This window comes from Pelophylax lessonae, assembly GCF_965119305.1.
Source record: "Pelophylax lessonae genome assembly, chromosome: 2".
Classification (NCBI taxonomy): domain Eukaryota; kingdom Metazoa; phylum Chordata; class Amphibia; order Anura; family Ranidae; genus Pelophylax; species Pelophylax lessonae.
Window position 1 is genome coordinate 211,405,115 of NC_138769.1, and position 441,346 is coordinate 211,846,460.

At 44.3% G+C, this 441,346-nt stretch overlaps 1 protein-coding gene across 1 annotated transcript; it reads left to right on the plus strand.

Moving 5' to 3' along the window:
• Positions 1-120,869: 120,869 nt before the first annotated feature.
• Positions 120,870-344,636, plus strand: LOC309547666 (amine oxidase [flavin-containing] A-like). Its single transcript, XM_082247561.1, has 15 exons — positions 120,870-120,918; positions 177,786-177,880; positions 185,876-186,013; positions 209,764-209,868; positions 221,859-221,950; positions 224,614-224,755; positions 245,184-245,333; positions 262,829-262,988; positions 265,854-265,950; positions 267,031-267,084; positions 272,273-272,330; positions 295,725-295,822; positions 297,401-297,512; positions 332,003-332,065; positions 343,544-344,636. The coding sequence occupies exons 1-15, from the start codon at positions 120,873-120,875 to the stop codon at positions 343,694-343,696; spliced, it is 1,563 nt and encodes a 520-aa protein (XP_082103687.1). The 5' UTR covers positions 120,870-120,872; the 3' UTR covers positions 343,697-344,636.
• The last annotated feature ends 96,710 nt before the right edge of the window (positions 344,637-441,346 follow it).

The window sequence follows — 441,346 nt, forward strand, 5'->3', positions numbered from 1 at the left end:
GACCAGTTGGGGGGGGGGGGTGCTGGGCACTCTAACCGTTCAAGGTACCTGGATGATGGAGGAATCCAATCTTTCGATCAATGTTTTTGGAACTGAGGGCAATCAAGTTGGGCCTGCTCCATTGGACAGATGCTCTCCAGGGGTGTCCAGTCTGGGTCCAGTTAGACAATGTCATGGCCGTGGCATATGTCAATCATCAAGGGGGCACCAGGAGTGCCCTGGTGGCTCTGGAGGTTGCCGAAATTCTGCGCCGGGCGGAGTCTTACGTTCCGACCCGGTCTGCCGTGTACATTTCTAGGGTGGACAACTGGCAGGTCGATTACCAAAGTTGTCAGACTCTGGATCAGGGAGAGTGGTCCCTGCATCCGCAAGTGTTTCACCAGTTGTGTCTCCGGTGGGGAACCCCAGATGTGGATTTGTTTGCCTCCAGGCAAAACAGAAAAGTTCCAAAGTTTGTGGCTCGGTCCAGAGATCCTCTGGCCGAGGCCGTGGATGCCCTTGTGGCTCCCTGGAGTCAGTACAGGCTCCTTTATGCATTTCCTCTGCTGAATCTCTTGCCTCCTCTCCTCCGCAGGGTCGAGCTGGAGGGGATTTTGTTGATTTTGGTGGCACCAGATTGGACCCGGAGATCCTGGTATGCCGACGTGATTCGGCTATGGGTGGCAGGTCTGTGAGCACTTCCTCTGCGGGAAGATCTTCTGTCGCTGGGTCCCATCTTCCATCCTGCTTTACGGTCGCTGGCTTTAACGGCTTGGCTGTTGAGAGCAATGTGTTGAAGGATAGGGGTCTGTCCGACTCTGTGATCCCTACCTTACTCAAGGCCAGGAAGTACACCTCAAGGAAGATCTATCACTGTACGTGGAAAGTGTACATTGCCTGGTGTGAGGCGTCCCATCTTCATCCCAGGTCCTTTGCTGTCAGCAGGATCCTGGCTTTTTTGCAGAAAGGGGTTGACCAACGCTTGGCTTTGGGCACTCTTAAGTGTCAGGTCTCTGCCTTGGCTGTGTATTTCCAACGTCCGTTGGCTAATCACTCTTTGATTCGTACTTTTCTTCAGGGGGTTCGGCATTTGGGTCCCCCGACACCCCGAAGGTCCCCGGTGCCTCCTTGGGACCTTAATTTGGTTCTGTTGGTTCTTCAGCATCCTCCTTTTGAGAACATTCGGGGCATTTCATTGCTTGACTTGTCGAAGAAGGTGGCCTTCCTAGTGGCTGTCACCTCTGCTCGTTAGGGTGTCTGAACTGGCGGTGTTGTCTTGCCGTTCCCCGTATCTGGTGATGCATAGGGATAAGGTGGTGGTGCGACCTAATCCGTCGTTCCTGCCTAAGGTTGTTTCTGATTTTCATCTGAATGAAGACATAGTGCTCCTGTCACTCTGTCCGAAACCTTCCCATCCCAAGGAAATTGCTTTGCATTACTTGGATGTGGTTCGGGCGATGCGAGTGTATCTGTAGGTTACTGAGTCCTTTCGTCGGTCGGACTCTCTGTTTGTGAATACGGATGGACCCCGGAAGGGTCAGGCTTCATCTGCAGCGACCATCTCTCGATGGATCAGACAGACGGTGGTGAGGGTGTATTCTCTTAAGGGCAAGGTTCCATCTTTCCCTGTCACTGCTCACTCTACGCAGGCTTTGAGTGCCTCCTGGGCATTCCGCCATCAAGCGTCAGTGCTGCAGGTTTGTAAGGCGGCCATTTGGTCGTCCGTACACACATTCACCAAGTTTTACAGAGTGGATGTGCTGGTGTCTGCAGATGCGTCCTTTGGCGCAATGTGTTGCAGGCTGTCATGTAAGGAGCAATTTATTTTTTGCTCCTCCTGTATGGTTTTGTTACTTTTGAGCCGTAGATGTTACTTGTTGGGCTCCATGTTTTATTGTTGGCTATGTTAGCCGCGGTAATTGCATTCCTTTTGGTTTGTTTTTTCTTTTCCCAGCCCTCAGTGGTTACTGCTTTTGGACGTCCCAACCATCTATGAATAAGCAGCAGCTACATCCGTCGGTGGACGAAAGAGAAAATGGGATTTTTGTAGTCCACCGACGGATTTGGCTCCCAGCCCTCTGTTTTTTATGAGGGTTTTTTGGTTATTCTCCACTGCTTGCAACTAAACTGGAAATGCAGTTGTGAGGCCGAGGGTAATAGCCTGGGGGTACCACCTCCTGGGTGTGTAAAAACATTTTGCTCTGCCTGGTCACTTCTAGTGGGAGGGGCTTATTACCCAACAGTCTATGAATAAGCAGCAGCTACGTCCGTCGGTGGACTCAGAGAAATGGATTTTAAGGTAAGTATAAAAATCCCATTCTATCTATCTATCTATCTATCTATCTATCTATCTATCTATCTATCTATCTATCTATCTATCTATCTATCTATCTATCTATCTATCTATCTATCTATCTATCTATCTATCTATCTATCTATCTATCTATCTATCTATCTATCTATCTATCTATCTATCTATCTATCTATCTATCTATCTATCTATCTATCTATCTATCTATCTATCTATCTATCTATCTATCTATCTATCTATCTATCTATCTATCTATCTATCTATCTATCTATCTATCTATCTATCTATCTATCTATCTATCTATCTATCTATCTATCTATCTATCTATCTATCTATCTATCTATCTATCTATCTATCTATCTATCTATCTATCTATCTATCTATCTATCTATCTATCTATCTATCTATCTATCTATCTATCTATCTATCTATCTATCTATCTATCTATCTATCTATCTATCTATCTATCTATCTATCTATCTATCTATCTATCTATCTTATTTTTTAACATTGTTTACAAAGTGCAACAATGGAGTATGTCAACCATGACAATTACTCCAGCTAGGAGTTATATACACCATTACAACAAGTTAAACTTGGATAGGAACATAAAAAATAAATAAAAAATGTATAAAAAAAGTATAAAAAAATATAATCAAGTTTTCTTTAGTTTCCACAATATAAACATAGGCAGTAGCACAGAATTGGGCCAACAACATAGAACAATCTAGTAAAGAGCACTTTTAACGGTCCAAGATGGCGACCGGAGCGTCTAGGAAGGGAGCTCCGCTGACCTGCCTGTGTTAATCCTGTAGCACTGCTGCCCTGCCGCCCTCTGCCACACCGTAGGGTTCGGGTGACTTACCTGTACTGCTTTGACCAGGGGCAGACCATCCTCGACGCCCCGTTCATCCGCATCGCCCCCGTTGCTCCTGCCGGCACCAAAGCCGGGCCTCGTGCTCCCGCCAATATGGCCACCCAGACGGAGGATGCGGACCCTGCCATCTGGGAGCAGGACAACTTTACCGCTCTCATGCAGGCTATCTCCACCTGTCAGTCCACCCTGACCTCCAAGATAGAGACCGTTCAGTTGGACATTGGGCTGATCCGGCGGGACATGGATAAGTTCCGCACGAGACTCACTGAGGTGGAACGCAGGGTGGGGGATACTCTGGATTTTCGGGCGGAGGACTCTGAAAACCGCAACCGCCGCAATAACTTGAGGATCCTGGGCCTCCCGGAGGGGGCTGAAGACCCTCATCCTGCAGACTTTGCGGAACGCCTTCTCCGTGACCTGCTCCCACAAGCCACTTTCTCCCCGTATTTCGCGGTGGAACGGGCGCACCGCATGCCCGCTCGCAGGGGGCCACCTGGAGCCCCACCGCACACCTTTATCCTCCGTCTGCTAAACTTTCGGGACCGACATACGGTACTGAGGGAGAGTAGGAAACAGGACGCTCTGCGGTTGGAAGGGGCCAGATTGATGATCTTCCCAGATTTTTCGGTGGAGACGCAAAAACTGCGCAAATCCTTTGACCACGTCAAGCTGGCCCTGCGGCAAAGGGGCCTGAAATACAGTATGCTGTTCCCGGCCAGGCTTCGGGTGCAGGATGGCGAATCCCTTCGCTTCTTCACTTCCCCAGAAGAGGCCTCCACCTGGCTGGAATCCTTGCCTCGTGGCTAGATTGTGGAACACCTGTAACGTCTCTTCAGGTACTGGCCTGGTCGGGTCCGGGGTGTTGTCAGCATGATGCTCCTGCCTCACTTCTGTGAGTCCTGAGACCTGCATGGACTTTCTCAGGTGGACTGTTTCTCTTTTTCTTTTTCCCCCCTGTTTTATTCCGATTTCACAGTGACTACACTTCCCCTGGAACTATGTCCCCCCTGTTATCATCTGTGGTCCACCTTTTTTGCTTATCCCACCACTTCTATGGCCATAAACTCACTTGCTCACTTTTCTTATTTTCCCCTGGGCTGAATCGCTGCTGGACACCTTTTTTCTTTTATTTTTCTTTGGTCTTGTGCCCTCTCTGAAGAGGGAGGATATTTTTATTTTTCCTATTTTTCTTCTATAGGCAGTGTGATCGGCGCTCCTGGTATGTTTGGCTGTTCCTGCCATGTGCCCTTTTGGTATAGTGTCCCCCATTTGACACTGGTCATGTTTGGTTTGGGGTCTCAAGCTCACCCACGTTTTTGGGGTGCTGCAGGGTGGGGGGAGGGGGGTTGGGGTGTGTTGGGGAAGTTTCTGTTTGGGGATGTATTTAAATGCCTTCTGCCTTATTTGCCACCAAGGTCTGTCTATGTTTATCTGTGCACTTATATGACTTGCTGTTCTATGTCCCATATGTGTGGGGCTGGGTTTACTCCTCTAGTATGTAGCCTGGGTCTATTGGGGGGATTGTCTCTGCTGGACAGTTTCCCCTTTTTTCTGTTCTCTTCCTGATGCTATGGCCCCCCTAATGTTGGTCACGTGGAATGTGCGGGGCCTGAACTCTAAGTTTAAGCGTTCTCTGGTGTTTTCCTTTTTGCAGAAGCACCGCCCGCACATTTGTATTCTTCAGGAGACCCACCTCACGGGCGCCCGGGTGTTGGCCTTGAAGAGGTCATGGGTGGGGGCGTATTATCACTCTACCTTCTCCTCCTACTCCCGAGGGGTTAGTGTTCTTGTGCACCGGTCCCTCCAATTTGTGCTCCTGGATCTCCACTTGGACCAGGACGGTAGATATGTCATCTTGCATGCCCTGTGTGATCGACTAGAACTGGTAATTGTTGGGCTACATGTGCCTCCGCCTGCTGACCTTAGCCTGCTGCGTAGACTTCAGGGCCTGGTAGCTCAGTACCCTACTCCTAACTTGATTTTTGCTGGTGACTTTAATGTACCGCCTAACCCCTCCCTAGATAAGCTTCGCCCTGACCCGATGACTGACTCTGGCTTAGCCCGCTGGGCGGAGGCGCTTGGTCTGCAGGATGTATGGCGCTGGAAACATCCTTCTCAGCACCAATTTCCATGCCACTCGGCCACCCATGCTACGTTTTCACGTATTGATGTGATTTATGTTAGTTCGTCCTTGCTGCCCAGGGTGTCGGGGACCTCCATCCTCCATCCATTTCCGATCATGCCCCGGTGATGATGGACCTCTCTACGGACTCGACAGTGGGTCAGGGATTGTGGCGACTCTCTCGGTTTTGGGTGACGGATGAGAGGATTGTGCCGATATTGTCCTCTGAACTTAGTGAGTTCTGGCACCATAATGAGGGCACTGCGACCCCGGCTATGGTGTGGGACGCCTTTAAGGCTTATGCTAGGGGTAGATACCAGTACAATATTTCTAAAGTGAGGGGGGAATCTCAAGTGCAGTTGTCTGTGGCCGAAGCCAAGGCTGCGTCTCTGGAGGCGGACTATCTGTCCACACTGGACAGGGGCACGTATTCTGACATGCAGTCCGCATATCGAGAGGTGGCGCTGATTCGTGCAGAGTCGTGTCGCCGCTTTCTACTTTCCCAATCCCAGCTGGTGTTTGAGCAGGGGGAGCGATCTGGTCGGCTGTTGGCCTGGCTGGTGTCAGAGAGATCCGGGGGGCTAGCATAGCCAATATCAGGGCGGAGGACGGGACGTTGCTCTCGGACCCGACGTTGATCTCGCAGAGGTTTGAGGAATATTACTCCTCCCTCTATGCCACTAGAGCGGCCTATCCGCCTGAGGACCTGTCGGCCTATCTAGATGAGATTGACTTTCCCTCCCTCCCCCCTGCTGAGGCTTTGAGGCTTGACGCTCCCATCTCCCTGCGTGAGGTTAAGAAGGCGATCAAATCCCTGCAGGCTGGGAAGACCCCTGGCCCCGATTGCCTCCCCACGGAGTTTTATAAAACTAACTTGGATATCATTGCTTCTTCCTTTCATGGGACGCTCTGCGCGGCCTTAGAGGCGGGCTCCCTGCCGCTTTCTATGTCGGAGGCTGTTGTTGTTGTCCTGCCTAAACCCGGTAAGGATCCTGAATTGTGTTCCTCCTATCGGCCCATCTCACTGCTGAACGTGGATGCTAAACTCTTGACTAAAGTTCTGGCCAATCGCCTTAACTCTGTGATCCTCAGCTTGGTCCACGGAGATCAGACTGGATTTATGTCGGGTAAGGGTACCGACATCAACATTCGTCGCTTACATACCAACGTAGCGTGTGCGGAGTCAAATGACTCGCAGGGTGCAGTGGCATCGCTAGATGCAGAAAAAGCTTTAGACTCCGTGGAATGGGACTATTTGTGGCAGGTATTATCTAGATTTGGCCTCGGGCCCCGGTTTATTACGTGGATGCGCTTATTGTACGCGGCCCCTGTGGCCCGCATCCGTACTAATGGCCTTTTGTCATCCCCGTTTCGGTTGGGAAGGGGCACGCGTCAGGGCTGCCCGTTGTCCCCCGGTCTTTTCGCCCTCGCCATAAAACCCTTAGCTATCAGATTTCGCATGATGGATGATGTGGGAGGCTTGCGGGTGGGACAGGTAGTTGAACGCATTTCATTGTATGCACATGATACACTTCTCTATTTAAACGACACCTCGGACTCTCTTGCCGCGGCCTTATCCATTATTGATAGACATGGGGTGTTCTCGGGGGTTCGGATAAATTGGTCTAAGTCTAGTGTACTGCCCCTCACGGCTGCTACTCCCCCTCCCCCGGCGGATATACCATTGCAGTGGGTTGACCAGTTTAGATACCTTGGGGTAATGGTGCGCACAGATCTATCGCGTTACTTTGTGGACAATTTGGAACCTGTATTCCAACAATTGGTGAACAAATGTCAGGTATGGCGGACGCTACCCTTGACACCGGTTGGCCGCGTGAATTTGATAAAGATGGTTTTTCTCCCTAAGTTCCTCTATATCTTTAGAAACACCCCAATTCCTGTCCCTGCGTCATTTTTTCACCAATTGGATGGTGTCCTCTCCTCCTTTATATGGGCGGGGGCGGTGCCTCGTATAGCCAGGTGGAAACTCCAGCTACCACTTTCCTCGGGGGGTCTGGCGTTGCCCTGCTTTAAGAAATACTATTGGGCGGCAGTTCTGGTTACAGTGAGGTGGTGGTTTGCCCAGCCTCGCTCTAATCCGGCTGTCACCCTCGAGGCTGCCATTTTGGGCTCCTACGCGGCCCTCTCGAACCTGGTTTATAGGGGACGGAGGGCGGCTGCTCAGGCGACGCCATCGATGTGTACGGTGGTACGGTTGTGGGAGCAGATGCTGGTGGCCACGGGGGAGGGGGGAACGGTCTCACCCCATACTCCCTTGTGGGGAAACCCAAACTTGTCTCACCTCAGGTCTATCCCGGATCCCAGTGTCTGGGCAGGACATGGGGTGATAAAACTGCAACATATCATGCCGGCAGGCACCTTGCTATCCTTCCCGGAACTGCGAGAGAAATTTGGCCTTCCGTCCCGCATGTTGTTTCGGTAACTGCAGTTGAGACATGCGGTGCAGGCGCAATTTCCGGTGGCGGTCACTGTTGCCCCGAATCAGGTGGAGAGATTCTTGACCACGCGTAATGCGGACAAGATCTTGTCTTCAATCTATCTTCGCCTTACGTGTGATCAATCAGATGGAGATCCCTCTCTGTTTGAACGCTGGCATCAGGATGTTCCTACACTTATTGAGGAGGACTGAGGAATGGGGATTAGGCAGTACTTGCCCACGATGATCTCGGCTAGGGATAGGTTTATCCAGCTAAAATTTCTGCATAGGGCGTATTACACTCCCCAGCGCCTGGCCAGGATTTACCCTGCTCATTCAGAGTTGTGTTATAAGTGTCAGCAGGCGGTTGGAACTTTCTTTCATGTGGTATGGGACTGTCCCGAGATTCAGGAGTACTAAAGGGGGGTGGTGGCCGAGATGAGTGCGGTGGTGGAGGTCCAGGTCCCCCTTGACCCTAGGATACTTCTTTTGGGGCTGGGTGGTTTGGTGACTCAGGCTAAATATATGAAACTTTTATTGTTTTACTTGTCGTTTTATGCCAGGAAAACCCTACTGCAACATTGGAGGGGATCCGCTCCTCCGACGGTCGCCCATTGGCGGGCGCTGGTGGACTCTGCCCTTCCACTTTATAAACTGACCTACATGGGCCGTCAGTGCCCACAGAAGTTTGGAAAGATCTGGGACAAGTGGCTGGGGGCGCGGTCTATACGCCTTTAGTTCTGTTGGGATAGGGCTTGGTGGCAGGGGTGTTGTTCTGTCCCTTCATGCCCCTGGGTGTTGCTTTGGTTCTATTTCCCCTGGGGGGCTGGGGAGGTGGGGCACGGTGGTGGTGTCCCCTCCCTTGCTTGGTCCCCTGACTCCACGCCTCCTCCTCCCACGGGGCCCCTGACTCTATCTGGATCTGGAACTTGGATAATGTGGTGTCTCCTGTACTGTATAGGTCTATCACTCCAGGCTAGTATCGTGGGTTAACTTTGTTGATTGTATACCTTGCCTGTATTTGTGCACGGATTATTGTTTTATGCTGCTATTATTTCCTTTTTGTTTTGGATAATGTACCTTGTTGGCTACACTACTGTATTGTTGCGCTGATTTTCTAATAAAACTTTTCTGTTAAAATAAAAAAAAAAGAGCACATTTAACAGCTCTAGTAGGCCATACATTTACAAAAAAAAAAAAAAAAAAACAGATTTCTATCAATGTATGGCATGTATAGCACAACACAGCTTAACAGCTATTTTCAGGCGACAAATTTTCACATGGAAAATACATAGCTTGGATTACTAAGCATCAGGAGACATCAATTTGAGATGGTAGTTAAAATCTCAATGTCTTAAAATACAGATTACTTTAAAAAATGTTAGAATAAAAAAAAGTTTTTTGCAAAAGTAAAATAACAAACATGTTAAAATGTAAAATGTTATAAGAAAATGACCCTAAACAACCCTTAGCCACCGACACGTGCGATAAGATTTATAGTATTTGATCACATACCACGACTGAAGAGAGGGGGAAATAGGGAGTTAAAGTTATAACAGAGGGAAGTAAATTGGATTTCACGACTTGATAACGGAAAATTCCTATCAGATACTTACCGTAATTTTCCTTTCCTGATGGTCTCCATGGCTGCCTACGTGTGGGTTAATCCCGCCTCCTCTGCAATGGTATAGGACCCCCCTCTATAAATTTCAGCTAGCAGGTACAGCCAGTGTTCCATATCTTAGCCGAATCCAAGACCAGAGGGTGGGAACTCCGGCTGCCATGGAGACCATCAGGAAAGGAAAATTACGGTAAGTATCTGATAGGAATTTTCAGTTTTCCTGACAGTCTCCATGGCAGTCTACGTGAGGGAAATAACTAGCCCAAGCCACACGGGTAGGAATGTTTCAAATCAAATTTTACTTCAAATTATTAGCAGACAAAACAGTCAAGCCAAAATTAACTGAAGATAAGGAGGCTGGCTCCACACAATAATGTGTCATAAACGTATTTACAGAAGAACAGGAAGCCGCTCTGCAGACTACTTCTGGTGCAACATGACTTGAAGCCGCCCAGGACGTTGAGATGCTTCTTGTTGAGTGGGCTGTCTCCGCCTCCGGAGGAGCCAAACCCTCTACACAGTAAGCTCGTTGAATAGCAGACACAATCCAGGCTGCAATGGACCTTGACGAGGCCCGCTTTCCTCTATTTTTGCCTGAGAAGAGAACAAAGAGGTTATCTGATTGTCTGAAGGAAGATGTTAACTGGAGATATTCCGTTAGAGTCTTCCCTACATCCAAGGGGTGAGGTTCATTATCCTCAGAAGATCGAAAGGTAGGAAGCACAATCTCCTGGTTTTCATGAAAAAACGATGATACCTTCGGATTAGAATTGAGCATCGGAATTAGGACCACTCGATCCGGAAAGAACGTGAGGAAAGGTTCTTTATGACCAAGGGAACTGATCTCAGAGACCCTTTTGGCTGAAGTGATTGCCACTAAAAAGGCTGTCTTAATGGTAAGTTCTCTGATAGAGATGGAGTCCGTCAAACTGGTTCTTGAAAGGACGTTAAAGACAAGAGGAAGGTCCCATTTTGGAAACCTTGGCTTCCTCTGAGGTCTGAGTCTGACCGCACCTTTGAAAAATTGCTGTATGAGTACATGCTTGGCCAAGGGGAACCCTGAGAACACAGATAAGGCTGATATTTGCACCCTGAGAGTCCCAACTGAGAGAGATTTATCCAGTCCTGCTTGAAGGAACTTCAGAACTTCTTGAACTCCAAAATTCGAGGAAGGATTTCCCTCCGGGTACGTGAATTCTAAGAATCTAGACCAGACTCTGCAGTAAACTTTGTTCATGCTAGGTCTTCTGGAGTTCATTAAGGTAGGGATTGCCCCAGGAGGGCATCGAAGTGACTCCAACCTCTCCCTCTCAAGAACCAGACCATTAACCTGAGCAGAGCAGGGCAGGGGTGTAATGTTGTTCCCTGCGAGAGAAGGTCTGGTCTGAGAGGTAGGGGAATCGGGCTCCGATAACTGAGCTGCAGGAGAAGTGGGAACCAGGGCCTGTTTGGCCAATGAGGGACCACCATGATGATCTCCACATCTTCTGCTTAGAGTCTTTGAAGAAATCTGAGGATGATGGGAAACGGGGGGAAAGCATATGCCCTGCTGAATTACCATCTGTCGGTCAGAGCATCTGTCCCGCAGGATTGGTGACACCTGCTGCGTGTGAAGTACCGGTCCAGCTTGTGGTTGCATGGGGATGCAAACAGGTCTACTTCGGGTGAGACCCCTAGTGACAGAATCCACTTGAATGAGTCGGTGTGGAGAGACCACTCGTTGTGATTCAACTGGACTCTGGAAAGGAAATCTGCCTGGACGTTCTGTGGCCCTGGAATGTAGGCCGCCGAGATGTTGGACAAATGGGCTTGGGCCCATGTCATGATTGGGTCTACCTCTTGAAGAAGGGAGAGACTTCTGGTTCCGCCCTGTCTCTTCACATAAGCCACTGCCGTGGTATTGTCCATTAGGAGAAGCACGGACTTGCCCTCTATCTGGTGGTGGAAAGCTTGAAGAGCTAGAAAAGCCGCACGGAGCTCCAGGATGTTGGAGACCAGGGAGTGGGCTTGTGGAGGCCATCTCCCTTGAGCCACCTCATCCCTCCTTCCTGCCTGACATCTCCTCTGAATCTGGAGTTCCCGCAGTCCAGGACATTTTCAACTTTGTCACCAGCAATAACAAACTTCTGCGGGGAAACGTTGACCAAGGCTCAGGCAGCGTCCAAGAAAACCTTTGACAAGAAAAAGAGGGGAGAGTTAATCCTCCAGCCCGGTGATCGGGTTTTGCTGTCCACAGCTAACCTCTGCTTGGCCTGCCCGTCCAAGAAGTTGGCTCCCAAATTTATCGGTCCATTTTCAGTTAAAAGGAGACTCAATGCCGTTGCTTACGAACTATCCTTACCTGATACCCTGCGGATCCATCCTGTATTCCATGTAACCCTCTTAAAGCCCGTGGTTCCTGATGCCTTCCCTGGCAGAAATTCTGGACCTCCCGAACCTGTGATTATTGATGGAGACGTGGAGTATGAAGTGGAGGCCATACTTGACTGTCGGAAGAGAGGTAACCAGCTCCAGTACCTGATCAAGTGGAAAGGCTATGGGCCGGAAGAAAATTCCTGGGAACCGGAGCGGAACATCCATGCTGCAGATTTAATCCAGGCGTTTTTTCTTGCCCATCCTCAGAAAAGCAGTTTGTTGGGCACCCGGAGGTTGCCCTTAAGGGGGGGGCAATGTTAGGAACGCTTCCTGAGCACACTGATGTGTGTCATGATGTGCTGTCTGCAACCTAAAGGTTTAATCCAGAGCAGACTAATTGCAATAATTGGCAAACAGGCTGCCTTATTTAAACAGCTCAACAACACTGCACATTGCTGTGTTGTCTTCAGCTTCCTGTGTTCTGAACCTGCTTCCTGTTGATTTCCTGTCTGATACCTGTTGACCTTTGGCTCGTCCCTGACTTCGCTTGTTTGCTGCCTGTCCTGATCCCGGCTCGTTTTGACTACTCTTCTGGATTCTCCTTGTCGGCTCATCTACCTTCGGACCTTGACCGGTTACCCCCTGGTGGGGCGACCCTGGGGACCGCGACCTGGTATCCACCTGCAGCCAAATCCATCCTCACCTTCAGAGGCCCTGGTGAAGACCGGTGGATGCTTAGACCCCGCACCTCAGGTTAGCCTGTGCTACTCACCTCGGGTTTCCAACCAAGCTCCGCCCACCGGCAACGGTAAGCCTTCTCTGGACGACAGGCTTCCACCTGCCTCATAACACCTGACTTTCCACCCCTCACTTTAGTAATTGCATTATCCAATTTGTTCCCGAATAAAGAAGACCCTTCAAAAGGGATTTTGCACCAAGCCTGCTTGGAGGCTGGGTCTGCCAGCCAGGGACGCAACCACAGGGCCCGTTTGGCTGTGACAGAAGCCAACATGGATCTGGATAAGAGACGCAACACATCAATGGATGCTTAACCAAGAAATACAGAAGCTAACTTCAGTTCCTGAACAGGAGAATTTTCTACTGCATCTTCAGAGACACTCCTTAATTTCAGTTCGACATCAGAAACCCAGGTTTCCATGGCCTTAGACATAGCTGCTAATGCTAGCACAGGTTTACAAGCCGCACCGGCCGTGATATAGATTCTCTTTAAATCTAGATCCATTTTCCTGTCCAGAGGGTCTTTAAAGGAAACCGCATCGTCCAATGGTAGGGTAACATGTTTTGCTAATCTGAAGACTGCGGCATCGACCAGAGGAGCCGATTCCAGATGACTGACCTCTTCTGGTTTAAAGGGATACAACTTAGCCAATTTGGAGGATAAGGAGGTCTTGCTATCCCCTCTACTCCATTGTTCCAGAATGACATCCTTTAATTCCGAAAGGAGCGGAAAGTTTAGCCGCTCTTTCCCCAGGTGTTTGAAAAACCTTCTCTGTTTTGTTTGTGGGGTAATGGGATCTTCCCATTTCAGAGCCTCTTTGACTGCTCTTATGAGAGGTGAAACAAGGGCGAAATCAAAGCCCCCAACTGCACCTTCCTCTTCATCTGAATCACTTTCTGAGGATTTTCCGGAAGTGAAGCTTGGTTGAGAGGGGCCTTGCTCTTCAGGAGCCTCAGCAGGAGAGCTGGGAGTAGCAGGCCCAGGTGTGGGACTAGCACGCCACTCTTTCATGGATTGTTGGACAATCCGTTTCACCAGGGATTCCAATCTCTGATCTTCAGACTCTCTCTCACCAGAAGCACGAGCAAAACAGGGCTCGCAAAGGGACTTGTCCTCCGGGACATGCGCCCCACAACCCCAGCAGGCTCTCTGGGCCGTATGGCTACTGTGGCGGTGTGTGCGGTGTCTGGAGGAGGAATTTGAGCGTCTCCTTTCATGCCTGCTCCCTGATGGAGACTCAGGGCGTCTTGACCTTGAAGAAGATTCTCTTTGTGGCCTGACAGGGTCTCTTTCTTGACCAGACCTGGAGGAGCTGGGAGAAAGAGAAATCCAGGGAGACACAGGATTTAGCCATGAATCATGAGCCAGCATCCCTCCCTTCATATCCCCCTAGAATGTACCAGCACTCACCTGTTGTGAGAGGGCTGGCTACAAGGGGGCGGTGAAGCAGGATCCATGTTTCAGGCAAAACCAAAACTGACAAGGAAATAGAGAGCATACAGTGGATCACTACAAGGTAATAAGGAACACTCAGGTGTCATATTAATATGCATCCAACCGCTCCCCCCCCCTGCACACCGCCAAAAGGTATACAGCATCCGGCCCCACATACCTGGACTTTCATTCTGAGGTAAGCTGACCAATTTTCACAGGAAATAATCCAAATAGGGTCCTTGGAGGAGGACAAAAAAGGAACACTGGCTGTACCTGCAAGCTGAAATTTATAGAGGGGGGTCCTATACCATTGGAGAGGAGGCGGGGTTAACCCACACGTAGGCTGCCATGGAGACTGTCAGGAAACTATTTATCCTAGAGGTTTGAATAAGGATTATAATTTACACCTTTTTTTTTTAAATATTTGCTTAATATGTTGTTACTTTTTTCAGATGTGTATATGGATATCCAGTAACACTGTTTTATTGTATGTCTCCTGAAATATTAGCTGTAATATTAAGCTCTATTTTTCTTTGAGTGAAGACTATCCAGGTGATGCTTATGTAATTAATCTCTGATTTTCATGCTTGCTATTCCTGATGAAGGATCTTAATGGATCCGAAACTTCAACATTTTTTGTTATTTTGATGTCTGCTTTGTGAGTATTTTACTCTCTTAATAAATATATAAGGTGCTACAGATTGTATCCATTTTGTATATATATATATATATATATATATATATATATATATATATATATATATATATATAACATTTTTGTGCTTTGGTGTAGATATACTTTAGGCAGAGAGAGAGAGAGAGTGATTGCAGCTTCTATGCTATACACCCTCTAGTGGCTAATCTACATTTTATATTAAATACAACAATAAACATAAACATAAACATCAAACATAAAGATTTGAAAATTACACAAAGAAAGACTTTAAGGTGATCACTGAAATAATAATTCTACATATATGCTTACTCATAAAAAAAAAAAAAAAACATCCCCTTTAAGGTCTAGAAAAATTACAATTCCAAAGAAAAAAAAAGTTAGATATGTTTGAACTGTTGCAAACTTGAGAAAGTTTAACCACTTCTGGACCAAAAAGTTTTACCCCCTTAATGATCAGGCCATTTTTTGTGATACGGCACTGTGTTACTTTAACTGACCATTGCGCGGTCATGCGGCGCTGTAACCAAATCAAATATGTCCTTTTTTTCCACAAATAGAGCTTTCTTTTGGTGGTATTTTATCACCTCCGCAGTTTTTATTTTTTGCGCTATAAACAAAAAAAGACCGACAATTTAAAAAAAAAAAAACAAAAAAAAACCAATATTTTTTACTTTCTGCTATAAAACATAGGCAATAAAAAAAATTTCAAAAATGACATTTTTCATCTGTTTAATCCAATAGGTATTCTGTCACATATTTTTGGTAAAAAATCCCAGTAAGTGTATATTGATTGGTTTGCACAAAAGGTATAGTGTCAACAAACGGTGCTATATATTTTACGGAATTTTTATTTATTTTTTTTACTAGTAATGACGGCGATAAACGATTTTTAGCGGGACTGCGACATTGGGGTAGACAAATTGGACATCTAACTGACACTTTTGACATTTTTTGGAGATCAGTGACACTAATATAGTGATCAGTGCTAAATAAAATGCACTGTCACTGAACTAATGACACTGACAGGGAAGAGGTTAACATCAGGGGCCATCAAAGGGTTAAGTGTGTCCCTTGGGGGTGCTTATCACCTGTGGGGGGTTACACTGATTGGGGAAAGACAAAGATCTGGGTTCCTGCTTAGCAGGAACACAAGATCTCCATCTTGTCCCCTTGAAGAACGGCGATCTGTCTTGTTTACATAGGCAGATCGTCGTTCTGCTTCTTCTAGGGATGATCGCGGGTGGCTGGCGGACATAGAGTCCGCCTGGCATCGGGTTCGTCTGACCTCCTGATTGATACTCCACTAGCCAATCACAGTGCGATCCCGCTTACGATGGTGCGATGGCACCATCTAGTGGTTATTGAATGAAACGACTTACAGGTATGTCGTTTCGCACAATAGTGCCACTTTGCCACAGTACATACACGGAGGCCGGTTGGCAAGTGGTTAACTCCTGAAGATATTCTTGTATATATACTCTACGTGATTGTTTTAGGTTAGAAGCACACAGTACACCCTCTCTGGCTCGCAGCATGCTCCTCCTGTGACTGCTGTGTCCATCGGGCAACGTGGATCACTGTCACTGGTATTTGGTAACCGGGTATCATGTGATCGGTATGATTGATTATAGCGATTACATGATAAAAATATAAAAAATCTGGCATAAATGGCTTTCCATTCATAAACAGCTTGCTTACTGCTGTGATCTGTGATTGTCCCAAAGCAATCACATGGTAGCTGGCTACCTGTGCCATGTGATTAGCTTAGCCAATTACAGATCAAAAGCAAGCTGTTCATGGGGAACCCCTTCATGACAGCTAATTCTATTGCTTATACCGTGATTATCACTGTATAAGCAATAACAGTGTAAAAAAAAAAAATTCCCGGTCATTCCCCTCTGATGACAGGATGCAAAAAAAAAAAAAAACAATTAAAAAAAAGGGAAAAAAATGTTTAAAACGGTAGAAAAAAATTATTTCCTTTTTTTTTTTTTTTTTTTTTTTTTTTTTTACACACTATCATCAATCAGTATCTCTGATCACCACCACACCACTCATATGATGATGCTGTACTGCACAGAATGTAAGAAAAATTGTAAAAAAAATAATAATTTTATTTTTATTATTTATTACAGGTACTTTTAAAACATCAGTTTACACAGCGATTTACAAGTATATTGTGCATTCACGTCAGTCCTTGCTCCAAGAAGCTTACAATCTAAGGACCCTAACTAGGTTCTTAATTTCCCCAAAAACATGTTGACAAAAAATTACAACTTTAAAAATCTCACTATGCTTCTTACTAAATGCCCTAGAGATTAGGGATGATCGAACGGTTCGGGTTGATCATCGGTTCGACCCGAACATTGGATGTTCGATATTCGGCCGAATACCGAACTTTTTGCGGCAAAAGTTCGGTATTCGGCCACCAGAACCGCCCAAAATGCACTGGGACAGGAACTGGGCTTTAAAAGCCCGTGATTGGCCCAGAAACGTCTGCAAAAGCCAATGAGGGGGCAGGAGTCTCCTAGGAACGTGATTGGAGTGACTACGGGGACCAGAGGCCAATCAGGAGTGAATACGCCCCACACTATATAAGATGGCCCCGCCTAACCCCTAGCACAGTTATCCAGAGCCTGTTGAAGAGAGTTGAAGCAGTTCTGTCTGACTCCTGCTTGCTACACTACATTTCCTATATATCGAGTGGTTCTAAAGCTCCATATAGCAGAATTGTATTTAGCTTACAGCCAGTGTAGTTAGATACAGCGATTGTGCTGGTTCTTAGAGTTACAAAAAAAAAAAAAAAAAAAACTTAAGGGACAGTGTCAGTCTTCTGCTGTATGGAGCTTTCTATTTAGTGGAAAGGGATATCTAGTGTAGTTAGGGAACTTTGTACTACATTAGTTAGATTTGAAAATTTAGTTTCTGTAGGGAAAGTGTGAGGGTTCTGTTTAGTGAGCACGTGGCACAGTGCTGCTCTATCACAGCAGGTGTACGTGCTTGCTAGGCAGCAAAATACAGTGACAACTTAACGCCTGTTGTTGAAAGCGTTAGGTCCACTGTGCAAAAGCCTTTGCAACTGTGCGTGACACATCTGCTGTGCTGTATCCAGCGACAACTGTGGGTCGCATAGCAGTGTGCGTTTTTCACCGCACACAGTTGCCAACGCATCAGTGACAACCTAACGCCTGTTGTTCAAAGCGTTAGGTCCACTGTGCAAAAGCCTTTGCAACTGTGCGTGACACATCTGCTGTGCTGTATCCAGCGACAACTGTGGGTCGCATAGCAGTGTGCGTTTTTCACCGCACACAGTTGCCAACGCATCAGTGACAACCTAACGCCTGTTGTTCAAAGCGTTAGGTCCACTGTGCAAAAGGCTTTGCTACTGTGCGTGACACATCTGCTGTGCTGTATCCAGCGACAACTGTGGGTCGCATAGCAGTGTGCGTTTTTCACCGCACACAGTTGCCAACGCATCAGTGACAACCTAACGCCTGTTGTTCAAAGCGTTAGGTCCACTGTGCAAAAGGCTTTGCTACTGTGCGTGACACATCTGCTGTGCTGTATCCAGCGACAACTGTGGGTCGCATAGCAGTGTGCGTTTTTCACCGCACACAGTTGCCAACGCATCAGTGACAACCTAACGCCTGTTGTTCAAAGCGTTAGGTCCACTGTGCAAAAGGCTTTGCTACTGTGCGTGACACATCTGCTGTGCTGTATCCAGCGACAACTGTGGGTCGCATAGCAGTGTGCGTTTTTCACCGCACACAGTTGCCAACGCATCAGTGACAACCTAACGCCTGTTGTTCAAAGCGTTAGGTCCACTGTGCAAAAGGCTTTGCTACTGTGCGTGACACATCTGCTGTGCTGTATCCAGCGACAACTGTGGGTCGCATAGCAGTGTGCGTTTTTCACCGCACACAGTTGCCAACGCATCAGTGAGAAATATGCCTGGTAGACCAAGAAAAGGCATACGTGGCCCTGCTGCGGAAAGGGGCACAGCTTCTAGGGTGTCTAGAGGCAGGGGTGGACGTGGTGGTCAGTCCTCAGCCAGGCCACCATGTGGATTGTTCTCCGGCAGTGGCCAAGCTATACGTCCACAGTATGTACAGGAGGTGGTGGACTATATGAACAAACCCTCATCATCGGCATCATCTGCAACTACAGTGACCCAGGCAGAGAAAAGTGGTCAGTCTTCTGCAGTTGTCAGAACAAATACAGATGAGTCCATGTCCACCTCATGTCCTCCCTTAGACCCAACTTCAGACATGGCAGAGGAGTCAGCTGAGCTGTTTGACCACAGTGTCGGCCATCTACTCCAGCCTGATGCTCAGTCCTTTATGGAGTCTGATGTTGGGTCTGAGTTTGAGGAGGAGGCAGAGCAAACAAGAGGGGAGAGCAGACGGCCCGCTCCATCTAAGGCCGCACCTGTTGTCTCCCAGGCCAGGCCTGATGCTCAGTCTTTGATAGAATCAGATGTTGGGTCTGAGTTTGAGGAGGAGGCAGAGCAAACAAGAGGGGAGAGCAGACGGCCCGCTCCATCTAAGGCCGCACCTGTTGTCTCCCAGGCCAGGCCTGATGCTCAGTCTTTGATGGAGTCAGATGTTGGGTCTGAGGTTGAGGAGGAGGCAGAGCAAGCAAGAGGGGAGAGCAGACGGCCTACTCCATCTAAGGCCGCACCTGTTGTCTCCCGGGCCACTATACACACCTCATCTTGCTGGGCCTTTTTTGAGACATCCCATGCAGATAAAACAGTTGCGATCTGCAAGATTTGTAAGAAGGGTATAAAACGTGGCAAAAATGTCAACCACCTGGGTACAAGCTGCCTAAACAGGCATTTGACAACCCACCACTCGGCCCGTTGGCAGGAGCATTTAAAGAACCCACAAAAGGGCCAAAGATCGGTCAGTCGGCCTCCTAGTTCTCCTCGCGCTCCTCCTCATGCTCCATCTGCTCCACCTGCTCCACCTGCACATCAGTCTGTTCCTGGCCCTGCTATAGTCACTCGTCACCTGTTGGCAGCCTCCACTGGCAGGGATGATGATATAGCAGGCAGTGTCGCATCTACCTCCAGCACACCACCAGCTGTAACATCTAGACGCCAAATTTCGATTCCACACATGCTGGAACGAAAAAAAATGTATACTCCCCGCCACCCACATGCCCAGCGTCTAAACAGTAGTTTGGCTAAACTACTGGCTCTGCAACTATTACCATTTAACCTGGTAGAGTCTGCTCCCTTCCGTGACTTTGCAAAATGTGCAGTTCCACAGTGGCAGGTGCCAAGTCGGCATTACTTTTCCCGTAAGGCCCTGCCATCCCTATACCAACATGTGGAAGGCAATGTAGTGTCGTCCCTGGCCAAGTCAGTCAGCCGTAAGATACACTTGACGGCTGACACTTGGTCAAGCAAACATGGGCAGGGACGGTACATTTCTGTCACTGCTCACTGGGTGACACTGCTTGCCAGCGGAAGGGATTGTAGCCAGGGCTCGGTGCTGCAGCCAGTGTTGCCCCCACGTCTGCAAACAGCTGGTGGTGTCGCTGATCCGGGTAGATCGATCACTTCTACCCCCTCCTGCTCCTCCTCCTCTACCTCCTCCATGCCCTCCTCTGCAGAATGGTCCTTTGAATATGATGAGGTACCACGTAAACGTTCAAAGGGCTATTCTATGTCTCAGGCCAAAAGGTGTCACGCAGTGCTGCAGCTTGTGTGTCTAGGGGACAGGCAGCACACTGCCCCTCAGATTCTTGGGGCTCTGCAGGCACAGGCCCAGAGGTGGTTGACACCACGCCAGCTGCAGCCAGGGATGGTGGTTACTGATAATGGGTCAAACCTCCTGGCCGCCCTTCGTCAGGGAAAGTTAACCCATGTGCCATGCCTGGCGCATGTCCTGAATCTCGTGGTACAGCGGTTTTTGAACTCGTACCCGGGAATGCAGGATGTGCTAAGGATGGCAAGAAGGGTGTGCAGTCACTTCAGGCGGTCGTACAGTGCCACTGCACGTTTGGCCGAAGTGCAGCGCGAGTTTCACCTGCCGGTACACCGCCTCATCTGTGACATGCCCACCCGCTGGAACTCCACCTTGGCTATGCTGCAGCGCCTGTACACGCAGCAGAGGGCCCTCAATGAATACCTATGCGAGTACGGCACCAGCACTGGCTCTGCGCGCCTGGGCTTCTTTTCCCCACGGCAGTGGCTTTTGATTAAGGATGCATGCGCTGTCCTCTCGCCATTTGAGGAGGCCACAAGGATGGTCAGCCGGGACAGCGCATGCATCAGTGACACCCTACCGGTACTGTTTTTGTTGGAGCACACTCTGCGTGTCATTATGGACAGGGCACTGGAGGCAGAGCAGCAGGAGGAAGAGGAGGACTTCCTTGCCTCTCAAGGCCCCCTTTATCCTGAGAATCCTGACCCCATTATGCCTAGCTCCCAGAGGCCCGAGCAGGATCCAGGGGTGGAAGAGGAGGAGGAGGACGATTCTGCGGGAACTTTTGCAGGGTTTGAGGAGGAGGAGGAGGAAGACATGCGGCAATCTGCAAGGCCTAGTTTGACTCCCTCGGGACACTTTGGAGTAGTACGTGGCTGGGAGGAGGAGGAGCCCATTGAAGATAATGTCGTTATGAGTGACCCCGAGGAGTCAGCTTCTCAGGCCTTCGCTAATTTGCGACGCATGGGAAACATCATGCTCCAGAGCCTGCGAAAGGACCCCAGAATCAAGGCCATTAAAGAGACTAACCACTATTGGTTGGCCACCCTACTTGACCCCCGGTACAAGTGTAAAGTCTCGGAGCTTTTCCCATCCACCCAGAGAGTCCCCAGGATCAAATCCCTTGAGGACAGTCTCAAGAGGAATCTGGTGAACATGTTCCCCGACTCCCGTAGGGTGCAGGGGCGGGGACAACCTACCATGGATTCTACTGGTGGTCACGAGAGGAGCGTTGGAGAAGGCGTGCGGTTGACGGATGCCTTTCGGTCTTTTTTTAGTCCTCACCGCCCAGGCCTCTCAGCTGCCACATCGCATCGACACCGTCTGCATCACATGGTGGACGATTACGTGAGGGCACAAAGTGACACAGAGGGCTTTTCATGTGACGAATCCGATCCACTGGCATACTGGGTCTTAAGATTAGACCACTGGCCAGAACTGGCCCAGTATGCCATGGAGTTGTTGGCCTGCCCTGCTTCCAGTGTCCTATCGGAACGGGCATTCAGCGCAGCAGGAGGATTCGTCACAGACCATCGAACGAGACTCTCCACCGACTCAGTCGACCGTTTGACATTCATTAAGATGAATCAGTCGTGGATATCAAGCTTTGATGCACCTGATGCAGACCTTGTAGACTAGGCTATCGTTGTGATGTGGCAGTTGAGCCTCAGTTTAAGCCTGGACCATGGTGCCACCCTCAAACCCTCCTCTCATTCTCTTTACGTTCACAGAACCTCATTTTGGTTATGACAAAAACGACAATGTTTGCGCACCTGTTCCACAGGTGCACACCTTTACAATTTTCGGGCCTCCTTCAACACCAGCTCTTTGGGGGTTAGGGTGGGGAGGCTATGCTAAAACAAAAACTACAATGTTTGCGCACCTGTTCCACAGGTGCACACCTTTACAATTTTTGGGCCTCCTTCAACGCCAGCTCTTTGGGGTTAAGGTGGGGAGGCTATGCTAAAACAAAAACTACAATGTTTGCGCACCTGTTCCACAGGGGCACACCTTTACAATTTTTGGGCCTCCTTCAACACCAGCTCTTTGGGGTTAAGGTGGGGAGGCTATGCTAAAACAAAAACTACAATGTTTGCGCACCTGTTCCACAGGTGCACACCTTTACAATTTTTGGGCCTCCTTCAACACCAGCTCTTTGGGGGTTAGGGTGGGGAGGCTATGCTAAAACAAAAACTACAATGTTTGCGCACCTGTTCCACAGGTGCACACCTTTACAATTTTTGGGCCTCCTTCAACGCCAGCTCTTTGGGGTTAAGGTGGGGAGGCTATGCTAAAACAAAAACTACAATGTTTGCGCACCTGTTCCACAGGGGCACACCTTTACAATTTTTGGGCCTCCTTCAAGACCAGCTCTTTGGGGTTAAGGTGGGGAGGCTATGCTAAAACAAAAACTACAATGTTTGCGCACCTGTTCCACAGGTGCACACCTTTACAATTTTTGGGCCTCCTTCAACACCAGCTCTTTGGGGTTAAGGTGGGGAGGCTATGCTAAAACAAAAACTACAATGTTTGCGCACCTGTTCCACAGGTGCACACCTTTACAATTTTTGGGCCTCCTTCAACGCCAGCTCTTTGGGGTTAAGGTGGGGAGGCTATGCTAAAACAAAAACTACAATGTTTGCGCACCTGTTCCACAGGTGCACACCTTTACAATTTTTGGGCCTCCTTCAACACCAGCTCTTTGGGGTTAAGGTGGGGAGGCTATGCTAAACAAAAACTACCATGTTTGCGAACCTGTTCCACAGGTGCACACCTTTACAATTTTTGGGCCTCCTTCAAAGCCAGCTCTTTGGGGTTATGGTGGGGAGGCTCCGCCAACACCAAAACTACCATGTTTGCGCACCTGTTCCACATGTGCACACCTTCATAATTTTTACGCCTTCTTCAACACCAGCTCTTTGGGCTTACAGTGGTATGGCTCCGCCAACACCCAAACAACAATTTTTGCGCACCTGTCACACAGATGCATATCATTGTAATTTTTTTCCTTACAAAGGCAATTATTGCTTTCATTACCAGCACTTTCATAGGGATATGGTGTCAAGGCATCGTCCGCACCACCAAATGCCCAATTTTTAAGCATCCTTTACTTCTATTCAAAGTCAAGAGACAACAGTATTCATCCAAAACATCTCTAATCTTGTTCACTCTGCACTACATTGTGGCCCCTACCCCTAACCCTCAATGTATCCGTGCATATATGTCTGTTTCTTGTGAGATTTCAAGTTAAAGTGCACCAAACACCATTTTACATGAAATAAAGTGCAATTACATACATCTTTGGACTTCTTGAAACATTTGGTAATAATAGCCCCATTGTGGAAATACACCCGTTAATTATATGCACATTTAAAGAGACAGCACCTTTTTCCAAAAAAACCTCTAATCTTGTTCCCAGTGCACTGCATTATGTCCCCATCATACACATTGGCTGAGCCGTTGATTAGGAGCAAAAGAAAGGTGCGGTTAAGCAAAAAAGTCATTTTTGAAGGTTTAGTATGCTGTAATTCTGGTTCTGGACATGCTACAGAGCTGAAACTTCACAGGTACACCTTTTAGAACCCCCAGACACTAAATCCAAAGAAATCTCTTTTTTTTTTTTTTTTTTTTTTTTTTAATTTTTTCAATAATTGGCTATCTATCAAAAACGACAATTTTTAAGAACTTTTTTTTGTGTGATTAATAGTCCCTGGGGCATGACCCAGAACCCTAGGCACTTTTTAGGGGCATTTATTGGGTTTTAGGGCTTAAAAATTGTGTTTTTTGATTACAGAAGTTCGGGTCCCATTGATTTCAATGGGGTTCTGAAATCCGAACCGAACTTTCGTGAAGTTCGGGTGTTCTGGTCGAACCGAACTTTTCAAAAGTTCGATCATCCCTACTAGAGATCAGTACATAATGATTGATCAATTTCCAAATATATATACTATACTTTGTAGCTGCTACAACTTTCACTCAAACCAAATAAAATACGCTTATTGGGATTTTTTTTTACCAAAGACATGTAGCAGAATACATTTTTAAATTTATGAAAATGAAAAATTTAAGATAACATTTAAGAAATAGATTTTATTGGCTATGTTTTAGAAAATATTGTTTTGTTTTTTTTGTTTTTTGTTTTTTTAATTTTGGTCTTTTTTCATTTAAATAATAACAAAAAAAAGAACAAAGGGGATCAAATACTAACAAAAGAAAGTTCTATTTGTGTGAAAAATTATATAAATTTCATTTGTGTACAGTTTTGCATGACCGTGTAATTTCCAGTTAAAGTAGCGCAGTGCTGAATAGCAAAAAAATGCCTGGTCATGAAGGGGGTAACACCTTCTGAAACCCAAGTGTATAATTGTCGCAGGTACAGCCATTCTTTTGTCACTAAATATGAAATGATTGTCCATTTGCGATATCCAGAAAAATATAAAGTGTAGTTCACCTTTTGAAAAAAAAAAAAAAAAAACATGTTAATGCATTCCATTTAATGCACTTGCACAAATCAAAAAGGTTATAAGTGGTGGTGCCATGAAGAGTATCTCTCCCAGAAGAAGTTCAATCAGATTAAGTTCCAGCTGTTCACATATTCAGAAGTCTGTCATTTTCACAGTTCATGTGTAAATGCTTTCCCCTGTGCTTTACAGCAACCTTTCAATGAAGCTGGCATAAAACCTCTGCAAAATCAAAGATGTTCACATCTAAATTTCCCTAAGTAGAAAAGATCTGCTTTAATACAAAAAAAAAGATCTATCCAGAAGGAATTTGAAATGTGTTTAATTTAAACCTGCAGTTTTGACAAAAGTAATACAGTAATAATCTAGCCAAAAAATCCTATCAGTGGGAAACAAGGTTGTTTTATGAGCACACAGATATGTTTTGCTTTTTGTACTTTATGGAGAAATATTTTCTGAGCATTACATTTTTTTCAAAAATATGACTTGCAATGTTTAGTTATAATTTAAAAGTAAAATGGATGCGCTGAAATAAACGTGAAGCTGCTACCAAAGATCCAAATACCTGATTTGGAAAATAATAGTGAAATAGTGTTGATCTGGTGCGCTAAACATATATAGTGCTAAATGACATATATGTAATTCCAAAATATTATTATTATTATTATTTCAGGTACTTATATAACGCTGCCAATTTACGCAGCGCTTTTACATTTACATTGCACATTAACATCAGTCCCTGCCCTCAAGGAGCTTACAACCTAAGGTTCCTAACTCACATTCATACATACATATAATGTTAATAGCAATCATGAAATGTATGAAAAATCAAATAAATCAAATACAATAGTGTGTATAAATCCAGCAAAGGAAAATCCACAGTGCAATGTCCGTGCTTTTAAATGCAAATAAAAGTTTGTGTAAAAACTCCGGTATTAACCAAATCCAAAAGTTGAAAATGGAATGAAGTGCACAGTGACACACATAGGGTTCCCACCACCTTCAGGATTAGCCTCTTACCAGTAGATAGGGATACGTTGGCGGAATATACAGGGCAGCCATCAGGGGGGGGGGCAGCCCATACACATGTAAAGGGCCCATGTGTCCTGAGGGCCCGGCTGCCTGGGGCCCAACCAACAAGACCAAGTTGTTTCTTCTGTAGTAACCAACAATTGCTAAAGCAGGGTGGGCACAGAGTGAGCCGATGTAGCTCACTTAGTTCCGGATGCAATGGAAAGGTGGAGTGATATCATTTGCACTCCGCCTCTCCCTGCAGACCGGATGCTGGTTTGGGCACCATGCCAGTCCCAGCGTGTTGCCTGCAGGACTGCTTAGTGCTCACTATGGACTAGTCTGGGGACAATTTGTTAGACATCACAATGGTAAATTGATCGATAATGTTGCTGGATGTGGGCCTGTGCTGTGACTGTCTCTTTTCTGAATATATGGAGGCGACTCTTTCCTGGATTGGATTTATTTTCATATATTAAGTTGCAAGAGTGTTAAAATAAAAGTGGGTACACTGAAGGACTTGGAGGGAGGGCCAGTGGGTGGATTGGATGGGACAGCAAGTGGGTGGGCCCTAGCGAATGTTGGTGTTTAGGCCCGGGGGGGCCCAGGCCTAAAGCTGTGTAAGGGGCCCCAAAATTTATGATGGCTTCCCTGGGAATATATAACACCTTGAAGTGATAGCACCCCGGTACCATGAAGGAAAGGTTACATACCTGTACACCTCTTGCGCTGAAATCAGCCTCTTACCAGATGTGAATATACACTGGCGTGTGTAAACACTTATTCCTGGGTCTTCCCCCCCATGGTTACAAGGGATGCCGCGATCTTATAATCTTTCTCCTCTTCTTACTCTCCCCCGCAGATATACTCATGCGGATATCAAGATGAAAAAAGTAGCCAATAGTGCATTATCCCAATTACTTTATTAGGTAAAAACAGAATTGCACTTACATGTATAAGAAGAAAGACCGGCTTGTATCAATCAAGTGCTTACTGCCGCCTGCAGTGCAGACCGTAGCTAAAGGTTGTGACGGTGCGGCGCCTCCTCTATGGCGCGTTTCCCCCGACAGGGCATCGACCGAGATACGAGCTCCCTGGTCACCTCCTCCCATGCTCGCCTCCAAAATTTTTCCAGAGCTTCTCCCAACCTTTGGAACTCCCTACCCCAATCTGTCCGACTGTCTCCTAATCTATCCATCTTTAGACGATCACTGAAAACCCTGCTCTTTAAAGAAGCCTATCTAACTATTACACTGTTTCACTTATTCCATCATCTCATCCCCCCACAGCTATTACCTTTTGTATCAATTGACCCTCCCTCTTAGATTTTAAGCTCTAACGAGCAGGGCCCTCTGATTCCTTTAGTACCAAGTGTGTTGTAACTGTAATGTCTGCCTTCATTTTGTTAAGCGCTGCGCAAACTGTTGGCGCTAAATAATTCCTCTATAATAATAATAATACTGAGAGCTATGTGAAAAAGTAAATAAACTCTATGCAAATTGTTGACTTTTTCAACATACTTAAACAGGCAAGCAATATATCATTACTCAAACAGTTGCTACAGATAAAGGTGATATGTAAAGATAAAAACAAAACAAGCTGGTATTGTACCCTAATTTACATTGTGTAGGCAATGGCTGCCTGCACTGGGTACCACAATTCTAAGGTTGCCATGGGCTGCCCAGTTATGTAAAATCCTTACACTTGCCAGTCTACATGTCACAGAGGCTGAGCTACAGAATGTTGACATCAGTTTGGTTGAGATGGTGTGCATTAGGTGATTAGGAGTTCGGGCACTAAGAGAGTGGGTGTGTAGAATGTAGTCCCTAAACTAGAAGAGGGGGTGTGTGGAGTGAAAGTCCCAGGATAGGAGAGGAGTTGTGTGGAGTGGAGGTCATGGACTAGGAGAGGGGGTGCCTGGAGGCCCTGTACTAGAAGAGCAGAGCCTGGGCTCTGGAGGGTGAGCCTGAAGCTGGTGAGTTTAGAGCGCACATAGGGACATTTAAAGCGGTAGTATCCCGCTTTTTGACACTTTTACCTACAGGTAAGCCTATAATAAGGCTTGCCTGTAGGTACAAATAATATCTCCTAAACCGGCATGGTTTAGGAGATATTTACAGTGCATGCAGCCGTTCGCGCGAGCGGCGCATGCGCTCTGAAGGTCCGGGGGGACCTTCAATTAGTTTGCCGGAAAATCACAATCATCGCGCCGGAGCCGTCTCTTCCGGCCAATCACCGCGCAGGAGCCGCCGAACCCGGAAGAGACGGCGAGGGATCATGGCAGCGCCCGCAGCGATGTCTGGGGGTCCGTGTCGGGGCTTCGTTTTAAGGTAAGTTACACATAATGGGCTAGTATGCGATGCATACTAGCTCATTATTCCTTTGTCTTGCAGGTTTTTTTTTTTATTTTTTTTAGAGTTTACAACCGCTTTAACAATTGTTGCAGAGCGAAGTATTGCAAAATGGGCAGAGAGATGGGTTGCATGACAGACTTATTGAATACCTGGCATCTCCTCCTATTACCTGCTATATACCCCATGTGGCAACCCACAACTGATTGTAGGGTGGCCCAAACAGGGATGATGGGCAAGCTCCTCTCCCTTGTTACTCAATATGACACACTAAGCAGAAGTCTACAGGGTGGCTCTCAGACAGTGATTAGCAGTAGTTTCTCCAAGAAGTCTAGCTGTATCTTTATTGTAATGCATAATATTTATTATGCATAAAAATGTTATTACACTGATCATTTAACATATAAAATAATGCTTTAGATATACTTTAGTACATTTAATTGAGATTTTTTTTTTTTTTTAACACAATACACCACAACAGCCTATGTTGGCTCTATGTGGCCGACGGCAAAAAAATGAACTTGCTGCTGCTCCATTCATCTCACATTTTAAGGCAGAGCACATGCCAGGTTTTCATGTGACCATGGCATAGAGTAAAAAGTGATTCACACCACTGCAGATGTGCTGCTTGGGCAGCATTGCCCAACACATACGCAACACAAAGACAAGGCAAACAGCATTCATATTATTAGGTATAGTTCACACCAATGGCTGTGTTGGCGTGAATTGCAATAAAATGATATATGAACAAAATTAAATTTTCAAACATAAAATGTAATTTTATGACACATCAAATAAAGATACAAAAAGAACAAAAAAGCTGAAAAGGTGCACTGCTCCACCTCTCCCTGCTTCTACACAGTGCAAACCAGCAGCCACACTGATCCTACACAATGAATCCAGTCTAACAATAGGGTATTTGGAAGTATTATTGGAAAGTGAAATACAACCCATAGATTAGGGACACTGTGTGAGGCATTGGTCAGGGACAATGTGACTGGTGTGGAAGCAATTAGCCTAATAGCAAATAAAGGGTAGTACCTAAACTCCAAGCTTTGTGCTTTTGCTAGTAATAAATTAATCTAAGTGGCTGTCATATTTATTCACTACAGAGTTATGCACTTTACTTTACAGAGATGACTTGACATGGCAGTGAGACTTTTCAAGTATTTGCAAATATACAAGCCCCCTAACTATCCACAAATCAGTGAGACTGTCCCGAGATTTGAGCCAAATCCTGGCATCCTTCGAATTTAGGCTAAATCCAGGAGTCCAGTGCCAAAAAAAGTTCTGGCACTTGGCTCCACTAGCTAACCTAGCAGGGGTGCACTAGCGCATGCACCTATGGCAACTGCTCCACATCTCTTGTCCTAGATGCCATGATCACCTGCTATATGACAACATGCATCTCTCATTCTGTAACAAGCACTGTGGAGCAGATGGAAGCCTCTTCTAGCTCCGACAGAACGAAAAGCCTGGGAAGAGGGATGTCACCCTGGATAAGTCGTGCTGATCTGGGGTCTGTAATTAGTTTAAAACCTGGAGAGAATACAGGTAACAGATGTTGGTAAAATTAATTTGAGGAGAGTGCATTTGTGCTAGAAAGGGAGAAAAGAATGTGTGTTTGGGATGAAAGATTTGTGGTAGAAGTAGGGAGAGGATTTGGGGGAAGGAGGACCTGTGCTGGGGAGGATGGGAAAGAAAGGGAGGATACATGCTGGGGTGGGGGTTTGTGATGGTCGTTCCTGGAGAGGATTGGGGAAGAGGATTTTTTCCAGTATGATGGGCTGTGCTGGGCAGAGGGATTTTGGGGAGGGGATTTGTGTTTGGAGGGAGGATTTTTCCTGGAAGAGGAGATTAGGAGGGAGGGGGATTTGTGCTGTGGGGATTTAAAGGGTGGAAGGGTTTTTACTGGGATGGGGGGGGGTTGTGTTGGGAAGAAGGATTTGGGGGATGGAAGAGGATTTGTGCTAGAGGGAATTGGCAGGGAGGGGATTTTTTCCAGAATGGGGGGTTGTGCTGGAAGGGGAGATTTGGGGCAGACGATTTGTGCTGGCAGGTGGTATTTTGGAGGAGACTTGTGCTGAGAGGGTAGATTGGGGAGAAGAAGGATTATTGCTAGGGACATTTGAAGAAGGTGAGAATAGGTTGTGCTAGGATTGGGGGGGCTGTGGTGCTGAGGATTTGGGTGGAGGATTTGTGCTTGAAGTGGGGAGAAGCTTTGTGCTAGAAGGGGGATTTGGGGGAAGGAAGATTTGCACTCAGTCAAATTTGGAGGAGGGTAATTCTGGGATGGGGAGAGGAGGTTTTGAAGAGGTGGAAAATGATTTTTAATGGGAGGGGGGTTGGTCGGGAAGATTTGTGCAAGAAGTAAGGAGAGAATTTTAGCTGGAAAGGCTGATTTAGGGCCAGTTTGTGCTGGGAAGGGGGATTGGGAAGAAGGAGAATTTGTGTTGGTGGGGATTTAAAGGGGGGAGAAGAATTTGTTCTGTGTCTGTGATGACCCCATCACAGTGTGCTATTTGGCAGCATTTGGGGGGGGGGGGGTTAGAAGAGGATTTGTGCTGGGGGGCCAGATTTAGAGGGAATTTGTGCTAGAGGTGGGGAGATAAGAGAGGATTTGTGCTAGGGAGGGATTTGTTTTGGGGGATATTGGGGGGTATTTGTGCTGGGGATGGGGGTGGTGCTGGGAGAGGGAATTTGGGGGTGGAAGAAAAGCTGGAGTAGAGGATTTTTTGCCAGAAGTGAGGAAAGGATTTATGGTGGGAAGGGGAGGATTTGTGCTAGAGGGTGGATTTGTGTTTGAAGAAGGGGAGATAATTTTGCTTGGAGGGCAGATTTAGAAGCAGCTTTGTGGTGCTGAGAGGGAGGATTGGGGGAAGGAGGATTTGTGTTTCAAGATCTGAAGAGGAAATTTAGGGGGGTTGTGGGGGAGTTGTTATGGAATGGGGGTTGTGCTGGGAGAAAGGATATTTGGAGTGGGAGAGGATTTCTGCTGGGGGGGGGGGACAAGGGGAGGAAGGGGATCCATTCTTGGAGGGGGTATTGGGGGATGGACTATTTGTGACGGGGGATTTGGGGGAGGGTTTGTGCTGGGAGGGAAAGAGGATTTGAGTTGGAATGGGGAAAAGGGAATCAAGGGGGTATGGGATTGTACTGGGATAGGGAAGAAGGGGGATGTGTGTTGGGAGGAGAAATGGGGGGGGGGTGTTAGGGAATTATGCTGGCAAAGTGGAAAGATTTGGTCTGGGAGTGAGAATTTGGAGAGTAAAAGTTCTGGGAGGGGGGAGAGGATATGTGCTGGGGGGCACAAGATTTGTTTTGGAAGGGGTGAGCAAGCAGATTTGTGTTTAATATATGTTTGAAGGGGAGGGAGTGGGGATTTTTACTAAAAGCGTGAGGGAGAGTTTTGCTTGAAGCCCTGACTCCTACACTGTTTTTGTTTTTTTTGTTTTTTTACTTCCTAATTCTGCTGTCCCCCACATTCTTACATAGTTACATATAGTTATATAGTTAGCCAGGTTGAAAAAAGACACTAGTTCATCTAGTTTAACCAATAAATAAAAAAAACACACACAAATAGAAAACCTCCAAATACACAATCCTATACCAACAGCTGATCCAGAGAAGGGAAAAAAAACAAATAAAGCATGAACCAATTCACTCTATTAGGGGAAAAAAAATCCTTACTGATCCCCCATGAGGCAATCTGATATTCACTGGATCAACTTCCCCTGGCATTAATGCCTCTAAATATTACTGTCCAGTTATATTTTGTACATTTAGGAATGCATCCAGCTCTTTTTTAAAAAAAAACAATCTATTGAGCTGGCCAGAACAAGTTCTTGAGGGAGTCTATTCCACGTTTTCACAGATCTTACTGTAGAGAAACCTTTCCATATGTGAAGGTTAAATCTCTTTCCTCCAGATGTAAAGAATGCCTCCTTGTCCACTGTAATGATGTATAGACGCTACATAAAGTTCACTATATGGACCACTTATGTTTTATACATGTTGATCATAGATCCCCACTGTTCTTAAGAGAGAATAAATTCAGTGGAGCTAATCCCTACTTATTGCTGAGCTCCTCCATGCCTTTTATCAGTTTTGGTTGCCCTTCTCTGCAGTTTCACCAGTTTTCAGATATCCTTTTTTGTTTGTAAACTGGAGCCCAAAATTGAATTGTGTATTCCAAAAGAGGTCTTACTAAGCATTTGTACATGGGCAAAATTATGTCTATACCTCTTTTAATACAAAAAAAAATATTTTGTTACCTTTAGAAACTGCAGCTTGGCATTGCATGCTATTATTAGGTCCATGATCTACTAAAACACTCAGATCCTTCTCCACCTTTCACTCCCGTAGTTTTTCTCCTCCTTGTATATATGATATATGCATGTTTTTAGCCTCCAAGTACATAACTTTACATTTATTAGCATTACACCTCATTTACCACATTGTTTCCCAATTAAATAGTGAGCTGAGGTCCCTTTGTAAATTGAAGACACCTTGTAATTCCACTGCATAACCGTGTGTCATCTGCAAAAATTGTATTTTTAACCCCAGACCCTATATCATTTATAAATTATAAAATAAGGGTCTCATCCCTGTCCCTGAACCTTGGGGTACACCACTGATAACCTTGGGCCATCCAGAGTATGAATCATTTATCACTACTCCCCGAATATGGTCTTTTAGCAAGTTTTCTATCCATTTACAAACTGAATTTTCTAAGCCTGTAGACTTTAACTTACAAATTAGTCACGTGTGGAGAACTGTGTCAAACGCTTTGGCAAAATCCAAGTATACTACTGTAGCAATGTCCTCGTAGGGCTTGCTGTGTGATGACTTATTGAGTCTCCTCCGAATACCTGCAGACAGTCACTAAGGGACAGTTCACTCATCTATCCCTACTCCCAGTTGCTCGTTACTCAATAAACACTGTACAGAATTGTACCTACATTTTTTTTTTTTTGAATGATGTAGTGTGAGACATAATGTGAGGGATGGCTGTGAAATGAGGAAGATATCTTTTAGAGTTTTTTTTATTATAGAGGCTAGCCAATTCATTAATAGTTTTCTTTTTTTGTTTTTTAACAATAGAGTCCCCATATATTCAGAATTTTTTTTCTGCTCCAAGTGTCACCAGTAAGCAGTTCCTGGGGGAGTTTCCCTTTGGCAATCATTAGCATAGCTGATTGCTGATACACGGGCTGCCAAGCATATTTAAACAGCGGGACAGGGTGAGGCTTCTCCCCCACTGACGAATTCCATACCCATGACGCAACGCGTATGGAGATTGGAGCCCAACATCTGACGTCATCCCGCAGTAATTCATTTTGAGTATACCCCTAAGGGGAACAGCTTGTTATTACAATTTTTTGTTGATTGGTTATTATTTACAGTAAGAGTTATAACAATACTATGAGATAATATAGCACTTGCACTTTAGGTTTGTTAAGGAGTTGCACTGTTATATGGGTTTATGGCTAACAGTTTGCAGGTTCAGTGATCAAAGCTTTTCTGGCTATACTTCTCCTGTGGGTCACAGGAGTGCCGTTAGTTCTGCACTCCTGTGACCAATTTTAGGTGAAGCCCGCCATCGGCTGACATCACAGAGCCGGTCCATGCTCTGAAAAGGTCCTGACCATTTGGTCACAATCTGTCCAGAGGCCTGGACCGGCAAATGCCTCAACCTCTTAGTGAGCAGCTGGGACACTGAGCCAGCTGCTCCCATCCCCTCTACAGCCCAGCGCTACAGTGAGTACAGGAGGAGAAAAGCAAAGAGCTGGAGACTGACAGGCATCAGCTCTCTGCTGGCTGAGGATCCAGAGCTGAGTGATCACTGGTGTTTAATCGCTCAGTGCTCAAAGAGGCGATGGGGGACATCTGCAGCTGGGATCAGTGCTGCGTCCATCTATGTGAGTATGATTTATTTATTTTATTTTTTTGTGATTCCCAAATTTCTTTTTTAAACCTTTTTGGCACTGTAGCTGAATACTACAGTGTCTATGTATTTGTGTACAATTGTGAATTATTAAAGTGATTGTAAACCCTCACCTTGTAAAACAACCCATTCAATTTAAAATATAAATGAAAGGCAAAACATTTGTGTATAGATATAAAAAACAAATATTATAAATAAATGTTTTCCCTTTTTTTATAAGTGATCACATTCCCTATGTTGTCAGCTGCATGAGAGCTAGGGGGAGGAGAAATAGCAGCACACTGAACTTCCCAGTGAATGGCTGTGGGGGGAGGGGATGTCAGGACAAGTCTGATCCTTGAAGGAGAGCAGGCTGAGTTCCCAGAGGAGCTAGAGAACTGACCACAATGTGCTTAGGGCGGTCCATTTTTAATGAGAAAGCAGAGGGACTGGCAAGAACACCAGGGAATTTTACATAAAGGAAGTAACACAAAGACATTGTACAGCAGGCACATATCAGGAATATGAAACATTGGGTTTACATATTCTTTAAGGAAAAAAAAAAGGCAAATATCTTTGGGTTTTCATTACATACTCCTAATGCTTTTATATGTTTCCATTTATTTATTCTGAACATGTTTATAGATGGCTACAAGGTAAATTAAAAATCACATCAGGATTTCAGTAACTACACAAATGTAATATTCTTTTAAAACTTAAAGGAATAAAGAAAGTAATAGCATTTTCAGCAGTCTAGATCTACCACGCTTCCTTTTAACTTATTATATTTTTCCTAATGTGTTGCCTCTGGCAATCTAATTTGTTTTAACTTTTTATGTTATCTGCATTAGGGAGTGTATCAATTTTTTTTTCTCTTGCATTTATAAACTTATACTTTTCATAACCTGCTTAGGTTTTGTTTCATAGTGTTAAAGGAGATCTAATTCCAATCACTAAACTTTCATACAAGCCTTAGGCCCCTTTCACACTAGCGGACCGTTCAGATCCGCCTGTCTGTTTTTTTGGCGGATCTGAACGGATGCCCCATGCATCTCTATGGGGCATCGGATGTCAGCAGAGACATGTCCGCTTACATACGATCCGTCAAATCTGGACAGATTGAAACCCTATTTTCCATCCGTCCAGCAGATCGGATGGGATCAGATGAGAACGAACAGGCGGTCCGTTCTCATCCGATTCCCCCATAGAAAACAGCGGGGACCTGACAGCTCTGTCTCCGCACACAGCGCGGAGACCGAGCTGCCATCCGCCTGCTCAGCGAATCGATCCCCCGCTGAGAAAAACGGAGTCCGCCGATGGATCCCCAGGCGTTAAAGGGTCCTTAAAGTAATACTAAACCAAAAAATAACAAACATTATACTTACCTGCTCTGTGCTATGGTTTTGCACAGAGCAGCCCCGATCCTCCTCTTCCTGGGTCCCTCTTTGGCTCTACTGGCTCCTCCATCCTGTTGAGTGCCTCCACTGCAAGCAGCTTGCTATGGGGGTACCCAAGCTGAGCTATTCAGACATGGCCCCTGGCCCCACTCTTTTCTCATTGGCTCACTGAATATAATTGACAGCAGCAGGAGCCAATGGAGCTTCGCTGCTGTCTCAGCCAATGAGGAGGGAGAGTCACAGACAGCCGATTTTGTCCTGCAACATCACTGGATTGAGTTGGGCTCAGGTAAGTATTAGGGGGGCTGCTGCACACAGAAGGCTTTTTTTCTTCATGCATAGAATGCATGAAGATAAAAAACCTTTTACCTTTACAAACACTTTAAAGTGTATGCATAGACAATTTTTTTTTTTAATTTTTATTTTGGGTAGGAAGGGGGAAAGGGTAGAATCCCTGATGAGTTTTTATTGCTGTCTATGTCCCACTGGGAAAATGCAACCTCTCTATTTGTCCTGTTGGCTATTGTCACTGAAACAATAAATGTTAAGATGGCCAAAATTTTACAGTTTCGGTAGAATAGGGAATAAATCTTTGATTTGGGGACAACTGCCTAAGAGGGGAATTCCCTGTACAGAAGTGATGCCGGAGCAATTTTAGCAGTGGCCATCAAGTATTGTTCATTCATTCTGAGTTAGGAAAATGGAAGGATTCACGGGTTAATATAAGAGTTAACTTTATCGTAAAGGGATAAAAAATGAGGAAAACAATGGCCTTGGTATGAGCATTCGTTACATGTTTTGAACAATTTGCACAGTCATTTTGTCTTTCCCTCAAGAAAACACTTTAGGCATCATGCAGCTGCAGCCTAATGGGCTGGATGGGGGCGATTACATTTTGTATAGTAAGCAGTTACAGACATTCGTCCATGGGTGCATACTGCACTAAAAGTAAGTATCACTTAACATGGTGTACTGTTAAGCCCCATCCAACCACAGCATTTTTCAGGTTCTCATAGAGTTTGACAGGTCCCCAGCAGCAGCGCTTGGCTGTTGCGCCTGTACCTTCCACCTGCACCTAAACGCCAGCGCCTCATGCACTGGGGCAAAAAAAACATGTACACGAGGCATTAAATAGTCTATTTATAAAGGTTTTCACACAACTTTCTCCATGGATTCTTAAATGTATCCAATTAAAATGAATACATTGATGCATTACAATGGCGGTCCCTGGTCCCTCTGGCATCGGCTCTCCCCAGATGGATTCCACACTCTGCAGGCTCTCCTAAGATTGCCGGATAATACATCTCCCCCAGATTTTTGAATGTAGCTCTCCCAGAACATCTACCACTGACTTCAGTCTGTCACCCCCTCCTCTATGTGAGTGCAATTGTTGTTAATTTATTTCTATTTTAATAAACTTTACTACACCATGCCTGCTTGGCGCCTCTCTGTCCTTCCCCTCTTCTCTTCCAATTAAAATTCAACTATCTTAGGTAAACTATAGGCTCCATTCACACTGGTTGCAACCTGTCAGGCGATAAAATCCCCTGACTAATCGTGCCCTATTCAGTGCAATGGAACTGTTCTAATTGGAGCGACTCAAGTCTACTTGGGGGCAACTTCAGAGCGACTTGCATTAACTTCTGTCAAAGAAGTCATTTGCAAGCCGCGATGTGCGAACCGAGACTTAGTGAAAACCCTTTGTGTAGGAAGGGGCAACAGTGTAAGAATATAATGAACGTTCTGTTCTTTATTTATTACAAGTATTTATTTTGTATAGCACCAACACTTTAGCAGCACTTTACATGTTCTGTACATTCACATAAGTCCCTGCCCTGAAGGAGCTAACAATCTAAGGTCCCTACCCCAAAAGAATATAAAGAAACATGCATATACTAAGGCCAAGTCATAAAAGACCCAACTCTTCTACTAGCATGCCTTTGCGTGTGGGAGAAAACCTACCCAAGCACAGGGAGAACATGCAAACTCCATGCAGGTAGTTTTGTGGTTGAAATTGGAACTGATGATCTTTGTGCTGCAAGGCAGAAGTGTTATATTATTAAATGTGGCATAACATAAGAAATACACATATAACCTGATATTAGATTCCAGCATTATTGGATGCAAAGATTTCAAGGAACTTTGTACAATAGTACACAGTCTACTTTGCAGACAGCCCCCCAGGCATTGGTTTGCGCAGCCTATAGCATTAAGGTGTGCACCCCAAAGCTCAAACACACATGCCTGTATATATATATATATATATATATATATATATATATATATATATATACATACATATATACACATACACACACACCCTTATAAATAAATGTAAGCAAATATTTGAAGAGGTATTAAAACATGGATGGTGCAAGTAGGCCAGTGGACAGTCTCAGTAAGCCAGAGGATTTTGTCATTAGGGCAGAGGACTGTGTCAATAGAGCAGTGAATGGTGTCATGAGAGCAGAGATTGGTGTCAGTAGGGCAGTGGACATTGACAGCAGTTTTTATATTTTTATTAGTGTATTTTTTAAAATTATTTTGTACATTTTTTTTTTTATTATTATTATTTGTGTTTAATTCTTTTTAGGAGCCCTATTGGGGGGACAGAGATTCCCCAGTACCTTTTTCTGCAGCCTCAGCTGCCCTGCACAGTGAATGAATATGAGGTGTTCTGTTCTGAGCGACTTCTTGTTTATTCACATACTGAAGCATAGTAAACACAGTTTGCTATCCTTCATTTATGAATAATTGCAGTGAGGGATCAGTATCGATCAGGATAAATGGCAGTTTTACTCGCTTCTTCCTGAAACTTCCCTACATTAGCCGGTGGGAGAGAAGAGAAGCCGGCAGCGCTTTGAGGTAAGGGAGGGGACATGGTGGGGGTTCAGGCAGCAGGGTGATTGTGCCCGGCATGAGTGCATGGGGTGAGTAGGGCCTGCCTAGGCACACCCTCTGCACACACCTATGACCCCAGAATGTTGCAGGAGTGGATTCTTGTGGGATCTCAGGCTTCCATCATTCATGTGAGATATCTCTGATGCCTCCAGGAAGTGGCCAGAAGTAAGGTTCGAGTAAAGAATTTTATTTGTTTTTTTTTTTTTATTACAAAGCTTTATTTTGGCATCTGTGATTCAGTTTATATAAATATTTGTCCTGCAAAGTAGGATCACTTCAACCAGAAATGCATCTCTATTCCTTATAGTAAATGATGTAAAGGATCAAAGTACACAGTGTTTTCGCACAAAGCATTGAAGATGCAGAAGAGGTGATAGTGCACTGTGTACTCTCTTTACATTATTCATTTTTTGTGCTATAGTCTAATATATTCCTGAATCCCCTGAATTGCTGGGACTTATTTATGACTAGAGGACTGCTGAACTGTAAGTGTGCACCATATGGAATGTTTAACATAGAACATGTTGCAACTACTGCAACTGTTTGTGGCACATGCTGTCTTGCTGTAACTGCTAATGTGGGGCTGTGTTGTTGGACCTAATATTGCAATAAAATACCAGTTTGTTTCACTCTTTGGGTGTTAAAGTATAACCAAAGGCAAAACTTTTTTCAGTTAGTAGACATTGAGTTATACACCTGTAAGGGCTCTTTCACACGGGCGTTCCTTTTTTTTTGCCCGATCAGGTCCTTTTTTTTGTTTTTGTAACGGACACGGATGACACTTGTGTCATCCGATCCGTATGTCCGTTTTTCATCCCATCCGTTTGCGGATGAAAAACTGACATAATGCATGTCTATGTAAATACGGATGTCTGCGGATGACACCACTGACATCCATTTTTGCTTCCGTTCCGTTTTTTGAAAGGAAGAAAAAATAGGGTTCTCCTCCGTTCAAAAAAACTGAACTGAACTGAACTGAACTGAACTGACAAAAAACGGATGTCAGAGGATGATCATCCTCTGACATCCGTATTTACATAGAGATACATTATGTCCGTTTTTCATCCGCAAACGGATGGGATGAAAAACGGACACACGGAACCCCCGTGTGAAAGAGCCCTAAGTTTATATTGCTGTCTGTGTCCCCGTTTGGTAGAATCACCACCTCTATTTGTCCTGTTTACCATTATTATTGATAGTGAAAGTACAAGAAAATCCAAAATGTTGGGTTGTCCCCAAACAGGAATAGACGGAAATATGTCCAAATGGGGACACTAATTCTGGGGACCTAGGGGTCCCCAAGGGATTCTCTTAGTTTGCAGGGATTTCTTCTAACTTCGCATTTTGGCTATGGGACAGGGAGTGAACAGAAATCTCCCCAATGGGACACAGATGGCAAAAAAAAAACTGACAGGGCTCCTTATTCTATCCAGAATGGAAAAAAAAAAAATGGTTTTGCCTATAGTTCTACTTTCAGCTATTTATTACCTGCCACATCCTGCTTATAAGTTTGTATAAGTATGTATAAGTATGTATACCTGATGGACCATTGAGGAAGCTGACAATTACTGTAGTAGTTAGCACTAGCACAATAATAGTTGCAATCTTCTGTGTGCTGTGTGATCAAATTTTTCTCTGTACACTGACCACAGATGGTCACTCACTTAACACTGCCACCATGCATAAAAAAGGCTTGTAATTTTCTTCATTGAATTGAAGGTGTTCTCTGATTGGATGAGTGGAGAACTTGACATCACTGCCTATTTTCTCCACCTTATCCAATCAAAAAATGCCTTGTTTTAATTGAAAAAACTACAAGGTGTCTTATGAGTAAGCAACCCCCTGTGGTCAGTGTGCAGAGTGGAAGCCGCATGCACAAAACTCAAAGATTCATACCCCAAATGTATACAGCCCTGCCTCCTTAGTACCTCGATATTGTAATAAAGTATAAAATAGAAGTGCCCTCTAAATTCAATAAATATAAACAACTCAATTCATGAAGTTGTTTTTATTTCAATCATTTAGATGGTATTTCTATTTTATATTTTATTACAAGATTGAATTACTAGGGAGGCAGCACTGTATACTTTTGGGTTATCATATGCTGATAATGTGAATATCACTTATAGCTGGCAGCCATTTCTCTTTCTTTTTTTTCTTTCTTTTTTGTGTTGCGCAGGTTGTTTTTTTGTTATTAGTACGCAAAGAAGAATGTCAATATCAGAGTATTAGACCCCATTCACACTAATACGACTTGTCAGGCGACCTGGTCAGCCTGACAAGTCGCGGACCGCCGCGGTCCATTGTGTGGTACACGAACGGTTCTAATAGGAGCGACACAAGTCGCTCCGACTTAGAAAAAGGTTCCTGTACTACTTCGGGCGACCTGGAGCGAATTGCATTGACATTCATTTTATGACTTCACAGGTCGCCCCCTAGTCGGATCCGCCATAGTGTGAACCGGCTCTTAGTGTTGACTACCAAATTGATTTTCAGCTTCCCCAATGGCACAGGTATAAGACATGCATATTTACATTGTGCCAACTGGATTAATGTAAGTATACAATAGAGAGCATTCCTGGGGGATTCATGAAATATACAGTCCATGAAGTTGTTTTTACTGCTTTAATTTATATTTAAATTTTATATTTTATTACTTAGATTGTAAGCTCTAACGAGCAGGGCCCTCTGATTCCTACTGTATTAAAGTATATTGTATTTGTACTGTCTACCCTCAAGTTGTAAAGCGCTGCGTAAACTGTCGGTGCTATATACTATATAATAATAATTACAAGATTGAATTATTAAGAAGGCAGCACTGTATACTTTTGGGTTATCATATACTGATACTGAGATACTGATAATCACTTATAGAACTAGCTGGCAGCCATTTCTATTTCTTTTTTTCTTGTGTTGCGCAGGTTTTTTTTTGTTATTAGTACACAAAGAAGAATACCAATATTACAGTGTTTGTGTTGACTACCACATTGATTTTCAGCTTCCCCAATGGCCTAGGTATTAGACATGCGTATTTACATTGCGCCAACGGGACCAATGTAAGTATCCAAAAGAGAGCATTCCTAGAGGATTCATGAAATATACAATCCATGAAGTTATTTTTATTTCATTCATTTAGAGGGTACTTCTATTTTATATTTTATTATAAGTTTGAATTACTAAGGAGGCAGCAATGTATACTTTTGGGTTATCATATGCTGATAATTTGATAATCACTTATAGTACTAGCTTACAGCCATTTCTTTTTCTTTTTTGCTTTCTTTTTTGTGTTGCGCAGGTTGTTTTTTTGTTATTAGTACACAAAGAAGAATGCTAATATATCAGAGTATTAGTGTTGACTACCACATTGATTTTCAGCTTCACTAATGGCCCAGGTATAAGCCATGCTTATTTACATTGTGCCAACTGGACCAATGTAAGTATGCAATAGAGAGCATTCCTGAAGGCCAGCTTTGAAGGGAGGTGTGCGCTTTAACATAAAATAAAAATAAACATTTTCGCTAGTTTCAAAACTGTAGATGGGGTGCTTGGCATTTCATTTTAAAAGAATCAATATATACTGGCATAATAATAGTTTTTAGCTTTATTTCTCAGTACCTATTTTCTAAAACAATTTTCAAGTGGAATTACCAAAAGCTAAACAACTGTTTTGTATGTATCCTTGAATCACACAAAATGATTGCGAGAAAAATGCCCAGCTCTTTTATTGGCATTTAGGATTAAATACAGAATAATGCACAGACAAAAGCAATCTACAATTCTTAAGACCCATCCTGTTCTTACTTTTTTAGTGTATTTAAATCAAAACACATAACATTTCATTGTTCACCAACACAGTAAACATATGTACATTCTGATGAAAAGCAAAACCAAAGTACTACACTTTTGATTGGTTTGCGACTTTTGCATCATCGTTTTACAACTAGAGGCAAGAATTCCTGCATCTAATTCATGCACATACAGTAGATAGTCCTATGTGGCCTGCTCTGAAACACCTTTTATAGTCATTCATTGCTACTCCCGACCACAAGAGGGGGGGAGATTTACCATTGCAAATTCTTATAATTCAAACACGAGTTAAAGTGTATCTAATCCAAAAGCAGAAATGGATGGCTGATTGCAAAAAAGCCAACTTGGTACCAATATTTAAAAAAGGGCAGAGATATATCCTGGTTAACTATAGGCCGGTCAGCCTAACATCAGTAGTCTGCAAGATTTTGGAGGGGATGTTAAGGGACCACATACAAGACTTTAGTAATGAAAACGGTATTATTAGTAGTAATCAGCATGGATTCATTAAAAATCGTTCTTGTCAAACCAATCTATTAACCTTCTATGATGAAGTGAGCTGCCACCTAGATAAAGGAAGGCCTGTAGATGTGGTGTATCTGGACTTTGCAAAGGCCTTTGACACCGTTCCCCACAAACGCTTACTGTTCAAACTAAGGAAGGTAGGTATGTACCATAAGGTGAGTACCTGGATAGAGAACTGGCTCCAGGGGAGAGTGCAAAGGGTGGTGATTAATGGGGAGTACTCGGATTGGGCGGGTGTGGAAAGTTGGGTCCCCCAGGGTTCTGTCCTGGGACCAATCCTGTTTAATTTATTCATAAATTATCTAGAGGAGGGGGTATCTAGTACAATCTCAATATTTGCGGATGATACTAAACTAAGCATGCCAATATATTCTATGCAGAATGTGGAAACCTTACCAGCAGACTTGAACAAAATAATGGGGTGGGCAACTACATGGCAGATGAGGTTTAATGTTGAAAAATGTAAAGTAATGCACTTGGGTGCCAGAAACCAGAAAGCAAGCTACTCACTAGGGGGGGAACCTCTGGGTGAGTCTAGGATGGAAAAGGACCTGGGGGTACTGGTAGACAACAGGCTGGGCAGTGGCATGCAATGCCAAGCCGCTGCAAGCAAAGCCAACAGAATACTGGGATGCATAAAAAAGGGGATTCACTCCAGAAATGAAGAGATTATTCTCCCACTCTACAAGACTCATGTCCGGCCACATCTAGAGTATGCTGTCCAGTTCTGGGCACCGGTCCTCAGGAAGGATGTGCTGGAGCTGGAGAAAGTCCAGAGAAGGGCAACAAAAATAATTAGGGGGATGGAGGACATCAGCTATGAGGAAAGACTACAAGCACTGAACCTATTCTCTCTGGAGAAGAGACATTGAGGGGGGATATGATATCAATGTACAAATACTGTACTGGAGGCCCTAGCATAAGGGACAAACTATTCTGAGAAAGGGAATACAATAAGACACGTGGCCACTCACTAAAACTAGAGGAAAGGCGATTTAACCTTAAAATACGTAGGGGGTTCTTCACTGTAAGAGCAGTAAGGATGTGGAATTCTCTTCCACAAGCAGTCGTCTCAGCAGGGAGCATCGATGGTTTCAAAAAACTATTAGATGGGCATCTTAAAGACCACAACATACAGGGGTATACAATGTACGGTTAACAGCAAACACACACACACACATCATAGGTTGAACTGGATGGAAGGATGTCTTTTTTCAACCTCACTAACTATGTAACTATGTAAATGCTAAATATTGCAATTTACCAGTCCTATGATGTGGTTTCTGATTTATTCTGGGCCTTGAAATTAATTAACACTCAAGCGATAAACGCGGAAAGCATTAACATGCGTTTAGAAGCATTTAGAAGCCTCAAGCATTTTTTCTGCCCAAACTCTGCTGCTCCTGGACGCACTGGCCATATTTTTTTTCCTGCCTCTAAATGCCCCAGCCACAAAAAGCTTCTAAAAGACATAGTGTGCGTGGACACATAGAATAACATGGAGGGGGGCATTTTGAAACAGGAAAAATACATCTGACGTCCCTAAAAAAACATCTCATGCTCCTAAAGTGTATGTAAACCCTAATAATTAGGCCTTATGCACACATTCTGTGTGCATAAGGCCTAATTGTTAGGGTTTACATACACTTTAGACTAGAGCAAAGACAAGTATGATAAAACCTAACTGGTCACTATCAGCAATAGCTTCTCTCCTTTTTTGCCCAAGTTTTGGAAGATAGGTCATGCTATCTTTATTTTCAGTGTATTCTGTATAAGAATATGAAAAAAATATTTCATTTAAATAAAATCCATCAAAGCTGCAGCTGGCTTGGATCTCTATGGCAGTCTGCTAGTGGTGGTTATGAAATGATACAGGTCACTATTTTATGCGAATGGGTACCCTAAAAAGAATGTATTTTCATTGAGCACACATTTTGAGTCCGTGTAACAATACTGAGCACACCTTTTGAGTCATTGTAATAATCCTTATCTTAAATTCATTTTTTTCTTTAAATTTAACTTTAAAATTTTTTCACAGTTCTTCTATATCTGTGTTGTACATACAACATATTGTAATAAAAAATGGTCACTAGAGGGAGCTCTGTATTTAACAGCAATCATTGGTTATTGAAACTCTCTGCTTAAAGTGGTAGTATACTCCGCTTTTTAACTTTTACTTACAGGTAAGCCTATAAAAAGGCTTACCTGTAAGTAAAATTAATATCTCCTAAGCCTGCACGGTTTAGGAGATATTCGTCCTGCATGCAGCCACTAACACCAGCGGCGCATGCGCTCTAAAGGTCCGTGGCTCACTCACACTCACTCACAGTACCTGAGCCGCTGAACGGGGAAAAGACGCCGAGGGAAGATGTCAGCTGCCTTAGCGGTGTCCGGGCGACCGTGTCTGGGCTTCGTTCTAAGGCCTCATGCACACTGGACGTTTTTACAGCTGCTGTTAGCAGCGTCAGACGTTTCTTTTTGCAGCTGCAGAACGCCCATCCATGTTATTCTATGGCCTCATGCACACATAGAGCTTTTAGGAGCTCCAAGTGGCATAGGCGTTTTACAGCTCCAAAAAAAACCCAGGAACTGTGGGTTCAGGAGCTCCAGCGTCAAGCTGCAAAAAACGTCTGACGCTGCTAAAGGCTCCATAAGGCTCCATAACGTGGCTTAACGTGCGTTAAGCCACGTTATACGTTTTTTTTCTTCCATTCAAAATCAATGGCTCCCTATGGGAGCCTTTTGATTTGAATGGAAGTCACACCGCAGGTCGGATCAGGGTGATCCGACTTGCGGTGCGACCTGCACTGTGAGAATCTTGAGGGGGAACTCCACGCCAAAATGGGGAAAAAAACGGCGTGGGGTTCCCCCCCAGGTTCCAAACCAGGCCCTTCGGGTCTGGTATGGTATTTGAGGGTAGCCCCGCGCCGAAAAAACGGCGTGGGGTCCCCCCCCCCAAAATCCATACCAGACCCTTATCCGAGCATGCAGTCCGGCATGCCAGGAAAGGGGAGGGGACGAGCGAGCGGCCCCACCCCCCCTGGATCATACCAGGCCACACGCCCTCAACATGCACCCCGCACCTCAAAGCACCTTGCCCCCATGTTGATGAGGACAAGGGCCTCATCCCCACAACCCTGGCCGGTGGTTGTGGGGGTCTGCGGGCAGGGGGCTCATCGGAATCTGGAAGCCCCCTTTAACAAGGGGGCCCCCCCAGATCCCGGACCCCCTCCCTATGTGAATGGGTATGGGGTACACTGTACCCCTACTCATTCATCCCATAAAATGCAGTGTATGGAAATAACGACAGGAGACGTTTTGGAAAATTTATTAAAAATCTTCATCCGGCTCTTGTCCTCTCCGGGGGTCTTCTGCTGTCTTCTCCTCTTCGAGGGTCTTCTGCTCTTTTGCTGTCCGCCCTTCTTGTCTTCTCCTCTCCGGGAGTCTTCTGCTGTCTTCTCCTCTCCGGGGGTCTTCTGCTCTTTTGCTGTCCGCCCTTCTTGTCTTCTCCTCTCCGGGGGTCTTCTGCTGTCTTCTGCTGTCCGCCCTTCTGCTGTCCAATCTTCTTGTCTTCTCCTCTCCGGTCTTCTGCTCTTTTGCTGTCGGCTGTCGGCTGTCCTTCTTCCTCCGGTCCTCCGACGACGACGTCTCCAGCGATTATGCCGGCCTCTGGTCTCTGCAGCTTATTATATAGCCATTAGGGGCGTGGCCGCCAGATGACATCATCGGGAGACCACGCCCCCTTGTGTCACAGATGACGTCATCGTTTTTTTCGGCGCGGGGCTACCCTCAAATTCCATACCAGACCCGAAGGGCCTAGTTTGGAACCTGGGGGGGAACCCCACGCCGTTTTTTTCCCCATTTTGGCGTTGAGTTCGCCCTCAAGATTCTCACAGTGCAGGTCGCACCGCAAGTCGGATCACCCTGATCCGACCTGCGGTGTGACTTCCATTCAAATCAATAGGCTCCCATAGGGAACCATTGATTTTCAATGGAGGCAGAAAAAACGCTGCTAACAGCTACTGTGGCCAAACGTGCAATAACGCTAGTAGAAAAAGCTACTGAAAGCACGTTTTTACAGCTGCTGTTTCCCGGCGTTATGTAAACAGCTTTGGAGCACGTTTTTATGACGCCCTGTGTGCATGGAGCCTAAGGTAAGTATTTCATAATAGTATGTGATGCATACTAGCTCATTATGCCTTTGTCCTGCAGGGTTTGTTTTTTCTTTTGTTTTTTTTTGTTTTTTTTTTGAGGATACAACCGCATTAAGTGCCAGTTCACATTTGTGCAATGCAGGAACGCTGCGAATATACAGCGTGTTCCCGCATCGCATCCGCACCCCTGGCAGTTCACACTGCCATATGTCAATTAAAAGTTAACGACACCCCCAGATCAGATCCATATCGCAGTGCCATATGAAAGTTTGCACAGAATCGGATCGCACTAGTGTGAACCACCATGCGATCTGATTCTGCTGCGGACCAAAAAAGGGTCCTGTGCGTGTTAGGTGCGATTGCGGTGCGAATTCAGCCATACATACTAAATGCGCTCAGAATTACATGCGATCTCTGTGATCGCAGAAATGTGAACCGCCACTAAAGTGTCATTAAACCCACATCTAAAAAAATCTGTCAGTACAAGCTGTATTATATGCTGTTCATAATATAGGATTTATTTTCTGTATTCTGCTTAGTTGTTCCTGTTGTTCACAATCCCTCCTTCCTTGTCTGTGTCCCCGTTGCAGCTTGAGATTGTGTAGATTCAGTTCCCTTCTAAGCTGCTCATTGCCTCCTTTTTCTTATTTTGGCAGCCCACATGACTAAAGAGTCACACATTTGGGCATATGCACTCTGAATAAATGACAGCCCACTCCCTCCCTTCTCCTTCATGCCCACTAAACAGCTCTACACTATGGGGTTCGGGAAATTACATGATTGATAGAGGCATCACCTCCCTGTAATTCAAAGCACAAACAATAAACCTATGAACTGGATAGGTGTGAAAAAAGATGTGATTGCCAGTACCCCCCCCCCCCCCAAATAGCCCACACCATGTTTTGGCACAAACGTAATATAGGTTTGAGTTCCAAAACATATTTGTATGATGATTTAAAACATTTATTTGATAATAATTATGTATTTTCCTCTGTTTTCCAAAGGTTGTTTTTTTTTTTTTTTTTTTTGTGACAACAGCAGAGGGCTAGAAGCTCCTCCTGCTGATGTTTCCCTGTAGATGGGCAGGGAGAGAGCTAGGTCACGTGACAGTTGTATATGTATGTATGTATGTAATTTAAATAAATACACTACCACCATCTACATACAGAAATAGAAGGGATCCATAGACGGAAGCATTTCTTTAGTCTGTTCTACCCCATTAAAGTGGGGATGTTCCGCTTTATGCCCTTCTCCCCCCACCTCTTCCATCTTTTGAAAAAAAAAAAAAATGCACAGAGCAAGTAAGTATAACATGTTTGGTTTTTTTTTTTTTTTTTTTTTGGTTTTTTTTTTTTAAACAAGATTTTACAATTGCTTTAATGTATTGTCAGGGAAAGTAGGAAAGTACTACTATCTCTGAGAGCTGATAAATGCCTGTAAGTGCTACACTTGCACATTACCTAGATTTTTTTCAGGCTGAGTGCATAAATGACTGTGAAAAAGGCAGTAAAGCACAACCATTGTATAATAGAGCATAGCAGGAACTAAAGCCAACATATATTATGAACAAATATGGCTGCCCCTATTTATATACAGTAATTAAAAATAAGGCATTTTGACTTTCAATCCCAAGAATGCACTGAGGCAGAAGCTTGTACATCCAAAAGACCCAACACCCAAACACAAATGAAGTAACCTGATATGTGCATTGCAGTGAGGATTGCAAAGACCTGTACATTGGGGAGACAAAGCAACCTCTCACTGTTCTTTCAGGGATGCTGAAATGTATATTTTGAGCAGAGAGGACAACTTGTTCCCAAAAGGCGTGAATAAGGCATTCAATATCAAAACTGTAACAACTGTCCTTTAACCACTTGCCGACCACGTCAAAGTTGAATGGCGGCTACAGCGCATCCAGGTAGTTCAGGGACGCCGTCATATGACGACATGCTCCGCTCTGATACCCTCCGCGCCAAAGGGATAATGACTAGGAATTTAACTTTTTACAAAAGTGCAAGCAGGGGGATATCCCAGATGCTTTCAAAGGCAGGCTTCTGGAGAGCCAATGATATAGGCTCTCCAGGTACGATGATGAATCTTCTGCAATGTAGACTTCAAAGCCTTTAACATAGGGGGGGGATCACCAAAGCAGACTACACCCTGTTCTTCAGAAACTGGCTTTCAAGAGCCACCCTATCAGAGCCAGCAACAGTAGGGCAGGATGGAACAACAGCCCCTGGGACAGCAGGTCCTCTAGAAGAGGCATCCACCAGGGGGCATCTGCTCCCAACCACACCACAGTTGGGCGACAAGGCTACTTTAGAGCCACCAGGATGAACGGAATCCTTTTGACCACAATCCTGCACAACAGATGAGGTACTTGGCAAAGGGACGGAAAGGCATAGATGAGATTGAACTGATCCCACGGTGTCACTAGCGCATCTGTTGTGCCTGCCAGAGGATCCAATGATCTCATCATGACTCTGGGAACCTTCTGGTGGAGGCAGGGCGCTATGAGATCTACGTCCACAGTCCCCCAGTGAAGACAGAGCTGATGGAACACCTCTGGGTGTAGGGACCACTCGCCTCCATCCAGTATCTAGACTGAGGTTATTCGTTTACCAGATTTCGACACCTGGAATGTGCATTGCGGACAGAGCCGGAACCGCCCATCGCAGTATGTGAGAAACTTCAAGCACTGCCGCTGTGCTCCTTGTGCCTCCCCGATAATAGACATGCACAATCGCAGTGGCATTGTCCGACTGAATCAAAGTCGGGAGACCCTTTAGATCAGTGGTTCTCAACTCCGGTCCTCAGAACCCACTAACAGGCCAGATTTTAAGTATCACCTTGGGGAGATGCAGACAAGAATACTGCAATCACTGAGCAGCAAAATATATCACCTGTGATGTATTTCAGTTATCTTGCAAACCTCGCCTGTTAGTGGGTCCCGAGGCCTGGAGTTGAGAACCGCTGCTTTAGATGATCTGTTCAATACATCAGCAACAATCCGCTAGCCCGAAGCTCCAGGACACTGATGGGCAGACAGGCCTCCTCCTCTGGAGTCTGGCCACCCTGAGCTGTATTTTTGATCTCAGGACTACTCCCCATCAAAAAATTCCGGTAAACAAACAGGCTATCATCCATAATTGTATATTGAAAATAAAAAAATAATGGGATTGGATTTTAAGGGCCATAGAAGGAGTGCTGACAATCATATGTATAAAAAAGTATAAATTTATTGAATCCACAAAGATAAAATACAAATATCTAAGACAAAACAGTACATAGTGAAACATATATTCCTAGTACAAATTATTAAAAAAAATATATAAGGTCCGAAATATGCTATTGGGGCCTTCAAAGCCAACGTGTTTCGCCACAAGCTTCTTCAAGCTTTATGGACCCTACATTGCGTATCTACAAAGACATACATACATATATATGTCATTCAAAATACATTCCATATATCTATTATGTGTTGCTACAATGAGGGACAGGTGGACAGAGACCTGATCGGCTGTGCAAACAAGGGAAAATTCCTCTCTGGGGCAGGCGCTGAGACCATATGTTGGAGCGATCCTCTACATAGATCTAATAATAATAATAACCATATCAGTGTATATGACAAAAAGGGAGTTGTCAGGGATACCACATGCAGGCATCCAGCAAGCGTGATCAGATCAATTGGCTGCACTAAGGAATCAGGACACAAATGAATAAGATGCAAATACATTTAATAAGCAAGTGACATATTCCAAATAGCAACACCAGTGGACAAAAACAAGTAACCAAAATATAAATGTAACAGCAACCCCAATAGAACCTAACAAACTATATACAAAAGGGATGGAGCAAACAATAGCAGGACAGGACAGGGACAGGAGACAAGCAAAGCAGGGAGCCAGGTACAGGAAGCAGGATGCAGGGAACAGGACTCAGGATCAGAATACAGGTTTCAGGATGCAGGTTACAGGATCAGGCTCAGACAGGGACACGGCTAGCAGAGAAAATACTGAAGCACTGAGCCTCAGTGAAGGGCGGGCTTATATTCCCTCAGCAGTCCTCCTCAGGTGCAGCTTAATTAAAAGAACAGTCCAGCTGCTGGGAGACACCCGCTGGTGGGCCCTGGAACTGCGCCCCTCAGTTCCAGGAACAACAGTGCCACCAGCAGGTGACCCACGTAATGACACTGATCCTGACAGTTCCCCCCCTTTAAGGAGTGGCCTCCAGACGCTCCATTGTGCTTCTACCCCGAAAGTCCAAAAAGGTCTCCCCTCCATGTCTGTGGGTCTTCTAGCACTCTCTAGGCCAAAGTCCTTTAACTTGCCGTAAGGCGTGCCACCAGAGTCCAGCAATTGATCATGCGCCCCACCACCAGGGTCTGGAAGCCGTCTAGGCACCCCACAGGTCAAGTTCCTGAAGAGGCGTAACATTAGGGATACACCTGCCCTCATTGCAACACATGTCCCAACACTGGGACTGAAGGCAAGCTGGACATCAAGCAGGGGAGCGCCAGCGGCATGCAGGATATCCGGCAGTGGCACACCAGGCTGGGCAACAGACAGTGGCACATCAAACAGGGCGGCAGACCGTGGCTCAGCAGGCACTGGATCAGCAAACACTGGGTCAGCAGGCACCGGAACAGCAAGCACTGGGTCAGCGGGCACTGGAACAGCAAGCACTGGGTCAGCAGGCACAGGATCAGCAGGCACGGTAGTGGTCACCGGAACAGTGGGCACGGGATCAGCTGGCACCGGATCAGCGGGCTGAGTAAGAGACACCGGATCAGCAGGCACCGGAACAGCAGGCACTGGGTCAGCGGGCACTGGAACAGCAAGCACTGGGTCAGCAGACTGGGTAGTGGTCACCAGAACAGCGGGCACAGGATCAGCTGGCACTGGATCAGCGGGCTGAGTAGGAGACACTGGATCTGCGGGCACCAGAACAGCGGGCACTGGATAAGCAGGCTCAGTAGGAGGCACTGGATCAGCGGGCACTGGACCAGCAGGCTCAGTAGGAGGCACCAGATCAGCGGGCACTGGAACAGCAGGCATCAGAACAGCAGGCACTGGATCAGCAGGCTCAGTAGGAGGCACCGGATCAGTGGGCACTGGATCAGCAGACACTGGAACAACAGGCATCAGAACAACGGGCACTGGATCAGCAGGCTCAGTAGGAGGCACCGGATCAGTGGGCACTGGATCAGCAGGCATCAGAACAGTGGGCACTGGATCAGCAGGCTCAGTAGGAGGCACCAGATCAGCGGGCACTGGATCAGCAGGCATCAGAACAGCAGGCACTGGATCAGCAGGCTCAGTAGGAGGCACTGGATCAGTGGGCACTGGATCAACAGGCTCAGTAGGAGGCACCAGATCAGCAGGCACTGGATCAGCAGGCTCAGTAGGAGGCACTGGATCAGTGGGCACTGGATCAGCAGGCACTGGAACAACAGGCATCAGAACAGCAGGCACTGGATCAGCAGGCTCAGTAGGAGGCATCGGATCAGTGGGCACTGGATCAACAGGCTCAGTAGGAGGCACCAGATCAGCGGGCACTGGATCAGCAGGCATCAGAACAGCAGGCACAGGATCAGCAGGCTCAGTAGGAGGCACTGGATCAGTGGGCACTGGATCAGCAGGCACTGGAACAACAGGCATCAGAACAACGGGCACTGGATCAGCAGGCTCAGTAGAAGGCACCGGATCAGTGGGCACTGGATCAGCAGGCACTGGAACAACAGGCATCAGAGCAGTGGGCACTGGATCAGCAGGCTCAGTAGGAGGCACCAGATCAGCCGGCACTGGATCAGCAGGCACTGGATCAGCAGGCTCATTAGGAGGCACTGGATCAGTGGGCACTGGATCAGCGGGCATCAGAACAACGGGCACTGGATCAGCAGGCTCAGTAGGAGGCACTGGATCAGTGGGCACTGGATCAGCAGGCTCAGTAGGAGGCACCAGCTCAGGGGGTACTGGATCAGCAGGCTCTGTAGCAGGCACCAGATCAGTGGGCATCAGAACAGCGGGCATCAGAACAGCGGGCACTGGGACAGCAGGCTGAGAAACAGGCACCGGATCAGCAGGCTGGGTATCAGGTATAATTGTATGTGTTGGGAAAAATCTCCTTTTCTTTTTAGGTTTAGATACAGGAATCTTGCTAGTGGTTGCAGGGCTATGAATAGATTGTGAAGTAGATGGAAGCGAAATGGCAGTATTGGGAGATGGTGGAAAATGAGAGACAGTTACAGAGGAGAATTTCTGAGAGGTTGCTAGGGGCAACAGAGTAGTAGAGGAAGTTTTCACAGGGTTAAATGCAGGAAAAGTGCAACTCGTTAAGCCAGGATATGAACAAGCAGTGGAAAGCAAACCATACCTAACTGCAGCTGTGGTTGCTACAGGTAACGGAGAGGAGAAACTTTGAGAAAACTGGTGTCCAGAGGCAGAAGTGGATTTGTGTGAGTTAGCTGATGCTAAATTGGAAAGATCTGACCAGGTTTGCAGTAAGGCCTGAACAAAACTCAATTTACAACACCCTTGTCTGATTAGAGAATATACAGCATTCATGCAATCCAACAGGGCCTCTGGAGAATACACTGAATAATGTTCAATAAAATAGGGTTTATCATCTTCCAAGAGCCACACAAGAGATACCACCTGAGAGACACTAAAAGGAGGAGAATAATCATCACCACCCTTAGGGGTATTAGATAAAGCCAACTCTGCACAGAGCTGAATAAGTGGCTGAATCTCTTTGAACAAAACTCTGCCTTGGTCAACAAACGAGTGGGCCAGACGGATGCATTCCAACAACTGCTTGCTAGTGTAAGTTTTCAAAATTTGGCGACAATATTCCCTGTCTTCTGTTACAAGCAAAGAAAAATAAAAGACCTCCTCTGACTGCATCTTGCAACAACCAGAAAATTCCTAATTCCCAGGTGCAACCGATCTGATCGTTAGTGGCTTCAGTATTCTGTCAGGGATACCACATGCAGGCATCCAGCAAGCGTGATCAGATCAATTGGCTGCACTAAGGAATCAGGACACAAATGAATAAGATGCAAATACATTTAATAAGCAAGTGACATATTCCAAATAGCAACACCAGTGGACAAAAACAAGTAACCAAAATATAAATGTAACAGCAACCCCAATAGAACCTAACAAACTATATACAAAAGGGATGGAGCAAACAATAGCAGGACAGGACAGGGACAGGAGACAAGCAAAGCAGGGAGCCAGGTACAGGAAGCAGGATGCAGGGAACAGGACTCAGGATCAGAATACAGGTTTCAGGATGCAGGTTACAGGATCAGGCTCAGACAGGGACACGGCTAGCAGAGAAAATACTGAAGCACTGAGCCTCAGTGAAGGGCGGGCTTATATTCCCTCAGCAGTCCTCCTCAGGTGCAGCTTAATTAAAAGAACAGTCCAGCTGCTGGGAGACACCCGCTGGTGGGCCCTGGAACTGCGCCCCTCAGTTCCAGGAACAACAGTGCCACCAGCAGGTGACCCACGTAATGACACTGATCCTGACAGGAGTTCTACAGCTCTCAATTGGCATATATCACCCCATGAAATACATATAGATGTTAGGGAGCTATATACAGTATAATACTCACATAGACACAAAACCTTCCTCTTATTGGTCACAGGTTTAACACCGCATGTTAGAGTCAAAGACTCCGTAAAAGTAGAAATCAAATGCTGGTAGTATACACGTCTACCCATCAAATGGTAAGTTCCTACCAATATAAATACATAAATATACTGGTCACCACAGAACTTCCACTATTCATGCTAGTATTGATAAAAATTCTTATCTGGTATACGGCTAGTGTACACAATTAAGTTTGCAGAGCCCAAAGGAAACACAGCCAGGCAAGTCTCTTGTATCTGCCATAATAGGGGATGCCTAGCCAAGGACATCCCAGAAACCACCTCAAGTGGCCTCCTCTTCTAGTGGCAAAAACTAAAAGGTATACACATGTATCAATAGTAATACCCTCAGCGGTATCCCTTCATCGTGTCCTCAGCGTTGTCTACATACCTCCGTTCCTAGGTTAAGTGCATGTGATTGCTTCCCAGATGATCCAGTGATAGATGTATGGAATATATTTTGAATGACATATATATATATATATATATATATATATATATATATATATATATATATATATATGTATATCTTTGTAGATATGCAATTTAGGGTCTATATAGCCCTGAAGAAGCTTCTGGCGAAACGCATTGGCTTTGAAGACCCCAATTGCATATTTCGGACCATATTTTTTTTTTTTTATATTTGTGCTAGGAATATATGTTTCAGTATGTATTGTTTTGTCTTATATATTTGTATTTTACCTTTGTGTATTCAATAAATGTATCCTTTTTATACATATGATTGTTAGCACCCCTCCTTCTATGGCCCTTAAAATCAAATCCCATTATTTTTTTCTTTTCAAAACTACTCCCCAGCATGACCGACTGGCATCTGTCATGACCACAGTCCAGTGAAGGAGAAGGGAGGACTTTCTGTTCCCAAGAGACTGCCACCACCAGAAGAGGAAGGCCCTTGGCGACCGATCCAGGTGATTCTGAAAGGCCAGGGTAGCGAGAGACCATTTCATATTAAAAAGGATTGCCTGCAGTGTTCTCATATGAAACTGTGCATATGGAATCGCCTCCAAGGTAGCCATCATCAGGCCTAAAACCTGCATGCAAAAACGCAGAGAGGGCCACCCGCAAGCCAAGAGCTGCCAGACCACAGACCGGAGCTTCTGGAGTTCGTCTTGTGGAAGGAAGACCTTGGCCCCAGATAATCCAGGCAATTAGATAAGGTCAACACAGACTTCCTGAGGTTCAGGAACCACCCAAAGTCATTGAAGGAATGCATAGAAATTTCATGCTGTCCAACAGGGACACACAAGTCTCTGTTAAATAAAACCAGAGAATTTCAAATCTCAACTAGGGATGAACAAGTGTCTGCCTGCCAAACCGTCCAGGTAACCGATCACAACAATACCCTGTTGTCTCTGCAAGGTCAGGCCTGCAGCCAAGATAATGGTAAACACCTGGGGAGCAGAAGCTAGACCAAAGGGCAGTGCTACAAAATGATAACATGCTTCTCCGAGAACAAAGCAAATAAAATACTGATGTGCAGGTAGGTGTCCCCGACATCCATGGGTGCCAGAAAATCCCCCGGGAGAAGGGAGGCCACTACTGAGCGAGATCCTGGATTGGGCGAACTTCGTCCATCTTGAGCACGACAAACAGATTGGAATAAAATCCCCAGAACCACTGACTCGGACACCAGAACCACCACTCCTTGATGAAACAAATCAGCCAGCAGATGATCCAGCGGGAGTCACAGATTAGAGGGAAATAATCTATCTGGCGGAAAGGAAGGAAATCCTATTTTGTTGCCTGAGAGAATGATCCCACCGGACGGGAATTAGGGAAGTCCACGGACCTGGAAACCAACAAGGGCGACCCCCTGGTAGGGGTGGGAGCAAACCTCCATGCTGAGGAGGAATTATCTGGGGGCCTAAATGGCTTCTGGGCCAGGGATACTTGGCACCACCCACGGGAGTCTCCTGCCTCCTTGTGCAGTTCCTTTCCCTTCCTGGTTTGTGGGAGGAAGGTACTCCCCTGCTACCTGTAAGAGTCTTGAGAAAAAAAAACCCCAGCGTAACCCAAAACATTTTTTTTTTTGTTATTTTGTTTGTGTAAGTCTGGTCCACCAATCAACATTTGAGCCAAAGGACCTGCCTCAGAGTCACCACCAAAACAGAAAGTTTGAAGAGAAGTGGGGCAGCGTCACAAACTTACTTCAGCCCCCCCCCCCAACCAATTGTTTTGTAAGTGTTTCCACAAAAGCGTGAGGCATCTAGCTGATAATCAAGGCTTGCTGCAAGACCTTAGCCCATTCAGTCAGCATCTGAGACACCAGGGCCATGGCCAGAGCACAGATCTAGCGATGGCGAACAGTGACCAGACTAATGTCTCTGCCCTTAAAGGAGGGAAATTTCTTCACCGGGATCACCTTGGCCTTTCTGAGCTGGTAGATAGGTGGATCCACCACCGGCGCATTAATCCACTTCTTCCGAAGGGCATCCTTAAAAGGTTAGTGTACTGTAAAGCGCTTAGGAAACACAAATGGGTGCTTCAAACGACACCAGTCCTTGCAGACAAATTTGTCAAATTTTGCAGGGTAAGGAAAACCTTAGCAACTCGAACTGACTTGTGTGTACCCAAGGGGACAGGCACCACATTCGATGCTCCCACGGAATCCTCATTTTCAGTGTCTCCCAAACAGCATCAATGAGAGCGGCAACTAGAACCTCCTCCTGCGTAGTGCCCCCAAGGCTGAGGACCCATCTTTCCTGTCGGAGGAACCAGAGGATATGCTGTTTTGGGCTGCGGCGAATGCGGAACCAGTGGCGGTGGAGCCCGACTCAAGCTCAGAAGGATCTGAGGAAGAGGGCAATGGCAGGGGGCGTTTCTTGCTCACCTTGAGTCCAAGCACCTCCTCTAAATGAGAGACATCCAACTCCAGGACAGCCGACAGTGCATCACAGAGATTCCCGTCACCTCCAGGACGGGTTGCGGAGGGGACAGGTTCTTCTGAGATTCCATTGGGACTGCACCACTCAAGGGACGCTGCTGCAACCAGGGACCCACAAGGTACTCAGACAGCAGACACAATCCCCAGGCTGCTCAGCCTAAAGAGGGAGAAGAGAGATCCCCCAGTAGGACTCACTACCAGACCATTAGAGACTGCCAGGAGACCCACACATGCCACTGCCACTGTGTCCCACTCAGACCAGGCTCCACAGTGCCAAGGACCGTCAACGCACTCTTAGATCTTTTGCAGAGAAAAACATGGCGGTTGCCATGGGCTATAAAAAAATTACGCCTGCGGTCCTGGAAACATGGCCGCCGGCTGCACAAGCCACATGCTGGCTGCATCAAAGCCCTCCAGGACTTATCAGGAGGCAAATAACCACAAGCAGTACCCCCCCACAGCTAGGGTACCCCGGAGAGGCCTGAGAACCCATGCAGCAGGACAGACCAGGACAGTCTCAGGGGATTTTCAAGTGAGGACTGACCCAGCAACTCCCACGGCAGTGTCAACCTGTGTTACCCCCCCCCCCACCCCCCGGTGTGAACCTGCATCCTTCCCTGTGAGCAGCTAGGCCCTTACAGGTAGTCCCCAGTCAGGAGCAGCCAGAAAAGGAAGGAGAGGGGGGTGGGATGTAGGGGACCCTGAAGGACCGCCACCCCAGAGAGTACCACACCCCAAACCACATCCAGAGATGGAAGGGAAGGGGCATCTACTTTTCAGTCCATCAGGGCATGCAGGTAAGGCTCCCGTGATAAATTCTCCTCTCCACCGACGTAGGGGAATGTCGGCCAGGGGTAGCACTGTGACACAGATTATAGGCGCCCGGTCATCTGTGTCCCTGCGAGATGTTTAACTCGCTGGCCGCCCTGGTCCGTGGGGCATTAGGACGGCCTACCGAGTGTGGAGCCAGCGTCTGCACACGCTCACTGGCAAGGACACAGTGGCCGGCTTGCCGGCCCAATCCTAAACAACCAGTTATTCATTGAAAAAAAAAAAAGGTGGAACCAGCGTTTAAGAGCATTCAGCATTTTTTCTGCTCCCAAAAACACAAAAGGCGTTTTTTTTGCTCTTAGAACCTGAAGCTTGATAAACACGTCTAGCCTTCAATAGTGTGCATGGACACATAGGGTAACACTATCTGTTTCTAGGGGCACTCATAAGTATCTGCTAGGAGCTTTAAAAAATAAGCTAGTGTGCATTGAGCCTTAAAGTAAAACTGTTACAACTTTGGGAAAATGCACCTGAGCATATGCTAAAAAGTGCACAAGGTTCCCTTGAGTGACAGTCATAATAATCAATAGATCTAGGCAACTGAAGTTATATTCAAAGACTGCCTTTTTTGTAACAGCTTTACCTTACCCCCTCCAGCCTTCTATACCTCTCTATTAGTATGGTATACAAGTCCACTTACTGCTACCTGCTCAAATGTTTTTAAATGTATGCTTATTTTTTATTCTCCAGGTTTGAGAGAGGTTTACTTTAAAGTTATATTAATTAAAAGCGTGCTTTGAAAAAAAACAAAAAAAAACAAACATGTCATGCTCACCTGCTCTGTGCAGTAGTTTTGCACAGAGCAGCCCTGATCATCCTCTTCTCTGGTCCCCCGCCAGCCCAGTGCCCCCAGGGCAAGCAGCTTGCAATGGGGTCACCCAAGCAGGCTTGTTCCAGAGCCATGGCTCTGCATGTCCATTCACACACAGAGTCATGGCTCGTCCCCGCCCCTTCTCTCTCATTAGTTCACTGGCTGTGATTGACAGCGGTCTCAGCCAATGAGGAGGGAGAGTTTACAGAAGCTCTCATGCAATTCGTTCGATTGAGATTGGCCACAGGTATATATCAGGTGGGGGGGGGGGGGTGCTGCTGCACAGAGGAGGTTTTTTACCTTTGTGCATAGAATAGGTAAAAAATCTTGATCCCTTAGAACCACTTTAAAGCTGAACTGCCTTACCTTCAGTCTTGCACAGCTGTTCAAGCTCCTCTCTGTACTGAAAATGCTTAGTCTGGTTTTACTGCACAATGTGAACTATTCACAACATGCATTAGAAGTAGGTAGTCAGACAGGGCTCCCTGTTGCTTTGATGCCTGGAGGTCATTTAATCATTTCCTCCCCTTCTTACAGTCCCTGGCCTGCCATCTTCATTAATTTGATTTCAGTTTTTTCAATTATGCAAGCCCAGCATCACATGTGGGCAGTGTTGGGACGAGGCCATCTAGAGCCCAGAACGAACATACCAAGCTGCGCCCCCCCCCCCAAATGTATGAGCATTATGTGTCAATAAACCCCCCCCCCCCCCCCGCAAAAAAAATTGAGTACCAATCTGCATGCTTACCCTCTAAGCATAGATGTCCCCCCTCCCAGCACACATCTTTGACCCCCACCCCCTTCCCAGCTTTAATTCCTACAGCATAACCCCCCACTTCAAATCTCCCCTCCTAGCACACATCCCCTCTACTAGCCCAACCCCCCCAGATTCCCCCCTCCCTCCTAGTACAAATTATCTTTCCCCATCCCCCCCTCCCAACAAAATCCCCACCCTAAGCACCCCCCATCAAATTCACCCTCCTAGTACAATTATTACCCTTTATGCCTCTCAAATTCCCCCTCCCCCCCAAAGTCACATGATACCACAGCGCCCAGGACAGGCAGAGAATCGTCAGGGTACAAGCAGGGGTCAGCAACATTGAATCAGGCAGGTGAACAGACAACAGAGCAAATCCAAAGACAGGCCAAGGTCAGGTTAGCCTGAGCAGTACTGGAGGGACAAATATTACAATGGAACTTCTGTTCCTGGCATAATTTACTGTAAAAGCCCCCTGTAGATTTTTCTTTAATTTCAAAAATCTCTATACATATCATTCTTCATGCTGTTTGCAGCAGGATCACAGCAGGACTATGCTGGATTCGCTGGGTGGATGCGTGATGTACCCGTCTAAGCTGCAAAAAACTGTAGCTAAGCAACTTACAAAATAAAAACGTCATTATGCGACCTAGTTGACATTATACTAAAAAATGTCCCTTAAAATATTCTTCAATTGATAATGTGACTGAATATAATGAATACAAGAGGTGTAGTGCAACAGGAGTTGTTTTTTTTTTTTTGCGTCCGTGCCTCCTCAGACCCCGTTCACACTGGGGCGACCTGTCAGGCGAGCTGGTCGCCTGACAGGTCGCCGTAGGTCGCCTGGCATAGAGAAGCTGTGGACCCGTTCTAATAGGAGCGACACAAGTCGCTACGACTTAAAAAAAGGGTCCGGAGCTTCTTTGGGGCGACCTGGAACGACCTGCATTGACTTCAATGTTATGAAGTCCGTGCCGGCCGTTCTGAGGTCGCGGTGCAAGCTGCGCGCCGCGACCTGTGAGGTCGCCCCGGGAAGTCGGATCGCCCCAGTGTGAACGGGGCCTTACTGTGCTTATGTGTTTTTCATTTGTGAGTCTGTGTGTATAAATATTTTTACATGTTTGTTTAAGTCCCGGTTCACACTGAGGCGAGCTGTGAGGCGACCTGGTCGCCTCACAGGTCGCCGTAGGTCGCCTCCCATAGGGAAGCTGCGGACCCGTTCTAATAGGAGCGACACAAGTCGCTCCGACTTAGATTAGAAAAAGGGTCCGGAGCTTCTTTGAGGCGAACAGGAGGCGACCGCCATAGACTTCAATGTTATGAAGTCCGTGGCGGCCGCTCCGAGGTCGCGGTGCGAAGTAGCATCGCCCCTATGTGAACGGGGCCTTAATGTATTGTTTTCTAATACTATACTTATTTTTGTGCTGTTCTTGATAAGCCTTTGAATGATAGTATACAGAATGGGTGACATGCATCAGTGAATCAGCTGTACCATGGGCTCCAGGCTGTTTTCAGTTAATGGGCCCCTGCTCCACATTATGCTAAAGGTTAACTATACACAGACATTTGTGTTTTGCATCGTACATGGGTTTGTAAAACATTTCTGCAGGGATATGGTGTTGGAATTTTGAAATAAATCATATACAGTGAATTCTTTGTAAAGTTAGCATTAGGGTTGAGCGAACCCGGACTGTATTGTTTGGGATCGTACCGGACTTTTGGGTATTCGGTACCTGGACACGGACCCGAACATTTCACTGTATGTTCGGGTACTGTCCGTTGTTCGGTAATGTTATTTGACGTTTTGGCGCGGTTTTAATGGCCCGGTTTCAACAGGTGCAAGGCAGCCAATCAGCAAGCGTTTAACTAATGTGCCCTTAGAAGCCATCACAGCCATACCTACTAATGGCATGGCTGTGATTAGCCAGTGCAGCATGTGACCCAGAGTCTATATAATCTGGAGTCACATAGCGCTGCGCGTCACTCTGCTCAAACTATACTATGGAGAGGTTCCTGATACTTTTGCTGAGGGAGAGATTACTGGGTCAGGGTCAGGCTGGAGATTGCTTTGAGGGAAAGAATAGGAAGAATCTTCTTTAATCAGACAGCAATCTAAATTGATTGTATTGTGTGGGGGTGCAGTGCACGATCTTTATGCCCTGACCTGAGCCCAGTGAGGAGGAGAAAGGAGAGAAAAAAACTTTTATCAGTCTGTCAGGAGGGCAGTGTGCGGTGCTGCACATTTAATGCAAGCTCAGTGCATTTGTGTCTGCTTAATCTGCATTTAAAAAAGAAAAAAACTTTTTTCCTTCATATTTTACTTTGACATACAGTGTTTGGACAGACACTGCTTTTCTTTTCTTTTTTTTTCAAAATAGTTTTTATTGAAGTTTTGGCAAACAAAAGAAAAGGAACAATGCAATGTGAATTGTGAACAATTGAACAGTGACAGTAAATCATGTCAATACATCATTCGTATACAGGTATGAAAGTAGTGACATAAAAACTTGTGTAGAAACAGTAACATCAACAGCATCAAAGTGAACCTGGCACAATGTGATTGGAATACCGTGCTGACCAGGCTGCCCATTGGGAATCAAAACCAGTCATAGAATCTTTAACCCGTAACGCCAACAGAGGTTCATACTGGTAATTAAGGTTGACTTGGGCTAATACTTCTGTTTGGTTGGGCGCTAGGCTGCTCTTCCAATGTCTGGCTATAATGAGTTTTGCGGCTAGCAAGATATGGCAGGATTGTGTGGTATTCCCTTGGATATTCGTGAATTCCCAGGTGGAGTATGGCCAAGGCTGGTTCTGGGGGCCTGAGGATACCTGTGATAGTGGACATGGTAGTAAAAATTTGCTTCCAGTAGCTAGAGATGCCTACACATGACCAAAATACGTGGTAGATATTGGCGGGTTGGGCACATCCCCTCCAGCATAAGGGAGAGTATGATGTTATAAATTTTGACAGAATAACGGGTTTTGTATCAGCGTGCTACAATTTTTTGGGCAAGGTCCCAGTGGTTTGTGCAGTGAGTTGCAGCAGACACTGCTTGAAAGGATTTGGACCATATCTGGGGTGAGAACTGAGCCTCAAGGTCTTTCTGCCATTTGAGCATAGGGGGGGGGGGGGGGTTTTGGAGAACATCATTTTACCACCAAGGGAGTTGTATAATAGGGAAATGCCTTTCTCCTGTGCCTCCGGGGCCATAAAGAAGATGTGCAGAGGTGCATCTAAGCGAATAACTGGCAGTGGAAATTTTTGGAGAGACCGCTGGATTTTTTAGGTAGGTATATGACAGTGACTTCGGCAACTTGTATTTAACAGAGAGTTCCGCCCATGTCTTAATAGTGCCTGACGAGAGTAACTCGTCCACCCATAGAATGCCAAGATCTCTCCATGAATTAAGCCTTAGGTAAGGTATTAATACTACCATGGTTTGGAGTGGGATACGAATAGGCGTTGACGTGGGTTTTGGACTGGTGGATGCTAACAATTTCATCCAAGCCAGGATGGTGGCTTGTGTCGTGGGGGGAAGTGAGTGAGTATTGAGTTGTCTCCATGAGTCCGCCAGAAGCAGAAGGTGCAGGGATGCAGACCGAGACAGGGAGGTCTCCAGCCCTACCCAGACCGCCTCTGGGGAGTCTAGGAACCATTTTTTAGCCTGTGAGAGAAGCGAAGATACGTAGTAGTCCTCTATGACTGGCCAGCATACTCCTCCCGCTCTCTTGTGCTTCACTAGGTGGGCTTGAGAACATCTTGGTCTCTTTCCCAGCCAGACATATTGTTTTAAAATGGATGTCAGTTCTTTAAAGTATTTATGGTGAATAGGTAGGGAAAGGGTTCTAAACAGGTACAGTATCTTAGGTAGCTCTATCATCTTGAAGGATGCTATTCTTCCCAGCCAGGATTGTTCTATTTTTGCCATACGAGACAAGTTTTGGCGGATCTTGTCCACCAGGGGTTTAAAATTTGCGTCTACAATCTTGGAGGGGTCTGCAACAATTTGGATCCCCAGGTAAGGGATAGACTGATCTGCCCAGGCGTAGGGAAACCGCTGCTGCAAGTGTCGCTTAGTATGTGAGTTGATCTCAAGGTCAAGTATTAGGGATTTGTGGAAATTCACTTTGTAATATGACAGGGAGCTGAAGCGAGTGAGGGTGTCATGGATAGTGGGAAGGGAGATCAGAGGGTTATTTACTATTAAGATGACGTCGTCGGCAAATAAACTTATTACATGTGGAATGCGGTTGACGGTTACTCCAGAGATGAGGGGGTTAGCACGTATAGCCTCTGCGAGGGGTTCCATTATTAAGTTGAAAATGGCCGGGGGCAGGGGGCAGCCCTGCCTCGTGCCGTTCCTAATCGGAAATTCCTTGGAAAGGAAACCAGATGTGAAAACCCTCGCAGAGGGTTTAGAGTATAGGGCCGTGAAATCCAAATTTGTTTAGGGTGGCGTCGGACATGGTGGAGTCGGACATGGTGGAGAATATTTAGGAGGCGCCTGGTGGCGTACGGGGGTTGTCATCCTTTGGTGAACCCAGTTTGATCGGTTTAATGAGGCTAGGGATTACTTCAAACTGTTGTTTAGCTAGGAGCTTGGCGTAAATTTTGATATCAGTATTTAGGAGGGATATAGGACGAAAATTAGGAGGGGAGTCAGGGGGTTTACCCGGTTTCGGAAGAGTGGCAATATGGGCGGTGAGCATTTCCTGAGGGAATGTCCCTGTGGTGGCGGCCGTAGTAAAGAGGGATTTCAAGTGGAGTACGATGGTTGGCAAGAAGGTTTTATAATATTCGTTCGGCAGCCCGTCCGGGCCAGGAGACTTGTCGGACGGGAGAGAGCGAATAACGGATTGAATTTCGGTATCTGTAAATTCTCCATTGAGGAAGGCCAGTTGAGTTTCCGATAGGTGCGGTAGTTTGAGGGAATGTAAGAATTCATTGGTCAGCGGCTCTGGGTGTTGGGGAGTAGAAGGGTCATCTCTAAGATTGTATAAGGAACCATAGTATTCCACAAAGGTGTCTGCTATGACTTGGGGGTGTTCTATCTTAGTTTTGGACGTGTGGTGGAAGAGTTGGGGAATGGTAGATTTGGTCCTCTGGATTTTTAGCCGCCGTGCTAAGAACTTACCGGCTTTATTGTGGTTGGCATAATAGTTTAGACGTAGACGACGCATATAGAAGTCATGTTCCTAGCAAAACGCAGCTCGGAGAGTTGAGACTCCAGCAAGGAGGACGGACTAGATTGGTTGAGACCATCTTTTTCTCTAATTTCAGCGAGGAGAAAGTCTAATTTAGCTGAACGCGCTTTCCTTTTGCGGGCCATAGCTTGCAGCAGCAGTCCCCTCATGAATGCCTTATGAGCGTTCCAATTGACAAACGGGTTTGTGTCGTGCGGATGATTCCGTTCAAAGTACCCCTGAAGTTCTTTTGATAAAAGATCCCTACTGGCTACATCTCGGAGGACAGAGCTGTCACATCTCCATAGGCGCGTTTGGCCCGCAGTAGGGACGATTGTCAAGGATAGAGTAACAGTTGCATGGTCCGACCATAAATGTCGTGGATATCAGTTTTTGTGACTTTCTGGAGAGACAGTCTGTCCACCAAGATATAGTCCAACCTAGAGTAAGAGTTATGTAGACACTGCCTTTCTAACCTGCTCTTTAAAAAGCACCAATGTAAGGGGAAAATTATTATTTTTCAGTATTTAGGGGAAAAAAATATTTTTCAGTTTTTCATTCAAATGTTTTTTTTTTTTATTCAATAGCAGAATAGAACAACAACAGTATCCAACCTGTTAGGCGTGCAGTGTTTAGCGGCCATTTCATGCAAGCTGAGTGCATATGTGTCTGCTTAATCTGCATTTAAAAAAGAAAAAAAACTTTTTTCCATCATATTTCATACTGTGACTTACAGGGTTTAGACACTGCATTTCAAATCTGCTATTCAACAAGCACCAATTAAGGGGACAATTATTTTTCAGATTTTCATTCATACGTTACAGACAGAGGTGCTGGCCTGCCCTGCAGCCAGTGTATTATCTGAACGTGTATTTAGCACGGCTGGGGGCGTTATCACAGACAAGCGCAGCCGCCTGTCCAGAGCCAATGTTGACAAGCTCACGTTCATTAAAATGAACCAGGCATGGATCCCACAGGACTTGTCCGTACCTTGTGCAGAATAGACATGTGTACCGGCATTACCCAGCCATTGTTGGATTTGATCTTTCTTACTCTTTTGGAGTGTACCTGAATTTAAACATTTTTTTTATTAAAAACCAAAACCTGTGTTGGCTACCTCGTCCTCCTCCTCCACTTCCACCTACACCGACATATCCACCATCATATCCACCGCCAACTCAACCTCCTACTCCATATGGGCCTCGTCCTCCTCCTACATCATTCAAGATGATTATTTTTTATTTTTCTGTTTTTTATGTTATTTTAAGTTATTTCCCTATCCACATTTGTTTGCAGAGCACTTGCCATGCTCTTAAGATGATTTTGCTGCCATTTGCAGCCCTCTAGCTCTTTCCATGTTTGTTTTAGAGCCATTTTAGTGTGCAAAAGTTCGGGTCTCCATTGACTTCAATGGGGTACGGGATCGGGGTAAAGTTCGGGTTAAGTCCGGGTCACAAACCCGGACTTTTTTTTCAAGTTCGGCCGGACCCGCTAAACCCGGACATCCAGGTGTTCGCTCAACTCTAGTTAACATATAATAGTAGCAGATGTAAATAATGGCTAATACAAGTTAGTCACATTTAAAGTGTATTTATGTATGTATAGAAAATCATTTATTCACACATTGAGTTCCAATTATCTCTAGCCTACTCTTTTTAATCTTAAAGGGTAACTCCACTTTAGTGGGAAATAAAAAAAAAAAACAGAAAATAAAGAAAAAAACAATATAGCCTATACAATTGTGACACAAATCATATTGTAATTGAAGGTTATTAAAAATTATCTTTCCTTTTTAATCTGCAGCTATTGTAATTTTCTGAAAATGCAATGCAATATGGCTACCTGGAGCTGTTCTGTACACAGAATGTGTACTGACCACACCCCAGAAACATAATTTCCTGCTTGTGTGATTGACTCACCAATTTTCTCAGAAGTCTGCCTAAGATACAAGTCAGATTTCTGGCATCCCCTGCAACAAAAATGTAATTTTTGGTGAGATACTCCCAATAGGAACACATCTAAAGGGATGCAGGCCCAGCGGATTTCCTCATTAGAGCCCTGCAGCTGCCACAGATAAAAGATAATTATGAAACCACTTCCATTAGACCCACTCAGCACAGAGGCACAGAGGAACAAAATGATTTCTTCAGAATAACAAAAAAGGTAAGAATCTACAACCAAGTTTGTTAAAATGCCTGCAATGTACAGAGATCACCCAGAGGGGAATGTTTTTTTCTCAACAAAAGTGGAGTTACGCTTTAACTGATCTTGTAGTTTGTAATTTTGTAGCTGTATCCTGCTGATTACGCCAAGCTGTAGGCGGGGCCTATTCGCCCTGCACGTGGGGATACCTTTCTCATGCAATGCCCGGGACCAGGCTGTGTCTATGTGGGTAATGCAGTTTCCCTACTTAGAGGTTAGCCATATACTGTCCTACTGGAAAAGTGATGCCCCATGACACTATGCACACTTCTTTTCTGTATATTACATGTAGGAGGGACACTGCTGAGCCTGTGCCCTCCTCACCAGTCCAGTGTAACACTCCCAGTGACAGAATGAGGTCCCATCTTGCAATTTTCACTGAACTGCGTGCACTTGTTAACTCCTTCTCATACTATGTGGCTAGGCCATGGGCCTCCATAAGGCAGGTTCAGTCTCAGTTGCCTATGGTAGCCAACCTCCTCCTAGCAGAAGACCTGTCACCTTTGCCACGTACCATGCTTATGACTGGTTGTAATGTATCTAGCACTAGTAACTGGTTACCCTTGGCAACTGCATTCCTCCTCCGACTTGTCCTGGCGAGTTAACCTTGTAGTAGTGGCCTTGCTTAATACCCCATATGTGCCTTATTGGACCTAGTTCTTTCATACACCAGAAACCATCATGAACTCCATAAATTACTTTAAACCAGGCTTAAACCAGGTAACAGGTAACAGCTTTACTATTCAGCAACCCAGTTCAACAGCACAGCACACATGCAACAGAATCCAGCCCTAACAAACTAATGCTGCCCAGGTTCATACCTTCCAGAGAAGTAAAGTCTTTAGAGCAAAAGTCCTGGTTTCAAGGAGATTCCCAGCAGGGTGACTCAGAAGGGGGTGACATGCTCCAGTAGGACTAGATGCTGCAGCAGTTCTTCCTCTGTAAATCCCATGTGGAAGAGAGAGAGAGGCTCTAAGCCTTCCCCTAGTATTTATGTGGCTTGCAGAAGGGGGCAGGATTCAGGAAGCCCAGGAAAGAGTCTAGACACAGTTAACCCCTTACCAGGGTTGCCATCCCGGTTTTGAATCATGTGCCTGGGTTTCAGGCTGCCTAAAACCCAGAGACATTATTCAGAAAGGACTGCACCAGGACCGTAAGCAGGGTCACTGCCAACTCAGGCACCAGTGACACTGGGGATCCACTCAGACATTGCATCTTTGTGGTGGCCAGTATGTCTCTGCTCCCTGCTGGCTGTCTGTCTTACACAGCAGAGCAGACCAAAGCCACCTCCTCCTTGGCTCTGATTTTTACACATACACAGACAGGAGGAGGAGGGGGAAGGATTGTGTTTCTATGGATAAGATGGTTATATTTTATAGCATAGATAAATGTGAATGGTTCAATTTTAGTTACATGTATTGTGTTTGGAGGATACGACTCCCTTGATTGATATGCAAATGAACCCGCTGGACTTGTTTATGAGCTCAGCACAGGAAGTCAGGCTACAGCATATGATGTAGCAGGAAATTGGGGAGTGGAATAGGACTTTAAACAGGCCATGTTCTGATTAGTATACTTATGCCTATCTAGTACATTGTAGATGCTTATTTCTTAAGAAACATAGATAGTTTTTTAGATTGCATGCATATTTTGTTATACTTTGTATGCTATGAATTGTGTATCCTGCAGATGTACAGTATGTACAGTTTTTCTGTTCAGTAAAGCGCATTAATACACTTCTGAATTTGAATTGCTTCTTTGGCTTATACCGCAAAGTAACTTTAAAAGAAGGAAGCAAAACAAGGTGACTCAGCATGTGCCACACTGATCTGGGGTCTGTACTAGCACTTTGGGAGGGGAGAGGACACCTATACTAGAAGTGGGGATTAGATATTAAATCTGAACCCCCACAAGGGCACATGTCCTCTCCTCTCCCAAAGCACTCACACTGGCACATAACGGACCCCCCCCCCCCCACCTCCCTACTAGCACAAGTGCTCTCCCCTCCCAAAGCACCTCCCAGCACATATCTGACCCCCCTCCTCCCTACTAGCACAAGTCCTCTCCCCTCCCAAAGCACATATCTGACCCCACCACCTTACTACTAGCAGAAGTCCTGTCCCCTCCCAAAGTGACCTCCAGCACATAATGGACCCCCCCACCTCCCAACTAGCACAACTCCTTTTCCCTCTTAAAGTGCCCCCCTTCCACATATCTAACCCCCCTCCACCTTTCTACTAGCACAAGTCCTCCTCCCTCCCCCCTGCATTAAGGTGAAAAAACCTTCTGTGCTGCAGCTCCCCCCAGCCCCTCTCTTTTTCTCACCTGAGTCCGATCCAGCGATGTGCACGAGAGCAGCGGCTCCAGCCACTGTCTTTCTCCTAATTGGACTGATTGATCACAGCAGGAGCCAATAGCTCCTACTGCTGTTAATCAAATCCTGTGACACAGGATTGGGGGGCGGAGCCGAGTGTCAATGGATGCAGCAGCAGGACTTGGGAGCGAGCCTGAATGGGTGACCCCAGGGAAAGCGGCATTTGATGTAGAGGAGGGGCCAGAAGAAGAGGATCAGGGCTGCTCTGTGCAAACGATTGCATAGAGCAGGTAAGTATGGGCATATTGGTTATTTTTATTAAAAAAAATAAAAAATTTAAGTTTACAACTACTTAAAGCCGTAAGGTACATCTATTATGACTTTAATTTAGATGAAGCATTTACTCCAGTAATTATTGGAAAAACTTTAGGAGCTACTTTACACTAGCGTTGCTATTTGTGGAGAGCAATTTGCATCTGGATTGCTCTTCAGGGAGCATTTCACAGGCAGTGAGGAAGTGTTGTATCACATCCTCACTGCCTATTTTAACCACTTAAAAAACACACACTAGCAGTTGAATGGGTTGTGTTCAGAGGGCAGCATTGCACACTAAATTAAACAGATTGAAAAATTGTTACTGCACAAAAAGCATTGTGTTCATGGCATATGTCCATGGCATTATGTCCACAGCAAAATTACTAACATGCAAAAATTATTGTGTCCATAGCATAAGAGGAAGTGGTTGGGAGGAGGTAAAAACATGTAGTTGAGCTGCACATTTTTACCACCCCCAAACACAAGTAAAAAGGAGGCCTAAAAATAGTCAGAACAGTAAGACTCACAGTCATGAATGATACAGCCACAGCACCTCTTCTATGTGATCATTATCACAATAATGATGATGATCAGTGATCATCATGTTCATAATAACTGTACTGTCTGTATGTACCTCTTACCAGCCTGTATTTCCTCTGTACACCAGCCGCTGCTTGGATCCCTGTGCCCTCCACTTCGCTGATGGTTGATTCCTCACAGACTGCCGGAGTCACCGCCGCCCGCTGGCTACAGCTTCACCCTTGGCAGTCAAGACTTACAAGTGAGGCAGCAGCAGTTAGCCATATCCCTCCACCAGGGTCAGCAGCCACGACCGAAATTTTAAATTTTGTGATGGCAACTGCAGGTCTGGTTTTTGTTTTATCTGCCTCTGCACAAAAATAACCGCCTCCTGGGCCCTGTGATAAACTGATGGGGCCCAGAAATGTGTCATTTTTTGTACTAGACAACATAGGAGTTTGAGTGACGCATTAAAAGCTGCTTGCACACTCTAATGAAACATAAAGCTGGTAAATTGATGGAGCCCGGGCCCTGTACGGGAGGACCGGTGGTACCCCCTTATCAGCCGCCCTGGTTGTTGGTACTCCCTCCTCTTTCCTGCAGCAGCCGTGTGTACACAGATTATGTTTATACAGGTTTTTATGCATAATAAGTAGGAAGAGGGGAAGCAGCATTTTTAACACCTTTATTCATGAAGGTTAAACAGATCTTAACACAGTTTTACAACTTTGACAGGTGTTAGTAAAACTGTACATATCATCACAACTACTTAGTGTATCCATGTGAATTATATCTTGTTTTTTCAGGACAAACTGAGCTTTTATTTGATGGTAAATGATAATGGATATCTCCTTTTTTTTTATTATTTTCAAAAGAAAAATGTCACAAAATAGTAAAAAAATATATAGTTTCAAAATGTAGCTGTATATTTCTTTCTATTACCATAACCTATTTTATGGTCCAGTTCAGAGAGGGCCCGACTAGGAATGATGCTCTGCTGGACCTGGTAATCTTAAACCATGCAGAGATTTTTACTAATGTTCATAGAAAAGACCATCTGGGTAGCAGTGACCATAACATGATTTCATTTAATGTAAGCTGTAAGAAACAAGCACATATGGGAAATATAAAAACACTTAAAGCGGAGTTCCACCCAAAAGTGGAACTTCCGCTCTTTTGCTCCCCCCCCCCCCTTCCAGTGACACATTTGGCATTTTATAGGGGTGTACCCTTCCCTACTTCCGGGATATGGCACCGCGGCACCGTCCCTCGGAAGTTTGGCCCCCTCCTCCTTCCCCCGCCGCCGAGCCAATGGGAATGCGCAGCGCATTTTGCGCATGCGCAGTAGAGACCCGCCCGTGAAGCTGCAAGACTTCACTGCCGGGTTCCCTTACCGGCAATGGCGGCGGCAGGACCCGACAGCTGATGGAAACATCGGCTGTGGTGCTGATATCGCTGTACTCCAGTGTCCTAATATTAAAAGTCAGCAGCTACAGTATGTGTAGCTGTTGACTTTTAATTTTTGGAGGGGGTGCAGGGGGAGGCGGAACTCCGCTTTAACTTTAAGAGGGCAAATTTCCCAAGGATGAGGGCTGCTCTCTAAGACTTAGACTGGGAGGGCATATTGGCATCAATGAACACAGAACAGTAATGGAAATTCTTCAAAAATTAAAAAACATTTAAAAAATATAAAACGAATGACAGATTGCAAAGGATAGTAGGACAAACGCCCCAAAAGTTCTTCAAATATATTAATAGTAAAAAGGTCAGGTCTGAGCATGTAGATCCTTTAAAAAAGAATCTGGAGTGGCTGACTGGAAACAAAGAGAAGGCAAATTTATTAAATACTTTCTTTAGCTCTGTGTATACAAAGGAGCAGGAGAAGCTCATGTCTATAATGAAGATGGTATTGACACAGACCCAAATGAACCACAATGTCTCAAAATTGATATGGTCCAGAAATATTTAGACAGAATAATGGTAAATAAAGCACCTGGACCAGATAGCATCCACCCACGCATCCTAAAATAATTGAGCGCTGTCGTTTCAAAGTTATTATTTCTAATTTTTAGGGACTCTTTAGTGACTGGGATAATACCAGTGTATTAGTGTAAGGCCAATGTGGTGCCTATATTTAAAAAGGGATCAAAGTCTTTACCAAGTAACTATAGACCTGTTAGTTTAAATTGTATAGTCGTTAAGATGCTGGAGAGCTTTTTTTTTTTTTTTTTTTTATTTCTTCTTCAAAGATTTTATTGAAAGGTTCTATCAATTCAAACAGTGGTCTAGTGGTACCTGTAGAGGAGTCATAAAGTGTAACATTGATACACTTCCAGGTGGTTGCCAATCATGGGAGCAATAAGGTCTCGTCGAAATTAGGTGGGAGATAATGTGTCACACACGGTGCCCAAAGGGCTTAATAATTGGCAACTTTTTCCATAACAGCTGCTAATTTAGCATGTATCATGGCTTGTGTTATAAAAATATACCCCCCTATTGTGAGGAAGAGAAAATATATATTATATAACACATATATTAGAAAAGTTCATAAAGTCTCTTGATCAAGGAATTCCCAAAAAATGAAGATTCTGATGATCGCCAAGCTTCACTAGGTGTAAATTAACCTCCACCAATAGTACAAACTGCTTACCAAAATGCAATTAAATGCAAGCCATACAAGCAAAGGGATTTGACACCCAAGGTCTCCAAAAGGCAACACACTCCAAAGTCAAATGCTCCACTGCACCTCCAAGGCTTGGACCGTGTATTGAGATCATCCAACATCAGACCGCATACATATGAGAAAAGATAAATAGTCCCATAGCGTAAAACTGATAAACAATTTGGGTTAATAGAGGAGAAACACTTACAAACGTAAAGTAAACAAAGTAAACAAACTCATGCCAGTAAAACCACCGTTCAAGAAACTGTTCCCATATACCTTTTTCTGTGGCCACGAGATCTTCCATTTCGTTTATGTTGGCCACTTTCTTTAACCATATGGCCACTGAGGGGGGCTGTGTCTACTTCCAGAATAAAGGGATGCAACTTTTTGACGCTGTAATCAACACAGGCAAAATGGATCTCCTGTAGGATGACCTCGGAAACTGGTGATGGTGTAACAGGAATAGGGCGGGGTCCAGAGTGAGCTTATGATCTGTGAACTTATGGGTGATCTCAAGGACCTCGGACCAATAAGATTGCAAAAGGCGGCAGGACTAGAAGACGTGGAAGAGAGACCCCGACTCCTCTCCGCATCTCCAGCACAGGTCCGAGCAGAGTGGGAACATCTTGAGGAGTGATACCATCTGGTCAAAAATTTGTACCATGATTCCTGATGTTTGGAGCATATGGAGGTCTTGTAAGAAAAGAACATGAGTCTTTCCACCTATAAGTCTGTGAGAGATAAGCCTAAGTCTTGTTCCCATCTCGCAATATAAGGGGGTCTGTATGCTGGCGGAGGGTTTATCAGCAATTGGTAGATCTGCGATACTGCATGGCGCAAAGGAGAGCGCTCCGTACACAAGGTCTCGAAAGTAGTAAGTCATCTCTCAAAGGAGTCCGCAGATGGCAGAGATCCCAGGAAATTTGTTAATTGAATTTTCTGCCAAAAAGATATACTCTCGAAGGCCGGGTCATTTTAAATTTGCTGCCTGGAAAGCCATTGTCTGTTAGCAATAAAGTTCGGTTTTTGGCAAATCTTCTTTGCTTTTAGGTCCTGGGAATGAGGATCTCTCATCCCAGGTGTAAAGTCAGTGTTACCTATCACCGGGGGAAGTGGTGATGGCATCGGGGCAATAGAAAAGTCTTGGCACGCTTTCCTACATATCCTCAACCGTGGGATGCAATAACAATTTTTTGGGCAGATTGGACTGGCACCACAGAAGCGACTCCAATGGGACTCCTGTTAGGGATTGTTCAATCCGTACCCATTGTTTAAGGGAGCTTTGAACACACTGGTCAGGTGGCACGCCACATGGTATACCATAGCTTCCAAAAGGGCCATCCCTCCCTTCAGCTTTGGCATTCTCAAGATTTTCAGTGCTAAGCTGGGGGTGGGGGGCTTTGAGCCCAAGGAACTCCCTAAAGATCCGATTGATCTTTTTCAGATAGTTACTTGGTACATATATAGGGAGGGCTTGGAACATGTAAAGCAGACAAGGCATAATATTCATCTTAATTATGCTACATCGGCCAAACCAGGAGAACAGTCCCCGCTGCCGGTCCTCAAGATCCTTTCTAATCTGGGCTATGAGAGGGGGAAAGTTACATTCAAAGATGTGCTTAATTCTACCCGGAAGGTAAATGCCCAGGTATTTCATATGGGTAGTCGCCCATTTAAAGAGGAAGTCAGCCCAGAGAAGAGCAGTTAAGGAGGCCGACATCGAGATCGTTATTGCTTCCGACTTTTGCTGCTGATTGATCTTATAAGGAGAGATTCTCATATGTCTTAAGTTCTGCCAGTAAGTTAGGCAAAGAGATCAATGGTTTGGTCAAGAAGAACAAAAGATCATCAGCATATGCTGCTATTTTAGGGGAAAGTGACGCGTCGATGTGCAGACCAGTGATGTCAGCATTGGAGCAGACTGTCCTCAGAAAGGGTTCAAGGGTAAGGAGGAAAATCAAGGGAGACAGGGGGCAACCCTGTCAAGTACCATTGGCAATGCCAAAGGGCGTTGAAAGGGAACCATTGACCTAAACGTGAGCGGATGGTCGTGAATAGATGGCTTGGATCCAAGACATCATTCTCTGGCCCAGTCCTATATGTTGCAGGGTTTCGGTTAAGAAAACCTAGTTCACCCGATCAAACGCCTTCTCGACATCGGTCGAGAGAAGCCGCATGGGGATCTCCTGTGACTGGGCCACCTGAATCAGATTGATAGCCTTCATTGTGTTATCTCTCACCTCCCTTGAAGGGACAAAGCCCACCTGGTCTGGGTGGACCAGCCGTGGTAACAGAGCAGCCAAACGCATTGCTAGAATTTTGGTGAATAGCTTTGTTCAGAAGCGAAATTGGCCCGTAGTTCTGACACAACAGCGGGTCCTTCCCCTCCTTTGCAATCACTGTGATATGAGCGCAGAGAGAGTCCTCCGGTAGGTTCACCCCGAATCCGCTTCAATGTATGTGGACAGGAAGTGCGAGGACAGAATGTTTCCAAAAGTTTTGTAGTATAGTAAGGAAAAGCCATCGGGACCCGGTGCTCTGCCCATCTTTGAACTCGCCACCGCCGTCGCCAGCTTAGTAGATGTAAAAATGGGAATATTGCTGCGCTAAAATGTAAAGATAAAAACATACATGAATAAAAAGTCAACAGACCAAATGAAAGCAGCCAGCACCTGATCTAGAATCAGAAATACCAGATCTAAATAGCAATATAGAATGGGATTGGTGCAGCGCTAACACAATTGAATCCACAGTCCATACAAATGTTCAAATGGATCAAATACAAAAGTGCAGTAAACAAAAGTTCATCAGAGAGTGCTCCAATAAAGAAGGGAAACTGTCCACCACTTCAAACTTGGAAAAAGCCCCGAGTGCAGGAACCGCCACCAAGATAATAAATGGCCTCTTACCAAATTGCAATGACCCCCATTACAAGGATCAAAGACAGCCTGTGTGATCAAATCAGTGCCCAGATCGACATGTATCGATTCCCAGTGTTCCCTCAGCAGCTCCGACCAGAACAAGTGAACATAAGGAAAAGAGGGACAACTCCAATAGTGAAGTACGTTCACAGGTTTATTCAGTAAAAGCAGAGTGGCAACTCACGTTTGCATGAAGAAATCACAGCATGTCTCAGAGCTATACTCTCAGAACCTTTGTTTCCAACCAATAAAATGGCCGCCGTGTCTCCTTGCTGGCCTCAGCACGACGAACCGCAGGCTCCTCCTCCGACCGGTTTCATCAACACGTGACTTCGTCAGGGGGTGTGGCCTATGGCAGAACGTCTTTCCTTATATGCTGGGTGAGACAGGGCGGAACTCGCTGTGTCCAATCCGGAGCCAGCAGGAAGTGGTCATCCCAAACCATCAACAGGAAGGAGACCAACGACCCGGAACAGGATGTGTGACCTTTGAATGTCAACATCCGGAGCTAAACCCGGGATTGGAGACCGCAAACAGCGATAAACCGATCAAATATTAACATGATTGCACAAGAGATATATGTGCCTTATATTTCAAAGGACTTCTAGTGCATATTTGATCTTAAGAAAGAAACCTTATTTAAAAGAGCTTCAAAACGGGGGAAACCTATAGGTAACCAGGGGAACAGTGCTCTACTCTAGCCGTGCTAGACTTTGCAGGGAAACACCGCCATCTAGCGGCCAGAAACAAAAATTCCCGAGAGTGCTCCATTACATAACTTACATTGACATGAAGGGAAAATTATAAATGTAACTAAAAATGTGAACTAAATATGATACACAATATGACAGTTTAATAGCATCACAAAAAATATAGAATAAAAACATTTAAAACTATCCCACAAATAAAAAAAAAAAATAAAATTATGATAACCAACAGTGCAGAACATACTGAAAACCCCTTCATCAGGCATTATTGATAAAGGAATTAATATCCCAATCAATATTTAACCCGTGAGGGGCGTAGGTCTTCAACCGATAAATCCAGCTGGTCTCTAGTTGTGAGACACCTCTGGTACGGTTACTACCCCTCCAACTGCCTGAAAATTTATCAATGCCTAAAAAGACAGTGCCTTTGGGGTCATTCCCATGACATTCATCATAGTGTCTAGAGACACTATGTTTTGGGAATGCCTTCAGTATATTCGCCACATGTTCCTGCAACCGCACGTGTAACTTTCGTATCGTCCTACCCACATATTCACGGCCACAAGGGCAACGTAGTAGGTAGACAACGTGCCGTGTGGAACATGTGATGAACGGCTTGATTTTAACATTACGTTGTGTGGCATTGGAAAAGAACGTCTCAACCCTCCTAGACCTACAAGCATTAACCTTGCAGATGGCACAACCTCTACATGGATAAAAACCACCCCTCTCCTGAAAAAAAGAGATGGTCTTAGGTGGATCCACAATGTTGGGGGCCACTTGAAGCCTCAGCGGAGGCACACCCCTAAAAATGACTTTAGGAGCTTCAGGTAGTACAGGGCCCAGGAGGCTGTCGTTCTTTAGGATGTGCCAATGCTTCCTGATCAATTTTTTAACAGAGAAATGCTGAACGGAGTATGATGAAAAAAAGGCAAACTGAAAATCATCATTACTCTCACGTTCTCGTGGTACCAACAGGTCAGCCCTATTACGGGAATCTGCCTGCATAAGGGCTTTTTCAAGATCCTGTTCTTTATACCCCTTCTCCAAAAACTTGGACTTCAAGGAGCTAGCCTCCCGCAGGAAGTCCGCTCTATTGGAACAGTTCCTCTTGAGTCTGAGGAACTGACTGACAGGAACGGATCTAAACCACGACACATGGTGGCAACTAGATGTGTCAATAAATCCGTTCCTGTCAGTCTCCTTGAAGAAAGTAGAGGTTTCAAGGGAACTACCAACCACTTTAATTTTAAGATCTAGAAAATGAATTTCAGATCTACTGCATTCGTGCACCAATCTAATTCCTCTGTCATTGTCATTCAGTGCAGAGATGAATGATTCAAGGGACTCAGAGTCACCATCCCATAGGAGGAGGATGTCATCGATGTACCTCCGCCAGAGAACTATCTCTGGTCTCGGAACGTCACCGATGACATCCTCCTCCCATTTGGCCATGAACAGATTGGCCATACTTGGCGCAAACTTCGCGCCCATGGCCACCCCCTTATTTTGTCTGTAATAAGTGCCATTGAACCAGAAAAAATTATGGGCCATAGCATAATCCAACAGGGATAAGATGAATTGACTCTGAAGACCTAACAAAGTGCTCTGACCCAAGAAATATTCAACAGCCTCCCTTCCATGCTGGTGTGATATAACCGTGTAAAGGGATGAAACATCAGCAGTGGCCAAGATGTAGGTGTGCTTCCACTCTATATCCTTAAGTATATTAATGACTTGAATAGAGTCCCTCAAAAATGAGGGGGTCTTGGTCACAAGGGGCTGGAGAAAGAAGTCTATGTATTTACCCACCCGGGAGGTAACCGAATCAATGACACTAATGATTGGCCTCCCGGGTGGGTTCACCGCATCTTTATGCACCTTGGGTAGATAGTACATTATTGGCACCCTTGGGGCGGATGGTACCAAAAAGGATTTCTCCTTCTTGGTAAGGAGTTTGCGCTGAAAGCCATCCTCCACCAAGTCGACAAGTTCTTTTTTGTATGATGTCGTAGGGTTACCCCTCAGGGGAATATAAGTGTCCCGGTCTGACAATAACCTATTCATTTCCACATTATAGGCCACAGTATCCAGAATGACTATTCCTCCCCCTTTATCTGCTGGCCTCACAATTTTGTCCTTACGCTCCTTTAAGGAGCGAAGTCCCCGTTCAAACATATGTGTTTGATGGACTTTTTTGAGGCTAAGCTTATCCAAGTCCTTGGCAACCAAATCTCGGAACACAGTCAGAGTGGGAGCCAAAGGACCTGGGGGGTTGAATAGTGAGGCATTGGAAAATGAAGTGGACTTGATGCCCATATTATATTCCACTCTAGGGGTGATGGGGTTCCCCATCAGATGCCTTTTAATGCTCATTTTACGCACAAACTTTTGAAGGTCTATGAAAGTGTCGAATTTGTTAAGAGGTCGGGGGGGAGCAAACTTGAGTCCATGATTTAACACATGCTTCTCTTCAACCGAAAGAGAAGCTGAACTCAAATTAAACAAACCCCGATCCCTCAACGCCGACTTCTTTTTGTTGCGGACCCTCCGCCCCCCTCTAGTCCCTCTCTGCCCTCCTTTTGCCTTTTGTTTTTTGGGGTGCCCCCGTGAAAAGGGGTATTAAGCTGGTTCCATGAGCCTTGCCCCCCAGGAGGGTTAGAGTAGGCAGATGGAGGCTGGTGGTATCCCTGTGAAGTCTGTGGCCGTTGGTTCCCTCTATTCTGATAATAGGGTCCCTGTGGCTGAAAAGGAGGTATGTATTCCTCTTGTTGCGGGTGTGTGGTGATATATTGAGCGGCTCCCTGATAATCCTCTCGGAGTGGTAAAAATCTATTTCCAGAGGGTTGTTGGCTATATCCTTGTTGAGGGGCAGCTTTCCCCTTACCTCTAGCCCTTCCCCTACCACCTCCACGGCCTCGTCCCCGTCCTCTGGGCTGAGCCCATGTCTCCGTTGAAATAAGAGGATAATGAGACTGGCCAGAACTCTCACCAACTTCCATTGGGGTACTGGGGGGGGGTACCAGCTGAGAGGGTTGTCCTGTGCCAACATCAGCCGGGTCCCTATTGGCTTGCCATTTAAAGACTAGCTTACTCTGATAATCACCACTATCCCTTAGGAATTTCTTCCTTTTTTTATTTTTCTGTTCTAAGTCCTCCTTTTCCAAATGCTTTTTTAAGAGGTCAGATTTTTGTTTGTAGAGGTCTTTAGATTTAAATTCCTCCAGTTTGCCTTTAATAACATTAATCTCCTCATCCAATTTCTTAAGTTTAAGCCGTTTCTTGGTTACCATATAACGTAGTAATTCAAGCCCTGCCTTGTTGAAGTATTGGTACCACTCATCTAAATCTAAGATGTCACTCTGTGGTGCCACCTCCCACCTCAGGCTTCTAGGTACCATACTTTCAGCAAGATATTTCTCAAAGAAGGCAATATCCCACCCCGTGTGGAGCTCGGTTGTCATGATGTTCTTAAGTCTCAAAAAGAGACCACTCATGTCATCCGCAGGCTCACTAGAGGTCGAGAAAATGCCTTCCAGGTTGATGGAATAGGTCTTCCTGTACTCAAATACATCCATGATAGTACAAGCACAGAAAGGCCAACCAACACTGGTATAATGATGCGAAAAAACCAAATGTGGATATCTCGCTCGACAGATCCTTACTCAGAATTCACAAAGCAGCAGCACATGTACTAATTAGCAAGAATATAAAAATGGGGATATTGCTGCGCTAAAATGTAAAGATAAAAACATACATGAATAAAAAGTCAACAGACCAAATGAAAGCAGCCAGCACCTGATCTAGAATCAGAAATACCAGATCTAAATAGCAATATAGAATGGGATTGGTGCAGCGCTAACACAATTGAATCCACAGTCCATACAAATGTTCAAATGGATCAAATACAAAAGTGCAGTAAACAAAAGTTCATCAGAGAGTGCTCCAATAAAGAAGGGAAACTGTCCACCACTTCAAACTTGGAAAAAGCCCCGAGTGCAGGAACCGCCACCAAGATAATAAATGGCCTCTTACCAAATTGCAATGACCCCCATTACAAGGATCAAAGACAGCCTGTGTGATCAAATCAGTGCCCAGATCGACATGTATCGATTCCCAGTGTTCCCTCAGCAGCTCCGACCGGAACAAGTGAACATAAGGAAAAGAGGGACAACTCCAATAGTGAAGTACGTTCACAGGTTTATTCAGTAAAAGCAGAGTGGCAACTCACGTTTGCATGAAGAAATCACAGCATGTCTCAGAGCTATACTCTCAGAACCTTTGTTTCCAACCAATAAAATGGCCGCCGTGTCTCCTTGCTGGCCTCAGCACGACGAACCGCAGGCTCCTCCTCCGACCGGTTTCATCAACACGTGACTTCGTCAGGGGGTGTGGCCTATGGCAGAACGTCTTTCCTTATATGCTGGGTGAGACAGGGCGGAACTCGCTGTGTCCAATCCGGAGCCAGCAGGAAGTGGTCATCCCAAACCATCAACAGGAAGGAGACCAACGACCCGGAACAGGATGTGTGACCTTTGAATGTCAACATCCGGAGCTAAACCCGGGATTGGAGACCGCAAACAGCGATAAACCGATCAAATATTAACATGATTGCACAAGAGATATATGTGCCTTATATTTCAAAGGACTTCTAGTGCATATTTGATCTTAAGAAAGAAACCTTATTTAAAAGAGCTTCAAAACGGGGGAAACCTATAGGTAACCAGGGGAACAGTGCTCTACTCTAGCCGTGCTAGACTTTGCAGGGAAACACCGCCATCTAGCGGCCAGAAACAAAAATTCCCGAGAGTGCTAGAGTGGAATATAATATGGGCATCAAGTCCACTTCATTTTCCAATGCCTCACTATTCAACCCCCCAGGTCCTTTGGCTCCCACTCTGACTGTGTTCCGAGATTTGGTTGCCAAGGACTTGGATAAGCTTAGCCTCAAAAAAGTCCATCAAACACATATGTTTGAACGGGGACTTCGCTCCTTAAAGGAGCGTAAGGACATAATTGTGAGGCCAGCAGATAAAGGGGGAGGAATAGTCATTCTGGATACTGTGGCCTATAATGTGGAAATGAATAGGTTATTGTCAGACCGGGACACTTATATTCCCCTGAGGGGTAACCCTACGACATCATACAAAAAAGAACTTGTCGACTTGGTGGAGGATGGCTTTCAGCGCAAACTCCTTACCAAGAAGGAGAAATCCTTTTTGGTACCATCCGCCCCAAGGGTGCCAATAATGTACTATCTACCCAAGGTGCATAAAGATGCGGTGAACCCACCCGGGAGGCCAATCATTAGTGGCATTGATTCGGTTACCTCCCGGGTGGGTAAATACATAGACTTCTTTCTCCAGCCCCTTGTGACCAAGACCCCCTCATTTTTGAGGGACTCTATGCAAGTCATTAATATACTTAAGGATATAGAGTGGAAGCACACCTACATCTTGGCCACTGCTGATGTTTCATCCCTTTACACGGTTATATCACACCAGCATGGAAGGGAGGCTGTTGAATATTTCTTGGGTCAGAGCACTTTGTTAGGTCTTCAGAGTCAATTCATCTTATCCCTGTTGGATTATGCTATGGCCCATAATTTCTTCTGGTTCAATGGCACTTATTACAGACAAAATAAGGGGGTGGCCATGGGCGCGAAGTTTGCGCCAAGTATGGCCAATCTGTTCATGGCCAAATGGGAGGAGGATGTCATCGGTGACGTTCCGAGACCAGAGATAGTTCTCTGGCGGAGGTACATCGATGAGTAAGCAAAATCCAAACAGGGTAGACCGCTCCAGGTGAGGCTAGGATCAGGTGCCGGTCGGATCCGCAATCCAGGATAGCTTCAGACAAGAAAGAATGACCGCACTTCTGATGGATTTTCAAGGAAAGGAGTATCTTTATTCCACATCAACCAAATGGCAGGTACAGGTACACACTGTGATTGCAGGACAATTAGGTGGACGCGTTTCACGACTGGATATGTCGCTTATTCATCACCAAATTCATTCTGGATGTGTACCGGCCATATATACCCCCCATACATGCAGCTGGCAACAATTAAATTCATCAAACTAGTTGTTCCTCCCATCGGTCAGCTGTTGGGAATCCATGGCCGGATTACACAGGCAGAATGACCCCAGCAAATACAAACTTGAACACACTTGTGAAAAAAACATTTTACATTTTCATATGTATATAAATAAAATAAGTATTCTAATGATAAAGTGTTGAAGTAAAAAATAATCAAGAATGAAAAGCAATCCAAAATAGACAACATAATCAATATTAGTGATGCATTTTATCATATGTCATATCTGATATGTGTATATCTAGTATAGATAAAAAGAAGAATATGTGTGGAAAGCTTTGTAAAAATGACTTTGAAAATAAAAATAGTGATAATTATCATAAAAAATAAAAAGTAAAAGTGTATATTGATAAAATAATTTAATTTTTTGTTATGTGTAAAGTGTACCATCATCCTTCTACCCTATACAATCCCGATCGACTGAAATGGATAAGTTTCAAAAACTAGTTGAAAAGGACATTTTTAAACTGGCTTCAGATTTACCTACATATGTTAACATCAATGCAGACAATTTGTCCCTGAATGAAAGGAAATCGCTGAAACAGCTACAGGAAGATGATTCCATCATCATCAAAAATGCGGATAAGGGGGGAGCCGTAGTTGTCCTTGATAAAACACAATATAAAACGGAAGCCATGAGACAACTAATGGACACTAACACATACCAACCTTTAAAAAGTGATCCAACCAATAAATTTAAAGATGTCCTAAAACAACTCGTCAAGAAAGGGGCAGCTCTAGGTGCTTTTTCCACCAAGGAATTTGAAAATATGATTCCAGAGTTTCCGATTAACCCAATTTTTCACCATCTGCCAAAGATACATAAAGGGCTGGATCCAGTACATGGACGCCCCATTGTATCAGGCATTGGCTCCCTAAACGAACGACTAGGAGAATGGATGGATGGACAACTCCAACACATAGTACAGGTCCTTCCAAGCTATTTGAAAGACTCAAACCATTTGTTAAAAATTATGGATTCTTTTGAGTGGTCTGGGGAGTACAGCTGGATCACGTGTGATGTGTCCAGTCTGTACTCCTCTATTCCACACACTCTAGCTTTGGAGGCGGTCGGCTATAGTTTAGAAACTTATACAGAGATGTCATCGAATTTACAGGCTTTTTTGATTGAAGTTCTTGACTATTTATTGACACATAATTATTTTGTTTTTGATGGTGTGTTCTACCTCCAAAGATGCGGGGCAGCGATGGGAGCCAAGTTCTCACCTTCCCTAGCCAATCTCTACATGGGTTGGTGGGAGAGGTCCCGCATCTTTGGAGGTAGTAATCCATACAGGGATAATATTCTTCTATACCGTCGCTATATTGACGATTTACTATTTATTTGCCACAGGTCTGTTGATCTTGAATTATTTATATCTTTTTTGAACAGTAATGACCTGAACCTTTCTTTTACGGGTGCCTCCAGTCCTGATAAAATCTCGTTCCTGGACATAACTTTAAGCCATGTAGATGGAAAAGTTGTCTCCTCTCTATATAGAAAGCCTCAGGCGGGCAATAGCCTACTACATGCCAGATCGGGACATCCTCTCCACACAATAAAAGGGATCCCTGTGGGACAGTTTTTGAGGCTTAAAAGGATTTGCAGTGACAGTAACACCTTCATAGAGGAATCATATTCTCTATATCAACGCTTTCTCCAAAGAGGCTATCCTAGGTGGATGCTGGACAGAGCCTATCGAATAGCTCTCGAGAGAAATCGCACCGATCTTTTACAACTTACTGCACCCAAACATACTGCACCCACAAACCAGAATTCTGATTCAAACACTGCACAGGCGAAAAAGAGTCCCCCCAGTAATCAAGATAAAAGAAGAAAAAACAAGAAAGATGATTTCACACCTTCAGTTACATTGGTACTACCATATAGTCTAGAATTTAACAACATAAAATCTATAATTAAAAAACATCTACCTATTTTACATCTAGACCATGCATGCAACCAAATTCTGGGGAAGGGATTCAATATTGTGGCAAAAAGAGCGGCCACTTTGGGAAATGTATTGTCCCCTAGTATGTATCAAAATAATAAAAAAATCCCTCCATCACCAACGTGGTTACACTGCAGAGGAAATTATGGATGTGGAGTACGAGATTGTGTCACCTGTCCCCACATTCTAAAAAGTCCCCATTTTCAATCCACTGTTAGTGGTAGGATTTATAAAATAGACAAGCTCTTTAACTGTAATTCTGAATATATTATATATTTGATCACCTGTAAAAAGTGTTTGACACAATATGTCGGAAGAACAACTAGGAGACTCAAAGATAGGTTTAGAGAACATCTAAGTGACATACGATGTCTTAAATCGACCAATGTCGCCCGACATTTCAATGATTTGCATGGAGGAGATGTTTCACTGGTCATGGTTCAGGTTATTGAAAAAATCCTAAAACCTAAAAGAGGAGGAGATACTTTCCAGATACTTTGCAAACGTGAAGTTTTCTGGATATTTAAACTCCACACAAGATTACCTAAAGGTATGAATTTTGAGTGGGACGTAACACATTTCTATACTTAATATTAATTAGTATTAAATTTTGTTCAGTATTATAATCATCATAACCATAATACAAATAGTAAAAACATAAAAAATAAAAATAAAATATAATTAACACATATTTCCCCATATTTCCCTGTTTTGGTAATACTATACCAGATATTTTTGTGACAATTAATTCTCTATATAAAAAATATCGCAACTTTGTTTCTACTTAGCCAGGATGTGTTTATATACACATAAGAGCTTTAATGACACTTAAAAGTTTTTCTTAGGATCAATGACGGTGAATGTAGTGACCTCGGACCATGTATGTACATAGATCCGTTAGTGATATATTGTCTGGCACATTGAGCTACATGTTCCCAGGTCATCTTTATTGTCACGGATCCTTAATATTAAAATATTAAAATACAGATTAAAACAACATATTGGAGGTTCGTTTCCAAACTTTCCTTCCCCTGCTTATTGGGAATTGTGGGTTATGTCAGCATCGATAGGGAAGATATAATATGTATACAATTTTTGCTTCAGATTGAGTTAGATGAGACTAACTCCCACATTTGCCCATACATTGGCCGATTTTAAAAGATCGGGTTTTTTACAATAATGGTTGATTATTCCAACACTAAATGGAAAACCATATCTAGATAGATTCAGCTAATGGATATATAGTCAACCATACCCATTCTTGTGTTTGTTTTGTATTCCTTTTTTTCTTCCCAAAGAAAAGTTTTTTCTCTTGTTTGAGGGCCTTCTTCGAAGGTCTTCATACAGAGAGAGAATTTGGTTTTTAACACTATATAGGAAATTTCAGTCCATGAGAAAGCAAGTGCATAACAGTGTTTGTATTGTTCTTAATGTAGCAATGTGTCGTCATGATATATTAATGTAACATTTAAATTGATACATATTGCAACTTAAAGGAACACTGGCTTTATCATTATGCACTATGTATCCTTTCCACATATCATATTGGATACCGTGAACTAGGCGTGTTTGTCTACATACCGAGATCATTATTTTTGCTTCCCAAAAATGCATGGACTACATATGCGAGAGAATTTTTTCTCATGTATTTTTACAGATATATTTTTAGTAGTGTTTTTCACCCATATGTGTTTCATGGAAAATGTACTTTTGAGACATACACACGACAATTTATGCAGGAATTAATTTTTCCTCTGTTTTTCATTTTTTACATTATTATATTGTTTCACATATGACTATTGGGCAGAAAATACGGAGGGGAGATGCTTCCACGTGACTCCCTTTCTGATATACACGTTATTATTCTTTCATTCACACATTTTTTTTTAAAAAAAACATCGGCCAAATTGATTTTTCAATACTCAATATTTTTGTGTGACACTTTACACATAACAAAAAATTAAATTATTTTATCAATATACACTTTTACTTTTTATTTTTTATGATAATTATCACTATTTTTATTTTCAAAGTCATTTTTACAAAGCTTTCCACACATATTCTTCTTTTTATCTATACTAGATATACACATATCAGATATGACATATGATAAAATGCATCATTAATATTGATTATGTTGTCTATTTTGGATTGCTTTTCATTCTTGATTATTTTTTACTTCAACACTTTATCATTAGAATACTTATTTTATTTATATACATATGAAAATGTAAAATGTTTTTTTCACAAGTGTGTTCAAGTTTGTATTTGCTGGGGTCATTCTGCCTGTGTAATCCGGCCATGGATTCCCAACAGCTGACCGATGGGAGGAACAACTAGTTTGATGAATTTAATTGTTGCCAGCTGCATGTATGGGGGGTATATATGGCCGGTACACATCCAGAATGAATTTGGTGATGAATAAGCGACATATCCAGTCGTGAAACGCGTCCACCTAATTGTCCTGCAATCACAGTGTGTACCTGTACCTGCCATTTGGTTGATGTGGAATAAAGATACTCCTTTCCTTGAAAATCCATCAGAAGTGCGGTCATTCTTTCTTGTCTGAAGGAGGTACATCGATGACATCCTCCTCCTATGGGATGGTGACTCTGAGTCCCTTGAATCATTCATCTCTGCACTGAATGACAATGACAGAGGAATTAGATTGGTGCACGAATGCAGTAGATCTGAAATTCATTTTCTAGATCTTAAAATTAAAGTGGTTGGTAGTTCCCTTGAAACCTCTACTTTCTTCAAGGAGACTGACAGGAACGGATTTATTGACACATCTAGTTGCCACCATGTGTCGTGGCTTAGATCCGTTCCTGTCAGTCAGTTCCTCAGACTCAAGAGGAACTGTTCCAATAGAGCGGACTTCCTGCGGGAGGCTAGCTCCTTGAAGTCCAAGTTTTTGGAGAAGGGGTATAAAGAACAGGATCTTGAAAAAGCCCTTATGCAGGCAGATTCCCGTAATAGGGCTGACCTGTTGGTACCACGAGAACGTGAGAGTAATGATGATTTTCAGTTTGCCTTTTTTTCATCATACTCCGTTCAGCATTTCTCTGTTAAAAAATTGATCAGGAAGCATTGGCACATCCTAAAGAACGACAGCCTCCTGGGCCCTGTACTACCTGAAGCTCCTAAAGTCATTTTTAGGGGTGTGCCTCCGCTGAGGCTTCAAGTGGCCCCCAACATTGTGGATCCACCTAAGACCATCTCTTTTTTTCAGGAGAGGGGTGGTTTTTATCCATGTAGAGGTTGTGCCATCTGCAAGGTTAATGCTTGTAGGTCTAGGAGGGTTGAGACGTTCTTTTCCAATGCCACACAACGTAATGTTAAAATCAAGACGTTCATCACATGTTCCACACGGCACGTTGTCTACCTACTACGTTGCCCTTGTGGCCGTGAATATGTGGGTAGGACGATACGAAAGTTACACGTGCGGTTGCAGGAACATGTGGCGAATATACTGAAGGCATTCCCAAAACATAGTGTCTCTAGACACTATGATGAATGTCATGGGAATGACCCCAAAGGCACTGTCTTTTTAGGCATTGATAAATTTTCAGGCAGTTGGAGGGGTAGTAACCGTACCAGAGGTGTCTCACAACTAGAGACCAGCTGGATTTATCGGTTGAAGACCTACGCCCCTCACGGGTTAAATATTGATTGGGATATTAATTCCTTTATCAATAATGCCTGATGAAGGGGTTTTCAGTATGTTCTGCACTGTTGGTTATCATAATTTTATTTTTTTTTTTTATTTGTGGGATAGTTTTAAATGTTTTTATTCTATATTTTTTGTGATGCTATTAAACTGTCATATTGTGTATCATATTTAGTTCACATTTTTAGTTACATTTATAATTTTCCCTTCATGTCAATGTAAGTTATGTAATGGAGCACTCTCGGGAATTTTTGTTTCTGGCCGCTAGATGGCGGTGTTTCCCTGCAAAGTCTAGCACGGCTAGAGTAGAGCACTGTTCCCCTGGTTACCTATAGGTTTCCCCCGTTTTGAAGCTCTTTTAAATAAGGTTTCTTTCTTAAGATCAAATATGCACTAGAAGTCCTTTGAAATATAAGGCACATATATCTCTTGTGCAATCATGTTAATATTTGATCGGTTTATCGCTGTTTGCGGTCTCCAATCCCGGGTTTAGCTCCGGATGTTGACATTCAAAGGTCACACATCCTGTTCCGGGTCGTTGGTCTCCTTCCTGTTGATGGTTTGGGATGACCACTTCCTGCTGGCTCCGGATTGGACACAGCGAGTTCCGCCCTGTCTCACCCAGCATATAAGGAAAGACGTTCTGCCATAGGCCACACCCCCTGACGAAGTCACGTGTTGATGAAACCGGTCGGAGGAGGAGCCTGCGGTTCGTCGTGCTGAGGCCAGCAAGGAGACACTGCGGCCATTTTATTGGTTGGAAACAAAGGTTCTGAGAGTATAGCTCTGAGACATGCTGTGATTTCTTCATGCAAACGTGAGTTGCCACTCTGCTTTTACTGAATAAACCTGTGAACGTACTTCACTATTGGAGTTGTCCCTCTTTTCCTTATGTTCACTTGTTCCGGTCGGAGCTGCTGAGGGAACACTGGGAATCGATACATGTCGATCTGGGCACTGATTTGATCACACAGGCTGTCTTTGATCCTTGTAATGGGGGTCATTGCAATTTGGTAAGAGGCCATTTATTATCTTGGTGGCGGTTCCTGCACTCGGGGCTTTTTCCAAGTTTGAAGTGGTGGACAGTTTCCCTTCTTTATTGGAGCACTCTCTGATGAACTTTTGTTTACTGCACTTTTGTATTTGATCCATTTGAACATTTGTATGGACTGTGGATTCAATTGTGTTAGCGCTGCACCAATCCCATTCTAGCTTAGTAGATGTGAGGGGCTCCTCCAGAGCCGCCAACTGCTCCATACAAAGGTGTGGAAGGCCCGATTGTTGTAAGTAGGCCTGGATGGCAGACCGTTTGTCCGGTTGTTCCACTTGTGAGCGCTGTTGCGAGAGATTATAAAGCGATGTATAGTACTTCCGAAAGACCTCTGCTATCTCCTCAGTCGCATGGACCCTATTCTGGTTGGCTGAAAGTATTTTGGGTATGAGCACCTGTGCCTGTTGGTTCCTAAGGGCTCGCACTAGAAGTTTCCAACACTTATCACTATGTTTGCATTGCGTTTGCATTTAGTCAGGGGGCTTTGGCTCTGAACAATGCCAGAGAGCGCAATTGATCTCGGAGGGCAGTAAGCTCTTCCAAGACAGATCTGGCCAGAGATTTCTTATGAGAAGCCTTGAGAATTCTAATTTTATCCAAAAGCTCAGCCACCCATTTTGTTCTCTCCTTTTTTAGGTGGGAACCTAGCTTGATCAGTACACCCCTGATGTAACTCTTATGAGTTTCCCAAACCATCAAAGGTGGACTATCTGGAGTTATGTTGGAGGCAAGAAATTGGCGCAGCTCTTTAGAGATCTCCATCACCACCTTCTGATCCTGGATCAGGAGATCGTTTAACCTCCATCTCCAGTGTTTCAGAATTGGTGGCCACAAATCAAGGTCCATCTGCACCGGGGCATTATCCGAATAAGTGATAGATCCAATGGATGCAGAAAGAGCCCTGGACAGAAGCAACTGCGGAAGCAAAAATAACTTGATTCGAGTATACAAGTCATGAGGGGTGAGTAGAAGGTGTAGTCCCTCTTGGTCGGATGGAGGACCTGCCACATGTCCACCAATTAGAATGCCTGAACATTGTTTTGGAGCCTCTTCAAGGCCACGTAGGAGATATGGGATGCGACCCTTGAAGCATCTAGTGTGGGGTCCATGGTAAAATTCATGTCCCTCCCAAAATCACAGCGCCCTCTGCGAAGTCTCTCAATTTGGTCAGCACTGGTTCTAGGAAGTTTGTAACAAATTAACAAATAGGGCACGTACCTGCCCATCACACCACCAGTCCGAGTACACCCAGGGAGTATATTTGCTAATCAGGATACTTACCCCCCCTAGATATGGAGTCAGAAGTACAGCCATGATAAACCAAGAGCTTAGGGATTCCATCAGTTTGGAAATGTGTCTCCTGCAGGAAGCAGATATGAGCTTTTAGTTGTTTCAGATCGGTCAGCACCGTAGAATGCTTCCCTGGTGTATTCAGGCCTTTCACGTTGATCTACACGAATCAGACAGGGTCAGTGTGTCTTGCAGCCCTTCCTGGAGAGACAAAAAAAAAAAAGGGGGGGGAGGGGGATGGGAGGGTAGAGAAAAAGATAGGTACGGGGAATATCCGAAATTAATAAAGAGTAGTAAAGAGGAAACAAGCGTGAAAGAAAGAAGAAGTGAGGAAACTGAGAGAAGAACGGTTAGAATTCCAATTATGTATATATCCCAACAGACATATCATCACGCTCTTGGCGTAGGTGAGAACTAGTCTCAAAACTCCCAAAGAACCAGTCCGCACCGCCCCACTTTGTAGGGTGGGTCGGAGTGGGCCTGAGGGAGCTGTCCTATATGGGATTGAGGAAGGGCATGGTAAAGATCAAAGGTGTCCAAACCCGGCCACAACCCAATGTAAAAATAAACAGCATGCATAGGCTGCCTACAGCTTAGAGCAGGAGAGGAGAAACATAACATCTCAAACTATGGAGGAATAATTGAGCTCCCCATCGAGAAGAGATAAACAAGCCCCCTTTCTCAATAACGAACATCGGGGAGGTCAAAGCCTATTAAACAACATGATGAGTAGAAAAGTAAAAAAGGCGCTGGTATAGATATATTATTTGCACTGGATTAGGGGTTGGAGCGCTTAGTGCTAGTATGCAAATGAGGCTGTGAATATTCAAATTAAAGTGCTAGCTTTTCTGTGCAAAATTGCTGAGAATGTTACTTATGAAATAGGTACTAATAAAACATATATACTTTTCTCAGTATTACAGCAGTGCAGTCAATAAATAATAATTATTTCAATATAATTGCATAAAGTGCTAGATAGTGCAAAAAAATAATTTATACAGGTATTTTTCAATAGTGCTGTGCTTCTTGGAACTTTAAAAGATTTTAAAACTTTCAATAACTTAAATATAAATACAATGGTCCGTGAATAAATGATAAAACAATACTCCAATGATAAATAAATAAATACATGATAAAATAATGCTTCAATAGTGCTAAAATGGTGAACTGTGCTCCACAAAGTTCATGCAAAAAATGGTGCAGGGGTTAATTTCCTATGGATCAGGTGTTCCAGTGAGAAAAGGTGGAAATCAATGCCTCTTACCAAAAATCACTAGGTCACACAGTCCTCAAACGCCTTTAATCCTATTATATAGGTGGATCAGACCATTAGGACTCCTTCCTTCCTCATTAATTATATGTTTGGTATCAAAGGATAACATAAAGATACATTTCTCCTTCTCCTCACTCCTCCAATTGTTTTTTCATGTAGATGAGTATATAGCCCATATGCAGGGAGACAAATGTAAAGCCAAAAGATAGTTTAATACTGTTTTATTATGAAATAAAATAAATCATAAAAATTGGCTGCTTACATACCGCCTGGCACAGGGCAATGGACATTGGTTGCTACAGGATCTTATTAGCGTTGGGAGCACAGGATCTGCAGCTTCCTGTTGCTTGCTTTAGCTTCCCTTGTAGCGTGGCAGCGGTCTGGCGTGCGTTCCAATGTTAGTGTGGAGGTGACGTCAGTCTTTCTCTGGACTTCCGGGTTTAGCAGGGACCACGATGCATTTCGCTAGTATAGCGTCATCAGGCATCCTGTAAACACATGTTAGTGTAGAGCCCATCCCCCCCCAGTGGGTGGGTGGGGGGAACATTCCTATCACCATACACTAGCTTTAACAACTGACCTTTATAAAATATGTGCACGAAAAGAGTTGTGAGCACAACACCAGTGTCACCATTGCCCAACCACATTTCAGCAAAGGAGTACGGTCCCAGGGGGATTCGGCTCCAGTAGGACCGCAAGGAATCCTATACCTCAAATCCGTGGGAAGGCATGAGACATGGGGTGGGGAGGGGGACAGGGAAGAAGAGGGCAAAGCAAAAAAAAAAAAAGGAAGGGCAGAGAGAGAAGGGGAAGGCAAAGGGAGGCACTGCGACCAAGGAGGTGCAAACAGGATCCCCACGCCCACTGGGACGGAGGAACAGAGCCACTCTAACTGTGCCCTGGTGTCAGGGCCCAGATTCAAACCCAGGTCCTCAGTTGCTTCTGACAGTGCTTCTTCTTGCTGAGCTATCCAGCAGCTGATATCTATGCATTCTAGATCTATGTGGTGACCTAGACCTTGTCCAGTTTCCTGCCTAGTTCCTTGGTCAGCCTCCTGCGAACTCTGAACCTTTGGCCACTCCTTTGTACTTCCTATTTAAGCCTGATCTGGAAACTTCCTGATGCCAGATTATTGTGCTTTTGCCAAGATTTAGCTTTGTGTGCTTCATCCTCCCGAATCTTCTACTTGTGTACCGACCTCCAGCTACGTTCCAGGACTACGCCTCTACCTGCTGCCATTTTGCCCTTCACTGCTTGTGTACCGACCTTCGGCTAAAGACTACGACTACTCTTCTGCTTGCTCTCTCACTCCGGCTGATCTCTTGTGTACCAGACCCTGCTTGTTGACCACGGTTGTGCTGCTGCTTACTGCGACTGGAATCCGAGCCTGACCCAGTAATCGTGACACCTGGAGCAGCAGCCGAAAACTCTAAAAGAAAAAAAAAACCCTGAGCTGTTCCTCCACATTAAGATCAGACAACAAGCATTACTTGATGGCCCTTCACCAAACCACACCCCCCCCCTCCCCAGTAATAGTCAGAGGCCAAGTTCCCAGAAAGGGCCCCTAACATGGGGACACATCGCCTGCAAACCACCATGCTGAGTGAGCACAGTTAGTGATCATTTGGGCAGGTGCCTGGGTCCATAAAGCTGAATGCAGTCAGGAGCCTGCCCTCTGGCTTAATCAATAAAAGTTAAAAGGGGGGGGGGGGTGGCAGTAGTCTACAACCCAGATATGGGCAACAAGGTCCCGATAAGGCCGATCCCCCCCATGTGGCTATCGTGCCGCAGTCTGGTGCAAAGTCAATCCAGCTCGAGCCAACACTGTGCAGTACTCACATAACAGCTGTTAGGATGGTCAGGATTCAGGTGCGATTTCCATCGCCTGGGCCCTGGGCAACCTTCTTCCCCTTGGCAGATGACGCTGCAGGCCCTGCCAGGGACCACGGAATCCTGGCTGGGAGTCACGACTTGGGTGTCTGCCCAACCAGTCCGGCAGTGGGAACGGCTCAATTTCCAGGAAATCGAACAGCTCTAGTAAATCCGTATGGCGCCTCAAGACGAAAGATGAGCCTCCTTTGTGGATGGTCAGCTGCAGGGGGAAACCCCAGCGGTATGTGATCTCTGGTCGCCTCAGCTTCTCCAGAAGGGGCTTTAGCATGGCTCTGCATTGTAAGGTAGCCCGCCTGCATAAGTCCGTGTAGATTGAGATAGGTGCCCCATCAAAGTAAATCGGTCCCTTGGACCAGGCATCCTGGAGAACCCTCTCCTTCTGGGTGTATCGATGCAGGCAGCATATCACATCTCGTGGTGGTCCGGGTCCGTCGGCTTGGGTCCCAGTGCTCTGTGGACCCAGATTCGCCAGGGGATCCATTAACCGATGCAGGATTGCCCGCACCGTCTCCGAAAGGTCCTCTGCCCCTGTCGCCCCTGGGATGCCCCGGAGACGCAAGTTGTTGCGGCTGCTCTGGTTCTCCAAGTCCTCCAGATGGAGCTGTGTCTCTGCCAGCTGGTCTTGATGAGTCCCCTGGTTCTGTTCTAGCTTGGATACCCTGAGTTGCATGGCACTCACCGCTGATTCCCCACTGGACAAGCGCTCGTTCAGGTGTGCAACCTCGGTGCTAATTTGTTGAAAGTCTCGGCGGTGCTGCCCTGCCATCTGGGCCACCATTGCCTCCAGGTTAGCTTTGGTAGGTAGCGCCTTTTGCAGGGTTTTGATGTCTGGATCATCTGCAGTAAGGCGGGTAGAAGAGCCCTGCGAGGTGGGCGTATGTCCTGTCGATGCCATGGAGTACTGTGAGGCCATCCCCTGTGTGGGAGAGTGCAAACTTGTAGACCTCAGGCTTGCCACGTGGACTCAGCAGAGGTGTCCTCGGGGAAGCTCCCCGGGAATCCGAGAAAAAGTTGTTAATAGTTGCCGCAGCAGGCACCTTGGCACCAGAGGCATTAACCTCTGGTCTTCCTTAGGGATGGCCTTGCGGTTCGCCCGGCATTAGGTTCGCGGCCAACTTTGCTCATTCGCAGCCTGCCGATTTTGCGAACACCTGGCGTTGTTCGCGGCGGCCATATTAGTTTACATTGGGGAGAACTTTGACCCATGACACAGCCATCAGGTGGACCGGGACAGCCAATTGAAACATTGCAGCACATGGACATACCCCCTACCCTATAAATAGACCTGAGCTGGCGGCCATTTCACATTCTGCTTTTTGTCAGTGTAGGGAGAGCTCTGCTGTGTGCACCAGGGACAGATTGTCAGTGATACAAATTGCTCTGTTAAGATCCACAAAAGTCCTTTTAAGGGCTGGTATTTGGTATAGGTCTACAGTCTCTTTTGTCAGTGTAGGGAGAGGTTTGCTGTGTGCACCAGAGACAGATCTTCAGTGACACAAATCGCTCTATTAAGGTCCACAAAAGTAATTTTAAGGTGCTTGTATTTGGTATAGATGTACAGTCTCTTTTGTCAGTGTAGGGAGAGGTCTGCTGTGTGCACAAGGGACAGATCGTCAGTGACACAAATCGCTCTGTTAAGGTCCACAAAAGTCATTTTAAGGACTGGTATTTGTTATAGGTGTGCAGTGCACTATATAGGGGTGTAATCCACTTATAATATACTTTGTAATATAGAAAGCATATTATAGTGGATTTGTATTGTGCACTGTGCAGCATTGAGACTGGTGTGTAGAGCGTTTCTGCAGCAATACTACAAACAGTGACAAAAGCACTTTTAAAGTATTATAACTGGTGTGATAGACCAGTGGCCCCCCAATACCACATATTGAAGTGGGGTGTTATCTGAGTATACTTTTTTTTTCTCAATAAATTTTTATTGATTTTCTCAGAGTTAACAATACTCCAACATGGAGGACAACATAAGATGAAAATGAGTAATGAAACATTAGTATAAACATTTTCCAGTCCATAATACAAAGATTAAGTTGTGCGACATAATATAGCGTCAGTATATAATGACCCGAGGTCTTGACAGGACCCCTCTGTCCGGAACCCATTGGGATCTATGTCTCCAGGACAGAGGAGGGCCCGCCACAACCCTCAAGATCATAAAGGTCTCAGGACAGTCTATTTTCAGAGGTAAGATAAGGCCAAGCTTCCCAGGATTTTTGAAATTTACTATATGTTAGATTATTAACAGATAACGCTTTTTCAAGTAGGTAGTTTTCATTTACTAAGTGAATGACTTCAGACAAATTTGGGATACATTTTGATTTCCAATTTCTTAGGATCAGGTTTCTAGCAGCAAGCAGCACATGGACTATTATCCGCCTGTACATCTGGGGGTATGTATCCAAGTTTAGATTTAGAACGGCTAGTTCCATGGAAGGTTTCCTCAGAATTCCAGTGCATGAAGCAAGGCACTGGAACACTGAGTTCCAATAACTTTTCAGGGAGGGGCAGTCCCATAGTATATGTGAAAGAGAACCAACCATGCCGCATTCCCGCCAACAGAGAGGAGAGATGGTAGGTATCATTTTAGCTAATCTATATGGGGTGTAATACCATCTATTCAAAATTTTGGTCATAAATTCCCAATGATTAGTACAGTGGGAGAACCTGTAGGTGGATTTAATCGCGCATTGCCATTGTTTAACTGTAAACTGTTGTTTAAGGGACATTTCCCATTTAATCATATGATGCGTTTTATGATTCATGGATTCAGCTGTAAGGACGGAGTAGAATAGAGATATGCCTTTCCTCTCTAATTTATCCGTAGATAAGATTTCCCATGATTGGGAATTGGTTTGAATGTTCAGGAAGGGATCTTTGGACAATAGAAGTAGAATTCTGGATAGAGATGTGGAAGCGTTAGCTGGTATATTAAACTCTTCAATAAGTGCTTCCTTGGTTTTGAGGGAGTGGTTGTGATCGAATTGATTTAAGTTCTGTAGATTAAGAGATTTAAGTCTGATGATATCTAATTTGTGGATTTTAGTAGGTAAAACATCTAGAGGTAGGGGGTGTGTTTGTGCTAGGTTTAGAGTAGGTTGTGAGTTGGGTACAGTTCTCCAGGCTTGAAGGGAGGATTTAATAGTGGGTGGAAATTTACCCAGATTCCATGGTATCCATAAGTCACTCACTAGAAACCATTTAAGGTTATGTGTTGGAACCAGGTGTTCTTCAATAGAAGCCCATAGCGGTGATTCAGGATTAACATTCCAGTGTTTCAGCTGATCTAAACGTGTTGCCCAATAGTAGGCTACTAAATTGGGTAGGCCCGCGCCTCCCATATATTTGTGTACCGAAAGGGTGTCATATGCGATTCTAGCTTTCTTCCCTGCCCATATGTATTTTCTTAAGATGGTCGTGATGGCATTAAGTTGTGTTTTAGTGATGGGTATCGGAAGCGTTCTAAACAAATACAGTATTTGGGGAACGATGCACATTTTAATCGTGGCCATTCTAGCTCCCCAGGTTATATCTACTTTTTCAAATTTTTTGAGATCCTCAGAGATTTTCTGTTTAAGTGCTTTTAAGTTGGTCAGGAGTAGGTCTGAAGGGTGGGGAGTGATAAGAACACCTAAGTATGTAATCTTGTCTGTGGACCAGGGAAACGGACATTGAGATATGAGATACTGCTTGGAAGATGGAGGTACTTCCAGATCAAGAACGCATGACTTGGAAGGATTAACTTTATAGTAGGAGATATCCCCAAAGTCACTTAGAATTTTGTGGGCAGCTGGTAAGGACGTTTCGGGATTAGTGAGCATAAGGATTATATCGTCCGCATATAAGTTTATTTTGTGCTCTAAATTACCTGTAGAGAATCCTGAAATTGTTGTGTCAGAACGTATGGCTTCTGCTAAGGGCTCGATGGATAGATTAAATATTGACGGTGAAAGGGGGCAGCCTTGCCTTGTTCCATTTGTGATGGTAAATGATTTGGAGAGTGTACCTGATGTAAAGACTCTTGCAGACGGTTGCGAGTATAGGGCCAGAATGGCTGATAAGATATTCCCTGTTAGTCCAAATTTGGTCAGGGTTGAGGACATGTATTCCCAATTGATTCTGTCGAACGCCTTCTCTGCATCCAAGGTCAGGAGCAGAGAAGGCGTTCTGTTGGGAGTTAGCAATATGCGTAATATCTATTATTCGTCTAGTGGCATCTGCTGTTTGCCTACCGGGCATGAAGCCCATCTGATCTTTCTGGACCAGAGTGTCCATCACCCCCTGCATTCTTTTGGCTATGATTTTGGCAAAGATTTTTATATCCGAATTTAATAGGGATATAGGACAGTAATTATTGGGTAATGATGTGTCTTTTCCAGGCTTGGGAATCGTTACAATATAAGCTTCAAGCATGTCTTTGGGGAACGACGTTGTTTCTATCGCCTTATTGAAGACTTTTAATAAGTGTGGGGATAAGGTTTGTTGAAAGATTTGGTAATACTCGTTTGGGAACCCGTCCGGGCCAGGTGATTTCCCGTGTGGAAGAGATACAATGGTTTTACGAATTTCTTCTTCTGTAATTGGTTCATTAAGTTTAGCTAGTTGGGATTCTGAGAGACGAGGGAGATTTAGCCTATTTAGAAATTGGGATATGGAAGCATTGGTTGGGATTTTGATGTTTGGATCTATGTTGAGGTTGTATAAGGAATGATAATATTCCGCAAATTCATTGGCTATGTCACATGGATGTGTGACTTTGTGGGCGGAGTGAATTTTCTGTAGGTATGCTATTCTGGATTTGGTTTGTTTAGATTTTAGGCGGTTGGCTAGAATTTTCCCTGCCGTATTAACATGTGCATAGTAGTTTAATTTCAATTTCCTCAATTGAATATCATGTTTCTCCAGTAATAGGGAACGCAGTTGATTTTTAAGAGTGTTAAGTTCTTTTGCCTTATTGGGGTGAAGGTTAAGCTTATTGTCTACCTCCAGATTGTGAATTAGTGACAAGGTGTTTGTCAGTTTTTTGTTGTATTCTTTCCACATCTTAGAATTTTGCTGTATACATATTCCCCTCATATAGTGAGGTCTTTCTACCTTTCGCCGTGGATGTCGAATCCAGATCCGGATCTGTCAAGGAATTGAAGTCTCCACACATCATGAGATTCCGTGTTTGATCTTGTTGATTCTTTTGAGTAATCTACGGAGAAAACGAATTTGGTGGGTATTGGGTGCATAGAGAGTCGCTAGAGTCATTGGGAGGTTGTTGAAGGTTCCTGTCAGAATAATGTATCGACCATCGGGGTCTATGACTTGATCTTTAATCTGTACCGAAATTGTGTGTTTGATAGCCAACATAACTTCTTTTTTCTTGGTAGAGGAGGTTGCCAGGAATATGTGGGGAAAGTCTTTATGGGTGATTTTGGGATGGTTCATCGTCTGGAGATGAGTTTCTTGGACCGACACTATGTCTGCATTTTTCAGTTTAGCTTCTCTCCAGAGTGCAAAACGTTTGGAGGGATGATTGAGGCCATTTACATTAATTGATATACACTTAATGGGCATGGTGGGGTGTACTTCTTGTTGTGCTGGGATGGTGCTGGATTATAGGTAAGAATTTCAGAGAAATGTAGAAATCCTTGTTGACAGTCATAGTCACATTGTATTGGACTGAAATAACTTTAAAAAACAAACCTAAAGAGCTTAAAGTAACAATGGAAAGGATGTGGTAAAAAAAAGGACCACTGAAGGGATCCGAGATCAACTTGGAGAGTTGATAAAAGGTGTTGAAAGGGGGCCATAAGGAATTTCTTACTCCATAGGCCGGGGACCTTGACGTTAGAAGGGAGTGATTGTAGGACCTCCATTTTTTTCTTTTGTTTCCCCTGTTTTTTATACGTCACTAGGTGCCAGTCGTCTTCCATCAGCATAGTCGTGGGTCGCTGTTGGTGTGGGTTTTCCTGTTGGGGAAGTATGCCCCATTTCTGGAGTAAGTCTATGCCTTCCTCCAGTATGGAGATAGTGGTGGTGGTACCTTTATGGGTAATAGAAAGGGAAGCGGGGTGTTTCCATTTATGCAAGATGTTATGATTCCGTAATGCTTTTGTGATGGTCGTTAGGTTTCTCCGTTTTGCAGCGTAAAGTGGGAAAGATCTGGGAGTATTTGTAATCTGGAGAATTCAGCGGGAAGTTCCGGATTTTTGCAGAAGGCTGACATTATTTTTTCTTTACTCTGGAAAAAGTGAACTCGCAGGAGTACATCTCTAGGTATCTCGGGGGCTAGGAACGCCGGTTTAGGAATTCTGTGAATTCGATCTATTGCTAGATCCATTGTCGAAAGTTCTGGGAGTAGGGTTGAGAACAGTTTGGTCACTTGTTGTTCTAGATGTTGAGGCAGTATGGACTCGGGGATCCCTCTTAATTTGAGATTGTTTCTCCTGGATCTGTCTTCTAAATCGGCTACTTTGTCTTTAAGCCATGCTATGTCTTCGGATTGTTGGTTATGAGCATCAACCATTGCATTGTGTGATAGGGCTTGTTTGGTAATGGTGTCTTCAACATTGTTGATTCTTTCCCCCATAGTTTGCATTTCACATTTGAATTGGTGCATGTAACCCATTACGTCAGCATTCAGAGTAGCTCTAAAGGTATGCATAAATGAGTGCAACATGTCTTTCATCATGATATCAGAAATTGGGTTACCAGTGGTGGGATATGCCGCAAAGGGGTCAGGATTGAGCTGTCTGTGTTCCAGATTAGGAAGCTGTAATTGTGAACTGGGCCCTCCTACGGCATAGCCCTGACCCTGCTTAGCTGGAGAAACAAATCTCGCTTTTTGTTTAACAGGGCTCCTAGAAGACGGTGAGTTAGGGGAGGATGACTCTGAGGATCCCTCACTGTCAGGGTTTCCTACTTTGACCATCATGGGTTGTGATGGAGGAATTCCCTGGTGGTCGCCTATGGTTGGATCGTGTGAAGGACGGCTGCAGTTGCCTTTCTGCAAATTGTGGCTCTCATGCTGCCTGACAGATATTTCCATTTTTTGCAGTGCTGGTTGTTCCCTGCGGCGGCGGGTCATCTCCTGACGACCAGTGGGTGTTTTAGGATAATAAAAGTTGTCTGTTGCAAGACTGGAGGTCCTAAATGAATGGTGGTCCCCTTATGGCTGGTGAAGCGTTATGTCTGTGAGGACATGAAGGCTCCGGGCTGCTTCTTGTTTAAGTAATGTATGCAGCGCACATCACTCCTTATGCAGCTTGTGCAGTGTATGACCTGTCAGTAGGGGTCTCTGTTGTAGGGTGATGTGCAAGGGGTTCGGAGGCCTTACCGGATCGATGTCACTCGCGGTCGGGTGCCGTTTCAGGAAAGGCCGCGGCTTTTGATTGCGAGTAGGCCGCACTCGTATCTCCGCTTCCCGCTGGTCGATCCGAAAATTTTTTGTTTTGGGATGTTGCTTATAGGTGTGGGAGGTTTAGTGTATAGTTGATGGGACCTGAAACGCTGTGTAATCCGAGGATGTTAGCGGATTAGATACGGGGTCCGTCTGAGCTCTCTCCCACACGTCTGCCCTGGATCGCTTCCGGCCACGCCCCCCCTCATCTGAGTATACTTTTATAAGTGTATTTGTGTCCTGCAACAATATTGCCTCTTTTGTTGTGTTAACTCTGCTACACACAGTGCCAAACTCACTGGCAAAGTTTTTGTACAACTGGTGTGATAAACCAGTGGCCCCCCAATACCACATATTGAAGTGGGGTGTTATCTGCGTATACTTGTAAAAGTGTATTTGTGTCCTGCAACAATATTGCCTCTTTTGCTGCATTAACTCTGCTACACACAGTGCCAAACTCACTGGCCAATTTTTTGTACAACTGGTGTGATAAACCAGTGGCCCCCCAATACCACATATTGAAGTGGGGTTTTAGCTGAGTATACTTGTATAAGTGTATTTGTGTCCTACAACAATATTGCCTTTTTTGCTGCATTAACTCTGCTACACACAGTGCCAAACTCATAGGCCAATTATTTGTAAAACTGGTGTGATAAACCTGTGGCCCCCCAATACCACATATTGAAGTGGGGTGTTATCTGAGTATACTTTTATAAGTGTATTTGTGTCCTGCAACAATATTGCCTCTATTGCTGCGTTAACTCTGCTACACACAGTGTCAAACTCACTGGCCATTTTTTTGTACAAATGGTGTGATAGACCAGTGGCCCCCCAATACCACATCTTGAAGTGGGGTGTTATTTAACAGTATACTTTTCTAAGAGTGTATTTTAGTCCTGCAAAAATGTGGCCTCTTTTTCTGCATTAACTGTGCTACACACAGTGACAACAGTTACTGGCCAATTATTTGTAGAACTGGTGTGATAAACCTGTGGCCTCCCAATACCCCAGATTGAAGCGGGGTGTTATATACCTTGTTCCACATATACTGCGCTTCTCAGAGACTTTTGTCACAGGGTAATTTAAAAAATGACAGGAAGAGGAAGAGGCAGGCCCTTACGCAGGGGTGGTAGGGGTAGGGCAGGAGCAATAGGCCGGAGTCAATGTGTGAAGTTTCAGAAGGTGCGTTCGATTACGTCAAAGGACACACCAGACTTGAGTGGCTCACTCAGCCTTCCTCTTCTGCACCCTCCTCATCCTCTCTATCTGAACCCTCTTCACTCTCTGCTGTGTGCACCCCCAAAGACACCACCATATACCCTCCGCTTGAGTCACTGGGATTATTTTCTGATCCATCACAAGACATTTGCGATGCGCAGCCATTGTTGGTATCGGATCAGGAAGAGGAGGTAGCAACAGCCGCCACTCAGCAGTCTGATGACAGTACCCAGATCAGCCCAAGGAGGTTGGTCCCCGCTGTTGCTGCCTACTCAGAGATCTCGAATGTAAGTGGTGGGGAAGGTGACGTGGATGATGACGTGTCTATGGACGTCACATGGGTGACCGCAATAGAGGAAGAGGAGGGGAGTCCAGAGGGAGAGACGGACCAGCAGATAGGGAGGAGAAGCAGGTGGAACTTGCATTGCACAAGACGTACAAAGCAGACTGCAAATGTATCAGGAGTGAGCCATCAACCATGTACAGTCACATCTGGCACTCCCAGGACGCCGGCACATGGCTCCGCAGTGGAGAGCTTGGTTTTTTTTCACCTCGCCAGTGGCTGCTCATGCGTGATGCATGCAGACTTCTGCGGCCATTCGATGAGATCACCAAACTGGTCAGTCACGGCCAGGGCCCCATCAGTGACATTGTACCTTACGCCTTCTTTCTGGAGTGTGCATTGCCTCATGTCATTGATCAAGCCGTCGAGGAGCAGAAGCAGGAAGATGAGGAAGTCATAATGTTGGATGAATTCCCAGATGTGCTACTCCATCTGAGACAAGTCAACAACAGGAGTCTGAAGAGGAGTCAGAGGAGGATGGTGCTGAGGCGGATGAGGAGGAGTAAGAAGAGCATGCTTTAATCCTTTCTGGGATCCCTGGTATTATCCGTGGATGGGGGGAGGAGAACGAGGGCGACATTATCCTGGATGATGAGCTGGAGCCAGTCCACTACACCGCTTCCAGTTTAGTGCAAAATGGGGCCTTCATACTCCAGTGTTTTAAGGGGGACCCTTGTATAAAAAGCATAAAGGGCAAGGACCAGTACTGGGTGGCAACGTACTTAGACCCCCGGTACAAACAAAAAATGGTGGAAATGTTACCACCATCACAGAGGGCGGTCAGAATGCAGCACTTCCAGGCCTTGCTGCGAGAAATGCTGCATTCTGCTTTTGCATGCGCTGGCAGAGGAGTTTCCAGTCACAGAGAGACAGTTGTAGCAATCCAACAGTGCCTGCAAGAAGAGGGCGGTTTGAAGATGTGTTGGTCACTTCAGATATGAGATCCTTCATTCAGCTGACCCATCAACAGCTGTACTCTGTATCCAGCATCAGGGAACGCCTAGACCGACAGGTGTCCGACTACATTGGGTTAACGGTCGATGTGGACGCTCTGAGGAGTGATGAACCCCTGGACTACTGGGTGGGCAGGCTTGACCTCTGGCCAGAGCTTGCACAATTTGCAATGGAACTGTTGGCTTGCCCCCGTCCAGTGTCCTGTCTGAAAGGACGTTCAGCCCAGCAGGGGGGATTGTGAGCGATAAGCGCACTCGCCTAGCTCATAACAGTGTAGACTTCCTCATATTTATTAAAATGCATGAGGCATGGATCTCTGAGAAATTCAACACATGTGACCAGTAGACCTTGTTTCATTTAAATTCCTCATGACAGGCCACAAATATCTGCCAGACTGCCATTCACCCACAACAATTCATGGTCCTTGTCTTCACTAAGTACAGCGGCATAAAAGGCATTTCATGTCCATTGAATGCCTAATTTTTGGGGCATTTCATTTTTTCTGTCAATGCCTAATGTACCTCCAGCCACAGAATACAACGTTCTTAGCTGTCAGGTAAACCCATGTGGGCTAATTTTTGGGGCCTATACTGGCCGACACTTACTTCTGTATCCTGTCAATGCCTAATGTACCTTCAGCCACAGAATACAACGTTCTTAGCTGTCAGTTAAACCCATGTAGACTAATTTTTGGGGCCTATACTGGCCGACACTTACTTCTGTATCTTGTCAATGCCTAATGTACCTCCAGCCACAGAATACAACATTCTTAGCTGTCAAGTAAACCCATGTGGGCTATTTTTTGGGGCCTATACTGGTCGACACTTACTTCTGTATCCTGTCAATGCCTAATGTACCTTCAGCCACAGAATACAACATTCTTAGCTGTCAGTTAAACCCATGTGGACTAATTTTTGGGGCCTATACTGGCCAACACTTACTTCTGTATCTTGTCAATGCCTAATGTACCTTCAGCCACAGAATACAACGTTCTTGTAACGCTCCTGCGTTTTTAGTATAGGCTGGATTTGCAGCTGCAAAATCTCCACTCAGTAGTCATGTAGAGATGTGTTGAATACCAGATCCAACTCTCCAGGACTCATCACCGTGGGCCTGTCAGCTTCAACATACAGATATATACACACTCAATGAGATGTTCCTGGAGATGATAGGATGTATATGATAGTATGAAGGTGATGTGCTGAAGGGACAGGTGTGAACAGTGACAAGGATGGTAATCACTTGATAGGTTTGTATAGGAGAGTTCAAGTTGGTATTTAGGAATGCAGATAGGTTAGTATCGAGTATGCTAACAGGTGGTGAGGACAGCAGATGACAAATACAGGATAGACTAACCCAGTGCAAGGATAGATAGTAGTAGACAGGAGAGCTAGCAATCTATGCAGCAGTGCAGATGATAGATGGTAGTAGGCTCAAGAGCTAGCAATCTATGTAACAGTGCATATGATAGGATAGTGTGGATAGGTAGTAACTGTCCTTAATGTGCATAGGTAGATAGTGCAATAAGGTTATGGAGGGTTCCCCTGCGGGGTACTTATCACTTGTAATGTTAGTAGTTTAGAGAGGTCCAGTAGATAAGGAATGATCCGGTAGCGAGATACAGGGATCAGTAGCGAGGTTCCGGTCTGCTCCAGGTAAAGCAAATAGCTGGAGGTTCCGATCGAGAGACAGGCTTGAAAGCATGTGGATAACAAGGCAGGTTGAACGAACAATGTGAGTGAGACCGCCGGCGGTTGAAATAGCCACTCTGCGGCGCTCAGCAGTGACATCATCGTTCTTAAAGGTATATGTGTACCACCTGAAGAGAAAGGTGGGACGCATTACAGAGAAAGTGGTGATTAAGGGTACCGGAGGTACCAGAATCTTACAGTACCCCCCCCCCTTAAGGCCGGCTCCAGAAGGCCTATAGGACAGGTTTCTCTGGGTGTTTCAAGTGAAAGTTCCGTATAAGTCTAGGCGCATGAATATCAGAGGTATCTAGCCAGGTGTCGTCTTGGGGTCCATAGTTCTTCCATCTTATGAGATACTGGAGTCTTCCTCTATGGATGCGAGAATCCAAAATTTCCTTGATCTCATACTCTTCTCCGCTTCAACTTGTATTGGAGGTGGAGGCAAGATGGTAGGCCTTATTCCTTGGTTAGGAACATGGGGCTTCAGTAGCGACACATGGAAGATGGGATGGATCTTGAGATCTGCTGGTAGGGTGAGCTGTACTGCAGCTTTTCCGATAAGTTTTTTAATTGGGAAGGGTCCCAAAAATAAAGGTCCAAGCTTCTTGCTAGCGATTTTTAATCTTAAGTTCTTTGTCGATAGCCAAACAAGGTCCCCAATAGCATACTGAGGAGAAGGTCTTCTACGAAGGTCGTAGTACTTTTTTTGTTGACTGTGAGCGTGTGATATAGTGGTATTGAGTAAACCCAAAGAGTCTTTTATTTGGGTAAGGTAATCCGAGGCTACTGGGTTACTCGATGGCAGGATGCGTGGTGGAAGAAGAGTGGGATGAAACCCATAGTTCAAGTAGAACGGACTTTGCTTCGTAGTACTGTGGGTTGCGTTGTTGTAAGCAAATTCTGCTAGAGGAAGGAGATCCACCCAATCATCCTGCAAGTATGATGTGTAGCAATGTAGATATTGCTCAATGCACTGGTTGACTCTTTCAGTCTGTCCGTTGGTCTGAGGATGGTAGGGAGAAGTGAGCTTTCGCTCAATGCGTAAAATTTGACAAAGTGCTTGCCAAAATTTAGAGATGAATTGTGAACCACGGTCGGACAAAAGAGTTTTTGGAATTCCATGCAACTTAAACATGTTTTATCAGCAGTTCTGCTGTTTGTTTAGATGAAGGTAGTCTACGGATAGCAATGAAATGTGCCATCTTTGTCAAGTGGTCCACTGACACTAGGATGGTATTAAATCCTTTAGAGGGTGGTAGTTCTACTATGAAATCTAAGGACACAACTTCCCATGGAACCTGGGGTATTGGTAGACTACAAAGTAGTCCAGATGGTTTTGTAGTGTCAATTTTGGACCTTGCAGAGATGTCACATGAAGAAACAAATTTTTGTACAGACGTCTTCATATCAGGCCACCAAAACTGCCTGGTGAGAAAATTAAAGGTTTTCGTTATACCCATATGTCCTGCCATGGGCACATCATGCGATAACTCCAAGATCTTGGTGCGCATAGTAGGGGGTATGTAGAGTTTGTCATTGTAATAGAGGAAGCCTTCTGCATCAGTACTTAGTTGTGGTGGAGGTGAATCCATTCTTATACTGTGCAAAATCTCTTCCTTCAAGGAACGGACAACACCAATAATGCGTTCATAGGGTATTATGGGAATGGAAGGGATTTCGGCGCAGTTATCTTTGGTTAATCGTGATAGCGCATCCGCTTTTTTGTTTTTGTCTGCAGGCGTGTAGGTCACTAGGAAATTAAATCTTAAAAAGAATAATGACCATCGTACCTGCCGGTGGGAGAGAGTCTTGTTAGTCTGGAGGTATTGAAGGTTTTTATGATCTGTATATATGAGTATTGGTAACTGGGTACCTTCGAGCAGATGTCGCCAATTCTCCAGTGCCAGTTTTATGGCAAGCAACTCCTTTTCACCCACTGGGTAATTCACCTCTGGGCTGCTTAGTGATTTTGAAAAGAAAGCAACTGGGTGGAGTGATGAAGTGTTTGTTGGTCGTTGGGAGAGAACTGCTCCTACTGCCATATTTGACGCATCTACCTCTAGAATATATTGGAGGGATGGGTCTGGATGGCGTAGTATGGGAGCAGAAGTAAAGCTTGATTTGCTTCTTCTGACCATTTGAATGGTTTTTTTATACTTGTCAGTTGTGTGAGAGGTCTCACAATAGCGCAAAAGTTCTTGATGAACTTCCTATAGAAGTTCGAGAATCCAAGGAATCGCTGTAGGGCCTTACGAGTTGTTGGTATAGGCCAGTCTAGAATACAGGATATCTTACTCATATCCATCTTAATTCCAGTTTTGGATATGAAGTATCCTAGAAATAATATTTCTTCTTTATGAAATAGACATTTTTTTAATTTCACATATAGTCTGTGTGAGAACAGTCTGGACAACACAAGTCTTACATGTTTTATGTGTTCAGGCATAGATCGAGAATAAATAAGTATATCGTCTAGGTATACTACAACACAGACATCAAGTAAGTCTCTAAAGATGTCGTTTATGAATCTTTGGAAAGCTGCGGGAGCATAACATAGCCCGAATGGCATCACAAGGTTTTCGAATAGTCCGTATCTGGTTCTGAATGCTGTTTTCCACTCATCCCCGTCACGGATTCGGATTAGGTTGTATGCCCCTTTCAGGTCTAATTTGGTGAAATAAGTAGCCCCACGCACCTGTTCAATAAGTTCAGGGATGAGCGGCAAAGGATAGCGATCCTTTATCGAAATCGTGTTTAATTGCCTATAATCGATAATAGGCCTGAGACTGGAATCCTTATTGCGGACAAAGAAAAGTCCTGCAGCAGTGGAAGAAGTAGAGGGTCTAATGAACCCTTTTGTCAAATTCTCATCCAAGTATTCCTTGAGATGAGAAAGTTCATCCTGTGAAAGGGGATAAACATGACCGAAAGGCAATTTGCTGTTAGGGAGTAGATCGATAGTGCAATCGTAATCCCTATGGGGAGGCAACACTTGAGCATTTTTCTCAAGGAACACTTCGGACAGTTCCTGATAGCATAGTGGTGCAATTTCATCTGACACCACAGACAGAATCTTCCCATAAGATGGGAGGTTACACGTATTCTCACAATAGTGAGAAGGGAAAACCAAAGTCCGTTTTTTCCAATCTATGATTGGTTGGTGTGTGTGTAACCAGGGAAGTCCCAAAATAATAGGAAAATGGGGTGAGGATAGTATGTCAAAGGTGATGGTCTCCACATGTGATTCGTTGGTAGTGGCAAGGAGTGCCTGTGTCTGGTTGGTGATTGGACCAGAAGACAGTGGAATACCATTAATGAAACTAACAGAAACAGGCTTAGATTTTGAAATAATAGGTATTTTATTTAAGGTAACAAAGCGTGTATCAATATAGTTTCCACAAGATCCAGTGTCGACCATAGCCTTGGTGGTGATCCTAGTTTGGTCCCACTGTAATATTAAATGAACAAAAAGATAGGGGTTAGAAGAGGAAGTCGTTAATCCTCCCAGCAAGACATGTGAACACTCACCCTCTTTTTTGCGGACAAGGGGACAGGTGCTTATCAAATGATCCGAGGATGCGCAGTACATGCAGAGATTTCTGGATGTTCTTCTAGCTCGTTCAGTAGTCGTTAAAGGTGGGCGTATGGTTCCTACATCCATGGGAGTAGGGTCAACGGCCGAAATCTGAGAAGGACTAGACAATGGCATTCCCATCTTTTCAGCCCTTCTTTCTCGCAGTCGTCTGTCGATGTTGATACTAAGTTGTATCAAGGCCTCCAAGGTGCCAGGTAAATCCGCTCGGGCGAGCTCGTCTTTAACAGCTTCTGATAACCCGAGTCTGAATTGAGTTCGCAAAGATGTGTCATTCCACCCTGAATCAAGGGTCCATCTTTTGAACTCAGATACAAAGTCTTCTACAGGTCTCCTTCCTTGTTTTAAGGCCCTCAACTGAATATCAGCAGTACTCTGCCTATTGGGGTCATCGTATAAACTAGCGAGTTCCGCTAGGAATAAGGAATAGGTGTTGAGAATCTGATCATTATTCTCAAAGAGAGAGTCTGCCCAGGCCCGTGGATCACCCGTCAAGTATGAAATAACGGTACAGACTTTTATTTGATCAGTGGGGTATGTACGAGGTTTTAACAAAAAAAGCAATTGACATGCGTTTTTGAATTCACGAAATTTTTTCCGATCACCTGTAAACACTAGAGGAGGGTTTATTTTAGGTTCAGGAGGCTGAACAGCAGTAAGCCGTGAGAGCTGGGTTACCTGCTGTGTCAGAGTCTGATTCTTTTCTTGTGCGTCAGTCAGAGCAAGTATTAACGCTTTTACTTGTTGTGTTAATTGTGTCACTTGAGTGGGTAATCCTGCTGAATCCATTTTTAAGGTTTGTTAAATCTGTAACGCTCCTGCGTTTTTAGTATAGGCTGGATTTGCAGCTGCAAAATCTCCACTCAGTAGTCATGTAGAGATGTGTTGAATACCAGATCCAACTCTCCAGGACTCATCACCGTGGGCCTGTCAGCTTCAACATACAGATATATACACACTCAATGAGATGTTCCTGGAGATGATAGGATGTATATGATAGTATGAAGGTGATGTGCTGAAGGGACAGGTGTGAACAGTGACAAGGATGGTAATCACTTGATAGGTTTGTATAGGAGAGTTCAAGATGGTATTTAGGAATGCAGGTTAGTATCGAGTATGCTAACAGGTGGTGAGGACAGCAGATGACAAATACAGGATAGACTAACCCAGTGCAAGGATAGATAGTAGTATACAGGAGAGCTAGCAATCTATGCAGCAGTGCAGATGATAGATGGTAGTAGGCTCAAGAGCTAGCAATCTATGTAACAGTGCAGATGATAGGATAGTATGGATAGGTAGTAACTGTCCTTAATGTGCATAGGTAGATAGTGCAATAAGGTTATGGAGGGTTCCCCTGCGGGGTACTTATCACTTGTAATGTTAGTAGTTTAGAGAGGTCCAGTAGATAAGGAATAATCCGGTAGCGAGATACAGGGATCAGTAGCGAGGTTCCGGTCTGCTCCAGGTAAAGCGAATAGCTGGAGGTTCCGATCGAGAGACAGGCTTGAAAGCATGTGGATAACAAGGCAGGTTGAACAAACAATGTGAGTGAGACCGCCGGCGGTTGAAATAGCCGCTCTGCGGCGCTCAGCAGTGACATCATCGTTCTTAAAGGTATATGCGTACCACCTGAAGAGAAAGGTGGGACGCATTACAGAGAAAGTGGTGATTAAGGGTACCGGAGGTACCAGAATCTTACAGTTCTTAGCTGTCAAGTAAACCCATGTGGGCTAATTTTTGGGGCCTGGAATGGCCGACACTTACTTCTGTAGCCTGTGAATGCCTAATGTACCTTCAGCCACAGAATACAACATTCTTAGCTGTTAGGTAAACCCATGTGGGCTCATTTTTGGGGCCTGGAATGGCCAACACTTACTTTATCCTTTAAATGCCTAATGTTTCAGACTGGAATTTAAAATCAATGGGTCTGTAAACGTTCCGCCAGATTGTGGAATGGATGCGGACCCATTTTACAGATGTCTGAATGGACCCGATATGTATTTGACATGTATTTACCAGCTGCTGTCAGTTCTGGCTAATTTAGGAAAAAATAAATAAATTTTTGTTGATGTAAAAAAAAAAAAAAAAAAAATTTTTAGGGCAACTTTTCCAATTGCAATACTTCTGTTATGACATTGGCCATGTGGTGGGACTATTTGTGCACAGCTAGTGCGTCTTTTGTGGCTGCAAATATGACCTAAAGGTTTTTAAAGTTCGCCTCCCATTAAAGTCAATGTGGCCCGCCGCAAACTTGCGGTTCGCGGACATTTGAGAAAATTTGCGGCTGACGTTCGTGAACTGCCCTGGCCAATGTTCGTCCATCACTAGTCATCCTCCGTTTATGAACGCTGATGGCAGCCGATAAATCATGTGAAGGAGCCGATTAGGGTGGCCGGGGAACGGGAGCACCAGAAATAAGCGTCTTCACACTGCCATGTCTAAGCCACGCCACCGAGGTTTCAAATTTAAAAATGCGACAGCCAGGTCTGGAGGAATGAGTATGGTGGATACTGGAGAGTTTAATAAAAGACCACATAGATGAGTTCTTGCTGGAAAAAAAAAAATTGCATCAGACAACATGGATTTATGAAAGAAAGAAGTTATCAGACAAATCAGATTTTCTTTCTTGAAGAGCTTAGTTAAACCTTGAACAGGTGTGGCTGTGGACGTGTTATACTTTGATTTTTCAAAAGAGTTTGACACAGTTCCCCACACACGGCTAATGTGTAAGGTAAAGTCTACAGGCTTGGAAAGATCAGTTTGTAAATGGATAGAAAACTGGCTAAAAGATATAATCCACAGAGTAGTGGTTAATGTTTCTTACTCTGAATGGTCTAAGGTTATCAATGGTGTACCCCAAGGTTCAGTGTTGGGACCCTTACTTTTTAATATCTTTATAAATGATATAGGGTCTAGGATTAAAAGTACCATTTCAGTCTTTGCAGATGACACCTAGCTATGCAGTGGAATAACATCTTTACAGGATTTCTCCAATTTACAAGCTGACCTCAATGCATTGTTTAATTGGGCAACTATGTGGCAAATGAGATAAATGTAAAGTTATGCACATAGGGTCTAAGAATATGCATGCATCATACATACTAGGAGGAGTACAACTGGGGGAATCCATAGTGGAGAAAGTCTGCCTAAGATACAAGTCAGATTTCTGGCATCTTCTGCAACAAAAATGTCATTTTTGGTGAGATACTCCCAATAGGAACACGTCCAAAGGCATGCAGGTCCAGCAGCTTTCCTCATTATAGCCCTGCAGCTGCCACAGCTGATAGATAATTATGAAACCACTCCCATTTGACCCACTTAGCACAGAGCCACAGAGGAACAAACAATGATTTCTTCAGAATACCAAAAGGTAGGAATCTGCAATGTTTGTTAAAATCCTTGCAATGTACAGAGATCACCCAGAGGGTAATGTTTTTTTTCTCAACAAAAGGGAAGTTACGCATTAATAATTGCATGCAATGCCAAGCTGCGGTTTCCAAAGTGAGTAAAGTCCTTTCTTGTATTAAAGTATAACTAAAGGCAAAACTTTTTTTTTTTTTTTTAGATTAGAATAGAGTGGAAAGGGATTAGAATGCTTGTAAATTTTTAATTGCGGTCTATGCCCCCAATAAGGAGATTCATCCTTTCTATTTGTCCTGTTTACCATTATCACTGAAAGCCAAACTAAAAGAAAATCCTAAATGTTGGGTTGTCCCCAGAAAAGTAATATAAGGGAAATGTTCTAATTTGAACACTAGTCCTGGTGATCTGGGGGTCCCCAAGGGATTCCCTTAATTTGCAGGAATTTCCTCTAACTTACTGTTTGGCTTCAGGACAGGAAGCGAAGGGAAATCTCTGCAATGGGGCACAGATGGTGGGAAAAAAAAATCTGACAGGGGTTATAACCCTCCCTTACTCTATCCAAATAAAAAAAAAAAAAAGGTTTTGCCTATAGTTCTACTTTAAGAGAGGTATAGACTCCAGGGAGAGAGATATAATTTTTATCCCTGTTCAAATCATTAGTAAGACCTCATCTGGAATATGTAGGTCAGTTTTGGGCACCAGTTCTCAAAAAGGATATTGGGAAACTGGAGAAAGTGCAGGGAAGGGCAACCAAACTGATAAGAGGCATGAAGGTGCTCAGCTTTGAGGAAAGATTAGAGGAACTGAAATGATTCTCTCTTGAGAAGAGGAGATTAAGGGGGGATATGATCAACATGTATAAATAGATAAGTGGTCCACATAGTGAACTTAATGTTGAATTATTCACTTTAAGGTCATCACAGAGGACAAGGGGGCACTCTTTACGTCTAGAGGAAATTAGATTTAATCTCCAAATATGGAAAGGTTTCTCTACAGTAAGAGCTGTGAAAATGTGGAATAGACCCTCTCAATAGCAAGCTCTGGCCAGCTCAGTAGATTGCTTTTAAAAAAGGCCTGGATTATTTCCATAATGTGCATAAAAAACTTAGTACTAACATTTATAGGTAAAGCTGCCTCTCGGGGGATCAGGAAGGAATATTTTATATTAACAATTTTATATTTTGCCACGAGTTTTGGTAAAATTAATTTTTTTTTTTTACATAAAGTTTTTACTTAAATGATATATTGCTCAAACATGCCATGGGTATATGTGAAATGACACCCCAAAATACATTCTATTCCTTCTCCTGAGTACGGAGCTACCCCATGTGTGAGACTTTTTGGCAGTCTAACCGCATGCAGGACCCCGAAAACCAATCACTGCCTTCAGGCTTTCTAAGGGCGTAAATTGTTGATTTCCCTCCTCATTACCTATCACAGTTTCGGAGGCCATGAAATGCGAAAATAGCACAAATCCCCCCAAATGACCCCTTTTTGGATAGTAGACATCCTAAGCTATTTGCTGAGAGACATGTTGAGTCCATGGAATATTTTATATTTTGCCACAAGTTTTAGGAAAATGACAAAATCTTTTATTTGTTTTTTACTCAAAGTTGTCATTAAATGATATATTGCCTAAACATGCCATGGGTATATGTGAAATGACACCCCAAAATACATTCTGCTGCTTATCCTAAATACGGAGATACCACATGTGTGAGACTTTTTGGCAATCTAGCCGCGTACAGGACCCCGAAAACCAATCACCGTCTTTAGGCTTTCTAAGGGTGTAAATTGTTGATTTTGCTTCTCACTACGTATCACAGTTTCGGAGGCCATGAAATGCCAAGACACCACAAAATCCTCCCCAAATGACCCCTTTTCGGAAAGTAGACACCCTAAGCTATTTGCTGAGAGGCATTCCTCCATTTGCATCGATCCATGTGGATGAAGAAATCTCTGCCAAGAAAAGTGTTAAAAAATATATGGCAAAGCATAGGAGAGATCCGCCCTCTGTGTCCACCCCATCCCCTATGCAATCATTGATTTACGTACATGCTGAGAGCAAATGCTGTTGCTGTCAGAATAACAAATCAGTGCGGCTGCTGATGGGAGTACCTGCAAAGCAGACAATGGTTAACAATAAAACACACTAACAATAAAACATTACAATATAATAGTATACAGTGCAGTGAAACAATAGAATGGTGGTATCTGCAAAGAAAACTATGGTTAAAAATGAAAAACACAGCAACAATAAAACATTACATTATAATAGCATACAGTACAGTAAAACAGTAGAATGGGGGTATCTGCAAAGAAAACTATGGTTAACAATGAAAAACAGTAACAATAAAAAATTACAGTATAACAGTATATTATAAAATATTAAAACAGTAATAACAGAAAATTACCTCAATAAAACAACTATTTTGCTTTTTTTTTTATTATTTTTCTTTATAATTTTATTTATTCATTTATTTTGTAACTTTTTTTTACACTTTAAACGTTTCAAGCTAGAGTTTCTCAAAATGCAGTAGGGTAGGGGTACCAGGGAGGACATACGGAAAATGCCTCTCTTGCAGCTGGCTCACTGCATCTGTATTGTGAATTTGGGCCACAGCACCTTCTGGATACAGAAGGGCTGTGATGATCTCTTCCTGAAATTTTAGGAAGAATCCATTTCTTCCTGAAGCTTTGTATAGCACGTAGGCAGAGCCAATTGGAATATACACAAAAATAAAGTGCAGTGCAAATCGTGAATAAGTAAAATAAAAAAGTCCATATATAAGAGTTGAGCCCCAAACTTCCTACTTATAGATCAGTATGGGAATAACTGTAATCCACAAAGGGTGCTGTAAAAATCCACTTAGTGACAATCCCTTCACTACAGGCACTCAGATGCGCTCACCTCATTAATAGACCCCTGTACTGCCAGTGGGTCAAAAAGGCTAAAATTGGTTTTACAGGAACTCCCAAATCCTCCAACTGACACCAGCCATGAAGTAAGTCTTGGTAATAAGGCGAAAGACTTCCACTCCCCGCGTGGGGTTAATCACATAAGAGATAAAATGGTTTCCAGCGTGTCAGCGAAATCCAATAAATGAATGAAAAGTACAGCATACCACAGTCTCCGGCCACAGCGAGAACCATATGGTAACACAGAATAATAGCGAGTGACGTCAGGCGGGCAGACCCCACCTCCCGTACGCGTTACATCCTACAGGACTTCGTCAGCGGGGTTGGAGTCAACTAGTCACTCACGCACATAAATAACACAGACGCTGCCATGGGAAATAAATTGGGAATCCGGCATGGGCCTAAAATGACTGACATCTAGTGGCCACAAATCTGTAATACGCCTAGACATCAAGAACAGTACCTGAAATGTTTCAAATAAAAAGGGTAAAGGTAAAAAATTACCCTGCTAATAAAGACTAAAAAACCAGCACTTAAAAAAAAAAAAATATATATATATATATATATATATATATATATATATATATATATATATATATATATATATATATATATATATATATATATATATATATATATATATATATGTATATAAAGCACATAAGCTGACATAAACACACCCGCTGCTATTTTACATAAAATTTAGGCATATAAAAACATGCTAAAACCATTGAAAATATAGTGAATAAAAACATCATCACATTATCTATCAGAAATTAAACAATTTAAGTCAAACTCAACATTCAAACCTGATGGATTAAAAACCTTGGTCTCGTATATCCAGTAAGATTCCCTTTGAATTGGAATATGTATACAGACACTTTCTTGTATATAAGTACGACACCATCATCTGGTCGTTGAAGTCCACCCCTCCCATTTTAAAGAAATATTGCTAGAGATGAAGTAGAAAGCACCACATCCCTTTGTTTAAAGTAGCTACAATGGAGGGGTGCAAAGTGGGACTTTAACGGTGCAAAATGATGGAGAGAAATCTGAATTCTCAAAAATTGTACATTTTATTACACATAGGAGGTGAGGACAAGACAGTACATCAATATAAAATGATAAAATCAAGAAAATGCACTCGAAAATATCAACTCTACATGTTTCGCCATCTTCATAATAGCTTCTTCAGGAGTTTTCATAGACATTTCTCGAGAGTGAACATTTCTTAAGATGACCTGAACCCTTTCTTATGCCGAAGGTGGAGGCAATAAAGGTGACGCCACCCAAGCGAGCACAGAGGGGGAGGGGAACCGAGACATCCAACCTCTTAAAGTTGACCCATAGAGAGGGTGACAGCCATTGGGGTACATTCACTAGGTACCCCAATGTAAAAAAGCAGGGAGGGAAAACAAAGTTTCCTTAGTATCCCCAAATGGGAGGTATCCCCAAAATTGACCACCGGGGAACGACATATGAGCTTCGAGACCATTTGCGTCTCTTTCATTTTGAGCGTACTATTGGAAAATTTGTTCAACTACAATGGCGGTGAACTTTTGAATACTGCATGATAATCCATGTGCCCAATTTTGCCAATTTTGGGGATACCTCCCATTTGGGGATACTAAGGAAACTTTGTTTTCCCTCCCTGCATTTTTACATTGGGGTACCTAGTGAATCAACTGCACATTCATTATAATCAGCTTGGCTGTCACCCTCTCTATGTGTCAACTTTAAGAGGTTGGATGTCTCGGTTCCCCTCCCCCTCTGTGCTCGCTTGGGTGGCGTCACCTTTATTGCCTCCACCTTCGGCATAAGAAAGGGTTCAGGTCATCTTAAGAAATGTTCACTCTCGAGAAATGTCTATGAAAACTCCTGAAGAAGCTATTATGAAGATGGCGAAACATGTAGAGTTGATATTTTCGAGTGCATTTTCTTGATTTTATCATTTTATATTGATGTACTGTCTTGTCCTCACCTCCTATGTGTAATAAAATGTACAATTTTTGAGAATTCTGATTTTTCTCCATCATTTTGCACCGTTAAAGTCCCACTTTGCCCCCCTCCACCCCTCCCATGTTAAGGTTGTGTTCCTGGACACAGAGGGGCTTCTCAACAACACCAGTCACTGTTGCAATTTGGACTGTCGTATCTGCGTGAATCGAGGACAGAACGAAAACATTCTGTGTGTCCCTCCACTTCACTGCAAGCAATTTATTACACTGCAAGCAGGCTCTCCCCCCCCCCCCCCCATCTAAGTCAGGAATCTACAAGCCTTTGGGGGAAGCCCCGGCAATTAGGGACACTACTTGTGTTAGCCACCACACCAGCTTGAACTGCACTTATGGGACTCACCACATCACCACGTGTTACTGCACTGCTAGTTAAAAAATTACCAGGATGTACTAGGCCGCTGGTGCTTGCCAGTTCACCAGAAGGTTGAGTGGCACAAGTACTGACACTCTGCTGCATATGGGAAACCTGTAATTGTTGCACCTCAGGAACAGAAGAACGGGGTCGTGTACGCCTGACCTTATCTTCCCCATCGCTCTCATCTGTCCTGCTCAGCATCGTGTTAGCCTCTTCACTAGTGTACCTCTGTTTGGACAGTTTGGCCAATAAATTTATAGGTACCTAGTGTGACTCACAGGTAAAAAAGCACCTGGTTGTCAAGGACTGTTTGAACCACTACCAAAAAATGTAACTGCTAGTGCTAGCAGAGATCAGGCCTAACTCTGCTAATACTGCAGTAATCTGCTGATACTGCACTTCTTGGGGGATGGGCAGCGGGGCTAATCGCAGGAGCTGGCAGGTGTCGGGGCTGATCCTGCTAACGCTGCGTTTTGGGAACACTATACTAAACTATTGGGGACGCTAGTATAGTTCTGATCTGATCAAAGATATTGATCCGTTCAGACACTATACTAGTAATGGTGGTATTTAGTGTGTGTGTGTGTCACTGGCAATCAAAGGGTTAAAATGTATTACTAAATATGCGGTGGTCAATCTGATGCTGTCCTGGATTGACGCTAACTAACATTAACGCTAACTGATGTCACCTGTGACACTAATACAGTGATCAGAAAAAAGATCTGTACACTCCAGGAGAGGAGATTGCATAATTTCCTGTGCCTGTTTTTACATTACACAGGCACATGACATTCTGCAATTGGTCAGAGCTAATCACCAGGTCCGGGCCAAATCTTTGGCCTGGACCTGATGACTGATCAGTTCTGAACATAATCAGCACATCATCATCGCGGGGACGGCGGGCGTGTGCGCCCCCCACCCTCGCACGCGACCGACGTACAGTTACGTCGGTTCGTGCAGCCAAGCCACCTTGCGGCAGTAAAACTGCAGCGGGTGGTCGGCAACTGGTTAACTAATACTACATTTATAAAACCCTTTTTATCCTACCTAAAATACACTGACCCTGACTTTGCCTCTAAGCATGACCTTTGACCCCCAACCCCAACACAGACCCAGATCAAACGCTAATCTAGCAATTTTATCTTGATCTATTATATATTACATATTGAGGTAAATTGCCAATCAGCGGCTCTTTACCACGTGATCAGCTGTGTCCAAACACATGCTGAAAGCATGAGGAGAGGCGAAGAGAGACGATAACTGGCTTCTCTAAAAGGGACATGTACACTAATAATCAGGGCACTGATTCTCAGTGTCCTGATTATCAGTGCAGTCCCAACAATGCCCACCAGTGCTGCCAATCTGTGCCCATCTGTGCCTTCTCAACAGTGTCACCCATCAGTGCCACCTATCAGTGCTGCCTACTAGTGCCCATCAGTGCCACCTATCAGCGCCCATCAATGACACCCAGGGCTGCCATCAGGGGAGTACAGCCCATACACATGTAGGGGGCCCAGGCATCCCGAGGGGGCCCCAAACACAGTAGGGTTGCCACCTGTCCTTGCAATACCATTCAATTGCAAGCTCTTCCATTCTCCACAGACTGGCACTATGTGGGCGGTCCAGGCCCCTCACTAGCCCTCACAAACAGCTGTATGCCCCACCCTCCCCTGTTCTCCAGCTGTTCACTCCTGGACAGGAGGAGCGGCATTTACTAGAACCGTTCACCTTTATGTTCCTGGGATTGAGGAGATGGGACTGGAGGAGGACATGGGATGCAGTAGGACATGGGACTGGAGGAGGATGACAACATGGTAGGCGGGCACTGGGGAATGTTGGTGGTCAGGCCCAGGGGGGACCCAGGCCTAAAACTGTGTAAGGGGCCTCAAAATTTCTGATGGCTGCCCTGATGACACCTATCAGTGCAGCCTATCAGTGCCCACCAGTGCCACCTCATCAGTGCAGCCTATCAGTGCCCATCAGTGTAGCCTATCAGTACCCATCAGTGCAGCCTAATCAGCGTGCATCAGTGCAACCTATCAGTGCCACCTCATCAATGCCCATCAGTGCAGCCTATCAGTGCCCATCAGTGCAGCCTATCAGCGCCTATCTGTGCAGCCTCATTAGTGCTTATCAATGCCCATCAGTGCTGCCTCATCAATGCCCATCAGTGCAGCCTATCTGTGCAGCCTCATCAGTGCCCATCAGTGCAGCCTATTAGTGGCTATCAATACCCATCAGCGCCGCCTCATTAATGCCAATCAGTGCAGCCTATCAGTGTCCATCAATGCAGCCTCATCAGTGCCACCTATCAGTGCCCATCAATGCAGCCTCATCAGTGCCACCTATCAGTGCCCATCAGCGCATAGCAGTGAAGGAGAAAAATTACCTGTTTGCAAAATCTTATAACAAACTGAGAAAAAAATGTCAAAATCTTCCTTTTTTTCCCCGTTTGTTTAGCAAAAATTAAAAAACCCAACGGTGATTAAATACCACCAAAAGAAAGTTCTATTTGTGAACCAAATGATACCAATTCAAAGTTTGGGTGCAGTGTGACCGCACAATCGTCATTCAAAGTGCGACATCGCTGAAAGCTGAAAATTGGCCTTGGCATGAGGGGGGATAAAAGTGGTTAGGGATAGTAGGGTATAAGCTGAAATGCCACTTTCTAACCCTTGGCTGTATGGGGAGGGGGCATTTTTTGCTGTTTAATAAATGCAGCATTTATGAAGAGTGTATCCTGGGCGCAGTATGGATTTTAGTTTGTGCTTAGATATCTAATGAAGAGTAATGAGAAGGGAAGGCTCAGCATGCTAAAGTATTGGGAAGTCTCTCCCCTCCTGCCAGAACAAACATTTCTATGGAGTAAACTTCTGAGGTGGGTGGACTCCCGCTGAACTCCCCACACACACAGACACACACACACCCGTACTTTTTTCAATGGGCAAAGAATCAGCCAATCAGCAGCAGGCTGCCTCCTCCACCCTGACCTGTTTGCTTCCACAGAGGGAGGGGCAGCCAAGCGCTTGTGGACAGCCTGACCAATAGCATCGCTGGAAGTAACACAACGAGGGCGTGACGATGGAGGGGCCGTGCTGTCCCTCTGTGTGCCAGTATTGCCCAGTAAAGAGAAATCATTGCCTGTGTGTCCAGTGACTTGTGTCCATGATCGTATCCTGCCAGGGAGACAACACTCACAGCAGCCATGAGCAACGCGTATGATGTCATTGTCATCGGTGGAGGCATCTCAGGTCTGCTCTTTGTAGATGTCATCGTGTGTCATCTCCACTGTTCTGCTCTTCTCTCAGCACATCGCATGCTGCTTGGAAGTGTGTGATTGACAACTGTCAGACTAGAGATGTGTAAGAGAGTGAGTGATTGACAGCTGTCAGATAGGAGATCTGTAAGGGATTGTGTGATTGACAACTGTCAGACTAGAGATCTGTAAGGGATTGTGTGATTGACAACTGTCAGACTAGAGATCTGTAAGGGAGTGTGTGATTGACAACTGTCAGACTAGAGATCTGTAAGGGATTGTGTGATTGACAACTGTCAGACTAGAGATCTGTAAGGGATTGTGTGATTGACAACTGTCAGACTAGAGATCTGTAAGGGAGTGTGTGGCTTGCAACTGTCAGGAGATCGGTAAGGGAGTCTGTGGCTTGCAACTTGTGAGATAGGAGATCTGCAAGGAAGTGTGTGGCTTGCAACTGTCAGACTAGAGATCTGCTAAGGAGTGTGTGGCTTGCAACTGTCAGACTAGAGATCTGTACAGGAATGTGTGGCTTGCAACTGTCAGACTAGAGATCTGCTAAGGAGTGTGTGGCTTGCAAATGTCAGACTAGAGATCTGCAAAGGGGTGTGTGGCTTGCAACTGTCAGACTAGAGATCTGTATGGGAATGTGTGGCTTGCAACTGTCAGGAGATCTGTAAGAGAGTCTGTGGCTAGAAACTTGTCAGATAGGAGATCTGTACAGGAGTGTGTGGCTTGCAACTGTCAGACTGGAGATCTGTAAGGGAATCTGTGGCTTGCAATTGTCAGATAGAAGATCTGTACGGGAGTCTGTCTTGCAACTGTCAGACTAGAGATCTGTAAGGTAGTGTGTGGTTGAGAACTGTCAGACTAGAGATCTGTAAGGTAGTGTGTGGTTGAGAACTGTAAAAGCAGAGCTCTGTAAGGGAGTGTTTGGCTTACAACTGTCAGATAATAGATCTGTAATGAGAAATCACAGCTGGGTGTAGTGTTTGCCCTGCAGACACAGCCAGTAAGTGGAGATGTACTCTCCTGCCCACTAATAGGATCACCCACCGTCCAGCCTTTTATTGGAGCTGTCAGATCCAGGGTATGCTGGAAGTCATCACACAAGTTAACCTTTACACTGCCACTAAGTCCAGCACATGTGCGGAGTGCTTACTAGGTCAGCTCCGTGTTATGTACGCCACGTTATGGTTGTCAGCAAATGGAGCTTTGTGAATTTTTATGTAATAATGTCGGAATCTGTTTGGAGCGTACAACATGTCTGTTTTACAAACATTACAGCTGAACGATTCCATTCGTCTGCTGTCACCATCTGAAACATCTGGCAGAAAGCCCAGTCTGTTGCCTAATGATGATAGATCTCGCAAACTAGCCAAAGTTTGGCCCAGTAACAGATTTTTACCAAGGATGGAGCTTAGCGAATGATAGCTGATGAGAGTGTCATTACTAGAAATATCCACAAATAGCGCCTGGACGGGCGTTTCTTTCTTATAGGCAGAGGATATGAATTGATTGTCAATGTTGGGTTTGTTACATTTGTAATACATTTTTATTTGTTTACTTTGATTAAGGCCCGGTTCACACTGGTGCGACATACGGTATGACTTTGAGAGCACATGTCCCATGACGTGTATAAATCAGTGATTCCCTATAAGAGCCGTCTTAACTGGTCCGATACAAGTCGGCCCGACTTTGAAAAGTTTCCTGCACTACTTTGGTCCGACTTTGGTCCTTTTTCAGCCTATTCAATATCATTGAAGTCAGATCATTATCTTAACTGATCCAATTGGTGGCAACGTTGTGGGGTTCCCCCCAAATCCATACCAGGCCCTTTAAGTCTGGTATGGATCTTGAGGGAGAACCCCACGCCAAAAAGAAAAAACATGGCCCGGGGTCTCCTTCAAAATCCATACCAGACCCTTATCCGAGCATGCAGCCCAGCAGGTCAGGAAAGACCATACCAGGCTACATGCCCTCAACATGGGGGGGGGGGGGGGGGTAGGGGGTGACTTTGGGGCAGCTTGCCTCCATGTTGATGGGGACAAGGGCCTCTTACTGACAACTCTTGGCTGTGGTGGGGGTCTGCAGGCAGGGGGTTTATTGGAATCTGGAAGCCCCCTTTAACCACTTGCCGACCAGGCCATAGCTGAATTACAGCTACACCGCGGTCGGCTTATTCTGGGAGGGCGTACTCCCAGAATCGCGCTTCCCGCGCCCCCTGGGGCACGCACACGGAAGTGTCAATGCTCGCTGGGTCCCGGGGACCTGACGCATCACGGATCGCGGTAAAGGGCCAATGACCGCGGCCCTTTACCACGTGATCGCTCTGTCCAATGACGGAACGATCACTTGTCAACAAACTGGCGCATGTCAGGTTCAGTTCTCTCTTCTCCTTGCACACTGTACACAACGATCGGTACAGTGTGCGAGGAGAGGAGAGAGACTGCAGCTGCACTCATCCCTTGCCTCATCCGTGCCTCATCCGTGCCCACCCATGCCACCTCAGTGCTCATCTGTGGCTCATCCATGCCACGTCAGTGCTCATCCGTTCCACATTAATGCCACGTCAGTGCTCATCCATGCCACATCAGTGCTCATCCATGCTAATCCATGCCATGTCAGTGCTCATCCATGCCACATCCATGCCTTGTCAGTGCTCATTCATGCCACATCAGTGCTCATCCATGCCACATCAATGCTCATCCATGCCATATTCATGCCACGTCAGTGCTCATCCGTGCCACATCCATGACACGTCAGTGCTCATCCGTGCAACATCCATGCCACGTTAGTGGTCATCTGTCCCTCATCCATGCCATGTCAGTGCTCATCCGTGCCACTTTAGTGCTCATCCGTGCCACATCCATGCCAAGTCAGCGCTCATCCGTGCCACATCCATACCACATCAGTGCTCATCCGTGCCACATTAGTGCTCATCCTTGCCACATCCATGCCACGTCAGTGCTCATCCGTGCCACATTCATGCCATGTCAGTGCTCATCCGTGCCACATCCATGCCATGTCAGTGCTCATTTGTTGTCATATCCATGCCACGTCAGTGCTCATCCGTGCCAGGACGCGGCTCCCTGTCAAATAGGTGCGGCAGGGGTGGGACGTATTCCTCTCTACCTCTCCCTACCCCTGGTTACTAACATGTGGGATGCTCTTTGACCACCATTACAGAGTGGATATATGTGTGGTCCCTACCTAGCTGTAATAGGTGTCTGCCAGTAAGTACCAGTGCGGTCCGATGCCCGCTAGGGGTTCATCTCCATCGGCAGACTTGCGTCGCCTTTGCGGATGTCTGCTTTACCCAAGGATTGAGATATCTATCACCTCTAGCAACTAAACAAATGGTGTGTTGTAACAGTCTTCGCATGTTACGTGCCGTCCCTGAGGAAGCATTTAAAGGAGCATAGGCTCTGTGAAATGCGTCGGACCAAATAACTATGCACTAATACATTGAACACTGTATCTGCTATGACTGCCTACAGTTTTTTTCTGTTATTAACACATGGTTGTATCAATATTTTAGTGACATAGCATTGTTTTAAATTTCCCTCTTTTTATATTAATAAAATTAATTTTTAATAGGAACATGATTCATCTATGACAACCTCATAGCCTTTAAAATCCTCCTTTACAGGACAAGAACACGGGATCACTGAGGTTGGGGTTAGACCCCCATTTGGCCTAGCTCCCTGTTTCTCTCACCTGTTTTTGGCTTCCAATGTTCACAATATATAGGATGTGGCTGGGGGAGGTTGTCTTTGGAACCGCTATCTTTCAATTACCACATCCATGCCACGTCAGTGCTCAATCGTGCCACATCCATGCCACGTCAGGGCTCATTCGTGCCACATCAGTGCTCGTTCTGTGCCACATCTATGTCACATCAGTGCTCATCCGTGCCACATCAGTGCTAATCCGTGCCACATCCATGCTACATCATTGCTCATCCGTGCCACATCCATGCCACATCAGTGCTCATCCGTGCCACTACAGTGCTTATTAGTGCCCTACAGTGCCTCACAAAATTGTAATGGGAAATCAGGAAATGACGGTGCTCCCTGCATGTTGGGCCTCTACATGTGACTAAGCTGTGTAAAAGTGTCACACATGTGGTATCGCCATACTCAAGAGGAGCAGCAGAATATATTTTGGGGTGTAATTTTTGCTATGTACATGCTATGTGTTAGAAAAATGTTATATATTGACAACTTTGTGTAAAAAAAAAAAAATGCGTTTTCATTTTCTTTTCACATGTTCCAAAAACTTGTGGAAAAAATGAAATGTTCAAAAGACGCATTATGGCTCCTAGATTATGTGTTGGGGTGTTTACTTTCCAAAATTGGGTCATTTTGTGGGCGTTTCCATTGTCCTGGTGCTCCCCAGGGCCTTCAGAAGTGTAATAGGTTGTCAGGAAATGATATGTGTAATTTTTTCTCCTAGAACACCTGGAGGTGCTACTTGGATGTTGGACCTCTGTATGTAGTCAGGCTGTGGAAAGTCTCACACATGTGGTATTGCCATGCTCAGGGGGAGTAGCAGAATGTATTTTGGGGTGTAGTTGCAAGTATGCCTATACAGTGTGTGAGAAATAACTTGGTAATTTGACCTCTTTGTGAAAAAAAAAAAAAATCTTGCATTTTGCAAAGAATTGTGGAAAAAATTACAACTTAAGGGATCTTTCACACGGCCGCTCCGTGTGAGAGCTCCGCTGCGGTCCTTTTTTTTTTTTTCACGGAGCGGATGACATTTCTGTCATCCGCTCCGTATGTCCGCATATCATCCCATCCATTTGCGGATGTAATGCGGACATAATGTAAGTCTATGGGGGATTGCGGATGTCAGCGGATGACATCCGATTTTCCTTCCTTTCCGTTTTTTGAACGGAACAAAAACGGAACAAAAATAGGGTTTTGTTCAGTTCCAAAAAATGGAACAGAACTGACAGGAAGAAAATCGGATGTCAGCGGATGGTATTCCGCTGACATCCGCAATGCCATAGACTTACATTATGTCCGCAAATCATCCGCAAAAAAATAGGATGATTTGCGGACATACGGAGCGCCCGTGTGAAAGGGCCCTAAAAAAACTCACCATGCCTCTTACTAAATACTTTGAAATGTCTGCTTTCCAAAAAGGGGTTATTTGGGGGGTATTTGTACTTTCCTGGCTTGTAATGCCCCATACACACATGCAGATTATCTGCAGACTTTTGTCTGCAGACTTACCAAAACCATATAATATGAGGTCAAACCTAAACATTTTCAATTTGTATGCAATCCGGCAGGCCCTTGTACTACATAGAAAAGGTAAGTCTGCAGACAAAAGTCTGCAGATAATCTGCACGTGTGTATGGGGCATTAGGGTCTCAAGAAATGAGATAGGCCGTCAGTACATCAGGTGTGATCAATTTTCAATGATTGCCACCATAGCTTGAAGACTCTATAACCTTCACAAAGACCAAATAATTTATACTTATTTGGGTTATTTTACCAAAGATATGTAGCAGTATAAATTTTAGCCAAATCTTATGAAGAAAAATTACTAAATTTGCAAAATTTTAAAACTAAAAAGAAGAAAAATGCATTTGTTTACAAATGTTTCGGTCTTTTTGCATTTATAGCGCAAAAAATAAAAAACCCAATGATTAAATACCACCAAAAGAAAGCTCTGTTTGTGTGAAAAAAAGGACGAAGATTTCATATGGGGACAGTGTTGCATGACTGAGTAATTGTCATTCAAAATGTGAGAGCACTGAAAGCTGAAAATTGGTCTGGTTAGGAAGGGGGTTTACCCCCTTTCAGACCGGAGGATTTGACTGCTCAATGACTTTAATGGACAATTGCGCGGTCGTGCGACACCGTACGCAAACAAAATGTACGTCCTTTTTTTCCCACAAAGCTTTCTTTTGGTGGTATTTAATCACCTGTGCGATTTTTTTTTTTTGCGCTATAAACAAAAAAAGAGCGACAATTTTGAAAAAATAACAATATTTGTTACATTATTTTAATATGAAATTTTTAAAAGAAAAAAATGTAAAAATCACAATTTTTTAACATTTTAGGCCACTTTGTTTTCTGCTACATATTTTTGGTAAAAAAAAAATCGCAATAAGCATATTTTGATTGGTTTGCGCAAAAGTTATTGCGTTTACTAACTACGGGAAAGATCTATGTCATTTTTATTTTTATTTTTTTTACTAGTAATAGCGGCGATCTGCGTTTTTTTTTTTTTGCGGGACTGCGACATTGTGGCGGACAGATAGGACCCCTAACTGACATTTCTGACACTTTTGGGGGTACCAGTGACATTACTACAGTAATCAGTGCTAAACATATGCACTGTTACTGTAAAAATGACACATGCGATCCTATATAGCAGGATCACATAGCCTCTGTGATTACTTCAGTGAGAATGACAGACGGCTATGTTTACATCAGTCGTCTGTCCTTCTCTCTCTGCTGCGGGAGATTGCGAGTGGCCGGTGGCCATTGAAGCCGCCGGTCACACGTGCTGGCTCCCCAGCTGATGCGCGGGGGCGGGAGTGCGCCTCCGGAGGCGCGATCGCCCCCTAGCTCCACCCAGGCGAGCGCAGTACATGTACGGCACTTTGCCTGGGAGCGCCAGCCTACCGCCGTACAACTGCGGTGGCTGGTGCGGAAGTGGTTAAGTGCCCAGTGGGTAAGTGGTTAGCAAGGGGGCCCCCAAGATCCCCCCCCATGTGAATGAGCTGCTCATTCACCCAAAACAGTGTCAAAAATCAATAAATACAGTACACAGGTTTTTGACAAAAAAAATGAAGAATGTTTCCTTTCGTAGGTTCAATATCTCTTCTTTCTAGCGTCTACAAACTATTGTATATACTGTATATATATTTAAAAATTGATTAATCCTGATGTACTGACAGCCTCATTTCTTGAGGCCCTACATTTCCTGGGACAGTACAAATACCCCCCACATGGCACCTTTTTGGAAAGTAGATAGTTTGAGGTATTTAGTAAGGGGCATGGCGAGATTTTTGAAGTTGTCATTTTTTGTCACAATGTTTTGGAAAATGAAGAAACTACAGTATCTCCCAAAAGTGAGTACACCCCTCACATTTTTGTAAATATTTTATTATATCTTTTTATGTGACAACACTGAAGAAATTACACTTTGCTACAATGTAAAGTAGTGAGTGTACAGCTTGTATAAGTGCCGGTTCACACTGCCGCGACCACTAAAGTCGCCTCATAAGGGGCGACTTCTATCGCGACTTAGCGCGACTTCGGTGCGACTTCAGCGCGACTTACGTGAGACGACTTTGTAGGACTTTGTATTTGGCCAATCAGAATATGATGTGTTGTGATCTAATTTCCCTTTCCTTTTTTTTTTTTGCTGGCATTTATCGGGCATTTTTTGGGCGTCTTTGGAGGCAGGCATGTCTTTAGTGTCTGAGGGGTCTAAAAAGTGTACCTGTGAAGTTTCAGCTCTGTAGCATGTCCAGAACCCCCCAAAAATTATAATTTTTATTAGAACATGAATACGGCTTCTCTGCACCTGGCGTTTTTTCTTGCAGGCATTTATCGGGCATCTTTGGAGGCAGGCATTACTTTTTTTGGATTTAGTGTCTGGGGGGTCCAAAAAGTGTACCTGTGAAGTTTCATCTCTGTAGCATGTCCAGAACCCCCAAAAAATTAGCATTTTTCTTATAATTTTTATTAGAACATGAATACGGCTTCTCTGCACCCGGCGTTTTTTCTTGCAGGCATTTATCGGGCATTTTTGGAGGCAGGCATGACTTTTTTAGATTTAGTGTCTGGGGGGTCCAAAGAGTGTACCTGTGAAGTTTCATCTCTGTAGCATGTCCAGAACCCCAAAAAATTAGCATTTTTCTTATAATTATTAATACAGCAGTGTGGCGGCTTTTTTACACCTTGCCTTTTTTATTGCAAGCATTTATCGGGCATTTTGGAGGCAGGCATGACTTTTTTTTGGATTTAGTGTCTGGGGGGTCCAAAAAGTGTACCTGTGAAGTTTCATCTCTGTAGCATGTCCAGAACCCCAGAAAAATTAGCATTTTTCTTATAATTTTTATTAGAACATGAATACGGCTTCTCTGCACCCGGTGTTTTTTCTTGCAGGCATTTATCGGGCATTTTTGGAGGCAGGCATGACTTTTTTTGGATTTAGTGTCTGGGGGGGTCTAAAAAGTGTCCCTGTGAAGTTTCAGCTCTGTAGCATGTCCAGAACCAGAAAAAAAAAAAAAGCATTTTTCTTATAAGTATTAATACAGCAGTGTGGGTTCAGTGGGTTCAGTGTGGGTTCTGGACATGCTACAGAGCTGAAACTTCACAGGGACACTTTTTGGACCCCCCAGACTCTAAATCCAAAAAAATTCATGCCTGCCTCCAAAAATGCCCGATAAATGCCTGCAAGAAAAAACGCCGGGTGCAGGGAAGCCGTATTCATGTTCTAATAAAAATTATAAGAAAAATGATAATTTTTTTGGGGTTCCGGACATGCTACAGAGCTGAAACTTCACAGGTACACTTTTTAGACCCCCCAGACACTAAATCCAAAAAAAGTCATGCCTGTCTCCAAAAATGCAGATAAATGCCTGCAAGAAAAAAAGTTAGGTGGAGAGAAGCCGTATTCATGTTCTAATAAAAATTATAAGAAAAATGATAATTTTTTTTGGGTTCTGGACATGCTACAGAGCTGAAACTTCACAGGTACACTTTAGACCCCCCAGACACTAAATCCAAAAAAAGTCATGCCTGATTCCAAAAAATGCCCGATAAATGCCTGCAATAAAAAAGGCAAGGTGTAAAAAAGCCGCCACACTGCTGTATTAATAATTATAAGAAAAATGCTAATGTTTTGGGGGTTCTGGACATGCTACAGAGCTGAAACTTCACAGGTACACTTTTTAGACCCCCCAGACACTAAATCCAAAAAAAGTCATGCCTGCCTCCAAAAATGCCCGATAAATGCCTGCAAGAAAAAACGCCTGGTGCAGAGAAGCCGTATTCATGTTTTAATAAAAATTATAAGAAAAATGCTCATTTTTTCTTGTTCAATACCATTTTTATGGAAAGTCGGATCACAAGTCGCTTCAATTAAGATAAGGAGGTGACTCCCATTGAAGTATATGGGACAAGTCGGATCACAGGTCGCCTCAAAGTAGTACAGGACCCTTTTCTGAAGTCGGAGCGACTTCAGTAGTGCCAATTAGGATGGCACTGATTGATTAACATTGCTTTTGTTATGTCAAGCGACCTGGGGCGACCTGGGGCGACACAAGTCGCCTCATAAGTCGCCCTAGTGTGAATGGGCTCTAACAGGGTAGATTTTCTGTCCCCTCAAAATAACTCAACACACAGCCATTGAAGTCTAAACCGCTGGCAACAAAAGTGAGTACACCCCTAAGTAAAAATGTCCATATTGGGCCCAAAGTGTCAATAATGGTGTGGCCACCATTATTTTCCAGCACTATCTTAACCCTTTTGGGCATGGAGTTCACCAGAGCTTCACAGGTTGCCACTAGAGTCCTCTTCCACTCCTCCATGACGACATCACGGAGCTGGTGGAGACCTTGCGCTCCTCCACCTTCCGTTTGAGGATGCCCCGCAAATGATCAATAGGGTTTAGGTCTGGAGACATGCTTTGCTAGTCCATCATCTTTACCCTCATGGAATGCATGAAGGTAAAAAACCTTGAGCCTTTAGCACTAGTTCACCTTGAATATGGCTTTTAAATCGAGTGACTTCATCCTGAAATCGCAGGATATCAAAGCCGCATGTCAGTGTGACTTGAAAGACATCTGTGCGACTTTATGCACAGATGTCTGTGCAAGTCGCACCCAAAATCGCCAAAAGTAGTGCAGGAAATTCTTTTTCAAATCGAGTCAGCACCACAAAGTCGGCGTCACACCAATTTGAACACTGCCATTGCCGTTGATCTGTCAAATCGCATGAAAAATCGCTCTGGTGTGAACGGGGGGGCTTAAAACCACTGAAAGTGGTTAAGTTTGTAACTATGTATGTAACTATGGTTACATTTACCTTTTTGTTCTAAAATACTTCAAATGATAATGGGGGTATGGATCAATACACATTATTCCCAATTTTTTGAAGCAAACCCAAGGACTGGACAGATCGGAGGGGAAGAGGTCTGAGGACATTAATGCCTATGAGGCCTATGATGTATCTGGAAGGCCTAAACAACTGACCAGGAAGTGCCGCTCATCCAGTTTTTTATTTGTCTTTAGTATCTTCCATAGGACTTTGCTTTGTTTAGTTTTAGATTTTAGGTCCACTTTAGGATTATAGACTATTGTTGCTGTACTGCGAGTCTCGTTCGTTTTGGCTCAGGATTGCTTTTTAAGTAGGACTCCAGCCAAATTGCTTTGTGTATGTGTTCAGGGAGGGGAAGACTCATAACCTTAAAAGCATCCCTGTCTAAATATTTATTTCCTAGGGCCTGTTCTAACATGTGAAAGCTCTTGCCGGCCCTCTGAAAAGGATTTTGTGGTGGCCTTTCCAGAGGCTGGTTGGCGAGATGTCGATTGCTCACCACATATTTAACCTTAAAAAGGCCAAGCCAATGTGCACAACACAGCCCTATTTATGTTACTAGTTTGCTTTACTGCCTGCCAAATACAACTACTTAATGACTAGGCGTTCTCTGGAAATTTTTGTTTACGAGTTTAACTACTTGTTGACCAGCCGCCGTATGTCCTGTATGTCGCTTCTCGACTTGTTCCTGTATGTCGCTTACGTACCTGTATGTCGCTTCTCGGGACCGCTAGCAGGGGCGCGTGCGTGCCCATTCGTCACAGGGGAAGCTGATCAGTGGGTCCGGCCACCGGGCACCCACGATCACTGCCGGTGGAGACAGAACGGCAGTCTGCCGTTGTAAACACAGCTGACCGCTGTTCTGTCAGTAATGAACACAGGGATCCTGTGTTCCTCTCATTTAAGAACACAGGTCTCTGTGTTCATGCAGCAAGCCCATCCCCCATACAGTTAGAAAGCACCCCCTAAGGACACATTTAACCCTTTGATCGCCCCTGGTGTTAACCCCTTCCCTACCAGTGTCATTAGTACAGTAACAGCGCATATTTTTAGCACTGATTACTGTAGTAATGTCACTGGTCCCTCCAAACTGTCAGTTAGGTGTCTGATCTGTGTGCCGCAATGTCGCAGTCCCGCTAAAAATCGCTGATCGCTGCCATTACTAGTAAAAAAAAAACAAAAAAACAAATCTTTCCCCTAGTTTGTAGACGTGGTAACTTTTGCGCAAACCAATCAATATACACCTATTGGGATTTTTCTTTACCAAAAATATGTAGCAGAATACAAATTTGCCTAAAATGATGAAAATATAAGATTTTAATTTTTTTTTTTATTTTTTATTGGGAATGTTATAGCAGAAAGTAAAAAAACATTTTTTTCAGAATTGTCGCTTTTTTTGTTTATAGTGCAAAATATAAAAACTGCAGAGGTGATCAAATACCACCAAAAGAAAGCTCTATTTGTAGGAAAAATAGGGCATCAATTTTATTTGGGTACAGCGTTGCACAACCGCGCAATTGTCAGGTAAAATAACACAGTGCTGTATCACAAAAAATGGCCTGGTCATTAAGGGGGTAAATCTTTCCGGTCCAGAAGTGATTAAATCAGTATTTTTTGCAATAAAATTACTTGGAACCCCTAAACCAGTGGTGTCCAAACATTTTTCAAAGAGGGCCAGATTTGATGAAGTGAACATGCGTGAGGGCCGACCAATTTGCCTGACATTTGAACCATTAAAATTAAATATATACACACACACATATATATATATATATATATATATATATATTTACACACACACACACACCGTATATACATACATACACATATATATTATAATATTATATATATATATATATATATATATATATATACACATATATATATACACATATATATATATATATATATATATATATATATATATATATATATATATATATATATATATATATATATATATATATATATATATAGGAAATAATAAGCATCAGTACTTTTTGAATAAAATCACACTTACAGAAACAGGCAGTAGGACTGTAGAAGTGACACCTCCTTGGTCAGCTCCATACATACACACACATCACACTTACAGAAACAGACAGTAGGATTGTAGAAGTGACATCTCCTCGGTCAGCTCCACAAGATCCTCGGTAGGCTCCTACGGGTGGCTGTGTGTTCGGTGAAGGCATGCAATTTTCAAATTCATTCTGCACGTCCGCGCAGTCGTGGGCGGCGCCGGGCAGATAGAGCCGAGCGGGGGGGAGGGGGGGGGGCGGAGCGGGACTCGGCGGGACTCGGGAGCAGCCGAGCTGCCGAGGGAGGCCAGAGGCCCTGCCCCCAAATCGGCATCGGGGCGGGGATGTGAGGAGTCTCAGTGAGAAATTCATTGACAAAAGTCAGCAGTGTCTGAGGGGGCCGTATAAAACTAAAGGACGGGCCGCAACTGGCCCGCGGGCCGGACTTTGGACATGACTGCCCTAAACAGTAGATATTTTTTTTTTTTAGCAGAGACCCCAGATAATAAAATGGCGATTGTTTCAATATTTTATGTCACATAGTATTTGCGCATTGGTCTTTCAAACGCAATTTTCTCTCTTTTTTTTGTTTGTAGCACAAAAAAAATCTAAATTTCAGAGATGGTCAAATACCACAAAAAGAAAGCTCTATTTGTGGGGAAAAAAAGGACAATTTGGGTACAGCATCACATGATCGCTCAATTGTCTTTTAAAGTAACGCAATGCTTTATCGCAAAAAATGGCCTGGTCATTAAGGGAGTAAATCCTTTCGGTCCAGAAGGGATTAAATCAGTATTTTTTGCAATAAAATTACTTAGAACCCCTAAACGGTATATATATATATATATATATATTTTTTTTTTTTTGTAGCAGAGACCCTAGAGAATAAAATGGCGATTGCTGCAATATTTTACATCACACAGTATTTGCACAGCAGTCCTTCAAACACAATTTTATTAAATTAAAAAATTAAAGCAGAGAGTAAAAAATATTGTTTTTTTCCCCAAATTTTAGGTCTTTTTTTGTTTATAACGCAAAAAATAAAACACACCGAGGTGATCAAATATGACCAAAGAAAGCTCTATTTATAGGGAAAAAAGGACATCAATTTTATGTGGGTACAGCTTCGCAATTTTCAGTTAATAGTTTTAATATTCAGTTATAGTAACGCAGTGCAGTATCGCAAAAAATTGCCTGGTCATGAACGGGGGGGGGGGGGGGTTGGGGGGGGGGTAAAACCTTTTGGAGCTGAAGTGAACATGTCCACTAACCTGATTCTACAATACCATGGGTCCCAGGCGAAATGGAAGTTAGTACGTTTTTGTACACCTCCTGAAAAGGGACTTGCGTCAGTGTGACTGATGTATGTCTGTTATTCATATTTATATTCAAAACATGTAAGATGTTTCTATATAGAAAACGGTGATTTCAGAAACAGGTGTGCAGACAATTATATCCCAATCTTGTAATTTGCTCTGATTTTATCCTTCGGTGTTTCAACACTTCAGCTCTCATTTTCTTTTTTATGACATGGCATATCATTTACTGTATTTTGGCCTTGGATATTGAACTTTAATAAGAACATAAACAGATGAGCAAGCATGTAGTGCAAAGTCCAATGCTTGAAGCATTCATAACTAGGCTTCTGATGGAATCAGACTATTCAGTCTTTCATTTTGGTAAACATGCATGCATACGTATGAGGGCAGGGTACAAACTGCACATGCTCAGTTTGGTGTAAATATAGCTAGAGAGTTTTTTTTTTCTTGGGAGAGTGCATGTGATCATCACAGGGCCAATCAGCACTGTCCAGACAGAGGGTCAGGGGTCCTGCAGCCTCATAAGACCAGTCAGAGGAGAATGAAAACTCTTCCTACAAGCTTTAACCACTTAAAGTGGAGTTCCACCCAAAAGTGCTCCTGACCCCCTGACATGCCACATTTGGGGGGGGGGGGGGAGCGGGTACCTAGTTTTGGCAGGTACCCGCTCCCACTTCCGCTCGGGCCGCCTAGACGGCTAAAGCAGAAGTTTTCCTCTCCCTTTCCCTCCCTGCAATCTTCTGAGACACCAGATAAGCAGATAATTCTCCTGCACTTAGGTGCTGTGTTAAAGGGGAAGGCTGTGTTGATGGCATCTAGGTTCTTGCTGCCCTCTCAGGACCATGGGCATCCACATATACTAGGAGATAACAAAAACAAGAGAAGGGCGCACCGACCTAGTGCAACATCATAAAACATGTATTGAAGAGTAAAAAGAGTTCCATACATCATACTCACAAATGCATGCTGTAAATACACATATAAAATCCTAATACGGTCGGGTGACATCCAAGACTAGGATTCTTTTTGGTATAGCAGGAGGACTGGAAGGCCTCTGTGCTGGTAGGTCTGACGCGTTTCAAGGGAGACCCCTCTTCATCAGAGCCACTCAGAGGTGGCTCAAGGGGCTGCAGTTTATCTGTGATTCCTCTTTGGATGCGACTCCCCTAGTGGCTCGGCTCTCTGTTTGTGGTCCTTCGCCATGTCAAATGCTCGTCTGCGGACCAGACTTCTGAAAAGGCCTTGACTGCTCTCCCCTTTCAAGGAGATTGTCTGTTGGAGCTACCTTGGATGACACCATTAAAGGTTTCACAGGGGGTAAGAGTACCTTTCTTCTGCAGGCTACTAAGGGCAAGGACCCTCATCATAGATGTGGGCCCTACTTCTCGGCTTCTAAGACGTTTTTTTGTCCCTCAGGGTCAACTGACAAGGGCTCGAGCCTTTCAGTACCTCCTCTGAAAGGGATTCTCTAGACTAGGGGTGCACCGATCCGACTTTTCTAGTCCCTATACCGATACCGATGTCTGGCTTTGCGTATCTGCCGAAACCGATACCGATCCGGAACTATTGTTTTGTTATAACAATTGTGCATTCAAAATCTAAAATATAGCAGCTGAACCTGAGAAATATATATATATATATATATATATATATATATATATATATATATATAGTAAGCTGGGGAACAGGTAGCAGGTACAAAGCTCCCTGGGATAAGCAGTCTTTCAGGCACAGATACCAAATCCAGTGTGGTAGTGACAAACAGTGCGGTGTTTATTGGTGCTATATACAAGTCTATATTAGACATATGCCGGTTTTCGGTAATTCGATATATCGCGGTATTGCATAGCCACGGTATTGTTATTGTGGCATTTTTAAAATACCGAGTTTCTCTGCTCCTGGGTCTGACTTGTGAATTGATACATTTCAGTGAGCTGGATGACTCATTCACTCACACAGCTAATGCCTTTCAGCATTAAGTCCCCCAGTAACTATAAACAAAAATGATTACATTGTATCTTTTCCTTCCCTCTGCCAGGGAGAAAGGAAGTTTAACCTCTTAAAGACTGGACCTTTTTCTGACACTTGTTGCTTGCAAGTTAAAATCAGTTTTTTTTTTGCTAGAAAAGTACTTAGAACCCCCAAACATTTTATATATTTTTTTAGCAGAGACCCTACAGAAAAAAATGGCGATTGTTGTAATATTTTATGTCACACTGTATTTGCGCAGAAGTCTTTCAAACGCAATTAATAGACTTTAATGAATAAAAAAAAAACGTAACAGTAAAGTTATCCCATTTTTTTTTTGTTACACAGAGAATCGTGAGAGAATCGTGATCTTTATTCCAAGCTAAAAAATCGTGATTCTCATTTTGGCCAGAATCGTGCAGCTCTAATATATATATATTATATATATATATATATATATATATATATATATACACACACACACACACACACACACGCATAGCAGCCCACATTACATTATTATATAGCCATCAAGCAGTGTCTGGCCTACCTGGTGATGACTGGTCCTGGCGCTCTGATCCGATGGCCTGGTCTTTAAAGGGGCAAATCCTTGCGATCCAGAAGTGGTTAAACCTGCAGGAGGACCGGTGTTTTTATCTATTAATGACTTTACTATTGCTTTAGGCCTGGTTCACATGTATGCGGGTTGGTGGTTCACATGTATGCGGGTTGGCGGTTCACATGTATGCGGGTTGGCGGTTCACATGTATGCGGGTTGGCGGCCCACATTTGCACAGGCCATTGATTTGAACGGGCTGCTATGCCCTCATTTTCCACATAAAAAAGGTGCATGCAGCATTTTTTTTAAATTCAGTGGCCTTGAAATCCATCCTGCTTTTGCACCATGCGACTAACCTGCAGTTCCTGCTCTGGCAAGCTTTCTGCATTTTTTGTATATGTGGGCACGGCATTTAAAAACAGTTTGCGTGTACAGCAACGGCAGGTAAGTCGCATGGTGCAAAAGAAGGATGGATTTCATGGCCACTGCATTTTTTTAAATTCTGCATGCACCTTTTTTCAGCTGAAAACGCAGGCATAGCAGGTCAAGCCCATTCACATCAATGGGCTGCTATGCCTGTGCAAATGTGGGCCCCCAACCCGCATACATGTGAACCAGGCCTAAAGCAATAGTAAAGTCATTAATAGATAAAAACACCGGTCCTCCTGCAGGTTTAACCAATTAATGACTTTACTATTGCTTTAGGCCTGGTTCACATGTATGCGGGTTGGGGGCCCACATTTGCACAGGCATAGCAGCCAATTGATGTGAATGGGCTTGAGCTGCTATGCCTGCGTTTTCAGCTGAAAAAAGGTGCATGCAGAATTTAAAAAAATGCAGTGGCCATGAAATCCATCCTTCTTTTGCACCATGCGACTTACCTGCCGTTGCTGCACACGCAAACTGTTTTTAAATGCCGTGCCCACGTATACAAAAAATGCAGAAAGCTTGCCAGAGCAGGAACTGCAGGTTAGTCGCATGGTGCAAAAGCAGGATGGATTTCAAGGCCACTGAATTTTAAAAAATTGCTGCATGCACCTTTTTTCTGCGCAAAATGAGGGCATAGCAGCCCGTTCAAATCAATGGGCTGCTATGCCTGTGCAAATGTGGGCCGCCAACCCGCATACATGTGAACCGCCAACCCGCATACATGTGAACCACCAACCCGCATACATGTGAACCAGGCCTAAAGCAATAGTAAAGTAATTTATAAACAACACCTCCTTCAGGTTTAACCACTTCTTGACCACAAGGATTTGCCCTCTTAATGACCAGGCCATCGGATCGGAGCCGAGCGCCAGGACCAGTTATCACCAGTTAGGCCAGACACTGCTTGATGACCTATTTTTTAGGCCTGGTTCACAGAGTCTGTACTGACTGACTATATAATAATGTGCATAAGTGAACCAAAGCCCCTAAATTCAGCAATGAAATTGAAGTGAGGTGGAAATTTAATAATAGAATACCGTGATAATACCGTATACCGTGGCAAAACCTTAATCAATTAATCGCAGCATCAAAATCTGATACCGTCACAAGCCTAGTCTATATACAAGTGCTGTACAGTGCTTTAAGGAAAAACAAGCAGGAGAAATAATAACAAAACAAAAACCTAGCCGTGTCCCGGCGCTTACTACACACAAAGCAGGCCCTCACTAACAGGCTGAGCAAGCCTACCGCTTGTCAGCCTTCACAGACACAATCTGATAGTTTTACTGACCTTCTGCTCTCCTAGACAAACGTTGTCTGATTTCCCAGGCTGAGAGAGCACTGGCTGTCTGTCTCAGGTGAGTTTAAATTGGCCTGGGGGAGAGGACCAAGATCCGAACTGGATCAGGGATCAGAGATCCCTAAAGGTGTAGGAGAGGTGCCTGGGGGATGTATAAACCCCGAACAGGACTTTTTCCAGCTCTCTCTGGGACGCTCTGCTACATATCCCCCCCCCCCCTCTTGTTTCAACCCCAAGGTTGGAACACCTGTGGCCCAACAGGAGTGGACACGGCATCTACATTCCCCATCTCAACACCTGGCCTGTGTTTTACAGTGAAGAAGTAATCTTGTAGAGCCAAAAACCACCGGTTCACCTGTCTATTAGTCTCCTTCTTTTGGGCCACCCATTTCAGAGAAGCATGGTCAGTTATCAAATCAAACTGGCGCCCTAACAGATAGTACCTTAGCGCGTCCAAGGCCCACTTTATGGCTAAACATTCCTTTTCAATGACTGCATACTTTCTCTTGTGTTCATTAAGCTTTCTGCTCAGGTACACCACAGGGTGTTCTTCCCCAATGTGTACCTGTGACAATACTGCCCCAATACCTACATCAGAAGCATCCATCTGTACCAAGAAATCCTTTGAGAAATCAGGGGAGTACAACACTGGCTGTGCACAAAGAGCCTTCTTTAGGACTTGGAAAGACTCCTCTGCTATTGGGGACCATTTCAACATTACTGATTCTTTCCCTTTCGTAAGGTCAGTCAGTGGGGCAGCTAGAGTTGCAAAATTCGGGATAAACCTCCTATAGTACCCTGCAATCCCAAGAAAGGCTCTGACCTGCTTCTTGTTTGCAGGACGTGGCCATTCTTGGATGGCTTCTACTTTCTTTAACTGCGTTTTAATGACTCCAAGACCAATAGTGTAGCCCAAATACCTGGCTTCCTCTAAACCAATGGCACATTTTTTGGGGTTTGCTGTAAAACCTTCCTTGAAGAGGGAATCCAGAACAGCCTGTACACGGGGCAAGTGAGACTCCCAGTCATTGCTATGTACCACTATATCGTCCAGATGGGCAGCTGCATACTGTCGGTGAGGTCTTAGGGTCCTGTCCATGGCCCTCTGAAATGTCGCAGGGGCATTTTGCAACCCAAAAGGCATTTTTTTGTACTGAAACGAACCCTCTGGGGTAACAAACGCAGTCTATTCTTTGGTACTACCAGTCAGGGGTATTTGCCAATATCCTTTGGTCAAGTCTAAAGTAGTTAGGTAGCGGGCTTTGCCAAGTCTGTCTATAAGTTCGTCCACCCTGGGCATTGGGTACGTGTCAAACTTTGTCACTGCATTAAGCTTTCTGAAGTTGTTACAAAACCTCCAAGTACCATCCGGTTTTGGGACTAAAACGATGGGGCTAGACCAGTCACTATTGGATTCCTCAATGAAATCTAGCTCAAGCATCCTTTTTACTTTATTACTAATGTCCTTTTCTCCTAGCTTCGGGAATTCGGTATGGTTTTAGCTTGACACGGACCCCAGGTTCAGTAACAATATCATGCTGAACTGCGGAAGTCGTACCAGGTAACTCTGAAAATTTCTCTCTATTCCTTATCAGGAACTCTCTAGCTTCTTGTTTTTGGGAATAAGACAGGGTATCTGGAATCGTGACCTCAGGGACCAGAGGGGACTCAGTACCCCTAGATGTTACAGGGACGGACCTCGCAGTCAAGGCCAGCCTATCCTTCCAGAGCTTTAACAGATTAATATGGTAAATCTGCTCTGGCTTCCTTTTTCCTGGTTGATGCACTTTATAATTGACCTTCCCAACTCTTTCCAATACTTCGAAGGGACCCTACCACTTAGCTAGGAACTTGCTCTCGACAGTGGGAACTAACACCAGGACCCTGTCACCAGGTGAGAAGACACGGAGTCGGGCACCCCTGTTTATTCTCTGTTGGGCTGCCTGGGTCTGCAGTAAGCGTTCCTTTACCATAGGCATGATCGCTGCAATCCTGTCCTGCATTTGAGCAATGTGCTCAATGACACTTTTGTGGGGTGTCTGCTCCCCCTCCCAAGTTTCCTTGGCTAAGAGTCCCAGAGGTTGTCTCCTATAAAACAATTCAAACGGAGAGTATCCCGTAGAGGACTGGGTTACTTCCCTGATGGCGAACATCAAGTATGGAATCAAGAAGTCCCAGTTTTTTCCATCCTTGTCCACAACCTTTTTTAACATACTCTTTAATGTTTTATTGAAGCGTTCTACCAAGCCATCAGTTTGAGGGTGGTATATGGAGATTCGCAACTGGGTCACCTTAAATAACTTGCACAACTCTCTAGTTATTCGTGACATAAATGGGTTGCTCTGGTCCGTAAGGACCTCCTTAGGGATCCCAACACGACTGAACACCATGAACAACTGTTTAGCAATGTTCTTAGCGGATGCAGTGCGTAAGGGAACTGCCTCGGGGTAACGGGTAGTATAATCCATGATTACAAGAATGTGTTAATGACCCCGGGCAGACTTGGGGAGGATTGACAAGAATTGTCAATATCTTTCTGTATCCCAGGCCAGTAAAACCTGCGTACCACCCTTTCAGTGTTTTTTTCAACTCCTAAATGACCTCCTAGTAAGTGTCCATGAGCCAATTCCAGCACCACTCGTCTGTAAGGCTTAGGGACCACTAACTGTTCAACAATTTCATTGTTCTTTTTATATACACGATACAATAAATCCTCATTGCTGCTGAAAAAAGGAAAACAGGGCCTGTCCCCTGGTTCGACAGGTACATCATTAAAGCGGAGTTCCACCCAGTGAACGTTCTTTTTTAATAAAAATACCCCCGGGACAGTCAGGGCTAGTGCATTCCACAATGGCTAGCCTCTGATCTGTCCTGGGTTGCACTTACCTTTTAGAAGAAATACTTACCTTGAAAATGTATTCTCCAGCGCTGCCATCTCAGGCGTGGGCAGCTTGAAGCCAGCGTGATCCTCTTCTGTGTCCTCTTCCGTCTTCTTCGGTCCCACGATGCACTGCACCGGCCCCGCCGTCACTTCCGGTGCCCCAGCGTCATCCCTGCACAGCTTCTGGGCATGCCCAGAAGCTGTTTTGCAAGGTATGACGGCATCTGCACCGGAACTGACGTCGGGGCCGGTGCAGGCGCATTGATTCCTGGGAGCGATGATGTTCATCTCCCAGGAATCATTGCATGCCAGGAAGTGACGACTCGACGCGGCCGCCGAGGGGAGGAAGAGGAAGTAAGGTAAGTATATTTTCTTCTTAACGAGGTAAGTAAAAAAAAAAAAAATTGCGATTATCCATTTGTTTTTCAGGTGGCCCGGAGCAAGAAGATGGAAGTAAGTATAATTTTAGGGTGGAACTCCACTTTAAACATTACTACATTCTCCCAGGCCCTGGCAAGGGGAGGGTCTTTTCTCTGCTCGGTACGAAAGTTTTCCTTGTTTACATTAGGATCAGCAAACTCCAATGTAGCCTCAGGGTCAGCAGAAGGTTGTCCACCTTGACTGATTGTGGGGACTTCCTCAGGCTCCTCCAGTTCTCCTGCCATAACAGAGAAAGGAAAATCCGGGGAACCTTGAGAGGAATCCCTTGAACCCATATGGTCGGTGCTGGCCAGGAGTTCTGGCTCCACCACTGAGTCAGTTAGTGTAACCGAGTCAGGAGGGTTCCACAATTCCCAAAACTTAGGGAAGACTCTACCAATGATGGCCTCGTGCACTAAGTGGGGCACAAGTCCGACCGGATGGGTCACCGTACCTAAATCAGTTGTAAAGCTAACAGTAGCTATAGGATACTCCCATGTACACAGATCACAGCAACCTTTTTTAGCATTTAAATTCACAGCTTCAACCATTTCTGCTTTAACTAAAGTCACCAGACTTCCTGAGTCCAGCAAGACAGTAATAGGCTTATTATTAACAGTCATTTGGCATATGCGTTTTCCTACACTTGGCGCTGCAGCTCATGAAACAGCAGCAAACATAGACTGCCTTCTAAGAGACATGTCACACTGCATAGGTTCATCTGTCAGCAGACAGTTTGCTGCAACATATCCCAGTTCCTGGCAACGGAAACACCTGATGTTGCCCCAGTTTGGTTTGCTGACTGGCAATGGCTTCCCTTGTTTGGGATGCCAAACATCAGCTCTGGCACCAAAAATCCTCCCCCCTGTCTCCTTGCCATGCTGACCACCCACTTCCCCTGGAACAGTCTTACCGGTTGCTGGGGAGACCGTGGCTTTGGGTGGAAAGTCCATGGGGCTGTAGGGGTGGTGACCAGGCTCTCTGTAGCATAGTACCTCTCAACGAGCTCCACCAGGTTGTCCGCCGACTTGGGGTCTCCTTAACTCACCCACTTCTGCAGAGGATTTGGTAATGACCTCAAGAACCGATCCATGACCACACGCTCAACTATTTGTGGCCCAGACAAGGACTCCGGCTTTAGCCATTTTCGCGCCAGGTGGATTAGGTCAAACATCTGTGATCTTGGGGGGTCTCTCATCTCGGAAGGACCAGCTGTTGACCCGCTGGGCTCGAACGGCCAAGGTGACACCGAGACGCGCCAAGATTTCCTGCTTGACCTTCTCATACTCTCCTGCATCCATGGACTCCAAATCGTAATAGGCCTTCTGCGATTCCCCAGTAAGTAAGTTAGCGTTCAATCCTGCCCACTGGGTTTTGGGCCATCCTTCCCTTTCAGCGGTTCTTTCAAACGTAACCAGAAAGGCCTCTGAGTCATCGTCAGCAGTCATCTTGGACAGGAAGCGAGTAGCGACTCACATGGATGGCTGAGGAGCTGTCTCTAACCCCTTCAGTTTTAGCAGCAGACTCCTGTGCAAGTGTCTGCACCACCTCAGCCAGCGCCTTTCTGTCTACTTCTGCAGCACTTGCCAGTTTTTTTCCCCATAGAGATGTATGGGGCTCTGACAGCTGTGTCTCCGCACACAGCACGGAGACACAGCTGTCATTCTCCTGCTCAGCGGGGGATCGGAGTCCGTCCAACGGACTCAGTGTGTGAAAGAGCCGTTAAGGTGTAGGAGAGGTGCCTGGGGGATGTATAAACCCCGAACAGGACGTTTCCCAGCTCTCTCTGGGATGCTCTGCTACAGTATATATATATATATATATATATATATATATATGTTATATATATATATATATATATATATATATATATATATACGCACACACACAGTATACAGTAATAGCAATAAGGGTACTTGCAGGGTTTTGCTTGTAGGCACTGTCTGTGGCTGAGCACGGGAGGAAGCATGCAGGCTGCAGTACAGAGCAAAGCCTCTGCTTCGTGTCTACGGCTCCTCCATTCACAGGCGGAGTGCATCTGATATCACTCCGCCTGTGAGCCGGACCTATACAGGAAGTAGCGGCTCCGTGCAAGTAAGTGACGGCTGAGCCAGGACTTAGCAGACACTGCGGTAGGTTCTGCTGTGGCGAAACCGGATCGGCCCGTGAATCTGTTAATTTTAGCGATCCCCGATCCAGCTATTTTGGCAGTATTGAGGCCGATATCCGATCCTAATATCGGATCGGTGCACCACTACTCTAGACCCGCGGACAAGGCTCCTTCAGCATAAGGGGGGGCCCTCACCCATATCAGGTCCGGCTACAAGATCGACTTGCGCCTGTCCCTGGATCGCTTACAGGGTCTGTTTGGGGCGGTGCAAGACCTGTTACTTCAAGGGGTGATTGTCCCGTTTCCGACTCAGGGTTTTTACTCAGACCTGTTTACAGTCCCCCAGGAAGGAAGGCAAGGTGCATCCAATCCTGGACTTAAAGGCGCTGAACTGCTTTTGCGGGTGCAGAAATTCAGAATGGAGTCCATTCGCACGGTGGTGGCATCCCTGCATCAGGGGGATTTTCTTGCCTCTATCAACATCAAGGATGCTTACCTTCACATTCCAATATGTGACGGTCACCAGCGCCTCCTCCGCTTTGCCGTGGGAGAGGAGCATTTTCAGTTTGTGGCATTACCCTTTGGTCTCGCCTCTGCTCCTCGGGTCTTCACAAAAGTGTTAGTCCTGGTGCTGGCATTGTTACGCCAACGGGGGATCGCGGTACTGGGCTACTTGGACGACCTTCTTCTGCGAGCCCAGTATCCTTCTGCTCTGGTGGAAAACCGAGAAATCACCATACGAACTCTGAGGGAGCTTGGCTGGATTCTGAATTTTCAGAAGTCTGCTCTGGTTTCCTCTACAAAGCTGGACTATCTGGGTCTGACTCTGGACTCGGCCTTAGCCAGAGTGTCCTTCCTCTAGACAAACTCCAGAAATTGCAGGCTGCAATTCGTCTCCTGCTGTCCAGCAGATGTTCATCCCTCCTGACTTGCATATGGATGCTGGGCCTGATGGTGTCTACCTTTTGAGGCTGTTCCATTTGCACAGTTCCATACAAGGTCCCTGCAAAAGGAGATTCTGGCCAAATGGTACAAGACTCTGCCGTCTCTGGACAGACAGATCCAGTTGAACCGGGGGAACGAGGGAGTCCCTAATATTGTGGCTTCATTCTCCAGCGCTTCCGCTGGGCAAATCCTTCCTCCCCTTGTATTGGACAATGGTCGACCATGGATGCCAGCCTGACTACCGTTCAATGTCTTTGAACTCCGAGCAATTAGACTGTGCCTGGCCCATTGGACATATCGTCTTCTGGTATGTTCAGTGCGCATTCAGTTGGACAATGCCTTTGCCGTGGCTTATGTCAATCGAGAGGGGGGGCACAAGAAGTGTCCTGGCGGCTCTTGAGGTAGCCTGCATTCTAAGGTGGGCAGAATGGTTCGTTACAGCCCTCTCCACCGTACACATTCCCGGGGTGGAAAATTGGCAGGCGGACTACCTCAGTCAGCAGGCGTTGGACGGGGGGTGGTCCCTTCATCCGGAGGTGTTTCATCAGTCATGTCTCTGGTGGGGCATCCCCAAGGTGGATCTGTTAGCGTCTCGGCTCAACAGAAAGGTGTACAGGTTTGTGGCTTGGTCACTGGATCCTCTGGCGGACGCCATGGGGTCAGTATATTCTGATTTATACCTTCCCTCCTCTCCAGCTTCTGCCAATACTTCTGCGCAGGATTGAGGCAGAAGGGATTCTGGTCTTCTTAGTGGCTCCGGACTGGCCTCGTCGGGCTTGGTACGCCGATCTGGTGTAGCTGTTAACCGACGTTCCTTGGAAGCTTCCTCTCAGGGAGGATCTGCTGTCCCAAGGACCTATCTTCCATCCTGCTTTACAGTCGCTGGCTTTGATGGCTTGGCTGTTGAACGCCAGGTGCTGATGGATAGGGGTTTGCCTGAGTCGGTGATCCCAATGCTGTTAAAAACTAGGTAATCTACTTCTAGGAAGATCTACCATCATACGTGGAAGTCTTACATTGCGTGGTGTGAGTCTCTTGGGGTTCATCTTCGCTTTTTCTCGGTGGCTCGGATCTTGACCTTCCTTCACTGGGGGGTTGAGCAGAAACTGGCCTTAAGTACTAGCAAGGGTCAGGTGTCGGCCTTAGCGGTCTTCTTTCTACGGGCTTTGGCCGCAAACTCTCTGGTGCGTACCTTTCTTCAGGGAGTTAGGCACTTGGTCCCTCCAGTGCGGTCTTCCGTTGCCGCCTTGGGACCTCAATCTAGTGCTCTCAGTGCTCCAAAAGTCTCCTTTTGGGAATCTTTGGGAGATTCCCCATCTTACCCTGCCCCAGAAGGTGGCCTTCTTGGTGGCTATCACCTCTGCGCGCAGGGTGTCAGAATTTATGGCGTTATCTTGTCATTCACATTACTTGGTGGTTCACAGAGATAAGGTGGTTCTTCATCCCTGTTCGTCGTTCCTTCCAAAGGTTGTCTCTGAATTTAATTTGAATGAAGACATTGTGTTGCCTTCGCTGTGTCCCAGGCCAAAACATCCAAAGGAAATTGCTTTGCATGCCTTGGATGTGGTCTGGGCGATTAGGGTGTACCTGGCAGCAACTGAGTCTTTTAGGAAATCAGACTCGCTATTTGTGCTTGCAGATGGGCCTCGGAAAGGGTTGTCTGCTTCCTCTGCGACCATTTCCAAATGGATCAGACAGACGGTGATTCAGGCCTATTCCATCAAGGGTCAGTTTCCTCCTTCCCCTGGCAAGGCGCACTCTACTCGGGCGCTCAGTGCCTCATGGGCCTTCCGTCATCAGGCGTCAGCGACGCAGGTTTGCAAGGCTGCCACTTGGTCGTCGGTGCACACTTTCACAAAGTTCTATAAAGTAGATGTGTTTGCATCTGCGGATGCTTTTTTTGGCTACAAGGTTTTGCAGGCTGCTGTTTAGAGGACCTGGTCCTCTTTGAGGGTGTATTGTTTTTTTGCAGATGAGCTCCAGTTGTTTTGGTTGAGTTCCTGTTTACCTAGTTGGCTACAGTTAGCCTTGGGAATTTATTTTTCGCTGTTCCCACCCCTCATGTTTACCACTGCATTGGGACGCCCAATGGTTAAGAAGATCAGGAGCTGTGTCCGTCAGTGAATGAAAGAGAAAATTGGCGTTTTGACTTACCGTAAAATACATTTCTCTGATGTTCATTGTCGGACACAACACCCACCCCTCTGTGGAGTTGTAATTCTTCTGACACTGCTTGTAACAAAACGCAGTACCTATAGCAGAGAGAGGGAGTATACCACCTGGGACTGCCCATAGGCGTAGTCAGAAGTTTTTTCTGCCTAGAGTCCTACTCCTGTAGGAGGCAGTATAACCCAATGGTTAAGAAGATCAGGAACTGTGTCCGTCAATGAACATCAGAGAAATGGATTTTACGGTAAGTCAAAAATCCAATTTTTTTCACATTCTGCTATAAAACATGCCCAATAAAAAATGTAAAAAATCTAATGTTTTTATCAATTTAGGCCAATATGTATTTTGCTACATATTTTTGGCAAAAAAATCCTAATAATTGTATATTGATTGTTTTGCACAAAAGTTATAGCGTCTACAAACTATGGGATACATTTATGGACTTTTAATTGTTTTTCCCAGTAATGGCGGTGATCAGCGATGTTTACCGGGACTGTGGACAAATCTGACACTTTTTTTGGGGACCATTGACACCAATACAGTGATCAGTGCTGAAAAAAAAAAATGCACTGTTACGGTATAAATGACACTGGCATGGAAGGGGTTAACACCAGGGGCAATCAAGGTGTTAAGTGTGCTTCTAGGGAGTGCTTTCTAACTATGGGGGCAGTGGATGCAGTAGAGGAAAAGAGAGATTCTGTGTTTCAGCTTAGCTGAAACACAAGATCTCTCTTTTAATCCCTGACAGAACAGCGGTCTGCCTTGTTTACATAGGCAGAGCGCCATACTGTCATTCTGCCGGATGATCTGCGGGTTCCGGAGGCCATCGCAGCTGCCGGATCCACTAATCGGCACCCGCTGTGTCCAATCAAACTGAGAGCCCCCAATAACTCATGCACAGAATCACGTACATGTACGTGATTTCGCGCAGTCAGGCCGCCCTGCCGCAGTATATATGCAGCAGGTGGTCCAGAAGTGGTTAATATCAATTTAAGCTGTGGCTTATTGACTTTTCATTTGATAGTCTCTGTGTAGTTGATGGGTCAGCATCACTTGGCAGAGCTATCTGCATGAAGCCCATGATCTTTTTTTGCTGTCTGTAAGGGTGGCATTGTGACCCAGCTATAAGGGGTATTCTTTTCACTAGCCACCAATGAATTTGTTTTATCAGAAATATGGGCAGTTTTGGGACTTTTAAATGAGACACAAGCCAAATAAGGTTATGCGTCTCCATCCTTGTGATGAAAATTAAAGAAAAAAGAGATTGGGACTTTAAATGAGGTGTGTGTGCGACCAACCGGCCCTAAGTAAACCATACTCACTGACCAGTCTGCTAACAAACCAAATCAACCTGTCTAACAATATAGGTTAAAAACAGAGGTTTACTTAACACACATTTGCAAACGCATGTGTAAGCTGCAAGGCCCCCTTCACAACACCCTGTATTACTTGCAGTCCTAACACTACTAGCCCCTGTTTTTAACCTATATTGTTAGAAAGGTTGATTCGGTTTGTTAGCAGACCGGTCAGTGAGTATGGTTTACTTAGGGCCGGTTGGTCGCACGCACCTCATTTAAAGTCCCAGTCTCTTTTTTCTTTAATTTTGTTTTATCAGGGTTCCCCAAGACCTGAAAATTATTTCAAGGGTGCCTCTGGGGTAAAAAGGTTAAGGAAGGCTGGTTTACTTAAAGTGGAACTTTAGTCAGAAAATTAGGTCCCATCAGATCCCTTCAGGTTGGCTCCTTTTGCAGGTATAGCTATGTAAAACATTAAATATACCTGTCTATACTTTTTAAAATCCTGTAATGCATTGCCTCACCTTGTTCTGCACATGCTCAGTTGCTCTCCATTTTTAGGCACTGCTGAGTTTATAGAGGCCGATTTGCTGACAACCTTAAAGCGGAATTAAATATATATATATATATATACAGTATCTCACTTTGTTACAATGTAAAGTAGTGAGTGCACAGCTTGTATAACAGTGTAAATTTGCTGTCCCCTCAAAATAACTCAACACACAGCCATTAATGTCTAAACCACTGGCAACAAAAGTTAGTACATCCCTAAGTCAAAATGTCCAAACTGGGCCCAAAGTGTCAATATTTTGTGTGGCAACCATTATTTTCCAGCACTGCCCTAACCCTTTTGGGCATGGAGTTCACCAGAGCTCCACAGTTTGCCACTGGAGTCCTCTAACACTCCTCCATGACGAGCTAGTGGATGTTAGAGACCTTGCGCTCCTCCACCTTCCATTTGAGGATGCCCCACAGATGCTCAATTGGGTTTAGGTCTGGAGACATGCTTGGCCAGTCCATCACCTTTACCCTCAGCTTCTTTAGCAAGACAGTGGTCGTCTTGGAGGTGTGTTTGGGGTCGTTATCATGTTGGAATACTGCCCTGCAGCCCAGTGTCCAAAGGGAGGGGATCATGCTCTGGCTCAGTATGTCACAGTACATGTTGGCATTCATGGTTTTATCAATGAACTGTAGTTCCCCAGTGCTGGCGCCACTCATACAGCCCCAGACCATGATACTCCCACCACCTTGCTTGACTGTAGGCAAGACACACTTGTCTTTGTAGGGTCTTAGCAATTTTCTTATAGCCTAGGCCATCTTTATATAGAGCGACAATTATTTTTTTCAGATCCTCAGAGAGTTCTTTGCCATGAAGTGCCATGTTGAACTTCCAGTGACCAGTATGAGAGAGTGAGGGCAATAACACCAAATTTAACACACCTACTCCCCATTCACACCTGAGAGCTTGTAACACTAACGAGTCACATGACACCGGGGAGGGAAAGATGCTAAATGGGCCCAATTTGGTCATTTTCAATTAGGGGTGTACTCACTTTTGTTGCCAGCGGTTTAGACATTAATGGCTGTGTGTTGAGTTATTTTGAGGGGACAGCAAATTTACACTGTAAAACCTCATTCACACTGAAGCGGCACGACTTCGGGGGCGACCTGTGAAGTCCCGTGCACCGCGACTTCGGCGCGACTTGCACGGACTTCATATAATGAATGTCTATGCAAGTCGCTCCGAGGTCACCCCGAAATAGTACAGGACCCTTTTTCTAAGTCGGAGCGACTTGTGTCACTCCTATTAGAACGGGTCCTGTAGCAGTCAATGGACCGCGACGGACCGCGACTTGTTAGGCTGACAAGTTGCGGTAGTGGGAATGGAGCCTTAGGCCTCTTTCACACGGCCGCTCCGGTGTTTTTCTCCACTGCGGGACTTTTTTCTTTTTTTTTCTTCACGGAGCGGATGACATTTGTGTCATCCGCTCCGTATGTCCGCATATCATCCCATCCGTTTGCGAATGATATGCGGACATAATGTAAGTCTATGGGGATTGCGGTGTCATCCGCTGACATCCGATTTTCCTTCCTTTCCGTTTTTTGAACGAAGGAAAAATAGGGTTCTGTTCCGTTCCAAAAAACGGAACAGAACTGAAAGGAAGAAAATCGGATGTCAGCGGATGGTATTCCGCTGACATCCGCAATGCCCTTGACATACATTATGTCCGTAAATCATCCGCAAAAAATGATTTGCGGACATACGGAGCGCCCGTGTGAAAGGGCCCTTATACAAGCTGTACACTCACTACTTTACATTGTAGCAAAGTGTAATTTCTTCAGTGTTGTTACATGAAAAGATAGAATAAAATATTTACAAAACTGTGAGGGGTGTACTCACTTTTGTGGGATACTGTATACACACACACTTTATTATTATTTATTTTTTTTTGTTACTCCTCAGCGGGGCGGCACGTGCAGGCACAATAGCATACATGTACGTCATTGTGCCTGTTCCAGGTTTGGAGTGTGCAGCATGCCCCTCCTGTGAACACTGTGTCCACCAGATACAGCAGATTAGTTACCGTCAATCAGCAACCGGGTATCATGTGATCGCTCAGTGTATATATATATATATATACTATTTAAAATCCTGTAATGCATTGCCTCATCTTATTCTGCATATGCTCAGTTGCTCTCCATTTTTAGGCACTGCTGAGTTTGTAGAAGCCAATCTGCTGACAATCTTAAAGCAGAATTATTTAAACCTTCGTACCATTTACAGCCAAGGAACCTGCTTCTATTTGATCTGCAACTGCAATAGTTCTGCACAGGTGATTAGTTATGATTCCAGCCATTTGATGGTCTGAAAGTTTAGTTGAGAGCAGAACTTATGTGACAGTTAGCAATCCTGAAATGTAACTGTTTTTTTTAAAACCATTAAATTAAAAGGGTTTAGTTCTGCTTTAATATTTACTGCTAATTTTGGTAGAACAATTAATAATGTGGAATGTATGTTTCCTGCTAAAGAACCTTTCTTTTATCAAGTTGTTATTGGTAAAGTTCTGCTTTAGTGCCGATTCACACTATTGCGATGGCGGACATGCATGTGATTCGGAGCTCCTAAAATCACACGCGATGTCTGTGCGGTGCGAATTCAGCCATACAGTTTGTATGGCTGAATTCACACCGCAATCGCAGTGAACTCGCACAGGACCCTTTTTTTGGTCCGCAGCAGAATCAGATCGCATGGTGGTTCACCCCAGTGCAATCCGATACATGTGCGAACTGTCAAATCGCACTGTGATATGCAATCTGATCTGGGGGTGTCATTAACTTTGAATTGACACCCCCAGTATATCGCATACGGTAGTGTGAACTGCCTGTGCTGCGGATGCGATACGGGAACACGCAGTAGATTCGCAGTGTTACCGCATCGCAATAGTGTGAACCGGGACTTAACTAAAGAAAATAGTGACATTTCATAGCAGTGTGTAAACCATTGGTGTCCAACCTTTTGGCTTCTCTGGGCCACATTGAGTGTAGAGAAATTTTCTCGGGCCGCATATAAAATATATACTATAGTTAAGGTATATAAGTAATAAAATGCCGCCACGCCCTTCCCGTGCTGCCGCGCCCCCCACACTAATTTAACACAACTAGAGGATGATCAAATTAAATGGAATCAGTATACAGAGGTATACTTCTTCTGAGAGATATTAAAGGAACACTCTAACCACCATGAACACTTCAGTGATTTGAAGTGGTCATGGTGGTAGGAGTCAGAAACATTGCACATGCTTGACCCCCCCCCCCCCTCCGAGGCAGCCTCTGCCTACCGTTAGTTGGAAGCCGCTGTGGCTGTGCCCCCAACCTGACTTCCTTCCTCCCTAGCAAAAAATAAATTGTCAGGGGGCAGTGGGCCGCATTGCCTGCGGTTCCGGGCCGCATGCGGCCCCTGGGCCGCAGGTTGGACATGCCTGGTGTAAACTATTTAGCTCAATGCATCTGAATCCAGGGATGACGTGGTTAAAAAAGAATGAAAACATTTAACATCAAGGGTATCTGAAGACAGTCTTTCACGTGGCCATTATATGTGGAATGTTCTATAAAAAATAAAACACCACATTCAACCCTATTTTCACATCCCTTTTCCATAAACTTTAACATAAGAGCAGATCCAAAGTTCCTGTTTCATGTTCTCTTATGATATGTCATACAGTCTTCGTGTCTGAAATTCACTGTCATGGTGCTTTATTGATCTTAATACACTCATTGACAAGGATGTGGCATTTGTGCAAAAAGTGCACTGTGCTATACCCGATTCCCGCTATTGTTATTAAAGTGGAACTAAACTCTCCTCTACTTTGCAGCTAAAGAAACTGCCATTTTGGCCTCGGTTTGATTTGCCATAGTGCTGCACATGAGACCAGTTATGACACAGTTTGGTTGAAAGTACAAGCAAATATGACAGTTAGATTCCCGGCATGCTTTGAATGTTTTTTGAAACTCTTAGACCGCATTCACACTGAAGCGGCACGACTCCTGCACGACTTCGGGGGCGACCTGTCAAGTCCCGTGCACCGCGACTTTGGCGCGACTTGCAGGGACTTCACATAATTGAAGTCAATGCAATTCGCTCCGAGGTCGCCCCGAAGTAGTACAGGACCCTTTTTCTAAGTCGGAGCGACTTGTGTCGCTCCTATTAGAATGGGTCCTGTAGCAGTGCATGGACTGCGACGGACCGCGACTTGTCAGCCTTACAAGTCGTCTGACAAGTAGTGGCAGTGTGAATGGAATCTTAACCTCCCTGGTGGTATTCCCGGATGTGGCTCGGGGTTAATTTTCAGTACCAAAAGCGGTAACCCCGAGCCTTACTCGGGATTACCCCAGAAGAACACTCACCTTCCCCTGCGCTCCCCCGGCGTCCTCCACGGCGTCCTCACAGTCTCTCCCCGCTCTGTGCACCTCCCTGGCGGTCTGATTATGTCAGGATTTCTGTGCTAAAGCGGTACATTGTAAATCTGTTGTTTTACATTTTAAAACTCACCTTCCCCTGCGATCCCCCGCCGTCCTCCCCCGCCGCCCTACCCCGCTGCCCTACCCCGCCGTCCTACCCCACCATCCTCCCGCTGTGTTCTCGGCCGATGCCGGCACCTGTTTTCCGGTTCCCTTCCCTGCAAACGTTGCGACGCAGGGGGGTGGAACCGGCGGCAAATTCAAAAGTGTAAATACACTAACATGATACAAAGCTGTGATCCTAAAGGATTACACTGTATCATGCCATTTCAGCACAGGATTGCACCTGGTGACTTTTCCTGTGCCCTGCTTGTGCTTTTCCAGTGCTTTGTGCCTGGAAAATAGAGAACGACCATGGCGCCCAAAAAGCATTCTTTTTGCGCAAAAGTGCTTTTAGACGAACTGTAAAACAGCGACAGCGAAACAGAGTTGCTTGAAGAACTGAGCGATAGCGATTTGTGGGAAAATTCGTCATCAGGTACGGAAAGTGACGATTCTGATGTCTCTTTCTGGCACATAGCTTGTGGAATTTGGGAAGTATATCAAATGATTCTTTAGAATTTCCAACAGAGCTATGTGCCAGAAAGAGACATCAGAATCGTCGCTGTCGTCACTTTCCGCACCTGATGACGATTTTCTCATGAATCGCTATTGTTTAGTTCTTCAAGTAACTCCGTGTCGCTGTTTTCCAGTTCGTCTAAAAGTGCTTTTAGGCAAAATGAATGCTTTTTGGACGCCATGGTTGTTCTCTATTTTCCAGGCACAAAGCACTGGAAAAGCACAAGCAGGGCACTGGAAAAGTCACCAGGTGAAATCCTGTGGTGAAATGGCATGATACAGTGTAATCCGTTAGGATCACAGCTTTGTATCATGTTAGTGTATTTACACTTTTCAATTTGCCACCGGTTCCACCCCCCTGCATCGCAACGCTCGCAGGGAAGGGAACCAGAAGACAGGTGCCAGCATCGACCGAGCACACAGCGGGAGGACAGCGGGAGGACGGCGGGGGAGGATGTCGGGGTAGGATGGCGGGGGATCGCAGGGGAAGGTGAGTTTTAAAATGTAAAACAAGAGATTTCCATGCAAAACAATGTACCGCTTTTAGCACAGAAATCTGGACATAATCAGACCGCCAGGGAGGTTAAATTGATAGGTTTAGTTCCTTTTATAAAGAGAATTTTTCACGCAGCATCTGCCTGCTGTTATATTTTACTGCTAATTCAGCGGTGCTACTATGATAACAAAGTTTTCCATGCATTCCTCATGGATTTGCTTAGTGGCTGGTCCTGTCAGCACACTCCCTGACAACATCCTTTGATGGAAAAAAAGGAGCCGGGTGGAAAATTGATGGCCGAACAGCAGCTGCATCCAATCAGATGCAGTGGCTATTTGAGTATTCTGTCAGAATACAATAGGGATTCAGTCTCCTGTGCTGTATAGTTATGTATATAGTTACACTATGTTGCCAAAAGTATTGGGACACCTGCCTTTACACCCACATAAAATTTAATGGCATCTCAGTCTTAGTCCGTAGGGTTCAATATTGAATTGTCCCACCCTTTGTAGCTATAACAGCTTCAGCTCTTCTGGGAAGGATGTCCACAAGGTTTAGGAGTGTGTCTATGGGAATATTTTACCATTCTTTCAGAAGCGCATTTGTGAGGTCAGGTACTGATGTTGTACAAGTAGGCCTGGCTTGCAGTCTCCGCTCTATTTCATCCCAAAGGTGTTCTATTGGTTTGAGGTCAGGACGCCCCTGTGAGGAAGTCGGAAGTACGAAACGCGTCGGGGCGTGGCCAGGCGTCGTAACCTAATCAAGTGCATGAGGAGTCTGAGCACCCAGAAGGCGCGCGATCCACGGCGTGGAGTCTGGACACGGGTCCCGATAGGTGTACACCTCCATTCATGCGGATATTCAACTGATAACATGTGAGTGCAATGTATGTTGTTATTGAAATTAAGTGAGTGCTAAACGTTATCACACTAGTGGAGCTCTATTCCTTTCCTTACATTGCACCTGACTGAGCCTATGCCATTGGTCCTGTTTCGGAGTCCTCAGTGGATGTAGTTGATATTTGGCTGGTTTGCTCAGTGGCGAGAGTCACTGGGCCAGTGGAGTCGGTGAGTGTGCATTGCCTTCCCCCCTTTCAGAGCACAGTGGTGGTGGTCAAGGTGATCCTATATATCTGCACCATTAAACTCCCCAAGGGATACATCAGTGTGGATTTTCGTCATCTTTTATATCTATCCTACGCTGCTTTGGTGGACTTATCTATGCAGGATTTCCTGCACTGGGACTGCATATTGTATTATATTATATTATTTTATATTGAATTATATCAAGTTTACAGTGACTGTGTGGTAGGGGAGAGAGGTTATTATCTCCTTTTGCGCTACTGGAATATATTTTATTTTGGATCTACACATATTCTTTTTATACATGTGAACGTAGCCTTAGTGTCGGTTCACACTATGGCGATTCGACTTCGGGGGCGACCTGTGAAGTCGCCGTGCACCGCAACTTCGGCGCGACTTGCACGGACTTCACATAATGGAAGTCAATGCAAGTCGCTCCGACTTGTGTCAAAATTAGTACAGGAACCTTTTTCTAAGTCGGAGGGACTTGAGTCGCTCCTATTAGAACGGTTCCCGTAGCACAGAATGGACCGCGACTTGTCAGGCAACCAAGTCGCGGTAGTGTGAACCGGGACTTAGTGCCTGTTCACACTATTACGACTTGCCAGGCGACTTGGTCAGCCTGGCAAGTCGCGCACCGTCGGGTCCATTGAGTAGTACAGGACCCGTTCTAATAGGAGCGACACAAGTCGCTCCGACTTAGAAAAAGGGTCCTGTACTACTTCCGGGCGACCTGGAGGCGACTTGCATTGACTTCAATTATATGAAGTCCGTGCAAGTCGCGCCGAAGTCGCGGTGCACTCGACTTCACAGGTCGCCCCCGAAGTCGGAGCGACCTAATGTGAACGGGATCTAAATGTTTGGTTTTACTCAATATTTCAAAACAAGATTTCCAGTTGATAGGATTTATGTTATTTATTGTTTTCCTGTTTTATGGATAACTAGCTCCGGCACTTAGTTTCTTGAAGTGCATTTCTGTTTTTGCAGTAATGATTATTAGTAGTCTTGAGTTGTTCTCTCAGGATTCTGCACTTCTTTTGTGCTCAGCCCTATTTAAGACTGAAGAGCCCTTGTCTTAAATGAACTGACCATTATGTGACCAATTAGCAATTCTTTTTGTGTCCAGACATTCCAGCCTCAGTTAAAAAATCCACAAATTCTTCCATGAGCAGATTTTCAGTAAGAGATCGAGCCAAAGAGACAATGATCCTAGGGGACTTAAAAATATGCCAACCAGGTGTCTAATAGTTAGATGCACCACATCCCTTGATTAGAAATAAATATATTGGGAAGCAAGAAAGATGGGATTTTTATGGTTCAAAAATACTTAAAAATTGAAAAAAATAAGGTTTTTTTTATTGAAAACAAGTATAAAAAATGCATATATTAAAAACATTGCACAGTATTCATACGATTAATGTGTGTATGCGGTGACTCCAGCTCTACATGTTTCGCCAACCATCGTCCTCCTCAGGAGACTTTAATGAGTCCAGCATACATACATATCTGTAAAATCAGGTGCGATCAAAGGGTTAACTGTGTGCTTAGCCTGTGCTTTCTCATGGTGGGGGAGATGCTTTGACTAGGGGAAGCCATTAATCCATGTCCCTGCTTGTAGTTTGACATTACGTCTGAGGTACCCGTAGCTGGGCTCCTGCTGTGTATGATCACAGCGGGAGCAGGTAGCTGGCGGTGCGCACGCACCCCAGACCCGAAAGTGTCAGATCACGTACTAGATACGTGATCTGGCACCGAGCGACAGTCCTGCCACTGTATACAGTATGTACAGTGGGCAGTCGGCAGGTGATAAATGAAAGTTCAAAAACAAAACATACGTTTCCCCTCGCAGGAGTGTTCAGCATTGCTCTTCTATCCAAACAAAACAACATTCATCCCTCCTGGCTTACACATACGGCGCTGTGGTTCTGGCCTTACTTTTCAGGCCCTTGTCTGTTTCTTACAGACTGTCCTCTCACGCGTACACGCTTTGTCCATACAGGCCCATACAGGTAGCAGCTACTTGCTGCTCTGGCTCCCACTTGTTGATCGCAAGTTTGCATCGGGAGCTTACCAATCCCCACTGGTTAGCGTGCTGGGAGCGTGCACGGAGCGCACGGTAAGTAGTTTATGCAAGGCTGCATATATGCGGCCGCTCTGCGTTAAGGCCCACCTGCGAGAGGCCGCCTATATGAGTACTGTCGACGCCAGGGAGTTAACTGTACAAGCTTTACAACAAAAGTGGCAGTTCAAGGGTTGAGACAAACCATTTAATATTGACAGGGATGCTTACAATGGTCAGCATTTATTCATCTATGTAAAACCAAAAGAAAAACTGCTTAACCACTTACCAACCACCCGTTGTCGATTTACGTCAGTACTTTGACGCTAAATACCAGGATTATGGCAGCAGATAGCTGCCATAACCTTGGTATTTTTCGAAACGGCGCGCTGTCCTCTCAGATAAGGGTGGTCCCAGTGGCGGATTTGCCACGGAATTACCCTTAGGGTGTGGCGGAAGAGGTGACCCCCCCCCCCCTCCCGCCGCGTCCCTGTCGTTTTCCCCACTTACCGAACCCGCCGGCAGCGGGGAAAACGCTCCTCACAGACAGGAAGTCGAGTGAGGGCAAGATGGCCCCCACTCGACTCTATGGTCTTGGATGACTGGAGCGACGTCAAACGTCGTCGCCTACCAACCGGCTTAAAAAGCCAATTTTTTTTTCAGCAATTTTTTTTTTTTTTTGTGTAGTTGTTAGGTCTGAGGTCTTTTTGACCCCATATCTCACAATAAAGAGGTCCTGTCTTGCTTATTTCTATTACAAGGGATGTTTACATTCCTTGTAATAGGAATAAAAATGATCAAAAATAATCATGTAAAAAAAATAATAAAATAAATAGGAAAAAAAATAAAAATTAAAGCGCCCTGTCCCCGTTAGCTCGGGCTCAGAAGCGAACGCATACGCAAGTCCCACCCACATATGTAAACGGCGTTCAAACCACACATGTGAGGTATCGTCGCGATCCTAACTCTAAGCTGTAACTCTAAGCTGGTAACCTGTAGAAATCTTTAAATCGTCGCCTATGGAGATTTTAAAGTACCGATGTTTGTCACCATTCCACAAGCGTGCGCAATTTTGAAGCATGGCATGTTGGGTATCTATTTATTCGGCCTAACATTATCTTTTACATTATAGAAAAAAATTGGGCTAAATTTACTGTTTTCTTATTTTTAATTAAAAAAAGTAAATTTTTTTTTTAAAAAAATTGCGTTTGGAAGACCGCTGCGCAAATACGGTGTGATAGAAAATATTGAAATTATCCCCATTTTATTCTCTAGGGTCTCTGCTAAAAAAAAAAAAAAAAAATATATATATATTGTAACATTTGGGGTTATTTTAGCTTAAATGTAGAGCTTACCAGTGAGCTGAGTCCAGTCCAGTGTTGCCTTTTAAGGGCTTGTTGGCCCACTTTTATTAAAGAAAAGGAAAACAGTCCATCCAGGATTTCCCACGCAGGGGTTTCAACTTTACACAGCAGTAAAGAAATAATAAGCGAATAATACCAAGCCACCTGGCTCTCTGGTCAGCACTGCTCCTCAGGCTTTGACCTCGGTCCTCTTGACCCTGTAACAGTGTCCCTGTATGGTACACACTCTGTACCCTTCCTGACACTCTCCTTTTACAGCTTCCTTGCTGCTCAGGCCCACAGGTTTTGGCCCTCCGTCTGCTCTGTCAGACTGCACTGTGCAGACCTGCACACTTCTCCCTTGCTTGCTAGGACTCCTTGGGAGGGTGGAGCCCAGAACCCTGGTCCTGTCTGTGTTAAAAGGCCCAGATCCACCTGCACAATCAGTGTGCTGGCTATTCCTAACACCTGGTCCCAGGATTGGAGATATCCTGGGCGACATACACCCTCACAGCTGACTGCACTGTCACATATCCTCCCCCCCTGTTTCGACCCCGGAGGGGGTGTAACACACCAGCCTACCTTCTTCCAATTGGCACCTCTGTACCAGCTATCATTTACAGGAGTCCACACCTGTCTGACCACACTTTTCCTAAAGGGGAACTCTACCCAATGCCTCCTTTGGCGTTTCTCACTATGCCCCACTGTCCCTCTGCTATGGGCTTTAATGAGACCTTCCCAACTCTTCTTCCGGGTGCACTTCCATAAGCATTTCCTCTTCTGAAATTTTAAAGGGGTCCCCCTGGCCTTTCCATCAACCCTTCTGCCTCCACGCTTCAGGTTTCCAGGTTTACATGTACCTTTGGGCACCACATTATCATGTACGACCAACACATTTTTCAGTTTATCAAGAACAGACATATTCAAACCAACATTACACCTCTCAATGTTGCAAATGTCCTGCACTCCCCAGTTTCCAGCATTTGTTAGGACAGCGTCTGCGCAGGGTACACACAGTGGAGGGTGGCTATCATCCATGGGAACCTCACAAGATGCCACCTCCCCTGGTGTCACCCACTCAGCAGGCAGCTGTCCTAACACAACTTGAACAGGCAAGCTCTCGTCTGATCCACATACAGCTTTCTCCACAATTCTTATCCAATTCCCTGTTTCAGGGACCCTATCTGGTCTGTCACATAAACCTTTTGTTGAACTGGTGTCCCCAGTCTCTCTAATCACATCCGTCTGAGCCCGGGACAGAACCTCTGCTGTTTCCTGGTCCACACTTGGCCCTTCCCGCTCATGGGATTTGCCCACTGGTGCAGTATACGTGCCCTTCACCGCCCACTGACCAGCACCACCTCGGACCATAGCAGCAGAAATGCTTTCCACCTGGCTGTTAGGAGGTGAAACCTTGGATGCATTTTTTTTTTCTCCAAAGTGTCTCCCATATACCAAACCTTCAGGAAATAATCCAGCAGCATACCCAGAGGCTACTTTTAATAAAAGTAGTAAATTTAGAAATAAACCACTTTTGTCTTGTCTTTCTTTGGGCTGTACACCCTGCCACTCGGTGCTCCACCTAGTGGTACTTCGCAGTACCAGACTGTCAGACTGTGGAGGAGACACCCCAGTATAGATAGGCTGTACATCCCAAAGTTCAAGCATCTCCTCTAACACTTTTGCTATGAACCAGACCCCTGATTCTAGACCCAAGTCCTTCCTGGGTTATTCCATGACACTGGGAATGCAGAGAGACTCCCTTGCTGAGACCTGAGAAGTCGTGAAGTTTAACAAAATCTCCTCCCCGCTGGAGGTTACCACACCCTGGTGCTCTTCCAGAGCGCTGCCAGGTGCTGGACTCATACCCAAGTTCTCAGGTTCATCATCATGGGACTGCTCTAGATCATCAGCAGTGACAACAACACTTCCGTGGGTAACGGATAAAGTCTCTGCTGTTTGCTTGCCCTTATCTGGTCCTTTCTCACGAGGGTTACCCCCTGCAGCAGCCACCGCATTCTCAGAAATATACACATCCTCCACATTGTCAAAAACTTCAAGAAACATTGTCCCACCGCTTGTTAGGACAGTGTCTGTGGAGGGACCGCATGCAGGAAAGCAGTTACTCTCTTTGGGACCTTCCAATAGTTTCACATTGCTCCCTGTTGTCCAACACTCCATCAGCAACTGTTCTACCAAGAAACATTTTTCCACACCAGTCTCTCTAAGCACTTTGGTTACCGCTGGTATTTGCAACACATCTGACCTGTCCAACAGTGCTCCAGAGTGCCTCTCATACACAACCTCTTTATGAAACCATTCAGCACACTGTGAGAGAACTTTCCATAACACCAAACATTGCATTAAATGATTCCACCATTGGTTATCTCTGCACAGTATAGCCTGCAATATCCAGCGCCAATCAGCCATACCCCGTGGTACAAGCTTTCCAAACGCAGGAGAGGACGGCAAGATATACACCGGCTGTACACTCCATGATGCTAGCATTTCTTTTAGCATGTCTGTCACAAAATACACATCATTTTTCTTTGTATGCATTGTGGACAAAATTTCTGCTGTGCGTTCACACTTGTTCGGACCTTCAGTCATAAGAGGGTTAATTTCTGCAACAGCCAATGCACCTGTGAACACTGACTCTGCAGCCTCTCCATTTGTCACAGCAGCCATAGTGTCCACCTCACTATTATCGTCAGAAATTTCTTTCCACCATGCCAATATCCTTCTAGCCATACTATCCCAGTCTGCCTTGTTTGTGCACCAATCAGCAGCACTCCGCAGCACTGCTCCGTCTACCAAAGGAGACACAGGACAGAGTGGCTCAGCATTGGACACATTGCACCTATCACTTTGGTTTAAACCACACTGTGGCAATACTTTGTTAATCATAGCAGGTTTCAGTACCTCACTCTCATCACTGTGAGCAGATGGAGCTTCATTCAACACATCAACCTTTCCAATGACAGAATGCATTAACCCATTATCACCATGAGTATTTTCACATATTTTAGTTTTGGCATTTTTACTCTCAGTAAACAGCACATAATTATTTTCATCCCTGGTCTTCCTGCTACACAGCACACTGCCTAAAGACCAGTCCTTATCAGGCCTCAGTCTTGTTGCAAGTTCAGCATTAACCTGTGCTTCCCCATTATGCAGGGTACTACACAGCAGCAAGTCTCTCTTGGCAGCGGATCTCCCCACCGGACTTGCCACCACTTCACCGGGATATGACAAATATTCAGTCTCTTTCACACAAGAAACAGGAACAGTCTTACCAGTACAAGCGGGGTGTTTTGCACTTTGCATGCGTCGCTGCAGGAACCATTCCTCTGCGGCCCTTTTCCTGGTGAATTTTCCCATGCGGTCACAAGGTGAAACAACAGATGCTCTCCTAGGCATCACCGACTCTCGGACATTATAGCCCTCTCCTTGGGAATGAACAGCTGCCTCTCCACTGGATCTCCACCATCCAGATGACACTTCATCCTTTGTTGCCATGGGAGACCGCACTCTCCCCACAGCACTTCTCCAGCATTCTCCCACTGGCTGTAATGGTTCCTCTTGAGCCCACAAGCCACGAGTCTCATCAGGATCACTCCCCCATCCACCATAGGTCTCACGATTGACCTTGACTTTGTTGTCACGAGCAACAACATTCAACTTTGCAGATACCCCCACATGGATATAGGGAGACATTGCAGCCTTTTTGGACTCTCCAACATCCACTGCAGTCCAAACAGTTTTCCTGTTGCCAGTGGTAACAGCCGACACTTTTGCACAAACATCTTCACTGCAGCTTCTCCTTTTTGCAAACAGACTTTCCCTCTCTAGTGTGGCCATATGCATCTTGCACTCTGCTGGGGCTTGTTCGGTCGGTAACAACCCCTCCAGCCACAGAGTTCTGTCTCTCATTTCAGCAAGCCTCGCTTCCTTTTTTTGTTTTGACCGCCCCATCTCTGCAGTCAGGAAAACAGTTCCTTAGAGAAAATTTTTTAAGTGTACTGTCTCCTTAAGGCTGAGACCACACACAACTCTTGCTCACACAGCAATAGCAATATAGACAGTCTGGCAAAAGCTCACTGGTATATGCGAGGATCTTCAGGTATGCCCGCATCCGAGCACCACTTGTAACATTTGGGGTTATTTTAGCTTAAATGTAGAGCTTACCAGTGAGCTGAGTCCAGTCCAGTGTTGCCTTTTAAGGGCTTGTTGGCCCACTTTTATTAAAGAAAAGGAAAACAGTCCATCCAGGATTTCCCACGCAGGGGTTTCAACTTTACACAGCAGTAAAGAAATAATAAGCGAATAATACCAAGCCACCTGGCTCTCTGGTCAGCACTGCTCCTCAGGCTTTGACCTCGGTCCTCTTGACCCTGTAACAGTGTCCCTGTATGGTACACACTCTGTACCCTTCCTGACACTCTCCTTTTACAGCTTCCTTGCTGCTCAGGCCCACAGGTTTTGGCCCTCCGTCTGCTCTGTCAGACTGCACTGTGCAGACCTGCACACTTCTCCCTTGCTTGCTAGGACTCCTTGGGAGGGTGGAGCCCAGAACCCTGGTCCTGTCTGTGTTAAAAGGCCCAGATCCACCTGCACAATCAGTGTGCTGGCTATTCCTAACACCTGGTCCCAGGATTGGAGATATCCTGGGCGACATACACCCTCACAGCTGACTGCACTGTCACAATATATATATATATATATCATGTTTGGGGGTTCTAAGTAGTTTTCTAGCAAAAAAAATGATTTTAGCTTGTAAACACCAAGTGTCAGAAATAGGCCCAGTCCTTAAGTGGTTAAAGGTGTTATGTAAAGGCTTATGGAACACTCATTTTTCAAACTCTGAAATATCACAACTGATGACACCAATTCTTTAATGTTGAATAGTAGATTAAAGCAAATATGAATAATTCTCTAGGCAGACAAGAATTCTTCAAAATGATTGCTAGTATCAACATTTTTTTTTGTCTCCACCAATTGTCTGAGGAAATTCTAAGAATCTTCAACATAGTGAACCATACTATCGACGTACAACTGTTACTATTACTTTATATTACTTTATATTATTACTAATATACAGGATTTTTCTTTGTTTTCTTTCTTTGTTCTTTTTCTATATATCATTGTAGATCTTCTATACCAGTGATGGTGAACCTTGGCACCCCAGATGTTTTGGAACTTTAATTCCCATAATGTTCATGCACTCAGTGTAGATGAGCATCATGGGAAATGTAGTTCTGGGGTGCCAAGGTTCGCCATCTCTGTTCTATACAGATGAATTGATTATACTAACAGTTAAATCCAAATTACTCATACATGCTTCCGCTATAAATGTATATTTTGGTAATAGTTACCTTTTTACATATATGCTAATGTGATAACACAGCATATTAGGTACAAATAAATATTAATGCAGTAAAAGTAAACATTGGTAGTGGGATAGATACAAGCTTTGTAAATCTACGCCTTTTTGTTTCTGTTCGAGGCTTGTAAATTGCAAATTTTCTTTAAAAATTTGCAATTTATAAAAAAATTTAAATATTAATTAATATAAAAATATAAAAAAAAAAGTGTTAGCAGCACTTGTTAGTTAAGTCCATCTAAATCTGCTACTGCATCATAGACTACCCTCTCTCTAGATTGAAAAAGATTCTGTCCAAAGGGGACTCTGTTGCGCCTTCATCCAGGGTGGAGACACCCTAAGATTGAAAGTGTGTTACTGGGCAGATTACCAGATGAACATAAAGGAAACCCCCTCCCCCCAAAAAGAAAACAAATCAAGCAAACACATTAAAGTTGAACTTTCGTCATAACTTAACCACTTGGCACCTGTCCGTCATATGATAACGCCCTGGTAAGCCACGCCCGCGCGCCCCTGGGGGTCTGCGGTGCGGCAGACACAGGCGCGCCGTGTTCCTGGCACATGGCGTGACCCTAATCTCGGCAAAGAGCCTGCGGCTCTTTACCTATGTGATTGGCTGTGTCCAATCACAACCGATCACATGTAAACCAGGAAGTTTAAAAGCTGTTTATTGGCTTTTCCTCTCTCACACTGGCAAAGTGTATGATGAGGAGAGCTAGTAGGCGGCATCTCCTCACAGGGAATACATGTGAAGGTAATCGGACACTGATCATCAATGTCCTGCTTACAATGCAGCCCCAACAGTGCCAATCAGTTATGCCAATCAGTGCTGCCTTTCAGTGCCACTTATCATTCACCAAAAGTGCCGAATATCAGTGCCCATCTTGTGCCCATCAGTACCGCCTAACAGTGTCCATCAGTGCCGCCTATCAGTGCCCATCAGTGCTACATTTTAGTGCCTCTTCATCAGTGCCGCCTCATCAGTGCATGTCAGTGAATGAGAAAAATTACTTGTTTACCAAATTTTCTGACAGAAACTAAGAAAAACATTTTTTTCTTTCAAAAATGTTGGTCTTTTTTTCTTTTTTTAGCAAACATTAAAAAAAAACACCCAAAAGAAAGCTCTATTTGTGTGAAAAAAATTCTAAAAACGTAATTTGGGTACAGTGTTGTATGACTGCGCAATTGTTATTCAAAGTGTGACAGCTTTGAAAGCTGAAAATTGGGCGGGAAGGGGGTAAAAGTGCCCAGTATTAAAGTAGTTAAAGTGGTATTAAAGCTTGTTTTGTTTTTGTTTATAACAAACATGTTATACTTAACTGCTCTGTGCAGTGGTTTTGCACAGAGCAGCTCCGATCCTCTTCTTTTCGAGTCCCCTGCTGGTGCTCCTGGCTCCTCCCACTCGAGCAGTTCCCCAGGAGAAAGCTGCTTGCCCTGGGGGGGGGGGGGGCAACACTGCGTGCTTGCTCCCGAGCCCCTTCCCTATGTGTCTATAAGACACATGTTGATATGTTGGGCTTATCATTTTTACACCAAAGATTGCAGAATTATCAATTGGAGTTACATAAATTTGCATTATTTAAGCCCCAGTGTTCTCTCTGACCAAGAAAACAGCTTCTTCCTCTCCTCCAGCAGCCAATTATCGGGGGTCAAATTCATTAGGGTCACTACATATAATAACGCAGCACACAAACACTGGTTGCAATTTCATGTGTTGTGTGGAAAAGGTAATGGTGATTGAAAAGTGCGTATGTCTCTTGTTGGACAGACACCTATAGCGAGTTTATCACTTGTTAGAGATAAAGATACAATTATTGCCACTATCAGACTAATTAAAGTGCTCATTATTGTTTGCTAAAATACCTTGTTTCTAGCATAACCTGAGAATTTGTTCGCACAGCCAGGCTGGTTAAACAGCATTGTGTGATAATGGTCAGACCTTTTTGCAAAAATGCTGGTTTTGTTACAACAGCTGGCTATCTATTGCTACAAGGAGGCTGAAAAACCAATTCATTGCTATGACACCTAGATTAAAAAAGCCTAGATAGCCAAACCACATATAGCAGCATCAGCATGCTAAAGCGGTATTAAACCCCAAAACAGACTTACAATATATTGCAACTTGCCAATCCTTAGATGTGTTGGCTGGATGGTGAAAATACAGGAAAAAGCATAAAGTGTTAAACTTTTTAAACGGAAGAAAAATAGGGTTCTGTTCCGTTCCAAAAAACGGAACAGAACTGAAAGGATGCAAATCGGATGTCAGCGGATGGTCATCTGCAATCCCATTGACATACATTATGTCCATATATCACCCGCAAACGGATGGGGTGATATACGGACATACGGAGCGGCCGTGTGAAAGAGGCCTTAGGCCCCTTTCACACGAGTGATCTGATCAGATCCACCTGTCAGTTTTTTAGGCGGATCTGATCGGATCCCCCATGCATCCCTATGGGGCAGCGGATGTCAGCGGAGACATGTCCGCTGACACCCTTTTTTGGGTGTCCGCTGACATGTCCGCTGACACCCGCTGCCATCCGCATCCCATCCTGTCCGTGAAATCTGGATGGATGGAAACCCTTTTTTCCATCTGTCCAGGAGATCGGATCGGATGGGATCGGATGAGAGCGGACAGGCGGTCCGCTCTCATCCGATTCCCCTAGAGAGATGCATTGGGCTCTGACATCTCCCTCTCCGCACACAGAGCGAAGAGGGAGCTGTCACCTTCCTGCTCAGTGGGGATCTGTGTTTACGATCCCCTGCTGAGCAGCACGGATCCGCCTACGGAGTCGGACCGTGTGAAAGGGCCCTTATGCGTAAGAGGTCATGAACATTGTTGCATTCTCTTGTACAAGGTAAGCACACCCGGGTATTTTTTGTTTGGTATCTCCTTGTGTTATTTACAGCCACCTATTGACATGAATGGTTGCAGTCGGCTGTACGCAGCTAAGTCGACTTATGCAAAGTTGTGCATGTGCACAGGAGTAAGGTCCTGAATACCGGTACTTTTGTGTCCTGCCACCTGGAACTATTCATGTCTATGGGTACGGAGCATAAGGGCTCTTTCACACGGGCGGTCCGATCAGATCCGCCTGTCAGTTTTTTAGGCGGATCTGATCGGATCCTCCATGCAGCTCTATGGGGCAGCGGGTGTCAGCGGAGGTCACCTCCGCTGACACCCGCTGCCACCCGCATCCGATCCTGCGCTGAAATCTGGACGGATGGAAACCCTATTTTTCCATCCGTTCAGTAATCGGAGCGGAGCGGATCTGATGAGAGTGGACAAGCGGTCCGCTCTCCTCCGATCCCCCATAGCGGGCAGCGGGGGCTGAGACACCTCCCTCTCCGCTCTGCAAGCGGAGATGGAGTTGTCATCCGCCCGGCTCAGTGGGGATCGCGGATCGATCCCCGCTGAGCAACACGGATCCGCCTGCGGAGGCGGACCGTGTGAAAGAAGCCTAAGGCCCCTTTCACACATACGGTCCGTTCAGTTCATCAGTTCAGTCAAGTCAAAATGTATCAGTTTTCCATCCATTTTCCATCTGTTTTTCATCCGTTTTTCATCCGTTTTTCGTCAGTTGTTATCTGTTTTTCATCCGTTGTCATCCGTTCAAAAAAAAAAAGGGCATTCATCCGTTCAAAAAAAAACGGACATTGACGGAAGCGGATGAAAACGGATGTTAACTAATGATCATCCGTTGTCATCCGTTTTTACATAGAGATACATTGATGTCCGTTTTTCATCCGTCAACAGATGGATGAAAAACGGACAAACGGACCGTATGTGTGAAAGGGGCTTAAGGATCTCCCGCTCACAGAAAGGCGCTACTGTGCATACCCTGTCCTGGAGAATGTGCCCTGTATGACCCCAAAAGAGCAAATATGGCTGCGACCCCCTCCTAAGGGCCCATGGACACTGCATCTCAAAGAAGCTGCTCCTATAGGATTTTGAGCTTTTTTGAGCTCTCCTTTTTCTCCCTGAAAACTCCCCTCCATGTTAGCGAGAGTGTCCATGCGCACTATGGCTTTTCAGGGGTTTACAGGAATATGCTCTTACAGGCAGAAAAAATAACCCCACCAAACTTGCGTTTTTGAGAGGAGCTTTTGAGCAGAAAAAATGCCAAAGTGCCCAAAAATGTGCAAATGAGCATGAAAAAGCTCAAAAAAGCTTGAAAAAAAAATGAACTGAGGGGAGGGTTTGTGAAAATAAAAAATGCTGCTGCTCAAAAAAAGGTCAAAGAAGCTCGAAGGAGCTCAAAGAAGCTCAATAAAAACAGGGAAAAGAGCCCAAAAAAGTACAAGCTTATTCAATCTGAAATAAAAGCTCAAATGCCTGTAAAATAAGCTTTCTTTTGCATGAGCTTTAAAAAGTTTTAGGATCCCAGTGGATTTCATTTTTTTTTCCCTTTTACACTAATCAACAAAAATCACAGTCTATAATGCCAAAGAAAAAACATATTTCTGCAAATTGACTGAAATGAATTCAAACAAAAATAACACAGACTAACTGGCTGCATAATTATACACCCCTTCAAACTAGTATGCACTTTTGGCAAGAATAGCAGCCTTGAGTCTGTGTGGATGGATCTCTATTACTTTTGGATATCTGGATTTTACAATCTCCACCCATTCATAATTGCCAGCTCCAGCTCTGCTAGATTGCCTTGGGGATTGTGACTGTTCCTTTTCCGAGAAGTACTGAATATGTTCTTAGAATTGTGTAATCTTACATTATAACAATATAACTTTACCAGTAGAAGTAAAACATTTAGCCATGTATAGGCATCCCCAGCACTTCATAGATGGCCACATACCTACATATTTTAATTTCATATTATTACTTACCCTGGAGCAAGGGATACATATTTCTCTTTATTTCTGGCATCCCTAGACATACAAGCTTTTAACCCCTTGCAATATTGGGGGGGGGGGGGAGAGTTGGTCCTTACTTCCTCACAGCAAGCAAGGCTGGTAAATGTAGTGCAAGTGCCTTGTCAATTTTGTTCCTTTTTCTACATCCACAACAGAATAATTGGAGCCTGCTTTTTCAGAGGATCTCCAAGTTAAGAAATCTCTGTGTTTGATACAGGGCCATAGATCTTTTTTTTTTCCCCGGGAGGGGGGTTCAGCATTGAGTACCCAGAGAACAATAATTAGCACGTCTGCCACGCTGTGACAAATTGTGGTGTGTGTGTATATATACAGTATATACAGCGCCCCCAGCAGGCACATCTGTTAGTGAAGCAAATAGTAAACATGGCTTTAATGTCAGCCGGGCCCTGCCTATCAGCCTCGTGGATAAGACAGGTGATCTTCACAGTAGCAGTGCGGCTCCCGCAGCTGATAGGCTACACTAGCCTAGCTGCTGTCAAATTGATCGATGCCCCCCTGACCCCCCCCCCCCTTATCTACTTATCTAGCCTCTGGTTTGATAGTAACACTTCCAATTCAGAAATGTTGTTAGCTCTCCCTAAGGAAATTCATAATGTCCTATTGCATAGTTGCAAGAAATGCTTAAAGGGTAACTCCACTTTCATAGGGAAAAATATAGCAAATAAAGAAAAAATAATATAGTGTATACAATTGTGATACAAGTCAAATTGTAATTGAATGTTATTAAAAATGACTTTTCCTTTTCAATCTGCAGCTCTGTAATTTTCTGAAAATGCAATGCAATATGGCTACCTGGAGCTGTTCTGTACACAGAATGTGTACTGACCACACCCCAGAAACATAATTTCCTGCTTGTGTGATTGGCTCACCAATTTTCCTAGAAGTCTGCCTAAAGCCTCGTACACACGCACCGATTGTTGGCCGACCGATCGGCCGTCTTTTGTCCAGTGTTGTTGTGTTGGTTGAAATGTGCTCTAGACTGCAACACAAATTTTGTCGGCCAACAACAACCAACTGCAGAAGTGATGTCATGTGCTGGTTTACTTTTCGTGTGTTTTTTCTTCTCCGAGCATGCCCAGTCTTGCTCATCTGACTTTTGTCGGCCGAAATCTGTACTAACTGACGGAAAATCGTCCGTTATGTTGACGGCCAACAAAAATTTTATAGCCTGCACACCAGATTTTGTTCGGCCGAAAAGTCTCAGTCGGTTGTCGGAAGCATCATACTAACAAGCCGACAATTGGCCGATCGGACGTTGGCCGAAAATGTACGGCCAACAATCGGTGCGTGTGTACGGGGCTTTAGATACAAGGCAGATTTCTGGCATCTCCTGCAACAAAAATGTCATTTTTAGTGGGATACTTCCAATAGGAACAGTTCAAACATATGCGATGTCAGAGATTGCATGTGATTCGCAGCGCACTACTCTGCAAATCACATGCGATGTCTGTGCGTTGCGAATTCAGCCATACACATTGTATGGCTGAATTTACATCGCATTCGGACCAAAGTCGCACAGGACCCTTTTTTTAGTCCGCACCAGAATGACACACTGATACGATCTGACTCATGTCCAAACTGACAGTTCACACTGCGATATGCAAACTGATCTTGGGGTGTTGCATTGACACCCACAGTTATTTGCATATGGCAGTGTGAACTGCCTGCGAGTCAAGTGTGATGCGGGAACCTGCAGTGGATTCGCAGGGTTCCCGCATTGCATATGTGTGAACCGGCACTTACGGGATGCAGTCTCAGCAGATTTCCCTTAATAAAGCCCTGCAGGTGCACAGCTGATTGATAGTTATGAAGCCACTCCCATTAGACTCACTTTTCCACGTGGACACTGAAAAACACACAGGGATTTCTTTAGAATAACACAAGGTAGGAATCTGCAACAAGGTTTGTTAAAATCCGTTTGTTTGTATCCTCCCCCTCCTCTTTAATGATTGGCACTGGTTTTGACAGGTACCCGCTGCAACTTAAAGTCGGATCACTGCAATGATCTGAGCGGAAGGTCGGCACCTTCCCTCCTTCCACCACAGCCTTCTGGGACACATCACAGGTCCCAGAAGACTGTGGGACCCTTCACAAAGCTCAGCTTGGATCACGTATGGGCAGTGGGAAACCAACTGGGAAGCCACAAGTCCTTACTTCTGATGTCCCTCACCTAAAGGCCCATACACACGATCCGAAAATAGGACGGAAAAAGGCGCTTTCGAAGCAATCGTACGATAATCAGATCGTTAGTACAGAGCTATCGAGAGTCGATCACGACAGTTCATCCTATGACAAGCATGAAAATATTTCTAGTACGATACCAGATCGTGGGATTTTTGTTTAATCACTACAGTTGTCCAAAAACACAATACAAATACCCTACATTACATCACTTTCGATTTTTTATTCTGTCGTACGAGAATTTTTTCGTAACTTTAGTAACCTCTCCATTTTCGACATGCGACTAGCATGAAAAAAAAAAAACCTGACGATCTGTCGCCTGATTTTTGGATCATGTGTATGGGCCATAACTCCTTCGCACCTAAGCGTAGAACTAATTTTATCATATAAAGTGATATAAGGTGCGCTTACCAAAAATGTAAATGTGGCAGCAACTCCAAGAACAAACCAGTAAAGATATGTGTATAAAGAAAAATGAGTGCGCTCAACAAAAAATATACAACAAATAGTGTATATATATTGGGCTTTCAATTGGTGGTAAATTGTATTAGATATCCCCTGATTCATTTTTTTTTCATTATTATCAAAGAAAAACTGTCCCAAAATAGTAAAAATAACACTTTTAAAAAAAAAAAAATTATCTTGCCTAAAACACACTGACACTAACTGACACTGATACTAATTTAAAAAAAATCGAAATCCTGTCCAATAATACATTGACTTTTGACCTTGACCCAAACACTAACCCTGGCATTGACCTAGATTAAACCTTGAGCTAGGTATTTTTTTGGTATTGTTTTTTTAATTTTTATTTTTTTATTATTATTATTATAATTTTTATTTTATTTTTTTACACACACTTTTTTTCTCTCTGCAAGAAAAGAGAAGGATACAATGCATCTCTCTCCTCCAGTCACAGAGAGAGAACATGGGGGTAGGCTCCACAGTGACAGATCACTGTGGTAGCAAATCAGAGGCAATCACAGCGATCAGGTGAATTGGGTGTTCCGGCCTAGGTCTCTGTGTCGGGAGTGTTCCGTGCTGTGCTCTCCCAGCCACAAAGTAAGAAATGCAAATATGTGGCACCATGGAAAAAAGCCCAGTCTAGTGGGACCACATATTTTTGTGAGTCCGGCGTCAAGGGGTTAAGATGTTAGCACCTGGACTCAAAGCCAATTAAAGAATCAGCTCAGGTCAGGACAGTGCTGGATCCCTGGACAGGTAAGTGTCCTTAGATTTATGCCCCATACACACGTGCAGATTATATGAAGACTTTTGTCTGCAGACTTACCAAAACCATATAATATGAGGTCAAACCTAAACACTTTCAATTTGTATGCAATCCGGCAGGCCCTTGCACTACATAGAAAAGGTAAGTCTGAAGACAAAAGTCTGCAGATAATCTGCACGTGTGTATGGGGCATAAGGCCCCTTTCACACTATGTGTCCGTCAAACGGACTCTGCTTTTCTCAGCGGGGGATCGATCCGCCGATCCCCCGCTGAGCAGAAGGATGACAGCTGTTTCTCCGCTCTGTGTGCGGAGACACAGCTGTCAGTTCCCCATGCATCTCTATGGGGGAAATCGGATGGGAACGGACCGTCGGTCCGTTCTCATCCGATCCCATCCGATCCGCTGGACGGATGGAAAATAGGGTTTCCATCCGTCCAGATTTGATGGATCGGATCGGGTTGGATGTCAGCGGACATGTCTCCGCTGACATCCAATGCCCCAGAGGAATGCATGGGGGGACCGTTCAGATCCGCCAAAAAAATGAACAGGCGGATCTGAACGGTCCGCCTGTGTGAAAGGGGCCTAAGGGGCCTTTCACACATGCTGTCCGTTTTTCATCCATCCGTTGAAGGATGAAAAACGGACATCAATGTATCTCTATGTAAAAAAGGATGAAAAATTATGATCATCCGTTAACATCCGTTTTCATCCGCTTCCATCAATGTCCGTTTTTTTGAACGGATGAATGCCCTATTTTTCATCCATCAAAAAAACAGATCGGAGGAAAAACGGATGAGAACGGATGAAAAACGGATCACAACGGATGAAAATGGATGAAAACGGATGACAGCGGATGACAACGAATGAAAATGGATGAAAAACGGATGACAGCGGATGAAAAACAGATAACAACTGATGAAAAAAGGATGAAAACTGATGAAAAACGGATGTAAAACGGATACCAACTGATATAAATCAGATAAAAACTGATGAAAAATGGATGACAACTGACGAAAAAAGGATGAAAAACGGATGTGAGATGAAAACGGACGTTGACTGAAGACAAAAAATGTGACTGAACTGAACAGACGTATGTGTGAAAGGGGCCTAAAAGTCAGCAGCTACAGTATTTGTAGCTACTGACTTAATTTTTTGAGGGGAGACTGGAGCTCCTCTTTAACCACTTAAGGACCGGAAGGTTTTACTCCCTTAATGACCAGGCCATTTTTTGCGATACGGCACTGCGTTACTTTAACTGACAACTGCACGGTCATGCGACGCTGTACCCAAAAAAAATTGATGTTCTTTTTTCCCACAAATTGAGCTTTCTTTTGGTAGTATTTGATCACCTCTGCGTTTTTTTTTTTTTTTGTGAGCTATAAAAAAAGAGGGACAATTCTGAAAAAAAAAAAAAAAAAAACTATATTTTTTACTTTCTGTTATAAAACATTCCAAATAAAAAAAATCAAAAAATCAATTTTTTTCATCAATTTAGGTCAATATGTATTCTGCCACATATTTTTGGTAAAAAAATCCAAATAAGTGTATGTTGATTGGTTTGCGCAAAAGTTATCGCGTCTACACACTAGGAGGATTTATGTCATTTTTTAGTTATTTTTTTTATTAGTAATGGCGGTGATCAGCGATTTTTAGCAGGACTGCGACATTGCGGCAGATAGATAGGACACCTAACTGACACTTTTGACACTTTTTTGGGGGGGGGACCGTGACATTACTACAGTAATCAGTGCTAAAATCATGCACTGTTACTGTATTAATGACACTGGCAGGGAAGGGGTTAACAGCAGAGGCGCTCAAAGGGTTACATGTGTCCCTAGGGGATGCTTTCTAACTGTGTGGAGGGTGGACTTGCTGGATGAACACAGAGACTTGTGTTCCTAAATGAGAGGAACACAGGATCCCGTGTTTACTTTGGCAGACCGCCGTTCTGTCTCCATCGCGGGTGCCCAGTGGACATCGTGTCCCCCTTGATTGGCTCTGCCTCTAGCCAATTGGCGCAAGTGCACGCCCTCCACTAACTCATGTAACAGAGCCGACCTGCCGCAGTATAAGGTACAGCATCAAAGACCTTATATTTCAGCCTGTGATAGACTTTAACAGGCTGCTGGCAACAGGGATAGACGTTGCACCAGTGCCTTTGAGGTTCCCAAAAACTCCAGGATTTAAAGCACGTGGGCCAAAACATCTATGTATATGTAGCCCTAGATTTCTTCACCTCAAAACTTTAAGAATAAATTACTCCACAGTGTCTGCAGCTACAGAGGTCAGTGAAGGATTGTTTTAAATGTTTATGTACTGTTTGTAAAACGTTTATTCATTTTTTTGGCAAATGGCTCAAAGACCCCATTCAGACTAGCGCGACTTGTCAGGCGACTTGTCAGCCTGACAAGTCGCGCTCGGTCGCTCGCCATTGATTAGCACAGGATCCGTTCTAATAGGAGCGACACAAGTCGCTCCGACTTAGAAAAAGGGTCCTGTACTACTTTGGGGCGACCTGGGAGCCACTTGCATTGACTTCCATTATGTGAAGTCCCTGCAAGTCGCGCCGAAGTCGCTGTGCACCGCGACTTCACAGGTTGCCCCTCGAAGTCGGATCGCCTCAGTGTGAACCGGCTCAAACACTAACAGCAGGAGCAACTACAGCTGCAGGAAAAGCTGGAAGACAGTAGAATCCAGGGAATACCAGGTTCCTATTCATTTTGCAGAGCTTTGGTCCATATTATGAGAAGTTAGTTCTGATTCTGAAGCCATCACTTAAAATAAATGTAGCACTGCCCCCTAGAGGACTGCTGAGAATTACATTTTCTGGATTCCCCTGGGTTACCCTTAGCAACTGATAGCAGATAATTAGCATTGAAAGTACTTGGCTCAGTCAATAATCAATCCAGGGGATGTTGGTTTTTGTGTTTTTTCTTTGAAACTTGGTTAGGAGAAGGGATGAGGGGGATACTCCAACTATGAACTATGCACAATCTTGAGGACAACTAGCTTTAGTATGCGGCAAGGCCGCTGCTTCACCTTGCCACTGAAGTGAAGATAGATAATGTGTTACTACTTGAATTACTCTTCAGGGTTCTAACTTGGCACCCCCTTTCTCACTTGCTGTGTGTACTGACACCTGTCCACTGACTCTCCACTGGAGTGGTCCCCTTCCTGGGCAGACCCCCGGCAAGCTTCCCGGTACTCACAGACACTGTTTTTCCCAAGGTTGCTCTGCCTCCAACTCCACTAGTCAGCTTTTCTGGACCTCCTGGCTCAGCTCCACACTCCTGGCTCACAAGGCCGACCGCCTGTGACCACTATCCACAGCAGCAGAAGGAGAGACGAATGTCACCCTCCTTCTGGGACCTGGCTTCCTGCCCAAAGACACCCTGTCACATGTGCCCTTGGCTTTTATAATGTATCCCAGGATGCACCACTGTTTGTTACAACCTACTGGGATAGATACAAAAGCCTGTAAGTCACTGGCTGGGTTTCCTCCACTGTCCAAATGGCTCACCTATTAGATACAGTGGGGACACTCCCTCAGCCCAGATGAATCACAACCTGGACACATGCAACAGGCCTAACTATTAATCAGGCTCCCCTGATAAGCAGATGGAGACACTAGGCTTTACCTACCTAGCACCTACATAGGAGGGTTCTACATAAAGATTAGATGTGCTATTGATTTCCAGTGTATCTCTTACTGAAGCATTTAGAAAAATATTATAAAGTGTTATAGGTAAAAGCATCATCTATGGTATCTGCCAAGAATTTTACCTTCATGTCTATGTCAATCAGTGATGGGAGTAACAGCGTTATAAGTAAACGGCGTTACTTTTTACAGTAACTAGTCAAACAAATTACTTTTTCCCCGGTAGTAACGCCATTACGGTTACTGACAATAAAAATGCATTACTATTAAATATTTCAGCCCACTGGATGTGTATACAGTAAGCTTCGGCTACTTACAGAACATACAGTACCTGTGCTGTAATACTCTATGTACCGCGCTGAGCCAATCACGGCAAGCGGTGTATTCTATTAATGCATACAAAGCCTGCTCAGATTGGCCGAGTCAGAGAGGCAGACTTATACAACCTTTGCCAATCCGAGCAGGCTTTGTATGCATTAATAGAATGCATTGCTTGCCGTGATTGGCTCAGCGCGGTACATAGAGTATTACAGCACAGGGACGTTCTGTAAGTAGCCGAAGCTTACTGTATACACATCCAACGGGCTAAAATATTAATAATAGAGACGTTCTGTATGTAGCAGAAGCTACAGTACATATTGGGGCACATCCAACAGGCTAAAATATTTAATAGGGACGTTCTATAAGTACGGTAGCCAAAGCTATAGTTCTGACTGTATCACATCCAGCGGTAGCTGAACTTATGATGAGGATTTTGAAGGATTTAAGTACCAGTAAGTCATAACCATTTTAATTAAAATTATTTACGGTAAATCAAAACTGATGTTATGAAATGGTGTTGCCTCAGAAGAGGAGGTAGTCTCATACGGTGAGTATAGGGCAAAAACCTATGTTTTAACTGGAAAATTAGGGGGTCGTCTTATACGCCCAGTTGCCTTATACGCCGGAACATACGGTACTCTAGCTGAATACGAAGATTATTTTGTCTGTCTAGTCTGCTTGTGACCAGCCAAACAATTTCAGGACACTTATTTATATTCCAACTAATGCCGCCTTTGTTCCTGGCTCCTGTGTGCTGCTAATCGAGATTTTAAGATAAGTGTGCTATGTTTAACTAATTGGTGTGTTTGCAGTTTAACTAATTCTTGAACTTTGCACCCCGAACAACGCATTCCTGAACCTTGCACCCCGAACAACGCATTCCTAAACCTTGCACTCTGTACAACGCTTTCCTAAACCTTGCACTCAGTACAACGCATGCCTAATGCAATAGTTACTTTCCTTGGTAATTAGTTACTTTTTTTACTGATGTGACTCAGTTACTTACTGAGTTACTTTTTGTGAGAAGTAACTAGTAACTATAACTAATTACTTTCTTTAAGTTACATACCCAACACTGATGTCAATGCTATGGTAGGTTATAAAGAAAATTTCAGCAAAGTATTCTGATGATGCTACTGCTGTCATTGCAGGTCTTACGGCTGCTAAGTTGCTTGTGGAATCAGGACTTAATGTTGTAGTACTGGAAGCGCGGGATAGAGTTGGGGGAAGAACACATACAATTAGGGTAAGTTTGTGATTTCTGAAATGTAAGTAGAACAATAGCTTATTTTTAGTTTTAAACTACATAGCTAATAGGAATGCATCCCATTAAGCCTGCAGGTTGTCATAACACACACCAGATAGAAGACTTCCTCCTCTCCAAACTCCCTCTGCATTGTGTCAAAATCTGCCAGGAACAGTGTTCATCTTTTCAGCAGCTTCTCTAGGCAGAACATTATTATTTGAAGCCCTGCAAAAGGGAGATTCGGAATGGCTACCTACTTTAAATAAAAATAATAAGGGATTGTTTCATCTAACCACCTTACCGATTCATTCTTCTGACACTCCACCCCAATTCTTGGCTGTTATCTGGCACCAGATTCTTATCTATAAACGTTGCCCTTAAGCCTTGTTATAGAGCAGGGGTCTCCAAACTTTCTAAACAAAGGGGTCAGTTTATTGTCCTTCAGACTTTAGGGGGGTCGGACTGCGGAAGTGGAAATTTTCCTGGCATCAGTGGGCGTAAATGGCACATTTGGTATTCGGGGGAAGAATAATGCCCCATTGTTGGGATCATTGGGAGGAATAATGCCCCATTTTTGGTGTAAGTGGGAGAAATGGTGTTAATATCAGTTGGTAGAATAGTGTCTTGAATCAATGAGAGGGATAGTGCCCCAAGAGCTGGTAAAAGGCAATCAAAAAGGCCATATCTGGCCCCCCAGGCCACAGTTTGGAGACCACTGTTATAGAGGGTATCCTAATAATCCCTTAAAAAAAACTGCAAGCTGGTGGATTGCTAGTTTTTAGTACTGTTTTTTAGAGGCATTGTACATTATTGCACCTGATGCTGAACAGGGTATTCTACTACCAGGGTTAGTTTAGCATTGGGGATTAATGTAGGCCATAGTTTAGCTGGATATAAGAGTCAGGGTTATTGGGAATTTAGATTGTGTTATGGTTAGCGTTTAGGGAATTAGAGGAGACCTGTACTGAGGATGCTGTGCCCAAAATAATAAAATAGTGTGTGGATATAGCAGGAGTTTTGTTTTCTCATGTCAAAACTGCCCCTTTGATAACCAGTAGAATAATACTAATGAAGCAGCCAGAAAGGTGGTTGAAGAACAGATTGACAGACTAAATAAAGAAGGAGCAGGTAGATTGTTGCATTGGAGATCTCCAGGTACAGCTTTCTCTCCAGAAAGCAGCACAGTAGTAACATCACCAGGTCTCACTCTAAAGCAGTGTTTCTCTTTCTTTCATTGATGCACACAGCTCCTGATATTCATAGCCATTGGGTTATACTGCCCCCTACAGGAGTAGACACTAGGCAGAAAAGAATTCTGGCTACACCCATGGGTAGTCTGAGGGGGTATACTCCCTCTCTGCTATATCCACAATTTTTTTGATTGAAATTTTTTTGAATGAAATTTTTTTTCTCCTGTATTTTTTTTCCCTGTGTGATCTACAATCAACTGCCAGCAAGCGTGCGCAGACCTCAGCTCCATACTAGGTCGGCCGGGACTAGACGGGGGCCGGCCTGCAAGTTAAACGCCTCGTGAGGTCACATACGACTGGGTCTTGGCCCAAATCGTAGAATTCCTCCTGGCCGACAGCCCCCTATTTTGATGGAGAGGGGTTCTGTATGGAGCGGTGCCCCCCCTGGTTCCTGATGTGGTGAGTAGCTGTCCCCCTCCCCCTGGAGGGGTTTGGGGTGGATGTGGGCCCCTCCTTGGAAAGGTCAGACCCCCGGGTTCCCCTCCTTCCGGCAGGCACCCCCCCCTTGCCAAGTCCCTCATCCTGCCACCCCCTCCATGCTGGGGCTATTCAGGTGGTCTGGCCACTTTCCTGGGATGGGGGCAGGGCGCTAACTGGCAAGGGGGCCAGGGATTGCGCCCCCGGCGACTGGATGATCGATTGCGGGGGGGGGGGGGTTTACCTGGTGAGGGCTCCTACCAAGGCCCCCCATCCTGCCGGGATCTGTCCTTGAGGCCTGGTCTCCTTCCTGGGTCCCTGTAAACCTTGTGGTAGCCGCCATTTTGTTGTAGCCTGTGTGTTTCTATACACGGCGGCCATATTTGTGTAGTTCGGCGACCGTTTTCTTGTGGTTTGCCATTGGAAATAGCGGCAGCCATGACAGTGGAGCCCTGTGGATGTCGATTTTGGCAGTGGGAGCCCCTCCTCATTCCCTGGTTCTGACTCCTGGATCATTTTACTTCCTGATTGACGCTCATGTGGTGCAGATTCTCCTGGTGGCTGCAGGTGCCGGTGTCTGTGGGTGGTGAGTCTGGTGGGGTCCCCTCCCTCTCTGCTGAGGATCACTTGGTGCTTTGTGCTTGGTGACCGAGTGGTTGTCCCATAGCAGTGTTTTACACTTTTTGTGGGGTCCCCTGGTGACTCATGGAGTCTTTGGAGCACATTTCCCCACCAAATCCCCTCTGTGAGGCTGCGGGCCCTCTGGGTCCCAACCATCCATCCATGCACTGACGGCAGTCCTGGAGTCCCTTGCGTTCTGGGTGGAGGTGGCTTGTGGGCGACGGGCTAGCAAAAAGCTCCCCCGCCTTCCCCTGCTTCATCTGTCTCATCAGATCCTGAATTTGATTCGTGTGACGCGGACGTGTGCAACCCTGCTGGGTCTGCAACCACGCGCCTGGAATCCTCTGATAGTGAGGATAATTCCTCCACGTCTGCGGCCACGCACAGAAAAGGCACTGGTGGATGCACTGATTGTATCTGTGTGTCAGACCCTGAAGATAGAGGACGCAGCTGAAGCTGCGACGGAGGCGCAGGTGCCCTTTGGCACTCACAAGCTATCCAAAGCGGCAAAGGTGTTTCTTTTCCCTGCCTATTTTGACAGAAGTGTCGCTAAAGCGTTAGGATGAACCAAACGTGTCCCCGTGGGGTCCCTAAGCACTTTACTAGGCATTACCCCTATGAGGAGTCCCTTCTTAAGAAGTGGACTGTGCCACCAGTGGTAGACCCTCTGGTTTCCAGAATAAACAAGGTAACCATGATTCCCGTTGAAGAGTCCCCGGCCTTTAAGAATCCGGCTGACTGAAAGACGGAAGCTATTGCCCACACTATGTACACTCTGGCTTGTTCGGCAATGAGGCTGGTATTCACCATAGCCCTAGTGTCACAAACTCTGACCAAGTGGGCTAAGCTCCTACACCGTGACCTGGAGGGGAAACCGCTCCCCCCTGCCTTTGCCGAGCTGGTGGACCAGCTGGTCCAGGGGCTGCAGTTCATCTGTAATGCTTTTTTTGATGCGGCTCCCCTGATGACTCACCTCTCTGTTTTGGCAGTGGTCCTTTGGCGTGTTTTTTGGCTCAAGTGCTGGTCTGCGGATCAGACTTCAAAAAAGGCCTTGACTGATCTCCCTTTTCAAGGAGATCGTCTGTTTGGAGCTACCCTGGATGACATCATCAGAGGTCTCAGAGGGGGTAAGAGTACATTTCTTTTGCAGGTTACTAAGGGCAAGGAACCTCGTCATAGCTGTGGGCCTTAATTCTTAGCTCATACGTTTTTTCATCCCTCAGGGTCGACTGAGAAGGGCTCAAAGCCTTTCAGTGCCTCTTCTGGAGAATCCAAAGGAACCTGGTCTGGCAAGCCAAGATCGGGCTTCTCTAGACCTGGGGACAAGGCTCCTTCTGCATGAAGGTGTGCTCTCATTTATTTTGGGGGTGGGTGGATGTCTTCGCTGGCTTCTGGACCCATGGACCTTCCAGGTGCAACACAAGTGGGTCAATGAAGTCATTCAGTCTGGCTATAAGATCGAGTTTCACTCTTGTCCCCTGGCAAGGTTTTTCCTTCCAACTTGCGCCTGTCTTCAGACTTCTTACAGGACCTGTTTGGGGAGGTACAAGACCTGTTCCTTCAAGAGGTGGTTGTCCTGGTTCCGACCTGAGCTAGAAGGAGGTATTTTTGTGGGGTTGTGCTAAGAGGGGATCTGGGGGGGGGGGGTTGCTGGGAGGGTGATTTGGGTGAGGGCCTTGTGCTAGGAGGAGGATTTAGGGGGAAGGGTGTTGTGCTAGGAGGGGGGATTTGGGGGTGGTATTCAAGGAGGGGGGATTGGGGGGTTGTCCTAGGATGGGGGATTTGGAAGAGTTTGTGCTAGGAGGGGGGGATATGGGGAGGAGGGTTTACAGTCCACTGAACAATGCCTCACAGAGTACATTTTAGGGCTTCTTCACAGCAAGTGCAGTATGGTAACAGGTGGGACATTGCATGTTTTCCCATACCGCACAATAAATATGCTGCAGTTTATAGATGCACATGGGTGGCATTAATTCTTACTGACATCGCCATACATCTAGCAAGTGCACGTACATTTGCACCTGCTAAGAAATCATGCTAGCACCCTTTTGCGTGTTTCACAAGCATAGAGCAGCTCAAAAAAAAAAAAAAAAATGCAACGTGTGGGAAACGCACAAAAAAGCTCAGGTGCACCTCCTGGTTCTTGATTCTAAAGGGTGCCTTGACTGAAAAAAGGTTGCAAAACACTGCTGTAAAGCTAATGAGACTAGTAGTCAGAGGCAGCAGTGTCTTAAATAATTTCACTCTGCAAATATACATCTATGAAGCTACAGAACAGATGTATTTGGGCACAGTCACAAGAAAGGGAAGTGTATTGCTATTTTTTAGGAAGAATTCCCCCCAAAAGTGGTAGATTTTTTGTGGTGCAAGGGCCAAATGTGGCCCTTTGCTTGCCTTATTCTTGCTTTTAGGGCACTATTTCTCCCACTAATACAAGGCATTATTCCTCCAACTGACATGAACAGAAAGGCATAATTTCTTTCACTGACACCAAGATGGGGGAATACGTCCTCCTACTTATACACCAATGATGGGGCACTACTCCCACTGACATAAATGATAGGGAACTATTTATTCCACTGACAGCAACAATGGGGCACTATTTCTTCCACGGACACCAAGGATGGGTCACTATTCTCCCACTAATACCAATGATGGGCATTATTCCTCCTTCCTCTGACTTTGGGGAATTTTCTACTATCACTGATCTCAGTAAACTGGCCCTCTGTTTTCAAAGTTTGGAGTCCCAAGATCTAGAGCATTGTGCGTCTGATTGCTAGTCTTACAAAAATTGGTGATGTGTTTCTTGCTGTTCTCCTTGCTGGAGAGGAATCTGTACCTGAAGACCTGCAAAAAAGCATTTCTGCTTAATTCAGACTATGAGTGTGTGCTTCCTTTGCCTCTGCTACGTTATTCCTTTTCATCAGGGGGGCATCTCTGACATGAGGAAGCAAAGCCCTGCCTCTGCCAAGATGGTCACTCACACACAGAGACACATTATGGAGCAAAGTATAGTAAGTCAATAAAGAGAATAAGATCAGGTGTAAGGAGCCTACAGGTGATGTTGATGGCTAGCCTTTCTTCCTCTGCCATTTTATTCCTTTTTATTAACTTTTCCCATTATACAAAAGAAATAAATATCACAATCTCTTTCACCACATATCAAATCCCCCCCGATTAACCCTCTTCCCTCTAAATACATACAAGTCTAGTCTTCCTTTCTCATTTTTCTTCCATGTTCTTCTACCTATATATCTCTTCCATCCTCTCTTCTCTTCTCAGTCTCCTCTCATCTCTCACCATACCCCACCAGTTCAGTATATTCCCTTGAGCTCTTATACTCAAGCCAACCTTTCCATATTTCTACAATTTTTTTTCCATTTTATCTTACCCACAATGATACAATTCCTTCATATAAAAGATTTATTCTACTCTCTTGATCTAATCTCTTATTGTTGGCTTTCCTGTACTTGCCAACATTTTGGGAATAACTATCCTATTAAATGGCAGAGGAAGGGCCACTCCCCTTCCTCTGCCATGTTATGTGGATAGTTATTGTACCAATAGTAGAGAGTGAAGGCTTTAGACAGAACACGTTTTGATTTCACAGAGGCACATTCCTTCCATTACTTAAAAGTGATGACTTGCAGATGGTATGGCTATATGTGTTCTGCAATATTTTTTATAGTCTATACTGAGAACATTTCAAGCATGTTGGGAATTTTCTAATCTGTTACTGGAAATCTTAATGAATGTACACCACAATAACTCATTGGTCTGTGGTTCATAGCTTTTTATTGAGAAATACAGATTGCCATTGGTTAATTAATATTTTAAAAAGAACAACTATTAATCATTTGATAGAACAGAATAACTTTGCAAGCAGAAAATGTTTTAGATATCCAGTATAGCATGCAATACATTATTCATCTGAAAAAACTTTGTGTAGTTTACGACTGAAGTTAAAAGTTTTATTTTATTAATGGAACCATGCTGTTAGGTATTTAGCATGCCCTATCCTATCTATAACAGAGTCTATGAAGCTAATCACAGGCAAAACAAATAACCCTTTAAGACCAGTCAGTATGTATTAGCTGGTAAAATATGGGCATTAAGCATGTGACTAGAATGTTGGCAAATATTTTGAGGCCAGAAGAATGAATTAAAATGCTATACTGAAACTAAACATTGAATTGTGACATACAGTATCTCACAAAATTAAGTACACCCCTCACATTTTTGTAAATATTGTATTATATCTTTTCATGTGACAACAATGAAGACCACTTTGGTACAATGTAAAGTATTGAGTGTACAGCTTGTATAACAGTGTAAATTTGCTGTCCCCTCAAAATAACTCAACACACAGCCATTAGTGTCTAAACCGCTGGCAACAAAAGTGAGTACACACTAAGTGAAAGTGTCAAAATTGGGCCTAAAGTGTCAATATTTTTTGTGGCCACCATTATTTTACAGCACTCCATGCACTTTTGGGCATGGAGTTTACCAGAGCTTCACAAGTTGCCACTGGAGTCCTCTTCCACTCCTCCATGACGACATCATGGAGCTGGTGGATGTTAGAGACCTTGCGCTCCTTCACCTTCTATTTGAGGATGCCTCAATAAGGTTTAAGTCTGGAGACATGCTTGGCCAGTCCATCACCTTTACCTTCAGCTTCTTTAGCAAGGCAGTGGTCGTCTTGGAGGTGTGTTTGGGGTCGTTATCATGGTGGATTACAAGACACACTTGTTTTTGTACTCCTCACCTGGTTGCCGCCACACACGCTTGACACCATCTGAACCAAATAAGTTTATCTTGGTCTCATCAGACCACAGGACATGGTTCCAGCAATCCATGTCCTTAGTCTGCTTGTCTTCAGCAACTCTTTATGGGCTTTCTTGTGCGTCCTCTTTAGAAGAGGCTTCCTTGTGGGGGGATGACAGCCATGCAGACTAATTTGATGCAGTGTGCAGCGTATGGTGTGAGCACTGACAGGCTGACCCCACCCCTTCAACCTCTGGCAGAACTCATACATCTATTTCCCAAAGACAATCTCTGGATATGACGCTGAGCATGTGAACCTGTCCTGTTAAACCGCTGTATGGTCTTTGCCACCGTGCTGCAGCTCAGTTTCAGGGTCTTGGCAATCTTCTTATAGCCTAGGCCGTTTTTATGTAGAGCAACAATTCTTTTTTTTCAGATCCTCAGAGAGTTCTTTGCCATGAGGTGCCATGTTGAACTTCCAGTGACCAGTATGAGAGGGTGAGAGTGATAACACCAAATTTAACACACGTGTACCCCATTTACACCTGAGACCTTGTAACACCAAGGAGTCACATGACACCGGGGGGGGGGCTAATTGGGCCCAATTCGCACATTTTCATTTAGGGGTGTACTCACTTTTGTTGCCAGCGGTTTAGACATTAATGGCTGTGTGTTGAATTATTTTAAGGGACAGCAAATTTACACTGTTATACAAGCTGTACATTCACTAATTTACATTGTAGTAAAGTGTAATTTCTTCAGTGTTGTCACTTGAAAAGATAAAATAAAATATTTATAAAAATGTGAGGGGTGTTCTCACTTTTGTGAGATACTGTATATATGCACTCATATAGTATATATGAATCCCACAAAACAAGTTTTCATATATTCTTATTTAAATATGTGTGTGATTATGTTGAATATATGTTTTATTGTCATACAGAACAAAGAAGTCCAGTATGTTGATGTCGGTGGAGCATATGTTGGACCAACTCAAAATCGTATTTTACGAGTTGCAAAGGAATTGGGTGTAAAAACATACAAAGTCAATGTAAAGGAAAGGTTTATCCATCACAGAAAGGTGAGTACTGACTAAATAATTCCTCTGCTGTGCTGATCCCTGTGCTCTGCTCTTGTGACCCCCTATCTTCCACCCTGCTGACCACTGTATGCTGCCCTGATGACCCTTGTACACTGTCCAATTGACCCCTGTCTTCTGCCCTGATAACCCCTGCTCTCTGCCCAGCTGACCCCTGTCCTCTGCCCTGCTGTCCCCATGTACACTGCCCTACTGACTCTTGTACACTCCCCTGCTGACCTTTCATCCTCTGCCTTGCTTACCCTGTTTTCTTCCCTGCTGACTCCTTGTCCTCTGCCCTGCTGCCCCCTGTACACTACACTACACAGTTAACCCACTGTACGATGCCCTAAAAACTAAGGGCCACTGTATACTGCCCTAGAAGACTAATGGCCTATGTAATCTGCCCTACAAACTGCTGACCCTGTTCTCTGCCCTGCTGATCCCCAGTATACTGTCCTAACCTTCTATACACTGCCCTGCTGACCTTGAATCCTTTGCCCCCCTGACATTTTTTTACTGCACCGCTACATCAGACAGGCTAGGACCTGCCCTGTGCTAGAGTAATATTGTGAAATAAAAATAAAATAATCCCACAAAAACAAATACTTCATATAGTACAGTGTTATTAAACAATATACTTATTATTAAAAAGAAAATAAATCTGCCTCTAAAAAATAAGGGTAAGCCCCCATTCACACTGGGGCGACGCTACTTCGCACCGCGACCTCCGAGGTCGCGGTGCGAGCAGCGCGCCGCTATCTCGGAGCGGCCGCCACGGACTTCGTAACATTGAAGTCTATGGCGGTCGCCTCCTGGTCGCCCCAAAGAAGCTCCGGACCCTTTTTCTGAGTCGGAGCGACTTGTGTCGCTCCTATCAGAATGGGTCCGCAGCTTCCCTATGGAGTCGCCTCACAGGTCGCCCCAGTGTGAATGGGGGCTGAATGAACAGTACACAATAATCAAGTGTAAAGTAAATCAATAAACTGTGATATAAACAAATAAATAAATATAATTGCTATTCCTTATTCAAATAATTCAACTATAAGAAAAAAACACACTATTTTCTTGAATGTAAAAGTCCTTACTTAAGTGTTCAAAACCGAACATGCAGGATTTTCAGATGAAGGTCAGCAATGGCAGCTCCATATTTCATTGACATGATTAATGTGATGACTGGCCTTACTGATAATGGAAGGCTCAGACAGTGGAATGAAAAATTGAGATTTGCAAGTACTGTAAGTTCCGCTGCTTGGATTTTATTCAAAGCAGATGAATAGGGACTATTCCAGCCCAACCCCAACACATAGACAGGGCAAAATGCTTTGTTTCCAGTGGTGTCAGTTCATATCACAGTGTTGCTCTGGTGTGCGCTGGAAAAAAGTACCGCATGCAGTACTTTTCTCAGCACAGTGGGTTGCAACACCAATGCAACATCTCTGTGGTAAATATAACTGTTCTAAAGTAATTTGTGACACTTTAATAAATTATTTAAAAAAAAAGTAAACAGTGCGATGTGCAGTGGACAGGTACAAGAACGTGTTGCTGCCTTTTGTTTGACCCACCCAGCAAACTGAAAAAGAGCCTGCCTGGGTAATACTGAAGAGGGCATGATTGGTCAGGTTGGAAAAAATTTGTGAGTAAATAATAAGCATTACTGATGCTCAGAGCCAATAAATCTCACCTACTACAATAGATCAAAAAGCTGATCCAATTGGTACCTAAATTGTGGCCAGGAGTGGGCAGTATACTTATTGTAAAGAACAGTGTTTTTCAACTTCATTCCTGAAGGACCAAGAGCTCATTTTTACAGGACTACTTTTCGTGTGAACTGCTGAGATAATATGATCCAGTGACCTGGATTAAACCATCTTTGTAACATTATTTAACTTTGAAGTCTGAAGTAAGAAACACTGGTACACAGTAGTTTACATCAGCCTTTCTTAACCAGGGTGTCGCAGCACTCTGGGGTGAGGCCAGGGGTGCCGAGGCACCCTGGTTGAGAAATATAGTTCAATAAATGTTCATTTTTATATATTCCTTCTATACGTTTCTTACTACATTTACTATCCCAGCCGTATCCACTCTAATTCCCCAGGGACACTGTTTTTTGTTTCTTCTATGAATAAGTTTGGGGAAGGGATTTCAGGCTGGCTTGGCATATCCCTGTACCCTCCATTTTTGCTGGTTGAGAAAGGCTGTCAAATCCAAGTAAGCTCCCTCTCCGCCGAATTGTACATGGGCACAGCAGGAGCTTGGTCAGAAAGTGAAAACAGTGGAAGGGGATGAGTTGGGGGCAGGGGGGTTTCTTCAGAGTCCTGACCTCTCCAGGTCCTCCTACAGGACGGCACCTAGCAGTGCAATACCCGTTACGAATGCAGGTACAGTACTGCAGTTTTTAAAAAGGTTGTGTGTGTGTATATATGTATGTTTTTATATATATATATATATATATATATATATATATATATATATATATATTGTATGTATGTCTTTTTAGGGCTTGTTCATAATAGCAGAAAGGGGTGCCGCTACTCTGAAAAGCGAGCCAGCTTGGATCTCTTTTTAGAGGCATTTTGCAGATGGTGAGGAGGGGATATGTTGCCTACCCTGTTTTAGGTCCCTTAAACTGACTAGACGGGGGTGCCTTGTGACAGAAAATACTTTTCAAAGTTCCCTGACTGGAAAAAAGATTGAGAAACACTTGTGAACATTCAAAAAGTCAGCTTACAGCTACAGCCTTTCTTAACTATCCAAAGCATCCTGTTAATAGGATTTAACCACAAATGAAGGAAGTGATCATTTCCTTTGCCTTTTGCCTTATCTTTGTGCTGTTTGTTAAGTAAATTCTTAGCATGTGTTTGATTAGATTGGCGGAGAAAAAAAAAAAAAAGAATAAAACAACATAATGTATTAAGTAAAAAAAAAAATGTCTATAAACTCTATTTTGTTGGTAAATAAGGTGAAAACTATGGGTTACCACTGCTGGTAGTACACAAATCTCAGCTATGCTTTTGTCTTCATATAATAAACATCTCTTGTTTATATTGGCTCTTATGCTGAGATTTTTTCAAGCAAACTCTGGCACCGTCTTGCTTTTTTTTTTCTTCTACTATGTGAGAAGCCTGTTTGGAACATGCCTACGCAAAATCATTTGTTAGGACACCTGATATGCCCCTGCCCATTCTTTTCCTTTTTTTTTTCTTTTTGGTAGTGGTATTAACCACTTTAGCCCCTGAAGATTTGGCTGCTCAATGACCAGGCCACTTTTTTCAACTTGGTACTGTGCGACTTTAACTGACAATTGTGCAGTCATGCGACGCTGTACCTAACTAAATTTACGTCCTTTTTTTCCCACAATTAGAGCTTTCTTTTGGTGGTATTTGGTCACCTCTGCGCTTTTTATTTTTTGCAATATTAATAAAAAAAGATCAAATATTTTGCGAAAAATTTACATTTTCTACTTTGACTGTTAAAAAATATCCAATATATTCAATTTTTGTCATTTATTTAAGGCAAAATGTATTTAGCTGCATGTCTTTGACAAAAAAATTCCCAATGAGCGTATTTTTATCCACTTTAAGACCGGAAGATTTAACCCCCTTCCTGACCAGGCCATATTGTGCGATTCGGCACTGCGTTACTTTAACGGACAATTGCGCGGTCGTGTGACGCTGTACCCAAATTAAATTTAATAGAGCTTTCTTTTGGTGGTATTTGATTACCTTTGCGATTTTTAATTTTGCGACAATTTTGAAAAAAAAACAATATTTTTCACATTCTGCTATATAACATTCCCGAAATTTTTTTTTTAGAAATCAAAATTTTTTAACATATTAGGCCAATTTGTTTTCTGCTACATATTTTTGGTAAAAAAAAATTGCAATAACCGTATTTTGATTGGTTTGCACAAAAGTTATTGCGTTTACTAACTACGGTAAAGATTTGTCATTTTTATTGTTTTTTTTTTTTACTAGTAAAGTCTGCGATTTTTTTGAGGGACTGCGACGTTGCGGCAGACAGATCCAACCCCTAACTGACATTTTTGACACTTTTGGGGGGACCAGTGACATTTTTACAGTAATCAGTGGTAAAAATATGCACTGTTACTGTAATAATGACACTGGCAGGGAAGGGGTTAACATTGTTTGTGATCAAGGGGTTAAATGTATGCCTCATGCTTACTGACGTGTGTGTGGGGGGAGGGGGATCTGTGACACGGACAGAGATCGCAGGTTCAGCTATGCTGAATCCTGTGATCTCTCCCTGTCTGTCACAGAGAAGATCCACCTGCTTTGTTTACACAAGCAGGCGGATTTTTTCACACTTTCCCCGACGATCGGGAAAGAGAGGCGAGGCGGCTGTCTAAACACAGCGGGAGCGAGCCTCCGCGGCCGAGACAGCTAGGAGTCCAGCGACGTAGGTCTACGTCGCTGGACCCAGGGCTGCCACTGTGCCGCAGTAGCAGCACAGTGAGCGGTCCTAAAGTGGTTAAGGTAGAGCAAGATTCTTCTATAAACTACCTCACTTGCACCTCATCTCAGTAACACTGCAGATAGGTAGAGCATGTTCTAGGGGTGAACTCCCACACCGCCATGGCTGGCCTTACCATGGGTTCTGCTGATTCCATTGGACCCAAGCAACTTTGAGAGGCGTGGCAAATGGACTCCCAAGATTTTTTTCCAGCAGTTTTGTGTGTCATCAGTTTGCGGTACGTTACGGGGGGCATTTCCCCGTCTCATACTGCCGCCCGTAGTGCAAACTGATGAGTATGAGGAGGTGGAACGTCTCCTCCGGGGAACGTCCCTCACGTAATCGGGGTGTGCGCAATGACATCAGACTGGTTTGAGTAAGCGCTGACTTTAGCGCAAAACGCGTTACCTTTTATGTTCCTGTCATGCCTGTGATTTTATTTTAATGCTTCAATTACCAAGGAGTGCAGCAATATTCTGGATTTTTGCATGTCTCTGGACGTCAGACATCAGCGCACTCCATCTGACCCAGGGCAGGCTGGATCTTCTAGGGCGGATGGGTGACAGGAATGACAGGAGGACACACAGTGGGTGTTTGGTGGACCAGTCCGGTGGTGAGTTATGGAAGAAGATATCAGTATATATAATATTTTCAAGATCTTATAAGTAATGGATGTGGGGGCCTTTTGATGGGCCTGGTCTTTGGAGGGGTGGTGGAAGCATTTCGTTCATGGACCCAGGCCGCACAATGTCTTGGGCCAGCCCTGCACACCGCGCACACAAACCAGGATGCCTTCCCTTTCATGGACAGAAAAACAGCACCACAGTTGGTACTTACCTTGAATAAAGAGTGTCCTTTTTGTGGGTGGCTGCTGTGTTAGGCCGAAATCCTCTTCCCCTGGATGCACCACGTCAATTGCCTCTTTGCATCACCGTGCTCCATTCGTAAAACCATATTATCTGCTGAAAAAAATTCTGATTGGAGTAGGCCGACTTTTCATTCATCCCCCTGTCTTCCATTCATGTAACCCTTTTCACTGTAGTAACGGATTCTATAAATGGGACATGACGTCAGAAAGGGTAGACATGGTTGGCAGTTCCTGTGATGAGTGCCTGTCAACACAGCCTCATTTAACCTTGAAAAACACACACCATTGCACTGCAATGCACATGGTGCTGTGTGGTTGTGGTGCGGCCCCATCTACCTGAATGGGTCACGTTCAGCATTAGTATTGCCTGCTGAATGCAAAAGGGGATATAATGTTTTGGCAGAGCATGTGTACAACCCCCTGTGGCCGATGTGCTAGGTAAACCACCTTTCTCTTACGTCCTCCGACAGTCGCCGCCTCCTCTAAGTCATCACTATTGGGTATTGTCCACCTATCCGTAGGAATAGCTAGGCATATAGACTTAGTCAAAAGACAAAAGGCATTAGCATATACACACCCACGGGGGCTGTCCCATCTGGTCAATACCCCCCCTGCATCACCACTCCCAACTCAGTTTTTAGTTTGCCTAGCTTAGGAATAGTCAGGCTACCTTGTGCTGGGGCTTCAGTCTCAGCCTTCCTAAATCTTTTATTTGATTTTCTTTTAAATGTCAGTTTTTTTCTCTCACTTTACTAGCTGTTTATTTTACCAGCTCTAGTGTTAGTTTATTCTTCGAATGAAGATGGATCATGCGGTGCTGGGATTCGGACTGGCCGCCCTGGTTCTCCAGGGCACAGAGGGTCAGATGGACCCCCAGCCCGCCATCGAGCGTTCAGCTATGGTTCGCCCTTGCATTAAGAACGACCCATCCCTGTTCACTGCAGGGATGCAGCTGTGAGGTGGCTACCTCACAGGACTTGTCTGCGATTCTGCAGCGTCATGTCCCTGGCTCACGGCACTCCCTGTCAGATGAGGACAGAGGTTTATCCGTGCATAGAGGCTCCCCCACGCCATCTGGTACAGGTAAGTACTTTCTGTGTGGGGCCTCTGCCTGGGGTGGCAGTCTGTGTTGCTGTGTGTCCCCATGTCTGTGCCTGTGTGACTCCCTGTGCGATCCCTGCGGGGTTCGCTGTGTGCAGATCTGTATGTTTGCCGGGGGTCCCTGTCCCAGTGTCGCCTTAGGTGCATGTTTGGGGGTACAGACTGTCGTGTTGTGCGGCGACCGCTGCGGGGGAAAAATCGCGCGGTCCGCCATGTTTTTTACTATGCACAAGCATATAGCCCCTCTGGGGCGAGTATACAGCTCATTTTGGCGCCATCCGCCGCCATTTTGTGGGCGGTGGAACGATCGGTTCGGCCGCATGTCGGCGGCCATCTTGGCGTATCCTCCTATGCATCCCTATGGGGCAGCCATTTTCCCTGGGGTCTGGCTTATGACCAGCCCCCTCCAGCAGCATTTCCTCTTCCTCTCAGACAGCACAGGCACAGGTAGCAACGATCTGCGGGCTCTGCAGTGTATCTCTCTCAGTCTTCTTCTGCATACTGCTTCTGGCTCAGTTTCTTTCTCCTTTTGGGGGTCTTCATAGCTGTGACAGTAGCGGTGGGCTGCGCACTCCGCAGCGCTATTTAAGGGGACAATACATTACTTTTTTGCACTGTAGTTTTTTCTTATATTGAGCCATGGATTCTCAGGAAAGCAAGTTTCCTCCAGCTTTAGTGGGGGGCCCCAGTTCTCCTGTGGCCCCGCTGCGACCTGATCTGGCTGCTGTGGTTGCGACTTCAGTGGCAAATATGGAAATGCTGATGTCTGAACGGGCTGCGAGAAAACGGCCAAGGCTGTCTCTCTCTTCTGATTCAGATGGGGATATGGATGCTGCTGCTGCTGCGAGCGTGCCCTTTTTAGGGTCCAGCTCATCCTTGGACCCCCCGGGGTCTGAGGGGGAGGCTGAGGTGGAGGGTGTTGATACATCCTCCCCAGGGTCACCCGAAGAACGGGCGACCATGGATGAGTTGATTGTTTCTGTTAAGGAAACCTTACATTTAGAGGATGAGCCCTGTCCTCCGGGCGTTGTGTCCTCATTTGGGACGCACAGGACCCGCAAGTCTGCGTAGGTTTTTCCCTGCCCAGCGGAATTCCATTACACTGTTAATGAAATGTGGCGCACGTTAAAACGTCCATTCCTGGTACCTAGTTGGTTCAAATTGCTTTATCCTTTTGCCCTGGCTACGGAATCACGATGGTGTGTGCCTCGACAGGTAGATCACACTGTGGCCGTGCTGAACAAGGCTACCTTGGTTCCTACTGAGGATACCCCGGTTTTCCGGGATCCCACGGACCGGCGGTTGGAGTCTCTAGCCCGCCTTTCCTATACGGTGGCGGGTTCGTTGCTCAAACCCGTTTTCGCGTCCGTTATGGTGGCTCAGGCGGTGGCTGATTGGATTAAGGTGCTTAGAAGCAACCTAGTGTCCGATGCCGCCTGCACGATTGGAAATGGTGGACCAGATCCATCAAGGAGTCATGTATCTGTGTGATGCAGCCCTAAATGAGGCCCCCTTGGTGGCTCGCCTCTCGAGTGTCACGGTACTTAACCGGCGACTGATATGGCTGAAGAGCTGGTCGGCCGACCAGTCCTCGTGGAAAACAGTTGCTGATTTTCCCTATGCTGGCTTTCGCCTTTTTGGCGAGGCGTTGGATACCCTGGTGAAGGGCGTCACGGGGGGTAAGAGCACTATGCTACCCCAGAACCCGAAGAACAAGTCTTTCCGTGGCAAGCGGGGTTCTGCACCTAGATCTACTCAGGGGTCCTTTCATGCCTTTCGGAACCAATCCAAGGGCAAGCCCTTCAAGGCCCAGGGCAACCAGAAGAAACCCTGGGCGGGTAAGCAGAAGACCGGCAATGCCGGTTCAGCGGGACACTCCGCCTCTGCCTGAAGGGGCGCCCTCACCCATTTCTGGGGTGGAGGGACGTTTGCACGGTTTCCTCCAACCTTGGCTGCTCCGGATCTCGGACAGGTGGGTCCAGGAAATCGTTCGATCAGGTTACAAGATCGAATTCCTTTCCAGGCCGGCGGACAGATTCTTTCCCTCCAATCTCCATCTGCTTCCGGGGCGTCTGCAGGACTTGCATCAAGCGGTGCAGGACATGCTTGCTCAGGGGGTGATTGTCCCGGTGCTTCATCGGGACAGGTTTCGGGGGTTTTATTCGAATCTGTTCACTGTGCCCAGGAAGGAGGGCAAAGTGCGTCCTATTCTGGACCTAAAAGCGCTGAACCGCTTCGTGCGTGTTCGGAAGTTTCGAATGGAGTCTCTCCGTTCGGTTGTGGCCTCCTTGAGTCCAGGAGAATTCCTGGCTTCGATAGATCTGAAGGATGCGTACCTGCACATCCCCATTTTCGAGGGTCATCAGCGGTACCTTCGGTTCGCTATCGCGGAGGACCACTACCAGTTTGTGGCGTTACCGTTCGGTCTCGCTTCGGCACCCAGGGTATTTACCAAGGTGTTGGCACCGGTTCTGGGCCTGCTGCGGGCCCAGGGCATTGCGGTCCTGGGGTACCTGGACGATCTGCTTCTGAGATCGCGTGCCAGTCAGGACCTTGTGCGCGATCTGTCCATCACGGTACAGACGCTCCAGGAGTTCGGGTGGACCATCAACGTTCAAAAATCAGCGTTGTCTCCGTCACTTCGCCTTCCCTATCTGGGAATGGTTCTGGACTCTGCTCAGGCAAAGGTGTTCTTGCCGGAGGACAAGCTCCTGACTTTGCGGGACGAGATCAGGTCCCTCAGGGACAATCCGTCCTCGTCACTCAGGACCTGCGTGCGGGGCCTGGGGTTGATGGTGTCGGCCTTCGAGGCGATTCCCTTTGCCCAGTTCCACACGCGGGCTCTCCAGACGGAGATCCTGGCCAGGTGGGACAGACTTCCTTAGTCCTTGGATCTGGATGTCTCCTTGAGTCGCCAGACCAGATTGGCTCTTCTGTGGTGGATCCAGTCCCCGTCGGTGGCGGAAGGCAAGTCCTTCCGCCCGTTGGTGTGGAGAGTGGTTACCACGGATGCCAGCCTGTCAGGCTGGGGTGGAGTCCTGGGCACCCTGTCTGCCCAGGGCACTTGGTCGGGGGAGGACTCCTCCCTCCCGATAAATGTGCTGGAACTATGAGCGATAAAACTCTGTCTCTTCCAGTGGTCGGACCGTCTCCAGGGCCTGCCTGTTCGCGTACAGACGGACAATGCTACCGCGGTGGCTTACATCAACCACCAGGGGGGCACCAGAAGTGCTCGAGCGGCCCGGGAAGTGACCGACATCCTGTCTTGGGCCGAGACTCATGTCCCGGCGATTTAGGCAGTTCACATTCCGGGTGTGGAGAATTGGCAGGCAGACTATCTGAGCCACCAAACCCTGGACCAGGGGGAATGGTCCCTACACCCGGAGGTCTTTCAGATGCTGTGGGGATCCCCAGATGTGGATCTGTTCGCATCCCGGCTAAACCGAAAGGTGGAAAGGTTTGTGGCAAGAACGCGCGATCCGTTGGCGGACGCCTCGGATGCGTTGGTGGCACCTTGGCATCAGTATCGCCTTTCCTCCGATTCAGTTACTATCCCAGTTCCTTCGCAGATTGATCTCGGAACCGCACCTGCTTTACAGTCGCTGGCTTTAACGGCCTGGCTGGACAAGGGTCTATCCTCTGAGGTTATCCCTACCCTGATCAAGGCTAGGAAATCTTCCTCTGGTAAGATCTATTACCATACCTGGAAAGCCTACTTCACCTGGTGTGAGTCCAGGGGGTTTTCCCCTCGTTCTTACTCGGTGTTGAGAATCTTGGCTTTCCTCCAGTCTGGAGTGGATCACTATAAAGGGCCAGGTGTCAGCACTGGCGGTCCTTTTCCAACGCCCTGTGGCGTCTCATTCCTTGGTGCGCACATTCATTCAAGGTGTGCGACATTTGGCTCCTCCTAGGAAGGAGCCTTTACCTCCATGGGACTTGAACTTGGTCCTGTCCGCATTGCAGCGTGCTCCTTTTGAAAATATCAGGGAGATATCGTTGCCTCTGCTGTCGAAAAAGGTTGCTTTTCTTGTGGCGATCACTTCGGCTCGCAGAGTGTCGGAGCTGGCGGTGTTGTCCTGCCGCTCCCCTTACTTGATAATCCACAAGGATAAGGTGGTGTTGAGGACACCCCCGTCCTTTCTTCCCAAGGTGATCACTGTGTTCCACCTTAATGAGGAAATTGTCCTGCCTTCGCTTTGTACAAAGCCTAAACATCCAAAGGAGATTGCTTTGCATTCCTTGGATGTTGTCAGGGCGATCAGGGTTTACCTGAAGTCTACGGAATCCTTTCAGAAGGCGGACTCTCTCTTTGTCCTTCCTGAGGGACCTCGGAAGGGCATGGCTGCATCGGCAGCGACTATTGCCAAGTGGATCAGACAGACCGTTGAGCAGGCCTATGCCTTGAAGGAACGGGTTCCGCCCTTCCCTGTTAAGGCGCACTCTACCAGGTCTTTGAGTACTTCCTGGGCCTGTTGGCATCGGGCCTCGGTGGCCCAGGTGTGCAAGGTGGCGACTTGGTCGTCGGTGCACACTTTTTCCAAGTTCTACAAAGTAGACGTTCTGGCATCAGCTGATGCTTCTTTTGGCCGCTAAGTTCTCAGTGCGGCTGTGCCATGATGGACCCTTGCATTTTGTCTCTGGGTCCCTGGCTGTTGGCATTTGCTTTCCTGGGCTGTTGCTCCTGTTGAGCATTGTTTTTTTCTGTTGCCCAGTTGGGTCTTAGGTTGCATGTAAGATTCCTTTCTCTGATGTGGGTACTGCGTTGCCTTTTCTACGGTTGCGTCTCCCACCCCTCATGTCTATACTGCTTTGGGACATCCCTATAGTGATGACTTAGAGGAGGCGGCGACTGTCGGAGGACGTAAGAGAAAACTGAATTTTTGTAAAATCTTACCTGTAAAATTCCTTTCTCTGAGTCCTCCGACAGTTGCCGCCCCCGCCCCTCTTTTGGGGTTCTTATTACCTACTGCTATACTACCAAAACTGAGTTGGGAGTGGTGATGCAGGGGGGGTATTGACCAGATGGGACAGCCCCCGTGGGTGTGTATATGCTAATGCCTTTTGTCTTTTGACTAAGTCTATATGCCTAGCTATTCCTACGGATAGGTGGACAATACCCAATAGTGATGACTTAGAGGAGGCGGCGACTGTCGGAGGACTCAGAGAAAGGAATTTTACAGGTAAGATTTTACAAAAATTCCGTTATTTTTACCACCCCCTGGCTGAACGTGGGAACGAGCCCTTATTGTCATCATTACATCGCAGCCATGAATTTTTCACTCTTCTAGGAAATTAAAGTGGTTCTAAAGACATTTTTTACCTTAACCACTTCTGAACCGGAAAGGATTCTCCCCATTAATGACCAGGCCATTGTTGCAATACAGCACTGCATTATTTTACCTGTCAATTGCGCGGTTGCGCGACTCTGTACCCAAATAAAATTGATGTCCTTTTTGTCTAGCAAATAGAGCTTTCTTTTGGTGGTATTTGATCACCTCTGCTATTTTTATTTTTTGCGCAATAAAACAAAAAATGAGCGACAATTCTGGAAAAATTATATTTTTTTACTTTGCTATGTAACATTCCCAATAAAAAAAAAAATGAAAAATCTAATTTTTTCATCATTTTAGGCCAATTTGTATTCTGCTACATATTTTTGGTAAAAAAAAAATCCCAATAAGTGTATATTGATTGGTTTGCGCAAAAGTTATTGTGTCTACAAACAAGGGGAAAGATTTATGTCTTTTTATTTATTTATTTTTTTTACTAGTAATTGCGGCGATCACCTATTTTTTTTTAGTGGGACTGTGACATTGTGGCGGACAGATCAGACACCTAACTGACATTTTTGACACTTTTGGGGGGACCAGTGACATTACTACAGTAATCAGTGCTAAAGATATGCACTCTTACTGTACTAATGACACTGGCAGGGAAGGGGGTTAACACCAGGGCAATAAAAGGGTTAAATGTGTCCCTAGGGGTGCTTTCTAACTGTGGGGGGATGGTCTTTCTGCATGAACACAAAGACCTGTGTTCCTAAATAAGAGGAACACAGGATCCATGTGCTCATAACTGACAGAACAGCTATTCTGTCTCCACAGGGAGCGATCATGGGTGCCCGGCTGCAATCGCGGCCGCAGAACCCGCTGATTGGCTTCCTCTGTGGCGAATGGTACGCGCGCACCCCCGCTTGCAGTCCCGCTAAACTACGTACAGTTATGTCATTTCGCGGGACAGAGCCGACCTGACACAGTAAAACTGCGGCGGGCGGTCTTTAAGTGGTTTAAAGAGGTTGGAAATCAACACATACTAGCTCACTATCAAATACTTACCTTAGAACGAAGCCCTCTAGCGGCGCCCGCACCCTGCAAAAACAGCTGACATCCTCCCTGATGTTTCTTTCGGGGTTTGCGGGCTCCAGCGCTGTGAGCCGCTGTTTGCGGCATGGGCTGCATGCACTCTAAATATCTCCTAAACTGTGCAAGTCTGTAGAGCTAAGAGGCTACATCCAGTTATAGTAAAGTGGTTTTAAAGGCAGAAGGTTTTTTTTTGTTAATGCATTCTGTGCATTAAAATGAAAAAACACCTGTGTGCAGCAGCACCCCTCAGCCCCCCTAATACTTACCTGAGCTCCCTCTCGACCTCACTTGCCTGATGAAGGGGTCCTGCGTGGCTCCGAAACATTGCTATGTTTTGATCATGTGACCACAGAATAAAGCTTTGGACCCTTTTGGGAAATCCTTGGTGTGCTGATGATCATAATCTGGAAGTCCCATTTAAAATAGGGGAGGGCCCGATAATGCCCCCTCCTGTGTGAATTAGAAAAGGGTACGTAGGACCCCTACTCATTCACAAAAACATGCACCCTAAAAAAACACACCTCAATACTTGATGAGTCCTTTATTAAAAAAAAAGTCACACAATCTAAATCTATCGTCAATCCCATTGTGCAGCGATTCTGGTCTACGTCAATCACACCTACCGATGAATGTCGAGACACATATGATCCCATCAATTCTCTTCTGCCAGATGACACATTTGGGTCCTTGCCACTAAAATAACCAAGGGGCAGGGTCACCTGTTGACATCATTGACCAAATATGGACATGTCACATCACCCCTTTGTTCACTTTAGCTGCAGGGACCAGGAGATGTCATTCAGATGATTCCTGCCCTATGTTTTCTTTAGCTTTAGTAGATAAACTTGCTTTGGGGGAAAGAGATAGAGAAGGAAATACACTCTGCTGCACTTGTAAGTGCATAAGCCTGTATATGTAAAAAATAAACACTAATACCCCCACATACAAATATATGTCCACCTTCTGCATTCATAAATATATATCCAGGGGCGAGACAGAAGAGGATCCTCCGGTAGGCCCCCGAGTAGGTAGGACAAACCTATTGCTTTCTCTGTTAGGCTTCATTGCCCCCTGTATTTATCCAAATATTTTATTGGGTATAATTTCTCTGTATCATGTGGTTTTACTTGACTGTTTTTCCCATCTTCTAGATATCTTGTTTTTGAAGTGCAATATATTTTTATATGAAGGTTGCAAAGGTTCATTTTTCATATTCTCGGCTCTTTATAACCTTTCCTCTAGAGCTCTTTATGAGAAAGATAAGAAAAAAATTGCTATTTCAGGCATTATTGTTGACTGCAAGTTTTCCAAGATATAGTGATTAATGGCTTCAATATACCACCAACACACTTTATGGAAACAGCAAGCGAAGGCTGTTTATTATGGATGTTCTCTTGTACTTGTGCTCTGTCACGTACACTGTGAATTCATCTTTCTCTCAAGCATGGTTAGATTTTACTGTTCCATAATAATTAACACTTAGAGAGAAAGGGAAAGACAGTAAACAGTGTACATTGATCTTTGACTTTTGCTATATTTTTTTTCTCGAATAGAAGGTACTTTGATCTTTGACATTTACTAAATATTTTTTTCTTCTAGACCATAAAGCTGATATTTTGCAGATGTTTGAGCAAAGAGGTTTATTTCAGGATATTACCTAAATCAAACCAGTGATTTGGAAAATATTTTAAAGGAAGCGCATGCTGTTTTTTGAATATATTTTCTTCTTTTTTTTATTTTTATTTTATTTTTTTTAGTAAACGCCAAAAATGAACATCTTAATCATGCAGTACAGGGTACAGGCTTGATATTCATAGGCCCTTGGTTGTAGTACCTGGTAATTTCAGGTGATTGAACACTGGCAAAGCTTTTGAGGATATGTGAAGGCATGCCACCTTGCCTTCCCACTAAAACCCTAACACAATTTCTGAGTTTTTTTACTAGTGTTCTAGGGCAGTAGTCTCCAAACAGCCAGATGCGGTCTTTTGCTAGCCATTATCCGACCCTTGGGTCACTATTTCTCCAAATGATATGAGGCGCTATTCCTCCCACTGACGCCAACAGTGGTACATCATTTCTGCCACTGATACTTAAAATGGGGAACTATTCCTCATACTGATATTAACGATACAGCACTGTTCCTCCCACTAATATTAATGATATGGGACTATTCCTCCCACTAGTATCAATGATGGGGCACTATTCCTCCCACTGATACCAATAATGGGGCACTATTCCTCCTACTGATATTAATGATACAGCACTGTTCCTCCCACTAATATTAATGATATGGGACTATTCCTCCCACTAGTATCAATGATGGGGCACTATTCCTCCCACTGATACCAATAATGGGGCACTATTCCTCCTACTGATATTAACGATGCAGCACTGTTCCTCCCACTAATATTAATGATATGGGACTATTCCTCCCACTAATATCAATGATGGGGCACTATTCCTCCCACTGATACAAATAATGGGGCACTATTACTCCCATAGATACCACTGATGGGGCACTATTGATCTTTTATTGAAAAGAATCAAGCAACATATTTTATACAAAAGTAAAAAAACAGAACTATAGTACAATATTCCAACAAAAAAAAAACAAAGGAATTCACATCCATGTGCAGAATATATACAATATATACATAATCCACTTCCAACATTCTTAGAAAACTATTTACATAAAGCAGCAGAGAGGGCCTAAGAGGCACAACCCATCGCCTATGTATGCAGCCATTTATCAAAAACTGAGCATTAAGAAAAAATCTAGGGTGATAAGAGACAGAAAGCCACACCCGGGAAAGAGACTCCTGGCAGTCAGGGAGGCTTGAAACCCCTCCACGCCTTCAGCCAAGCCCTCTGACCCCACTTGTCTCTCTCAAGCGCCCGAATCTTCCCCACCTCATGCAGAATGTCACACACCACCACCTGAACAGGAAGGATTTTACGCCGACGGGTGACCTGACACCGTGCGTTCCATGTGTAATAACGGACTACTAAACTAACTAAAAAAAGTGTATCCAAACAAAAGCCCCCACCAGTATTGAATGCTCCGTACACCCACTCAGCATAACCCAGCCTGGAGAGGAAAGGAACACCGAGGGCCCGCCCAACCTGTTTGTATACCTCTATGTTAAAAGGGCAACGAAGCAGAAAATGGTCCATAGTCTCCTCCTCACCTGCACATTCCTCCCGAGGACAACCACGATCCATCCCACTGCGGAATTTCAAATTGCCCCGAACATAGAGCCTCCCGTGGAAGCACAACCAGGCCAGATCCCTGAATTTAAGGGGGACTCTAGCCAAATTAATCAATCTTAACCCTTCCCTCAAAATTGGGCCTGGGCAATCCCTTAAGGCCAGTGGGTCATGAAAGACTTCACTCAAGACTCGGCTCATAAGGACTTTCCTCGGAGCGGATCTGAGATCTTCAGCCCACAGTCGCCACTGCCGCAGCAACTTCAGACACGGAGCGACATAGGCTGGGAGCTGACCACGATGACCCCTGAGATTCTTCACTTGGCCACCTTCTTCCCAAAGTCGCAGAAAAGGCCTAAACCAAGATCTAAACATGCCTGCCCATCCAGGAGGTTCCACAGCAAGCATACTACCAATGTTAAACTTGAGAAATAGCAGTGAAAAGAAAAGAACGGGGTTGACCATACCTAAGCCACCCTCCCTCCTGGATAGATAGGTGACATTCCTCTTGATGGGGTTCAGTCTGTTCCCCCACAGCATCTGGAAGAACACACTATAGATCCTAGCATAGAGAGACACTGGCAAGATGCAGACAGGGCTGACATACAAGAAGATCGGTATCAGGTAAGTCTTAATCAGATCAACCCTTTCCCTCAGAGATAACTTCCATCTCTTCCAGCTGACCACCTTAGTATTGGCAACTTCCAGCCTGCCTTCCCAGTTTTTGAGGCCATAATCGCCAGGTCCAAATTCAATGCCTAATATCTTAATTTTTTCCTGGGGCACTGGAAAAGTGTCCGGGAGATCAAACCCCTCACCTTCCTTTCCCATCCAAAAAACTTCACTCTTTTCCTGATTGATCTTGGAGCCTGATGCTTCAGAGTACCGTGATGTCAGAGAGACCACCTCCTCCGCTTCATCTGTCCCAGTGACAATCACTGACACATCATCCGCATAGGCAACAACCCTCAAAGGCGGCTCACCCGGGATTCCCACTGGTACCCCACACAACATGCTGCTCTCTAGCCTCCTGATGAAGGGGTCGATTGCAAACACATAGAGCAGGGGACTCAGCGGACAACCCTGGCGCACCCCAGAACCAACCTCAAAGGACTGTCCAACCCAACCATTAACAAGAGGGAAGCTTTCTGCCCCCTTATACAAAACTTTTAACCAATCGACAAAACCACCCGGCAGACCGTACTTACTAAAGAGCAACCACAGGTACTCATGGTTGACACGATCGAAAGCCTTTGCCTGATCCAATGCCAGTAGATACTTTCCCCAGCCTGCAGCCCTGCACTGCTCCAAGGCCTCCCGGACAGCTAAAACCGCTGTGAAGGTGCTCCTACCCTGGATCGAACAGTGCTGATGGCGAGAAAGCAAAGACTCTGCTACTGCCGATAGGCGCCAGAAAAGTATCTTCGCCAGCACCTTTCTATCGACATTGAGAAGGCTGATGGGGCGCCAATTCTCAATCATCGAAGGATCTTTACCTTTTGAAAGAAGAATCACAGCTGAGTGTCTCATGGAAGGGGGAAGCACCCCCTCAGCAAGACAACTGTTAAAAATCTCTACCAAATGTGGGGCCAGAATAGACTTAAAGGCTTTGTAAAACTCAGCCGTCAGACCATCCGGTCCAGGTGACTTCTTGATGGCAAGCTGTTCAATTGCCCTCGTCACCTCTTCAACTGTGATCTCTTCTGTCAAATTCATCAAAGGGACATCTCCACCATTTAGACCTGGAATAGAGTCCAAAAAGCTTTCCATCTTGTCTCGGTCAAGCTCCTTCCTCCCAAGAAGTTCAGCATAAAAAGACCTCACGACCTCCAGGATCCCTGACCTGGACTTTGTCAAGGAACCTGTACTATCCTTAAGGCCAACGACCATCTTAACAGCTACACCCTGTTTGCAGTTCTGGTAAGGGTCAGGCGAGTGGTATTTCCCATAGTCCCGCTCCAGAACCAAAGAGGTATGCCGGTCATATTGACACTTCCTGAGGAGGATTTTCACTTCAGAGATTGCCCCAGGATCTCCTCCTCTCGAGACAAGAATATCCAGCTTCCTCCGCAAACGTTGGTAGGTCATGTATCTATTAAACTGTTTTTTATTGGCTAGGCCCCTGAAGAATCCAGCAATCCTCTTTTTGGTCAGCTCCCACCACTCAGCCTTGCTGCTACAAAAGTCCAGGATGGTCACCTGTGCCTGAAAGAATTCCTCAAAGGATTGTCTAACATGTTCTTCCTCAAGGAGAGTCGAATTTAATCTCCAGATGCCTTTGCCCCTCTGAGGGAATTCTGAAGCATTCAAGACCACAGATAGCATACAGTGATCAGAGAACTCCACCGCCTGCACCACTGGGGGTGAGAAAGCAGAGGCCTCCTTCAAAAAAAACCTATCTATCCTACTCTGACTATTACCTCGATGAAAGGTGAACCCTGTGTCATCCGGGAGGTGCTTAATGTGCACATCCACAAGACTAGCATCCCTAACCATACTATTTAAAAAAACGCTATCATATCCCAGCCGGTCATTGAAGTCCTTCCTGTCCTTGGGCCTAGTCACAGTATTAAAGTCACCTCCAAAAACCACTTGCCGGGATGTAGAAATGGCTTGATCCTTGTAAAAAGGCATTTCCTGTCCCACTTTGTGTGCGGCCCATAAATATTAATTAGGCGCAGGTCCTGCCCTCCCACAAGAACGTCTAAGACCATACATCTCCCAATCTCCACCTCAATAACCCGCCGGACAGTTACCATGCCGGTTTTAAACAACACCGCCACCCCGCCGTAAGGCTCGGCCGCAAGAGACCAGTAAGATGGACCATACCTCCACTCTCTCTTGGCCATATGAATATCTGCCAAGGAGGTGAGCCTAGTCTCCTGCAAAAATAAAATTTCAGCATCTAATTGGCTGAACAAAAAGAAGGCCATAGAACGAGCTCTTACCGACTTAATGCTGGCGACATTTATTGTCACCACTTTTAACGGAGGGGGAACCGCCATTTGGGTTATTGGGTGGATTGCTTCTTAGCTCCCCTCTGCTGCTCATCACCAGAAGCCTCTCTCTTTCTTGAAGCCTCCTCCAACTCCATTTCAATTTCTGAATTCTGCTCAGAAGAATCCCCAGATGAGGAGATATCCCAAGCAGAAGCCCTAGAACGGTTGGAGACAGTCACTGAGGCATCCTGTCCCTGTTCCGTCCTCACCGTCTGTCTCTTCCGCCTCACAACCTTCCTTCTCTCCTCCAGGTACTGAAGGTCAGATTCAGAGATGCTTTCATCTCTTGTTTTCTTCTTCTTCTTTGAAGTCTTCACAGAAGACTTCTTTACAGAGGAAGCCGCAGCAGCACCCTTTTTGGTACCCTCTACCACTCCTGGTGGGTGGGGGGCTTCTTTAAGGTCACACTTAGGAAGGGAAGACTGATCGGGAATAACTGACTCAGGGGGCACAGACTTGGCAGATTCTAACACAAGAGGAGCCGGTACAGTAGGCTGGGGGGACACAGGGACAGACACAGAAGGAAAACTTACAGATACAGGAGGGGTGGGCACAGGGACTAGGGAGGGATCCTGCACAAGACCAGGGGGGTCAGTCACCGCAGAGGAGGGTGGTACAACAGGGGCCTCATCCTCCATCCTGTCCAGCCTTAACAGATCATCTATCACCTCTCTATCCATATTATGCCAGGCTTCAGGACATCGGCTGTAGGGGTGGCCAAGGCGCAGGCACAGGTTGCACCTTATCGCCTGGGTGCAGTCCCTGGCCACATGACCCTGTCCCCGACACACTGAACAGATCAGTGCTGAACAAGAGGAGCTAAAATGCCCCTTTTCTCCACAGCGGTGACACAGTTTTGGCTGACCGGGATAAAAAATAGTCATCCTATCCCTCCCTATAAAAGCAGAGGAGGGCAGGTGACGGACAACATTCCCATCCCTAGCCAACCTGACCGTTACCGACCAACCCCCGGTCCAGATGCCACGCTCATCATGAATTTTATCCGGCCTGGTCAAAACATCCCCATAATTTCTCAACCAGACCTCTAAGTCCCGAGCAGGAACACTCTCATTTGTAAGGACAATAGTAATTTTCTTCACTGTTGACCTTTGGGAAACTGCCACTGGCACCAGACCTTCCCATTCGGGTCTTGACCTGCACCGAGCCATATATCGTTCCCAGAACAAGTCAAGACCCTCTGGTCTGGTGAAACTAACTGTGTATTCCCGGCTTCCAGCTACATGTATCAGGGCATATAGGTCATTAGCCCCAAAACCCATATCTAAGATCAGGTCCACCACCATACGCCTTGCTAGAGGGACTGCACCACCTTCCCATTTAAGGAGGACTACGTTCCGCCTTGGACCCCCAGCAGAAGCCATAGATCCAATACCAGATCCAATGGTGCTCATAGTGGCAGCCCGCGAGGGAAAACCCTGATTAGAAGCAGAGCTCCTCCTTGATTGTAACCCTGGCTTGGTGATATTGCCAGGAGCACAGCTTACCACCTGTGCAAATGTAGGCTTATTAGGGCCAAGACCCCACACTGATGTCACATTATCAGGTACACTACTATTATTATTTTTACCAGCTTGGCCTAAACAAGCAGCATTATCAGTTCCACATATAATGGTGGGATCCACCATGCCTGCAATGTTATTAGGGATAACTGTTTCTGATGCAGTACCAGATGTTTCCTGCTGCTGCGCTGTAGAGTCCTGTTCAACAGTGACTGAAATAGTTTTAAGCTCAGCAGAAGGGGGGTTAATCGGCTCTTCTGGGTTTTGTGGTTCTTCAGCAGAAATGTCATTTTTTAAACACAACTTTTCCTGTTTAGAGACATCAGCAGCAGGCACAACATTGCTGAGCATAGGGGAATCACCCGGAGTGTCATTAGGAAACCCATCATTAGGCAAGGTGCTAAAAGGCACAAAAACTGTTTTATCTGTAAGCTGGGGCTTTATATACTTTACTTTATCAGGCACACTCTCAGGTAAATCCTCCACATCACCAAACACCAGCTGATCTTCCTGCATTGAAGACTCCATTACCTGTATAACTTTCAACATGCCTCCTGAGCCCTGAGATGGCAATGGGCTGCTTACCTCACCTTGAGGGGGAAGGGGGTCAGAACCGGGGGTCTCCTCCTCCACCTCCATCTTTGCAAACCTCCGTTCATTGCAAAACTTCTCCCTGAAGGGACCATCCCTGCCTTCCATCATGGCCATGATAGTTTCTTGATGATCCACACGGACTTTCGCTAATTGGACCTCTGAATCCATTGATCCACGGTTCTTGCTGAACAAGCCTTCACGCTGCTTTCTCAGGCGCTTTAAATCCGCTCTAAGCTTGTAGAGCTTGTCTCTCTCCTTATTGAGGACTTTGATCCCGGCCACCACTCGCTCCCGAATGGATCCAGCATCTTCATCCTCACCAGGTGCAGAGAGATCACCAACCACGGGCTGCACAGGAGCAGGGGTGCCATCCATCCGCCCAGGGGATGTCTGAGAGCCTCCAGCAGGAGAGGCCCTGCTGGCCTCCATGGCTTCCCCAGAAGGGGGCCAGGAGAGCTGGGAGGGATTTCACCTCACTCCCCTCTTACACAGATCACCTGCAGCAGCAACAGACACACAGCCAGAGAACCTTCCAGCAGCCACACCCGAAGCTGAATGATGGGAAACGACTCCTCCCACTGACAGCAATGGTGGGGCACTATTCCTCCCACCGATACCAATGATGGGGCACTCTTCTTCCCACTTAAACCAGCAATGGGGTACTATTCCTCTCACTGACACCAATAATGGGGCACAATTCCTCCCACTGACACCAAAAATGGGGCACAATTCCTCCCACTGACACCAATGATAGGGCACTATTCCTCCCACTGACAACAATGATGGGCACTATTCCTTCCACTAATAACAATGGTGGGGAATCAATCCTCCTCCCACTGACAAACAGTCCTGAGGCCATGTTTATTTTTGCTGATGCAGGGCTTGGGACATTTTCTACCTCTACTGGGCACAATCCGACCCCCCTAAAATCTATAGGACAGTAAACTGGCCCTTTGTTTGAAAAGTTTGGAGACCCCTGCTCCAAGGTGATTGACCTCTTCTTACAGAGAAATCAAACTTAGCTTAACTAGTTTACTATTTACTTTGGATTCTTCAGTTAACTATTCTCTGTTTTCTAATATAACCATAGAAGCAGTCCCCACACCACTGAGATGGCTCGAAATGCTTCAGACACTGGATCTTGCTTGGGGTCTCACCTTGGCACTTGATGCAAGGCCTACAGTTAGCCGCAGGGTGCTATACAGGTCCAGGCTGAGGTCCATTCTTATGGAACTTGGACTCTAAAGAATCTTTGGGGGGAAGTGGCCACTGTGACAGGTGAATCCTGGTCCCTATAGGCACCAGGGATATAGACAGCTAAAACAGGGTCACCCTGTTTATTGGACTGTTACTGTAGCCAACGGCAAGTATGAGACATAGTACTTTTATTACTTGCATGACATTGCTTATATATACAGTATCATGAATAGTATTTTGTTTTATGCTAAAACTTTCAGGAAACAGAAATGTGCTTGAAACTTGGGGCTCAATTCACTAAAGGATATTGCATGCAATATTTGGGTCATGAATCTAAATATCTCATGCGATAATGAGAATGTTTTTTTACTACAGGTTCATGTGATTTTTATCTAAAAAATATAAAACACTCGGTAAATACCACATATACCTGTCTAAGTGCCGGTTCACACTAGGTCGCTCCGACTTTACACGGACTTCATATAATGAATGTCTATGCAAGTCGCTCCGAGGTCGCCCCGAAGTAGTACAGGACCCTTTTTCTAAGTCGGAGCGGCTTGTGTCGCTCCTATTAGAATGGGTCCTGTAGCACTGCATGGACCGCGACTTGTCAGGCTGACAAGTTGCCTGACAAGTCGCGGTAGTGTGAATGGAAGGTCAATTTCCAAATTAAAAAAAAAAAAAAGAAAAGTAAACATACTAGCTGATTGTTAAGGAGCTGGCACTTGCCACATCAACTTTGTGGACATGTTTACTCACTGCCTAATATATTCTTTCGACTTTCAGATGCCATTGTAGCAAGATAATCAATTCACTTTACCTGTCAGTGATTTTAATAATTGATTGGTGTAAATCAAAGCTTTACCAAAAAAAGGGACTTGACCACCTCTCTCTCTAGGTAATACTTGGTAAAAATCCGCAATAAATGTTGATGCCAAAATTCATCCCAAAATTGTGGCTGTCTAACCTCCTGGCTTTCCTCGTAACTCCTGCTCAGGCAGGCTTTACAAAAGACCCTATCCAATATTTATAGGGTATTTGCAGTGTTTGAACATATCAAATACAACTCTAAAAGTGATCTGGCATTTATAATTATTGATGCAGAAAAATCTTTCGACAATGCTGGGCAAAGGTGGTTCTTCATTCCACAGCTTTAAATTGAGAACCTATTTAAAGTCCTAAGCTGTAGTTAATGCTGTACACTCAAAACTTGTTTAAGCAATATTTTTTAACATACTCAGAGATTCTCAAACTACGGCCCTCCAGCTGTTGTGGAGCTACACATCCCATGAGGCATTGTAAAACTCTGACACTCATGAATAGCCTTGATGGGAATTGTAGTTTCTGAACAACTGGAGGGCCATAGTTTGAAGACCCCTGCTCTATATGATAAAATATACAATTACTCTCCTTTTTTCCTTCTCTTTTCAAGGGTAAAACATATGCATTTTATGGATCATTCCCTCCATCATGGAATCCTTTTGTGATTTTGGATTATAATCATCTATGGAGGACAATCGATGAATGGGGAAAAGAGGTAAGAGTTGTTGAAAAAATGAGCGGTTGTAACTTCTGCATGGATGTGGTCAAGGTCTTTTCATGACTACCATTTTCCTCTTGGCCTTCCACACTGGCCGCATACTGTATATAATATATTATAATACAGGATTTATATAGCGCCAACAGCTTGCGCAGCGCTTTACCAACAGACAGTACAGTTGCATTACAAATTCAATACAGAAGGAATCAGTGGGCCTTGCTCGTTAGAGCTTACAATCTAAAAGGGAGGGTCAAGTGATACAAAAGGTAATAATTGTGGGGGATGAGCTATTGGAAAAAATAAGTACAGTTGTTAGGTGGAGGCAGGATAGGCTTCTCTGAGGAAAAAGGTTTTCAGGGATTGCCTAAAAGTGGACAGAGTAGGATATAGGCGGACAGATTGGGGTAGGGAATTTCATAGGATGGGAGATGCTCAGGAGTTCTAGAGGCAAGCACAGCAGGCGTTGACATGGAAATTAGAGGGAAGGAGGTCTTGGGAGGAGCGAAGAGAAAAATTTGGTTGGTATTTTGAGACTAGGTTAGTTATGTAACTGGGGGCCAAATTGTGGCTGGCTTTGTAAGTTATTGTTAGTATTTTGAAATTAATATGACAGGCTTAGCAGCTGTATTAACCCTTGTAGCACTGGAAGATTACAGCTGCAGAAGTAAGGGGGCGGGGTGCATGTTCTCCTATGGCTAAAGCTTTTTTGGCCATACTTCTTTTCTGGGTCTCAGAAGTGCACTTACTTTTGCCCTCCTGTGACCCAGAATCAGCTGATAGTGGGCTATAGCCTGCTGTCAGCTGACATCACAGAGCTGCTCCAGTCTCTGGAAGGACCCCAACCATATTATCAGCCTGATTGACAGCTGGCTCAGGCTCTCAGTGCACTTTAAACAGGAAGTAAAGTGCTCTGTTTTTTTTTACTTTTTTTTTCTTCTCTGCAAAGTAAATGCATAATGTGCTGGTATGCATCGCATACTAGCACATTATGTGACACTTACTTGCAAACGAAGCCCGCGTTGTCCCCGCTGGCGGCCGCATCCATCTTCGCCCGTCTTCCTTCCGGGTCTGCGGACTCCGGCTGTATTAATGGCCGGAACCGCGTGATGTCACTCCTGCGCATGCGCATCGGTGTCGCCGGTCACGGCACAAGGCTCTGAAGAAAAGGCACGGGCGGCCATTTCTTCAGAGCCCATGCGCAGATGACGTCATAGGCTGTATGTAATGTAACTATCTCTTAAACGGTGCAAGTTTAGGAGATGTTTACAGTACCTATAGGTAAGCCTTATTATAGGCTTACCTATAGTTACAAGTTATAAAGGTGGGTTTACAACCACTTTAAGAGCTGAAGCCAACTGCATCCACCCCTCTCCTAACAGATGTACCATTGATTAATGGAGGAACAGAGCAGAGAGCGGTGACTGAGAGCCACTGCTCTCTGCTCCGTACAGACTAAGAGCTGATGTGAGACAACTGCAGTATCACACCGATGCTGTAGCATAGAGGTACAGTATGTTTGCTTTTTTTTTTAATCCAATATTGCTTCTTTAACTAAGACAGCAGCCACCGGCAAAAGGAACATTTCTTAGTGAATGTAAGTACTGTCCTTTTGTGCTGATTAAAAAAAAAACTTGATTTGGGTTTTAATCTGTTTTTAATTTCCCTTTAACACAGTTGACATTCTAAGTGAATATAACTTCACCTTGTTTACTTAGATAAGTGAACATTGACTCCCCTTTAGTAGGCAAACCACATTCAATTTGAGCACGTTGTCACTACTATGACACCAAAGCCAGTATGAGGCTCCAAACGTATATTTCTCTTTCTTTCATTGACAGACACAGCTCCTGATCTTCTTAACCTTTGGGTTATACTGCCCCCTACAGGAGTAGGACACTAGGCAGAAAAAAAGTCTGGCTATGCTTATGGGCAGTCCCAGGGGGTATACTCCCTCTTTCTGCTATAGGTACTCAGTTTTTCCTTCCTAGTCAGGAGTAAGGACCTAGTTCCTTGCTGGGATCTCTGGTCCTGGCAATTTTTTTATTTTTAGAATTTTTTCTCCTGTTTTTTTTTTTCCTTTGAGAGCTAAAATCAACTGCCGGACTGGGCAATGGGCTATCCAGTGGTCACCCCAGTCAGGCCAGGGAGCGCGCACAGACCTCAGTTCCGTGCTAGGTCGACTGCGTCATAACCCCACCGGACGGGGACTGGCCTACAATTTAAACTACTCGCACGGTCGCATATGACCGGGTCTCGGCCTGAGTCGCAGCATTCCTCCTGGTAAACTGCCCCCCCCCCCATTTCAATGGAGAGGAGGTTCTCTCTTGAGTGGTGCCCACCTGGTTCCTGGTATGGTAAGTGACTGTCCCCCCTCTCCTCCTGGAGAGTTTTGGGGTGAATCTCCATGGGAGATGGTCGGGACCCTTTGGTTCCCCTCTTTTCTGTTAGGCACCCCCTCATCGGTCTTGTGGTCCCTGTGGGCCATATTGCCCCGTCTCCGTCCCTCCCTCAACCCCTCTCTTATTGTCGCTGGGGCTGTGGGATGGCCTGGTCCACTGCCTGGGGTGGGGGCAGGGTGCTGTGCTGGTGATCGGGGGGGAGGGGGTGGAGGCGCAGGTTCCCTTTGGCATTCACAAGCCATCCAGAGCGGAAAAGGTGTTCCCTTTCCCCTCCTATTTTGAAGAATTGTCACTAAATAGTGGGGACAACCAAAGCGTCACCTTGGGGTCCCTAAGCAATTTTGCTAGGCGATACCCCTATGAAGAGTCCCTTCTTAAGACGTGGACTGTGCCACCGGTGGTGGACCCTCCGGTTTCCAGGTTGAACAAAGCAATCATCATTCCAGTAGAAGAGCCCCCGGCCTTTAAGGACCCGGCTGACAGGAAGGCGGAGGCTGTGGCCCGCAATAAGTATACCCTGGCTGGTTCTGCACTGAGGCCAATATTCACCATTGCCCTGGTGTCGCAGACTCTGACCGAATAGGCTAGGCTTTTGTGCCGTGATCTGGTGCGGGAGTAGCTCCCCACTACCTTTGCTGAGCTGGCGGACCAGCTGGTCCAGGGGCTGCAGTTTATCTGGGATGTCACTTTGGATGCGGCTCCCCTAGTGGCTCAGCCTTCTGTTTTGGCAGTGGTCCTTCGGCGTGTCTTTTAGCTCAAATGCTGGTCTGCGAACCAGACTTCTAAAAAGACCTTGACTGACCTGCCCTTTCAAGGAGATCGCCTGTTTTGTGCTATCCTGGATGATATCATTAAAGGTCTCACAGGGGGGAAGAGTACCTTTCTTCCGAAGCTACTAAGGGCAAGGACCCTCGTTGTAGACGTGGGCGCTCCTTCTCGGCTCATAAGAACTTTTTTTTGTCCCCCAGGGTCGACTGACAAGGGATTGGAGCCCTTTTGGGCCTCCTCTGGAGGATCAAAGCAAACTTGATCTGGCAAGTCAAGAGCAGGCTTCTCCAGACCCGTGGACAAGGCCCCCTCAGCATGAAGGTGCGCCCTCACCCATATCTGGGGTGGGGGGATGTCTTTGCTGGTCCTCGGACCCGTGGACCACCCTGGTACAAGTCAGGTTTGTCCACTAGGTAATTCGGTCCGGCTACAAGATCAAGTTTCAAGGATGCCTACCTTCACATTTCAATACGTGTCGGTCTCCAGTGCTTCCTCCGCTTTGCCATGGGAGAGGAGCATTATCAGTTTGTGGTGTTACCCTTTGATCTTGCTTCTGCTCCTCGGGTCTTCACAAAAGTGTTGGCCCCGGTGCTAGTATTGTTACGCTAATGTGGGATCGCAGTACTGGGATACTTGGATGACCTCCTTCTGCGAGCGGGTCTCCTACTGTTCTGGTGGAAACCTGGAAATCACCATATGAGCTTGAGGGTGTTTGGCTGGATTCTGAATTTTCAGACATCTACTCTGGTTCCGTCCACAAAGCTGGACTATCTGGATCTGACTGTGGACTCAGCCTTACCCAGAGTGCTTCTTCCTCTGCAAGAAAACTCCAGAAACTGCAGGCGGTAATTCTTCTCCTGCGGTCCAGAAGATGGTAATCCCTCTGGACTGGCATTCGGGTGCTGGACCTGATGGTGTCTACCTTCGAGGCGGTTCCATTTGTACAGTTCCATACGAGGTCCCTGCAAAGGAGATTCTGGCCAAATGGGACAAGAATCTGCAAATCTGGCTGAGCCAGGGAACGAAAGAGTCCCTGATATGGTGTCTTTGTTCTTCAGCGCTTGGGCTGAACAAATCTTTTCTCCCCTTGTATTGGACAGTGGTCGCCACGGATGCCAGTCTGTCCGGCTGGGGAGCTGTCCTCGGCAAAATTTCTGCTATGGGGGTCTGGACATTGGAAGAGTCCAGACTACAGATCAATGTTTTGTTACTCTGAGCGATCAGACTGTGCCTGGAACATTGGATTGATTGATGTCCTGTGCGCATTTAATCAGACAATGCATCGGCCATTTCTTATGTCAATCACCAGGGGTGCACAAGAAGTGTCCTGGGGGCTCTGGAGGTAGCCGGCATACTAAGGTGGGCAGAACAGTTTGTTCAAGCCCTCTCCCCCGTACACCATCCCGGGGTAGAAAACTGGCAGGCAGATTACCTAATTTGGCAGGCATTGGACCAAGGGGAGTGGCCCATTCATCCGGAGGCGTTTCATCAGTTGTGTCTCTAGTGGGGCATTCTCGAGGTGGATCTGTTGGCGTCCCTGTGAAACAGAAAGGTGCAGAGGTTTGTGGCTTGGTCACGGGATTCTGTGGCAGACATAATCAGTATCATCTGATTTACGCCTATCCTCCTCTCAAGCTTCTGCCAAGACTTCTACACAGGATCGAGGCAGAAGGGGTTCCGGTTCTCTTAGTGGCCCCGGTCTGGCCTCGCCCGGTTTGGTACGCCGATCTGGTGCGGCTGGTCACCGACGTTCCTTAGAAGCTTCCTCTCAGGGAGGATCTGCTGTCCCAAGGAGATTCCAATGCTGTTAAAAGCTAGGAAATCTACTTCTAGAAAGATCTACCATCGTACATGGAAGATGTACATTGCCTGGTGTGAGTCTCTTGGGGTTCATCCTCATTCTTTTTCGGTGGCTCGCATCTTGACCTTCCTTCAACGGGTACTATCAACAGCCAGGTGTCGGCTTTAGCGGTATTCTTTCAACGGCCCTTGGCCACACACTCCCTGGTGCTTACTTTTCTTCAGGGAGTTCGGCATTTTGCTCCTCCAGTGCGGTCTCTGTTACCGCCTTGGAACCTCAATTTGGTGCTCTCAGTCCTCCAATAGCCTCCCTCTGAGAAGCTTCGAGAGATTCCCCGACTTATGCTGTCCCAGGAGGTGGCCTTTTTGGTGGCTATTACCTCTGCGTTATCCTGTCGTTCACCTTACTTGGTGGTTCACAGAGATAAGGTGGTTCTTTGCACTTGTCCGTCGTTGCTTCCAATTTTTGTTTCTGATTTTCATTTGAATGAAGACATTGTGTTGCCTTCCCTTTGTCCCAGGCCAACACATTCTAAGGAAATTGCTTTGCATACCTTAGATGTGGATCGGGCAATTAGGGTGTACCTGGCAGCTACGGAGTCTTTTAGGAAGTCAGACTATTTGTTCTCACAGATGGGCCTCGGAAAGGGTTGTCCGTTTTCTCTGCGACCATTTCCATATGGATCAGACAGACTGGGATTCAGGCCTTTTCCATCAGGGGTCAGGTTCCTCCTTCCCCTGTCAAGGCATACTCTACTTGGGCGTTCAGTCCCTACTGGGCCTTCTGTCATTAGCTTCCGGTCATTCGCGCGGGGATCCCTGTGAACGAGCGGGGGCGGAAGCGCGCCTCTGGTGGCGCGGGGCGGAAGCGGCTCGTGCTCGCCCCCTATTGGCTCGTGGGCGAGTGACGTACCGGTACGTCACTTTGCCCAGGAGGGGCTGACCGCCGTAGTATATGTACTTGCGGCGGTCGGCAAGTGGTTAACACTGCTTTGGGACGTCCCAATGGTTAAGAAGATCAGGAGCTGTGTCCGTCAATGAACGAAAGAGAAAATGGGATTTTTGACTTATCGTAAAATCCATTTCTATGATGTTCATTGATGGACACAACACCCACCCCTATGTGGAGTTGTAATTCTTCTGACACTGCTTGTAACATAACTGAGTACCTATAGCAGAGAGAAGGAGTATACCCCCTGGGACTGACCATAGGCATAGCCAAACTTTTTTTCTGCCTATTGTCCTACTCCTGTACGGGGCAGTATAACCCAATGGTTAAGATCAGGAGCTGTGTCCGTCAATGAACATCAGAGAAATGGATTTTACTGTAAGTCAAAAATCCTATTTTTTTCATCTTCAGGTGTCACATCATAACAGCTAATAAGATATGAAAGTCATAATTAAGTCACAATTCATGTACTTTAGATGTAGAATATTATACTACATTGCTTTAACATGAGCTGTATCATGTATGGTCAATGGGGATCTTATAGCGAGGAGTTTACTGTTTGTTTTATCCTTGAGGGGGATTGCAGTTAAGTATTAAAGTCTGTATCCTTCTCCGTATAGTATTAACAATGCAGCCTACAAAACCCTGTCTGCCCCTTGGCAACTCTGTTGGTGAAAAACCAATATGCCTGCTTCTGAAGTCTGCATTACCAATTTAAAATTTGATAAAGAGAAGGAGGGAATTGGATACAGGATTTCATTTGTTATCACTGTTCCATTTAAAAAGAAAAACATAATCTCTGGGCTAAATGAATCCCCCCCTCCTTTATCACTCATTAGCTCACAACTACAGTGGGTATAGAAAAGAATCACCGCCTTTAAAAAAATCACATTTTGTTGCTTGGCAGCCTGAAGTGAAGACAAACACAGTTTGTGATTTATCCAGCTGTATTTATTAGTGCAACTTATAACAATCCATCTATATTTCAGATAGAACACTAACAAGTCAGAAATAAAAAAAAAATCTCTATTTTGTTAAACAACCTTTTGCTTTAATTACAGCCAGTCTGTTGGGATATGTCTCTACTAACTTTGTACATTTAGACTTTGCAATATTTTCCCACTCTTCCTTGCAGAACTGCTCAAGCTCAGGTAAATTTGATGGTGATCATTTGTGGACTGCAGTCTTCAAGTCATTCCGCAGATTTTCAATGGGGGTTTAAAATGATTGTAAAGTCTCAAGGTTTTTCACCTTAATGCATTCTAAGCATTAATGTGAAAAACCTTTGCTGCAGCTGCCCCCAGAACCCCCCTTTTTCTTACCTGAGCCTGATCCAGTCCAATGATGAACACGAGCCCAGCGGCTCCAGCCGCTTTCTCTTTCCTCATTGGGCAGATTGAAAGCAGCAGGAGCCATTGGCTGTAGAAATCCAAAATTTGAGACCGCACTCAAGGTATATGTTGAAATCATAAAGTATCCTTTATTCTTCATAAATGAAATAGACAGACAGTGTGCAGATAGACGTGCCAGGTTGACGCGTTTCACGACGCTGTAGGTCGCTTACTCATAACCACTTTGCTGTCAATCAAATCCAGTGACACGAAGTAGGGGGCGGGGCAGGGCCGAGTTCCGCTGTCTGTGTCAATAGACACAGCAGCGGGACTTGCCCCGTGGCCCCATGGAAAGCTGGTTTCCGTGGGGGCACTCGATGAAGGGGGAAGAGCCAGGAGCGCCTGCAGGACACCCAAGAAGAGGAGAATTGGGGCTGCCCTGTGCAAAACCCTTGCACCGAGCAGGTAAGTATAACATGTTTGCTATTTTTATTAAAAAAAAAAAAAAACGAACCTTTACAACCCCTTTAAAATGGATGTAAGCCCGCATATATACCCAGTGAAGTGAACAGCCTCAGATGATACACAGAGATTAAACAAATCTCCCTACATATGTTTTACTTGTATAACATATGTTTTACTTGTATATCATGCTTCTGGCTGTGGGAGTCATGTTTGTAATGGTCAGCCCTGCAATGCCCTGTGGGACTTTCCTCAACAGCTGGATGCCCGTCAGTTTGACACCTGTGCGCATACACTGTTTGACAGCGGATTGGAGGAAAGGCAAACACTCCCCCTCCACATAGGCAGAAGAACAAAGATACTTGCAGAGCTGTGTTGTGAATAGACAAGCTCTCTGCTAATCTATTTAGAGGACCATCACCGACAAATTTCCAGCTGCTTTTATCTCCTGTGTCGGAGAACATGTCAAAAGTTATCATGCTGATAACAGAAGAACGGAACAGCAGAGAATCACGGGACTTAGTGCTTTAGAGAGAGATAAGTAAACACTACATATAGATGTCAGGTCAGATTTCATGGATCGGGTTTACATCCACTTTAAGTCTTGGCTCTGACTAGGTCATGCAAGGATGTTCACCTTCTTCTCCTTCAACCACTGTGTGGTCATTCTTGCTGTGTGCTTTGGGTCATTGTCATTTTGGAAGGTAAACCTTCTTCCCATTGAAAACTTTCTGGCAGAGATCAGCTGATTTTCCTCAAGAATTTGATGGTATTTTGCCCCATCTATTTTTCCTTCTATCCTGACAAGTGCTCCAGTCCCTGCTGCAGAGAAACACCCCCATAACAGGATATTACCACCTCCATGCTTTACTGTAGGAATGGTGTTATTTGGATGGTGAGCTGAATTGGATTTCCGCCAGACATATCATTTGGTATTGAGGCCAAATAATGCATTTTAGTCTCATCATCAGATAGGATGGGCAGAGAAGGCGGGGTCTCTCCTGTCAGAGCGTTGGGAGTATAGTGATAAAGAGATAATTGCATGCACCTCCTTGGACATAACCCATAGCAAACCAGCATTTTTTAGAAAGTGGCTTAATTCCTAGAATTCAGCTTTAAGCACTCTGTGCCAAATTATGTTTTGTTAATTTAATTGGACTATTTATATTTAAAGCCCCGACTATAATCAGTAGATGAAAAAAAGTGACTCACAAAACTGCACAAAAACAGCAATTAGTATGAATAATTTGCAAAGTTTTAATATAGTTCCTTGAAATATATTAACTGAACTGTTTGATGCTTTGTTTGGGAGCAGGAAAGTCATTACTGCCTACTCGGATCTGCTATTTGTCAGAAGTCTGGCAAGACTCTGTAGCATAAACCGTTTCTGATCAGGACTCATTGCTGAACACTGCTTTTAATGTCCTTTTGTTTCATTTGTTTGACACTGTATTGTAATGTTTAGTTGGACGTGAATTAACAGTTAAAGGGAAATTCCAGTCAAATACTAAGCCTGAATCTACTGCCACCCCCATTTTAACCACTTCCGGACCGGAAGGATTTACCCCCTTAATGACCAGGCCATATTTTGCGATTCGCACTGTGTTACTTTATTGGACAATTGCGTGGTCGTGCAACGATGTACCCAAATAAAATTGACGTCCTTTTTTTCCCACAAATAGAGCTTTCTTTTGGTGGTATTTGATCACCAGTATGATTTTTATTTTTTGCGCCATCAACAAAAAAATAGCCACAATTCTGAAAAAAAAAAAAAAATAATATTTTTCACTTTCTGCTATATAACATCCCCAAAAACAAAAATTTAAAAATCGAAATTTTTCATCATTTTATGCCAATTTTTATTCTGCTACATATTTTTTGGTAAAAAAAAATCCCAATACGTGTATATTGATTGATTTGCACAAAAGTTATTGTTATCGTTAAACCATTAGTGTGCAATTCTCTCTTCATCCCACTCTCCCTATCTCCTGTAGAGCAGGTCTTACACTTGTCTTGAGCATTAGAACATAGTCTTTGAGAGAAAAATTATGTTGTCATAGATTTTCTTCGGCCGTTGCCATTAGCAACCAGGCCGGTAACCCAGGGCGATATCCCGGGCGAGCCCCCAAATGTAGCACTTATCCCTTGGGAGCTGCTTGAAGTGGATTCCACTGGGTTACCCATAGCAACAACTTATGAATTCTTAGTGCTTTAAGTGTTTGGCTCAGTCAGGAAACAGTCCAGGGGATTTGGGTTTTGTTGTTTTTATTTTAGAACTTGGGATGGGAGAAGAGATGAGTGGGATACTCCAACTATGCACAACTTGAGGACTTCTAGCTATGTTCAGTGCAGCAAGGCCGCTGCTTCACCTTGCCACTGGAGTGAAGTATTTGATAGGGGAACTATGTAGTGAATCACTCTTCAGGGCCCCGCTTGGCACCCCCTTGACCCTTACTCTTCAAGGTTCTACTCGGCACCCCCTTTACTCTTGCTAACTGTCTTCTGTCCTCTGACCTCACTGGAGTGGTCCCCTTTCCTGGGCAGAACCCTTGGCAAGCCCCCTGGTACTCACGGACACTGTGACTCTGCCTGCAGCTCCACCGTCAGCTTTCCAGGACCCTCAAGACTCAGCTCCACACCTGGCTCACTAGGCCAACTGCCTGTGACCACCTTCCTCAGACTACAGGAGGAGAGACAGCCATCACCCTCCTCCTGGGACTCTGCTTCCCGCCAAAGATGCCCTGTCACATGTGCCCTTGGCTTTTATGATCAATCCCAGGATGCACTGCGGTTGTGCTCTCCCACTGGGACTGTGACAAAAGCCTGTTTGTCACTGGCTGGGTTTCCTCTACTGTTCAACAGGCTCCCCTATTGGATACAGTGGGGACACTCCCTCAGACCAAGTGAATCATACATGGACACATGCAACAGGCAAAACTTATAGATCAGGGTTCCCTGATAAGCAGATGGAGCATAACAATGCTTTTAACCTAGCACATATCTAGAAGGGTGCTACAATATTTAATAATAAAAAAAAAACACGTAGAACTGCTTTAGTCAAAGAATGCAGCTTGGCTGACCAGGAAAGGAGGTGGGGGGAGGCTGGCAAGTGTGCATCCCCCCTCCTGAACCATATTAGCCATATACCCTCAACATGGGGGGGTGCCTTATGCCCATAATGATGAGGACCATGGCCTCATCCCCACAGCCCTGGCTGGTGGTTAGACAGGTCTGTGGGCAGGGAATTTACCAGAATCTGGAAACACCATAGACCATACATACTACCCCTACTCATTCACAAAAAAAAAAAATTAAGTTGAAAGCTTAAAATAAGGACACCCAAATGTTTGACAAGTCATCTATTAAAAAAATTATAAAAATCTCCAAAATAAAATCCCTTGTAAATCCATCCTTAATCACAATGTCCACCCGGCTTTACATGGGTGAGCACCAGACTCCTTAACGCGAGATAATGTTTTTAACATTGTGAGAGTAATTCCACTTTTTGTTTACATTAAAACTGTGATCCTTCTACTATTTGTATTGCGCCCGGACCTCTGACCACGTAATGTATACACCATACATTTTATACTGTACTGTATTTTGTACTGTAATCATTTTTAAATGGATAAATGATTGTGGAACAAATCATCTTAATTTCCATTATTTCTTATGGGGAAATTTTCTTTGATTTACAATTCTTTGGATTACAAGCCTTTCTGGAACGAACTATGCTCGCAATCCAAGGTTTCACTGTATAGGTTTAATTTTACCAGCAACAGGAACACCGCACCACAAGATGCAAAATAATATATTTCCCTTATTAAAAAAGCCAGCAGGAACAAGTACTATTCTGCAAGAGTTTGTGCTTGAGAAAGAATTGTGCCTGGTGTGAAATGCCGTAGATAGTACTTGTTCCTGCTGGCTATTTTAATAAAGGAAGGATATTATTTCATAGCTTGGTGTGTGGTGTTCCTGTTGCTGGTACAATTGATTGCTTCGGTGGAGATAAGCCTATCCAGCACCTGAGGCGTAACTACAATGTGTGAAGCCTAATCTTACCTGGAGCGACATATGGTATGTTTAGTAATGACTATAGGCTTAGTTCATTTAAAGTCAACATACCAGAAGAATACTTATTTTCAAAAAGTGAGTTATTTTGAGTTGTCCAATAAGATTTAAAAATTACAGTCACATGGCTAAAAATAGAGTGCCTAAGGCTTGTATATAGAACCATATGCATCTTTTATTTATTATCTTATTATTTATTTTTTTTAGATTCCTGTTGATGCCCCATGGAAAGCTCCTCATGCATTGGAGTGGGACAAGATGACGATGAAGGAGTTTATTGACAAAGTTTGCTGGACAAGGTAAGATTTCCAAATACCTTTCTTTGAGCTGTAATACCAATGAGGATACTAGCATATCCATACTTAAAAAATATCTAAAACCAATTAAAACCATAAATATTTTATAATGTAGTTTAGCAGTCCATACTAGAGATGGGCCGAACACACCCCTCCCCCCCTTTCCAATCAGTTTGCGCCAGAACTCTCGAACATCGCAAAGGTTTGGACCTGAACTGCCACCCCTATGTTGAGGGCATGTGACCTGGTATGGTTTGGGGGGGGGGGGACTCGCCCCTCCCCCCCCCCCTTTCCTGGCCTGTCAGGCTGCATGCTCTGATAAGGGTCTGGTATGGATACCGGGGGGTACCCCACACCGTTTTTTTTTTTTTACATTTTGGCATAGGGTTTCCCTTAAAATCCATACCAGATACAAAGGGCCTGGTATAGATTGAAGGGGATGGACCCCCATGACATTTTTTTAACATTTTTTTATTTCTGGGAATGATTTTTTTTTTTCATTCAGCTGTCAGTGGGGAAGCCCATTGACAGCGGATGACTCCCCCACTCTTAAGGCTTCCTGGCCTTTTTCTTAACAACTAGCTATTCACTATGCCCTGATTGGACAAAGCTTTGCCCAGTCTGGGCTTAGAATGCACTCTACAGCGTGTAGTGCATTGTGGGGCGCTCAGGGTGCCAAGTGCCCAGCAAATTTGGGTGTTCGCCGAATGGGCGAACAGGCGATGTTCGGGCCGAACTTTTGCTCGGCTTGAACTGTTCGCCCAACTCTAGTTCTTATGTGTGTAGTTACGGTTTTCTTCAGGGTAAATACAATTTCCAGTGTCCTGTGCAATGAACTGATTTATCAATGTTATTAGTTTTCCTAGTTATCTTCTGACAACTAAAGCAAAATAATATCTGCGCTTGATATTAGAACTAAATATAGGCAGCCAGCACCATTAGGTAAGATTGTAAGATAGTAACAACAGAGTATAGCACCAGTAATAATGATGTTCTGTCCAATAAAGGAATGTCCATATGCAAAAGAGTTGTAACAGGAAAAAGGTCCCCACACCAAATGCCGTAAATCCTGAAAGCACACGTCATCACTGTGTTGGGAGAGGAGATCCTGCTTACAAGAGAGTAATGACCCACAGATTATAGAGTGGTCTGTATAAGCGAAATAAGACGAAAAATCAAGCAAATTATAAGTGTAAGTCCACCCATTTCTTCACTCAGAATAACCTGCTGGTTTTTGACAGTCGTGGAATGGAAATCTCCAAATGAAGCTGACGTGTTTTGAGGGGTGTCCCCACTTCCTCAGAGCTGGATTTTTAAAGCTTCGTCTTATTTCGCTTATACAGCATATCCAGTATACTGAGACCGAGAGGACGTTCCTGCAGGACAGGATGGATTTCCAGCTCTCGATTAGGCTGTGGTCAAGGCCCTTTCCCTTATAGTTTCTGGTGAGTGCATCTGAGTAGTAGAGGAGGAGCACTTTCTTTCTTGCAATATTCACTGGAGGTGGATTCATAATTTTTGTACTTTTTCATCAAACTATACAGTACTTTGGCGAGTGTCATGACACTCCACATATCACTGATTAGCTTCACTGTGGACTATGGACTACTACACATGATTGGATTATTGTTTTGCTTCACTGGCACAATATATATTATAATTCATGATATCTTATTTGTATAATAGCGCTACACATTTTTTTCATATATAGGTGTTGTAACATGTTACAAAATGTGCGAGCCCCCGTTCCACCTCGAACCCCAGTTTTGACAGTGAGCAGGGGATCTTCTCCCTCCGCTCGCTGCCTAATCTAAAGAGAAGAGGTGAGCGGGGGCTCTGCCTTGTCATTCATTTACAGTGTTCTGTAAATGAATGGACTACAACTACCTACATCCTTTGCGGCTGTCGGCTTGTAGTTCTCAATTACCTACTATGGCGCTGTTGAGCACTGTGGTAGTTCAATGATTCTTCCTTTCAGTGTAAAACTGCCTGCAGACAGCTTACACTGTCAGTCTGCAGTAGACCTGCATGGTATCAGCAATCTAATGATTGCTGGTGCAATAATTTCCAGGCTCCTAAAACAAAAAATAGTAAATGCACATTTATTATTTCTTGTTAAAAGGTGAACTTATCTTTTTACCCTGCTTTAAGCTCTGCTGGCTGCTGAGAGACACCCGCTGGTGAACACTGGAATTACACTAGTTTAGTCTGAGGACCACAGGGCCAACACCTTTCTGCATGCTACTGACACCTAAAATCGACATGTGTACCCAAAATCAGCACAAACAATAAAAAAACAATAAAAAAAAACCACAATCTAATTGCCAGTGTGCATGTACCCTTCTGTTGATTAGAAAATCCAGGAAAATGTATTTTCTATATCAGTTTTTAAGTAGTGAACATCCAATTTTCTAAGCAAACTGTCTCTGCTCCATTAGTAAATTACCCCTAATTGTTAGATAAACTCACAAGTTAAATAGTACATCCAGCCTGTCACAATCACTTTAGAATAATTTCTAAATAGTGTCAATGTGTTGTGCATGGTTTCTATTACTTTAATTACATAACAGGGCTATAGCATGGTATTATTGCAGTCTAAAACAATAGCACCTGATAATACTTAATAAGAATGTGAAAAAGATGCTTGTTTTTTTTTTTTTTTTCAGAGCAGCTAAAAGGTTTGCTCAGCTTTTTGTGAATGTGAATGTCACCTCCGAAACACAGCATGTTTCTGCTCTGTGGTTCCTATGGTACACAAAACTTTGTGGAGGAACAGATCGCATGTTTTCTGTGGAAAATGGAGGCCAGGTAACACATCTTTTATCTATTATGTGCCAGAAACAGTCATACGCTGACGATATGTATGTTATGCTAAATGTATAAAAAGTAATAACAAATTCACAGGGATGAGCAAACTGAGTAATGTTTGATTCACTGAATGTTTGCCGAACCCAGCAGGAAATTTGCACACTCCCAATCATAGTGCCTATACCCTATTAAAGTCTACGTCATTTTTTTTCTGCCTTTTCCAAGGCAAATTTACAGGCTTTTGTTAAAAAATGAAGCGGAAGCTGGGCACTGCCAAGGGGGACAGGTACCAATGTAAAAAAAAAGTAAGTTAGCGTTCAGCAGGAGCTGGTCTTTTAAAGTGTTTGTAAACCCCATTCATGAAATTTGAACTTAGCACAAATAACTGTATTGTTTACTTATCTCTCCCCAAAGCTCTAAATGTCATTTCTCTGTGGTGCTTCATTCCTCTGTTATCAGCGTGAGTCACTTCTGACAAGGTCTCCGACACATGAGATAACATGAACTAAATATTTCTGTCGGGGAGGGTGCTTAGAGGGAGATAAGCACTGAGCTTGTTTATTCAGAATACAGCTCTGTATGTTCCTTTGTTCCTCTGCCTATGGGGAGGGGGGTTGTCCCTCTCCCCAATCAGCTTTTACACAACATTGGTGCAGTCTCCCTACCCTTCCCTATGTACTGCTAAAAGATGAAGAAACCTTTTAACATAATCTGCACTTTTGAAAGAGTGTAGAAAGGGGATGATAGCAAATGCAAATGTAAAACTTTTGTGGTAGGATTTGTTTCATCTCGGTGTATCATCTGAGACTATTTACTTTGCTGGGTGTATGTGAGGGTTTACATCCACTTTAAAGGGCAACATTAAAGTGGAGTTCCACCCATTTTTAATAACTTGGATTACATAGATGTATGTAATCCCCTTTAAAACTACTTTTACCAATGGAAACTTTTTTTTTTTTGCTAGGAAATACCTTTTTTTCTTCTTTATTCATCCTCTCCTCACTTCCGGGTCCGGCCTCCGATCGGCGATTACATCATTCGGCGATTCGCAGGGGGTGCTGGGATGTATCTCATGGCATGAAATCTCGCATTATTACACAGGAGTCCTAAGGTGTAGTGTTTGTATTGAGGCCGTGCTCTTCCCCACCTCTGCCCCGCCTCCTCTCAGTGAGCTGTACTGTATGTATTGGATTGAGGCCGTGCTCTGCCCCGCCTCCTCTCTGTGAGCTCAGTGAGGATATAATGCTTTCAGTCCTCGCTCACTGAGAGGAGGCGGGGCAGAGTACGGCCTCAATACAAACACTACACCTTAGGACTCCTGTGTAATAATGCGAGATTTCATGCCCTGAGATACATCCCAGCACCCCCTGCGAATCGCCGAATGACGTAATCGCCGATCGGAGGCCAGACCCGGAAGTGAGGAGAGGATGAATAAAGAAGAAAATAAGGTATTTACTAGCAAAAAAAAAAAAGTTTCCATTGGTAAAAGTAGTTTTAAAGGGGATCACATAGATCTAAAGTTACTAAAATGGGTGGAACTCCACTTTCATAATACACAATTCCTTTAAATAACATGCTTGGGGATGTCTTATACTCGCACATGAAGTTGCACATCTGTATGATGTACTCCAGCAAAAGTACCATTAAGAAAGAAAAAAATATTACTGCTAAATTTACATTTCCTAGCTGGCTGGTTCTGTTTATAAAAAATGCATGGGGTCCCCCTCAAGATCATAGATACGTTTCTGGTATTTAATTTGAAAAGGAACTCATGCCATTTTTAAAGGGACAGTACACATTATTTACCTAAAATAAAAATGGCTTGAGGTCCTCTTTAAAATCCATACCAGACCTTGAAGGACTGGCCAGAAAAGAGAGGGGGGCAGCGAGCATGTGCCTCCCTCACTCTTGAACCATACCAGTCCATATGCCCTCAACATTAAGGGAATGCAAAGCCTCCTTCCTTTGCAAAGCTCCTCATGCTGAGGGGGTTAAGGGCCTCATTCCCACTTTCCTGAACTGGATGTGGGGGAGGACTTATTGGAATCTGGAAGCCCTCTTTAAGGTATGAGGCCCACAAATATCTAGCTTTACCACCTATATGAATAATGAGCACCCTTTGTTACTCATTGACAAAAACAAGTAAAATAGTAAATAAACACGCAGACACTGTGAAAATGTCCTTAATTTAAAAAAAAAAGTAATGATTAATGGTGCCAATGACCTGCCAACATGAAGATCCTCTCCTGCTGATACTTTTGTTGCACATGACCACAGACTTTTTAGGCCCCTTTCACACAGGCGGACCGTTCAGATCCGCCTGTCCGTTTTTTTGGCGGATCTGAACGGTCCCCCCATGCATTCCTATGGGGCATCGGATGTCAGCGGAGACATGTCTGCTGACATCCGACCTGATCCGATCCGTCAAATCTGGACGGATGGAAATCCTATTTTCCATCCGTCCAGCGGATCGGATGGAATCGGGTGAGAACGGACTGACGGTCCGTTGACATCCGATTTCCCCCATAGAGATGCATGGGGAACTGTCAGCTGTGTCTCCGCACACAGCACGGAGACACAGCTGTCATCCTCCTGCTCAGCGGGGATCGGCGGCTCGATCCCCCGCTGAGAAAAACGGACTCCGTCCAACGGACGGAGTGTGTGAAAGGAGCCTTAAGGTTATGACATATATGATCCCACCTGAATATCTAACCTGGATAACCTAATTGACCAAATATGCCTCTAAATGTGCAAATTTCTGACTGAATCTTTAAAGAATCCCTTTCATCTTGTCTATGCAGTCATAAATAAAAGGAGCGCAGGCCAATGGATAAAAGAGTACAAATTAATTTATTAGTTTGTACTATAAAACAGCTAATGGGTTTTGGGGATCAGAAAAATTCCCTCTTTATCAGGGCTACAACAAGACACGGAATAATGTAGGTTGTAAATGTAAACTTCACTGATAAAATCATAATTCCACCAATCAGAGTATCATGGATAACATACATATACATACTGTATGTGTACATATATATGCATATATAAGCGCTTTACTTTTTCCACATTTTGTTATGCTATAGCCTTATTCCAAAATGGATTAAATTCATTATTTCTCTTACGTCCTCTGACAGTCGCCACCTCCTCTAAGTCATCACTATTGGGTATTGTCCACCTATCCGTAGGAATAGCTAGGCATATAGACTTAGTCAAAAGACAAAAGGCATTAGCATATACACACCCACGGGGGCTGTCCCATCTGGTCAATACCCCCCCGCATCACCACTCCCAACTCAGTTTTAGTTTGCCTAGCAATCAGGAATAGTCAGGCTACCTTGTGCTGGGGCTTCAGTCTCAGCCTTCCTAAATCTTTTATCTGATTTTCTTTTAAAATGTCAGTTTTTTTTCTCTCACTTTACTAGCTGTTTATTTTGCCAGCTTTAGTGTTAGTTTATTCTTCGGATGAAGATGGATCATGCGGTGCTGGGATTCGGACTGGCCTCCCTGGTTCTCCAGGGCACAGAGGGCCAGATGGACCCCCAGCCCGCCATCGAGCGTTCAGCTATGGTTCGCCCTGGCATTAAGAACGACCCATCCCTGTTCGCTGCAGGGATGCAGCCGTGAGGTGGCTACCTCACAGGACTTGTCTGCGGTACTGCAGCGTCATGTCCCTGGCTCACGGCACTCCCTGTCAGATGAGGACAGAGGTTTATCCGTGCATAGAGGCTCCCCCACACCATCGGGTACAGGTAAGTACTTTCTGTGTGGGGCCTCTGTCTGAGGTTACAGTCTGTGTTGCTGTGTGTCCCCATGTCTGTGCCTGTGTGACTCTCTGTGCGATCCCTGCGGGGTTCGCTGTGTACACTGTATGTTTTGCCGGGGGTCCCTGTCCCAGTGTCACCTTAGGTGCATGTTTGGGGGTACAGACTTGTGTGTTGTGCGGCGGCCGCTGCGGGGGAAAATTTGCGCGGTCCGCCATGTTTTTTATATGCACACGTGTATAGCCCCTCTGGGGCGAGTTTACAGCTCATTTTGGCGCCATCTGCCGCCATTTTGTGGGCGGTGGAACGATCGGTTCGGCCGCATGTCGGCGGCCATCTTGGTGTAGCCTCCTATGCATCCCTATGGGGCAGCCATTTTCCCTGGGATCTGGCTTATAGCCAGCCCCCTCCAGCAGCATTTCCTCTTCCTCTCAGACAGCACAGGCACAGGTAGCAACGATCTGCGGGCTCTGCAGTGTATCTCTCTCAGTCTTCTTCTGCATACTGCTTCTGGCTCAGTTTTCTTTCTCCTTTTTGGGGTCTTCATAGCTGTGACAGTAGCGGTGGGCTGTGCACTCCGCAGCGCTATTTAAGGGGACAGTACATTACTTTTTTGCACTGTAGTTTTTTTATTGTCTTGAGCCATGGATTCTCAGGAAAGCAAGTTTCCAGTTCTCCTGTGGCCCCGCTGCGACCTGATCTGGCTGCTGTGGTTGCGACTTTAGTGGCAAATATGGAAATGCTGATGTCTAAACGGGCTGCGAGAAAACGGCCAAGGCTGTCTCTCTCTTCTGATTCAGATGGGGATATGGCTGCTGCTGCAAGGGTGCCCTTTTCAGGGTCCCGCTCATCCTTGGACCCCCCGGGGTCTGAGGGGGAGGCTGAGGTGGAGGGTGTTGATACATCCTCCCCAGGGTCGCCCGAAGAACGGGCGACCATGGATGAGTTGATTGTTTCTATTAAGGAAACCTTACATTTAGAGGATGAGCCCTGTCCTCCGGGCGTTGTGTCCTCATTTGGGACGCACAGGACCCGCAAGTCCGCGCAGGTTTTTCCCTGCCCAGCGGAATTCCATTACACTGTTAATGAAATGTGGCGCACGTTGAAACGTCCATTCCTGGTACCTAGTCGGTTCAAATTGCTTTATCCTTTTACGCCGGCTACGGGATCCCACGAACCGGCGGTTGGAGTCTCTAGCCCGCCATTCCTATACGGTGGCGGGTTCATTGCTCAAACCGGTTTTCGCATCCGTTATGGTGGCTCAGGCGGTGGCTGATTGGATTAAGGTGCTTAGAAGCAACCTAGTGTCCGATGACGTGCCGCCTGCACGACTGGAAATGGTGGACCAGATCCATCAAGGAGTCATGTATCTGTGTGATGCAGCTCTGAATGAGGCCCCCTTGGTGGCTCGCCTCTCGAGTGTCGCGGTACTTAACTGTTGCTGATTTTCCCTGTGCTGGCTCTCGTCTTTTTGGCGAGGCGTTGGATACCCTGGTGAAGAGCGTAACGGGGGGGTAAGAGCACTATGCTACCCCAGAACCTGAAGAACAAGTCTTTCCGTGGCAAGCGGGGTTCTGCGCCTAAATCAAGTCAGGGGTCCTTTCGTGCCTTTCGGAACCAATCCAAGGGCAAGCCCTTCAAGGCCCAGGGCAACCAGAAGAAACCCTGGGCGGGTAAGCAGAAGACTGGCAATGCCGGTTCGGCGGGACACTCCGCCTCTGCCTGAAGGGGCGCCCTCACCCATTTCTGGGGTGGGGGGACGTTTGCGCGGTTTCCTCCAACCTTGGCTGCTCCGGATCTCGGACAGGTGGGTCCAGGAAATCGTTCGATCAGGTTACAAGATCTAATTCCTTTCCAGGCCGGCGGACAGATTCTTTCCCTCCAATCTCCATTTGCTTCCGGGGCATCTGCAGGACTTGCATCAAGCGGTGCAGGACATGCTTGCTCAGGGGGTGATTGTCCCGGTTCCTCATCGGGACAGGTTTCGGGCGTTTTATTCGAATCTGTTCACTGTGCCCAGGAAGGAGGGCAAAGTGCGTCCTATTCTGGACCTAAAAGCGCTGAACAGAGTTCCTGGCTTCGATAGATCTGAAGGATGTGTACCTGCACATCCCCATTTTCGAGGGTCATCAGCGGTACCTTCGGTTCGCTATCACAGAGGACCACTACCAGTTTGTGGCGTTACCGTTCGGTCTCGCTTCGGCACCCAGGGTATTTACCAAGGTGTTGGCACCGGTTCTGGGCCTGCTGCGGGCCCAGGGCATTGCGGTCCTGGGGTACCTAGACGATCTGCTTCTGAGATCGCGTGCCAGTCAGGACCTTGTGCGCGATCTGTCCATCACGGTACAGACGCTCCAGGAGTTCGGGTGGACCATCAACGTTCAAAAATCAGCGTTGTCTCCGTCGCTTCGCCTTCCCTATCTGGGAATGGTTCTGGACTCTGCTCAGGCAAAGGTGTTCTTGCCGGAGGACAAGCTCCGGACTTTGCGGGACGAAATCCGATCCCTCAGGGACAATCTGTCCTCGTCACTCAGGACCTGCATGCGGGGCCTGGGTTTGATGGTGTCGGCCTTCGAGGCAATTCCCTTTGCCCAGTTCCACACACGGCCTCTCCAGACGGAGATCCTGGCCAGGTGGGACAGACTTCCTCAGTCCTTGGATCTGGAGGTCTCCTTGAGTCGCCAGACCAGATTGGCTCTTCTGTGGTGGATCCAGTCCCCGTCGGTGGCGGAAGGCAAGTCATTGTGCCCGTTGGTGTGGACTGTGGTTACCACGGATGCCAGCCTGTCGGGATGGGGTGGAGTCCTGGGCACCCTGTCTGCCCAGGGCACTTGGTCGGAGGAGGAATCCTCCCTCCCGATAAATGTGCTGGAACTACGAGCGATAAAACTCTGTCTCTTCCAGTGGTCAGACCTTCTCCAGGGCCTGCCTGTTCGCGTACAGACGGACAATGCTACCGCGGTGGCTTACATCAACCACCAGGGGGACACCAGGAGTGCTCGAGCAGCCCGGGAGGTGACCGACATCCTGTCTTGGGCCGAGACTCATGTCCCGGCGATCTCGGCAGTTCACATTCCGGGTGTGGAAAATTGGCAGGCCGACTATCTGAGCCGCCAGACCCTGGACCAGGGGGAATGGTCCCTACACCCGGAGGTCTTTCAGATACTGTGTGCGATGTGGGGATCCCCAGACGTGGATCTGTTCGCATCCCGGCTAAATCAAAAGGTGGAAAGGTTCGTGGCAAGAACGCGCGATCCGTTGGCGGACGCCTCGGATGCGTTGGTGGCCCCTTGGCATCAGTATCGTCTGATGTACGCCTTTCCTCCGATTCAGTTACTATCCCGGTTCCTTCGCAGATTGGTCTCGGAACCGCACATGGTGATTCTGGTGGCGCCGGACTGGCCTCGCCGGTCTTGGTACGCCGACGTTGTTCACCTGGCAGTGGCGCCTCCGTGGCGTCTGCCTCTGCGGGAAGATCTCCTGTCTCAAGGTCCGATCTTCCATCCTGCTTTACAGTCGCTGGCTTTAACGGCCTGGCTGTTGAGACCCAGGTCTTGAGGGACAAGGGTCTATCTTCTGAGGTTATCCCTACCCTGATCAAGGCTAGGAAATCTATTACCTATTATCTATTATCTATTAACATCTATTACCGTACCTGGAAAGCCTACTTCACCTGGTGTGAGTCCAGGGGGTTTTCCCCTCGTTCTTACTCAGTGTTGAGAATCTTGGCTTTCCTCCAGTCTGGAGTGGATCAGCGCCTGGCGCTGGCCACTATAAAGGGCCAGGTGTCAGCACTGGCGGTCCTTTTCCAATGCCCTGTGGCATCTGATTCCTTGGTGCTCACATTCATTCAAGGTGTGCGACATTTGGCTCCTCCTAGGAAGGAGCCTTTACCTCCATGGGACTTGAACTTGGTCCTGTCCGCATTGCAGCGTGCTCCTTTTGAAAATATCAGGGAGATTTCGTTGCCTCTGTTGTCGAAAAAGGTTGCCTTTCTTGTGGCGATCACTTCGGCTCGCAGAGTGTCGGAGCTGGCAGCGTTGTCTTGCCGCTCCCCTTACTTGATAATTCACAAGGATAAGGTGGTTTTGAGAACACCCCCGTCCTTTCTTCCCAAGGTGATCACTGATTTCCACCTTAATGATGAAATTGTCTTGCCTTCGCTTTGTACAAAGCCTAAGCATCCTAAGGAGATTGCTTTGCACTCCTTGGATGTTGTCAGGGCGATCAAGGTCTACCTGAAGTCTACGGAATCCTTTCGGAAGGTGGACTCTCTCTTTGTCCTTCCTGAGGGACCTCGGAAGGGCTTGGCTGCATCGGCAGCGACTATTGCCAAATGGATCATACAGACCATTGAGCAGGCCTATGCCTTGAAGGAACGGGTTCCGCCCTTCCCTGTTAAGGCGCATTCTACCAGGTCTTTGAGTATTTCCTGGGCCTGTTGGCATCAGGCCTCGGTGACCCAGGTGTGCAAGGCGGCGACTTGGTCGTCGGTGCACACATTTTCCAAGTTCTACAAAGTAGACGTTCTGGCATCAGCTGATGCTTCTTTTGGCCGCAAAGTTCTCAGTGCGGCAGTGCCATGATGGACCCTTGAATTTTTCTCTGGGTCCCTGGCTGTTGGCATTTGCTTTCCTGGGCTGTTGCTCCTGTTGAGCATTGTTTTTTTCTGTTGCCCAGTTGGTTCTTACGGTGCATGTAAGATTCCTTTCTCTGATGTGGGTACTGCGTTGCCTTTTCTACGGTTGCGTCTCCCACCCCTCATGTCTATACTGCTTTGGGACATCCCAATAGTGATGACTTAGAGGAGGCGGCGACTGTCGGAGGACGTAAGAGAAAACTGAATTTTTGTAAAATCTTACCTGTAAAATTCCTTCCTCTGAGTCCTCCGACAGTCGCCGCCCCCGCCCCTCTTTTGGGGTTCTTATTACCTACTGCTATACTACCAAAACTGAGTTGGGAGTGGTGATGCAGGGGGGGTATTGACCAGATGGGACAGCCCCCGTGGGTGTGTATATGCTAATGCCTTTTGTCTTTTGACTAAGTCTATATGCCTAGCTATTCCTACGGATAGGTGGACAATACCCAATAGTGATGACTTAGAGGAGGCGGCGACTGTCGGAGGACTCAGAGAAAGGAATTTTACAGGTAAGGTTTTACAAAAATTCAGTTTTTCCTCAAAATTCTACAAACAATACTCCATAGTTACAATGTGAAAGTTTGCTTGAAATCTTTGCAAATTTATTAAAAATTATAAACGAAAAAAATCACATTTACTTAAGTATTCACAACCTTTGCTCAATACTTTGTTGAAGCACATTTGGCACCAATTATAGCCTCAAATCTTTTTGAGTATGATTCTACAAGCTTGGCACCCCTATTTTTGGGCAGTTACTCCCATTCTTGTTTGCAGGACCTCTTAAGCTCCATCAGGTTGGATGGGGAGCGTCAGTGCACAGCCATTTTCAGATCTCTCCAGAGATGTTCAATTGGGTTCTGGCTGGGCCACTCAAGGACATTCACAGAGTTGTCCTGTAGACACTTTTTTCTTATCTTGGCTGTGTACTTAGGGTTTTTGTCCTATTGGAAGATGAATATTCGCCCCAGTCTGAGGTCCAGAGCCCTCTGGAGCAAGTTTTCATCAATGATGTCTCTGTACATTGCTGCATTCATCTTTCCCTTGATCCTGACTAGTCTCCCAGTTCTTGACGCTAAAAAACATCCCCACATCATAATTCCGCCACCACCATGCTTCATTGTAGGGATGGTATTGGCCAGGTGATGAGCAGTGCCTGATTACATCCAGACAAGACGCTTGTCATTCAGGCCAAAGAGTTCAAACTTTGCTTCAGACCAGAGAATTTTGTTTGTCTGAGAGTCCTTCAGGTGCCTTTTGGCAAACTTCAGGCAGGCTGTCATGTGGCTTCCATTTGGCCACTCTACCATACAGACCTGATTGGTGGAGTGCTGCAGGGATGGTTGTTCTTCTGGAAGGTTCTCCTCTCTCCACAGAGAAACACTGAAGCTCTGTCAGAGTGAACATCGGGTTCTTATTCACTTCTCTCACTAAGGCCCTTCTCCCCTGATCGCTCAGTTTGGCTGGGTGGCCCGCTCTAGGAAGAGTCCTGGTGGTTCCAAACGTCTTCCATTTATGGATGATGGAAGCCAGTGTGCTCATTAGGACCATCAATGCTGCAGAACTTTTTCTGTACCCTTCCCTAGATCTGTGCCTCGATACCATCCTGTCTTAGAGGTCAAAAGACAATTTCTTGGACTTCATGTCTTGGCTTGTGCTCTGAAATGCACTGTTAACTGTGGGACCTTATATAGACTGATGTGTGCCTCTCCAAATCATGTCCACTCAACTGAATTTACCACAGGTGGAACCCAATCAAGTTGTAGAAACATCTCAAGTATGTTCAGTGGAAACAGAATGCACCTGGGCTCAATTTTGAGTGTCATGGCAAAGGCTGTGAATACTTATGTACATGTGATTTTTATTTTTGATACATTCACAATGATTTCAAACAAACTTATTTTACGTTGTCGTTGTGGGGCATTGTTTGTAGAATTTTAAGGAAAATAATTAATTTAATCAATTTTGGAATAAGGCTGTAACATAAAATGTGGAAAAAGTGGAGCGCTGTAAATACTTTCCAGATTCACTGTACACATACAGTCAGGTACATAAATATTAGGACATTGACACAATTCTAATCTTTTTGGCTCTATACACCACCACAATGGATTTGAAATGAAACAAACAAGATGTGCTTTAATTGCAGACTTTCAGCTTTAATTTGAGGGTATTTACATCAAAATCAGGTTTAAGGAGTAGGAATTACAACAGTTTGTATATGAGCCTCCCACTTTTTAAGGGACCAAAAGTAATGGGACAGATTAACAATCATAAATCAAACTTTCACTTTTTAATACTTGGTTGCAAATCCTTTGCAGTCAATTACAGCCTGAACTCTGGAACGCATAAACCTCACCAGGCGCTGAGTTTCATCCCTGGTGATGCTCTACCAGGCCTCTACTGCAACTGTCTTCAGTTCCTGCTTGTTCTTGGGGCATTTTCCCTTCAGTTTTGTCTTCAGCAAGTGAAATGCATGCTCAATCGGATTCAGGTCAGGTGATTGACTTGGCCAGTGCATAACATTCCACTTCTTTCCCTTAAAAAATCTCTTTGGTTGCTTTCGCAGTATGCTTCGGGTCATTGTCCATCTGCACTGTGAAGCGCCATCCAATGAGTTCTGAAGCATTTGGCTGAATATGAGCAGATAATATTGCCTGAAACACTTCAGAATTCATCCTGCTACTTTTGTCAGCAGTCACATCATCAATAAATACAAGAGAACCAGTTCCATTGGCAGCCATACATGCCCACGCCATGACACTACCACCACCATGCTTCACTGATGAGGTGGTATGCTTTGGATCATAAGCAGTTCCTTTCCTTCTCCATACTCTTCTCTTCCCATGTTGTTCCAGAACTGTGAAGGCTTTTTTAGATGTTGTTTGGCAAACTCTAATCTGGCCTTCCTGTTTTTGAGGCTCACCAATGGTTTACATCTTGTGGTGAACCCTCTGTATTCACTCTGGTGAAATCTTCTCTTGATTTTTGACTTTGACGTACATACACCTACCTCCTGGAGAGTGTTCTTGATCTGGCCAACTGTTGTGAAGGGTGTTTTCTTCACCAGGGAAAGTATTCTTTGGTTATCCACCGCAGTTGTTTTCCGTGGTCTTCTGGGTCTTTTGGTGTTGCTGAGCTTACCAGTGCATTCTTTCTTTTTAAGGATGTTCCAAACAGTTGATTTGGCCACACCAAATGTTTTTGCTATCTCACTGATGGGATTGTTTTTTTTTTTTCAGCCTAATGATGGCTTGCTTCACTGATAGTGACAGCTCCTTGGATCTCATATTCAGAGTTGACAGCAACAGATTCCAAATGCAAATAGCACACTTGAAATGAACTCTGGACCTTTTATCTGCTCCTTGTAAATGGGATAGTGAGGGAATAACACACACCTGGCCATGGAACAGCTGAGCAGCCAATTGTCCCATTACTTTTGGTCCCTTAAAAAAGTGGGAGGCACATATACAAACTGTTGTAATTCCTACACCTTTCACCTGATTTGGATGTAAATACCCTCAAATTAAAGCTGGAAGTCTGCAGTTAAAGCACATCTTGTTTGTTTCATTTAATTCCATTGTGGTGGTGTATAGAGCCAAAAAGATTAGAATTGTGTCAATGTCCCAATATTTATGGACCTGACTGTACTTGTACACTTGCATAGAAATGAAGACCAAGAAATATCAGATGGTAAGTGATAATGTGTAATAGGTTCATTTTTTAAATTAATATTATCAGATGCTACATGGTCAGTACATACCATTATACCATTGTACATTGTAAATGTGCTGATACATGTACTTAGAATTCTGACTAAATATTTAAAGAGTCCCTGTCATCTTGCATATGCAGGGAAAAGTGACAGGGTCTGTGTTAAGCCCACCCAATGGTCATCTTTTACTTAGCTTCCTAGTACTCCACCTTGCTACTTTTCCATGTGTGGGCAGATTGGTTTTTCTTTTTACGTTTTTTAGATCATAAAAGTCATAATCAAACAAACTGGATAATTTTTTTCTTTAGTTGTAATACAGTTTGTAGAGTGTATGTGGTGTAAACTAAGGTTTTTTTTTTCAATTTCATCTTATGCAGCATATGGACTGATCATACCTGTGATCATAATTCCAAAAGTAATTTAGACTAAATTGAACAGAACAGCAAACATTTGTCTGGTGTTATTTACATAAAACATTGGAAAACTGAGTCTAAGAGAATAGAAATGTGATTTCCTAAAGGGAACTCAGGTACAGGGATGTCGTCTTTCTGATCCTGAAAAATTAGGTTTGGCTCAATTGACGCATTTCAATTCCAGCTTTTATTTATTTAACTACATTTATTGATATTACTTCTCTTCTTGCTAGGGACATTTCAGAGGCCAGCTGAGCAAGTGAACAGAATCTGTATTGGTAAATTAAATTGCAGTCCTGTCAACAATCCAAACATTGGTGCAGTGATTGCAAGGAAGAGGAAGGTCTTTGGCTGACAAAAAAGTATGACTAGATGCACACATGGCTTTTCATAAATTAATTGTGGAGATCTTGCTGCATTGTGGAAGAATAGTATAAGTAGAAATATGATTGGCAGAGGGGGCAGAAAGGGACGGGCAAGTGGTGCAAATGTTCTTAGCAAAGGCTGTTATTAACTCTCACAGCACCATAAGAGAGCTGCTCAGGACACTATCCAGCAGCTATGAAGGAGGCACTGCAGGGAAGATATTTGACAGAAGCAGTCACCTGCAGGTGTGGACACCTAACTAATGTGTTTGGAACCCGCCCCCCCCCAAAAAAAAAAAAAAAATATATATATATATATATATATATATATATATATATATATATATATATATATTCTTTAAATGCACAAATAATCTTATGGGAAGATTTTCGTTCAGTGCATCTAATAAACAAACTAATGGTTAGTCACTCAAGCAGTAGCCACAAGGAAGCGCTGAATGGATCCACCAGATGGTGAGTGATGGCAGCAACAAATGTCATAAATGGTAGAAGACACTGTGTAATTGAAAAAGCATTAAGGAGTTTATTTGGGATAAATCCATAAATATTCATCCATGATATAAGGCAGTGGTAAGCCCTGTGCAATTACTGCAGACCTGTGTTATGAAACCCAAAAGGGTAAGAGACTCATAAGATGGTTCCCATCTGACAAGCTGCTGAATAGACAAGACCAGCCAGGACAGGGCAGTAGTGCAGGCGGCCGTGCTGTGTTCCAAGCCATAGAGTAGGGTTACAACCTCATCCCTTTAAACCAGGACACATATTAATTACGCAGGTTCTGTGGCTGATTAGGTGGTAATTAGACTCACTTAGTGCCTTATGTGCTAGCCTCAGAACCTGTGTGATTAATATGTGTCCTGGATTACAGTGATGAGGTGGTACCCCTACCTTAGAGTGGTGGTGAAGGAGGGTCCCATCGGGTCACGGAGAGGAAGGGGAAAGATCCCTTGGTGCCAGGTAGAAGAAAGGCAGGAGAGGTACAGACCAGTGGTTTCGCCAGAGAAACTGAGAGAGCCTGCTTGCGGTGGATTCACAACGGGAAAGCAATGCGGACATGACGTCAGACCCTCAGGGAATAGCCATCCAAAGCGAGGCTTGAGCTGCCGGGGGTTGGCGGCTGGATCCGCTGGTGGAACGCATATGAGAAGGGGAGGCAGGGGCAATCACTGTTGTCTCTGGTTGTCCTGGCAATGCTTTTCGGGCGTAGCCCTTTCTCAAGTCATATGATAGGGACAACTATTGGAGTTTAAATAGGGGCTGACCGCGGGGAGCGTGCCATATTGTTAAAGGAGCCCCACAGCTCTTTTTTATAGAATATATATATTAAAAACACTGCTACACAGTCCTATAAAACTAATGTTGTTCATGCAGAGTAGCACCTCCATCCCAGATAACAAGGATGTGTGTCATGGTCTTACCTGCTTGCTGTTCTCCTTCGTTTGACATGTGCTGGCGGCCATCTTGGTTTCTGGGTTTCTTGTAGCCTCCCACCCTGCGGCTCCTCCTTCCCACTGGGAGGAGCTGGATGCCTAGCTCATATATATAGGAGGTCTGTGGCTTCAGTTCCTTGCTTGGTCCTCCTGTGTTCACATGCTTCTAAGACTGCTGCTGCTTCTGGTCCCTGATCCTGGCTTCGTCTGACTACCCTGCTGGTTCCTGATCCTGGCTTCGTCTGACTACCCTGCTGGTTCCTGATCCTGGCTTCGTCTGACTACCCTGCTGGTTCCTGATCCTGGCTTCGTCTGACTACCCTGCTGGTTCCTGATCCCGGCTTCGTCTGACTACCCTTCTGGTTCCTGACCTCTGGCTTCGCAAGGACTCTGCCTCGGTTTCGCCATCCGTTTGGACTTTTGCTTTACAGCTTGATTTTCAATAAAGCCTTCTTATTTTCACTTATCTGTTGTTGTACGTCTGGTTCATGGTTCCGTGTCATTAGGACCAAGCCATGAATTCTGACGGTACAGGGCCATCCTCGCTACCCACGCTGGTTGCCAGACTTGATCAGCAGGATCACCTGTTGGGTCGGTTCGCCGTGGCGTTGCAATCCCTGCTTGAACGCACGGCTCATTTCGCTCCCGTTGCATATGGGTCGGTTGTCGCTCCTGGGCCCGCTCCTACTGCCGCACCGGTTGTTGCGCCAGAGTCTACCCCGACACCTGTTGTTGCGCCTGCGGTGTTTCGGGGTATGACCGGTTCTGCCCCCCTTCCACAGCGCTTTGGGGGAGAGCCAACTCAGTGCCGAGGTTTCCTTAACCAGGTGGGCATTTATTTCGAGTTGCTGCCACATGCCTTTCCTACTGAGAGATCAAAGGTGGGCTTCTTAATTTCGCTGCTCTCGGACAAGGCCTTGGCCTGGGCCAGCCCTTTATGGGAGAACAACAATCCGGTGGTTGCCGAGTTCTCCGGTTTTGTTGCTTCTCTTCGGAGGGTATTCGATGTGCCGGCTCATGCTGCCTCTGCTGCGAAGCTCCTTATGTACATCAGACAGGGTTCACGATCCGTAGCTGAATACGCCATTGAGTTTCGTACCCTGGCAGCAGAGGTGGGCTGGAATAATGAGGCTCTGGTCGCTGCTTTCTCTCATGGTCTCTCGGATGCCTTGAAGGATGAGGTTGCAGCTAAGGACCTACCAGTGGAGCTCGAGTCTCTTATTTCTTTCTTGATTTTGATTGACACCAGACTCAAGGAGAGACCTTCCTTTAAGGAGAGTCTGCGGAGGCCTCCTAACAGATTGGCGCCTACCTTTGCTGTCCCACCCGTGCCTCCCTCTCCTCCCACGCCTCCTGGGGATGACTTGGCTGGGGGTGAACCCATGCAGCTGGGCTTTGCTCGCCTGTCCGAGGGGGAGAGGGTACTCCGAAGACGCGAGGGTCGATGCATGTACTGTTGTCTCGGTGGGCATTTTCGGTTGGCATGTCCGAACCGTCCGGGAAACGCTCGCACCTGAGATCCTGTCGGGGGCAGATCTTGGGTGGAGTCTCCTCGTCCCCGGTTTCCCGTGTTGACAAACCACTGATCACTGTTGTCCTCTCCTGGGTCGGGGGCTCAGTGACGACCCAGGCGTTGGTGGACTCTGGTGCTGGTGGTTTGTTCATTGATAGTATGTTCGCTGCCGCCAATTCCATTCCTCTGCAGGCCCGAGGTTCTCCACTGGCTCTTGAGGCGATAGACGGCAGACCCCTTCTGCCGCCACACGTGACTCATGAGACCCTTCCAGTTGGGATAGCCATTGGTGCCGTTCACAGAGAGTCGGTCTGCTTCCAGGTTATTTCGTCTCCACACTACTCGGTGGTCTTGGGGTACCCCTGGCTCCAGAAGCATAATCCGACTTTCGATTGGAGATCGGCCGAGATCCTCTCGTGGTCACCGCAGTGTGGGGCTAGTTGCATCCATGGGCCTGTCAAGTTGCTGTGTACTTCCTCGGACTCTCTGTTGCCTCCTGAATACGAGGAGTACCGGGATGTATTCGATAAGGTGCGCGCGGTTGCCCTACCTCCGCACCGCCCATACGATTGTGCCATCGAGTTACAACCTGGTGCCGTTCCTCCTCGTGGCAAGGTCTATCCACTGTCGGTAGCGGAGAATGAGGCCATGGAGGAGTATGTGAAGGAGGCGCTTTCACGCGGACACATTCGCAAATCCTCGTCCCCGGCAGGGGCTGGATTTTTCTTTGTGAAAAAGAAGGGCGGTGAGTTGAGGCCTTGCATCGATTACAGGGGTCTCAATCGCATCACGATCAAGAATGCTTACCCGATACCCTTGATTTCCGAGCTGTTCAATCGCCTTAAAGGGGCCACGGTCTTTACCAAACTCGACCTGAGGGCGGCATATAACCTTGTAAGGATCAAGGCGGGCGATGAGTGGAAGACCGCGTTTAACACCAGGACCGGTCATTATGAATCCTTGGTTATGCCCTTTGGGTTGTGCAATGCGCCCGCAGTCTTTCAGGAATTAATTAACGATGTTTTCCGTGACCTGTTGCAGCAGTGTGTGGTGGTCTATTTGGATGACATCTTGGTATATTCTGAATCCATGGAGACCCACATTCTGGATGTCAGACGAGTGTTGCAACGGTTACGAGAGAACAAGCTGTTCGGTAAGCTTGAGAAATGCGAATTTCACCGATCCCAGGTAACCTTCTTAGGTTACATCATTTCCGCTGAGGGGTTCTCCATGGATCCTGAGAAGGTTTCGGCTGTCTTACAGTGGCCCCAGCCCAGTGGTCTTCACTCCCTGCAGCGCTTTTTGGGCTTCGCCAATTATTATCGGAAGTTCATCAGGGACTTTTCCATGCTAGCCAAGCCTCTCACGGATCTGACCAGGAAGGGCAGTAATTCCCAGGTCTGACCGCTCGAGGCCATCCGAGCTTTTGAGGCTCTAAAGTCCGCCTTTGTGTCGGCTCCGATTCTGTCGCATCCCAACCCTGGGTTGCCCTTTGTCCTCGAGGTGGACGCGTCTGAGACGGGAGTAGGCGCCCTTCTGTCTCAGCGTAGAACACCAGAGGGTCCTCTGCTTCCTTGTGGGTTTTACTCCCGGAAACTGTCTTCCGCGGAGTGCAACTATCAGATTGGTGACAGGGAGTTATTGGCCATCGTGCAGGCCCTTAAAGAATGGAGGCACTTGCTCGAGGGTTCGGTGGTTCCGGTCCTCATCCTGACAGACCACAAGAATCTGACCTACCTTTCTGAGGCCAAGAGATTGACACCACGTCAGGCCAGATGGGCTCTGTTCTTGTCACGTTTTAATTACGTGGTCTCCTACCTACCCGGTTCCAAGAACATCAGGGCGGATGCCTTATCACGGCAGTACTCCGACCTGTCCAGGGAGGAGCCGATTCCGACTTCGGTCATACCTCCGAATCAGATCCTGGCCGCCATTCGCACCAGCCTGACCTCTCCCCTGGGTGAGCAGATTTTGGCGGCTCAATCTGGTGCTCCCTCTGGGAGACCCAACGGCAGATGTTTTGTGCCTGAGGAGTTGCGCACTCGGTTGTTGCGAACCTACCATAACTCCAAGACCGCGGGGCATCCTGGAAAGAATCAGCTGTCCTGGGCTGTTTCACGTCTGTTCTGGTGGCCTTCCCTACGTTCCGACATCGCCGCATATGTAGCGGCATGCTCTGTTTGTGCCCAGAGTAAGTCCCCTCGGCACCTTCCGTTGGGCCTTCTGCAACCCATAGCCACCGGGGAGCGCCCATGGTCACACCTGGGGATGGATTTCATTGTGGACCTCCCTGCATCCCGTGGCCATACGGTCATTCTCATGATTGTGGATCGATTTTCCAAAATGTGCCACTGTGTTCCTCTCAAGAAGTTACCCTCTGCACAGGAGTTGGCCACGATTTTTGCCAGGGAGGTCTTCCGGTTGCACGGTTTGCCCAAGGAGCTTGTGTCGGATCGGGGGAGTCAGTTTGTGTCCAGGTTCTGGCGTGCCTTTTGCTCCCAGTTGGGGATTCATCTCTCCTTCTCCTCGGCCTACCACCCTCAGTCCAATGGGGCCGCAGAACTATCCAATCAGGCCTTGGAGCAATTCCTTCGTTGCTATGTCTCCGATCACCAAGACAATTGGGTTGACCTCCTGCCTTGGGCTGAGTTTGCCAGGAACAAGGCGGTGAACTCTTCCTCTGGGACGTCTCCCTTCATGGCCAATTATGGGTTCCAACCTGCCGTGTTACCGGAGGTATTCTCTCCCCAGGATATTCCGGCTGTGGAGGATCACCTTTCCGTCCTACGTGCTTCTTGGGTACAGATCCAGAAGTCCCTTGAGGTCTCTGCGCAGCGCCAGAGACTCCAGGCTGATCGCAGACGAGCGCCTGCTCCTTCCTACCAGGCCGGAGACCGTGTATGGTTGTCCACCCGCAACCTCAACCTTCGAGTGCCCACTCCCAAGCTGGCGCCTCACTTTGTTGGTCCCTTCCGAGTGCTTCGCAGGGTAAACCCGGTAGCCTATGCCCTTGCGCTTCCTCCTGGCATGCGGATCTCCAACTTTGGATCTTTAAGTACCAAAGTTTGTCGCCATTCCGTGAACGTGTGCAATTTTGAAGCTTGACATGTTGGGTATCTATTTACTTGGCATAACATTATCTTTCACATTATGGAAAAAAATTGGGCTAACTTTACTGGTTTCTTATTTTTTAATTCAAAAAAATTTTTTCCCAAAAAATTGCGTTTGGAAGACTGCTGCGCAAATACGGTGCGATAAAAAATATTGCAATAATCTCCATTTTATTCTCTAGGGTCCCTGCTAAAAAAAATATATAATGTTTGGGGGTTCTAAGTAGTTTTCTAGCAAAAACAACTGATTTTAGCTTGTAAACACCAAATGTCAAAAAAAGGCCTAGTAGGCAAGTGGTTAAGAAGCACTGTGCAATGCATTGATTAGATACATTTAACCGGTTGCCGACCGCCGCACGACTATTTACTGCGGCGGTCAGCCCCGGCCAGGCAAAGTGACGTAGATCTACGTCACTTGCCTGTCACTTCCTTGTGAGCCAATAGCGGAGACGCGCGCCCGCCGCGGCTCGTTCACAGGGAAGTCAGTGCGTGTGACCGGCGGACCCGATGTCGTCGGTGCAGAGGGAGAAAGTCAGGCGGCTGATGTAAACAAGCCGCCTGTCATTCTCCCCTGTGTAGAAACAGTGATCATACGGTTCTACTATGTAGGACCGTTGATCACCGTTCCTACACTAGTAGCCACAGCCAATCACAGTAAAAAGCACGCCCCTAGGGACACACTTAACCCCTCCCTCCCAAATAAAGTTAACCCCTTCCCTGCCAGTGTCATTTTGCAGTAACAGTGCATATGTATAGCACTGATTACTGCAGTAATGTCACTGGTAACCCCAAAAGTGTAAAAAATGTCAGTCAAGGGTCCGATCTGTCCGCCGCAATGTCGGAGATCGGAGATCGCCGCCATTACGCGTTAAAAAAAAACACCAAAAAATGACCAAAATCTTTCCCTTAGTTAGTAAATGCAATAACTTTTGCGCAAACCAATCAAAATATGCTTTTTGCAATTTTTTTTTACCAAACATATGTAGCAGAAAACAAATTGGCCAAAAATGTTAAAAAATTTTGATTTTTACATTTTTTTGGGGGGAAAAAATGTGAAAAATATTGTTATTTTTGCAAAATGTACGCTCTTATTTTGTTTATAGCGCAAAAAGTAAACATCGCAACACCAAAAGAAAGCTCTGTTTGTGGGGAAAAAAAGGACATCAAATTCGTATAGGTACAGCGTCGCACGACCGCGCAATTGTCCGTTAAAGTCACACAGTAAAAAAATCGCAAAAAATCCCCTGGTCAGCAAGGGGGTAAAATCTTCCGGGGCTTAAGTGGTTAAAGCATTTCTCTGCAGCCATTTTTCTCAAACCAGGATGTTGAATACCGGTGTCTTTAGTGTTGTGGGTTCCTGGGACACCTTGTAAAGTAAAGATATTATATGAGCAGTAAGTTAAAAACAGAAAAGGAGAGTGTATTAAGAAAGTCAGATAAAAGTAATTATTTTATTTCTTTAAGGAAAGAAAGTTTATTGGAGGAGCTGGACAAATAAGTGAGAAGATAATGGAGCTTCTTCAAGATCGAGTCAAGCTACAAAGACCAGTGTTCAGACTTGACCAGTCTGGTGAAAATGTCATTGTGGAAACCCTAAATCATGAAAGCTATCAAGTAAGTGCATACATTTCCCAAAATCTACAACCGGCTATATAACCGGGTATTTACATGAACGTACCAGATAGCTGGATGAGTGAAACAGATGATCGCAAATATGAGTAAGGCCCGGTTCACATTGATGCGGCTGCGCCGATCGCATGTAATATCGGAGCGCACTGCTCCTTCATTACATGCGATCGGCTGTGCGGTGCGAGTTTAGCCATACACTTTGTATGGCTAAATTCGCACCTCACCCGCAGCAAACACGCACAGGACCCTTTTTTGCAGCCGCATCAGGATCGGATCGCACAGCGGTTCACACTTGTGCGATCCGATCCTGTGCAAACTGCAAGATCGCACTGCGATATGCGATCAAACTAGGGGTGTCGTTAAGAATACATTGACACCCCCAGCGTATCGCATATGGCAGTGTGAACTGCCGGTGGTGCGTTTGCGATGCGGGAACAGGCTGCGGATTCGCAGCCTTCCCGCATCGCATAAGTGTGAACCGAGCCTAAAATTACACTGGTCAGTATGTTTGGACTTTGGAGAGGACAATATTTTTTTTAAGGGGACGTTGTTTGTTTTTGTGTCCAAGCCGGCCAATGATTACACAAAACCACTTCATTTGACTTGAAGCAGAATGTTATCCATAACAATTTGATAAAAAAAAAAATCACTTTCTTTAGCAAGGAGCATAAATTCCACATTAAAAATGATACTACCAAAATTAGTGTGTGCTGTAAATTGCCTCCAGCATTGCTCCTGTTTCTCGTTGCTGAAGGCTGCCATTTTGCTGGAGCCCAGAGTCCCTGAACAGCCGTAAATTATAAAGCAGAACTAAACCCATTCATTTAGCGGTTTAAAAAAAAAGTTACATTCCTGGAATGCCAGGATGGCTAAATGTCACATTTGCCGGTGTCATAAATGATCACATGTGCAGCACCATGGCAGTTGCATATTAACCACTTGCCGACCGCCCCACACAGACTTACTGCGGCAGGGCGGCTCAGCTGTGCATAATCACGTAGATCTACGTGATTATGTGCACGCGGTTTCGGCAGCGCGAGCGGGCCTCCGGAACCGCGCTCCCGCTGTGATTAGACGCAGCTGGTGACAGACTGTGGGAGGAGTAGACTCGATCCCTGCCGGCCTCCCACGATCTTCGGGAAATACTGACAGGAGAGCCGTCTGGAATGTAAACAATGTAAGACAGCTCTCCTTTCAGGGAGGCAGGGAAAGATTGTGGGATTCAGCTAAGCTGAATCACAGATCTCTCTCTGCCTCTGTTCAATCCACCCCCCCTCCCCCCACAGTTAGAAACACAAATAGGGAACACATTTAACCCATTGATCACCCCAGTGTTAACCCCTTCGCTGCCAGTGTCATTTATACAGTAACAGTGCATATTACTTAGCACTGATCACTGTATTAATGTCACTGGTCCCCAAAAAGTGTCACATAGGGGGAGATTTACTAAAACTGGAGGCCAGAGAATCTGATGCAGATGTTCATAGTAACCAATCAGCTTCCAAATTCAGCTCCTTCAATCAAGTTTTGACAATAACACCTAGTAGCTGATTAATATGCACAACTGTGCCAGATTCCCTATGCTTCAGTTTTAGTAAATCTCCCCCTTAGTGTCAGATTTGTCCGCCACAATGTCGCAGTCCCAATACAAAAAAAAAAAAAAAAAATGATCGCCGCCATTACTAATAAAAAAATAAAAAATAAAATATAAAGTCCATAAATCTATCCCGTAGTTTTTAAACACTATAACTTTTGCGCAAATTAATTATTATACGCTTTTTGGGATTTTTTTTTACCAAAAATATGTAGCAGAATACAAATTGGCCTAAATTAATAAAAAAAATTAGATTTTTTTTTATTTTTTTATTGGGAATGTTTTATAGCAGAGAGTAGAAAATATTGGTGTTTTTTTCAAAATTGACGCTCTTTTTTTGTTTATAAAAAGAAAAAAATTGGCCCGGTACTTTACATGAATTTTTTTTTTTTTTTTCATGAATCTTTTCTTTTTTTCTTTTTATGTTTATATTGGGATGGAGGTGTGTCACAGATGGCACCAGACCATTCTCTAGTTGTTATTTTTTTTTTATAGTGCAAAAACAAAATATTTCAGAGATGATCAGATACCACCAAAAGAAAGCTCTATTTGTGGGGAAAAAAAGGACATCAATTGTATTTGGGTATGGCGTCGCACGACCGCGCAATTGCCATTTAAAGCAACGCAGTGCCGAATCGCAAAAAATGGCCTGGTCATTAAGGGGGTAAAACCTTCCGGGGCTGAAGTGGTTAAACAGAAGCAGCTTCCTTGTCTGTAAAGTATAGGAGGGTTTAATTCTGCTTTAAGGCTGTCAGCAGATCTGCCTCTACAAATTCAGCACAGTGCCTAAAAATGGAGAGCAACTGAGCATGTGCAGAGCAGGATGAGACAGTGTATTACTGGATTTTAAACAGTATAGACCAGGGGTCTCCAAACTACGGCCCTCCAGTTGTTCAGGAACTACAATTCCCATCATACCTAGTCATGTCTGTGAATGTCAGAGTTTTACAATGCCTTTTGGGACGTGTAGTTCTGCAACACCTGGAGGGCCATAGTTTGGAGATCCCTGATATGGACACTCATTTTTAATGTTTTACATAAACATACTTATTTATACCTGGACTTAATTTTTTTACTAAATTTCAGCTTTAACCATTTTAGGACCGGAGGATTTTCCTGCTTTACGTCCAGGCCACTTTTTGCAACTTGGCACTGTGCGACTTTAACTGACAATTGCGCGGTCATGCAATGCCGTACCCAAACGAAATGTATGTCCTTTTTTTCCCACAAACAGAGCTTTCTTTTGGTGTATTTGATCACCTCTGCGCTTTTCATTTTTTGTGATATTAATAAAAAAAGAGCAACAATTTTGAAAAAATAACAATATTTTTCTACTTTGACAGCTAAAAAATATCCAATATATTAAATTTTTGTCATATATTTAGGGTTAAAATGTATTTAGCTACATTTCTTTGACAAAAAAATTCTCAATGAGCGTATTTTTAACCGCTTTAAGACCGGAAGATTTTACCCCATTCCTGACCAGGCCATATTTTGCGATTCGGCACTGCATTATTTTGACGGACAATTGCGCGGTTGTGCAACACTGTACCCAAATTAAATTTATGTCCTGTTTTCCCCACAAATAGAGCTGTCTTCTGGTGGTATTTGATCACCTGTGCGATGTTTACTTTTTGCGCTATAAACAAAAAAATAGTGACAATTTTGAAAAAATAACAATATTTTTCAAATTTTTTTATATGAAATTCCCCCCCAAAAAAATGTAAAAATCAAAATGTTTTAACATTTTAGGCCAATTTGTTTTCTGTTACATATGTTTGGTAAAAAAAATCGCAATTTTGATTGGTTTGCGCAAAAGTTATCGCAGATACTAACTATGGGAAATGTATGTCATTTTTATTGTTTTGTTTTTTTTTTTACTAGTAGTAATGGCGGCGATCTGCGATTTTTTTTTGCGGGACTGCGACATTGAGGCGGACAGATCGGACCCCTAACTGACATTTTTGACACTTTTGGGGGTACCAGTGACATTACTACAGTAATCAGTGCTATAAATATGCACTGTTACTGCAATAATGACACTGGCAGGGAAGGGGTTAACTTTATTGGTGATCAAGGGGTTAAATGTATGCCTGGTGCTTACTGACGTGTGTGGGGGGAGGGGACTGTGTGACGCAGGCACAGATTGCAGGTTCAGCTATGCTAAATCCTGTAATCTGTCCCTGCCTGTCACATAGGAGATCCGCCCGCTTTGTTTACACAAGCGGGCGGATCTCCTCACTCGATCCCCGACGATCGGGGAAGAGCGGCGGTGATCATCGCCTCCCCTCCCCTGGCCCGACTCCCGCTGTGTCTAAATACAGTGGGAGCGAGCCTCTGGCGGTGCGCGCGCGCCGCCCACAATGGGAGGAGTCCATCGACGTAGGTCTACGTCGCTGGACGATAACGAGCCACTTTGCCGCAGTACGCTCAATGTGAGCGGTCGGCAAGTGGTTAAAATGGAAATAAACACATTGTTTTAACAGCTTAACAGTTACATTCTCAGCATGCCGGGAATGCTAACTGTCAGATTTGCTTCTGCTCATAACCAAACTATCAAACCTTTAAATGGCCATTGTCATAAATGATCACATGTGCAATGTCATGGCAGTTACAAATCAAGCAGAGACTAAGATGGCAGCTTCCTTGGTGGAAGGGGATAGGAGGGTTTAGTTCTGCTTTAACATTGTATTCTGTCAGTTTACTGTACTATGATATTGTCATAGCCAAATATTTTTGGAGGCCATATAGGCGGCATATTTATGCAGCTTAACCAAAATCATGCATTGTCACTTTGCTGCTTTCTTCACAGTTCTGATATGCCTTAAGCTCCTAGGCGGTAATCCCGAGCGTGACTCGGGGTTGAATTTTCATATCAAGAGCGGTAACCCCGAGTCACGCTCGGGGTAGAGTTGCAGAGTGCCAGCGGAGCCTCCCCTGGCTCCCAGAATCATTCCACTTACCTTGTCCCGGCGATCCGAGCGATGTCCTTCGCTCCGATCGCCGGGTGACCGGCATCTGACTTCCTGGTTCCGTTCCCTGCGAGCAGAGGCGGCACACGGGAGCGGAACTGGGCGGGAGTTTTGAAAATGAAACAAAATAAAAGAGGTGATACACTGTAATCTGATAGGATTACACTGTATCACCACAGATCACCTCAGATCTGACATTACAGTGCCCCTCTCTTCAGTAAACTTGTGATTTGTGCCCCAAAAAAAAAATATATTATGGCATCAAAAAAGCGCCAGTCTAAACCGCTTTTGGACCAGCTGAGTGACAGCGGCAGCGACAGCGACCCAGAGGTGCTCGCGGAAGTGAGCGATAGCGAGTCATGCGGTGATTTGTCGTCCGACACTGACACGGATCTGGCAAGTGAGAACGGCGATGACCCTGACCTCAGCGATGTGCGCACTTGGTGCGCTATTGATTGCGATGCGGACCAGGTAGCGCCCCCAAGATTCTCCTTCACCGGATCACCTGGGATGAAGGTAGATGTCGAGCGTGACAATCCTCTGGCCTACCTGCAATTATTCCTCACTGAGGAGGTAATTGAATTAATTGTCGCCGAGACGAATCGCTACCAACAGCAGCAATCCGCAACGCTGCATGCCAGGCTTTCCCGAAGCAGAAGGTGGGAACCGGTAACGAAAGAGGACATGTGGCTGTTTATGGGACTCCTCTTTCTTCAGGGGTTGGTGGGGAAACCGTTCCAAAAATGGTACTGGACCACCAACAGGTTACTGGCCACACCGTTCTTTGGGACCGTGATGTCTGAGTATCGCTTCTCCCTGATTATGAAGTATTTCCACTTCACAAACAATGAGGAATTTGATGAGGCCACGCATCCTGCGCCCAAACTGAAAAAGATCTGGGAGGTATGGCAACTTATTGTGGGAAATTTCCAGCGGACCTACGTGCCAGAAAGGGACATCAGCGTGGATGAGAGTTTGATGGCCTACAAGGGTCGCCTAAGTTGGATTCAGTACATCGCATCAAAAAGAGCGCGGTTTGGCATCAAAACATATATGCTCTGCGAGTCATCCACGGGGTACATATGGAATTCCATAATTTACACCGGCAAAGGCACTAAATTCAACCCCAGGTACAGCGACTATGGGATTGCCACATTATCAATCCTGACACTTCTTGACCCCTTGCTGAACCAGGGATATTGTTTGACGACGGACAACTTCTTTACCTCCCCGGAACTATATGATGTTTTGCTACAAAATAGAACCGACGCATGTGGTACCGTTCGGCCTAACCGTCGAGACATGCCATCTTTTTTTGCCAAAAAAAAACTAAAAACCGGAGAAATGGTTGCCTGGCAGAAGGGAAAGATGATGGCAATGAGGTGGAGAGACAAGAAGGATGTGTGTCTTATGAGCACTGTTCACACTACCTCCACTGCCACGGTCCATACAAAACGTGGGACTGATGTACTGAAACCACAGGTTGTAATTGACTATAACAAAACAATGGGAGGTGTGGACAGAGCCGATCAGGCCATGACCTTCTATCCCGCTGTACGAAAACAGCAAAAAAAATACTATAAAAAAATATTTAGACATCTTCTGGAACAATGTCTATGGAACGCTTACATCCTGCACAAAGCCAACAGTGAAAACCCTCTTGCTCATTCCGAGTTTGTCTGGAAGGTGGCTGAGCAGATTTTTGCAAAGTACCAGACACCATCAGGAGTTGAAAATAGACCTGGACGTGGCGCTGTTGACGTGGTCAACCCAGAGCGTCTGACCGGCCGTCACTTTGCAGACTATATTCCGCCAACTGCAAAAAAGGCAGCACCAACCAGGATGTGTGTTGTTTGCTGCTCGAAACGCGATAGAAATGGAAAGAAAGTCCGAAAGGAAACTAGGTTCCTTTGTCCTGACTGTGACATTGGACTTTGTGTAGTTCCTTGTTTCAAGATTTATCACAGGCAGCATTTGTATTGAATTTTCTTTCTTTGACAAATTTCCTTATTTACTGCATTATTGAATAAAATTACATTATTTATGAGATTATAATTCATGATTTTGTGTTTCAAAATTTATCACATCTGGGATGTCTACTAGAGTCTTGTTTTGCTCAGGTTTAAGTCAGTAATTACTAAGAATTGTAGGCCTATAATACATAACACCAAATTTCCATGAAAATAATTGTACCGCTTTTGGTATGAACTTCCAGATATAATCATACCGCCAGGGAGGTTAATCATATTAGTGGGGTTCATTTACTAAAACTGGAGAGTTCAAAATCTGGTGCAGCTGTGCACGGTAGCCAATCAGCTTCTAACTTGTAGCTTTTAGCTTGTTCAATTAAGCTTTGACAAAAGAAAAAAAACTGGAAGCTGATTGGCTTCTATGCAGAGCTGCACTAGATTTTGCACTCTCTACTTTTAGCAAATGAACCCCATAGTTTTAATGTTTGTTTGTTTTGTTTTTTCAAAACCATAATTTACCACTTTATCTCCGGAAGGTTTTTCCACCTAATGACCAGGCGATTTTTTGCGATACGGCACTGTGTTTTGCGCTATAAACAAAAAAAATAAAATTTTGGAAAAAAAAAAAAAAGACAATATTTTACTTTCTACTATAAAACATACCCAATAAAAAAATTTAAAAAATCAAAAATCTTCATCAATTTAGGCCAATATATATTCTGCTACATATTTTTGGGAAAAAAACCCTAATAGGTGTATATTGATTGGTTTGCACAAAAGTTATAGCGTCTACAAACTATGGGATAGATTTATGGCCTTTTTTTTTTTACTAGTAATGGTGGCGATCATCGATTTGTAGCATTGCAGCAGACAAATCTGACACTAAGTGACACTTTTTGGGGACCAGTGACACTTTTTGGGGACCAGTGCTAAAAAAGAAAAATGCACTGTTACTGTATAAATGACACTGACAGGGAAGGGGTTAACACCAGGGGCAATCAAGGGGTTGAGTGTGCTCCTAGGGAGTGCTTTCTAACTATAAGGGGAGATTCCTCTCTTCCTCTGTGACAGAACGGCGGTCTGCCTTATTTACATAGGCAGACCGCCTGTCATTTCGCCGAACGATCGGCCATCGCGGCCGCTGGACCCACTGATTGGCTCCCTCTGTGTCCAATCACAGCGGGAGCGGTGCTCTGGCGGCATACACGCGCCCCTGACATCTCATGCACAAAATCACGTACGTGTACGTGATTTTGCTCAGCCGGGCTGCCCTGCTGCAGTATATAAGTGGCAGGCGGTCCGGAAGTGGTTAAGCTATCAAGGTACTGTAATAAAAAATCCTACCTCTGTACACTGACTTTCTTCACATCAGAAGAAATGCTTTTTTTCCCCACACAAGTCAGTTGAAATGGGAATGCATTTTGAAGCAACTTGCTGCAAGTTAGAAAAAATGCTAGGGCTGTTGCAGTACTACCTATGGGTAATTGGTATAAAATGCGACAGGATATGGGAGTGGATCTTGCCTTCTTTTTAATTTGAAAAATGTAATTTTTCTGTAATGTGAACAAATGACCTGTCTATTAGTTGGGGCTAAATATATGCATGCATCATACATACTGGGGGGGGGGGGTACAACTGGGGAATCAATGGTGGAGAAGACTCTGGGGGTTCCGGTAGATCATTTGCAGCCTTTTCCAAAGCGAGCAAATTCCTTTCTTGTATTAACTACTTGCTGAACAGCCTCCGTAGTTTCACTGCGGTGGGTCGAATCTGTTACGCGAAACGATGTACCGGTACGTCGCTTCGTGTTACAGATAGTGGATACAGATAGTAACAGATAGTGGGGGCGTGACGATTCAGCAGACGTCTGCCTGGCACCCATGATCGCTCCCCATGGAGACAGAACGGTGGTCTGCCAATGTAAACATGGTAGACCGCTGTTCTGCCAGTGATGAACACAGGGATCCTATGTTCCTCCTATTTAGGAACACAGGTCTCTGTGTTAATCCAGTGAGTACAACCCCCACACAGTTAGAAAACACCCCCTAGGGACACACTTAACTCTTTGATCGTCCCTGGTGTTAACCCCTTCCCTGCCAGTGTCAGTACAGTAACAGTGCATATTTTTAGCACTGATTACTGTAGTAATGTCACTGGTCCCCTCAAAAGTGCCAGTTAGATGTCCGATCTGGGGTATATGTATAAGGGCTATGGCGCTACTCTGGGTAATGGTAGGTGAAAATAAGTTATACCCAACTCCAATGTAAATGGAAAGAAATATAAGACTGGAGCTGAGATGTGTGCTTTGTATACCTTATTGTTAAATCCACATAATGCAGTACATATATCTAGCAACCAATAAATAAATACAATACATGAATCCAATACATAAACCAATAAATAAATAACCAGTGCTGGGTGATACATTCATAAGTGGGTTGGTCAATAACTGTACCAACTTGAAAGTGTCTAGGTGCACATATTAATTGATGCAGTGAAAATGTAAATGGTAATATATCCACAAATATAGTGCAGAAATGCAGATGAAGTGCAAAAATACAAACAATAGTGCCAAACGTAAAGTGCTATGTGCAAAAGATTTATATATATATATATATATATATATATATATATATATAAACCAGTAACTGTGTTATGCAATATGGACAAGGTGCTATGCGCAAGAGGAAATTCCCATAAATAAATATAGTCCAATATTATGGTAGTGATATGCTGTGCCTTTAACTTGTGCCTGAAGGTATGCTAAGGTACTTGGTGCTTTTTTGGATTCTTGCTGTGCTCAATACGGTGCTCTGCTCCCCTAATGGTGTTGTACTCACCGCAATTCTTTCCCCATAAAGGGGTAACCAGCCTTGAGCAGCAAGTGGATCCCTGGATAATCCTGCGTATTCCTCTGGACGCTTAGAATAGGTAATCTACACCTCCTCTCCTTAGGGGCACTGGGGTTTATAAACCGGAGCCTGGTGGCTGGGTTCCCTTAGGTTTCAATCAAGCGTTATCCCATATGGAAAAAGTAATGGACATTCCATAGTGTAATACTGTGTGAACTATTTATTAAATAAAAATGTATCCACTCACAATTACAGCTGTATACGGCAAGCAAAACAAGTAACGGCATCCGTGCCGGATTTCCGGATCCCGGATGCGTTCCACGGGCCGAAACCACACTACCAGAAATTATGAAATGACGCACTGTTCCCGCCATACGCGTTTCATCAGACTGACGTCATCAGGTGTCCGATCTGTCTGCTGCAATCACCGCCATTACTAGTAAAAAATGTATAAATAAATATGACATAAATCTCTCCCCTTGTTTGTAGAGACAATAACTTTTGTGCAAACCAATCAATATACACTTATTGGGATTTATTTTTACCAAAAATATGTAGCAGATATCATATTGGCCTAAATTATTGAAAAAAAATAGATTTTTTAATGTTTTATAACAGAAAGTAAAACATATTGTTTTTTTTTTTCTTTTTCAGAATTGTGGCTCTTTTTTTTGTTTATAGCGCAAAAAATAAAAACCACAGAGGTAATCAAATCCCACCAAAAGAAAGCTCTATTTGTGGGAAAAAAAGTACATCAATTTTATTTGGGTACAGCGTCACACTACCCATGCAATTGTCAATTAAAGCAGTGCTGTATCGCAAAAAATGGCCTGGTCATTAAGGGGGTAAAATCTTCCGGGCCTTAAGTGGTTAAGAGAGGTAAAAATTTCAGAGAGATATCATTTTGCCCCTGTACAAATCATTAGTAAGACCTCATCTGGAATATGCAGTTCAGTTTTGGGCTCCAGTTTACAAATGGCACTTTTCCGCTGCAAGTACCGGCTCGGCTCCACTCGGCCATGCTTGGCTCTGTTTGGTTTTCCACTGCATGGTACTGCATGGTATGGTGTTGGAACGGTTCAGTACGGTTTGCTTTTCCACTAAAGTAAAGTGGGTGGGATAACAACGATTCTCTGACCAATCAGTGGCTAGCAGTGACAAACAGTCAAGGCTGCATGCAAAGGATTGTGGGATATGGTACCGGTACAGCCCTCTTGGAACCACAACCGAGGTGGTACTGTTTAAGCGAGCCGTACCGTTCGGTTCCATGCAGTGGAAAAGTGCCGTCGTACCATACCGAACCGTTCCGACACTGTACCATGCCGTACCGTGCAGTGGAAAAGCGTAAAAGCGGGCCGAACCGTTCGGTTCCATGCAGTGGAAAAGCGCCAAAAAAGGATATCGGGGAATTGGAGAAAGTGCAGAGAAGGGCAACCAAACTGATAAGAGGCATGGAGGAGCTCAGCTATGAAGGTAGATTAGAGGAACTGAATGTATTCTCTCCTGAGAAGAGGAGATTAATGGAGTTGTAAAGCCACAAGGTTTTTTTTTTGGTTTTTTTTTTTTAACCTTAATGCATTCTATGTATTAAGATAAAAAACCTTCTGTGTGCAGTAGCCCCCCTAAAACTTACCTGAGGTCCTTTTCTGTCCAGTGATGTCCACGAGTATCTCACCTGTCCGAGATTCTTCCTGCTGATTGGCTGAGACACAGCAGCGGCACCATTGGCATCAAAGTCATCTGGCCAATCAGGAGAGAGAGGGGGCAGGGCCAGGTCGTGGCTCCATGTCTGAATGGACACAGGAAGCTGTTACTCGGCTCGGGTGCCCCCATAGCCTGCTGCAAGCTGTGGGGGCACTGAACAGGAGGGAGGGGGCAAGGATCACAGAAAAGGGACCAGAAAGGGGGGGGGGATCTGGGCTGCTCTGTGCAAATTCACTTCAACTGGTAAGTATAACGTGTTTGTTATTTTTATAGGAAAAAAAAAAAGAGATTTTACAATTGTTTTAAGGGGGATATGATCAACATGTATAAATACATAAGGGGTCCATATAGTGAACTTGGTGTTGAGTTTTTAACTTTAAGATCATCACAGAGGACAATTGAGCACTCTTTACGTCTAGAGGAAAAGATATTTTATCTCCAAATACAGAAAGGCTTCTTTACAGTAAGAGCTGTTAATAATGTGGAATAGACTCCCTCAAGATCTGGTTCTATTCAGCTCAGTAAATTGCTTTAAAAAAAGCCTGGATTCTTTCTTAAATGTACATTATATAACTGGATACTAACATTTAGAGGTACAGTTGATCCAGGGAATATGTGATTGCCGCTTGAGGGATCAGTTAGGATTTTTTTTCCCCTGCTGGAGCAAATTAATTGTAACTACTGTAGTTTACTACTAGAATACATTAGAAGCATTTAAAAAAAAAATGTATTTATTAAATTAAATAACAGTGACATTCTACCATTAAATAGAGTTCATGGTTAACAAGTAGGAGGTCCATAGAACCCCTTACCAGCATAAGTAATGAAATAAGCAATGTTTTACATGTTCTTATTGAAAAATATAGATGCAAAATTGGTAGAAAAAGCCATACTGCTCCTCGTATAGAGTGGAAAAAATATTTCTTTTTTCCAACCAGTTGTCAATTTTTATACAAAAAAAGGTCTAAGGAGTATTTTACAATTGGTAGCAAAGTGAAGAATCCAAAAGGAAACATTGGTGAATTGTGCTTTACCAATATGGGAATTGCTATTTACTTTTATGAATGGTGGGAGGCCATCAAAAAATGCATGGTATGGCATCTCTGGCTGTTTTCCTTGACAAATGCAAAAACAGGTAATATACTGTTGTTATTTTAAAGCATATGGGTTGTCAGATTAAAAAAAAAAAAAAAAGACCTAAATTTATTCAGGGATAGAATAAAAATAAGAAAAATATTTTTTTTTAATTAGAACCTCAAACTGTGTTTATATGCGCTAGCAATCAAAAGGGGAGTGTCATAAGCCAGTCAACATTGTGAATCTTAAATATGGAGCTTGCTGACTGAAGTACAAAACACAGAGATGACCTCATCAATAAGTCTGTTCTTTTACTCTACAGACCTAGCTTTGACCATACTGTAATACATTGATCACAGTGGAAAAAACTAAAGGATCAGGACTTGGCTATGGTTTAAAAAAAAAAAAAAAACTGGTTGAGCTGGAGAACAGAAATCCTTTAGCAAATAACACTTAAAACATATGTATATTTATCAAGCTGTTTGCTTACAGATACACTTTAAAACTTAAATTTCCAAGCCACAGATTTTATTTCCATTTTTTAATCAATTTTATAGTGGACACAATTGATCCTCTAGATCAGGGTTGTCAAACTCAATTTCATCACGGGATGCATCAGCATTATGGTTGCCCTCAAAGGGCCGGTTATATCTGTAGAATGAATTAGATGTCCACAGTACCCCATGCCCCCTTACACCCTTACATGAGATGTCAAAAGCCCCCCCCCCCCACCATCAGAAGTCAAGAGTCACCCACCCTTCCTTACATCACAATGCACCCACTTACCTTGTGCTGCTGCCAGATAGAAGATGTGGGTGGATCTGGAAAGAAGTGCAGGGTCTGGGGGAGAACTAGAGGAGGGCTGGAGCCAGCTTCCAGATTCTCCTGAATGCTGAGACCAGGGAAGGCAAAGGCAAGGTGGTGTTGAGGCTGCACAGAGAGGTACAGGATCTATAGGAGGAGTTCTGTCCTGCTCTCTGCTGTGGACTGCTGAGAAGGGGGGTGATCAAAGACGAGCCTTTCTGCAGCTGCACAGAGGAGGCAGGATCTGGCAAAGGAGTTCTGTCCTCTTTGCTGCTGACTACAGAGACAAGGTGGGGTGCTGCAGCTGCAGGAGAGGAGCGAGGGCCACATAAAATGGCCTGGGGGGCTGCATTTGTGTTTGACACCTGTGCTCTATATATAATAGCACGATGATACTTCAAATATCACTGACATGTTGTTCAGATCTAGAAAATGTTATTCTTTAGGCCTCATGCACACTAAGCATCAAAAACACATTTGACTTTTTTTTAGTCTTTAAATGCCCCTAGGTCTCTGTCTCTAAATGCTCTATGTTAGCCTATGTGTCCATGGCGTTCATTCCATTGCATTCCATTGACCAGAATCTGGCCAATGGACTGAATGAATGCCCAAGTGCTTGACACTCCTAACCTCGGTTACAAAACTTAAGCATGTTTTTAAAGCTGCTTTTTCCTCCCTCTGGAGCATGGCGGCCAGAGGATGAAAAAAAAACGTCCAGTGGAGGGAAAAAAAATGTCCATTGTGCATAAGTCCTTATGTTGAAATAAATAAGGTTTCTGCAGATTGAAAGGTCTTGGTTTGTGGATTTTGTAAGTGATCCATGTGCAAGTAGTTTAGAACCAGAAGTACAGCAGTGCAGTAATGTACCATTCAATGCATTCAACCATGGATAGACTAAAATTCCCAGTAACCTGTGTTCAGTCTTTTGTGGTATGAGAGAATGGGAAGTACTGTAATTGAGGATGTTGTACTGTGTAAGGGGAAGTTTACAAGGTTGTGTATCTAGTCATGTACAGTAGATTAAGCACAATTTAAAATGTGGAGTTGCTTAATAGCTGTGGTGAGGGTTTAATATATTAATAAAGTGTCTCTTTCATTTGTAATAGTCTAAGCTCCTGATCCATCAAGCAGTAGTTTCAAAAGTGGCATATCAAGAATATCTCTACATGTGATAATGTTGCTTGATTCATCAAAGATGGAAGTGTCTCGCATAATTATCACTATACATTTTTAATCTATACAATTTAACTTGGCCTTGCTAAACAATTAGTTGGTGGGTTTGGGGATCTTTTGAAGAATAAACAGGCTACAGTGCCTTAAAAAATGTTTTCATTCCCCTTGAAATTTTCCACATTTTTTCATGTTACAACCAAAAATGTAAATGTATTTTATTGGGAATTTATATGATAGAGCAACACAAAATGGCACACGATTGTGAAGTGGAAGGAAAATGATAAATTGTTTTAAAAATATTTTTAGAAAATATCTGAAAAGTGTGGTGTGCATTTATATTCAGCCCCCCTGGGTCAATACTTTGTAGAATCACCTTTTGCTGCAATTACAACTGCAAGTCTTTTTGGGTATGTCTCTACCAGCTTTGCACATCTAGAGAGTGACATTTTTTGCTCATTCTTCTTTGCAAAATAGCTCAAGCTCTTTTAGATTGGATTGAGAGCATCCATGAACAGCAATTTTCAAGTCTTACTACAGATTCTCAATTGGATTTAGGTCTGGACTTTGACTGGGCCATTCTAACACATGAATATGCTTTGATCTAAACTATTCTATTGTAGCTCTGAGTGTATGTTTAGGGTTGTTGTCCTGATGGAAGATGAACCTCTGCCCCAGTCTCAAGTCTTTTGCAGACTCTAACAGGTTTTCTTCCAAGATTGCCCTGTATTTGGCTCTATCTTCCCATCAACTCGGACCAGCTTCCCTGTCCCTGCTTAAGAAAAGCATCCCCACAACATGATGCAGCAACCACCATGTTTCACAGTGGGGATGGTGTGTTCAGGGTATTGTGCAGTGTTAGTTTTCCGCCACACGTAGCATTTTGCTTTTAGGCCAAAAAGTTCAATTTTGATCTCATCTGACCAGAGCAACTTCTTCCACATGTTTGCTGTGTCCCCCACATGCCTCCTCACAAACTGCACATGGGACTTCTTATAGCTTTCTTTCAACAATAGCTTTATTCTTGCCACTTTTCCATAAAGACCTGATTTATGGAGTGCACATCTAATAGTTGTCCTGTGGACAGATTCTCCCACCTGAGCTGTGGATGTCCAGAATTACCATGGGCCTCTTGGCTGCTCCCCTGATTAATGCTCTCCTTGCCCAGCCTATCAGTTTAGGTGGACGGCCATGTCTTGGTGGGTTTGCAGTTGTGCCATATTCTTTCCATTTTCGCAACAGTGAGATGTTCAAAGCTTGAGATATTTTTTTTATAACCGAACCCTGCTTTAAACTTCTCCACAACTTTATCCCTGACCTGTCTGGTGTGTTCCTTGGCCTTCATGATGCTGTTTGTTCACTAAAGTTCTCTAACAAACCTCTGAGAGCTTCACAGAACAGCTGTATTTATACTGAGATTAAATTGCACACAGGTGGATTCTATTTACTAATTAAGTGACTTCTGAAGGAAATTGATTCCATTAGATTTTAGTTAGAGGTATCAGATATTTATTTGTAAACAAAAAATTAAAACCATTTATCATTTTCCTTCCACTTCACAATTTTGTTTTGGTCTATCACATAAAATCCCAATAATATATATGTACGTTTTTGATTGTAACATGACAAAATGTGAAAAATTTAAAGGGGTATGAATACTTTTTCAAGGCACTGTAAAGAGTAAATACTAAATCAGAAAACAGATCCAGCTCTCTTTCAGGAATAATCCTAGTAACTCACCCTAGAAAGAATTCAACTTTCCTAACTTCAGATATACTGTATACTAAGGGCCCTATCTAGAAATCCGGGGGTATGGTCTTACCACAAACTTGCTGATGCCAATGAAAAACCACACATTTAGTTTGGCACCTGTAGATATCTTATAATGATGCCTGAACCTTGACCACACCCTACTCTTAGGCTTACTGAGCCTCTGGTGACTCATTATGTTACGGATAGTCTTGGACCCTGCGCAAAACTTTCCCTTCTTCATCCTATGGTCCTGGTTTTCCTTCACCTTACCCCTCATCCTCTTGTCCTAGTCTCACTCCTCTCCCTTGCTCCCCTTCCTAATGTCCTATCCTCCTCAAACTTATGAACCACTTTTCCTTTCTCTTATCATGCCCCCCCCCTTTTTTTTTTCTCTTACTTGCTCTCTAGCCTTCTCATGCCTTCTCATGCAGTTCCCCTCCTCTTTCTTCAAATGTGATCATTTCCACCGGTGAGGAGCAGGCCCTTCTGGTCAGGGCTACTACCTAGTCAATAAATAACATTTTTCTTGTTTAACGGGCTTCTGATCTCTGCCTTATGGTCCTGTTACCTTTTAACTACATTTGATTTTTTTGCTTAACCTGTGTGGGCAGCTGAAGCCAGAGCATCCTCTTCGGTGTCCTCTTCGGTGACGTCGGAGTCCTATAATGCCCTGCTCGTCACTTCCGGTGCAGGCCTATCATTCCCTGCTGAACAGCTTCTGGGCATGCCCAGAAGCTGTGCAGGGATGACGCGCCTGCTCCGGAAGTGACGAGCAGGGCATTATAGGACTCCGACGTCACCGAAGAGGACACCGAAGAGGAGGCTCTGGCTTCAGCTGCCCACACCTGAGATGGCAGCGCTGGACAAGACATTTTCAAGGTAAGTATTTCTTCTAAAAGGTAAGTGAAACAGGGGACAGTTCAGAGGCTATTGTTGCTTAAATGCACTAGCCCTGACTGTCCCGGGGGTATTTCTATCTAAAAAAAATTTCTAGGGTGAAACTCCGCTTTAAAAACCTTAATAAATTTTTAGTAAAAAAAAGACAATTATGAAGCACGGCATTGTGCTTTACAAATGTGCATTGTGCTCCACTTGGATTTCAAACTAAATGGAGCTCTGTTCAAACAAATGAGTGAAGAAAGTTAGGAGTCTTCAGTCACATAACCTGTCAAAGTCATGTGGCCTGTCTCTCCTCCAATCACTGCAGCCTTAGGCAGAGAGAAGTCCATTGATGCACCACAGACTCCATGCCATGGCCTTCATTTTATGAATGATGTGAACGATGCAGGCCACAGTATAGAGAAAACACTGCAGTATCATGCAAGGGTATCTGCTCTGCTCTTTAAATAAGCCCCTTAAACATCATTTTTTTTTTAACCTTGTTTCTTTGCAGTGTTACTACTAAATGAAAGATATACTTAATGTTTATGCTTGATAATGTGCATATTATAAGAGCATAATATACATCAGAAATAGTTATTATATTTATGAAAGCATAATTTAAAAATGATGCATATATACTTTTAAGTATAGCATTTAATAGCAAATGCTAATATAGTTGTTTTTTATGTTTGCTTTCTTTCAGGCCAAGTATGTTATCAGTGCTATACCACCAGTTCTAACAACCAAAATCCATTTCAATCCAGAGTTGCCAGCCACTAGAAATCAGTTAATACAGAGACTTCCCATGGGATCTGTTATAAAAACCATGATGTACTACAAGGAAGCATTTTGGAGAAAAATGGGTAAACAGTCAATTAAAAAGTCTAGTTTTGGGTTAGCTAAAGGCAAGAATATTTTTTCTAACATTAGTTTATATTCGGTTTTATAGATTTAGATTTAAAAAGTCTTAAAAGCTGAAATCTAAACAACATTTAATCTGTCCGTATCATCATAAAAAACAAAAAATGAAACATGTTTAACATTCAGCTAGCACAAACATCTAAATTGGTCTTGTTATCAATCTCTTGTAATCCGCTGCACTCTGAGCCAATAGTGTCTCTACTGCTTAGCACAGTGCTGTAATTTTATTATTATAAATATGCCTATTGCAAGCAGAATATTGTGATGACTCAATCAATGTCTTGCGTCCAGAAGCCACAGAGATGGTATTGTGTAACTACAGTGCAGACTGTAAGGAGGACACACATGTGACTGTGCTGTCTGATGTGGGGTTCCTGAAATGCAAGACTGCCTGAGTTACAAATATTTTAGAAGATAAAACTGTTCTAAACAAAATGACAATCGCCCCAACCTATAACTAATATTTGGAATAAGGTGCACTTGGAGGGATGTCACGATCAGGAGTTTTGCTTGAAGTCCAGTGGCTATAGCGGTGGAAGGATCCAGCAGGATAAATCCATGAGCAGATTTTCCTGGCAGGTGACGTGGGCTCACCCAAGGTGTTAGGTCTAAGCACTAACTGGACTTCACCAGAGCTTCTGATGGTGGAGCTGCATGCTAGTGCCAGCTCGCTGCCCTCAGCATTGCCCCACCAGGAGATGGGCAAGCCAGGGTGCTGTAGCATGTAGGGATCAAGCAGAAGCATAGTTGGTAAACAAGCCAAAAGTCAATAATAAGTGGTTGCAGGTTGAGATCAAGTGGAAGCCTAGTCGAGGAACAAGCCAAAGGTCGGTAACTCGTGGTTGCAGCTTGAGATCAAGTGGAAGCGTAGTCAGGGGACAAGCCAAAGGTCGGTTACAAATAGTAATACGGTATAGACAGCAGCAGGAGCATAACGAGCAAGATATTGGCTGGAGAAGAGCACAGTAATCTGGCAAACAGGAAATGCAAAGGCATGGTTTAAAGAGGAAGTTAATGGGAGGAGCAAGGGTTCTTGGTTCACCAGAAACAAGATAGAAAGTATGTTTGTCTAAGTGATCAGGCAGGGAGCTGTCCAGCCTCTCAGGTGGCTCAGGAAGAAGATCTACTGCCAGATGCAGTAGAGGTTTTGGGTTCAGATCCAGGTCCTGAAAAGGCGCTTTGCACATAGCAAACATCATTATTATTATTATAATACAGGTGTTATATAGCGTCAACAGTTTACGTAGAGCTTTAGAACATAAGGGCAGACAGTACAATTAGAATACAATTTAATACAGTAGGAATCAGAGGGCCCTGTTTGTTAGAGCTTACAATCTAAGATAATAGAAAATAAAATGTTTTTCCCAGCACACTTTCCAGCTAGCCAGCAAAAATAAATTGCACTCTCTAACAACTTGCATTAAAAACAGAGGTTTTAGAGCCGGTTCACACTATTACGACTTGCCAGGCGACTTGGTCAGCCTGGCAAGTCGCGCACCATCGGGTCCATTGAGTAGTACAGGACCGGTTCTAATAGGAGTGACACAAGTCGCTCCGACATAGAAAAAGGGTCCTGTACTACTTCAGAGCGACTTGCATAGACATTCATTATATAAAATCCGTGCAAGTCGCGCTGAATTCGCGGTGCACGCGACTTCACAGGTCACCCCGGAAGTCGGAGCGACCTAATGTGAACGGGGACTCAGTTGCACAATATTTGTAAATATATGATGAAGCTGCACTGCCTCATCAAGTCAAGTCTTTGAGTGCCTCCATGTTGGAGCATATATAGCAATGAATAAATTATGGGCAGATATGCTTGAAGACAGCCCATTCCTCCCTAAAGGCACAGGGATATATTTGGATTTCCAAATGGCAGATAAAGGTGTCCAAAAAGTCCTCTTGTCAATTCCAGCAAGCTAAACAAAAATGGCAACTGCCCAAATGTATTTCTAGCTTTTAGAATAAAGTAAAACAGTTCACATATATCTCTCTTTCAACTCTTGGCTTTTAACCTGAAGTATTGCTTTAAATGTCAACTGTACCTTTATTACAAGTTGTCCATTAAAGTATGCCCCACTCCACTCAAAGAGCATCCCACATTGTCCAATACTTAGCTTCAACCCCATTTCAGCAAACTAGACTGTGCAGCTCTGCCAGGAGCCACACAGACTTTGTTCTAGAAGCATCCTGCCATGTCCTCTTATTTGTGCGCATGTGCGCTGCATCCCAGTTAAATTCCTATAGAAGGCTGGAGAAAGGATAACTGGAAACTATCATGAGTACTGAGAATGCTTTTGGAGGAAAGGCTGTGGGGCTCCATGCATGGTCGCACAGTGAAGATCATTGGAAATGGGACTAAGGTAAGTATTGGATCTGGTAGGCTGCTTTTGGAAAGGTGAGGGCATGCCTTAAAAAACAAAGTGTACCAAAGTTACAGTTTTCTTGTAGGGAATGCTCAGGTAGCTGTTAGTAAAAATAGGTAATTTTTACCATTTTAAAGTTTCTAGTATACCATTATATTGTGGTTAAAAATGGATGGGAAGTAGAAAATATATCATTTTGATTTTGCCATGGTATAATAAGCCAAATATTTAGCAGTTATTTAAATGAATCAGCAAAAGAAAATAAAAACTATCAGGCATTCCCTAAAAATAAAGGCATGCCTCATGTGCTTTAAAGTGCCCTATTTGCATATTTTAACAAGTGAGTTTGTGCTAATGTTCTACTGTTTAACCACTTATAGAAGGTAAAAGTGATCCATTTCTATAAATGTTTTTTTGATATATGGCATTCTTTCCTCTAAGATTACTGTGGTGCCATGTTCGTTGAGGATGAAAACACTCCTGTTGAGATTGCACTAGATGACACCAAACCTGATGGTTCCTGCCCAGCCATCATGGGGTAAGAAAAGGTTATCTGTTTGATTTATTCCCTCATTCTGGCTGACTGTAGCCCATGTTTCTACTGTTTGGTTGATACCCGTGAGGTTCCTCTCATCCCCCTGCCTCTTCCCATACGGTACGGTAGAATTGGGTACTGTTCCCTTTTAGTATAACAATTGGTTGGTTTCGCCTCCCCACCTAGGCACAGTGTGCTCCCTATATGGGGTGCCGATGGGTTGGCGATGCCAATCACTACTCTCTCGTGACCACCCATTTTACCGCCCTTGTCTACTAACCCTCACGATTTGTTGTAGTTACAGTTATTGGTCATGCTCTGTTACCGAGCTCTGTTTACACTACTTCGCATTATTCTGTATGTCAAACGTTGTTACTCACTTGCATTATTCAATAAAATACTTGAAACAGAAAAGGTTATCTGTCCTACCAAGAGCTAGAACAGCTACTATCTATCTATCTTAGTCAAGCATTACACTTAGGGCCCTTTTACACTGAGGAGTTTGGGGTGGTGGGGTTGTGCTAGGAGGGGGGATTTGGTGGGGTTGTGCTAGGAGGGGAACACGCAAAAAAGCGTGTACTCTAAGATGCACCTCCTCAGATTGGTGTGCCCCGGGATTGTGTTCAATTCTAAAGGGTGCCTTGCCTGGAAGAAGGTAAAAACCACTGCTATAAAGTATGCAAAAAAGTAATCCATTTTTTTGAAGCCCAATTACCCACAGGACTCTGTCTTCCCAGCAGTATTTTTCTTTGCTGATGTTTTTTGGCTTGGAGCAGGACTTGCTTTAGGTCCTTTTGGTCTTTGGTCTTTTCTGGGGGTTTCTTGACCTTGGATGATGTAAACAACAGTGCTGATGAAATGACATTTGTGATGTTCTTTTTATTAAAACGTTATGAGTTCAGGTCACTATACTCAGGGAGTAGGTTCATGGCATCCTGTACTCACACTCTATCCTCAATCTTCTGGGCTGAGTTGCATATATATTACTTTTGCTTCATAAAGGCATACAAAGGTTTTAGATTGGATTGAATTTGAAGACTAATTGCATAATTTTTTTCTCATCGTCTGTTTTATTTTTTGCAGCTTTATTTTATCCAGGAGGGCCACTGCATTGACAAATCTTACCAAGGAAGAGAGGTAGTATTATTTTAGTTGGTCCTGTAAAATATTTGGCTGACTTGTACTGTATATAGCTTTTAATATAAATTAGCAGGGCAGCTGATGATCACTGATCTTTCCAAATAAGATTCAGAGAGATAGTCTAGACCTGGGATCCTCAAACTAACGGCCCTCCAGCTGTTGCGGAACTACACATCCCATGAGGCATTGTAGAACTCTGACATTTACAGACATGACTAGGCATGATGGGAATTGTTGTTCCTGAACAACTGGGGGGCCATAGTTTGAAGACCCCTGGTCTAGACTCTAGAGCCTAAAGTGGAACTATGGTGGCCAAAATCCAAAATTACAGGAGTTGGGATAAAGCAAATAACACTGGGATGCTTACAGCAATCTTTTTTTTATTCACATGGCTTAAAACTGTTAAAAAAAAGTGTTAGCTGGAGTTGGGCTTCAATTAGTTTGTCTCTTACCTAAAGTCCATTAAATATACATATCACTGTCCAGAGCAGGATTAGGGAACCTTTGAATGGTGGAGATCTACCTGAACAACATGAAAGTGATTAAAGATCACCAGGGTTTGACGCACATATTTGTTTAGGAATTTAACTAGTAATGCCTAACTAAATAGTAAGTAAAACTTAAAAAAATATAATAAAACAAATGTTGTTGTAAAAATATAAACTTACTGGACCTTAAAAGTGAACAGTGTCAGTCAGTGGAGCAATGAACAATGTCAGTAGGGCAGTGGACAGTGTGTGGACAGTGTCAGTAGGGCAGTGGACAGTGTCTGGACAGTGTCAGTAGGGCAATGGACAGTGTGTGGATAGTGTCAGTAGGGCACTGGATGGTGTAAGGACAGTGTCAGTAGGCCAAAGAACAGTGTTAGTAGGGCAGGAGACAGTGTCAGCAGGGCAGTGAATGGTGTCTGTGGAGCAGTAAACGGTGTAATAGAACAGTGGACTTAGGAATTAGGGATGCGCTTGGGCATGTTCGGTTCCTATTCCAAACCCACATGAACAAGCCCGCCATGAAGCTGTCACTCTACTGGTCCAATCATATGTGGGCGAGGCATTCCCCCCACCCCAGCTGCATATATACAAGGGAGGTGTATATGTGCAGCTGTAAGGAGGTGAATGTCTCTGTGGCTTATGATTGGCCAAGTAAAGATGAAAGCCTCATGGTGGTCTTGCTCATGTGGATTCGGATCAGGAACCAAATACGCTTAAGCTCATTCCTACACACAATATATCCAGAAAAAGCATATAAAAACCCCAGGCAATCTAGTTAGGCTTTACTGCTGCGTATCATTATAGTAACTGATTGTGTATATTTTTTTAGCCTAATATTGTTTTTATGTTGCCTGTAGTTCCACTTAATGATTAACCACATGAGCACCAGCCTGTAATATACCTTTATTACCAGGTCATTTTTTTTAGTTCAGAGCTGTGATAGTTTGACTGACAATTCCTCTGTCATGCAACACTACCCAAATTAGATTTAGATCTTTATTTTAGACAGAGCTTTCTTTTTGGTGGTATTTAATAACTGCTGTTTTTTTTTTTAGTTTTTACTATAAAGGAGAAAAAAGGATCAAACTTTGAAAAAAAAAAAAACAGTTTCTCTTACTTTCTGTTTAAGTGGTTATAAACCTCAGACATTAACTATGAACATAGCATATCCCTGTATAGTGTGTTCTTTTCTCAATTAAGAGCACTGAGTGCATGGCCAGCATAAGCCTTTTTCTGACACTTGTTGCTTACAAGTTAAAATTAATATTTCTCTATCGTTTGATGGACTCAGTTCTCTCTGACCCATTTCAGTAGGGTTATACTGCCCCCTATAGGAGTAGGACACTAGGTAGAAAAAAGTTCTGGCTAAGCCTATGGGCAGTCCCGGAGAATACATCCTCTCTCTTCCTGCATAGGATGTCAGTTTTAATCTGCCTAGTCAGGAGTAAGGACTTAGTTCCTTACAGGGATCTTTGGTCCTAGCGTAAAAGTTTTTTTTTTTTTATGTAGATTTTTTTTTAGCTAGTCTTTTTTTCTCCGGAACTTTTTTCCTGTGAGATCTTCAAGCAATTATGCCGGGCTGGGCAACGGGTTGGATCCCTATATCCAGTGGTCACCCCAGTCTGGCCAGCGAGCGCGTGCAGGCCTTAGCTCTGCGCTGGGTCGGCCGCGATATAGTCCGACTGGACAGGGACTGGCCCCGCGAGTTAAACGTCTCGCCAGGACGCATATGACAGGGTCTAGGCTTATGTCGCAGTGTTCCTATTTGGCCGACAGCCCCCTACTCCGGTGGCGTGGGGTCCTGTCAGGAGATGGCTCCTGCCTGTGTTTACGGTATGGTGAGTAAACTTTCCCCCCCCCCCCCTTCCCTGGTGGATTTTGGGGTGAACGCGGGCCCCCACCCTGGGACGGTCAGACCCTCACACTCCTGGTTTCCCTCTGTCCTGTTGTGACCCCCCTCCTCCCCCCCCCCACGTGGGGGACTGGGCCTAGTGGGCAGGCCACATGGGGTGCCGGGGGGTGCGCCGTTCGCTGCGCTTGGTCGATCGTGCGGGGGGGGCCTCGGTCGGTTCCTCTAGGGCTGGATGGTGTAGGAGGGCTGGCGGGGAGTCTCCCTGTGAGGTCAGTTTTCCGTGCTGGCCGCCATTTTGTTGTAGTCTTGCCTGCTTCTATGGCGGCGGCCATCTTGGTACACCCATTTCCGCCCATGTTGCAGTGGATTTTTTGCTGTAAAGGCCGGTGGGAGTGCCTGGAGGCGTTCTTTTGGTGGAGGAGCCCCTCCCTTGATCCCGGGCAGCTTCCTGGGATCCCTTTTCTGGGACCCTCCAAATCCGATTGCTATCTGGAGACAGTGAGTTACTAAGGGTAGTCTCTCTCTTTGGGGGGGTTAATTAGCATGTGCCTGACCTCCGGGGGTGCTGTAGAGCTGTGGAGCCGCATCTTACAAAAAAAAAAATGTCATTTTTTTAATTATTTGCAAATTTTGCTGGCGTGTTCCTCAGGTTCCGTATGGATTTTGCAGGCCATGTGCCCCCGCCTGACCCCCTCACGGAGGCTGCAGGGCCCTCTGGATCTCCACTGTCCATCAATGCATTTTCTGCGGTTCGGGAAGCATTTGGGTCCGGGTGGAGGTGGGAGGTGTGCTGACATGTTTCTCCACCTACCCCTGCCTCATCTGATATCTCGGATTCTAAATCTGACTCAGCCGCCGCAGACGTAGGCCTCCCTGCCGGGTCTGGTACCTCGCACCCTGTCTCCTCGGATAATGAGGACAATATTTCTACCTCCCCTGCCACGCATGGTACAGGCGCTGGTGGATGCACTGGTTGTGCGTGACACCCAGCAATTTGGAGGACACAGCTGCATTTGCACCTGGGGCGCAGGTAGCATCTGGCACTCGCATGACATTCGGAGCAGCTTATTTTGCTGGCATGCTCATATAGGATGGGACCGTCTTGGGTATTTAAGCGGCTGCTAGACGTTACCCTTTTGAGGAGTCTCTGGTACAGTGGACTGTTCCGCCTATGGTGGACGTACGGTCTCTAGGTTGAATAGGCTACCGTTTTTCCGGTGGAGGAATCCCCGCCTTTTTAGGACTTGGGGGATAGGATGGCGCGGGCTGTGGCCTGCGATCTGTACTCTCTGGCGGTGTCTGCACTGGGAACATTGTTCATTGCCCTTGCCACACAGACTCTGCCTGATGGGCTGAGTTCCAACCCCGTGACTTGGTGAGGGACAAGTCCCTCCTGCCCTGGGGGAGCTGTTGGACCAGCTGGCGCAGGGGCTGCAATTTGTTTGGGATGCCGTGCTGGACACGGCTTCTTTTATCGGGTCACCTGTCGGTTTCGGCGGTGTGTATCCAGCGTATACTTGGCTGACGTGTTGGTCTGTGGATCATACTTCTAAGAAGGCCTTAACGGATCTCCCCCTTCAGGGGGATCGCCTGTTTGGTGCTGCCCTGTATGACATTATACAAGGGTCTCACGGGGGGAAGAGTGCCTTTCTTCCACAGGCTAATAAGGGTATGGACTTTCATTGTGGACGGGGTGGGCCTCATCTTTTGTTCTGCTGAGTCCTATGTTGCTTGGTTGGCTATGTTTAGCCTTGGGGACTTGTTCTTTTCTGCTGTTCCCACCCCTCATTTTATGGCACTGCTTTGGGACGTCCCTACTGATATGGATCAGAGAGAACTGCATCTGTCAATAAACGATAGAGAAAACTGGATTTTTGACTTACCATTAAATCCTTTTCTCTTAAGTTCATTGACGGACGCATTACCCACCCCTCTATTTTGAGTTGGGTTGGTGTTAATTTCTGACACTGCTTTGATACAAAACTGACATCCTATGCAGGAAGTGTCCTACTCCTGCAGTATAACCCTACTGATATGGATCAGAGAGAACTGCGTCCGTCAATGAACTTAAGAGAAAATGATTTTACGGTAAGTCAAAAATCCATTTTTTTTGCTAGAAAATTACTTAGAAACATATATATAAATATATATATATATATATATATATATATATATATATATATATATACATATATATATATATATATATATATTTTTTTTTTTTTTAGCAGAGACCCTAGAGAATAAAATGGCTATCGTTGCAATCTTTTATGTCACACTGTATTTGTGCAGTGGTCTTTCAAACACAGTTTTTTGGGAAACAATATACTTTAATGAATTAAAAAAAAAACTAAACAGTAAAGTTGGCCCAATTTTTTTGTATAATGTGAAAGATGATATTACGCGGAAAATCGTGAGAGAATCCTGATCTTTATTCTAAGCAAAAAAATTGTGTTTCTCATTTTATCCAGAATCGTGCAGCTGTACTACATTGTAATCAAATTTTACAATGTTTAACCCTTAAATGTGCCATAACCACACCTCGGGTACATATACAGTACTACCGGTTGAAAACCTCCAACACTTACAGTAGTAAGCTAATTTATACTGTTGTTTTATAAAATATGTCTCAGTGTAAGCAAAGTATGTCAATGCCTGTTTTAATATTGGCACATTGGTACGTATCCAAGACTGCGCCCTGCTTGTGTTCAAGTCCAAATAATTGCTTTACTATTTTACTTGCCTAGTATCCAATCCTTTGTAATTGGGTAACAATTATTTGTGTTTACACTGTATTTTGTAAGTAAAATATACAATTTTTTTTGCTTTTCACTGTGTATAGAAAGAAAAGAATATGTGAATACTATGCCAAAGTCTTTGGAACTAAAGAAGCATTGCAAGTAAGTTATTAGTGTGTATTAAAAATTGTTTCTACATAGCTATAGTAGCAGATTTCACATTGTAGTTTTGAGTACTTTTAGTGTCATGTCAGGCATATATAAAACTATGTATGTTTATATGTTAATGCGTTTGCTAATTTTTAATTCCACTCACATAAAAAAAAAATCTGCCCTTGCAATGAGCCCCCAACGCACATGTCTAGGGGAGAGTTGAAGAGGTTCTATTACTTACATACACCCTCCAACCGCCGCTCTCCTCCTCTGCCCACAGCTTTATTCTTTGGGTGGAGCCATCATGTACAATACAGGGACATAAACTTTTATTGTTTGCCGAGGAGACTAGAGTGTGACTGCAGCCCGTCACAGCTTACAGTGCAGGCTGCAGGGGACTGGTCACATCGCTGTAGGGACCCTGCTGGATCGACATGTAAGATAAGCATTTAGTCCTTCATCCTCATTTCCTAGACTAAACAAGCATTTGACTTGGAGGAGCTTGAAGAAATGCTTATTATATTCTGTAGAAAAACTTTACCTGCTTTGTATCAATGACAAAGCAAACCATTAAGCTGGTCCTGGACTATCGCATTTTCTTTACTACTTTCCTATGGAGAAACCAGACTAAGGGATTGTGTACAAAGACTTCTGTTCACATCAGGGCTGCTTTCTCCATGGGAAGTAAAAAGCAACTTAGTAGCTTAGTAGGAGGACAAATGCAGATTTAAAGGAGGACAACTGCACGTCAAAGGCACCTGTGAGGGAACTCTCAAACTTATCTCAAATGTAAGATGGAACATCCTGTATTTGTCCATTGACACAAGCCCTTGGGCAAGGATTGTGCATTAGAAAGCAAAATATTGTTCTAAACCAGCGGTCTGTGGACCACTAATGGTCCATGAGAAAATGTTGGTGGTCCCCAGGGGTTCTGCCGCAAATTACCATGTATACTGCCCAATGTTGCTTCCAGTTTTGTTCTCAATGTGCTTGGACAGTCAATACTGTCAGTGCTCATTAATACTTGAACCGGAGCATTGTGTGTAAAAGGTAGCATTGTGATCCAGGGGGAAGGCGGCAGAGAGCTGTAGCATTGTGTGTATAGGGCATGTAAAATTCATGTTAGTGGTCCTATGGGATTCAACTTTGTGAGTTTAGTAGTCCTTGATGTCAGAAAGGTTGACGACCACTGCTCTAAATCTCCTATTTGAGGCACCCCACCCTAAACTGAGTACTAACCCTTTCTCAGTAATAATTTGTAAAAAAAAGTTAAACTGAAAACTAGTCCATGAAATTGCATCACTGAATGTAGGCTTCCTTACTGTTTTTGATCCTGACAAAGCTGTTGTGCACTGCTTTGCGCATACACGGGAGACTCTCAACACACCCTATTCCACTCTTGCTGCAAAGAAGTATATCGTTTTCAAACTAAGGTTAATTGAATGGACTTTCTTACTTTGGCACGATTACAGCACAGGAAAACATTATTGTTCACTGCTTATTCAGGAAGCAAAATTGCTGAGATAATGGTCTCCTTATCTTCAACAAGTACCAGGCCAATGAGTACTAAGTCCTAGTAATGTTGAGTAGGTGTCAAATTAAGCTGTTCTACATTGTTGGCCTGTTTTTGTAGCCTGCTATGTGCTGCCCTTTACAGAGGACCTGATGGCAGTTACACAACTCACCTTGAAGTAGAAGAAACCCTTTTGCTGCCAGAGCCATTTTTGTATTTTTTCCACACATGTTTAAAAAATCTTTTGTTTTTGGCCCAAAGATTACATAAAACATCCAAACATTGTATATTTTCTGAAAGCAGGGACCCTAGAGAATAAAATAGTGCTAGTTCCAATTTTTTATGTCACTTGATATAAAAGGTCTAAGAATCACAAAACTTCAACAAGAAACACACTAAAGTGAATGTTAGGGCAAACAAATGCAATAAACTACCCAAATATAAAAGATGGAGTTACACCAAGTAGATAGATACCCAACATGTCAAACCTTAAATTTGTGTGTGCCCATGAAATGGCGACAGACTTCATTACTAAAAGACCCTGCATGTCCCTTCTGGGCTCCAATGGGGGTCTATGGAGGCAGTCAGAAAGGGTCAGGGGCCTGCCTGTCAGTTTTACATGCAATCCCTGTGGCTACAGCCACTGGATTGTGTATAACAACCCCCCCCCCCCGCTGTCAGGTCCATATGACTTACAGACCTGGCAGCTAAAGGGTGAAACCCATGAATTTAACTGTTTCCCAAAGGCATCCAAGGCATGGTGAGAATGGTAACTGTCATAGTTGCTTGGGCTCTCAATTAAACTATCAAGCCATCAAATGGTTGGTGTCATAACTTATCACATATGCAGCCCCATGGCAACTGCAGATCAAACAGAGCCAAAGATGGCAGCTTCCTTGGATGTAAAGGATAGGAGAGTTTAGTTCTACTTTAAAAGGGATTTTTGTTTTTTTGCATTCTAATTGATCCTGTAGTCTCTGTGGAGTGGGCCCTTTCTCTGAAACATGCTCTCTCCTATGTGAAATTACTAATGATTTTTGTAACCTTGGTACCATGATTAGATATCAGGTACCAATAAACAATACCGCATTTTAGCTACATAGTGGACATTGTATTTAGTTACATAGCTTCATAGACTTCCAATGGCTAAGCGATTAGTCTGACTAAGTTAAAATGACCTCATTTGGTTCCCACTCTGTGTTTCTTCAGTGTTTCAAAGCTCTCTGCACCATAATTGCATTATTAACTGATGGCTTTTTAAGGAGGAACTTCACTCCAGCACTGTCCTCACCTGGGCTGGTTCTTTGCTAGTCTTTGAGTCCCCAGCATCTTGGAATCTTGGATGTGGGAAGCCAGCCGGTGCTTCACAGCCAGCTTCCCACTGTGCATGCTCAAATAGTGCTGCACTTTCTCAATGACCCACAACCACCTGGGATGTGTCCTAGGATATTGCGGGCAGGGAGGGGGGTTAACTTAATTTAGATCGCCCTGTCCAAACTAGGTACCCGCTCCCTGAAAAAAACTTCCAGTACAGGCTGAGGAGGGGGGGGGGGTATTGAGGAGGTGAAGGTGAAGTTCCGCTTTTGGGTCTGGGCCCATTCAATATCCTGCTGCACTAAGACTGACAGTTTTGCTAGTTCTGCACCATACCCAATTAATACAATAAATAACTTAATTGCATTTAGATTTGTAGATAGAATAATCCTTAGTTGCCAGTTCTTGTTGCAATTGGTATACCAGACTGATCCAAAATGCCACCCTTCCCATGGTTCTCCCTGTAATTCAAAGTGTTTGTTACCCTAAAAAAAAAAAAAAAAAAAAATGATCTTGTTCTCTTAAAACATGTTATACAACACAGTGCTTGTGCTGCGTCATTTGGCCCTCTCTATCACCTAAAAATCCTGGCTGATCCTGCCAGTTTCTGCCCTCCCCTCTGTACACTGACCACAGTGTATCATGGCTGCTGAGCCCTGACACCGTGGTCAGTGTACGTGCCTCCGTCTTTCGCAGCTCTCCTCTGTGCTAACTGTGTCCTCCTCCCCTCCCTGCCTGTCAGCTCCGTGTCACAGCCTGCCCGCCCCTCCTGCTGCTGAAATAACTGTTAATGTATTCTTTAATCCTCTTTGTCTCCTAAACCTGTGTGCCTCTGTCTCTGTGTTTTATAAAAAAAAAAATGCTGTGAATACCTGATTTCAGTGTATTGCTAAGCAATCACGTGACCAGCCGGCTCTCTTTCTCGCCCCTCCTCCTGCGTGATGTCAGCAGGGGAATCTCGGCCCTGCCCCCTGCAGCTGTCAGATGGGGAGAGGAGAGAGCTGGCCGGTCACATGATCACCAAGCAGCACACTGAAATCAGGTAGTCACAGCATTTTTTTTATACAACACAGAGACAGAGGTACACAGGCTTAGGAGACAACGAGGATTATAGAAAGTCATGCAAGTGGCTTAACAACCACTTTAAGAAATGAAGAACTGTCAAATAATAAACTAGCTTTTTGGCACTGAGATCTTGGGAAAGCTCTGGTTTCTCTTTAATGGGTATTTGGGCATTAAGGAGACACTGAGCAAGATTTAATAAAGCTGGAGCGTGCAAAACCTGATGCAGTTCTTCATAGAAACCAATCAGCTTCCATGTTTTATTGTCAAAGCTTAATTGAACAGGCTGAAGTTAGAAGCTGATTGGCTACCATTGTGCTACAGTTTTAGCAAATACCCCCAAAGTTGCTTGCCCATTTAAAGCAGAAGTACAATCAAAGCTCATTTGGCTGTACTTCTCCTGTGGCTCACAGGCGTGCAGTTCGCTCTCACGCAGAGAGTGGGCTGAAGTTGTCACAGAGCCAGTCCAGGCTTGGGCGTCAGCATGACCATGGAGTCAGGATCCACCCGCATGCCTGGACCGGCTCCCAGCTCAGCCTCTCAGCAAGCCGCTAAGAGCCTGAACCGGCCGCTCCTGCGCCTCCAAAGCCCAGCGCTCCAGTGAGCGAGGAGAACGAACTCCACTCCAGTGACCCATTTTCAGTAGAGAGCATGCTAAAGTCCACTCTCTGCTGATGTCACAGAGCTGGTCCAGGCTCGGGCATCAGCACGACCATGGAGTCGGGATCCATCCACATGCCTGGACTGGCTCCCAGCTCAGCCTTTTAGCGAGCTGCTGAGAGCCTGAGCTGGCCGCTTCTCCGCTTCCACAGCCCAGATCTCCAGGGAGCGAGGAGAATGGAGCGATCTGCAGTGTTTAAACACTCGGTTCTCAGTTTAGAGGCACCAGGGGACAGATGCAGCACCAGACCGATGCTGCATCCGCCTAGGTAAGTATAATTCGAAAATAATGTGGTTAATGACTCTAAACCCACCCTGCGCTAGGCAAAAAATTATATTCACATAAATTGTGTACTGCTGCTGCTGCTCATCACTTTTCAAAATGATATATACTGTATATACAAATAAAACACAGCGCTATAGACAGTGCAAATCCTTATACATATGTGGCCAAAAATATAAAATATATATGAATAAAAATAAACAGTCCAAATAAAACGTGCCTTATTCTTGTGGATAAGTGAAATTATTATTTTTTTTTTTTTTTTAAAACATTTTATTGAGGTAAAATGGTATGACATAACAAGTGAACATCCTTTTTAAGAAATACATAGTGCATCAAAAAGAAAAGCTAGTTAAACAGCAACAGTATGCACCGTGAATAAGGTTGAGTAAACAGACCTCGTCTTAATCATACAGTGAAGTACAGGAATGTACAAGATCAGCACAAGTCAGGCAATGTAGACCGGTCAGTAAAGTGAGGACAATCTTGGTCCCCATACTCTTGGTGCCGGGCCATGGGGATAACACATAAACAAAAACAACAACAGAAGAAAAACCCATGGCGACCTCCACCATGACTGGGCGTGCGACGGATAAGGCTCCTCCAAGGGCAGTGGTGGTTGCCCCCACGTGTCCGGACACCCCCAAGGGGGAACATGCTGTATCCGGGCATGGGGGGCACCCATCAAAAGCGTACATGCCGTCTCGGGGTGGGTAATTCCGAAGAAACCCACATAAGGGGCCAGTGGAGGTGAGTGTTCCGGCCCGTGGGCGGAGTCGGGTCTGCGGCTTGGGGGGAGCAGAGGAGCATCCGGGTGTGGGGGGGGGGGAGGGAGAGGAAGGAGTGGGTAGGAGGGTCGAGGAAAAGACATGAGGAGAGGACGTTAGACAGGAAGAAAGAGGGTAAAGGGAGAATAAGGAGAGAAATAAACAGATGGGGGGCATGAGGCCCGTGGTATTCGTGAGAGGGACTCGATCAACTAAGTGTAATCAGTGGCCGAAGCATCCCACGTCCGGTAGAATTTAGCTAGCATCTAGGATGTAGTGGTCAGTCTCTGGAATTCAGGAAGAGTTGTAAAGTGTGTCCAGGAAGCCCAGGTCGTGTAAAATTTGTGGTGGGTATCCTTAGCCTGCGCAATAGTGTCTTCCATTTCTGCTACCCTCTGAACCCTCTTCAGCCATTCCGCAACTGTGGGGGGAGAAGTAGAGCGCCAATGACAGGGCACGCACATCCTAGCTGCATTGATGAGGTGTAGTGTGAGGGATTTTTTGTAACTGGAATAGGGTATGGACGTGTGATGGAGCAAGTATTGTGCCGGAGTAAAGTCGGGAGTGTAGGTGGTGATTCGGGGAATCAGAGAGTGTACCTCTCTCCAGAACGGCTGGACGACAGGGCAATCCCACCAGACATGCAAAAGAGAGCCCGGGTGTAGGCCGCATCTCCAACACGTGGGAGAGTTAGCTGCTGAGAACTTGTGCAATAATTCAGGAGTTCTGTACCACTTAGCATAGAGTTTGTAGCCAGTTTCTTGGGCAAGAACATTCAGAGAACCCTTGTGCATGTGGCAATAGATTCTCGTCCAGTCGTCCTCAGAGAAGTCTTTGCCAAGGTCTCTCCCCCATCTGGACCTAAGTGCCTCAGTGTGTGCGTGGGCAGCCGGAAAAAGCATGGTGTATAGTATGGATATCAGATGACGGTGTGGCCCCGGCGCCTCACAGAGCCGTTCGAAGGAGGTAAGGGAGCGGGTCCAATCCGCCACCGATTGTGCGCTGTGTAGGAAGTGTCTAACCTGTAAAAAACTGTAGAACGGGATGTCAACAGACGGGTATTTGAGGCGAAGGGCTTGATGTGTAAGAGGGCGAGAGTCGACAAAAAAGTGACGCGCTTGAAAGGGCATGTCTCCGGTGGGTCCTGTGGGTGGGACGAAAGGGAGATCAGGAGTGAATTCCGGGGACGCACTCAGGGGCAGTAGTGGGCTAAGTTTCGGAGAAAGATCCAATTTGCGGCGTATCGTATGGAAAAGGCGCAGGGTTGCACCCGTAACGGGGTGAGCCAGAATTGAGCGTGGAGTCTTGGCCGGCGTCACCCACGGGAGATGATGCGCGGGGATGGTAGATACCGCAGACTCTAAGGATACCCAGTCCTTAGAGCCAGCATGAGCGTGCCAATCAATTATCCGGGTAAGGTGACAGGCCCAGTGATATTTCAGCAGATGCGGCATGCCAACCCCCCCTTCCGCTTTGGAGCGAGTGAGCGTGTCCCACCGTATTCTCGACCTTTGGGACCGCCATACAAAGTCTGAACAGATATGCTGGTAGGATTTAAAGAAGGCCGGAGGAACATGGATGGGGAGGGCATGTAGAATGTATAGTAGACGGGGAAGAATATTCATCTTCACTATTGCGACCCTGCCAAACCAAGAGAAGGGTCCCTTAGACCATAATTGTAGGTCTGATTTAACAGATTGTAGAATTGTCAAGTGGTTCCTGGTGTATAAGTCCGAAAGTTTGCTCGGTAGCTGAAGATAAGTGAAATTATAGTCCCAGTGACAAGAAATATAAAATGATATATAAAATGATTTCCGGATCCGCTACGCCCACATGTGAACGTAGCCTTAAGCAAAGCTAATGAATAGGCATAGGGTAAATGTCTTTTATGCGTCATGCATCCCGCTATTCTGTTTGCGTGATTTTACCGCGATTCGGCAGGCGGAAATCGTGGCAACATTGCACAGCGTTTGGGGTGCCATTGCAAATCACGGGCATCTATTCTACCGCGATTCGGCAGGCGGAAATCGCTGCAACATTGAATTCTGGGACATGCTTTACTTTTAGATACATTCTAATATACTTTTTATGTGGCACTCCAATCTTTGCCCTAGGAAAAAAAACATTTCCAGTCTCCTGGACACCAAAATAAACATACATAAGCCATTGTAGGATTACAGAAGCCATCTGTCTGGTCACACACTGCTGCACAGTTTTTCTTTATGCTGCCAATTCCACAGTAAAATAATGATATTAAAGTGAAAATGCCTGAAAGAAAAGCAATATTATAACATTTCTGCCATATATACATTTCAAAGAAAACATCAGCCTCAAGATCTTCCCCCTGTCCAAAGCGCAATTAGAAATTGTAGACAATGAGGCTCTATTCACACCTGAGCGTATCGTTTTCAGGCGTTTTTTTATGGCGTTTTTCAGGCGTTTTCTTCAGGTGTTTGGAGGCAGGCGTTGGCATCTAACAAAAACGCTTGTAATCTGCCAAAACAGAAGCTGTACTTTTTTGAGCTTCAGGCGTTTTGCTTCAGGTGACAAAACACTCATATGTGAACAAGGGCCATTGAAATGAATGGGATTTTGCTTTTTGGGCGTTTTGAGACTTCAGAGATGAGCTCTTTACGAACTGTAGTGAACGGGGCCTGGCCTTAAATTTGTATGGGTTGTATAAAATTCTCCAGATAGAGTTTTTATTGAATCTTCAAATTTTCTTACAACATAAGAGATGTTTTGTTATGCATTTGATTGCACAGAGAAAACATGGACTCCAGAAAATACATTGGGGTTAGGAATGGTAAGTTTTCAAAGTGAAAGTTAATTTAGCTTAGTGATCGAGATGAAGCGGTTTTCACTTCGTTCCTCCAATCACGTGCAAGTATGCATCTAATTTTTCAGTTTCCCTAGCGATTCAGTGGGTATTCGCCTTGAAGAAGACATACAGGGGGAGATTTACTAAAACTGGTGTACACAGAATCTGGTGTAGCCGTGCATAATAACCAATCAGCTTCTATGTTTTATCATCAAAGCTGGCCCTACATTATACAATTTTCTTATCCATTTTCCTTTAGATTTACCTTCAACTGTGTGGTTCAAGGGCCTGCCTGATTGTATACAAATTGAAAGTGTTTAGGTTTGACCTCATATTATATGGTTTTGGAAATAGAAAGGAAAACTGTACAACAATATTGTATAATGTATGGCCAGCCTTAACCCTCCTCTTGTGTTAGGGTCAAAACTGACCCGTTTTCAGGTTTTGAATGTCTATAAGTATCACATAAATTTGTTTATTGCATCAAGATTTTTTTACTTTGTCAGGAACCTCTATTTAAACATTGTAATAGAAAAATAATCCTTTTCACTAAATTATAAAATACTGTGGTGAAAATTAAGACGTTCATGGTGTTAGGGTCAATTCTGACCCAGTTATAATATAGGATTTTAGGACACTAATAAGTGCCAAAACTGAAATCATAAACACTCTCTCTGCTTAGTAACAGTGACAGCCAATCCCCTCTCAACCCTGTGAGCTGTAGTTAGGGAGGGGCCTATCTCTTTTCCTGCTTGTCTGCTTCTCTAAATAAAGTGAAGAAACATAGGACAAATTCATTTCAGAGTTGCTGACTTTATTTTACCATTTTTTCAATTTGACAATGAGAGGTATGCTATCAAAAGAAAGGTCTAGGGGTCACACCAAAAATATTAAAACCAATCTTTTCAAGGATAAAGAAGCCTAACAAGGTAACCAAGAGGTAAGAAACAAATTTTATGATAAATAATTATTCAGAGGGTATTTTATGGCTGATTTAAAACACGGGTCAAAACTGACCCTAACATCATGGATAGTAACGGAATTCTAACATAAGAGGAGGGTTAAGTGTCGGTTCACACTACCGCGGCACGACTTCGGGAGCAACCTGTGAAGTTGCGTGCACCGTCACTTTGGCGCGACTTGCACAGACTTCATATAATGAATGTCAATGCAAGTCGCTCCGATGTCGCCCCGAATTAGTACAGGAACTATTTTCTAAGTCGGAGCGACTTGAGTCGCTCCTATTAGAACGGTAATAATAATAAACATGTTATACTTACCTGCTCTATGCAGTTGGTTGTGCACAGAGTGGCCCGGATCCTCCTCTTCTCGGGTCCCTCTTCTGTGCTCCTGGCCCCTTTCTCCTGTTGAGTGCCCCCACAGCAAACAGCTTGCTATGGGGGCACCCGAGCCGAGTCACAGCTCCCTGTGTCCATTCAGACACGCATCCGTGACCCAGCCCCTCCCCTCTCTCTCCTGGTTGGCTGACTGACTTTGACAGCAGTGGGAGCTAATCGCGCCGCGCTGCTGTCTGCTTGAAGGGGGCGGGAGCTGCTGGCTCAGGCTCTCAGCAGCACCTGGGTGGATGTCAGGATTTTTGCAGAGCCTGGACCTGCTGATTGGCGTCGGCAGACAGCTGCTGTTGGCTGAATATAGATCACAGGAGTGCAGAACTAAGTGCACTCCCGTGACCCACAGGAGAAGTATGGCTAAAAGAGCTTTGGCTATACATCTGTTAAAAGAATCCTGCCATGAAGGTCTTTGTTCAGGTACTACCACCTGGTATGGGATAACAACTGTCCTAAAACTGTTCTCCTGCATTGTCACCCTGTATTTCAAATCCTGGAAGGCAAAGGTGCAGCATTCAGCCCCCAGTGCAAAGTTTTTGACTGGCTGAAATACACTGTTCATACACTAATTGTCTAAAGTATTGGGACGCCTACCTTTTTCACAAACATAAACTTTAATGGCATTTCAGTCTTAGTCCGTAGGGGTCATTATTGAGTTTGGCCCACCCTTTGCAGCTGTAACTGCTTCAACTCCTCTGGGAAGGATGTCCAGAAGATTTAGGAGTGTGTCTATGGAAATGTTTGACCATTCTTCCCGAAGTGCTTTTGTGAGGTCAGGCACTGATGTTGGACAAGAAGGCCTGGCTCGCAGCCTCTGCTCTGCTCCATCCCAAAGGTGTTCTATTGGGTTAAATCCAGTCCTCCACCCCAAACTTGCTTATCCATGTCTTAACCTCCCTGGCGGTATGATTCTTTCCGATTTTAGGTGCTGAAAGCGGTACAATTATTTAGCATGTAATCCTTAAGAATGAGCAGCCCAAACCAACTATTTACATATGATTTTTTTTTACTGTGCGTTCTTCTTTATAACATCTCGGGTATGATAAAGTTTGAAACACAAAATCATAAATTATAATATAATAAATGACTGTAAATTAGTTAAAGTATGTATGTATGTGTATATATATATATATATATATATATATATATATATATACATACATAAAAAGTGCAGTAGAACTGCACGAAAGGGCACTGGGGGGGTAATCTAATGTGAATTTATTTTTTTTGCTATGTATCAGTGTGTTTGGTGTGTTTTACTTTTGAATTTACCGCCGGTTCCACCCCCTGCGAGCGTCACGTCGCAGGAGACGCTAGCTGGGGCACGGAGAGCATCGGGAGGAAGATCCACCGCCGCACGCCGCCCACATACATCGCTGGATCCCGGTGACAAGGTAAGTAACCCCTCTACCAAGATCCAGTGATGCTTCTGGCGGTACCCCGAGTGAATACCGCTAGGAAGGTTAATGGACTTTGCTTGTGCACTGGTCCAAATCATTTGGTAAAGCAGGAAATATGATGTGGGGTTGTTTTTCTGGAGTTGGGCTTGGGCTTGGCCCGCTAGTTCCAGTTAAGGGAACTCTTAAGGCGTCAGCATACCAAGACATTTTGGACAATTTCATGCTCCCAACTTTGTGGGAACAGTTTGGAGATGGCGCCTTCCTGTTCCAACATGATTGTGCACCAGTGCGCAAAGCAAGGTCCATAAAGACATTGTGAGTGAGATTGGGGTGGAGGAACTTGACTGGCCTGCACAGAGTCCTGACCTTAACCCAATATAACACCTTTTGGATGAATTAGAGCGGAGACTGCGAGCCAGGCCTTCTCGTCCAATATCAGCGCCTGACCTCAGAAATGCGCTTCTGGAAGAATGGTCAAACATTCCCATAGACACACTCCTAAACCTTGTGGACAGCCTTACCAGAAGACATGAAGCTGTTATAGCTGCAAAGGGTGGGCCAACTCAATATTGAGCCCTAAGGACTAAGACTGGGATGACATTAAAATTCATGTGCGTGTAAGGGCAGGCGTCCCAATACTTTTTACAATATAGTGTATGCCCAAAACACAGAATACCTCCATTCCAGGCATAGGTTCCTAAATGCATACAATCCTAAGTTTGAGTGCCACTTTGTATAGCACCCAGCTACAGCGTATTTCAGACAGATGAATACAAGGTGAAAACCGCAATTTTATGGGATAAAACATGGGCCTTTAAAAACAAATGTTGTCCAGTTAGGATTTAAATCTATTAAGTAAACATTCAGTTTTAAAACCGAACATTCTTTATTGCTTTAGTAAATTGGTTCGTTGTTCTAAGAGTATGGGTTGAGTGCATTTTGCAAAGTATACCAAATTATTCCGAGTACTGCTTGACTCTTTGGCACCAGATAGTGGGTGTTGCACAAACTCGTAACTGCCTATTAGCCTAGGCACACGTCATCATTCCTAGATATGTGTTAGGACATGTAAACATGTCTCTTGGTTTCACTGAAAACCTCCTTCACTTCTAACTTCCAAAAAAAGCAAACATTAATTAGTAACATTCATTTTGTGCGTTTACTTTATTGTTTATATAATATAATTTTGAGAAAGTTTTCATATTTCATCCTGTGTTTTTTCCACAATATTTCATGTACAATGTTGTTGTCAGTAAGGGAAACACCTATTGTTTTTAGACACTGGAAGCAACTTCCCTGCTTAACAACTAAGGGGCGGTTCACATTGGTGCGATGCAGGAACCCTGCGATACCACTGTGGGTTCCCGAATCGCACCCAACTCGCAAAGGCAGTTCACACTGCCTTATGCAAACTGCTGGGAGTGTCATTACAAAGTTAACGACACCCCCAGTTCAGTTCGCATATCGCAGTGCGAACTGTCAGTTCAGACAGGAATCAGATCCCATAGGTGTGAACCCATGCAATCTGATTCCAAAAAAAGGGTCCGAATGCGATGCAAATTCAGCCATGCAATCTGTATGGCTGAATTCGCAACGCACAGACATCAAATGTGATTTGCATAGCAATGCAGTGCGAATCACATGCGATGTCTCACAACGCATATCTGTGAATCGGCACTAAAGCTGCCTACTAAACAACTAAAGCCTAGTACACACAGGCCGAATGCCGGGCGGCATCGGCCGGTTCAATAGCAACCAGCTGAAATTCGGCCCGTGTGCATTGCAGTCGGTGCACTGCTGCATTCAGCCGGCTTCTGTCGAAGGGCATGATCAAAAAGGTCTGCTGATCAGTTCCGGATAAGCACTTTCAGCCAATGGCGTAAAGTGTTGACCGGAGTCTTCTGGCTGGGAGGCCGTCCCCCTGTCAGAACACAATGGGACAGCAGGAGAAATTGCTGTACCAACGTCGGATTGTTAGTACAGCAGCTCCTCCTAAGCTGTCATTTTCTTTTTTCATTCAGCCCTGCCAGGATGAACAAAAAAAAAAACAATACTAGTACTAGGCTCAAGGCTTTTTAACCACTTCAGCCCCAAGCCCATTTTTGACACTTTTTGTTTACAAGCTAAAATCAGTATTTTTTGCTAGAAAACTACTTAGAACCCCCAAACATACAGTGGGTACGGAAAGTATTCAGACCCCCTTAAATTTTTCACTCTTTGTTATATTGCAGCCATTTGCTAAAATCATTTAAGTTCATTCTTCTTCCTCATGAATGTACACATAGCACCCCATACTGACAGAAAAACACAGAATTGTTGACATTGTTGCAGATTTATTAAAAAAGAAAAACTGAAATATCACATGGTCCTAAGTATTCAGACCCTTTGCTCAGTATTTAGTAGAAGCCCCCTTTTGATCTAATACAGCCAGGAGTCTTTTTGGGAAAGATGCAACAAGTTTTTCACACCTGGATTTGGGGATCCTCTGCCATTCCTCCTTGCAGATCCTCTCCAGTTCTGTCAGGTTGGATGGTAAACGTTGGTGGACAGCCATTTTTAGGTCTCTCCAGAGATGCTCAATTGGGTTTAAGTCAGGGCTCTGGCTGGGCCATTCAAGAACAGTCACGGAGTTGTTGTGAAGCCACTCCTTCGTTATTTTAGCTGTGTGCTTAGGGTCATTGTCTTGTTGGAAGGTAAACCTTCGGCCCAGTCTGAGGTCCAGAGCACTCTGGAGAAGGTTTTTGTCCAGGATATCCCTATACTTGGCCGCATTCATCTTTCCCTCGATTGCAACCAGTCGTCCTGTCCCTGCAGCTGAAAAACACCCCCACAGCATGATGCTGCCACCACCATGCTTCACTGTTGGGACTGTATTGGACAGGTGATGAGCAGTGCCTGGTTTTCTCCACACATACCATTTAGAATTAAGGCCAAAAAGTTCTATTTTGGTCTCATCAGACCAGAGAATCTTATTTCTCACCATCTTGGAGTCCTTCAGGTGTTTTTTAGCAAACTCCATTCATGTGTCTTACACTGAGGAGAGGCTTCCGTCGGTCCACTCTGCCATAAAGCCCCGACTGGTGGAGGGCTGCGGTGATGGTTGACTTTCTACAACTTTCTCCCATCTCCTGACTGCATCTCTGGAGCTCAGCCACAGTGATCTTTGGGTTCTTCTTTACCTCTCTCACCAAGGCTCTTCTCCCCCGATAGCTCAGTTTGGCCGGACGGCCAGCTCTAGGAAGGGTTCTGGTCGTCCCAAACGTCTTCCATTTGAAGATTATGGAGGCCACTGTGCGCTTAGGAACCTTAAGTGCAGCAGAAATCTTTTTATAACCTTGGCCAGATCTGTGCCTTGCCACAATTCTGTCTCTGAGCTCTTCAGGCAGTTCCTTTGACCTCATGATTCTCATTTGCTCTGACATGCATTGTGATCTGGAAGGTCGTATATAGACAGGTGTGTGGCTTTCCTAATCAAGTCCAAACAGTATAATCAAACACAGCTGGACTCAAATGAAGGTGTAGAACCATCTCAAGGATGATCAGAAGAAATGGAAAGCACCTGAGTTATATATATGAGTGTCACAGCAAAGGGTCTGAATACTTAGGACCATGTGATATTTCAGTTTTTCTTTTTTAATAAATCTGCAACAATGTCAACAATTCTGTGTTTTTCTGTCAGTATGGGGTGCTATGTGTACATTCATGAGGAAGAAGAATGAACTTAAATGATTTTAGCAAATGGCTGCAATATAACAAAGAGTGAAAAATTTAAGGAGGTCTGAATACTTTCCGTACCCACTGTATATATATATTTTTAGCAAAGACTCTGGAGAATAACATGGCGGTCATTGCAATATTTTTTGTCACGCGGTATTTGTGCAGCGGTCTTTCAAACGCCATTTTTTTTGGAAAAATTACGAAAAAATCACATTTCACTGCATTTATAAAAAACTAAACAGTAAAGTTAGCCCATTTTTGTATACATTGTGAAAGATGATGTCACGCTGAGTAAATAGATACCCAACATGTTACGGTTTAAAATTGCGCACACCCGCGGAATGGCGACAAGCTACGGTCAATAAAAATCTCCATAGGCGACGCTTTAACATTTTTTAATGGTTACCAGTTTAGAGTTAGAGTGTAGCTCTTTTTTTAAAATTATTGCTCATGCTCTGGCGATCGCGGCGATACCGCACATGTGTGGTTTGAACAGCAATTTCATTTGCAGCCCGACTTCCCGTATACGTTTTCTTTCGTGCACGAGCTCATGGCGACGGGTCGGCTAAAAAAAATTTTTTCCTATTTATTTTATTTTTTTTGTTAATTTTAACGCAGGTTTTTTTAAAAAAAAAAAGAAAAAGTCTGATCACTTTTATTGCTGTCACAAGCAATGTAAACATCCCTTGTGACAGCAATATGCAGTGACAGGTACACTTTATGGAGGGATAGGGGTCTAAAAGACCCTGTACCCCTCCACTGCATTTACATGTATTCAAAATGCCGAAAACTGCATTTTTGAATACATTCACTTTTTAAAACTGCCGCCTTTAGCAGCCGAGTAACCCGAATGTGACGCCATGGACGCGCCGGCTGGTTGCTCGGGTCTCCCGGTGGGACGGGAGACCCGGGCAGAGCCGCAGGAGGGGGGGGGTCATCCCCTCTCGCTCGCCGGGGTAACGATCCAGCGGCTTCCGAGCTGCAATGGTCTTTACCTCTGGAAAGCCAACCGCCGGCTCTAATGATGCCATCTAGCTAGAGGCATCATTCCGGTACAACCACCTAAAGTCAGGGGATACGTCAGTTTGCGTTAAGTGGTTAAACAGAAAAGGCCGATAAAAAAAAAATGGCATCCCCCATCCACACAAGCGAGGTGGATGGAGTAATCCTCCCTGCTGTGCTATTTTATTCTGACAGTGGGGACTCCTCTACTGTCAGAATACACTCATCAGCGCTGCAGTCGATTGGCTGCATGGGTTGATCGAATGAAAATTTGCCAGCATTCCGATTCAAGAGAAGCAGATCATTAGATCTAGTGGGAACTCCAATAGATGGATCGAAATTCGGCTGGTCCTTTGTCCTCTGCTGAATCGGCTGATTTTTGATCCATCTATGGCCAGTTTAAAGGAGAAGTCCAGGCAAAACCTAAGTAATGCTAAACCTACTCTGTGCCACATTCTAAACCTAATCTATCAAACCCTGTAAAGCAAAAATCTCTGTACTTACCTTTTCTGCACCCGATCCAGTCCGGTCTCCAACGGTGAAAGCTGTATGCAGGAGAGGACCGACAATGGCTCTGAAATGAATGGGAAATGATGTCACCCATAGACTTACTATGGGAGACATCACCGCTGCCAGATGCCTCTCCTGCACCCGTCTCCACGCTTAAGCCGCCACTGACAGACAGCTGATGCTGGAATCGGACCGGATTGGCTGCAGAATAGGTAAGTACAGTGATTTTTGCTTTACGGGGTTAGATAGATTAGGTTTAAAATGTGGGACAGAGCAGGTTTAGCGTTAGTTAGGTTTTGCCTGGACTTACACTTTAGGTAGTTTATACAGTTTGCACTGAGACCGCATGATTCTGACTTTTTTTTTTTTTTTATTGAATTAAACAAAAAATGTAATATTTCATAATATGACAATCCCATTAGCACATATTAACTAAAATATCAACAAAACAGTTTCTGTGAATAAAACAGTGACATAAACATTGGATGATTCATTTTTTTTCATAGTCCGAAAATACAGTAGATTGTGATGCAAGTAACTTGTTTTGTAATCCTACATAATGGAAATGGATGTACTCAGATTAGAGTATTAAAGTCCTTGAATGCTTTTTCTTGGTCTCAGCCATTTTCAGCTCCATGTATACTACCTTGTGTAATGCAATTAATCTTACATGGAATCAATATACATTTCATATATTTTATTGCATTTTAACTTTTAGGTATTTAATTTGGACTGTGGACATTTATTCCTGGCTGTAGAGTACATTTTCACTGTTAATTTACATCTTCAAGTCTTATATTCAGAAGCAATCGATGATGTTAGAAATCTATGCAAGCATCAAGCCCTGCAAATAAATGTTACAGCAGGCTGGAAAAAAAAAACAGTTTTCTTTTCTCCTGGACTAATATGGAAATCAATACTTTCTTTTTACTACATAGATACATTAAAGGTGATCCCTGTAGATAAAGGGAATAATTCAAAATGTTCAAATACATTTTATTTTATTTTCTTAGAGAAACTACCTGAAATAGCTACATTAAAGGGAAATGTCTTATCGAAGTGTCTTATTTGATGTGATCAGATTAAAGTCAACCTGTGCTTAGCCAATGCAGACAAAGTAGCAGGTTCACCAACTTGACTCCTCTCCAGCCTTGTGCATTTTTCAGATCATGGCTTTCTGTTCCCTTATGCCCAATTAAACCCTTGCTATTTATTTCTGTAATGCAGTCTGGATGCATATACAGTAATAGATATGGGACTCTTTTCCCATCTTTTACTGCTAAGTGCTGCAGCAAGAGTTAAAATACTGACAAAAGTGCACAAAAACACATTGTGCAAAGGAAATAAAGAACTGTGATATGACCAATATCTACGCTAGGGTATTGTGACGAATGCCCATTTGCTGGGACGTTCGCCACGGGTTACTGGAGGAGTGTGGAGGCCAGCCTCCTTCCCACGGACTACAGGCCCTGGCTTGTAGGGGAGTGCACCTCTGTGTGGGGGTATATGCTGGAGGACCATGGGAGTAGTGTTGCTTTGGACTCAAATCCATGTCACCCCAAGATACAGACTCAGACTGGGATCAGTGTTACAGGCCTAAAGCTACCTGTTGCAGCAGAGGACTTCTCCACACATTGAGAGACTAAAGAGATGCTAATGACGTCTACTGTGGGGATGTGTATTGACAGTTATAATAAGGTGTGTTGAAAATGGAGACGGGCAGTCTGAGAGCCTATGTCTTCTGCTTTCATCTGTTTATTGGTGAAGTGTGTTCACACTTCTAGGAATGTGTATTCGGCTATGTTTGGGCCTGTTGTTTGTTGAATTAATTATGACAATGTTGCAGTCTCATTCACCTATTATCTCTTTCCAGAAGGCCAAGGTACGGTAACTATGTTCTGTATACAATTACATTTGCATATGATAATGAAATCAAACTCATGAGACTGTATATATTGGAAGGGAGTTGGTGAATAAAGTGTCTTTTGTTTTACCCTTCATCAAGCTCAGGCTGATGTTTGGGGGGAATTGAGGGGCCAGGTCACTGCAACCTGTGAGATTCTGGAGACCTAAGACAGAAATACTTGGTCCAAGTATTGGGGATCTGTTACAGGTATGCTGCCGTGAACCTAGTAGTGTTCTAATTGATAGTGATATAAAGTGAGTAGATGGTACAGCGTTCCCTTATAGTTGCTCAATAAATTGCCATGATGAAAGCACACTATATATGAGTCCCTATATAACACTTAAAATTATTTTGATATACAAAACTAAGTACCATATATACTCAAGTATAAGCCGACCCGAATATAAGCCAAGGCACCTCATTTTACCATAAAAAACTGGGAAAACTTATTGACTCGAGTATAAGCCTAGGGTGGGAAATGCAGCAGGTATTGGACCCAAATGGATCACCAGGAGACCCAAAACAGGGGCTGCAGGCATGGTGCAGAGGCTGCGGACATGGTACAGGAGATGCAGGGCTGTGGGCATGGTACAGGAGATGGCGCAGGAGAGGGTACAGGCATGGCACAGGAGATGGTACAGGCATGGCACAGGAGATGGTTCAGGCACTGCACAGCAGTGAGATGGTACAGACATGGTACAAGAGATGCAGTGCTGCGGGCATGGTACAGCTGTGAGGAGATGCAGGGGCTGCGGAAGAGTCTCACTTACGTTTCCGTCTTACTTTTAAAAATGGCACCGCCCTGCCCCAACACGTCACTGCGCATGCACCGTCTGCCCGGGAATAGCCGAACGTGTATGAGCTTTCCCGAGTGGCGGTGGCGCATGCGCACTGACCGGGGAAAAGGTAAGTGAGACCGTGACTCGAGTATAAGCCGAAGAGGGCTTTTTCAACATAAAAAAACATGCTGAAAAAGGCGGCTTATACTCAAGTATATATGGTATATAAATCAAACAAAGCAAATAAATGCTAAAAAAAAAAATAAAAAAAAACACTGCTGTGATGCAAGTGATAGTGATAAACAGTGATGTACACTTCCAATGATGCTGTATATACTTTTTTAGAATATAATATGCAAAATCCAAAATAGTAAAGAAATTATTCCGTGTAGAATGCACAAAAAACCTCCAGCACCCGCCACCTTCCAAACTATGTGCTCACCTCCACATATGACCTTCCCTTTTAAGGGGCTTTAACCACCTCAATACTGGGCACTTTCATCCCCTTCCTTCCCAGACCGATTTTTAGCTTTCAGTGCTCTCACACTTTGAATGGCAATTACTCTGTACCCAAATGAAATTTTTATCGTTTTGTTTACACAAATAGAGCTTTCTTTTGGTGGTGTTTATTCACCACTGGGTTTTTTATTTTTTGCAATATAAGCCCAAAGAGCAAAAGTTTTGAAAAAAAAAAACAATATTTTCTACATTCTGTTTCAAAAGAAATCCAATAAAATCGAATTTCTTCATAAATGTAGGCCAGAAGGTATTCTGCTACATGTCTTCGTTAAAACAAATCCTGATAAGTGTATGAAAATAGGTTTGTGTAAAAGTTATGGAGTCTACAAGCTAGGCTAAGTATCACTAAAAATGGATCAATCCTGATGTACTGACTACTTATCTCATTTCTTGAGGCCCTAAAATGTCAGGACAGTACAAATATCCCCCAAATGACCCCTTTTTGTAAATATGACAGTGCAATGTATTTAGTAAGAGGCATAGTGAGTTTTTTGAAGTTGCAATTTTTTGCCCACAATAGTTTGGGTAAAAAAGTTTTTTTTTCCACAAAATTGTCATATTAACAAGTTATTTCTTACATGTGGCATAGATAAACTTGCAATTACACCACAAAATATATTCTGCTACTCCTCTTGAGTATGGCAATACCACATGTGTGAGACTTTTCCACAGCCTGGCCACATACAGAGGCCCAGCATCCAAGTAGCACCGTCAGGCATTCTAAAGGCAAAAAATTACACATTTCATTTCCTGAGTACCTATCACAATTTTGAAGGCCCTGTGTTTGAAGATGTTGACTGGGACAGATGTGGCAGATGATCATAGACAGATGTGGCAGATGATCACAGACAAATGTGGCAGATGATCACAGACAGATGTAGCAGATGATCACAGACAGATGTGGCAGATGATCACAGACAGATGTGGCAGATGATGTGCGCCAGGTGATCTCGGACAGATGGGGCAGATGATTAAAGACAGGTGTGGCAGATGAAAATAGACAGGTGTGGCAGATGTGTCTGATGATGTGTGCCAGATGATCATGGACAGATGTGGCAGATTATCACAGACAGATGTAGCAGATGGTTACAGACAGGTGTGGCAAATGATTACAGACAGATGTGGCAGATTATCAATGACAGATGTGGTAGATTATCAATGACAGATTATCACAAGCAGATGGGGCAGATGATCATGGACAGATGTGGCAGATCACGAACAGATGTGGCAGATTATCACGGACAGATGGGGCAGATTATCATGGACAGATGGGGCAGATTATCATGGACAGATGCGGTGGATTATCACGGAGAGATGAGACGGATGATCACGACAGATGCAGCGGATGATCACGGACAGATGCAGCAGATGTTCACTGTAACAGATTATTGTACTGGGATAGATGTGTGACAGGTGTTTTCACCGTGTTGGGGACGCTAGCTGGCTGATCAGTGAGTAAAAAGCAGTAAAACAGCTTATTACTCACTGATCCCCAGCTGTCAGCACAGATTCACTTTCCTTTTCCTCACTGTGTGAAGAGAAGCAGAGCCAAACACCATTACATTGGCTGTATTGACATTACATGACCGTTGTGATTGGACACAGCCATCATGTGATCAGGAGGGCCAATCACAGAGCCCTCCTGCCAAGCGGTGTTGCGCTATGTCCTGGGGACACAGGCACACCGAGATCCCGCATCTGCGCGTGCACATTGCCGCACGATCTCCCTCCTTCTGAAGCACATTCAGAAACGTCCTGGCCGTTTATATGGATTGGCATATCCCCTGTGTTCTACGGCAATCTTTAGCGATGGTGCTCATAAAGGAGTTAAAAAACTGACATAATGCTGAATCATTTAAAAACACTTAAATAAAAAACATGAAAGTAAAAACTCCCATTTTTCAGTGCACTAGCTCTGGTTCACTTAGATAGCATGCATAGCACATATAGGGTGTGCAGCCCCCTTGAGGATCACTTGGATATTGTAATGACAACCAACAAACTGGATACAGCCTTCTTGTGTGTGCATGCTCATGTCGATAGGCCCCGGCCCAACGGGTTTCATTACTGGTCACATGACTTTATTAAGGGGTAAGGTTATGTGATGTGTGATGAAACGCAGCTTCTTACGGGTTGCATTCAGCAACAATGACCTTCTCTTATTTTCTCTTTGGCTGTGTTGTATTGTTATTGGTTACTTTTTTTTTGAGGACCACAGAACCCTGCCTATCTAGGTTATGAAGAAGAGTAGGTGGAAGGTTTAATTTGTCCTGTTCTGCTTTTGTTGCCCTAAACAGTACGGTAAGTGAATGTTGTCATCCCCAGGGCAAGAAGTGTGTTGCTGGCAGAGCCACCAAAAAAATGATGGTCAAAACAAGAAAACAAATGTAGCCGCCTTATTGGAGGACATTTTTATTCCTGTTTTAACCACTTCACATCCAGCGGCCGCAGATGTACTGCGGCAGGCTGGCTCTCCCAGGCAAAGTGCCGTACATGTACGGCACTCGCCTGGGAAGAGCTATGGGGCGATCCCGTGCCGCCGGAGGCGCATTCCCGCCCCCGCTCCTCAGCGGGGAAGCCAGTGCGTGTGACAGGCGACTCCGATGGCCGCTGGCCACTCGCGATCTCCTGCCGCTGACAGAGAAGGACAGACGGCTGATGTAAACACAGCCGTCCGTACTTCTCCCTGAAGTGATCACAGATGTCATGTGATCCTGCTATATAGGATCACATGTCTCTATGATGACTTCACAAGCCACACCCCCACAGTTAGAATCACGCCCCTAGGGTCACATTTAACCCCTTGATCACCAGTACTGTTAACCCCTTCCCTGCCAGTGTCATTTTTACAGTAACAGTGCATATTTTTAGCACTGATTACTGTAGTAATGTCACTGGTACCCCCAAAAGTGTCAAAAATGTCAGTTAGGGGTCCAATCTGACTGCTGCAATGTCGCAGTCCCGCAAAAAATCGCAGATCGCCGCCATTACTAGTAAAAAAAAACAATACAAATGACATAAATCTTTCCCGTAGTTAGTAAAACGCAATACCTTTTGCGCAAACCAATCAAAATACGCTTATTGCGATTTTTTTTTTTACCAAAAATATGTAGCAGAAAACAAATTGGCTTAAAATGTTAAAAAAATTTAGATTTTTTACATTTTTTTTGAGAATTTTATCTAAAAGAATGTGAAAAATATTGTTTTTTTTTTAAAAAAAAATTGTTGCTGTTTTTTTGTTTATAGCGCAAAAAATAAAAATGGCACAGGTGATCAAATACCACCAAAAGAAAGCTATATTTGTGGGAAAAAAAAGGAGGTCAATTCAGTTTGGGTACAGCGTCGCACGACTGCGCAAAATAGTGCCTGGTCATTGAGCAGCCAAATCCTCCAGTCTGAAAGTGGTTAAATACACTTTTAGGACAAGTTACAGCAGTGGCAGCTAGGATGTTTCAGAAAGGCTCCCTGGACACATGAACATTACTTTATGGAAGGTTACCTTATAACAGATGCCCCTTCCCTGCTGCAGCTAGGTTTAGACTGATAAGGTAATCACTCTGTATGTGATATTATTGCACCACTAACAATGACATATCTGGTCCAGGACCTTTCCTGAATTATTACTTGGGCAGCGAAAGGTGATTATTGCTACTTATATTATACATTGTGTAATTATGGTAAGCTACCTAGTAACAAAACACAACTGCATTTTTCTGCTTCGGCAGATCCTGACAATGTATTTATAAATTGTATTGGTATACTGTGTCTATGTATTTATATGACGATTTATTTTACCAACAGCCTGTGCATTACGAAGAGAAGAACTGGGGTGAAGAACAGTACTCTGGTGGATGTTACACAGCCTTTTTCCCTCCCGGTGTAATGACTCAGTATGGAAGGTACAGTAAAGTGACAGCAAATATATTCTCTATATACATAATAGAACAGAGGGTATTTCTCATGAATTCTTTGTGATGGCAGAAGGCAAGGTTAATACAGATAAAACTAAGGGGAAATTTATCATTTGATAAAAGACACTTTTTACTTATTATTTGACAGAACCTTCCAATAAGGTAATTTTTGCTGGAGAATCAAAAACATTGTTTGTAGTTTTTTTTGTTAATTTTAAGGATCCCTAAATTAATCCCCAACTAGCATTCAAATTACTTTTACATGAGGACCATTCTGTTAATAATGCAAAGTGTTAGTAACAAGTGTTACGTTTGCCCACCAATTGTGGCTAAGACATAGGCTACTCATAAATGGGCAGGTATGTCCCCAAGAATATTTCTGTTTAAAGTTTGTCATTTAAATAACATTTTATTGTAATCATACGTTATGGGAAAATGCTTAGGAAAAAAATTGTTGTGCCCCTACTGAATGCTGATTTAAACTGTTGTTACTGAGACAGACATTAGCAGAGTAAGTTGGAAGGGCAAGAATTTAAAATAGGAAGTCCTTAGGTATGTAATAAGTTATTACTTTGGTATTATTTGACTATTGTACCAATAATCCAAACTATAATAGTTTTATGAACTTGTTTAAAGAGTAACTCCACTTTACATGAGAAAAAAACATTCCCCTCTGGGTGATCTATGTACATTGCAAGGATTTGAACAAACTGTGTTGCAGATTCCTACCTTTTGTTATTCTGAGGAAATAGCTGTTTGTTTCTCTGTGTCCATGTGTAAACTGAATACAAATGTTTTTAAATATCAATAAGCTGCTGCAAGTGCAGGGTTCTAATGAGGAAAGTGGCAGGGTCTGCATCCCTTTAGATTTCTGTTTGGATGTAAGTAACCAAAAATGACACTTTTGTTGTGGAGGGTGACCAAAATCTTACTTATGTTAAGCCGGGTACACACGGGCGGAATGTCAGTAGACAATTGCCAGTTTAAAAAAAAAGCATTGACATTCGGCCCATGTGTGTGTTGGTCTGTCGGAAGAGCATGCTGGAAAACCCAGCAGCCGACCGCAACGCTCTCAGTCAATGGCAGTGTTCTGGCTGGGGGGGGGTGTCCCCATGTCAGAACACAACAGCTCAGCAGGGAAGATCGCTGTACTAACTTCGCACAGGGGCTCCGACCTGAGCTGTCAGTTTTTTTTTTTTTTTTTTCGTTTAACCCGCTGGATTGAATGGAAAAAACCTATAGTACGTAGCAGGAAAGGTATTTTAATAATAGTCAGTTAAAGTATGATTTGTGTCGCAATTGTAGTTGCTAAATTATTATTATTATTTTTTTTTTTGCTATTTCCTTTTTCCAATTAAAGTGGAGTTATGCTTTAAGTAAGTTGATGGAAGGACAAAATACTTTTTTGTAAAAAAAAAATGTTACATCCTGAAAGAATGTGCAATTCCTATCAGCCAGTCTTGTGATCTACTTATCTGTCACACTTCATAGCCAAGCACTATAGAAGGTGTTAATGCTGCATAACTACATAAAAATTATTAATTACATTTTGTCCTATCTCTAAAGTGTCATTCGACAGCCTGTTGGGAAGATTTACTTTGCTGGCACTGAAACTGCCACACAATGGAGTGGATATATGGAAGGTGCAGTGCAGGCTGGCGAGAGAGCAGCAAGAGAGGTATAAAACATTTCTCCCTCATAACTCTGAATGTGCATAGCATTAAGAAACTAGCATCCATATGCCTGTATTTTTCCATTTTGTTTGCTTAAAGTAGAATTAAACTCTTCCCGAGAAAATGTACAGCAGTAGATTGCCAATTATCCAAAAGGGGTCAGTTGTAAAGCCTCTTTCACACAGGGCATACTACAGCATACACCCATGCGGGCCATGTTTACCCACACAGGGATGCACAGGATTTCTGATCATACCTCTGCAGGCAGTACTGTTGTGATCAATTGGAATGCAGCAGTTGCACGGACATAGCCACTGCTCCCAATTTGAAATGGGTGCGGGTGCATACAACACAGATTTCAAATTGGGAGCAGTGGCTGTGTGTGCAGCCGCTGCGTCCCAGTTGATATCAATAATTGGAATACAGCAGCTGCACGGACACAGCCACTGCTCCCAATTTGACATCCCTATGGGTACGGATGCATGTCCCTAAACCCACACTGTCTGCGTTCGAGGCTTGCCCCAACACAGATTTCAAATTGGAAGCAGTGGCTGTGTTTGTGAAGCCACTGCGTCCCAGTTGACATTAATAATTGGAATAGAGCAGTTGCACGGACACAGCCACTGCTCCCAATTTGACATCCCTATGGGTGCGGATGCATGTCCCTAAACACACAATGTCTGCGTTCAGGGCTTGCCCGACACAGATTTCAAATTGGGAGCAGTGGTTGTGTTTGTGCAGCCGCTGCGTCCCACTTGACATCAATAATTGGAATGCAGTAGTTGCACTGACACAGCCACTTTTCCCAATTTGACATCCCTATGGGTGCGGATGCATGTCCCTAAAAACTCATATGTATGATCGTTGGATAACCTAAACCACGTAGTTAGATAACCCTAAAATCCCGAAAGGTTCAACAAATAAAATACAAGTATGGCAAGGTCCAACCATAATGAAATGGCAGGGCCTCATCCACACCAATAAAATAGTATGGGATGGTGAAAAGGGTTACTAATTAGGTGAGCCTGAACATCAATAAAGTCAACACATTATGAACAAAAAATACACTAATTTTATTGAACAATTAACAATAAAAGCATGGAACCATTAAAATGGATGAGACCGAGACATGGTCTTGTCATCACATAACTTATATAGTAAATATTACAAGCAAACTCTATAGTCACAGCCAGAATGGGACGGGGCTGACGCATTTCGCTGTATCATTAGCTTTCTCAAAGACCCCTTTGAGATCCCAGGTGGACTATTTACAACAGAAAAGAAACCTAATAATTAGATTAGATTTTTTTTTTTTTAAACAACATTTTATTGAGGCTTTGTCATTTTACACAGCAAACAACAGTGCAGTAGTCAAAGCATTCAACGTAACAAATAAACGCATAAAATGAGCACACAACCAATAAGTCAAGGAAGGCGACAAGCCTCAAGTTTCTTTTTTTTTTGTTATGTAGGAGACTATAAGTATCATTGGGACGTCCCCGAAGGGACCTACTGGCCATATAGTGAATGAGGACGGGGGGGGGGGGGGAAGGAGGCACGGGAAGACAAGGGTGAGGTGGGGGGGGGGGGGGGTAACAGGAACATAAATGCATACATCAACTTAACCAACGGCATATAGTACTGCGGTGTGTCGTATGGAGTCACAGAGTAAAGAGATTAAAGAAACATCAAACGGTATCTTATAACTAGTAGTAATAGGTAACCAGTCAGGAGTCATCATCATTTAGGCGGAATGGTATCGGGCAGTTCGGTGACAAACATGAGATCGGGTGGTCAACTCAGGTCTCCTGAAGCAGGGGGGAGTCCAAAGATAGAGAGGGGGCCTATCCATTTTTTCCTGAATCTGGATGAATGTCGGTGGGGGTGATTGGCAAGGTCCTTATGTTCTAGTTTCCATAATGCCATGACATCAGCCCTGATTTCAGAGATAGTGGGAGGAAATGTGTCCATCCAGTGCTTGAGTATAGCCCTGCGGGCAATCATGTAGCAGGAGGAAAGCCATGGTTTGAATTGAGTCAGGGGAGTTCTCATTCGAGGAGGTACTGAGTCCAGTTGTGTATCCAGGAAGCCGAACACCAAAGCATAGATCGATCCCTCCCTCCCTTTTGGCGAGGAACAGCTAGGGAAGTGCTATGCGAGGCCGGCGTCCCTTCCATAGAAAGGAGGCGAGGGCCTTTTGGAGTCTTTGTATATCTGCATGTTTCAATAGGAGAGGGATTGTCTGCATCGGGTACAGGAGTTTGGGGAAACCGGCCATCCGGAAGAGATGGCAACGGCCAAAAAAGGAAATGGGGAGAGAGTTCCAATGTTGGAGATCTGCCACCAATTTATCTATGACAGGGGTGAAGTTTAAACGGTACATAGAGGAGGGGTGGGGACCAATTTTAATTCCCAGGTAAGTGATGTGGGTCTTGGCCAGAGGTAACGGGGACGCGGAGGCCCAATGGGGCGTCCGCGGGACATTGAGAGGGAGAACCTCACTTTTGGAAAAATTGATGCGCATGCCCGAGCAGAGGCGAAATGACTCAAATATTGATTGGATGATCGGGAGGTCGTGAGGGGGGTCCGAGGTGAAGACCAGAACATCGTCCGCAAAAAGCGCGGATCGGAGTTCCGCGTCTCCCACCCGTATCCCCCGCAACTGGGGATGAGAAGTGAGTGTCCTGGAAAGGGGTTCGACAGCCAAATTAAAAAGGAGAGGGGACAATGGGCAGCCCTGTCTAGTACCCTTGAACAGACGAAAGGGTCGCGAGGAATGACCCGCCGCCAGGACCTGTGCTGAAGGGGAGGCATACATGGCCTGGATCAAATGAAGAAAGGGGCCAGAAAAGCCAAATCTCTTCAGGACCATGTCTAACCATGTGAAGCTGACATTATCGAATGCCTTTTCAGCATCGAGGGTAATTATGGCACAGTTCCTGGCGGGATCATTGCGGGCAACTTCCAGCGCCACGAGTACCTTCCGAATGTTCGAGGTGGCTGACCGCCCCTGGGTGAAGCCCGCTTGGGCTGGGTGGATGATGGTGGGGAGGAAGGATGCCAGTCGATTGGCCATGATCTTGGAAAGCAGTTTGGAGTCCAGGTTGAGAAGGGAAATGCCAGGATCTAAAGGGTCTTTGCCCTTCTTCGGGATAAGCTTAATGTGAGCCTGGAAACCCGTGGGGAGATAGGGGTGGCCCTGGAGTATATAGTTAAAGACTCCACAGAGGGTAGGTGCTATGTCAGGGGCCATAAGTTTGTAAAAATCGGAGGTGTAACCATCCGGGCCAGGGGCTTTATTAGGGGGGAGTTGTTTAATGGTGGAAAGGATTTCATCAACTGTGATGGGTGCATTTAGAAAAGCGAGGTGTTCCTCTGCTACTGAAGGTAGATGTGCTGTGTCTATTAGTTCCACTGCCTTAGCCTCATCAATAGGGTCCGGGCCATAGAGCGAGCTATAGTAACGCTCAAGGACCTCCACTATTTCAGAGGGGGATTCCACCACAGAACCCTGCTTGTTTCTGAGTGCAGTGATATTAGTAGGAGTGAAGGGGGGTTTGCATAGGGAGGCCAAAAGTTTTCCAGGTTTGTTCCCAAACCTATAGAATTGCCAATTTCGAAAAGAGGTGTGCAGACTCTCCTGTGCCTCCGTCCACTGGTCAAAGCGCAATTTTGCCAATTTCTAATCCTCCCTGTGTTGAGGGGTATTGGAGCGGTTAAGTGTTGCTTGAGCCTCCCGAAGGCTCTTGCTAGCGGTCTGGTACTCCGCATTCACTCGTTTTTTGTAGGCCGAGGCATAGGACAGGACGCGTCCTCGTAAAACAGCTTTGCCTGTCTCCCAGAGGAGGGTCGGGGAGCAGTCAGGGGAAGAGTTGTGCGCCAGGAAGTCCTTCCACGTGTTGTGGAGGGTAGGGCCGATGTTTTTGTCTTTAGAAAGATAAGAGGGGAACCTCCACGTTTTCTCCCCCGGGGAGCGGGGATTGAAGGAAACGTCTACTGTCACAGGGGCGTGGTCCGAGATCGCGATGTCATGAATGGAAGTGCGTGAAGTAAAGGGGAGCATGGGGTCATTAGCAAATATATAATCTATGCGGGAAAGGGAGTTGTGGGGATGCGAAAAGAATGTAAATTCTCTGTCGATTGGATGGGTCAGTCTCCACGTGTCCGTGAGTAGCAGACTGGAGGCGAAAGAGGCTAGGTAGATTAGATTTTAAACATAAGTATAAATAATAATATTGGAATACAGCAGTTGCACTGACACAGCCACTGCTCCCAATTTGACATCCCTATGGGTTCGGATGCATGTCCCTAAACACACAATGTCTGCGTTCAGGGCTTGCCTGACACAGATTTCAAATTGGGAACAGTGGCTGTGTTTGTGCAGCCGCTGCATCCCAGTTGATATCAATAGGACTGCCTGTGCAACCCCGTGCAGGTAAACACATCCTCACATGCCTATATGCTGTAGTACGCCCCATATGAACGAGGCCTAGACTAACATCAGACCAGTTAAAGCTTTTTTTTTCTTGTTCAAGTATTTTATTGTTAACCAAGAACAACAAAAAATGTGTCAGTTTTGAGACATAAAACTTGCAAGAAAGAGCTCATCCAGGCAAATATGATGATGAATACAGATGAGAGTATAACAGCATAAATAAATGTCAGACATTACAATGTTATAACAAAGTTCAAGTGCGAAACCTTTCTGTCAATAGGACGCAGTGGGGAAAAAATCGGGCGCAAGATCGTTCCATAATCTGATCGTGTGTACGGGCCTTAAGGGAGGGGGTTTTCCAAGCTTTTGCTATCGTCTGTTTAGCTGCAGTGGTGACCTGGAGCAGTAGTTTGAATTTTCGGTAACCTAAATCTTAACCACTTCCGCCCCGCCTAATGTAGATTTACTGCGGCACTGTGCTGCTTACAGGCAAAGTGACGTAGATCTACGTCGCTCGCCCATGAGACTGTAGGGGGCAAGCGTGCACCGCCGGCGGCGCGCTCCCGCCCCCGCTTGTTCCCTGGGGAGCCAGCGCATGTGACTGGCGGCTCCGATGGCCGCCGGCCACTCGTGATCTCTCGCAGGAGAGGGAGAAAGACAGACGGCTGATGTAAACACAGCCGTCTGTCATTTTCCCTGAAGTAAGCACAGAGGCTATGCGATCCTGCTATATAGGATCGCATGTCTCTATGGTTACTTCACTAGCCACACCCCCTAACAGCTAAAATCACGTCCCTAGGGACACACTTAACCCCTTGATCACCAATAAAGTTAACCCCTTCCCTTCCAGTGTCATTTTTACAGTAACAGTGCATATTTATAGCACTGATTACTGTAGTTATGTCACTGGTACCCCCAAAAGTGTCAAAAATGCCAGTCAGGGGTCCGATCTGTCCACCGCAATGTTGCAGTCCCGCAAAAAAAAAAAATCCCAGATCGCCGCCATTACTAGTTAAAAAAAAAAACAATAAAAATTACATAAATCTTTCTCGTAGTTAGTAAACGTAATAACTTTTGCGCAAACCAATCAAAATACGTTTATTGCGATTTTTTTTAACCAAAAATATGTAGCAGAAAACAAATTGACCTAAAATTTTAAAAAATCTTGATTTTAACATTTTTTTTGGAGAATTTTTAAAAAAAATTTGAAAAATATTGTTATTTTTTCAAAATTGTCGCTCTTTGTTTATAGTGCAAAAAATAAAAATCGCAGAGGTGATCAAATACCATCAAAAGAAATCTCTGTTTGTGGGAAAAAAAGGACGTCAATTTCATTTGGGTACAGTGTCCCACAACTGCACAATTGTCCGTTAAAATCACGCAGTGCCGAATCGCAAAATAGGGCCTGGTCATTGAGCAGCCAAATCCTCCATGGCTAAAGTGGTTAAAAAGCTTAGTTTTTCTTTTGATTTCAGTTCAGTTCCACCTATACTGTCTAGTTTCACTTGGGGACTACCTGTCCCATAATTCAGTGCTCACTCACATCCTTGGTAACACATAAGAACTAATTAGTTGTAGAGCAGGAAAAACAGGGGTTACAAAGAAGCAAGTGAGCTGTCCAGAAGGAGGAGAAACACTGGCCGTGTATTGTAGGAAATGTCGGCACCTGCTGTCAGGCACATTCAACCTCTAGGTCTTTCTTGGGTGCAAGCATTTCAGTGTCTACATTCCATTACATTTAAACCCTGCTTCTATTGTCCTATCACTGGTAACAAACTCCTTTCACATTCAGCTAAAAATGTTTATATTTTGGTCCATACTGACATGATAGCATCATGCAGTTGCTGCAGAATTTTCGGCAGCACATCCATGATGTGAATCTCCCATTCCACCAGATTCCAAAGATGCTCTATTGGATTGAGATCTGGTGACTGTGGAGGCCATTGGAGTACAGTGAACTCATTGTAATATTCAAGAAACCAGTTTGAGAGGATTTGAACTTTGTGACATGGTGCATTATTCTGCTGGAAGTAGCCATCAGAAGATGGGGACACTGTAGTCATAAAGGGATGGACATGATAAGCAAAAATTCTCAGGTAGGCTGTGGCGTTTAAATGATGCTAAATTGCTAATGAGGGCCCAAAGTGTGCCAGGAAAATATCTCCCACACCATTTCACCACCAGCCTGAACCGTTGATACAAGGCAGGATGGATCCATGCTTTAATGTGTTTTACGCCAAATTCTGACTCTACCATCTGAATGTCGCAGCTGAAATCGAGACTCCTCAGCCTGGCAACATTTATCCAATCCAATGTCCTATTGCCTATATGCAAAGCAGGTCAAAAATAGCCTTTGCTTATCTTTATTTGCAATTCAAATGTATGCAGTTACATTTAAAGTGGTTGGAGACACTTCCATATAGACTGGAATCAGATGATACACAGATATGCAAGCATTCTCCTACATAAGTGGTACCTGTTTATTATGTCTTCTCTGCAGTCTTCCAAAACAGACATTTTACAGAGCATCTCTCAGTTCTGAAAATTAGGGGTGGGGAGTTGAAGTCTCACACTAAAGAGCTCAGCGAGGAGAGCTCTGAGCCCTGATTGGAAGGAAGGGACACACCCCTCTTTTCACAGTACAGGGAGAACATGCACAGCTGTAGATGTCCATCACAGGCTGTGTGCTGAAGCTCTCCACCTGGTCATCAAATATCTCTTGGAGTCCAAGAAGTGACTTATGCGGATAATAGAGGACAGGGGCAGCAGAGAGAAATCCCACTAAGTGCTTTGGGGAGAGACAATGATGACATATACAATGATTTGCTTTATTCATTTTTTATATCTGAGGTTTACAGCTACTTTAAATAGCAGTTGCAGCATTTGAAAAGAACGCCCATCAACATTAGCCCTTACATTTATTTTTAAATGCAATTAATACAAGTACCTGATTTTGACTTGCTATCCACTTTAATTAACAGCAGTACTAATACTTATATTATTCAACTTTTTAATTGATATCATGAATTTAAATGATGATGAATTTAAAAAAAAAAAAAAACAATCCAGTATCGGAAAATAACTTTTCCTGGCAGTCTCCATGGCAGCCTACGTGTGGGTTAACCCCGCCTCCTCTCCAATGGTATAGGACCCCCCTCTATAAATTTCAGCTTGCAGGCACAGCCAGTGTTCCTTTTTTGTCCTCCTCCAAGGATCAACTATTTGGATTATTTCCTGTTGGAATTTGGTCGGCTTACCTCAGAATGAAAAGTCGGTGTCTATGTCCAGGGCCCAGCCACGGGCGGGTGAGTGACATTTCAAAATCCCCTTTGGCTGATAACTGTGCGGTGCTTCGGATGGCCGACGGATATCCTGACAGGGTCTGAAGATTTGTCTCCTCCATGGCAGTGTTTTTGTTATGTTTGTTTGTCTCCAAACTATCTTTCTTTGCTATCCCTGGTGGCCCAATGGCGGCTGGAACGCTCCGTGCGTTCCAGCCATCTCCTTCCTGCTTCCCCTCCGCTCAGTCCGGCGGACGCATGCGCTGTGTGGTAATGGAGCTCCGCTCGCTGCCTGCGCATGCGCACTTCGCCGCGATCGGAAGCGAGGCCTGGTCCGCGCATGCGCACTTGCGATCACGGCCGGCCATCGCTGACGTCATCCTGGCGCGAAAATTTAAACGCCTGTCAGCTCCAGAGCATTTGGGAATGCACTGTGGGCATAGCGACGTCTTCCCGGTACCTTGTCCGTTTGTTTACCAGGTATGTGGGGACCGGATGCTGCATACCTTTTTGTGGTATGCAGGGGGGGGGGGGAGAGCGGTTGGATGCATATTAGGACAACACCTGAATGTTCCTTATTGCTTTGTAGTGATCCCTGTATGCTCTACTTCCTAGTGAGTTTGTGGTTTTGCCTGAAACATGGATCCTGCTTCACCGCCCTCTTGTGGCCAGCCCTCTCACAACAGGTGAGTGCTGGTACATTTAGAGGGATATGAAGGGAGGGATGCTGGCTCATGATTCATGGCTAAATCCTGTGTCTCCCTGGATTTCTCTTTCTCCCAGCTCCTCCAGGTCTGGTCAAGAAAGAGACCCTGTCAGGCCACGAAGAGAATCATCTTCAAGGTCAAGACGCCGTGAGTCTCCATCAGGGAGCAGACATGAGAGGAGACGCTCACATTCCTCCTCCAGACACCGCACACACCGCCACAGTAGCCATACGGCCCAGAGAGCCTGTTGGGGTTGTGGGGCGCATGTCCCGGAGGACAAGTCCCTTTGCGAGCCCTGTTTCGCTCGTGCAGCTGGTGAAAGAGAGTCTGAAGATCAGAGATTGGAATCCCTGGTGAAACGGATTGTCCAACAATCCATGAGGGAGTGGAATGCTAGTCCCACACCTGGATCTGCTACTCCCAGCTCTCCTGCTGATGCTCCTGAAGAGCAAGGTCCCTCTCAGCCAAGCTTCACTTCCGGGAAATCCTCAGAGAGCGATTCGGAAGAAGAGGAAGGTGCAGTTGGGGGTTTTGATTTTGCCCTTGTTGCACCTCTCATAAGAGCAGTCAAAGAGGCTCTGAAATGGGAAGATCCCAGTACCCCACAGGTAAAACAGAGAAGGTTTTTCAAACATTTGGGGAAAGAGCGGCTAAACTTTCCGCTCCTGTCAGAATTGAAGGATGTCATCCTAGAAGAGTGGAGTAAAGGGGACAGCAAGACCTCCTTATCCTCCAAACTGTCCAAGTTGTATCCTTTTAAATCGGAAGAAGTCAGTCACCTGGAATCAGCTCCTCTGGTTGATGCTGCAGTTTCCAGACTGGCTAAACACGTTACACTCCCGCTGGATAATGCGGTGTCCTTTAAAGACCCTCTGGATAGGAAGATGGACTTGGATTTAAAAAGAATTTATGTCACAGCCGGTGCGGCTTGTAAACCTGTGCTAGCACTAGCAGCCATGTCTAAGGCCATGGAAACCTGGGTTTCTGATGTTGAACTAAAATTAAGAAGTGTGTCTGAAGATGCAGTAGAGAACTCTCCTGTTCAGGAACTGAAGTTAGCTTCTGTGTTTCTTGGAGAAGCATCCATTGATGTGTTACGTCTCTTATCCAGATCCATGTTGGCTTCTGTCACAGCCAAACGGGCCCTGTGGTTGCGTCCCTGGCTGGCAGACCCAGCCTCTAAACAGGCTTGGTGCAAAATCCCTTTTGAAGGTTCCTCTTTATTTGGAAACAAATTGGATAATGCAATTACTAAAGTGACGGGTGGAAAGTCAGGTCTCCTTCCCCAAGATAGGCGCCTCTTTGGCCCTAAGAGGCAGCAACCAAGAAAGCAGTTTGCAGAGCGATCAAAGGATGCCCGCTCATATAGGCCTGGGCGAGATTACAGGAGAAATTGGAAGAGCAGCCAAGCATCCTCTCGTAAGCCGGTCAGAGGCTCAGCACCTTCCGGTCAAGAAACCTCGAAGTCCTTTTGAGATTGGGCCCGTTCAGACATGCCAGGTGGGGGCACGCCTGCTCCACTTTCAGCGTGTCTGGGCGGCCTCAATCTCAGACTTCTGGACCATCAGGACAGTGTCCACAGGACACACATGGACTTTCTCAACAGATCCCGTGTCCAGATTTATTCCCACTCGCTTGCCTTCTCAGGACGAGAAAAGAAACGTGTTGCTCGACTATGTAAGCACTTTGGTAGCTCAGGGCGCAATAATTCCGGTGCCCGTGCAGGAAAGATTCCAAGGCGTGTACTCGCCCCTCTTTCTAGTACAGAAGAAGAATGGATCCTGGCGCCCTGTGATAGATCTCACCTATCTCAACAGGTTCATCAAGAACGAAAAGTTCAAAATGGAAACCTTATCTACTATCCAGAAAGCAGTACTTCCAGGAGACTGGCTAGTGTCAATAGATCTCAAAGACGCGTATTTCCATGTGCCTATAGCAGTAAACTTCCACAAGTACCTTCGTTTCGCGGTAGAACATCAACACTTCCAGTTCATCTGCCTTCCTTTTGGCCTGTCCACATCCCCAAGGGTGTTTTCCAAGGTCCTTCTAGCTGTGGTGGCTCTAATCAGAACAAAGGGTGTACGTCTACATCACTACTTGGACGATCTTCTACTGTTGTCACAAGACCGGGATCAACTTTTGTTCCACAGGGACCTGGTCACTACAACTCTCATGGAGTTCGGATGGTTGTTGAATCTTCAAAAAAGTCATCTGGAGCCCTCTCAACATCTGGTCTATCTAGGGGCTCAATTCAACACCGTTCAGAATACACTTTCTCTGCCTCTAGAGAAAATCCCGGTGGTTCGGGAGAGGATCCTTCCAGCCCTCTCATCCTCTTTTCTGACGGCATCCCAGTGTCTCAAGATCATCGGCACAATGGTCTCGACGGCCCCTATGGTCAAGTGGGCACTGTGGCGAATGCGGCCCTTTCAGAGGGGCTTCCTTCGGCAGTGGAATCCGGAAGATCACGATCAGCATATCTTTATTTCCCACAGCATGAGGAGCAGCTTATTTTGGTGGCTCCAACGCAAGAACCTGCTCAATTGCCATTCTCTAGTCCCCATCACATGGGTCATCATTACAACCGACGCCAGCAACTCTGGCTGGGGAGCCCATTGCATGACAGAGGTGGCTCAAGGGAAATGGCCCCCGCAAGCCCACTCCCCGGTTTCCAACGTCCTGGAGCTTCGTGCGGCTTTTCTAGCTCTTCAAGCTTTCCATCATCTAATAGAAGGCAAATCCGTACTTCTTCGAATGGACAACACCACGGCAGTGGCTTATGTGAAAAGACAGGGCAGTACCAGGAGTCTCTCCCTTCTTCAAGAAGTAGACCCAATCATGACATGGGCCCAAGCCCATCTGTCCAACATCTCGGCGGCCTATATTCCGGGGCCACAGAATGTTCAGGCAGATTTCCTTTCCGGAGTTCAGTTGAATCACAACGAGTGGTCTCTCCACATAGACTCATTCAAGTGGATTCTGTCCCTAGGGGTCTCACCAGAAGTAGACCTGTTTGCATCTCCATGCAACCACAAGCTAGTCCGGTACTTCACACGCAGCAAGTGTCACCAAGCATGCGGAACGGATGCTCTGACCGACAGATGGGAATTCAGCAGGGCATATGCTTTTCCCCCATTTCCCATCATCCTCAGATTTCTTCAGAGACTCCAAGCGGAAGATGTGGAGATCGTCATGGTAGCCCCTCACTGGCCGAACAGGCCCTGGTTCCCACTTCTCCTGCAACTCAGCTATCGGAGCCCGATTCCCCTGCCCATCAAACCAGACCTTCTCTCGCAGGGAACAACATTACACCCCTGCCCCGCCTTGCTCAGGTTAACGGTCTGGTTCTTGAGAGGGAGAGGTTGGAGTCACTCGGATGCCCTCCTGGGGCAATCCCTACTTTAATGAACTCTAGGAGACCTAGCACGAACAGAGTTTACTGTAGAGTCTGGTCTAGATTCTTGGAATTCACGTACCCGGAGGGAAATCATTCCCTGAATTTCGGAGTTCAAGAAGTCCTGAAGTTCCTTCAAGCAGGTCTGGATAAGTCCCTATCAGTTGGGACTCTCAGGGTGCAAATATCAGCCTTATCGGTGTTCTCAGGGTTCTCCTGGGCCAAGCATATACTCATACAACAATTCTTCAAAGGTGCGGTCAGACTCAGACCTCAGAGGAAGCCAAGGTTCCCAAAATGGGACCTTCCCCTTGTCCTTAACGTCCTTTCAAGATCTAGTTTGTCGGACTCCATTAAAGATCTTACCATTAAAACAGCCTTTTTAGTAGCAATCACTTCAGCTAAAAGAGTTTCTGAGATCAGTTCTCTTGGATATAAAGAACCTTTTCTCACGTTTTTCCCGGACCGAGTAGTCCTAATTCCGATGCTCAATTCCAATCCGAAGGTATCATCGGTTTTTCATGAGAACCAGGAGATTGTACTTCCTACCTTTCGTTCTTCAGAGGATAATGAACCTCATCCCTTGGATGTAGGGAAAACTCTTATGGAATATCTCCAGTCAACGTCTTCTTTCAGACAATCGGATAATCTCTTCGTCCTTTTCTCAGGCAAGAATAGAGGGAAACGGGCCTCGTCAAGGTCCATTGCGGCCTGGATTGTGTCTGCCATTCAGCGAGCTTACTGTGTAGAGGGTTTGGCTCCTCCGGAGGCGGTGACAGCCCACTCGACGAGAAGCATCTCAACGTCCTGGGCGGCTTCACATCATGTTGCACCAGAAGTAGTCTGCAGAGCAGCTTCATGGTCTTCTGTAAATACGTTCATGACACATTATTGTGTGGAGCCAGCCTCCTTATCTTCAGTTAATTTTGGCTTGACTGTTTTGTCTGCTAATAATTTGAAGTAAAATTTGATTTGAAACATTCCCACCCGTGTGGTTTGGGCTAGTTATTTCCCACACGTAGGCTGCCATGGAGACTGCCAGGAAAACGGAAAATTCCTATCATACTTACCGTAATTTTCCTTTCCTGGTGGTCTCCATGGCAGCCGGAGTTCCCACCCTCTGCTCTTGGATTCGGCTAAGATATGGAACACTGGCTGTGCCTGCAAGCTGAAATTTATAGAGGGGGGTCCTATACCATTGGAGAGGAGGCGGGGTTAACCCACACGTAGGCTGCCATGGAGACCACCAGGAAAGGAAAATTACGGTAAGTATGATAGGAATTTTCCGTTTTATTGAAAAGTAACAGAAAAAAATAGACATATCTTACAAACTTGCATATGCTGCAAAATAATAATAATACTAATAAAAAAAAGACTAAAAATCAATTTTAAAGCAAACCCCAGGCAGCTATAAATTAAAAAAAGAAAAAATGGGAAAGTGATTTAATTTGTAACAATTTCATACCAATTTATAACAGCGCAGCTCTTCTTGCCATGCATTGCAAGTTATGTCTGCATCTTGTATATACCAAAGAATAAAATACAACATTGAATATTTGCAGCCTATTTAAAAAGAGATAGAATTTAGTAGTATATTTCACTGACAATAGGGTAGTGCATTTTATTAGACATGTGCAATTCATTTAGATCAGAATATACATTTGGATGAATTTTTGGTTATACATCCTTATCTCCGAATTAAATAGTAGCGAATTTCAAAAATTCGTTAAAATTTGTTTTATTTATTTGTCTTCTAACGAATTCCCCCTCAGCTATTTAGGAAATGTCAGAGGCAGTCCACGGGAGGCATTTGACAAGGTCAGAGGTTTTTTTTTTTTTTCGGGTTCGGCAGTGCTGCGGGCGGCATGAGATGGATCTACATCAGGGGACATTGTTTTTTATTTTTTAATAAAGGACTTGTCAAAAACTAATTTACTGTCTTTATTCACATTTTGCACATTTTTGGTGAATAAGTAGGGGTACTATGTCTCCATACTCATTCACATGGGGGGGGGCAGGATCTGGGGGCCCCCTTGTTAATAGGGGCTTCCAGATTCCGATTAGGCCCCCGCCCACAGATCACCCACAACCACAGCTCAGGGTTTTCAGGAAGAGACCCTTGTCCCCATCAACATGGGGACAAGGTGCTTTGAGGTGGGAGGGCAGAGCCCCCCATCCCAAAGCATTCCCTTCATGTTGAGTGCATGTGACCCCCTTTTCCTGGCCTGCCGGGCTGCATGCTTGAATAAGGGTATAGATTTTGGAATGGGGTTCCCCTTAGACTCAATACCAGACCTGAAGGGCCTGGTAAGGATTGAGGGGACTCCACAATGTTTTTTTGGGGAATTTTCTATTGCCAGCATTCTTTTGTTTACATTTCAGCTGTCAGTGGGGAAGCCCGCTGACAGCTGATGACTCATCTGTGGTTAAGGACGTGGCGGCCGGCTTCCCTGGCCCCTGCTATCCTTCAAACAGAATTCGAATCGTTCGATCATTTTTCAACCGATCTTGATTTTGAATCATTCTGAAAATTTGGAAATCATTAGAAATTGAATAAACAAAATGAAATTTAACAGAAACAAATCTAAATGTAACGAATTCTGAAACCACACTAAACAAATTATGAAACAAAATTAGTAACATAACAAATATGTAAGAAACAACACATTTTTCTATTCTGCACATGTTTAATTTTTATTAAAAATGCACTACCCTGTTTTTAGTAATAACCTACTACTGAATGCTATCTCTTTCTAAATAGCATGCAATCAATCAATCAGTCAATCAATGCTGAATGTTATTCTTTGGTTGTCAATCGCAAAGCTCTAAAGTTTCTAAAATTCCCAAAGAAAGCAGTTGGAAAGATCTCCAGCGGCAACCAACAGCAGTGCTCACCTTTAGAACAATAGCCGCAGCCCCTCTCCCATGTAGCTAGCCCATGTAGCTAGTGCATGCCTCCCTCACAGCGAATGGCATTACCTGGCGGCACGGCCACTACCACTGGGCATGCGTGACCGCGAAGCCCAGGCATCCTCACTGCGCATGAACAAAGCAAGGGTGATAGGCGCCACAAAGTGTCTTAGGCCCCGACGCGACTTGAAGCAATGCCTGTTTAATCTTGAGGTCTATGGACCTCAAGTCGCATCAAAGTCAGACCAAAGTAGTGCAGGGACTGCTTTGAAGTGGCTACAACTTGAAGTTGCACAGATATGAATGATACTCATTGAAAATCATGGGGTACGACTTGTTATGCGACTTTGCAGTCCCAAGTCACACGGCAAGTCACGCAAGTGTGAAAGGGACCTTAGACCTTATATAGAGAAAATAGATCTATAATATGAAATGTTTCTGAATAAATTATATGTCCATGAGTTCAAACAGTGTGCCTGTGTGGAGAATCCTAAGCACCAGGGCAAGCTCTTCACAGGAGCAGAAGCAAGCTCTATGGAAACACAGGAGAGAAGAGAAAAGTGCCTCTAGGTGTAGACAGCTTAAGCAGTTTATTAAAAGGGGCAACTCACATTCTGGGATAAAAAAAAAGGCTCATCATTAGTAGAGAAAGCTGGGATGTCGGCGCTGGATGTCCGCCAGCAGGATCGCCAGGGTCCACTTCCACACTGTGGAGGACATGCAAAAGCCCTCTGGGGAGTACCAAGATGGCGCTGAAGCGCAGCTTGGTCCGCAGCCTGTGCGTGAAGTCACCGCGCATGCGCTAAGGACCAGGCCGTGCTACAGTGCCATCTTGTTTCTCCCCAGATGTCTTCCATGTGGCCTCCACAGCATGGCAGCGGACCCTGGCAGTCCTTCTGGAGGACATCTAGCGTAGACATCTCGGTTGTCTTTATCTTTACTGCACAGCCACGCCTCCACCTTCTGAAGGAGGGGGCAGCGGGACCCGCGGCCATTATCAGCACCTTTTTTATCTATCGGGAAAATGCAACTAACACCATTTTCAGCTGATATATTTCAGCCACGGAAATTTCGGTGCATCCCTAGTTACAACCCTCCCTTATTCTATCCAAAATGGAAAACAAAAAAGTTTTGCCTATAGTTCTACGTTATCTACAGTAGAGAAGAACTAGGCCATCAACTTGGCCCCGCTGTCTAGCTCAGAAATAGTGTAATAGTGCCTGGCGTCCAACTTTACAGTGGTGTTATACCCAAAACCAAAAATGTAATATATTGCAGCTTACCAGTTATTAGATGTGGTGACTGCATCCCTTTTTAGGCTTTTTTACTCTCTGTTCTCACCTGGTGATCTGGCCAGTAACACACCTCCTGTATGAATGAGCCTACATTCTGGATGGAGGAGCAACAGAGACACCTATGGACAGCAGCATTGTCAGCCTGTGGGCAGGGGAATGTTAGAAGTTCAAGCAGATTTAGATACACTAACAAACTGAAGCCATGCTCCATCTAACCCTTTTTAAGCATTTACAGCAACAGTTTCTTTTTTTTTACTTTTTGGGATAACGATTTTACATAAATAAATAAAAGCTGATCATTGTAAGCACCCCTGTAAGTGGTAAATGGTTTGTCTCAACCCTCCAACTGCTACAGCTGCGGGATAGCTTGTTCTTTTGAAAAATAACAGACTTACCTTGGCCAGATCGTCAGGGGAAAATAAAAAAAAGGAGGCTTAAAAAAGAAAACAAATGCAGCCATCACATCAAGGAATTGGTAAGCTTCAATATAATAAATAATAATATTACAACCTTAAATATTTAAATATAAATATGTGATGTGATCAGCCAGGTGAAAATATTTCAATAATGGAAGTTAGTGTGCTTCTGTGCAGGGTTTGTGAATATATATATATATTGTGCGTACATACTGGCAGGCTTATAGGCTTGTTTTTTACATCATTTGAGCTTCCTGCTTAATATTGATTATCATAGCATATGTTATGTCAACAGTCGTACTGGGATGGGAAAAAAAATTCTGATCTTCCAGTTCTGCAGAAATTAGGGTAAATACGTGACTGACCATATCACAGATGGCCAGCACAGGGATCCTGGAGCACCATTTTTTCCAGGATCTACAGATCTTTTACTGTTTTTTTTTTTTTTTTTATCATGGTAAGACTGTTAACATAGCTATATGTTAAAGCAAAACTGCAATTTTCTTAAGAGAAAAAAATTGTTTCCTCTCTGTCAAATGTACACATTGGGGTTGATTTACTTAAACTGGAGAGTGTAAAATCTAGTGCAGCTCTGCATAGAAATTGCGCATGCTCGTGGAATGGCGACAAACGTCAATAATTAAAAATCTCTATAGGTGACGCTTTCAAATTTTTTACAGGTTACCTGTTTAAGATACAGAGGAAGTCTAGTGCTAAAATTATTGCTCTCGCTGTAACGTTTACGGCGATACCTCACATGTGTGGTGTGAAAACCTTTTACATATGCTTGCACTATTTACGTTTGCGTTGGCATCTGCACGGAGGGATAGGGACGCTTTACTTTTTTTTTCTTATTTATTTTAGGTTTTTTTTTTTTTTTACACTGTCCCTTTAAATTTTTTTTTGTGATCACTTTTATTCCTATTACAAGATCCCTTGCAGAAAGAAATAAGGGATGACAGGTCCTCCTTATGGAGAGATCTGGGGTCAATAGGACCCCAAATATTTCCTCTAAATTTATGTAGCAGGTTTTCCAGGCCTGTGGCCTGATGTGGGTCTGCCATCGGTACTGGTTACCCCCCCCCCCCCCCCATGTGAGCTGCGGCCCTGGGTGTGAGCACTGAGACATTGACAACTCCGGCATCTTTGTTTTGTTGTTTTATTGTATTTAAGGGGAAGGGAGAAGGGAATGAGTGGGATACTCCTTTAGGCTCAACTAGATACAATTGTGGGACTTTTCTGAAAAAATGCCTGTTAGCGCTGTCTTGACGCCAGCCGACGCTAGCCAACGCTTCCTGGCACTTGAACACTGTGTAATTACTGAAACCGTGCTGGATCCTTGACTTTAGCCCAGAAGATCCAGAACTGTAAACCTTGACTTGTAACACTACAATAGCTCAGAGTTACTGAATGGCTCCCTCCAGCACTGCACTGGCTGAGAAACTCCTTGTAAGTTCCTGTACTGCTGCAACTCTCAACTGGCACACTTCACACTGTGCACTGATACTTCAGGGCCCAAACCACAGGCACCCCTTTACACTTTAAGCTCTTCAGGGTCCACTGACTATGTACCCCCTCTGTCACTTCAGGGTCCTCAACCTAGGTACCCTCTTTCACCACTAGCTGGCACTGGATCCCTGAACCTCTTCCGGAGTGGTCCCCTCTAACTTCAGGCAGACCCCCAGGGGCAATCCTCAGTACTTAAGACCTGTGTAGGCTTTCCTGGGACTGGACCCCTCTCTCTCCGCAGGCTCTCGGCACACCGGATCCCCTCAGCTTAGCTCAGCACTCTCTGGATCTTCAGGCAGCACCCGAGATCCTCCCCCTCAGACAGGAGGGGAGACAGCCACTCTCTCCCTCCTGGGACTCTGCTCCCGCCAAAAACATTGTGTCATTGCCACCCCCAAACTTATACCCACTCCCAGAATCCTTTGCAGCACAATCTGCCTTCTGGGGTAGTTACAAGCCTGGATGTGTCCCCAGATTGGGTTTCCTCCACTGCCCTATGAGAAGCCTCTCACAGGAGCCAGTGGGGAGTCTCCCCTCTAAGCAGGCACACCTGGAAACCATGACAAACTGGCTAATAAATCACAGCCCTGCTGTTAGGCAGACAAGGCCCGCTATACCTTTACCTAGCACCTACCTGTAGGGTGCTACATTTAAAAGCAAAAGATTTAAACAAAAGAAATGTTTACTTCCGCCGTGTACCGGAAGTGACGTCATGACTTTGCTCTGGTCCTCAAAGACCATAGAGGCGATCAGAGACGATCTGGTCTTTGGGAACCTCTATGGTCAGCTGTGCGACCCATCGGATCGTTTCTCGGACCGCATTTATGAGAAAGTAACCAGCTGTAAAAAAAAAAAAACACGGGTATGGCTCATAGCTTTAGCCATAACCCCAGTAAGCTACTTGCAAACTGCAGTGTATATATACTGTACGTAGTGCAGTCGGCAAATGGATAAAGAAACGTCGACAAATCCGTGTTTTGCTTTTTTTTTTAAATAAATTGCCTATATTGAAATCCCCCGCTTCTAAAGTTCAGGTCATGTGATCACTATAGTTTCCCGAGCAATTGTGGGACCTGCTAGCAGGCGTGTACTGAGTGGGGGCATTACATCATTGCCAGAAATGGCGTCGCTATTGTGATATTCCAAGAGAAGATATGGGCAGGGGGGGCGACTGTAGGCAGGAAGAATGGATATGTGGGGGGGGGGCTTTTCTCAAACTATGTGGATCAACAGTCATGATTAGCATGGTCAGTTTACTTTTAGCAAAAGAGGCACAGGCAGGATCCAATAATACATTCAACACAGGAAGGTGTAATTTATATTGCATTGCTCCATATTATCTTGCTTTAAAGAGACTGTTATCTTATTCTTATAAAGAGTGTTATCTTTTTTTTTTGTAGGTTAGTAACACTTTAACCACCAGGCCTTTTTCTGACATTTGTTGCTTACAAGTTAAAATTAGTATTTTTTGCTAGAAAATTTGAAAATTACTTAGAACCCCCAAACATTATATATTTTTTTAGCAGAGACCCTAGAGAATAAAATGGCAGTCATTGCAATATTTTATGTCACATTCTATTTGCACAGCGGTCTTTACCATTTTTGTTGAAAAAACTAGACTTTAATGAATTAATTTAAAAAAAAAACAATAAAGTTAGCCCAATTTTTTTTGTATAATGTGAAAGATGATGTTACTCTAAGTAAATAGATACCTAACATGTCATGCTTTAAAATTGCGCACGCTCGTGGAATGGCAACAAACTACAATACTACAATAAAATCTCCATAGGCGACGCTTTACATTTTTTTACAGGTTACCTGTTTAGAGTTACAGAGGAGGTCTTGCGCTAGAATTATTGCCCTTGCTCTAACAATCGCGTGTGGTTTGAACACCGTTTTACATATGTGGGTGCGATTTATGTATGCGTTCGCATCTGCACCTGAGCATGGAGGGATGGGGCGCTTTACTTTTTTTTTTTCTTATTTATTTTTATTTTTTTATTTTACAAATTTCCTTTCATTTTTTTTTTTTGTAAACATCCTTGTGACAGCAATAGGCATTTGACAGGTACTCTTCATGGAGGATCTGGGGTCTATAAGACCCCAAACCCCATTTCTGCACTTGAAAGCATTCAAAATGCCAAGATCGGCATTTTTGAATACTTTAAATTTTTGAAAACTGGCGTCGTGGGTTCCCGAGTAGACTGGAAGTGATGTCATGCTGTCGCTCTCAGGTTTCCAAATCCGAGACCCGATCAGAGCTGATTTTAGCTTTGTTCGGGTCTCTGACCAGCCGGCGGACTCGCTGGTTGGTCGCTCGGGTCTCACAGGGAGAGCCCGGGTGAGCAGCGGAAGGCTGCAGGGGGGCTGGGGGTCTGGATCAGCAGCTTCAGTCGCTAATCAATGTAATTAGTAGTGTCACAGCGGGGGTTGTGATTTCTCCATCCACAATCATTTGTGTGGATTAAAAAAAAAAACAGTGTATGGCCTTAAGAGAGCATCTAATGCCTCGTACACACGCAACGATTATCGGCCGACCGATCGTCCGACTTTTGTCCAGAGTTGTGTTTTGTTGGTTGGAATGTGCCTAGACTACACACGAATTTTCTTGGCCAACAAAAATCTACTTCAGAAGTGATGTCATGTGCTGGTTTACTTTCCGTGTGTTTTTTCTTCTCTGAGCATGCCCAGTCTTGCTCATCACATTTTTGTCTGCCGAAATCTGTACTGACTGACGGAAAATCGGCCGTTGTGTTGACGGCCAACAAAAATTTTATAGCCTGCACACCAGATTTTATTCGGCCGAAAAGTCGGAGTCGGTTGTCGAAAGCATCATACTAACAAGCCGAAAATCGGCCGATCGGACGTTGGCCGAAAATTCCCGGCCAATAATCGATACGTGTGTACGAGGCATTACTGATGAAAAATGTATTATGCAGGGGATGGTTCTTATTTGAATTCAAGCTGTGTGCAGACTGCCGGAATAAACAGTGAGCCAATCATATCCGCCTCGATATTCGAGTGTGAAGGCATTTACCGTCCCTTTCCTCTGTCTTCTGTATCACAGAGCCAGCATCTCAACTGTGGGCACCTGGCTGTGACCGCTTTCGGTTTTACAGCCAGGTGCCCACTGCGCGTGCACGAGCCGCACTGGGCATTGTGACTGATCCCGCAGTCTTCTATGACCGGTAGCGTGTCTGTCCCAGATGACTGCGTGGAGGGAGGGAGAAAGGAGAATGTCCACTCGGATCGCCTAGGCCAGTGATCGCGAACCTTGTCACCCCAGATGTTTTCGATCTACATTTCCCATGATGTTCAAGTACACTGCAGAGTGCATGAGCATCATGGGAAATGTAGTTCCAAAACATATGGGCTGCCAAGGTTCGTTATCACTGGCCTAGGCGATCCAAGCAAAAGCAGCAGTGGGTACCAGTCAAAACTAGGAACCCCCCCCCCCCAAAAAAAAAAAAGTGCAGTTTGGGGAAGGAAGGGGCCTTATAGCAGAACTCCCCCTTTTGGGTGGATCCCCGCTTTAACATGCATATATACAGTAAATGAGTGGTAATTAAACGTATTTACACATACAAATTGTCCTTCAGACAAACAATTTGTAAAAGTTCACCACATGTGAGAAGCCCAATAAATCAGTGGGATACGAAATTCAAGATAGAAGCATCTGAAGGGGGAATAACTGGGTTCCTGGGAGCAAACTGGTTCAGTATTTGTTTGCTGATTATGCATCCCTAAGTTGTTATAGTTTATATTTTGATGCACATTCAACATTCTATCCGATCTATAAGATCATCTTCAATATAAATGAAGGCAAGCACATAGTCAATGCATGGCATATGCACAACATAAGCACAGCAAATGCTTTTCAAAAACCCAAAAGCTATTCTAAAGAAAATGCAGTGAAACTCATCTACAGTGAGGAAAAAAAAGTATTTGATCCCCTGCTGATTTTGTACGTTTGCCCACTGACAAAGAAATGATCAGTCTATAACTTTAATGGTAGGTTTATTTTAACAGTGAGAGACAGAATAACAACAAAAATATCCAGAAGAACACATTTTAAAAAAGTTATACATTGATTTGCATTTTAATGAGTGAAATAAGTATTTGATTCCCTATCAATTAGCAAGATTTCTTGCATCACAAGTGTCTTCCTTAAAGGTAATGAGCTGAGATTAGGAACACTCTCTTAAAGGGAGTGCTCCTAATCTCAGCTTGTTACCTGTATAAAAGACACCTTTCCACAGAAGCAATCAATTAATCAATCAATCAGATTCCAATCTCTCCACCATGGCCATGCCCAAAGAGCTGTCCAAGAATGTCAGGGACAAGACTGTAGGCCTACACAAGGCTGGAATGGGCTACAATACCATTGCCAAAGCAGCTTAGTGAGAGGGTAACAACTGTTGGTGTGATTATTTGCAAATGGAAGAAACACAAAATAACTGTCAATCTCCCTCGGTCTGGGGCTCCATGCATGTTCTCACCTTGTGGATTTCATGAGAACTGAATGAACTCAGAATAATCATAAGGATGGTGAGGAATCCGCCCAGAACTACATGGACGAATCTTGTCTATGATCTTAAGGCAGCTGAGACCATAGTCACAAAGAAAACAATTGGTTACACACTACGCTGTTAATGACTGAAATCCTGCAGTGCCTGCAAGGTCACCCTGCTCAAGAAAGCACATGTACAGGCCTGTCTGAAGTTTGCTATTGAACATCTGAATGATTTAGAGGAGAACTGGGTGAAAGTATTGTGGTCACATAAGACCAAAATCTAGGTCTTTGGCATCAACTCAACTCGCTGTGTTTGGAGGAGGAGGAATGCTGTCTGTGATGGATGCCAGTACTCAGGCTGAGTAGATCAGCTGTTACTGTTGCCTTGCTTCAGAGACCCTGTAACCCAGTGATTATATGCTCCCAGCCAACCCAGTCACTAGCCTTAACTCAGTGTAGGGTGGTAAGAAGCATAGGACTTTTATTGAAGAACAGACACAAGTATATATCTCCGGGGACAATCTCTTCTCCATGTTGGCATAGAGACACAGGGTGGGGGAAACTGTACATTTAAACATTTCAACAAATCTTATAAACAAAAACTGGGCATGCAGCCAACTTTGTCAGTGGGAAGGGCACTTGAGGAAACATTACCCTTTGTTACTCTAAGTGTCCATTCACACTGGTGCGACTTGGTCAGCCTGACAAGTCGTGCACCGTCGCTCCCATAGTGTAGTACAGGACCGGTTCTAATAGGAGCGACACAAGTCGCTCCGACTTAGAAAAAGGGTCCTGTACTACTTCGGGGCGACCTGGAGGCGACTTGCATAGACATTCATGTTATGAATTCCGTGCAAGTCACGCCGAAGTCGCGCTGCACGCGACTTCACAGGTTGCCCCCTAAGTCGGAGCGTCCTAGTGTGAACTGGCACTTACCTCTGGTCTTCATGCTTGGAAAATGCATAATACAAACAGTAAAGAGGGTGGGGTAGCGTAAGTGACCGGCATTAACCCCATAGGCCTGGCTGGAAGAAGTCTGGTTGCCAGGTACCTTAGGAACATGGTACAGTGGTCACACTTTATATCTGAGCAACGAAACGCTGTATGGCCAGTGACAGCAATGTTATGTCCAATGTCTCTGTTCTAAACATAGACAGCCTGGCTGGTTCAGGGGCCAGTATCCCTGTGAAGAAAATGGAGTTGGGACAGATGCTAAATGGGACTGGTACTGTGACAATAATGTCGATAAATACTACTGTCCTAAGTAAAGGAGCCTCTCCAACTTTCAACACAAACCACACATATAAGACCCAGGATAACAGGGATAAAACAAAATGTTGAGTCTGGTGTGGCTATACTGTGAGTCTGGTTAGGGCAGACCAGACTGGGCTTCTCAGGTCACCCTGTGCCCTTTATAGACACTGTGACGGTACTCACCCTCACTATGAGTGAAAGACAGATAAGTAATGGTTTGGATTGCTTCAATATTTGTCAGTAAAATCTTCCGAATGAAATATGAAGATTTAATACCACCTTACACAGTGTATTCCATGCTTGGCTGTGAGAGAACACAAAGACTGTCATTCACAGACTTCCCTATTGTTTGTGTATTGGGAGGGAATGTGTATTGTGATTAAGTTTACCTGTCTGTTCCTTTGTTAAATGTTAATGCCCTCACATTGTTCTGTCTAGATGGCTAGATAATTAGTTTAGTTCCTGTATACACTTTCATCTGTATATGCTACTGTAATCAGCAGAGGGGAGGGATTGTGTACACTGTATGAGAGTGTAAAGCTCTGTTCCTATTGGATTGTGAATGTTACGTCCAGTCTTCAACAAGGTCCACCTGGGTGGTAAACTTGTGGGTGAAAACTGTATATAAGTCTGTTCAATAAAGTTGTTCTAGAGTTACTTCACCCTCAATCTAGCGTCCTGTCTCTTATTGGGGGAATATGCTACAAGGGATTGCTATGGTCTTCCATACTCCCTTAGAGAATCGCTAAGCTCTTGTAAGAGCTTGTGTAAGAGCTTGTTCTGCTGCACTCTCTGGGGAAAGAGAGGTTCACCCACAGGAACCTGGAGCCTTGTCGTAGGTCCAGGGTGGGTAGGAGATGGCGACACCCTAACCAAGCTGCGGCGGTTCGTGGGGTCTGAAGTGGTTACGGTGTCTGGTGGAGTGCTTGGAGCCCTCGGAAAGCACTAGGAGCATCTGTCAACGGAGGTACCCGGTCAGGGTGCTGGTTGATCTGTTACATTGGTGGCAAGCAGTGGGATGGCATCCTAGTGTGAGGAGAAGCAGCTTGGAGACACTGGTAATGTTATGGAGCGAGCTAACATCCGTGCAGCGACCCCATATGAAGAGGAGTTTCTCTGGAGGTTGCAGCAACACTTGGTCCAACAGGATGGGCCTGTATCAGAGGAAGCCATGCTGGACTGGAGAGATTTCACTTGAAAGGAAATGTGGTATGAGGCCTTAGAGGATGTGCAGTGGAGGCGGAGAGAGAACATGCCCAGCGAAGAACAGCGGTTCCAGGTATACGTTGCCCTGCGGTTACCTTTCCTAGGAGAGCAACCCCTGGATAAGTGGGTGACAGAGCTGTGGGACCTGATTTGGGAGGAGTTGTGGCTGGATGAAGCTTACCGGGCACTAAAGTGGTACGCCACCCGACACGACCACTGGATGGCTGACGACAATATGCCGGAAGGCGAGGACTATAGTGGCCCGGGCTTGCTGTGGGAGGCCTTTGAGGAGAAGGACTTTGGATGTCCAGCAGAGTTTCAGCGCTGGGAAATCCAGGACACCAGGGAAGCCCAACTGGGTCTCCCCAAAGCGGATGACCTGGGGTCAGACCTGATTCATCTGGTCAGAATGGAGTGGGAACTGGAGCAGGACTACCAATGCCTCCTCTGCTCCGTTCCACCCCAATCTACCCTGCAAGCAGAGCCAGAGTCCTGGGTGGCAGATCCAGAACCACAACCCTTCAGTTGGAGAGACAGTACAGACTGGTGGTACTGTGAAGACCCACCGATGGCAGGTGGAGATGGGACCGAGGTCTCTCAACCGGCCCTACAGGGAGGCTGGGCAGCCGGCCCAGGTCCCCAGCTACAGCAGGAGTTACAGGGAGCCGAAGGTGTCGTCTTTCCTTCCCAGCAGCAGTTTACCTTCCAGGGAAAGGTGACAACTAATCCTTCTCCCCAACCACATTGAGACAACAGCCCTGACCCCAATGGTGCAGATGGGACCGCAGTCTCTGCACCAGACCTACAGGGATGCTGGACTGCCGATCCAGATCCCCAACCTACCCCGCAGGAATACCAGGAGGAGGAGGTAAGCGATCCCTCCTCTCTACAGCAGACCCCCAACCAGGTCCTGGGGGTAGTATTCACCAACTACAACCAAGCAGAAGAGCTGGCAACAGGGCAGAGTGCTACCAACCTCGGCCCAGCACCCGCAAAAGCTACAGTCTTCACACCCCAGGGATGCTGGACAGTCGGCCCAGATCCCCAACACCCTGACGAAGTGAGCCCCACCACCCTGTCTTCTCTCGAGCGGCTGAAAGGACTCCAAGGAGAAGGGCCAGTCCACACTTATCCCCAGCAGCGGGTATGTTCTGCAAGAGAGGCAGAGGTTGGCTGGGTGAGTAACGCTGTTTTCCCGACAATTTGTTTGGGGTATTGGGAGGACCCATGGAACACAGCCTACCTTAGAGAGGTTGGAAAGTTCCTCTTTCAGCCTACTAGGCTCCTCTTATGTCTAAGTCACCCTGTTTCTCTTAGGGACACATGGTGCCCAAGAAGCCCAGTCTGGCCTGCCCAAACCAGACTTTCACAGACTGATCGGCTATGAGAGCTCCATGCGCCTTGCCAAGACAAACTTACAAACTATTTGGAACATTGTCAAGGAAGCTGCCATGATGGATTGACTCTTTGGGACTTGTTACCTGACAAACTCAGGCACAGACCAGTTGGGGGTCTGGTACCTGGTTCATCTACCTATGGGGGGGGGGGGAGATATGTGACGGTACTCACCATCACTATGAGTGAAAGACAGATAAGTAATAGGTTTGGACTGCTTCAATATTTGTCAGTAAAATCTTCATATAGAAATATGAAGATTTAATACCACCTTACACAGTGTATTCCATGCTTGGCTGTGAGAGAGACACAAAGACTGTCATTTGCAGACTTCCCTATTGTTTGTGTATTTGGAGGAAATATGTATTATGATAAAGTTTACCTGTCTGTTCCATTGTTAAATGTTAATGCCCTCACATTGTTCTGTCTAGATGGCTAGATAATTTGTTTAGTTCCTGTATACACTTTCATCTGTATATGGTACTGTAATCAGCCAGAGGGGAGGGATTGTATACACTGTATGAGAGTGTAAAACTCTGTTCCTATTGGATTGTGAATGTTACGTCCAGTCTTCAACAAGGTCCACCTGGGTGGTAAGTGAAAACTGTATATAAGTCTGTTCAATAAAGTTGTTCTAGAGTTTCTTCACCCTCAATCTAGAGTCCTATCTCTTATTGGGGGTATATGCTACAATGGATTGCTATGGTCTTCCATATTCCCTTAGAGAATCACTAATCTCTTGTAAGAGCTTGTGTAAGAGCTTGTTCTGCTGCACTCTCTGGGGAAAGAGAGGTTCACCCACAGGAACCTGGAGCCTTGTCGTAGGTCCAGGGTGGGTAGGAGATGGCGAGACCCTAACCATGCTGCGGCGGTTTGTGGGTTCTGAAGTGGTTACGGTGTCTGGTGGAATGCTTAGAGCCCTCGGAAAGCACTAGGAGCATCTGTCAACGGAGGTACCCGGTCAGGGTGCTGGTTGATCCGTTACAGACACGGTGTGACTTACACATGAGAGAGACCTGGGGAGCTGAAAAAGGAGTTTCTTGACCTCTCTAAAGTAAGCTGGGTTTCACGGGACCCCCGCCCAAAGTGACTGCCTTTGACCCCAAGAACACCATCCCCTCTGTCACACATGGAGGTGTAAACATTATGCTTTGGGGGTGTTTTTCTACTGAGAGGACAGGACAACTTCACTGCATCAAAGGGATGATGGACGGGGCGATGTATTGTCAAGTCTTGGGTGAGAAACTCCTTCCCTCAGCCATGGATGGGTATTACAGCATGACAATGACCCAAAACACACGGCCTAGGCAACAAAGGAGTGGCTCAAGAAGCACATTAAGGTCCTGGAGTGGCCTAGCCAGTCTCCAGACCTTAAACCCATAGACAATTTGTGGAGGGAGCTGAAGGTTCGAGTTACCAAATGTCAGCCTCAAAACCATAATGACCTGGAGAGGATCTGCAGAGGAGTGGGACAAAATCCTTCCTGGGATGTGTGCAAACCTGGTGGCCCACTACAAGAAACGTCTTACCTCTGTGGTTGCCAACAAGGGTTTTGCCACCAAGTATTAAGTCACATTTTGCGAAGGGGACAAATACTTATTTCACTCATTAAATACAAATCAATTTATAACTTTTTTGAAATGCGTTTTTCCTGGATTTTTTGTTGTTATTCTGTCTCTTACAGTTAAAATAAACCTACCATTTAACCACTTAAGCCCCAGCCCTATTTCGGACACTTTTTGTTCACGCGTTAAAACCAGTATTTTTTCCTAGAAAACTACTTAGAACCCCCAAACATTATATATATATTTTTAGCAAAGACTCTGGAGAATAAAATGTCGGTCATTGTAATATTTTTTATCACGCGGTATTTGCGCAGCGGTCTTTAAAGCGCCATTTTTTTGGAAAATTTTTGAAAAATCACATTTCACTAATTTTAAAAAATACTAAACAGAAAAGTTAGCCCATTTTTTTTGTATATTGTGAAAGAACATGTCACGCCGAGTAAATAGATACCCAACATGTTACGGTTTAAAATTGCGCCCCCCCGTGGGATCGCGACAAACTACGGTCAATAGAGATCTCAATCTGCGACGCTTTAAATTTATTTAACGGTTACCAGTTTTGAGTTAGAGTGTAGCTCTTTTTTTTTAATTATTGCTCACGCTCTGGCGATCGCGGCGATACCTCACATGTGTGGTTTGAACAGCGATTTCATTTGCGGCTCGACTTCCGTATACGTTTTTTTTTGTGCGCGAGCTAACGGTGACGGGGGCGGCTAAATTTTATTTATTTTTTTTCCCATTTATTTTATTTATTTTTTTAACTTTATTAAAGTTTTAAAAAAAAAAAAAAAATCTGATCACTTTTATTGCTGTCACAAGCAATGTAAACATCCCTTGTGACACCAATATGTAGTGACAGGTACACTTTATGGAGGGATCGAGGGTCTAAAAGACCCTAGACCCCTCCACTACACTTCCCTGTATGCAAAACGCCGAAAACAGCATTTTTGCATACAGCCGTTTTTCAAATTTGCCGCCTTTTGCGGCACAGTAACCCGGAAGTGACGTCATGGACGCCGCCTCCGGGTTACGTCATTGGAGACCCGATCGATGCCGTTTCCGGCATTCATCGGGACTCCATCCAGCCGGCGGACGTGCCGGCTGGGTGCTCGGGGCTCCCGGTGGGACGGGAGCCCCGGGCAAAGCCACGGAAGGCGGCGGGAGGGGGGGGACGTCCCCTCCCGCCCCCCCCCCCCCCGGGTACCGATCGAGCGGCTCCCGAGCCGCATCGGTCGGTACCGACGGAAAGTCAACCGTCGGCTCTAAACCACGGTACCGGGATGGTGCCTCTAGCTAGAGGCATCATCCCGGTACACTACCGCAAAGTTTACCGACGTAGACCTACGTTAGTATGCGGTAAGTGGTTAAATTAAAAACTGATCATTTCTTTGTTTGTGGGCTAATGTAGACAATCAGCAGGGGATCAAATACTTTTTTCCCTCACTGTACATTTTAGCCATGCATGAGTCTCTATGTCAGAAAATGGATAGTAAAATGTATTTGGATAGAGTGTTGAGGGGATTAGGACCTCAGATATTTATTGCTGTTTGTGTCCCCATTATTGAGAATCACCCTCTCTGTCTTAGTAACCATTGTTGTCACCAGGACAGGAATAGAGGGGAAATCTTCCAGTGGGGACACTTGATGCAGTGTCATCTGTCTTTGGAGAGATTGCCTCCCACTTCCTATTATGGCTACAGGCATGGCTAAGGAAAATCTTCACAAATGGGGGAAAAATGACAGGTTTTAGATGTTCCCCTCCCTATCTAAAATGAAAAAAAAGTTTTGGCTTTAGGTATACTCTAATTCTACATAAAGAAATCTAACAGACTTTCAATTAAATCCCGTTATCAAAATGACGATTTAATTAGGAATTGTTAGCATATATATTATGTTACTTTTCTAGCTAAATACTGTGAAGGATTCATTGCAGGTGCATTTATTGTGACATTTTGGCGCCCCCTACAGATCTTTTTTTGACACATTTTACAAATTATCTAGCTGTACTTGAATTCAATTACATTTCATATCTGATAGTTATAGGCATTTCCCACAAACCCTCACATCTTCTCTGTTCCTGTACACAACATTGTTTCTATAATGTCACAGGCTTGCTTAGCCCCTACACACCTGGCTATATATTTTATTATCTTCCCTGCTTCCCTTCTCATATCCTCTGTCTGTCTTTATCTTTGTTCTTTTCTCATTTATCTCTATCTTGTAAAATCACATTCCCCACAATCTCTTCTCTCTTTTCTTTTGTACCATTTTTCAACGTGCATGTTATCACATCCATCAACATCACCTTGTAATCAATAGTTTTGTCTTATTTTTTTTTGCAACCGTATATCCTGGATTCATCATCTATATTCCTATATTCATCTATCTGTTTTTTTATCTGTTTTGTTTGACCAGAGTGTCTAATCAGTATGGTGTGTTAATATTTAGGTATTGGCTAGATGGTTATTTTAATTTGGCAGCTCAATGACCAGGCCCTATGTTGCAATTCGGCACTGCGTTATTTTAACGGACAATTGCGCGGTCGTGCGATGCTGTACCCAAATTAAATTGACATCCTTTTTTCCCCACAAATAGAGCTTTCTTTTGGTGGTATTTGATCACCTGTGCGATTTTTATTTTTTGCGCTATAAACAAAAAAAGAGCAACAATTTTGAAAAAAAAAAAAAAACAATATTTTTCACATTCTGCTATACATTCCCAAAAAAAAATAAACTAAAAATTAAAATTTTTTTAACATTTTAGGCCAATTTGTTTTCTGCTACATATTTTTGGTAAAAAAAAAAATTGCAAAAAAGCATATTTTGATTGGTTTGCGCAAAAGTTATCGCGTCTACTAACTATGGGAAAGATTGATGTCATTTTTATTGTTTTTTTTTTTTTTTACTAGTAATGGCAGCCATCTGCAATTTTTTACGGGACTGCGACATTGCGGCGAACAGATCGGACCCCTAACTGACATTTTTGACACTTTTGGGGGGACCAGTGACATTACTAAAGTAATCAGTGCTAAAAATATGCACTGTTACTGTAATAATGCCATTGGTAGGGAAGGGGTTAATACTATTAATGATCAAGGGGTTAAATGTAAGCCTAGGGGAGTGATTCTAACTGTAGAGGGGCGTGGCTTGTGAGATCATCACAGAGACATGCGATCCTACATAGCAGGATCACATAGCCTCTGTGATCATCTAAGGGAGAATGACGGACAGCTGTGTTTACATCAGCTGTCCGTCCTTCTCTGTCAGCGGGGGGAGATTGCGAGTGGCCGGCGGCCATCGAAGCCGCCTGTCACACACACTGGCTCCCCAGCTCACCCCCTACAGTCCTCTGAGCGAGCGACGTAGTACTACATCCGTTTGCCCAGGAGCGGCTGCCTGCCGCAGTAAATCTGCGGTGGGCGGTCATCAAGTGGTTAAAAGGCATAAGAGCCCATTCCTCATACAGCATAGGCGTGCATAGCCTATTGCATTAGGAAGTGCACCCCGAAGCCCAGTCCTCATACAGCATAGGCGTGCATAACCTATTGCATTAGGGAGTGCACCCCAAAGCCCAGTCCTCATACAGCATAGGTGTGCATAGCCTATTGCATTAGGGAGTGCACCCCAAAGCCCAGTCCTCATACAGCATAGGCGTGCACCCCATAGCCCAGTCCTCATACAGCATAGGCGTGCATAGCCTGTTGCATTAGGGTGTTGACCCCCAAAGCCCAGTCCTCATACAGCATAGGTGTGCATAGCCTATTGCATTAGGGAGTGCACCCCAAAGCCCAGTACTCATACAGCAGAGGCGTACATAGCCTATTGCATTAGGGAATGCACCCCCAAAGCCCAGTCCTCATACAGCATAGGCGTGTATAGCCTGTTGCATTAGGGTGTGGACCCCCAAAGCCCAGTCCTCATACAGCATAGGTGTGCATAGCCTTTTGCATTGGGGAGTGCACCCCAAACCCCAGTCCTCATACAGCATAGGTATGCATAGCCTATTGCATTAGAGAGTGCACCTCAAAGCTCAAACACACATGTGTGTATACTGTATATACTGACAGTGTCAGTAGGGCAGACATTGGAGTCAGTAGGGCAGTGGATGGTGTGAGTAGTTTTTAATATTATTTATTTATTTTATTTATGTTTTATATGTCAGTATTATTTACTGTTATCAGCAGTTTTTTGGCAGGGGGGTTTTATGACTGGAAAAAAAAAACGAACTAGTCAGGTTTGAGAGGAGTTTTTCAGCTGTAAAAACGCTCTAACTCTGATAAAAGCTGAAAAAAGCGCTAAAAAAAAAAAGACGCTATTCTGCGTCTATCAGCGTTTTTGAGCCATAAGCTTTTATGGGAGTATAGTTTTGCTAAAAAAAAAAGCTAACAAATGCTACTGCCAAAAAAGGTTCAAAAACGCGGCTATTCAGCTTTTGTCAGCATTTTTGAGCCATAAGCTTTTATAGGAGTATAGTTTTGCAAAAAAAAATTTAAAAAAATGATGCAGCTAAAAAATGCTACTGCAAAAATGCTGAAAACTGACTCAACAGCTCCAGCTTTCTACAGCTTTCTACAGATAACGCTACTGCCTTTATAATGTCCAATGTGCATGAGGCCTAAACAGAGGGAATCTGCACCACACGGGCCGATTAGGGTGTGCCCAGGCACACCTGGCACTCCCTGTGCGCACACCTATGTAATACAGGTTTATTTACTAAAACAGTGATAAACAGTAAAAAAATATATAGTTCTCAGAGCAACTCATTAGAAGATTTCCTTTTTATTATTGCACATTGTTCTTTGTTAATGCACATTGTTCATTGTCTTTTTTTGCTGAATAATCAAGCACTTATGCCGTTTAATAAACTAAAAAGTAATTCCGTTCTATCTGGGACGTGAAAATTCAATACGAAATTCTCCACAGGGCGTACCACACTCCTCACAGACTTCACAAGCTACGGCCATCTCTGTCAGCAGCCTGTTGAAGATGTGACCCGTCACTCGGACAGGCACTATCAAAACATCTTCCTGACTTGTCCATTCATGGATGTTCTTGCAATAATAAACACGGTTACCCATGCCCATCTCACCCCAACGCCAAGATTGTGCTTTTTCTGTGCTAGAAAATCAATCACCATGCACTGGAAAAAAGCTTCTCCTCCTCTTGTTTTCTGGAAACGTCTAGTTAATTTGAACTGCCCGTTTACCAAGATACCTATAAAAATAAGGGCAGCAACAAACAACATAATAATGTATGGGCAAGATGGCTCACAGAACCATCTATCGTAGTAGATTTGGCACCTTGATGTTGTCTCCGGCTCTGAAGCTATCCAGTTCTTAGTTGCCTTGGACCCCTCTACCCTGATAAGATGCTGTACTATACATCTTACGGCATTGTGGACAGATACATGAGCCACCCTGTTAAGCCCCATACACACTATGAGAAACACACTATGAGAAAATCGGGCGAACGATTGGCTGGTTTTCTTCAATGTTTCACAGCAAGTCGAAACCGAGGATAGAAATAATGTACAAAAAATTCTCGTACGACCGTTTTTATTTTCTTGTTATTTGCTGTTTCTGATCATGTGCAGTCCTTCAGATCTGATATTTCTCATGCAAAAACAGTACACATTAAATTAAAATTGTTCATTCTGTTCCCATACCAGAACATTTTTGAAGTTTGTCCCTTTGGAAATTTTAGTTTGGAAGGTGGGAGTTGGCGAAAGTTGTGTACACACTATCTGAAAATCGTACAATCGTTCGTCGGACGAAAATGTTCGCCTGATTTTCTTATAGTCTGTACGAGCCAACAGGTACAGCTTTTGAGTTAAATGGATGTCTTTGTTTTTTTTTTTTCCACGAGTGACCCCCCCCCCCCCCTTCCTGTGTTGGTTGGTGGACCTGGAGTTTGTTCAACTTTTTTATTTTGCTTAAGAACCGATGTCTAAAAAAAAAAAAAATGTAATCAGTTTTTATTATATCACCATTTACCTACATGCCTTAGGTAATATACAGTACACAAATATAAAAAAAAACATACAATATTAGTACTACTCACCTTTATTGAAAAACCCTGAGAATATAAGGTGATATGAGTAAAGTATCAAATGGGGTTCCTGGGGCCCACCAGAAGAATCAAGAACAGGGACCTTCTTTCAAGTGGAGCTCAGCTGGGCGCTGTGATAGGTGACCACTTAAACCAATAGGAACAAAAATTAGGAGGTGCATGCCAGATCTAATGGTGACAGAAGCTGGTTGCTGTTTTGGGGATTTTTTGGGCACTTGGCAGGATATGCGGAGTTGTGAGTAGGAACCCGAATGCTCCTGCTATTGTATGTAATTAGCACAGTGGATAGTTTCATCCACCCACAGGTTCTGTTTAAGGAACAAATGGATGTATCTTCCATACAGTTTTAATACTTTGTTCAATATTTATTGCCTTTCATTCTGCTTGAAATATGTTTCTAGAAAGCACAGTCTGTTAAGCAGTCAAGTAATCTATAATTTAAATTCTCCGTTCCAATCAAGCCTTTTTCAAAGCTGTTCATTTCAAACTGGTATTTTTTCAAACTGTGAAATTATAAAAGCGTAAAATGTATTACTTTTCCTTACAGATAATGTGCAAAATGGGACTCATTTCAGAAAATGAAATATGGGTGCCTGAACCAGAGTCTGTGGTAAGTTCCATATTCTTCTTTAATTCATATAATTATTGAATTTGATGATATAGAGGTAAAAATGTAATTTCTCTTTTGTTCATTGACAGACAGAGCTCCTGATCTTGTTAACCATTGGGTTATACTGCTCCCTAAAGGAGTAGGACACTAGGCAGAAAAAAAGCATGGCTACACCTAGGGGCACTCCCAGGGGATTTACTCCCTCTCTCTGCTATAGGTACTCAGTTTTTTTCTGCCTAGTCAGGAGTAAGGACCTAGTCCCTTGCTGGGATCTCTGGTCCTGGCAATTTTTTATTTTTAGATAGAAAATGTTCTCCTGTTTTTTTCCTATGAGATCTACAATTATCTGCCGGACTGGGCGACGTGCTGGATAATCTAGATCCAGTGGTCACCCTAGTCTGGCCAGCGAGTGCGCGCAGACCTCAGCTGCGCGCTAGGTCGGCCGGGGCATAGATCCACCAGACGGGGGCTTGCCTGCGAGTTAAACGCCTTGCGAGGTTGCATATGACTGGGTCTCGGCCCGAGTTTCAGCGTTCCTCCTGGTCGACGGCCCTCCCATTTCGATGGCAAGAGGTTCTGTCTGGAGCACACCCATCTGGTTTCTGGTATGGTGAGTAGCTGTCCCCCCTCTCCCCCGGGAGGGTTTTGGGGTGGACGTGGGCCCCTCTTTGGGACGGTCAAATCCCCAGGTTTCCCTTCTTCCCGTCAGGTACCCCCCCTTCATCTGTCCCCCCTCCACTTATGCTTGGGCTGTGTGGGCAGTCTGGTCCACCTCCTGGAGTGGGGACAGGGCGCTGTACTGGCGATGTCTTATAGGGGCCTGTCTTTGGGACCTAGGGATCCCTCCTGGGTCCCTGGGAGCCTCGTGGTGCTGCACGGGGCTGCCATTTTGTTGTAGCCTGTGTGCTCAATGCACAGCGACCATGTTTGTATAGTCTGGTGGCCATTTGCAGTGGTTTGCCATTGAAAATAGCAGCAGTCATGACTGATGATTTTGTTTTTTTGTGGTGGGAACCCCTCCTCATCCCCTGGTGCTGTTTCTTGGATCTTTTCACTTCCTGATCGCCGCACATAGAGTGCAGATTATCTTGGTGCTGCGGGTGCCTGTTTCTGCCGGTGGGGTCCCCCTGGTGACTCATGGAGTCTCTGGAGCACATCTCCCCACCTGATCTTCTCCCTGAGGCTGTGGGGCCCACCAGGTCCCAACCATCCATTGATGCAAAGACGGCTGTCCTGGAGTCCTTTGTGTCCTTGTGGTGGAGGTGGTTTTCAGGCAACGGGCTAGCAAAAAGCACCCCCGCCTTCCCCTGCCTCATCAGTCTCATCAGATCCTGAATCTGCTTAGGCTGCCGCTGACGTGGGTCTCCCTGCTGGGTCTGTAACCATGCGCCCGGAATCCTCAAATAGTGAGGATGAATTCTCCACATCTGCAACCGCGCACAGAAAGGCGCTGGTGGAAGCACTGATTGTATCTGTGCGTGAGACCTTAAAGATGGAGGATGCAGCTGTGACGGAGGCGCAGGTTCTCTTTGGCACTTACAAGCTATCCAGAGTGGCAAAGGTGTTTCCTTTCCCCGCCTATTTTGACAGAATTGATGCTAAAGAGTAGGGACGACCAAAGGGTCCCCTTGGGGTCCCTAAGCGATTTGCTAGGCGATACCCCTATGAGCAGTCCCTTCTTAAGTAGTGGACTGTTCCACTAGTGGTGGACCCTCCAGTTTCCAGATTCAACAAGGCAACCATGATTCCGGTTAAAGAGTCCCCAACCTTTAAGGATCCGGCTGACAGGAAGGCAGAGGCTGTGGCCTACAATATGTACACTCTGGCTGGTTTGGCACTGAGGCCAGTATTCACCATTGCCCTGGTGTTGCAAACTCTGACTGAGTGGGCTAAGCTTTTATCCCGTGACCTCTAGGTAGAACAGCTCCCCCTGCCTTTGCTGAGCTGGCAGACCAGCTGGTCCAGGGACTGCAGTTTATCTGTGATGCCTCTTTGAATGTGGCTCCCCGAGTGGCTGAGCTCTCTGTTTCGGCAGTGATCCTTCAGCGTGCACCAGACTTCGAAAAAGGCCTCGACTGATCTCCCCTTTCAAGGAGATCGCCTGTTTGGAGCTACCCTGGATGACATCATTAAGGGTCTCACAGGGGGTAAGAGTACCTTTCTTCCGCAGGCTACTAAGGACAAGGACCCTCGTCGTAGACGTGGGCCCTCTTTCTCGGCTCATAAGAAGTTTTTTCCTCCCTCAGGATCGACGGACAAGGGCTCGCAGCCTTCCAGGGCCTCCTCTGGAGGATCCAAATGAACTTGGTCTGGCAAGCCAAGAGCTGGCTTCTCCAGACCCACGGACAAGGCACCTTCAGCATTAAGGTGCGCCCTCACCCCTATCAGGGGTGGGGAGACGTCTTCTCTGGTTTCTGGACCCGTGGACTTCCCTGGTACAAGACAAGTGGGTCCACGGAGTCATTCAGTTCAGCTACAAGATCGAGTTTCACTCTTGTCCCCCGGCAAGGTCCTTTCCTTCACACCTGCGCCTGTCCCCGGACCGCTTACAGGGTCTGTTTAGGGTGGTACAAGACCTTTTACTTCAAGGGGTGATTGTCCTGGTTCTGACTTTGGAACGTTTTCAGGGTTTTTACCCAAACCTGTTTACAGTTCCCAAGAATAAAGGCAAGGTGCAATCCTAAGCCTCAAAGGCGCTGAACTGCTTTGTGTGGGTGCAGAAGTTCAGGATGGAGTCCATTCTCACGGTGGTGGCATCTCTGTATCAGGGGGATTTTCTTGCCTCTATAGTCATCAAGGATGCTTACCTTAACATTCCTATATGTGCCGGTCACCAGCGATTCCTCTGCTTTGCCGTGGGAGAGGAGCATTATCAGTTTGTGACGTTACCCTTTGGTCTCACCTCTGCTACTCAGGTCTTCACAAAAGTGTTAGCCCTGGTGCTAGCATTGTTGCGCCAACAGGGGATCACTGTACTGGGCTACTTGGACAACCTTTGTGAGCGGAGTCTCCTACTGCTCTGGTGGAAAACCTGGAAATCACCAAACTAACTGTGTGGGAGTTCGGCTGGATTCTGAAGTCTGCTCTGGTTCCATCCACAAAGCTGGACTATCTGGATCTGACTCTGGACTCTGCCTTAGCCAGAGGGCTCCTTCCCCTGGACAAACAGAAATTGCAGGCTGTGATTTGTCTCCTGTTGTCCAGCAGATGGTCATCCCTCCAGGACTTGCATGCGGGTGCTGGGCCTGATGGTGTCTACCTTCGAGGCGGTTCTGTTTGCACAGTTCCATACGAGGTCCCTGCAAGGGAGATTGTGGCCAAATGGAACAAGACTCCGAAGTCTCCGGGCAATCAGATCTGGCTGAACCGGGGATTGAAGGAGTCCCTGTTATGGTGGCTTCGTTCTCCGGTGCTTTGGCTGGGCAAATCCTTCCTCCCCTTGTATTGGACAGTGGTCACCACGGATGCCAACCTGTCCAGCTGGGGAGGCGTCCTCGGCAAAAGTTCTGCTCAGTGGCTCTGGACACTGTAAGAGTCCAGACTACTGATCAATGTCTTAGAGCTCTGAGCAATTGGACTGTGCCTGACCATTGGACGGATCGTCTTCAGAGATGTCCAGTGCGCATTCAATCAGACAATGCCATGGCCCTGGCTTATGTCAATCACCAGGGGGGCACAAGAAGTGTCGTGGAGGCTCTGGAGGTAGCCGTCATTCTAAGGTGGGCAGAACAATTTGTTCCAGCCCTCTCTGTCATACACATTCTGGGAGTGGAAAACTGGCAGGCCTATTATCTCAGTCGGCAGGCGTTGGACCAAGGGGAGTGGTCCTTTCATCCGGAGGTGTTTCATCAGTTGTGTCTCCGGTGGGGCATCTCCGCGATGGATCTGTTGGTATCTCAGCTTAACAGAAAGGTGCAGAGTTTTGTGGCCTGGTCACGCAATCCTCTGGCGGACGCCACAGACGTGCTGGTGGCCCCATGGGGTCAATATCATCTGATTTTTTCCTTCCCTCCTCTCAAGCTTCTGCCAAGACTTCTTCACAGGATTGAGGCCAAAGGGATTCCGGTCATCTTAGTGGCTCCAGACTGGCCCCGACGGGCTTGGATACGCCGTTCTGGTGTGGCTGGTCGCCGACGTTCCTTGCAAGCTTCCTCTCAGGGAGGATCTGCTGTCCCAAGGACCAATCTTCCATCCTGCTTTACAGTCGCTAGCTTTGATGGCTTGGCTGTTGAACGCCAGGTGCTGATGGATAGAGGTTTGTCTGCATCTGTGATTTTAACACTGTTAAAAGCTAGGAAATCTATTTCTTGGAAGATCTACCATCGTACGTGGAAGACTTACATTGGGTGGTGTGAGTCTCTTAGGGTTCATCCTCGCTCTTTCTCAGTGACTCAGGTCTTGACCTTCCTTCAATGGGGCAGGTTAAGCAGAAACTGGCCTTGAGTACTATCAAGGGTCAGCTATCGGCTCTAGCGGTCTTCTTTCAATGACCCTTGGCCACATACTCCCTGGTGCGTACTTTTCTTTAGGGAGTTAGGCACTTGGCTCCTCCAGTGTGTTCTCTGTTGCCGCCTCGGGACCTCAATTTGGTGCTCTCAGTCCTTCAAAGCCTCCTTTTGAGAATCTTCGGTATATTCTCCAGCTTAGGCTGTCCCAGAAGGTTGCCTTCTTGATGGCTATCACTTATGCGTACAGGGTGTCAGAATTGGTGGCGTTATCCTATCGTTCACCTTATTTGGTGATTCACAGAGATAAGGTGGTTCTTCATCCCTGTCCGTCGACCTTCCAAAGGTTGTCTCTAAATTGAATTTGAATAAAGACATTGTGTTGCCTTCCCTGTGCCCCAGGCCAAAACATCCGAAGGAAATTGCTTTGCATGCCTTGGATGTGGTCTGGGCGATTAGGGTGTACCTGGCAGCTACGGAGTCTTTTAGGAAGTCGGTAAGGTTTGTCCTCTATCTCTGCGACCATTTCCAGATGGATTAGACAGACAGTGATTCAGGCCTATTCCTTCAACGGTCAGGTTCCTCCTTTCCCTGTCAAGGTGCACTCTACTCGGGTGCTCAGTGCCTCCTGGGCCTTCTGTCATCAGGTGTCTGTGACACAGGTTTGCAAGGTGGCCACCTGGTCGTCGGTGCACACTTTCACAAAGTTCTAAAAAAAAGTGGATGTGTTGGCATCTGCGGATGCTTCCTTTGGCTGCAAGATTTGCTGGCTGCTGTTTAGAGGACCTGATCCTCCTTAAGGCTCCGTTCACATGTTAGCGTATGGATCACGGGCAGAACCGCCGCGGTTCCGCCCGCGATCCGGAGATTATTGCAAATCGCGGGACGCCTGTGCGTTGCCCGTTGATTTGCAATAGACCCCCTAACGCTTAGCGATGTTGCCGCGATTTCCGCCTGCCGAATCGCGGTAACATCGCGCAAAAAAAAATCGCGGGACGCATTACGACCAAAAAAGTACAAGAGCTTCTTTGTATCGTATTGCGTCCCGCAATTTTTTTTGCGCGATGTTACCGCGATTCGGCAGGCGGAAATCGCGACAACATCGCTCAGCGTTTGGGGGTCTATTGCAAATCAACGGGCAACGCACAGGCGTCCCGCGATTTGCAATAATCTCCGGATCGCGGGCGGAACCGCGGCGGTTCTGACCGTGATCCATACGCTAACATGTGAACGGAGCCTAAGGGTGTATTGTTTTTTTCAGGTGAGCCCCAGTTGTTTTGGTTGAGCTCTGTTTACCTGGTTGGCTATAGTTAGCCTTGGGAATTTATTTTTCGCTGTTCCCACCCCTCATGTTTAACACTGCTTTGGGACGTCCCAATGGTTAAGAAGATCAGGAGCTGTGTCCGTCAATGAACAAAAGAGAAAATTTGACTTTTGACTTACCATAAAATCCATTTCTCTGATGTTCACTGATGGACACAGCACCCACCCCTCTGTGGAGTTGTAATTCTTCTGACACTGCTTGTAACAAAACTGAGTAACTATAGCAGAAAGAGGGAGTATATTCCCTGGGACTGCCCATGGCGTAGCCAGACCTTTTTTCTGCCTAGTGTCCTAATCCTGTAGTGGGCAGTATAACCCAATGGTTAAGACGATCAGTAGCTGTGTCCGTCAATCAACATCAGAGAAATGGATTTTACAGAAAGTCAAAAATCCCATTTTTGTAAAACACCAGCTTGTTAATTTCCCTCTAATTCCTTCTAGCTGAGCAGTAGATGTCAAGCTCTGCGGGAACAGCTGATGGAAATTGAAATGGGTGGGAAGCAGCTGTAGGATAATGGTACTAATGATTATCATTTGTAAATAAGATAGGACTTTGTCGTGAACACACAAGTCATTATAACATGTTAGTATTACAACACATTGCAGCTGATTGCTTTTCAACAACCTTTCACTCCACTGTTCTGCTGACTCATTCTTCATATTGCTTTTCTTCAGTTTGCATTTACCTGTAATCTGCCATTATCTGTTGTGGTTGATTTTCCAAAACTGGAGAGTACAGAATCTGGTGCAACTCTGCATAGAAAATGACCAGCTTCCATTTTTTTTTTTTTTTTGTCAAAGCTTGAAGTTAAAAGCTGATGGACTATAATGCACAGCTTCACCAGATTTTGCACTCCCCAGTTTTAGTAAATCAACCCCATTGTGTCACTAAAATAAAGATTGATAATAAAGCTGCCCATGCAAAGAAAACCCTGGATACTCCCCTCTCCTGCCGTCCATAGCACTGATTTCTGCAGTAGTAAAGAAATAAAATGCCAGTTAATCATTCTGCAGAATCTGACACACCACTCCTGCTCACTACAAGCTACAGTAATGGCATAGTGCCATTGGATTGAACTATTGAGGGCAGCGGTGGACTAGAAATCTGAACCTCCCCGAAGTGCTGGATAATGCAGGATCTCAAGGAAGCAGGTAAAATAATTTTACTGGGTTAAAAAAAAAAACTATTTCTAGTAATATAACAGTTAGTTATTTGGTGGGGCTCACCAGGGAGAGGGTTTTAGGACCCTCTCTGCACACTAAATTCAAGGAATAGTAGCAGGTAGTATACTAAAAGTTTCTGTGTTGTTCTCTATGTGTGATTGCAGTGTTGTTTCTTGATGAGTAGAACTGACTTGCGTCGTTTCTTATTGTATTAGGTGATATTGGGCTCCATTCACAAAGCGGTATCTTACCAAGTGTGCAGTAAAATACCGCACAGCATTTTTCAAAATGTTTTTGGCGTTCACCAAAAAACGCTACTAAAATACTGTATGAATTATTTTATGAAGTCATGCATTATTTTAATAGTGAAAACATGCAATAATTTAAAACCTGCTGACAGCTAAATGTAAAAAAAGAATTGCCAGCAGTGAAAAATTAAGAAAAAAAAAAAACAGCGTGGGGTCCCCCTTCCCCCAATTTATACCAGACTTTTCGGGTCTGGTATGCAATTTTAAGGGGAACCCCATGCTAAAACTAAAAAAAAAAATGATATGGGGTCCCCACCCAAAATCCATACCAGACCCTTATCTGAGCATGCAGCCCAGCAGGTCAAGAAAGGGGGGGGGCACCAACCTCCTCCTGAACCATACCAAGCCACATGGGTGGGGATGCATGATGTGGACAAGGGCCTCTTCCCCACAACCCTGGCTGGAGGTTGTGGGAGTCTGCAGGTCGGGTGCTTATCGGAATCTGGAAACCCCATTTAACAAGGAAGCCCCCCGGCCCCCATTACCACAAAAAAAAGTGTAGTGTAAAAAAAGACAGGAGGCAGTTTATTTTTTAAAAAAATGTCCCCCGGTGTAGATCCATCGTCAATCACGTTGCCTGCTGTCACCGCTGACCTTTAGAAAAAAAAAAAAAATCTCCGCCTCCGACAAAGGCTTCCGCTGCATGACAGTTCTTTAAAAACTCAAAAACTGCCTCCTGTCTTTTTTTACACTACACGCAGACCGCCGCCAACCACTGCCCAGGGGTGTGGGGAAGAGTCCCTTTTCCTTTTTTACCGAGCATTTTCAGTGTTTGGCAGTAAATACCGCAGAATGGTATAGTAGATTGACAGTTTCAGGATCGCATGCAGTATTTAGGAAAAATGCACTTGGATACCTACATATCGCATGCTATCTGGTTCTGTGAATGGAGCCCACTATGTGTAATCCACTTATACAGAAGCAGTGGAAGTGGAAGGAGAGCTCAGACTAGTGTCTTATGCTTTGCAGGGTAATCTGCACTGCAAACACATGTAACACACAAAATTTAAAAGATTAAAAAAACAGCTTTAATAGAAAAAAATATATTATACTCACCTAAGGTCCTGGGGAACACTAAGTACTTCAAATCTTGCATGGATGCTGCAACACAGTGTCTTCTCTGTGTCACAGTCAAGGGTCAGGCTCAGAGACCAGTAGTAATAGCAGTAGAAAGGCTCCCACCAAATAGCTGAAAAAGTACAAAAGCAGGTCACCCTGGCACATAACACAGGCTCAACTGAGGTGTGGGGTTTAAACACTAACCGCAATTCACCAGGTTTCCTGATGGAGATGGGTTTTACTGCGTACAAGTACCAGGTCCTCAGGATCGCCTCACCAGGAGGTGAGCAAGCTGAGGTCCAGTAGCAGATATAGCAGGTAGGGATCAAGCAGAAGCATGATCAATAAACAAGCCAAAGGTTAGTAACAAGTGGTTGCAGGTTTTGAACGAGCAAACGCACAATTGAGGAACAAGCCAAAGGTAGGTAATGAGTGGTAGTGGAGATAAGGACAGCTGCAGGTGCACAAAGGAGCAAGATATCGGCTGGATAGAGCACCCTAATCTGGCAAACAGGAAGTGCAAAGGCAGTGGTTAAATAGGAAGTTCATGGGAGGAGCAAGTGGTTCAATGTTGACCAGAAACAATGTACAAGACAAGGTTATTCAAGGATTCAGACAGGATGCTGTCCAGTATCTCAGGTGGCTCAGCCAGCAGAGCTATTGCCAGACTAAGCTAAGGTTGTGGGTTTAGATCCCCATCCTGACACTATTTGGAGAACTCTACATTACCCAAATCTTGCCAAAAGGGTGTTTAAACATTTTAGGTGCAAGGTTCACTTTAATATTACATCACTTTTATATTACTAATATTATACTTTAATATTAGAAAGTAAGCCTTGCCTTATTTTCAACTAGTTATACTCGAGAGAAGTGCTAATTTACTCATTTTAAGTGACTGAAATTTTTGCAGATATGTCTGACCTGAGAATTGTATGATTCTCTGAAAATTGGAAGACTTTACATTGATATATATCAAGGTGAATTATTGCATTCTGCAATTTTCCTGATTTGTAAATCAATTTGCTCATCATTATTTGTAACAGACCCACTTTGTAATGCTTGTGTTATTTTGTAGTTGGTCTTTAATTTTACCTATACTTATCATTTATACATAAATCATCCAGCAGAGTTGTAAAGTTTATACAGCCTTTTTTAAGTCATATTCATAGGGGGTCAGATATTACTTTTAGAAATGCCTCAATGTTATCAAAAAGACACATCTTTACGGGATACAAGAATCCAAGTAAATTGAATCCCTTACTGTGTAACATTTAGCTGCTAAAGCTGTGTATCATAATCAATTTTTCATGAAATCCTTTTTCTGCTTCTTTTCATCTTTTTTTCTCCTTCTATTTATACTTTTTTACATCTTAATAGATTAGGTAGGACCTATCACTCAATACCCAGTGTGGGTGGCCATCATCCCCATTAATAGCCCTTTTTACATCTTAAAGCTGCTGACCTCTAGTCTCTTACAACCACTCTGTCTCCATGCACCCACTGCAGTATTAGTTACACATGATTGTTTAAGGTGAACCTTGTATTAAAATGCAATGAACGTTCACATTTTCCGGACCCCCCCCCCCCCTTTCGCAGATTACCTACTATTGGTACTGTAAAAAAAAAAATTATAATTAATTTAACCCCGTCTTACATATTAATGGGTGTAATGTTCATTCTGGGAACAATCCTGGGGAATACAGAGCAGGCAAAACCTTGCAAGAAAATACTCAGGCAGTTGCAAGAGCGTCTTCTCCCAAGCTTTAGGCTGCTCTGTACTGCCCAGGATCTAGTTAGAAGGAGAGTAATATTATCTTTGCATAAACACAAATAGAATAGAAGGGCGAGGTAAGTTTATGGCCTCATACACACAGGGCATTTGAAAAAATGAGCTTCAAAGCCAGGGCTGACGCCAGGAAAAAGCAGCTGTAAAACGCGCTTTTAGAAGCATTTTGCATTGGCGTTAATGTGCATTTAACCACGTTTAGCAGCGTTAGCGTTTAGCAGCCTTTCTCTGCCCTCTTTGATTTTCCACTCTCAAATCCAAACTACTATAGCTTAAAAATGCTTGACTCGGCTTAAGGCTGTATACAGGGTTAACACGCGTTTAGCCGCATTTAGGCGCATCAGGTGTTTTTACAGCCTAACGGTGCTGCTGCTGGGTTTTTTTTATGGCTTGAAAACGCCTATGCCACTTACAGCTCCTAAAAGGCTGTGTGTGCATGAGGCCATAGAATAACATGCAGGGGCGTTTTAAGCTGCAAAAAAAAAGTCTGACGCTCCTAAAAGCAGCTGTACAAATGCCCTGTGTGCATGAAGTCTACATCTACCAATTATAGGTGATTTTGAAGGGAAAGGGAGCCTAAACAGTGTAAGCAGACTTCTCATCATACTGCAAGGTTCACTTTAAGCCTCCTGGTAGTGACAGCAGTGGATCATTACTGCACAATGTGTCTCATGACAACCCAGGGGCACAATTTAAAGACAGTGGTACCCCCATAAAATTAGATGCCTGGGTAAAAGCCTTCATGGCAGAATAACCAGGTATAAGTTAAACAGTTCAGACTTAGGGCCTATGCCAGTGATGGCGAACCTTGGCACCCCAGATGTTTTGGAACTACATTTCCCATGATGCTCAACTACACTGCAGAGTGCATGAGTATTATGGGAAATGTAGTTCAAAAACATCTGGGGTGCCAAGGTTTGCCATCACTGGCCTATGCCAATGGGCTTTTGTTCACTTCAAGCAGATTTTTTATCCCCATACAAGTCTATAGGAATGCAAAACCTGTTGAAGCAGGTCAAAGGAAATCAGTTTCAGCCCAAATGCGCATGTAAATACAAATTTTGAATGATCTCAGAAGCATCTCACACTGATGTCCAGCTGATGCCATTGACACAGGCCCAAAAACTATCTACACAGGCCCATAAAAGACTGACAACAACAGCAACTACTTTAACATGTTGCAGTTTATGAGAGTCTTCATTGTTTTAGATCTACTTTAATAATGCAATTCCCTTTTTCTGTGTTGTAATGTGTTCAGGAAAAAAAGATGGGTATTTTTTAATGAATTATGGATATTTTTTAATGAATTCTTATAAACAGCAGGAATGACATGTATGAACTTCAAAAGTAATTTGCATGACAAACCATCTAACAAATGATCTTTACCTTGTAGGATGTCCCTGCATTGCCATTCAACAAATCTTTTTTGGAAAGAAATCTGCCATCTCCTCAAGGTTTAGTGAGGTTCATTGGCTTCTCTACTTTCTTAGCAGTGGCCACTCTTGGATTCTTCGCACACAAGAAAGGATTTGTTTTTCGAGTTTAATATTATTTTTTGTTATTTTCATTTGACCAAGTCTTCATGAAAATCAACCACTTTGGTATTTGGATGTATCCATTTTTAGAATCAGATTTTAAATGTGTTCATAAACTGGACAAACCCATTTTTATTGCTTCATAGATTCTTGGATTTACTGATAAAAAAGAAAAAAAAAGAAAAGAAAATCTTTTAAAAATTAACTTAAAAAGTGATCATAAATAATACCTCCCAAAGATAAAACAATAGCTATGAGATTTTAACATGTAATTTAACAAAAAGTGCAGTAGATCATCTGTTATTGGTTGTAATGTATCCTTGGGTTTATGTACCTGAGCAATAAAGTAGCTCAGGATAGAGAGCAGGCCAAGAACATGCAGTAAATGGTTTCATCAACCATAAACTTTCTGTGTGACCCTTAAAAATGATATGGAATAATGCACCCATACTGTAAAGCATAAAGATGTTGATAGGCATCAAGTCAAGTAGTTCTAAAAACATTTACCTATTATCCACTGTTAAATAGATCCTTACTTAGGTTGCTAAGAAAATAAAAAAACTGCAAGTTCCATAAATAACCCTTAGTTATTTTTTAGAGCTTATGAGGATCTGTCATCATTAGGGCTCATGTACACAGGTGTGCAATTTGGTGTATCAGATCCACACATTATATGCATCCAAACGCAGCAGTATTTTATCCTATACTTACCAGACTGAAAGGCCTTTGATGGCAGAAGAGCCGTTAGCTACAAAGCTAAGGAAACTATCAGATAAAGAACCTACTAAGCATAGCCTTTAAAGTGAATTTGAGGGCAAAAAAAAAGCAAATACAGTGAATCTTTGTAAGATCTGCATATTGTCTCATGTTTTATTCTTTTAAAGACCCAGCATACACTTTAAACATAAAAACTTTACATTGAGCTGAGAGTACTCATGTTTTGATAAGACATCAAGCTACCGTATATACTCGAGTATAAGTCGAGTTTTTCAGCATGTTTTTTTATGCTGAAAAAGCCCCCCTCGGCTTATACTCGAGTCACGGTCTTACCTTTTCCGCGGTCAGTGCGCATGCGCCGCCGCAGCTGGGGAAAGCCCATACAAGTTCAGGTATTTCCGGGCAGACGGCGCATGCATGGTGACGTGTTGACGCCGGTTTTTAAATGTAAGGCGGAAAGGTAAGTGAGACTCCTCCGCACACAGCCCCTGCATCTCCCCAGGAGGTGCAGTGCTGCGGGCATGGTACAGGAGATTCTCCTCTACCATGCCCACAGCACTGAATATCCTGTGCCATGCCTGTACCATATACTGTGCCATGCCTGAACCATATACTGTGCCATGCCTGAACCCTATACTGTTCCATGCCTGTACCATATACTGTGCCATGCCTGAACCATATACTGTACCATATCCTGTACCATCTCCTCTACCATGCCTGTACCATCTCCTGTACCATGTCCGCAGCCCCTGCACCATGCCCGCAGCCCCTGTTTTGGGTCTCGTGGTTGTCCAGTTGGGTCCAGTAGCTGCTGCATTTCCCCGCCCTAGGCTTATACTCGAGTCGATATGTTTTCCCAGTTTTTTGTGGTAAAATTACGTGCCTCTGCTTATATTCGGGTCGCCTTATACTCGAGTATATACGGTACTCTATGTGTTAACGGTATTAAATCTTGTAGATGATACAAGATCTAGTGAGTGGACAATATGATGTCAAAGTGAACACTCTCTTGCCTTGCAGCTGTTGGTTCAGGATTTTAACCTCATTAGCATGCAGTTTGTACTTTTCCTGTGTGCTCTTATGGATTTCCTCCCACAATCCAAAGGCCTACTTTCTTGGCTTGGCCAAATGCCTTCATCTCAAGCGTGCCCTTGTGTGTACATGTGGTTGAGACTTCAGATGTGACCTTCATATGTCAGCATGTAGTATTTTCAGTTAAAAATATTGGTCGAATATGTGTCAGAATATATAATAGAATAGTTCTTAACAATAAATTATATTTAATAAGATAAAACATTATGCTATGTTCTTTTTAATCAATCTGCCAAAACAATTACTTTGTAATGTATACCAGAGAGTATGTCTCTTCCATTTGTTTCCTAAATCTCTTTGGGACTTCAGTCTGCACGCTTATCATGGTAATAATGAATTCTACCTTCCCTTTTAGATTTACAGTTTATTGTATATTAGGGAGGAGACAGACTGGAGATACTAGAATGTGAGCAGGAACACCCTAAAGCGTAAACAAGGTTGGAACAGATCAAGGGACTAAAGCTGGCCATGCATGATTCAGTTTTTTTTGTTCAGGAAGCCGAATAAACTGAACCCATTCCCCCATCCACACATTTAATGTGGATGTGGGAATCTTTCCCACTGTATCTTTGAATTTTGACAGCAGGACAAAACACACTAATCACACTGCAACAGATTGGCTGCATGCGCTGATCGAGCAAAAATTTACCAACATGCTGGTTCATTAGAAGTTGATTGAAGAACAGGAATAACCATACATGGATCTTAATTTGGCCAGTTCCAGCTGAACCAAGCAAATTTTGATCCATGTAGTGCCAGCCTAATACAGTGATGTAACAATAACCTTAGCAGCCCATGCAGGCACTATGGGCTGTGGGATGGGAGGATTAGAGAGGCTGTTAAAGAAAATTAAATTGTGAAGGTTTCTGTATAGAAGGGCTGAAGTCAGGCCTCAGGATCATTGCTAACCACAGGTCCCCTTAAAGCCAAACTTTACCCAACCCCCCTGTCACAACACTCCTGGGGTCCTGCAGCAGTGACAGAACCCAATTGCAGCGGAACAGCACTCCCTTACAATCACGACCCTCAGGAGCACCTGGAAGTGGGGACAGGGTCTGTGGTGGCACGGAGGCCTTTAATGGGAAGAAGCAGAAAGCGAGGTTAGTCAATCCGAAGTCAGGGCAGGCGGCTGGCAGGAGAAGTCGATCAATCCAGAGTCAGGTCAGGTGGCAGGTAGGGAGAGTCAAACAGAAGATCAAGGGTCAGGAACCAGGAACACAAGCTGAGAAACAGGACAAAAGGCAGGTATATGAGAGCAAGGAAAATAACCAAGCACTGACTGGAAGGCATGCTTGGTTTAAATAGAGAGCCAGGATCACATGACCGACCACCTCCCATCAGTAGGTGGGGCACACAGGAGCTATAAAGGGAAGTCAGGGACCCGGCGCCATCTTGATTTGCACAATAGTCCCTGACCTTTCTTCCCCTACCAGATCTGCAGCCCTGTACAGAACACTGGGTCCGCATGGCAGCTGCCATCTTGCTACGATGGCGTGCTCAGCGTGGACCTTGGCGGCAAGAGGGAGAGAGGGAACAGACCCGGAAGATTGGTTTCTGAGAGCGGCGAGTGTGGCGACTCCACTGCGATTGAAGCCGCGGGCGCTCAGGAGGGGGTGAGTACACGTCAGTGCCGTGACACCCCCTACAATTTTTTTTGCCTACCTGATGCGGTGTTCTGCACAGGAAGGATACGGGCCCACCCAGTGAATCCAGCATTGTCCCACTGCGATCCCCTTCTCTATAGCCAGCAGTCAGGTCCCACGCTGCCAACTTCTTCCGGGATGTCATTGGGAGGCACAGGCACTCCTCCCGATGACGTGCCTCTGGGCCTGCCCCCTCCTACTTTTATAAATGGATGCTCCCTGCCCCTCTTGGAATATCCATATCATATTACCCGAGAGGCACCAGAGAGCAAACTGACATCATTCACCTAGGTAAATGACAAAAGAGGGGCCAGGGAAAAATCAGTCTTCATAGTGATTATTGCTAGCGGCTATAACAGTAGCCGCTAGCTACTGTCACAAAAATCCAACAGGCTGGTTGTGGTTGTAAGTTGATCAATCGAACAACTTGGTTGCATTCAGTATGCCCATATATGGTTCAAATCTCAGTTGGTTCCTGCTGAACGGACCGAGATTCAAACTGTCTATGGCTGGCTTTATTCTACAGATGTTCTAGCAAACCCATTTAAATGCTCAACATTACTATTTAAATTCATTCCTTTTATACAAACTATGAATTAAAAAAAAAAAAAAACTTTGAAATATAATACAATCTTGGAAAACAGTAATGCAAATACCATGAACACATAATTTTACATTTTAGCAACTGTTAGAGCAGTAAATATGTGAAAGGGAAGCTGTAGATTTTTATTTCTTCATAAAATTCAGATATTTCTTTCACTTGCCTTTGATTTTCACTTGGTTTGGATGCTAATCACTCCACTTAATATTCTTAGGTAGTTTAAATTCACTTAGCATTATTGCCATGTGTTATATGGAAAATGTCTTGAAACTGTTTATTTTGATTTGTTTTTTGTTTTTTTTTTTATATTAAATCTTATTTGTGCTGTATAACTGAGGTTGGGGATTTCTAACTCCCTGTTTACTGAACATGAAAGTAATTTGTCTTTTTAATACATAGATTTTTCTTCCTGATTTATGTGCAGTTTTACTTTGAAAATCATACATTTCCATCACGCAACCCACAGAGCACTAAAGCAACTCATAGCCATATGCAAATACCAACTTTTTAAATGTATTGGCATACTTGACTAGGCTTTGCTCACACTGGCAAGTTTAGACTTTTGAGCATATTCAAATAAGAGAAAAAGCTCCTTCAAGGTCAAAAGGGATAGTTCAAGGTATGCTAAGCCATCTCATGGTGCCTTTTACTCGGTGCTGTCCTTAGGGCCCATAAACACCATAAGAAAATCAGACGGAAATTTCCGTATGAGCACTGATCGGTTGATTATCTGATCGTTAGTATAGTGTTTTTGAAAGTCAATTCTGACTGTTCAAATGACAAAAACCAAAGGTGAAAGCTAGAAATATTTTCTCAGATGTGAATACAGTACATCGTCCAATTTTTGCTAAATGTGCACAGTCATTGAACAGAAATAATGAAATAGAAAATACCACGACCTGGAAGACGCTGACACACTTGCCTACATTTGCCTTTGTCATTCAAGAATTTTCATTACAATCAATTTCCGTTACATCATAATACGTACTTTCATGGAAATTGGGAGGATCGGTCGTCTGATTTTCTCATAGTGTGTACTAGGCTTTAGTTTTCATTTGAGCTAGGAATACAGGCCTAATTTAAAGCAGAATTTCAGGCAGATATAAAAGGCACAAAATAATGCAATCACAAATACATCATTAATCACTGGCCAACCGCCAACCGTACATATACTGCAGCAAGTCGGCTCTATTGTGTGAAAGGCGTAGCTGTACATTGTTTCGTGCAACAGCCAGTGGCAACGCACGCTGTTTGGCCAGAGGGGGAGCCATTCAGCTTGTCCGGGCAGACGCGATGTCCGCCAGCCACCTGCAATCGCTCCAAGGCAAGACCACCATTCTGTCAGAGATGAACACAGGGATCTTGTGTTCCTGCTATTTAGGAACATGGATCTTTACTGTATGTAGATCTAGTGAGTCCATCCTCAACACAGAAAGCATCCCCTAGGGACACACTTAACCCTTTGATCGCCCCTGGGTTAACCGCTTCCCTACCAGTGTCATTAGTACAGTATCAGTGCATATTTGTAGCACTGATTACTGTAGTAATGTCACTGGTCCCCTCAAAAGTGTCAGTTAGGTGTCCGATCTGCCCGCTGCAATGTCGAAGTACCGCTAAAAATCGCTGATCGCTACCATTACTATTAGAAAAAAATAAAATAAATAAAAATAAAATAAATCTATCCCCCAGTTTGTAGACATGATAACTTTTGCGCGAACCAATCAATATACACTTATTGGGATTTCTTTTTTTTACCAAAAATGCATTATGTAGCGGAATACATATTGCCCTAAATTTATGAAAAAATTAGATTTTCTTTTAATTTTTTTTATTGGATATGTTTTATAGCAGAAAGTAAAAAATATTGTTTTTTTTTTTTTTCAGAATTTTCACTCTTTTTTATAGCGCAAAAAATTAAACCCGCAGATCAAATACCACCAAAAGAAAGCTCTGTTTGTGGGAAAAACAGTACATCATTTTTAATTGGGTACAGCATCGCACGCAATTGTCAGTTTAAGTAACGTAGTGGCATATCGCAAAAAATGGCCTAAAGGGGTAAAAAGTTCTGGTCCAGAAGTGGTTAAATGTATTTTTGTAAAAAAAAAAAAAAAAAAAGTGGTATAAATACGTTTGATTTGGTATTGGCCTTTTGCAGTCCACTGTGCAGTGTGAGCAGCAGAGCTGAGAGAGAAGCAGCACAAGGAGTCATGTAGGTGTGCAGTAGTGCAAGGAGGAGACTGATGAGCTCCTCAGTGTGCTGCCACGCTCAGGGTGTGGACTTTGCACTTCTAAAACATATAAAAAACACTTTCATTGATATATTTAGCAGACCAAAAAGAAGCAAATAAAAAGTTCACATACACCCTCACCCCCCCCCCCCCCCCCAAACACACTCACGTTTTCAGCAATGCAGGTCAGCACAGCGGGCACAAAAACAATGGGAAATCTTTGCACATGCGCTAACGTGCGTTAAAATGCATAGGTGTGAGGGACCTTAAACTTACACTTATCCTTTAATAAAATATCCGTCTATACGTGAGTTTATTTTTTTAATTAAAAGATATTTCATTTAGAACAGAACAGACAATCTTGGTTTTCTTTAGGAAGCCATCTGAGTTTACTTGACAGTATTTTGTTCTATGACCATGATTTCATGTGTTATGTCATAGCTGCTGCATTCATGTGTTACTATTTCATATTTTGGTAGATATATAAAGATCAAATTTGATTTAAAAAATGTAAAGATTAAAATACAGTCTATAGTCTAAACTGCACAAAGTGTATCTAATTAAACTTTGCAATCAATAAACTTTTATCATGATTTATTATATTGTCGTACATTTGTGTTCTTTGCAAAAAAAAGATCCATAGTGTGGATTGAAAGCCACCAGTCCTTGAAAGTAATATGATAAATAGTAAAATATAGCACATAAAGGCAAACTTTTTTACTACTGTACAATAAATTCAGGACCAAAAAATAAAAATGCTGTAACGAGAAACCAATGTAGAGTCATTACTTGCATGCAATTTGATGGAGATGTGAATTGAGTGACTCTGTTGTGATCTTTGAGGACATTTCCCCACAGTGCCTGCAGCTACAGAGATAAGCAAGGACTTGGCTTGAAGTGGTTCTAAGCTCAAAAGGTTTTTGTTTACCTTAATGCATTCTATACATTAAAGAAAATTTTACCCCAATGTTTAATTTTCCTGATAGGTTCCTGCTCTACCATGTACTTGGATAAAAAATGTATCTCGTTCTCTTTGTATTGCTTCCCTGGTGTTCCTGACAGTCTCTCTGCTTTCCTATTCAAAAAGACCACACTAGTCATGGGAGCACAGCATGGTCAGATTTCTGGCTGTGCTGGGAACTCAGCTTGCTCTCCTCCAATAATGAGATCTGTGCTGAACTCCCCTCCCTGCACAGCCATTCATGGGGAAGTTCAGTGTAATGCATCCCACTGTATATTGTTTATTTGCAAGCGCTGAACCGTGGGGTGCTATTACCCTTTTTCTTGATCAGTGTAATGCTGTTTCTCCTCCCCTTGCTCTCTGAGCTCCTTATGCAGATGAGAACAAAGGGTATGTGATGACTTTTAAAAAAGGGGAAAAAGTTAGCGCTAAGGTTTCTTATACATATACACAAACCTTTTACCTTTCAGTTCTATTTTAACCACTTGCTGACCATATAACTTACATATACGACAGCAAGGTGGCACTGCTGCGCCGGATCACATACCTAGTACCTGATTTGACACTTCTGGGTAGGAGGAGCGCATTGCGTGCCACCGGTGGTCTGCTTCCACTGTGATTATACATACTGACTTGATGTCTGCCGACACCCACTGATCATTCGGTACAGAGGCAGAATGGCAGTCTACCTATGTAAACAAGCTAAATTACTGTTCTGTCAATAGGGAAGGCATGGATCCTGTGTTCCTGCAAAGCAGGGACAAGGATCCATGTCTTCCTCTAGTAAAAGCACTTTCTCTTACGTCCTCCGACAGTCGCCGCCTCTCCATATTCGTCACTATGGGTTATTGACCTTTGCTCCGTAGGAGTAGCTAGGCAACAGAATATGTCAATATTAAAAGCTTTTAGCATATCCCACCCCCAGGGGGTGGTCCCCTCAGTCAATACCCTCCTGCTTCCTGTATCCATACCTCAGTTTCATTGTCTAGCTCTCAGGAGTAGCAGGCTGTTTCTGTGCTGGGGCTTTTTGTCTCAGCCTTTATCTTCTTTTTTGATTTTATTTGAGTTTTTTCTCTCTCTTTACTTAGCTGTTACTTTTTTTAGCATTAGTTAGTTCTTCTGATGAAGAGGATCGTGCGGGCTGGGTCTCGGGCTGGCCCCCCTGGTCGCAGGTTGTGGGCCAGTGGCTTCCCAGCCTGCCATCGAGCGTTCAGTCAGGTTTTTTCCTGGCATGTGTGAACGACCCATCCCTGTTCGCTGCAGGGATGCTGGCATGTGGTGTGGTGGCTACTTCACTGGACGCCATACGGTTTCGCACCGCAGTTCTACTGCGTCCTGGCTGCGACTCTCCCTGTCTTTTGTGCAGCGGCTTAATCGCTTGGGCGGGCTCCCCACGCCGTTCGGAAGGTAAGTGTACTCTGTGTGGGGACCTGTCTGTTTAGTGGGTGTCAGTCTGGGACTGTGTAACCCTGCATTTCTGTACACACTATTGGGCTCCCTGTCTGGTTTGCTGCTTTCTGTGGGCTGCAAGGAGGGGGGCCATCCTGCACTGTGCTGTGTTGCTAGCGGTGTATTGTTTCTGTGTGACATGCTGTCTGCTGTGGGGCATGATGTGAGACATGTTTATGCATACATGCGGCGGCCGCTGCTGCGGTCCGCCATTTTTTTATTATTAGCATATGCTGGCCATGACTGTGTGAGGAGAGCGGCGTTTTTGGCGCCAAGCGCCGCCATTTTGGCGGCGATCGCTCAGACCACATGTCAGCGCTGCATGCTCTGCCTTTGCAGTCCCCCACCGGCGGCCATGTTTGTGGAGCCTTCCATAGGCTTTATAGGAGCGGTCTGTATTACATCACTTCCTTTGCCCTGAGACCAGCGATCGATGCAGCAGCCTGAGGGATCTCTCCAGGTTTACCTTCCTTATTCCTGTATTCCTTGCCTAAGTTTTTTGTACTTCTCCCTGTGGGGGTCGGTGTGTGCTGTGTGTGTGCGGTGGGCTACGCTCGCCGCGCTCTTAAAGGGGCAGTACCCCTTTTTTTCCTGCAAACTTTTGGGGCATGGATTCTCAAGAAAGCAAATTTCCTCCCACTTTAGTGGGGGGCCAAGGGTCTGCTGCTTCCCCCGAGGGGGGCGACTTGGCTACCATTGTGGCTAACCTAGCTGCTCAGGTGCAGATGCTTGTGGCTGCTCAATCCACAAAACGGCCCAGAGTTTCAATTTCCTCTGATTCAGAGGGTGATGGTGACTGGGCTGCTATGGCTGGGGTCCCCTTATCGGGGTCCCGTTCGTCCCTGGACTTTGTAGGGTTGGAAGGGGAGGCAGAGGTTGAAGGGGTTGATGATTCCCCCCCTGGCTCGTCTGAAGAGCTTGCAATCATGGATGAATTGGTTGCTTCTATCAAACAAACGCTGCATTTGCAGGATGAACCATGTCCTCCTGCCGTCCTGGCCTCTTATGGGACGTAGCGGAGACGCAAATCATCGCAGGTTTTTCCTTGCACTGAGGATTTTCAGCGCGCTGTTAGTGAACAATGGCGCAATATAAAGAAGCCTTTTGCTGTGCCAAGTAGGTTCAAGCTGCGTTACCCCTTCACACCCGCCACTAATGAACGTTGGTGTGTGCCGCCTCCGGTGGATCACGCGGTGGCGGTTTTGAATAAATCTACTGCGATTCCAGCAGAGGATACCCCGGTGTTCCGGGATCCCACGGACAGGAGACTGGAGTCTCTTGCCCGCCATACTTACTCGGTTACCGGTTCCATGCTAAAAGCTATTTTTGCTTCCCTTATGGCAGCTCAGGCTGTCGCAGATTGGACGCAGGTGCTCAGGCGCGTCCTGGTGGCTGATTCTGCCCCGCCGACGACGTTAGCTATGGTGGATCAAATTCATCAGGGTGTCATGTATTTGTGTGATGCGGACTTAGATGGAATCCCTTTGGCTGCACGTGTGCACAGCGTGGCGGTGTTGACACGCCGCTTGATTTGCTGAAATGTTGGTCTGTGGACCAATCTTCTCGCAAAACTTTAGCTAATCTGCCCTATACGGGATCTCGCCTTTTTGGCGACTCCCTGGATACGCTGATAAAGGGGATCTCTGGGGGTAAGAGCACGCTCTTGCCCCAGTCTCACAAGGCTAAGGGTGCTCAAGGTAAGAAGCATGCTTCGTTTAGACCCTCTCAGGGGTCCTTTCGTGCCTTTCGGTCGCACTATAAGGGCAAACTATTCAAAGGTCAAGGCTCCCAAAAGAAGCCGTGGACAGGTAAGCAGAAGTCCGGCCAGTCCGGGTCCGCTGCCCATAACAATGCGGCCTGAAGGGGCGCCCTCACCCAGTTCTGGGGTGGGGGGACGTTTGCTCGGTTTTCTTCAACCCTGGCTGGCCCGCGTTCGGGACAGGTGGGTTCAGGAGATCGTTCGGTCCGGTTACAAGATCGAGTTTCTCTCTCGGCCGGCGAGCAGATTTTTTCCCTCAAATCTTCAACTGTCTCCGGAGCGTTTGCGAGATCTGCACCTGGCGGTGCGGGACCTGCGGGCTCAGGGAGTGGTGGTTCCGGTGCCTCATCGGGAAAGATTTCGGGGGTTTTATTCAAATCTGTTCACTGTGCCCAGGAAGGAGGGCAAGGTACGTCCAATTCTGGACTTAAAAGCTCTGAACCGCTTTGTGCGGGTTCGCAAGTTTCGCATGGAATCCCTGCGCTCGGTGGTGGCTGCTCTAGTTCCGGGAGAATGCGTACCTTCACATCCCCATTTTTGAGGGTCACCAGAGGTACCTTCGGTTCGCCATTGCGGAGGATCATTACCAATTCGTGGCGCTACCTTTTGGTCTCGCCTCGGCTCCGCGGGTGTTCACCAAGGTGCTTGCGCCGGTTCTGGCTTTATTGAGAGCCCAGGGCATCTCGGTCCTGGGGTATCTGGACGACATTCTGGTTCGGTCTGCGACCAGTCAGGGTCTGGTGCAAGACTTGTCAGTCACGATGCAAACTCTACAGGAGTTTGGTTGGACGATAAACTTTCCAAAATCGACGCTGTGCCCGTCGGTTCGTCTTCCCTACCCGGGAATGATCCTGGACTCTGTTCAGGCCAAGGTCTTCCTGCCGGAAGACAAGCTCAGGACACTTCAGGAAGAAGTACGGTCTCTCCGGGCCGTTCCGTGCTCGTCCCTCCGGACGGGCATGAGGTGTCTGGGATTGATGGTCTCGGCCTTCGAGGCGATCCCCTTTGCCCAGTTTAGCATGAAGGGTCTCCAAGCGGAGATCCTGTCCAGGTGGGACGGGCGACCGCAATCTCTGGATCTTCAGATCTCGTTGAGTCCTCGCACCAGAAGGGATCTTCTGTGGTGGCTACAGTCCCCGGCGGTGTCGGGGGGCAAGTCTTTTCGCCCTCTTTCGTGGACGGTGATCACCACGGATGCCAGCCTGTCGGGCTGGGGTGGTGTTCTGGGCGTTCTGTCCGCCCAGGGTACTTGGTCAGAGGGGGAATCCTCCCTTCCGATAAACATTCTGGAATTGCGGGCGATAAATCTCTGCCTTCGACGTTGGACGGACAGGCTTCAGGGCCTTCCGGTTCGGGTGCAGACGGACAATGCCACAGCGGTGGCCTACATAAACCACCAAGGGGGCACCAGGAGTGCCCGAGCGGCTCGGGAGGTGGCCGACATTCTGTCTTGGGCCGAGACGCACGTCCCGGCGATCACGGCGGTTCACATTCCGGGGGTGGAGAACTGGCAGGCGGATTATCTGAGTCGCCAGACCCTGGACCAGGGGGAATGGTCACTCCACCCGGATGTCTTCCAGATGTTGTGCGCGAAGTGGGGTCTTCCAGATGTGGACCTGTTCGTGTCTCGTCTGAACAACAAGGTGGGAAGGTTCGTGGCAAGGACGCGCGATCCTCGGGCAGACGCGTCGGACGCGTTAGTGGCTCCGTGGCATCAGTATCGACTGATGTATGCATTCCCACCGCTTCAGTTACTATCCAGGTTCCTTCGCAGGTTGTCCTCGGAACCGCTCACGGTGATTCTGGTGGCGCCAGACTGGCCTCACCGGTCTTGGTACGCAGACCTCGTGAATCTGGCGGTCGACGCTCCATGGCGTCTGCCTCTTCGAGAAGATCTTCTGTCTCAAGGACCGATATTCCATCCTGCTTTACAGTCGCTGGCTTTGACGGCCTGGCTGTTGAAACCGAGGTCCTGAGGGATAGGGATCTCTCCCCGGAGGTCATTCATACTTTGATCAACGCTAGAAAGACTTCTTCGGGGAAGGTTTACTACCGTACTTGGAAGGCCTATTTTGCCTGGTGTGAGTCCAGGGGGTTTTCCCCACGCTCATACTCGGTGTCTAGGGTGTTGTCTTTCCTTCAAACGGGTGTGGACCAGCGTTTGGCGTTGGCCACAATTAAGGGTCAGATTTCTGCGCTGGCCGTTCTTTTTCAACGCCCTGTGGCGTCTAATTCTTTGGTTAGCACTTTTGTTCAAGGGGTGCGACACCTGGTCCCTCCTAGGAGGGAGCCTTTGCCTCCATGGGACTTGAACCTTGTTCTGTCCGTGTTGCAACATGCTCCCTTTGAAAAGATCAGGGAGATCTCGTTGCCTCTGTTGTCCAAGAAGGTCGCTTTTTTGGTGGCGATCACTTCGGCTCGCAGAGTGTAGGAGCTGGCAGCCTTGTCCTGCAGGTCTCCGTATTTGGTGATTCACTTGGATAAGGTGGTCTTGCGACCTAACCCTTCTTTTGTTCCGAAGAGGATCTCGGAATTTCATCTCAATGAGGACATTGTCTTGCCTTCACTTTGCACGAAGCCTAAGCATCCGAAGGAGGTGGATTTACATTCCTTGGATGTTGTTCAGGCGATCAGGGTTTACCTGTCAGCGACTAAATCCTTTCGCAAGACAGATTCTCTATTTGCCCTTCCTGAGGGGCCTCGGAAGGGCTTGGCGGCGTCGGCTTCTACCATCGCCAAATGGATCAGACAGACTATTGAGCAGGCATGTGTTTTGAAGGGAAAAGTTCCCCCTATGCCTGTGACGGCGCACTCTACCAGATCTCTGAGTACGTCTTGGGCCTGTCATCATCGGGCTTCTGTGGCCCAGGTGTGTAAGGCGGCGACTTGGTCGTCCGTTCACACCTTCTCAAAGTTCTACAAAGTGGATGTTCAGGCATCGGCAGATGCTTCCTTTGGCCGCAAGGTTCTTAGTGCGGCAGTACCTTAGGGTCCCTTATTTTTGGGCCCTTGGCTGTTTGGGATGTTTTTATCCCTGGGTTGTTTGTTCTTCCTGGGTTGTTGCTCCTGCTGAGCAAAGTTTTTTTCATGCTGCCCAGCTGGTTTCCTTCCTTTGGTAAGGTTCCTTTCTCTGATGTGGGTCCTGCGTTGCCTTAGGCGCGGCTGCGTTTCCCACCCCTCATGTATGCACTGCTTTGGGACATCCCCATAGTGACGAATATGGAGAGGCGGCGACTGTCAGAGGACGTAAGAGAAAACGGAATTTTTGTAAAATCTTACCTGTAAAATTCCTTTCTCTGAGTCCTCCGACAGTCGCCGCCCCCGCCCCTCTTTTGGGGTTTGTTTATGTACTCTACTGCTATTCTACTGAAACTGAGGTATGGATACAGGAAGCAGGAGGGTATTAACTGAGGGGACCACCCCCTGGGGGTGGGATATGCTAAAAGCTTTTAATATTGACATATTCTGTTGCCTAGCTACTCCTACGGAGCAAAGGTCAATAACCCATAGTGACGAATATGGAGAGGCGGCGACTGTCGGAGGACTCAGAGAAAGGAATTTTACAGGTAAGATTTTACAAAAATTCAGTTTTTCACACTCTACAAAAACACTGGCTAGACACACAGTTAACCCTTTGATCGCCCCTGACGTTAACTCATTTCTAGCCAGTGTCATTAGTACAGTGACAGTGCATATTTTTAGCACTGATCACTGTATTAGTGTCACTGGTTCCCAAAAAAGTGTCAATTAATGTCTAATTTGTCCACCGCAATATGACAGTCCCACTGATAAGTCGCTATCGCTGCCATTACTAGTAAAAAAATAAACAAAAATTCCATATACAGGTGCATCTTATAAAATTAGAATATCATCAAAAAATGTATTGCAGTAAATCAGTTAAAAAAGTGAAACTCATAACTTTTATATAGCTGCGTTACACACAGAGTGATATATTTTAAGCATTTCTTTCTTTTAATTTTGATGATTATGGCTTATAGCTAGTGACAACCCAAAATTCAGTATCTCAGAAAATTAGAATTACATAAGGCCAATAAGAAAAAGGATTTTAAATACAGAAATGTTTGCTTACTGAAAAGTATGTCCATGTACAGTATAGTATGCACTCAATACTTGGTTGGGACTTAACTGCATCAATGTGGCGTGGCATGGAGGCGATTAGCCTGTGGCACTGCTGAGGTGCTATGGAAGCCCAGGTTGCTATGATAGTGGCTTCCAGCTTGTCTACATTGTTGGGTCTGGTGTCTCTTATCTTCCTCTTGACAATACCCCACAGATTTTCTATGGGGTTTAGGTCAGATGGATTTGCTGGCCAATCAAGCACAGTGACACCATAATCATTAATACTGAGTCCCTGCCTGTAATGGGCCTTTGCTACAAAACCACAATAGGGTGACATAGGCGAGTTCTGCAAGTAAAACTGTGCTGGAGGAAGATGAGGAGCTGTATATAGAGACTGTATATAGGAGAAGTTGTCCATGTTGTTGAAGTCACACATTTACCCATTTTTTATTTACTATACTGTATAGAGCTGCTTTTTCAAGTCCTGTACAGAGTTATTACAAATCTGGTATGATGAAATACTGTAATCTAATGATAAGCAAGGTTGTTCACAATATAGTATATTCCTGTGCAGCATTTACTGACCTTGGCTCCCGTCCATTTTGCAGAGTGATATGTTATCTCTGTTTTTTATTCACCCCTGCTCTAATCTGTTATCTTAATGACCTAGGGTTATGAGCAGAGAAGCAAAGAACTGCCACCCAGGCAACCTTTCTTATGTGATTGAATTTCATACCAAAAAGGTGATTATAAAAAGTCTATTATTATTCTTTATTTAAAAACTGGAAATCCACTAGTCTTCATTTAGAAAGCTGCCAACTAATGCTCATTCCAGCTTGTAGATAACTGCCTGGGTGATCACGACTGAATTTCTCACCCAATTATCTGCTTAGATATCATTTAGATGGGATGAAAAATCTATTTGTGCAATAACCACATCAATACTTGCATTCCATTATTGTGCATTTTATCTGTACACATATATGGCCAAATTGTTGATTTTTAGGATGTATTAGATCAAGTAGCCTCATCTCTCCTTACCTGTCTGGCCAGCTTGGAACGCAGATAAAAAATACAAATTGATTGCTATGCAGAAAACATAAACTAGCCATACATGACCCACAGGCTGAACAAGAGAAAATCCAAGATTAATCAATCTCTGCTACCAGCTATTGTATTCGACAGCTACAGCTGCCTAAATATCTGAAAGTGATTGCATCTGATAGGATGCAGTCAATGCTGAGCCTATCATTTTCTACTTTGATCAGTTGCTCTATAAGGGTTTATGAACATTGCAGCTAAAAAAAAAAGTTGCTTTTACAGGCATTTGAACTTTTATTTCTCTGTCTAAAAGCTTGAAGAAGTTTGTGCTTTTTGGTGCTCTTTTGCGCGTTTTGGGCATTTAGGTGTCTTTTCTGCTCGAAAGCTCCTCTCAAAACGTGAGTTTGGTCGGATTTTAGTTTCAGCCTGTAAGAAGAGCATATGCCTGTAAACTCCTGAAAAAGCCTTAGGCCCTGTTCATACCTGAGCATTTTTCAGCTCGTAAAACGCTCATCTCTGAAGTCTCAAAACGCCCTACAAGCAAAATCCCATTCATTTCAATGGCCCCAGTTCACATATGAAGGTTTTGTCGCCTGAAGCAAAATGCCTGAAGCTCAAAAAAGTAAACGAGCTTCTTTTTTGGCAGATAAATATCCATACGCCTGAAAAAATGTGTGGAAAAAATGTCTGCAAAACACCCAAAAAAAACACTTGTAAACAATATGCTTAGGTGTGCATGTACACATTGGCTAACATAGAGGGGAGTTTCCAGACAGGAAAAAATGAGAGTTCAAAAGCCTGTAGGAGCAACTTCTTAAAGATGCAGTGTGCATGAGCCCTAAATCAACTTTTGTTGAATTAGGTGGTGATTTCAGGGCCACCCATAGCTCATATTTCAAGCTGACGATGGCCATTTTAATGCCGTTCATGGATCGGAATTCAGCTGGTTCAGCCAGATTGACTTGTGTTCAACCAGGCGTCAGGTTACCCAAATTATCAATGGCTATTGCTGACAACACTGATCATCATATTCTGACAACAGGATTCCTGCTGTCAGAATACAATACCACAGTGGGAAGGATTCCCTCATCCCCATTGAATTTGTGGATAGGGTGAATAAAGGCATTTCCTTTAATCCACCCCACTAATGGCATGAAAAAAAAAGTATCATGTATGGGCTGCGTAAGAATAGTTAGTAGCCAACAAGATTTGAAAATTACAATCACATGCAGGGCCAGTATAAGGGGTGGGCAGAAAGGGCACATGTCCTGGGTGCAGAGGTGCTAAGTGGAGAGGGGCGCTGACAGATGACGAGTGCTCTGCTCTCCAGCTAACTGAATGACATGAGTGACACTGCCGTCACTCCTGTCATTCAGAACAGAGCACTATGCAGGGCTGTGATAGCTGCTGGAAAGAGGATTCTGCTCTGGAATCTTCTCCCTCTGCCTCTTTCACTAGTTTTAGGTGCTCTGGTGCAGGACTGTAGGAACAACCCTGAGGCAGATCCTCCTCTTTCCTGGCTATTGCTGCTTGTTGTGTGAGTGGGATGGGGATGCGACCGGCCTCGTCAGTCCGTCCTACCTTCCTACTCACCTGCAATAGGGTGGTGTAAACTGAGCAGAAGGAGCAAGTGTGTGCTGAGGAAAGCTCATCCGGCAGGATTTGATATCATGGATTACTATTCCTGCTACACCTTGTCCAACACCAGAGCACAGGAAGTAGGGGAATGGGACTGGAGCAGGCAGAATTTGAGGAAGGAGTTAACATTTCCATGTCCACCAATGAAGGTGGGAGATGGGGGTTAACCCCTACCCCCCACATTGGTGATCATGGGAGGGGTTACATTTTAATGACACTGACCACCAGTGTGGGGGAGGGAGTTATTACTGAGACCAGTGCTGAGGGTTATTATTGTGTCCACTGACACCAATGCTGGAGGTTTTTATTGCATCCACTGACAGCATTGCTGGGAGTTATACCTGCATGCACTGACACCTGTGTTTGGGAGTTGTTATTGTGTCCACTGACACCAAGGCTGGGGGTTATTGTGTACAGTGACACCTGTGCTGGGGGTTATTATTGTGTGCACTGACACCAATGCTGGGGGTTGTTATTGCATGCGCTGACACCAGTACTAAGGGTTATTATTGTGTCCACTGACACTTTTGCTGGGGGTTGTTATGGCATCCACTGACACCAGTGCTGGGGGGCTATTATTGCATGCACTGACACCTGTGCTGAAGGTTACTATTACGTGCACTGCACGTGTGCTGGGGGTTATTATTGCATACACTGACCTCACTGACACCAATGTTTGGGGTTTTTAATGCATCCACTGACACCTGTGCTGGGGGTTGTTGCGTACACTGACGCCAATGCTGAGGGGGCTATTAATGCATCCACTGACTCCGATACTGGGGGTTATTCTTGTGTCCACTGACTCCAATACTGGGGGTTATTCTTGCGTCCACTGACTCCAATACTGGGGGTTATTCTGCGTCCACTGACTCCAATACTGGGGGTTATTCTTGTGTCTACTGACTCCAATACTAGGGGTTGTTTTTGCATTCACTGACTGCAATGCTGTGTGTTATTACTCTCATTGGCACTAATGCTGGGGATTAATATTGCATTCATTGATACCAACTCTTGGAGTTATTATTGCATTCATTGACACCAATGCTGGGTGTTATTGTACACCAACTTTTTCAGAGTGCATTTCGAACACAAATGTTGAAAAATGTTTTTCGATGAGTTAATTGACCCAAGCTGCTGATCTGTCTGTGTTCTGATGGCTAATTTTTCACAAGCAGGAAAGCTCAACTGTTGATCTTGCACACAGTCCCACCGTTTTCAGAAAACGCTCCCATAGCCAACCTTACTGAGCAGATGCAAAGTGAAGCTCAAAAAAGAAAGAAAATATATCTACGGCCCTGCTTTTTGCTATATTCACTTGTCATGTGACATATCCCATGACCGGGAGAGGGGGAAGGAGGCAAAGCTGTTTTCGTTCCTGGGCAGATGCCACTGAACACAATACAGTACACTGAATTGAATATGCCTGGGGGGGAGCAAGTTAGCCTCAGAGTCCTCTCTACCTCTCATAACCACCCTATATCCTGGGCGCAATTTGGCATCTTCGCCCTGGGCACTGATTGACCATGTCCTGCCAGGGGACACTACTAAATTTAAATATCTTTATTCCTATGTAAAACTTTGTGAACTGAGCATTATGTGTCTTGCCCATTCCTAAAACATATCTGAACAAATTAGATCTGAGCATATTAGCAAAGTCCGTCATATTTTGCTTGATTCAGCACTAGTTTTGCAGAGTGGAATAAGATAAAGAAGATACAAATTAATTTCAATTTGCGATGAAAATTATCATTAAATTAGAGCGTTAATATGCAGTTTCTGAGGTTTTTCAAAAGCTTTCCATTCTATCTGAAAAACATTTGGCATAATTGCTTTTTGGTCACATTTTGTTGTTTGAGTGCTGAAGTCCTGAGTTTGATACAAGTCAAAGGCATTATCTGTAGCGTTGTATGCTTTTGTTGGATTCTTCTAAGTGCAATAATAATTTTGCTCAATCCAAATGCATTTTGACTTCCACCCAAATATCCCCAATGCATATGCAGCATGGACATTAGAGGCTATCAGTAATGTAAATTGTTCAGTATAATATCATGATCTTGTACATGGGCACCTTCAGGTAGGGTCAGGGGGGGGGGGGGGCAAGTTCCCCCCCGGAATTTCAATTTTCCCTTTCAAGTGGTTGTGTTAAGCCACTTTATACCATCCTGTCTGGTCTGTTTAATAATCCTGTGTGCCTGTGTGTCTGTGTTGTAAGAAAATAAGCCGTTGTTTACCAGTTTTCAGAGCGCCGCTCAAGTGACCCATCAGCTCTCTCCTCTCCCCGTCTGACAGCTGCCTGCAGCGGGTGGGGCAGAGGATTCCTCACTAATGTCAGTCGGGAGGGGCGGTGGAGGGGAGGGGGAGAGGAGGATAGAGGCGGTGGGTCATGTGAGCTGCGAGTGGCGCTCTGAAAACTTGTAAAGAATGGCTTATTTTTATAAAACACAGACACAGGGGCACACAGGATTATTAAACAGACTGTAGACAGGAAACTTTAAATGAAACTACAGCAGCAGAAGGGGAGGGGGCAGGCACTGACACCGGAGCAGACAGGGAGGGAGAGAGGGGGGAGAGAAGACAGAGGAGGACAGGAGGGCTGCGGATGATGGAGACATGTAAACTGACCACAGTGTCAGGGCTCAGCAGCCATGGTATACCGTGGTCAGTTTACAGAGAGGAGGACATAGCCAGGCAGGATCAGCCAGGTATTTTAGGTGATAGAAGGGGCCAGATTACACAGCACAAGCACTGTGCTGTATAACATGCTTTAAGGGAACAGAATCTTTTTTTTTTGTTAGGTTAACAAAAATAAATGCTGCTGTTTGGTCTTTAAAAATAAATACTATAATAATGGTTAAGCCCCTCCCCTTCATGACATTGTTGAAAAGGGGTGGGGCATTGGTGACCTTAAAATGATGCCCCCCCCCCCCCTGAAAAAAGTTCTGCGGATGCCCATGATCTTGTATAAATTTATTAGCAAAAGTGCCCATTCATTGAACAGGGTGGATATGGAAAGTCATATCATGGCAGTGGCAGAAAACACAAGAGTACCTGGTGAGTGTTGAGGCATGTGTCGGTTCAGTGTCAGTGAACACAGTGAAAAGGGAATGATGGTGAGGGCAAGGTGGGAAGATGATATAGGCGCAATGGTGGGAGTGGGTGTTGGTGTGCAGGTGTGATGCATGGGGAGAAGGATAAGAGCAAACTTTTGTGGTGAGAGTGCAAGGGGGAAAGGGGGTTGTCATGATGGTACAATAGTACACAAATTTTAGGCATGGTGGTGAGAAAGGTGGTGAAATCACAGCAACGATGGGAAGAGGAGTTGGCATGGTGGTGGGTGGTTTCAGATATGGTTGTTAGTAGTGCTTCCAGTTGTCAACTGTTACTCCAGATGGATATCTTCCCTTAAACATCACACCTTGGGGGGGGGGGGGGGTTGGTGTCTTTCACTGTCAGGCCAGAGATTACACTGGCTGTGTAAGCTGCAGCAGATGCTGGGAGTTACATTAGGGAGGTTGTGTGAGCTGACAGTGTCAGCAATTAGAGGGCCAAGTCCCATTCGAACACAAACTCATCTGATACAGGGTCAACTCTCGCTGTGTTTCCAGCTGGATATGACAGTTGTGGATGTTACTGGTCAAAATGTAAATGCCAATGCTACCACACATGCGTAGTAGTTAAGTGACACAATGGTATTTCCTACCTGCTGCTTTTGCACATGTGCCAGCTACTGGTGCCATTTTGAATTATACCCAAAAACTCTACCCCAGGATCAGGCCTTGCATTTAGTAACAGGGCTGCTGATTTCCTCTAACCTGCAGTGACCTTCACAGATACCAATAAACAGCCCAGAAAGTCTCATGTCACTAATAACTTATTTATGGCTCCTACATGTCACATATCTGCTGAAGAGAGAAGCAAATGAGTTATTAGTGACAGAAGACTTCCTGTGCTGGGAGCTGATTGTTGGTAGGTGAGAGAATTGCTGGAGGTCAAAGGAGGTCTTAAGTAGTGATCGACCAATATCGTTTTTTTAGTGCCGATACGGATATTTTTTTTTTTTTTATTAAAAGGTACTGTGGTGAAGGGATCTGAGGGTCTAACAGACCCCAAACCCTTCCTCTTCACTTAAAATCATTCAAAACACCAAGTTTGGCTGTTTTGAATGCTCGCATTTTTTTGAATTTGCCACCGAGTACCCGGAAGTGATGTCATGCATGACTTCTGGGTTTTTTACATGGAGACCCGATCAGAGCCGAATCGGCGGCCATGCTGGTAGGATGCCCGGGTCTCTCGGTGGGACAGGAGACCGGGGCGAGCCGCAGAAGGCGGGGTGAGGGGGGAGACATCGGTTGTCATTACAAGACAGCCGACCATCAGCTATGGACGCCGGTAACCGGGGTGATGCCTCTAGCTGCAGGCATCACTCCGGTAGAGAAATAATAAATGTAAAATCAGGTGCGCTAAACATATAAGTTATCAATCTCAAGTAAAAACACAAATGTGTGTTAAAGTTAAAAACCAAAGGTTAATGATAAACATGTAGTGAACAGATGAATATATAAATGATCTAGAAAATCGTTAAACAGTGTAGTACAAAATAAAACAATGGTGAAAAGATTCCAAGTGAAATCATATACAGTCCAAAAGGGATAAAGTGACTAGTGTCCGTGCAATTCCAAATGATACAGGTGAGTAGATCAACAAAATGTGCTTCATGTGATGTCCCACCACCTGTGCAGGTTTGCTTCTTACCAGCAATAGAATGTAACAAGGCGTGAAGACAGCCACATCCAAAGTGGAAACCTTGTGTGGGGGAGGGATGTATGTAGATATCTTCCCACACCTCCTAAGAAGGAGGTGGGTGAGCCTCTCGCCAGAAGGTCAAAAATCTTGGGCCTGTGTATATTCCCTTGCTTGGATATTCTCCTTCCTCTCCTGCTGGTGCCTCTAGGATGAGCTGGTGGTCTCTGATGGTCTTAGACTATTCTTATTCATGCTTGTCACTCCGGCAGCTTACTTCATCCACAAGGCATCTGCATGATTCTAAAAACTGCCTCACTCCGGTACATCACTTTCCCTAAATATCTGCAATAATGGTAACCTCAGGGGCCGATTATGATATATCGGGGAAAGTGCATATCGGCCCACGATATATTGGCATTGCCGATAATCTGTCGATCCCTAGTCTTAAGCACTATCACTAATTGCTGGGTCTGGCTTCCACTTCCTATACATGCAAAGAAAGACCCAACAGACCTCTACAGGACTGGGGGTTACAATGGTGATCGAAAGTTTGGGCACCCCAGGTAAAAATTTGTATTAATGTGCATAAAGAAGCCAAGGAAAGATGGAAAAATCTCCAAAAGGCATCAAATTACAGATTAGACATTCTTATAATATGTCAACAAAAGTTAGATTTTATTTCCATCATTTACACTTTCAAAATAACAGAAAAAAAAAAAACAAAAGTTTGGGCACCCTGCAGAGTTAATATCTTGTACTGCCCCCTTTGGCAAGTATCACAGCTTGTAAATGCTTTTTGTAGCCAGCCAAGAGTCTTTCAATTCTTGTTTGAGGTATCTTTGCCATTCTTCCTTACAAAAGTCTTCCAGATCTTTGAGATTTCTGGGCTGTCTGTCACGCACTGCTCTTTTAAAGTCTATCCATAAATTTTCAATTATGTTGAGGTCAGGAGATTGTGAAGGCCATGGCAAAACCTTCAGTTTACGCCTCTTGATGTAATCCCCCGTGGATTTCGAGGTGTGTTTAGGATCATTATCCATTTGTAAAAGCCATCCTCTCTTTAACTTCAGCTTTTTCACAGATGGCATCAAGTTACCATCCAAAATTTGCTGAAATTTTATTGAATCCATTTTCCTTCTACTCATGAGATGTTCCCAGTGCCACTGGCTGCAATACAACCCCAAAGCATGATTGATCCACCCCCATGCTTAACAGTTGGACAGAGGTTCTTTTCATTAAATTCTGTGCCCCTTCTTCTCCAAACGTACCTTTCCTCATTCCGGCCAAAATTTTAATTTTAACCTCATCGGTCCACAGAACTTGTTTCCAAAATGCATCAGGCTTGTCTATATGTTCATTTGCAAAGTTCAAACGCTGATTTTTGTGGTGAGGACGTAGAAGAGGTTTTCTTCTGATGACTCTTCCATGAAGACCATATTTGTACAAGTATCTCTTTATAGTGGAGTAGTGTACCACAACTCCAGTGTCTGCCTGATCTTTCTGGAGGGATCGTGCAGTCAAACATGGGTTTTGAATTGTTTTTCTCACAATCCTGCGAGCAGTTCTGTCTGATATTGTTCTTGGTCTTCCAGATCTTGCTTTAACTTCCACTGTTCCTGATGACTGCCATTTCCTAATTACATTCCAAACAGAGGATATTGACATCTGAAAATGCTTTGCTATCTTCTTATAGACTTCTCCAGCTTTGTGAGCGTCAACTATTTTCATTTTCAGTTTTCTAGACAACTGCTTAGAAGATCCCATGGTGCTGATTGTTGGGGCAAGGTCAGATGAGTCTGGGCATTTAAAACCTTTGAGATTGACATCACCTGGTCTTCCCAGACGATGATTGAGAACAATCCATGACACTGGCAGGTCTCAGCCTTGCAAAGGGGGCAGTGCATGCTATAAATTCTGCAGGGTGCCCAAACTTTTGCAGACGCCATTTTTTTGTTTTCTGTTATTTTGAAAGTGTCAATGATGGAAATAAAATCTAACTTTTTTGACATATTATAAGAATGTCTAATCTGTAATTTTATGCCTTTTGGAGATTTTTCCATCTTTCCTTGGCTTCTTTATGCACATTAATACAAATTTTTACCTGGGGTGCCCAAACTTTCGATCACCACTGTAGATCAGTCTCCTGCCCCCATAAAAAAAAATATATGGGGTTCTACTGTACACAAGCAGGCAGGGTAAAGTAGAAGACACACTGCCCACAGGTAAACATTACAGCAAAACAATGGTGGACTTGGCACAAGAACAGTGTGAGCAAGCAGTGGAGGGGGGAAAGAGTGTGTAAGATCGGCACAGTTTCTATAAGCTTTAAGTTAGTTCATCTATCATAAGGCATTTACAGTGTCTATGTGTTTTTCAATCTATTGTATGACTATTCTTTTAACAATAATACAACTTATTTAAATCTGAACTGCTTTAGAATATATTTGCTATTACCTCAAGCATATGATTTAGCAGCTGAGATTTAATAAGATGGAAATGTATTTAATTTTTTGTTAGTACATACTGCCTGCAATTTTGGGAGGCCCCCTCCTTGGTGTTATGTAAGTAATAAGTGTGACCAGAAATGTGTGGACTTCCACAGAGAATATCAGGCTCAAGTAAAGTGTAGAATAATATAATTTATTTAATAATAAGTGAATAACACAAATGTAAACTAAAACTGTGTAAATCAAACCAGATAACCAAAAATAGTGACACACAACCAACAACTGCCCAAACCAAGTATATACAGAAAACAGGATAAATGAATCGTAATTGTTGTGACGGTGGCGGGTATCAGATCCCTGCCCTTCTCACTAACTCGTGACCAAGGACCAGCCAATCTCACACCCTGCCGTCACTTGCGTAACAATTGCCACTCTCAGCTGCACCCTGCACAAAGATGTTCCAGCTTGCGGGACCACAATCTAGATGCCAGCAGGCTGAGAGCGATTGTCACCGGGCTAATTAAGCAATTAACCCTTTCACTGCCACCACCTCCTTTATTTATTTATTTATTTATTTATTTCCAGAGCCAGAGGAAGCTCTATAACACGTCACCACAAACAGGAATGTTCAGAGGATTTATTCTATACAGTAGCACTCTTCAAGAGACAGGTTCGTTGTTAGCTTGAATTTAAGAGCTTAGGGACAAGGTTAACACTTTTCAAAATAAAGTTTAATAATAAAAAGGTTAAAATTGGTGCAAATAAAATATTTACAGAAAAAGGTGTTTCAAAGAAATAGAGACACAATTCAGTAATTTAGAAAAATAAGGTAGAATTGAGAAGTAAGAATACTTGCATTCAATGTCCTTGGGTTATCAGAGTTCATAGTTCAATAGCTGAGCCAGTTGTGATCGGTTCTCAAACTTGATAGATGTTCTTTCTTGATGTTACCATGAGAACTCCTGATAACAAAGTTTGAGTAAGCTTTTCTCTAGGATCAAAGGGGCGTTGACGGATACCCCTGACCAATTAAAACAGAGGAGCAATGGGATGTCCTGGGTTTACGACAAATATCAAGACCTTTGTGGACAGAGTCATACCACTCAATATCTCGAAATATGTAATGGTTACATTCTTTAAACTGCTAGCTTATCATTCAGCATGTAATTTGGCATCAAAAGTTACGAAACATTGATAACATTATTACACAGGGAATATCTTATCGCTATCTTCTATTCTATATGTGATAGGGTGGTCATGCATGCTCTTAATTCGATCAGCATGACATTTCTCATCCAAATATCTATTTATTGGTATTGTGTCATGTTCCTGTCTGAATTTATGAATCGTGTGTGCATTTTTACATTTTCTAATGAACAGCTTGGTTGCGTGGTATTTATGACACAGATCTGGTCAGCCTTAATGGATTTGCTAAGTTTTACGACCGGCCTGTTCTAGAAGAACAACATCTGGCCAGGTTTCCTGTCTGTGCTTAGATAACGGTTCCTTTGAAGTGCACAGTCCCCTGCATTCTTTGAGTTAATTGAGGTAGGGAGGGAGAAAAATACACATTTGGCCCGCTAGACTGTGTTACTGAACAAAATGGTTGCCCGTGAACAAAATGGTTGCTTACGACAGCTTTTAGTATATCTAGTGCAGGATCTAGTTCAGGATATCATTCCAATCGTAACATAGCCAGGGTCATGCACGGGAGATCAAGCAGAGGGAGCTGGGAACAAGACAGAGCAGGGAGAGGGTAACAGGAGACGGAATAAGCAGGTAGGAAGGGATCAGGCTGCAGGGTCAGGATCAGGGTCCTGGATCAGGATGCAGGAACGCAGGCCAGTAGCACATGGGGACAACACCAAGGCAGTGAGGAAGAGCATGCACAGGGTTTAAATATACTTCCTGCAACCAGCATCAGGTGATGACTGATTGCATGAGATGATGTCAGTTTCTGGCTGATGAGGGACACCTGCTGGTGGACACCGGAACTGCAGCCTATAGATATGGGAGCCACAGTGCCACCTGCAGGTGAACCTTTTCCCAACAGTAGTGTAGTGTTGTGATTCTTGTGAATAACACAATGTAGTGGTGCCACCAACTGTGTTGGTGTGTACAACACTTCTGTGTCACCCCACGGGTCCCATTTTTTTTTCATTGATACATTTTTTTTTTTAAGCATCAGGTTCTGTTGCTACATTATTGGTACCCCCCTTATGTGCTATTCCTTCTGTGTCAGCAGTGTTTTTTCTTTTTTTTTTGGCGCAGCAGCACTAATAATATTTAGGGCATAATTGCTGTCCCCCCTTCTGTGTCGCAGGTGTTCCTCTTTTTGCGTCAGCAGTGATTTTCTTTTCTTTTTTGGTGCAGCAGCACTAATATTATTTAGGGGATAATTGCTGTCCCCCTTTCCGCGTCGCAGGTGTTCCTCTTTCTGCGTCAGCAGTGGTTTACTTTTTTTATTTTATTTATTATTTAAATTATTTTATTTATTTTTTATTTATTTTTTTTGGCCCAACAACACTAATAATATTTAGGGCATAATTGCGCCGCAGGTGTCCCTCTTTTTCTGCATCAGCAGGGCTTTCCTTATTTATTTTTCTTGGTGCAGTAGCACTAAGAATATTTAGGGCATAATTGCTGTCCCCCCTTCTGCGCTGCAGGTGTTTCTCTTTCTGTGTCAGCAGTGCTTTCCTTTTTTTGCTTTATTTTTTATTTTAATTATTATTATTATTTATTTATTTATTTTTTTGCCTCAGCAGCCCTAAAAGTGTTTAGGGCATAATTGCTGTTCCTCCATTCTGAATTGCAGGCATTCCTCCTCTGTGTCAGCCGTGGTTCCCTTTTTTGTTTGCCTTTTTTCATTTTTTTTTTTCCAGCAGCAGCAAAAAAAAAATGTCTCCATAGTCGCTGTTCCTTCTTCTGAGTCGCAAGTGCTCTTCCTTCTGCATCACCACTGTTTTTTTTTTTTTTTTTGGCTTTCCTAATTTTTTACATTTATTTTATTTCTTTTTTGCAGCAGCAGCAGTAAAAATAAATTCTCCACAGTTGCTGCACCCTAATTGTCTTTATTTAAAAAAAAACAAACTATAATACAATGGTTTATAGTGTGCCAAGCACAAAAGTCTTGCACCCAAGCACCATATTCCCATCTAAATCTAAATTTCTAGTAAGGATTTCATGTTTCTCTAAAGACTCTGTTTGGTGGCTTGTATACTGTATACAGTATGTACCAAGATTACTTGGTGACCGTAACTAATCCAATACACTGCCTATATGAATATGCCAACTGTTCAGAATTAGTATTTCATTTTGAATTTCTTGAACAGTGAGGTATTAAATCTAGGTAACAATGGTTAAGAATGCAGAACCACAAAAAGCCTTATTTTGGTTAAAAAAAAGTGAGTCTAATATTAAAACATAAGCCCTTTGGGATACACTTCCCCCGTAGGTATAATCAGTGTATCAGAATGTAGCTGATATTGAATGAGCAGCGGGGGGTGTCATGGCGCTCTTCTAATATCCCAAGATGGTACAAGGAATGTGGGTGGATGGGGGGGGGGGGGTTATGGGGCTGCGTGGGGGGGGGGAAACAAAGTTTGGTACTGTAGGGAAGCTATAGTCCGCGGCAGCCGGCTGAAGCGTGGAGAAGCCCTGAGAGATGCAAGAAAGGAGAGAGCGGCGCCAGCTTAGTATAGTACAAGTTTATTTAACAGTGTTAAATAAACTTGTACTATACTAAGCTGGCTCCGCTCTCTCCTTTATTGAATGAGCAGCAACAACAATTGGTAATAAAAGCTCTGTCCCATGGCAGAATAAACAAAGTATTCAAAGTTAATTAAAAAATGTTGATTTAATTGAACATCCAACGAAGGGAGCAAGCCACTGATACACACCTCCAGACAAGGAATGGTCTCAGGGGACTGAAAACCTGTGACGCTGTGGCAAGAGTGTCGCCCGCTTGCACAGAATTATCCAACTGCCAAGCAGGGGAAGCTGTGCTCGTGCCCAGAAGTGACGTCACCGGTCTGACGGATGTGGCCACAGGTGTCAAGCAGAGTGTGGGCAATGGATGAGCCGATACCAGCATGGGTGGAGGAAGCAACGGAGCCAGCTGTAGGATGACTACATGTTTCAGGGCGGACCCCATCTTCAGGTCAAAAGTTGTCAAACTTAGTTTGACAATTGGGTGGGCGTGTTTCAGTGAAAAAAGAGGATGCCTTACCTGTCAATTTATTCCCCGTGGCCAGGAGTCCTTCTATGAGAGTTCTGGGAATAGGTTTTTGATGAACCAGTTTATCACTTGCTCTACCCAGTTTGTCATCTATGTCCTGTGGTGTCCCTGCAATCTCTTATACGTGGGTCGCACCATTCGAATCGGTGAACACTGCAGGCTCATCAAGAATAGGAAAGATCTACATAGTGTCCCCTGCCATTTTTTTTAACCCACTACAGCAAGAACATCAGGGACATATCTGTTTTAGCCATTGGGCATATACCCAAGGGGTCTCTGACAGACAGTGAACGGTTTTCCTTCCTGTGTAAAAGACAGACTTTTTGGATATATAAGCTCAACACTTTATCCCTCCATAGCCTAAATGAGGAGCTTGACGCTCACATGGTTATATAATATATATATTCTTTAAATTAATAATTGTTTTTCATGTGTTTATTCATCTATTTTCCATTATTTTTTTTTTTTTTTTTATTTTCATTTTACATTTATTGTTAGTTCATTTGTATTGTAATTTAGTTAATAACCAACACATTTTTATCAATTCATCAATGCATCAGCACAATTTCTGTTTAAGTTTTTTAGCTGTTCTGTAGGAGGGGCCAGCTTGAGTGACATGGTTCTCTGCTCCCACTCCCCTCCTTTTGTTATTTAAATATCTGCTTTTCCTGAATCAGACAGTTTTTGACTTGAAGAAGGGGTCCGCCCTGAAACATGTAGTCATCCTACAGCTAGCTATGTTGCTTCCTCCACTGGTATCAGCTCGTTCATTGCCCACACTCTGCTGACACCTGCTGCCACATCTGCCAGATCGGTGAGCGTCACTTCCGGAGCTCGAGGGTGGCTTCCCCTGCTTGGCAGTCAGATGATTCTGTGCAAGCCAGCGACACTCTCGTCCTGTGGTGGTTGCCCCAGCGTCACAGGTTTTCGGTCCCTGAGACCATTCCCTGTCTGGAGGTGAACCCCTTTCCATTGTCTCCTGGATGATTAGTACCCCCACTCCACTATATTAAGTGTTCAAGAGGTGGCCTCTGCGTTGCCTGTCACACACGCTGCCTCTCCTGCAGGTACTGTACCATTTGCTGTTGGTTCACCACAGCGTGTATCAGTGGCTTGCTCCCTTCATTGGATGTTCAATTAAATCGACATTTTTTTAAATAACTTGGAATACTTTGTTTATTCTGCCATGAGACAGCGCTTTTATTCCCAATTGTTGTTGCTGTTTCACTGATCTCATTGGTACTGATGGATTACTTGATATACCCCCTTCCTCTTTTTTTTTTTTTTTTTTCTTTCTTCTTTTGTCATTTTATATAACTGAATGTCAGATAAGATAATATCCGCTAAGTCATTCCTAGCTTTAAAATCTAAGGAATATACAATAAATATATATTCATCTAACACTGGCTAAAATGAATTAATTTGTGTTTTTAAATGAACATTCAATATCTGAATATTTATGAATATCTAATACTGAATAATATTGGTAAATAACCATACCTTTTTTAATTTTTGGTAATTATGTATGTTTTGATTAGATGTGTTGTATTATAAGAGCATGTATTTCTATTATAAAATAATACATATATTGTTTATTTCATAGAAGTACCTATATCCTTAACTTGCTGGAGCCTGAAGAAGCATATTTTGCGAAACGCGTAGTTCCAGCTTTTTTTCTTCCATTTTGTAAAGCTCGTAAAAATTAATGATCTTTTTGCACCATTCTCTCTGTTTTCTCTGGGTCTTTTGAAATGTAATATGTATTGTTATATGTAATTTTTGTATTGTCTACCTAATTTCATATATCCCTAAACTATGTAAATGAACTTTGAATAAACTTATATATTTTTTTCATTTTTATACCTTCTGGAAGTGTGGAAGTATTCTTATTTTTCATATTGGTATTCGTGGCACACTCAAACCCCTAGGCTTAATGCTTTGGACTGTACCCCTTTGGTGTGCAGACCAGCATAGGCCCATACCCCCTACATACAACTCATTGGTACTGAGTTTGGGTTAGCAGCGTCCTGCCAGCAGCTGGTAAACATTTTCTCAGCAGGGACAGTTCCTCAGTGCCTAGTTTTTTCTGTTTGATATTGAATGATATTGAGTGGGTTAGCATGAAACAAAGACAGCTAGCATTTTCAGTAGGAAATGCTATCAATGGCTGCTTATATACCTGTATTTCACATAGTGCAGGTTTCCTGTAACGTTCATATCCAGGCTCAGTTGTTTTTCTTTTTTTTTTTTTTTCAAAACTTTGTTTTTCATTTTTTAGCTTCACAAACACATGGAGAACATAGAAAGCATAGGTAAGGCATGCCAGAATACTACCATTAGATTTACAGATTACAAAAGCATTATTATGCTGATAAGGTGAAAGTAATTTTTTAGAGTATGTATGTTAAAGAAGTTTAATCTGAAATGTACAATTTACGATATATCTTATTTAGAGGGCCTCTGAAAATATGGTAACAAGAAGGTTAGGTATGTAAATAAATCTAGGGTAATGAAGGGTGAAGAAGGGTGTGCTAACCCTGTGTGTATTGTGGCAGCACCTAGAACTCCTAGAACATAGGAGAAATGTGAAATAATGAAAAGAAACTAGTGAGCTCGAAATTCAATAAAGCATACATCAAATACTGTTATTTGAATACATGAAATTATGAGGTCATATTGTAGGCCACTACACATGCTGACCGAAGAGAGGGAAAGAAGAGAGAGAGATGGAGCCCAGGATCGCCGCCATAGGAGAGGGGTGTGCTGTGAGCCACATATGAGGAGTCTCTAGCCTCGAAGTTGGTCCTGAGTGAAGGGAGATCTGACATCAGCCAAAGCAACTTAACCCTATAAGGGCAGGATTTAAAAGGCCATCTGAAATCTTTGGTCTGGTAAGAAGCCATCTATTACCTACATCCAGTCACGTGGTGTTGCATGCAGTTTTGGATTTTCTTCCACATCAGCCCCAGCCAATTAACCCAGGGAGGATGGAATTTAACAGGCTTTCTGTAATTTGGGATGCGGTAAGGAGCCACCTATTACCTTTATCTGGTCACATGGTGTTGCATGCAGGATAAAAATCTGTCGTCACCTTAAAGGAAGGAATTATTCATAGAATTATATTTTGAAGACTATATTCACAGTTCACATTACTTGAAATTTTATTTATATGAATCATTGCACGCTATTATGTTTGTACCTCTCTAGTGGTCATTTTTTACTATACACTTGTTTTGTTGCTTATTTTTTTTATCTGTAAGGTTCAATATGACCTCATAATTTCACTTATTCAAAGAACAGTATTTGATGTATGCTTTATTGAATTTCAAGCGCACTAGTTTCTTTTCATTATGTAAATAAATCTAGGTTGAAAAAGTGAGATTCAGCAGGTGAGATGGGGGGAGGTATTGTATTTTATTTGCAGTTCGGATAAGCGTCTCTAACCATCGACGATGTGTACTCTTGTCTGGAAAGCAAGGCCAGGCTTCTACAAATGTTTAGATCTAATGTTTTCTCTAACAGAATAGGAACAATTGTGAATATGTGTAGTCTACAAGTACATAAACACATATCTAATACTATTCAATTGTCTTCAAAGGGTCTCTTGACGAAACAAATGTAATTTGCTTAAGAGTTACATTTATTAAGACTGAATGTTGTTAATCAGACAAATAGCAGATACTTTTCTGTCCTTCTTATCTGTTATTGACTAATGGGTGATCCATTTCTAAAGAATGCATAAAACACCAGCTATACTTTTCAGAAGGAAATGCTATCAATGGCTGTCTATATACTCGTATTTCTTGTAATGCAGGTTTCCTAAAAAGTTCAATTCCAGACTCAATTATTTTATTTTTTTTTCTTCAAAATCTTATTTTTCATTTTATTAGTTTCACAAACACATAGAGAACATAGAAAGCATAGGCAAGACATACTCAAGACAGGAAATATATTCTAGTCTTGAGTATTATTTTTTGGAGTATGTATGTTTAAAGCGGTTTATTCTGAAATGTGGGATATATCTTATTTAGAGGGCCTCTGAAATATATATTAACAGCAGTTTATACAAAAAAGTGTAGGTTAAAAAAAAGTAAATGAATTGTGAATTTGTGTAGTCTGAGTACATAAACACATATCTAATACTATGCAATTGTCTTCAAAGGGTGTCTTGCAAACAATGCTTGATGAAACAAATATCATTTGTTTAAGAAGTACACTAATTAACACGAAATGTTGTTAATTGGACTAATAGTAGATACTTTTCTGTCCTTCTTATCTGTTGTTAATTAATGGGTGATCCATTTCTAAAGAATGTATAAAATATTAGCTATACTTGTAATTAAACCAGAAATATTCTATTCAAATCAAAAATATTCTATTCCCTGAAATTTGATGTCAGTGTGAAATATTCTCATTCAGTTACATGCATGGGCTTTTTACCTAAGAACAAAAGAACTTTACCATTTCTACAGCACAACCTTGGAGTGTCAGACTGTCGATTGAGTGATGTGGAGTACACTGTTCTTTATAAGCATAATGTAGAAGTGACGATCTGATAGACATTTTTATCACTCAGCAATTTTGATAATAGGTTGTAGAGAAGACTGCATTAGGAGGACTTGTTGTGAACAAGAAACTTTGAATTGCATGAAAAGTGTCCAAAGTGTCCAGAGCTTAGGAAAATTGGTAATTGTAATGGTAGCAATCACCTCCTCTATGACTAAGATATCATTTATCTTTCTTATCTAATTACTTTTTTTTAATTGGCGGTGTTTGTGATTTCAAGTGGACTTAAAGTTTTTAGCTGCATTTGGAAAATGTATCAAATTGAGTTCTTATATTGTTTGAGTGGTTTGTCAGACACGTGCAACAGAGCTGTTTTTGAGAATATAATTTCTTGTAGATCACCTAGTTTCCCCAAAACTTTCTGTACTTCTGTCAGTTAGTTGTTTATGCAAAGTGCTTTGCCATTCTGTTTTAAATTCAAATGAGAAGTGTGAAAGGGAGGGGATTAATAATGTGTAAATCAGGGAAACTGTGTCCAATTTTACAGAGCATTTTCAATGGTAGTGCTGTTCATAGCACTATTTGATGGCTAGAGGTACATCAGGCATTCACAGTATACAGAAGTAAGTGTCAGCCTGTATAGGCCCCAAAAATTATCCCACATGGGTTTAACTGACAGCAAAGAACGTAGTGTATTTGATGGCTGGAGGTACATTAGGCATTCACAGTATACAGAAGTAAGTGTCGGCCTGTATAGGCCCCAAAAATTAGCCCACATGGGTTTAACTGACAGCAAAGAAAGTAGTGTATTTGATGGCTGGAGGTACATTAGGCATTCACAGTATACAGAAGTAAGTGCCCGCCTGTATAGGCCCCAAAAATTAGCACACATGTGTTTAACTGACAGCTAAGAACGTAGTATTCTGTGGCTGAAGGTACATTAGGCATTCACAGGATACAGAAGTAAGTGTCGGCCAGTATAGGCCCCAAAAATTGGCCCACATGGGTTTAACTGACAGCAAAGAATGTAGTATTTGATGGCTAGAGGTACATTAGGCATTCACAGTATACAGAAGTTAGTGTCGGCCTGTATAGGCCCCAAAAATGAGCCCACATGGGTTTAACTGACAGCAAAGAACGTAGTGTATTTGATGGCTGGAGGTACATTAGGCATTCACAGTATACAGAAGTAAGTGTCGGCCTGTATAGGCCCCAAAAATTAGCTCACATGGGTTTAACTGACAGCAAAGAAAGTAGTGTATTTGATGGCTAGAGGTACATTAGGCATTCACAGTATACAGAAGTAAGTGTCCGCCTGTATAGGCCCCAAAAATTAGCTCACATGTGTTTAACTGACAGCTAAGAACGTAGTATTCTGTGGCTGAAGGTACATTAGGCATTCACAGGATACAGAAGTAAGTGTCGGCCAGTATAGGCCCCAAAAATTAGCCCACATGGGTTTAACTGACAGCAAAGAACGTAGTATTTGATGGCTAGAGGTACATTAGGCATTCACAGTATACAGAAGTAAGTGTCGGCCTGTATAGGCCCCAAAAATTATCCCACATGGGTTTAACTGACAGCAAAGAACGTAGTGTATTTGATGGCTGGAGGTACATTAGGCATTCACAGTATACAGAAGTAAGTGTCGGCCTGTATAGGCCCCAAAAATTAGCCCACATGGGTTTAACTGACAGCAAAGAAAGTAGTGTATTTGATGGCTGGAGGTACATTAGGCATTCACAGTATACAGAAGTAAGTGCCCGCCTGTATAGGCCCCAAAAATTAGCACACATGTGTTTAACTGACAGCTAAGAACGTAGTATTCTGTGGCTGAAGGTACATTAGGCATTCACAGGATACAGAAGTAAGTGTCGGCCAGTATAGGCCCCAAAAATTGGCCCACATGGGTTTAACTGACAGCAAAGAATGTAGTATTTGATGGCTAGAGGTACATTAGGCATTCACAGTATACAGAAGTTAGTGTCGGCCTGTATAGGCCCCAAAAATGAGCCCACATGGGTTTAACTGACAGCAAAGAACGTAGTGTATTTGATGGCTGGAGGTACATTAGGCATTCACAGTATACAGAAGTAAGTGTCGGCCTGTATAGGCCCCAAAAATTAGCTCACATGGGTTTAACTGACAGCAAAGAAAGTAGTGTATTTGATGGCTAGAGGTACATTAGGCATTCACAGTATACAGAAGTAAGTGTCCGCCTGTATAGGCCCCAAAAATTAGCTCACATGTGTTTAACTGACAGCTAAGAACGTAGTATTCTGTGGCTGAAGGTACATTAGGCATTCACAGGATACAGAAGTAAGTGTCGGCCAGTATAGGCCCCAAAAATTAGCCCACATGGGTTTAACTGACAGCAAAGAACGTAGTATTTGATGGCTAGAGGTACATTAGGCATTCACAGTATACAGAAGTAAGTGTCGGCCTGTATAGGCCCCAAAAATTAGCCCACATGGGTTTAACTGACAGCAAAGAACGTAGTGTATTTGATGGCTGGAGGTACATTAGGCATTCACAGTATACAGAAGTAAGTGTCGACCTGTATAGGCTCCAAAAATTAGCTCACATGGGTTTAACTGGCAGCAAAGAAAGTAGTGTATTTGATGGCTAGAGGTACATTAGGCATTCACAGTATACAGAAGTAAGTGTCCGCCTGCATAGGCCCCAAAAATTAGCTCACATGGGTTTAACTGACAGCAAAGAACGTAGTATTTGATGGCTGAAGGTACATTAGGCATTAACAGGATACAGAAGTAAGTGTGGGGCAGTATAGGCCCCAAAAATTAGCCCACATGGGTTTACCTGACAGCTAAGTACGTAGTATTTTGTGGCTGAAGGTACATTAGGCATTCACAGGATACAGAAGTGTCGGCCAGTATAGGCCCCAAAAATGAGCCCACATGCATTTACCTGACAGCTAAGAACGTAGTATTCTGTGGCTGAAGGTACATTAGGCATTCACAGGATACAGAAGTAAGTGTCGGCCTGTATAGGCTCCAAAAATTAGCTCACATGGGTTTAACTGACAGCAAAGAACGTAGTATTTGATGGCTAGAGGTACATTAGGCATTCACAGTATACAGAAGAAAGTGTCGGCCTGTATAGGCTCCAAAAAGTGGCTCACATGGGTTTAACTGACAGCAAAGAATGTAGTATTTGATGGCTGGAGGTACATTAGGCATTCACAGTACTGTATACAGAAGTAAGTTTCGGCCTGTATAAGCTCACATGGGTTTAACTGAAAGCAAAGAACCTAGTGTATTTGATGGCTAGAGGTACATTAGGCATTCATAGTATACAGAAGTAAGTGTCGGCCTGTAAAGGCTCCAAAAATTGGCTCACGTGGGTTTAACTGACAGCAAAGAACGCAGTATTTGATGGCTAGAGGTACATTATGTATTCACACAGGATACAGAAGTAAGTGTCGGCCTATATAGGCCCCAAAAATTAGCCATTCAATGGACATGAAATGCCTTTTATGCCGCTGTATTTAGCGAAAACAAGGACCAGGAATTGTTGTGGGTGGATGGCGGTCTGGCAGATATTTGTGGCCTGTCATGAGGAATTTCAATGAAACATGGTCTACTGGTCACATGTGTTGAATTCCTCAGAGATCCATGCCTCATTAATTTTTATAAATGTGAGGTAGTCTACACTGTCATGAGCTAGGCGAGTGCGCTTATCGTTCACGATCCCCCCTGCTGCGCTGAACGTCCTTTCGGACAGGACACTGGATGGTGGGCAAGCCAACAGTTCCATTGCAAATTGTGCAAGCTCTGGCCAGAGGTCAAGCCTGCCCACCCAGTAGTCCAGGGGTTCATCACTCCTCAGAGCGTCTACATCGGCCGTTAACCCGATGTAGTCAGACACCTGTCGGACACCTTTTTTTACTCTCCTAAATTTGAGCCACAGAAGCCTGCCTTTTTCCAGAACAAAGTGACAACGACATCGGAAGGTGTAGTATTGGACAACTGTGAGGAGACAGGAGAATAGGAGAAGGAGAAGAGGCTGGACGGTGAGAGCCTGGAGTGTGGCTTTGTGGGTTCTGACGGTGTTGCTCCCACTGGGCTCGGTGATGGGATTTCATGTGCCTTCTTAAGGCGGTTGTCCCTAGGTGAGTGTTGGGCTTACTGTGACTTATGCGTTGACTGCAAAGACTGCAGATGGCAACACTGGTGTCAGCAACGGACACATTAAAAAAAGCCCACACTGCAGAGTCATGTGACGGCATCCTGGGAGCGCCAGATGTGACTGTACAAGGTTGATGGCTCGCTCCTGATACATTTGCAGTCTGCTTTGTACCTCTTGTGCAATGCAATTCCTGCCTGCCTCTCCTCCTTATCTGCCGGTCCGTCAGTTCGCCAGTTCTGCAAATAATTGGCCAGTAACTGTTGTCACTGTGTGTAGCACAGTTAACACAGCAAAAGAGGCCAAATTTTTGCAGGACTAAAATAAAATCTTAGAAAAGTATACTGTTAAATAACACCTCACTTCAATCTGTGGTATTGGGGGGCCACAGGTTTATCACACTAGTTCTACAAATAATTGACCAGTAACTGTTGTCACTGTGTGTAGCTTAGTTAACACAGCAAAAGAGGCCAATTTTTTGCAGGACTAAAATACAATCTTAGAAAATTATACTGTTAAATAACACCCCACTTCAATATGTGTTATTGGGGGGCCACTGGTCTATCACACCAGTTGTTCAAAAAATTGGCCAGTGAGTTTGGCACTGTGTGTACCAGACTTAACACAGCAAAAGAGGCAATATTGTTGCAGGACACAAATACACTTGTAAAAGTATACTCAGATAACACCCCGCTTCAATCTGTGGTATTGGGGGGGCCACAGGTTTATTACAACTGTTCTACAAATAGTTGGCCAGTAACTGTTGTCACTGTGTGTAGCACAGTTAACACAGCAAAAGAGGCCAAATTTTTGCAGGACTAAAATACAATCTTAGAAAATTATACTGTTAAATAACACCCCACTTCAATATGTGGTATTGGGGGGCCACTGGTCTATCACACCAGTTGTTCAAAAAATTGGCCAGTGAGTTTGGCACTGTGTGTACCAGACTTAACACAGCAAAAGAGGCAATATTGTTGCAGGACACAAATACACTTGTAAAAGTTTACTCAGATAACACCCCACTTCAATATGTGGTATTGGGGGGCCATTGGTGTATCCCACCAGTTCAAAAAATTTGCCAGTGAGCTTGGCACTGTGTGTTCCAGACTTAACACAGCAAAAGAGGCAATATTGTTGCAGGACACAAATACACTTGTAAAAGTTTACTCAGATAACACCCCACTTCAATATGTGGTATTGGGGGGCCATTGGTGTATTACACCAGTTCAAAAAATTGGCCAGTGAGTTTGGCACTGTGTGTACCAGACTTAACTCAGCAAAAGAGGCAATAGTGTTGTAGGACACAAATACACTTGTAAAAGTTTACTCAGATAACACCCCACTTCAATATGTGGTATAGGGGGGGCCATTGGTGTATCACACCAGTTCAAAAAATTGGCCAGTGAGTTTGGCACTGTGTGTACCAGACTTAACTCAGAAAAAGAGGCAATATTGTTGCAGGACACAAATACACTTGTAAAAGTTTACTCAGATAACACCCCACTTCAATATGTGGTATTGGGGGGCCATTGGTGTATCCCACCAGTTCAAAAAATTTGCCAGTGAGCTTTGCACTGTGTGTACCAGACTTAACACAGCGAAAGAGGAAATATTGTTGCAGGACACAAATACACTTGTAAAAGTTTACTCAGATAACACCCCACTTCAATATGTGGTATTGGGGGGCCATTGGTATATCACACCAGTTCAAAAAATGTGCCAGTGAGTTTGGCACTGTGTGTACCAGACTTAACACAGCAAAAGAGGCAATATTGTTGCAGGACACAAATACACTTGTAAAAGTTTACTCAGATAACACCCCACTTCAATATGTGGTATTGGGGGGCCATTGGTGTATTACACTAGTTCAAAAAATTGGCCAGTGGGTTTGGCACTGTGTGTACCAGACTTAACTCAGCAAAAGAGGCAATAGTGTTGTAGGACACAAATACACTTGTAAAAGTTTACTCAGATAACACCCCACTTCAATATGTGGTATAGGGGGGCCATTGGTATATCACACCAGTTCAAAAAATTTGCCAGTGAGTTTGGCACTGTGTGTACCAGACTTAACACAGCAAAAGAGGCAATATTGTTGTAGGACACAAATACACTTGTAAAAGTTTACTCACATAACACCCCACTTCAATATGTGGTATTGGGGGGCCACAGGTTTATTGCACCAGTTCTACAAATAATTGGCCAGTAACTGTTGTCACTGTGTGTAACACAGTTTGCACAGCAAGAGGCCACATTTTTGCAGGACTAAAATATACTCTTAGAAAATTATACTGTTAAATAACACCCCACTTCAATATGTGGTATTGGGGGGCCACTGGTCTATCACAGCAGTTCAAAAAAAATGGCCAGTGAGTTTGGCACTGTGTGTACCAGACTTAAATCAGCAAAAGAGACAATATTGTTGCAGGACACAAATACACTTGTAAACGTATACTCAGATAGCACCCCACTTCAATATGTGGTATTGGGGGGCCACAGGTTTATTACAACAGTTCTACAAATAATTGGCCAGTAACTGTTGTCACTGTGTGTAGCACAGTTTACACAGCAAGAGGCCACATTTTTGCAGGACTAAAATACACTCTTAGAAAATTATACTGTTAAATAACACCCCACCTCAATATGTGGTATTGGGGGGCCACAGGTTTATTACACCAGTTTTACAAATAATTGGCCAGTAACTGTTGTCACGTTGTGTAGCACAGTTTACACAGCAAGAGGCCACATTTTTGCAGGACTAAAATACACTCTTAGAAAATTATGCTGTTAAATAACACCGCACATCAATATGTGGTATTGGGGGGCCACAGGTTTATTACACCAGTTCTACAAATAATTGGCCAGTAACTATTGTCACTGTGTGTAGCACAGTTTACACAGCAAGAGGCCAAATTTTTGCAGGACTAAAATACACTCTTAGAAAATTATACTGTTAGATAACACCCCACTTCAATATGTGGTATTGGGGGGGCACTGGTCTATCACAGCAGTTCAAAAAAATTGGCCAGTGAGTTTGGCACTGTGTGTATCAGACTTAACTCAGCAAAAGAGGCAATATTGTTGCAGGACACAAATAAACATGTAAAAGTATACTCAAATAACACCCCACTTCAATATGTGGTATTGGGGGGGGGATAGTCTATCACACCAGTTACAATACATTATAAGTGCTTTTGTCACTGTGTGTAGTATTGCTGCAGCAACACTCAGTCACCACACCTGTCACAATTCTGCACAGTGCACAATTATACTACTAATCCACTATAATATGCTTTCTACAAAGTATATTATACTGTGGATTACCCCCTCCCCCTTTTTAGTGCACTGCACAGCAATACCAAAAAAATTGCTGCCCTTTAAATTACTTTTGTGGACATTAACAGAGCGATTTGTGTCACTGCAGATGCCGATCTCTAACTGCCCCTAAAGCACAGACTGGATACCTGACCCTATACTGAAGAGACTGTAATAGACCTATACCGACATTGCAGCCCTTTAAATTACTTTTGTGGACATTAACAGAGCAGTTTGTGTCACTGCAGATGCCGATTTCTAACTTCCCCTAAAGCACAGACTGGATACCTGTCCCTATACTGAAGAGAGACTGGACCTATACCGAAATACCAGACCTGAAAAGGACTTTTGTGGACATTAACAGAGTGATTTGTGTGTGACGACTGCTGCCGATCTCTAACTGCCCCTAAAGCACCAACTGGATACCTGCCCCTAACCTGAGAAGATACTAGTAGAGCTATACCGAAATACCAGCCCTGAAAAGGACTTTTGTGGATCTTCACAGAGCTATTTGTGTCTGGCCTTATGAGCACAGCAGACCTCTCCCTACACTGGCAAAAAGTGGAATGTGAAATGGCCGACAGCTCAGGTCTATTTATATGGTAGGGGCATGTCCATGTGCTGAAATGTTTCAATTGGCTGTTCCGTTCCACCTGAAGGCTGTGTCATTGGTCAAAGTTCTCCCCAATGTAAACTAATATGGCCACCGCGAACAACGCCATGTGTTCGCAAAATTGGCGGGTAGCGAACTAGCAAAATTCGCCGTGAACCGACTGCCGGGCGAACCGCAAGCCCATCCCTACCATGATGACAAACATACTGAACAATAGATTTTGGGTTTACATACACTTTAAGGGGTCTATTCCTGTATGCTTTCATGCAAGATTCACACAGCTTTCACACAAGATTAATGAATTTTTCCATTTGTATTAAATTGGAAAAATATGTGAATCCTGAAAGTTGTGTAATTCTTGTGTAGAAATAGACCCCTGAATGTTTATTTGATTAATTCCATATCAATAGTGAAAATATAACAAAAAAAGTAAAAAAAAAAAACATAATAAAAACAACTTAAATAACATTGACCTAAAACATTATAGTTTCACTTTATTCAGTTCCTCTTTTCAAGAAAATGTATTTTTTTTCCTTGAGTTCAAGAAGTTCTTCTTTATGTAGTCTTTTTGCACACTTTTGCTTCTGTAGTTAATATGTTTTATTTGAAATGATACTGGTATAAATGTTACCTCAGGTACTTTGTATGGCACTGAAACTTCTTAATCACTTTTTTAATATCAGGACTTTCCTCTGGCCTGAATTTGAAGCTAATTAGATAGACTGGATAGAATAAAAGGTCAGAAATCAAATTATTTCTAGACAGCTAACTGCTGGAGTAAACGGGACCTTTCTATAACCCAAAACACAAAAAGCATTGCAATCTAATAATTTAAGAAAGAGGGACACATTTTTTAATAATTCCAATCTTGAGAATAACAACGTTTTGTCTCCAAGCAAAAAAAAATGCCCAGATATTTGCAATGCCTATTTGTCAATCAGCGCAGTCACTAAATAATTACCCCCTTGCTGCGTGCACCATAAATTAGTTTTACTCCACCCCTCAGTAAACACTGCAACAAAAAAATGCTGCACAACCCACTAAGCTTTACTATAAATTAATAATAAAGTCCAAAACATAAAGTCCACAATAATGATGAATCTTCCACCAAATTATCCACAGGGCACCACCAAACTATCCTTGTCTACCGATATCTGCATGCACCAATATCTTCTACTGATCACCTGTGCTACTCTTTCATACACCTCCCATGAACAGTATATGCTCCCCTGAAACCCATGAAAAACAATCCCTCCACCAAATGATTTGGGCCAGTGCACAAGGCAAGGTCTATAAAGACATAGATGAGGGAGTTTGGGGTGGAGGAACTTGACTGGCCAGCACAGAGTCCTGACCTCAACACCATAGAACACGTTTGGGATGAATTAGCGAGCAGACTGTGAGCCAGGCCTTCCCATCCACATCAGTGCCTGACCTCACAAATGTGCTTCTGGAAAAATGGTCAAACATTCCCACAGACACACTGCTAAATCTTGTCAGCCTTCCCAGAAGTTATTTAATAGTATTATCCGCGCTATGGAGAAATACTCTATTTCTAGAGATTATAATGGGAAAAAACTGAAGAAGTGGCTGCTGCCTACCCCAGAAATATAGACCAAAGGTCTATAGAAAATGGTGTAAGAATGGTGAGGTAATTGGCGTTGCCTATGCTGGTTCGTAAATACAGGTAGATCAGTCTCTCATGTATATAGTTCAACTAAGATATATGTGTATATATGCATAAAAACAGTATTGTGCAATAAAAAACAATATGTTAAATCACAGTCTCTAAACAAATACAACTGAATAAATATAAAGTGACTTAGTGCAATGCATCAGTGCGCATGGTTTCCAATGATGTCACTAAATATATGTGCACGTGTGCGATGGTGATAAATTGGCCAAATATGGCTGGTAATAGTGACGGGAAACCCTCAAACAATTAATGGGTTAATTAAACATAGGCTACTAATCAGAATAAATAGTGACATATGAGCCACTAAAATAGTGAACAAAAAGTAAATCTGTTATAGAAAAGTGAAAAGAGTGAAAAAATGTAGTGCATTCAAGTGCTAAGAAATAATTTATCTATAAAAATATATGCATTTTATATACAATAAATAGTAGAGAAAAAAGATCTGTGGCTGTTTTGTTGCAAATCAATATAAAAAATATATAAAAAAGAGGCAAGTTCATGTGAAGTTCATAAAAAGGTATATATAAAAAGGTATATATAAAAAATATATATATATAAAAAATATATATATATAAAAAATGGGCTGCAACGGTGTCCGGTTCAATGGGCGATTCTCGTGGTGCTCCAATTAAAAAGTGCCGGGTGTGGAAACAGTGCTCCCCTGGTCCCAACTGATCCCGCAGTCACCAGAAGTTATCACCCCTACAGGGGTAATCAGCATGTAGGATTTATATCCACTATTCGCTCCAGAGTAATACCATAGGCTGATCCCTCTCTTGTGGCCGTATATACCGGTTAATTCATATGCCCGTCATGCCCATGAAATAAGGATCCAAGGTTTCATGTGGAGGAAGGAAGGCTCGTATAGTGATGTACCGTTTAAAAGTTGTATACTTTATTGTAGAATAAACAGTGTACTCACATTTGAGAAGCAAGCATAGACGCTTAAAAACATAGGGACCGCAAGACCCTCTTTAGCGGTGGCTTCCGGGACGCTGTGCTGACCAACCGCCGGATCTGCGTTCCACCAGTGCGGAAGTGACGTAGTTACGTTTGTCCCAGAAGAGTTGAAGCTGTTATAGCTGCAAAGGGTGAGCCAACTCAATATTGAACCCTACAGACTAAAGCCCTGTACACACGATAAGATTATCGAACAATCTGTCGTTTGTTTTTTGTGGCATGCTAGTCTGATGTGGAAAGTGAAGAGTTTATTTTCATACAAATTTTCCCGTACGACAGAATTCTACTTCAGAAGTGATGTCATGTGCTGGATTGTTTTGTATGTGTTCTTTCGTCTCTGAGCATGCCTAGTCTTGCTCTTAAGATTTTTTTCCATCAAAATCTGTACTAATGAGACGAAAATCGGACGTTGTATTATGGACAACAAAAAGTTTATAGCCTGCACATCAGGATTTTGTCAGCCGAAAAGTTGGAGTTGGCTGTCGAAAGCACCATAGTAACAATCTGAAAATCAGCAGATCGGTCGTCGGACGAATTTTCCCTTCAGATTTTCTTATCGTGTGTACGGGCCTTTAGACTGGGATGCCATTAAAGTTCATGTGTGTGTAAAGGCAGACGTCCCAATACTTTTTACAATATAGTGTGTATTTTCAAATATATATATATATATATATATATATATATATATATATATATATATATACATCTATACTGAACAAAATTATAAACGCAACACTTGTTTTTGCCCCCATTTTTCATGAGCTGAACTCAAATATATAAAAAAACCGGGATTCATCCGTGAAGAGAACACATCTCCAAAGTGCCAGACGCCATCAAATGTGAGCATTTACCCACTCAAGTCGGTTACGATGACGAACTGCAGTCAGGTCGGGACCCACTGGGGATGACGAGCATGCAAATGAGCTTCCCTGAGACGGTTTCTGACAGTTTGTGCAGAAATTCTTTGGTTATGCAAACCGATTGTTGCAGCAGCTGTCCGGATGGCTGATCTCAGACGATCTTGGAGGTGAAGATGCTGGATGTGGTGGTCCTGGGCTGGTGTGATTACACGTGGTCTGCGGTTGTGAGGCCGGTTGGATGTACTGCCAAATTCTCTGAAATGCCTTTGGAGACGGCTTATGGTAGAGAAATGAACATTCAATTCACGGCAACAGCTCTGGTGGACATTCCTGCAGTCAGCAAGCATGCCAATTGCACGCTCCCTCAAAACTTGCTACATCTGTGGCATTGTGCTGTGTGATAAAACTGCACATTTTAGAGTGGCCTTTTATTGTGGCCAGCCTAAGGCACACCTGTGCAATAATCATGCTGTCTAATCAGCATCTTTATATGCCACACCTGTGAGGTGGATGGACTATCTCGGCAAAGGAGAAGTGCTCACTAACACAGATTTAGACAGATTTGTGAACAATATTTGAGAGAAATAAGCCTTTTGTGTACATAGAAAAAAGTACAACAGTGGAAATTTGCTGTCCCCTCAAAATAACTCAACACACAGCCATTAATGTCTAAACCGCTGGCAACAAACGTTATCCCTCTTATCCCTCTTGACCATGGAGTTCACCAGAGCTTTATAGGGTGGATGTTAGAGACCTTGCGCTCCTCCTCCTTCCGTTTGAGGATGCCCCACAGATGCTCAATAGGGTTTAGGTCTGGAGACATGCTTGGCCAGTCCATCACCTTTACCCTCAGCTTCTTTAGCAAGGCAGTGGTCATCTTGGAGGAGAGTTTGAGGTTGTTATCTTGTTGGAATACCCAGTCTCCGAAGGGAGGGGATCATGCTCTGCTTTAGTATGTCACAGTACATGTTGGCATTCATGGTTCCCTCAATGAACTGTAGCTCCCCAGTGCCAGCAGCACTCATGCAGCCCCAGACAATGACACTCCCTCCACATAGCTTGTAGGCCAGACAAACTTGTCTTTGTACTCCTCATCTGGTTGCTGCCACACACGCTTGACACCATCTGAACCAAATAAGTTTATCTTGGTCTCATCAGACCACAGGACATGGTTCCAGTAATCCATGTCCTTAGTTTACTTGTCTTCAGCAAACAGTTTGCAGGGTTTCTTGTGCATCATTTTTAGAAGAGGCTTCCTTCCAGAACGACAGCTGTGCAGACCAATTTGATTCAGTGTGCAGCGTATAGTCTGAGCACTGACAGGCTGACCTTCCACCCCTTCAACAGTAACTCACCCTAGCTCCACTGCACTGTGGGAAAATAAAGAGCTAAGTTTCGGTGCTCAGGCTGAACGTCCAAACCAAATGTTATATGAATAAAGCCGGCACCCGAAAAGTCTTCTTCCAAGTAAAATGCTTTATTCCAACATGGATAGCGGTGACAACATGACAGATGCTGACGCGTTTCGGCTTTACGCCTTCCTCATAGCATGTACATGTACAATAAAATCAAACTTATATAGTGTGAAAACTGCTCCTAAGACTAGGGGCGGTGCATACTTAATTGCAATTAACATCAATACATAACACCAGGGGAGGGGTGGTGTGTTCAAGTCGGTCAAGGATCAAGGAGGGTGTCCCATAGGAAAACAAACATTAAATGCCAGTCCACACTAATGCGATGACAGACACCGCATGCGACTCGGAGCGCACCGCTCCTACAATCACACGCAAAGTCTGTGCGACACAAACTCAGCCACACTGATAGCATGGGCGAATCAGAGTCGCATCGAACATGCACATGCCCTAATTTAGGTTTGCAGCAGAATCGGATTGCATGGTGGTTCATCCCAGTGCGATCCGACTCGTGTGTGAACTGTCAGCTCGCACCATGACACGCGAGCTATCCCAGGGGCGTAGTAAATAAAGCATTGACACCCCCAGCGATTCGCATACGGCAGTGTGAATCGCCATGAAAATTCAACGTGACGCAGGAACCCGCAGTATATTTGCAGGGCTCCCACATCGCACAAGTGTGGACCGGCACCAACCCTTATTAAACTTCACAATTATTTCAAGAAAAGGTTTATGTCCATCCTATTGTTCATTCCACTAGGTGCTCTTGTATTTAGTTAATGTATCCACCACACCTCACGCTGTAGTAAAGTGCGGTGGATATCACCTCCTCTAACTGGTCTTCCAACCTGTTCTAAACCAAAAAAGGAAAAAGAACTAAGGTTACCTCCATGGATTTCTCTGAAATGTTTAGACACACTAGAAATATTTTTGGCATTAATGTTTGATGTATCATTGAAATGTTCAGATATCCTCCACCCCTTCAACCTCTGCAGCACTGCTGGCAGCACTCATACGTCTATTTCCGAAAGACAACCTCTGCATATGCTGAGCACATGCACTCAACCTCTTTGGTCAACCATGGTGAGGCCTGTTCTGAGTGGAGCCTGTCCTGTTAAACCGCTGTATGGTCTTGGCCACCATACTGCAGCTCAGTTTCAGGGTCCTGGCAATCTTCTTATAGCTTAGGCCATCTTTATGTAGAGCAACAATTCATTTTTTCAGATCCTCAGAGAGTTCTTTGCTATGAGGTGCCATGTTGAACTTCCAGTGACCAGTATGAGAGAGTGAGAGCGATAACACCAAATGTAATGCATCTGCTCCTCATTCACACCATAGACCTTGTAACACTAAAGAGTCACATGATACCGGGAAGGGAAAATGGTTAATTGGGCCCAATGTGGACATTTTCACTTAGGGGTGTACTCACTTTTGTTGCCAGCGGTTTAGACATTAATGGCTGTGTGTTGAGTTATTTTGAGGGGACAGCAAATTTACACTGTTATAAAAGCTGTACACTCAATACTTTACATTGTAGCAAAGTGTCATTTCTTCAGTGTTGTCACATGAAAAGATATAATAAAATATTTACAAAAATGTGAGGGGTGTACTCACTTTTGTGAGATGTATATATAGATGGGCTCTTGCTAGAGATAAAAAAAGTGTCTCAGCCATCCTTAATAGTTGCGCATATCCACCCCAGTAACACGGGGGAGGGCTGTAATACACAAAGTTGGATTAAGTGCTTAAAAATATACTTACTCATTAACCACTTGCCGACCGCCGCAAGTAAATATACTGCGGCGGTCAGCCCCTCACAGGCAAAGTGACGTATATATATACGTCACTAGCCTGGAAGGGTCTGGGGAGCGAGCGCGTGCCGCCGGCGGCGCGCTCCCGCTCCCGCGTGGTCACGCACCCCCCCGTGCGTGTGACCGGCGGACCCGATGTCCGCCGGTCACTCTGCGATCGTCGGGGGAGAGGGAGAAAGGCAGGCAGCTTGTGTAAACAAGCTGCCTGTCAGTTCTCCCTGTGTAGAGACACTGATCATACGGTTGTACTATGTAGAACCGTTGATCAGTGTAACTACACCTCAAGCCACAGCCAATCACAGTTAGAATCACTCCCCTAGGGACACACACAGCCCCTCCCTCTCAAATAAAGTTAACCCCTTCACTGCCAGTGTAATTTTACAGTAACAATGCATATATATAGCACTGATTACTGTAGAAATGTCACTGGTAACCCCAAAAGTGTCAAAAATGTCAGTCAGGGGTCCGATCTGTCCGCCGCAATGTCGCAGTACCGCAAAAAAATCGCAGATCGCCGCCATTACGCGTTAAAAAAAAAAACAACAAAAATAACAAAAATATTTCCCTTTGTTAGTAAACGCGATAACTTTTGCGCAAACCAATCAAAATACGCTTTTTGCGATTTTTTTTACCAAACATATGTAGCATAAAACAAATTGGCCGAAAATGTTAAAAAATTTTGATTTTTACTTTTTTTTGGGGGGGAATTTCATATAAAAAAATTTGAAAAATATTGTTATTTTTGCAAAATTGACGCTCTTTTTTTGTTTATAGCGCGTGATCAAAAAATCGCACAGGTGATCAAATAACGCCAAAAGAAAGCTCTGTTTGTGTGAAAAAAAGGACGTCAAATTTGTTTAGGTACAGCGTTGCACGACCGCGCAATTGTCCGTTAAAGTCACGCAGTGCCGAATCGCAAAATACCCCCTGGTCGGAATGGGGGTAAAATCTTCCGGGGCTTAAGTGGTTAAAGCACCCAGTACCACCCGATTCTCTTGTGTTGCTCAACTTATTAGAAAAAGAGAGGGCCAAATAACACAAAATGTTCACCAAGTTCCTTTGTGGTCCATCCACAGGACAGCATCTCAGGATAAATGCATTCAATGCAAAAAACTTTTGGCAGCATCCAAATGTGCATATCGCACATAACTTTACACTATCCAATGTGGTGTTACTGCCCACCTCAATAGGGCAGTAAAAACAGCCAGTTCCCCAAATGGGCGGTGTCTTCTGGGACAGCTCATGCACAACTCCATGGGGTCAGATATATAAGGTTACGTGAGATATGCACATTTGAAGGCTGATGAAAGTTTTTAGCATTGAATGCATTTATCCTGAGGTCCTGTCCTGTGGATGGACCACAGAGGAACTTGGTGAACATTTTGTGTTTTTTGGCTTTCTCTCTTTCGAATAAGTTGATCGACGCAATTGGTTGGTGCTGGGGTGCCTTAGTGAGTGGCAACTACATCCTCAATCTTCAAGGCTTATCTATTCCTTTTAAGGCTCCTTTCATACTTGGAGCCATTGGTCGCTAAAAACAGGGGTTGATACGCATTGTTAACCACCTCCTAACCAGCCACCTAAAAGTGGACATGGTGCCATTTGGATGGGTACACTTTGCTGCGGTTGTGATGCTTGCATCAAAGTAGGGCAATTTTAATGCTCCATACTGATTTTGACAGGTGCTACCGCCTATCAAATTTTCCCATGTAAGTGAATGGGCCACAGCCACAAGCCAAAACAAATATCAGGAGGTGGCAGCATTTCCACCTGAAAACCAAACCTCCTTTCACCATCTTCTGCAAAACAATCCACCATGGATCCCTTTTTAGAGGGCTGATAGAAGGAAATGCAGGCAACACCTAGGGGTTATATATATTTTTTTAAATGCATAGCAATACGCCAATTAAAAGTGTATGTACATTCATTCTGTGCAAATAGGGCACTAATAAAACTGTATTTTAACCCTAGGTTATTTCCTGTGCTGGTTAGAATGTTTTTTATTTATTTAACCAATTGCCGACCACCAGCAGTACAAATACTGCGGCAAGTCGGCTCTGTCCCGTGAAACAACGTAATTGTATGTTAGTTTGCGGGAACGCTAATGGGGGCGCACGCGCGCTGATTGGCTACTACTGGGGGAGCCAATCAGCGGGTACGGTGGCCGCGATTGCCGCCGGGCACCTGCAAACGCTCCCTGTGGAGACAGAACGGTAATCTGCCATTGTAAACACAGCAGACTGCTGTTCTGTCAGTGATGAACACAGGGATCCTGTGTTCCTCTTATTTAGGAATACAGGTCTCTATGTTCATGCAGAAAGCCTATCCCCCCACACAGTTGGAAATCACGCCCTAGGGACACATTTAACCCTTTGATCGCCCCTGATGCTAACCCCTTCCCTGCCAGTGTCATTAGTACAGTAACAGTGCATATTTTTAGCACTGATTACTGTAGTAATGTCACTGGTCCCCTCCAAAAGTGTCAAAAATGTCTGTTAGGGGTCCGATCTGTCCGCCGCAATGTCGCAGCCCCCCTAAAAATTGCTGATCGCCGCCATTACTAGTAAAAAGAATAAAAATGACATAAATCTTTCCCATAGTTTGTAGACACGATAACTTTTGCGCAAACAATCAATATACACTTATTGGGATTTTTTTTACCAAAAATATGTGGCAGAATACAAATTGGTCTAAAATGTAAAAAAAAAAAAAAAAAAAAAAAAAATTTTTTTTTTTTTTATTGAGAACGTTTTATAGCAGAAAGTTTGTTCTCAGAATTGTCACTCTTTTTTTGTTTTTAGCGCAAAAAATAAAAATCGCAGATGTGATTAAATACCACCAAAAGAAAGAGCTATTTGTGGGGAAAAAAAAGACAATTTTCTTTGGGTACAGCGTCGCATGACTGCGCAATTGTCAGTTAAAATAACGAGGTGCTGTATCGCAAAAAATGGCCTGGTCATTAAGGGGGAAAACCTTCTGGTCCAGAAGTGGTTAAAAGAGAAAACGCTGCATTTTGCCACTAGATGGTGCTTAATCTCAAAACAAATTTCCTATAATACTCATTGCCATCTAGTGGCCAAATGCAGTATTTTCTCTTTTAACTGCTTCCTGCCCAGCGACAAAGAGGTACGTCGCTGGTTAGGAAGGAAGATATCATATTTTTCAGCAGGCGCTCCCCTTCAATGTAAAAGTAGTTCTAGCGGCTATGAAGCAAGCAGCAGAACGGGGTCACATCAGAAACTGGAAATGGGGACTAATTCATCACGTCCGTTTTTGTTTTTTGTTTACCTGGCTGTTACTGGCCAATAAAGCAGTGATCTGTGTCTTCTGCCAGAGGAGAGATCTGGGGTCTAATTTCTCCATAAAGAAGAACTGTCACAGCCAATGCTATCGCAAAGGGATTTTGTTCATCTCTTGTGATAGCAAAATAAAGTTGATTTAAAAAAAATAAAGAGATAGTGTTCATTTTTTTAATAAAAAAAATAATCAAATTTAAGAAGAAATTTAAAAGTGCTCCGGTCACCCTGTGCCAATCCTGCATGCATAGATAAATTGTGATCGCACCACACATGTGAGGTATTGCCGTAAACATCAGAATGAGAGCAATAATTCTGGCTCCAAACCTCTTGTGTATCTCTAAACTGGTAACCCGTAAAGGCTTTTAAAGTGTCGCCTATGGAGATTTTTAAGTACCTTGTTTGGCGCTGTTACACAGGCATACACAATTTTAATGTGTGGCTAATTGGTATCTATTTACTTGGTATAACATCATCTTATATATATGTTACCAAAAAATGGGTATTATATTGTGTTTTTGTGTATTAAAATTAATTAAAGTGTATTAATGTGTTACCCCGGTTATCCTGGGTTCTACATGTGTGGTTTGTGTTGGGGGAGTGAGGGGCTCTTTAACTTGGGACAATAATATTTCTGAACAATGTCCCTCAGGAAATATATGAAGATAAACGGTTTGTTTTTTTCCGATTGCTAGAATTTTGCAGGAGTGTCTCATAGACCCTTGCTAGATAGTGAGGTGGGGTGGGGTTTATTATTGTTAAGTACCTGTATCCCATTGTTCTATTGCTTCTGTCTGCCTTAAGATCAACTTATTATGGAATGTATATGTGTATGTGGATTGGCTGCTAAGGGGGTGGGGGGATTGTCCCAGAGTGTATATCTCTTTGTACCTGTGTTTGAATAAACAATTCATTCTGGTTGACTTCAAAACATGTACTGTCGAGTTCTTGAGGTAACTATAGCCAGATTCACAGGTCTTGTGTTCCAGAACTTAGGAAGCAGCTTCTTGGCGGAGATACCCACTCGGGGTGTCCGGATTCCGTCACAGTTACATAGTTACATAGTTGGTGAGGTTGAAAAAAGACATCAGTCCATCCAGTTCAACCTACGATGTGTATGTGTGTGTGTATGTGTTCATGTCCATAGTACATTGTATATCCCTGTATGTTGTAATCGTTGAGGTGCCCATCTAATAGTTTTTTAAACTATCAACGCTCCCCGCTGATACCACTGCTTGTGGATAAGAATTCCACATTTTTACCGCTCTGACAGTAAAGAACCCTCTATGCAGTTTAAGGTTAAATTGCTTCTCCTCCAACATTAGTGAATGGCCACGTGTCCCTTTCACTAAATGTTTTTTTCCCTAAACAAGGGTCACCAGTATGGTATTTGTACATTGATATCATATCCCCTCTCAAGCGACTCTTCTCCAGAGAGAATAGGTTCATTGCTTGTAGTCTTCCCCCATAGCTTAGGGTCCTCCAAGTCCCTTTATTAGCTTTGTTGCCCCTCTCTGGACTCTCTCCAGTTCCAGCACATCCCTGTGCACACCTATTTTATTATTTATGGCTTCTGCTGGAAAAAAATTTATAGATAATGTTTGGGAGTTCTAAATAGTTTTTCTAGCAAAAAAAAAAATAGATATATATATATTTTACGTTTAGGAGAGGGAGGTCATAATTGGCCTGAACTAGAAATGGTTTAATCAATGAAATCTATTCGATCAGCTCAGAAAATAGCCTAATAACATTCGATTTTTGCTCCATTTGCACAGAATGTAAATGCACTTTCACTGGGCACATTTCTATGCAATCTTTCTTTTTTATAAATATGACTCTTAGGACTTACGACTCTTTATGAGAAAAAAAAACAAACTGTTTTTATTTTTATCCCACATTTGCTGAATTTGACTTTGACAAACACTGTAGTGTTCCAGCTGAATATTTCTTGAACTGTTGCAGTCTTCCAACAGCAGTTCTGCTCTGATTGAGGCCACTTTACATTTACAGCATGTATTTCCTCTGGAAGCACAATAATAGCTATTGTTTATAGCAGGCAAAATGCCATTTTCAATTTTCTGAGCTTGCTTACACACATTACAAAATTAAAAAAAGAAAAAAAAATCAAAGCCATATTTCTGAAATAATAAGTAATATTTATACTAAGCATGCTCATACAAACACTTTAAAATAATTATGACTGTAACGCAGCAGTGCCTTGTTTCCATGACAACTTGTAGGCTAAAGGGCCTTTGACATCTTTCATATATATTCGCTTTTGTTTATCCCTATCAAAGCACAATACAGTAGGATGTGTGAATGATTAGTGTTACTATGGCAACACCATAGATGAGAAAAGGCCGCAGAGGGAGTGTTGATGTGCATAGTTCCCATGGCTTGTAAGGAATATGCTTGTAATGCTTGTAGGAAACTCACTTTACAACTAATAATGATAAAAGTTTTATATCCACGCATGCCTCAATGTTGCAATGATTTCTTCAAACAATATTGCATTTGTAAATTTGCATCGTCACTGACTCTATTTAGATTAATATTTTTTTTTCAATAAAATTATCTTTTTTTTTTTTTTTTTTTTTACGGGTTTAAATGATCATTTTAAATTTTTCAGATAGATCATATTTTTAGTTAATACTGTATGTGTTGCTTCGCTCAATCTTTTTAATTTTTTTACAAATCAGTAGTGCTTTATTGAACAGACAAAGCAATACAGCAAAATTAGTCACATAAATAAGAGTATAATGCCATTTCTGAATAGCAGGCAAACACAAATTTATATTTTTTTTAATGCACAAAATGTAAATATAATAGGGCTGCAACTAACGATCATTTTCATAAGCGATTAGTTGGCCGATTATTGTTTCGCTTAATCGGATAATAACTAGTGTTGAGCGAACACGGACTGTATTATTCGTGTTCGTACCGAATAATTGGATTTTTGTTACCCGAACACGGACCTGAAAACTTTACTGTATGTTCGGGTTTAAAATCCGTGTTCGGTCATTTTATTTCCGGGTTTGTATGTATTGGCGCGCTTTTAATGGCGGGCTTTCAACAGCCAATCAACAAGCGTTTAACTGGTGTGCCTTAAGCCATCCCAGCCATGCCTACAAATGTATTAGTAGCTGTGATTGGCCATCTGAAGCATGTGACCAAGTCTTTATAAGTTCGAGACCGAGCGCCGCTGCGTCATTCTGCTGTAGTACAGGGACAGAGCACACATCATACGTGCTGGCTGCTGATTAGGGACAGACAGTCAAAAATCATATTGTGTCCGAAAAGAATTCAGGGACAGGTCGGAGTGGTGCAGGCAGGGCGAGATATTAGAGCATTTTAGGGAGAGGCTGGAGATAGGCAGGGTCAGTGTTCTACAATCGATTTTGCTGTGTGGGGGGGGTTTGCAGTGCCGGCAGTGACCGATCTTATCGATCCTTTTAGGGCCAGGCTGGAGATAGGCAGGGTCAGTGTTCTACAATCGATTTTGCTGTGTGGGGGGTTTGCAGTGCCGGCAGTGACCGATCTTATCGATCATTTTAGGGAGAGGCTGGAGATAGGCAGGGTCAGTGGTCCACATCGATTTTGCTGTGTGTGGGGTGGTGTGAACACAATCTTTTTGCCCGCTGAGGAGGAGGGAGAAAAAAGTCTTTTTTATCAGTCAGTTGTGTGCAGGGTTTTTCCTTCAGTGCTGCTGACTGTGATAATACACTGCTGTGTTCACATGTGCTATTATTGAGTGATTTCAAAAGTTATACACTTTTTTCTATTCCACTATTCAATATACACCCTTGGGTTAAAAAAATTAAATTGTGGCATAGTCTGTACTAATCTATTTAAAAATTACAAACTTAAAAGGGGAATTTTCTTTTTTTTTTCCTCCATAGCCTGCAGCAGAGCTGACTGATATAAGACACTGCTGTTCACATGTGCTATTGATAAATCACCAATTTTATATCATATTTTCTATTCCGCTATTCAATCTACACCCTTGGGGTAAAAACAATTAAATTGCGGGATAGTCTGTATCGGTACCTGTGAGATACACCTTTCCAATTTTTGGGGCGCATCTCATACTGCCAAGGATTGCAGGGTGCTTCAGTGTGCCTCCTGCCTGTTCCGAACTCCTCCTACTCCTCATCCTGCCTTTGGGGGTACAAAAAATAGTAATCGGGGCCTAGTCTGGTTCTGTACGTGTGAGATACATACACCTTTTGATATCATATTTTCTATTCCGCTATTCAATCTACACCTTTGGGGTAAAAACAATTAAATTGCGGGATAGTCTGTATCGGTACGTGTGAGATACACCTTTCCAATTTTTGGGGCGCATCTCATACCGCTGAGGATTGCAGGGTGCTTCAGTCTGCCTCCTGCCTGTTCCGAACTCCTCCTACTCCTCATCCTGCCTTTGGGGGTACAAAAAATAGTAATCAAGGCCTAGTCTGGTTCTGTACATGTGAGATACATACACCTTTTGATATCATATTTTCTATTCCGCTATTCAATCTACACCCTTGGGGTAAAAACAATTAAATTGCGGGATAGTCTGTATCGGTACGCGTGAGATACACCTTTCCAATTTTTGGGGCGCATCTCATACCGCCGAGGATTGCAGGGTGCTTCATTTTGCCTCCTGTTCGGACCTCCTCCTACTCCTCATCCTCATCCTGCCTTTAGGGTACAAAAAATTGTAATCTGGGCCTAGTCTGTGTTTGTACGTGTGAGATACACCACCGTTTTGTAAAATTTTTCCTATTCCGCTATTCAATATACACCCTGTTTGAGTGCAAAAAATTAAATTACGGCATAGTCTGTATCGGTACATGTGAGATACACCTTTTTAAATTTGTTTGGCGCATCTCCTTCCACCGCCGAGGATTGCAGGGCGCTTCAGTTTGCCTCCTGTTCCCAACTCCTCCTACTCCTCTTCTTTATCCTGCCTTTAGGGTACAAAAAATTGTAATCGGGGCCTAGTCTGTGTTTGTACGTGTGAGATGCACCGTTTTATAAAAATTTTCCTATTCCGCTATTCAATATACACCCTGTTTGAGTGTAAAAAACTAAATTACGGCATAGTCTGTATCGGTACATGTGAGATACACCTTTTTAAATTTGTTTGGCGCATCTCCTTCCACCGCCGAGGATTGCAGGGCACTTCAGTTTGCCTCCTGTTCCCAACTCCTCCTACTCCTCTTCCTCATCCTGCCTTTAGGGTACAAAAAATTGTAATCAGGGCCTAGTCTGTGTTTGTACGTGTGAGCTACACCGTATTATAAAATTTTTCCTATTCCGCTATTCAATATACACCCTTTTGGAGTGTAAAAAATTAAATTACGGCATAGTCTGTATCGGTACGTGTGAGATACACCTTTTAAATTTGTTTGGCGCATCTCCTTCCACCGCCAAGGATTGCAGGGCGCTTCAGTTTGCCTCCTGTTCCGAACTCCTCCTACTTCTCTTCCTCATCCTCCCTTTAGGGTACAAAAAATTTTAATCGGGGCCTAGTCTGTGTTTGTACGTGTGAAATACACCGTTTTTTATTCTTTTTTCTATTTTTTCTCTATTCAATATACAACCTTTTGGGGTAAAAAAAATTGAATTGCGGCATAGTTTGCATATTTGACTGTGAGATACACCCATGCGATACTGTTGTTGAGGAGACAGTCAAATAGGGGCCGTGGCCTGGGTCGTGGTGCTGCTGGTAGAGCTCCTGTTGCAAGGAGAGGACGTGGTCGATCTGTGCCAGCTACACGCACAAGTGAAACACCTTCCTCAAGTGTGAGTAGGCGACAGAACCTGCAGCAGTATTTGGTAGGGCATCATGCGCCTCTAGAAGTGATGAGGCCAGAAGAAGTACAGGCGATAGTAGATTGGGTTGCTGACAGTGCCTCCAGTTCCTTCACATTGTCTCCCACCCAGTCTACTGCAGAAAGGTCAGAGTTGGCACCTGCAGCCAATGTCCAACTGTCTTTCACCTCACCCCCTTGTAAATCAGGCAAGCAGTCTGAGCCCCAAGTCATACAGCAGTCTCTTCTTCTTTTTTTTTTTTAAAGAAACTTTATTAAAACATCTGCTAGGATACAAAAGGTTGCAGAGATTACAATGACACAACACGTTTTACATTTTACAGGTCAGAAGCCGAGCACAACACAGAGACTCGTGACCGACCTAAATGATACTGCAGACCGAGAAAGTTACTCAATGACTTAACCATAAACATACTAGAACCCTAGTTGGATGGATCTATGGCACGTAGATAACTCTTAAACTGCGGGATGCATATCTGCAATAGAGCAATTAGGGAACGAAAAAAAAAGAACTGGGAGGGAAAGGAGGGGGAGGGGGAGTAGGTCAAAAGCATCTATACCATAACATTATCATACTACCCCGAAGTGTTATACATGAAATTAACCACAGACGAGGTGCTGGCCACCTCTTTAGGTAGTGAATCCAGAAAGTCCTGCCAGGTGTCCGAGAAGCGGGTTGCTGAGGAGGGGAGGTTGAAATCCGTATTGAGCTGGTCTTTGACCATGAGACTCAAGAGGTCACGGTGGACTTGCGTTACAGAAGGGCCCACCGCGGAGATCCAATTGGCGAGTATGACTCTCCGGGCTATCAACAAACAAATGAGCACCCATCTCCGCGGGTGTGGGGGTGGATGGTCAGTCCATACCTGAAGCTGTTTGTCCCAGTGTCCGAATATGAGAAGGAGGGGGTCCTTCGGCAGTTGTAACAGCGTTACCCGTTTGATGAATGCTAACACCTGATCCCAGAAAGTAGCTATGATAGAGCACAACCATAACCTGTGATGGAGGTTTGGGCGGGTGGTTTTGCATTGAGGGCAGAGGCCCGTGAGAGGATCATTTGCTTTAGAAGTAAACGGGATATACGCCCTATGAAGAATTTTCAACTGCGTTTCTCTCCAAGTCTCGTTAGGAGTCAAGCGTAGCGTACGATTATACCCCTGGAATATCTTAGTGACAACGTCCTCCAGTGTGAAGTCCTTGGCCCAGTTTGTCGCTGAGGAGCCAGCGAAGTGATAGGATGTTAGTTTTTGAAAGGGTTTGTAGATGTCGGAGATGCTGTAAGTCCCTGAGTCGAAAAGAGGGTCCAATAACGGGTCCACAAGTCCAGCGTTTGCAGAGGCACCTGAGGAGCGAAGGAAGCTTAGGCACTGCAGGATTGGAAAAACATGAGAGGCAGGCAAATTATAGGTATCCAAGATGTCACGTACAACCCGTGGTTTCCCCGTGGCGGGGTCACAGAGGTCTGAGAATTTCAATAGGCCCGACCTTTGCCACACATTGAAGTATTCCGAGTGCAGGCCTGGTATAAAGGCCGGGTTGTCCTTTATGGGCAAATATTTGGACATAGATGAAGGGAGTTTCAGACGTTTCCTAGATTCTCTCCATGCGATCACCGTATCTCGCAAGAGGATGTTATGCTGCAACTTTGGGGGCATAGTTTTCCATTTAGCATGCAACAATGCAACCAGTGAGTAGGGGGCAGACATGTGCGTTTCCAAGACATATTTGGAGTAATGGGAGGAGCCGGAGAGCCAGTCCAAAGATACTCGGAGGAGACACTCTTCTTCTTTTTGAGGACTCTGTCAGCAGGGTTTCCCAGGGCCATCCACCTAGCCTTGCCCCAGAAGTGGAAGAGATTGAGTGCAGCGATGCCCAACCACTTATTTCTCAAGATGAGTACATGGAAGGACCATCGCAGCACGTCTCTGATGATGACGAAACGCAGGTGCCAACTGCTGCGGCATTCAGAATTGTGGAGACCGACAAGGAGGGCAGGGGTGAAGACTGGGTGGAAGATGATGTGGAGGACGATGAGGTCCTCGACCCCACATGGAATGAAGGTCATGCAGGTGACCTGAGTAGTTTGGAGGAAGAGGCGGTGGTCGCACAGAGCCACCAGCACAGCAGAAGTGGGAGCAGGGTGCAGAAGCCCAACGCAGAAAGGGAACGAGCGCACCAAAGCCAGCTCAAAGGAGTTCTCTAGCGTGGAAGTTCTTCAGAAAATGTGCTGATGACAGGACACGAGTGGTTTGCACCCTGTGCAATCAGAGCCTGAAGCGAGGCATAAACCTTCTCAACCTGAGCACAACCTGCATGATCAGGCATCTAAGTGCAAAGCACGAGCTGCAGTGGAGTAGACACCTTCAAAACCAAGAAACGTCTCTGGCTCATCCTGCTTCCTCTTCTGCTGCAGTCTCGGCCTCTCCATCCACATCTGTAGTGATACCGGCACCTGCCACCCCGCAAACAGACGATCTGTCAGCAACACCACCACCTGGGTCACCAACCATCTCCACAATGTCCCGTGGAAGCGTTCAGCTTTCCATCTCCCAAACACTTGAGAGGAAGAGGAAGTACCCCCCTACCCACCCGCGATCCCTGGTCCTGAATGCCAGCATTTCAAAATTCTTGGCCTTTGAAATGCTGTCATTCCGTCTGGTGGAGACGCACAGTTTTAAAAACCTTATGTCGGTGGCTGTCCCACAGTACGTCATGCCCAGCCGCCACTACTTTTCCAGGCAAGCCATCCCTTCCCTGCACAACCAAGTGGGGGAAAAAATCAGGTGTGCACTGCGCAACGCCATCTGTGCCAAGGTCCACCTAACTACCGATACGTGGACCAGTAAGCACGGTCAGGGGCGTTATATCTCCCTAACGGCACACTGGGTAAATGCAGTGGCGGATGGGCCTGAGGCGGATAGCAATTTGGCGTATGTCCTTCCCCCACCGAGGATTGCAGGGCGCTTCAGTTTGCCTCCTGTTCCTAACTCCTCCTACTCCGCTTCCTCATCCTCTACCGCCTCCTCATCCGGTCAGCGTAACACCTTCACCACCAACTTCAGCACGGCCAGGGGTAAACGACAGCAGGCAGTTTTAAAACTTGCCTGTTTGGGGGAAAAACCACACACCGCGCAGGAGTTGTGGAGGAGCATGGAACAGCAGACAAATGAGTGGTTGCTGCCAGCGAGCCTCAAGCCCGGCCTGGTGGTGTGCGATAACGGGCGAAATCTCATAGCAGCTCTGGGCCTAGCCGGTTTGACGCACATCCCTTGCCTGGCACATGTGCTGAATTTGGTGGTGCAGAGGTTCCTTAAAAATTACCCCGATATGTCAGAGCTGCTGCAGAAAAAGCGGGCCGTCTGTACGCATTTTCGGCATTCTCACTCTGCTGCTGCTCGCCTGTCAGCGCTGCAGCGTAACTTCGGCCTTCCGCTCACCGCCTCATATGTGACGTGCCCACAAGGTGGAACTCCACCTTGCACATGCTGGAAAGACTGTGCGAGCAGCAGCAGGCCACAGTGGAGTTTCAGCTGCAGCACGCACGCGTGAGTCGCTCTGCGGAACAGCACCACTTCACCACCAATAACTGGGCCTCCATGCGAGACCTGTGTGCCTTGTTGTGCTGTTTTGAGTACTCCACCAACATGGCCAGTGCCGATGACGCCGTTGTCAGCTTAACTATCCCACTTCTATGCCTCCTTCAAAAAACGATTCGGGCGATGATGGAAGAGGATGTGGCACAGGATGAGGAGGAGGAGGATGAAGAGGTAACATTTCCAAGGCTTTCAGGGCAGTCATTCGCAAGGGGCTCTGAGGGTGGGTTCCTGCACACACAAACGCCAGGGACACAATTGTCCAGCAGGGGCACAGTTCTGGAGGATGAGGAGGAGGAGATGGAGGAGGAGATGGAACCATGTTCACAGCAGGGTGGCACCCAGGCCAGCTCATGGCCATCACTGGTGCGTGGCTGGGGGGATACAGAGGACACAGACGATACACCTCCCACAGAGGACAGCCTTTCGTTGCCTCTGGGCAGCCTGGCACACATGAGCGATCACATGCTGCAGTGTCTCCACAACGACCGCCGAGTTGCCCACATTCTAACTTGTGCTGATTACTGGGTGGCCACGCTGCTGGATCCCCGTTACAAGGACAACGTACCGTCCTTAATTCACTCACTGGAGCGCGATCGCAAGATGCGCGAGTACAAGCGCACGTTGGTAGACGCGATGCTGCTGGCATTCCCACCTGACAGCGGGGCCACAGTGGAAGCACAAGGCCAAGGCAGAGGAGGAGGAGGAAGAGGTCGCCAACGCAACCAGGGCACCGCCAGCACCTCAGAAGGCAGGGTTAGCATGGCCGAAATGTGGAAAAGCTTTGTCAGCACGCCACAACAAACAGCAGCACCAGCAGTTCATATGGAACGTCTGAGCAGGAGGCAGCATTTCACCAACATGGTGGAGCAGTATGTGTGCACACGCCTACATGTAGTGAATGACGGGTCTGCCCCCTTCAACTTCTGGGTCTCCAAATTGGGCACATGGCCTGAGCTTGCCCTTTACGCCTTGGAGGTGCTGGCGTGCCCTGCAGCCAGTGTATTATCTGAACGTGTATTTAGCACGGCTGGGGGCGTTATCACAGACAAGCGCAGCCGCCTGTCCAGAGACAATGTGGACAAGCTCACGTTCATTAAAATGAACCAGGCATGGATCCCACAGGACTTTTCCGTACCTTGTGCAGAATAGAGATGGATACCGACCTTACCCAGCCATTCTTTCTCACTCTTTTGGGGTGTACCCTCATTTAAAATGACTGAAAAAAAGCAGTGTTGGTCTACCTCGTCCTCCTCCACCACCGCTTCCACCTACACCGCCCATAGGTGTGCGCAGCCTATTGCATTAGGGTGTGCACCCCAAAGTTTAAATACACATGCATGTGTTTGCCTACATGTATATGGCCCCGTACATTACTCTCCCTGGTGGCAAAGTGAAATAGAAGTGTGTGGCACTTCTCTTATGGTAGAGCAGGTCCGAGGGAGATCTTTCCCATCTCCTCACTGGCAAACAGAGCAATAATGCTAATGTGCCCTAGGTGATTAGGGTGTGACCAGGCACACCCGGCACACCCTGTGCGCACACCTATGACACAGCCACATGCACCACCACCTCAACCTCCCTCCTACTCCATATGGGCCTCGTCCTTCACAGATGAAGAACATTGTTTTATTTTTCAGTTTTTTTTTTGTTGTTTTAAGTTATTTCCCTATCCACATTTGTTTGCAGAGCACTCGCCATGCTCTTAACTACGTTTTGCTGCCATTTGCAGCACTCTAGCCCTTTCCATTGGTGTTTTAGAGCCATTTTAGTGCCTGAAAGTTCGGGTCCCCATTGACTTCAATGGGGTTCGGTGTCCGGGTAAAGTTCGGAAAAAGTCCGGAACACGGACCCGGACTTTTTTTCCAAGTTCGGCCGAACCCGCCGAACACGGACATCCAGGTGTCCGCTCAACTCTAATAATAACCTTAAAAAAAGTGTATCATTTAGTTAACCACTTGCTGACCAGTCACTGGGACTGTACTGCGGCAAAGTGGCTCGATTCCGTCCAGCGATGTAGACCTACGTCGCTGGACTCCTCCCCTTGTGGGCGGCGCTCGCGCACCGCCGGAGGCTCGCTCCCGCTGTTTTCAGTCACAGCGGGAGTCAGGCCAGGGGAGGAGCAGCGGCGATCGCCGCCGCTCTTCCCCGATCGTCTGGGAATCGAGTCTGGAGATCCGCCCGCTTGTGTAAACAGAGCGGGCGGATCTCCTAAGTGACAAACAGTGACAGATTGCAGGGTTCAGCATAGCTGAACATGCGATCTGTCCCTGTGTCACTCAGTCACCTCCCCCCACACACGTCAGTAAGCACCAGGCATACATTAACCCCTCCCTCTCCAATAAAATTAACCCCTTCCCTGCCAGTGTCATTTTTATAGTAACAGTGCATATGTATAGCACTGATTACTGTAGTAATGTCACTGGTACCCCCAAAAGTGTCAAAAATGTCAGTCAAGGGTCTGATCTGTCCGCCGCAATGTCGCAGTCCCGCAAAAAAAAAACGCAGATCGCCGCTATTACTAGTTAAAAAAAAAAACACCAAAAATTACAGAAATCTTTACCTTAGTTAGTAAACGCAATAACTTTTGCGCAAACCAATCAAAATACGCTTATTGTGATTTTTTTTTACCAAACATAGGTAGCAGAAAACAAATTGGCCAAAAATTTTAAAAAATTTAGATTTTTACATTTTTTGGGGGGAATTTCATAAAAAATTTTGAAAAATATTGTTATTTTTTCAAAATTTATGCTATTTTTTTGTTTATAGCGCAAAAAGTAAAAATTGCACAGGTGATCAAATACCACCAAAAGAAAGCTCTCTTTGTAGGAAAAAAAGCATGTAAATTTCGTTTGGGTACGGCGTCGCACAACCGCGCAATTGTCAGTTAAAGTCGCACAGTGCCGAATCGCAAAAAGTGGCCTGGACGAAAGACAGAAAAATCCTCCCGTGGTTAATATGTAAAGCTTTTAAAAAAAAGGCAATTTATTCTTAAATACCTATATGCAGTTGTAAATATAAATTACCAACTATATGGTTAGGGACTAGGAGCAAAATCTCTAATCCACTCTGAGAATAACAGACAGAAGAGACAACTGTATATGCTATTAGAGGTTAAATCTGGTAACTATAATCAGACTCGGAGATCACATTTTTAATTTAAAGAAAAAAAAAAACGAAAGACGATTTTTAGACAGAGCTGTAATATATTATGTATGACAGACTCCCTTGTCAACGGCAGCTGGCTTGATAAAAGCTCCCTGCGCCTGCTGTCACTTATGCTGGCCATACAAAAACAAGGTCTTCCCTCAAAAAAAATGTTCAGTTCAAGAACATTCCTTCAATGTTCTAATCGTTAGTGGGGTCAGTGCTGCGATTTGCGTTTTGCATTTTTTTATGCTTTTTTTTGGCCAGTTTGCTCTTGGGCAGATTAAAAAATGCAAATCGCTGCAAAAACGCACTAAGTGCGTTTCTGCAGCTTCTTAATTGAATTCTGTTGAACAGGAAAAGCAAAAAAAAGATTTAAAAAATGCAAATCGCTGCAAAAATGCACTACATGCTTTTCTGCGGCTTCTCCATTGAAATCTATTGAACAAGAAAAGCAAAAAAAAGTCCTTAACCCTTTCCAAATATGCAGTGGCTGAAAAAAGCATAGATGTGAACGTGTCCTATAGGAAACCATGTTAAATTAACTTATAAAATTTAATTAAAAAAAAAATGACACATACAAAAGAAATGAATGTTAAATAAACTGTAGTGCATTTCTGCAAAAATCACTAAAAAACGCATAGGTGTGAACCAGGCCTAAGATGATTACTAGCAGCATTATGCTTTTTTTTTTCTTAGTATCACCTCTAATAATCTGGTTAAAAAAACGAAAATTAGTACAAAAAGAGCAGATAATCACTACTATAACAGGTTAATTTATACTGGGAAACAGTGAAAGTAATTATTTATATCATATATCATATATATATATATATATAGTAATAAATACACCCAGAAGTAGAATATATAAGCATTTTAATTAGGAGTCAGACATGAAGCTATATAAAGGGTGGAAGGGAGATATAAATCTTTTATATTAAAGTAGTACTAAAAGCTGAGACTTTTTTCATGGATATGATCATTTTAAATATAATGCACAATACTGGTAAAAGTTTACTTTAAATGTAATTGTAATGCCTTGTATTACCTCCAGTCTATCCGTCTCCACCTGCTTTGGGTTCAGATGCTGATCCTCCCTGCACAGAATCTTTAAAGTGATTTTTTAAAACAACAAACCTGTTATTCTTACCTGCTCTGTGTAATGATTTTGCACAGAGCAGTCCTGATTCTCCTCTTCTGGACTCTCCCACTGATGCTTCTGGCTCCTCCTGCCTTCAGAGTGACCCAATAGTATCAGGCTGCAAAGTATAGTATAGAGTGCCCCAATAGCAAGGTAAACAAAACTTCTGCATTTAGAACCACTTACTTCCTGCCCAGGACTACATGTCCCATGAGGCATTGCTCCACACACATTCACAAGTTCTCAGGCACCTACATGTATGGATGGTGTACTGAGCTGTATGTGTGCTGCACTGTGTATACTGACATGTATGGAAGGTGTACTGAGCTGTATGTGTGCTGCACTGTGTATACTGACATGTATGGACGGTGTACTGAGCTGTATGTGTGCTGCACTGTGTATACTGACATGTATGGAAGGTGTACTGAGCTGTATGTGTGCTGCACTGTGTATACTGACATGTATGGAAGGTGTACTGAGCTGTATGTGTGCTGCACTGTGTATACTGACATGTATGGACGGTGTACTGAGCTGGATGTGTGCTGCACTGTGTATACTGACATGTATGGAAGGTGTACTGAGCTGGATGTGTGCTGCACTGTGTATACTGACATGTATGGACGGTGTACTGAGCTGTATGTGCGCCTCACTGTATTTTGTGATAAGTAAACAAATAATGCATTCTGTATGCAGGCCAACTAATCAGCTGACCAACTAATTGATTATGAAAATAGTTGACAACTACTTTCATAATCTATTAGTTGTTTGACCCTAAAATATAATAATAATAATAGTATTGAATATGAATTATTATTCTCTTTAAATATTATAATTTTTTTTTTTATCCTACAGGATGTATATTGTTTTCACAGAGCTTTAAAAAATTGGCCTAAATTGGCCTAAAATAACATTTTAGGCCAATTTGTTTTCTGCTACATATGTTTGGTAAAAAAAAATCGCAATAGGCGTATTTTGATTGGTTTGCGCAAAAGTTATTGCGTTTACTAACTAAGGGAAAGATTTCTGTAATTTTTGGTGTTTTTTTTTTTAACTAGTAATAGCGGCGATCTGCGATTTTTTTTGCCGGTATGCGACATTGCGGCGGACAGATCAGACCCTTGACTGACATTTTTGACACTTTTGGGGGTACCAGTGACATTACTACAGTAATCAGTGCTATACATATGAACTGTTACTGTAAAAATGACACTGGCAGGGAAGGGGTTAACTTTATTGGTGATGCAGGGGTTAAGTGTGTCCCTAGGGGCTTGCTTCTAACTGTAAAGGGGCGTGGCTAGTGATGTAACCACAGAGACATACGATCCTACATAGCAGGATCGTATGATCTCTGCAGTTAGATCAGGGAGAATGACAGGCGACTTTGTTTACATCAGCCGCCTGCCTTTCTCCCACTCCACGGGGAGATCGCGAGTGACCGGCGGACATCGGGTCCGCCTGTCACACGTGCGGACTTGTTAGGGAACGAGCGGGGGCGGGAGCGCGCCTCCGGTGGCGCGCGCTCGCCCCCTAGAGGCTCTCAGGCAAGCGACGTAGTACTACAGTACGTCACTTTGCCTGTACGGGGCTGACCGCCGCAGTAAATAGTCGTGCGGCGGTCGGCAAGGGGTTAACTGCATTTTAATGCACCTGTAATGCACATACAGTGAATCCGGAAAGTATTCACAGTGCTTCACTTTTTCCACATTTTGTTATGTTACTGCCTTATTCCAAATCGGATTACATTCATTATTTTTCTCAACATTCTACAAACAATACCCCATAATGACAACATGAAAGAAGTTTGTTTGAAATCTTTGCAAATGTATTAAAAATAAATAATGAAAACAATCACATGTACATAAGTATTCACAGTGTTTGCCATGGCACTCAAAATTGAGCTCAGGTGCATCCTGATTCCATTTATCATCTTTGAGATGTTTCTACAACTTGATTGGAGTCCCCCTGTGGTAGTCTCAGTTGATTGGACATGGTTTGGGAAGGCACACACCTGTCTATACAAGGTCCCACAGTTAACAGGGCTTTTCAGAGCTAAAATCAAGCCATGAAGTCCAAGGAATTGTCTGTAGACCTCCGAGACAGGATGATATGGAGGCACAGATCTGGGGAAGGATACAAAAACATTTCTGCAGCATTGAAGGTCCCAATGAGCACAGTAGCCTCCATCACCTGTAAATGGGAGACGTTTGGAATCACCAGGACTTTTGCTAGAGTGGGCCGCCCTGCCAAACTAAGTGTTTAGGATAGAAGGGTCTTAAGCCCCGTACACACGTACCGATCGTCGGCCGAACGATCGGCCGTCTTTTGTCCAGGGCTGTCGTGTCTGTTGAAAACTGCAAAAGACTGCACACGAATTTTGTCGGCCAACAACAGCCGACTGCAGAAGTGATGTCATGTGATGGTTAACTTTCCTTGTCTTTTTTCTTTTCTGAGCATGCCCAGTCTTGCTAATCTGCTGTCTGTCGGCCGAAATCTGTACTGACTGGTGAACAATCGGCCGTTCTGGTGTTGGCCAACAAAAATTTTAATGCTTGCACGACAGATTCTGTTCGGCCGAAAGTGCGCTGTCGGCTGTCGGAAGCATCATACTAACAAGCCTACAATCGGCCGATCGGTCGTCGGCCGAATATTTACGGCCGCCGATCGGTACGTGTGTACGGGGCATTAGTTAGGGAGATGACCAAGAACCCAATGGTCACTCTGACAGAGCTCCAACATTTCTCTATGGAGAGAGGGGAACCTTCCGGAATAAAATCAATCTCTGCAGCACTCCACCAATCAGGCCTGTATGGTAGAGTGGCCAGACGGAAGCCACTCCTCGGTAAAAGGCACATGGCGGCCCGCCTGGTGTTTGCCAAAAGGCACCTGAAGGACTTAAAATTCTCTGGTCTGATGAAACAAAGATTGAACTTTTTGGCCTGAATGGCAAGCGTCATGTTTGGAGGGAACCAGACCCCGCTCATCACCTAGCCAATACCATCCCTACAGTGAAGCTGTGGGGATGTTTTTCAGTGGCAGGTACTGGGAGACTAGTCAGGATTGAGGGAAAGATGAATGCAGCAATGTACAGAGACATCCTTGATAAAAGCCTGCTATAGAGACTGGGGCTAAGGCTCATCTTATAACAGGACAACGACCCTAAGCGCAAAGCCAAGATAACAAAGGAGTAGCTACAGGACAACTTTGTGAATGTCCTTGAGTGTCCCAGCCAGACCCCACACTTGAACCTGACTGAACATCTCTGGAGAGATCTCAAAATGGCTGTTCACCGATGCTCCCCATCCAACCTGACGGAGCTTGAGAGGTCCTGCAAAGAAGAATGGGAGAAACTGCCCAAAAATAGGTGTGCCAAGCTTGTAGAATCATTCTCTAAAAGACTTGAGACTGTATTTGGTGCCAAAGGTGCTTCAACAAAATATTAGGCAAAGGCTGTGTGAATACTTATGTACATGTGATTTTTTTCATTTTTTATTTCTTAATACATAGATTTCAAACAAACTTCTTTCACGTTGTCATTATAGGGTATTGTTTGTAGAATTTTGAGGAAAATAATGTGGAATAAAGCTGTAACATAACAAAACGTTGGAAAAGTGAAGCGCTTTGAATACTTTCCGGATTGACAGTAACAGCCCATTCACACTGCCGCGACAGGAATTTGTGGGGCGACCTGTGAAGTCACGGTGCACAGCATGCACCGCGACCTCGGCGCGACTTGCACGGACTTCATATAATTGAAGTCAATGCAAGTCGCCTCCAGGTCGCCCCAAAGTAGTACAGGACCTTTTTTCTAAGTCGGAGCGACTTGTGTCGCTCCTATTAGAACGGGTCCTGTACTATTCAATGGCGAGCGACCTACCGCGACTTGTCAGGCGACCAAGTCACCTGACAAGTCGCGCTAGTGTGAATGGACCCTTAAACACCCATAGAGCATTTGGGGAGTGTTTCTATTACGCGCGTTAAACATGCGTCAAGCTCAATGAACAACTTACATTATTGCTATAGGCCTGTTTGTTAAGTGTCTATATTTTGAGCAAATGTGAACAAGGCCATAGTCCAGAACCCTGTACTCTATACACACTATGCTGTACATTGCACGCTGCTGATCACTATGTTATGTACATTTTACTGCACAATATTTAATGGTGACTGCTGCACTGTGCACATTGTATGCTACATTATATACTGCAGACCAGTGCACAGTGTATGCTGTTTTATACACTATCTACAGCGGGACAGTATAAACATTTTGCTTTACATTACATAATCTGGAATGCTTTGTTTTGTATGCTGTGCTATAACTTACATATTTTAGTCCAACAAGAGCTGTATGCTGTATAACACTACGTACCCCCGCATGCTGCACTTTTGTAGACTGTGCTATATGTTCCCCAGATAGCTAAATTCTGTGCGCTGTGTTGTACCGTCATACCAGTAGCAATTTTTTGTATGGAATGCAGTTTTGCTAGTTTGAAAAATAAATCCATGCATTGTGGTGGAGACCCGATTTTGTACTGAACAGCCTGGTCCCATGGGACAAACCTATGTTTTCACACCATTCTGATTAATTCTGTAGAGTTATTTACAGTTATTGAAATCATATCTATTATGGGTATATTTATTCCAGCCTCACTTAACAGTTTACTGTATATCCTGCACATACACAGTAACCGTATGCTGGTGATATACTGTATATGTATTTTTACTGCAATTATTTTTGCTTTTAACCATTCTTAACCCTTGCCGGCTGGCCCACGTATATATACAGCAGGGCGCCGCGGCTCCTGTGTGCAGAATCACGTATAAGTGATTCTGCACTTCCAGGTCTGGGGCGCGCACGTGCCGCACGATCCGCTCCCATGGTGATTGGACCTGCCAATCGTTACCAAGAGAGGCAAAACAATGGCCTACCTATGCAAACAAGGCAGATCGCTGTTCTGTGACTAGGGAAGATATAGATCCTGTGTTTCTGCCAAGCAGGAACACAGATCTCTCTCTTCTCACAGTTAAAGCACCCCCCACAGTTAGCAAGCACTCCCTGGGGACACATTAAACCCTTTGATAGCCCCTGGTATAAACCCCTTCCCTGCTAGTGTCATTAGTACAGTGACAGTGCATATGTTTTAGCACTGATCACTGTATTGGTCTCACTGGTCCCCCAAAACAGTGTCACTTAGTGTAAAAAAATGATTGATAAAACAATCAATTGGAGTCTATTGGGACTTTAAATGAAGCATTTGTCCATCTGGGAAAAATTGCTTCCATCCCTATTGATCACATCACATTACCTTACACATAGATCCTATCTTGTTGCTACACCTCTTGGTTCGTACATCACTTCCCTTCAACCCACACTCATCATTGGTTGTGCAACGTATCCCGCCTTGCCCACCTGCCTGTGTGTGCCCTCAGCTCCCGGGTGGGATTCACGAGGGGGCCTTCGATACCTCTAATACCATATACCATCTGGCTGCTATGTAAGTTGGCATTCTTTTGGGGGTTTTGGGTCTTTCCCTCCCTTCCCCCATTCTTTTCATCCTTCCCTCTTTCGATTTATTATTATCACTCCAATTTTTCATTCATTTTATAGATCAATATCATGCATCCATTCCTGACGAAGTGGTGATTTGGGTCCACGAAACATGTTGAGTCTATGATGCTTTGATATTATCAATTATTCTCTCACTATACGATTATATGATCTACCCACATTATGACTACAATTTATTACTCCATCTATTTTTTGATACTTTATCTTGTTGGTCTTGTGAATGTTGAATTGGGGACCCCCTTACTAGCTCTTGCATTTGATGATGTACACATTTATGTCTTGTTATTATGTATTTGATGTACCATCTACTAATATGCCACGATGTTATGCTATATTTTATATGTAATTGATTAAAACAATTTATATTAAATTATTTTTATACTACCATGTGAGACCCGCCTTTATTATCTTGTCAAAACACCAATCATCTCTACACACCTCATTTAAAGACCCAATGCCCCCCTTTACCTTCCCTTGCCCTATATCTACATTTTACAACTGGCTACAATAATAATATTACATGTGGATCTGTATGACCGTACCTATATACTATATGTGCCAGTTGCTATTACGTATTTTAAACCCCCTTTCTATCCCCCTTCCCCCCTCTCTCTGAAGTGTCACTTAGTGTTTGATTTGTCCACCGCAATGTCGCAATCCCGCTATAGGTCACTGATCACCGCCATTACTAGTAAAAAAATCTATAAAAATTCCACTATGGTATAAAAATATCCCATAGTTTGTAGACGCTATAGCTTTTGCGCAAATCAATATATGCTTATTAGGATTTTTTTTTTACTAAAAATATGTAGCAGAATACATATTGGCCTAAATTGATGAAGAAATTAGATTTTTACATTTTTTTTTATTGGGTTGTTTTATAGCAGAAAGCAAAAAAGAAAAACCGCAGAGGTGATTAAATACCACAAAAAGAAATTTGTTGGGTACAACACATAAGCTTTGAAAACTGGATTTAATGTAAAATAGTACTGAAGGTACAAAGGTTTCTAGGATTAAAACAAATGCACAGCCTGAACAGAAAAGAACACCAAAACAAAACAGTGAAACAGATCTCTAAAAATACTTTCCGAGATGCTAGAAATCATTGAAAAAGGATGTTTATAGGACAGTCATCTAGTGTTTAGGTTCGGGCTTCTCACATTTGCCTTACAAAGTGCAGCTGCGGGAGCTCTAACCGATATATGCATGCTTCAAAATTCCACAAACGGGAACATTATCCCCTTTTTTAAAAAAGCAAACACCTCTTACCAGTGCACATGCACCCTAATGTTATTGGACTAAATGCCTAGAAATGTAGGGAATATGGGCTAATCACTCGCTGTATTCCCATTCTGTTTACTTTTCAATAAAGAAACTGTTTGATTCAAATATACCAATCACCACAGGAGGAGATTTTAAGAAAAGCTGAAAAAAGCTAAGATGTTGTAGAGGGGCAAAATCGAACAGAGTTTCAGTGGGAAAAATAAGAAAAAGGTCCATTTAAAGGAATACCATTAGAAAAGAAAGCAGAAAATGCACAAGTAAGCAGGCTGCCCAGATTCTGTTCACGTGGTTAACATGGACCTAAATACAGGGTCTCGGGTTCTCCACTCAAGCCCACACTCTTTACATGTGCACAGATGTTGGTCCCATACCTTCTTGTCCCAACTCGCTATTAACCTCTTTGCACTCAAAGCACTTCTCTTGTAGGCCTAAAATTCTTGTGGTCCAGATTAGGGCTCCAAGAGTGCAACCAAACATGTTACATTGGAGTCCCAGTCATCTCGCACATGTTGAGTGATAGGGTTAGCTCTCACTGCCAGGAGGGTGATACCTTTTCCCTTATAACCTCCTGCTCTTTAGCCAACCGGGCCTGCACCAAGAACACAGTGGGGTTGATTTACTAAAGGAAAATAGACTGTGCACTTTGCAGTTGTACTCTGAAAGAGCAGTTGCTCCAAGGCTTAGTAAATGAGCAGAAGCTTGGCTGGCTTCCATTATCCAATCATGTGCAAGCATAAATGCTGTTTTTTTTTTTTTTTTTCCTTTGCACGTGATTGGGTATTCTTTGCGAAGTGAAAGTTCTCCTCATTTGATGAGATCTGTAGCAACTGCACTTGCAGAGTCAGTCTATTTGCCTTTAGTAAATCTTCTTCTTCCCACACAGTGGCTGTGCACATGAAGTCACACTTATATTCTCTATAGTACATCACATAGAGGTTGCTTGTTGCAAGAGTATCCTTCTAGATGGAGGGAGGTAGCATTGTGGCATTCACTGTTAGCTTTTCCAATTCAATGTCCTAGATTTCCATTCAAGGGTCTAGGTCCTCCGAACCCAATCTCCTCCAAAGGGGAGAGACCACTCCCAACTCTTCTGCATACATTTTCTTCTAACTGACCATGACCATGCTCAACCCCCTGAGACTCGATCCTGACACACTTTAAGACCAGAGATTACTTTGTTGTTCCTCCAACTGGAAGGCGTAACAGTTAAAGTAACCCCTAACTACAGACATGTGAGAGCAAAAAATCTCATAATCGAGGACTGCAGATGGAGTGCAAAGTGGTGACTGAGGGTGTATACCAGAGGTGGGGGACTCGAGTCACATGACTTGACTTGAGTCAGACTTAAGTCACCAGTTTGAGGACTTGAGACTTGCTTGACTAAAATTAATAAAAGACTCGACTTGACTTTGACTTGGTATTCATGACTTGAGACTTGACTTTAACTTGAGACATATGACTCGAAATGACTTTACTTTTTTAAGTTATTAAATATTTCCATTTTCTCAAGATGTGTTAAAGCAAAATGAATGTGCCTGTTATGTTTATGACACCACAGTCACTTAAAACACCTCAGTGTGTTCTGATTTTCAGGACACTGGCTGTTTAACAATGGAAATGCTTAACATGTTTTTAGTGACTGTGGTGTTGAAACATGACCGGACAAAGGATTTTGATCTGTTTGGGCATTCAAAGTGTTTCTTTAATATGCCAAGAAAAAAGAACTAAGCAGTTTTGTTAATGTTGAAAATAAAACAAAACCTTTCCTGACCACTGACTTTTAACTGATTTAAAGGTGAAAATTGGGGTAGATCAGTATTTTGACTTGATTTGTGACTTGACCAAAATAAATGACTTGACTTGACTTGCTTGACTTCTAACAGTGACTCAACTTGACTTGTTTGCTTTTCGCCACAGTAACTTGGGACTTGCTTGAGGCTTGAAGGTTAAGACTTGAGACTTGCTTGTGACTTGCACATGTGTGACTTACTCCCATGTCTGGTGTATACAGTTATGAACCATGAGGTTATGAAAGTATACAGTTAAAGACCACAGAATTCTTCATAGTAAAAGAGGAAAATCTGGCATTATTCAAAGTAGAACTTTAAGTGAAACTTTTTTTTCTAGTTAAAATGGCTAGGTAATTTAAAAGAACAATCGAGCCCACCCTCCCTAGCTCCCATTTCCTAATCCAAGATGGAACCCCCCCACACAACAGCAGCAGCCGTCTGCAGTTTTTACATTATGATTGGGACATACATACATATGATTGGAACATTACCCCTTTTGCAACTATTAGTAAACAAACTTACCCACTTGGTATGTGGGATTATAAGCCCCCATTCACACTGGGGCGACGCTACTTCGCACCGCGACCTCCGAGGTCGCGGTGCGAGCAGCGCGCCGCTGCCTCGGAGCGGCCGCCACGGACTTCGTAACATTGAAGTCTATGGCGGTCGCCTCCTGGTCGCCCCAAAGAAGCTCCGGACCCTTTTTCTGAGTCGGAGCGACTTGTGTCGCTCCTATCAGAACTGGTCCGCAGCTTCCCTATGGGAGGCGACCTGCGGCGACCTGTGAGGCGACCAGGTCGCCTCACAGGTCGCCCCAGTGTGAACGGGGGCTAAAGGCAACTGCTAGCCAAATTGTATAAACAAAAGTATAAATTTTATTTATCCCATGCAAAAATTACGTATCGCATAATAGTAATATACAAACACACAAACACAATGACATTTATAAAGAACCGCGGCAATGAAAGCTGCCTTATTAAGAATTATTACAGCTTCTTTTTTGAAGGTATGTGCTCCTTCAGTGCCCTACGTGTTTCAGGTGAGCCCCCCTCCTTTCTTCAGGGGTATAAGAGATGGCGGTTACAAGATTCCCACAAATGAGGATGTTTTTATGACAGACAAGAAAGCTGTGTATGTTAAAAACCAAAGAACACATCTACGGTGAATATGCCAGGATGATAAGATGATAACATGTAGTGTCTGTGGTGAAGACATCTCAGCCATCCAACAAATTCATATGGTCTAACAACGGTCCTCAAAATTAGGCCAGAAGGTGTCCCAAAAATAATAAGGTGTTGAATTATCTGTAATATTAATGAATCCCACAAATATAGTTGCTCCTGAAGGTATGGAGATCAAGGTAATAGGAGATCAGTGATTGTCAAAAATTGACAATCGCTGATCTCCCACTACCTTGATCTCCATCTCTTACACCCCTGAAGAAAGGTGGTGGTCACCTGAAATGCATAGGGTACTGGATGAGCACATACCTTCAAAAAAGAGGCTGTAATAATTCTTGATAAGACAACTTTCATACCCGTGATTTTTTATGATTGTCATTGTGTTTGTATGTTTGTATATTACTATTATGCGATACGTCATTTTTACATGGAATAAATACAATTTATACTTTTGTCTATACAATTTGGTTAGCGGTTGCCTTTATAATCCCACATACCAAGGGAGTAATTTTGTTTACTATTTCCTCAACGGATGATGGCCACCTCTATCCAGGACCTCAAATGATTGGATAAATCTTTTCTTTTGCAACTATTAGACGTGTCCTCAAAGATGAATGAGAGGGAGTATACCTAACAAGGACAAAAACAGCAATAAAAACCTATAAGAATTTCTTTCAATACTCAACCCAGCACTGGAAGATTAATGTCAATAACAAGCAATGATTGTACTGCTAACAATCACTGATATTATTCAGTAATGGTGTTCAGCCAGTCCTGTATTACACAGCTTAAATGAAAGTATGCCAGGAATCCTATAGCTAAGTAAAGGCATACCTGATTTGGTTGTGGATATACTGTATATGAGCAGCTGTAATGGGCTGGGTGGTCTGGATAGTGTCAATGGAAGTGAGAATGTAAGTATAGCAAAGCTGTACAGTGGTCCACGAGATCTTAAATTGTTTTTTAAAGGAAGCTGATAAATGCTATTTTAGTTGTGAATACCCCTTATCAAATTACATGTTAATTAGATTTTCTTATTGCAAAGAAATTAGCACAGGGGTCAAACATAAACAATAATTTGTGAAGTGATCTAAGCTTGCTATATACATGACTAAAATTTCAGCTGATTCCTGATGATTCAGATGAAATTCGAGCTGTGGGTGGTCCTGATGGCACCACCTGGCTCAACATGTGTTTCGGTATTCTAATAGTCGCAAGTGCAGCAGCTGTCAGAATACAATAGTTGGCAGGGGAGAATCCTTTATCCACTTGTTTCGCATGGATGGGAGACTTGATTTCTCTTGTTCAGCCTATGGGCTGAACAAGAGAAATTTTAACATGTATGGCTAGGCTTATCCTTTTTGTAGATCAAAGGGTTACCACTTTCATGACCTCTGCGTTTCGCTCAGCCTTAAGCTTGCTATAGATGGTTCGAATCTCGGCCACTTCAGCAGGGACTGGCTGAGATTCAAACCAAGTGGATCCATCGATTGACTTGGGCACAACCTTGTGGGCTATAGCCCCTAGCAATACTCACTGTGTTTTCCCAACAGGGGCAGCTCCCTGTTCTCCCCCCAGTGAGAACACAAAAGCTCCATGGGAGGGATTCCTTCATCAACCCTGGCTGTGTTGATAGGGGAATTGAATGATTTTCTTTCCTGCAACCTGTGTAACAGCTATTGAGATGATATCAGTCTTACAAAAGGTGTATTCTTTTTAATGGGTTGGCCAACTAATAGTTCTGCATTGTGCGAAGGCAGGAATGTAAAACCACTCATACTGCAAAGTAGGCCTCCATAAACAATTGCAAATTATACATAGAAATAAGGTTTTTGAAAATATTACCATGTTAATAATATTATTTAACCTCTTGAAGATCCTACTGTTTTACTCCTTTCCAGTCTAGGCCATTTTTCAGTTTTAAGCGTTGTTAAAAAATTGAACAATGTGCCCAAATTAATTTTATACATTTTTTTTTTAACATATGCAGAGCTTTCTTGTAGTGGTATTTAATCACTACTGGATTTTTTACTTTTTACTACATAAAGGAAAAAAGACCAAAAATTTTGAAAAAAAAAAAATATGTTTTTCTGTTATACAACTTTGCAAATAAATAAAGTTTCTTCATAAATTTAGTCCAGAATGTATTCTGCTACATTTTTATCATATATTTATATTTAATCATATATATATTATACAGAACGTTCATATATATTTGGACACAGGCACAATTTTCATACTTTTGGCTCTGTATGCCACCAGAACAAAATTAAAACAAAACAATTCAAATTAATTTGCAGTGCAGACTTCTAGCTTTTACTCAAGGGGTTGAACATAAAAATCAAGTACAAATTTTAGGAACTGCAACCATTTTTATACACAGTCCCACCATTTTCGGGGACTCAAATGTAATTGGACAGAAGAATATAATCATAAATAAAAAGTTCATTTTTAATATTTTGTTGTGAATCCTTTGCAATGACTGAAATCTGGAACCCATGGACATTACCAAAAGAGTGGTTTTCCTCTTTTCTGATGCTTTGCCAGGCTCTAAATGCAGCTGTCTTCAGTTGTTCTTTGTTTGTGAGCTTTTCTGCCTTTAGTTGTGAAATGCATGCTCAATTGGGTTGAGATCAGGTGATTGACTCGACCATTGCAGAATATTCCACTTCTTTTCCTTCAAAAGCTCCTGGGTTGCTTTTGCAGTGTGTTTTGGATCATTGTCCATCTGTACTGTGAAGCGCCGTCCAATCAACTTTGCTGCATTTGGCTGAATCTGGACTGACAGTATATCTCTAAACACTGCAGAATTCATGCTTATGTCTTCTGTCACATCAGCAATAAACACCAATGTCCCAGTGCCACTGGAAGCCATGTATGCCTGTGCCATCACAATGACTCTACCATGTTTTACAGATGACATTGTGTGCTTTGGATCATGAGCTGTTCCAAGCCTTCTCCATATTTTTTTCTTCCTGTCATTCTGGTACAGATTATTCGTCATTTCATCCCTCCAAATAATGCTTTTCTAGAACTGGTCTGGCTTTTTTAGATGTTTTTTGGCAGAGCCTAATCTGCTTTTTCTATTCTTCGGGCTTATGAATAGTTTGCACCTTGTGGTGAACCCTCTGTATTTGCTCTTGTGAAGTCTTCTCCTGATTGTAGACTTTAACAATGATACGCCCACCTCCTGGAGAGTGTCCTTCACTTGTCTTGGTGTTGTGAATGGGTATTTTGTTATCATAGAGAGGATCCTGCGATCATCTAACACTGTTGTCTTCCGTGGACGTCCAGGCCTTCTTATGTTGCTGAGCTCAAAGAATGTACCAAACTGTTGATTTGGCCACTCCTAATGTTGCTGCTATCTCTCTGATGGATTTTTTTAGTTTCTGAAGCCTTACAATGGCCTGTTTTACTTGCATGGACAGCTTCTTTGAACGCATGATGTAGGTTCCTAGCAATAGATTCCAAATGCAAATGCCACACTTAGAATCAACTTCAGACCATTTACCTGCTTAATTTATGAAGAAATAATGGAGGAGCCCACACCTGGCCACAAAACAGCTTTTGATTCAATTGTCTAATTACTTTTGGTCCCTTAAAAAGGGGGGGATGGCTATTTGGCTATTCTTAAGAGCTGTAATTCCTAAATTCTTCCTCCGATTTAGATGCACATACCCTGAGAATGTGCATTTTTAGCCCACGTCCATTATATAACTATATCTTGAATATGTTTTGGTATCAGAAAAAAATTGTGCCTGTGTCCAAATATATATGGACCTCCTAACTGTATACAGTATATAAATATACTGTATATGTATATATACAGGTATATGAAAATAAATAAATAAATCACATATACTGTATATAATATAGAGCAGTGGTCTCCAAACTATGGCCCTTTGATTGCTTTTATGTGGCCCTGTTAAGGTCTTACCTTGCCCTCCTGTTGGCAGCCATCTTAGACATGTGCAGACTGCTGCTTCTTATAGAGATTGATTTAATCATCACTTCCTGCTGCCTGGGCATTGCACATTGATGATGCTGCACACCTGACTATATATATCACCTGTTGGGTTGCAATCCTGGCCCTTGTGTACTATCAGGGTGCCAGGAAACCAGACTATACGGGGATGCAGGTAAAATAAAGCAGTTTATTGGAGAAAACAACAATAATCACACAGCAAGATTGAGGAGGAGAGGGCAGGAACTAGCCGGGGTCAAGTCCAGGAGCGGGTAGTCATCCAAGCTGGGGTTGGATCAAGAAGTGGGTAGTCTGCTGATGCCGGGTCGTCTGCCAATGCCGGGTCATCTGCCGATGCTGGGTCGAGAGCAAAGAGAATTGTCAGCCAAGCCAGGTCATACACAGAGGAACACAGAGAACAGAAGACTGCTAGCAGAGATGCAACTTGGAGCACAAACACAAGGACAAGGAATGCAACCCAACAGGTGATAGATATAGTCAGGTGTGCAGCATCATCAATGTGCAACGCCTGGGCAGCAGGAAGTGATGATGCAATCAGAGTCTATAAGAGGCAGCAGTCTGCACATGTCCAAGATGGCTGCCAACAGGAGGGCAAGGTAAGACCTTGACAGGCCCTTGGGGGTGCTATTTTATTCACTGACAACAATGAAGAGCACAATTCCTACCAGTGACATAAATGATGGAGCACAGTTCCTCCAAGGGACACCAACAATGGGGCCCAATAACACCAATTATTGCTTCTAATAACACCAATGATGGGGCCCAATGACACCAATGATGGGACGCTTTTCCTCCCAAAAACACCAAGTATGAGGCACAATTCTTCCCACTGACCCCAATGATGGGAGATTGTTTATTCCGACTGATGCTGAGACATTTGGTACTCCCAATGGCCACAGTCCGCCCCCCCCCCCTAAAGTCTGGAGGACAATAAATTGGCCCTTTATTTAGAAACTTTGGAGATCGCTGATATAGAGTCTGCAAATTATGGTGTATATATAAGTAAAGCTCTGAAATCACAGAGCTCTCGTATGCACGAGAAAAAGGAGGGCTTGGCTATACCAATTTGTTTGGGACTTTTAACGGTACCAATTAGAGAAATTTAATAAAGACAAAAAAGATATAAAATATTATGAATTTTATTCAAAACATTAAAAAAATCCATCTTATTAGAGATTTTTTAGGATGAATGTTGGTTTACATAAAGACATACACAAACATACAGAAACCACATATGTCTATGGACAATGGAATATATCACATGAGTAAATGCTTATACATATATAAGACCATATCAAGTGGCTGATAGTTGCTCAGAGTGAATAAGCAGTAAATTCATCCACTATGGCAATATTCAGCGCCCGCCCGACATGTTTCACCACAGGGGCTTCTTTAGGGGCATAGCGTACAATGTATTGATGGTCATATTGCTCAATAGAAATAGCGTGACATCTTCATAAAAGGTCTTTAACATGTATGGTAAGAGTTGTGGGGGGAACAATTGCATATCGCCTGCTACACAGATAGCATCTCCATAGGGCAAATTATAGTCGTGTCATCTGCAGGCAGCTGTATAGAGCTACAGTTAGTATGGCAGTATACCAAGCCGTATATACAAATAGATTTGGATCAAACTGCTCCAAATTTGTAGACGGTCCAAGTCTCCAGACCGAGCAGCAATGGGCAATGCAGGCTATGCGTCTGACATCCCCACGAACTTTCAAGCTCTGTGATTTCAGAGCTTTACTTATATTTAAGTATAGGGATGTTGGTACCAGATATTTTAAGCATACCTATAACGAATTCACTTTAAGACACACCTTAAACTCATAGAATGGTGTATATATATTTGAAAACTGTTCCATGCTGATGATTTTGAAATATAAACTGTCCAAGGTGATTAGTAAGAGGCATGGTGAGTTTTTGAAGTTGCAATTTTTTTTTTCAATATTTTTTTGAAACTTAAATACATTTTGTTTTTTTCTCACCAAGTTATCATTCTAACACGTTAATTCTCACACACAACGTAGGCATACTTACAATTTCATCCCAAAACACATTCTGCTACTCCTTTCAAGTATGGGGATACCACATGTGTGAGACTTGTTCACAGTCTAGACTAGTTGTTCTCAACTCCGGTCCTCGGGACCCACTAAGAGGCCAGATTTTAAGTATTACCTTGGGGAGATGCATACTAGAATACTGCAATCACTGAGAAGCAAATGAGATCACCTGTGATGTAATTTAGTTATCTTGCAAACCTGGCCTGTTAGTGGGTCCCGGGGACCGGAGTTGAGTACCACTGGTCTAGAAGCATAGAGGGGCCCAAAGAGCATCATTGGGCTTTTAGGGAGCATAAATTACATGTCTAATTTCCTGACTACCTATTATGTTTCTTGAGTCCCTAAAGTGCCATGACAAAAGAAACACCCACAAAATTATGTTTTTTTTTTTTTAACTGATGACTTTTATCGAGAGAGATTTTTTCAAAAACAGGTTACAGGATAACCATGATGCATGTATACAAAGCTGTGTGTGACAGTACTCACCGTCACTGGGAGTGAAAGACAGATACTTAATGGACACTGAGAATATGCTTTGGATTACCTCAAATGGGATAGTAATATTTGTCAGCCATGTATCTCGAGAAATATGTGAGGACTATTCCTGGCCTGTTTGATTCTGAACATGTTGAATGAAAGAGCTAATCACATTGGCCTCTGTTCCATGTTCTTCAATGTCAGAGATGGACAGCCTGTTACTGGCGGTCTCTTCCTATTGTCTGTGTATTGAGGTGTGATGTGGATTCTGGTAAGCCTGTCTGTCCCATTGTTAATTGTTAATGAACTCAAATATTGTTTCTGTCCAGATGGCTAGATAATTAGTTCAGGTTAATTCTATTTCTATATACAATTTCATCTGCATATGATAATGTAATCAAGCAACCCCTGACCTGATGGGGTAATTTGATCAGGAGGGGGATTTCCATGCTGTATATAAATTCTGTGTGACTGTTCAATAAAAGGAGAAGGTTCCAGAACAAGCTATGTTGTCGGCTAGCTTTGTACAGGGGCAGCTAGGATATTTGATATCAATGTTCAAGACTGGGCGGAAGCGGTATACTGATGGAAGTCCACAAGCACTGTGTGGGTCTCGGGTCCGTTACACTGTGTAAGCATAGAAAACAACACATGCATCAAAATCCTTATCTGAAAGTCTCATAGCGTACAATCACTTCACAAATAAGACAGTAGAAACTGCAATTATAAAAATATGGCAAATGCCTACAAAAACCAGAAGAGCAAGGCAGTGAGTAGCAACTAAGTAAATCTCATTATAAGCCAAGGAGCAAAAACCCTGGTATACTCGGTAAAGATGAGAAACCTGGCGTACATCACTAAAGATGGCTACCTATAGTGAGTATCAAAAAGCAAGGGAACAGAAAAAGGAGAGTAAAAAAAGGGTAGAAAGAGAAACACAGCGCACAAATGTTTAAACTGGCAGTCAGACCGGGTCCAAAATTCTCTACTTGGTTTAACAGCGAGAGCCTGGAGCAATGGAGGATTGATCATTAGGGAAGGGGGGTTTCTAGGCATTTTCAGACTCGATTGTGTTTGCCCAGTGAGTTGTTAAGGAAAGCAGTTGGATAAAGTTCCATCAGAGAAGGGGGCTCTGTGCATTTCTAATTGAGGGCATATAGACAACTAGCTGCCATTAATATATGCGTTAGTACCTTTTTGAAAATTTTAGAAAATATATGAGTGGGGAGCCCCAAGAGAAAAGTTTTGAGAGATAAGGGAGTGTATAAGAGAATGAACAGCTCACCAATATAGAGTAAGGAGGTGACAACTCCAGTATACTGTATATGTTGCAAGGGACCCAACCCTCTCCTACATTTCCAATATAATTTATCTATTGTGGGGTGACTTGACTGGAGCAGTGCTGGGGTCACATACTAATGGAAAATAATGTTGTAGTGATTTTCTTTGTAATAGATGCATATAGAGCTTTCAGATGCTTGCCATGCCATGTACAGAGGGGTAATTCCTTACCCAAAATTATCCTTTTTCAAAAGCAATCTTTTGAAAATGTAATTTTTTTGCCACAAATTTTTGGAAAATGCAGCAAATAAAAAGAAAATTATTTTTTTTTTCTTACACAAATGTATAAGAATACGATATTTCTAACACACAACATATGCATAATTCGAATTACACCCCAAAACACATTGTGCCACTCCTCCTGAGTATGGGGGATACCACATGTATGAGACTTTCTCACAGCCTAGCCAAATAGAGAGGTCCAAAGGTGGTTGGGAAAAAACAAAACAAAATAAATTCAAAAGAATTCACTAATACAAAGAAATATATAAATGTGATTTAACTCCCTTCCTTTGAAATTATGATATGATGATTTATGAATAATTTATGCTTGTTAGTATAGTTCTAACTCTTGCTCATTCTTTTGCCTATTTAAACATCTTGCTTTGATGGTTTCAGAATATATCTTGCTGACTATTCTGTTTATTATTCTATAGGGTAACAGCATTTCTTTATAATGTAGTATAGGTATCTAATACAATTATGGAAAAAATATATATGTGTACCTGGTGTAAATTGGGTGTTTATATGCTATATACTCATTTTCATTTATTTATTTTCCTTAATTATGTTGTGAAGTTTTTGTTGTATTCCGTAACTCTCATTGATGTCTTTTTTGGCCTGGGCTTCTTTTTAAAACTATACTATTTCCTCTGTTGGATTGTTGCCCCCCTTCCTATGTGAGTTTCCAACTGGCGCGCGTAGGCCAGTTATGTGCTTTCAGCACTGAGTGGCCTGTTGTTATCTAGGGCAGCTTGGCTTGGCTGGTTTCCTTCCCCCCCTTGACGTTGACGAGCAACCTGGGGGCTTGGTCTCCTGACCGCCACTCCTGCCCCCATGCGCGTTGGCAGGTGTCTGATGCGTGACGCCGTCCTGACGCCGCATCACACACCTTGGGATCAGGCTGGAACGCACGCCATTATTTGGGAGGACAGAAGTACATATCCTTATAAAATCGTGAGGGCTCCACACGCTATCACGTTAAGTAAATGAGATAAACTAACAGTCGTCAAACACTGACTTAGCTAACCCGTGGTTAAAAAAGTAGAAATAAAACATAAATATGGTGCTGCACTATTAGAGTGATCTTGTAATGCATATAATAACAAATTCCTCAGTACTGTATAAAAAAAAAAATCTATGTGTAAAACGAATAACACTGTAAATCGTGAACTATAAATCTAAACTGTACAGTGTATTATAAAATAAATACTACAGTAAACAGCGCCAAAGTAGGTGAAAGTGAATACAAGTGACAAATAATAATGCATCCATTTATTAAAAGATAATAAATGGGTAATAATAATCAAAAAAAAGATTTAAAGTGTTGTAGGATGTAGGACCATTTATATAGGTACAAGTACTGTAAGTGCTTTAAAATATATATGATATATCACAACGTTAACCATGTGATATGGGTGACTGCTACACAGTGACTCCAACACAAATCTTCAGTGTGGTGACACCTCTGTGCTCACAGGCCGCTCACCTTACTGCTTTAAGGGAACAGCATTGGGTTGTATATCTTTAAATGCAAATCTTTCAGTTCTCATCTAGGGCCTTCGCTCTTTTGATTTTATTTTTTATCTTGTTTTCAGAGCCTCTAACAATATTGTGTCACCTCTGCGGTCCTCTCGTAAATGGCTCCATTGTATGTGTGGGTGGATTTTAGGGGATGAAGTCACGTGGACGTGACTTCATATATATGTTTTAGAAGTACATCCTTCCTGCGGCTTGGTTTCGGCGGGTCGGATGTATAAATTGGAGACATATACAGTGTCCTCCCATCCATCCTCCGGATCTAGGAGAGAGGACGCTTGCATCTCTCTACCGAATGGACCTCATCTTTCAATCTCTTGCAGACCAGGTAAACCCCTAGAGATAGCCAGCACATTTCAATAGTTTATTAGCAATACTGTATATATTGGATTGATTGTAGTGCTGTATTATTGGCCATTTGAGTATCCCTTCTGGGACCTGTTGTCCTACAGCACAATATATTGCAGTGACTAATCTTTTTTTGACCTTTAAGTATCTTAGTCTGTTCTTCTATATAGAGATGGGAGTGAGTAGATGTATCAGTGCTAGAAATATAGTCAATACAATAAAGTCCATATACAATTGAATGTATTTTTCCTTAAATTCCTTCTTATTCTATTAGATTGCGGTTTGGCTATATATGCTTTTCCTCTCTTGGGCCTTCAACTGCCAGGTCTCGCTGGACCTCACTTTGGGGCCATCAAACTTTGAAAATACATCTCCTCCTAGGCCAATGCGATGGACATCACTGATTGTTTTTCCTAATTTTGCGGCTATTGTATGCAACCTTTGTCAACATTCTGCACTAATCAAAATAGTAATGATATATATAAAATATACATCCCTGAGGAAAGAATGAACTTCTGAAACATTTCGGGTGTTTTCCTTGCTCATTCTGCCATGGTGATCTCATTACGGTAGTCCAGATATTATACAGATCTATATACATTTTTGTTCTTGTATGATGTTTACTTGTATAAACACCAGCCACTATTGCTGCTTCTTTTTAACAAAATTGTTAATTAACATTGGTATGAACTTTTATATACTTAACAACTCACTTTCCTATGACGATGGTATAATATAGTTAGGCTGGTAAAGCCCACTCAGGGGGGGGGGGGGGGGGTCTTTCTCAATTGTATTCAAAATCAAAGGAGCACCCTCAGGCATTCTAGGAGCATAAATGACACATCTTATTTCCTGTTAACTTATCAGATTTTTGGAGGCCCTGGAGCCCCATGACAGTGGAAACTCCTACAAAATGACCACATTTTAGAAAGAAAACACTCTAAGGTACCCCACAACCACTACCCCCTTTTTAGCTTCAGAGTCAGAAGCTGGAGTTGTGCACATGCTGTGGCTGTGATGCTTTCTTACAGTCGTGGCAGGAATTAAATCCCCTGTTGCTTTAGGGGTTAAAGCAGGTGGTAAAGAGGCAATACAACACCTCCTCACAGCCTGTCAAATGCTCCCTGAAGAGCAAACTTCAGAGAGCATTTGACAGTCTGTGAGGAGGTGTTGTATCGCCTCCTTACTACCTGCTTTAACCCCTAAAGCACTGCACATGAGAACGAGGCCTTATGGTGACACTGAGACCGATGTGATGGTGATAGGGATCGCTATCCCTGGCTGCACTATTGGGGCTGATGAGGTTGGGGGGGGTGGTGGGGGTAAAAACCTTGCGGGTAAGTCGTGGTTTTACTGCTCCCCCAATCGCTCCCCCTTGGCTGCAGAGGCAGCTGCCAAGGGTATACATATGTCAGTGCTGTGATGCTTTACTTCACAACCGTTGCAGTAATTTTGCACCCTGTCACTTTTGGCAGGCACTATGAAGTCAGTGAGGAGGCGATATAACACCTCCTCACTTACTGTCAAATGTTCTCTGAAGAGCGATTCAAACAGATTGCATATGTGAACGAATCCTTATGGTGACACTGGGACTGGTGTGGTGGGAGAACACAATGATTATTGCTAGCAGCTATAGCTGCTGGCAATAAATCCTTGCAAGAAATTTAACATGCTGAATGTACCCAAGCTGATCGATGGATTTACTTGGATACATTTGGCCCACCCATACTTGGATCGAATCTTGGCTGGTCCCTGCTAAACTGGCTGAGATTCGAACCATCTATGGCTGGCTTAACTGCTAAGAATCAAATGCTGCTTTTGTTTATTTCCAGGATCTATAATGAGGCGACCCATAATGAGGGAACCTGGAGAAAGAACAGCAAGTCATACTCATGGTGGAAATTTGTATATATGCACAGCTTTCATCTGTTAACATATGGGTGGCAAAAACGCGATCCACTAAGTCAGGGGAATCATCAGCAGCACCTACAGTATGTTATTACGGTGAGCCTTGGGGGGGCCGATTCAAGTTAGCACTCCTTCCCCACATTCCTCACTTTGCTTGATATATACAGAGTGTTAATACACCATATCTCTGTGGGGACTGAGTGACGCTTGATCTATTTATATGAGATGTTTTTGTTTAAGTATACTTGGCATGATTTGACACTATTCCCTTCCATGTTTTTCTTCTTTATCCTTTTACGAACTCTTGATTGTGGATCTATTTAGAAATGGCGAATTACTGTGGCAAAGCCTGGATTGATCAAATGCAGAGGATTAAACCGAATACCCTAGGGGAAAATGTTGAATTAAATTAGGTTAACAGGCCGCTCACCATATATTAAAAAACTCCTTGAACATAAATCAAAATTTTAATGGCACAGCCATTTTTTCAGCCATACATAGACAACTAATTTGTTCCTCTAGGCCTGTGAATTCAGGCTGTTCCTACTCTTAGAAACCCCTCAACATCATTACACACCCAATGGGAAGATAATCTAACCACTTGTTCACTAAACATGTTAAAAATTCTGAAACAGTATTATGACTCTGATAGTAATAAACTCAGGGATAGGCACGGACCAAGGCTGTGACGGACATTTTCCGAAGTACAGACCTTAGTGAAGGACACTGAGGTACATTTCAAATTAAAACCATCAAAAAACATTCTGTCTACTCTCTGGCCTAGTTCTACAAGTACAAATACATTTAAAATAACATTTATATAAAGACTTGTGGTATACTGTTCTAAACGGTTTAAAAGATTTTCAAAATTCTTACTTTATATTTTTTGGCCAGGGCAGGTCCCCCATAGATCCCCCTTTAGCGCAGGCAGATCCCCCATAAATACCTATTTTGAGCAGGCCAAGCCAGGGTGAGGGTTCCCCATACAGATCCCCCTTTAAAGCAGGCAGGTCCCCCATAGATCCCCCTTTAATGCAGGCAGGTCCCTCATAGATCCCTCTTTAGAGCAGGCAAAGCCAGGGTGAGGGTTCCCCATATAGATTCCCCTTTAGAGTCAGTCAATGGCAGGCAGGTCCCCCATAGATCCCCCATATATCCCCTTTAGAGCAAGCCAGGCCATGTTGAGGGTCCCCCTCCCATATAGATCCCCCTTTATAGCAAGAAAGGGCAGATAGGTCCCCCATAGATCCCCCTTTAGCACAGGCAGGTCCCCCATAGATCCCCTTTAGAGCAGGCCAGACCAGGGTGAGGGTCCCCCATATGTATACATCCACTTTAGAGCAGGCAGGTCCACCGTCCCCCATAGATCCCCCTTTAGCGCAGGCAAGGGCAGGCAGGTCCCTCATAGATCATCCTTAGAGTAGGCCAGGGTGACAGTCCCCATATAGATCCCCCTTAGAGCAGGCCAGGGTCCCCCTCCTATTATGGATCCCACATAGAGCAGGCCAGGGTTCCCATCCCATTATAGATCCCCCTAGAGTTTGGCAGACACACACACACACACACACACACACACACAGTATACATACATACACTGTATATACACACGCACACATACACAGTATATACACACACACACACAATATACATACACATGCACACAGTATATACACACACACACAATATACACACATACACACACAGTATACACACAGTATATACACATACACATACACACAGTATATACACATACACACAGTATATACACATACACACACACACAGTATATACACATACACACAGTATATACACATACACACACACAGTATATACACATACACACAGTATATACACATACACACAGTATATACACATACACACACACAGTATATACACATACACACACAGTATATACACACACACACACACAGTATATACACATACACACACAGTATATACACATACACACACAGTATATACACATACACATACACACAGTATATACACATACACACACAGTATATACACATACACACACAGTATATACACAGTATATACACATACACACACAGTATATACACATACACACAGTATATACACATACACACACAGTATATACACATACACACACAGTATATACACATACACACAGTATATACACATACACACACAGTATATACACATACACACACAGTATATACACATACACACACAGTATATACACATACACACAGTATATACACATACACACAGTATACACACACACACACCAGCACTTTCCATCTAAATATCAGCCTGATTGAACACACTGCTGCTGCCCCAATTTCCTGGCATGCTGGTACTTGTGGTGCTCCAGCAGCTCACAGACATTGGATGTGGTAATACAGGAGAGGAGGAGGTGGGCAGGTAATGAATAGGGAGGTGTAGCAGAGATTGGGGGAGAAGTTTAGAGGATATCTTCCATCTAGAAGCAGTGCACTGCTCCTCACACAGACAGGAAATGCATCTAACAGCCTCAGAGACAGGAAGAGTCCTGCTAGAAAACACAGCCTCTCCCCTTCCCCCTCCTCAGCAGGAATACATATCGTTTATCTGCCCCAGCTCACCTTCTTTTATGAGGCTGCAGGCTGTGTACTCCTCTCCTCTCCTCTCCTCCTCTGATGTTAAACAAGGCGCGCTGGGGAAGGGGGCGTGTACACTGTGTTCCCATTGGCTGAGGAGGCAGTGGAGAGGCGGAGCAGCTATAGACTGTTTTTTTTTCACTAAAAGAATGTCGGTAACTGACATTTCAGGGAGTCGCAGAGCCTGCAGCGAGACTCCAGTGAAAAAGTCAGTGGCGGACCCGGCAAGGACTGCTCACGGACACCAGTGTCCTTGTGCGGACACCTTGCCGACCCCTGAATAAACTTGATAAAGAAATTTCAGATATTCTGACAAAACTGGCAAGGTATCAACAAACTGCCTCATTCCAGACACATGACAGGGAAACAAGACAGTTTGTGGACATTTATAATAAGCAATTGGTCCAAAACAAGGATAAAAAGTTTGCCAAAGATTCGGTGGTCTTTAGATTGGGAAAAACATACAGATGAAATAACTTTAGAGGAGGAAACTACAAAAGAAGCAGTATAATCAAAGATGGAAATATGTCTGACACCTCTACCACTTTTTCCCTCCAGGTCAACCAATAGAAGAACACACAGAGGACCACAAAGAGGAGGTCACCGACATCCCAACATGCCAGATACAGGTGATGGTACACATGGTGACACAGACACTGGACATTCACAAACATTTAAAAGGAAAACCCCCCACCTTCAGATGGGGAAGACAATAGCAGCACTTGTCCATTCCTTATAGTGTGTACAGGAGTGTATATGCTACCTCCACCAAGTGGTCTAAATCTCCAGTTATTCATGGTGTACAGTCATCGGAAGTGACGTGATTTGAGTTCTCGGCAAGTTGGAGTTTTCAGCAGAACATCTGCTGTAACTGCGACTGGACCACAGGGCCTCCTGGATCAGGACGGCATGCCCCTGCATGCACTCTCATATAAATGGAAGGTCCACAGTAGAAAGAGGAGCCCTTCCCCATCTCCTGGGCCTCAGAGGCCATTTTTGACATTTGGCCCAGGGGCTGTGGATAATCTCAGGATACATACCCATCCTCCCTCCAATTAGTCCCATCTGTTCACCATATACATATGTATACCCACCTGGATGGGGTGGTAAACTGTTGGCTATTACCACATGTCAGGACAGTTTAGGAAACAGACCTCCACGAGACAGGTAAATAATCCACTAAGGAGCCTCCTTTTTCTGGGAATATATTCTCTGTAAAGATTCTATATTCAGGGATACCTGCATTTTCCTTGAAACTTTTTCTTTTTGAATTTTAGCCTACTATCCTCTTAGGTAACCAGAGACATATTTATCCAGCCCCTACAATACACTACCTACCTGACCGAGAATTCTAGGTCACAGATGGATTGAAAACATGACATGACAGTGAAGACTAACCTACTCCTTGCATTCTTAGTTTGGGTGAGATGTTTCCCGCTCCCATGTATTCACTTGTATACACTTGTCACCCCTCCTTCCACCCCCTTACCCCCTCCCCCTTTTTCTCTGTTCCCTTCCCTTTAGTTCCCCCCCCTTCCCCCTCTGTTTCCCTTCTTCCTTTCCCCCTCCTTCTTTCCTTTCGTCTTCCCCCACCCCTTTTCTGTGCCCCCCCACCCTTCTTTTTGATCCTTCCCTCTCTTCCCTTCCCCTTTCCCCCTCCTCCCTTTCTTTCCCTTCCCCCTTCCCCCCCTTTTTCTTTAACTTTTTCTCCCTTTCCCCTTTTCCTACTCTTTCTCTCCTCTCCATCTTCCCGCTCCTTCCTTTCCTCCCTCTGTTTCCTTTCCCTCCCTCTCCTCCACCTTTTGCTTTTCCTAATTTCCTCTCCCTTCTGCTTCCTCCCCCCGTTTTCTCCCCCCCTCTCCTTCCTTCCCCTAGCCTCCCCCTTCCTCTTCCCCCCCCCTCCCCCCAATTTATCCCCCCTTCTATTTTCTTTTCTCCCTTTTTTATTTCTGCTATCTTTTAAGTTCTCGCACACCAACCCTCCCCCTACCTTCCCCCCACCTTCTCCTCCCTTTCCCTCTACCTTCCTCTAATGCGCTAGGCCTACTTCTTTGTTTCCTATACTTACATGCAGATTTATACATCTGACAATATCTGCAAACATTGATGGACTCTGGAGGATTAGGTTGTGTCTCCCATGGACCTGGCAGACTAGGAGATACCAGTGTCGCACATATTGATCATAGAGGTAACTATATTATTTCCAAATATATAGATTATTATAATACAGTTTTGTGATCCATTCCTCTTTTTATAAAGCCCTTGGTGGATATAACATCTGTACATGTTAATTCTATAAACTAATGTAAAGTATTATAGGACTAATTGAGAATAATACTGTAACATGTTTTTCTAATCACAAGGTAGCACTGTGATAATGGCATGTTTAAAATGTCCTAATGAATGTTTGCAATCATTTACAGTATCTTTTAGAGGATTCAAGGCCCTGATGAAGCAGGGTAGCCCACGAAACATGTCGGAAAATGTATGGAATCCTAAAGCTTAAATATATACTACCATAATCATCATTTGTGAATATGTTTTTTAACATATATGTTTTAATTCATTTTTGATACGAAATAAAAATGTATGTAATTTTATATTTTATGAGTTGGCAAACACAAAGTCCCATTCAATCCTATGGATTTTGCTATGTTTTTACGGAGCTTATAAAATTCCTTGCCCAAAGAAAAAAGACTTAGGTTTTCTTTGGGTATGTCTGACAGAATATATGGGAAGAACTTAGACTTTCCTATTCCAGCATGTAGGGACATCAACTAGAAATGGACTCTGTTACAGTCTGCTATGAACAAAAGAGTATTTATAGTGATTGATTTAGGAGGTTAATACAATCTATAACCACTAGCAATGAGAATTTTGACAGCATGTGAAAGTGTAAAAACTAACTACTGATTGTAAAGGACTCTGATTGTTTGAATAATTGTAAGAGTGAAGCTTAGACAGGTATTATTATAGTTATTGAGTAAAATGTATTTACTATACTTAAGTAGTACTTAAGGTGACCATGACAAAAGAGCTACAAAGTTTGCATTCTTCTCTTCATCTCGAATACAATGTTCAATAAATTAATGGGTAAAAGTAGTAGGAAAAGGAGAGATTTCAAATGCATATATAGGTCTAAGCCCTGGTTCACTCTAAATGCGGCATTGAAATTGTGCGACTTCACTTGAAATCACGTGATTTCAAAGCTGCATGTCAGTGCGACTTCATATACGACTTGGCTGACATCTGTGCGACTCCATGCACAGATGGTAGAAGATTTCGTCTGGAAAAAGAACCCAAAGGCACCACATCCCAATTATAAAGATAGCAAAACTTAACCACCAATGCTTAATGGGAGGAAGAGAAAATTGGGTTGGGGATTATTAAGGGGCCAATAAAGAGATAAAGATTTTAAAATATACAAATTTTATTGTTATATTTAAAATAAAAAAAAACACAGATGTGAAAGACATATAGTAAACATACAATATTAAAAATCAATTTATGAGCTGCATATACACTCAATTCATAAGCAAAATATATATGTATTGGTATCATGGAGTAGCAATCCCGACATGTTTCACCAAAACGGTTTCCTCAGGGGACAATTTGTGAGCTAATTCAATGATGAGACCAACAAGGAATCTCTTTCAATATAGTACCATACATTCAGTTGGTTATAAACGGATCAAGGGGCACACACATAGGGTTAATAGGTCAACTATTTAATGCTTGAATATCCCTCGATATAAAATCCTAAAAGGAATGCAGGGATAACAGCAGATCCAAAATGCCAGGACAGGCGATTTGGGTAGGTATAAAGGGGTTTTATCCCCAGGTGTAGGGCATAACTTGATACAATACATAAATGGTCAAAACATAAGGTGCTGCAGCAGGGACAGGGATATCCGTGTACGGCAGCGCCCTCACCAGCGCTGGCCGCGCCCCTTGATCCGTTTATAACCAACTTAATGTATGGTACTATATTGAAAGACATTCCTTGTTGGTCTCATTATTGAAGTAGCTCACAAATTGACCCCTGAGGAAACCGTTTTGGTGAAACATGTCGGGATTGCTACTCCGTGATACCAATACATATATATTTTGCTCATGAATTGAGTGTATATGCAGCTCATAAATTGATTTTAATATTGTATCTTTACTATATGTTTTTCACATCTGTGTTTTTCTTATTTTAAATATAAAAATAAAATTTGTATATTTTTAAATCTTTATCTGTTTATTGGCACCTTTAAAAATCCCCAACCCACTTTTCTCTTCCTCCCATTAAGCATGGGTGGTTGAGTTTTCCTGTCCATGCACAGATGTCTATGCAAGTTGCACCTGAAGTCACCAAAAATAGTGTAGAAACGACTTTTTCATATCGGTGTGGCACCTCAAAGACAACCTTGCACCGATTTGAACATTAGGGAGCGACTTCCCATGCAACTTGGACCTGTCAAATCGCATGATAAATCGCACTGGTGTGAACAGGGGCTTAATGAAGAACTTAGCACTAGTTGTCAATCCTTTAAGACTCGATTCAAATCTATGCATGTTGCTTTTGAGCAATTCTGCAGTGCCTTTTGCTTTGCTTTCCACGTTTTTTTTACCACTAATTTGCAGCAATTTCACCACGATTAGCATTTTGCGGTTTTTATGCTTTTATGCTTTTTTTGGGGGGATTTGTAGTTGGGCAGATTTAAAATGCAAATCGCAGAAAAATCGTGGTAAAAACACAGTAAAAACACACTACATGCTTTTCTGCAGCTTCATTTTTCTTTTAAAAAAGGCCCTGACCCTTTCCAAAAACGCAGGGGCACAAAAATACATGAACGTGTTCCATAGGAACCCATGTTAAGAAAATTTCATGCATTTTTGCAAAAAGCATGAAAAAACGCATTGGTGTGAATGAGGCCTAATGCCTAAAACTCCATTCACACCTATGCATGTTGCTTTTAAACATTTCAGCAGTGCTTTTTGCTGTGCTTTCTGCATTTTTAGACACACTTTTTTTTCATGTGTTTTGCATTTTTGATTTGGCCAATTTTTGGTTGGGCAGATTAAATAATGCAAAACGCAAAATGCATAAAAACACATAAAATGCACTAAAAACGCACTACATGCTTTTCTGCTGCTTCTCCAATGCAGTCTATTGAAAAAAAAAGAAAGCAGCGTTTTGCGTTTAAAAAAAGTCCCTGACCCTTTCCAAAGATTCAGAGGCACAAAAATGCATTGATGTGAACTTGTTAATGTTAAAAATAATGTCCTGCGTTTTTGCAAAAAGCATGAAAAAACACTTTTGTGTGAGCCGAGCCTTAATCTGTCCATACTCTGATTTTTGGGTACTTCTAACGACCACACCAGTTGTCTCTTGTGGTAGCTAATCTGCTTTTCTGGTAATGCAAGATGCATAAAAGCAAGTCACAAAATTCTCCAGCAAACTGGAAATTTTTTGATGGATGCGCCAGACATGTGAAGCTTGTGCGGGGTTGTTGCCATACTAAAGCAGTGTGCTTGATTGTCATAAGTGCTGCCTTAAATTTGAATGACACATGGTTGCAAAGCTTTGCAAGTTCCAGTGCCAAAAACAATAGGGGCCAGTTCACACTGGTGTAATACTAGACATTGCATGTGATTCGTACTGCATTGCTGTGCAGATCACATGCGATGTGTGTGCGATGCAAATTCAGCCATACAAACTGTATGGCTGAATTTGCATCACATTCGGACCAAACTTGTGCAGGACCCTTTTTCTTTTTGTTCGCCCTAGAATCGGATCTCATGGCTGTTCACACCCATGCGATACAATTTATGTCCGAATTCACAGTTCGCACTGCGATATGTGAACCAATCTGGGGGTGTCATAAACTTTGTATTGACAACCTCAACGGTTTGCAGAGGGCAGTGTGAACTGCCTGTGATTCAGGTGCGATGCTGGATTTGCAGGGTTTCCCCCATCGCACCAGTGTGAACTGGCCCTAAATGCACATTTTTCAAATTTTGCAATATGAGTGCATTTATTTAATTGGTTAACAGAAGGTGTGGTGTTATTTGTCCTCTAGTGTAAAATCCTTCTCATGCTATCAGAGCAATATTCCATCAATTATACTGTATATACAGTATCTCACAAAAGTGAGTACACCCCTCACATTTTTGTACATATTTTATTATATCTTTTCATGTGAAAACACTGAAGAAATGACACTTTGCTACAATGTACAGCTTCTATAACTGTATAAATTTGCTGTCCCCTCAAAATAACTCAACACACAGCCATTAATGTCTAAACTGCTGGCAACAAAAGTGAGTACACCCCCTAAGTGAAAATGTCCAAATTGGGCCCAATTAGCCATTTTCCCTCTCCGGTGTCATGTGACTCGTTAGTGTTACAAGGTCTCAGGTGTGAATGGGAAGCAGGTGTGTTAAATTTGTTGTTATCGCTCTTACTCTCTCATACTGGTCACTGGAGTGGCACCTCATGGCAAAGAATTCTCTGAGGATCTGAAAGAAGGAATTGTTGCTCTAAATAAAGATGGCTTTGGCTATAAAAGACCCTGCCAAGATCCTGAAGCTGAGCTGCAGCACGGTTGCCAATACCATACAGTGGTTTAACAGGACTGGCTCCACTCAGAACAGGCCTCGCCATGGTCGACCAAAGGAGTTGAGTGCATGTGCTTAGTGTCATATCCAGAGGTTGTCTTTGCGAAATAGATGTATGAGTGCTGCCAGCATTGCTGCAGAGGTTAAGGGGTGGGTGGGTCAGCCTGTCAGTGCTCAGACCATATGCCGCACACTGCATCAAATTGGTCTGCATGGCTGTCGTTCCAGGAGGAAGCCTCTTCTAAAGATGATGCACAAGAAAGCCCGCAAACAGTTTGCTGAAGACAAGCATACTAAGGACTTTGGATTACTGGTACCATGTCCTGTGGTCTGATGAGAACAAGATAAACTTATTTGGTTCAGATGATGTCAAGCGTGTGTGGCGGCAACCAGGTGAGGAGTACAAAGACAAGTCTATCTTGCCTACAGTTAAGCGTGGTGGTGGGAGTGTCATGGTCTGGGGCTGCATGAGTGCTACCGGCACTGGAGAGCTACAGTTAATTGAGGGAATCATAAATGCCAACATGGACTGTGACATACTGAAGCAGAGCATGATCCCCTCCCTTCAGAAACTGGGCAGCAGGGAAGTATTCCAACATGATAACGACCCCAAACACACCTCCAAGACGACCACTGCCTTGCTAAAGAAACTGAGGGTAAAGGTGATGGACTGGCCAAGCATGTCTCCAGACCTAAACCCTATTGAGCATGTGGGGAAGGTGGAGGAGCTCAAGGTATCTAATGGCTTGTTTCCACTGAGCTTTCTGGTACGGTTCGGTTCGGTACGGTACGCTATTTATGCCGTTTCCATTATGAATGGTACCCTAATTCCGAACCGTACCGTACCACTTTTTGGTACCCTTTCGTTGGGGTACCAAGCACATTAGTACCATACCAATAGGGTGGAGCTACACTCTGCAGAACTTTGATTGGTTGACAGAGAATCTTCTATGACAGCTTTCCTGCTACACCACGCCTATCATGAAAGGGTACTATTGGCAGTGGAAACGCAATGTGTACCGTTCCGAACCGTACCGTACTGAACCGAACCGTACCGTACCACTCAGTGGAAACGAGGCATAACATCCACCAGCTCTGTGACGTTGTCATGGAGGAGTGGAAGAGGACTCCAGTGACAACCTGTTAAAGCTCTGGTGAACTCCATGCCCAAGAGGGTTAAGGCAGTGCTGGAAAATAATGGTGGCAACACGGTAAACATTGACACTTTGTACCCAATTTGGACATTTTCACTTAGGGCTGTACTCACTTTTGTTGCCAGCGGTTTACACATCAAAGTGATTGTAAAGTCTCGTTTAACAAACATGTTGTACCTACCTCCTCTGTGCAGTTGGTTTTGCACAGAGCAGCCCAGATCCTCCTCTCCTCGGGTCCCTTGTTTCTACTTCTGGCCCTTCCCTCCTATCGATTGCCCCTACAGAAAGCAGTTTGCTATGCTCGGCCCTGCACCCTCTCTCTCCTGATTGGCTCACTGACATTGATTGACAGGCGCGGGAGCCAATACAGCCGATATTGGCTGTATCTCAGCCAATCAGGAGGGAGAGTCCCAGGATGGCCGAGGGACTGGTGGACATTGCTAGACAGAGAGTGGGAACAGGTAATTAGGGGGTAATTAGCATTAGGGGTGCTGGGTAGGCTGCTACACACAGAAGGCTTTATATATTAATGCATAGAATGTTGAGCTCCCTGCTTTAACCCATGAATACGATTTTTTTTTATTTTATTTTACCAGTCTAGTTCTTTCTACTTTCTAAA

Excerpts from the sequence above, each read along its gene's own strand:
- LOC309547666 (XM_082247561.1), top strand. The coding sequence starts at position 120,873 with ATGAGCAACGCGTATGATGTCATTGTCATCGGTGGAGGCATCTCAG. Across the intron at positions 120,919-177,785 it reads CATCGGTGGAGGCATCTCAG|GTCTTACGGCTGCTAAGTTG; the intron begins GTCTGCTCTTTG and ends CTGTCATTGCAG. Across the intron at positions 245,334-262,828 it reads TAAATCATGAAAGCTATCAA|GCCAAGTATGTTATCAGTGC; the intron begins GTAAGTGCATAC and ends GCTTTCTTTCAG.